The sequence below is a fragment of the Anser cygnoides genome, chromosome 15, assembly GCF_040182565.1.
Source record: "Anser cygnoides isolate HZ-2024a breed goose chromosome 15, Taihu_goose_T2T_genome, whole genome shotgun sequence".
Lineage (NCBI taxonomy): Eukaryota > Metazoa > Chordata > Aves > Anseriformes > Anatidae > Anser > Anser cygnoides.
Genome location: NC_089887.1, coordinates 10,343,681 through 10,856,508, shown reverse-complemented (window position 1 = coordinate 10,856,508; position 512,828 = coordinate 10,343,681). Strand labels below are relative to the sequence as shown.

Below are 512,828 nucleotides of genomic sequence, written 5' to 3'. Positions count from 1 at the left end.
TTGAAGAAGAGGGAAAGGCAGGACTATATATCAGGAAGGAGACTCCTCTGGTTTAATCAAATAAGCTATTGTCATATAATCCGTTATTGATTGTTGCAGTTCAGGTACCACCACTTCCTTTTGTCTTAGGCTGGAGCTGTATTGACTTAAACTGCTACTAGACATACCTCAACTCTAGTTATATAAAATGGCTTCAACCATTCATTCTTATATGTGTTGCTATATTAAGTGTCTTGAAGTTTCTTACCTATAGGGTTCCATTAACTATTCAGAGAAAATTAACGTAGGTACATGCAGGAGATTGTTCTGTAAGTAAATGTTAAAAAGCATCCTTTAAAAATCACCATATAGGGGTTTATTTATTTATTTTTTTTCTGTTTGGACATACTCTTTCTGTTGTGCTTGCTAGAAGTCCCTCTTGTAGACTGTCACCACCATCATGTTATCCTGCTGTTGGGAAAAACTAAAACAAGAGGTAACATCACCTGTTGTTTTCTTTGCTGGTTATACATACTTTTAGTTGATATAGTCTAAGGTGTGTATTTGTGTGTGCTTGCATATCAGTTACTCTACTTTTTACGTAATTCACCTAAGGTGTCTTACTCACTGCAAAGTAATCCATTACCCTCATGGTTTTTAGCTTCTTCTAGTATCTACATTCTGTATGTCTCCTTGACAACTGATTTTAGGACAAGCTAACTTTTTTTAAAAAAACTGCCTATTAATTTTCTTTTTTTAAGAACAGTATGAATGCATTTTGAACATCGGAATGGAGATACATTAATAGCTCCAGTGCTATGACATACGTACAGGAAGAGAAGGTTTAAAGTAATGCATCTATTAAGAGCTGTTGGAAATAGCTCTTATCCAGAGCAGTCTGATCAGTGTCCACCAGAGCTTTTGAGCATGGTTGGTCTGCAGACAGTTTAACAGCCCTTCTCTGATTTTCCCAACTTCCTTGCAGTTCATTCAAAAGCACCGAGATTTTTTCTCCTGCGATGTTCCGTTAAACCTCTCCTTTGTCAGTTTTGCTTCTTTGTCCCATTTGGTGACTGTGTTCTGCTACTCCCTCTGCAGAGAAGTTGGAGGAATTTGAAATGCTTTCAGTTTTAGCCAACTAATTGTCTTGATATGTTCCTGATTAAATCAGTCTGAGCTAGATAATGGAAACACCTGCTTCATTTGTTGTCAGGTTCTAGCTCCTTATACAAGCTTGTTAAAAGTACAATTATCCACACAACCAAAATCAGTTTTAACTTAGCAGCTAAGGCAGCCATCGTCAGTTTTACTGTTTTGCAACAGATTTGCTACATACTGTGAACCTTCAGCACATTCATAATTTTAACCAGAAGTTATAGAATACATATAACAAGAATATAGGCTTGAAATAAAAAACAGTTTTGAGATGAGTTTGACTGGCATTTTACACTAATTGAAATTCCTTTGTACGTAATTCAGAGCAGATAACCTCTCTCTCCCAGACATTCATGTCAATTTAATTTCAAAATTTTTTTCCTACAAACTTTTTGTGTTTTTCTTATTATCCTCAAAGACAGATATTAAGCTTTTTGTTTAAAAAATAAAAAAGGAAATCCTCCAAGGAAACACCCTCTCTCTGCAGTTTCCCGTGCAGAAATGATGATGATCTGAAAGACAGAAATTTGAGTTATTATGATGTTGTAAATAGCCCTGTGTATTAAGTATTGTGTATTTAGCTCTAAATTGCTCAGATGTCATTATTTCTTCAGTCATAATAATGCCTCTTTATTCTCTTTGGAGAGAACAAAAAAAAAACCACACAACAACATCTTCATAACAAAAAAAAAAAAGGAAAGAGGCAGTTATTGCAAATATGTATTACCCATGTCATGTGTGATTGTTTTGCAACAACTTAACAGTGTATAGTGGGAAATTAGGCTTCAGTAGTAATCTGGCTAAGCAATGGGAAACCTTACATCAGAAGCTTAGATCAACTCCTTTGTTTCCCTGCTAATATTGTTTGAAAGGAGTAAATTGTTTAACTGTATGCTGTGATAAAGGAGAACACTTTATGCCATGGTAAAGATTTTTTTTTTTTTTAAGAAATAATAAATGGTTTGTATAGTACTTTATTTTTATTTTTTCCCTCTCATTAGCAGGACCAGTTCCAGGAATGTAAACCGACAGTATTTTTAACTGAATTGAATGTGACCTCTTTCCTCTCTTCCTTTGCCAGTGCCCCATATCTTGCTGTATACTGAGCTACTCCAGGAAATCACAGCAGTGAAAAGCATGCATGTGGTACACCATACTGCGAGAAAAGTTCACTTGCCAGCTTGTAGTAGGAGGGATGCATATTCAAAAAGGCAGACTGTAGCTAGTTGCTGTTCTTTATAACTTTCTTTAACTTTGCCTTTTATTGTAGTATGCTTTCCTCAATACAGTTTCACAGAAAACTCAATTCTGTCATCTGGTGTGATCTAACATTGCACATATTTTTACCTTTCTACTGCTGTACTGTGGGTACACCAGTGGTATCCAACTCTTGTCCTCAATTGTTATGGCCACTTAAGGTCTGTTCCCCATTACCGTGTGAGTGTATACGCTTATCTCACAGAACCACTGTGCTCACTTTCCCTCATGTGATGCAAAGTATGTGCTTCATTATGTAAACCAGTAACTGCAAAAAGACACTACACTGTGTGGCACAGTTCAAGCACCCACTGCATATAAAACAAGTACTTGTGTCGGAGGTACCCCAGAAAAGTTGATGTCAAGAACCAAAAGTTCATAAAAGTCTATATGAGTTGTCCTGATGAGTTCTTACTGGGCAGGAGAGTGGCAAATCTTATATGTGGTAGAGAAAGAACCTTATAATATCTACTAGCATATTACATATACCATTTCTTGGAGAGTTTTTTTTTTTCAAAGTTCACTATCCCTTTTATGTGATGATTTTACATTTACATCCCACAATACTGGTTTTACCGCTACAGTTAATGTCCAGCTGAAAAATAAGGACTCTAACCAGTTTGGGAGGTCCATTGTCATTGTGGAAACTTGTGATTACAATTTTGGTAGACAAAACAGACTGTGAAAGGAAATGGAGTAGTGACTTACCTGAGGTCTCACTGTATTTCAGTGGAGCCCAGGCATTCTGATTCCCAGTGCAGTGGGTCTTTTGATGGACTGCTGCATGACCTCAAAATTGTGTTCAAATAGTCTACTGAAAAGTTTAAGGATTTTTGTGAAATACTCCTCTGCAGAAGTCTCTGGTGTTTTTGAAATGAGGCTAAACTTTTCATTAAAGTTCAAGAATCTGAATGTTTGTATCTGGGAAGTGTTTACATCTTTGAATATTGTTCTGCTTAGCTAAGAAATGTTGAGTTACATTATCAATTGTACTATAGGCTATTTTTTTTTTTTTAATAAATTAGTCATCCTAAAACTATTCCTTTCCCTTGCAAAAATGTGTATATGAAATACTGGATTTGTGAATCTTCACATCGTGTTTTTGCAGTTACCAATTTTAGGACACAATTTTATCTGATGTCCAGACATTTAATTTTCATAAGTCTAGGCTGAAATTAGGAGGAGTTGCAGGTAGGCAGGGCCTCAGAAGAACAGATTTTGTTTGATAGATGAATGACAGTGAGACCAGGAAAATAAGCAGATGGTCATATGGTCATACAAATCAAGAAGGTCTTGACTGACAGTAACATGGGACTCAGTTCAATTCTTTGGACTTATTATTAAAATATTTGATATTTATGAAATATTTAGTATCATTTTGAACCCTTGCTCAGAAACCTAGGGGATTTTCCTTTTTCTTGTAGCTCAGAAATAAGCACTTTTTGCCATAACAAGCAAGAGAAAGGAACTACAGTAAAATACCAGTTTAGAAATATAGAAAAGGCCAAAAAAGCCAGGTTTCCTGTTAAATGTCCTTGCAAGCCATGCTCCCTGCTAGTTATTCTCACTTGCTTTTACTGGATTCCCCTAGTGTGGTTAATCGCTCCATCTGTTAGACGGCTAGCAGATTTTCCTTTGCTCTTTTGTGACTCTGATCGGGTTGGCTGTAGTTCACAGCAGCCTCTACGCTTCTCCAGTACATTCAGGACAAGATAAATGACAACTGAAGACTTTGCTGAAGATCAGAGCCTTTCCTTTAGCTGTCTTTGAAGAAATCATTGAGCTTGTTTTGCTTATAGCTTCTCTCGTTAAATTTGCAGGATCTACATTTAGTCAGAATAACATCTTCCCAGTGACACTTTATTGCTGGAGAAATGGGTGCAGTTTGGTTCCCCTTGCTAGAATGATCCTGCATTGTGTCTCCCTCTGCTTTGCTTTTTGGCTGCTATTTTAAGGAGAGGTTCTGAAATACTGTGAGTATCAATTAGGCCTGCTCTGACCCAGTCCTTTGTCCTACTCTAGTCAACGCCGAGTGCTTTCATGGCTTTTCAGATCTGCATGGAGTGCTCCTACCCTTCGGAGCTCCTCCCCGGTTTTCAGCAGTAAGTGTGATTAACGGAACGGTGCGCAGTAGGCACTGGTGTCATGTGGAGAACACTTCAGAGCTCGCCGTCTGCAAAAAAGGACTTTCTCTTGTGCTCCAGGCAATTCACAGCACCTTAATACGGGAACTCTGCTTCTGATCTGCAATACACATTTTGATGAATCAGTCTTTTATGTTGTGTCCCAAATTATATATAGTGCAAAGGAATTAATAGGCATTTGCATAATGGCAGAAGATGGCATTGTAAATTGTGATCATTAGAACATGTAGATTTTTAAAAAATGTTTGAAGCAGTTAAGTGTTTTTCTTTCATGTTGATTTTTTTTTTCCTTTTTGGTTCAACATTCCAAGCCTTTACAGAAAGGAATTAAACCACTGAGGATTTGGATTTTAGTTTGGATCCTTACCACAGTTTTTGCTTTTAAACTGTAATGGTAAAAGCCCTCCTTCCCCAACAAAAAACCCTCTCTCAAGCCTGTGGCTATTAAAGGTTTGCCATATGAAAATTTATCTAACTACCATGCTGTAGCAGAGGAGAATTTATTAGCCTTAATTTATGCACCTGGTTATCTCTTAGAGTATGCAGAGGGTTCACTGAAGTTGGTGAGCAGCTGTGAGAGGAGCAGGTAGGATGGTTGGGCTAGGCTGGAGCGTGCTGTTAGGGGTAAGGGAGCAGAGGCAGAGTCAGCACTGACAGTGAGATGGGAGCGTAATTGGAGGGAGGCTTGAAACAGCGGAGCTTCACGGCTGCCGTGGAGCACGGTGAGTGGGCTCACAGGCCAGGGCTGAGCAGGTAAATTTTCCTGTGCTTGTTACAGAGCAGTGCTTCTCCTCTCCTTGCCTTGAGCTTGAGGGATTTTCATGACCAAATTTGAATCAAACTTCTTTATCTGTTGGCCTCATGCTGAAGTCCTTTTCTCTAATCATATTCAAACAAGTTCTTCTTCGAATTATTAATGTCTTTATGCGCATTGGAAATGATGCTGTCAGGAGGGAAAAAAAAAAACTTATATGAAAAATCTTTCCAGGTATCTTTCATGTGTATTCCCTTCTGACTGAAGAATACATGTAAGTTGGAGTCAGCTCCTTTTTCTTTATAGCCTATTCTGAAACTGCTCTTATTCCAAAGTCTTTTTTTTTTTTTCCTTTCAGTTGGTAGAAGCTGTATTTCTACCTCTTTCCTCCACAGTGTTTTTGGTAGACTTCAAATTCTTATCCTTGAATTCTGGCACAACTCACAAGGAGAAGGTTGTGCAGTTCAGATGGGAGGGCCATTTGAGATACTGTTTTCACTGGGAAAACTGGGAGGGATTTTGCAGCTTGCAAAGAAAGAATACTTTTAGCCAGTCAACATCCTGCGGCACCTCCATCAGTAGAACACAGCAGCCCTTGCTTATAGGCTTGTAATGGGAGCAGCAGTAAAAGAGAAGCATCCTGACAAGAAGTAGTGGATTTTTGACATATGGGAAATAATGAAGTTGCCGACAACAGTTAAGAAATGGAGCAATTCATGTGGTCCTAACTGTGTGAGGACAGGCTCATAACAAAAGTAGTTGGTACTTTGGTATAAAATAAAATCTGAGGGTTTTTTTGTTGACTATGGTTTTTAAGGGTCCAGAATTCAAACCAGTAACAGCAAATTGAACGCACGCAGAGAGATGAAATAAAAAGGTGGCAGGCTGGCAAGTTCATTTAAATTTACACTTGAGCAGGGAAATGCTGATGCTCTTTACTTGAACATGCATCAGCCACTTGAATAACTGCATTGTAATCACCTAATGGAGAGCACTGTAGATTTTATTTATTGCTCAGTAAAAAAAAAAAAAAGACAAATCCAAACTGTTAAATACTTGATGTCTCATCTCATTGTTTCATTGGGAGCTCTTATGTATCACTGAACAGCAAGAACATACCATGCTTGCTTACATTAGGGGGCTATTGTAAAACTTAAGTGTCACCAGCCAGGATAAATTATTTTGATTCTACACATTTCCAACTATTATGTTTTTTAATCAAGAGAAGGAAAAAGAGAAAATTGAGTCTTTACAATATGTTGCATCAAAATCCGCATTAAAGTTCCAATTACATGTTCATAAAAAAGGCATAACAGAAAATTAGATTTTTGAAATAATATGATCTTGCCATTTTTCCTCTCTTCCCCATCTCCCCCCAAGTCTGGTGTATTTCTGTTGGTTTCTTCTGATTTTGCATGGTTTTGTCTTTTTACCCATGATGTAGTTTTCAGAATTGGTAGCACTTCTCTTTTCAGCTGCACATCTGGTGACTGCAGGACTTAATTAGAACATTTCTAATGATCAGCTCTGTCATTTCTTCTTACAATATATAAAAAATGGGACATGGATGCCAAAGAGTCCTTTTGTCATTTCCTGTTTGATCATTCAATAGCACTGAAGCAGAACATTGATTCAGTATTTCACTTCTGCAGAGAGCATCATAAGGAGCTACAGTTTTTCTTTAGTTTGAGATCAGCGCTAAAGACTTCTGCTCATTTCAGATTGACTTTTTAATCTTCTGCAATTTAGTCTCAAGAGTTTCTTTGCTGTGGATGTTCAAAAATGAAAAGAGTTCAGATCCCATGCCCTGCAACGTGAGATTGCAAGGATAAGATTCCTTTTAGTTTTCTTCCTTCTCTACTGTTTAAATATTTCCTTCTGTAAAATGAAGTTCTGACATATCAATTATGTGCAGATTTTTGGTGTTGTATGAGTTTTTCTGTAATTTGTTGGAAGGTTCTGTCTGCTTTCATGCCATGTAGAAATATTCCACTATCTGTTGTCTATACAACTGCAGATGAAACAGTATTCAAAATGCAATGATCACAGGGAGTTACAGCATGGACAATGGGGCTTCAGAATCAAATTCTGTTGAGCAGGTATTTTCAGTTACCCCACCTGTGGCGACAGAACCATTGCAAAGGCGCTCTGCTTCAGGAGCTAATAAAGTAGTGGTAATTGACAGTTTCTGTTGCAACCAGAATGAGATGAGACTTGCATTTTGTCGCTGGTTTCATTTGCTACTGTTGATACCAAAAGAATGTTAAATGGGGGACTCTGTACTTTACCAAAGGCTCCTAGCATGTACCCACAATGAGACTTTTCTGACATACCTTGTAAGCGTGTCTCTTCTTGACATTTCCCTTTGGTCCTCATGCCAGTTTCCTCCTGCTTTCTATGATTCTGTACGTCCTCCCTTTTGCTCAACCCTCAAAGCTCTTTCCAAGACCTCAAGCAACATTGGCATAAGTGACAGCAAAGTAACTAAACTCATTGCAAGAGCATACGTTGGTAGAGTGCCTTAAGAAGTTGTGCTGTCTGCAGCTCTCATCAAATTCTGCCCCTTTCCAAATGTCATTACAACTAGATGGGGTTTCTGCACGCCCTGAAGGTCAACTCACTGGCTGCTTTGGACAAAGACTAAGTAATAAAAAATTAAGTTTTCTTCTTTCTCAAATTTCTTCCTTTTTCTTTTTTGTTAATATGTTTGTTATCTCAGGTGCAGAACATTTCCTTTCTTCTTTAGTGACTCATTGTTCAGTGAACGCAATAGTAGACTACAAAAAAAACAGAAGACAAAAACATTAAAACTACTAACTGTGCACTTGATGCGTATACTTGATGACTCTTTCAGTGTTATTTACTAAAAAACAAACCAACAATTTACACTATAGCTTCTCAGTCTGCCTATTGTAGCAAAATATTAAATGGAAGAGAACAGTAGATACTTACTTCACAAAAAAAACTAGTGTTACTTATTGATTTCAGTAGCTGCTGACATGTCCTGGAGCTCTTTATAGCACTGTTAACTGGCGTTTTCTCCTATATGTATGTTTCAGTCATATTAAAAAATGAACTTTTCCTATTAGATGTAGTATTTAACATCAAAATCACATTTCACACAAATGTGGACTGTTTTTTCTTTTTTCCAGAAGTCCTGAATTCTGTTGTTGAGGGAAATACTACATGCTCATCAGACTGCATTTGTTTCTCTCTGTGCTTACAAACTTCAAAAACCACTGTCAATTGCTATTGCTCAGATAGGGGATTAAAAGAAAATGAGAATTACTTTTCCCAGTTAATGAAAAATTCCTAAAGAACATGAAATAGAATATTCTGAGTTAAAAATTTATTGTATTACAAGTAGTAAATCCATATTTATATTCCTGGGACTTGTTTTCTTGCACATAGTGGTGTTTCCAAGGTGATGGAAATCAAGAGAGCTACTGATACTGTGTAACTTGTGGACTAGTACAAGAAAATCTTTGAAGACAAATACTACATATTAACTAAGCGTTATAATGGTGCAAATTTCTGTGATTTGGTGTACATGTTGGACTTCAATTTCTGCTGTTAGTTTGTGTTATAACGTGAAGGCAACTTAATATTTAAAAGCATTTGACATACATTCAGAAAAAGTGGATAGTGGGAAGACTTGAGAAATATTTAAGTCTGTTTCCCTTGGTGGAAAGCCTTGTCTTCTGCTTAGACACAGAAATACGAGACGTACTGCTAGCCAGCGTCATCCTGTATAATTAATCTTCCTGGCATCAGGAAGTTTAATCCATAATATTGGGCTCTTGCAGGGCTTCTTGTAGTGTATTTGTAGGCTGTATTGAAGTCTTTGTTTGGGAGATGCTGGGAAATATAAATCTGTATTATAATCAATTTGGAACAGCAGTTCTCTGCTGCCTGCCTTCGCAAGGTACATTCTGACAATAATACAGATGCACTTCTAAAATAACGTAGGTGGCTGTTTACAAGTCTGCAAGCAACCTTCACTCCCTGCAACTGTTTTCAGGGAACAGAGTCAGTGACAGATGCCCTAGAAATAACTAAGCAGAGAGAGTGTGTGTTGCTATGGAAGCTATTTTACTGCTTTATGCACACTGTGTCATCCAATTTAGAACAACTTTGGAGCCAGTCAAATAGCTTACTTTTCCTTTTTTTTTTTCTTTTTTCTCCTCCTCCTTCCTCCCCCTCCCCCCCCCCCCCCCCCCCTTTTTTTTTTTAAATAAAATTTGCCTTTGAGGGCAAATCCTGCAAATCAGAGCATAGCCTAAGTAAGCCGAGACCTCCAGGAGCAAAAAAGAAGTAATCTAAGCCTTGGTGTAGCTACTCAGATATTTTGCAGCTGTGTGACTTTCCGAGGCTGTGTTAGTGTTTGCTGTGTGCCTGTATTCTGGGGGGAAAACTGCAGTTTTCTGGCAGTTGAGTTTCTAGTTCTGGTAGACTTAAGGCGAAGCCTTGTACTACCAAGGGTAATTTCTGTGTGCTGGCTTCCCAGGTATAAATAAATGGTTTATTTCTCCCACTCTCTGTCTAATTTTTCTAGGCTGTAAGTGCTGCTAAGCAAAAGTTTTAAAGAAGTCTTTGTACAACTAGCGTGCTGGGACTCCGTTATCAAAGCTGCTGGAATACAAATAGCAACGACTGAGCTGGAGCCATTGCTCCTCCTCAGGTCCTCTCCCCTGCCCCAAGGCTGGTGCGAGACAAGGAAGAAGAGCTCTTCCTTTAGACAAGATGTGGTTTTCTGTATTCTACTCCTATTTTTGATGCAGTAAAACTGCTGGGTTCCAGCGTACTCAGGGGTGAAGAAAAGAAAGAATTGATTGCTGCATTGGAGCTAAGGGGGAGAAAACAACATCACTGGGTTGTTAAACATCTACGGGTTTTCTAAGAGTTGTGTAATCTTTACCACTTGCTTCTTTTCTCTCCATTTTTCCTTGTGCTGGTGCAGCACTGAATGCAATAAATTTACATGACAGGCTTTACATTTTGTGGTGCTGAGTACCTGCTGGCTTTCCTGAGCAGGGAATATTTGTAACTTCCCAGCAGAGGCAGGCACCAGTTTCTACTGGAAGTTTCAAACAGCTGAAGCAGTTTTAAGTATTGGGGAGGATATTTACAGTATCTAAATAATTACTTGTGCCATATATGAGATCTTGTTGTGATGTATGTTGAGGAGACCTTATAATTAGTTCCCTAGGGAACTGAAAGAAAATGTGACTCCCTTCTGCCCTTTTAAATAAAATGTGGCCTTGCTAATTAATCAATTTTAAGAATTCCAGGTACAGTCACATAAAAGTCACCATTAATATGGGCCCAGAGGTTAACTTTTGCTAAGAACACAAATGAAGGGGAGAACGGCAATGATTAATCATTCCCCTACTTGAAAGTAATTTTTATTTAAACCCATCCTCCTATTATATGTAACTGCAAGCTTGTTAATGTCTTAAAACTTTTTGCTGCATGTTGTTAAGTTGTTTGGGCAGATCACAAATGTTGCTCCAAATGAGCACTTAATAACACTGAGCTGGTGACTTTTAAATGTAGCTAGCAAAGTACTAATTCTTCCAGTGTGAAGTAACATTGTGTGAGACTATGGCATGTAAAAATGAGATGTATTTTCTTCAGAGCAGGACTCCAAAGAGTGCAGCACAGTGTTCCCTCTCTGCCGTTACTCCAAATGCAGCTGTGAAGAGACATCTGTACCTCACGTCTTCAAAATGTGTGAAATACCATTTCAACATCCTCTTGCTCACACTTAAACTATCTGGGTGGATTGTTTGTTTTGTAGAATAAGGACAGGGGAGGGGAATAAATGTAACTGCAATTCCAGTTCTTTGCTGGGCCAGAGCAGATTTAGTACTCTTTAGCAATAATAACTTTGCACATTGGATACCATGGTTTAGCTCAGTAATAAACACCCTCTGTAATTCAGGATGGTGTTTTGGTGTCTAACTGAAGCATTAGTGACAGAACGAACGTGCCAGTCGGTGCTGTCTGTATTCCTTACGCCTTTTCTATGGAGGCTAATGTTTAATATTCAAGATAGCAAAAAGGATACCAAATTGATGTCCTGTGTCAGCAAAATATATTGCTACATCCATAACTGAATAATGTGAACTACAAGACGAAAATAATGTCAATACTAAAAACTTAAAGCTAGAGAAGAAAGTGAAAAATATTTGCTGTACAACCTACATATGTAGGGTGTGCATATATACATAGTATATGTATAAGCTTCCTCCATTATGAACGCGTGTCCTAGACGCACCATGTCAGCCAGGTGGAACAGTCAGGATATTCTGACAGCATCTTCATTCATACAGCTGAAATCAGTTTCATGATCTCCAGAGCATGTGGCTTCATGGCTCTCACAACATCCTGTAAGTCACTCTGGCGTTCTGAGTGCTGTAAAAGCATTTCAAAGTTCGTCAGTGTCCAGAAGCTCAAGATAATTAATAATTAATTACTGTTGTTTAACCCAGCAGGCAGCCAAGCACCACACAGCTGCTCACCCATTCCCCTTCCCCCAGTGGGAAGGGGGAGAAAATCAGGGGAAAAAAATGGTAAAACTCATGGGTTGAGATAAAGGCTGTTTAATAGGACAGAAAAGAAATGGAAAATTATAATAATAGAAAAAGAATACACAAAACCAGTAGTGCACAATGCAATTGCTCACCGCCAGCCAACCAATGCCCAGCCCGTCTGCGAGCAGTGGCAGCCCCCTGGCCAAATCCCCCTGTTACTGCTGAGCACGAGGCCACACGGTGTGGGACACTGCTGGGCCAGTTTGGGTCACCTGTCCTGGCTGGGTCCCCTGCCAGCTCCTGGTGCACCCCCAGCCTCCTCGCTGGCAGGGCAGCACAAGAAGCAGAGAAGTCCTTGGCTCTGTGTAAGCACCGCTCAGCAACAACTAAACCATCAGTGTGCTCTTAGCGTTGGTCTCATCCTAAATCCAAAGCACAGCACCTCACCAGCTGCTAGGGGGAAAATTAACTCTAGCCCAGCTGAAACCAGACATATATGTGGATGTACTAGTCAGCGCTTTGGCTATGAGCTGGTGCTGCCGACTTCACGTGGATTTCATAATACATCTACTTTCCATTGGTAGGTGTCAGGCCCTAGGTGCAGCCCCCTCCCCTATCGTAAGGGTTTGGCTGCCTGTACTCAAAGCCAGCTTTCATGGGTTGCAGTTGTGTAACATTGGTCCAGAGTGCTGTGAGAAGAGCACTTTGAAGCCTTTGGGGACCTCCCCCTTTTCCTTGGGAGCTGTTTTTAAGCTCCATCTTGTTGTACTTGCTTGAGTTTTGTTGCCTGTGCTGGGCCACTTACCTCGCTGGTCCTGATCTTGACCCCCTGACTCTGTTTTGAGACTTGAACGCAGATCTGCGGCATCGCTACAGGCATGGGTGGCAGTCACCGGAGCGTGCCTCATCTTGGCTGCTGTTTCTGACCAGCTCTGCTCTTCTTGCTCAGGTACTGTGGGGATGTGCCCTGTGGCAATGAGAGGCTGCCTGTGCCTACCTTGTCACGCTCAGCTCTGGGCTGTCTGCCTGTCCTGCTGCTCCCTGACACTGTCTTAGTACAGTTTGCAGTTGTGGCAGCCCTTGGGGCAGTTTTGTGATGCAGATTAACAAATACTTATTTCATTTTTATTTGTGATGTTAAAAAATGATTTGGAGATGAACCGTTTCATGTTTCCCGGGAATGAGTTTTACAATATTTATTTCATATCCCCAAGCTTTTGGAACACCTCTGTGTTTATAATCTTCCCTGGCAACATCCAATAAGCTATGCAAGGGCCACTTTTTTTTCCTCCCTGTGTTTGTTATATAAAAATGGTTTGCTTTTGAACAAAGAAACTCTCTCTTATGGTGAGATTTTGAAAACAAAATGGCATCTGTTTGGAGAAGCTTGGAGAGGTAGATGACTTTAAAAAAATAAAACTGTGGAGTAAGTCACTGGGGAACACTATCCAGTGTGGCCTCGTATGTGCAAACTATCCTGACAACCTACACATATGTGTAGGTTATGCCAGTTTCCCACTACTTTGTTGTATATACAGCATGTATGTCAAACATCAGTTTTGATGTTTTTTTCCTATGGTTTGATAATGAGAACTTAGGGCACATAAATTGTTACTGTATTTGTAAATGCTACCAGTACAATGAGTTCCTAATGCTGGTGGCCCTAAGTAGGGTTCCTGTATGAGGACTAAGGACTCAGATTCCAACGTCCACCAATAGTGTCTGGATGTTGATGTCATAGCCCAGTGCTATGACAATTTGAAAATTCATCTGCATGTTATGAATGACATCCTTCTGATAATAGGATTTGCTGTTGCAGTGGAGTATGCTGCGGAAGAAATGCTTGTTTAATGTGGGATTGAATCACTGTAGTTACTGAAGATTAAAAGAAAATCTCAAATTAGAATCATTTGTCATTTTATTCTCTCCAGTAAGAAGTGTTTATTTTTCCTATGCAAATTTAATTTAGTAGTGCTTGTCAGTTAAATGGAGGAAAAAACTTTCTGACAGCAAAGTGAGAATTGTGGTGCATTCCGGTGCTTTACTTGAATAGGTGATTTTATTTTTTTTTAATTTTAAACTGTAAATAATGAAGAGTGTGTACACACACCTTTTTAAATGTGCAAGACTACAGTACAAGAAGCTATTCCTGAGAAGCTGAGCTAAGCTTGACTGAGCAGGCTCTCGCTGGACTAAACTTAATTCAGCATAGGGAGCAGATGCTGTACAACAAAAGGATCTGAAATGGGAAGGAGACCTACCAGGCAGGCAAACAAGGATGAGGAGAGACAGTGTGAGACGTTTCATTTGAACAAAGTCTTGCATGCACGTCCTAACTGTAAAGGTTGAGTGCCTTTTGAGGTGGAAGGGGTTTACGGATTCTGACATGCCATCCTGAAGCAAAAATAATGCGCTTCTTTCGATAGCACTGTGTCTGCCTCGTCTGAGTCTTTTTCCACTTCATAAAGAGTATTAATCTCCTATGTGGTGTGGCATGGCTCCAGTTGTTTGCTCTGGAGCACGGGCACTGTCTGCCTCTGTAAAAATCACTTCCACCTGAAGCATTACTCAGGTAGGGATTGCTGCTCAGTAGTCCATCTATAACATTTATTCTTATTTCTCAAATGTGCTCTTACAGTGAGGAAATAAAGAGGGAGAGAAGAAAAAAGTTGAAAGGCCAGTGCTTTACCTAATTATACAAGGAAACCTTTCAGGGAGGAATTTTGTTCAAGGAGAAAGGGATGCACAAAGCCTTTACCAAAACCGTTCTAAGGGCTGTAACCACAGAAGTCTGTGCTCCAATAGATGGGTCATGAGACTGACATTTAGGAGTGCCTGGATCTGCTGTAGCCCTGCTGACTACTTTCAGCTCTGTCTTGCCTGTTTAAAAATTAGTGATTTTCAGGGCCATGGACTCTTGACTTCTGAGTAGCATCAGTTTTGGAAATCATTATGCAAACTGACCTGAAGCAACACTTAGTAGAGACAATGGCTTTGGTGATCTGGACTTGAAGTTCTTTAAAAAGGACTGCCTTTATTAAAATAGAACCCCTGTGTTTCCAATCTTTTGTTCATTCATGTATTCTCGTTGACTTACTGACTCATGGGTTTTGTTTTGTTTTACTCCTCTTGGCACACACAAGGCATGCAGCTGCAGAAGAGCTAACTAAAGGTAGTGGGTTGTTTTTTTTGTTTGTTTGTTTTTTAACTACCTGTGCCAGAATCTTTCATCCCGTGTTTCAGTGCAGTGATATACCAGCTTTCTATCTCTGAACTGCTTGGAATGTTTGAGCTGCACAGGTGTCCATAAGGACCTCAATGAGCCTCCAACCTTTGTTGGTGATAGGGCCTGTGACAGAGAAGCCAACTTGGCTGTTAAATCAACTATGAGCATGCAGGGCTGTGATATTAAAGAAAAAAGAAAATCCAGCCAAATTTGAGATTATTAATATAGAGAGTTTGAATCTATGATGTTTTGAATCCTGCTTCAGACAAAATGTTGATGAGAGGCTTGTATGGGATCTGATTCAATATTACTGTTTGAACGTTGGTCAAATACCTGAAGATTTGACAAATTATTTAAATAATAATTAAATACTGCTCTTCTGACCATCTCCTGAAGTTTCAAGTGTAACGTTTCCATGAAATACAGAGAAAACAAGCTTCGGATAACTTGGTGATGTATTATTAGATGTTTCATTGTCTGGTCTTTGACTGAGGTTCTTCACCCATATATTAAATTTAGTTTGCTTTATGTATTAGAGGAGGAGTTTGTGTGATGAGGCAGCAGTCTTATCCCAGAATAAATGTCTTAGTGCTTGCTCTATACTTGGAATTACTGACCAGCCTTTTAGCAGTGTGCTGTTTTGCCTACATGGTTGCAGCTGGGAGCTTGCCACTGGGAGGCAGGCCGCTGCTTTAGGCCATCCCAGATCCCTGGGATGCTGCAGTTAGTGTTAGTGCCTCTCCATACTTCCCACTCTATTTTGGCAACTCTCTGCTGACTTTGTCCATTTGCTTGCTGCCTCACAACAGTTTTTCATGAGCTTCTAATTAGTGTAGATCTCTAAATACAATTAAAACAATTGAGAAATAAATGCATACCACAAGAGAGTTGTTTTTTTATTTAAAAAAAAAAAAAGTATTAGGTAATTCATAGGCAATTTGGTCTTTCATGTAACCACAGGTATGATCAGGACCTGTTTATAGCACTAGACTTGGATATCCAGTAAAAAATCATTACATATGCCATATAAAAACTCTTACTCTGGAAAGGTCACTTGCATAGGGTTTTTTTTCTTTCCTCCTAAATTGAAATAAAATTACATCAGCAACGTATGTTTCTCTACATGTTTTAAATTTAGAATATGCAAGGTGCTGGTAAAATCAGCAGCAGAAAAGTTATGGTTCCCAAACTAACCATCTTTTTTCTTTCCTTCCATTAAGCCAAGTTGAATTTCTTCTTCAAAGTCTCTAAAGATAAATGCAGTCTTCCATGCCAGGTTTCAGCACTTGAAAAACTTTTTATTTAGTAATAAATCCACTGGAAAAGAGGTTTACAAGAAAAGTGCTGACACAACCTTAACCATCATAGCACAATTAGTTTAGCTGCAGGTTTGTTGTAATCCCAGAACAATAACAGAGAAAATTGTCATGTCAAACAAATTCCATCTGTCCTTTGTATCATTCGGTCCCTGGATTATAACTCTTTACATATGATTATGTCCTCTTCAATCAAGCTTTTTAATATCAAAATTGCATCCAGCTTTTTAATTCAGTAAAGAAATACTGAGTAGAGAGGGAGTTAGCCAAAGACAAAGGACAGAATAAACACATCGTAAAGGAGATAGCAGTACTGTGCTCAGGGGTGTGTAGAGGTTTTTTTAACTTTTCTGTTATGAGAAAACAGTTCTGAGTTTAAGACAAACATGTTGACCACCCTAAGTCCTCTTGAATACTTGTTACAAAAACATGAACTATGAAGTGGGCAACAAGAACTTGCTTGTCTTCCTGACCCGCACTAAGAACAGACAGAAGAATGCACGTAATAGTGGTATGATTCTGTAAGCTATTCGTCACCACCATAACGAAATACCAAAGGGTAATGCTAAAATCTTTGCACTGGAAAAGTGGGAGGCAGAGAACCAAAAACCCACTAAGGGCATATATAATTCCTTCACTTCTTCACTCTCAGATGTTACCTTTTAATACGTCTTGAGACACTGAGAGCTGTATTTCTTAAAGGCTTGCAGAGGCAATGTTTTCTTGACAGAGCAACATACCAAGATTGAACTTAATTGAAAGGGATATTTCTTACACAGGCTTTGTAATGGCAGCAGAAAAAAATCTTTGACAAGGAAAAGGAAGAATTTTCTGTATGTGTGTATACGTATATATTTGCTGTAGAAAATTGAATCCTGTTCCAAGAAGAGAAGTGGAAACGGCATTTCTGCCTCCTATCTCTGCAAAATTTCTTGGACAAAATCCAGGATTAAAAATCTAGGAAATACTTCTCTTCCCAGGAGAGAAGAGGTAAAGAAATGAATTGGTGCTTTGCTTAGTTAAAGTTTTTATGAAGAAGTTGGATATTACTCAAAAGCTACACACTGGAAGCAAGCTAAGTAGCTTACTGAGGGCAAATGAGCACTGAGAAGTTTGCATTTTCATTGTCACTCCCGGTGGTGAAACCCTCCTAGCTGTGGTGTGTGTGGTAGTGACGATCACAGCGTTGCAGTGGTGGGTCTCTTTCTTTCACTTTAGACCAGGACTGTTTCTGTCCCTGCTGGAACAAAGGATTTGTGACAGGTTGTCACTTAAAAGATGGAAATTTAAATTCTAGCAGTGACTTTAGTTCTCGTGTAAGGTTAGTGCCCAGGAGCACCTTCCAGAATATCTGACATAAGGAGTGTTTTTTTTTTTCTCCCTAAAATTTTGGAGTTTTATGCCATTGTCAACCAGAGGGAACTAGAAACAGATGCATGCTTCGAATGTGCAGACTGTGTCTTTTGTCTGCCTAGTTAATGGTCTGTTTACCACCCTACGTGTAAAGGAATTTAAGCCAAGTGATAGGTATTAGCCGGAATCTTCACACTGATGTCAATGGCAGTGGGCTTTTATAAATGTTCTCAGTGGAGCAACATTTTTCTAGGGTTTTGAGGCATTCCTTTTTATCCAAGGCATGCTCTAGCACTAGCTAGTTCATTGATGGATACTGGGATCTCCTGTAAAGGTGCAGGGTGTATCTTGGCTCTGCCTGAGGGGTGTTTGCGTTTCTCATGCTCCCATAACAATGCTTCCTTACACAGAGCACATACTGCTGGATTTCTCTTTCCGTCTTTGCAGCCCTCAGGTGGTTGTGGTCTGCTTTAAGAGTTTATTCTCTATCTGAGCTTGCCATATGGGGTCAGTTGCCTTGCCACCTGCCCATAGTTCCTGATGATACACAGTGGTTGTACAGCACACTGTTCCTTATAGGATGTCCTATTGTTTTTACCCTAATAGATTTCATTTTTGCTCTGTCCCATCTTCAGTTTCAAGTTAAGTTGAAAAAAACCCCTCAGCACGGATGTAGTCATTGAACAACTTCATCACAAGGGATCTGAGAGTCTCTTTGGTTCCTTTATCACAGGCTAATGGTCTTAATATTCTGCGAGCGAGCTCTCTCCTTCCTGCGAGAGTGCAGATAAATGGCTCCAGCAGTACCAGATGAGGCGGCGGCACTTACAGCTGTTTCCAAAAAGCGCTTTTTGTGCTCAGAGAATGGGGATGGATACTTTGCCGAATGTGCGTGCGTGGAGAGTGCTAGTTAAAACTTTCCCCAGTGAGTTTTTGTTTGAGTGTTTGGCAGGAACAAAAGAGCAGTTTCCACAACTGAATCTGTGCTTGTTGAGAATGAACTATGTTTATATGGAGGCGAGAATCCAAGCTCAAATAATGTTTTTTCCTCGATTATGATGCATTTCTCTTGTGAGGTTCCTTCACTTACATTTTCCGTAAACTGCCCCCATTCTTGCAGCCCATATGGAGGGGAAAACTGAGTCATAAACCGGAGTATTTTGGTGAAAAATAAAAAGCCCAGGCTGTTTTAGTGTAATATGCTAGAATGTGTCTTACAAACACCTCGAGCATGGAACTGCCCCCCTCCCCAGCATGTCATTGCTGTTATTTAGATTGGTTTAAAAGCGGACAATTCTGACTGTATCCCCTTTATGTAAATTGCTGCTCATGTGAAATGAGGCAGAGAATCAACTTGCTGTGTCTCTCTCTCTGAATCAGAGAGCTTGTGCGTGACTTCTGCAGAGGTGTGCGCTGGGTATCAGTGCCACAGCTATGTAGCAAAGCCCTGGCTTCAGCAGCCACCAGCTGTAAACACAAGTTCTCAGGGCTTGCATACGGAATAAATGAGTTTATGGAAATGAAGTGTTTGCTGACACCATTATGTGGTCACTCTTCTCAGCCTTCAAATTAACAGGGAGATGGATCGGCAGCTGTCCCTGAGTGTTCCTGCAGAAGGGACACCAAAAGGAGGGGTTTACTGGTAAATCCACCAGCAGCACCTGAAAACAGCATCTTTAATCTTCCTGTTGCAACTGAAGAAGCTTTACTCCACAAATGGAAAAGTGGCAGTGGCTTATCCAATGCCAAACATGGGGCAATTCTGGTACACATTTCAGGCTATGGGGTGTTTGTGCAGTCAGCACAGGAGCACTTGTAACTACAGAGGAGCTGGGGGCTGTCACAGCCTTACTGAATGGGAATTGCCTCACACTTTCTTGCTGTTTGAACCGTACTGTCTGCGCTTCACTTTCTTCCTTCTGAACCAGTGCTGTAGTGACAGAAAGTCATGTTACCTCCTGTGCAAAGAGCTTGCTCTTCCTACCGTGTGTCACTGCTATCGGGTCCACTGTGCGACAGTTCCTTCTCAACTAATCTGTAGCCCACAAAGCAGCGCAGCAACAAACAAATTGTTCAAAAGCATCATTTGTATCGGCTGCCTCTCCTCACCTGGGGGCACGATTCATCAGTCACTTGCCAGGAGCCTCTGTCAGGCTTGGCCTGTCCACCATCACTTATTTATATTGCTGGTAAATTGTTTGCAGGCAGGCTGAGTGTGCTGGAATTGAGAAAGCCCAGAAGTTAAGCCCAACCTGCTGCTGCGGCAGGTAGCTCGTCTGCAACAGAGAAGTGAAGACCTTTATTATGCAGCTGAGTGGTGAATGATTGCTGAGGGCTTTGGGTATGTGTCCTTCGAGATCAATTGTTCTGTTTTGCTGAGTAAAGCAGCAGGGTTGAGCTCAGGGTTTAGGGATGGTTGTTTGGAAGAAAAAAAAAAAGGCTAAGGTATTTGGGCAGGCAATTATCTTTAGCTTCAGTGGCTGTTAGGTGGCTAAATTCCCTGGTGGGGCTTGAGAACCTCAATGCTTCTTTACACTCTTAAAAAATAGACTTTTACCAAAAGCAGAGATTTATGAGCTTCTTCAGATTGAGGACTATTGCTGTTTCTCAGTTCTGTTTGCCTGAAATACCATGGGAAAGCATCAAACTGCTCTATTGTTATTTATTTATTTATTCTTGTGTTAAGTGCAGATATCAGACTTCTTCAGTGATTGATAAATACTATTGAGGAATTAGGTGAAAAAAGTCACAGGCATGTATATATTTTGTAAGAAACAACACAGTAACCATGCTGACTTTATGCAAGCTCCACAGAAAGGCCAGGAGCTGAGGAGTGTCTGAAAGAGGCTGAGGAAACACCCAAGTGAAGAAAAATATACGGTAGAATGGCAGTGTATAAAAATTTGGCTACAAGAATAACCACTTAAGTGTGTGTGTGTGGGGGGAACGGACAAAAAATTTCTTGTAGGTGGTTGTCTGTCAGCAGCTTCTGGATCTTCCATAGGGTGCTTGGATGGCTCTTCTTGTGCTCCCTCCTAAGATATCCTAAGATAGCCTGGGATAGCTGACACAGCTTGAGCTGCGCAGGGAAGTAAATCAGGCATTTTAAAAGGCATTCACCCACTGTGTGCAACAAATCTTAAAGCTTTAAGTCTTAAATTACTTGAATTTGAGGTGGCAACGAAGTTCCAAATCCCGTATCTATTCCTAATGCGACTTTTGATAGTAGGGGAATAGGTGAGAGCCTACAGCCATTTGCTGTTGTAAATGCAGGGGACAGGCTGGTTGCAGCGCATCCCCTGAGGACAATATTCCACCATTATGTGTACACAGATACGACCACAATTCCAGTCTGGCTTTGGACTGCACATGCAGTTTTATTACTCGTGTTATTCTTTGCTCGCTTTTTGATGTTGAAGTGTTTAAAACTATTCCCAACCTTATCAAGAAAAGTGAGTCTGCCTTGTTTCTTTTTGTGAACTTTGTGAACTGCCTTAGACCATTTAATTTCAACTGACGCTGAGAGTAGCCTTCACTTTTTTTTAGAATTAGACTGGAATGTTTATATTGGTTGGCACAAGATCACAATCAGAAATACAGAGAGCAAATGAAGGTGTAGAGTTTGTTACTGAAAAAGAAATTACATATGTGATTGTAATATCTTTCTGATTTTTACTTGACATATCAGGGCCCAAGACTCTTGTCTCAAATCAGAAAGTCAGTGTGAAGTCTTAATATTTAAATTAGCAATTTCTTAATCAGTGACATACTTCAGAGTGTTTTCAATATAAGGCAGATATTGAGCAGTCAACTCCTTGTGTATGCGAAGTTTTTATATACAGCATAAAATAACAGATCCTGATTAGCTAGTAGTAAAAACCACTCCATATGTGAGCTGGATAATAACATTTTCTCCTTATAGTGCGGTATCATCTTTTCTGGAATTTCTCCAGTGCATACTGAATGTTGGCTTCATCTGCAGAGCAGTTTTGGTGTGCTTGTGCTAGATTCATGTTTCTTTTCTTTCAAAAATAAATACTGTTCCAGGTGCACAGCAGCTCTGCTTTGACACCTGATGGAGACGTAAGAGTCCAAACCAAGGACTAGCTTCTGGAACAGCTTTGAATGTCCCCATCATGAATGTGATTCAGTCCAAGGGATGAGATTAAACTGAGTTTGAAGTAATCTAAATCTAGATAGATACATGGAATTCTTGACTAGCTGCTTTGTCTTCCTAGTTAGGTACTGTTGTATCAAATGATTTGCTAAAGCATACATAACTGCGGGGAAGCACACTGATAAGCTAAATTACTTCCAGAAGGCAAATAACAATATTTGTTTAACAAGATCTGAAACCGCGAAGCACAAGAACAACAGTATCATTCTGAGAACTTTTTAGATGTGGTATTGCTAACTTTTTCTTCTTCTTGATCCTCTTAGATTTTGTACATTGATGTGTATGTTTTGTTGATGAAATGTTACAATTTAAAACTAAGACTTTAAACACTTGCCTCTGTCAGTGAGCAGTATTTTTTTTACCAGAATCCTTTCTCATTGCTGTGAATCCTAGTGCTACAGAAACAGGTCACTCACTGAACTTCACTGCCTTGTCCGTTAGTGAGCACTGCACCCAAGTGAGTCATCTGTAACTTACATTTTTCTTGTCAATGTGTCTTTGGCAGTGTAACTTTTTCAATATTTTAGTATTTTAGAAACCCAAACTACTTTGTGATGCGAATGCATAGACTTGTAGACTTCATAATGGACAGAATACATAACTTAGCAGGTGTTTTCTTTCCTCTTCTGTGTGTGGATGACTGTTCTGGCACATGGGTACTTGACAATATATGATACAGGATGTGGACGATAAATTGCCTGGACAATTGGGAATAGGAGCAAGCAGAGCAAGTTCCACATAGTGACACTGATTTTAAACGACCTATGATTCATAGGAGAACATGCTCATGAACATTGATCATGCAGCAACTTGTCTTGTAATTTGACTAGATCTGGCTGAAGGTTTTCCTGTATGCATGACCTGCTAGCAGTGTGGGCCATCCTTGTTCTGCTATGCTATTGTTTTGCTGTAGATTCTGTTCTTTTGGGCAACTTCAATGGGCAAGGTTTTTCTTACATTTTGACCAGTACAGTAAGTAGCAATGTTGACAAAATTTATAAAATTTTATTTTGACTGGAGAAGATGCAACCTTGAAAAAGTAACTGGATTTTTCTGGCAGCTGTAGGAAAAGGGATAAAGGAAGTGCACATGAATGTTTTCTGAGCCTTTTGGAAGGCAGTAGGATGGGAGGACATTTTAGCACACAGCACACTTGCTGTGCTGTTCAGTGCTGTTCAGATAAATCAGTCTGTCTCACTTTCTTATGTGAAGCTGCTTCTGTTGTTATGTAGGGTCCCCTACCTAGCCCTGCTAGCTCATTTGAAAGTGTTACAAAGGATGGTGTGTATGTGAGTGAAATAACCTAGATGAAAACGTGGTTTTAGATGGCTGACATACTGCTTAATCTATGAAACCATCGCTACTTCATCAGTATGCTATAAGAGACACAAGGTGAGCTTGAATTCAGAACGTGTCTTTTTTAAATGATTCTTTTGCTTTTATATTCAGTCATGCTGCCTTGTTGGGCAGTAGGGAGAGAAAACTATGATTGTGTCTGCAGAGAAAATCTTCTGAGTAATTGAACTAGATGTGTACTGGGCATGATGCATTTGCATCCCGCCTTATATATTTGACTGGCCAGAATTAAGGGGGCACTTCTGAGCTGACAATTCCTTTTCACTTTCAATTCCTTTCCCTTCCACAACATTACAACTCTGCCTGATCTTCTATTAAAGAAAAAGAGATTGAGTAACTACAAACCATTTTAACGTAATAAGACTGAACTCATCAGCAGCACTGCAGAACATGTATTCAGTGCAGGTGAAATCAAATTATTTGTAAGTGTTTGTACTCACTGGCTGTTCCAGTGCTCGACTGTGGTGGAAAGGAAGGAGAGTATTGTTTGCAAACACTACAAGTTGCTGCCTCTGAGTATTGTCAGAATGGCAGCTGTGGTTTGCCTGCTAGACTTTTGTTAAAAATAAAGTGAAATCAGAAAATGTATGTACTTGTATTTTATGACTTTCCATTTCTTTGTCCCCCCCCCCCCCCCCCCCCATCTGCATCTTTGTGATATTATGTGGAGTGTCAGAAATTCTGGTCTCATGGTTCAGGCCTCCTGGAGAGACAGCCCAAGTACTGGACTCACGTTCTGAGAATTTTGTGTATGCATACAATACTCCTGGGAATTTGAGACTAGCCTAAACAGTCACGTGAACATAACTTGAGATTCTTTTGTTATTAGAAATGTATTTTCTCAGGAGTTTTGACTGTGTGCCTGGACTCTGTTCCTTGGTTTGATCATTTAAGAGTAGCTTACCTGCTTATATATGTATATATTTATAAAGCAGATCTTATTTTGTGAGTCTGTTCAAAATATGGTTTTGTTGGAATGGAAATGTAGCCAGCAATTGACATAATAGTTAACTTCATAAATCATTGTTGAAAGTTTAATTCGGGTTCCTACTATGGGAAGTTACCTATTCCCACTTGTCTGTAGCCCGGCCTGAATGCAGATTATTGCAGCTGCAGTTTTGTTTAGGATTAGCATTTGTTGGTGCAAAGAGGAATGTGGGGTCCGGAGCAGTGAATGGGAAAACTGGCAGTATGCTTCCCCCCAGTGATGATTTGTGACCCCCAGCAGGACTGTCAGAAACCAGCATGTGTGTACCCCACAGTGCAGCGCACTGTATCTAGTGTATCCAATGCCCTTAAGGAGCCTGTCTCTGCAAAACTGGTTTTGTGCTAGTGTTAATTTGGATGTGCGGTTACTAGAGAATAGAAACCTACTACTAGTGGGAATACACTTTCCTTAAAAAAAAAAAAAAAAAAAAAACAAAAACACAACACAAAACACTCAAAGCCTTACTTGATCTTCTCAAGTGTCCTGTACCCAGAGGCGCAGAGTCCCATTGAATGCTTTTTGAGTGGTAGGTGTTTGACACAAGCTACAACTAAGCTTTTCTTTGCTGTTGGAAAATGCATTTGCTGCTGAGCTGCTATGTTGTTTTCAGTTATAATTGTAGGCTAAAACATGCCTCATCAGATCGCAGATGTAAATCTCACAGCAGGATTACTAATATCAACATACGAAGATGTAAAAACAGCAAAGAAACACCATGTTTTCTTCCCTTTGAATATACTTCACCCTTTACAGTCAAGTTACTTTGAAATGTGATTCCACTGAACAAAATACACTGCAAACTCAGGAATATTTGTTTAGCATCAGTGATACTCATATAAGCAAGAGTCTTTTTCTTTATACCTGTGGCTGACAGCCGGTCTGTCTTTGACATCCGTTTTTTGGTAGCTTGGGTTGTGCCCAACTTATGGAGAATCCTAGATTTCCCTCCATTACTTTACATCTGCTCTCTGCCCCTCTGTCTCTACATAAAATGAAAAACTTTTTCTGGTGTTCTGAACAGCAGCAGGAGGAGAGGCTTCTGAAACAGAAGTGTCTTCCTGCTTTCAGCTCGGTAGCTTGTTTCCTGCAGCCCAGACTGAGTGAGAGTCATGCTCAGTACTAGGCTGATCCTTATAGATGACTTTTGGTGGAGGCATCCTGAGGGATTTCTGCAAACTTCTGTTAAGTGGATAAAGTAATAATTTGATTTTACTTTAAAATGAGTAATATACTAGATGACTACGGATAACTTACTAAATGCAGCAGATATGACTATGAGGGCTTCCTGCCAAACTCTAGGGTGGCATGTCAAAACACGTGAAAAGAGGATCGTCTTAAAAAAGGGGGAAAAATCTACATTTCTGTTCTTCTTTTCTTTTTAATATTTCTTGGAAAAAAAGGCATGGCAGGTGAAATAGGAGGAGATAGAGAGAAGATGAAAAGCAAACATTGGGTTTGTCAAAGCTGTAACTGAGAAGGGTCATATGGTTGTGTTTCTCACTTAAAACACTAAGAATAAAATTGGTCTATATGGCATGGCACATGCCCTGCAAAACTGCTGCTGTGTTTTAGTTATAATGTACCATACCAGCTCTTGCTATTGACAAGTTTGCTTTAAAATCTTCATTGTATGCTTGTGTTTTCTGGCTGGAGCTTACTTTTATCTATGTGGAAAAAAATAGTTTGCTTTGCCACTGTTTTCTTCTTGTCTTTGAGAACCTACTTGTTCCACTTGCAAGATGCTCTGTAGGCAAAATCAGAAGAGCGCTGAGTTTCTGTGCAAAAGTGGTGGGCTGGTGACCTGACAGTTCCTATGCAGAAACTTGGGCTGGTGACTTGACTGTCTCTGAGCTGTACTGCTTTGATATTTGGCTAGAACTTAGTGAAATAGAAGTTAAATAATGCAAGTTGAAAACATGTCATAAGTGGTACACAGATAGAAAAGATGCTCTGCATCTTAAAGCAGAGGTCACAAACCTATCCTGTGTTCTCTGTCTAATGAAAGAGTAACTGGCAGAAGTAGTAATAGCTGCTACTTCTGCCCTGAGCCTGGAGCTGGTTTACAGCCCAATGTCTCTTTTTTTTTTTCTTTCACAACAGGGAAAACATCAAGCAGAGATCTGACTCTTAACTTCCCTTTGGAAGTTTCTGATTTTGCTGTCCTGTTCTTCCATCCTTGTTTTCTGTAAAGTCTGCATTTCCCGGTGACAAGAGTAAAAATGTTCATACATTGTTCAAATGTTCAAATGTACATACCAGTCCTATTAAGAATGGGGGGCCGCTCCTCAGACAGTAACTGCCTGGTTCCAGACATCCTGACTTCCAAAGTCTTTAAAGGTCTGCAAATGTAAATTAAGAAAATGCCAGTATCTTATTTGCTGTACTTCTTTTGTATACTGATGAATATTCTTTTAAATTTTGGTAAAGCCCTTTGGTGATGCCCTTTATGGACAATGAAAAAAGACACTAAGAGTTACAACTTAGCTGTTTCTGTGAATAACTCTACATCCCTTTCCATATAGATTTTGGGATGTGAGGAGAAAGAAGAGAGAGAATTAATGCCTATCCATACTTGCATCCTTACACAAAATAGATGCTGATGAGTTTCCTTTCTTTGTTCCTTCACCTCTTCATGTTGCTGACTGCTGAGAGTGGAAATCATGGACTTGATGATTCTAAAATATTACTGTGTTAATAACAAACAGGAAAAAAAAGCTCTAGAGTTCATTAAAAAAACCTCTGTACGTAAACCTTAGTTTATATACTAGTACACTTTAGCTTGCTCATGTAAAGGTTCCTGAATTAACAGTTCGAGAGGTTGATCTGTGCCTAAAGAAAGGTCTGGTATGACTTATCTGTATGTGCTCTTCAGAGACTTGTTATAAGCCTGAGGTATTACAGTAACGTGAAAATTATTGTAACTGTTGGTATCCAAAATTGTTAGAATCCGAATTCTGCATGGATGTATGATGCACAACTTGAATGAAGTCAATCATATGTGAAGGCTCACTTTATATGAGACGAAGGATCTTTCAGTGCTTTTCTTTGACGTATTACAAATTTTCTTTTAGAGAGCATACAATGATGGTGAACTGCTCTATAATACAGCAACATTAAATAGAAGTGCTGGGCGAGCTGGAAATTTGTCTTTCTGTTTGAATACCTATTTCAGTTCAAACGAATGTAGCAGTATTAAAAGACAAATAACTTACCTGAGACCAGCTGTCTTTGGATAAGATTATCTCTAGGATAAGTATCCTTGACAGAAGTCTGTTCAGGGAAGTTTTTCAGGGAGATCTTTAAGGATTTTATTAACGTACTGTGGTGCAAATAATGCTGTTCACAGTGTTATTTTATAGGACTTTATTTGGAAAGAATTTCCTTGTCATCTCTCTTATTTGATGTCCTCCAAGTTGGTAGTGAATTTGAAATTAATGTAGTACAAGGAGGTATGTTACCTTGAGCTACTTTGCTGTAAGATTTTAAGTTAAGCAAGCCACTACAATCCAGCCCAGAAGAGTGGAAATAGCTAAATTGCACTAGAAGTCATCGATTTGGTGAAATTTTTTCTTTAATGTTGTCAAGAAGCTATGGCCTAGCAAAGTGCAAATGTGTGGGGAAATGCTTGCTGAAATTGCTGTTTTCCAGGTAAAAAAAAAAAGTGTGTGTGTGTGTGGGGGGAACCACCCATATAATGCCCAGGTTTTTCTGCAGTAACACAACTATTAGGGCCAGTGTCTTGACCAAACCTCCAATAATTCCTTGACTATTTACATTGTTTTCAAAAAGAAGAAAAATTGAAAACTGCTGCCTTTCTTTTTCCTCCCCCAGGCTTGCTCCTGAAGTAAAATTGTGTTATGTTGTATTGCTGTGCTTCATTAAACAGCTGCTCTGTTTTACCCTAGAGAGCTTTATGTCTGTGCTGTGTGAAATGATCTCTGGTTAGTAGCGGTCTTTATAGAACAATTTAAAAAAGGTTAGTAAATGTTATCATTACTTCTCTACTTCACATCTTCATTAGATGATCTGTAGAGTGTTTTTTGACCAATTGCAGCACTTACTGGGTGATTGTTTTTTTCTTTAATATTTTCCCTTCTCTGCTTTCTGCATATGGAGGAGATAATTCATTAGATTACTTAGAAACAAACAAACAAAAAAACACCACCACAACAAAAACTATAGAAAAAGCATGAAGAGCTCACCTCTAATCGCATATTACATAAGTTACATATGCCAAATATGTAGTTTTGAATTTCATTAATGCTTAGTGTTTGTAAGATAGTAGTGGCCATATGTGTCCAGGAGGATTTATTTCATGCATGTAATATTGTTACTATTTTCTGCTATTCTGCAAATCTATAATTCCTAAACTAATTTGTAGTGTTTACTTGAAGTTTTATAGAAAATTATATGGAGATTCATTTCATATTTTAAAGAGCCACCTGTGTCTACTTTTCCATGTATCCTGGTGTAAAAAATGCAATATTACATTGTTATAGTTAAACAGGTTATGTTTTAAGTAAAGGCAAAAATTGAAGATAGTGGTAAGATTAATTAGGAAGTAAAAGCAGTGACTCTGTGCATGCACCTTCTCCTTTTGTTGCTTATGAATGAAGCAGGTGGCAAACTTACCAGTTATTTCTCATTCCAGGATAGTTACTTATTAATTAATATAATTACCCTGCTCAAATTCCTGAGTGCTTTTAGCAACAGTTATGTCCAGTAGTCCAAAATTACAGGCTGAAGGAAAAAAAACAAACTGTAACTTCAAATTACTTACTTTAAAATAGCTGAATGCATTTCATGTAGATTTTAAGATCGTTAATGTTTTAAGAGTTTATTCAGGTTTCTGTTGATTTTTTGTTTCTTTTGCCCTAGAAAGGACGCACTGATGTGCTGAAGATAACATTCTAAAATAGCATAATTTTCCCCATTATTAAACAATTCTACACCTACTGCCTATATTTTTTGTACTTTTCACAATTGATAACAGAATATTGACTTTAAGAAAAAAATACAGTGGTTCATCAGAAATGCTGGTGGAGGTCACCCAGAGTTCTCTCTTGCATTTTGATTAACCACATGGAATCACAGAATAACTTGGGGACCTCAGGATTTAAAATAAAATTGGGTTTGGACAAGAAAAATGTGTTTTGGAGCTAACTTGATGGGTTGCTTCAGTTTTCGGTTATTTTCCTACTTCTCGTCTTATTTAACAAACCGTTAGTTCTAATCGAAGGATTTTAACATATAGCTATTTAAAACAAAGCTTGCATTTTAATTGCACAAAGGAACTCAAAGAAACAGGTGGGAAGGCAGGTGTTTCCCTGCTATAAATTTTTCTGGTGGTTGGTGATTCACTTGTACTTCTCTCCATGGCAGTGGTGGATGTTATATATAATTCCACGTTGTTAGAGGGCCACCTGCCTCTCTGAGCTGGTCTCACTCTTATGTAATATACGAATATATTCACCTTTTGCAGCAGCATTTCAATTCACATGCTTTAAGCTTTATAATTTAAAACAAAAAAAATCTGAGTTTAGCATGTGTATAACATTATACGTGACTCTAAGTGCCACTTACGAAAGTCAGTGATCTAAATTCAGATCAGATTTTGCTGTATATATAGTCCAGCTCATAATTTCATTAGATTTAACAGGAAAAATATAAGGTAATATGAAGATATCAATTATAAACAACAGTAGTTGTACCATGTATATGGTACTTGAAAATGTATTTTCTATATCAAATATGTATTTGTGGCTTCAATTACAGTTGGATGGGATGCTATTAAAGTTGACTCACAGCCACAGCTATGGAGTGGCTTCTGCTAGCACTAGCTGAACGATTTGGGCTTTCTGGCTTGTCCAGACCCTTCCCACTTAAACTGCAGAGTTGTGACTGTTAACGGGCAGCATTAGCCAGCAGGAGCCCCTCAGCAGATCTGCCACAGACTGGGAAGTGGGGGGAAGATGCGTTCAAAAACCAAAACCAGATGGCAACCTCTTAAATGTCACCTGAACACCGTGACACATCTCATCCTTAGAGTAATGAAATTTGAATTCAGATCTGCCATTGTAGACCTGTGCGTCTGAGTGAGGTGTGGGAAGGCATCCTACAGACCTCTGTAGGAGGTGTCTCCTCCTACTTCCCGCTGGCTCTGCGCTTGATCAGTTCATGAATTCATTACTTAATGGATTACTCTGGGAACTACTGGGGAACTAACTGGCTCCTCCCTTTATGAACATGCTGTGGTGATCATGTAAGGAACAAAATGCAGAATTACTGGCTTACCCTCAAAGCACACTGACTTGGCTTAGACCTTCACGCTGAGCTCATCATTGCTGTGTTTACTGTTTTCAGGGAGCTTCTGAACTTAGTAAATATGGTGTGAATGCTTATAACTGCTTAAAGGCATATCTGTCTGCTTTATATGAAGTACAAGGCAGAGCAGAGGGGCTGGGATAGATGTGATATACACTGCTAGCTGTTTGCTTGTGCCTACTGGTTTCGTACAGTGCCCTTCTGCATTGAACACGTGTGCTTGTTTGGGTTCTTACCTGCTGACACATTAATTTTTTCTTTCCTGGTATATGCATAGTTGAACTGTAGTCTGCAGATGGATAACATAAAAAAATATGATCCACTTGATACAGATTTTCTTAGACTGCACTAATGTAATCTTTTTGGTTTCACTTTGTCACCTCTTTTCTAACATTAAGCTCTAGCAATTGGAGGGCTGCAATGTGTTATGGACTGTGAAGCAGATGTCGTTTTAGCTCCTCATCTCTGTATTTAGTCTTAGGTCCAGGAACACATGTAAAGTTGAATATAGGCACCACAATATAAGGGCATAAAAACTATTAGAGTGCCCAAAGGAGGGCAACAAAGCTGTTGAAGGGCCTGGAGGGCAAGGTGTATGAGGAGCAGCTGAGGTCCCTGGATTTGTTCAGCCCAGAGCAGAGCAGGCCGAGGGGAGGCCTCACGGCGGCCTGCAGCTCCCTCACAAGGGGAGCAGAGGGGCAGGCGCTGAGCTCTGCTCTCTGGGGACAGTGACAGGACCCGAGGGAACGGCATGGGGCTGGGACAGGGGAGGGTCAGGCTGGGTGTTAGGGAAAGGTTCTGCACCCAGAGGGTGGTCGGGCACTGGCGCAGCTCCCCAGGGCAGTGGGCATGGCACTGAGCCTCCCAGAGGATAAGTAGTGTTTGGACACCACTTTCAGACAGGTGGTCTGATTTTGGGATGGTCCTGTGTGGAGCCAGGGGTTGTGCCCAATGATCCTTGTGGGTTCCGTCCAACTTGGGATATTCTGTGGTTCATGTGCTCACTGTACAATGAGCAATGGAAGAATGGAAATGTCCCTGCCCAGGTGGCACTGAGCAGTGAGACGTACTCTTGCAGAATTATTGTTCTTCGCTGTTGCTACCAGCTAGTGATAAATGTTCTCTTTATCCCCAAGCCTGAGCACAGGGAATGCAGTTTTGTAGTTTACCTCTCTGTGGCTCTCTGTGGAAGACTGGAAAAGGAGTCTGTGTTGTTCCCAGGACTCCATATGAGCCTTATTGTGTATTCAGAGGCCAAGTCTGGCATCACTATGCATTTGGAAAGTAATTGTCAAGTATTGCTTAAGGTCTTGCCTTGCTTCTCTTCAGAAAATCATTAGATCTTAACCATATACAGCATATTTTGATATAAAAGTTATTCTATCCTCATCATTATTATCTTCTGAATTAGGTTTTTTTTCCTCCCTCCTTTTAAATATCATTTTAGTTTTCCTCTCAAGTGGAAGCATTATATTGTTATAGTACACAGGCTCGAGAAGTCTGGTTCTGGACTCAACTTGTCATGCACAATTCAGTGCTGTTCTTCTGTGACGTGTTTATGGATCCAGGTCTCACACTGAATGTTAGAAGGACTGTGTGTGATTAAAAAAAAAATCTTGTCTTTCAAACTTACTGAAAAAGTATGAAAAGAAGAAGGGGAACTGAAGAGGAAACAGATGAAATGAAGCACATTGTTGATGTTTTTGTAGGTTAGGAATTGCTTGGTTATTTTCCCTCAACTTTTTCTGATGTGTACTTCAGACTTTTAATTGCCATTCATGCATTTGGTGACTTGCTTTTTCTGTGGCAATTAGTCATGCTTGCATGATTAGTCTGTGTCGTCTGAGGTTGTTCTGATTCCTGCCATGTGACAAATGCACACGTGGTCCCACGTAATTTGGGGAATTATTGTTGCTCTATGTTTTTAAGATCCTTAAGATAGAAAGTTATTTGAAATTTGGTTTTGGTTTGGGTAAGGCTTAAACTCATTGTAGATGAAAGCAATCTGAGACATTTCTAGATCAGCTTATTAATGATTTAATATTCCTAAAGAAAAGCAGGATTGCACATAGAATAGATAAATCATATTGCTCTGGGATCACTTTTCTGATGCACAAGATTCAAGGATAGATGAGTAAGTTTTTCTTAAATATTTGATAGCGTTACTGGAAATCATTAACCAAGACAATAAAATAATACAATAAAACAATTCTGGGTTATAATTTACAATTAGTTTTTTCTTTCATTGCTTTATTGTCTCTCTTTCCTGGCTTTATTGTCTCTTTTGCACAGCTTTATTGTCTTAGTCAGCTGGAAGGCTGGTTACTTACTGTCACTGATTCATTCCCCATGTCCTCCCCCTTCCTCAGTGACACCCTGCCTGGCTGCTGGTGCTGTACTCCCTGGCTCGTGCTTCCCAGTTTCCCTAGAGTTAGGTCACAGGCTTTGCACATTGCCCAGGTTTGCTTGGAAACCAGCGAGATAAGGTGAGACCAATCTTTGTTGTCAGCTGAATAACAGTACCTTTTGTGATGAGCAGCAAAAGGAGTGTTAAACTGATTTATGATTCAGAAAACATGCCTTCTTGTCAGAGAGATGATACTGTTTCTTTATTTCCAAAGGTGTTCTGAGGCCTAAATCACTGATGTTTGTGAAGTGCTTTTTGATTCTCCTTTGAAAGAATTATACTGTTCCATTTGGTAAGAGCAAAGTTTTGAGAAATTACTTAAAATTCTGACAAGTGCCCTCCTACCAAGGACTAAGCCAAGCCTAACGCAGAGCAATACTTCTTAAATTGTTAAAATGCTTTTCATTGTTACGCTTAGTGAATCACAATTCTGCTTTATGCTCCTTTCTCCAGGAGCACTAGCACAATTTGAAGAAATAGCTACTTTAATGGGATGTAATGAGCAATTAATGAGCAAAATAGTATCTGTGGTTTTCATGGTAACAGTATGTCATTGTGCTTTTGTTCATGTTCCCATCATTTTCAGAATCTGACCTATAACCTGTTTTCTTTTCATGTTTATCTACAGTATTATTACTTTAGGCAAGGCCTCATCCCCCCTTTCAGCACAGAGAAAGTCAATAGCATCAGGAATGCTTTTCCTCATGTAACTAGTTGCCCTCACACTCCACCTTTGTTGATAGCTATGACATCCCTAACCAACTTCTTGCTGTCTCTTTTTCCTCAAAGCAGTGGTGTTTATAAAATAAATGTCACCTTATAAGCTTCAGCGTTTCCATAATTCTGCAATAGTTTTTGCAAATACAGAGTTCTGAACATTTTTTTCAAGCCCTGATTTACATCTAATGTACTCCACTGGGCACCACGTCCCAGTGCAGTTTTGAGAATCCCTTTCCTAGAGAATTCTGCTGGTGACAGCCTGTTCCAGCTCTGCCAGGACACAATCTGTGGGGAGGAGGTGACACGTGTCCAGTGCAACTCCTTGTCTTTGTGTGGCAGCTCCTGTCTCCACGTTGGGTTGGGCAAAGGAAAAGGCATTTACCTCCTTTTGTGGAGTAAGGGCGAATAGGGTCTTTTCCAACCAGCAGAAAACTCAGAAGAATAAAAACAAACTCTGAAGAAATCTGTTTCAGATGCAACTTTCTTTCAATAATTCAAGATTCTCAGAGCTATTTATTCTCATTCCCCAAATGGTGTTTGTCTTGAGAACTCAGGGGAATCAGCCGACTCCACTTCTGCCTCAAGGTGTATTAAGGATGGTATTCAAGAGCAGTAACTACACTGGAAGCTAGGAAGTAATAAAGCACAACTTGTTCCAGAATATATATATAATTTTTAATTTACATTTCTACAACATCAGGAGTTGATTTTTAATAGGGAGAAAACTATATTCTTCTATGAACTTTAATACTCCTGAGAATTCCAGTTTACTTTAGTAAAAGAAGTAAAAGTTAGATAGCATGTAATCAAAATGCATTATTTCTGTACTCCCGGACAAAATATCATATTATATCTTTTTAATTTCATAGACTACCTGGGGAGAAAACAATATTGTGAAACTTAAGTATGCATTTTCCATAGTGATGACCAATGCTACAGTGCTCAGGTATTAGCATCACATAGTTCACCAGAACAGTACTGTGCTGGTCCTTGCAGGACTAGCATTGTAATTTGCCTGTAACAACCTAGAAGAATCTTTAAAAACAAACCTAGGCAGATGAACTTTTTTTTTCAAGATGTAGCGTAGATGTGATGAAAAGCAGGGCCAAAGCTCTTGCAGCATAACATGGCTGCCCCTTTTCTAGTGAATCTTCCTGCAATTACTTAAGTGTGAAGGTAAGCAAATGTATAATGTTTTGATCAGGTGAATGGAGAGGTGAAGGTTCAGTCAAATGTGGAGCCAGCTGTATAGTGGCAACTGTGTGCAAAAGGTCAGGCTGTGGTTTGGAAAGCATGAGAAACCTGTGGGCTGTGCTTTGGAAGGCAGGGACTTGCAAGCAGGAGGGAAAACTGCATGTCATTTATCCAGGAGAAAGCTTGCTGCAGTTTGCCTAGGTTTATATTTTTTACTGTTCTCATTGTAACTGTACAGCTTTAGTTACAGTTGTTTGAGTGTGTGTCAGGAGAGTTGGAAACTTGTGAGCCTAAGAAACAAATGTTCTCCAGGAAAGGACTTGGCCAAGCCCGTGTTTGCTCGTTTGTCATGTTAGGAGAACGCCGAGAGAGGTGAGGATGAAGCAGCAGTCCAAAGATGGAGCAGCAGGCCTTGCAGACTTTTCAAACTGATTTTGCATTGGAGGATCCAGATTAAGGGTTGCTGTGGCAGAAAGTGTTGGCAGTTGGAACTAATGATGAATCTGCATCTTAGCGTCCTGATGCACACACATTCTGAGTTTTAAAAACATTTGCTCGTATGGCTCTCTTATGAACACACCAAGGTTCATTTAGGAACACCCTGAAAAACTCTGGTGTTCTTCTGTGCAGAAGCAGGCATAGCATAATGTGTGCTGATCTGTTTTCACTAAAATCCTCCTCATGTCCTGATAAAATTTTCCCACTGTGTTGATCTATGGAGCTGAATTGCTGATTTGATAAACTGTGATGAAAAAGTAATTTGTCTTCCTGAAATAAAGGTTAGCTGTCTGCCAGATTTCACTGTTCAAAACAACTGTTCTTTGCCTAGAGAAAAATGAGTTAGGGGAAAATATAAACCTAGGAAAAACGTCTTTTCCTGACCTTAATTATAAGGCTTAACTGGTTTTGCTAAATGCGAGTTGCTTCTTTTTAAAGTGAGGTGAAGTCTGTATGCGTAGATTCAAATCAAGAGTGATCTTCTCTTTGTAACCATGCCAAAGAGAAGAAAGAGTGTGGAGTTGATGTTGCCTCCTAAAGCACACCCAGATTCAGAGCACTTCGTGTTGTCTTGCTGCTGCATTGCACATGGAAGTTGGAAGGTGTGTTGTGAAATTCCCCTCTGCTCTGAACGGTCTGCTCTGTCTACCAGGCACCAGACGGCTGATGCAGGCACCCCAGTTCTGTTTCCTGAAACCATCCAGCAACATCAGCATATTCCTGTGCTCAGGTCAGCCACCCTGTCGCTGAGTGACTTGCCTAGGGTCACGCAAGAAAGCCAGATGTAGTCTTCAAGTTGCAGTCTATTGACTTAGTTTCAAGCAATACATTTAGAAAATACTGCAATACCTGAAGCTAAGAGCACTTAGGAGTTATTCTGAGCTTGATGTACTGCCTGGTTGTTTCCACACACAAGAAGTGTTCTTATCATGTAGTTAGGGGAACAGTTTGTAGGCATTGTTTATTTTTCTGATAAATACAAGAAAATAACTATTTACAGTAAAGATTCCCTTGCAAAGGGAATAAGCAGAGTTGTGCTGACAGGAAGTTACAGCGTTTTGCACATTTGTATACAGAATATAAATTTGGCTACCTACTGTAATATGTATTTCTTAATACATATTTTAACTTCAGTCATAATTTGAATACTATATAGCTGTCATTCTGCAGTAATAGTTTCCATGTATTAGGCATAAGGGTGTGTTTCATTTAGAGACATAATTTCTAGAATAATCTGATCTCTTTTGTTTTTAAGCAGGATTAAGTGCTGATATTTTAAAACCTGTTTCAGCACTGATCATGTACATACGGTGTAAAGGTCATACTGGTCAACAGAGACAACTTTTGATTCATTAAAAACTTGAAGGTGGAATAACAGCCACTAATATTTGTCAAGCAATTGATTGGTTTCTCAGTGATAAACATGAAGGAAAATCTTTGTCACGAGCAGTTTTGTCAAGTAGCTCGGAGAGGCTGCATTTGATAGATAGAGCCTTCAGGGAAGAACCAAAAAGGAAATCAATTGCTGTCCTGAATATAAGTTAGCATGAGTTCATCATTAAGCAGCTCTACTCATCATTTAATTCTCTGCAGTCCATCTACCATAGTTTTATGTTCATATACTACCTACTTTTCACGCTAATCACCTACAAAAAATTGAACTGAGTATTTAACATCCAGAATGTCTGTCCAATAGCAATAGCTTGAAGTTTTTGTTCCAGAAGCATACAATCACTTGCATTTGTTGGTTAGAACGAAACAGGTTTGAGACTGGGAAGGGAAAGGAATAGTTTACAATTAGACAAGGCAGTAATTTTTCTTCTTGTGTACTTGCAGGTTGCTGCTCTCACCTTCTGTCATATCTGCTCTCAGGTTAACAGTAAGCATTTCACAGCTAATTGAAGGTGGGCAAGGTTGTGTATTGTGTGTTCAAACCATAACAAGGACTGCATCATTTGCTGCATTTTCCTATGACCAATTTCCTTTTTTTCTTTTTATTTTTTGAATAACCTTAGGAGTTACATCCACTTTTCTGACCCTTTTCTGTTCAGATGCTTTGGGGATTATAAGGATAAAAATGACTTCATTATTAAGATTAAGGGACGATACTTGGCGATCAACACTGAAAATCAAAGGCAAATAAAGAATGAGAACAGGTTGCCATTAAAGGTTATGGAAATCTCTAGTAGTCTTAATTATGTGCAAGATGAGTAACTGAGATCGGGGTCCTTAAATCCTCTCTTTGTTTTGAGCTTGGATGTGAGACTTTATCTAATCTTCATATTTCACATTATCATCTGTGCATTAGCAACCACTGACTTTAAGAATAAAATCTTTCTATTCATAATAACATGCCAAACATCAAAATGTTAAATAGCTTTCTTTATTCATCAGCGACTCTAATGCAACTATCACAACTGATGAATTTGATTTACTTAGAATTACTGACAGGATCTGGGAGGGGGGAGAATGCTTTTTGGCTTTTGTACTAAATGTTCTGTGTCAGTTTAAAAAGCGGGGGGACAATGTGCATAGCTTGCTTCTGGTGGTGGCAGAACCGGTGCCTGTGCAGCACTCCTGCACGGCAGGTGGCAGGCGCTGGGGTGCGGTGGCTCACTCTGCAGCTCCAGACCTTGTGAATTTGGCTTTTAAATCCTAATGCAACTGCTCAGAGTATCTGCCATAGTAACAAATCAAAGCCAAGCAAGTACAATCACAATTCCTTCTGAAGAGAAGTACAGTCCTTTGGTAGCAACTGATGTCAGATTTATCTGGTATAGGTAACACGGGAAAAAACATTTAAACAATATTTCTTTTTTTACGTAACTTCTTTCCAGTTGGGAGGGAGAATGTGTTGAGTGAACTTCTTACATATCTTCCTGTCATTTTGAGAAGTAGAACTCTGGAAAACTTTGTCACATATGTAGTTGTACACATTTGTGTTTAAATGGCCACAGCAACACAAAGTTTCATAGAGAACATTTGTCTTCTGTGCCCCATTCTTTGTATGTAATGCTAGAAATGCCTGTTATTCTCACTGTAGAGCAGCCAGAGTAAGCATCCATAATTTATTGATTTATTCTGTGCTAGCTGCAGAGAAATGGCAGAAGGAGCATTAATTTCCTAAACAAAAGGTTAGCTCAGGTTTGGGTAGTCTTGTCACTCTGGAATGTTTTAGATTTCAGTATAAATTAAGTTTAGAGTTCTGTGAACTCTCAACTGGAAATAATTGACTTAAAGCTGTACACGAAGTTTATTTTGGCAGTTGAGAACAAGGTCCCAGGATAGCTGTGTGTGAAGAGAGATATTGGAAGGGAAATGTAGGAAGTGTCATGGAAGGGGTAGCTGGGGCAGGGATGGAGCTGTGGAGCCTCATGGAGCAGAGGAGGTTGGTGGCTGCTGGGAGCCTCACTTGCTTTTTGCAGCAGGTTTGTGATTTACAGTAAATTCAGCCAGCTGGAGCCTTCTGGTCTGTGCAGCTTTCCTACATGGGAATGAGGAAACTCAATAAGCAGATTTGAACTGCATTTTACCTGACTTTGCTCCAGGACTATCCCAATAATGATTCCAAACCTAGAGAGGCAGAGGCTGGAGTGAATGCATCTGTGGGGAGAATATGAAGAAAAACTTGTATTAAATAAAGCTGGAGATCTAAAGTAATCAAAAACCTCCCTCTTTCTATGCTCTGCATTATGCTGTTAACAGCAGTGGAAAGAATCAATGATTATGTATTTTTGGGGGGTGGGAAAAAAAAACAAGAGCAGACAATCTCCCACTGATGTTTTAATGAGGAATCCACTTAAGAAGAGTTCATTTTAAATTGTCTGTCTTGGTGTGCATTTTCTGTATTAATAAAAATGCACCATATGTGGAAGTTTAAAATTTCTGTTCAGAAATTATTTCAGGAAGCAGTTACTGGGGAGGAAAAATGGAGGTATGGCATCCTTATCTGACCTCTGGGGTCTCAGTGTAACCAGGGAGTCATTTTGGTTCTGGCTATAACGTGGCTGGGCAGTCACCAGAAATCTAGTCTAAAATCTAGTCTAAAGTCTTTAGATTTGGGGATGCAAAAAAGTCTATGGAAACTCAGTGAAATGTTAGCGCTGCTTCTGGATTCTTTTTTTTTTTTTTTTTTTTTTCCAGGCACTTCTTATCTTTTGCTTTTTCTGGTTGTCACAAACTTCTGTAACTGTGTGTGCAACTTGAGCTGTCGGTCAAACATCACCAAGCTCAAGTAGAACAAGTCTCAAAATTCTTATCTCTGTTTGACAACCCTGTTAAAAGGCTAGATCATAAAACACCCCTTACCATGGACAAAAAAGAATCAGTAAAGGGTTTGAGAATGGAGATGATGCTTCAGTTACAATTACATGTTTTGTACATTGAGCACAAACTTTGGAGAGACTTATCTTGTAGTCAGTGTCCAGACCATTTGAGAAAAGTACATTTAAGTAAGGCCCACGGTTGGCCTCTGTAGCTTAATTTTATTTTTATTATTTGAAAAATAAAGAATTGAAAACACCTTTTGGCCTCAAGGGAGAAGTGACCTACATTGCTACTCTTAGCTAAGTGGTCACTGAAGAAAAATCTCTGGAAGGTGGGCTGGTCATTCAGCACTTGGAAAAACTTTGTGAAGAACTTGGATGCTTTATGTAGGTCCCAAATGCATAGGGATGCTGACAAAACTACCAAGGCTCATATTATGTCCTGCAAATCCAGGCCAAGTCAAACAAAAATGCCCTGTGTTGGGAGCTGAAATTAAAAAGAACATCAAAACAGGTAAATGTTTGTTTACCTAGACTGTAGCCATGATGCAGTGTTTGTAGACTAATACTCACCAAATACTTACCAAGAGGTTCCCCAATTCCCTGTACGTTTATGGGAATAATTTGTTGAGCATTGACATTGGGAATAACAGCTCTAAACGAGCCGTGGCAGCTGCTTTTGCATGATTAACACTGCAGCATTTACAGGTTTGTGGGTTTGCCTCTGCTAAAGCAGTATGAGGAAGCAGGATGGATCCTGGATCCTAGCCTGTGGACAACCCATATATTTTGATGTCACAGGGTCCAGGGCTGTAAAGGCCACAGATTTTGGCCTATTTGCTGATGTATTTTTAACAGCTAAATAAGGTGGAAGTGGGATGGCAGTTTGGGCCTGAGTAAAAAGAAATGACCACGAGCTGGGGGCCCTCCATGGAGGGGAAGGCTTGGCAGTGAGGGTCCCAAGGCTTGGTCCCTCCTGCTGTCCAGACCATCTTGTATTTTGCAAATGCTTTGCCCCTGTATTTGCCTTATTGACTGCTTCAGAGCTCTTGGTCCTTTCCAGTCTGCTCAGGATGTGCTTGGGTGCACCATCTCTGGGTCTGCCAACAGCCCATCCCAAACAACAGAGGTCACCAGTTCAGGGTCCCCCACCAGATTCTCTTTTCCAGGTTCCCTGGTCTCCTCCTTCTCTTCCAGTTCTCCCTAGCACTAGGACTCTTAGTTCAACTCCTTCATTTTTTGCCTCAAGGTTTTTAGTTTTCTCACACCCCAGGACTTCTGTTCCTATAAATCCACAGTTTGTATTTCTAGTCTTCAGTCTAATTAATGTTTTTGCATTTGATGCATTTTGATTTTATGTTCTTGCTGGTTTCTGTCACCACTAACTTCCTGCATTCTGTATTGAAGCAAGGTCGAAGCTTCTGTGCTCTTTGTTATTAGATTTCTTTTTTCCTATTTTTTTTCTTGGTTTGCTTGTTGAAAGAATAAAATCTTAGGTATGGGAGTGGTTATGGGAAACTGTGGGTGGTGAGAGCAGAAATGTAAAATATTTATAGCAATGAAGGTGAGTAATGACATATGTTGGTCAAAGTTTCTTTTTAAAAGCATAAGTGGAGAGACAAGGTTTTAGGTGCTGTTTGTGTGGAACATCTCTCTTTGCTTTTGAAATATCCAGGGGAGCCCAGCTGGGGTTGGTTGTACTGTTGGTCAAGTGTTTCAGCAAGCAAGAAGAGCAGCAGCTTTTGGCACTCTCTTTCCTGTAGGGCCAGAAGTTTACTGCACATGGATGGGAAATTCAAGGTTTATAATAATTTGCAAACTGCAGTGATACCTACCTATCCATTTCCCTCACTCCCTCTAATTTATGCAGAGATACAAATTCTGCTTCTACAATATTCCTTGCTCTGGGCTTGTGTGCTTACTTTTGTACTTCTAGCAATGATGTCATCAAAATACTCTTTAATTACATCTGGTTATCCAAAATAGTGTAGAAAATGGAACAAATATGCTTTAGTGTAAATGATTACAAACACAAATGTAGTGTAAATAGAAGTGTAATATTTTATTTAATGACAGCATGGTAACTGCTGTGATCAAGATTTGGAAGTACTTTTTGAAATAAATGTTTTGTTTCTCAGCAGAAGCTGACAGCATCCAATCCAGAAAGCTGTAACTGGACTTCAGGCATGAAATGCCAATTTCCCTTGCTCTCCTCTCCCCTCAATACAGCACAAGATTCTATGTTTTTCTAAGCCTGCCAAGCTGAAATCTCAAGGAATAGATTTACATGGAGCATTAACTGCAATATGTGGCTAGGAAGTTATGCAATAAAAGAAAGATATGCTGAAACTCCTGCAAATTACAAACCTAATCCACTTCCTGGCTGGCGACAGAGAGCTCCATTGTAAAGGATATCCTAATCTGAGCAAAAAAAAGACGAGCCTGGATGTATCTCATGTAATTAATGAGGAGAAAAACCCTGAAGGCTCATCTGAAAGAAGGCAAAATTGCAGAGAGCAGTGTGTGTAAAGAAGGGTTTTATATGAAGACTGGGACAATTAATTAGCTTTTTTGATAGGAAATAGGGCTGTTCAATCATGTAGGAAGGTTGCATAATGGTAGTTGGCCACAGATGTAAGAAAGGAACTGGACTGTTACTAGTGAGTCCAAGTGTTTTGTTACTGATATGGAAATGGTCATTATGTTTAAGCGTTAAAATTGTGGATTAGTTGTGTTGTGAAGTGAGTTCAGGTAAGAGTGGATGACATAGCTGAAGGGTACCGGGGAACACTCTGAGGTGTGTGTCTTGAAGATATCTTAAGTTACCGAAATCTGATTGGGTTGTTTTCAGTCTCCCAAAACACCAGTGCGCGTACCTCAGCATCTTAAAGGAAAACTTTGGGTTCGCTTGCATTTCCTTTTAGGAAGCACTGCCAAACTACATTGGACAACGAGAAAGGAGATAGTTGCATTGGTACTTAGGTCCACAAATGGATGCAATTATAAGTCTTATATTAATGAGCAGGATGGAATAAAGCATTAGTAGCAGATTCCGCATGAATATGCAGAGATTAGCACAACTTTAATGTGTTAGGTTTTGTGGCAGGATATTTGTGAAGAGACACATTTAGACACAAAATTTTATTTAGTTGCAGTGGTCTTTGTTGTGATGTGGTGGTTACTAACCTTTGCTAAGAAGTCACACAGATATGAAGAGAAGTACCAATGAATGTCCCTTCAGCAAAGTTTGACTACCTCCTCTTCAAGTGTTGCTGGAAAGTCTGCTTACATTGGTGTGAAATACTTGCATCTTCAAGAGGAGCTTTGGGTTTTGTGGCATAGAAACTGGTGTATTTATTCTGCACTTTAAATTTATCAAGAATTCTTCTTGAAATAACAAGAGGTTAGCAGGGTATCTATCCATCAATCTGTATGGCATATTTTCCCAGAATGATGTTTCTCAATTGAACTTGATTACTGGAGCGCAGTGGATATTGCCACAGACGGACAGTTTACATAAGCAGTTGCCAGCCAGACCAGTGGTATTTTGTGTTTTGCTTTGAAACGAAGTCATTAGTCTAATCTTGGGGTGAGAGGCCGTTTGAAAGCTTATTTAGGCTGAGATCCTGAAAGATTTAAGTGTTGGTTTTTTTTTTTTTTTTTACAGGCAACTTTCAAATTAAATTTACGTTTGACATGTTATTGTTTCTTTAAAGCTTTAAAACTTAAACCTATTCTTTTATTAAAGAAAAATAAATTCAGAAAAATATGACTTAAATGTGTGCTACATAAAGATGTCAAACGTGCTATAATTATATTTCATCAAGTATAACTTAATGTTTTAATAGGTAGTGTCTAGGACTGATCTGACAAGGCATTTTTAAAGTTTTGAAATGAATGCTCAAAATAAGAAAACATGCCACTTAAATTTAATGAATCATTTCTGTAAGGCAGGGGCTTGCTAGGGATGCCGTAGAGGTGTTTCAGTTAGAAGGGGCTATATCTTGGCCTGAAGGGCTTTCAGGTAGGAGGTGTTTGTTCTTTTGATTTTTGAAGTTTAAAAAAAAAAAGTACAGTACCTTCATTTTACCTACTGTTAGGCAAGGAGAAGGCCAATGTTTTGCTAAAAGTCTCTAGCATAATTTTAGACTGAATCACTGAAAATTCTCCAAAATATAATTAATTGTATTACATTAAAGTTACCCAACCAGTCCTTCAAGTGTATAATCAACAGCGGTAAGTTGACAAGTTTATCAATCACTTTACAAGACAAATCCTGATTAAATAAGAAAGGGACTAAATCTTTATATTACAACATAAATCATGTGTACTGCTCACTAAGAGATGGGATTAATTTAATTTTCTACAGCTGTGCCACTGACAGCTATTGTTTATAAAGCAACATGGAATTACTTGCATTAAATCAAGAACTTGGCTGGAAGTATAACTTGTGTATCAGCTTGCCTGAACCAGGAGACCAAGAGCAGACATTTATCTCTGACTTCATCTGATGTAGCGTCTCCTTTTGCTGTGTGGTGTGACTGATACTTTCGTGTTGGAGGAGAGGCAGTGCAGCAGAGGAGCTTGGGGGTGGTGGGGGACAGAGCCTGTCTGCAGTCAGAGCTGGAGATAGGGAGATGTTACACCCTGCACATGGCCTATGAGTATCATTAGAGATTTTCCTGACTCATTTTATACCATTATGCATGACGTGTATACATGTTTGTATTTATATGGTTACATAGTGTATGATGTATCTACATTATGTATGAAGTTATTTTAAAATATGGCTCTAGTAAACCTTAATACAATAATTCAGTCCCTGTGAAATAGGCATCTATAATGACTGTAGCTTCTTACTTATGCTTCCTTCTCTTTTTCTTAGTTGTTATAATTGCCTTTATTTCTAATTTGGTTACTGAATTCTCACAGTGTATCTAATACTGGTGTACAGCACTGGAACTTAATGACTTCATTTATATGGGATTAAATGTAGAGACTTTGAAGTCCTTGACATGCAACTGGTAAATCCTCGTGTACTTAGTAGCATATTTGCAAAAGATAATCAGATGATGCTTAGCATCTGTCTGAATCTACAAAACCAAGATGGATACATAAAGCTGAGTGCCAAAATCTCTGCTTGAGTACACACGCATGATGGTTCCACCAAAGCCAATAATGGTTAAGCAAAGAGACGCTGCACACGTTTAACAGAGGGAAGGACTCCAAATGCTGGAATCTGGCTTGTTTTTAACAAGGCGGAGGCCCAGAATTTTGTGCTGTGCACTGCCAACAGGGTGCATGAGGCATGTAATTTTTTCAATGCTAAACCTCCTTTCTTTTAATTATATTCCTTTTCGGTTGTAGCTGTAATTTACTGAATATGCTTTGAAAACATACATTCATTTCCTTTAGTAAAGGATAGAAAAAAGTTTATTTCCTGCTGTTTGTGCATTACTTTTGGTACTTTAATTAATCGTCTGGACTAACAGTACGATATAGTTCTTGGTTCAGATGTCTCCTGCAGCTAAAGCGACGCATTTCCTTAAGGTATTAAGTAGCTATGAAGGCTAGGGAATGAATAGACTTTGGAAGTCTCCCAAACATTTCTTGTGTAATGATATTTGTCATGGTGAAAGCTACAGTTGCAGGTTCCAGGCAGGAAAATTAATCTCTGTTCCAACATACAGAAACAATTCCTAAATAGATCTATTGATGTTCCTCTTTTGCAGCAATTTGCTTATAAATATTTGTTCGTTCTGCAAGGAGTGAGAGTGACATGTTCTGCACTAGTGAGTAGTAGTGAGCTAATAAAATTCATTTATTTCCTAAGTCTTTCAAGTGTTGTTTTCTGGTACAAAGATGGTACTGACAGGCCTGTGCAACCATGAGACTGAATCTCTCAACATTCTGCAGGTGACAGGCTTGGGCTCAGTGGAAAGCTGCTGTTCTCCTTGGGATTTGTCTTTCCTTTCTCAAAGTTTGGAGCATATTCAAGTGGGCAGAGTCACAGCCCCTCTGTAACTACAGGAGGGAACATGACATTGTGGGTGCGGTGAAACAATGTCATGACAAAAGCAAGCTTTGTGACGAATTAAATTTGATGCATCCAGGCAGTATGCATGTAAGTTGATTTCAGTGATGACAAAATTGTAAAGCATTCATAGAAAAGTGAAAAATTGCAAGCAACTGTCAATATTATGGAATTTGTTCACTGATGTTGACTTGGAAGAAATAAAGATAGAAAAAAAATCTGAGCAAGATAAGCCACATTCAGGGAATATCTACAACAGGAAACTTAATTTTCTAGTCCATGGTTGTTCGCTTCATGTTTTACCGAGGACATTACTGGGATTTTTGGCTGATTGTAAGCATTGCATGTGTTGTTATGTCACCACAGTAAGGGCTAGACCTTGCTGTAAGATTTATTTAGTACATCTGTAAAATAGAAGGGTCCCTGTGCTGGCAAGATTATCATCAAGTAAATGTGATACACTGGTAAACTAAGCAGTGGTAAAGTACCGAAATACTATTAATAAAACTTCATACAGATAAGCAAGCAGATCGAATCAAAACCAGTCCTTTCATGTTCATTGAATATTTCCAAATACATTTCGTACATTTTGAGCTGTGAAATGAAGGGACTACATGCTGAGTTGTATTTACAGGTAGGGCTTATTCTAAACTTCCAGCACTGCTGTTGAAACAGTCTGTTTTGATTCTTACATGAGAAAATAAAAATTTCAGTCTGAGAAATGCCAAGTCTTGGAATTCAAAATTAAACTAAAAGGGCTTTTTTTTTGCTGTTTTTAAAGCGTGCATTCCTTAGCAATGACACATGCTGCACTCTGTAATGTCATTGGTGCCCCATCCACTACTGATAAAAAATGTTTACCCAAGATTGATAAAAGGTTATGTTTCTGCGGTCTCCGAAATGCTTGGTAGAATATTCAAATGTCTTTTGATTGCCAAATTGTGAAATTCACTCTAATTCCTGATGATGATTCATTACACTGTTGCTCAGAGGTGACAGTGACTTTTTAATGCATACTGAGCGAAAATTGGGTGTGAGAAATGGCACTGGCAACAGTAGTTGTTGCAGTCATTAGTGCTGATCTGATTGTGGATTTTTTTTTATTCAACATGAGCTTCATATGCTTGTGCAAAGCCACCTTAGAGATGGGAACTGTTATAATGAGAAATGCACAACTTGAGTAGCATCCACACAAACAGTGTTATTACTGACACTTTACTGACAACTCTCTCCTGCTTTAGAGTTAATAGAAGTTAGCACAGAACTTAAAGTACTGAAATTCACCGTGGCTTTATTTCCCCCCACCTCGAGATTGTCAGCAGAACACCTGACTGTTGTACAAGGAGGAGTTTTGCACTGAGAACTGCCGTCACGTTTTTCGGTTACTTCTAAGTCAGGCCCAGTTGTTGGTGTAATACTCTGGTCAGGTTCTTTCAGGTATTCCACATGAGGAGGCTTTAATACCCAATTTGCTTACTTGCTGCTATTTAGCATTATATGGGATTCTGCTGTAGCAGAATGATACAGCAGCACACTGAAATGACAACACAAAGGAACACATGGGCTGGACCCCACGCCGGCCCCTTGCTCTTTCCAAAGTTCATTTTGCTGGTTGTTCAGTTTTTATGTTGGGCTGAGCAAAGTATGCCCTTCTGCCATGCTGCTCTGGCCGGCTCAGCAGGATAATACTCTATTGATTATTTTAGGGAAGGCCATTTATATATAAAGCATAACATACATGTTTCATTTGTTCAATTCTTGCATTACTTATGGTAGAGGGAGTTCACAGAGCTTAGGGAACTGTTGTTTTCTAGAGATGCAGATCTTGGTCTGGACCACAAATTATTGATTTTTTTTCAGAAGACTCTTCTGGAACTATTTCAATATAGTGTGCATATACATATTTTTTAGAGGAAATATTTTGTATTGACTTGGAATTTCTTCCAAGGTGTTTATGCATGCAAACCATTTCTGTATCAAGTTGCAGTCTTAAAGTTACATTCATGCTTCTCATCCAGTTTTGATGTTTTTCTCTTGGCACTGACAGTATGTATCTAAGACTTCAACCCTCTGAATGAACAGAGACCTTAAAAAGAGCTGTCAGTGTAATGAGAAATGCTACTGGTGAATATAGTCTCAGGATTTTAATTTTGATGTTCTTGAAGGACTTTTCCAATCTAGGTGATTCTATGATCATTTTTCTTTGTTCATGCAATTCCTTCTTCAGCAATGTCTTTGACAAAATGACAGGCATGAAACCCTAGCCCACTGATGACCAGTGTAATTTAATTTGTACTTCTGTTTGAGAAGAAAAATAAAAAGACATCATTGCACATTACTTTGTGCAAATGCACACATTTTGTGTATATATATATATTGTCACTTCTGGGTGTCACTTTTCAGAAAAAAAGATGCCTTAAAAATACCTGATATCAACGTTTTAGAAAAAGAAAAAGCATTAAAGCAGTCTGGCCATGTTGCCTCTGATGTGGATCAAAGATAGTTGTATCTTTTTGAGGGTAGATGCCGAAGTAAAGGAAAACTTGCATGATCTTTAATCAGGTTCTTCGTGTATCTTGAGAAAGACGACAAAGTAGCATGATTTTGGGAGTAGCAGCTCTGGGGCTGTCAGGAAGATGTCAGAATTGATCTTCAAAAATAGATCTCTGTTACCACATTTAGATATACAAAAAAAAAATAAATGAGTGTAATTAAGTCGTGTGTCAAAACTAGTCAGATTTTTATAGCACTTCTTTAAGTCTTGACACAGCTATTTTTATTTCATCTGACAAATTAAATCTTATTGCTACTTCCTTTATGTTACTGAATCTCTGCTAATCTCTGAAGTGTATGTGAGAATATTTTGCCTATTCATTGTGTATTCTTTTCCTGGCCAGAAAAAAAGCCCTTTCCTTAGCTGAACATTACCAGCATCACAAGCATCTATGAACTTTTTCATTTTTCTGTAGAGTTCATTTCAGAAAGTCAAAGAACTTGAAATGTGTTATATTCCCAAATAGAATTGAAGATTTTGGATTGTCCTTGAAAAGGAAGTTATGAAGAATTCTGAGAAGACAAAATGCATACTAAATCCTCAAACAGATCACTCCAATAAAGTTGACGTTTTTTATTTGCCTTTATTGTTCATATTTTCATGAATATGCGCTTACTCTGAAATAATTTGGGGAATCAATAATGTGATAATTATCAGTTATCCATCAATATAAAACTGATGATTTAACTAACTCCAATATTTTGCACTTGCTGAAGTGAAAAACTTCTGCTGGCCATTCTGTGCAGCCGGTGTCTTCTACTGCCCTTCCTTCTCTGCCTGTTCTGTAAACAGACTCAGAATTTGCACAGATGAACTCTACACCTGTTATTTTTGTATCTTAAAGCAAACAAATATATATACATACATACATACACACACACACACATATATATATATATAAAAAAAATATGAGCCATGCTATGGATATTTTCTCAGATTCTAGAAACTAGAAGGCTTTTCCAAGATCTGTATCTTTTCCTAGTCAAAAAAAAACAAGCTTCAGATTTCTTATCCTTATGATTTTTTGGTGGTAGCTGGGAAAATGTGAGGCAAAAGAGTAAAGACAACCTCTGTTTAAAAATGCAGTATAAAGAGCCTTCATCAAGATCCTGTGAAACAGTCAGAAGTCCAGAATTCACACTGAGGCAATGAAACTTTTCAGTTACACTAGAGGGAGGTTGTGACGTCTCTTCTGGTGCCAAGCCCAAACCTCTGATTAGTTTATTGTAGAAAAATGTAGAAGAAAAGGGACAAAAATGAGAGAGACTGACTGACTTGTAGGCATCTGCTGTCAGCCCCGGGTCAGATAACTAGTGTGAGCTCTGTAATCCCTCCTGCAGGAAGAAATACGAGGCGTGGTGATAAAAATGTGTTTTGGTGTGGCTTAGCATGTGGTTGTATCATCTTGTATTTGGAGTGGATAGCTGGGCCTGTTGGTTTGTGCCAGTTTGACTTGGGATCACTTAATCGCGTCTCAGCTTTTTGGGTAGAGGTGCAGGGTGGCTTTCAGACACTTCAGGCCTGCACAGCACTTTGCTTATGGGGCACTTAACTAGTGGGATTTGCTTCCTCCTTCTCTGTCCTGGTGTCTCCCAATTACCTAGGTCAAAACTCTGCAACAAGTCCTGACAATATTGAAGTCTGTCAGACAGGCTTAGCTGTTAATTACTGATTATTAATGTCACAATTTTAGGTGAACGCAGGAGGTACTGCGTCTTTTATTTTGTTAGTAATAGTATTGGATTATAAGTAATGATGATGAAACTTGAAATCCATGGCAGAATTAAACCAAAGCGTTTCAAGGATGAGAGCCTTTGTAGTGTTCTGACATCAGCTTTCATAAACGTGCATGTGCTTGACAGCTACCAGACAGACCAAAGCACCCAGATGTGGCATAGACTTATTATAAAAAAATATGGAATTTTGGTTCTTAGCTATGCTGGCATCCTACAAATTATATTCACTTCCTAAACAGTCTTTCAGCAGTTCAAAGCAAATGAGAGCTGTATTATTTCAGCTAGGCTCTGTTCTACCTTTGACAGTCAGTTTGCATATATACATTTAGTTTATTTTCTCTAAAGCTAGTTTTGGATACGTTGCAGCTAAAGCATCTCTTATTAGTGGTGAAAGACTATGAAGTTCTAGGAGAATAGTAAAGAATAAAAATGTGTTTGTAGCTACGTTGTCCTTAATTGAAATAAAAACTGTCCTTGATTGAAATAAAAATAAATGTTTTAGATGAACTGCCTACTCCATTCATTTTTTTCCTTATTGATAAAGGAAAATAGTGAGACGAGATGATGAATTTTCCATCTTTTAGGCTCAGATCTAAGAGCTGCTGGAACGTAGTTGCTGCAAGTGCTTGAGGTTGAGTGCCCAAAGTTATAAGCTATTTTTAGAAGTCTTTTCAGAAGAGTTTTCTGAATTGCTGTTTATAAACTGCACCAGTTTAAGAACTTCACAGAAGTACACTATAAACGTATAGAATGTGGTATAACTGCAGCCAGTGTGAGTTCCATAAATAAGCTGATTTTATCCACTCACTAATTCTTTCATAGATTTCCTTTAATCACGCTCTGGGTACAGCTCAAGTGCAACATGACAATCATTTTGTCATGTTTATCTCTATATGCTGCTGCCTATCGGACAGAAAGGACTTTTTCCTTCATAAAATCTTCAGCATGGAGTTTAGAACTTGATCTGAAGTGAGAATGCATTTTTGGTGTAACTCATCATTTTGAGGCTACTCGAAACTATAAGGAGCTTATGTATGCCAAGAAACGTGCACAAACCCAAAGTTACTGCAAACATTTCTGGAGGCAAGTTTCATGGTGTAGATGTTGTATGTCGACCTTTACAATGTAATGAATATCTTCCAAATGGAACACTTCTGGCTTTTTCTTAGGAAGATTTTTGGAAACTGAAAGAAAATTGATGATGGTGAGAAGAAAAATGCTTTTTTCCTAAACTTAATCTCAGTTCCCATGCTAGCTAGTTCACTCATTTGCTTTGTTCATGCTTCAGTCTGTGTCTGGTCAAGTTATAGATTTGTATCCAAGTGGCAGAGCTACTTCAAAAAACCTGTAATGAATAGTTGACTTCTAAGCATTTAGGTATCGCTTTCTTCCTTTATTTAGGAGAATTTCTCACTTAGAGTTCATGCACTGAATAGTGTCAGAGGATGCTTGTCAAAGTCTGAATCATTTCTGGGCCTGCACAAAGGTTTCAGGATATTTGTCTGTCAGTAGAGGAACGTTCGGGTCTAGTGGCTGCCTTGATAGAAAGGGAATCTGTGCACTTTAATCTGTGTTAGAATCCAATTTTGTCCTGAAGTAGAATATCTGTTTTCCTCATTCAGAGTTGAAATCAGAAATATGAGAGATCACAGCAAATCTAGGACTAGTAAAGACTATGAAATGAAATGAAGAGTTTCCATAAATATATAAGAAATTAATAATAAAGCAGTAAGGGAAATAACCTCAGTGAAGGGAAATTGGGAATCGCTCTCGGTAAGGAAAAAATAGGGGGAAGAAGGGGAGAACCAACCCAAATTTATCCAAATGAGCCACATCCTCTGTCAGACAGGACACTTCAAGCAGATCTTGAAATGGTTTGTTCTGGGTTTGTTCAGGGCCCTGGTCTAAAGGATGTATTTGTTAGCAGCAGTAGACTTAAAATAGTAGAGTTGAAAGTGAGTTCTTACACAAACTGAAGCAAATGATTGCAATTCCAATTCATCTTGAAGACACTGGAGGCATGATCCCCTATTAAAAAGGCAGAATTTCATAAAGACAGGCGCAGTATAATCTGTTAAGAAAGCAAAAATCCTCAGCACAAATAGATTAGGGCATTTGTTGGCTTCACAGCATGCCATGGCATCGGCCCTGAAATACAGTGGATCAGGAGCAGGCTGTGTGCCAGTTTGTGAGGACTGTGGCTGCTTACTTCAGAAAGCTGCAGCTCGCTTGGGGATGTGTGAGAATGTCTCCTATGTGAGAAACAGGAGGTCATTAATCAGTGCTATTTGGTGCTAACAAGGCAGAAATAATGTTCAGCTCTGGATGTCATACTGATGTCCGACACGATGGTGTCAAAGATGCTGACAAATCTCAAAGGAGAGCAAAAAGAATGGAAGCATTTTGGAAATCGTAGCCTGCAAAGAAAGATTCAGTGAAGTAGGTTTCCTTAGTCCAGAGGATAGGGGAAGGCAAGACAACACGGCTCTCCATTGCTTGATGCCTTGGTCAGGCAGGCAGAAGAAAGGGGGCTGCTGTTGTTGCTGCCGCTGCTGAAACCAAGAAATTAGTCATGGGAGCGCTGCAATGCAGCTGCTGGGTTGGATGTTATGCCAGAATGCCTGTGTCTAATGCAAGTGATGAATTTTACCTAATTTTACATCGTCTGCAGCCATCGCAATGTTAACCCAAAGCTACAAGTACCAAAGGTTACCTGTTGCAATGTGAGAAGCCAGCATGAAACCCCCTGGGTCTGAGCCAGAGAAAACAGAGCTGACACAAGTTCTCTCAATGAGAGCAGCGCCCACCAGCAGGTGTTTATAATGGGCAGGCAGTGCTGTGTCACTCCATTGCCTATGCAGATATTCTTATCCTACATAAATATCATCTGAGTTAGTTTTTGCCCAATGGGTTACAAATGTGTCTTCAAAAACTTAATACTGTTTAGAAAAATGAAACCAATTAAAACAAACAAAACAAAAACACAATGAAACCACAACCAAATAAAACCACCAACAAAACCAGCAAACTTCTCTATGGGACTGCATGTGATATTTATAGAGTCAAGGTTACTCTAGATTCAGTTAAGAATGTTACCCTGTATGTCTTTAGGAAAGTTTAATGATCATGAGTAGTAAAGCACTATGGCAGGCTATCTACAGAGGTTGTAGAATTTCCTTTGTTAAGAAGAGGCTTGATAAATATCTGTCCAAGATTATGTCAATATTCTGCAATCATTAATGCAACGTTTGTATTTCCTACTCTTATCTGTACCAGACCTCTATTTTGCTGATGCTACAAAAAATATACAAAACACTACCTTTTTTTCAGACTAAAGTTTTTTATTCTTCTATCAACTTTCGTTTCACTTAATTTTTTTTTTGTCATCTTGTATGATTAGTTTTCTGATCACATCTATTTTTCTCAACAAAATACATGCAACAAATAGTTAAAAGAGAAAAGTACTTAGCAGTAGAGAGGTAAAAGGAAGACTGGAGACAGGAAGGAGAAATAATAGTCTAATTACAATATCGTGTGTGCAGAATCCAAAGGGAATGCTCTTGCTGCAATAGAGCGAAATGCTGCAGGAGGAAGTAGGTGTAATAAAGAGGAAAGCAATGAATAAAGCAGGATAACAGAGCAGGTAAGGGGAAATTCAGGAAGCTTGTGGGAGTTGAAAGAAGAATGAAGACAGCCAAGGGAGCTGGGAGAGAGAGGCTGACAAATGAGGACAGGAGCTAAAGGGGACTGGATTGGAACAGTCTTTTTGGAGTGGGGGGAAAAACAGTGACATAACTGAAAACCTAGTTCAGAGAAGGTAGTAGAAATGGAAGATGCAAAACAGCACTGTCTAGGGAGAGCTCAGTAAGAGGACTGGTGCTGGGGAGAACAGCTGAAGGATTCTGATGAGGAATTATGTTATCAGAGCCAGCAAAGAATAAAGAATTAATGTTTGAGAACAGCAGACAGGCTAATGAGCAGAGGAGCTCTGCAGAAGGCTGTTGCAGACCATCCAGCCAGCTCCTATTTTAGAGCTACTCTTGCCACCAGCCCTTTATCAGGCTCTGGTTATTTATCCCTAAGTGTTAATACAGCTTCTGCAGCTTTACCAGAAAATCCTGCTTTGATCTCCTATTCACGAGATGTCAGTCTTCGCAAATTTAATAAACATTACCATTGCAAACACCTAGGAGAGAGCTTGTTTACCCTTCCTTTCCTGAAACAAGAAATTCTGAGCTGTGATTTCATCTATTTTACTGTGGTCATGTGGGACTTGGCTTCCTAGAAATTTTATGTTCATCTGGTTTACGTTTATCTAAATGGGTTAATAACATTTTAATGCTACTTACAGTTTCAACTTGAATAGATTTTTTTCATTGCTTTCCTGCTGTTTAAGTAGTTAATTGGGTTCAGTGAGTGTTCCCTGTACCGACTTTCTTTGCAGTAGCAAGAGCCGTGAACATACTAGCGAACAATGAGGCAGGCTTTGATGTGTCAGTGGGTTTGGGAATCACATTACAGGAAGTGAATTACGGTCTTGGCTGATGAAATCATTCCTATGAGTAAACACATGCTAATATTGCTAGAAGGAAATGAGCACTGGACTACTTTTATTGTGTTACTTCAAAATTCTCCCCTGGATTCACGAGGATTCATTAACCCAGTTGCTTACTAAGGCACCAGATACCCCTGTATATTTGCCTGGTATCTGTGGCATCAATCTGCAACACATCATGCCTGTACATCACGCCTGTCTCATAAACTCGTTGCTTTTCACTGTTTGCAGGACTGTTGCGATAGTGTGAAATACAAACCCGAACACGTGTGGCTCGTGTTTGTGTTATGGTGTGAACTGTGCCTCTCTCAAGAATGCGAAAGTGAGCTGGCAGTCTGTCTCAGCTGCAAGTTGAGAGCAATAGCTTTTCTCTACAGTCCAGAAATAAGCTGTCTGAAAAATCACAGGAAAAAAAAAACAACTTTATAAAGGATACACTGAGAATGAAGACCAAACCGATAGCAGATATGAGAATACACATCTCCTAGATGATGCAAGTGTAAGAAAAGTAAGCCTAGGCTAGCTAGAATCAGTCTGGGCGTGATTGCCCCAGGACAGCAGAGTTAACATTGGGATTAGAAAATAACTGGAATTGCAAAGAATGGATTGAGTGATGTAACAAACACAATACATCACCAGAAGACTGTTTAAGTGAAAGTTTGTCTCAATATGAGCTTTCTGCTACGGCATATTCATCAAGCTGATAAGTGTTAGGCTTTCTTGGCAAACATTTTTCTATTCTATTCCATATTTCAGCAGAGGCTTTGGGACTTCCACCTTAATTTTACAGGGCTCAGCTTGCAAACACTTCTTGTTTCTTCTGCTTTTGAGATCAGCTCTGAATGAGTCTTTCCAGGGATGCTGCATGACTCTGCCCACAGTTTTTCTACCTCCAGTTGTCCATCCAGCTAACGTATCTTACAGTTCTTATCTACATCATGGATTTTCCCAACCCTTGCCAATTTAGATGAATATTTATATTTGTGTGTGGTAATATCAAATCATGGGGGAGAACCTTCATGAGGGAAAGGCAAATTGTAAGGGAAGAACACAAGCAACTGTTAGTAGACGATCAAAGCCATGAATGTGCCTTTATGTATTCATCCATAAGTAATGTAACTTTCTGGAGTAATACACAAATTTTGCCCCAAGAAATTCTCTTTCCTATGGAAAGGAATGCTGTCTGAGCAACATAAACAAAGTCAGCTGGAGAATTTAATAATCTGAGCTGAATTTCTTTAGTTTTTACTTACTTGTTAATAATCCTTTATTACTTGTTAACAAAAAGAAAAGAGAAGGTAAGAATAGTTCTTCCAATTACTTTGGTCAGGAATTGAAATTCAGCATTTACAAGAAAGGAGAAGTATGCTGAAAAACGGAAGGTGAAATCGTACCAGTTACAGATGTTGAAACTTCATGATTTGCTACTGTATAAATTATTTATATTGCTTTATAATGTAAGTAATAACTGGTTTGGGGATTTAAAATGTTTTTTGGATTATTGGCTTATGCTCTGAGGCACTTGTTTTTGTTCGTGGTAAGGGTTCTCAGAGTTATGAGAAAAACAGGACAATAAGTAAAAATATAATTGTAGGGTAATAGACAAACCAGGGAAAAATGAGACAAAGGAAGGATTACAATCATATTCGTCATTTTTCAAGGTTCGTAGTGTCAGCAGAAAATCCAAAGTCTGACAGTTGAATGTTTCCATTGTGCTCTTCTCAGAAAAGGAGAGTTCTAGCAGGGTTCTGCTTAAACACCTTGAAAATCTCTCATGAACTGTAGCTTGTAACTAAGCTGCACTGTTTTGCTGGAGTAGGACTTGGACTCTATTTGAACACATAATAACAGTGCCTTAGCTACATGAAAATCAGCAGTCCTGCAGATACCAGTTCTTCCAGTGCTACGGATTATAATTGTTATCTTGTGTCTGATATGAGTGAAAACCGATAAGGAAAAGGTTGATGGAGAGGACAGTGGATACTCTTCTAGCCTCTGCCCCAAATCACCTCAAATACCATGTGCTGCACATAGAGGGAGAGTGAAGTGATAACGCCATGCACTCGCCGTGGACTCCTTTGATGAAACTCCATGGTAGAGAAATGTAAATATTCTTGCACTGTCTTGTAGACTCTTCTTCTTTGTGTCCTGTCCTAAATTCAGCAGCTATTTCAGGGGGTGCCCGAATGCCCTACTAAGGTATGCAGGCTTTACAATATTTTGATTAAGGTAAGAATAGGATAGTATTTCCCTTTTTCCCAGATTTTCCTCATATTATTATTTAATCCCCTTGTTTGTGTTTTGTTGCATGAGGACACAGCAATTTTGATACTTAAAGTATTACTGTAGGTTACATTTCTTATTGTACAAGGTCCAACAGATATAGGCAGCTGTCGTGATACTCAGATCACTTACACTCCATTCACATTTCAAGGTTATCTCAGTAACTACAGCAGGCAAACACTTGTACCAAAATCTGCTAAGACAGATGGGTTCCCAGGATCAACTGAAAGGGCTGTTACCAGCCTTACTGCACACCACAATGAAAACCTTGAAAATGAAAAGGAAACAGGAAAGGGTGCCTGACAACCAAGCAACGTGTCCTGCTCCCACCCTGACTTTCTTCTGAAGTAGTATCCAATATTTAGTTTATATACTATGCACTCTGAACAGGCAAGTTTGTTCTCGTTTGTATAACAAACATAAACGAAAATTGTTTTATCAGACATGAGAGAGTATATAAGAAATAAGGCACTGGACATCACTGCTCATAGACTCATTTTCTACTACCTTCTGTTGTATTAGGGTCTGCTGAATTTCTGGGGCAGTAGAAATCCATGACTTTTCATATAAGTCTTGCATTCATTTAATTAACTTTTTTTTTGCAGTCAGACCCATGACTCTGGATCTCAGTGGTCAAATGGGTAATTGCATGTATGCTTAGGCACTCCTGGATTTATTATTTGGCCGCGCAATGGAAAGAATTAGGGAGTGCATGCTCAGAATCTTTAACATTAAATTTAATAGCTTTGATATACTATTGCTATAAAATTAGATCAGGAATCAAGTTTTCAATGTTTCTGTTTTTAAAGTTAGAAGTAGAAACTGTAAGATAAATCTCTCAATCTCTGTAAGAAGTCTTAATGAGACAAAATTTACCCTGAGAGAGACCTGTTTGGATCCTCTCTCTGGGCATGGAAGCTGTATGAAAACATACCAGAGTGTTTCTCTTTTATCAGACACTTTAGCAGCATAGTTAAAACAGCTCGGTCTGCCATAGCTTCTGTTCTGCTAGCAGCCCTGTGTGCCAACTGGCCGATGTAACCATCTGTGTGGTGTTTTTTTTTTCTTTTTAAAGCATTTACCATTTTGAACTAGGGTATAAATGATCCAAGTCCTTGTAAATGTTTGGTGCATATGTATTAGAGTACCTTATGCATTATTCAGACGAGATATTTTATAAAATTCTAGTAAAATATTTTAAGAAATACTTCATATAAGTTTTTGTCAAAGAAAACAATTCCTGGTTAGAAATAGTAAAACACTTGCATGTCTGTATACAAGAATTTATTTATCTTTCAGTGTATTATCTCTGTAGAGTTAATGAGAAATGGGCTTTTTGTTGAATTTATTGGAACCATCTTGAAAATCAGAAGCCAAAGATTCTGCCACGTTCTTGAGCAGTTTGGGTATTGTGCCATGAGTATTGAAGGTCATTCTTACACCTTGCCACGGCTCTGATGTTGTTTCCAACTTGGCTGTAAAATCACAGAGAGGTTGTGAAATAGAGCTTGTTGTTGTTGGGGATGCATCTCGAATCATCCGATGACGTGAAATACTCTAAAAGTTATTTGTTCCTAACAAATTTGTTTTCCGAAAAGTAATTAGTAATAGTAATTATTCTGGAGAGAGAATCCCATGTTCTTTAACACTGCTGGGGAAGAATTCAGAAACCTGGGAAAAAATAAAGTGGGAAGCGCAGGCACTTACCCAGCGGGTGGGATATTTATCCTGCACCACTGAGCTGAAGTGTGAGGCCAGGGTTATTTACAACTGCAGAATCCCATTGCAAGCATAGCACTTTACACAGAATGTGAGTAAGGGAACTTTTTAGAGCTGGTGACTGAGTGGAAAAAACATGTACCTGCTTAGATCAGCAAAATTTAAACCTGCTGTTGCTCTCGCTAAAATGCTTTTCTTTTAATATCAAACATTGATTTGACCCAAAATGTTCAGGTTTTCAGAAGGGAAACATGCAACCAGAGTTATAAGCTTCTTTCAAGCAAAACGAGTGTCTTTGGGGCTTCTGGGTGAGCCACCGGAGAGGGGTTCCCAAAGGCGCCCTTCCTGCACCCCGGCATGGAGCGCCATCAAGCTGGCAGGGGAAGGCTGGCTGGCGGGCCATTAAATAATTCTATCTTGTTTCTTCTGTTTAATAAATAAATAAATCAGAGAACAAACTTCAAAATGAATTAAATAAATGTAGTGAATATGTTGAGATAGTCTTCTAACTATGCTTTTATTTAGACAGCATAATATATTGCAGAGAAAATGCTACTTTAGAGGGAGGCTAATGTTGCAAAACGAAGGTTCCAGAATGAAGGGCTGCTCTGTTGAAACATCACTGTCCTGAAAGCTGGACCAGGAGTAACTGGGGTAGAGTCTAGCCCTGTGAACACTTTGCTGTGAATAGGATACTGTAGCTGGTGCTGGTGAGTGAAGTTACATCCCTTTTTCATTTTTGATAAATCCAGGAGGGGCATTTAGTTCAACTGCAGTCCCACCACATGACTTTAATTAGAATATATTTCGCCCCCCAGTCAGGAAGGAAGGGAGGAGTGATTTAGGTGCATGTATCTGTGCTGCTGGCACTTCAGGCAGATGCTTGTCCCTGTGAAGTGCAGGTGTAAGTCTGTTCTGATCTGTGAATAGTGTAAAGTGATGTTCTTGCCAGCTAGTTTGCGGACAAATGATTTGTTGTAAACATTTCAGGGTCTGTAGCAGTAATTTGTTAGTGAAATAAAAATATTGTTAAACTAACCCCTGATCTAGCTCCGTTGTTCACCAGTGCAAGTCTGCATTGATTTGGAGGTACCGATAGCAGCAGCATCCTGATTTCCATCACTGAGCAGAAGCTTGGGCTGCAAGTGAGGAACAGGCTTCGCAGCTCTAATTTGATTAGTGGCTGACCTAAAGGTTCATTCAGGCTTGCTTTCCATCAGAATAGATTGCTCGACATGTGTGCTATTGTATAATAATTTAGGCACTTTGTCTCAACAGGTAAATGGGCTGCATGGAAGACTAGAAGAACAGATATTTTTGAACCTAGGCAACTTTATAAAATGAGAGAGGAAAAAGTATCATTTCTTTGCACCCAAGTGATTTGAAGGGGAAAAAAAGTTCTAGTCATAAAGCTGTATTTGATGGTATTCAGTGGGAAATCAATCCCCAGTAGTGCTCTGCTAAGTATTCAGTTTAGATTCTGTGTTCAGATAGCACAGGCTGGAAAATTAAACATTCTCACATCAAGTAATTGAACAAGGGCAAAATCTGACTTATGGTTATTAGTTGCGTAAATGTGCTTTCTAATTTCCTTAGGTTGTAGGACACACAAATTTGGGTAGGAATCTGCTCAAATCTGTCTTACTTTCCTGATGCTCTTTGCATAAAGCAGAGCTCAGTACCAGCACATCTGCTGTTGGGGTAACTGTGCCACAGCTGCTCAGGCAGGGCTTTTCCAAGCAGTCCTGTGGGCAAAGTGGGCTGTGTGCAACTGCTTCAACTTCAGGACCTGCTCATCCTCACTCTGATCACATGAAGGGATAATATGCTTTCCATCCCCCGTGCTGTTACCCAAGCGAATGAAATCCTTCCTGCTGTCAGTTTCTGTGGGGGAGAAAAATTAGGTTTTATGTTTAAATAGCTTTCTCTTGGTCCATACATGAGTTAATGAGCTCATGAGTTCTCTCTCGCTTTCTGCCCCGTTGGGATCCTCCTGTCATATTTATGAGCTTTCTTTACAGCTGTGAGGGTGGAAATGGTATTTCGAAATAAAAGGCAGATATGTGTGCAGGTATGCTGTATTTTGATGGGAAAAAAATGCAGGATGTTATAAGGCGATAGCATTCTTTCCTCTTCCCATTACAACCAGACACATTCTGGAGGCTGCCCGAATGATGGAGGTGCAGCATGTAAAAACCTCTCCAGAGGAGAGAAGCTGAAAATGCAGAATATGTGGCATTTGTTTTATTGGACAGAAATAAGTACAGCGTGCTTTTAGTCAGTGACCTGCAGTTTTGGGCTGGCTTGGGAGTTCCTGTGGTGTCTGTACAGTCACTAGCAGAGAGGGGCTGGAGAGGGTGGTTTGAGGAAGTTGGGCTTTGTCGTTATGCTGAGGGTACTGTCAGGCCAGATCCTGACCAATTAGCACAGTGTATTGGAGGTACAAATATGGCCAAGTAATGAATAAAACCCTCAAATCTTCAGTTCAGTTCAGGGTTGATACCTGTGATCCATGTGTAAATTAAAGACTGAGGTAGACAAAACAAACCTCCCCCCACCCCCACCCCCCAAACTTAACATGAAAGTCCATGGTTTGAATCCAGAGTGAAAGTCACTTATTGCACTAATAGTTTTTAATTTGTCTAACCACTACTGTTGAAACACTTTCTATTTGGCAAAAAAAATCCTCAAACTGGCACAATGGTGTAATTATTGATGCATCCAAACTAATTATCTGTGCAGAGTTTTGATCCAAGGATACTACTGAAGTGCTTGTTGCCAAAATGTTTGTTAAAATCAGTGTTGATGCAATTCTGCTTGAGCGTTTGCAGTTTCAGCGCTGTGCTTCCCTTTGCACGCACAATGCGATGCAGTGTGAGTGCCTAACAAACCCACAGCTGCTGGTGGTCCTGCGCACTCTTTTTTAAAGGTTTAGCTGAGGTTTGCAAAGGAACCTCATCACAGGAGAATTTTTGTTTAAGGGGGGTGGCACAGTGCTGTTTTTTTTTTTTTTTTTTTTTGCAGCTTTTTGAGTGAGGAAGTTTGTTTTCTTAGGTGTGGATTTAAAAAACAAACAACTCATTCTGTAACTCCTTGGTGCTTGGAACTTGCCGTGCTGTGCTGAGCGCAGCACTGCAAAGTGAGGAAAAGAGGAGACCAAAACCAAGACAGTAGCCATTGGGCAATAAGGTGTGCTGAAATCATCGTCAGGCCTAAGCTAAGGCAATTGATATTCCATTCACAAAACAGATTTTGAGGTGGACAATGTTGGAAAAAGAAGTTCCTGTTTCAGAATGAAAATATCTCTGTGGTAAAGGGAGCTGTATGGAAAAGCGAGTTTGTCAAATTTCCAGGTGCAGCTCTTTCAACTACGGAGCTTCTCAGGGAAATACCAGGCCAAAAATCCAACACTGAACATTTTACTCTTCAGTTCACATTGCCATAACTTAGACTTTCACCTTTGATTTCTGTCTCAGCATTAAAAGAAAATACATATTTAGAGCGCCGCAGCCCTGCGTGTGGGCAGGCTGGGTCAGCCTGGGGCACGTTGCTGCCTCCTGCTCAAGGTGTGTCTGCAGCTGATTTTTGTGCCTCTCCTACTCCTGTCAGCCTTAGCACAGTGGGGCTGTTAATGAAACTTGGGGGGTTGTGCTGTCTTTCATAAAGGGAAGGAGAGGTCTGAATTTAAACAAGACGTAGCCGTGAAACCAGGCAGCTTTATACTACTATTTTAATAATATTGCTTTTCCAAGTAACAGACAAGTAATCTAGAAAGGCAGTGCTGCGTCCCCCAGCAAGCGTTCCCAGGAGGAAGTTGGGCAGCACAACCTGCACAAGCCTGTCAGGACCTGGTAGATGCCTCACCCCTGTTCTCTTACTTTCCTGATGCCTCTCGTCCTTCTGTCCCTAGTTGATACCTGTCCATACCTTCCAGCCACAGTGCATGAATCATGCTTCTCTTTGCAGCAAGGTTGGCCAGTCTCAAACAGGAGTTAATCAAGTTTACAGCCAGGAGTTGCGTGACCTCAGTGTGGATGAAGGGGCTCCTGGCAGGGTCTGATGGCAAGCCTTGCCTGCAATGCACCGTTTGCTGCAGCCGAAACGATTAACAGTGCTCATGACCTGTCTCAGGCAAGGGTTGCTTGTGTTGGTGTTATGCTGTATGCACAAAAAGTTTTTTTTTCTTCTTCTCCACTCGTCCTTCTACCACCAGTAAAACATTTATTTAGCTGTAGTGTAGTAGCTCTTCCGTTTTAGGGTGATGCATTAATAATAAGTGTATGAATGTATGTTGTGTACTGAGAACTGGGGAGTAGTGTTTGAATTAATGTGCAATTGCTGTGTGGTGGTTAATGGAATTTACATATTAAACATCAAAAAGTGGTTTTTGCCAGTATTGAGTGGAATTAATCTTACTAAATCACTTTAGGCGTGCACTTTCAGAGCAGTGACCTTGCTTCATTGCTGTGCTGATGCTATTAACAAGAAGGTCTGAGTTCGGGAAGTTGGTAAGATACATAAAGCATTATTGCTTTCCCCTTTGGACTTTATTATTAGTAGGAAATTTATAATGAGCAAATCTTATTTTGTTTTCTGGGTAGTCCTGTGCGTTGTGCTTGGAGCACCTGCTACAGGAGTGCTGTGTGCTTTGCTGCCTGGTGTTGTACCAGGGAACTCTAGTTGGGGTGCCCTGCCAACATCACGTTGGATCAAACTCACTGCACATCATGTTACCCAAAATGCTCACATACAGCTAGAGATGAAATGACTGCGATATGTTTGGGAGCACAAAGATGGGCTTGCTGTCGTGGCTGGCTCAATTGTTGCTATCTTTTTCTGAAGCCAATACTGATGGTATAGAAGGAAATCAGGAGTGTTAAGCTGCCAGGGATATTCCATGCTTTCTGCCTGGCTGTGCTTATTACTGGGCACAGATCCAGGTCTCAGGGGCTACTTGCTAGTGAGTTGGTGTGTTTCAATCAGAAGTGGCTGTGTTTGCCTGTTCTGAATGCCACTCAGTTCCCCCCCAAGGCCCATCAAGTGTTATGAGCCTCATTCGAACACTGATAATTAACTGCCTGAAACTTGAAATACCCTTGAATTTTAAAACAGATTTTATAACATTTGTAAACAACAGTTAGCAGGAAAAAAGGTAAAATTGTATGTGTCATTCTGTTTTCTACCATACACAATTTGCAGTTCAAAGTGAATATATTTAAATGAACTCCCCTGCAGCTACTGTTTACAGTAGCCTTCAAAGAATGATGAAAGCTTTTAAATAATGTAGAATATTACATGACTTATTTTTCAAAACACATGCACTGAATGTTTTGGAGTGAAATGTCTGTGTTTCAGATTAGATGGATTGCAGACAGCTGCTGCATTTACCAAACGTTACAGATGGGAGAGAAAATAAATGCAGGGAGAAGATGTAGAAAATGAAGGATTCTTAAGAGTGCCTTATGCCCAAACAGCAGTAACTTAAACGCGAACCAGATCATCTCAGACATCATCTTGATAGACAAGAAAATTTCTCTCATTAAAAAAGAAGAAAGAAGGGAAAACAAAATATAGGGTCTCCGGTTTCTTATATGCATATTTTCTCCCAGTTTCTCTGGGAGAAGGATGTGCTGCTTCTCACATTGATTCCCCACTTCTCTTCTACTTGTACTGGGTGTTACCTAGTGGCAGCATGTAGCGTCTGCATTGTTTTATCAGGGAAGCCTTTAAGTGTTAATGTAACAAAGATATGTGAGAGGTTAGATAGACCAGATAGGCCTTTCTGTCCTCAACTCTATTATGGTTTAACCCGGCAGCTAAGCACCATACAGCCATTCACTCACAGTCCCCCCTCACTCTCTGGGATGGGGGAGAGAATTAAAAATGAAAATCTGTGGGTTGAGATAAAGACAGTTCATTAGGACAGAAAACAAAGGAAAATAATGATAATAGTACTACTAATAAGAATGTGTACACAACAAGTGATGCACAATGTAATTGCTCACCACCCGCTGACCGATGCCCAGCCGATCCCTGAGCAGCCGGTCACCCACCCCGGCCAGCCCCCCCCCCCCCCCCATATTAATTGTTCAGCATGACACCATATGGCATGGAATACGCCTTTGGCCAGTTGGGGTCAGCTGTCCTGGGTCTGTCCCCTCCCAGCTCCTGCTGCACCCCCAGCCTGCCCACTGGCAGGACAGTGTGAGAAGCTGAAAAGTCCTTGGCTTCGTGTAAGCACTGCTCTGCAACAACTAAAATGTCAGTGTGTTATCAGCATTCTTCTCATCCTAAATCCCAAACACAGCAGCATACCAGCTACTAGGAGGAAAATTAACTCTATCCTATCCGAAACCAGGCCAACGTCTAACATTTTTACCCAGCAATTTTCTCTCGATACATTTATATCGCACCTCTTGACATATATTGCATCTCTTGATACGTTTATATTGCTGGTTATGTACGTATATCTGGGCTAGCTGCAGGGTAAGTAGTGAGAACACTGACCCAACTTCATGCTGGAGGCTGACCGGTCAGATATCTGCCCACCTCTATTGAGATGTTTTGCATTTTTACTAAGCTTCAGGCTATCAAAATTATAGTGCTTACACTATTAAGGTCAGACTAAAGTTGATTTAAAGTGTGTCTATGCAGTCCACAGGTGTTCCAGCCTCGTGAAAGTATGATAGAAGATGCAAACAGAAAAATACTATCATACATATTTATGGAATAAGTAGGAAAAAAAATATTTCAGCTTAGCTATTGGATGAGTTATGCCTTGAGCACAAAGCTATACACTTTGCTTCTTTTGAAGTTCTCATTTCCTTTTAATGCACCCAAGTAGCTTTATGTTTTCTACCACACTTTTGTCTGCACTTTTATATGGAGGCAGCATATCACTGCTTAATTATGTATGGTATAAATTCATTTACCAGGTTTCCACTTGCTTTGCTCCTGATGCTTTGTTAAGAAGAGAATGTATTTGAATGGAACACTCAGGCCGCTCCTCTCTGAGTAGCGGTTCCTCCCTCTTAAGTTCCTTTTCTTAATAACTGTTCTTTTTTGCTGATTGCTGTAGTATGCATCTATTACTTAGCAAGGGCTAGATGTAATTCTAAGCATCTTAAACAGAAAATCAAATTCCTTTGTGGTATTGTAAACTCACTGTTTTGTCACTTTTTACTTTTTCCTAACTTGTTGCAAATTCTCTCTTCTAATTACTAAAACAGATTGAGAGAGTTGTAGAAATGGTGCTACATCCCTCAGAAGCAGAGCACAGGACGTGTTCACCAGAAGGAGTAGGACTAATGGAGATTCTACCTTCTCACTTGAAAAAAAAAGGTTACAGATCTTGTAGATAATGCTACATATACTTAAGTGGCCAGTAAAATTGTGGTGTATCCCAGAGCCATCTTATGGACTGCTGTAGGTATAGGAGTCTGTTCAGGGCTTGTTATTTTACCTCTCCTGGATGCTTATTATAGTGGGGCTTGGAGGACAAAGTGCTTATGTAGTTTTGTTGTGTGCGTGCTGGAAGAAGCAGGGCTTTTGAGAGGCAGTGTTCTCTGAAAACTTGCGCAGGAACAAGAATTTCAGTGGATAACTTTTTTTTTTTTTTGTCTGGAGATTTCTGAGGCTTAATATTTAGGGGCTTTTCTTCCTTAGAAATGAGCATATATTGGATGTCTTACTCCTATTACCACATCTTATGTTGTGTCTTTGTCCTCTCTCTTTTTTTTAAAAAAAAAAAAAAAAAAAAGTACTTGCAGATGAACCACTTCTATGCGTAGTACCGTGCGCCAACACAGAGCTGGCAGATGGTAACACACACCAGCTAACGTCCTGGCTGGCAGGTGCAGAACCCAGGCTGAGATCAGGTAGGTGCAAAGAGCAAATTATTCTGTCACCATTACGAATGGCTCCACTAGCTTAGGAGAAGTTTTATTTGACAAGGCAGTTTGCGAAAGCTTGCGTCACAATGGGATATGCATTTAGTATACTTGTTGAACCGTAGACAGAGCACTTAGATTGTAGGATTAATCAATCCATACATCTATTTTCCAGCATAAATTTAAATGCTTTTTAATAAAAAGCAGGTGTTCAAAACCAGTTACTAGCTATTATTCTCTGAAATCAGAATTGAAACTGGGCTGACAATACTTTCCTCTTTGAAAAGTGAAATTAAATACAAGCTATTCTATCACTGTATGCATCCATTTGTGATGCCTTTATAAACATAGTGTTTTGCAGGAGTAGAAGAAACTAATATTTGTATCATGATGAGAGTTAATGAGAAGAAAAGAAACATAGTTTCTTTTCATAGCTTTCATAGGAAGCAATCTTACCAAAATCTCATTTCCCTAAAGAGGGAAGTGAGGGGGGTGTGATGGGGGAAAAAGTCTTCTGGTGAATATGCAGGAAGGCCTCCGTTCATCATAACACCTTCATCATAAGCTGCTTCTGTGCTGTTCTTGTAAAAACCATGCTGGAGTTTGGAAATGTTCTTCTCAGCAGGGTAAAATAGTCTGTATGGAATGCTGTTCTGCAGTGTTCTGGTACTTTCCTTATTTCCTGATGTCAGTAGTAGTGCAGAGGAGAGGAAAATATTCAAAAATAAAATGAAAGTCTTTGTTTTTAATACAACTGATATGTCAAATGAAGGTGAGGGAATTTCTTAGAACTATGATTTATTTTTGTTCTGTTCCTGGAAGACTGATATTTAAAACTAAGACCTTATGCCCAGATCGGTATAGATTTATTATGCCTAACTGTTTTTCCTGAGCATATTTATAAATCTTTTGCACCCATATCAGTTAATATGAGCTATCTGTATAGCTGTAGTTTAACAGTCATGGTTCTACATCAGCTTGGGTTTCCCAGCAGAATATCCCTTCAGCCTCTCAGGATGCCCTGCAGCTCAGGCTGCCCCGGGGGCACAGTGCCACATCGCTGCCGGCATCTTTCCTAGCACAAGCTGCAGTTAGAGCTTTGACCTGCTGTTTGGATGCATCCTGAGTCTCAGGTTAGTTTTCTGACAACGGGTATGCTCATGTACTCAGGATATTAGAATATAATGTTGCCATACATCACCTTCCATGGACTTTTCTTTCTTTCTTGTGCCTTTCTAGACTGAGGATAGCAGTATTGCACTGTGTATAGAGATGTTCTGCAGAAACAAACACTAAAGATGTTAAAATGTATGGAAACAATATTAATGAGATCCTTCAGTATTCCACCTTGGGCTATAGATTTTTATGTTGTCATAAGACAAGGAGATGTGCCATCATCTTTTGAACGAGAAGTATCAAAACAGATTTAACAAAACTTGTATAGAGAAAAGGCATTCATTTGTTGGCTTCTCCTGTACAGTCACCTTTAAAAATAAGCATAATGCTTCTTAGGCGAGATTCCAAAAGTAGCGGTTCTTATTATAGTATTTTTATTCATATATATTATCATACACACTCTTTATATTCAAATCTTGTTAATCTGTACAAATACAGTGAAGATTGTCCATATTGCTGTGTTTATTTTTTTGTATTTTGTATTAATCGAGCATGTCGTATGAAATGACTGCACTACTGTGAAGCTGCATGTCCCTGTTCACTTTTTCTTTTTGGGGAGAAAAAAAAAAGCAAATATTGAAAGACCTTTATTCTGTTATATGGTATGTATTGGTCACAATCTGAGAATTGTAATCCATCAGCTTCACCTATTCTATTGGCATACGTAAGTAGTGAGGAAAACAGGTCGTTGAGTTGAAAAATTGAGTCATAAGAAATAGATTTTTTTTTATGTGAGCAGAGAAGTAATACCCATTAAAAAGGAACCATTTCTGTTTAATCTCAATAAAATATTTTTCTTCCAAAGCATAAGTTGCAGCCAAGAAAACGTGAATATAAGAAGTCTATTTAATGCTGTAATACTTATTGATTTCTGTAGTTCAAGTATGATAAAGCTTTAAGCTGAACAATTACGCTATATTTCATGTGGTTCCAAGTCTAATGGAGTTATTTTATAGATAACTATATCAACAGTACAAAAGCCTTTTATTTATTAGCATAATTATTCCAGTCCTCTACTTTGAGTATTCTTTACATGTGTGTCTTAGTTACACAAAGCTTTATGGTTATAAAGTGTATTTCTCTGGCAGTGCTGTGAAACCTGCTCTAGGAAAGGCTGACAGCTGGAATGCATTTTGTCCTGTAAGAAGATTTTTTTTTGGAGCTGGATGATAAAGGAGCAGAACAAGGAAATATGCTCTGCATTGAAAGATGTAGAAATGTGGCAGTAGAAAATTAATGCTACTAAAATAATCAGAAGGGAATATCATAATATTTTCATCTCAGACAGCACAGGTTTGTAGAAGTGCTTCCTTTATTGGCTTCTGAATAATTTTGCATTTGGTAAAAATGATAATAGCTATTGCCATATACATATAAGCTGTGTGCTTCCTCCTGTTGAAATCAGCATCCATGCTACAGGCAAGAAACTTCTGGTAGTTATTCTCAGAAGAACTTACTAAGAGTACAGATTTTCATCTGGGAATGGGAAAAACTTGTTTTGTGTTCTTCAGTACAAGCCCATGGTAATTTCTTTTTAAGCCCTTTTTTACAGAAGTAAGAGAAAGTTTTTGGTAGTTCTTCTGCAGGCAACTTCTTGACTGAATCAGGCTATCCTTATTCTTTCATATTTTAGTGAGTACCTCTTCTATGCTACCTATATGAAAATAATTATTTTCAGGAAGAAAAAACACCACATAACAAAAACAAAAAAACCCACCATGATTAAAATATGTATGAGTTTATATGAGGTTTTGTTTTGCAAAAAGATGAAGAACCTCATGAAAAATAAATGACAAAAAAAAACAACCAACAAAACCTGTCCTAAATACTTATGTAGTGTGTCTGTGTTGTCTTCTCTGATATCAATTACACTACCTGAGGGATGACTATAAGACGTTTCCACCTTGTCAGATAGTCTTCCTTTATTCATTTTTCTCTGTAAAATAAAAATAGAAATGAACTCTTTTGAACACAAATGGGTATTATTAATAAACAGACCCACGTCATTGAAATAATGTTTGATTTATCTATAAATATAAGGCAAAACATAAACTATATCATGAAAATGGTACACAAGACTGAGAATAACAGTGTGGTTTTATAGCAAGAGAATTGCCATCAAAGCATATTATTAAGTGAAATCATTAAGCCTAAAGATCTGTCTTTGCTGAGCAGCTGATTTGGGCTTCTTGCCAGGTTTCCAACCTCTTGCACATATATGCATACATTTGCATGTGTGCACACCCACACACTTTCCTTTACTGAAAGGTTCCTAAATTAAACCCAGGCAAAGTGGACCCTAGAGGAGATGCTCTTAATCTGTTTAACACCTCATTCTCATCTTCTCATCTTTTCCCACTATCCTTCTGTCCAGGATGAAACTTTTTCAGACTTTTTTTTTTTAAAGAAATTCTTAAGCTGGAGGACAGAATTGATCGTGGGACTTGTAGAGCAGGAGACCAGCTAGGAGCTACATGGAGAAGGGAGGGAGCAGAGTAGAGCAGCAGCACTTCAAGAAGTGTCAGGGAATGCAGAAAGCAGGAGAACCTGCAGGAAGCCTCACTGCTGCTCCTTACTGTGCCTTCTGGGCTTGAGGCTAACACAAAGAAAAGAGAAAGCTTCTGGTGGTCATGAGTTATCTCTGCTGCTCCTCTCTATATAATCAATCAGTCTGAAGCCTTGTCTTTAGCACTTAGTGCTGTTCTGAAACATCTTCTTATCCTATATGTTTTCTTCATATCAGATAAAGGAAAAAAAAAAGGCATTATCTCTGTACTTGTCTGCAGTCCTCTGCAAGATAAATTCTTCTGGGTATGATATGGTGGTCCTGAAAACAATTCCAGAAATTCTCAGCATACAAACCCCTGACACGTGCCTACAGTGTCTTGCAGAAGCAGTGGGAAGACATCATGATGTGTTTAACTCTGCTGTTGGAGTAATCACTGCTTCGTTAGGCTAAACCAGATCCCAGAGTGGTCAGGAAAGAATAGTCTGGTACTCTGCTGATGTTTTATGGGCTGAATGAGGCATGCTGTCAAGAAGTGTTTCATGCCTCATCTACCAGTGAGTGTACTACCAAGTACTTTTAAAGGATTGAGGCTCACATTTATCCAACAGAATGACCTTGACAATTGATTTCATTATCTAGGCAAGTTATTACTGCAACTTGCTCTGGATTAACTGCAACTCTGTGTTCTTAATTTGAAATAACGTCTTAGCCTTGTGGTTACTGTGGCCAACCAAGTAAGAAACAGGAAAACAGCAGAAAGCACCAGTGGGAAATTTAGGAACTCTTTTGTTCATTAGCATTTTAAAGCTCCATTGAAATGCATAGCAATGGCTATAAAGATTTATTAATTTGATTTCATACAAGCATCCAGTTCTCAGGGTAAGCCAACATACTGAATTAAAGTCAGCTGAAGTCAGTGGACTGGGCTGTGAAAGCGCTATTTTAAAACATTTTATCAAATCAGAAAGGAAAAAGACTATAAAAATCCAGACACCTATGTATTTTTCTACTGAAAGCATCTGCAAGAGATTTATATTAAAATATGTATTTTTAGCATCTCTAACTCTTTTACACAGCATATGATCCTTAGAAACTCAAAGTCAGTTTTGATCTTCATCCACATAATGAAGCTTGAGTACTGCGTTATTTCTTGTTCATTGGAACCACGTCATTTCAGCATTCTCTTTCCCCAGAAGTGTTCAGTTCCCTCTGATAAGAGTTCTCTCTCTTCTGGAGCTTCTGTTACCCTGTCACACCTGACATACACTTAACAAGGTGAGCAGACAGTGTTGTAATTTTCCATCATATATGGGATGTCTTCCTGTGAATTATTGAACAGCTGGACATATCATGGAGTTTCTTGAAATCTGATCTTGTTATAATCTTGGACTCCATCCCTGGTTAATTGCTCTGTTAGTGGTATGTTGTGGGGATTTTCAAAAGCTCTCACCATGGTCCTATATCTGATCCCAAAGAAAGTTCTTGGATGCTGATCAGGATCCACCATAGGGTTTTATGAAATACCGCATGAGAGCTTTGAGACCAACACATCCTGTTCAGAGGTAAACTCTTTAGATCCAGGAAAATTTAGGTGGAGGTACATTATGTATTAAGGTTTCAAAAAGACAAACTGAAAAATGATAAGATTAAAAATTCTGAAAGATAAAGAAACTCCTAGTTGAGTCTTAGATGCCCTACTGTCAATATTTTGATCATCATCAAAGGAAGAGGCAAGGAAGCTAGCAAGCAATTGAGGTTATCCCATTAGAAAAGGACTGGCTATTGCTGATCTAAGCTTTGCTGCAATAAATCTATCACAGATCACATAAGAGTGAAGTGAGGTTTTTTTAATCACTAATATCTGAGGAATAATTAAGCTGAATAATAAGGGAAAGAGGGAAGCAGTTGCCTGCCATGACTTTTCAGCATACATTGCTCTTTCTTAATTCTTGAAGTTTGAGCTAGAGGGGTAACTTTTTTCCCCCCCAAGAGTTTCTTGACGTTATACTACTGTGTTAGAGAATTTCTCTTTTTAATGAAAAGCATTAAAAAAAAAAAAAGAAAAAAGAATCATCTTGATGCTTACATCAGAACTTTCCTTAACAGATTTTATTTATATCCTCAGTGTGCTTGTGGAAACGAGCTCTTTGGTCTTTCAAGTGCAAAGATAAATCCATATTTGTATTTCTTTTGCAGGGGCCCTCCACTGGAGATCTGTCCTGTGGAGAATACTTATAATGAAAGGAAGATTTTTTGTCTTTCTTGTCCATAGCTCAAGGAAAGTTAGTCTTATGTATAAGAAAATATAAGCCAAATATATTCATTGTATGCCTCAATCACATGTTAAAACTATTATTTGAGCAGAGTTTTGCACCCTGAGAAAGTCAGTGTTGAAATGGGATTCGGTTGATTTTTGAAAAATGTTTGAAGGTGTCCAGAATTCATACGTTTGAGACTTCTGTTGCTCCTTTATAAAATAAAATTTGATTATGTATCAGAGGAAAAGGGAAATATTTCATTAGGAAAGTGCTTTCAGACTTCAATCAGAATGGACAAGTGTCATCTTTTAAATATTTTTACAGATTATGTGTAGTTAAATGAGACTGATGAATTAATCAGTGCTTTTTTTTTTTTTTGTCTAGTGTGGTTCTGCATTCTTGCTACAAACTTCTGTTAAGGAACTCTCTTATGAGACTTTTAAAGTCTTGAAGTGTAAAGATTAGCAATGAAAGTCCTAGCTCTACAGTGCTTGTTCTTTTCTATTCTTGGTATGTTTTTTTCTGTTCTTTAATAAATTTTTACTTTTGACCTTCATTAATCCAATAGGGGAATTCTTCAGCTTGAAGCATTGTCGGGATGTCTAAAACCAGCACTAAGGTACTCGCATTTACCTAATAAATCTGTGAAATACTGAAAAAGCAAACAGTATACACATCTTCTATAACCTTTTACTGTCAGGGCCAGCCAAACCTTCTTGAGTTTCATGTTAATTGCTTCTTGCTTTTTACAGCAATTAATAAGCTGCCATATCAAGGGGAGAAAGTGGGAGGAAAAATGGCCGTTTTTCTGTGACACCAACAAAGGGGCTGCATTCTTAGTTCTGCATCAAACGTGATATATTTTAAATAGTGCTAATTAAATTATGAGCAGGTTGAAATAGGAGCACAGCTCCTCAGTGTTACCAGGGTCATCCCTGTGTGTACCAGGTAGATAAGTACATTTCAATAATGTATGAACAAAGCTCATTTCCTTAGGATGAAAAGGAAACATTGGCTTTTGTTTCAGAGCATTAGGGCAACGTAAGATGGATATGATGATTAAATACCTATATGGAAATGTCTTTTCATTATTTGAATTTTTCAGTGTCTCTCTTATCAATAATGCCTTCTTCTGTAGTTTTGTTATAAATATAAACCCAGATTTATAAAAATCTGAATGTCAGGAATGTTATCTTGCGTATCCTCAAAGGAGATGTATATTTTTGAGGTGTATTGTTCCATTCTCTTTATTAGAACTTAAGTTTTCAAAATATTTACAACTTACTAAAGTTACAGTCTGTGGCAGAAGGGACACAAATTTTCATGGTTCTGCATCAAAATTCCTGTTCAGTCACTGGATATTTAAAGATGTTCAGATGTTGCTTATTTAGCAAATTGTCTCTCCCATTTTAGAACTAAGGTTAGGGTTTAGAACATCTCTCCTATTGTGAGTGATGAATCTTTCTGAACTACAGTCCTGAAAAGTAGCAAAGCAAGTTTTAAGTTCATTACTAATTATGATAAAAGGTTTTCCAAATGGGAATACAGATTTTCCTTTCTTCATGGAGAGTTTAAAAATGGAAGTTAGTTCATGGTGTCATACATTTTGAGACAATACAATTTTACATGAATAGATCATATACTTTTTAAAAAGTTTCCTTTCTTATATTATCTGAGCTGACATTGCTAGGAAATTATACAGGGACGCACCTGGCTGGTCCTGTTCATTGGACTTAGAAAAATGCAATATTTTGGGCTGTTTACCAAGCTTCCTGAACAGATTTGGATAGTGGTTTAAATTAGAGAATGCCTGAAACCTCTACTCATTTATGGATTTGTCTGTAGGCACTGCCTGCTCACAGCTGCATTGTATCTCTTCCTATTTCTTCACTGGAGAGGTACTAGAAAATGTATATGATGATTCTGTTTAATTGCTATTTAATATAAGAACATTTTAAAATGCTGGTTGAAAAACTGAAGATTTGAGAGAACTAATTCTAACGCTTCATTTAACGCAAAAGGAATAAATACTGGAAAAGTACTACAGAAGGATCAGAAAAAAAGAGCAAATTCTATAGCCTTTACCTAATTAAGTAGGCATGAGAGAAGTGTATGAGCAGCTAAACACTGCAGCTAGGCTGCCCAGGTCAGTTATAGAAGTACTGCAGGTTCTCAGAGCAGGAATGAGCAACCAGACTGAACTTTGCAGTTAGCTTGGCTATGATCAAGGGGTTAGGCTAGGTGATTTCCAGAGTTTTTCAGCACAAATGGCGCTGTGATTCTGTGAGAGTAAATGCTAATACTGCTGAAAAGCATCCATGCAGTGTGATTTTGAGTTCCCTGGTACCAGTATGGTTACACAAAGCTATTAGTTGTCAATCATCAGTACGCAGAATTATCATGTGAAATGAGGAGCAGAGTGCTCGCAACACTGAGTTGAGCGTACGATAATCGGGTTGGTTATAAACCAGCATATCAGTACTCCAAAGATCGGTCGCAGTGAAGTGTCAATGCAATTACCTGGTTGTGACCCACTTGAGCACCCTGCAAGAAGAAGTACATTAAATACTCCTCATTAACTAGAATGCATATCATGATCCAATTCAGTTTTTTCTTAGAGAGTTAGGCTTGTAATTGGCTTGTTTCAGGAACTGCAGCAGCCATTTAATATAGGTAGAGGTTCATTAGTACTTTGCTAATTGGCATCAGTAAGTTTAAGGATCAAGAAAAAGAGACTAGAAAGTAATGTATCTGAACTAGTTTTCTGACCTCGTTCCTCTTTACTAGAAAACATTAGACTCTGAAAATGTTGGCACCAAACTAAATAGTATATAACCACTAGCTGTTAATTGCCAATGGAGGAATGAGAAAGGTAGCAAACTTTGAATATCTTCAGTTTTACTCTTTAAAGTCAAATTCTCTTACTAGGAAATGCAACCTGATGAGTCTCTATGCTGCTATCAAGTAAAAAGAATTGATCAAAGGTTTTAAACAAGGTTTCTTAGGGATTTTCTGGACCATCAGCAACCACAGCTGGCTAATATCTCTTCCTATCTAGCCTTGAAGGCTGTCTGAATTCATGAAGACATCCATTAAAAACAAAACAAAAAAGTTGAATAATTAAGCTAGTTACTTTCTCTAGTGATGCTTGTATTTACAATTTTATAAGTTTCTCAACTGAATCAGGAAAACAAACAAACAAAAAAACAACACTAAAAGCCAGTATGCTTTCAATGTGTTATCTTAAGAGCTCCATGAAAACCTTCGCAGCTGTGATGGCTGGCTTGTCTGGCTGGGGAGGACATGCAGTTCCTCCCGCAGCAACAGCTCCTGTCTCCCTTCTTGGAAGGGATGGTCCTCAACCATCCCACGGAATGTAAACTGCAGTGCTGTCATTCCTCTGTCTCAACAGCACACTGTTGGCTCTCATCTTTTCAAGTGGATTGTTCTCCTCCTCTACCTTCTACAAAGAAGATGTGTTTTTGTTATATAGAATAACATGGGCTGGAAGGGATCTCTGGAGGTCATCAAGACCACACCCTGCTTAAAGCAAAGCAGGGCTAACTTCAAAACTAGATCCACACGTTCGAGGCCTTGCCCAAGTGAAGAAACTGAAAGTCTTCAAATGGTGGAGATTTCATGGCTGCTTTGGGCCTGATGGAGACTCGTGGTGAAAAACAAGTTCTTCTGTAGAGATGGAGGGTTAGCGTAAGCTGCCTTGGCCAAAAAAACTCATCCTGCTAGCTGCTCACTTCTGAAATGCCAGGGAAAATGCTGCTGGAAATGAGCTGTGGTGGACTGCAGTGGTCCCAAATGGGTAGGGCAGTGCTCTACAACACAGTTGTTGGGATTGACTGTGGAGGTCTTTGGATAACGAAGATAAAGAAGGACTGAGATGAATTCACTGGGAGTGACGCTGAAGTTTAACTGTTTAATCTGTTGACCCAGTGCATTCTGAATGGCAACTTGGAATTCACTGGAAAAATATCCCTCAAGGAGGGAAGCAGAACATAGATGGCCTTGGTTAAAGGCTTATGGCAAGCTGCAAAAAATTGAATTAATCCTCATTCAATATAAAATTACTCTAGTTTTTCTGAAACTGTCAGTGCAAAGCAGAGAATATTCACCCACAAATTTTTAACTGGTGCTTCCAGGCCATGTGATTTTACGAGATAAACGTTCCTGTGAAAATAACAGAAGAGAAAAAATACAGACTTGAACATCAGTATCGGTTGATTTTGGTTGGATTCTGTCTCTGCAAGTAGATATTTAGTGTGATGTTGCCTGTTAGAGGCAGTGATTCATTTCACTCTTGCTGCTGCCGTATGAACAGCTCTCTAGACAGAAATAGCTTTTTCTTTTGATGGCTGGCTGAAAGATAACTCTCAGTTGATGCAAATCAGTGCAACAGTATTGTGATATGCACCATCTTTGAAGAAGCAGTAAGGTAAAGGACAGCCAATTATGCTGAATAATTGATATGTTAAATGGAAAGCAAATGGAGGATAATGAGAAAGAAGGAAGATCGTTGCCAACTGTTGCCTCTTTTGTTCCTCCTCCTGCCTCTCTATGGTTTCTATTTTCCCAAACATCTGGTATCCTGTTTGATGATAGTTTGCTTTGCTCTTACCACAGTCTCACACAGGATCTGATATTTGAGCATGTAAGGAAAAAGATATCACTGTATAAAATTAAATAGAATCTAAAGTAGTTTGAATATGTGTTTTTAAAAACATAAGCAACTGAATCGTGCATCAGAACAAGTTGTCCTTAAAGGATGTTTATTCCTGTGATCCCATTCTGATGGATAATGTTGGAGGTATTTACTGTGACCTGGAATAGTTAGCATGCTTTCTTAACAAATAAAACAAGACAAAAGGTAGTAAGCACATTAAATAAATGCGGTTTATTATTTAGACTTTTTTTCAGAAGCTTCTGCAGTTGCATATTCATGTCCTCTTGTGCAAATATGCAAATGAGATGACAATACTTGATTAGGGTTGTCAAGTTTCTATTCTCATGTTTTACTTTTTTTTAAAAAGAAAAATCTTTTAGAGCTTTCTTTTTCTTATCTGAAGGTTTCTTTTTTTTTCTTTTTTTTTTTTTCTGTTTTGGTCTTGATAACAGTGAATTAAGAAAGAATATTTCTCCGCAGTTTAAGCAGATGGCAACTTTCTGATTTTGGTGGGTTTCTTGGTTCATGTGTACATTTTTACTACTGCCAAACTGGCTCCATGGATCTGAGTATCTTAACACTTCTGGGTATCCACCTGTATCTGTTCTCTGAATTGCAAAGAGAATTTGCAGTTGTAAGAAGATATATTATGTTTGGCTCTTGGAAACAGAGCAATGTAAGAGATAAAAGCATACTTATTTGATTAGAGATGTATACATCTAAAACACTAAAAAGTATAAAAGTATACAAACATTAAATGATCCCCAATAGCATATACGCATATGGTTTTGTCAGATTTTGCTTTCTGTTTTCTCAGGAAAATGCTTTGATATGAAATCTCATAGCAGGACTGGCTGAAGTAGAGTTGGAGCCAAGTGACAGAGAAATTTCCTAACACCTTTCATTTGTAAGGGCCTCTAGCAACAAATTCTGTTTCATCATGTAAGATAACTGCATAAAGTGTATAAATTAGTTGGTAGGCAGAGAAACAGGAATGAGGCAGGTTTAAATAACACAATTGATATGCTTGGTTGTGTTGCTCCAAGCACTTGGACGTGAAGGTCTGCATGCTATAGCAGAGGTTCCTTGGAAATTAAGGTGCCGTACAAGGTTATGCCATAATAAAAGGATCTTAGCAGGTTTAAGTCAGAAAGAAAAAAATATTTTCTCTGGTATTTCATGCAATATTGAGCATCGGTGTGAGGAAAAACAGCACTTTATTATGTAAAAGGAGCTGAGCTACTTTCCTTCTGCCTTCAGCTGCCATGGCTGTTCTGCAGTAGCTGTTAACCTTACGCAGTCCAGTGTCCTCAGCAACAATGGAAAAACATCCAGTCACTCTCTGTCCCACCACTGCAGCCTGCAGTTCTTAGGATAACATTAACAGCTTTTTTTAACAGTCTTTCTAACAGTGTTGGACATTTAAGACTATTCCTGTAAACTCAGCAATGGCTTGCTCTCTTCTGGCTAATTATTCCCGTTAACTTCCTGGTAGTTATCTCCTCCCTGGCATACCAGTGCACACGGGAACCTCTTGAACTTTCTTTATTCTGGATCTGTGGGATGAATGGAGTATAAATGGTTCTTAGTCAGGGCCACAGGGAGAAGGTTTATCAAGCAGCACTGTGCACCATCTGTGCTTATATGTAGAAATGCATTAAGGTTTAAAATGTCAACAATAAATTAAGCCAGGTGCTCCAACATAAAAGGTTTACTGCTGTTCTCTGGTGAGAGATCTTAATTAGGATGTCTTAGTTGGTAAAATAGTAGTTCCTCATGTAAAGTGTGCTTTCAGCTTCCTTTCATGGTAATTTCTTCCTTTTTCCACAGTTTGTCATGGAAAGCTAATTTCCCTCTATTTGTCTTAGAAGTACAACAGATACCCATCTTATTATTTGTGCTGCCTTGTCCCTGTGGTATGAGATTTTCATGACTCTGATGTTAAGCTTGCTGCAGTAATAATATCTCCTGTGACAGATAAATCAGCTTCATGTGCACAATTCCCAAGCAACCCACCTCCTCTGAGGCTGGGTTTCCCCATATCCCTGGGGAGTGGGTGTTCCCAGAGCCACAGGTATGAGTCAGTTTCTCTCTTTCTAGGTCATGCTAATGAGAAGGAGACTTGGCCATCATTTGAAGACAGTCTGTTTTGTAGCAATGTGTGGTGTCACAAAAGACAAATGGACCATCTGAAACTGTGGGACACTTTAAATACTAATTTCAAAGGGATATGGGTGCACGTATGGGTGAGGTGTTAGAAACTGGTGTTAGAAAGAAAAGCCATGAGGAAGATCTAGCTAAAGAGATGGAACTAAAGCTTCTAGATGTGACTTTATATTCACTAAGAGGAATGTAAAATAAGGGACTGACTAACAAATTGGAAAGGTATAATAAGGGCAGAAAAAGACAGTTAATTTTGAATTAATTCTGTGTCTTGGTGTGACATCATCCCAGTGGTATTCTTGGTTGAGGGCAAGAAACTAAAGCTGAGAAGTTTGAGTGCATCCTTTAATTGCCTTAGGGATTTCAACAAAATGCCAAGTAATGCTGAAGGAATGAGACTGCTCTGTGATTCTGACTATAAAGTCAGGAGCCAAAAGAGAATATGGTTGGGATTGCTGATCTGATAGCCAGATTGATTAGAAGGTATATATTCTTGTTGATTCTAGGAGTCGTACTTGGCTAATGGATTGACCTCATAAGTGCATGCCTGTAGCACGAAGGAATGCAACACAAAAAAAAACAACAGACAATAGAAAGTTAAGGAAAGTGGCCTTTTAATATCATTCAACTAACCTGATGAGTTTGGTGCTTTCTTTTCAAAATGTTCAGGTAAGGGAACCTGGGATGTCTGTGGCTGTTAAGGTAAGGTAACAGCTGAGTGCTTACACCTGGAGGCGGCGGTAGTCTCATGCTGTGATTAATTGATGCGCTGTTTGGAAACTGTACATTGCAGGATGGAGTTGAAGATGAGGTGTCCATCTGAACACTGGACTTCCTAGTTGTCAGGTCAGGCAAGCTTTGTGTCTTGCTCAATGTGCTTGAAGACTTCTTTTGAACAGCATTCTGTAATAGGAAACAATTATGAGATCCATCCAGTCTTGCTGATTCAGTCTATGACGGACAGTTTACAAACAGAAAGCAAAATAAGAAATCCTTATAGTTCTACCTTTTCCTCTAATCTAGTCACAGGACAGGTTTCTGAGCTGCTCCAAGTCACACTGTCCTTTAAAATCAGGCATGGAAGAGAGAGAGCACGGGGGAAAATCAGTGGATTGAATCAAAGGCAGTGGAAATTGAGCTGGGAAGAAGCCAGAGGATTTTCAGCAATATTCCTCAGTGTAAAATTTTTCTATAGAAAATAGCAAAAGTAAAAAGGAGCCTCCAGATGGGTGGCTGACATCAAAATATATTTTATTGCTTTAGTGTAATTTAATATAATTTAATGTGATTTTTATATTGCTGGCTGTAATGCAGAGCTAGCAAAGTATTTGTTTTAAAAGCATTGGCAAAAAAAAAAAAAAAGGAAAGAAAGACCCACCAACAATTAATGCCATCAAAGACGTAAGAGCCATAGTGAAACAATGAGTAAATGGTGATGGGCTAAGGATTGCTGTGTTTATTTCTAGAATTAAATGTGAAGTCTTTCCACTGGGATTTCCATGCTCTCCTTTTACTGGTTGCCCAAATATAAATCCAGTGAGAATAGTTGTGCTTACACGATTTCTGGAATGAGATAACTGCATTAGAAAAGCCTGGGACCAAAAACTGCTATGTGTTCTTCACTCTAAGAGGATCCAGGCATTTTAAAGGTTGAATTAAATGCCACAACATTCTCAGTATGTGAATAATACCATTTTGCAAATGAAAAATGGATCTAAATGAGAGAGTTTACATGTTATTATCCATAAATGAGTGTTAATCTGAATGTATTCGGATTCAGTATGATGTTTGGAGGAGCTGAGGTGAAACTGAATGAACCTTTCACTGGCCTTTCACTCCAGACCTAGACAGAAATGTGAAGCAATTGCTTTCTAATAGAGAACTTTTCCCTAGTAGAACCTAGATACCTTTTTCCTAGATACCATTTTCCTAGGTACAACCACTAGCTGTTAAATATATGATCTTGCCTGCCATTCACAGAAGAATCTGAAAGTAGGACAATCTAGTGGCACTATTTTTTAAGACAAATACTTCCTGAGTGACCATCTGAATATACTCATCCATGCAAATTTTCTGAGTCATGTGGCCTTTGAACATAGCTCTTCACAAATACTTGCTAAAATATACCGCATAAGATATTCTTTTATCTAGAGCCTATGGTGAATGTAGTTGTGACAAAGTGACATTGTTGACTGCAGAACAAATATAAATGTGTTTAGTTGGAGTGTTGGTCTGATAGTCTTAAATTTCACTGAGTCACTCATGAAAGTTTTCTTAGCTGAGCCTTTGCAATGAAAAAACAAAGTCAACTGAGCCTGTCTTGTTCCTTTTATAGTAAGCAAATATACATTTTTTGTGGGTTACAAGATGAATTTGTTAGAAAGAAGACTGAAATGAAAATGGTCCAAAGGATCATTTTTAATTAAAAAATCATCCAAGAAGTAATTTCTGTTGTTGTAGAATTCAGTAGGGAATGAGGAAAAAAATGTATTTTGAATTGTCTGATGGGGTTGTATATAAGGGCATGGTTCCTTGTAAAATTTTGTCAAAGCCATACTAAAATCAATTAAAAGTCTCTCTGAATGTGACTGGTGCCCTAGGTAACTGCTGCCACCTTGTCACATCATGACATGCAGAACAACAAATTACCACCACTAACCAGCAGTTAGAAAGAGGGCAACCTCTGCAGATCACAAGAAGTAGAGTGTTTCTTTGCTGGGATTTTGCAGGGTCACAACTGGTCCACTGAAGATCAGATAATCTCTAACTAAGCATGGAATTGTGCAACAAAACCCAAACTTGTCGTGCATGAACTGTATGTGAAGCTCCTTATGGCATTTAGGAGAAAATCAGCTCTTTTATCCATTCTGGCAGCTGTCACACCAACATGCATTTGGTGTGGGTTGCTTTTTCATTTTGAAATTGTTAATATTTTATATTTGAGAGGTTGCTTGACATTAGCATAAGAGGAAGAAATATAAATATAATATAATAATAATAATATATAAATGATATAATATTTAAATATAAATTATGCTTAGCTAAAATGTACTTTCTGAGGAGCCTTCTGATTTCTTATGTGCGTGTGAAATGTGCTGGATGATTAACAGAAAGCTGTAGTCCTGGAATTTGAGTTGGACTGGTACACAAAGTGTTTCACTCTGATATGGTTTTAAGTTGTTTTCCACTGATCACCAGTATAGTTTACTCTATGGAAATACAGTCACTTCTATGAGCAGAAGAGATTGTATACAACAAAGAAGCAACAATAATATTACAGTAAAATGTTTTCTTCATTTAAAAGAACCCAAAGTCCTGCCAAGGCTTTGCCATTTCAAATAAAAAGTGCTTATATTCTTGCCCTGTTTTCCCATCCATCGTTTGTCTGGAATACCTAGATGAAATAACAGTTGTACGTAGGTTTATGTACATAAGTAGAAATGTGTCCCTGCATCACTCCAAATGTTTCTTATCACTTAGCTCATCATAAAAATGTAATTCCTGTGCATATAAAAGAGGTGCATGATGTAGCTGTGCTTCAAGTGTAGGGTCTAAAAATGATAACATAGTGAAGGTGAAATTTATGTAATGAAATTTAGCAAGTACCGGATTCTGCATCTGGGGTGTGGCAGATACATGTACAGGGGATGAGAGGCTAGGGAGCAGCCCCATAGAAAGGGATCTGGGGGTTCTGGTCAACGGCAAGTTGAATCAGAGCCAACAGCATGTCCTGGCAGCCAAAAGGGCCAACCATGTCCTGGGGTGCTTCAGGCACAGCACTGCTAGCCGGGCAAGGGGAGCTTTCTCCTGATGTGTGAGGAGCGGCTGAGGTCCCTTGGTTTGTTCAGCCCAGAGCAGAGCAGGCCGAGGGGAGGCCTCATGGCAGCCTGCAGCTCCCTCACAAGGGGAGCGGAGGGGCAGGCGCTGAGCTCTGCTCTCTGGGGACAGCGACAGGACCCGAGGGAACGGCATGGAGCTGGGACAGGGGAGGGTCAGGCTGGGTGTTAGGGAAAGGTTCTGCACCCAGAGGTGGTGGGGCACTGGGACAGGCTGCCCAGGGCAGTGGTCACGGCACTGAGCCTGACAGAGGTCAAGGAACGTTTGGACACCGCTCTCAGACATAGGGTCTGATTTTGGGGTGGTCCTGTGTGGAGCTGGGTGTTGTGCTCGATGATCCTCGTGGGTCCCTTCCAACTTGGGATATTCTATGATTCTTTGTGAGTCAAACCAAACAGATCTTGGCATGTGTCTGATACCAAAGTGTCCCTAAGTATTTCTCTGAGGTGTGCTGTGAGAGTACTGCATATCACAAGAAGGGTGGTTCTGATTTTTCACTCAGCAGCTTTTTGAGTCTGTGCTTATAAAGAGATGTGAGATGATAACATCCTACCCCCTGTGTGAGGTTAATCATTAGGATTGTTTTAGGTAGTGTCATGCCAAGGGTAGCAGATTTGAGCTACTGTCAAAAGTCTAATCTTTCGGTTTAGAAACTAGTGTTTATGAAATAGAGATAGAAAAAATCTATTTGAAAGGCAGATGTCACATTCTGTATAGGCATTGTTGTTTCACGTTAGACATATCCAGCCACCTACATTCTTCTGCCAAATATATAAAGATGAAAAAAGATGGATTAGATGCTTTTCTGAGCACAGGTCTAGCAGGAGAGTTTCATGCTAACTCTGTAAGCGCTGCTAACTCTGTAAGCAACTTTTGTCACCCTAAACTAAAGAAATGTAAGATTTGTTATTGGAATTACTATTTGTTCTCTCACTTTGGTTTTTCAGTTTTTAACCTCCAATTATGTAAAGAAACACTGCATTCTGGTGAAACAATATTTCACCAGGAATTTAATGTGGAAAGACAGGGCGGCAAAATTGCTATCTAAATGTCAAAGAGATACCAACTGAAAGTGGTCAACTGCTCATTTTTGCTTTTAGTTTTGCCAGAGTTTTAAGAAGTACTTAAATCTACTCAAGTTTACCTGGTTTCTTTTTCATACTTGCACAGAACTATTAAGTGTAGTTAACACCAATGGGAATTTAGATACCAAGCAGAAAATGCATCCCACTGGACTGTGTATCCAATTTTTTAACCAGTATCTAATAGATTTTATTTCTATTTATTTTTTATGATACTTTTTTATTATTAATAGTGTTCTCAAAATAAGCTAATGAGCTGTAAAAGATTTGCATAGTTATGAAGCCTATTAATTTATTCATGGAGATGGCACACAGAATGAAGAATTGGCATTAATTCTGCTAGAAGTTAGCTGAGAATGCATGCTGCTCCTCACTGTGTCTGTTGTAGGGCTTTATTCCCCGTCAGTTTCAATGAAACAAAAAGAGGAAAATTCCACTTGACAAACGCTTCCTTTGTTAAATGTAATGTTGTAAAATTGTTAAATTGTAATATTTTGTAAAGTAGTTATAAAATACTTCTGGCGTTGAAATAATTTAGTATTTGAGATTTGATTTTAAAATTGTTGAGATACAAGAAATAGGAAATCCTGCTCAGAATAACTGCCAGCAGGTGTGTTCTGGATAGAGGTGAGTAGGGCAGATTTTTTTTTTCTATATTGACGTTAATCAAACACTTATTTTTCCTATTCAGAACAAACATGTAAGTCTATAGCTCTGCATATATGAAGGCAAATGAATCACTCATTATGCAATCTGCAATATGTTACCTGATTCTCTGTTACCTTTCGAGTCCTTGCAGCAGTTAGTGAGAATGAATCCTACAGAGGGCACTGTGACACGCTGGGCACTTAGGGTGTTTCAGTGGCCCAGAATAAACGTGTGGATTTGCTGGGACTGAGCTGAAAATAATATATTGCTCCCCACACACACTCACACTTTCCTTCTAAGCATTGCATAGAGTTAAATCCTCACATCCTTCCCTGGAGGCAGTGGAACATGAAGGTAAACAGCTTATAGCAATCAATGCTCTTAGCAAGTGCAGCCCTCACTGCTGAGTACAAGTTGTCCATTGACCACAGTTTGGACAACTTTGATCATGATTTGAAATTCAAAACTGTCATTTTCTGAAGAAAATATATTAGGCTGTGGATTGTCTGAAACTTGCGCTGTTACAAATGCATGGAATATTTATTGTCCTGGGGTTTGATACCAGAAACATGTAAACAGTGGTGGGAGCTGATCAGTCATCTCGTGTTTTGGGAGGAAGCCCTTTACCTGTTGAGTAAATTCACTTACTTGGTCATCTTAGTGGAGGAGTGTTTAGTGACTTGAATGAATCAGAGTTTTGGCCTGAATTTTACTTTGTGTGAATGTTTATGTCTAATTTTTTTTTTTTTACATCTTAAAGAGCACTAAATAGAAAAAGGGTAAGGACCGATAATGGAATCATTGTAATTCAGATTTACGTGCAGTGCTGGAATTTACTCAGCAATAGATAATTGGGCAAATTGAAACATATGCTAGGTCTACTACAAAAATACGATGATAAAAAGGGTTGGGGCACAGGCAACTTGGGTCTCATTGAGACCTAGAAATGTGCAGGAGAAGGCAATAAATTTTGTAACTTCCATTCATTATTAGAGGAATTGAAGCTGTGCATTTAAGATCTAAAGCTGAAATGGATTCAGACCTGGAATTATGGTTTAGGTTGCAAAAGAAAGAAAACAGGGTGGCAATGACAACCATATTTGGTTTATTTTTGTGGTGGCTCTTGATAATAAGTTCTGAAATGTTACTAGAAGAGTTTCTTAGTTTACTATACAGTAGATAATGCCAGATAGTAATTAATATTTTCTAATGTTTGGAACAGAAATATGGATTTAATTTTTAACATGACACATTATAGGTGGCCACTGGAAACTCTTAATTTTCATTCTAATCTATCCCCACATACTTGGGCATTCATTCCTAAATTCGTAAGTGGCATAAGCTACAGCTTTGCTTGAAAGTCAGATGAAACCATCCCTTCTCAGTTTTTTAACATGAAAATCTACCTGAAAAGAATTCCTTCAGTTACACAGGAAAATGTTTTGACCTCTTTCTCCTTGCCCTTCAATTGCCAGCATCTGTGGGTATCCAGCTATAAGCTAAAGAGGTTTTCATAACTAAAATAGTTATTGAAACAGAAATATGCTACAAAGACTAAAGTAGAGCTGGGAATATTAGTGTTTTTTTCTTCTCCCTATAACAGATGTTGTGAATCCTTCTTCTCAGTTACGTAGCTTATAGTCTGAGGCTGTTTGAGGACCTTGAAATGGCCAGATTTAAGTGGTTGTTTTGTTTTATAATATGGTGCTGCACCAGTTCATTTCTCATCTTTCATAAAAATACGAAGGTGATTGAAATTATATTAAATTGTAAGACTTTCTGGGTTGTCACAACTGATTGCCTGTCCTCGTGCTGTTATAGCGCAGGACGTAGACTTCATTTTGAATGCTTTAACTGGAGATAAACATGTTCCTGATAACTGGCAATTTACACTTTGGCTAGCAGAAACACTAATGGCTCTTTAGCAATAAGCTGCAAATACTGGTATGTTTCTGTATTATTTTTATTGCAGCAGAGAGGGGAAAGACTCTTAAAGGGAATTGTTATTGCATTATTAATTGTCTCTGGAACCTTATTCTTAATTCAAAGTACGGATGCTATCATTTGATGTAGATGCAGATAATTTCCTTACAGTCCATGTTTTCAGTCAGAAAGAATTTATATGATGGATATCACAAATCAGAGAACAATGGAGTTCAAGAGACATGACATGCATGTTAATTTACACACTTTGTGTTATGAAAGAACAAAGTACTTGCAGTGAAAGATTTTTTTTTCCCTTCTGAAGTGGACCAGTGTCAGTTATCCAATAGCTGAGAGCACACAACCACCAGTGAAACAGAAGTCTCAACCTTTTGCAAATATTCTGTCTAGAAAAAACGCAGTATCGTTCTTTGCCTCTGATATCAGAACTGCTGGGTGATCCTGATTACACTGATGACAGTAATGTCTCTTCTCATTGAAAAGATTTCAACCACATGCATCCTGTGATCCTGATACTTGGTTACCCAACTAGAGAAAACAGGAAGGAACTTTATATTAGAGGCAGAAGCTCTGTGCTGAAATGAAGAGAGTTTAAATTTGGAAAGGCTTATGTTGTTTTCCTCATTAAAGAAGCATTTCAGTGTCACTGTTTATGGAGAGGGTCATCTTCTCTGAGTTCTTTTTATGCTGTAAAAGGTTACTGGTTCCAAATGGACTATGGAGGAGACCACGGAGTATCACATAATGCTATACAGGGTAGAACATGTCCTGTGTGCTAGGAAGGAAAAGTAGGGTGTGAGAGAATTTGGGCCACATCTAGAATTTCAATAGGTATCAGTCTGAGCCTGAAAGAGTAAGTTGCAGGATGTTTACCCTTTTTAGGAAATTCACCTTTCTTCCTTTGGATTGGTTTTTCATTTCTCTTCTCTTTGGGTAACTAGTGGATTTACTCATCCCTTCCATTTCAGTTGCTCTTCTGTTCCTGAAGTCTTTTTGAAGACCAAATTAACGGAAGAATTCAAAACAAGTCTTCAAATTAGATCATAGAATCAGAGAATCATTTGGGTTGGAAAAGACCCTTAAGATCATCGAGACCAACTGTGCTTGTAGGCAAGCAGCAGTTATGTAGTCCGTCATGATGCTGATTTTTGTTTGTAGATTAACTCTCAAACCAACTGTCAAACCAGCCATCTGCTTGGTCTAAACTTTCTTCCTGTTCCATCCAGGGGGAAGCAATTTAGCAGCACAAAAGCCTTATATAAAGAAAATTAGAATGGTTTTCAGAAAAGCTGAAGCTGCTGTGTTTTTAATTAAAATCCCCTTGTGTTTCCACATATAATAATTTGAGGTTTAGGAAAACAAGCATTTGAATAAACTCCTGAAAGCATAAAAATGACCCAGGTATGGTTAGATATTCTCAGGGATTCTCAGTAAATGGTAGATAGGTTTTTTCTTTTTTTTTCTGTTATGAATTTGGGGAATAAACAAATGAACTATCGAAAGAAAGCTGTTGGTTTATTTAATGATTGGTTGAACCTAACTGCTAAGGATAGCAATATGTACAAACTGCTCTGTACTATTAGTACTTGCTTAATCATATTAACTAGTCACATTGGTGCTTTAATGCCCTTAGTTTACTGTGATAAGAAGACTAGCATATAATGGACATACACATGGCCTTTTATATAGTTGTGATCCAAACAGGAGGGTTCAGGACACCCGATTGTCTAATATTGTCTTTCAGCTTTAGTATATGACATCTTTTGAATTGCAAAAACAGTGCCATGGATGTTGTTGAAGTAGAAAATGTTTTCATGAGGTTTTCTCTTCAGATACCAGTTTAATCTTCTAAAGCTGTTTAGAGTACATATCCTGTGATAACTCAGTTTCCTGTATTAATTATACATCGTTACTTCCCAAGCTGAAATGGGCATGCTGAAAATACTAATTCTCCGATTCACTATGGAGAGGAAGACAGCACTGAGAAGCATGGACGTGGAAGAGTTCTAAGTGAACAACAGATACATGGGAGAGGCAGAGCAAATGTAGTCCTAGTACTTCACCTTCTCCTTTCAAAAATGAGTTGCTTAAGACTACCTTTTAAAATAATTTTAAATTCTAGAAAGATGTCAGTTTGACAATGCGGAAATAAGAGAGCTCTTTTTTTTGGCACAGTATTTGTTTCGTGCCTAACCTCTGTCAATCGTCTTTAACACTACAAGGAAGTATCCAATAGGCCAAAAATCTGCTGACACAAAGATGAAGACTACTATTGAAGTGCTATCGAGTTCAAGTTAATTTCATGGGAGCCCTCAAATATCAGTGACACACATCACAGATACATTCGAGCTGCACTGATGTTTTAGTGGTGAAAAGGCTCGGTGCAACGTTCTGATTCACCTGTTCTCTCCCCTCTTACTGCTGATTTTTTTCTTCTTGCTGAAAATGGTCATAATAGGCCATTGAATTTTGATGGTTATTTGAAACTTCATAGTAATCTCAATAACAAAAGAACTAAAATTATTCATTAATACTTTCATTTCCTGCTTCTGCTTCCTTCCTAGATAAAGACAGTATTCTCACTTCTGTTTTCATGGTGCAGTTTGTCAGCACTCATTTTCTGTGTTGCCCATTGTCTGTTGAATTTAGTTCTTGCCTTTATTGTCCTACGTTTGGAGTGTGGGCTTCAGTGAGGCAGGAATCATAAGTGTTTTTTTTTCCCCTGTATACATGTACACAGTAATACAGTTGTGGTTCATATTCTTGTTTTTTTTGTATGTATTGCCTCAGCAAAATGACTGAAAGGCAGAAAATGGAGGTGTCTCTTGACAAAAAAAGTGATTTTCAGAAGTGCCTAACTTCTATTCAGAAGCCTAACTCCTGCTGGGTGCCTCGTTCCATGGAAAAAATATATGGTATTCTGGGTTGTTTTCAGACGTTACCCTAAATTATGTTTGGTCCTATATTGCACGCAGAATGAAGATCCAATGTCTGTTAAAAGGCTCCTGGAAATTTCATTGTGAAGAGAAATTGTGTATTCCCTGTGTGTCATCTCTGAGCTTGTTTCTTCTCATTATTGCTGTTCTAAAAATATTCATAAGGACTGCACAGACAAGGGGGTAAATAGATACGATTAAGTGGATCAAGTCTTAACTGTGATCAGGTGGATATTGCAGTATTTGGATAATATGCTCTGCTGAAGGAAATTAATTTTATTGATATTTACCCATGGTCTCAGCATAGAAGCTTTTGCCATCACTTAGGTGCCTGTTGTGAACTGGTGGTAGATCAAAAACAGAAAATATTTTGAAGAAAATGTATGTGATGAAAGCCCAGAGCAAACATTTGGTAAAATGAAACAATTTGCTAGTTGAGCTCCGAGACATAAAAGCTGAACATATGAGTTTGGCTGGCCTGGTGGCAGCAGCCTGCAGCCAGCTCCGAGCCTCAGAACTTGAGCACAAATGTGCACTGGGGAAGTTCATGCTGTAATGGCGTGAGAGGGTGAGCATTTGCTATGGATTTTACATCTTTTAGAGGGAGAAAAAAAGAGATTTGGGTGAGACTCAGCTATCCTTAGGTGTAGGTATATATGTGTAAGCCAGGCATCTCAATTCCCCTCATAATTAATGGACAGACTTTCTTTCATCTCATCTGAAGGCTGATATCTAAACCAAATTAAGTGAACACTGTGTTTCTCTTCATGGGCTTCAAAAGGAATCAAGATGACTAGCTTGCCTGAAGGTATCCAGGCACAGGGCAAAACTTAGGCCAAGCATCTAAAATCAAAAAACATTCAACAAGTTGAAATTAACTTTTCAAATTTAGTGACATAAGATGAGGGAATGTAGGTCCATTTCTAAGCAAAATTCATTGTGGCTCTAAAAGCAATTATCCTGTGGATGGAGAGACGAAGGGAAAGGTATTGAAGTCCATGCAAACAGAAAACAGGGGTACCTTCAGGTTCCTTGCCTGAATCTGTTTCTGTTGGTTCTGTGTTCGCAAGGTAAAACATTAAGTAAACTGACCAAAAAGTTCTGGCTTTCGTTGCCAGATATTCTGTTTACGCCTAAGGAGATAATAGCAAGATTAAAATGCCTTGGAAAGGAGCAAAATACATAGGACATTTGCTGTGAGTTCATGTTCTTAAAACACCTCCCAGTAAAGCCTTGTTTCAGATGATGAAGTTACAGCTTAGGGCAATGTTTGCTTTGAAATCATCTGTGCAATAACTTATTCCGGCAGTTATTGGAAACAAGCAGAAAGTCCCCATAATTTTAGCATAAGCTAGCAGAATAGGATATCTTCATTACAGAGAGTTTGGGCTATTTAAATTTATGCCTCCTCTGAATGAAACACAGTACTATTAAATAACCATAGATTAAGTCAATGGGCAAAACTCCCACTGACTCGAGGTTCACTGCATTCGTATCATTCCAGACGAGCAAGGAGGAGAGACGCACGGTGCATTCCCATCCTGAATTACTTCACCTTATGACTTGGATAATGAGATATTGATTTTCACAGAGCAGGACGTAGTAAAGGAAAAATGAGAGACTCGGTTGCAATTATGAAAGTCATTTACAATTGAAAGTGAGGAAGGTTTTCTTTCTGTGCAGCAGATAATATTCTTTAGCTAAGCCTTTTCCACAGTTGCCAGGATTTGATACAAAGGGATATAAAACTGGAAATAAGATAACTGTCCATGGAAGTATATAGGCCTTTATTTTCCTAAGTCGGAAATATTTGTGATAAAGTGCTAATTAAAAGATGTCGTCAGTCTGTTTTGCAGGAATGATGGATGAAGTCTGTTAAATAATTAACGTCTCAAAGTTACAGCCCTAAGTCACTGGGACTTTGCACAAAAACCTAGCAAGGCTCTCTGGTTTCACCTGCTCTTAGCAATCTTTTCAGCTGACCTACAACTGCTGAAACAGCAGAAAACATAACCTTGAAGGTACTCTTTTCTTTTTACAAGCACAACATTACTCATTCCAGAACTCAGTTAAATCAAGCTCTCCATCCCCAGGCAGAGCTTTCCGGTTCAGCCTTTCTCGTGCTGGAAGGCAGTGGGGAGCGCAGGGCCCTGCGAGGCTGGTGGGGCTGAAGCACTGCGGGATGCTACTGTGCTGGGTCTGGCCAGGGGCAAGTGATGTCCTTCATAGCTACCTGTATGGTGCTATGCTCTGGATTTGTGACTGAAAGAGTATTGATAACACGCTGGTTTCAGCTATTGCCAAACAGTGTTTCTCATCCTGCCCATGCAGAATAAATGAGGAGGTGGCAAGAGGTGGGGAGGGAACGCACGCAGGACAGCTGATCTGAATTGGCCAAAAGGATAGTCAGTGCTGTGTAACTCAGCAGTAAGTGTGGAGGGTTTGGTCTTTCCAAGGTAGTCATTGCTCAGAGACTGGTCTGGCATCGGTCTGCTGGTGGGAGGTGGTAAGTGATTGCTTTTTTTCTTTTTTTTTTTTTTTTTCTTCCTTCACTTATTCAGCTGGCTTTATCGCAACCCACAAGTTTTCTTGCTTTAACACTTTCGATTCTCTCCCCGGTCCCGCTGCAGGAGGGGTGAGCAAATGACTGGGTGGCTGCTTTGCTGCTGGCGAGGCTCAACCCACTGCACCTAGCAGCTTTTTTCACAGGGCCCCTTGGAGGTATCACTTCTCCCCTTGGAAACAGTGGTGGCTTTTTTTTTTCCCCTTACAGAAGTAAGAGACTAGTCTCCTATTTTCTCATTTCTTCCTTTTGCATACTCCCCTGCTTTTCCATCCCAGTAGCCACCACCCCTTGCTCCACATCGTGCTGTTTGCTGGGGTTGTGCTTGCCCAGCTTGCTGTAGGTGCTGTGGCAGAGGGAGCACAGTGCTTTGTGTGCTCAGGCAGTCATTGCTGCAAGTGGTTCTTAAAAGTTTGATCACATTCTGCTTGTTGAGAATTTGCATCAATTTCTGTATGTGATTTCAGGTTTATACCTTAATAAATTTACTTCTAAAATCGAGTTTTTCTACCAGGAGTCTGATTATCAGCCTAATCTCTAGTCTTCCTCTCCATCCCTGTTTGGAGAAACTACATTATAAGGTCTTTTGATACCTAACTAAATCATTTGCTCAGGAAAAGTGTTTGTATGACTAACAGAGGTGATGTCTTCTGTGTGCTTTCTGTCTAGGAAAAAACCTGAATGAATGGCTCCTTCAGGATTTCCTTTACAGCTTTTCCCTGAAGATATTTTGTGTCTTTTTACTGCCCCCCTAGGAATACTTGTTGGAGGGTAGGAGTGCTCATTAAGGTCACTAATGTGTTCTTAACAGCTGAATGACTACGTGAAGAAGAGGGATGTATGGATGTTTGGAGAGGTAAAAAGTAAAGCACCTACTTGTCAGTGCCTTGCAACGTCCTCTCCTCTTGTTTTACCCCCACTTTATACTGTGCTTGTCTGTTTGAATGCATACAAGTTGCATTGCAACTTTCAGTATCTCCAGACCAATAAAATGAATTTAAAATGTGACCATGAAAACATCATACTGAAGGAAAGTAATGCAATAAAGATGGAAAAATGCCATAATAAATAATATATTTTAATAAATGACTGTACGCTGTAGAATTTCAATTACAGAAACACATACTTTACACAAGTAATTGCTAAAGAAATTACTGGAGAAGCACATCCATTCATTGAATTACAGGACATAAATTCTTCCTCTGATTGCATCTTCCGTTGTGAGGAGAGCAATCACAGCAAACGCCAAGCTCTAATAACACAATCTTTTTAGGATTAGAGCTTACTGCTAGATGCGGAATGTGGAAGGACAAATAAAAGGTTGTTGCTTCATGTGCACAAAGGCAGTGAATGACACTAGCTAAAAGGAAAGCAGAAACCTTTACAAACCAGTTTAAGAGCAATGTGAATTTTAGGATACATACAGGCATGGCTTCGCAGTTGGAATCGGTTCCCATGAAGTAAAAATTTTATTTCTTGTGATGTGGAAAGAACTGTTTTCCCTGCTCGTGAACACTCAGAGTAGGTGTTTGCTGTTCAGTCCGACGTGCCAGCAGGACACCTGTGGGGTTACCTGGTGTGCTGACTCCCAAGTGCAGGCCTATTCCGGCAAAAAATAGCCAAAATGAGGCACGTTGCTGTACTGTTAACTGCAGGTGACATGACAGTTTCAGCCCATGAAAGGTCTCTGATTTGGAGGAAATAAGAACTGTTGGCCTTTACAGCCACATTAGCTGGGCGCCAAAGTGATGTTTGTGTAGACCTGACCACAGGAACACTCTGAATTCAATGAACCCTAAGAACAGAAGATATGATTCTTGTCTTCACCATGCTGGTCATCAAAGCACAGCAAAAGGCCAGCCCTCCAAATACTGCTGAGATTGAGAAGTACATGTGCATGTGACTGTCAAGAGGTGTGTAGACACGTGCCTTTTTCTCAAGAGATGTGACACTACCAGACCTTCCTGTTTGGAGGCAAGAATCATTATTTACTCCTTTGACAGGAATTCAAAATTTCACACGCTGCCAATGACTTTTGTTTGTGAATTTGAGCAAATGGGTTATTTCTGTTTCTGTGTAATCTCTGAGTCAAATTAGAAATGCTTGACTCATAGGACAGCAGCAACAATTACTCAAAGGGATATCAATTTAGTAAGTTCAAAACAAAACAGAGATGTGAAGCTGGGTAGTAGCAGATGTAGGCTAAATATTTCTCAGTTCCTAGCCTTCTTGCTATGGTTTTTCTTCTAGCTTTTGTCTTTTCTGTTTAGACCATGACCTTTTTTTTTTTTTTGGTCAGATAAGGGATTTCAAGACTCTCTGTCCTGTAGAGTGCTTGCATATTGGAGCTCTGCTTGTCTGATTATGGTTTGTTAGTGAAAAGAGCTGTAAAACAACCAAAAGACCACAATAACCCACAACCCAGCAACTAATACAAACAGTGAAAATTAACAGGCTGCATGGGAAAAACATGCAGTATAAGCTAAGTAATATTACATGCACAAAGTAAGCAAAAGGAAAACTAGAAAAGTACTCTCATTCATGTAGCATAACCTTTTCTTGAGGTGACGTATAGACCTGCATCCTGTTTCAGCTCAGACCTGAGACAAGTCTATTGATTTTTGTGTGTTTGTTTACATCTTAGGTGATAGAGCCTGTTTGATGAACTTTTTTTTTTTTTTAAATTGACTCTGTCTTCACAAGTCTGTGTTTTGAAAAGTATTTTTTGTACCCCAGTAAATGGCCTTTTCTTTTATTGTGCTATTAGACAGCTGTGTCTGCCCTGATGTTTCTGTGGATTGAATTTAGAAGCATTGATATATTTCTAACTGCTATCAAAACAAGGCATCTTGTTGATTTGTTTCCTCTAGGTTTTCTATTTTCTATTAAGGTCATCCTTCCCTCCTCCTGCTGCCCTGTTAAGACTTTGTGTTTCTTTAGCATATTCTTCTTGTGTTGTCAGTACAAGAATATTCTTCTAGAACCTGGTTATATTTTCATCCTAAAGACACCAGTGTGTCAGCTTAGCATACATTCATGTAACGGTATTACTCTAGATATTCTTATATTTAGTAGATCTGAGTTCTTTGAATTTTTGCCACAAAAATAATTGATAAAGGTCTTCAGTGGCCTCTGCACTTAAAAACAAACAAACAAAAAGACATCTGTGGGAACACAGTTTATTCCTATTGCCTGGTATTGCTACAGGATTTTGATTAACCTTTAATGGAGGAAATGAGACTTTTTTTTTTTAATTTCCCTTTTATTTAGTCTTGATAATGGTGTAAACATTTATCAGCTTCTATTCCTGAAATAATACATATGGTATGGGTAAAAATATCTATAAGATATTTAGTATATTACTTCAGAGCAAGAGTTAGAGGAACAAATCTTGTTCTGTTATGGTGTGACTGACCTTTATAAAGTAATTTCAGAATTCATGAAATGTTTGAACGTGAACGTTGCACAAATATTTGTGCTTCCTAAATCACAGTTACATACGTATTCGCTTCATGTTATTATTTTTCCATAATAATGTCATGAGGTGCTAATTTAAAAATCCACTAACAGATAACACAAACATCTTAAAAAGCCAGACAAACTGGGATCAAGTTTGTAGAGCTTGCGTATAATTCTGTTTTAGACCACAATTTTAAGGAAGGGCACTGATCTGCCATTCCAAACCACTGTTTGTTATACACTCTGCACAAATTGTCTCAGGGACAAACTTAGATAGGGAATAGAGACCAAGAAATTGGCAAACACTTTGACAGCTTGGCATCACTTGCACAAATTTGCAAAACAATTGCTAATATTGTGAGTTTCTCTACATGGAGAAGTTAGTGCACCACCGTAAGTTCTGTTATAAATCTGCATCAGCTATTTTGCACTAACTCCATGTGGGCACGCTTGAATTTGCATACATACTTAACATGAAGTAAAGCAGGTATGTATTTGCAGCATATCCTTTGAAAGTGACTCTCCTAGCAATATTTAATGAGAATACTTGACAGTTGTTGCCTGATTGCCTGTTGTGGATTCAGCCCAAAGAGGCTACCAGATCCAGCTGCTTGAAACTTCTGCTTTCCAAAGTGACCACATCCACCAGTAGTTTAGTCTGTGAATTATCATCAGACTATTCACAGCAAAATCCCCACCATTAGCTTAGACAGTTTAAATTGGTAGGTGGTTACCAGGCTTGTTGTGTGTGCAATGACAGCAACCACTCCACCCACAGGAGGGGAGCTGCTGGGAGCTGTGCCCAGTGACCTTTTCTGTCAGCACAGCAAGACCAGGCTGTTCATGGTCTTAAGTACTTACAAGAGGCACCTCTATTTCTAAAACAATAAATTAACCCCCCAGTTTATTAGACAAAAACTTCCACACAAATCTGAATCCTCAGTCTGTTGGTATGATTAGGTTGCAATTTTTCAGGAAAACAGTTTTCAGTGCAGATGGTTTTTATTAAATTCCACATCTGTTAAGACTGTCAACATTTGATTTAGAAAATATTGAGAAATTGTATCAAAATACATTGTTTCTACACTTTCAGAGAAGAGCATTTTGATTTTTGTATTGAACTGAACGTAGAAAAACAAACCCAAGCCTCCAGTTCCTGTATAAGATTTAAAATGTCAAGACCTGAATGGTATGTTTCAAGGGAACACAGAATGTTTCTATCATGTTTTCTACATGTCATCTTTCTGTGCTATATACATTAGGGAGCTTCTCATTAATGACATCCAGCCCTGCAGAGAAGGACTGGGAGGTACAGGTGGAGAAAGAACTGAATGTGACCCAGCAATGTGTGCTGGCAGCCCAGAAAGCCTCACATGCCCTGGGCTGCACCAACAGCAGCATGGCCAGCAGGGCGAGGGAGGGAATTCTCCCCCTCTGCTCTCATGAGACCCCACCTGGAGCCCTACTAAATACTAATGTACAAATGCATTGTTGATGAGCATACTTTACTTTTACCACCAGTGAATCAAGACATTCAGGAAGGAAATTCTCCCATAATTCTCCCATACCTGCTTTGACCAGAAACTTTTTTTTTTTTTTTTAGTATCTGCGTATCTGTATTTTTAGTATCAGTATCCGTGTCTATCAAATGCATCGTTTACCTTGTGTCCAGAAAGACTCATATGTTGCCTGTTTTGGACAAATGGGAATGATCTTGAAAAGTATTTGGAAATGTTCTGCAGTCATTATGCTCATTCGATTTGATATTAATGGGATAGATATGATATGAATGGGTTAGAGCAAGTCAGACTTACTCAGCATAAAGTTTCAGTGTCTTGTAGTGCATTATAATGGATCAAGTTGAATGAGTCTCCAGGCATTCTCAAGTTGGAACACAAAAGCAGTTACACCTTGAATAATATTCTTGTTCTATCCAGATGTTGAGTTTCGTCATAACTTGTTCTTATGAGGCATTTAATCCACTTCCAATTTCCAGTGTAGGCTTATGTGGATGTTACAGAAGTCTTTGCAGATATGTGAATGGCTCCCTTCCCTTGTTCTCCACAGGAGAGGTTCATCCCTGTAACTGTACAAGGCTGATGTTCAGAGATGATGTAAATTGGGCACACTGAATCTAGTGAGATTTTGATTTCCAGATAGCTCCTGTCATCCTGTATACTGGCCACAAAGTTTAACAACCAAGTCTGGTAGGCAGATTTGGCCTCTGCTCCTGTGTTGAATTTGCTGGTGTCTTAAGATGTAAAGGGGGAAACTGCATCATTGCTAGTCAGAAGGTACCTGTGGTACTTATTTATTCCTGCAAATATGAATAGAGTTCACAGATTTAAATACAAACTGCTTGACAGTAGATACTGTAAAGGTTGTTCATACTTGTTTTTCCTTCTCCAGTCCTTTCCAGCATCCACTAGAATATGGACTAATTCTCTGTGTGATCAGTTACACCAGTTACAATGTCATGTACATATAGCCTTAGTTACCATTTTGTAACCATAGGTTGAAATGGATAATTTCAAGTCCAATTTTCCTTGTTATGAAGAGTTTAAACACTAAGGAAAATAAGAGAGAACTGCATCTTTTTTTATTTGCAGAAAGGAAAACACTCTTCTTGGCAGAGTTTCCAACTTCCAGAAGTATGCATCAATTAGAGAACTGAGGGTGATTCTTGCCATGCATGCTGGTAGGTTGCACAGTTTAGTTTCTGTTAAGCTATCTTGGGCCATAGAGGTGGTAGCAAGCACGTTAAAGCCTGTATTAATAGAACAAGCTAACAAACTGTTGATGACACCTTTCAGTTCTATGATAAAAAAATCGAAGATAAAAAGAAAATCTCGAAGAAAACTGTTTTTCTAAATAGCACATTTTTATAGCAGAAAACTGAAATGTAATATTAATAATTGAAAACCAAGCACATGTTTGCTGACATACTCTCTCGTTTAAAGCTTTGGATTTTGGGAACAGTGTTTCCTTTTATGATTTTGGCCCTTCCACATTTGATTGCTCCAACTTCAAATTGGCACCAACTACTAAAATTGATCTGAGCTTTATGGAGCAAAACTAATTCCAAACCTTAATCTCTATGGCAGAGGTTGAACCATTTTGAATAAATATGTGCTTTGGTTTACTCCATCAAAGCGAAGCATTGTCATTGAGAAGGTCTGGCTTGCTCCAAATGCCTCCAAGCAGCCTGCCAGGCTGCTTGAAAAGCTATACCAAGGAGTTAATGCCTTCCCAGTCCTTCTGTTTCGTGACAGTAGCCTGACCCCCGAATGCTCTGGCTCCATCTGCAGTGTACAACTGGGTGCTGACAGGGGCTGGCTAAGTGGGGAGGAGGAGAACTGGAACAGTTGAAGCATATAAAATTCCTTTTGAAATACCAGTTCTTGGGCATCCAGTTCAGTTGGTTTCATGTATCAGGCATCCTTTTAAGTTTTTTTTTAATTTATTATTATTATTATTTATTTATTTTTTGCTTTGCTTTTAAAAGTACATGGAAGGCTTGTAAACAGTTTCAGATTTTTTTCCTGTACCTGTAAAAGTCCAATGTCAAAATGCCAAAGGCTGCAGAGCGCTGAAGGACATGGGAGGCAGACAGGTAAATAACAATATGACCTAGAAGAAGAAAAACTTCTCTCTTCAGTAGCATATCTTTACTGCCCCTTGAATTTCATTCCAGTGGTATCTGAGAGTTTGCTGTGCTGAATCTGCAGCATACCAGTATCTTAGGACACCTGTTATACTTGATTAGGGTTGCTATCTTATGGATGCTTCCTTGTAGCTCTGAGAGTTGTGCCAGTATGACTCAGCCATAACAGCAATACCTTACAAAATTAAAGTCATTTAAGTTAGTAGGAATATGTACATGACTTTATCTGTAAGAGACTGCTAGAAACAGAGGTGTTCAGCAGTTCAATTCCTCTTTTGGAGAGTACAGAGTACAGTGAGTGGGAAAAAGTAAAGGAAATTCATAAAAAAAATAATACCTTGAGAGCATTTTGTAAGAGGGAAGAATCCAGGGAAATGAGCCTGGAGAGGAAGAGGCTGTGTGTTTACAGGCCTGTAAACTTTGGGTGACACTTCTGGTTTGATCTTAAATAAGCTTTTGCTTTCCATTCAGTCTGCACGCTCTGAAAAGCCCTCTGTGTTTATTAATATCTACTCGGTAGTTTAGGTATGTATATCTTTCTGACTGCTTCATGCTCTGCTTATGTCCTACAAGATACTGAACATCTGGAGGTTACTGATGGTATTACATTTTTACTAACATGAAAAGGAATTGAGAACTAAAGACCTAGTTCCTCCGTCGCTAACCTAGTGCTGCTTGACATGTCAGCGATTTTTATTTTTGCCAACCCAACTGATCATTAAACACAGTTTCTCTCATTTGGAAATCCAGAGGATCTGATATGATTTACCATTTACATTTTTTAAAAAAGTGATTCAGTCGTGTTTAGAGTGAAGCACACAATGATATATTTGTGTTTTTTTTTTTTCTCTAAATAATCAAGAGTAATAGAAGAAACAGGAAAAAAAATAAAACCATGTAACTGGAAGTTTGCAATTGTTCTTTGTTAGCTGAAGAAATACGGTACTTACTACCTTGAAGTACTACATGGGATCAAAACACACATAATGTTAATGGATACATTTTTTAAAGGACTTTTAAATGTGTTTTTTTCCTGTTAATTTTCAAGGTAAAAAGTGTTCTTTGGTTACAGCTGTTCTTCCCCCTAATATCAATACTCCCATTCTGTTATAAAACAGAAACATTGCCGTACATGTAGGATTATTAAACTCTGAGTCCAGTAGAACAAAGCCAGCTAGTCACAATATAATATCCTTATTTGTAGGATTTGTTATTTGTGTGTGTGTATGTATATATTTCCCATTGCGGAAAGTCACAGGTTCTGTAAAGATTTGCTTGAAAATTCAATTGGTTGTTGTGGGGGAAGAAAAATAAGGGTTAAAATAAAATTAGAGCTCCCCGAAGATGAAGTTTTTGAACATCAGGCACAGCAAGGGCTTTTTGCTATGGGCTTGAATGCCTTTGGGGGAGCAGCAAGTGGGCTCTAATGAAGTCCATGGTTTGACAATTCATAAAGAACCTCATTGCTGACTTTTTTCTTTTACTTGATTTCTAAAATGGAAGATAACAATGGCTGATTTCAAGTCTCCCGATGCTGATGGGGAGATAATGAATCAAATTGGGCCTATTATGAAAAAAGTCCCTTAAAGAAAATTATATTCAAACCCCTACGTGGTTATAATTGCTGAGGAATGGTGTAAAAGGCTATTCAAATAACATCCCAGCTGTAGGCATTATGAACCATCTAACCAAATCTGAGGTTGGTTATTCCCAATTTTCTCACATTTTCTCCTTATGCCTAGATCTGCAGTTTTCCTTTAGGGTAAAGGTGTGCTAAACAACTCGTGCTAATTTAATTAAGACATTTTTGAAGTAAAACGTCTCAGGTTTTCAATATATGCAAATACATATGTAACCTCAGCTGAAGGGGCTCAGAGGTGGAAAATTGAGTGGTAGAAGTAGAATGTTAGACCAATATCCATTATCAAAGAAATCAGACCCTGACAAAACCTTTGTCATTTGTGTGGTCCCGATGCCGTCAGAGAACCTACTGTTGCTTCAGGGTGGGAATGGCAGTAAAGGATGGGCTGTACCGAGGAGGTGGAAGCGGAAATGAGACCTGTGTGTGAGCCTAGAACTGCAGGACAAGGTATGACAAAAACTGGTTGAACATCACATGTGGATGTTTTCTACCTTTCTGCTTCAGTCAAACACCTGAGCAAGGTGAGAGCTATTGTAAACAGACACGAAACTGCTGCTGATGTATCTAATCTGTAAAAACCTGGAGTCCTTCATATAAATTACAAGGATTAAACCCATTATTTACTTCTTTACATGCAAAATTCCCTGTGGAAGACCGTAAGAATTGCCAGTTGAATTCCCAGCAAACCCAGGGAGGTTCTGCTGGGATGATGCTCAACTCGTACTGCCAACCATACCAAGGGCTGTGAGGAAGCAGATGTCAAGTGGTGCCAGGGTGTGATATATCACAAGTGTCAAACTGTATTTTCTGAGTTTCAGGTGATCTTGCAGTGACCTGTAGATACTGAGCTGTGTTACAGTTTTGTTCAGGTAATTTATTACAGGAGATAACATTTGTTGATCAAAGCAAATGTTCTAATTGAAGTTAAAGGAACTAACATTTAAAAATAAATAAGTGCAATTAGACCCATGTTCTGCATGCAAGGCTTTCCCCAAGGAAGATGATTATTTCTAATGTTGAATGCCTGCTTCTCTTGAACTTAAAATTTCAGTTGAAATGCATCAAAAATTTATTGAATGAGATTATGGTGAGAAGCTGCAATGTGGAGCCCACTGACTAGAGGAAAAAGGAAAGGAGGACAGTATTAAACAGAAAAAATGAGTAATCTTAAAAGGACTACGTGATATAAAGGGAAAGAAAAATGAACAACCTTAACATAAGAATGGGAAGTAATCTGTATTTATTCCAAGAACTGAATTTATTCTCCAATAAATTGTATGGGATGGTTTGTCAAACAAATTATTTGGTAACAACACCCATTATGAAAGCACCATAACTCTTTTCAGAAGTAATAGCTTTTATCATTATCATTGATTCAGGAAATTGAAATAAATATCTTTGTATATTAGCACATTATGTAGATGACTTTGGAAAAGGATCAAGGCTATTTACTATTTCATGCCCAAAATGAAGTTGTTCTGTTGCCTCAGAAAAGGAATTTAATTAATCTGTGATGGCTGAGAAGCAGGCAATAAGTACTGTGTTACTTTCAGAGCTCAGAACAAATCACCTAAAGTTGTGAGGCTGAATGAATAAAGATGGATATTCTACCTTTGAGTGTGAACTATAGCACATGGCTGTGGTAGGTTTATGAACTTAATGTACAGTAGGGATATATGTATACATAAAGTCAGAAGGTTCAGGACAACCCCGTGGAAAGGGATCTGGGGATTCTGGTCAACAGCAATTTGAATATGAACCCGCAGCGTGCCCTGGCAGCCAGGAGGGCCAGCTGTACCCCGGGGTGCCTCGGGCCCAGCACTGCCAGCTGGTGAGGGGAAGGGATTGTCCCGCTCTGCTCCGCCTGGTGAGGCCTCGCCCCAGGTACTGTGTGCAGGGTTGGGTGCCACAATATGGGAAGGACATAAAAGTACTAGAGAGTGCCCAAAGGAGGGCAACAAAGCTGTTGAAGGGCCTGGAGGGCAAGGTGTATGAGGAACGGCTGAGGTCCCTTGGTTTGTTCAGCCCAGAGCAGAGCAGGCCAAGGGGAGGCCTCATGGTGGCCTGCAGCTCCCTCACAAGGGTAAGAAATGAAGTTTATCCATTAAATGTCTTGGGGCCTGATTTTTATATTCTTCTTTAGAAAAGGCCTATTAAATAGGGTGTCCTAGCTCTTATCTGTATAAATAAGGAAAACATGTACTTTTGTAAAATCTAGTTTATTGCTCATCTTACTCAGTTTTTTCATATACTTGTATTTACATTTTTCTGTTACAAAATTGACTTAGGCATGGATGGTGATTTTATGGACAGTGTATTTCCAGGTCATGCCAACTCAGGTATAAATCAAGGGTCACTCAATACCTTCTGCAGTTCTATAAAAATCTAAAAATTAAGCTTTTTTTTTTTTTTTCTTGGGGGGGGGGCAATAGACTGTCTTTAAATGATGTACAACTGCACTTTTTTTTTTTGTAGACTGAATTACCAGGCACTCACACATCTGTTGTTCAAACGAGCAATTCAGTACTCTGCATTCTATGTTAAAAATGTTTACCACTGCTGTAATATATATATATATTTCATGGTAGGATATGGGATTCTTCAGAGCGATTTCAAAGACTAGAATTCAAATTAAAATACCCCTGTGATTCCATCCCAGGTATTCATTAATTTTACCAAGCTAATTTTGAGATGAAAAGTGAGATGAAAGATCAAGTGCAGAAGATGAGATAATTTAAGTATGAACAGAGTGAGACCATGATTTTGGAATCATCCAGTCAGGTAGATGAAGTATGTCTTTCTGTGATGTGCTTATGGCTTATGAACAAAACTAAGCAATCACTAAAATGCCATTATTCAGTGGGACCACTATCTGTGTAGTGACAGACAAATGATGTAGAATTGGAATAATTCATGATTGCTACACTTCTTAGAATGATGAAAGTCACTTTGCTGGATAGAAGCAAGTGCAGAATAAAATTTGGAGTTTTAGAGGCAGAAGACAATGTGACCCTGCCCTTTATTACAGAAGATGGTTGAATCAAGCTGCAGGTAGCTGTGATAGTTGAGGGCTGGGGAATAGTTATCAGTTATCGGTTTGATATTTGTTTGTTAGAGCTTTTGTCACAAAATTTGACCAAACTGAAAAAGTTGCTGCTATTCTCTTTTATAAACCATAGTAATGCCACTGAAGGTGTGTTCGGATGTAGTTTCTGAATCATACAGTGGCTGAAGAAGAGGCATGGTTGTCTCAAAACTTCATAACGAGGAAAAGTGTATTCCTAAAAGCAGCTGCAATGCTTGGGCAGTTTATTATTTAAGATGCACCAATATTAACATCAAAGAGTCTGCAGACTTCATAATTCATATCACTCTCAAAGTCAGACCTGTGTGTTAGTATGAACAAGTTAACATTTGCTGCTTGTTTGCTGTAATTAATGGGGTGTAATTCCTGTGATCACCTTGGTTCATTTAGCCTATGCTGTGTTGGCTATTGAGACAACTCACTGGACCTTTGGACAACAGAGAGGTATACATTTTTGTTGTACTAGCTTACATTGTTGGAAACAGCAGTTTAAAAATACCGGCAAAGTAATTCTGATAAAAACCTGCAGAGGAGGTCCTCTACTGATAGGGGTATTAAGAACAGCACCTCTAAGATAGATTAGCCCTTTGTTTCCCACATTTGGAGACCCAGTGTCATCTGCATTAACAGTTGAAGGAACTGCTACAGGCATCCATCAATTAATGTGATTTGTCATTTTAAAGTACCCAGCTGGCTTGTAGCCTTTTCTTTGCCACCATCCAGCATGATCCAGCACACTGTTAAACAAGTGGTGACAGAAGGATGAGGCAGGTTCGTGCTGGTATCAAGAAGTAAAGAATCTTTGCAGCTCTTCAATGAATTGCTCTCCATAGCAAACATGGGATTTCTTTTAGGACCTGATTTTTGTAACCCTTGTGACAAAAGAAGTAAACTTCCCTGAACTTTGGTAATTTGACAAGTTTATGTGGAGCAGACCTAGTTGGTAAGGGTGAGGGTAAAATACTTTCATAGAGGATATTCTCATAGCCTGTACTGAATACATGAAGTACCCAATGCATGCACCTGCCTCGTATGCTACACTAATAAATGAGGGTCCTTTCACTGCCAGATCAGGGAGGAAAACAAAGAAGCAAGCAAGCCCACATCTATTAGAAGATGGCCTTGTTTCAGTGGCTTTTTGCTAAAGTGAATGTGTGATATAATGTAATAAAGTAGCCAAAACTGGGTACAGCTTTACTGCTTCCGTAGTAAAAGCAAACGGAAAGCTAATGTGAGAACTTCAAACTATAGATCTGTTACCCTGAGAGAGCCTATCCCTGCCCACTGCATTTTTATTTTTATTTTTATTTTTTTTATTTTTATTTTTTTATTTTTATTTTTATTTTTATTTTTATTTTTATTTTTATTTTTATTTTTATTTTTATTTTTATTTTTATTTTTATTTTTATTTTTATTTTTATTTTTATTTTTATTTTTATTTTTATTTTTATTTTTATTGTTAGATTTGTGCATGTAGTTATTTTGTGTAGAATTATGGGAAAGAGATATGTCTGTTTCCCTTATTTATCGTAAGAACACAACTTGAAAGTAGGAAACTTGCTTGCAGGAGTTTTTCCTTGATCTTTTCCATATTGTCTCAAAAATAAATTCTGAACTTAGTAAAAGGAGAGAGACATTCCCTTACAAAACTGGAATTAGCTGTTCTCTCTTAATCTACAATGAAATAAAAAAGCTACTTAGAGCCAAAAACTTTAACTGGGAGGAAAACAGTGAGGTGCATCTCTTTGAATTATGTACTTGGCAGATTGTGGCAAGATTGGGCAAGGCTTAGAGCCAAATACTCTGGAGCATAGTTTTGTTGGCCTTTTGTCAAGAATCTGGTTCTCTATGCTTATTGTCATGGCAGAAATTTATCTGTATGTTATTAGTATTAGAAATCAAGAAAGGTTCTGCAGCTGGAATGCCACGTTAAAATAGTAGGGGAAAGCTAGATGTGTGTTGACAGGAATCTTTACTGAAATTGCCAAAAGCAGGCACTAAAGGTTCCATACATCTTCATGGGTAGGGACTGGATTGGTGTGTTTTTCTACAAACATTAGTGCTTAAATTTGAACTGACATTCTGGAAAAGAAATGATTCATGCCATATTTGTTACTAGTCATCTATATTATGTAAATATGATTTGGAGGGTTGAAGATGCATCTTTTTGAAATAGAAGCAAATATAATAACTTGGTATTATTCATTTTTACAGCTCAGCTAAAGCTCAAGATTTGCTATAAATTTTATCTTCTGTCTCCTGTTTATTACCCTCAATTTTTAGAAGAGTCCTATGCAGGAAAGAAGGTTTCCTGCTGTGACCTCCAACTGGGGAATTTACATTATTCTTCAAATTCCTATTTAGGATTTTTCTATCAACTTACCCAAAATATTTTTGCACAGATATTCTCTTTATTCTTTAGTATATTTTTTGGCCATTAAAGATAACTGCTAATGACACCGTATCAGTCAGAAAATATACTCGGAGGTTTGCCTGAACAAAGAATTCAGAACTGGATCCAGTATAGTCTTTTTTTTGAGCAACGTAATACAGCATACTCAGATAAGATGATAGAAAAACTAATTTGGCAAAATAATAAAAAGTACCCCCAGTCTTGATTCACTGCTGTAGGATTGGAGCTTTTCTGAGATTTCGTGAGATAATAGCATCACTTCTACAGAGAAGCACCGTACTTCTGGTACTCTTTGTGCTATTTCTCTGTATTCTGATCCTAAGGCCGTGTCTTTGAAAATAGACTTTCCTGGCATTAGGGCTTGCTGATTCTTCCCACTATCCATCTAATGTACAATTTTCTGTTTTGGCATTCAAGATGTTACATACATTTCTCTCTAAATGATTATCTATTGGCCTGAGCTTAAGACTGAAAATCTACTTTTTCATGATGTAAACATTTCAAAAATAAGGGCACCCATCAGTTTCAGGTTTCCTATCTCTTTTTCTGTTGTGCTTGTATATATTCCAGCTTCATAAGCCTTATTTCCATGGCAAACTATTACTGTCATATAGAGATAAAATATGCAATTAATGAGGCTGGACAATACATTGTATTCAAGCAAAGTATTGCCTGGCAAAGTCATCACAGACTCCTGGGTGTCTGCTCCATGCTGGCAGTGTAACACTGTTGTCTTTAGCACCAGCTGGTAGGTCCACTGTCATCCATAGTCACCAAGCATATACCGTGCAGTGATTTCCGTGGGCTGATTAGCTTATGCTACGGGATGTGTTAGAGCTTGGGTGCTCTCGGTAGTGTTGTGCTCTGCTGGTTACGTTTGCAATCCCGAAATAGTTATTAAAAGACAGGCAATTCAAAGGGCAGAACCTTGAAGCAGAACCTTTTTCACCCCTTGTATCTACACCTGCCAGTAGCTTTTTTATTACAGCACAGTGAAAACTGGACAGCAAGTAGTCTATGAATTTATCAGCTATTGCAGGCACTCACTACAGGCAGCTGCGTGTCATTATTAGAGCAGTTCCATAGCTCTAAGAACATTTCAGGATGTCTTGCCTTAGTGATCTGCCTGTGGTATGACTGACAGCATTATACGAGGCCGGTGAGCCATTTGGTGGGGACATTCCGACATTGCTTACAGAAAATGTAATGAGAATCATTGTTTTCCTGTAGCAAATAAAGTTCACAGAACCAAAAGTAATGAAGCTCAAAGACAACATTGTGAATTCCTTATAATAGAAAAATTGTAATGCTTACTTCAAAGTGGTCGAACACCTAGCACCAGCCATGGGTTAGCTAAGGTTTTCTTTCTGTTCTTGCCACTTCTATAAAGAAGAAAGCACATTCATCATCTGGGGAAGATAATAACTATGCTGTCTCAAGAAAGATTATACCTTCTTTGTCAGGGTAAATTTATTAAGCAGCAGAATATGTAACAGGCACAAAACCATACCAAACACTAAGGAACAGACACCCTTCCAGCTCTCTGCAATTGAGCAGAGGGAGGACATGAATTACGGTTTATTCTTCTTTCCTTTTTTCTGATCTCTTGGTACTTATGAAAGCACAGGTTTTCTGCACTGTGAGTAAACACCATAGAGTCTGCAGTTACTTGATCACTGCAACCAAATGTTACATGTTTACATTCTTTTTTCTTTGTTTTTAAAGCCATGTTTTAGAACAAAGTACTGCTGAATTCATACCCCCTCTGGTGGGGCTACAAGTTGCGTATGTATCCTGAAGCCTACTGAAGGCAGTGAGAAGATTCCTGTTGACTTCTTGGCTTTTGAACGGGACTTTGACCACACATTTTTATTGATATTTACAGTTAGGAAGAAGCACCATGCACTAGGTCAGCTAAGATAACTGTTAATACAAACACTGATTTTGCTTGCTGATAGTTTTAGAGAGTTTTCAGTTAATTATTATTTAATATTTAGTACTTCAGCCTATAACATGAACAGGGAAAAGTTAGAAAAATGGAAGGTGGAGAGGGAATGAACGGTAATGGAGAGCCTGCAAGCAGGCAAGGGTAGTGATCTGTAGTAGGTGTACACATTTGGCACAGTGCTCTGCACTCAGTATGAACACTGCAACAGAGCTGTTCTGCTCGCTGCTTGAGAGGACAGGCAGAGCCTGCCTGCAGCATGCCTGCCCTCTGTGCAGGCATACCATGAATTGGTTTCAAAGCAATTAAAAAAAATAGATTTTCTCTTTCTACTGGAGCAATCCAAGAGTAAGAGAAGGCAGCACTTATATTCTATCTGTTCTGTTGATCTCCCAGGGATCCAGCATTGGTCTCTTCTCTTCTCTGTACTTCTTTCTGCTTCTACAGGGTGACTCTATAAAATTAGGTAGTAACAGCCTAGGACAAAAGTAGATTTTTGTGTGTTTAGAGCCACATAAAAGAGTCCTGTACAACTACTACTAGTAAGTTTTACAATACTAAAATGACTTGTATTATTATTTTTGTTAGCCAATTGATATTTAAAACATATGACCTATGCTTGGTTATATTCCTATTGCATCCTATGGGACATTTCCATCAGAAATTCCATCAAACCCAAGAGCTTTTGATGTGCTATGGATAAGCTGTCGCAAGATCCAAAGACACTGCAGGTGATCTGAATTGAAAGCCTGAATCATGATCAGCTCTGTGCTTCATGGGATTTTCAGGCAGGTATGGGTCCTGTTGCAGTGCTGGCAGTATGCTTATTAGCAGTAGCAATGATGCCTAAGGCTCACATTGCAAATCAATGTAGGTGCTAGGATTTCCAGGTAGACAGGGACAGTTGGCTCCACACAAAGATTTCACATACAAATGCAAGCCAGAAGGTCATGAGCATTTGTAGTTCATCGTACTTCATGGCACATCCCTGCCAACAGTACAGTAGTACAATATTTGAAAAATGATTGAATCTCTAGGAATGATTCATAATCAATTTTTTTCTGCTTTTATTTAGCATATATTTTTCTCTGCTTGAGTTAAATGAATAGAGAATCTACCCATGGCTTAATCAGCAAAATAAGAAAAGGTGAAAAGGATGATTTAATATCATCTGCTGAAACCCTTTAGAAAAAAACAAACAAATAAAAACAAAACAAAAAACTTTTGGAAATTAAATAGTTTCAACCTCTTTTTGGTAAGGTGGTGTTACTATTCCATCATTCTGATCTTCAAAACCTGTACCCAATATTAGGCTATAAGGGAAAGACCAATGCGTTTCACTAGATGAAATACAAGGAGAAAAACAATCATTATCTTATCCTACTTTGTCATTCATAAGGGATATCAACATCAGGTAGGATGTTGATATCAACTTTTGATTCCTCAAGATTATCATCTCCAAAATGTTGTTAGTCTCCTGACTTGTAAACACAAAACCTTGTGTTTGTTTTCAGTCAATAACTGACTTCCACGCAGTAATGCCCAAAGCTCCAGCTAATGTAATTCCAGGTAAACAGCTGGAACCACAAACAAAATATCATCCCTTTAACATCTAAGTGAATTTTGCCCCTTATTAAACACCTAATTTAAAATTAAGTGTATGATTCATAGAAATAATAATGCACAACAGATGGATTGTTACTGCCGGTAAATGGTGGGATACATAACATTCCTTCAACTTGATACGAGGTTTATAGTTAGTCATTAGATGTTTGTCAAAGAATTGACAACACATGCATTACAGTTCCAGTAATAATGACAAGGTACATTATTCTGTGTTACAAGAAAAGTGGAGGGGTTTTAACCCCTTCTGAGAGGGCAAAAATACAAACTCATAGACACAACAGAACTGTAGATTTCATGGGATTTTGTATGCAATTTAAGATCCCTTTTTGCAGGTTTGGCCCCATCAGATTAAACTTTACATATATTTGGGGGACAAATGCCATTGCATGCACTGAAAAAAGATGAAAGAGATGATGCTCATGTTTTTCATTTCCTGAAAAAAAGACAGAAAAGGGAGATGGAAAAATAATTTAAAATCAAGAAAAACAAAAAATCTGCAGCTTTTCAAATGGGATAGTTTTAAATAATCTTCAAGGTAAAGGATTCAAGAGAACGTATGAATTTTTAAGTATCTGCTCAGTTGGAGAACTCAGGAATGTTCTCCACTTCATGTCGTACCTGAGAACTTCTAAAAGCTGCCAGTTGGTCAATATTTTATAGATACTTTGTACAGCTAGGCCAAGGATCATTTGAGAAGCTTTCATAGAAAGAGCAGGCTATGGATTTAAAAGCAAAAGTGACTGTAATATTTATAATAATCACTGTAAAAAACACTGAGGATCCTTACACTGAATCTAGTGGTTCTCAACCTTCTTCCTATACTGTTTCAGCCCACTTTTGAGGTATTTTCAATTGTTCAGTATAATGGAATTTACTGTGGTTTTTTTTTCTTTTTTTTTTTTTTTTCAGTTCTTTGACAGTTTTGCTGTACTGAGGATTTATGAAGGAGAAGCACTGACTTTTTTTTTTCATTTTAGAGCTCTGAAACTTATATAAACTTCAAGAGGACTTAAAAAGTTTAAAAAATTGAAAAAAAAAAAAAAAGAAAAGAAAAAATGAGGAATAATATCCCTTCCTCTTAAGAAATAGCTGTTTTGATGAAAGGCTGGTACTGAAAATGGCCAAATTTTGTTAAAGCTGTTTTGAACAATAAACCTTGACTAACTGTAGCTGCTTCTACAGGAACTTGCCATTCACATTCTTGAAATTCACAATATCACACCATTTTCCTTAGAGAAAATTGAAAAAAAAAAAAAACCTTCTTGGGAAGGGATGGTGCAAAGGTTTAGTCATTTCCTTTAGGAGCTTATCCTCTCTACCAGTTTTCCACTTTCATTTTAGCATCCTCATTTTGTAGTTTTTTTTTCAAATCAGATGAAATGTGAAAAGCGGATCTGCCAGATAAGACCATAGTTATGCACAAAGAAACAGCACAGGGCTGCAGACTTCCAAGTCCTGTTGGCAATTTGAATCTTTCTTTCTTCCTGCCTGTGAATTCTACTTTAACGGACTTCAGGGTGCTGCTTTTTTTTTCTTTTTTCTTTTTTTTCTTTTTTTAATAGTTCTTTGCTCAAAATTGCTTGAGAAATTGTTGGTTAAGATCTATGTTAGACTAAGAATTGATCATTGCTTCTGCACTTAGTATCTACTATTTTAATTCACTAGTGAAAAAAATCACTTCTGGACCCAAGACTAGAATAAGAACATCTGCACTCGGTAAATCCACTTTCTATTTTGATGATTTCAGTGTGGTCATTGATAGTAGGGAAAAATTTCACCCTATTAGTATTGTGCAATGAATTTCCCAAGTCATTAACTCATATTTTGTAAACTGAAGAGATTTCAAGATCGCTTCCAGACGTAGAAAATACTGCACCTGGAAATACTCCAGGTGCACATGCTGTTTTTTCTATTGCACATATGCCCTTGAAGTTTAGTTATTGTCACTTACTTGTTTCATCTGGATTGCAAAGCCCCAGAGGAGAATTTTTAACTTCAGTTCAAACAAAGGCTTGCAAACATTTATCAGTATCATTTACTGTTTTTAGATTAATATGAATTAAAAATACTGTTGCTTGAGTAAAGTTCCATGAGAATAAATAGATATTAAATATATTAACATTGCTTTTTTAAGCAATAGCTTTTGAGTCTAAGTTGAATAACTGGTAACTCTGTAAGCTGGTGTACTTGATAATGAAATTAAAAAAATAATATAAATATTGCAATCACTAGCCAGTAGTTGGTCACTGTAAAACAGTGGGAGCTAATTTGGTTTGAGATCTAAATGCCACACAAAGAACAAGGAGTTTTCAGAAATGCTCTCAGTTCTGCCGTAAGTTGAGTAGCAGTGCATCCTTGCTTGCCAGGGAATGTCTTGTTCCTTTGCTGGATACAGAAGAGATAACAGCCTGAGAAGCAGGTCACACATCCCCAGAACACTGTGGTGGGTCCTGTCAGGTGCTCTTATTTTTGGCTCTAGCTACGTTCTAGGGCAATGGGTGCATCCCCAGTTCCAGGGGCATTGACTGTGTTGTGAAATGCACCTCCTCATCCCTGGTTATTTCAGCAAGGTGTATACTGGAGCACACAGTGACGCCATCCAAATCTGTGTACTCAGTTTTCTTGCAAGGAAAACCAGGAACCATGAAGAGATGTTGTGTTGCAAGATCTTAACACAATTTGGACCTCAGATGTGAATGAGGAGCAGGGCTAGAAGCTAGGACTGCAAACTTTGGAGACAGACTCCATTAGGTGTCTGATGAGGCTTGGACGCCACTTTACTTCATCCTTTCTGGCAAGAACAGATTTCTGTATGTTGGCATTCTCTCTTCCCCATTCTCCTTTTTGGTACTAGACAGGCATGCTCGCTGTATGATGTAGATCGGTATCACATAAATAAAACTTTATGTGCATTCTAATCATAGGAGATACCTCTTCTTGATGCCCAGACACTCGACACTAATAGTGTTTTTCATTGCAGAAGTTGATTTTAACGACAGCAGCTCATAGCATAATGTAGCAAATCGTGAAGGTGATCTGTTGCAGATTATAAACAGGTTCCTAGCCCTTCATTCAAAAAGACGTGGTTAGAAGTTCTCTGATGCTAAAAGATAAAATTTTGAAAGCTTTGCAGTACATTTTGGCAGTGTTATTGCAGGAGACATGTTTTAAACCCAATAGTTTTATGGGTATCTGAAACTACAAATGCCATTTTTTTATTACAGTTCAGAAGGCAGGGTAGACTATATTTAGTAGTGTTATTGAAAAACAATATATACCTGCCTTACAGCAGTTAAACATTCCAATCTTTCTGTCAATGTATCTTTCTATTGCTTTTATTTTTGTGTTTTTGCGGTTACAACTGGAAGGGTATGTGTTGGATTGTGTTGCTGAGAGCAGACTTAACCCTTGCCCAGTAGGAAATATCAAGCCTGTGAATTATGCAAAATTCGTTTAAATGCTGGAGGTTGATAGAACTTGTGATATTCTTGTGCCATTTGCCTATCCTTTTACAAGATTCAGTTTTATTCTAAAGGTCTGGTCTGAATAATGGTTCAGCCTAAAGGGAACGTAAGGGATCAAGCTTGAAAACTACATGTTGTTGCCCTATTTAGTACTTGCTTTAGCTCCTTTCCAGTTTCTCAAGTGTTACACGATAGCAAGTAAGTAATTTGCAGGAACAAATTCTGTTCTATCCATGTCCCTTAAATCTTCATTATCGTCGTATCTTAGCATCTTCTGGTAGCACATTAAACATTGCCATTTGTCATATATGCTTACATCTCTTAATCTCTCCGGAGGGAGAATTGTATGCAGAGTTGCATTTGGGATAATAAAGATAGTCAGCCGTCTGTAATTCCCCTGGGACAAGAAGAATTTGCTTTCCCATCAAATGTTACAGGTCATATACTTTGTACTTTGATCAAAACTTCAGCTGAAAGAGCTGAGAAAGAGATTTGTCTTGCTTTAAAGGAAAACACTCCACTTTTGTGAGTGCAGTTGCTTTGCAGTATACGAGACTCTCCAGTTCAAAACCATGTGGACTTTGTGCTCTTGCTCTAATGTCATAAATTCTTTTGATTGCTTTGATTTATTGTCTGTCTTCTGTTACTTTGTGTCCTGTTCAGGACCTCATATGCATTTTCTGACATAGAGCAGCGTTTAAAGGACATAGGAGAGTGAAACAAGTGGTGCTGTAAATTCTTCTGCTGAAGTTTTCCAGTGAGGAGTGTATTATTGCTCTTAAACTCATCAATAGAAAAAAAAACAGCATGATATTTTCTTGTATGTAGCCAAAAGTTCTCACTGTGCCTTGACATTAACTGAGAGGTAGAAGGAAAATAAACCCCAAAAGCTGAAACAGAGTGGCGCATTCATCTAAGAACAACGTAGGGTGGGGTTGGTAAAGATTAACTTCAACCATAATTCTCAGTTAAATTCAAGCATTTAGGACTTGGTTTTTCAAAATAGGTTGTGTTTAGTGCTATCAAAAATAGCAGCAACTAAGAATGGCTTTCTGCCTCCAGCAGCTGTGTACTGCCAGCAAAACTTGAGGGAGACTGACCATGTTTCAAGGGCCACTGCTGAGATCATAGAATCACAGAATGGTTTGGGTTGGAAGGGCCTTAAAGCACAGCCAGTTCCAACCCCTGCCATGGGCAGGGACACCTCCCGCTATATCAGGGTGCCCAGGGGCTCATCCAACCTGGTCTTGAATACCTCCAGGGATGGGGCACCCACAACCTCTCTGGGCAACCTGTGCCAGTGCCTCACCACTCTCTGAGTAAAGAATTTCTTCCTACGATTTAATCTAACTCTTCCCTTTTTTATTTTAACACCATTCTGCCTTGCTCTATCATTATCTGACTGAACAAAAACTTGCTCTCCATCTTTTTTATAAGCCCCCTTTAGGTATTGAAAAGCTGCATTGAGGTCTCCCTGGAGCCTTCTCTTCTTCAGTCTGAAAGAGATCTCGGGGTGAGCTTATTCTAAAATAATGCCCTAATTCCTGTCCAGTCTTTTTCATGTAAATCTTTCTTCAGTAGTTTATTTTGAAGAACTTGAAGGATCTGGCCAGGTCTGTTAAAACCTATAAGAAATTAGAATTTGTTTAGCAAAATGCCTACCAGTAAGAGTGTTTTCTAAACACCGATATGTTTTCAGCAGTCTCTACAACATCTGCAAATCTTGACATTTATCTTGGGAAATCAATATTTACATTTGAAATCGCAAGTTTTTAATATCAGTATTCCCATAAACCAGTGAACAACAACTGAGGAGGTTCGGTTTATCACTGAATCGACTAAAGAAATGTTTCAGGACAGTTCAACAAAATTAAGTACTTAAATTTGAATTAAACCATCTTAGAAATATATTTTAGTTGTAAAGAAAAGTTGAATAATTTGCAGTTTCCAAAAAATCCAAAAATCTTTTGAAGAAAAGTTTCTGAAAATGAAATACCTGAATATATTCAGCATATTCTCCTGTGGTAGGGAGGATAAGTGTTTAACTTGCAAGTCTCAGTTAGAAACACCATTTTTTCTTTTCAATTTAAATGATAGATTAGTACTTAGTGAGATCTAGTTGCTTAAAAATTCAGGTTTCTGAAAATGAATTTCTGTTTATGAAAAAAGATTTAGTTTTCTCACAAGAGAAAAAACATATCCTTCAACATTCATAGCTCAAAGGTAAGAATAAATATGAGTACAGTCATAAGTCACTACAATTTTGCCCTTAATTGAAAAAAAAAAAAAGAAAAGAAACAACACCACAGAGTAAGGATGCAATGAATGCTTTAGGCTTATTTATGCATTTTAGGAGGTTTGCAAACTGTTTGCTTTACATGCTGCTGCATTTGAGCACCTAGGTGTTAATGAATATGTTATAGCTGAGGGACAGGTCACTCTGCTGTTTGTTTGCTGTTAAAATGCTTTGCTATTTTAATGGCAAATTCTGAAATCAGAATATGTTTGAATTAGCTTCAATATCAGAATCTATCGTTGAATATCAGAATCTCCAGATATTCCTGGAAGCAAAGCATAACATACTGAGTTTCCAAAGAAGTATAGTTTCTTTGAAATACAGCAAGGAACAGCAAAAAAGGCCACTGAGTACTACTTAAATACATAGGTCCAATTAGTTAAATAATTTCTAGCCTTCTTAGCACTCCAGGCCTGCAGTATATGGGGAAAAAGTAGCTGGACAAGTGTTGTTAGAATAGCATGTGGTTTGTGAAGTTCCTCTGTTATTTAAAATTTGATTTCATTGTTAAATTGTAAAATCTGGGAAACCAGGATGATTTAGGGGCATTCTGACAGGAGTTATACAGCACCTGTAGTAACTGTGATCTTGGATCAATTGTATTTACTCAGTAGAAATAGGATGGCTTCCTAAAGATAAATAAATTGTTCTAAATAGTTAAAAGCCTACTCTGGTTAATTAAATAAAGATGAGATGAATTCCACAGGTGATGTTGCATGAAGTAACATGAATTATACAGCTGGTTTATGGCGGGGCAGGAACAGACAAAAAGGAGGATAGCATTCAACCTCATTATCTATTTGTGTCATTCTTTGTAAATTCCTAAAAATCATTTAAGTTCTTTAAGAGAAAAAAAGTGGATTTCAGGGGCAGTTTTATTTGAAAGCAGCACTCACTCTTTATTGTCACATGTTTATCAGATTTGTTCCCTGTAGCCATATAAGCAACTAGCCCACATTTAATAATGACAAGAAATAGCTATAGTTTTCTGGAATTCACTGCAGCTTTGCACAGAGTGTTTTCTGAACTACCAGCAGTACTGTGCTGTGCCCATCAAGGATTCAAAGGGAAGTCATTCATGAAAGGAGGGGGAAACGTGTTCAGTGTGCTGAGAAATGATGCCAAGTACTTAAACAATGCCAGGCAAGCAATATATTTATCATTGCATGGCTAGAATAAAAATCATGTATTTCTTCAGTCTCTCTCTTCCATTCTTGGATAGTTGGATGTGGTAAGACAGATGCAAGCACTCTGAAAACTAGGAATAAAAACCAAAACCCTTATATTCATAACCAGGATCTTCAGGTCTTGAAATCATGATTTATAGTGCTACTAACAGGTTCCCATCGTATTACACAGCCTAAAAGAGCTAGTGAAGGAGATTAGTTTGCTTGTTCATGGTAAGAATAGGCCATGACCAAAACATCGTTTCTGTAAAAGTATTCTAGGATGTTTCTTCCGGAATTTGATTATTTTCTTTTCAGAGATGAGATGTTTTAATAGCATTAATTCTTTTGTATTTTAGTACGTTATAATGTGATAGGGTGAAAGAGAAAAAAATGATATATACTACTGGGATTTGTGTCCTTTATGGAAAGCTCTAATTTCTGAAATGCAGATTGAATGCAGCTGAAGAACACATTTTGCTAACAATAGCAGTATCTAGATTCTCTGGAGTGGGATAGGTGACACATTTCTTCACAAAACAATCACCGAATCTGTGAGAATCTTTCTATTTTAAATGTGCTTTTGGTTATTAATGAAGATATTGTAGAAAATACAATAGAGCAGGAAATCACTAGTTAAAATCTTCTTATGTTAAAGTGAAATATTAAAAGCGTAGATTTCGTGTTATAAAAGATGAAGCTCTGAAAAATTTGAGAATGTAGGAAAGCAAGCCAGGCATTGCTAGCTCTTGACTCTACTCTCAATAAGATATAAGCCTTTAGAACATTTGTTTTATTGAACAAAATAATAAATAAAAATGTTAATAGAAAGTGGAATATTAGATGCTGTTTTTTTTTTACCACTGATAAGTCCTTCATTATTATTTTTGAAAAGATAACTGAGAAAGAATTTAATCAATCTGGATTTCAGAAACATAATACCGAATAGTAAATTAACTCAGGTGCAGAACTAATGTGCGCATCTGTGCACAACTATATGCAAAAATTTTAAGGCCGGTACTGATGGTTTGCAGTGAAAGAGAAAGTATCAAGCTAATGCATTTAGAATTCCCAAGAAACTTTTCTTGTGATCTTGGCATAACAAGTACAGATGTGCTAATTAATTTGCCTGTAACTCAGATTTGAAGCTGACATCAATTTGGAGAAGTAATAGAATATTAAGAAGAAAAAAATGGATGATATTGAGTGTTATAGTGATAGAAATAGGATAAAAGTGGAGGAATACGGCATGCAAGATGAGGAAAATCTGCAAAAGTTGGAGACTCAGCAATTATAATCAAGAGTCAAAAACCCACCACTGTGCAAAGTTTTCTTGATGATCAGAAGGGAACTATTAGCTGCTGTGTGATATAAAAGTTAAAATTACACATGCAATTGGAGAAGTCCTCGCATGGGTGTTTACAGCAGAATTTAAAGGCTTTTAAAAAGTCACTATTGGACCGAATCCAGGACACTTTAAACCATTCTGGTAAGCAGTTGCAAAAAATAACAACAACATCAACAACAAAGAAAAAAAAACACACACACAAAAAAAAAAAAACAAATAAAAAACCCACCCCATCACCTACCAGGATAATTGTGAATGAAAAGCCAATTTTATAAGAAACTACACAATTATGGCTTGTGGTTGTGGTGCATTTCTGTCTCTAAATAGATAAATAAATTAAATACCAGTGAAAAAAGATGGATTTGTGCTAACACAAATCCAAATTCCAATAAATTGGTTATGAATAAATTTTATGTAGAAATTATCTAATTTCTAGCTGTAGTGGGTGTGTTGCTTTGGAATAGGCAGACAGGAAAAGGTGAAACAAATTGTAATGAATGCTAAGGTTGCTCACATTAGTTTATGCTGGAGAGTACATAGCACTGTTGGTGGCAATAAAATGGGAACAGAGCTAAATAAACAAGGAGGTCTTTTCCAGTCCTATCTCCAGAGAAAGACTAAAAATCTTATGGAGTAAGCAGATCGATATCCATTTCTTTTTTGTTCTTGGGAATTGACTCTTGCACTCATTTTAACTTCAGAACTCTGGAGTTAAAACTTAGATCTCCCTACCTTTGGTTTTATATTAGGGGGAAAAAGTGCAGTGAGAGACAGAAAGATGATGAATGTAGTCTTCTAAGTGATCAGTGTCCCTGAATTCAATGTGGGTTCTTGCTTTCCCTCTCATTGAAGTTAGCAGTCTGAAAAAATGGAGCAGGAAGGAAATGAACATGTTTGCATTTGAACGTTGTGTACAAAAAGCCTCTCATTACATTTGTTAATGGTAGCATTTAGGAAAAGAATGTGACCTCAGCTAGAAAGTAGTATGTATGTTGAAACTGATAATTGGATTTAGCCACCCCTTCACAAAATGCCTTCATGAAAACATGAGAGACCAAGAACTTTAGTCATTAACAAGACACATGTTTTTTTCAAGTTGAGACAATACATTGCATTGGCAATCAATTCTTCCCTGTCTTCTCTCGGTCCAATGTGATAATTTACTAATTTGACTTACTGTTGAAAGGAAAAAGTGAATCTACGACTTGTCCTACTGAGAAGCAAACCATATATTCTTTAAGGAGGTTGAAAGTGAAATGTTGGATGGATTTGTTTGGTTGAACCTAAATCTCGATCTAAATCTGAACTGTGCACTTAATTTTTTTTTTTTTTAAATTCATGTTTTCTTGCTTGTCATTTAAAATATGTGTGAGGAGATCTAGTATATGACAGAAAGAAAAGCAAAATCTACAGAATGAGGTGCAGGCACTTTTTCTTCCATTACACATTCATCCTCTATAGTAAGTACACACAGGCAAACACCGACACTTGTATTGTTGATATAAGTTGTGCTCATCTTGCATTTAATTAAATGCAGGACAGCTACTTAGTTTTAAATTGGATTATTACTACAATGTAGCTTTCTTTTTGTTTTGTCTTTTCTTAATGACCTTGCTGGGTATTTGCTTATTGTTGCTATTGGCAAATTGAAGGGTAGCTTGTTGTGAAAAAAGGAGGAAGAAAAAAAAAAAGGAAAAAAGCATTGCATTTGCCATTAATTGTAGCATAATTAAATGGTGAAGAATGCCTCTACATCTTTACCATGTATAAAATTTATTGGATCATCTGATTTTGCATGGCACCAGCAAGTGTATAAAGAACAACAAATGTTTCAAAAATTGTAATTCAGAGGGATTTTCTGCTTGTTTCAAGTACATGCATTTGTATCTTTGCAAATTGGAGTACTCTATGGATGAGGTTGTGAATTTTATGTGGATGATAGCAATACATATACCCTAATGCACCAAGGATTTTATTCATGATACTACTTAAAAGCTTGAAATGATCTCTCTTAACCTCAAAGATTTCCCATATCATCCCCACGTTAATACACCAGGGCGATAAGCACAATGTAGGGAACTCCCATATGCATGCAGCTGACGTTCATTCAGATTTTGAGCTTGGATTTCTATTCTGTCATGAATTACACACAAATCCTAGTGACAGACACTATGCAGAATAGGCTTTGCTGAATCCTGTATTATTCATTAAAAATACCTCTCTGTATGCATATACAATTTCCTTTCTATGTGGATATTATTATTATTGTATTTCACAGTATGTATTGTATTTCCTTAGTTATTTACAGTATTAGTTAATTACAGTATTGTATTTCCTTAGTATGTGGATATTATATACCACAACTATATAGGTAACCTGAAGGACTTAGTACTACTTTGTGCTCATCTTTTACTTCTAACAGGAAAAAGAGCAATTTCAGTGTAAAAACATTCCTGTATTCTGGGCACGACCTGAGCTTACATCATCTTAGCTGATGCAGAGAGCCCTGCTTGGCCCTCTCGTGGCTTTTCCGCAGTCAGAGGAAAGAGGAGCAGCTCTGCTCCAGGCAGCTCTGTATGAGGTGCCTTGTTACTGTTGTGTCAGAGTAGGCTTTGAAAAGCAGCCTGTGGCACTGCAGCACAACTGGAAGGAGACGATGACTGTGGCTGACAGAATGGAGGAAAATGACTTTTGCATCAGCTTCTTGCATTGCTGTGCACTGCTAGTGACTAAGGCTGTTCTACAGCCTGTCAAGTGTGTTTAACCACAGCTAAATAGCAAGTGCCCGGGACTTCAAATCCGTGCTGTTACAAGGCATACTGAACACTGCAAATGTTAATTGTATCACTGCTTCTCAAAGTCCATGATATCTGTGAATGCAGACTAATGGGCAGTGTGGTTCTCAGTGAGGAGTTACCATGCAGAAAGTTGCAAGAAAGCAGGTCTGAGGAAGTGGAAAAGAGAGTGTTTGCGTGGATAAGATACTGCAGTGCTACTACTGGACAACTCTGAATGTGGAAAGCTGAAATTTGAACGCAAATATGCTGTGGTGCAGCCAGTAGACACTCAGTACTTCTGTAGTTCTTTAGAATGCCAGCCATGAGCGACAAGAATCAGTCAATTTTTGCAGTGCCCAGGGCCAGGCCCAGAGGCAGTGGGCACAAACTGGAGCACAGGAGGCTCCCTGTGAGTACCTGGAGGCACTTCTGTGCTGTGCAGGTGCTGGAGCCCTGGCACAGGTTGCCCACAGAGATCTTCAAAAGTTGCCTGAACATGGGCCTAGGCAAGCAGCTCTGGGTGGCCCTGCTGGAGGCTGGACCTGATGGCCTCCTGAGGTCCCTTCCAACCTCAGCCATCCTGAGATTCTGTAGTTCTTGACCACAGAAAACACATTTATGACTGGTTTAGACAAGCTAAACTACTTGGTGCTAAAGGCATGACAATGCAAATTATAGCAAGCTGCTTTATTAAATCCAGTGACAATAATAGCTGGGTGTGTTGGTGACTGATTTACTTATAAAGCAGTGAATTTTTCTGAATTGTTGCATCCCTGCTGTGTAGCCTCCCTGCTCAGCTGTACAGAAACATATATTGTTTGTCACAGTGAAAGCAAGCCTTTGTCTCTGGTGGAAAAAGCTAAGGGATCATTCTGCAAGTTAGCGTGCCAGGTAAAGAAAATACAGGATTCCAAGTGCTAACCAGGAGAGAGAAGGAAACAACAACAATAACAAAACAACAAAAAACACACTTCATGGCTCTGACATCAAAGTGGAGAAATAGGAAGTGTGAGGAAGAATACAGTACAAATTTTATAGCATGTGAATAACTGAAGCCTGCTAGACACAGTTATGGAAGTGGATCAAAATCACTAACAGTTCTTAACCATCTGTTGAGAGGTGGGAGTTGGGTCTCTGCTAGGCCTCCTTTCCGTCTCATATTCCTCCAGCCTATTTGCAACTGCCTGAGACAATTGCTGTTCATGAGCTGTCTGTGATTGTTAAATCACAAGTCTATGTATATGTTTCAAGTAAGTTTTCTCTTTACATACTGGTGGCCTTCTCTAAATATCTGTTTAACTGGTACCCATTATATTAGCATTAGATCTATATAACTACTTCTGCCATTGTAGATGTCCAAGAAGTATCAGAGCCTAAAATACCAGATGGAAAAATTCCTTTTTCTGAACAAATGCACATGAGGTTTGTATATTTTTAGAATTGATTAAATTATTATGAATGCAATTTTGTTCTCGCAATGATTGTTTGGGGGCCTGAAGTTCATCAGTGGGATTGTAACATCTGTCCTGAGAGTGGCAAGATTTCTTATGGGGGTCTACGTCTGTTGTTAACTAGGGAAATTGTGTCCCATCAACCCCACTATCATTAATAGGACTGAAGGATCCAGACTGCTATGAAGCACAGGGCTGTGAAGGGAACATATTGTTCACAAATACTGGAGCTTAGTCTTCTGCCAGTAGGGGGTGAATAACGGAAAAGAGCCCAGTCTGGGATCTCTAGAGAGCAGGGCTACTGTCTGAAGCTTTCATGAGGAATTCTTTTAGTTTTTGTGTGTTTACACAAACCTTTTCAGCTTTAAGTAGAAACCAAATTCTAATTTTGAAAACAGTGTTGCTACTATATTGTTGTAGTTAAAATGGTGTTTCTCTCAGTATTTAGTGAGAATTGATTGACGGAAACAGGGAATGGCAGAAATATGAACCAAAGTGCTCTGATAGACTCATAGCAAGTTAACTGTGCAAATGGGAAGAAGGAATGTTTATCAAACTTCCAGTTCTTAAGCTTTGTACTAACTTTATAATGAATTACATGTATTTTCTTTTCTTTTCTTTTCTTTTTTCTTTTCTTTTCTTTTCTTTTCTTTTCTTTTCTTTTCTCTTTTCTTTTCTTTTCTTTTCTTTTCTTTTCTTTTCTTTTCTTTTCTTTTCTTTTCTTTTCTTTTCTTTTCTTTTCTTTTCTTTTCTTTTCTTTTCTTTTCTTTTCTTTTCTTTTCTTTTCTTTTCTTTTCTTTTCTTTTCTTTTCTTCTTTCTTCTTTCTTCTTTCTTCTTTCTTCTTTCTTCTTTCTTCTTTCTTCTTTCTTCTTTCTTCTTTTTTTTTTTTTTTTTTTTTTTTTAACACCAGAAAAGTTGCTACTATATAAATGTAATCCAAGGCGGTTTCAGAGTATAGTTTAATTCATTTGATTTTTTTTTTTCTACCATAAAATTCCTCAGTGGTTGTTAGATCATTTCTTCTGTAAACCTTGGCCTTTATGACTGGACAATACAAATAGGGAAAAAGGCTTGGAAAAATGTGCAACCAAGTTGAAATGCAAAGCATATGAATGCTGAAGATGCCCCAAAACTTACACAGCAAAAAGGCTTCCGTAGGTACAAAAATGTACCACTAAATTCAATAGAATTACACGTGAAATTCAGCTGGATTGTGAGTATTGACTGCTGCAAATGATTACTAGTACTGTTTATCATGCTTGCACTAGAGCTATGCCCTACCATCACCACTGCAATGAGAAATGAATGGGGCATAAAATACCCAATTCAATACCCTGCTCTATATACCATGCAATGGTTTGATAAATCATGATATAAATAAAACAAAATGTTAATGAGACAAAATCATAATATATTCTTGTAAAGCCAAGCAAACATTTAGCAAGCTATTCTTAAATTTACAGCAAGCTGTTTAGAAAAAAAAAAAAAAGTTTCATTCCCCCCCCCCCCCCCCCCCCCAATGAAATTAGAAAGCAATACTGAGGGAATTTAGTGAGAAAAGTTAACTAAGAGCCAGGATATCATATAAAGCATTAATTTATCTTTGATCAAAGTATCTGAGCCACTCTAATTAGCCCAAGTGTTCTAGCTTTTGAAAATGGAATTGCTTTTCTAGCTGCAGTGTGATATTTCCTCTAATACTCTTGTGCCTAATCAGCAGAGCAAAAGAGAAAGGTGAACTGTTCACTGAGAAATTAAAGTAAAATTCATATGAACAGCACAATTCTGCTATTACCATGACACTGCCTAATCTTAGCAGATCACATTTTCAACCTAAAACTCTTTTTGTGGACCAGCTAAAGTAGCAACATGTACAAGGCATAAATAGTTGTGTTCATTTTAAAGAAGCTTTGAGAAAAGTAATTACATATTTAGAAAACAGTGCTGATTGTCTCTCTTCTGCACCAAAACTCACTGTGGGACAAGCTGGGGCCAAGAAAGCAGCTCTTGGACTGTGGAATGGGAAGCCCCCAAAGGTTGCCACCTTTGTAGTTAATAGGAGTAGTTGTGAGAACTCAGTATCTGGCCTCTTGTATTTGCTTGAGAATTGTAGGAGAGTATTTCCAGCGGAAGCCAAGGGCTGTGTGTGGCTCATGCTTGACTGACAGCAGTGAATTAGTTGGACATCTAGCTCTGGATGAACCTAAAGGCATACACATCTCAGCCTTAGGAAAGTAGCTAGTGCTTGACTTCAGAAAGCTAATACTTTGAAGGTTAGTACATTAGCCTAGAGAAATGTCTTCTTCTGATTTAAGCTCTTCTGAGGGTCTAAAATAACGCAGCTCCATTTAACATGAAAAATGGTGCAGTGTTGAGAGCTGTTCAAAACAGAACGAGCTCATGGCAACACACAACAAGAGAAGCCTCTCCCACCCCACACTTGTCACCCTTTCATTTAGCATAATACTCAGAAAGTCAAACAGAGACTTCCAGCACAGAATAACTAAATAAACTAAATACAAGGAGTTTAGCGGGTATTTGAAACCTCCCAGCATCTGGACAGACAGCCCTTAGAATACTTCTGCAAGTCATGCAACAGAAAGCCTTCACTCCCCAAGGCAGGCGAGGCACTTTTGGAAACTTTAGCTGTGCACATGAAAAAAACCAGCATCTTTCCTGGACAAGAGTATCTCAGAATGTTGTTATAAGGGTACTATTTACTTATCCATAGAATTAAGATTTAGAGACAAGTTAATAGCATTCTGAGTAGTTACATATATATAGTGAGGGCTGGTAGTGAGTCTAGTATTAATGCAACAGCTGTTGCCTATTGAGCCTCTGGACATTAGAGTATAAAGGACATTGTGTTTTTAAGTTTCTTTATGATTCTGCCACATTTTAGATCAAGCTGTTTGTTTACTCACTCAGGATGTTGCAAAGGTTAGGAAACCAGGTTTAAGGAGAACACTTCCACATTTTGATAAACTTCTGAAATGTCTCATCATTTTTTTATTACGGCGATGTGTTCTGTGCTGCTGATACTTTCTCCCCACTCAGAACAGCTGGGTTTTCAGTTTAAGGAAGCTCCTCACATTCCATCTGCTATCTGGCAGTCAGTATCACATCACTGCAGTCATTTGATCTTCTTTCACCTGAAGGCTCTGCAGCTGTTGTGTGCTTCTTGACAAAATACTTGTATTTGAGTTTTTGACTAAATGTCTTTGCTCCTTGTCTCCAGGACAGGACAGTGGCCTGGCCTGGGAACAGGACAAGGCATCAGCAAGCATATGAACAGGATTATTTTGCATGGTAGGGCAGGAAGTGTTATGCCAGCTAGTTCTATTGAGCAACGGTTTCTGTACTCTCCAGTAGTAAATCTAATCCTGGTGTCTCATTTAACTTTTTCCTTTGTTATTTATTCCAGTGGCATGAAACCTAATTTTTATTACATAAAAGTTCATGCCCAATAAATTGAAAGTGCTTTTAAAGATGGCAAAAAAAGGCAAAACTCTCTTTGACTAATAACCCTGTGATGAAAAGGACTGCAGCAGTATGAATATAAAGACCTTGTAAAGTTAGCTAGTGGACTTGAAAGCACCTGAAATCTATCTTTTCCTCTGTGATCTGGACACTTAATGGAGTAAGGCAAGTTGGGGTTTCTTAGCTATGACTGCAGGCAGCTTCTGTGGAAACACAATTGCACCTTCAATCCAGTTTGTAGTTGATGAGCATCCTGTTTGCTGGCACTGTCAACAGAGAACAAAGGACTTAATTAGAGAGTTTCAAGTGAAAATCCCATAGTTATTCTCTGCAGATAAGAGATAAAGAACAGTGTTAGGAATAGGCCAAGGTTTCATCATCAGTGCCCACAATGAGAACAAACAAAATATTCCACTTGTAGGGTTTCTAGTAGTGCAGCTTTCACTTGACTGAAATTCATTAAAACATTTTCTTGAAAATATTTTATATGTAATCATTAAAAAACATCTTGCATTGTTGTCATGACATACATAAATGTTCTTTTCTTCCTGAGATTGCAGCCAGCATAGGTTCACAAAGGGAAAGTCCTGCCTAACTAACTTAATTTCTTTTTATGACAAGATTACCCACCTAGCTGACCAAGGGAAGGCAGTAGATGTGATTTTTAAAAATTGTTTTATTTTAGCAAAGCTTTCAATACTGTCTCTCACAGTATCCTTCTGGACAAAATGTCCAGCATACAGCTAGAAAAGTAGAGAGTATCATGGATGAACAATGGGGATGTGGGTCAGGCTCAATGGTGTGTAAGAGGAGCTAAGTCAGGCTGGTGGCCAGTCACTAGTGGGGCTCCATTTTAGGGCCAGTTCTATTTATGTATTTATTATAAATGACCTGGATGCAAGAGTTGAAAGCATACTATGTCTGCAGACAACACTAAAGTAGGAGGAACTGTTGAGTCCCTTAATTGCAGAAAGTTGTTTCAGACAGATCTTGACAAAATAGAAGGCTGGGCAGTCACCAACTGTATGAAATTTAACAAAAGTGAGTGCCTGGAATGGGGCAGATATTTGTATGTATGTGGGATGAGAGGATGGAGAGCAGCTCCACAGAATGGGATCGGGGGGTTCTGGTCAACAGCAATTTGAATATGAACCCGCAGCGTGCCCTGGCAGCCAGGAGGGCCAGCTGTACCCCGGGGTGCCTCGGGCCCAGCACTGCCAGCTGGTGAGGGGAAGGGATTGTCCCGCTCTGCTCCGCCTGGTGAGGCCTCACCCCAGGTACTGTGTGCAGGGTTGGGTGCCACAATATGGGAAGGACATAAAAGTACTAGAGAGTGCCCAAAGGAGGGCAACAAAGCTGTTGAAGGGCCTGGAGGGCAAGGTGTATGAGGAACGGCTGAGGTCCCTTGGTCTGTTCAGCCCAAAGCAGAGCAGGCCAAGGGGAGGCCTCATGGTGGCCTGCAGCTCCCTCACGAGGGGAGTGGAGGGGCAGGCGCTGAGCTCTGCTCTCTGGGGACAGTGACAGGACCCGAGGGAATGGCATGGAGCTGGGACAGGGGAGGGTCAGGCTGGGTGACAGGAAAAAGGTTCTTCAATGAGAGGTTGTCAGGCAGTGGCACAGCTCTTCAGGACAGCGGTCATGGCACCAAGCCTGCCGGAGGTCAAGGAGTGTTTGGACACTGCGCTCAGACATAGGGTCTGATTTTGGGGTGGTCCTATGTGGAGCCAGGGGTTGTGCTTGATGATCCTTGTGGATTCCTTCCAACTCGGGATATTCAGTGAAAATAGTGAAAGGACTAAGTTGGAGTCTCAGATGTAGTTCCTGAAGCTTTCCTGACTTATCATTGAGGATAACCCAACACATGACTCTGTCAATAACAATTTCTAAATGTATCCATTAACTCCTTATCTGGAGTTTTTAAAATACTCTGTCATTGACTTGACAGAACAACTGGGACATCGTCACTGTACTGAATTACAAATTACTGGCACAGCTCTTTTGTCATTAACTAGTCAAACTTCAATACCTTACAGTATTGTACTCTCAGCACAGAACTGGGCTTATCACAGTGTGCTGTCCTGATTCCCCTCTGTCCTTTTTTAAGAAGGCAAGAGACAAGTAAACAGGACTCTGAAATACTCTTACTTATTTGCTATTGTATATTAGCCTCTTGAAGTCTCAATCATTTTATCTCACCTGTGCATCCAGGAACATCTCCTTCCTTTGGGTAATCAGAAGTTTAGATTAATTATGCTAATCAGCTACTCCAGGCTGACACAATTAGACAGAACATGCAGTATCTCTGGAAATCTGTACAGGATCTTTCCTGCTTGATGACTTTAATTTCATGATCCAGTGCAATAATTATGGAAAAAGAGAGTGCCCTCCATTTGTGTTTTCATCTCTATGGTTCCACATTTCAGCTAATTTTCATAAGAACTCCCCCCAGATTCTGAGTGCAGAAGCATCTTTCATCAGGCTGCCTTAGCATTTGCTGGTCTGCAGGAATTTTTGTTTTCTCTTATCTCCCAACTTGAAAGATACGTTTATACACAGATACTGAACATTTAACCAAAGTACATTTCTGTTAGACTCAACACAGAAGGGTGCCAAGAAGCTCTCCCGCAGATCTGGCTACTGGAGTGATGGATCTGTGCGTGGCATTGTAGATATAACTTGATAGAGCTTATAGAGGGAATTAAATCCTAACTTGCTGCACTATGAGAATGCGAAGAAATATTTCTGTGGCAGTTTTTAAACAGCTATATATATTTGTATTTAATGTAATGGTGTCTCTTAGCACCTTCAAGACAAACAAGAAAAAAAATCTATCCATTTCATTTCACATTGGGTAAAGTTAAAAATCAGATTGTGCAGTGTGGCTTACAAGTTCGGTTTGAAACACCAGGATGAGCACATGTAGAGAGTGGCATTGTTTTCATTCACATTGTAGAAAAAATATATCTGCAACAAAATTATAAAAGAGACAAGTTAATCCATTTATTGTTTAACAACACTGTGGTAAAGATTATAAAGATTTAATGTTAAACAGGAATAGAGGGCCAAGAAGTCTTGAAATGATATTAGCTTGGTTGAGTTAATGGAGGTGGCTGCTGACTTAAGTTGGTTTTCACCAGGACTTACAAAGTTTTTTGGCTGTCCATTTCTGTGTACTCACTAGAGTTGGGGTACCTGACTTAATTTAGGACTTTGATTTCCAAACTGGGATTTAGATGGATTTTAAGAAGTAGAGCCATTAAATTATCTGGTTTCCAACTTTCCACTGAAGCACCAATCCCCTGCCAGAGGTGTGAGCTAGAAGCACAGTCCTGTGGAGAAGAGTCAGACTCAGCTGTCCCTGCAGTACAGTCATTTTCTGACAGCCTCAAGCTGCTCCCAGTGTGTGCATTTATGGATCTGTGGTTATGAACACTTTCTGTGTGTGGCTTTAGTCTCTGTTTCTAGGCTTTTGATTTCACCTTGGGGGCAGCTACCCAAAATTTTGGTATGACATTGTCCAACTTGGAGATACCAGATTAATCCTCTTTTTGAATTGGGCCACTACCTCAGTTTCTGTATCTTTAAACTGAAAATGCCATTCCTAAACTGAATTACAAGGTTGTACAGAGAATTATTAGCGCTTGTAATGTTCTCCGGCGTGCCAGAATCCTGAGCACAAATGCTATTCTGCTTCTGTGTGCTGAACAGCGGCTGTTCAAGAGACATGACAAACACACACTCATCTTGATAGACTTTTGATGTTTTGAGTGAAAATATTACAAATTAGCTGAGCTGCATTGAATTGTTGAACTGTATGTATTTGTTTTGTGAAGATAGATAAGCAAGTAGCTATATTGCTTTCCTGTAGTGAGCATTGCTTGTTATCCTACCCTGTGCCTGAAACTGTTTGCTTATCTGTTACCTGTATCTTTTCCCTATCCAGGCAACTGTATAGCTTCTTAATATTGGAATTGTGAAAGTAGAATTTCTGCTTCATTGTGTTAAAAAAAAAAAAATCCCTCTGTGAATTTAGAATTATTTTATTCATTTTTAATAATGATTGTATTAAATAAGGATTTTTCTAATATTGTTGTTAGTTTTATAAAGGAGAATTGTTTCCATAGGAATATAAATTTCCATAGGAATATTAGCATTTTAATTATTAACATAATTAAGAATATTTTAATGTATTTTATTGAAATAAATTAAAAAATTAAAATATCTAGAAGAAATAGTGTACCAAATATGATTTAACCAATCTTTTGTGAGGTTATAAAGTAATTAGTAATGCCTGATATTAGATACTCTTCCGTAAAAATTATAATACTTTTCTGTCAAAATTCCTGTTCAGTCATATGAGAAACCATATTTCTAAGAAATCGTTCCTTATATTGAGGAAACTTTGATAAATGTAGTTTCAAGTTATATTTTTCTCTTGACCATGAGTATAAGTACCATTGATACTAACACAAACATTCTGTGTAGAAGATGTGCAGACCTGTGACATCTACATTGTAAACAAGAAATCTAGAAGATTAGAATAAATTAGAAAAGAATCTTTTGCCCAGCATTTGAAAGAGAGGAGCTGGTATATTATTATAGACATAAGAAGCATAACTGTTTCCAAGTTATTTCCAAGTATCATGGGGAAGAAGAGTTTTGAGAAGTTTGAGGGAATATCATGACTAGAGGTGTTTGTGAAGAGATTTCAGTAAGTGTGAAGACAACTTAAGAGAAAACAAAAGACACTTATTTGAAAATATAGTCAGTGAGATTTGGAGGTGAGCATCATGGCTGCTTGATCTGTCACTACAGAATGAAACTGATAAGAGGCTGTGAATGACCTTTAACAGTGCAGGAAATAAAAAAGAAATTTAAAGGAAAGATGGAGAAAGGATGTTTGTTAGTTAGTTAGTTAGTTAGTTTTCCTGCAGTCTGTCATTTTAGTTTCTTTTCTTACTGTTGAATTACAGGTCAGCACTGAGGCTGCAGGTGCTTAGTCTCTCTTCTTTATTTTCTGTTTGGTAGTTTGTTTTTTTCACTTTCTATCACTTGTCTTAAAAGTCATAGTTTCAGAAGAGGAGAGTGACTTCTCTGAAAGCTATAAATTTTAAGTTATGCCTTTCTTAGTCTGAGCTCATCCCTGTGAACAGTGCTCACATTTTTTTGCCTGGGAAAATCACAATTTCCTCTGCAGACATAAAAATCTCTGCATTTGCTTTTGGAGCGAATGATGATTGCCTTGCTATCTATACCTGTAAAAAGTCTAATTCAGAATATTTTCTGCATCCTTCAGTCTACTGAAAATATCAGTGGGACTACAGGACACAGGTGAAACACATAATCAGCAGGCTGTCCCAGGGTACTCAGCCTTGCTTTCTCTTCCACCGGTTTCTCTCTAGAGATATTCTGGCCTCAGGAGGACCTGAGCTTTATGTGGCCCTGTGTCATACTTTCAGCATGCTGTGGTTTGGTCTGTAGTGGAGAAGAAGAAATCTGAACATTAAATCCTTTCTTCTATGACATTCAGCAGCCATTTGATGATAGTATCTGCCATCATCTTCTTTGTTAGGAAGCTCTGAAATTGATGTTCAACTTTTTGTATATCTGCCTGTCATCTGTCTCCTTGTGTCCGAAGGATGATAAAGGATTAGCTCACCTTTTTTTTTTTTTTTTTTCTTCCCAGATTAGCTGAGGCAGATGTGGGATGACATCCTCAGACTAATCTTCCAAGAGTGCAGTTATACTTGCTCCAACTAGAAATGCCATTTCTTCCATTGCAGAGCCATTATGGATCTTCTCGTCCAGTTACTGGTAAGTGACCTGTTTTTGCAGCAGTGATCTGAATGGCTATAAGCAGGCTAGAGAATGAGCTATTGCAATATTTGAGACATGAGATAATGAGATTCTTGACAAGAATCTGGCATGTAGATATTTAAAGTGATTAAAGTTTAATGTAGTGGTATTACGACTTGAAATAGGGAAAAGAGGTAGTAAGGGAAACCAATCAAATTTCTCTATATAGTGCCACTGATCTAGCTTTGAAATTCCTTAAAAGGATTACACTCTAGTTTAATTAAATCCTTTGCTCTCCCTAACATTGCTTAACAATTTTTAGTATCTCCCTAGATTTCTAACATTACAGAGCAGAGTTATGAGTCAGATTACTTTGTGTGTTGAGTTTTAAACATGAGCCATGAATCCCTGAAATCCTTTGTTGTTTAAGCAGAATACATTTAACTCTCTCCATTTAGGGTTTAGTCATCCTTTTCATAAGTCTTTTGATGAATAAGGTCATTAAAATTAACACAATATTAAAATAGCTGGTCTCAGTAATTATAATGTTTAACCATGGTTTCTCCTGAGATTAAACTCTGTTCATTTTATCTTCCAATCCAAGAGCTTTAACAAAGCTTATTTATAGCAGCCTGAAGACTTGTAGCTGGGTATAGCTTAAGGCTACCACAATATTCTTGTGTAAATCCTCTGTAAATGAGACATCAGTTACGTCATATGTTTCTGTGGTAAATTTTAGTGTTCTCTTTTTCCCTCTTCATCTCACATTTAAATATGTTTCTTGGTTTTTTAGTAATCATTTAAAAAATATTTCAGTCCTTCTTAATGCTAATAGGTATTTTGTTTGATACTCTCATTAAGTTTTCCATTAACAAATTTTACCTGTCACATATTCCCACCTACCCGTTAACTGAGTCACTGTATGTTGACATGTATTGTATGATGGGTTTTATGTAAGAAGAACCAAAAGTTTTGTGCATAATAAAATAGGGATTGAGATTAAATTTGTGGAAAAAAGTTTTCTCTAAAAACATATCAGCAGGTTTCCACACTAGTTGAATATGATGACGCCAACATGATATAACGAGACATCCATAGCTAAAACTTCATCCTCTTAACAGAAGTGAATATATTTAATTTTCTGTATATAAATTGACCTCTTTTGTAAGCTGGAGTTGTAAATATTTGCTGAACACTGACTGCAAGTAGTAGCTCTAGGGAAAAAGTATATGAACTGGCTGAAGATGGGAATTACTTAACTGTAGTTGAGTTAAAGCCAGTAATCATAAATCCGTTAAAGTCAGAGATTCTGTCTTTCTGCAACTGAACACTAGCTAGTTGGAAAGCACATCAATGCAAAACGCTTGGCACAGCCTCTTGCGCACTTGCTTGTATCCATGTATCGTTCATCGTCTGGTTGAATAAAAGGGTGAACTTAGTTAATGGAAAACGCTTCTTTGCAAACCTGTATTAACCATTCCTATTCGATGAGTACCCTAAAAGTCTTTGGGTACCTTGAGTTTTCATAACATTTACAACATCATAAGAATCCAAGTTTTAAGGACAAAAAAACCCACCACCTCACTTGGGAGATTTATTGAAAATGTTTTGTTTGAAATAATAAAAAAAAAAAAAAAAAAAATGGAAATCACACTGTTAACAGCATGTTTACCATAACTGGCTTGAGTATACTGAGCTGATTTCTGTGATGGGTGCTCAGTTTTTTAACTTATTCTGTAGTCACCTACCTTGAAGAATTTATAGGTGATTTTCACTGCTCCTATTATCATAAGTGGTGGTTGGAGCCATTTAAAGGAGCTGATCTTTGAAATCTGCCCTTTATTTAGCCTCAGATGATAAGTCTTGCCATTCCTTTTGGCTCCTGTTTACTTGTCCCTTATATTCTGAAACTAGGAACTAGGATATCACATAGTTCTGTGGAAAATCATAATCCCTTCCACTTGTCTTTATTATGCTTTATGATTAGAATTTCTGTTGAATGCCCTTGTTAGCATATTTCTGGCTCCAGGCTGTTTTTTCTTGTGACTGCTTTCTGAAGAAACTTTTATAAATCATATTGTAAGATCTCCTCAAAGTGCAGTTTCCATATTGGATACATCACTGTTCTTTCTCTGTGAGCGTCATAAAAAGATGAAACATTATCACACAGAGAGTGAAAAATGTGAGAAATGCCAAACTATTTTTATGTAAATCCTCCTGGAATCCTTTTGTGCTTCCTTTTAAAGTATTTTCTAGTGTAGAACAGGTCATCCCAATCTTCTTCATATTCTATTTATACAGTATATTTTGAAAAAGGACTGAATCAATTTTTGGAGGAACCTTTTTGGAGTCTTTCTGCTAACTTTCTGCTTTTTTCTGTAATATCTTTTGTAAACCTTCTCTCAGTTGAGACTAGTAAACTCTTCTGGGCAGTGCAAACTGCAGCATGCTGTGAGCTAATTACCTTACATTAGCCATTTCAGAAATTACTGGCAGCTAATCTTCATAAAGCTAATCAGTCAGAAAAGAAGGCACCTAGCAAATAAATACCAGGCATCTTTATGCTTGAAACAATCAGGAATGACCCTAATCTGATTTAAAAAATTGGAGTGCTTACAAAAAGGGAACAGTGTGTGGCTGCCATCACTAATTTGATAAAGCTCTCGTGTTTTTTTAATTGACCCATCTTCTTGATGCACTTTGTTTTTCCTTTCTGATCCCTCCAAGCTTGAATTTTCAAAAGCAATTATACATCTAAAAAGGTAATGTCAGCTTACCCCCTTCATCACTTAGTGCTAGCTTTTAAGTCTGCTGTTCCAAATACATTATAAATTTCAAAAAGTTAATTTAAATATTTGTCTTCTTTCATTTCACTCATGCTTGAGTTTTGGAGAGAGTGAGAATATTTTCTCTTTCATATAGGATCTCTCCTCCTCCCACTCCCTTAAAAATGTCCTGAATCTGCTATGCTGCTGGAGTGGTTTTAAAAATGATACCACTTCAAACAACAGTTCCCAGGTTTTGCTGGATACGACTTATGGTGCTTAAGAAAGTAAATATCCTGAATTCAAAATACTTAGAAATAATTCAGCACCTTTCTCCCTCATGGTACCTTGCCGTATTAATTAACATCCTGCAGGACACAGCCATGCATGTTGTTCAAAGGTCCATTCTGCAGAAATAGGTGTGTATTTAATACAGATTACCTAAATCCATCCAATCGGAATGCCTCTAGACTTTGGAGATATTAAATCCATAGCCACGCGTCATGCATTGGTGCGACCATTACATTAACCATGGAACAGCTTATACTTAACGGTAAAGAAAAATGATCTTAGATAATGAGGGAAGTCAGCAAGGCCCAGAGGTGCTTGGTATTCAGCAGAATAGGCTAATACTGCCTTAAGAGATAAAACAGAAGTTAGCGTTCTGTCCTGTACAGGTGTGTCTTCTCCTGCATTTAGGTATAGAACAAGCTATGCAGTTTCCCTTACAGCAGTGGTCAATGTTTTTTACAGCATGCTTTGAGATCTTAAATGGAAGAAGAGTGGTGGTTCCACAGCTGATTTCCAAATAGGTAGGTTGCTGGGGGTTCAAAGTGGCAAATTTTCAGCTGTAGGTGAAATCAATTATGTAGAATTTTATAAATGGTAGCTTCAGAAATCTGTGTCCCTTTTGGAGCCCTGAAGGCACTCTAAACCACTTGGCAGTTATGAAAATTAAAAAGCAAGAAAAAAAAAAGATCAGCAAGGAAGTATCATATGGTGTAGACTCAAAATGAAATTTAGGGAAACACTCTAAAGATTTTAAACTAAAAAAAGGTAGATTTAGATTAGATATTAGCAGGAAATTCTTTGCTATGAGGATAGTGAGGTACTGGCCAGGCTGCCCAGAAAAGCTGTGGGTGCCCCATCCCTGGAGGTGTTCAAGGCCAGGCGGAATGGGGCTTTGGGCAGCCTGCTGTAGTGGGAGGTGTCACTGCCCGTGGCAGGGGGGTTGGAACTGGATGCTCTTTAAAGGCCCCTTCCAATCCAAACTGTTCTTTGTTTCTATGATTACCAAATAATAATCAAACCAAGAAAAGTACATTAATATTTCAGATAGAAGTATTCCAGATGTGAGTAATGTGCAGTGACAAGATTGATTTAAGGTGTCAAATGATTGCTGGACTCCTAGCTTTCATTAAAGCAGTAGAATAAAAGAGCTTCCAGCTCATCTCCTTGATGGTACAGGAATGTCACATGTAAAATGATCACTAATGAAGCTTTTCAGTGAAAGAGACTTGTGTATGCTAATTAGTTAGATTAATCATTTGTATGCTGGCATATTATAATAAGCAGTGCATATTAAAACTGGAAGAAATTTCTGTTGACCATGTCATTTTATTTTATTTTTTGCTAGATGCTCTCATGATCTACTACATCTCTCTCTTCCTGGGCAGCAAATGGCAGTGCATTAAAAATCTGGTTGTAGTCCAGCATGATAGGCTTGTGTTTGATGAATTAAACTTTCAAAATTCTCTGTTTTTAGCAAATGGTGTCTGTGACTTGATCTGCTGGGTGTTGGTCTTTGTGGTAGCTTGTTACATAAATTTAAGCACAGGGAGTTTTAAGGTATCTGGATTTAACGGTTATAATCTACCCTGTGGACAAGGGCCCCTTCCAAAGGCTGTCCCAGTTTCTGCTCTTACACAGCAAAGTAAATGTATCCAGTTCTGAGAGCCCTGAACAAAATAGCCAGGAGTGAAAAGTGGAAAATATGTGAAACTGGAGGAATGTGAAACAACGCACTCTCTTCCAGCATGTATGCTGTGAATCTAAACACATATACTGTTGTGTTGAATTGAAACTTGTTCTTCATGACAGTAATAGATAAAAGAAAATTAATGTCACCGTCTCCCAGATGCTTGCAACCATCATTACTTCCTTGGGATATAACTTCATGGGAGTGAATATAAAGATGGGATGAATTTTAGGAATATTTTTTGAGCGCTGTAACACCGTAGCTGTAAAAGCCAGGTGATTTTAAAGACAGTAATTAAACGTGATTAGCTGAATATGAACACGATTAGCCAAATATCTGAAAACGTTAATGAAAATCTATTACTGTATTAAGTATTCCTCAAGAAAATCCACCATTATATCTCTAGTGATATCCTGAATTTTTATTTAGAATCTATATTTTACTTTTAAAATTCTTGTGCAGATTTTGCAATCCAAAGTTCATGCACAAAACATGTGAAAGAAAAATGAATCATCTTTTTAAAGAGCAGCCAAAAGCAGTCTTAAATGACCTCATATTTCAAAAGTAATCTGTAAATATTCATAGTAAGTAACTCAGTTTACAGAACAATTGTATCCTTCTGTCTGTCTTTGAATGGTATTTCTGCCTGCCTCATTTTTTACAGCTGCAAATGGTCGCAGATATGGAACCTTAAATGAGAAATCACTGCCTCATGGAATTGTCAGAGAATGTATGGAGGTGTCCCGTTTATTTCTTTGTGGTTTTTGACCTTGAAGTGCATTTATCAGGTCACAACTGAAATTCACTGAATTTCATTGAAATAGAATTTTAATTTTCATTGAAAATTAGAGCTTTCCTAAAACTTACATTTATTAATTAAAAGGCGAAAATAGACAACACCACACTTTTCAGTGTGCTACAAACCACAGTGAACATGAAAGATCATGGCAAATGTCAGAGGCAGATCCCAATATCCTGTGAAAGAAGGTAAATTAAGTTCTTGAAACTACAGCCGTTGTTCATAACTGAGCAGTTGAACAACTATACAGTTGTTCATAACGCTTAAAATAATTTACTACTGTGCTCCATAGCTGTGATTACACTTGCTAGTATGTGCCACAAAACTCTGGCAAGGATGGGAAGAGAAAATAAGTTAAAATGGCTAATGACAGTTAACTCTTGCATTTCATTTCTCACTTGTAGATTCTTAAGTGTTTTACAAAGGAAGAAAGTTGTCTCAATAGGTGGAGAAATGAAGGAGCTCTTTAGATCGTTGAATTTGTGCAGAGTTCAGAGATAGAGACATGGCTATGTTGCAAGGATACCCTAATCACTTTGTCAGTGGGTATCCTGGGTGGGATATCTGGATCCTGCATGGAGTCTAGTTCCTCTTTGACTTAATGGCAATCAGGCTGTGCTGTGATCAAAGCAGGAAACCAAGAATCAGGGGTGTGTGTTCTGCTATGGCCTGGCTTTGTATAAACAGAGAAATTCAACAAGGACGAGCAAAGTCCCATAGCTGGGTCAGACAACACTCTGCAGAGGTACAAGCTAGAGAGTGGTGGTGGCGACGCTCTGCTGGAAAGGACCTGGGGAATCATGGAGAGCAGGCTGCCGAGCGTCAGCCAGCAGTGTGCCTTTGCACTGATGGGAGCTAACACGGCTCAACAGGAACGTAGCCACAGGGATGGGGGAAGTGATTGTTTCCCTTCAACAGCAGGATAACACATTCTGGTTTGGGCCCTCAGAACAAAGAAGGTGTGGATAAAGGAGTTCACTATGAGGATATGCTGAAGGGAACTGGGCTTGTTCAATTTGACACAGAAAAGGCTTTGGGGGACCTAGAAGCAGCCTTCTAGTACCTATAGAGGTTACTGAGAAGACAGGCTCTTTATTGATGTGTGCAGTGGGAGAATGAAAGCCAGTGGTCATAAATTTTAACAGGGAAGGTACAACTGAATATATGGGGAAAAAAATAATCACTGAGCACAGGTAAACATTGGAACAGAAATGTTTTCAGTCTCCATCCACAGACATTTTCAAGGCTTGGCTGGACAAAGTGTTGAACAATCCGGTCTGAATTTCAAGTTGTCCCATCTTGTAACAAGAAGTTGGTCTAGATGACCTCCTGAGGTCTCTTTCAACTTCAGTGATTTTATGATTCAATGTGAAGTAATTGCACTTAGTGGAAAAAAAGCCTAAATCACTGAGCTGACAGGAGCTGTTGTAATCTGGGGAAGAATTGCTGCATGCTTGTATTCAGCTGGTCTGGCACTGCGTTGTAGATAGTCTCTGTCCCACTGAAACCCAGATGGGTCTGAAGGGTTCCAGTGCTTTACAGATGGGGATTTGCAGCAGAACTTCAGAGTAAACAAACCTGTGTGAATCTCCTTTAATCCAGTCTTCAAGTTTGGAGTGAATATCAATACAGACAAAGAAAGGTTCTATTTCAGGAACAATGTTTTTGCTAAATGCTGAAGGAAGAAAATGTCAAGTACCTTTTCCCTATCCTGAATTGGACAGGCAATGAATATGGATACTTTCTTCTTTTTCTGCTTTTATATCCATGCCTTGTTTTATCTACTGGACTCTATAAATTTTATTGAATTTTAGTTGGGAAAATTAGAAATCTAGTAAAAATTCACTAGCTGTAGCTTGTATTCAGTTTGTTCTTATAGAAGGAATCCAGTGGCAGCCTCTGGCTGCATTCTGATTTGTTTCTTGTTTTTCCCTCAATCTCTATTATCATGCCTTACACGTTTCAAATGCACCCAAGTGATTCGGAACCTACATGCTATATTTTCAAAGAACTGTAGTGTCCCTGCAGTGTTGGAAATGTTCTATGGAATGTCTAGTTATTTCCAGAGAAACCCAGGATAGCTGTTTGCGGTGCAAACTTCAGGTTGCTAACAATGCAGGCCTTAGAGAATCCTTTCCCAAAGAAAACTTTTTTTCTACCCTCAGTGTCTTAATTTGGCTTACAGTACCTGGCTCACGATACTAATAAATGCATTTTCTGAAGAGAATGAATAGCACTGCAAAATTCCTTCTGAAATAGTGTGTTTTCTGTTTTTAATAGCCAATCTCTCTCTCTCTCTCTCTTTTTTTTTTTTTTTCCTGGATCTCTGCGGTTCTGGAAGCAGAATAATGTTGTACCTCCAAATGAAAAGATTTTGAGACAGCTGCATAGTTGTCTCCTACAGTAAGTTTTCTGTATGCATCAAAACAGCTTTCAAACAGTTCCCCAAAGCTTTCCCAAAGCAGGCAGGTCAGTGTTTGAGATTTTGGTTAAGCTGACTCTTATATTATTGGTGTATTGCTATAAATTTGCTCTCGTCTAATTTGAGTACATTGCAATTGCTACTTTGCACTGCAAGTAGATTTTCTGTGTCAGAATAAGCAGATAAAATTTACAGGGATGAGCCTTCATCCTTTCATTAAAGCTTCTATTGTGTTTTCCAAGGCCTCATTTATAATTTAGCTTATATATGTCAAATTGTTATTGTTGCTGTTTGTTAGGCCAAAACGTCTGGGTGTGTATTGAGTGAGTTATAGAAAACTGCATCCCAAACATCTCAAAGTTTCATTTAGGCAATAATAATGGGGAAAAAAATGGAAAGGAAAGGAAAGGGAAGGAAGTGCTGTAATAGAAGAATGTGAATCATTTTATGAAGACAGATATGCATTCTGGGGAAACCATTTTTTTAGCTGTATAAATGATTATTGTCTAATCTTACACTACAGTGTATGATTAGACGTTATTTTTGCATGAAGGTAGTAGTGACTATGCAGAAGGAGGTCCAGCAGGTGAGCAGTGCTTATGCAGTAGTTTTTGTAGCTTGAAATGGAAGCAAGTACCAGTGCCTGGGAGGGCTGCAGAGGTATACAGCAAGATTTAGTCACCTGCTTGCCTAGTGGAGATACTCAGCCTCCTTATACAATACAGTAGTAAAGTGTATGCTTAAAGACTTTATGAGTAGGGGTGATCTGGAGCATGGTACAAGTCACAGCTGATGTGACACTAGGCAGAGTAAGTGCAAAATCATTCCCAGTTTATTAGCTAGCATGATAGGTGGTGGTGGTTCCTGGCAGTAGGAGTGAACAGGGATGAAGTTATGGATAATGCTTTCTGGGAAAAATGAAGAACATCTTTTTGGATTAAAGAAAAAAAGAAAAGTCTGTGATCAGAGAGACAAAGATGCAGAAATAGCTGTGCTTACTGTGTTTAGCCTGGACTGTGTTAGTGTAGCTAGATACTTTATTCCTGTATAAATGAATAAGTGTAAGTAAGCAGCACTGAAACTGCTGAATTTGGGATAATTTAAAAGTTATTTAGCTTTATATTCACCATATTACTGTTACATCTCCTCAAAAAAGTTTTCAATCAGCAACTTACTTTATTTTCCCTTCCAAAAACCTCCTACAAATGTGGACTAGATACTACAGTGCCTCAACCTAATATTCATATTTTTCCTGGCTGGAATAGCTGCTGCAAGCAATTGGGCTACACTGGGTCTTGGTATAACTCTTGAAATGAATGACATTAAATTACCATACAGTCATAAAAGACAAAATAAACAATCAGTCTTCTGCTATAATTTTTAAATTTGGGATGCAATCCTTTTGCACAAATAAAACTGAAATGGCTGAATAAGACCTTGTGCTTAACTTAATTTTCTTGAGAAAAATAAGAAAAGTGTCACTTTTCTTAAAAATAAGAACAAAAAAAAAATAAGTAGAGTGCCACTATTAAATATCAATATGAAATTATTTCTGCATGCTTATATTCTTTTGGGTGGCCTTTTTCCATTAAAAATATTTTGGAAAGTAATAATATTAATAATAAAAAGTTAGAGGATAAAAAGAAATAGGTGTTTTTGTGGTTTATTTTTTTTTAAACTTGAACCCTTGTGACATGGTAATAAATGTTAGACTACTTTAGAGAGTTTTATTTTGTGGATTGCATTTGGTTTTGGTGAGTAGTATTTGTCACACTTGTATTTACTGCTTTGATATTTAATTAAAGAAAATTAATTCTGTGATAAAATAAAAGAAAATAATAGAAATCAGGATGTTATTCTTATCAGGTACGTCTTATTAAAACTTAAATATACTGTTCCATTTTCATCCATTTTCTGTTGTCTAAATTCAATGTGCACGGTTCCTCAATTTGCTATCAGGGAACTGAAGGCCTTACAAATACATAGCTTAAAATTTCAAATAGAATCCATAAATTATACCAACAAATTGCCCAAGTAATAGCAGTAACTAGCTCTTGTGCATTTATTTAAATATGAGAATGTTATTTAATCCCTATATATAGATTCCTGGAATGGTACTCTGCCCCTGGGCAAACAGTTTTGGTATGCACAAGAGTTGCATATATTTTTGTGGGGGTAGAAAAAAAACTTATCTTTGCCTTTACTTCATGCTGTGGTCTCAGAGGCTGTTCTGGCAACAGTTAGCTTTTTCTGACAGTTGCTCAGTAGTCATGAGGGTATGGCTTCAAGGGAAAGGCATTCATTTCCAATTGGCATATTTCTAATTAAAGCTTTTAGCCTATTTAAAAAAAAAAAAAAGGAAAGAAAAGAAAAGAAGACAACAACAACAACACAGAAAACAAGACAAAACAAACAAAAAAACCCTCACCCTCAAACCCTCTTTTACTTCACTGCTTCTTGTTGATAAAATCCAATCAGCCCAGAGGGAATTTATAATTCTGGCAATTGCACCACATGATTACTACCGACAGGAGCAATCACTTACAGTACATCACCTGCGGACTGATGAATCATTTATTATCAAGAGTTTAATTGCTTGTAATACATCCTTGTGGCAAGATACACACACATGTACCTAATTTATACATATGTAGAAATATATGCCACTTATGTTGGGAATGGAAAAGGCTCGGTTCATATTATGCTTTGCAAAATTAAAAATACCCAGGTTCTATTAAAAATACTTGAATCTAGATTCACCAAATGTGTTCATGCATTTCTGGATCTAGTTAAGACAAGAATTAAGGAAGGTTAAGCAAATGTGTGCTTGCAGGATATCATATATTTATTTGCATATTGAAGAGAATTGTCTGATAATAGCAGGAGTTTGAGGTGAAGGTTTTTGGGTTCTTGTTTAACCTTGTCTATTCATTACAATTTTGTATTGCTATTTATTGTATAAGTGGTGGAGGGTTATTACTGTTTAAAAGGGAGCTGGTGTCATGGATTCAAGAAGCACATGAGAGGACCACCAGCAAGAGATGCCTTCTTGCATGCCCTGCATATAGGGGAAGCAAAAGGCCCCTGGGGCTCACTTAAATGCTGTTTAGCCCTGGGATGTGCTTTATCTGAAGACATTTGCCATTCTCTACTTCATATTACTTGATTGCTTCTTCAAAACAGTGCCAGATCTATGTAGCAAAACGTACTCAGGATCACAGTTGTTAATGTTGAAGCTGGGAGCCGGCTGCAAGGTATGCCAAAGCAGTACTTGCTAGAAGACTGAGGCAAGAGAGATAAGTGAGGTTGAATTACTTCTCTCCAGATCCTGAAGCCACATGAAAAGTGAAATAAATGCTGGCACCATGCAGACAATCTGAAGGTTTATTTAAATTATTTTACCTGGAGCAGTCTCTACTGCATCAGCTGAGGAAAGCCCCAGTGTTGCTTTCCCTTTGAGTACTGCTTCTCCCAACAAAATGTAAGGTGGAAAGGGGAGTAGGCTTAAGTAGAAGTTTAAGTACAAAAAGGTTGCATGAAGCTATCATAAAGAGAATCACCATTATAGGTATGAATGTGAACTTAATTCCCTTGTTATTGGTTAATCTGCTAATATAACCATGTGTGGGGAAGTGCTGTTAAAAGCACTTGGAGGAATTTAAGCCTGGAAGCCTGTACAGCTCACTCACGAGCAGTATCTGGGGATTTGATCTGGCCAGGTGCTCAGCCAATGCCTTGATCACGGGTCTGTCCTTCCTTCCTATCATCTTCTTTCCAGGGCTGGGGCCACAGAATTTGGGTCTCTGCAGACTACTTGAAGTGGAGTTACTGTTGTGCTTTTGGATATTTGGAAGCCTGGGTACTATCTGAAATTGAAATGCAGGTTCCATGGTTAAAGGGATTAATGAGGCAGCCCAAATGAGAACATTTCCAAAAAGTGATTTTTGCAACTCTTCTGGATTCCATTAGAAACTTCTAACATTATTCCTTTGATATTGAGTTAATCTTCTCTATAATGAGAATATTGGAAAATGTGCTACAGGCAGGAGTATCTTAAGTATTTTTGATTAGAGATAATATATGTGGGATCAAATCCTGCTTGTCTCATTCATACAGCTAGTCCCATTGAATCTAAACAGGAATGCCACAGTGAATAAAGGAAGCAGGATTGGTCCTGTATGTGCTATTTCTATATTTCATTTTCCTCTTGATTTCTGTTTCATTTGTAATTAACAGAGTGTACTGATTAAATCATTAACTGTATAGTTCATCTTTCATTAGTGGATTGTAGATTGAGATCCTAATGTACTGTAACCCATTGCTAGGATAGCTATAAAAGTTTTGATTTATGAAAGCAAATATTTTCTGTTCTTATATCATTTGTGATCAAGAAATGATACAAACAAATTTGTCTAACATAATCACATCCTCATGTCTGCCAGTCCTAGAAAACTCATCATAAGGGTATTTGGGATAAAGGGAAGAACAGAATTTTTAATTCTTTTGAAGTATATTAAACTCTGAGAGCTTCTTTGAGATGTCAAGTGTAGAGACCGGAGATTTACTGAAACAAAATAGGAAGTAGCCTTGCCTTCCTATAACTGCTGTCAAGATGGTGACAGTGCAGAGTCAGCCTCACTGGAAATGGCTGTATAGATTTTTTGTTGTTCTTCTACCCCAGTTGCTGAAATCTGAAGTTTTAAATGTTTTATCTATTAGGTCCACCTAATTTCTTAATTGTCCCAGCAACTTTACGTTATAATAATCTAATGAAAAGCAGCTAACTTACCTTGTGAAGTGTTGTAAAACTGGCAGAAACCAATGTTGTTCTTGCAAATTTTATTTACTTAGCAATGTTTTATGGCAGTAATTTTGGGTATATTATAAAACTCTCATAATCTTCACAGGGTGGTATAGAATGGCTATTTGGGTATCTTGGAAAGATACCTGCTCTCTCCCTCTTAGAGGCCCAAGTCCCTGGAACAGATGGTACAGTAGCATCTATAAATTGCTGAATGTTTGGGAGGGCTCATCAGTGGTACAGTATTAAGTCTTTATTTATCCAGTAGAAGTCAATGTCATAGTTAACACACAAGCCATTAATTGCAATAATGAAGGCTTAAAAATATCTCTAGCAAAACACAGAAATTTTTGAATGCTACCATAGGAAAAATCATCTCACAAAAATACCTCTGGGCATTCAAATAGATTTCATTTACAAATATAACTCCTGATTCTGCTCCTATCATTATGAACTAGGACTAAACCTGAAAAGAAAACGTGCATTTGGCACAAAAGGTGATTTTAAGACTCCTGATGTTCCAGTTACTTGTCTGCAGCCAAGTTCTATGTGATGGCTTATTGCCAATAATGTGTAATATTAGCCACAAGATGTCCTCACAAGAAAAAGGTTTGTTGCCAACTCTTTAAATATAGGCAATTTCTTTTTGAACCCAAGCAAACAAAGTCAGATCTTCTCCTTTTTAGGCATCCAGCGCTTTTGGACAACTAAAATTAGTCTTGTGAAAGTACTTCAGATTTCCTAAAATATTTGAAATGTCATGTGGCGGCTTTAACTGACCTGTTCCATGAATAATGCTCTGAAGCTATTTGAGTCTTAGGATTATTTGACCAATAATGAGTAAAGGTTAGCTGGCAAACCATATGAACACCATAAAAGCAGATAGTTTTATTTTTGTTTGGAAAACAGTTATTGAAACAAAGTGGAAAATTTCCTCTTTTACAGCAAAATGGACTTGCTCAATCACTGTTACATCCAGCTGTAGCTTTCCTGTTGCCCAGCAATATTAAGACATGGTAGGAAAATTGGTCATCCCTGCACTGAAACAGTCTGCTGTAGAATATTACAATGTGAAGTTGCTTCAGAAACCAAATGTGAGAGTAACATTTGGGAGTTTCACGGCAAGAGCAGTTGTGAGAGCTGTCAGCAATAACCTGCCCAGGGTTTGGCTCTCACAAACTCAGCAAAAATCAAAAGCAATTATTTACACTAGCATAGAGTTTCTGAGAGTGCCCATTACTCCAGAGACCTGAAACTGTGATTTGACCCTATTTCTATCCAAAACCTGCAGGAGAATGACAGACCACAAGTCATGCCTACATCTAGCATATGGGCTGAAGGTCCAGTTCCCTCTTCTCTGCTGGTTTCAGCTCATTTCCTTGGGAACAAAACTCAGCTTTTCCATGTTCTGATTAATTTTGGCAAAACTGTAGCAAAATTGCTACACTGGAATTGTAGCAATTCTAATGTCTTTTTGATGGGGAGCAAGTACTCAGCCCTCAGCCAGGCGTGGTGTATGTAGCTGTCACCTGACAGTAGCTAGCTCCATAGTTAGTGCATAAGAGGTACTTGCAGCAGGAGTCTGCAGAACTATCCCGGTGACACAGTTCAGCCTATGAGAGTTAATATATGCATTTTGATGAGAAATTTGTGACCAAAATACAAGAATATGCTTTATTGCAACCATTTCAAAACTATTGAAAATAGTTTTAGTTTAGTGATTATGATCTTTGCAGCAAAGTGGAAAAGGGAGAGTTATTGACAAGACAACCAGTCAAAAATCTCTTATTTGGAGGAGGTGTAGAGAAATTCGTATACATCTTCTTTCTTAAACATGGCTGCATTAGAGACTGGTAGAGAAAATCAGAAAAGCACTGAGGCTGTGATTTTTGTTTCTCTTTTCCTTTTTTTTTTTTTTTCATCTTTCACCACACTCCTTTCCATCAGGTTTTGATCACAGATTCTCATTTGGCTGCAGTTCCTTTTCTATCTTTGATCAATGTTTGTCTTTAATCTCTGCGTCTGTCTCTTCTATTCTTTTGTCTCCAGTCCATGACTATTACATTTTTCCATTTGTTTTCTGTGCTATTATTTGCCTTCCAGTAAGCCTTTCTTCTTGTTTCATTGTGCTCTATCTCAGTCCAAAATGTTGTACCCAGTGTGAACAATAAATGGATTGATTTCAAATGAGTTGACAACAGCACCTGCCAATCTATATCATATGAAGTAGCCCACCAAGTGAGTACAATAAGGGTCTCCTTTCAAAATGAATTCAAACAAACTCTTGGAAAATCCATATGGAAGACTGGGGGCTGTGGCTTAGAACGGGTTTGCGTAACCAAGTTTCAAGAAGGTATTTTTGAAGCAGTAAAGAGAAATCGATGTCTGTCTTTTCCTTCTACTTTATCTTTGGATAGAACAGATTTGAAAGTGTGTAAATGATTAGTTAATGAGTGAGAGTGGGCCCTGAAGATTGGGTACCAAAGTCATGAGTAATGGTTAGAGATTGAAAAAAATGTAACAACGCAAAATCTGAAAAATACACTCGTCTGCCATCGAAAATTTTAAAACCTTAAAAATGAAAACAAGCTTGCTAGCAGAGGGGCACAGTTGCTAGACTGTTCCTCAGAGATGATGTTACTGTATTACTGCTGTATGACTTATACATGGGAGTTGAAAGGAAATATAAATAACCAGGAAGAGAAGACTAATAATTGAAAAAGCCTGACAGAAACTCCTTTGTGTCATGTTCCAAATCTAGAGTTTGTCACAAGCTCACTCCTAATAATTCTTACTGTTGAGCTAAAAGTGTTATCCAAAGGATCATGTCTGAATTTAAATTAGTTTTTCAGTTATTATTTTTTGAGTGGCTCAATCAAATATGTATAAAACTAAGCAAAAAGGCCTTGTTGTTTTTAAACACAAGTGCTCTTTCCACAGCATGCCAGAACCTGACATTTCTTTGAAGCTTTTCTAAATTTCAAAGGAGGTAATATATTTAAAACATCGGAAAGTTTTTTACATCTCTGTTTAATTATTTTTGATGTGATACTTCTCAGGACATGTTAAATGAAAGCATTTTCCACCTGATCTTAATTGAGAAAGACTCTTATCTCCTTCTGTAATTTCTGATTAACAAGATTTCTGCCTGGACTAAATTACATATTCTGACAAACTGGAACAGGCTTATTTTCTTGTCTTTCATAATACGTTTTTCTAAAGCTCTGCAATGCCCCATCCCCACGTCAACACTTTATTTACAGCTGCCCACAGTTGTATTATAGTGACTGGTATATAATTACTTATATTTCTATAGATTATAACTACCTTAGATATTTAAAGAGGATATATATAAGCACAATTACTGCAAGAGGAGAATATTACCATGGTGATTCCACAAGACTTACAGGGAAGATCCTTGGGAATGTACCAAGTCCTGGAGAATTTACCTCAGCCAGGGTAAATCAGAGTGACTCAAGCAAATCCATTTATGATCCCAGCAATGGCTTGGCAAAGATGGGCTTCATCTTACTTCACTCAGAGGAGGGCAAAAAACAATTGTATCACTCAGCTAGGATTTGAAGGGAATTTATGCATTAAAAACAATGAGGGGATTGCCAGTGAAGAGCTATGTGACAGGAAAGGAAAAAACTTTGCTTTGTCATAGAATCGTAGAATTGTTTAGGTTGGAAAAGACATTCAGTAACAGCAAGTCCAACCATCAACCTGACCTACCAAGTCCCATCACCGAATCATGTCTCTTAGTGCCACATCCACAAGTGTCTTATATACCTTAGGCACGGCTGGGTGTCCTGACACACTTCTGAGGTCTTTGTGGCCATTTTTGTACTTTTGGACTGAAGCTAGATGCTGGTGCTAATCAATAAGTTGCTTTGGTTTCTTCTGTATGTTATGTTCACTGACATTCTTTCAAAGAATAAATTTCTACATTAATTTGAAACACATCTAATCAATTGGAAATACTTTACGCTAAAAATGATTTTTAATTTCTTATGTTTTCTGGGTCTTTATTTTTTGTCAGGTTAGACCTTTGAGTAGATGATTTTCATCATGACAGTTACCAAATAGAATTATTTTCTGCTCATGGGATTTTTTTTGTTTGTGGCCTTTTTTTTTTTTTCTGTGTGTCTTGTTTTGTTTGTTTTTTTATTTTGAAAAAGGGACAACCCAACTGCATGCTGAATGACCCCACCTCCTGGCACTTCCCAGTTGTGTTTGTGGAGTAAAGTTTGGATTTTTGTTCTCATAATTATGAAGTCTTAGGAATGTATGCAGTATTTTTCAAAACAACATAAAGATTGTTATCAAATAATCTCGTTTAAGAGTTTCTTGATTGTAATACAGGAAAATATTTTCATTTGGAGACTGATAACATTTTCTGCAAAACTCAAGGCAAACTACTATATACGTGATTCATTTCAGTCTAGCTCTATGCACAGGCGTACAGCCTATTTTACATCCAGTGTGTTAATAACAGTGCTGGGAAATAGACCCCCAAAACTGTAGCTAAATAAAGTAGGGATTTAAAAGAGCATGGCAGTTAAAGCTGAAACATAACAAAGATACTTGAGAGTAACAGACTTTCTAATAGTACCTGGAATCTAACAAATACAGTTGTTTGTCATTCCAGTGTGGTATCTCCAGCATCACAGAGCCTTCAAGTGTTGTGTGGATGGTGGTGGTACCTTTTCAGAGGGAGTCGTGCTATCCAGTTGCCTTTGTTGACCACTGATGATAATTAAGGGGAAACAAAAACCTGGTAAATGAATTCCGTTTGCTTTATGGGTTCATTGCTGTCTTTTATACCTTTGAACAGTAAAGTGTAACTGAGTTTGTAGTTCTTGGTGCTTTTGTGAGCGCTGCAGAAATTCGTGAAGGAAATTACAAATTTTGTGCCTCTTACTGACTACTGGTGGGTATGCGTTCATCATAGTATTATCTAATGCTTGTTTGTCATCTTGGAAAGTAGAAGTATCCATGTTTCACAGTGTCTCTCACCTGGTCTTAGTTTACTTGTAGCTGGCAGGAATCCTCGGTAGATAAAATAAGAAAAGCATAAAGCAACACCTTATTCATTTTTGGAATGAAAGGAAAGCCATGAATCCTGAGATTTCTGAAATCAGCCAAGCAGACTAAAGGTCTCTAAAAGTTTAGCATGGCTCTCAGTCTAAATAACAAAACATCTTGATGTCCTTCAGTCCCCCTTCTGAATTACCACAATATATATATTCTTATTCTCATAAGCAAGCAGACTATAAATTAAATCTAAATTACAGCATCAGCAAGTACCTTCACAGTTTTGTACAGTCCTGATACATATATATACATATATATATATTTTTTTTTTTGGTTTGGCTGCATGGACTATTCAAAGTTTGACTTGGAAAGACTTGAGAAAGCTGTCCTGATCAATGCAAAGATATGTCAGTTACAGGTGAACAAATTACAGGATCTTCTCGAGCCAGACTTGTAGTAAGGGTTGCAAGCTCATGTGGATGAGGCTCACTGAGTTTTGCCACTAAGACTGTCAGATTTGGTAATACTAAACAATGTTGTATATTCTGTAGACATAAAAAGCTGCAGGGTTGATTTAGAATAATAGTGTATTCATAGATAGTACTCAAATTGCTCTGAAACATCACAGTTAGCTGCATCTTCGTTCTGCTATCGCACTGCTTTATACTTCTGAGGCCTTTCCCTAGCAGACTATAAAATCATTCCAAATGTGAGATGATAAATTAATAGAACAAAACAAATTGGAGTCAGTAGGAGTGCACTTAGCACTAACAAGACCCGTCTGAGTTTCACATTTTCTCTTGCAATTATTAAAAATAAGACTAGTGTCAGAACTCATCTTTTCTTTAATTGCTGTTGCACAAAGCTCTGGATGTTTTCTTAAGGGCTGATGCAAAGGAGCAATCTATTCAATTGTTTATAAATATAATTTCTTCTGAACCAAGGGAGAAAATGTGAGATATAACCAGAGACAAATTTCAGATTACTTACAGCAGAAGGAATGAATATTTGGTTATTTACATTGAATCACCACGTACAACAATGGCTTTAGGGTAAATAATGTTAAATATTTGCAGTAAGTGAAAAGTCAAACAAGACACATTAAGAGGTGAATAGTTTAATGTGATATTTGAGGAGGCTAAGTCTTCTATGCTCTGGCTGAAAATATTGAAGTTTTTTTTTTCCTTGATGTGGAAAGAAAACTGCTGAAACATCCATATTTTGCTATACTTATTTCTTCTGTTCCAGTGAGCCCTAGCAACTTAGAGATTGAGGAACGGAAATTCTGTTCTTCTAGAGAATGAAGGACCATTAAGCTCTTTCTTGTTCACCTGATGCCTATAATGAAACTTTCAGCTAGCAAGCAGCAAAGATGTTGATTTGCTGATTTTTTTTTCCTTTGGTTTGATTTCTTGTAATTAAGCAGGTTTTACAAAGCTGTTTTATTTAAATAGCACTATTTTTGTCCTTTTTATCATAGTTCATTATAGTTCCTTTGCTTTAGTCAACTCTAATAGCATCTCTGTCAGAAATGTTTAAGTCAACATGATAGGAAGGTGACTTGATTGAAAGTACAAGAACGTCTAGCATTCAGAACAAGAGACTTATTTTATGTTCCAATGTTGTCTTCTCCACACACAAAGATGCCTTCCTATGGTCGAAGGCCATGGTAACATGCTGCAGAATTTTAGATTCATCCACAGAGAGCTGGCAGTTATTACACTACCCTGATTTCATCACTGTATCTGTCACAGCAACCTCTCCACACTTGTCTGGCCTTATGTGCCTTTTCAGACACCATTAGTAGGTTTGGAAGAGCCAGCAGTAAAGTTTTGAAAGACCTGTAAGCTTTAAAAAGCTCAGATAAGAATCTTGTGGATTTAAAACCATGTCTATGTTCTGTTACAAGCCTCTTAAAATCATTGGCTTCATGTGCACGAGAACCATTGAGCTGGTTGGGAAGGGATTTCATAGTATTAAAGAAAAAAACACTGCTAAGGAGTGGGAACTTGAAGCAATCCAGCAAGGGGAGAGCTTGCGAGTGATGCACTTTTCTTTCCCTTAACTAGTTACCCTTTGTCATAACAGATTCAACATTGACATGTTTTGCAGGGAGGAGGCCAGCCACAGTGTAGTGGAATTTAAAAAGCTGATCAGCTCCACACTGAAGTGCTAGAGTGGTAGCCATTTACTATAAAATGTTTTCAATGAGTTTTCTGTTTCCTTTTGAAAGAGGGAGGTGATGAAGGAGCCTACTTCTGTCCAAGGGACATTTTACATTCAGTAATTTGGCCAAATTATAAGCAATTTTCTGCTGAATGAAGGATTTCTACTGTTTGTTAGGAATAGAAAAGATAAATGATTACAGGACTCATTATCTTTAAGAATAAGAATAAATTACTTGGTCCTAAATATATAGTTAGAGATATTAATGGTACTTGATATTTAGTTGTGCAACTATATTTGTAAAAAAATTTATTAATGGTATTCTCTTTCTCTACTGGTGAGCACTGAAATCAAAACACAGCTTGCTATTCCTGTTCCTTTGCCACTGCCTGTGCCTTCTACATGTATTATAAGAAGCATAGCTAAGATTTTAGCAAGCTATCTAGTTTAAACTAATTCAGATGTATTAACAGCATCTTGTGGACAGGCATATTTCTAATGATCAGGAAAGTAAGAATGAGAGTCTGGCTAGAATCAACTAAATGTCTACTATGACACCCTTTTGGCAAAGACTGATGAAGTGGCAGCTGCTGGCCAAATGTCAGATGGCCTTCACACATGAGAATGTGTTAAGAGCATGGGAAGTTGTGGCTGAGGCTCTGTTTGTGTACCGTCCTATAGAACAGGCATGCAGATGTATCTTGGTCTAGCAGGTAATAGTGCTATAAACTTCTAAGATGTCTACATTTGCTAAATGATTCTATTCTGTTTGTACTGAATTCTTTTGCAGTAATTCAGAGTGTCTGTTCATTGCTTGAGAACGTGATGACGAGGTAAGGATTAATTTAGGGACTTCTTTCACTTCCTCAGAGTGGAATGAAATTAGACCTTTGCAGTATCTAAGCATCATCTATAGATTAAGCAAAACAACAGAGTACCCATGCTCTTTTTTTTTCTCTTAAGCAAAACAACGGAGTACCCATGCTCTTTATGTTTAGTTTCTTTCGTTGGATAATAGGTTATATAAAACTGCAGTTATCTTGACTGAAGTATCCCAAAAGCATTTGTGAAGAGGAGGAAAGTATAATATACTAGCATGAGTATGTTAATATTTTCAAAATACCAGCAGTTATTCATCTTGGTTATTAGGCTGAAAGTGTGAAAATTTTAGAAGTCAAAAGCTCTTCCCCCCCCAATTCAGAACATGAATATAAACAATTGATTTTTGATTCTGTAAAACCTTGTAAATAGTGAAGTTTATATCAAGTAGATGCACTAAGCTTAGTTTCAGAGGCAAATGATTACAAGTTTATATTCTATGGTGAGTGAATGCTTGTTAGTTGTGGCCTATTTTGGAAAATCAGAAAATAATACATTCAAGATCCTAACCTTTTACTACGTGTCTCTTCTGAATTTTAAAAAGTGTTATATGTGGATGCTGCTTTCAGAAGTATCTGAGAAATACTGATTTGATTTTACCAATTAGTTTCAAAAGTGCTCAAAAAACAGGTTCTGCATTGCTGCATTATATTTAAACAATGTCTTCATCTCAGGTGGCTCTGGGAATATTTATTTAATGCTCAGGTTTGTTTTGAACTTTACTTAAATGCTGAGTTGGCAAGCTCCAAATTGAGCTTTCCTCCTACTTTGCTTGTCCAACAATTGTCCAACAAACCAAATTTCTTAATGCTTTTATAACTAAGAGTTCCTGGGTTTTGATTCTGACTCTGACAATGATTTGCTGTCATTGATCAGATGAGCTGTTTTATGGACCCCTTTTCTGCAGGGTAATGAGGTAGACAGTGTTTTCATACCCTAAGAATTTATGATAATTATTAGCTAGTTCTTATGCAGGAGTTTAAAACGGGGGGGAGTGTCAAGTATAAAATCTGTATTGAGTAGCTTAATTACTGTATAAAAGCCATCATCATTAAGGATACTTTTTGCTGAATTTTATGCATTCATTGAACATGTCTTAAGTTGAGAGGTCTTGGGTACAATTGTCTTACTATTTTAAGTCATATTGCTATGGCCTGCAGATCTTAGGGTTGTTTTAAAGTCAGAACACAGATAAACCTAGTTAGAAAGGAAGACTTAATCTTAGACTGGAGAGCAATCCCATCATGGTAAATGCTTGATCACATCTTCTCTTCATGTAAAAGTAAGTATTCAAATCACTGTAATTAAATGAGAGCTGAATATAATTTCTATCAAGATGAAGCCTAAGTACTTCTCATTTACAGTGGCAGCAGACGTTGCTTGCTGTACAAAAGACTGGCAATTCTAGCTTGTACCATCTCCTTCAGCTAGCAGATATTGGTCCTACTGGAAAAGGCAAAGAAGTTCCTGTAGACTTATGATCTGATCAGGGCTGGCTCTATTCAAGAAGACATTTAAGCACTTTTTACATGTTTGTCTTCATATAATGTTTGATTTCATTTATATATCATAGAAAAATGGTATATCTGTTTTGTGTGTTTACAGCTATAGTATATAGTAGAGTTTCTGGAGGGATCAGGGAAAGACTGCCTTGTCCTGCCTGGCTCGGGGGAACTGGCCAGTGGTGGGAAATGGACCTGCCTGCAGAGCAGCTCTGTGTTCTCAGCTCAAAGAGCTCCCTGCAGTACCCCGGAGCAGAAAGTATAGGAGAGAACTAGAAAGAGCTGAAGAGTGTGGAAGATTAGGAATATCCCCTTAGAAAAGCTGAGTGCAGGTCATAGGCAAGCCTTAGATAGTAGATCGGTGACAACAAATAGCGTTTTCCTTGTATATTAATCGAGAAGAACTCATAAGAGTTTATTGGAAATCAAGAGGCCATGGAAATGTATTGGACTAGAACGGAAAGGTTTCAGCTAGCGAGGATGTAACTGAAGCAGAGTAGATTTGATAACAAATCCTTTTATTGTAATCTGTTTTTCTCACTAACTCAAAATTTCTGTACTCAAGAATTCTAGCTTACTTTCAAATAAAATTAAATACTATAGTTTACAATATAGTATGTTTGCTTTAAAGCACAAGCAGTTTCATCTCATAGTGTTGGCTAACTTGAGATCCAGTGAAAAGTGTCTTCTGAACTGAGGTCTGTTTGTGGAAGGATTTGAGTAATGGCTTTCCATGATATGAATCAAAGTAACTCTGAAGTCTGAGCAGCCCAAAGTGGATATGAAAAGCCCTAGGGTGAAGATTGTAGATCAGCTTTGTGATTTTTGTTAACTTCTGTGCTAATAAATTGAAAACTGAAAACAGATGTGACAGAGCAAGAGTGAAGACTTGCCTTTTTACAGGAAGTTTTAAAGAGTTCATGATTAAAGACAAACTTCCAGGCTCTTGTCAATAGTTCCAAAATTAAATTTGTCATAGCACTTTATATAATACTCGTGATAAGCTATTTATTGTGTGGAAAATGTCAGTTTATTCCTTACGTTCTTCTTTTGCTCTAATATTTCCTGACAGGCTGAAGTCTCAGCATTTAGTTGTGTGCACCGAGTGGGCCGTGGGAAGCACTGGCAGCATTTTGCTCTGGGCAGCAGCAGGAGGTGTGCACAGGCAGGGTAAGGTGCGGCACCTGTGTAACTGGCTGAGGGGTAGCATGGTCCCCAACATTAAGCAGGTCTTTCTAACTTTGGCACGTATCACAGCTGAATGGTTGCTGCCAATTGATGTATTGGTTGTGTAGCACAGCTCTAGCTTTGTGTGAGGCCAAGAGCAGAAGAGATGAAATGAGGTGGTGGGGGGAGAGGCTCAAAATAAAGGAACAGCTTCAGGGCAAGAGGAGCTGGCTTTCCCTTAGAGAGGATGTGGTTGTTTGTGCCATTTGCTCAAGTAAAAATAGCATCTGCACGAAAAATAGGGCAGGGCTGAACAACAGCCCCAGAGCAGCTAAGAATGGGGTCATTGCCTTTGTGCAGCAGAGTGGGACCTGCCGTTGGAAAAGCTGTGTTCTGCCTTGTCTGACTGGGCGTTTAGAAAGGATGAAGACAAAGGGATGTGGACACGCGACACCTGAGCTCCATTTCTGGTTTCAGTGATAGCTTCACCATTAATTCAAGGAGGAGCAATGTTGGCAAGAAGGACTTAGAACTCATTATGACTCAGCATAACTGGTGGGCTTGTGATCTGAAGAAACCCGCTTACAAAAGTAAGTTAAGTCCCCACAGGTAGTAGAAACATCTGAGCTTAGTTCACCTGCAGAGCTGTTGGACAGAAGATTGCTCTTCTCACAAGGTTGAGAATACCTCTCTCTAACATACTTTTCAAGCTAAAGCTACTCAGTCTAGTATTAATTCAAAAATAATGTTAAGACAAATGAAAATTTTACAGTGAACTTACTGTTAAACATCACATTCTGCACAGGATTTTTTCTGGTGTGAGAGAACACAGGCAGGTAGGAGGGTGTTATGGAATGGATGTTCATTCTGTGAAGAACTCCACCAAGATCCTTTTAAACTTCTCAAATACCATATAAGTTCCAGGTGGTAATATATCTTGCTGTAAAAAAAAAATAAAATAATAAAATCGGTTTTAGAAGTAGTCCCAAATGGAACAAGAAAATGCTGTGCAAGACTTTTTTTTTTTTTTTAATAAACTCAATTAAGAGATTTCTGAATTCCCAAGTGATAAAATCATCATCATACTTGAAACACACAAAAATTACCTTCAGGCATAAACCATCTCTTAGCAGATCATTATGAATAGTTGTGTTAATAATGGTCTCTAAACTACTGGCAAGAAGGTAATGTATCATCATCCTATTTATTTTCCAGTTGCCAGAGTGTGGATAGGGGTAAAACATTTAAATAAATTCTGAAATAAATTATTGTAGATAAGACAGGCTTTCCCTGCATTCGTGATCAGCACATGTATACATACCCCTGTTGCATTTCTATCAGAAATATCAGTATCAGAATGAAAATTAATTTCTGCTCTTTTACTTAAAATTAAATTCTTATTCTCTAAGGAATTTCAAGCAATGAATTAAAATTATTTTTGTTTAAAGAGTAAGCATAAGTTAGAACTGAAGCGCCATGTATCTCTTACACAGAGCTGAATTTTATTTAATGGAATTACATCTTAAGGCTCAACAGCTGCCCCCAAACCACAGGTTATTGATTTGTCAGAAAGAGTAATCCCCTCATTAACTCTGCTCTGCTGGGATCTTCAGTGCAGGCGGCTGACCCTTCCTCTGCTGTAATTCCATGTTAAAACCAGACAAAAAGGTGTCATGGAAGGATAATATCCTCATAAATATTTTATTTGCCAAGCTTCTCTCTATTTCTCCAGTTACTGCTATGGTAAATGGAGAGCTAGAGCCTGAGAAGACACAACTTCTCCCTTCTGTTGGCACAGCCGCTTCACCAGGAGTCGAGGCCACCTAGCATGTTTGAGGCAGTGAGACAGCCCCCAAGGCTGGCAGCCAGGGTCTGGATCAGGCCCAGTGAGGGCGGCCAGGATCAGGCCCAGTGAGGGCAGCCAGGGTCAGGCAGTGCGGTGGTCCAGGCAGGTCTCAGGGATGTCTGTCTGTGGGCCCTGAGCTGTGGGTCCCTGCCAGGCATGGGCACGATGTGGTGGAAGCTAACGCCCAGGTGAGGACACACTCAGGGCATTGGCACAACCTGCTGTAGTCCCAAATGTCACTGTCTGCTCTGCTTTCTTGAAGACTTCCTCAAATCCAATGGAGGCAGTAGATGGCCTTCTCTTGATCTGAATGAGCATTGGTTTAGGCTAACAAGGTAACCTTGATTACTTAGATTTGGCTAAATTCCTCTCACCTCCACCTGTAATAGCAGCGGTAGGAAAATAATATAAAAATTGTCAGTCGTATAGATCTGATTAGTGTTTGCTGATCCCTGCAAAGTCAAAAGGTGAGTCCTGCTGGAATGTGATCAGAGCGAAATTCGGGTTTGCCTACTTCTGACTTGCTTACTTGTATACAGTATTTATGAAGCCTCTTATGTGATTTCATTTTAAATTATTTTATTCATGAATAAACAAACGACTCCTCACAGAAAAAAAAGTATTCCAGGTTCGGTTAGAAGCATTCTTGACTTCTAAAAAGCCATGATTCGGACATGTTGTGCTGCGTTTTCAAAGCATTCTCAAGCTATGCATAACATTCCTGTTGATTCCTAGGTAGTTGTACAAGGTCACACAGATCGAGACTGTTCAGTGCAAGGAGACTTCGAGACATTCAGAAGAACTTAAGTCTGTGCTGCTTTTGCTTAGCAGAGAGTGTTCTAACGTATCAGCCTGCTGCTCCTTTCCTTGCTAAATTATTTCATCTGCTTATTTACTTTCTGGGAGTGAACAGTAATATTCACTCAAGGAGTTTTTCCTGTCCTGAGGACATGACAGCGCGCTGGGTGATAGTGCTATCTCAGCAGGATTTTCACTCTAAGAAGCTTTTGTGCTCACACATTCAGCAGCTGAACAGGCTCACCTCTGCGTTTCCAAGCTGTGAGAATATTTTAAAAGAGTTAAATTATGTTTGGTATGTTTTCTCCAAGAAAAGTAATTCTGCCCATTGTAATGACTCAGACTTGAGGTTGCTGATGTGTTGAATCCTTTTGTTTACAGTATGCAGTATGTCAACAAAACAAATAAAAAAAACATAACGAGCAGAAGGGAGCTCTGGAACCCCCATCCAGTTTCCACTGATTTCTCAGGGAGCTGGATTATTTATAGGCTTTCTAGTTGTGAGCTCCACATTGCTCCTCACCTCCCCCTTTACAACAAAAAGGAATCTTGTGGATTCCCATCTCTTCTTGCCATGATCTTAGGACATGCTGACTCTGAAAGCAGATGTACTACATGTCAAGGAGCAATCAAGCTGAGTAAACCAGAGCTTGACTCTTCTCCTGTAGCTTGGTTGAAATTGCTGTTTGCATACACATTAAACTCTTAGATAGCTCCTTCAAACAGATCTTTTGGGATCACTGCAAAATGGTGATTTTAGAAAGCAGCTCTTTCTACCTTCATAGTGCCTGGGATTAAGGAATTGTTGAAGAACTACTACCACACAGTATAGTGGAGATAAATTTTATTATTGTACAGGAAAGTCACGGACATAAATTGGACAATGATGAGAGTACATTCTTGCTACCATGTTTGTTTTGTTTTATAAGCAGGTAAGGGAATATTGTCTTCTATATGGTGTTGTTGAAACACTATGTTTATATCTGAACTAGAAATATAGAATAATTTAGATTGACAGGGACTTCCGAAGGTTATCTGCTTAAAGCAGGGCTTACTTCAAAGCTTGATCAGGTTGCTTTGGGGTCTAGTTCTGACAAGCTTTAAATACCTTCAAGGTATGTGCCAATGGTTGACAGCCCCTCACTGTGAAAATTATTTTTCACTATATCTGGTTGTAGTTGTCGTTGCTGTGTCTTGTCACTATTGATCTTAGTCCCTTTGCTAGTCTCCGAGGAGACCCTGGCTCTGCCTTCCCTGTCTCCAGGTACATTACGTGCTCCAGCTTCCCAACTAACTGGCCCCAGTGTGTCAATGTATTTTATTTTTTTTTTGTACTGGGGGACACAAAACTGGAGGCACTACTCCAGCTGAGGTCTCACAAGTGCTAAATAAAAGGGAATTCTCAGTTCCCTTGACCTGCTGCTGCCTGTGCTCCTGCTAAATGTGCAGTGAGCTGTCCTTGCCCCAAGGGTGCACTGCGGATTCATGTTCATCTGCTGCTCGCTCCCTCTTCCTTTGTAAGGAAGAATAACCTAAGAGTGACCAGACACATTATGCTTCTTATAATGGGTCTGTCCATTGTCAGGATGGCTGTCGTTTCTTCAGAACTCATTCCCAGAGAGCGAAATCTGACTATACATTATATACTGGTTTGTACTATATATAGAAGAGAAGAAAAAGGTAGAAATAAAATAGTACCTTTCATCCAATACACACAATGCTTCTGAATTTACACACTCAAATGATGTATAAACAGAAGTGACCACGTATTGTGATTAGGGAAATGTTTAAAAGATTGAAACTGCTTGTATGAATTATCCATCATCCTTATTTCCACTATGCTATAAAGCTATTTTATGACATCTGGTAATTAAAAAAAAACACTTTACACTTTTCCCATCATGCAGGTACTTTTACACCAGGTGCTTAACAGCTAACTAGTATACTGTTAAGTTGCCTACAGCTGACTTTTTTTACTACAAGTTTTCATTAAAGGTGGGTGGTTAAACTACCAGGAAGGTGTTTGTTTTCAGGCCCACTACCTTTTTTCCTACTCTGTGGGTGATATCTTACCAGATGTTATATTTTAAGGTAGAAGAACATTTAACTAGCAATATTCCTGTAGTTAAACAAAACTGAAGTTATAGCCAGGCATATTCTGTACTCCCACAGAGTCTATATTTTTCATTAGGTTTATTCATAATTTTACCACTGACAGAGAAATAACTTTAAACATTCCTCATTGTAGGAGATAAATGGTCTAATTCTGGCTTCCTAAGCAGACAGGCTTTGTTTATTGATTTCTGACTGCATTATGTAACTCTTCTTATCACACATTTAGGAATTCAAAGGCAGGTTTCTAGCCTGCAGGTTTCTGGTAACATCCTATTTTCTCTTGTGATTTTCAACCCACAGTTTCCAACTTTGTGATGCTATTAACTCTGTGTCAATAATTTTAGCTGGTCTCTTCGGATAACAACAAAACCTAACTTTTGTGATGGATCATGTTTTCAATATATGAAACCTCCATGTTGTATAACCAATTGATTATTAAAATCTTATTTCTCCAGGGCTGGTATGCTAAAAACTTATTCAGTGACAACAGAGAGCAATTAATATTTGGGGTTTTCCTTGCAAAATTTTAAATAAGTGTATCAAAGCCAAGAGCCATGGAAATTCAAGTTTTGTATTTTCAGAGAAGATTTGAAGGTTTGTATGAGCTCTTACAGCAAAGCGCACTTTCATGACTTGAATTTGAGGCAGAAAGTTATGAATTCTTTGAATTTTGATCTAATCAACTATACACATACATCTCTGCTGAGAAAGTCTTCTGAGACCTGGCAGCAATGTCTTCTTTGTTTTATTACCACAATCCCTTTATATGGGGGAATTTCTGCTGTAACCTGTAGGTAGATGACATGTCCCGTAAGCTTCTGTGTCTTCCCATTGCCTGAAGTGGGTGTTTTTGGTCTGCTTCTGCAGCTCAGGCTTCATCTTAGATCCCTGCAATACCTGCTAAATATCTTTATACAACTAAAAGCAGGTTTGTAACTTTAAGTCAATCAAATCGGTTAAAAGAAAAAGCAAGTGGTGCTTTTCCATTTTATTGCTAGTGTGATAAAAAAGAGAAAAGGCTAAAGCAGAGTTGCCAAAGCTACAAAGCTTGCTTCATTCTTTGTGCAGACTGAAAGAGACTTGTCAAAGATGTTTTGACTGATGGAGAATGCAGCCCTCATCACCAGGTTGAAATACTGAAGCCAACTCTCTGCCAGACCTCTTCTGGAGCTCCTGAAATTCAAGGGCCTATGGAAAATACTGAATTTTCCCTTGATTTAGTGAAGTGTTGGAAAGTAAATAAAATGTGGTTTGCTGTATAAATTGTAGGGTTTGACCAGAGTCTGAATTGTTAGACAGCAGGGATTTTTGTGTATCCCTGGCCACCACTGTGTTTCCAGGAGGATGTTAAAATGGACAGGAGCATCAGGAAGGGATGTTTAATGTCTCAATTGATAAAGCTACATATTCATATAAAAACGTGGTTACAGGCATTATAGTTGTGTCAATTACTCCTTGGAAATGCAGCCCTATTACACTTTTGATAGACTAAAACTGGGTTTTGTGCTATTTCTGTTATGTGCAAGTTTTTCGTCACGTAATTTGGATTCACGAATTTAAGCATATGGGCTTTCTGATTTATTTATGTTGATGATGGTGTGTGATTGGTTAACTTCTTTATCTTACTTTTTTTTTATTCTTTCACTTCATGCCTGGAATTCTGACAAAATTTTAAATAGTGAATAATGAATTAAGCAAGATGTTTGGCTGTACCAAATGTGGCAGCATCTTTTGGGACTCAGAAATATTATACACACATACTGAAATCAGACTTTGGTTAGAAACCTGTGTGGGTAGCAGAACACACCTATCTGAAGTGCAAAGGCCAAAGACTGTAATAGAGGTGAAACATTTTCCAGAACAAAAGAGAGATGTAACTATACCGCTGCCTGACTACTGCAAAAGTTAATAGACTTCTTGGGTTTATTTCATGTTTTATAACTCACAGGTTTTTGTCCTAGAAAAGATAACGGAACCTCTTGATTCAATAATAATACCTTATTTGTAATACACGTGTTAAAGCAGGCTAGGTTGCCTCTTGCAAACATAACGAATGCAGTGCTTTCAGCATAACAAAGGGTGTAAAAATAATTTATAATGTAAGTAATAGATATGAAACATAATATAATAAAACCACAAACTAGGAATCCATCTTGCTACAATCTGCTTAAGCTGATGGGAATTTTTCAATTAAGCTCACTGGGAAGAGGTTTGGATCCTGGATAAATTGCTCTCTGCTCTCATTCTAGCACCACATCTGGATTCCTTCCAGTTTTGGATTGGATGAGGCCTCTGACTTGGGAATTCAGCAGCAGCCACTTTATTTTTCTTCTAAACTTTATTGAATATGCTGTCAATTTGTTTCCAGGTAGGTTATATATTACATGTTGAGTTTAGAGTACACCCCTGTTTACAGTGGGACTTACCCATACCAAAGTGTAGAGGTGTTATACTATGCTCTACCTCCATCTAGGACTTAGCTACAGTAGAGTTATGTGGTGTTTTCATTTGTCGCTTTTCATCCTGATTACGTGTGTGTGGTTGTGGGTGCATGTGGTAGAATTCAGCTGTATAGTCTCCACTTATGATTAATTGCTGCTTTGAATCGTGGCATCTAAATGTGGGATTAAGATATTACTACTGTTCCTAGCAGATGAAATAAATGTTATTTCTATGGTGGTGCACTGCGGGTGATTGCAAGTTCTTCCTGGTACAGAAGGCTCACAAAATATTCTATGCATGTATATGATATAGGAGATTGCAGAACTGTGGAGAAACCTTGCTGTGGGTTGGTTTGAGAGCAGCCCCCTCCAGTTCATATCAGAAATGCAGTACTCCTACATGGTGTCCTCTCCCTACAGCAGCAGAAGAAACCAGGTGGGTAAGGACCTTGCACTATGGACCAAAATTGGGCGGCAGGAGCTGTGTATCCAACTTAATCACTTTTTGTCACTGCAGCTCTCCAACAGGAAATAGTGAGTAGTATTTTGCTAAATGGGAGAAACCGTGAGAGAGAGAAATCCATGAATGACTGAGAAGCTGCCTGACGCTGTGGTACGGACGACCAGGTGCTTAGTGATGTCAGATGCTAACATGCAGCTGAACAGACAGCAGATCTGATCTATCATTAGGTCATTTATTTATTGAAATAGGAGAAATCGCAAACTGTGATATTACCTCTGCAGTTCATCCAGAGCTGTCTGCATTGCTATGTGAGGTAGTTTGTGTGTGTGGAACACCCCCAAGGAAGATCCATAGCTTGCTTCGTGTCCTAGCTAGTACTGAGCACACTCTGGCACATCATTAATGGCCTTCCTTCACTACATCCTAGTAATTAAAACCTCTGTAGTTATATGAGGCCTCTTGAGAAATCTTATCTAAAAATTTAGCAATGAACATCAAAAATGTGTTACCTAGGCAGCTGAAAGATTTTTTATTTTTATTTTTTGATCAATCTAAGTGAGCAGTTAGGGATCTGTCACGAAGTGGAAATAATCTTTTGTCATATGTGATACTTTGAATATTTCAGATTACTGACAAATTATCACTAATTAAGCAGTGAACAGAGCATCTGAATGCCTATTTGTGTGCCTGGACACTCCGAAAGATGGGGCTGATGTGTATTTTTTGTGTTGACTTTCATTTCTATTTTGTCTCAAATATGAAAATTAACATATCTAAAAAACTCTGGTCCCAGGAGTGAGAGCACCTCAGATTTAGACTTTTTGCTCTGTGATAGTGATTATGAAAATTTTTCTACTGCTGTGCTCCTTTTTTCATCTTCTGTTGGACCTTTCCTTTTCAGGTGTGGGTAAAGTATCATGTATCAAAGTATCATCATATGTGTGGTTTTTTTTTCAAGGTCCAGCATTATCTTCTTACTTGTAGGCCTTCATGGTAACCCATGGTAATGCCATTTAGAAATGGTACTGATGCCCATGTACAATGAATATGGCGTGTAGAGGAGCTGATCTGAATAATTTGAAGGGTCTTGTGTGTAGCTACATTGATATTTATTAATTGTAACTAACAGAGTTTTATAGGAGCAAATGTTATTAAAATTAGTGTGAAACAGCCAGGCCACAAGGCTTATAAGCCACTTTACTTCATCCACAAGATAATACATGAAAAACAGCATCACCTCTAAGGTAAATGCTATTATTCAGTGTCCTTAACTGTATTAAGAACATAAAGAGTGTGTTCATTAAAACTTAATTGCTTTTTATTGCAAGACTCACCTTGAGAGAGATTTGTAGTATGCTCCTACAAGTAACGGGGATTACTCAATACCAAGTCTTCTGTCTGATTCTTGGGTTAGACTGATAGACCTGAAAGAAGTCTTAGCCATAGAGATGATAGGGCTGAAGAGATTTTGTATGTTTGTTTGAGAAATACCTTGTTTATTCTTTCATACTTGCAATATATATTTTTAGCATTCACACTTTGTGTTCTGCAAGTTACACAGCAGTGTCTTTTGTGTAATGTTAAAGGGCAGCAGTTTAGCGTACACACTCTCCCAGCACCCAGTTCCCCATATGTGTAATTTTGGAGATTATAAGAAAGGGAATATACCAATTATAGCAGGTGCAATTGATCAGGGTGCAGACTGGCAAACACACAGTACATAACAAAGATTAAAAAATACTTTAAAAGGCACTGCCAAAGTGACACTGCATTGGCAGCATTACCATACCACCTAAGAGATTTATTTCATGGTGGGAAGTTTTTGTCCTGTCTTTCTGGCCTTGTGATAAACTCAGAGAAACCTAAGGAACAAACACTTACGGAGCTATAAAAGCATCTGTATCATCTCTGACCTAAGAGTCCACCAGCTTTCTGGAGATGTCGATATAAATGCGCGGACCAAGCCACTTGTCAGGTTATGAAATAAGTCAACCTCAGTAATACGTTTTCTCAGTACTATCCTTATATATGTTCTGAAAACTCATTATTAATATTGTGGTTCAGCAAAAAGAGCTTCTGCTCTTGTACATGATGAATTCTACAAGGAAGGAAAAAAGATGTGATGGACAAGTAGGTCGAAAGTGCTCAGTGGTAGTTATTAGAACAAGTTGTTGTTTGTGGGGTGGGAATGTACACATGGGAAAAAATGTGTAAGAGCAGCATATACCACTAGTAGCTTGAGACGAAGATGTTAAAAATAAAGTGGCAATTTGAAAGGGCACGTCTCCTTGCTGCTGAAGCTACAACCAAAGTTTTATCAGAAAGCCATTAAGGGCTGCGTCTGAACCTGGCACAGTGATTCCGCACTATAGAGTGTAGCTGTCTAACAGCATATTTGTCTAGGAGCCTACATATATACTTGTCACTGGCTGCAGCAATATTGCTGAGAGAGTATCTTGTTTTCCTGTAGAAATGTGCTGTTAATATCCTCTTACATGTTTACTAGATATACTCCTGTAATGGTCCCCTTCCCCATAAGGACCAGAGCCTGCTGAAGATCAGAGCAGACCCCTTCCAGTGAAGGACCTGGCTCCTGCCTCTTACAATCTTCACATTACCCAGGACTGGGTCTGACTTCATGCCCCATGGCAAGCTTGTGTCCTTTGTGCCAACTTGTTTACTGGTAATGACCATGCCTGAGATCATAAAAAAGGTTTCCTGACAGTCATATGGAAGGTATTAGTTTGATGGCACAAACACTTACAGTCGTTTATATTTTATTTCTAGAATTTTATGGTTCATCTTTTCAGCTGTTTTTTTTTCTTCCTTGCAGATTTCAAATTAAGAGAGACCCCAATTAAGACTACAGGTTTTGAGATTGTTTTTTCTTTACTGCTTTTTTTTTTTTTTAGAGGCCTAACCCAGTCCTATATGTGCAGTAAAAAACTTGATCTCTTTCCAAGGAGCAGGTCTCTATATTAAAAAAGTAAAAGTTTGTGCTTGCTTAGCTCCTTTGATACTAACTTTGCGGTACTTTAGAGGTACTAGTTAATTAAGTTCTGTGGAATTGCTGTTACAGCATAGACAAGGTGGATAAATTGTTAAATAGAGGAGAAGCATGATTTCCCTAAATTCATAATAGGATGAAGTCAGTGCTGTGATGTTTTGTTTAGCCGCTTTATAGAGGTTTATGCAATGTAAAATTCTCTTGTTCAGTGCTCCATTTTTCTAGCATGTGTAAGACAGCATTGCTATGCCCATTATAAAGGTGATCATTGCCTTTGTGAGAGACCCAATAATAGCCACAATATTTTCCTTACATATCCTTAATCAGTCCCTTTGACTTTCTAAGTTTAGCTTCATGTTTCCTCTATGCTTCCAGTGCTATAAATATCCTTACTGACAAACTGCTCTGTTTTTCTAAAGCACATCTAGATCTGTTTTTTGGCATTATCAACTTGACCCATATCTCAGATCCTCCTTACAGAATTTCAGCACTACAGTTGCTTATAAGGAAAGGTTAAAGCTAAAGCTAATCATCATTTGTCTGTTTATGGTGCAAAAGTCCCATATGAAAATATGGAGGGTATTGCATGCATGCATACAGATGAACTCATACATTTACAAATATTCAATGTGTAAGATGACATGAAAAAAAATTTGGTGACTTCTGAGTCCTTAGAATAATGCATCATTTCTCAGTATCATGAATTTAGCTGAAGGAAAATACAATGAAGGTAAGGGTAGACTGACGTTTTTCCTCAGAATTCTTCTTTAAGGTACTAACTTAAAATGATATTTCAGCAATGTGAAAAACAAAACATTTGTACCAAACAGAAAACTGCCAAAAAAAGTTTACTTCTATTTTATGAAACAGGCTTCAGTAGAACAGTAGTTTTAGGACTAATGTGTGTGATCTTGATCTATTCTTGACCTATTAATAAAATGGGAAAATAGTCCCACATTGTTTGGGTGTGTTTAAAATACTGTGTCATTTTCACTGAAAATTAAAAGCACATAAATGTTTTAGGTCAGTGAATTAAGGTTAATCTGTGCTTTGCATTGGGTGTATATCTATATATTTTCTAAGGTGTCAGAAGAGAAAGGTTCATAGTCACTGAGTGATCAGAAATGAACCACAATTACCATCTCCATTCTCATTGCTAGGTTTATAATTCATGTTCAATTTAAACTGCAGTTTGCTTTAAAACAGATTTAAAAAATCTTATTTTGTTATATCCTTTAAGATGTCACTTCGAAAAGTTGCTTGCCTGATTTTCCCAATTAGACATTGTATGCATCATTTCAATCTCCAAAATGGGAATGGATTTGAAGATAATATTGTCAGCAGTTATAGGTTTGTGCTAGGACAAGAACATGTCCTGGAATTTCCCAGTCAGAGTTCAATTTTGGATTCAATTTCCATTTTAGAAACTAGAATTAATCAATTCTACCATCTTAAAATTCAGGCTGATCAGGAGAAAAAAAAAAAAATAAAAAAATCAGAAAACAGAAGTAGCTATTTGTAGCAGTTCCTGAAACTAGCTCACCTACCAAGTTCATCCTGATCTTTGAGATGTATTTTTTCCAAACATATTTCTAATCCTTTAGAAAAGGAAGATCAGGAAAATGTGGAGGTAGTTTCAAAGTCTGCTTGCTTAGGCTCTATAACAAGCAGGACTGACGCTGAACTAATTTAGGTGGTCCTGGTGGTTTTAGTAAAACTGAATGCAATGAACAGCGTTTGGCTGAGTGCGTTACACATTTTACTTTTCTTTTCAAATTACAGGCAGGCTTTCTGAAGCCAAATCCTTCTGAAACAAACATCACTGCAGCTAATGAATGAGGAGAATAAGTGAACTGTGCAGGCGGCAGATTTAACTGCTACTGGCAAATACACAATAGAAGTTTGTTTATATGATAAGTAAAACATCAGTATAATACAGTCTTAAACAACAGTGAATAATTGACCTTTTAAAAAAATGTGTATGTGGTTTGTTTGGATATATTAAAGTTTTGCTCCAGTGGAATTGGATGCAGAATTGCTAAAAATTATATTTGAATAAATATCCTTATGTTTAGATGTCTACAATTTGGTTGATCTAACCACATATCTCATTAATAAAAGCTGGAAATTTCAATCTGATGATTGTCAAATATCTGGTAATTCCAGGGCCAATCTTGTCTGTAAACCAGAATGGAAAAGTAATCTTGGGATATTTCAAGTTGCAGTCTTTGATTCATACTGGTTCTAAAACTGAATGGGTTTATGTTTTTTAATTAAATGAAAGTAATTTCAGTCCTTTCAGACCAGCATGACTGAATTTTAAGCTTGGTTTGGGACAGAATGATTTTCCTTTTTCTCTTCATAGCAGAGTTCACTTTGGTGGTACTTTTCTTCAAGCTAAAAGGTATAGTCATGATTCAAGTTTCTGTGATGTTTTTGAAGATTATTCATAACGCATGTGTTCCAGAACTCTTAAGGATTTAAATAACTAAAAAATTAATAGCAGTCTTTTACCCCCTACAGGACATGCCAAAAAATCCCAAGTACTATTTTGCATTAATCTTTCCTGATTAAACAAGGGCAGATAGTCCTGTGATTAATTCATATTGAACAAATCAGCTGACTGTATATTTAAAAGCAGAGATCACATAGAGATATAGGAATACAGCTACTTTTTACTTTCTAGATACAGTTTTCTGTTATTTGCTAAGCTTTATGCCCTTTTTATTTTTCTTTTTTATTTCTTTGTAACTTTCAGGAGCACTCTGGCCACATCAGTGACAAAACAGACATCAGGCAACTAGCAGCTATCCATTAGAGTCACATCTGGTAGGTTTGACTGACATTCAGTAGAGCTGATTAACCACAGAATAACATGCCAGAAATGTAACAAGAGAAGTCACTTCTGCCTGATACCAATCAATCACTCACTCTCTGCAAGTACAAATGCACATTCACAGTGGAATGAGTTTGACCCACACTGTTATCAGAATAATAGTGAGAAACTACTACCAGAATTTTAGATGGAAAAAATAAAGTACAAGCCAAATGCCAGAAAGAGAATTCACAGATGGGAATACATGTTGTTAAATGGCACCATGGCATATGACCACCACAATCAGTCAGTTCTCCATATTGTAGAAGATGTGTTCAATATGATGATTGCCAGTACTTGAAATACAGAGCTGAAGTATGTAAAAGAATATAGCAAAATCCTGATGCAGTGTTTTGACAGCTCAGTGCTTTAAAGATCACTTTTTCCATCAACGTAAGAGATAAAATAATCTGATGCTTAATGCAAAAAGCAAGGGTCTTGGAAAGAAAGCACTGTTTTTTGGCCCAGATAAAGTAAGGCGGTTAAGCTTGTTGTAGAGTTTTCTAGTAACATTTCTGCTGACTAAGAAAATATTTGAGTTCCAGGAAAAAAAAAAGGTATGCCACAGCCACCACATCTGGCTATATATTTGTTAGTCTGGTGTAAATTGGGACCACCTCAAAGCAAGGACCTAAATTCCTATTATTTCAATAGGAATAACAACTGAGAACAGAACAGGTTTTTATATTCAAAAGAATCTACAAAAGAAAATATCTATTACTTATAATTATTTCCAGAAACAAAAAATTGATTTGGTATGTAAATTTAGAGCTTGCATAGTATTTCACAAGATATGACTGTGCAATAATCTTTTTTTAAAGAAGATAGCTCACTGAAAGTAAGCCATATGCATAATGCCCCCTAATAAGAGATGAATCTGATTGAAAATAACTGTGCAGATAATCTCATTCCATTTTTAAAAGCACTAAGCTCTGTGTGATTGGCACAATTGCATTAATAATTTATAGCCATTGGGAATTGTTGGTTTCTGCCTTTTTTGGGATTCTGAATCACAAATGATTGCTCATTTTAACAATATTGAAAAAGATTGGAGGAGTAAAGCTGAAGGGAGGAAATGTGCTGACAGAATGTGCAATAATTGTGTTGGCCAGCCTGGCTGCTGGAGCTGGCTATCAAGTGTGTTTTTTCTACTCAGCTAGTGAGAATCCTTACACGAAGGAAACATCATCTCTGAAAACAGTTCCCAGTGGCTGCTATTGTTTGAGAATGCTGAAAACTCCCAATTTCGTTTATCGTACAGATGTGGTATAAAATAAATTCCAAAATGTGAAACTAGGCTTTGGTTTGTTGCAATGTCAAAAAGCTTTAACGCTTAAGCTGTCACTGCTGTTCCTGACACAGCAAAGTAGGACAATCAAAAATGATGCATGAAAGGAGGCTCTCTGTGCTTGACTTCCTTGTTCTAAGCATGCCATGGAATATATTTTTTTATTGAAATTGTTTCTTTAGGGATCAAGTGTTTTGCAGAAGAATCAAAATTTTAATGTATGAGCAATTACTTTTCTTACTCTAAGACATATGCTTAATGCACTTTCGCAATTTTGAAAGTCTGTATAGTTCCTGTATTACATACCTCTTAGGTATTTTCTCGAATGCTAAAATACAAAAAATGTATTGGAAAATTCACCTTTCCATGCATACATACACAAAACAAAGATAACCAGACTTTGAGAGTAACAGTTGGTAGTTTCCAAGCTATATAAACAAATTCAATCAATGTTCATAAACCTTTACAAACATAATAGCATTGTCAGCACAAGAATCAATTTGAATTGCTCAGAGCTGTCACACGTCTGCATTTGTTCAACAAAACTGCATGAGTAGTATTGAGTGTGCCTATTCCAAGCTACAGTTTTTGAAAGGCTTACTCTGTGTCCATTCACTAAAAATGATACTGTCTTAGTAAGAAGTTGTGTTTAATATATTTGGTTGTAATTTACAAGAAAAGAAACCAGACCATTTGCTTCCAAATTCTGACACTGTGGGAATGCTGTCAGGAAAGATCTACATTAACCAGATCACCAGAAATAAGATTTAGATAGAAGAGTCCCTCACAAATCACCATATATGATTTTCATCTTGCTTGTGTCGCCTTTTTTATTCCAGTTTTCCAGCTTTCAATTGATGTGGACCAACTGATTTTTGGGACAGTTTTTCCCAGCAATACAAAACCATGGGTATGCTAACCTCAATGCTATTTTCTATCAATATAACATTAACATTGAAAGGTACACTTTAAAGCTGTCTTATCCTCCAGCTTCCTCAGGCCTGCTGCAGTTCCTCTCAGTGCCATCGGCTTTTCATAGTTGCCGCCTGCACATTTCCCAGAGGGTCTGTGAGTGCCCAGGGTTGCCCAGGCTGGGGTGGCTTGAGAGGCAAGTCCATCGTTGGTAGCATGTGGCTTCTGGTTACAGAAGTACATGGTTAACCCCTCATTGTGAATCTTCTCAGCTCAACCAAATTGAGAACCCTTTTGATTGGATTTTTGATTTGATGCCTTTTAGGACATGGTAGGGGACACTTGACATTTTTGCAGCAGAAATGTTGCCCATATGACTTCAAAGCTCCAGCAGATCAAGAGGGTGGTACAATTTACATGACTTCGGGGTTGCAAAATCCTGATGGGATCCTTTCAGCCAGACTCTCTCCAGCTAGCTGTAAGCACTTCTGAAGATAAATGCTACAATTTTCAAAGGAGCTTAAGGGAATAGGTGTCTGATCTCCTTGGATTCCTTAGAAAATCCCATTTAAAAGCTTTTATAACATTAAAATATAATGTGTTCTTGGTTTTTTTTTTTTTTGAGAAAAAGAAAAGGCTTTGTTTACCGAAAATAAACCTCAAAAGTGCGTAGTGTTTTACATTTTTATCTTGTTCTTAATAGTCATGCATTCTGCAGCTCTTTATTAAGTATAACTATTGATTTTAAGAAGCATTTGTGGCGGCACAGGGTGAATAGATTGAGCAGATAATCCTATTATATTCAATCAGATTGCAGGAGTTACTGTAATTTTGTCCTCTGTGAGGGAAGGTGCAAGTCTTTTGTATACATGCATGTATATCTGAGTGTAAAGCAACATGCAGTAATTAGATAAAGTCAACAATAATTAAAAAACGGAGCTTTTTACTAATCATTTCTTGAGCTATCTCCATGGCTTTTGGTGTTTTGGCAATCATGTGTGAGGAAATTGAAAAGACCTGAACCTTTAAAACTTTGAAAAACACAGACCTATGTACTATAAAAAGTAAATAAATCAATAGATAAATACAAAACTTATAATTCTAAGGAAATTACTATGCAGATCTATCATTCTTGCCACAGGGTAACTAATTATGATGTGATAAAGCTTAATTCATACTAGATCTTTTATACTTACTCTGTACTGCCTGGGATCAAGGAATTCTTGCAGCAATGAATATTTCTGGCCTTGACTTATTTTTTTCCAGGAATGTCTTGTTTTTAGTCTGCTGTATGGACTCACTTCAGTATTGTATGTTTATTTGTACATTTTACTAGTATTTTTTATATAAAAGCCAAAAATCACTGCAACAAACCCCAGAAGTATTTGAGGAAAATGAGAGAGCGTGCTTAAATTACTGATGTTGAATGTTACCTCGTTTTCAGATTAGTTCTGTTGAATAAATCTCAACAGGAAGGGAAAAGATACTAAGCGTTCTGAAGTCGGGATCTGATCTGTAATGATAAATTATAGACTAGTAACTATTTGCATTTTTTTTTTCATGACTAACACATCAGGAAAAAAAACCTAAAGTGTGAGAAGTAAGAAATATCATATGTCTATGAAAATTCTGTCACAACTTTTGAATTCATCCTATTCTCCCTTTTTCTTCCCCATATCCAGTGATTTAATTTGGATCCGGCAGAGGACGATGGATTTTGCTACCAGCAGCTTGGATGCGGTGTAAATTATTTAGAGACAAATCTTGAAATGTCCTGTAGATTAAGATGAGACACAGCTTAGGTAAATGACAAAAATCTGTCAAAATGTAATCTGAATACAACATTTATAAACTGAAGTATATTTTGTAGTGTTTTAATTTGTTTCAGTTTAATTTCTGTTTATTTGCCCATGGTACATATTTCAGATTTCACCAAATTATTTAGTTTAGCTAGTGGTGTACATTTTATTATCCAGAAGTGAAAACCTGAAAGACAAGAACAATCAAAGAGCAGAAAAACATATTTGTTTCAAGTGATAGACCAGAGGAATGATGATTCATAACAGGAACTGTAAGTGTTGATTTTCCAAATCAGATGGGAACAATTGATTATGCTACTGTGCTTTTGAAACAAAAAGATGTAATGAGTGTAAGCAAGGTCTAATTCTTCTTGATGTTGTCTCAGAATAATTTCTCTACTTTAAACTGGAAAAGAGATCATATATCCCACACTGAGTTAACAAGCCTTTACTGTAGGTGTTTTTGTTATTACTATTACTTTAAAGGGAGGCAGTTATAGTGAGTATAAAACCTTTTTTACATTTCACTGATTACATTTTCAGTAACAGGTCATGACCAAATTAATGACTTCTTTAGAGAGCGTTCATTAAAAATGGTCTTTGTTATTCTTTCTGTAAGGCTTTCCAAGTTTGTGTAAATAATGATTACAGCTCACAACCTGATACTCTGCACACATTGAGTAACACCTTCCCACAGCGATGCAGTGGGATTGCTTATGTTATATAGTGGGAGTTAGAATACACACTGTGGGATCCATATGAGCCTGAACTGATGTGAAAAATCAGCAGAAAGTACTTACGGTCTTTAAAGCAATTATTCCATCAACCCATCCTCGTACTTCTAGAAAATGAATACTTTAGATTACTTGTGACTGTAAACTTGTGTCCAGACCTATATGATGAAGGTGTGCTGGCTCTGTTCCCCATGCTCATCTTTTCTGCCCACATTTTTTGAACCTGCTTATTCTTTTTGCTTTCTCAATTTATTGCTGTCATGAGATTATGGTTTGTTTGAAGAATTTATTTTAATTTTTTTTTGTGGGGGGGTAATATTCTGCTTCATAACTTCAATGAATGTCGCGTATTTCATGACATGGAAAATTCTTGCTTTTCACAGTGTTAGAAGAGGCATTAGATCAGACATTTGAGGAGCTTCAAGGGCTTCAAATAGGCTTCTTGAGTTCAAGCAGATTCCCAGTCTGGAGCTCCAAGCATCTGCAGTGATCCTGCTGCATATTAGCAAGGTATTATTGCAAGTTCATCAAAACTTTTTTTAAAAAAAGTGTGTTACAAAATGGTATCCAGATGAGATTATTTAGCATTACAAGTCCTTGTGCAGCTTTTAGGAGAATCACTTATTTGCTAAATAGAGTGCAACAGCTCCTTGGGAGCCATTCCAGTCTATCAGGTAAATCTGTAATTAGTATCCAGTTGATCTGAAGCATGGTGCTGTCATTATAGTGATATAGACATACACATTATAAAACATTACTGCCTGGGCACAGTAGGCAATTCACAGACACTAACAACTCAGGCATTTTATTTTTTTAGTGCCTAGTGATTTTTTTTTCAGAGATTTTTGTTTTGCTTAAAAAAACCCTCGTAATTGCTACATAATTTTTAATTTTTAGTTAAGCATAAAACAGATGAGAAATAATTTTTGCTGTGATTTCTACATTTTGAAAATAGTCTGTTAGATTTTTTTTTCAAAAAAACAAGAGGCTTTTTGTTTGTTTTTTAAGGAAATAGGTTGTGTGGTTACATTAAAATGCTAGCAACAGAGAAAAAGGAGGAAGACCAACACTTGCTTTTGTGAAAAAAAGTCTGTATTTAGTGTAGCTGAGTGGAATCCCACTTGATTTTGTTTGAATTTCATAATTTAGTTCTTGATATGGGAGAGGCTCATGCCCTTTTACAGTAAATGGAGGTCCCATATTTTGGTGTAAAGGTTTAAAATATGTAGCAATGACTACAACAGAAGGAAATAATGTGTCAACTTGTATTAACTATACTTCCATCATATGCAATAAAATTTAGTAATTAGACTAGAGGTGGATTTGGCTGTAAAAATGAAATTCAGGCATAAGAATGCTATGACATTTCTGTAGAAAAGAACAGATGCATAAATTTCGGGTAACCTCCCCGCCCAATTACCAATTTATTATATTTGCAAGTCATTCAATCTTTGGAATAGTTTCATTATTAACTAAGCATCTCTTTTTCTTTTTCATACATTGACTAGAAGTTTGGGATATGAAAAGCAAAGCTCAGAGGACCAATGTGTGTTGTCTGATGCTTAGAAAATGGATACTGTCTACAGACGCAAATACAGGAAAATGGGTCTCTTTTGTCAACTTTTCCATGGACTCGATAAAATACAGTGCAAGCATAAGACAGATTTCTTAATGGGCCAACATCAGTAATAAACTATTCTCATTTGTGTGTCATGTTTGAAAGGAACAATGTGAACAGAGTTGAATACTACATTGAGCATTTCAATCTGATACATTTTCAAACACAAGTACAAAAGCCGTGAACCGTTACATACATACAAGGTTGATTGATTTTGGTTTATAGTCACAGTTAATAGGAAAATTTGTCTTAAAAATAAGCCAAATCAGGTATGCTAGTATACCCAGTATAAGTAAAATCAAAAATGTGAGTGCTTATTGAACAAGACATCAAGACCAGTCTTGTGACTAATGCAATAGACTAGAACTGAAAAAAAAAGATAAATGCTCATTTTTCAGTTTATTCTCAGGATAGAGAATAATAGGGGCAAGAGAATAACTCTAAATTCCAGTTATGAAATATTTTGAAACAAATTGAAACAAATTTGTGTCAGCCAAGCTCTGGTCCTTTCAGTAAAAAAAAGAAAATTCAAACTGAACCATTAGAGGACATCTTCTACATTCACTCTCTGGCTTTTTCACCAGTCCTTTATGTGGCTGGGGGAAACCTCCTTTTGTTGTTTACTAGCTAATCCTTTGGATTAATTCTTCACCCACATCTTTTCCAGGTGGGTGTTTGTTCAGAAACTTTAATTTTCATCATAGATTTAACTTTGGCCTAAAGGAAACTTGGACAGTTTGCTAAACTCTGTTGTGCACAAATATCCAGTGTAATGACAGTCAGCAAATGATGGAGGAGACCAGAAACTGGTGATCAGAATATTCAAAACATTCACAGAGAATAAAAATTACATTTGATGTTGTAAACACGTTGCCTGGTAACACTGGAATTAAGACCTTATCCAATAGTTTAGTAGCACGTTTAAGGTAGGAAATTCTTATTATTTGAATGTCACAGACTCTATTGACAGGCTGTCTGTTGAACAGTGCCTGTTTTAATTTTAGAATACTGCAAATGATAAAAATAATGTTCCAAATCTAGTAAGGACTTAAAATTCATATCAGTGATATTAACAATTTAGTAAACAAGCCTGGGCTACAGTACCATCCTTTAAGAAGCACAGACTGATGATCTAATTCGCAAAACTGTTTTGCCACTATAAAAAATAAAAAGTATGACAATCAAAAAGTATAGTAAAAGATGAAAAAATATTTTTTATATATACATAATTTGATGTAGATAATGATGCTTTTACTCAGTTTAAGGAAGGACATATCCTGAATTAATCTGGGACTATTTGTTATGATGCATATAAAAAGTATGTATTGGAAAATGGTTAGTTTAGTGAGAGGCTTATTTGTAATTATTGCTCCAACTCCACTAAGATTTCCAAGCGTTCTGTTGTTTCTCTTAACCTGCCTCCTTCTGCCTGCCTCCAGATAGAATGATGGAATCATAGAATGGCTTAGGTTAGAAGGGACCTTAAAGGCCGTCCAGTTTCAACCCCCCTGCCATGTGCAGGGATGCATATCATTACATCAGGGTGCCCAGGGCCCCATCCAACCTGGCCTTAAACACTTCCAGGGATGGGGCATCCACAGTCTCTCTGGACAGCCTGTTCCAGTGCCTCACCACCCTCTGTGTGAAGAATTTCTTCCTAATGTATATTTAAATTTCATCTTGTCTAGTTTTAAACCATTCCCCCTTGTTCTATCAATATCACAGGTCATCCACCTCATATTCTTACACCAGAAAGCAAACTGAAGATGAGTTTGCACATTCATGTGGTGATACTTTTTCAAGAATTTAAGGTAATTTTATTGATTTAATTATGTTGATATTATCTGAGTGCTGCATTTTTTGCCATCTTCTAAAAAACATCCAAGATTTTTATTCACAGGCACAATAACAGAAGCATATATCAGCATATCACCCTTCATATATATATTCATTTCTCAAAGATGTCTCAAATATTGTGGTCTAAAAATCTTTTTGTATTTGCCTGTGCATTTGCCATCACTCATTTTGTTGATTTCATTGTTCATTGTGTGAAAAAAGTTTAGTACTTTTATTTTTTCCCATGAAGTAGAGATTTTTAAGAGAACTGTCACTTCAGTGCTTCAGCAATAAGTAAAGCCTCAAGTCAGGATAAAAAGGAAGTATTGCCACACCATTTCAGCTGTCTATTATATTAAAAGGATATACGTGTTTTTCCGTTTCACTTTTAACACTTGCATATTTGAGGACCAGGCAAGAGATCTAAGTGTAATATATGGAATCTGTTAATCAGAAAGCAAATTTGCTCATATTAAAACATCTCCAAGATAGAAAGAAATTTTGAAATACTGTGATTTTCTTTTAGCTAATTTTTGACATCACTGTTTTTGCTTTTCTTTTCCTTCTGCCTAGCTATTGTTCGGGGGGAGTTGGTCAATTTTCTGTTGAAGGAGAAACTAATGACATCAAGTCAGTGCATTTTCTCAGTTTAAACTGTTTCAGTTTTTACAGTGCACAAGCAGAAGTACTTATAAATAGCCTGCAGTCAATCTTGTTTTTTAATATACCATCCCAGACATCAGCACTATGTTTCTAGAAGGCACTGTGCTGTAAGAGCCCACTGGAGTTAGAGAGCATACTGTTAACTTGCCTATTGCAAGGGCATCACAAAATTATCAATACATCTTTCTTCAAAGCTAGGCTACAGCTTTATCAGGTGATAGCTAACACGTTTTCTCAGTGCTGTACATTCACCTAGATGAAGAATAATGGTCCAGATCAGATGTACAAATCAGCCAGAATACGTGGTATGAACTTTACACTTGCTTTGTTTCACCCTTAGGACAGATGATACTCTCCTGTTAGTGTTCCACAAGATAACATATTATTTGGGTTGAAAGGTTATGTTTTGATTATATAAATGGTTGATGCTGTGATTGCACTGTGAAAGCCCCAGCAGCTGGGTAAAATATGCCCCGGAGTAAGCGGGTCACCTTGCCCTTATACCTGTGTCTTTTGGAAAAGGATATATGTTCTGTCAGGAGAACTTTTGTAGCCTGCAATTCTGGAAGCTGCTTTTCCTGCTCCATCAGAATTACTGTTTTCTGAAATGAAGACTATGGTGGTTTGGACTCTCTCTCTTGGGGAAGGCTAGGGGAGTGTCTGGATAAGACCAAAATGATGGCAGTCTTCAGCAAAGACTGGCCATATGGGAGTAACAGAGGTGAAATCACAGACCTAGATGATATGAGGGCAGTGATGGATATCATTAGGGTAATCAGCAAGGACTTTCAGGCTCATGGGAATTGCTTGTGAATGTATGCTGGAGAACAGAACATTGAACAATTAGTGTTTGAAGCTGAAGGCACTACAAAACTCCAGATTAAATGATCAGGCTACGTTCATGTAATTGTTTTGTGTGTTGCTTTCTAAAGGTACAGATGATTCCAAGCTACAAAGACTCCTGAGACTTTGCAAGTGAGAAAAGCTGTTTAGTAAGCTAGTGAGACGTTAGATTTTCATTTCCCAGAGCTAGATATGGGAGTATAGTTCTGAACAGGTCTTACTTATTTTGGAAAAAATCCTTTGAGGCAGTTTGAACCTTGTTGTTATCATTTGTGCGTGATTTTTATTGAATAATTATTCTTTCATAAAATTTTTATTTTTTCTGCTTAATTATTACAGAAATTCTGTTCAAGTTTGTATTCTGTGGATCTAATTCAAGATTATAGGTTGTGTTAGAATTATAACAGGGATATATTTGTGCCACTATGACCAATATTTCTGTCTCTCTTTCTAGTTCTCAGGCTAGGAACCCTGAATCTATAATTAAATGTTATTTATCTAGCCCTTTCCTTTGAGAGCTGTTTCAGAGAACAAATATGTGAACAGACTAGTAAAAGGAATTTTCAATCTTTACTTTCAATTGATCAGACTTGAAATTGTTGCAACTTTTCATTTAGTCTTTTTCTCATTTCTTTACAATCAATCTGTACTCAAAGAACAGTTTATAAACTGAATACAAAGTAGGGATGTCCTATCAGCTCTGAACCAGAATTATATTTGGTGAGCCTCACAAACACTTTTATGTGCAACATAGAAGCTTTATAGAATGCCTTCTGTGAAAATAGATCAGATACCTTGCTGATAGGTTCCTTTAAAATAAGTTAGACAACTGGAGAGGATAGATAGCTAACATACCCCATCTTAGAGAGAGTTATTTTCCTTTATTAACTATGTTTCGCCTAAAAATATATACTGCTTCAAATATATTACATTTGTTAGATTTAGACTGATTATTTTTAGAAGTTAAAGCAGGATGCATGGGATATATATGCATCCTAGAAGGGAAAACATGATTATTTGATTTTTGAGATAGTTGTGGAATGCTACTGTTATTGTTACTCTAAATCGATAAGAAACTCCTCTTTTGAGGCCTTTCCCCAAAAGAGCAACTAGCTGCAGAATTGGCAAGAATTCCTTGTGGCCTGCAGATACTGAGAAAAAAGTAGAAGTTAAATACCTGGCTTCCTCTACATACATCTGAATAATAAGAAACTGAGACAAAATGTAACTTTCACTCCCCTCTGGATTACTGTGTCCTTTTTGACCCCTCAGAAAGATAGGGACTTACTGGAGTCCGTTTGGCTGAGAACGATGAAGATAGCAAAGGAGCTGGAGCACTGTGGAGCAGGAGAGATGGAGACCTACATTTCTCCAGTCTCAGAAGTCCAGTGCTGGGGGGATCTAATTGCTGACTTCAGTTACCTAATGGGAGGTTATAGAGTAGGCAGAGCCAGTCTTCTCAGAGATGCCCAGCAAAAGGATTAGGGCCAAAAGACACAAGATGCAGGAAAGACAATTCCAACCGGATATACTGAAAAAGATTTTTCATGGTGAGGACAGTCGAACACTAGCACAGGTTGCTCCACGATATTGTGAAATGTCCCTCCATTGAGGTAATCAAACAAGATCCTGAACAATTTGATCCAGCTCTTAAGTTGACCTTGCTGTGAGCAGGGGTTGGACAGGATAAAGTCCAGAGATTCCTTCCAGTCTAAATTATTTTATTGATTTCATCTGTGGGTTTCTTAGTACCTAGACAGGGGACGTAAGACAGAGCTTTGGAGGCTACCCAAATGAAAAGGACAAAATATGCTAAGAGAAAAAAGAATGCCAAAATAAAAGAAATCTGTGTACCCTTTGGAAAAAAAATCATACATAGTAATTCTGTCTTGAGTTGTGAGTTATTGTTTGCAGATAATAAATGTTCTTTAATAGCTTCATACAAAGCAGGACAGCTGAAAGTATATTAATTTTGCCTCAATATGAGATACCAACTGTTCTAAAAGTTGTAATGTTCCTTAAATATTACAGCATGCAAAAAAAAAAAAAAAGTCAGAACAAGCTAACAAACAAACAAACAAAAAACCCTTGTGTTTCTCAAAACAAATTAACATTTTCAAATGCCTTACAGTAGTGATTCCTATGGAGGCATGGATGATGACAAGATGTTGGCAAAAAATTTGTCTCTAGCTGTTTCTGTAACTGCATAAGCTGTTTCATGAAGAAATCCTGCAGATTTGTAAAAACATTTAAAACAGGGAGGGTATTGTACAGCTACACAGGTTGCTAGGGCCATGTATGAGGAGAAGAGGACTCAAGGTCTCCCCAGAGACACAGGAGATGTAAGGCACCATGAGGAGTGGGGAGTGCAGAATATAACAGCAGGTACCAGAGAATGGTCTATAGGCTGGAGGGAAAAGCACTTCTAGATATTGGAGTTTTTATGGATTTGTGTCCTGGTTTCCTCATGTACCAGTGTATTGGGACAAGAACATTGAAATTATGTAGTTACAGGTTTTTTAATGCTATTATTTTTGAGTATGCTGTTTACAAACAGTTGTAGAAGTTGAAATATTTATAACCATATGTCATCTAGCTAGATGTAATGCACCAACATGATGTTGAACCTTCTTTGCCCACTTTATTCCTGCTATCCCAGGTTACACATCCAGAAGTTAATGTAATCCAGATAACAGAAGTCTGATTACTCAATATATCCCTACTTTTTAAGCATACTATTAACATGGTAAATGCATATCCTGAATATATATGTTTTGCAATATCCTGCCCATAAAATTGTTCATGCTTATAGCAATAGAAGGCTCCAAAACTTTTTTAGGAAAAAAAAAAATCATCTGCCTTGTGTTCACTTGTTGGAGACTTATGTAAACACTTTGGATGAAGTTACAGATGTGCATTTGGAAGGCTTTTTTGTCTGAGTTTTTACTGAAGTTCCGTAACGTGAAACTGCCAGGTTACACAGCTTCATGTGATAAATATCATTTAAATGTAAGGATGAAAATATTATGTTGCTTTTGTTTTATATCTGGTGAGTATGCATTCCAAGTATAAATATGGACAGGAGGACTTCCAACTAGTCTTATATTAAAGGTAGCAAATAAAAAAGCTAGTCAAACCAATAGAATGATTTATTAATTCTAAGAGAGTTAAAAAATGAAATAGTCTGTAGTAATGACTTGTATTGGAATTTGGAATTAAATATTGAAATTTACTTCTTTTTTTTATGGCGAGTAATAAAAAGTAAGATGTAAATAGGTGATCTGAATTTTCTGTCTTTGTTTCTCAATGCACAGAAAGAAGGTGAAATAGTTTTTTTCAAGGAATGTTATGAGCAAATGCACCATAGGAGGAAAAAAAGAATCAGATAAAAAATGTATCAAATTTTGTTCTCTACAGTAAAACTCTTTGAAGTAACCTTCAAATACTTGTCCAATTTTATTGCTCCCCCTGTTGCTGCCTTTGGCTTCTTCAATATATTCATACTTTTATGCAGATTGTGTTTCAATCCTAATCTATGAAAGTGGGGGGGGACAGAGGTGATAGGAATGATGGTGTAAGTTGCACATCACATACTGTAGCTCTTTCATCTTGCATCTTCTTTCATCTTTCCTCACTTTCAAACCTCTTGTCATGTAGGTTACATAATCCCACACTAATAGGCTACACTTACCAAAGCTATAGGAATGTATGAATTATGTTAACTTATACTACCTGTCAAAATACTTTTCTACCGTGCCCCTCCTTTCTCTCCATCTGCTAGAGAAGATTTATTTTTTTTCTAATATCCTGTGAGAAAAGGCTACTGACAGAATATACAGAACAATCTCATTACCTACTTCTTGGATCCCTGATCATTTTCTGGGTTGTTGAGACTTTTTTGTACATTGTTTAAATCTGAGCAGCTTACCTATTTTTGGAACTCAAACCCACTTTCGTTAAGCCACGTGTATGTATTGACCAGGGTCTTTCTCCTGTTTGCTGTGTTTCTGATATCTGTCTGTTGTGTAGCAACTGTAGGAGCAAGGGATAGAAGAAAGTTTAAACTATAGCTTTCTTAAATGACTTCATGCCCTGAAGTTTATATTATCTTTGTTTTGCCCTTACTCTGTAAAGGCTACAAGACATTTTGGGGAATTCTTTGTGTTTTCCTCTTTTAGTTCTTAAAAGGGTGGAAATGGAAGAAGAAATTACAACAATGTAAGAGACTTAAATACATGTGAGTAATGGCACAAGCACTTAACACTTGTTAAGTCAGATTTTTCTTTGAAGCGTCAAAAATTACTAAGTTTTCCTGGGAAGCTTGTGTGCTTCACACTGTGCTTCATCATTTTATTGGCAGCCCTTGACTTCCATTCCTAAGACCATAATGCCAAAACCACATACCAATGTAGAATAATGCTTCGTTAAAATGATACTATATAAAAACAATGGTGTGGTTTAACCCACTAATATTTGCTATTGTTTGGATGTCAAAACAATGAATAATTTCTACAAGGCATAACTATATGAACGGCAGCCTTAACTTCTCACAAGCCTTCATGAAACTAAGGGTTTGGGAGTGCATTTTGAATACATGGTCAAAAAGTGTGCCTTCTGACCAATGAATTTTGCTCCAGTAACCTATAAAGCTATACTGAACCTACCCTTTGTGCATCTTGTAGAAACCCACACTTGTGTTATATTCCAAAATATGAGGCAAGGCCAGCAGTTCTTAGTGGTGTTCACAGATGTGACTGAATGCCATGTCAAACATCACTAGGATTTTCTAGGTCAAACTGTTTTACTGTGTAATAACATCTTGTAGTATAATAGTGCCATGTTTGCATAAAACTTCTTCCACAGTCCTTCCACAGAACTGCTCCACAGAAGCATTATGAGAACTTTCTATTATATGAGCACACATCAATTCCAATATTAGCTTGAATTCAGCAGCAATCAAATGTTCTAAATTTAATAGATTCAAATGTGTAGCATCTCATAGCATTTTGTTCAGAGTGTATATGCTGGACAGTATATCAGAATAAACAGTAGAATTTATTTTGATTACATTGTTAATACTTTGTAACATGGTAAATTTTTGTGTGGATTTTCAAAAAAAGTATTTTCAAAATTTTTGTTTAAATTTAAATATATCATTAAATATATGAAGATCACTACTTCTAACTATTTGATAATAGTGGCTTGCTGATGCAGTTGCATTTCCATTTATGTAAATTAGTGACACTGACAGGTAATGACTATGAAAAAAACTGAAGGTGTCAAATTCCAGCACCCATGTGGCCAGTATTTTTCAGTTCCCTGGTACGATACTATGCAGCACAAGTAAATTTTTCAAAATCTGTTCCATTATAATGCTATTGTTACTGTGGCCACCTGTTGAGTAGTCTACACAGTGTCATGAAGTTCAGATGAAAGCAAATATCATAAATGAATATGCATTATATTCCCAAACATTGTTTTCATCTGTACAAGAGTCAGAAGGGGTTGACAATACCTTACTCTGGCAGTTTTACTTTTATTCAATGGACATTTGTGGATTGTTTCATTGGAATCAAGACCTTGGAGAAATTGCCGTGCACAGTAATGGCTTGAAGTTAGAAATCTGTTGTTAATTGTTGTAATAATACATTTGCACATGAAAAAATAAAATACACAATTAAAGCTCTTACAGTTCTTAAAAGAAAAGCTTAATCAGTACTTACCAAGACTAGCATTTATATTCTTTTTAGAAGCTGGGCTGAATACTTATTTGAACTATAAAATTCTAGGTTACTGTATAGAAGAAATAGGTTCCCCCTGTGAAGTTTCTTCCTCTCCTCTAGCTATGCTAGATAAGATCAATACATATTCCACTGAGAAGTGAGGGAGTGCATCTCCAGTGGCAGCTTCTCTGATCTCAGTGCAGGTTCTTGTACTATGGATAATAAACAGAAGACAAGTTGGCTCCTTAAACACCTTTGTAAGACTGCAGCAAAGGCATCATTCATCTGTAAGAGATTAATGAGAGGCCTTCATTTGCCAGCCCTCCTACGAGCACCTTATGCTTGCTGACATCTGATATTTCCAGTGGTAGCTGGAGTTAACACATTTCCAACTCAGTGCCACAATGGAGCCTTTATCACCTCAGCAGCAGCTCCGCTTGTGTTGGCTCTACACAAGGGACAGGTCATAGGACACCCTTTGGTGCTCAGTGCTAGCCCAGTCCCCACATGGTGCAAATGAGGCTGCTGAGCTGCCAGCTTGCGCTGATTTTTTTATTTTTATTTTTTCTGTGCATGCAACCAGAATGCCTGAAGGTAATTCCTGTTGTTCAGTCAGTCTGTTAGACAGATGCATTATTTTCCAATCTGTGACTTCACAGGTCTGCAAAACGCATTGGACATATATGACATTGCATAAAAATTATTTTATTTAGTACAAACATAAAACATGAGAATATTGCCTAGAGAATAAATGTCCTGCTAAGGGAAAGAAAAAGAGAAAACCTTTCATCTTGTAAAGCTTACCAAAATCTTGTTTGTAGCAAACAGAGAAACAAATACTTCTTTCCACACAGGCAAGGCTGAATTAAAAAAAAAAAAAAGTCATCAGAAAAACCTATTACCAAAATCATTGCTATAAGATAGGTTAGAGGTGGTACTTAGAACAGATGATACATAGCACATTCTATGGTGTGATATGTAAGATCCTTTTAAGATATCGATAATAAATTAGAGTGACAAGTTGAATATAGGCCACCCTTACCAATTAAAGTTTTATGTATTTGTTGTCAGGTTTTGTTATTCCAACAACTTTGATATTTGTTAGTCTGTGCTAAGGCAAAGGAACACTTTATGAATTCATGAGGGGCTTTGTTGAGTTCTTTTCAGATAAGGTATATTGATTTTCATCTGGACTAGAATTCTGATATTAAGTCTGTATCATAATAGCTTTGCCTAATAGGTGTGTATCTGTTAATTGCTTTATTTTGGGTCTATACATCAGAAAGAATGCTTTGTCAGTGATTAAGATTTTATACCCATACATTTACATGCCTAAACACTCCCCACCATGCCATCCCATTTGTCCTTAGGTACCTTTTAACTAACACTTCCGGATGAGCTGACAGATTATGACCTTAAACCCTGTCCTCCTAAATATATCTGCATATTCATGGGGCTGGAGCACCTCTCCTATAAAGACAGGCTGAGAGAGTTGGGGTTGTTAAGCCTGAAGAAGAGAAGGATCTGGGGAGACCTTATAGCTGCCTTCCAGTACCTAAAAGGGGCTACAGGAAAGATGGGGAAAGACTTTCAGAGTATGTAGCAATAGGACAAGGGTTAATGCCTTTAAGCTAAATGAGGGTAGATTTAGATGAGACATTACGAAGAAATTATTTACTATGAGGGTGGTGAGGCACTAGAACGGGCTACCCAGAGAAACTGTGGGTGCCCCTTCCCTGGCAGCGTTCAAGGCCTGGTTGGATTGGGCTTTGGGCAACCTGGTATAGTGGAAGGTGTCCCTGCCCATGGCAGCAGGTTGGACTAGAAGATCTTTAAAGTCTCTTCCAACTCACACCATTCTATGATATATTCAGAAAGTTAGCGTTGCATCTAAAGGGCCTAAATTCACCTTCTCTGTTCACTACAGAGGGAAATTCTTTATTTAAAACAGTAAACTCCCTGTTAAGTGTATGTAAGTGGCTGAATTACTAGTAGGTCAGGTAGAACAAAATCTCACATGTATTTTCTCCCAGGCAATTCTTATTTCATACCCACTGGACTTTTGGACTCCCTCCTAAAGGAAATGTATGGTATTGAAACTTTCTTTTGTTTCATGCTTGGTATTATTGTGGGATAAAAACAAGTGGCCCAAAGCTAATTTTAAGGAAGCATAAGCATATGCTGTTGTTCATTTTCAAATATATCTTCTTTTCTTGGAGTTGTAATGATTCACATTGTGCTTATTTATTTATGTATTTATTTTTCCCATCTAAACAGCTTGGTAGTGCCAGTCCCTTAACTCCATCAATGCCAATGTTTATAAGGCCAAACAGGCAAAAATTCCCTTTTAGTCTCTTCTTCTAAAGGATTTCCTCCTTCCTTTCCCCTCATGTTAAGACAGAGGAAAACATCAGAGGATTAGGCAAGATATTTTCTTCAGTAGAAAATGTTAAATTTGTGTTATATTTCTCAGCTAGTTCTAATAGCCCTACTGTTGAGTGCAAAAGAAACCATCATCAGCAAAATAAAGTTTCTGAGAAGTAGCAAAGAACTAACCCAATTTCTATTGCAACTCAGTGACATCTCTGGGAAATCTGCAAATCGGATTTTAGCTTCCTACAAGTTAGTTTGCCATATGTATCAGCATAAAATACTAGATATTTTTATTAAAATGCTTGGACAAACTTGCTCTAAAGCATTATCTGCTGCATTATCATCTGGCTTAGACGCTGGCCTGGTAGAGAACAAAGCCAAAGTGGGGGATACAGAAGTTTGTGCTGTGCCTGAAGTTCTGCCTTGTAACTTCAGGTGGAAGCAGATAGAGCCTCTCAGGAGCATGCAAACTACCGACTCCCATGAAAGGTGAGGTTTTCAGGAGCTTATCCTGAATGTTTCTGTAGATGTCATCATTAGGCAGCTCTTTGGTCATTGTATTAATGGTTGGGGGTCTTATTGTGAAACCTGGGACCTCTCATGCCTTTCTGTGCATCTCACTATGATTTTCAAAGCAACATATTCAAAAACTCTGTGTTACTACACCCACATCCCTCTCCCTCCTCCCCCCATCAAGCTTTTTGTGAAAATGACTAGGCCTCAATCTAATTTGAGCCTTCCAAAGAAAATGCTAGAAGTCCCAGCTGAAGGGGATGAGACACAAAAGGCTGCAGGTGGGGAAGGTGGGACCTGGGCCCTGTCAGGGGGCTCCGGGGGTAGCTGTGGGCAGTTCAGGTGAAGAAGCTCTGCAGGAGGCTGGGCTTGAGGGCACAGAAATAGTCAGCCCAGAAAAGCTGGAGCCTGTTTTTCAGCAGCCATGGAAAAGATGTAAAAGAAGGTGCCTGTACCCTGCTGTCTAACTCGCTATGGTTTTGGAGGGGTTGGTCTACTGCTGAGCTATGGAAACTGCACTGCATGCGTATTGAGCAGTGGGAGCTTGACTGCTTTATCTGTAAGTGATTCTAGAAGCATTTGAAAGGGCTGAGGATTTAATAGAGAGCCACAGTGAGACTAAAATTAATAGGGAGCTATAACAGAATGATAATATAATTGATATTTTTTTTCAGGGCCTGAGGGGAGGGAAAAACCATTCCTCAGGAAAATGGGTGGAGTTTGAATATAGTAGGGTCTTGTGAGCTAAGGTGGCTGCTGAGGCCATGTGGGGGGAGGGGACTAGGGCAAATGCGGGTTAGTTTTGTGTTCAAAAGCAGATACCTTAGAACATAGACATAGGATTTCAGGGCATTTACGACTATTTTGCAAAGGAGAGCTACTACTCCTGGTCATGGGATAGATGTTAGACTGAGTGTGAAGCTGAATTTTAGATCATCCTCCATAAGGCTTCAGTGCAGTAGCTTGTTCTGAGTAACTTTTTGCTCTTTCCTCTAGGAAATCAGAGGCTTTTTTTTTCTTCATTTTTTTTTTCCCTCCCTGAAGGACTGTATTATTTGTGTGTTGTAATTTGGCTTATTGAAAGCAAGGGTGTAAAACTCTATCATAAGTAGAGGAAAACCTGAAGCTAATAGGAGTAAAGTGGTATAAGATGGCTTTGTGTGCTGTGGCCTGTGTGGAAACGGACATGCTTCATTTCAGAGTGTTATTGCAACAGCCAAAAGGTTTTTATGCATGGTTAAACTTCCAGATCTCATGGTGCGGATAAAGTATGAGACACTAAGATGTTTGTAACAACATGACTGGAAATAAGGCTCCAGTTATGAGGACTGTGCTAAATCTCACAGTGAAGTGGTGCAGTATTACAGCTAGAGGAAAAAATGCTGTATTAGACCAGCTCCTTAATGGAATAAGGATCATGGCCCAGATAAAAGATGTGAAATCCATTTCGATCATGCTCAAATTGAGAACTATGTTACTCAGTGGACAGTCACTGTGCTAGATCATTGTCACACGTATTTGAAGTCACATAAGAATTGTTTTCTTTCCGTTTGTTGTTTTTTTTTTTTGTTTGTTTGTTTTTCCCCTCCCTCACTTGGGCTGTGGGGGAAAGAAATGGGAGCAGCTGGAGCATAGGCTCTTGCTCACGAGCTGCTGAAAGCACCTTCCCTGATCCTCCAGGCAGCCTCCTTTCTTGGAAGCACTAGCTCCTGAGACAACAGCAAAGTGAAGTTGCTATATTATATAAACTAAATGGGTCAGGTGCATTTGCCATTTCCATCAGCTATTTCAACCTCTATCTCACTGCTTGTATAGATGTCAGACAACTATTCACAATACAACTGTTCGCAATGTGTGAGGTGGATATTCAGGTATGTCTAGGGCAGGTACAGGGACTAATCTTGTGTGTAACAGTGGTAGGTGCTCAGTTTAACTATGGACAGAATGTGAGACTTTACCAGGACCGAAGGAAAAAAGCTTAAAAAATAAAAAATGTTTTTATACATGCTGACTTGTATGGTAACCAGAAATTTGCTGGTTCATGTGCGTTAAGTGCAGCCAAAGATGCTGTTATGTGTCTTAAACTCCCCCTGGAGAGGGGATGATATTCAGTGTACTTGTTCTGCCTAACTTAGCATAGCCAGTAGAGGGGGGAAAAAGAGGCTACCCTGGACGTCATGAGCGTGGCATGTGTGCTCTGGGCTTCTAGAAAAAGCCTGTTTGTCCCCGTTGACTACTCCTGCAGTTTCCTTCATATCAGCTACCTTTATGTGCTGAAGTTAATTTCTACCTTGATGACAAAAAGGCTAATATAATCCATGTATAAATGCTATGAAATGCTAAGCAGGCATGAAAAGACTGTTCAGCCTCTGCAGTTGGCACAGCTATAATTGCTATTGGAATATTATGTAGTGTTTGCAGTTCTAGAGGGAGGCCAAAAGCTGCAGGGTTCAGAGGAGCTTTTTTTTTTCCCCACCCTTAATGTAAAGTATAGAAAACATGTCCCAAGGTCAAGAAGCCCACTTTATTAGTGTATCAAACCAAAGCTCTGAAGAAGAATATGATTGGTTTATAAATACATGCATCCCATTCAGTAATTTGATAGAGGATTAATCAGTCAATTCAGCAGACAAAATACAACAAAAATTAATCTTGTAGTGGAAAAAGAACCAACTTGCACGAAGTTAAGAATACATACTTAATCATTTATGTAAATTAATTGCTCGTGGAACAGCTTACCTTGGGTGATAATTATGTTATTGGAATATCTTTTAATCTACTTGGGATGTTTTTCAGGAGTGTATGGTTCAGGTAAAGATATGGTAAAGGTATGGTTCAGTGTTCAGGTAAAGATATTACGCATAGGTAAGGAGTTCATGTAAGGAAATCTCATTGCCTCTGATATGGAGGACATTAGGCTAAAGGATTATAAGTGTTCTTCTGGCCTATTTTAAAAAAAAAAAAGCAACAAATTTCCTCTAATAGGGCTACAAAAATGACTGTGTATTACACAAAGTAGGAAAAATCTCTCTTCTTAAAGGTGAAGCAAAGCTCCTAAAGCTTTGCTTGATTGATTAGCCAGCACCAAAGGACTGCCTGAATGAGGGAGGAGAGGAAGTATATTTTTGAACTAACAAATCTCTACTTTTAAATCCCTTAGTTCAGAAATTTATCTATAATTAGAAAAAAGACATCCATATGGTGACTTTTCTAGTCCCAGATGGGTAGCTGTCATTTTGCACATGATCTTTGCTTCTCTTTTGAAGTAGAAATGAGTAATCTTGGAAATATTAATCTGACTTCAACTATATTTATCCTTCTATCAACAGTGATGACACACTTTGATTTCTTTCTTGGCGTTTGCAGTATGTACTGTGGTGCAGAGGATTCCAGTTGCCATAATTTTCAGTGGAAAGAATAATTATCACAGGGAACTGTAAGTAAGGTATTATGGACTATTTGTATTTTTAATTAGCAAAACCAAAATTTTCAAGAGTGGTGACACAAAGATATGCCAAATTCGAATTTCTGCTAAAGGGGTGGTAGAAGGTGTTTTTTAAGTACTCAGGATTGGCTCCCCTTTCTGGCAATGTATTACCTGGCACAGGAACAGCTGTACACCTGCTCCTGCCTGGCAGGCTGCCACTGGGAATAGTTATGTCGGAGCAAACAAGAAGTAAAAATAATTCGCCATGCCAGGAAAGATGTTTTGGTATTGGACTTTTTTTGATCTTAACTACTAGAGTATTAAGCCTTAGCACAATTCTTTCTGCCCTTGTCAATATAGTTTTTGTGATGACATAACTACAGGCATCTTATGTGGTTAGACTTCCTTTTTTGCTGCTGTTATTTGTGGTGATGGGATTTACTGTGTGTATACAGGGCAGGTATTCTCTAGTGGGCATTGTGACTGCATAATTTTCCCTCTCTCCTTCATGAAATATAATTTTGGTTGCTTCTGCTTAAATATCCACATAGGCTAGCAATCTCTAAATGGTACAAAAACTTGACATTCCTCTTAGTAAGCATTCTCCTTAAAATGCAATCTTATTTTGGAGGGGAAAAAAATGTTACACTACAGTTGTTACCACAGGCAGTGTCAGAGGCAAGAGGCCAGATCCAATCAAATGAAGTAAATGGAATTACCCTGAATTTACTCCTGTATAAGTGGGAGCTTGTTTCAAGCCCCAAGCTACATGAAAATGATTGCTGTTCTCTTCACTAGCATTGCCCATATGAAAGCTGACATAAATACAACGTAGAGTGAACTTATTTAGCAAGTCATAGGGTATATTTTTTCACCATGATTGAAAGGCCTTAAGAATGTAAGTTTCAGATCCATGAAGGAGCAGAAGTGCCTGAGTTCTATTAAGACCAATAGGAATTAAATGCTTAAGTGACGCAGTCCTATGCCTTGGAAAACCTTCAAGCATTTTTTTTATCAACTCAGTGATCTTTCAGCACTATCCTTATGATTAAATTTGTCTTTTTTTCTTTAACAACTATGAAACACCTGAGGAGAATAAATGTTAAAAGTTTACTTTTTTTAGGTTGACTTATTATAAGAAATCAATGTTCTAGTGTTGCTGGCTTAATAGTAGGGGAATTTTAGCGTACTTGTAAAGTTTGCAAGCAAATGAAGAGGTAATGTTGAGTATTGACTTTGCCATGACAAAGGTTGGGGAGGACTGCAGTCCACAGTGAGGAGAAACCCTACATGGACACTCGTGTGGAGCTGGAGAATACAGTTGCAAATGTGGCTGTATTATGACTTCAGACCTTGGAAGGTACTTAATACTTCATATCTTGGTGTCATATCCCCCCCACCCGCTGTTGTAGCAGATTCCAAAAGAAGAGATACTGTTCCTCTACCGATCTAATTTTTTAAAACTTTCTCTAGGATTTAAACCAACAAAGTCGTTTACTCTTTTACTTTAGATGTTCTTTTAACAATGTTGCTGTACAAAAAGATAGAAAGTTCAGAGAACGTCCTTGGAAATAAGCACACATAGGTTAGAGCAGTAAGAAAACAGTAGGAAAGCACCACTGCTGTGATTTACTGGCTTGTTCGAAAGGAGGATGAAAAATGTGTGCATCCCATGATTAAGTAGCTTGCTTATTTTGCTGCATGTCTCTTTAAAGCTGTGAATATTAGTTATCAAAAACAAGCTGCATGTTTTACAGATAAGAGATTTAATAATCACCTAGCACTTACTCTTCAATAATTCTAAGCTTGAGTTTTACCTTTAAATGCTTGACTAAGTACGTAAGTTTAATAAAACCTGAATATATGCTTAAGGTATGCATTGAAGATTTAAATATTGTGGCAGAAACAAGCTCTGATGGCTATAGGAATATTTGTTGTGTACCTCTCATCCTAATGGTACCCTGATACTTCATCAATAAACCAACCCAGTGTATCTAAGGTCAACTGATGTGTGGCAATAGCACTGTTCAAATCTTGAGTTCTCAGGAGACTATGGGAAACATTGTAAATTCAACTGAACTAGAAAATTGTGGTTAATTGGAGGGAAAGATAATTAGTCAAATGATGGGTGCACAATAAAAATATTGGATTTAGGCAGGCTCTAAAAAGATATGCAAGTGGGGTAGATTTCTGCCCTTGTACAGGGGGACATTTTTAACTTAAAACAGGCACAGTGAATCTCAGCAAGTTAAGACTTGATAACTGCAAAATTTTCATGTTTGACTTGAATTTGAGAGTTGTGGGTTCTTTCAACTGACTCTTCTTCACTCAGAGCATAAGAAGTGCTAGTGTAGAAAAGTTTCCTAGGTTACAGCTCTTTTTCCATTTGCAGTTTCTGCTGGAGACTTGCTACCATGCTAAATTGGCAGGCGTCTTGCAAAAAAATACACAAGGTAACAAAGAACACCAAATCACATACGGCATGCTGGAAAACAATATTTTCTTCCTTGTAGAACAGACCACGTCCAAGTCTTTCTGTTGGTCAAAATGGTTCAAAACAAGGACCTGCTGCTGCTATGCTTCAAGATTCTCCTAATAACTGATCAATGCTCAATAAGGGTATTAAACCACCCATCACCCCGTGTTCTTTTCATTAAATGTAACTGTTAAGCATCTTGATCTAAGGCTCCCAATACACAGTTTCCAGATCAGAAATCTAGCAGAAAAACCTATTAAAAAAAACAACCAACACACGCAAACAAAATCTGCATACACACATGGATTGTGTCTTATATTGTCGTTTTTGTTCATGTTGAATGATTTAGTCCCTAAAAATTACTTAGTGTCACCTAATTGTGTTTATCTTGGCTTCTCTTGGAATGTAAATATAACTGAAGAAGCAAAAGGCAGGAGTTGTAAGAGTGGGAATGATTGTCTGTTTATAGAGAGTTTTGGGACAGCCACAACTGAATTTTGCTGTTACCCACAATAAAATATGATGTATTGCTAACTGCTAAAACATAGTCTTCTGCTATGTGTAATAAGTTTGGTGCAATTTTGCCAGATGTACAAAAAAAAATTTACTGTGATTACTTTTAAGCAAAGGACCAAACAGACCAGTGGAAATACTTAGGAATCTCTTATGAATTGAAGAATTTGTGCAAAAAGAACTGGTAGGCTCTCAGTGAATGAAGCTCTATTCAAGTGCATTTATTTTTTTGTTAGTCTAGGAAAGAGTTGTAAATGGTTTGCAATATAATCACTGTAGTAAAGGGAACTGTCCTATCAACATGTGTGCAGGTATGGCACTTTCCAGAGAGGTTTAGAGATCTGATCCCTATTCTGTTCCTGTTCTGACCTAGTTCATTTAATTGCATGCTGTTTGTCAGTTCTGGGACAGTTTTAGAACTGTATGATCAGAGAAGAGACTGAAACCTCTATTATTTTTTTTTTTGTTACTGTTAATGGGAGTATGCGTGGATATTCTTATGTATAGCAACAACTAGAATGCCTTCTCCAACCTCTGAATTCTTATTCTTCCTTAACACCAGCTTTAACATTTGATATGCTATCTAAATGACAAAAGTCTTTAGTAGGTATAAAGTCTCTACTTCTCATATACATGTATAGAAAAGAGGGATGAAATCTGTGCAAAGAAGAGTCATTTAGAATGGAACAGGGGGGAGCTATGGGAAGCATTGCCCTGTGGTACCGCACAGGCTGCTGCTTCACAAGGCTTTGAGCAAATTAGAAACTATGCGATTGAGAATAACTTCACAGAAATTTGAGAGGAAAGGTGCAATTAATGTCAGTTAGTAACAAAGTAATTATTCAGAGACTAAAGTTCAATTATTTTATTGTGCCTAATATGTTTCTAACACGTTTTTCATCCATCTGCATTCTGAGGCTACGTTGCTATTGAATTTATTATTGGCCCAGTGTCCATCCATATATTTCTCTGTGCTTCAGAATCACTTAAACACAATGAAGGCAAATGCTTAGAGACAGGTTTTAATAGTATTGAAGTGACATTTCCTTCTGGGCCTTGGCCATACTGTTTTAGCTAGATTCATGTCCCTTTAGGTGGGTTCTGAAGCCCTTATTTGACCAAACGTATGGGTGGGAGACTGGTTACATGTAAATCTGTTTGAGACTTGTCTGCTCTTTAGGAAGGATGCAAGTTAAAATGCTCAAATACCTCTGAAAAATCCTTTGCTGAATTTTGTGTATCCTTAGGTAGCTGTGAGAGACTTCTTTCTTATAATGTGTGTCTGATTGTTCTTCTCTTATATTACATCCCCTCTTCACGTTTAGGTGAGGTGGAACGATAAGAAATTACCAGTGAGGGGTCAAACAGTATAAGTGATGCTGCTTCTGGGCACCAGGAGGAGTCTAATAATGATGAAGTTCCATGCTGTTGGAGTCTCTCCATATGGGAATTTTTCTATCCAAACTGCGTTGTGATTCTATTTCCAGTGTCCATTTCTCAGTTACTTGGAAACTATCTGCATTCCTAAGGGAAACATCTTATTTGAGCACTTCAAAGTTATGCACAAAATTTACTGCTCTATGAAAATGATGAGTTATTTGTTCCTCTCAAAAAAGGGAGTCCGGGGACTGCAGGTGATTAGAATGTTGCAGGGCTGCTTTATCAGCCATGTTATAGCCTGAGTTATTGCCTTCAGCTGTTCTTTATCTGGTGTTTACAAATACTTCTTTGCATCAGTGTCTTCTGCTCCCTTTTTATCTTCTTTTTCTCTCTATGTCAGTAAAAGCCGATTTTGTCACTCTCCTCTGGTTACCCATTTTCTGCCTCTGTTGACTGGCTAGTTGTTGCACTATTTCTGTGTTATTGGAAAGCAGCTTTCTTTTTATTCTCTTTCAGCTCCTTAAAGCTGTGATTGCAACATCGCACCAAGCAATTCTATTGGGTTTTATTTATCTCCCTCTGCTACTATTTGCATTTTACTGAAAGTCATTTCTGAGTTTTTTCCTTTTTTTTGGTAAACATAATTAGCTCCTGTGAATAGGAAACTGTTTTTCTTGATTTCTTTTTAGTGAAGTTTTTTTTTTTCCTCCCTTGAGACAAAATTGTAAACAGGACTGTTTTGGAAGGTATTTTTCCTTGCCTTTGGATTTTGAGAGAGGAGACTAACATCTGTTAAGTCTTCAGTTAAACATTACTTGTTGAAATAGTTGTCCAGATCCTAGGTAGTATAAACTGTTAGCCTTTGAAATCTGTAAATCTCTACTTAACATACACTAACTGAAAATCTTACCTATTTTTTTCAAAAAAAACATTAAAATCTATGTGCCAGATTCAATCATTGAATTATACTGACAGGAGTTTCTGAATGTCTTTCTGCTCAGTTAATTAGCTCATTCTCTGATAAGAATTATTTGGAAGGTACCTTATGGGCATGGTGTGATGAAACAGTATTGAATGGTGCAGGAGTGTATTCAGTGATCCTATCGTATCTAGATGTTAATCTGACACTGATTGTCTATATGTTCCGTATGTTCCTTTTCAGTGAAAACCCCAAAGATACTCCATCATCTAAATTACATTTCCCAATCTTGCCTAATTTGCAAGTCTTTAATTCACTGTTCTCTCTATCCATTAGTAACTTAGGACTCTTGTGTCAGATGTGTCCTTTGAAGGAATGTACACTTCTGGCATGGACTCATTCTGCACTTAGAAAGCAGAAAGGTAGTTTTTGCATTTCCGTTTAATTTGATACGACATATTGAGTATCCTCTGGGATACTTTTCTATTGATTTTTGTAAATTATGTTACCATAATATAACGTGTTTAATCTATTTACTTTTTGTTATCACTAGGACTGTATACTTCCTGACTGGAAGGTTCTTACAAAAAGAAGCCCAAAGGAGGCAGTGGCATTGGAAACGATGAACAATAACCCCAAATGAATTCTCAGGTGAAAGAATTTTAATTTCTCCTAAACTGAGTTCAGAGGATGATTTATTTGTTTAACTTTAAAGCCTGTAACTAGAAGAATTTGCATGTTTAACTTGTTATTTTGCAGGGACTTTATTTGTTTTAAATTTGAAAACAGCTTGTGAATTTTTATGCAGTCTGTTTTTTATAACTATCCAAAGGTACCTTGTGATGATTCAACTGTTAATAATACCTGTAAGTTGGAGTTACTAAGGTGTTTTTTGTGTTTTGTCATTTTGTTTTGTACTGAATATTCAATATCTCAGTGCAGGAAATGGCCAAATTTCATGTTAAGAATAATCATGTTTCAAGCTAGCTGGCTGATACATATTTTTAAAGTCAGTGTCCACTGAAAGCTTGAGCAAGATCTGTCCTCTCATGTCAGGAGACTAAATGTATTAAATATTTCTTAAAATTGTGCAGTTATATTTAAATATGATAAACTTGTTTATTTAAGAAATTTACAATATTTTCTGAGTGAAGTGTTTGGCTTCAGGGATTCAGAGGCTTAAATGAAGAAGTTAAAACTGTTTTTCGGGTGTCCAGCCAGTATTCTTTTAAGGTATTCAAAGCAACTGTTACTAGTACATAGTTTCTGGCATGTGTTAGGGGCAAGTATGCTTAAAACACTTTTTTTTTCCACTTTATTTTCCTTATAGGAATGAATTGAGGTGAATTATTCTGAATATGTTTATCTACCTTAATCAGGCATAGCTGCGGTATTAAAAAAAAAAAAAGTTAAGAACACTGTAAGGACCTCTTTGAAAATATATGGAAATGACAAACTGCATTAGGATTGACTCTTTTTGTCATCACAGATCCCATGAAAAGATGGAGTTCGCCAGTGAACAGATTTCAAAACAATTTTGATTCTGTCCTCCAGAGTGTCTGCGAACTCTTTTAGATTAGTGACATATACAGTTTTATAAATGCATCATGACTAGAAATATCCAGGCTGTTAAGATTAGATTAACTGTCTGTTAAGGACAGACTTGTGCAAAAATGTCTTTGAAATGACATCATAGTCTGACAGCAAAATATTGATAACAATTCTGAGTATTTCGTATCCTTGGCTTTGTAGTTGAAGCGTGGTAGCTTTGCAGGTCTTGTATGGTAAGTCCTGGTGGGTAAGCCAAAAGGCCAGTGTTTCACAGATGAATATATGGTACTCCTGGAGTTTCATGACTGACTAGCATAAAAATCTGAAGAGCTGCTCTTTGGATTTGTACTCAAATAGTGCAATATACAGCACTATAGTTAGAAAGTACATGTGCAGTTCTTGCTTGTACTTCATCTCTTCAGCATGATTGTCAGATTGTGCATGACAACTGACAAACCACTTAAAGGTAACATCTGTGACTCAGTGAGCCTAAATAATTATGCCCAGCCTCTAGCACGTGTCTCTATGCTTTGAGATAAGCCCTTTTGAAATGGCATCTCAGAATATCAATAGGAGAAAAGACACAAACTGTCTTTTTTTTCCTATTGCCTTCATCTTCCACTTACATTCAGTAGATTTTGATACTTACTAGTGGTGCCTAGTAAATATCATTTTTGTAACATTTTCCTGCAGTTCTTCCAAAATGAACAGTTTGGAAGTAACCACAGTGATGCAGCTACAGGTAAGTCAGCTGCACAATTAGGCCATATGATTGACGTGTGGTCTGAACAGATTCCATCCTGTGTTGCTGTACTGTCACTTGCTCTATTTTCACCTGTGTCTGTGCAGATATATTGCAATTTTCTGTGTGCCAAATGTCCAAGGATTATTTTCCAACACAGGAAACTGTGGGAGAATGTTCCTTCTAAATACAGAAATACAGTTAGCAACAACTGCCACTTAAACGACAGCAAGCAAGCACCAGAAGAATAAATATGTGCATTGTATATAATTTGGGCAAAAACACTTGCAATGACACAGGGAAACTTCCGGTGTAGTCATAGCTGTAGTGCAACAGCAATAACTTGGATTTAAAGAAGGTGCAAAAGGAACCTTTAGACTATTTTTTTGCCTCTAATTCTGGAAGAGTCTTCTAGCTCTTTTTCATTATTCTTTCTTTGTCTCCCTTTTTTGCTATGACTTTCTTGCTGTATCTTTCCCTTGAAGATTCTCTTCCTGTATATTATATTCAAGTTGAGATATGTTTCAGATGCTCCAAATCACTCCTCCACCACTTCCTGTGTACATCCCAACCCCACTGCAGCAGAAGATTCACCTGTTCATCCCACATAGGTGGAAATTGCCATACTAATACCTCATGAAGGCTATGTCAGTATGTCTGAGGTACCCTTAGGCCAGTGCTATTTATTTTGCTTTCTTCACTTGGGGCATAGCTATGTCTCACAGTAAGTTAATCTCAGCTGTCTGAGTGCTGGGATCTAATTACCCTCCTTTATTCAAGCAGCTGCTACAAAGAGTTGAAAAGTAGAAGTCCCTTTGGTGCCCATTATGAGCAGGTTTTGCTGTGTTTGTTTTGCAGAAGCATTCATATTTTCCAAAAATGAGAGCACTGACTATCTGCAAAGAAGCTCAAACACAAACTTGCTGTTACATGTTGAAAAATAACACGAAGTTTCATATAAACTGTCACACAGTCATATGAATAAGCCAGCTCTTGTTTTACTCAGACTGAAGGGATCACTGCTGGTGGGCTTTGGCCTCAAGCGCTCCCCAAACTGCCCCGAACAGTCGAGCAGTACCCTGTTAGTCCTGGTGGGGTTTTTTTGGTCAGTGGTGAATTGTGTACCTCATCCTTTCCTCCTCACGTTAATAGTAATTCACATGCCAATCTGGAATTATCTCTTGTACTATGGTTATGTGGATTTATCAGCCGCTGCAATTAATTTATTGGGAGGCTACCATTTGGTCATATATCTCACAGTTATGAGTTTGGTTAAGGAAGAAAATAAATTTGTAGCATGGTTGAAATCAGTGGGCTAACTTTTACAGTGACGATTAGAGCAGTTTAATCCAGTGTTTTAAGTACCCTAATGTAGGGAATTACTTAGATATTTGAAAGGGAAAAAAAAATCGCAGGAACACAAACTCTTAAGTCTATCTGATCAGTGCTTAAGGACAGTATTACACAGCTGGAGAAGGAGTTCTATTTGCTGTGTATGAATAGCCCTTCTTAGATAATGCTGCCATGTATAAAAGTTTTGAAAGTCAGGAGTGTGTGTATTCTGTTTATTCTTCATTCGTCTCTTATTTTGACAAAATGTTCAGCTGCTGATCACTGGAATCACTCTTAGTAGCAAAATCATTAGTTTTCTTCTAACTACTAAAAGGACTGCTTAAAAAGTGCTTTACACAGTCCCAGGTGGGAAATGAGGATTCAGAATGGGGATGGAGATCAGTTGTTCTACACAACTGCTGCTTACTCAGATATACAGGGGTTTGTGCATTTCATTTATATCAAGTTACTCTGCATGAGTGATCAGAAACTGTACTGCACTGTGTTAGGAAAATCTACCTCTGTGGACTGTGAATCAGAATTCCTCTCATCAGCTTTTTCCCAAAATTAAATGGATCTATAATAAATCAATTTTCTTGGGAATAAAAATGTCATATGTTGGCATTTCTAATTAAAAAGGCGTGTTGGTTTCTTAAAATTTAATGTCTCATGTCTCTACTGGTCTACTACAGCAGTAATACTGTTCACTTGACACCTCATAAATAATTTTCACTTGAAGATTTCTATATGGAAGACACTTTAGATCATCTGAATGGATTAATACATAAGAATTTCATGCATTGCAGAGAAATGGGTGAAATTAATACCAAGTGCTAAAAGTCATCAACAGGAACTATGTAACTTTGGATGTAACTCTTAATGTTGCTGTTAAGCAATAACCTTCACTACTTCTATTAATACTTTATGTAATCAGGTCAGCAGAGAAAAACAATATTGAATTCTGTGGGCTCCCTATGTGAAAGCCATTCCCTAATTCCTTTTAGGATACAGAGAAGTAATTCTTAATAGCTGTAAGGTGACTCTGCTGCGATCTTGTACGTACGTGCAAGCTCCATGGTTTTATGGTATGGTGTTTTGTGTGGTTTTGTTGTTGTTTTGCCAGAAGTCTAATGCTATGGTGTTTTAGTGCATTTCTGAACGTAAAAAGATGAAGAAACTGTTTAAAAACAGAAATAAAAACCCAAACAAAACTTTTTTTTTGTTTTCAGTGCATTTTATACAAATTCTGTAAATAGTTTTGTGGTACAAGGAGGGCTTATGGTTAATCACTGTGGTTATTGGCCCTTGAGAAAGGCGCAAAAAAAAAAAGACACAAAATAGTATCAAGTATATTGTACTTTTTCTTCCTGCATGTGCACTACCTCTTTCATGTACATGTTTAGCTAGTTCTGTTCCAGGTAGTTTTGTCTTAATTGGGTTTTGTGGTCTGTAACCTTTGTAACCCAGCAAATTAGTGTGTTGCTTGAGGCTGTCCATTGCAATGTACGCACCAGCTAATTTTGTGCAATTTTCCTTATTCTCAAGACCAAAGCTTGAGGTACCAGGCATTCTTCTGTTTACTTGGCATATGTGATGTGGGTACATTTTTATTGCCCATATTCCACCTCTTCATTAGTCTCATTCTCTGTTTTCATCTCAATTAAAATGTCAGGATCTGCCACTTCTCTGCCAATTTCATGATGGCCTACACTGGCAAACACCCGGAGTTGTGCTATAGTCACTTCTGCAGGTGGAGAGGGCAGTGTCTCTTGAGGTTTGGTTTTTGAACACTGTATTGAAGCTGCCTTTTCTAGCTGTCTTGATCTCTGAATCTGATTGTTTGGGACGGAAGCAGAAACTTAAGATTGAAAGGGACTTATTTTTACAATGAAGTTCAAACAGTAACCTGCTGTTTCAGTAGATCTTTCATATCATATGCAATTATTTTTTCTGGTTTTATCTTCTGGTCTGGTTAAAAAGTTAGGAATTTCGTTTTGAGACGTAGCCTGGAGTGACCAACTGAAACTATGGTTCACATAAATCTGTAAACTCCCCCAGAACTTGTAGTGACTGTAGCTGTGCACAGGACAAAGAGGTCAGCATATCTAAATGAGAAACTTTCATCACGTGGCATGTGATACTTGCCACTTCTGCTTTCGAAGTTGTTTTTTTAATTGAATATAAATATTTTAACCTCAACAGTGAACAGTGGGAGACAAACTGTCGCACTTTTCTGTCCCCTGCGTCTTATGTAGCCATACAAAAAAGCACAGAGGACACACAACAGCCCAAATGCCTTCATAGTATTTGGTACCCACTTCATACTGTGGTGAAATTATTCTAGATGCACAGTAGTAGTAATTGGAGAACAGCAACCTGAAATATATTGCAGCTACACAGGAAATCTCAAGCTTTTGGAATACAACAATTTTTATGAGGAAAACCCATTGCCCTTGAGGGGTTACAGTACAAGGAACGCAGCAAAATCTCCTGTTATTTGCTGAACCTTGATGTTAATGGAATGAGTGCTCTTAAAAAATAAGATGGTGTTCAGGTTTGCAGTTAGCCAGCTCTCAGCCAAAATAAAATTTTATCCTGGTCTCCAATGGCAGGCTTTGCAGCAGAAATCGGCTGTGGAGCCTTGCTATCAACACTGCATGCTGAGATCCTTCTTTCATGTAAATTATGACTTTTTCTGTGAGCAGGTGATAAGCTTTTTCAAATGGCTTGATAACCTAAGAAATAGAAAGCTTCCAAATTCGCATAAGGGAGTGGCATCCATTGTATGCCTCTTAGTGACCTTAATTTCTATGTGATTAAATTTTGATCTTTTAATGATTTTTGCTGTGACGGGTGACAGAGAAATGAGGGACAAGCAGGAGAAACTGACACGTTACTGCTTGCAAATGAGCTCATTTGAAAATACATAAAATAGATTTCAATGTTCAACTGAACTGACTTGCTCTTCAAATTAAATTAGCTTGTACGCTCTTTGCTTTTTATTTGTCATAGGGATCGTTGGATTTCTGATTAGGAAACGTCAAATGAAACTTAACTGAAGTACGTAATAAATAATTGAAATCCTAGAAAACTTGAGCCACCTCATGTTTCCTATACTGCTTATTTCATACAAAATACTTAGAACCGTTAGTGAATTTAGTTGTATAGTAATAAAATGTTTGATTAGTAATGTTTATTGCTTCCAGCAATATCAAAGATTATCGCAGGTGGAGCAATAGGAAAAGTGAGCCACTAATTCAACCTAATGCTCTGGATTCCAAATGCCCTTGAGTGAGTAGGCAGAGAATTATTTCAATGGATTCAAGTAGTATTAATTTTAATGAAGTTACTTCTCTGAAAATAACAATAGGATCACATCCACTTACTACAAAAAAAGGTGGAGATATGGGGCTTGGAGTGGAACAGGACTTGTTTTAGAAGGGCAGCTAGTAATAAAAGCATGACGTTATCCAGGATATTGATTCTTGTAAAAATGTCACAATGATGATATAGTAAATGATAGACTTTTGATTAATGCACCCTATCATGAGTTGGTCATACTGTTTGAATCTGACCCCACTTGTTTACAAAAGTATTAATGGCATTGATTTTTTTCTGCAAAACAAATGTGTTAGAATTAGACACGTTTTTTCAATTGAGGAAGACTCCATTAATGCCATGTGAGATTATAGTTACCTGTCAGCTTAAGATCTGATTTCACTAAGATTCTTTTGAACGGAACTGTTGTGAACTTCACAGCTATTTTCACAAGAAAAGGAAGGTGTCACGTAGTAGGCTTGAAATCATGATTCTCCAGCAGCAAGGGAATCCTCTACCTGAAATTGCTTCAGACTAGACCATAGGAAGGAGTGAGAGATAGTAAAAGCCTCTGGAAAACCCAGCTCAGTTAAAATCAGTGGCAGCTGGACTTGTCACTTGAGCATTGCTGAGTACAGTATTTTGTAAAGCACTAGTGTTGACAGAGGTGTCCAGACCTGGAAATTTCCTTTGTCTGTTATTCCTCAGGTGTGTTTTCCCATAAAATTAAAGTTCTGCTGAAAGCTGAAACACCTATATTATCTGAAAGATGTAAACTTTGTACACATATATGGCAATGCCTGCGAAAGTAAAAAGAAAAAAAAAACAAAAACAACCCTTCAACAAATCCGTCTACATCGAAACTCAGACTAGACAGTTTTATTGTTTTTTGCATTACTCTGAGTACAGCTTTTAATATAGGACTTCTCTCTTTACATCTTTGCTAGGGACTAAATCCCCTTACCTAGTGGGGCTTGATTAAAAATTCCTTCTGTCTTACCAGCAGGTGTGGTGGTTAATTTAATAACCACTTTGTTGTAAAAGCTACAAGTAAAAGAATAGACATGCAGCACTGAGGTGATTTTGATACAGAGAACACTTAAGATAATTTTCTGTTGTGCTGGTGTTCTGTGCACCCAGTTTCCTTTGTTAAGCATGCACAAGAAGGAACTTAATAACACTGGATGATTTTTCCATGTGTAAACATTTGTAGCTGTGGCCCTTGTATCTGGCAGTTTTAACTGTGCCAAGTCACAAGGTTCCCTTTGCGTAGGAAAGCCAACAGCCCTCTCAGGTCGCTAGACCATCCCCAGTGTCTTAGCTGAATGTGGCAGAATTGGTGGGGGTGGAGGGGAGCAGGCAGGGGCGTGGTGGTGGTGTTTTACCCGAAGTTTGGAACTAATGTTAATAGAATGGTCGCTGCGTTAGAATAGTTCCTATCTGAAGGAAGTTGCTTCTGATTTATAATTACATGCTGCCATCAGTTGTGGCTATTTGTAGAATTGCAGAGGGGTGTAGGTTGCAAAGGGCCTCTGGAGGTCATTTCAACTCCCTGTTTAAAGCAGGACCTCTCAGATTCAGTCGGTAAACAATTCATATGCCTCTGCATAACGAGGGCATGGTTTGATGCACAGCCTTGATATTTATTCAAACCTAAATAAACCCCTTGGTGTTGATGAGAACTTGCGGATTCTTACATCAGCTCTTGTATTCTAAAATTGTGTGGGATAAACTTCAGGCATTATGGAGTTTTATATGTTGCTAGAGTTGCCTTTGTCTCCAAGTTTTTTATGAAACACATCATTTCAGCTTGGATGTGAAGGCAACTGTAGCAATATATACATGCATTAATGCCTGAAGTTTATCCTGCACAGACCAGACCTATGAGCTCGTAACATTACCTGCATCATCTCAACGCTGTAAATCAGCTTTCATATACTGAAAACCCTGTGAGGCAGACCAGAGAGTCCTCCTGCTTGTTAGACTCTACTGGGAGGTGATACCGAAGAGGTTACTGTGAATGTGGATATGTTCGTATACTTATTCCAACAGAAATCAAAGCTTAGCTTTTGTGTTTCCCATCTGTATTTGAGTCAGCTAGTCAGGAACCCTTAATCTGGCAAGCATGATGTCTTTTACATATTTTGTTCTCTCTGTGAGAAGCTGTGAGCCAAAATCAAATACAACTTCAATGAAATTTGCATCTACTTTAGCAGGCACTGCAGTTCAAAGAAAAATGGTCCGTAACAGACCTTTGAAGCATCTTTTGGCAGTTATGTGTTATAAAGTAGTGACTACTTTGTATGTAAAATGGTCCTTGGCTGTATGGATTTGAAAGCACTAAGGAATTGTAATGCTAACAGCAGCTGCAGGTGATTTCATCTGGACACTAATATCTTTCAAGAGCATCATAATCTGGATTTTCTTTCCTGAGGCACTAAAACTGGCATAAACAGCACAGCGGAGTGCCATACAGTTGTGGTTAAACATGGGTGAGCCCCATGGGATAGCGTTTATTCTGGTCCCAGGCGTATCAGATAGGTAATGGATTGTGCGAAGAGAGAAAGAGGTGTTACGATCAAGTCACAAGTCTGAGAAAGTTGTTTAAGACTGTGCTTGTTTTTACTGTTTTAAATAATTTGACTTGCAGAAGTATTAAGAAAAGTGCTCTGCAGTAATTAAAGTAAGTGCCAGGGTGCACAGAAGTGTGTGTGGGGGGGAAATCAAACGTAACCAGACTCAGTCAACACGGACACCAAGAGACAATGACTGGTCAGCCCAGCTTTTCTGCTCTGTTGTGTGTAACCGCCAAGTGTGGGATGGTGCCACACACTGCTCTTGGCAGCAGCTTTACTTGGGAAGGTTGTTTTCCCTTTGGATCATTTCAGAGCTGTGGGTGACAAGCCACAGTGTGGGGGACAGGTGCAGCTGGCATGGGCAGAAGATGTCAGAGGGACGTGGCCATTTCTTAATGGTTTTGCTGCTTAATGTGTAATTACATCCTGCAAGGGTGTCTATGTGGGGACTGAATTATTTTTAGCAACTTAAGCAATGCTAAATCTCCGTATAGGCAATGTTATCCAAAATTAAATTGATCTTAATTTGGTTTGATCTAAATTACAGTGAAGGTGAATTAAGATAGATGAAATAAAAGCCATTTAAATTCTGAATGAAACCATCTGCATAGTTTTATGCAATTTAACCAATGTCCTTCAAATCTGCAGACTTAGTTAAAGTACTTAGCTTTTCTAAGATCCTCAAATGCAGTAATGGCAATTTGAGTCTGAAAACTCCTGTGAGGTGCAATATTTGGGAAGTACAGAGGCAATATCTTTTCTAAAACCCTATCAGCTTAATTTAGATAGCTCATGTTTTATCTTTACAGACAAAGGTCAAATTGAACAAAGTGTAAATGAACTTTCTCTGAAATGACTAAAAGTATTCTTACTCAGCTGGAGAAAATGACCAGTAGAAGTTTGTGTTTTCCTAAATGCAGAGTTTGCTAACGAACTTTATCATTGCTTAAAGGCACCGTGGAATTCTGTTCTGGAAGTCGAATAATTTTTGGCAACTTTTCAGGCCAAAGCTTAAAGATGAAGTTAAAGTGTAAAAACAAACAAACAAAAAAAACTTCTTGGTTCCTTCACTGGAACTGAACTGAATTTACACTTGTTTTAGACGAAAAAAATAAACATAAAAAATAAAATGAATAAATAAATAAAAAGTGAATTAGAATTCCTGGCATTTCTTGAGAATATAGTTTTCAGAGGTATGAGGATTATTATGATAAAATATTTATTGTGGGTTTATAACATAGATTTCTCTTTGATGTAGGGCTTTGTTTTCATCAAATAGGCTTTCCATTTTTATATCAATAAATTTTTAATTACTTTGAGCAATGTGTACAAGACCCCACTGCTGCCTCTTACCTGTTTTCTATGGTAGTCAGAGACTAAATGCCTCCCTATTATCATCACTGTGGTCATTTTTTCTTTTTCATTCTTTCACCCTTCTCTCCGCCAAATGTATTCTGGCATTATAGGGCATTTATTTAACAAGGTGAAGGGGAAAAATGAAATTAGGTCTATGATGCAAGCTTCTGAAGGGACTCTAGGAATTTGTCCATGCACTAAACTGATTTCTCTGCTCATGTTTCTCTTGCTGGAGGGAACTTTGCTAAGGTCTAGCCAATGTCACTACAATGTCTATCTTCATTAGAAAACACTAAGAGAAGAACATATAAGTGAGAAACATGAGAAATTATTGTAAAAATAACCTGAATGCTTTGACAAGTGTTATTTTAAGGTACTCGAAAAACAAGTTATTACTGAATTCTTCAGGTATGACATCTTGTTTCGTGTCGGGGCTAATGCAGGTATTAAGAGTTACCACTGAAATTATTTGTACAGAGCTGAATTCTCACTTAGAATGAGCTGTAAATTGCCAATATGTTGGTGAGCGTCTGTCCATTCTTACAAAGCTGTTCTTCACTCTGACTTGGGTTCAGACGCGCATGAACAGGAAGTTAGATGTAACTTGGTTGTCTGCCAGCTGATCCTTGATCCTTTTGAAGGAAGAAGAAGGAAAGGAAAGGAAAAAGCAATGACTTGTGCTTTTTAACATGGGGGCATATGCAGTGTCATCAGAGCTGGTAAGAGCAGAAGTCTTCTGGAAGATGTTGGTCTGGCTTGTGTTTGCATATCATTTGGGACTGCTCTGTCCATCTGTGTATGGCAGTAAATATACTGGCACTGAAATGAAATTAAACCAAGCATTTTTTTGTAAGGTATGGATATAATTGTAAAGAATTAAAAAACATTTTGCAATTAAGGTTTTCAGTTGATCATTTTGCTGTAAGAAGTACTGGTATCTGGCAAGAAAATTCTGTTCAACGTCAATAAATGAAGACAGTATGAATAGTACTTGATACTGCACTTTTCATTTAAAAACCTTGGGACATTTTATAGACTCAGTGTGTCCTCATGATGTTCCTGAGAGTAAAGGAATGTACAAGGGCATTGGTCTTGAGCAAGGATTTGTTCAAGCCAGTGGTTAATAACAGATAGTCTTCAAAAACTCAGTTCTAACAATGATCCTATCCTATTGACTTTTATTTTGCAAAAACATTTGTCTTTTTCCTAAGTGAGAAAGTCTTTCTGAGAACATACTTTCTAAAACTCTATGTAAATTGTTTGTTTTGAGAGGCAACCCTAACTGTAAGTATAAGCATCACAGGGAAATATCATACAGGTTTTTACCTCTGCAGAAAGATTAGATTTCTATTTCACAGGTGTATATACTAGAGTTCAGTAGATACAGTCATTTTACAAGTAAGTACAGAACGGAGAATTCTTCAACAGTGATGTGGTTTTTGATTAGATGGAGTTACTTCATGAATTAAACAGCAAAGCCACTATGATCTGTATCATCTCTTCCTGTTGTTGGCTTCTTTCACCCTTCTTATGTTGGGAATAAATTCAAAGCTGTCTTGAGAGCTCCGTATCGAAGCTCATCTAAACATCATTATAGCCTTAATGGGTCCCATGCTGTACAGCTGTATGCCTATTTTATAAAAGTCACTAGATCTCTTGTAAGGACATCTCGTAACATAAGACATTACTTCCTAACTGTTCAGAATTTTGCTTACAGTTTTCTTACCTTAGCAAACCATTTACAGTGATGGTGTTAAGTCACTGTTTTATGTAGCTTTTCCATCTGCCTCATCCCTTTCACGAACACATACCTTTCATTACGCCATTGTTGCTAAAACTCCTGTTCCAGTAAGTGGAAGGACATAGAAGAGAAATCAAGCTAGAAAGAAGAAAGATAGAAGTTTGACTACATAGTGGGAATCATAGAAAAGAATGATTAATTCCTAGCTTTTTACTTACTTCTGATTCCCATTAGTTTAGTTAAGATTTCCCACTGCATATGTTACCTCAAAGTACTGACATTCATATGATGGCTATGGTATTCCTACTGGTGATATTTTCTTTTGACATATGCAGTGTTCACAAACACACAGTGACTAAGATGTCCCAAGCACATGACAGTTGTGTTTTAGGGAAACAAGCACCAAACTCAAAAGAGGAGGTTACAATTACAGTTCTTACACACCAGACAGCTCTCCCTCTAACCAGGCAGTGGGTGATTTAGAGATAGGAGTTAAAATTTAGATTTCACTCCTTTCCTTGATACTTTTTTTAAATATTGTCTTTTCCTATTACTGTTTTCTGTCTCCATCAGCGAGTTTAGCCTTTTATCCATCAAATATCATTAAATATATTTGGCTTGACCAATCTGAAACCATTTAAAAATGTTTATGACTTCTTTGGTCATTATATCAAAATATTTAAACTCACTCCCAGGTTTTCTCTTGGGAACCATTTTCTTCCTACGGTAGTGAAGCCCAGGACTTGTCTCACTCACTTCTCCATATATCATTCCTAAGAACTGAGAGAAGAGGAAGCTGTCACTAGGTGATAGACTTCTGCCAGACTTGACTGTCGCTTGAATCTTCAATGTGTTTCTATGCATATTTCCTGTGTTTTCACCTAAAATTTCATAAGTGTTGTATTGATGGAGTAAACCTTAGTGTTGAATGTGTAGCTATAATGCTAGATTACATATGTGATCTCTAAGGCAGTATCTGTTAAACAAAAATGCTCCTCACAGCAGTCCAATCTGCATTAAATTATTTGCAAGTTTCCTGAGAACTGTTCAAGGATCGTTGTTTCCAATATCAACTGACTGACCCCCCACCCTTCTGTTCCTCCCCACCAAGATTTTATAAAATAATTCACTAGAGATGAACTTGGTCACTCACCAGGGAGAGGTGGTATTTTTCATCCTTTTAAATGATCAGTGAAGGGAGTCTAATAATTATTTTTACGCAGCAGCCCTAACATGAGACAACAAATTTCTATTTCTGCAATATGGCAATCAAAATATGTGCTTGGTTGACCAGCTGTGGATCACTAAAGTCAATTGGATGTCGATGAAGAAATTCACTTAAAATATGCCTTAGTTGTCTTATTCTCAGATCTTTAAGTGAAAATGCCACAGAGCATTCAGGAAGGCATCCTCATTAAATATTCAGTACCTGTGAAATGATATCCTGAATACCCGAGCATTTTCCTGAATCAGAGCTTAGAATGCCTATCTGCATGGTTTTATATGAATCGTGAAAATCTCTGCTGACATCTATAGTTAGACAATTATTCTGAAGCTGTAGTCAACCCATCCTATAATTTTCCCACTGATTTATGCTGCTTTTCAGGTATGGGGGGAGAATTAGTGGATGATTTCTAAAGCTATGTTAAATAACTAAAAAAAAAAAAAAGCACAACTGTTTCTTGACTCATAGTTACGTATCCAATTCTCCTTTAATTTATTCTGATCTAGAACTTTCAAAATACAGTTTATAGTTCATCTACAGCGTCACAATTTCATTTTCACTTTTGAATATCTCATTTTAAACAATTTCCTTATGAGTAACTTGCTGATAGTTTCCCTCAGTGTTAATGCATGTTTGCATGTAGGATGCGTGAGACACATTTGCTAAGTTTATGATTTGAAATGAGTTTGTGAACCAGGTTCCCTATTGCATCCAAGATCTTCACTGCTGAAAAAGATTTTAGAAATTAATTTCCATTTTGTTGTGCAGAAGTAGGGAGAAAGCAACAGCTGGACAGCAATTCCACCCGCATCTCAGAAGGCTCATCAAATTACTCTGATACTGAGGAAATTCAGCATCATTCCTTTAACTCCTGTGCACTGGTTTTAGAAGGTAGTGATCATAGTGTCGTGCAGTTCTGATTTACTTCAGTGACAACGACCTGAATGTTTTGGAGTGTCTGCCTCGAGGCAGCTTGGAAAAGAAAGGGTGACTATACTTGTAATCACGTGGCCTTTTTCTTCCTGTTAGGCTGGATTATTTTAATATGGCAAACATGAACCAATGCAATATGTATTTAAATTTGGTTTTTGTCCAGGAGAGCACTGCTTACAACCCCTTATGTTGTAAGGAACTTTCTGGACTTTGGGTACAGTTAGATGCTAAATGACTATGGGCAAAAACATAAATAACTTACTAAGATTCCTGGAGATATGTGTTAAATAATTACTAGCACAGCTTTTATCTTACATCCAACATATACTTTTTTTCCTTTTTTTTTTTAATTCATGCTGTTTGCATTTTCATTAGATGTTTAGAGATTAGAAGAATGATGGTGTTTGCAGAACTATTTGAATTATCAAAGAGATTTGGATATTAATAACTAAGATTGGGTAAATTATGTGTGGATTATAGAAGTTTACACAAAATAAATGAGTGAGTGCTTTACTGTCTATACCAGTGGGACCAGGGCTTGGTGTGTGACAGATAAGAGACAAATATTTTAACTAGAAATATGTATCTTGTATTATCTGCAAATTGGATTGTCATGAAGAGTGGGGGAGAAAAGAGGCAGAAAAGCTAGAATATAAAGAATATGTGAAAGCATTTAGAAGTCATACCCTGTTTGTCTAATAGAATTAGGAGTGTAGTTGTATGTAAGAGTATAAACAACTCATAGGGTATTTCATGACACATTAACATGACTGATGGGAGGTACAAAGGTGTTTTTTGTTTGTTTGTTTGTTTTACATGCTACTGGACTGTCAAGCCAGTTTGAAGTAAAAGAGAGGAAAAGTTGTTTGACTTAGTTACTAAAAGCAAGATATAGGGGAAGTATGAGGAAGAAATTAGTCAAATAAAATTTTTAACCACTTTGTATGGTAATAAATAAGAAAAAATAATGCAATCTGATAAAGTATATGGTGAGGACCTTTCCTCTGGAATTAATGGATTCTGTCTGTCTCTCGGATGTCACTGGCTGGTGCATTTTTTCTTTACCTGTCATACTGTTGAAAGAAAACTGTTATTTGTTCATTCTTTTACAAGTTATTGAAGCTTATAGCTCAAGCAGTTTTGTGAATGGACACTTTAAAGAGAATTACCTTTCTGATGCCTATTGGCCTTCATTAGTCTGCACTTAATGCAGTGTTCTTCACTCCTCAGCCACTGGAAGATCTTGTCAAACATGTGTTTCCTGTACAGAGCTTTGCAGTTGGTTGGTGTGATCTGCAACATGTTTCATCCAAACCTCTTAGAGAGAAGCTTGAAGGCAGAGATAATAGACCCATCTTCTTCTCTGATGTTCCCAGTTGATCCTGTTCTGGGGGTGTCATGAGCTTGGATGTCATGACTTCTTTTCTGCAGTCAAGTTGAACTTGAGAAGAGTATTCACGAGGATTTCTGAAAAGATATGCATAAATGCTCCATGCCATTCTTGGTCTAAGGCTTTACTGTTCTCCGTATTACAATTCTGCCTTCTCCCCATCCTCAGCATTCCCAAATGTACTGATTCTTATCTCAAAACGCATCTCTACTCTGTTCTGTTTACAGATTAGGCTCCTATACATCCTTTAATGAGACCATTCAAGAAGTTGCAGGATTGGGCTCACAATATGTAAAATGAAAAAAAATTCTCTGTGAATGATTATTAATACATTCTGGTGTCACATCAGAAGTATTTAGTAATTATAAGCATTAAGAAGAAAGCACCTTTTCAGATTAAAGGAGCTTCCACACGTGAAGGTGTGTATGTGCAAATTAGAAGATGTAAAGGAAAGCATGTAATTTAGCAATGTCAGCGTATTTGAAATAATTTGGGTATTTTTTCATAGATATGCTTTTATTGAAAAGATTTCTATTCCATGTCACTGAAAACGTAATTGATTACTAAATCCCCTGAAGGAACTGAGCTGAAGTATAGCGTAATAGCAGTGACTGGGAACTTGCAGGCATTTTTAGTATTGATTTGAAATGATTTGTCAGAGAAGCAGTGGAGGTTGAAGCTCCCAAGAAGTGAGAAAGTGGTTGAAGAGTGGCAATCACCTATCCCAGATAATATTCAGGGCTGGTGTGAGATACTTCATAAATAGTAATTTTAATACCTGTGACCTCCCTGTCCCCCTGCCACCAAAGATCTGTTTGTTGCTTATGTTATGGTCTTGACAGTTACAGTTCAGTTCTTGACTTTCCCTAGCAAGCAAAAAACATTTTACATTGATGCTGAGACACCTCCATGTGAAAGTGGGATTCTGCCCATGAGATATTCAGTGAAGAGTTAAGAGTTTTGGTCCTTTTTTGCATTCAGCACTCAGGCAGTAAGCACAACATACTATTGCCCTGTAGAAAGGCCATCAGGATGACTTTTGAGGAAAAGGGAATGCCAGTGCTCCCAAACTGGGTAACACTTGGAGCAACATTTCCTTTTACTGGAAATTGTCATCATCATTCACCTCTTCTGGAATGTAAAAGTGTTCCTTTTGTACCACAAAATGAAGGTGCAATAGATCATTGAGTATTTTCAGGAACATCTTCCTATACAAGTAGGACATTCTGCAGAGAGAGCTTCAAGAAGAGCTGGGGATTGCCTATGAGACCCTATAAAGTAAGTTCATGTTTTCCGCAACAGCACCCATCCATCTGTCCTTATTATTCTCAGTGTTTTAGTCTCCAAACAACTTTATATTCCAATTCTCAAGTAAAATCCTGTGTTTATAAAGTTCGCTATTTTCCTGCACAATAGGGGTGTTTATTTAAATGTGATTTTCACTGATTTTGTTGTTTATAAAAGTTATATATCATGGATTATTTACCATATGTTGTTACCACAGATTGATCTTAAATATTTGTTCAGAGACAATAACATGCATAGCAATTTTTAATACTCATAAAGCAGTGCTGCAGTAATAAGTAAATGTAATATTATGATAGATTATTCCCATGAGTTATGTTTTCCTGCCTATCCAAAGTCAGATGAAAATGTTTTAAAAAAAAAAAAAGTCTCACAGGCTAAAGCAGCTCAGATACTTAGTATGAAAACATCTTAAACCAAAACAAATTACTCCACATTAGCAATCTTATGAGACATGATTTATCTTGAAAGAATGCAAACAAGTGGGATGGAAATCATCTTTTTATTGGCTTTTAGGTTTTGTGTTTCCATTATTTAGCAACTTTGTGTTTTGTGGACTGAATGGGAATTAAAAGTACATTTTGGTTAATAAGAACCGTTGAACTTTACAAACAAAAAGAAAGATTTGGTCTAGTTTCTTGTTAAATGTTTAATCTAGCTGTAATAGGCTTTCAACATTCGTTATCCATTACAGCAAATAATTATCTGTGAACAGTTTACATAGTTATAGAAGGAGGAGGGCATTAGATCAATTTGCAGCTCCTTTCCAGGGCGCCTTTCAGGTTATGGGCTTCACATTTTTGCTGTAAAAACAGGCTTTGGCATGGGATCTCCCTGCTTACTAAGGTGGGCTCTAATAAATCCATCAAAATTCATCAGTTCCGAGATTTTTGATAAAGGAACAGGTGATGTTTATAAAGAAGTAAGGAACATCCCCCATCTTTTCTGTACGAGCAGATCTGAACTGGCTGGGAAAGGGCTGGGATTTTTCTGTTAGGATTATCTGGCAAGGGGAGAGAACCACAAAGAAAGCAGCTGAGTCACATTATCTCCCAGGGTTAATCCTGCCATGGTGCAATTTACTAATCACTCCATACTTAGAATTTTGTTTAGAAATATAAAGTAGGTCAGAACTTCTTCAAAAATGTCCCTTCTTTGTTCCCAGTTCACTTCAATTAAGTGCTTTTCTGTAGTACCCAACCAACAACCATTCTCAGAAGGGCTGTCGCTCTGCTAGAAGAAGAAAATTCTGCCTTTTTTCTTTTCTTCTGCCACTCTCAGGCCTGCTATTACCCTGCCATGCCATACTTAAAATCTTCCATTTTCTGCTGGGCGAATAAAGCACATTCTCCCAACTTCCATCAGAACATGTGCATGAATACTGGCATATCTAATGTTTGACACATTTGTTATAAACAAAGTAGCAGATGTTACCTTACCCACGTATATTAGTTCATTAGAGAGCATATTTATTTCATTTTAATTTTTTATGTTAACTCTTATGTGCACTTTTGCTGCTAGCAGAAAAGCCAATATAGCCTTAAAGCTAATGCTTCATGTTCCATGTTATTTAGCATGCTGAATTAGATGGTTTTTGTTGTTTTCGAGACAGTGGCACTGCTTTTTCCTTAACTCAGGGCAGGATGTGTCTGAATGTAATCTCCTTCTTAAATTGGATTTGTTTACAACATACATTAAGGAAATGGTTTTGTATGTTTATTATGTATATTTTAAAAAAGTTCAGAAAGAGGAGCCAGATGGCAGGTTTGAGCAAGAAGCTGGCCTGGATCACAACCTGAGGCCCCTTCCAGCCTCAGTTACCCTCTGAGCAATCCGAGGTGCCTCCCAAATCCTAGTGCCACCAGGAGACAATGAGTTAACGATTCACTTCTGGATCAAAGTTGGATTCAAGTCATCCATGAAATGAGTTCATTGGTCTTAGCCTGAAGGCACAGCTTTGATCCTGCAGGCTTCTGTAGTGAGGTACTCATCTGTAGACGTTCACCAAATGTGACTCGGCACCCCTCTACACCTACGGCAAGCTAGGCATTAAACTGTGAGCTGACACGCTCATTCCGCTTACAGCATCTCTCTGACCTTAAGCCAGTTCTTGAGGAATTAACTGTTAGCATGTTGTTAGGACACCTGACCCAGAACAGTCTTAGGCCTACAATTACTAGGTTTCTGGGCCTCTAAATCCAATGATGTCCACACGCTGGTGGAAGAAGTTCTGCTTATGAGATCAGTGTTTAAATTGGCTCCTTTTGGAGAGCAGGGCATGTAATATAAAAGAAACCCTGGTCGTAGTTGATTTAAATTATGAGGTCTAGTTGTTTTGTATCTTTAAAACATCTTTATGAGTCTCTACTATTTTATTGCTAGAAAAATCTGCTTGGAACAAATTAGAAAATTATAACAATTAGTGTCGCCAGGAGTTACTCCTTCAGTGGGTTAAAAAGGAAACAAACACTGTGTGTATACAGCAAAGTAGTCATTTTTCTCTCTAAAGTCAACAGTTTTCCAAACATAACATGGATAATCCTTGGTGATCATGGCAAATGAACAACAGTCTGGCTGCCATGGTTGAAATCTTAGCTTGTTACATACCCTTAATGTGGATTGTGCTTGTGTGTGTATGTGTGCACCTTTGGTGTTTTTATATTTGCTAATGTTTTTTAAAAGAGATTATGAAATTGAGGTTGTTGACATAGGTGTGACTATATTTTTCTATACAGGCGGTATGCCTTTTTAGTTAGAGTTACATGGAATTAACTGGAGATAACTAGATAATGCTATGAATCTGTTTTCTCTGTCAAAAGATTGACATATTACAAAAAGGGAAATTTGGTACTGCAGAGAGGTCAATTACTATGGGAATTACTGAGTACATGTCTGTGTTTTAGTTAATTTTGATTAAAAGCAATTGGCAAAGAAACAGAACTGCAGTAAATAGAGGATTGCAAAGTGGAGAAGGGGTATTAAAAAAACCCACCTTCTGATATCTCTTGCACCTGTAAATACACTAAATACAACAGATGCTCTTGCAACTCATTGTATAGATAATGACTTCAGAGGCAAGGTGACGTTGTATAAGTGGGAAATATGAGGCTAGAACTTTGTGAAACAAAAAGCAAAGTTACCATGGAAGTGAGCGTATACATCACTTCTCAAAATAAAAAGGTTTTATTATTTCAGGACTATAGCTGATGATTCTTCTACAGGAGGTGCATCTTCTCCATTAGTGTCAGGGACAAAATCTTAACATTGGTATTATTACATCTCTGATTGATTTAGACAGCTCTTGACTGATCTATTCTGTAACACGAAAATATTTTAATATCCTGTAAACTGAAATGGAAATTCAGCCAAAAAAAATACTGTGTGAAGAAATGGGAGAATATCTGTACTTCAGCGTTGAAACTGAAAACTGTTTTCTCTAATAGAAATGGAAATTGTTGAGATGCTTTAATTGGAATGGAAAAAATGGGTAGTATGAGGCTGCAGTTTTAATCCGTAGCCAGAGGAGTAAGAAAACCATCACTGCTAATCTATTTGGCAGTATTTGCAACAAAGAATTCTATTTCCTTCCCCTCTTTTTGTAATGTGTGGAAGGAAAAACCTTCTTCTATGTACTTGCCAATAATGAAAGGTACCTAACAGGTTTTAGAAACTATCAACAGTTTTTGTATGATAACTATAACTGCTTATTACCAATCTTTTCCCAGGAACAGACTGTATATTTTTTTCTCATTTAGTAATTTTGAAAACAGGCCCACGGTTTTACATCCCATTCTGCATTAGAGTGTATGGCTCATCATATTAATATTCCCCCTTAATTCTTTTAAATACAGTTTTACATTTTTATAAATATTCTAATTTTCATTGAATTAGATATGCTAATCTGTCCTTTAATAATATGTTTACATTTTACTTCTTTAGGGTTGCGAGTAAATTAAAACACATTTTATCTTTCAGTTCTGCATTTTCTGAAGTTTACATTGCAGATTGATATATTTAGAATATATGCATATATCTGTACGTATGTAGATATATATCATAACATGCATACTGAAGATTAGTGAAACCTCAGTTTAGTTTTACAGATCCTCAGGCGCTATTTCCTTCAGAGTTAATTATTGCTGCAGGTAATAAAAAACATTAAATGGATGTCTTAGGAACTCTTGGTACTGTAGCCACTATGGGAGTGTATTCCCTTGCAGAAGGGAATTGAGTATGGGATAGCTCCATGTGCCAGTGCCACAGTAACCTGCTCAATTTTTGCTGATATTGCAGAAACATCTTTATCTAGCTCCTTAGCTCTGTTTTCGTATACATTTCTGTCCCAGGGAGAAGTGTACTAAGTTAATGAAGGGTGATATTAATATTTGCATGCAGACAAACCTTCTGTCTTCCAACCATCTGAACCCCCCCAAGCATTAATCACTTTAATATGAGTTATGAATCCAAAAGAGAAGACACATGGACTTGTATTAAATATGCTTCTTAAAGAAACAGAGTGCAGGAGCTTCACAGGAGGTCAGACCCGTCGTCTGTCTGTCTGCCATAGTCACCGCAAAGTGCTAGAAACCTGCTGTGAGCCATTGGATAGTCAGCTCTCAGGAGAACACTGCTTTCTGTTCTGAGACTAATTATGGTGTATCTGGAATTATGGGGGCTCGCACCCCTTTTTTTCTGTTTAGTTAGTATGCCTCGTTAGAAACAGAGCCCAGCTCAACTACATGATTGTTTCAGTTAATGCGGTCTCCCAGAGGGGCTTGGTGCTGGTATATTCTAGCATTTTTTCCATGAATTGCTTTAAAAATACAGAAGTGTAAGGGATTAAAACCTAATTCAGCAAGGTGCTTAAGCAAATACTATCTTAGTGTATGTATAGTCACGTTAATTTCATCAGTGTGCTCATGGGTCTAATGTTTTGCTGTACTGATGCTAAAACACATAAATCCCTCTTGTGATGAGGTTCATGTTTAGGATGCAGAAACCTTCTGCTCAGTGTTGCTGCAGCAGTTCCTGGTGTCACATCACCATCCTTCATGCCATAGGTTAACATGTCCACAAGAGTCGACAGAGCAGGATGTGTGTGCGCATCTCGCCTCCCTCAGCTGACAGGTTGGCATCTTCTCTTAAAGTGCTATTGAGGCTGACCTCTGTGGAAAGGCTGAGGTTGACAGCTTGGGGCAGTAACGTCTTAAGCTGCAAAATTCCTGAGGATATGTCAATCCTTAGAGAGCTACCAGGGTGTTGAGGTTTAACCTGGCAGGCAGCTAAGCACCACACAGCCATTTGCTTGCTCCCCCAGCAGCCCCAGCGGGATGAGGGAGAGAATTGGAAAAAAGGTGAAATTGGTGGGCTGTGATAAAGACAGTTTAATAGGGCAGAAAATAAAGGAAAAATAATACAAGAATACACAAAACAAGTGATGCACAATGTAATTGCTCACCACCAGCCAGCCCGTCTGCAAGCAACGGCAGCCCCCTGGCCAACTCCACCTGTTACTGCTAAGCATGAAGCCACACGGTGTGGGACATCCCTTGGCCAGTTTGGGTCACCTGTCCTGGCTGGGTCCCCTGCCAGCTCCTGGTGCACCCCCAGCCTCCTCGCTGGCAGGCAGCATGAGAAGCAGTGAAGTCCTTGGCTCTGTGTAAGCACCGCTCAGCAACAACTAAAAACTATCAGTGTGCTCTCAGCATTGGTCTCATCCTAAATCCAAAGCACAGCACCTCACCGTCACCAGCTACTAGGGGGAAAATTAACTAGCCCAGCCAAAGCCAGGACATGGGGAAATATGTAAGTGAAAAAAAGAGCTGCAGATTAGAGGAAGGAAAGATTAGTGCAAGGAAAACCTTTTAATATCTTTCAGATCTTCCTTTTAGACACCCATCACAGGCATTTGCAATCTGAATGTGCCTTATACCCATTGCTTAGGCAATAAAAATTTAACAAAATCCATTAATCCTATTTTTGAAACAAGCTGTACTGCAACCTGTAAGAACCTGCAGATATATGTTACTGATAAAGATGCTGTCCATCAACTGTTCCCATTTCTATGTGCACTCTGCAATTTCCTAGCAATCTGAGGAGTTATTAAAGGCATGGAGTCTTGATCACAACGTTGTGGTCATAGACACATCACCTCACACACAGTTGCACCTCTCTTACTGGCAGAAGCAGGCTTTGTTTTCCAAGGGATTACATTAATATCTCAGGCTACCTCACTTCACTTTTAAAATTATTACCTAAATCTAGTTTCTAGTTCTTTACTTATATTGTTATGTCTTTGATCACGTCTATATCTGGGGGAAAAAATGGAATAGGAAAGATAGGGATTTAATTAGCGGTGACAGCCAGAGGGTATAACTGTCAGCACCAGAATGAATGGCTGCTTTCCAGTTGTAGCAGCAGAACGAGCAAAATTGTATTACCTTATTTATCTACCTGTTATTACACTCAGGGAATTCCCATGTGTGTTCATCACATACTTAGCAAGTGATTGATTAGTGTGCAGTAAAACTACTAAATCTTTTAACAAATATTTTCGGTTTCTCTATCTGCAGCTCTTCCATTTTGTCACATACTGTTTCCTCTAACTCAGACTCTAGAGAGATCTGTACGACACTCCTGTGCAGATGAGTTCTGCTGTTAATGCACAAGTCTCCTGTACCTGATGTGTCCTTCCTCCAGTCTGCATAAACTGACAAATTGCTTTCAGTGAGTTAAAAATGAGCTCCATTGTTATTTTCTTTTCAACAGGGATATACATTTCTAATTTCCTGTTGGAGAAGTTGTTTATTAAAAAATCTGTCCGTTCATTATTTGTGCTTATGAAGGTGGAGCAACTTCATATGCAGAACATAATTAGCACTTGGAATTGTTTTGATCTAGTTTTCTCTAGGTAAACTCTTCACTAATAAAATATTTGTACTGATGAGAAAACTTCTCTTTTAAACTCTGCATCAAAGCCAAACTACGTGCATTTCATGATTCAGATGGGTTTTCAGTGCAATACAAATAATTTGAAGTATCTTTCTCAAACACCTCTCTTTATGCTAATTTTGCCTTGGGTTATTTGGTGGGGAGGTAGCATGAAGTGCAAAATATTTAACAAATAAATTAAATAGCTGGCACATAGAACTTCTTCAGTCTGAGGCCTGTATGGAAAAGTAACACTCTGGAAAAGAGAAAAAATCCTCTCATGGCTGCACATTAAGATATGGAGAAGGGAGTGGAAAATATCTGTCATTAGAACTGCTGCAAGCATCTGAGGAAAGGTTTCTTGTGGAAATTGATTATCTGCCTTGGGTGTTCTGAGGTGATTAAATTAGTCATTCTGCGGTAGCTCTTTTCATTAGATCGTGGTGGTCAGCCTGAATGAGATCCATGAGAAAAATGAGCATGGAGAACATATTTTAAAGTGACTAGTACCCTTGTAAACCTCCTGGACTTAAAAGTGGAGTGTGATACATGTTCTGGCCTTCCAGGAGTGGCAGACCAGGAGATGCTGTAGCCCCGGTGCCTCCTGTGTTCAGCTGGCTGTTAGGAGTAGACAGAAAAAGCCAGCAGTTTACCCAGGAGCTGAACAGGGTACTTCAGTTCTGCCAACGCATCACCAGTTGGCACATTATGCCTTATTCCACCTCTTCAAAAAGTAAGGAAACGAGAACACTTTCCGGCTGCTAGGTTAGCTTCAGTTTCACTAAGAATTCAGATTAGGATGTAGTCCACATAGTAGTCATGAGAGGCTGTCCTGCTACCACAACAGAGGCCTGTTCCTTTGAAGACTAGATGCATATTTAGTGCATTATCCGTAATACATCTGAGGTAATAATGCTTTGAAAACCCAATTGCATTCTCGGCTGCTGTGTTATAATGGTCTATTTACTTTTCCTCTAATGTTAAATATCCTTCTCATTTATATGCATGTGTAAATTAAAAACAGCAGAGGTAATGAGTGTAATGCAAAGATTTTCGAGAAATTGTACTGATCAGTCGGGTTCTGAACATGCAAAATCTGAAGGATTTTCTATTTTACAGGACAAATATTTCACTACTGAGGTACTCCATCCCCTGTGCTCTTTGTTCCATGTCATTCCTAAAGAACGGAGCAATCTTTGTGTTGCGCTTGTTGATAGGAAGTTGATAGGAAGCCCTATCCTTTGAAGAATGTTACATTCATATAATTAAAGTACACAGAGAGAGAAACACAAACTCCTGCTCTGAGCTAATATTTTTGGCTCTGCAGGACACACCTGAACATGAATGACTGTGTATCTTTTTCATTTAACCTTCGTTTTAATTTAATTTCACTTAAGGAGCTGACAGCATTAGTCTACCATATTGATTAATAAGCTAGAAAATATTTCTTCAGGTGATAGCAAGGTGACAGATTTATATCTAGAGAACAAGTATTGATGTGTTTAATTTGCTTGCAAATTGAACTGATAAGGTACAGATTATTTAGGCCAAACTTGAAAGTTAATTCTCATTTAGTAGGCATTCTTGCTCAGACTATGAGCAAAGATGCTGAAATCAATAATATGGTAATTTTTTGTTTGTATAGGTAAAATAAGTAGGTTCCACACAAAGTACGTGTGTACTTAATATATATATATATATGTACACACACACCATGCATACTTTCTAGATTTAAGACTTAACTTGGCTTTGTTTTTACTGATAATAAATGAGACAACTACCAGATTTCTTGTTAATCTGGTTTATTCCTCTCTTTCTGTACCACTTCTTACTCAGAGAATCCAGCATCTCCAGTGCTAAGTACATACCCGTCTGCCTATGTAACTTGCAAAACCACGGATTAAGAATTAAAAAGAATACCACCTGATCTAGCTTCAATTAATAATTTGTCTTCCTTCTCCCCATAATGCAGTCTCCCATAACATGAAAATTAGTAAATGCAATTGAAACAAAAAAAGACTTCCAAATGAAAAGAGAGTAAGAATCATAATCCTTAACTTATCCATTATCGCTCTCTCCTTCTGTTTAAGCCTCTTTGCTGCAATAATCAAAACTGCAGTTGCTTAGTCACTGATAATCCTACATCATATATTCATTCCATTATTTTCCTGCAGGCCTTAGAAGTACCTTTTGACCATGATACAACTTGTCTGGTGATTGACAAGTGTTCTGATAGCTTGTTTCACAGCTTTCTTGCATCTTAGGGGCTGAATTGCTGGAGGCACAAGCTGTGGAGAGAGAAAATCAAGCCTTATCAGTGCTTCCCAAATTCTCGTTCAGGTTTTTCCTCTTGAGCTTCTGCCTGCCTTTACTGATTTAATTAATGCTTCTATGTCCCTAGGTTACATACCTGCTGACTTTAAATCTGTTGTCATTTATCCATTATTAAAGTAACATTCTATGCCCGATGACTTGGCTGACAGCTATAGAATGACTGCCAAACTCCCATTCCCATCAGAGATCCTTGGAAACAAGTACGTTAAAGACTTTTTTGTAATGAAAAGGGGTAAAATTTATCTTAATAGTTTTAAAGTGTGATATCCTGAAGCTCTTCAGAAGCCAATTAACTCGCATTTTATTGACTTGGATATTGTTATTTCTCCTTTCACTGATGTCAGTGCTGCTTTGGAAAATAGATTCTTCTAAGAGCCACTTGACTATTCCTTTAAGGGTGAAGTTAAGGGAGGTAACCGATGTTACTGTAATATCTTTAGCTTCAAGCTTGTTTCCCTTGCTCTGGCCTCTTTGCTCTGAAATTCATGCTCATATCTGCTCTCAAATAGCATTCTGTTCAGGGGATGACTGTACGTAAAAGGGGGCTTAGTGCAACAGCATCAAGTCAGAGGAAATCACAGCCATCTCTCTGAGCTTCCTGCCATTGGGGGAGATCCATTGCACAGCCTCATCTGTGAAAGAGAAAGGATTATGTCACTTTCCTAGTAAAAAATTCTTTAATTCTTTTGTATTATGTTAAAACAATGATGTACAGTAGCTCTCATTAGCCTCTCTGTAACTCAGCAATTTTAATGACTATTTCCTCTGTGCAGTTGTCCACTGTTCTGACTAAATGTTTTTCGGGTGTTTGTTTGTTTGTTTTCCCCCTGAATTGCAGGCTAGATTTTCTAAGAGAAGTGCACCTGTGCATAATAGGTTTAAAACTATTGATAAGAGACTTACTTCTCTGAATTAACGCTTGCTGAGGCTGTCGAGGCAGTCCATAGGACCTTATATGTCTGTGGATCATGAGTGGGATCTAGAGGGACTGGTAGGTTTGATTTAGGGGTCAGTATGTCCCTGGCTGTTTCTGTATAGATTCTTCAGTATTTCTATACCAGCATTTCTGTACTTTTTTCTTATCTTTTTGTGACCTTGGACTTTAATTAAAATTAACTTTTAAAATGCACAAGTTTTCATTTACTAAGCACCAAATATAAAAGGACAACAAATGAAATAAATGAATATAAAATTCCACATAGAGTAGTTAATCCTGTGTTCGCAATTCCGTCCCGGTCTATGTCCAGATGATCTTTCAAAATGCTCAGAGGGCATCAAATTAAACTAGAAGGAGGCAGATGCGGAACAAAAATGGCTTATTCTTCATGCCGTACAAATAGTTATGGAATGCTTTTCTGTGGGTTGTTGAGGATCCTGAAAGTTGTAAGTGTAAGATTTGTGAGGGAAACATGTAAGATCTGACCGGGAAACATAATGACAGAAAAAGAATACATTGAGCATTATTAAATAGAAAGCTGCCATCTCTGCCTCTGGAGATTCTGATCTGCAAACTGCTGGAAGCCAAGGGAGTACAGGGGTAAGTATGCTTCACCTGTTCTTGCACTCTTTCCAAAACCACTCCTACTTCTGAGCTTCTCTGTTCACTGTGAGAGATACAAGGCAGTGTGGTATTATACTGTTCTTATTTTATTGTTAAAATGTTTTTTTTCCCTCGGCCATGTCTTTGTGGGACTCTTTCAGGGTTATCTCCTTGGTTAAACATTTGCTATCTTTAATGTTTTAATAGTGAATACTAATCTAGATATATTCATTCATAGCTACTCTATAGATGGTACAGGTGTTTCTGTTGAAATTGTTATGCCTGATTTGATTTAATCTTTTTAACAACATTTGTCCAAGATTTAACATTTCAGTGAATACAATTGAAAGGAACCTCAGCATTTGAAAACTAAGTTTGGGAATCCCATCTGCAGTAAAATTTCATGTTTTAAACACAACAAGTTTTGAAAGCATTGAAATCCTCAAATTATGACTTTGTTCAGTAAGATTGGCTTCAGTTCCTTTTTTTTTTTTCTTTTGACCATCTTAGATAGTTTTAACCTCCTATTTTAGTAATATTTGTAACTAGCTTTTATATTTTTGGAAGATGACACTTTGCTATGATCAAAATTATAGCATGTCGAGTCTGAGGTATGCTGAATAATTCCTGCAAATATTGATATAAAAGCGTATCTGGCTTCCTTTTTTCTAGATCACTATGTTTGAACAAGTTGTGAAACAGCATCTCGGAAACTTCTAAATAAGTATGCATTGTCATTGCAGAAGGCCATGTCTGAGTAATATGAAATGTCATTTCAGTTGACAGCTAACATTGTACAGTGAATGTTTGTGCACAATTTCATACAAATAAACAGGGAAACAGGTACGATTGGAATTAAAAAGGAGAAAAATAGAATTCTGAAGTTGAGCCTAATATATATTCTACTGTAAATGAAAGCTTTAAGAATCCTTTGATTCTTTCCAACAGTTTGCTTCTATTTCAAAAAGGTTGAAAGAGGACTAGGTGTGTATGAGCTGTTTTACTCTTATGAAATGCATACCTTGGTTAGTTACTAAGCATGCTCATGGAGATGGTTTCAGGTATTAGTACTGTTTTGTCAGACGTGTGTTTATCAAGAAAAAAAGCTACAGGCAAACATCACCTAGACGTCAAAACAAGATCATCAAAGAGAAATGCCATTTAAGAATCACTTTTTCAGTTCACATTTTTGGAAATGTTCAGATTAATTGATCTCAAAAAAAAAAAAAAAGAAATGAACATTTTAATTTTCCAGTTTAAAGTAATTTTAAATCTTTACATTTAGAAAAATAAAAATACCTTTAGAATTGTAAATGCTTGCAGCAGAAATGTTTCAAAAGGATTTAAAAAAATTCTAACATACTGAATCAGAAGCGATTGTATTTTACAAAGCAAATGTTCAAGATTTTAAATTTGGATTCAGCTCTTTCTCTGGAGGAGGAGGTGGGAGAGTAGTGGGAAAGCTGTGCCCAGCCCAGCTAATCTTTGTAGAAGAGTAGCTGAGGTGTGGATTGACAAGGTAGGTTATATATTTGTGTACATGTATACACAGTCTGTGTCTGCCACTGTAATCTCCAGTATGGTTTTCCTGGGGTGGGATAAAATTTCTTTCCTGCTCCTTCAGCTTAGTCTTAGCAAATCTTTTATTGTTAGCATAGTCTTTATGTTCGCATTGCAGGAAGACATCCTTGACTTGTGTAGACAAATCCAGACTCTAGTTGCCTGCTCCGTACAGAAATGCTCCTTGTGGGAGAAGACAGTCTTTTTCCTGTTTGTTTTCATTGATAGTAGCTTACTGCATCAATCCTGGGATGCTCTTTTGTTTTGCCGCACCATCTCTCTCCTGGCTACCAGAGAGGAGGTTGCTTTCTCCATTCAAGCCACCTCTGGGCAGATTTTCTGTGGTTGGGGCTTCATGATAGTTTCTTTGTTGGTTTCTGCCTGTCTTGAGAGTGTAGTGGATCAGGTCCTCCTATGATAAGGGAATGCAGTTCAGGTGTATCATTTCTTTTTGCATTTTAACAGCTAATTTTTTGAGAAGGTTTAGGCATTCCATTGCTCTGGTTTCAGAACCAGGGAATTACGTGTTGAACATTGCTACTCGCTTGGGATTGCTCCAAATCACAGCAACAGGCTGACAATGGCAGATTAAATTCCTTTTCATTCCTTGTTATAAGTTTGAGTAATCAACACACTGAAGATGTGACAGGCCTGGTTGCTTCCTTTTAGCACGAGTGACCCAGATTTTAGCTTTCCCTTATCAGAAAGGGGTATGGATGTGTGAGGATTCTGCAATCGTCTATCTTCCTAAAAAATCACCAGTTCTTCTGATACAGTTTGAAGCAATTTCAAGACTGTATTTAAAAGAGGCTCAGGGTTACCTTGGCAGTAATGCTGTGTGTCAAGGCTGAGGTGCATTGGCAGAACACAATTGGAAATGTTGCATAGTGTCTGTCTCATACCTATTTTACTTATTTATATTTCTGCCCTGTACATTCTAGCTGTTTTTATAAATCTGTTGTTTTAACAGTCATTGACATTCTTACACAGTAAAAGGAGGTGTATCTGACTTAATATTTGTTTAAGTTTTCTGGTTTCTCTCTTCATATACTTTTTTATCTTAGTCTTATGTCTATTCGTTTATATTTGGGGAGCCTCATTCAAATCCAGTGAGCAATTACGTTGTGGTGTAACCATGAATAATATTGCTGTTTACACATGCTTAAGATAGTCCATTTCTTGACAGGGGATGATGTTATGTAGATTGATACCATCTATATTTTAAAAAAATTCTGTCTGACTTGCTATCCATCTTTCTAAACATTTATGAAGTATCTGTCTTTGTTGAAACCTTCCATTAAAACTGGAGATGATGTTATATCCGATGATGTATATTCTGCTAATGCTTACAAAGCTGTGGAGTGCGTGCAAGCTGCACAAAGTCACTTACAGAAAGATAAAATATGGTGAGAGAAAATTGTGAAGACCTCAGCAATGGATAATGTGTGGAGGTGAAAACATTTCACTAAAGGCAGACTTTTATCCTTTAAAACAGAACAAATAGTGAAATCAAGAGGAATCTCATGTATAAAAGCTCACAGGCAGGTTAGATGGCTATGAGTCATTCTTAGGGGACTGTTGCAACAGGCTGCTTGCTTATATTTTTATTACTTGTGGAAGATGAAAAAAAATACATATATTTGAAGCTTTATGTGAACATAATTTCATGAATTCCTGTTCCTTACACTTTTTTTTTTTAAGGAATATACCCCTTAGCTTGCAGCAGTTTTGCAGAGAATGAAGAGACTGATCATTTTGAATGTATTTATGTATGGTGCGATTCCTTCTTCTGATGAATGCTACAGTAATAATTTCCCCCAGTTAAGAAGGTCTCCTAAGTGATCCCAGGACATCACCTTAATTTGCACAGGTGTTTCAGACCTTACTATGTAGTGCTCCTTGTTACCAGTGACCAGTTTTATTCAGAAAACTAGGATTGTATACAGCTATAAAAATATAGAGAGCTTAAAAAAAGGCTCTTTACTGTCCTCCCCTTTTCTTTTTTGTAGCCAGATTCTTGGTTTCCCTTTTTCTTGCCTTTTTTCTTTTCAGAATGTTAATTGAATGGCTTCTTTATTCAGAGAGAGAGAAAGAATCTAGTAATATTGATACCTGCAATTCTCTTACCACTGTTCTTTCATTTGCTTGGAAGAGAGTTCCCACTGAGGGGAAATGATAAATGTAGAAATGGAAATAACTAAATAGGCAAGCAATCTGCTACTATACATTACTTTTCTTATTTTATGTAAATAATAAATTAATGATACATCAGATAGTATGGTAGACTACAGAGTAAAAGATCTTAGGTAACTGTTATTTTTGTTGAGGTTAGATCAGTTGCTCCAACACAAGCACTGTGCTACAAAAGTCAATATTGGGCAAACCAATTTTACCAGAAACTGAGCTCAGCATGCAGACAGCAGTTTGCTGTACTGGGTTAAGTAATCCCACATACGCAGAAGGTATCCTTTTGATTTAAATAACACCATATATTTCAAAAAAATAGTTTCTCAGCCAAAGCTCAGTGCTGTAAGATGCATAAGAACATGTTTAGCTTTAAGTCCAGAGCCTCTGCCCTTAACTCTCAGATAACTGTCAGATATAAGGCGTGTGCTTAAATACCTTGCTGAGTAAAAGTTGTCAGGTGTGAGCTAATCCTTATGGAGGTCAGTAGGAAAGTATCTATAAGGATTAGGTTTGGGCATGATGCTGCCTCTTTTTGAAATAAATACCTCTGAAGTGATTCTGCTGGCATCAACAGTGCGGCATTTTGCTAATTTTGTTTACAACTTACAATAGTTTTTAAAACTTTAATCCAATTTATACTTTTATCAATCTGTGTTTCTCTTCAAAAGTCAAGCTCATTCATATAAACTCTAAATTATGATTGCCAGTGTTATTCAGCAAATATCACCAATTTCCCTGTGAAATAGCTGAATAATTGTTTTACATTTACATTTATAAATATTAAGTGACCAATTCTGTAGTGTAATGAGTACAAGGAGCTATCTCTAAGTTGCAGGGTAACTTGTAGGTGTTTTAAACATTTTATGTAAAATTGTATTCATTCAGCTCTAGAATGTGGGTAGAGTATGGTCGTCTGTGGATCATAATAAATATACAAAATAAAAAGAAATATGCATACATTTCTTTGGCATATATAGGAGTTTCTCCCACAGTCTGTCCTGGAGATGGGTTCCCACCAGTACAAATGAGAACAGAAGTCCTGTTTAATGATCCTCTTTCAACACACCTTACAACACACTTGCTAGTAGAGACTGATACCATTTTACTAAACCAAAGACAATGATTCTCCTACAAACAGCAACTGTAAAGCAAAACAACATCAAAGAATCACAGCAGATAGAAAGTTAATGGCCAAAGCTCATGTGAAGTTCTAGACTAAGTAATGATTACTTCTCTTCAGATGCATGCTTTCAGTCACATCTGTACTTTCTGTTATTTAAGCCAAAGTGTTTTGCATTTAAAAGATAAAATGCCTGGGAGGGAACAGTTCATCCTAGAGGATTCGGTATCTTTTGTTGTAACTTTTTAGAAAAGACTTTGAGGGATCAAACAAAAATAATCACAGCTACTGCTAATTTGAGTTTCTTAATGTAGTCCGCATTTCTTAATGGGGAACTGACGAAAAAGAATTAACAGGTTTGGGTTTTTTCTGTGTTGCAAATGTGGCATACTTGCAACTAAATTTTTAACCAGTTTTTCTACTTTATCAATAAAAAAATATATACAGGCGTGCTACCTAAGTGTGACTGTGGGCTATACTTTTTACATGCACATCTGTACTGTTGATATAAATTCAACTTACATTTATTTTATAGGGCTTTTCTCAGTAGTGGGTAATAGCAGTAGCCTGAATTGGTGGTGTTTCCCAAAAGAGTAAGGAAGTCTCTCCTGCCAGTCTCTCACTGTTTTTTACAAACGCTTATGCTGCAGCCAAGGCAACAGCCCACAGCTCAGCATCAGCTGCAAAAGCAGCCCAGGAAAGCAGGTAGATGCATGCAGGATTAATCCTCATTGCAATCTGCATGATTGTATGTGGACATCTAACAAAACCCAAAGTAGTTGTTTTAAACATGTTAGAGGCAGGTGATGTAACAGTGGTTACTACAGTAGCTATTAAGAATGTGCCCATATGCACTGTGATCATGGCTTAGGAGAACAGGGAAGGAGCTCTAGCCCACGTGTTTTTTCATCCTGCCAATTTGGAGAGGTGACAACATATCCTCTAATGTAATTTAGTTTTTAAATTACAGTGTGGCAGTGCATAAGGTTTCCTTATTTGTTCTCTTGAACCCTTATAATCCTTCCTTGGGGAATCTTTGACTTTCTAGATGAGTCCATCCTCATGCTCTGAAAGAACAGGGTTTACCCTTTAAGTTTTCTGGTATGATTGAAATATGTCTTTTGTTTGTAGCACTTGTTTTTGTGTAATTTCTACATGCCAAAGCAGTAGGGTTTTGTGTTTTGGACATTGTTACAGTTTGGCTAATTTATTCTCAAGTACTCCTCTTTCCATAATTTCCTTTTTGTCTGGGAAATCCCACTGATTTAACTAATGAATCTAGTACTGATTTCTGAACAGCTGCTAATAATAAGAAAATTGTCTTGATGGTTATTCTCGAGTCTGGAGAATGAGCATGCAGGCAAGTTATTGGGTCTTTTTTTACTTTCCAGGATGTTTGGCTTGTTTTGAGAGCTCTTATGTCAAATCCCTTTTATCTGTAATTACAAAGCATTATGATTTCATCGTGGTGCCAAGGGACAGCAAATGACTGCAGGGAATATGAAAGCCCATTTGCTTATCGTAAGGCCAACTTTTGGTCACAGTGACATCATTGCCTAAATCCTCAGTGAATTTGTCTGCCTGTAGCTTTAACCCTGTGCATGCTTCCAGGGCTGACCAGAGTTTGTATATGAGCTCTACTGGGAGCAATGGGAAATATATTCTCTTCCCTTCTCTCTTAAAATAGGACGGACTAGACTGCTTGTCCCAGGGAACTTTATAGGCAAATCATATACAAATGATTTTTATCCCCACTTTGAAATAATATCACAAATAATAAACTAATACCACAAAAAGGAATTAATTCATCCTAAGTGATGTAGAAAGTCCATTACGGATGTGTGAATGAAACCTAAGGTTTTGGTAACCTAGTTTTGCATCCTCATTCCAAACCTTTCTACCTCTCTTCAGTGCTTTCAAATGCTCTCTGGGAAGCCAGCAGCGTTATTTATTCAGTCTATAGCTGTGAGCTGACTTGTAGAGGCAGGTTCTTGCCTTGTCTCTTAGACCACATCATCTCTAAAGGGTCATGGCATTGGAGCTGGGGATTTTGGATTTTTAGAGACTGTGACTGCCCGGTAGAGACATGAAGGAACTACTGTCAAATGTTTATATCAGTAATATGTAACAACACGGTTAAAACAGTGTGTGCCTTGGGAGTCTCTCTTTGCAGACATTGTAGCATGTCAGAATATATGCACTTGTAGATACTGAATCAGTCTGTCATGGGGACGTTATGCAACAATGTGCAACGGCAGTGTAACAACTCTAAATTTGGGGGAAACCTCTGGTACCCGTATATTACTAATTACAGCTTTCATTTGCTGCTCACTGACAAAAGAAACGTGAGAGAGGATTCATTCCTAGGGGAACAGACTTTGTCTCACCTTCGCTGTGGGCATTGAAGGAAAAATAATAGAAGAGTCATAATGGACTTTCAAAGATCATCTAGTCCATCTTTCTTCTTCAAGAAGGGTTCAATGATATCTAAATCATTCTTGACAGAATCAGTTCAATGTTTCTTTGAAATCATTCAGCACTGGAAACTCCACAGCCTCTGTATATAATCCATTTCACTGCTTGTCATTCCATGCCATTCAAAAGTTTTTTCTTCTAATACTTAACTAAATCATCCTTATGCCAACTAGATTTTTTCCTGTCTCCAGTGGGGCATATTATTTTCCTCTTTTCAGCATCTCTTTACACAGATGTAATCACGTCTCTCTGTAGCTGTCATTTCCCTAGAATAAACGGAAGAAATACTCTAACAAAGTTTTATTTTATCTCAGTTTTTCTGTGTTTATCTGTGTAATTTCTAATCTTCTGACCGTTGCTTTTTCTCATTTCTGGAGTTCATTTATAAATTTCTGGATGCTACTTCAGCTAAAGCATTACCCACAGGAGCCAGAAGGATTACATTGTTTACCTTCTCTGTGACATGATAACCCCAAAATCTTTTTACAGAAAAGCTTCTTAGCTCATCATTTCCTATCTTGTCTGTTTTTCATGTCCTCGTGCTAGTAGCGCTTTGCCAATGCTGTTACTGATCTGCAGTGGTGTGAACTAGCTTGGCTCATCAAGACCATTTGAATTCCAGTCATGGCTTATGTGCACTTCTAGTCCCAAATTGTTCCGTTCTGCAAGTGTACACTGTTGCCTGTCCTTTAAGTCATGAGTGAAAATACTCATTAGTACTGAACCTCCAGAAAATTTTACTCAATACATTTGCCTTTCCCTAATCCCTGTTACTTGAATATTGGAGTTGGCACCCACTTTGCAGTAGTTCCATCTAGACGAGTTGAGATGGGAAAAGCGCTTTGGGAAGAGAGAGGTGCTGGAGAGTTAAACACAGGATCATCCTGTTGCGTGATTAAGTCCCCTTCTGTTCCTATTCAGTCTTTCCTGCTCTTTTCCCCTCTTACTTCTGAGCTGAGGTTGTGTTTGTTTGGTTGTTTTTTTGGTTTTTTTTGTTTGTTTGTTTTTTATTATTTATTTCTTTTCTTTCGTGGTATCATTTATGTACCCTGTGAAATGAGCTGAAATCAATGTGGCAATTAACTCCTCTCCATACTTCTGAGAGCAGTTTTCTTGCCCATGTTTTGACCCCCGTTGGCTTCACACTTGCACTATTCTCACAAGCACTGTAATCCAAGCAGCAGAACTACTGTATTGCTGTTAGGGCCCCTGCCTTCTGCTAGGATAATGCCGAAGTCCATTGAGATAAATGATCAAAACCCAATACTCTAAGGAGTGGCAGGCAGGAGGAGGTCAGCCTTTTAAAGCACTGCGATGCCAGGGGAGGAGAGGCCTAGCTGAACACCATTAGTGTCCAGGGTGCAATTACTGAATTTGCTGTGGTGTAAATCGAGCAAGCCCTTAAGTCTCGTTTGGTGTTCCTGCCTGTTAGGTAATTCTGCTTCCAATGTAAGATCTTTGGAGAAGGGTACTCTGTTTCTAAAGGAAACATGCAAGCAACTTCATGATGCCATCTAAATAGTGTCTTATTGTCAGTTACTGACTATATGATGTCTTTAAAAAAATAAATTTAAAAGGTCTGCATTTGTTTAATATCAATGGACCAACGTCAACACCGATGTCTGTGTATGTCACCTGTTACTTGCATTACTGGTGCTAGAAGCAAAGAAGCTAAAGACTCAAATGGTTTCACAGTAAGTTATGGCTGCACTGCTCTTTGCATTTGACACACTCCTGTCAGGTGAAGTCATACTATGAGAAGTTCATATATGTTAATGCTTAGCTATGGCATTATACTGCTTCCTAAATCTGGCACAGACCTCGAGGCTCTCCACCCCATTTATGCAACACAGGAACTTGACTGAAATTTGTCAGTGGGTTGAAATGTCTAGTGGTGGAGCTTACACAACTTGAAGTAGTCTGTCCACCGCTGAATCTTATCTCTAGGAAGATTTTTTGAATATTTAAGGTGCATAATATACACTGTACCTGAAGAATCTTGTTTTGACTCCACCATACATGAAGAGTTCTACCCTCTTTTCAGTGTCTCTTTGTTATAAATTATATAATCTGTACATAATATCTCTCTTCTGTTGTCTTCTCTGTAGTATAAAAAATATTTTTTTCATGGTTTTCCTGTGTTTTCTGCACCTCTGCTTATTCATACTGACTATTTAAGTAATAACTGATTACAGTAATCTTACTGGTTTTTCCCTTTCTGGTACTTTCCAGCTGACCTGTATATTTCTGGAAGCTTGATGGCCAAAGCTTGGCACAGTGTTCAGCTGAGGCTTTATTACAGCTGAGCAGAGTGGGAAGATCACTCGATGTGATTTTTCTATTTGGCCTGTCTGATTTTCTTGACTCATATTCAGTTTGTATCGTGCTGTAATTCCCAGACCCCTGTTTTGCAGATCTGCTGCCTGAGTTGTTCTTCCCAAACTTGTATGTCTGTGCTCTTAATTCCTGCTTAGAATATGTGATAAGTATGCGTATATAGTGGTATGCATTAATCCTTGGTGCTGCATCCTGTTTATTTTACTCCACCACTCTTAATTGGTAAGCACTTTTTGATTCTTATTTTGCCTTCCCATTTTAATTCGGTGGGAGTAATACTTTTCCTTACTGACTTAGACAATGAAATACAAACATAGTTTGATATTTAGAAGTAAAACTTTAGAAGAAAGCTTCTTGATTCTTCTTTGTGGTTCATTTTAGAGGATTACTGGTAACAATGTTGTTCCATTATGGCCATACTTTCTAGCAGGCTAATTTAACCCCCATTTCCCAAATTTCTTATGAAAATGTGAGATAAGACAGAATTGGAAGTCTTGATAAAGTGCATGATATCTACCGCTACTTGCCATCTTCTTGGTTGGACATGTTGGCATTAGGAATGAACAGATGACTTTTCAGATGTCATTGGTTGAACACAGGACAGAAATCTGCACTTCTGATTGGGATGCTCCAGGAGATATTTTCTCTGCTCACCAATAGAGAGCCAAAAGTGTCTTTCTTGCTAGCACCTCCATCAGTCTGAAGTTTTGGATGAGAAACCTATAAAACAGCTTTCTGGCAAATCCTCCTCCTCTTGCTGAGAGCAGGAGATGAAAACAGATGAGAGCAGAGGGCTCCTTACTCTACCACATCTTCAAGCTTTATATACAGGAATATGCACAGGGGGTATTAGGATTCTGTGTGTATGCAAAATAGTCTCCCAAGGGAAACAGGCATGTCATACAGCTTGAGAGATCGTACAGCTTGAAAATAGTAGAAAACATGATATGGAATAGTATGCTTGGAGATAAGATGCTTTTTATTCCCATCTGTGCTTCAGGGGTTGAGTTGGCAGCAAATATAAAAACCTTTACTAGGCAACAGAAAAGATCAAAAATATAGTATATGCATGGCAAGGCCTGGGATACAGCTTTGGCAGGAGGTAGCATACATCCCAACTGGATAATAAAAGCAGGTCTGGGGATTAACATAGAGTGTGAACTTTCCAAATGTTTTTTTCTAATGCTATGTCAGTTTTTGAAGAACCTTTATGGATGATGTTTTTTGAGCTCTAGGTAAAATCCCTTTGAATAGAATTATTGAAGAGAAGCCCCTACACTCTATTATTTTTCTGGCATTCATTATTGTGCAACATATGGATGTGTCCCTCTGTGGAGGTTGTGTTGTCTGTCTCAGCTGCTATTCCACATTGATAAAAATACTGGTTCTCTTCTCACTTGTATGTATTAACAGCTTGAGTGTAAGTGAACATACATGCCACAGGTTCTGGAGACTTATGATCTCCAAGAGAGAAAAAAAATCTCTGTTTATTATGGTATATCTCACGTGGTTCCCTTTTGCAGCTGACAAAGGGGAAATTAGCAGATGGTGTAAAACCTCTGTAGTTATTAACAGGCAGTGCTATCAATTCTATATAGCTTTTCTTGTGGCAGTCTTTAGTCACCTCTTCATTTTTGTAACCTTTCTCTTGATCTAGTAGGCATTTTTGATGATCTATCTTTTCCTTAGTTTTCTGTTTGTTGATGGGAATATGATCTTTCTGATATTAACAAAGCCTACCAGCCAAACAGAAACAACCAATCAAAACCCAAAGCCAATGCAGAGAAGAGAGGGAAAAATAACATAACCTCTTTGTAAAGTTAATGCCCTTTGCTTAAGGAGGTTCTGACAAGGTGGGTGTCGGTCTCTTTTCTCAGGTGACTGGTGATAGGATGTGGGGCAACAGCATCAAGTTGCACCAGGGGAAGTTTATGTAGGATACTAGGAAGAATTTCTTTATCGAGAGGGTGGTTGGGCATTGAAACAGGTGCCCTGGGAGGTGGTGGAGCCCCCATCCCCAGAGGTATTTAAGAGACCTGGTGCTAAGGGACATGGTTTAGCAGTGGACATGTGTTAGGTGATGGTTGGACCTGATGATCTTAAGGGTTTTTTCCAACCTAAATGGTTCTGTTTCTGTATTAATGCAAGTTTGCTGCAGTTAGTGTTGGTAATACACCCTTTGGCTAATGTTCTGTAACACTGACAGCATACGTGGAAGGTGTAGCTCACCTTACTATCTGCTCTGTGTCTCTTTTTTGGTGCTTCTTTTCACATACATATATGTACATATGTGTATGTGTAGGTGTAAGAGATGCAACAAATATTCCTCCCATTTTCAGATAAGACAATAGAAAAGAGTATTCAAGGTTAACAAATGCTGTAGTGTTTTACAAAGAATAGCCATGCAGTTTTGTCTCTTGTATTTTTCTGAAACTGTGACCCATCCTAAAAGGTCATCATTGAAAGTGAAGAGATATAATAGAACTTGCTGAAAAGCCATTAGTAGAAAGTCAGCTTCGTCTTTCCCTGGAGTTGATTAAATGCTTCGCTTCAGTCTCTGTAGTACTTTTGTATGAGAAAGTATTGTTACACAATGCTTGTGGCTGTAATACAGATATGGAGAATGGGACTTGGGCTGTTAAAGACTTGACAGTATCTCTTTACTTAAGAGTAGCATCTCTCTTCGACCTCTTTACTCTCACTCCACACAGACATGATCTTGCAAATTTTCCTATTATGAAAAAAAAAAATCTTTAAAATGACATAATAGATTTTGTAGTGTATATAGGAATTTTTAACACAGTAAATTTTTCTGTTACCAACCTGTCAAGGAAGTGCAACCCCCAAAATAACTGAATTGTGCTTATGAGTAAATCTAGGGGTCGTAAAAGTGGTTTCCTGACAAATACTTAATTTAACACTGTTGTCTGTGGACAATACAATCTCAACTAATAATAAAATAAATCGTACACAGTGAAGTAACAGCATGTGGGATACTTGTACTTAGTGTGGCATTTTAATTTTGTGTAGAAGCTTGAAAAATATTGTAACAGGTAAGCAGTCAAATATTAATTAAGAGTCAAAGAAACTTTTAAGGCAGGAGTTTCTAAGAAGCCATGTAGCAAATGGAAATTAATTTTGAACTGAGCTTCAAGCTTCAATATATATTGTGATGCTATCTGTAGAAAGTGTTTAGTTTTGTACCTGAACTTTGATGATTTTATGCAGACCTTATTTTCCTAATGGCCACAGTGGCTGTCTTTCACGTGGGATTTTGGACACTCATGTTGGAGCCAAGCAGCATCCTAAGGATGTATGTCTCCCCTACTCATTATGTGCTGTGTCAAAGTTACAAGACAACCAGGCAGATGAGATACTGGCAGGATAATTGCATTTTGCTACCAGGCAATATTGCAGCTATTATTCTGTTGAAATGCAGTCACAGCAGTGACTGAGTCCAGGAGATGTGCGCACTCCTGTCATGTACCTGTCGCATCCCCTTTCATATACCATTTAGTTGGCTGATTAAAAAAAACCACACTTATAGTGGAGCCTAAAAAGGGTTGCATGTTGAAGAGGTGAGTGAATTTGTGTTTCTATGGGTTTTGGTTTTAACATCTGCACACTGACAAGCCTGCAACCAATTCAGCAGTGCAGGGTCAGGGCCTTTGCTGTCAGAGCCATGCCATACAGTGTTGTATGTCCTGCTGTGTTTAACAGGGCGCCTTTGTTATGAGTACTCTTAGCATTACACCTTTTAGATACATCTCTTAGGACAGAAAGAAACAACCTTACAAATCACTGTTAGTAGAAGCCAGAACAGTTTGCTCTGCATAGGCAGGCTTGTACAGAGCCTTGCACATAACAGCATACACAAGCTGTCTCTGCCTTAATGGATCCTGTCAAGTTGCTCGCTATCACTCTTAGTATTATCATTCCCCAAGCAGTAATGGTAAAATACATTACAACATTGAAGGACACTTTTCATCCCTAAAGTTTAGACTATGTCTTCTTTAGAATGTCACATTCTTTAGTATTTCATTTTCAAAAGCATGGAAGTAAATCAGGTCTATAGATCCCATCTTCAAAGTGATTTAAGGCCCCTGAAATGTAGTCAGGCAGTTAGGTGGATTTTCCAAAGCGGTGTTAATCTTTGATGGTTGCAAACACCAAATCCTTTAGGGAGTCGGGCTCCAAAGTTCACAAAACTGATTTGGAAAAGGTTGTAATGTGTGTGTGTGTGCAGGCACATACAGGTGTACATGGAGAGGAAGGTGTTTTTTTGGTTTGTGTTTTTTCCGAGACTACTGCATAGTTACGGAAGTTGAGAGCTGAAGAGAGGTGTTAGGTGTGATGGGATACTCAAGAAGACTTGTAGGGATTCTCCAGAGAGAGCATCAGTTTTGAAAATACTGCACAGTTCTCCTGACGTGAGCAGTGGGAAGTAGCCACTGAAATCACTTTTTAGGACACACAGTCAGCTACCCCAGCCACATGGGCCAGCTCGGTGAGAACTCTGAGAGGGCCGAGTGGACGGCTTTGGAGGGAGCTGTTTTATTTTGGGGGCATAGTGGATGTGTTTGAAGCCTTCTTATTTTTTTACTGAGTTGTATTTACTTTTGTAACCACCACCAACAAACGTAGTACATTCCTGTGAAATACATGTGGCATATGGTAAAGGCAGTACTAATGCAACAGCAGTCCAGTCTGTGTCTTTCAATTGCACAATTGTTTTCATTCACAGTGTGTGAGGGAGTCAACAGGAAGTCTCTGTGCTCAGCAGTCAGTGCTATCCCCTGCAGAGCACCTAGCAAAAATCCCTACTGAAGTATAACAGTGCCTTGCAAACTTGAGATTCTTGACAGAAGAGTAGTCATCATTCAGCTTTCTCCTCACCCCTGTAAGGAACTGTTAAGGACAAAGCGAAACCTAGTTTCTCTTCACCTGCAGTGGAGAAAAAGAGCACAATTATGGTATTTTATGATTTTGTTGCTTAACGAAATAGTAAGTAACAGGTAAAGTGCTCTTTCCCTTGGGGACCAATTACTTTGGGGAATTATATGCATTCACATTGGCAAAGGTCTCTCAAATAATAACTGCTGTGATGATCAAAATGTTAGTGTGAGCCCACATACTGGAGAATGAAAATGAGGCCAACAATTGCATGCTGTAAAGATGAGAACGTGCTGCTGCTCGGGCGGCATTAGTGACTTCACTGACACACCTGCTGCTTGGTAAGACTCGTTTCCTTGACAAAATAATCCTGCCAATGACCACTCAAAAGCCTGGTGATTATTCCCATTTTTCAGTGCCGGTTAGTAGCTGAACCTCAGGCTGAGCAGCTGCACTGCCTGACGTATTCTCTTGACTGGAAATCATCACTGCTGATAGCCTGTTGTGCTTCCAGCCTTATTTATTGCTAGGGATGCACACAACACTTGGTGGGCAAGTTCAGATGATGAACTCTGCCAGTGAAACATCAACCCCTATTAACAGGCAGTGATACCTCATAATTTAAATGCAGGAGAAGCTGCTAAGCAAAGCAAGCTAGTGTTGACTTAATAGACAAGATGAGGCTCTGTGTGTAACAGCAGAAAGCTGAAGCCCTGAATAGACCAGAAAAAAAAAATCCTCTACCTTTAGTAAGGAAGAAAAAAATGTAAAATTTAAACAGTTTTGGGATGCAAAATTGTTCTCAAGCTATCTGCAGAGAAAGAGAGGCACAAAGACCCTCTTCATGCACCAGTGAAGGTCCAGATCTGCCATAATACTGCCTCACGCACCTGGGTACAGGTACTGTCTCACTCTTTTCACTTATGTGAAGGAGAGCAGCAGTGACAGATTAGGATTCTAGAGTTGTCTCAGCCTCAAGTAAGCAGGCATTCATTGCTTCTGCTTCCCAAAAAGGGAGCCTAAACTCTGAGGGCGGAAAATGAAGTGGAAATGAAGGAAGAATGTTGCTCTTGAAGTAATACTGTTATCTTGCCGGAAGAATGGGGTCCTGGGATGGAGAGGACCTATCCAGGGAGCCCTGGACTATTCAGGCATTTTTTATTTGGCAGATAATGATGTTGAAAAAAACATGAAAACTAGGGACCGATTTCCTTCCAATGTCAAGAAGTGTAATTTGTTGGCACTGGTGATAAATACGTCCATCTCATATTTTGCTAACCCGGTAGAGCCAGCAGAGCTGAGTGGGGTGTGTCAAATTCTTCTTGGTGCACGTTCTGCAGAAGCATTTACTATGTCCAGTCAGCTGCATTGGTCTGCCTGCAGCTTTTGCAGATATGCAGAATAGAAACAGAATCCTAATTTGGCCCCAGCTTTCATTAGTGCAGCTGGATGGGGAGGAAAGTCCTGGTTTAATGCTAACGTTCCAGATCAGGTTGGCGGGTAGGAGGACACAGCTTACTTGCAGACTGAGCAAATTCAAGTCTGGGAATTTCTAAAGCATAAAGTGTGAATTCCAAGAATTGTTTTTTACAGCCGCTTTTCAAATTAGAGCTGTATGTTGGTGTTTACATTGAAAGTTTTCCCCTGGGGTTTTAGCTGTAATAGCATTTGCTGGCTCTTTTCTTTTTTTTCCCATCTGTAGGCTGAGATTAATGTGCTATTATGTCACATTTTTCAAATGAATTGATTTAGTGTTTTAGCATAAAACATTGAAGTTTATCTTCCCTCATTAGTCACACTCATCTGCCATTACCCTCCTAAACATGGTCCTAGACAATGTATAGCAGGAGAGCCAGCTGGGCTGATTGTGCAGTTTGCTAGAGCAGCATGCGAGTGCTGCAAGAGGCGTGCTCGGAGAGTAATAATCCAAGGTCCAATGGTAAACTGATATTGCCCAGCCTCTTTCTTCATCTCTTCTTTGTGAGATGCAAGATATCCACTCTTTGACATTAAGCCTGTTCTTAACTGAAAACACTGCTTATTTACTGGGGAAACACTAAGCTTGATAAGCTTGAGTTTGAGTCCTAAGCCATCAGGTAAGACTTGCGTGCTCTTTTGTGGGCTACCCATAGTGGGAACTGCAGAGTATGACGTGAGAGATCGTCTTGTGCATCTCTTCTCTTCATGTGGGTGGAAGCTGGATAGTGTGGTCAGAACCCAATGGGAATGTAATGCAAGTGTAAGTCACACCTTGTAAATTGGAACGGTGTCATGACTGGTCCTCCAGGTGACTTGTAGAATACTGCCATTATATGCTGCATTTTCTGCAAAACTACTGGTAAATCCATAATTTTTTCTATGATTAGTAAACCTCAGATTTTGTTCTCCCAAACCAATCTTGTTTCTAGAGGATTAGTTACCAGGAATTTTCCGAGTAGTTCCTCATATTTAATATAGCCAACAGTGTTAATAATTAGTTTTACTCCGTTGGGACTTCATTATTGGACTAATAAAGGATTTATTTATTTTTACTTAGGATTTAAATGTATCCTGGAAGCTATTTCTTACGGACCATGTAATAGTATTTTAGAAACAATCCATAGAGCAAGTTGTTGTATAACTTTACATGAACAGGGCTTTCATTCGTCCTTTGTGGCTGAAAGTAGCTTTCATACCCAAGCTAGCATGGCATCTGCACTATTAATAATATGCATTGTATTAATACTGATATAACTGACAAAAGTTATCTGAAGTCATATAAAAACAATAGACTTAGTCATATGGCTTTCCCACCAAAAATTGTTATACAGTTGGTATAACAATTAATAGGTATAGGCTGCCCAAGGAAACTTACAACATGAATACGATCAGCTTTAAATTTGCAACAGTAAGAACATGTCCTGGAAAATAGTAGAGAAAATGAGATTTAATTATTAAATTAAATCAAATGGCCACAAATGAAGATGGAGAAGAGAAAAGGATGTGACACAAGTCTGTGGAGGGGAGCTAGGAGCAAACTTTCGGAGAGCAGATCCAGAGAAGATGCTTTTTGTTTTGTTCAGGAAGAGACTATTAATGGTTTAGTGGGAAGGGCACTAGAAAGAATATGGTGCATAGGAGAGAAACTCAGTGCAGCTTGGTGAGTATGACAAACAGAGGAAAGATGTAGACAGTTACATCTGAGAAAGAGCATGTTTGAAAATTCCAGAGGTCTGCAAGGAGAGAAGCTGAAAGGCAAATGAAAATAACTTCTGCTATGCTGATTGATGTGTGCATCCCACAACTTGCAGATGGGATGAGGTTGAGGTATGTAGTGATTTCGTGCCTTCCTAATTCTGAGTTATTTGGGGGTCTGGAGAGATGTTGATGGATGTGAGATAACACATGGGACCTGTGTAAGGACTAGCGCATGCTTCATGCCTTTTCTGGTGTTTTGATGTTAGGTTGGAAAGGCAGGAACTGGGCTTTTTTGGAGTTTGTTTGACACTCTGATAAGTGTCATGGCTTCTTATGAATCGTGAATGGATTGTTTAAAGAATTTGCAGTAAACCATGCACTGAACTGATTCTGAAGGTAGGTAGGTATCCTGATTCCTTGTTTCTTCAGAAATTCACCCAACATCACTGCAGCAAAGCAAAGAGAAGAAACTACCAAAACACTCCTCCCTTCAGAGGGTTCTGTTCACGGTCAGGTTTACGAGCCATTAGCAGTAATGAGAACCTATAAAGGACGTTTCTGTTCCAGCTGGCTTGGTGAACAGATGTTGTGTACAGGTTTTTCTGTAGTGAAAGTATAAAAAATCTGAAGCAATGTACACCAGTGTTTCATCTGTGCTTGCTGGGTAGCTCCAGTCCCAGGAAGCAGTTGAAGCTTACTGCAAAACTCCCGTGCAGTCATGAGGAACAGGATCTGGACCTATGCATTCTTACCTTATTTTTCTGTCCTCAAAACTGTAATTTAACTGATCAAGTGACACAAGCTGTGTCACATGGAACTTTGAAAGGCATGCATACCTGGTATGTATTGTTACGTTGCACGTAACATACATTGCACATATGTAATATGTATGACGTGTCTGCTTTCCAAAGAACCTCCTGTTCACAAGACTACCAGCAGAATCAAGCCATCATATGTGCTGAGATGAACACTGCTGGCTTCAGTGAAAGGTTCCAGAAGCTCAGTTAGTTCTCAAAAATTGACTCAATAATAAAAGCTTAGGAACAAGCCAGCAAGTTGGATTCACATAGAATCAGTTTTTATTGCCAGGTAAGAAATTCATATTAATATAGTGAATACATATGTTTACAAATAAACATTCTTAAAAAACAAACAAACATTTTTTATTGTAGGAAGTATTATTGGTATCATAAACTCTGTAGTTAACAAGTATTAACACAGCTTTACTTACAGAACATACAGTTACTAAAATATTTCCACATAAAATATGCTCAAGTTACACGAAACCTGTGTAAATTAGAGTGCAGCTGTAATGTGTATCTAAAGCATATGGATTAACAGCAACATTCCATAAAAGGTCAAATTAAGTCAGCCAGTTGTGAAGGCAATAAAAATTAAAGGAATAAAAGTCAGATAATGGAGAGTCTGGGTTGTGTGCAAAGTATTTGTCCCGTGGGCTTTGTCCACTTCTGATAGTCTTAAAACATATGATCATACAATTTAGCAGCACACTTATGGAGGGGTGCCAGTGCTCTCAGGATGCAAATCAATCTTGAGATAGCTTAAAAAAAATGGTCTTTCCACTTAACCATATTTGAAATTCTTAGCCCTTGCATCCTTCAGACTGAGAAGAAACACTGCCAGTCAGTTGAGTACAGTAAGAAATGCCACTTCCAATTCTTGTTACAACATAACAGCTCTCACTCCTCCCTGCATACTCTTCCAAAACTAATCTCAAGAAGAATTGACAGCTGGTGAGAATTCAGCTGTAGTAAGATAGCTAGTTAGGATTCAGCCAAATGACTTGTTCTGGGGGAAGGGCAGGAATTTAAGTGAAAGACTGTGTGTGTTGCCTGCCGTCGGGCTGGTGCAGCACTGCCTGCCCATCCCAACTCTGCTTACCTCACTGTGGATGTGCAGAGGCGTTACAGGCCCAAGGCCACAAGGCTGCTACCAGGGCCCAGTTCAAGAGTGGTTTTATTCATACAAACAAGGCATCCAGCTCATCAGAGCTGCAGCCAAAACCACGAGTCCAGTTGTTTGTTTAGTTTAAACCCAGACCTCTTTGACGTCTGAGGCTAGTCCAGTAGATTCTTCCATCAAATAGTCTGCCAAGAGGGAACGCTACCATAGAAAGCCAAACAATAGAGACAATATACCATATAACATTTAATTGAACTACAAAGAAGAACTACTATGGCTAAAAGCAAATACAAAATGAGAGACTAGAGGGAAAAAAGTTTAAGTTGGGAAAATGGAGAGGCTAACTCAATAGTCTTGACTGTGCAACCACTGCATGGAGATGGAGTTCAGTTCCCCTTCAGGACAAACAGAGAGGCCGAGCAGGACAGAACCCTTGTCATCCTTAGCAAAACATGAGGAAATAGCATAAAGGAACAGAGGGGCCACTTTGAGAAACAAGACTGTCATTGAACAATAGTAATACAGTAAAGGCACCACCCACGCTTATTTTCAGTCTGAAGCAGTTGAAGATAGGCAAAACATTTAGGTGAAGTAAAAGTCCTGACAGTCTGCGAAGTGAGAATTGTCACCATCTGCCTGAAAACAGGAGGACTGAGAGGAATTTTTTGATGCCCTTATTCCTCCAGCAGCTTTCTGTGTCATATGATATCTCTCTTCTTGTTTTGGAGGTTCCCAAAAATTTCAAATCAAACAAAGTAAACTGAAATAAAATCTTCTGATGTTTGTTATCATCCCCAGAACTCTCTATCAGCCATAAAGGTCCCACATGCTCTTAATCGTAACAGTATTCTTGAATTCCAGGTGAAGAGAGTCTTTGTCCCTTATTGTATATATATTTTTTGCACTTTCTATAGGATGGTATACAATAATAGATGTTAGGAGTTGTACCAAGATGCTTGCTCTTGGCTTTTCACAGGTCTAGTGATTGTTAATAGGTTTTATACAAAATTCCTCACTGAAATAATATATTACAGTGTATTGTTCTCTCTTTCTTCCTCTGTCTCAAGGCAGGAGCATAGAGTAAATGTTTAAGCAGACATAAAGTTTCTCTAGATTGTGCTACTTCTCATCATGGATTTTAGTTTCAAGTAAAAAAATTTAGTCACAAGGGTTTGTGTTCCATTGTGAAATACAAATGGAGTTTATAATTCAACCTTCAGTGTGTATTGCTGAATGGTATTAACCCACTCTTCGGTCTGCACTTGGCTGGCTACCAAACGTGTCCAGGTGGAAGTTCCTTCTTTCCTTCCTTCTTTCCTTTCTTCTTTCCGCTCCCATGTTTGTTTTTTCATTTTTTATATTTAAATTTATTTTTTGCCTTTCAGTTGAGTGTTTGTGTTGTGTGTATATTTGTGTGTGGTTTTTAAAGGATTTCTTTAAAATAAAAAAAAAAAAAAGGAAAGAAAAACTCAAACAGTTACTTCTGTCTTGCTGTTGGTTATGAAGTATGGCTGTGGGCCCAAATAATGCTGGCTCCGGGTTGTCAGTGGGTCGCTTAACGTTGGGTCGCCCATACCGTGCTTTCCCTTGTTCGCGTATGCTTGCCGTCTAAGAGACTGGTCGTTGGGATCCCAGGTCTTGTAGTGGGAATTGTAGCCTAATGGGTGCGTGTGGATCTTTGCCATTTTGGACTTCTGCCCGTTCTGTTTGGTTAGGCCACTGTCGATTGTGTATGCTCTGTCGTCTTCTATGCGCACTGGGTGGAGCGGCAGGCTCCCCTTGGCAGCCAGCTCTGCAAGGTGGCGGCGTTTGGTATAGAAGTCATCGTTGACTTTGTCAGCTGTTTGGATTAAAAAGGGGGAGGGAACAAAAAATTAGTTAGACACAAGAAACTGTTGGACAGTTTGTAATAGGTCGTGCACAAGTCATCTGTGGAGCCGATATGATTACACGTATGTCAGCAGAAGAAATCCATGCCACCCCCTCCCCCTGATTTTTCTCTCTGTAGTATATCTGTGGATGGTATTATGCTAGGCATTATGTGGATGTATATGCAGACAAAGACCTGCTGTCCTTTAGCAAAAGACTGTCCCTGGCAAAATCACTCAGGTTATGCTGATATTTATTACTATGGGGACATGTCCTGTGGATCTTACTTCACTTGCACTGCTTTAGCATGAAAGGCACTTTTAGAAGGTCTTCTATAATTCATTTTGGATAACCAAGGGGTAAAGGCAGTTCTACCATTCTGTTGATCATACACTGCTCCTCTCACATAGCATAGGAAGTTTAGGAACTGTTCAGAATTATACAGGCTTTCTCTGAAATGCAGACATCTTGGGATGCCCTGTTGCACCAGAGGACATCCTTTAAATGCAAGGGGTGGTTGGATGTTTAACTGAGCCAGTTGTAAGGTCTAGCTGTGTGAGGAGGACCACCTTATGCTGAGTAATGCCTCAGGGCAAAATAAAGAATGGGATCATTTCTGAACAGTTGGAAGTTCACTTATGCTTTATGGGGCTGCTAATACTTTGGGCTGCTGAAGGTTAGGTATTTACACTGTGATTTTTAATGAAAATCTTAAATTCCTGGTCCTGACATCATTTTCCAGGGGCAGTGCTGCTATGATATACAGCAACAGCCCAGCCAACAAATACAACATTGCAGTTATCAAATTAGGATTTTGCCCTCTGCGATTTTCTGGACAAGTGTATGCTTTTGCTCAACTTTGATTGTTGTTGTGGCTGGCATTTATTTGGCCTTGCTTAAAAATATGAACCATACTCAGGAAGCTGAAGGCATTCTGCAGCAGCCCAGGAATTCATTTAAATTTTGAGACTGAGCATCAGGGGCTTAGGGGAAGCTTAACCGAATTTCATTTTTTAAGAGCTTACTTGTACATAAAGAGGCTTTATGTACCCCCTTCAAAAATCTAGATGTGGATTTCACATAGGGCCAAGTATATAGATTAACTAACAGTGGTACATCAGCCATCTGTGGTGTGCCTTGAGTATGTGACAGTGTCAGCTGGGATTTGACTTTTGCTGTGCCCCAGCTAGATCCATCTATTTTCCTTGAAGCTACAAAAGATAAGGCTTCTCTGCTGAAGTTTTGTATATCTCTCTGTACAGCTCAGCACCACTTGCCTTTGGGACAAGTAGGATTTTAATTCCCTGCACCGTTTTGTTTATTGTCCCTCTTCTTCTCTCTTCCCAGTATTGCTAGGAGGCTTTTGCGGCACTCTAAATTGTCTCCTTCTCTCTAGTTCTGGACTGGATCCTTATGCAAGGTAGTGAAATTTCCATGAGCACCACATTAATCTTCAAGATCAGGCTTCAATTCTGCATCCCCCTTGTTTTGGCACCTCAAGGGGAAAGAATATTACCAACAGCACTTGCAGTTTATCATCTGATGACATTTTTTGTGTAATGACTGTATGACTGGGCTTTGATCTTAAATCTTTAATTTTGTCATTAAAGAGGTGTTTCCTCTTAGATGAACTGAAATTGCTTGTCTGCGCTGTATAATTAGGCTTTGCATGCTTTACCCATCTCCATCTGTCTCTTTTTTAATTGGTGAGTGAATGCTTTTCTATAGGATACAGGTGTCTTCAGTTTTAAACAAATCACAGAAGATAGATAATGGCCCAGTCTAATTTCAGTACAGGATGGGCAATTGCAAAGAACCTTTGCTAATTCTGACTGTGGATTGTTTGGTTTCATTTGTTAAAATTCATTGAATGCCACACAGACACACACGCACGAAAGTTTTATGTACAAACCGAATAAAACCAGGAAGGAAACGCAGTCTACGTTGCTAATTTCTCATGAATGTTTCTGCTACCAGAAAAATAGTTGCAAAAAATACATTGTGAATATACACATGAGTATTTATTTGTGTAAATTTTTACATCAAAGACACTGCAAGTCAGCAGGTTAGGGCTGTAAGCTTCTATATCCTTGTCAATATATGAAAAGTCACACTAGCTTATATAATTTAAATTCAGCCTAGTTAATTGTGTCCAACTCTTAATATAGATACATTTGTGTATCTGTGTAACAGTCTGCCTGTTTCATGTTTAAATTGGTTTAATTTGCATAGAAAAATTAAAAATTAATCTCATGTAATATAAGTGGAGAGTAAAATTTTACATTTGTACTTTTAATTTGATTTTAGTTAAGCTGCAGCAATTTGTCTGGCATAACCAAGGACTTTGGTGATCAATTGCAAGGTAAATAAAAATTTCTGCTTAGAGAAATAACAATTATGATGCAGTTAGATAATGATCTAAAACATTGCAGGTAATTGCATTGCCCGTTTTTTGTGCCATTTTTATCTATCGCAAGGTTAAGTGAAAAAGTCCCCAACAAGCTCAAGCTACTTCCTTAGCTTCTGTAAAAAACAAGCAAGGAAGAGAACAGCCTCACAAGGACTGTGCCTGCCAGTCAGCTGTGAGTTCACTTTTGCTCTTGTTTATGCCATGTTCTGTGTAAGATTTTCAACTCTGTTTCTTATGGAAGGCCGTACAGAAAGTGAAATGGTTAATTCTGTGAATGTGGTTGTATTAAAGTTGTTCTAACTAATTTAGTCCGTAGGTGCTTTCTAAGGCTCTCGTCTGGAAACTGAGATTGAGGGGAACAAACCAGGCTTTGGTCTGTAAATCCTCGCCAGGAAAGTAAAGCAGAAAGCTGGCAAACATAGGACATATGGCTGAGAGCATGCATTTATGGCAGTGATAGTATGGCAGAGCTACTCTTTGTGCCTGTCCTGGTCAAATAATGCTTTCCAGGCTTTTGCCTGAGAATTTCTTATGTATGGCTGGGAGTTAAATGCTAGTAGCAAAAGCCAGCCTTTCTATCTCACATTTTAACCTCTTTAAAATCGGCTTCTTTCAGCATGCTTTTCACACCTACAGGTAGGCACATGTAGCAAAATGGGGTGTGTTGGGGGGAAATACCAGTGTAGAAAATACCATTGTGGCAAATAGGTGGCACAAAAGGAGCACTGCTAACACCAAATTGTTAATTGTTCAAAAGGGCTTTGGCAAGTCTTGAAGGAGTCCTCATTTTTGCATAATAACTAGATTATAGGTTTTACAATACCATTGTGCTATGCCCCAGTGTAAGTAACCTGATGCTAATATAATATGGAAACATTCTTATAATTTCTAATTTTCAAAGCGGAGAAAATTCGGAAGTGTAACATTGAGCATAGTTTTGTAACGAATATTTTATCAAGAAAAACATTTATAGTATCCTGACACCAACTACTTTAAAAATCATCTGTGAATCTCAGGAAGTTCCTTTTTTTTTTTTTCTTTTTTTCTCTCTCTCTCTTTTTTTTTTTTTTCCTCTTAACCAGCTCCTATAAATATTTTGTGGATTTCAAACATGCAAAGAGATGTTTTGGAGTTACAGGATGGATTTGTTATGTGACCTTGAGTACATGACTCAACATTCCTCTGCCTTGGTTTCACCAGCTGTAAAATGAGTTGTTAACACATTGGAGGAGGTAGTTCAGTGCTATGAAGATTAATTGCTGTTTGCAGAGTATACTGAGTTTTCAGACGAAAGGTGCTATAGGAATGTGTCTTGCATTGAGTGCTGTATGTAAATCAGTAAAATAGGATTTAAAGATATCACTGTCATGTTTGCAAAAGCAGCAAAGAATTAGAATTGCAAAACTGCCAAATGAACAATGGTAAAATAAGGGCTTTAATTCTGAATGTTATCCTTTGTGTTCCCTCCCTCCAGTCTTAGCAGCTAATTATACAAATGATCTCAATTTCAATATTTTTGTAAGGTTTTTACTTCCTTAAGGTAATGCACCCACAAATTTAGTTACTGTTGTAGCTGTTCATCAAAAAAAAAAAAAAAAGTTGAAATATGAAGGTTTTCCAGCCCAAAATGTGATTTAAAGCATGTGCCTGGGAGGGGGGAGAACTTGGGCTTTTGTTTCTGCTGTGCCTGAAATGAATAACTAATAAAATATAGAAACAGCATAAAGATCAAAAGCAGGACTCCTCCCCTCCAACTGAGTGCCCTAACTGTTAAGCTGAAGAGATGCTTTCTCTTCCTTTGTCTTTCTAGACTAATAAATCTTGAATTTTCTTCTGCTTCATGGCACAAGTTCATCAGGAAGTGAATCTGGGTGGGGACCGTCCTAGCAGAAGCTGGGCTGATCCTTGCTGGATAGGAAATGGAGATAGAAATCTCTCAGCTGTAATAGTTGGACAGCCAGGAGTCCATCATCTACACGGTGGATCCCTCCGTGCCTCACTCTGGTCTGAATGAAACAATGTCTTCAAGGAAGTGACTACAGCTATGTGTTTTATCATCATCATCTTGACTGTGCCAGTAGCAGAGTTCATTTTCTCAGGTTGGGACCCTTCAGATGCAGACCTCTGCCTTATTCCTAGCTTTCCATTTTGGTTTTGAAAGTAGACGGCTGCCGAGCTGCTTGGGATGGGGAAGTCTGGGAAAGGCCTGGAAAAATTACACGCGTGCATTAGCAGCGTGTGATGCTTTCTCTTTCTTGTAAAATATTGCACTTGCAAGCATTTCTCTGTGGATAGTAAAGCTAAATAAGGAGATCTTAAGTAATTCTGAAGCAGTTTCTCGCCTTTTTTTTTTTTTTTTTTTTAACTCTTTTCCTCATTGACAATAGTGTCTGTCATCTTTGTTGGTCCTTAAAATGGCTCTAAATCCTTGGACTTTTTATGTCAAGGTGTAGAATGCTGAAAGACAATCAAGTCCTATGGCTTTTCTGAAAGTAGGCACCTAGGAGTGGGGAGAAAGCTCTGGAGTAAGAGAGGAGAATCTGCAAAGGAATGAGCCCTGGGAGAAGCTCTAAAGAAAAGAAGAAAAAAAAAAGCTTCGGTGACCTCAGTGAAAGCTTGGAGTCAGCCAGAAAATACAAATGTAGGGAACTCTATTTTCTCAGTACAGGTTTCACAGAATTGTTTGTCGTCTGACCATATTTTAAGAACTACTTTGTGAAACACAGAGCTTTACTCCTGCCACAAGGAGACTGTATTTCAAATCTAGGGCTAGAGGTAAAGCAAGCAAGAAGATGAGAAGAGCTAAAGGACAGGACAACAATAAAATGACTACAGTTTCATAGCAGTTAACAGCTAAAATACATTACCTGCCTATTTGTAGATGGTTTCTGTGGAACAGTACAGCTCTCTGTATGTAATATTTAACAGCTCATAACAAGGCTTTGCTTCTACAGCCATGACTTTGCTTAGTCTTCAGTGTAGTGACCCGGAGCTATTGGAACCTTACATTTCTCTCTCTAAGCAGTGAAACTGAAAGCTGAAGGAGAGACGAAAGGGTAGTGAATCCTGAAAGACAACATGAGAATTTTGCCCAGGGAAATACTAGCATGCTGCCTTTGGTAGTGCTGTTGTTGATCCTGTCTGAATGTGTGATTGCTTCTTCGTTTGCTTTTCTAAGCTGGCATCTCAAACAATATGTTCAAAGGCTTCCAAGCTATGAGCCAACTCTATGTGAGAGTTTTAGCAGAAGTTCATGTCAAAATCAAAGAAGTATCGTTTCTGTGCTAGCGTCGGTGTGTTTCTTGGGTGAGGGAAGAGACGAACATGAATCGAGTTCAAATGAGCTGTCCCTGGATATGAGTTTGATCCAGTATATTCACTGAAAAGTGTGTTCCATCAAGTGAAACAACTAATGGCCTGCCCTTTTGAATGAGGGGGTTCACCTGACATAGTACAGCATCGAGGAATTTGCTTTGTCAGACCTGAAGTCTGTTGGAAAACAGAAGGCAGCTGGATGTTGCAGGTAGACATAATCACGTTCATACCGTGCCAGCTGTGGGTAGGATAATCTGATAGATCTGTGTGTTTTAGCATGGCCAAGAGGAAGGAGCGGGGCTACATAATGCTTGGTCCCAAGCTGCTCTCTTCTCGTGGGCACTGAGTGGCTGTGTTCAAGGTGGAGCAGTTGGAAACCTCGCTGAACTCTAAGAAAGGCCAAAGGCCTTTAAATTTAAATGATTTAAAATCATTTTTGCATCTCCCCCTCTCCATTCTTGTATGGAGCTCTGAAAACACAGAATTCAGCCTGTAGACAGCAGTGCATTGATTTCTGTCCTAAATATTTGCCTTTCTTCCCCCTAAAAAATCTAATACCAGTTTGGCCTTATTTAAGAAGTCCTGAAAAGGAAGATAGTATTTTTCATCTGTGGATTCCGTCTCATGATTTTTAGTCCCTGCCACTAGTAGGGGTAAGGAAAAATACATAATGCTTGGAGCAACCATTAAATTAATTCTAATTTTGGTAGAATCTACTTTTTGTGGCTCTGTATTATTCCTCTCTTAGCCCTCTTTGCCACTTTATCTATTTACTCGTTACTCACAGAGAACTGGAGAGAGGCCAACCATGAAAAGGCATCTTATATCAACCTTTTCTTCTGCAGATATTGTTTGAAAGGAGCTTGTCCACCTCCAGACACAGGGCTGCATTTTGTTTTCCCAGTGAAATAAAATTCTACTTTCATGATATGAGACATGATGAAACATAAATATGTAGGCCCAAACATTTCGTCTCTTCTATCAATTACTTTTATGACAGTTTCTGAAAGGCTGAAGAGGCCAGAATATTTCTGGGTTTTGAAATGCATTAGGAATGGTTTAGAATGGGAATGTAATTAGACTTGGTAAGTAGAGCCTCCAGTCTCAGCAATGTTCTCTTTATCCACTACAGGCAGCGAAGGCTGCTGCTTGGCTGGGGATGCTGAGACAGAATTCAATTAACTCCTCAGGCACCTGGCATCCTGTGTGGTACCTCGTGCTCAGGGTTACCACTCCCTGCAACATAAAATAGCCACATCTGCATGAGCACAAGCCCCTCTCTTCTTGACAGTGTGCCAAAAAGCACAGCACTGTGCAGTCTGTTTTTTTCGTTCTCTTTTTACAAATATTTATTTGCTGTGTAAGATTAAGCAGGTTTCTCTCTGGCCACGTAAAACAGCTTTGCCAGCTGGACTTTGTATATTTGACTGCATCAATTTACATAGTATTAAATTGCAGCATTTATAATTCAGTTTTGCAAAGTGCTGCAATGATATCCTGCTTTGTTTTTGATCAAAGTATTCCAGGCACTTGTACACGCATTGTACCTAATGCAGAAACCTACGAAATGCAGAATACTTGGGTCTAACCAGTGAAAGAAAAACAGAGCATTTCTCATTTACCAGAATCAATAGATCCTGTCAACCTGGAAACAAATGGTGGCTACATCACGTTAAATTTATGCTAAAATTGTAAATGTTTTCAGGAGACCAGAAATCTGTTGCACGCAGATAGACAAAGATCACACTACACATATCCTCGAGCGATTTAGCATTTGAAATTCAAGCATCAAGATGTTAAGTTGCTGGTTCAGTATCATGCAGTGAATGATAAACTTGAGAAGGAAGTAAGATTGCCAGTGCTGTGCTCGCACCAATGGATGAAATTGTAAAAGAAGTCTAATAGAATTATGTATTTAAATCTCTGAGCTTTCTTTGAAAATGCGAGCCAGTGGCTGTCCTGTAACTGTAAATCTGTTTTTTTCATTATTTTTTTTCCTAGAGGCCACTAAGCTCATGTCCTTTCATGGCATCTACAATGACAAATAAATATGAAAAGTTCTACTGTGAAGTATTTATTTCTTTTTTATCTCAGGCATATTTGTCAGTCTGCGTTTTTCTGGAAACCTTATATATGGTAAGAAAACTTGCCTTTTGAAATAGGAACTATCTAAGGAGTCATGCTGTCATGCTTAACTTCTGAATAAAGCATGACTGCAGCATAACCTGATTAGAGGAGAGGAGGGTTTGGGTTGCTTTCTAAAAATGCTGTCCAAAGCCAAAGATGTTAACACTTAGGAGATTTGTTTAAAAGGCTTCTGCCACTTCTTCCTTCAATCATCTTGCTTGCTTTTTTACTGGGCAAGTTTTAATGCTTCACAAGCAAATCAATTAGGACAAATGTGGTGGTGTCAAACGTTTGCAGCAATGCCTTTATACAGCAACAATAATACAAAATTGTTTGTAGCCCTTTTGGTCAGTGAGGATCTGCAGTTTGTTTAAGGGCAAGGCATCCTGACTATTCCAGGAGCGCTGCTTTATTGTCTGTTTGCAGAAAAACTGTGCAGTCATGCAATAACAGGCTGTGCTATGGCAGTCGGAGTCACTCAGGCAGTTCACACCCAGCCTTGCTCCTGGGAGCAGACCACAAAGCATGTGTGCATTCCTGGAGACTGTAGGCTGAGTATTACAGGGTCACATCGGAAAAAAATCCAGTGCTCTGTGCTGTGATTCAGTGTCTAAGAATGCATGCTTGCTTTTCCTTAAGGTATCAATTTATCATTATTTAGCATATTATTATTTAGCTGCTATATTCCTGACCACATTTATTTATAATAGCTGTTCTTAGTGTGCATCTTTTTTTTTTTTCCACATTGCTGTGGGCATTCTTCCATGTACTAAATTTCATTTTTGTTTCTTCTAGTGTACTGTTGGTTATAACTCTTTAACATGTGTCTGAATCAGCTACAGATATTCCTAGTTAAAATGTTGTAGAAAGCTGCATGAAGACCCAGAAGACCCAGTTCAGGTCTCTGAACACTCAGTTCATATGTGGGTTTGGTGCTGAAATAAATCTGCATTTTTCTGTCTTTCAGCTGACATCGTACCAGATTTACAACACTATTTGTGCATGCAGGGTGAGGTCTGCAGGCTTTCAGAATTGTACTAGTTAAAAAAAAAAAAGTCCCAGTAATATAATAACTTTTTCAGGAGTTATTTTATCTTGCTCTGTTTTTTAACTGCTATAATTTTAAAGAGTTTTCAACTATCATTCAGTATTGAAGTCAATTAAAAAAAATAACTGTAGCGTAAGTTGTTTCTAATAGAAAAAGTTATCTTTTTTTATTCTTTCTGCCGGAAGGAATTCTTTTCAAGAGTGGGTTATTAAGCAATAGCAGAAAACTAGGGAGTAATTCCATATCATACAGTCAGTTCAGTTTTTCCTCCTCCGTTTCTTCTCTTTCTCCCATTAGACTGTGTTTATTCTGAAAGTCTTGTGCATAATTGTCTGTGGTTTCCAAAACCTTTTGTCAAAGCAGAGATATGTGTCAAACTGAAAAGAAATAGGGTTCACTGGCAATTTCCAAAATTGCACTTTCAGGAGAAGATCAGTTTCATAAACTTCTCACACAGATCGGGCAAACCCAAAGGCAAAGTGCAACTAAAGCCTGGTCTGAGCAGAACCCTTGAGTCGCCTTCAAATAAAGCAAAAACATTCGTGACTGACAGCCAGTCAAGAAAGATGCAGTAATGAAGCTCTCTTCACTGAATATTTAATAGTGTGCATACACACAAGGCTCCTGCCATAGCAGTGTTCAGCTCCCACCTGGACCTTCTTTGCCAGGAATTGCAATCATAATTTCACTTGTGTAAATGAGACCCAGCAGCGCTGAGCTGCAGATCTGCCTTCCCCACTGTGGGAGGTCCCTTGCAAAGGAAGGTGAACTTTCCCCAGGAGTACCTTACATCGTCTAAATAGCTCTGCAAGCTTTCCCACTACCAAAATTACCAATTGCATTTAATATTGTCATTAGCATGTGATATTTATTGATGCTGTAGTAGCATAGCTAATGTATCAGAGACATTATTTTTGTTTTCAGCTTCTCTTTTCCTTCTCATCCTTCTTCAAATAAGGTGGCAAGGGAAGGACCTGTGGAAAAATGAACTGTGCACATTACAAATCATGTTATTGCTCTTCCTCCTCTTATGCCTCCAGCCCTTTGTTATTATAGTGTGAACATGTAGGAGTAAAGCAATGATCTCTGTGGCTTTTATCTGTGTGATTTCTTTCTTAAACACATTTACTGCCTTTAGAACATCCTATGCAGAACGAAAATAGCAGGCAGATAACTGCTGCTATTTATATTATATTTTTAATAAGGGTTTCATTCCTATCAGCTATCTTACTAGTTTTCATTGGTATTCATGGGTAATGCTGAGGAACTTCCCACTACTGCTGTTGACATATATCCCTGTACAAAGCAGAAGAGTGTTCAGGCTTCTCTGATTTGAGTTCTTGAATTTGGTTGCAACAAAAAAAAGTAAGTTATTATGTACTTAAACTTAGCTTGTAACTGAGTAATCCTCATAACTACTTAAAATTACCAAGCCAAACCCATATGAATGTTCACATCACAAACGTGAAGGTAACAATCAAAATTTTATGAAGATTATAGTGAGATTTATATTTGAATATTGTTAGTATGAAAGACTATTCAGTGAATAAAAGTGGTCCTCGAAAGCCTCAAGGTAGACAAACTTTTAATTTAATTCAAGAAAATTCTCTTTGAGATTTATTTTCCCAGAATTCATCCAAAGTTGACTCTTTAAAATCGTTTAGATCTAAATTCTATGTGCTGAGCTTAAAACACTGTCTGAACTTGGGACAGATGTTCACAATCTCTTGGTTTTTTTTTGTTTTTTTTTTTTTTTAATATCTATGGGTGGATTTGGATCACCTGTAAAATTAAAAGTTTTGATCTTGTGTCACCTCTGAGAACCAATCGCTTGATATCCCAATTTGAGCAACTGTTCCAAATTCTTATTGCAAAAGTATTGTCTTAAATGACATGAGCTTTGCACAGCTAATGGTATGGGACAAAAAAAATGAGTGGATTATGTTGAGAGCAACCAGTACAATCAGTGTGTAGACTACACAATTGGAAGTGCTAAAGTCACACTTCAGATTAAATCTAGACTTGAGCTGGCATCCTGCAATATTGCTGTTTATCTGCAAGTGTTCACAATTGTTTTCGCTTTCTTTATGATCAACCTCTATTCTTAAATAATCAGTGTAAATAAGTTTGCATTCTGGAATGACAATGTTTATGCATAGATATATGTTTATACTGCAAAGTAAAACAGTTACTGGGAAGAATGTTTAAGGAGCGTTGCACTTGAAATTGCTTAACATTGATAGACTTTGTCTTTGCTTGAGCTGAGCTCTGCTGTTTATTGGTTCTCTTCTATTTAGTGGTGTACCCTAAGTGTAAGGTTTCACTTCACTCATGCCCTCATATCACTTAATGTGTAAAAAATCTTGTGCATAATTTATTAATATTTGATGGAAATAGATCTGAATAAGCCATACTTGATTTAAGTTTTATTAGTTTCCTTCCTGTGGCCATTGCTGATCTTAATAAATGGAAATAAAGCTTGTTCTTCTTAGGTTGTTGCCTCTGAAGACTGCAGTCTTCAAAGAAAACAATCAGGGAAATATCAAACAGGGAAATGTTTTGATCAAGAATCACCAAGTATGTTTTAATGTTTGGTTGTTTTTGTTGCTTGCTGTTTGTTTTTTAACCCATGACAGTGTGTGCATTGATATCTGAAGCCAATTTGGTAAATAAGAGAAAAAAATTGGAAGATCTAGTGGAAGCAAGAAAAGGTCTTGAAAGCCTGCACACAGTGGGCAGGGTGTGAAGTCTGGGGGGGGTCTCAGCAGAAGCCCCAGGTGGAACAAGTGACCCTAGCACTTCATCTAGCTGGGAGATGGGAAGGGTGAGGGAACAGTACTGGTGAGGCTTACTACTGGGAACTGCTTTGCTTTCCTCCTGTCCCTGTAGGAGAAGCAAGGATTAAAGCAGGAAAGACTTCCTTAACAAATGAACACCAAAAAACCTTCACGTTTTCTCATTGCATTGGTTAAGTAAATAATAATAGTGAATATATTTCAAGCTTTTATGTCATACTTCCTTGAGACAGATCCATAGCTCCAGTGCAGAATCAGGCAGATTGCCTAGTGTAGCATTCTGTGTGACGCTGAACGTACCTTTGGATACACGAAATCATTAACTGAATCCCTCTCTACGTATGACAAATGCTGCATTAATCTGTACTTCCCTGTCTGTTTTGTGGTGTTAAATCCAGAGAGCTGCTCCCGTATCTCAGATTTTTTAACCCATTTTTGTGCGTTAGTAGTAGCTGAAGATTTCTTTACTCTTCCAAATGAAAATGCAATTGCTTTTTAAGCCTTCCAAAGAAACATGAGTATTTACCTCCCAGTGTAACAGTGTTTGGTATAGGAAAGTAAAGTAACACCAGGGTATTGTGTCCAAGTACTCTGTAACTCTGCTTTTTCTAAAAGTCACCTGTATCAGCTCCTGTCCATGTATGTGCAAGCCTTTTTCCCTCGTGTGTTTTCATTTTTCCAATTACAGTATTTCTTTCCAGCCTTCCCTGTCTTTGTACAGAGGTCCCTGAAGCAGAGCACGGGGCTATAGGGAACAGCACAGAATCTCTTCCCCTGGTGAGATGGGTATCAGCTTGTTGGGGGCAGCAGGGAAGTCACTTCTAGTCTCAAAAGACATCTTGTATCAGCACAGACTTACAGTCGTGTTAGAAATTGAAGGTCAGAAGCTTAAGAGAAGGCATCACCAAATTTCACACTGGGCAGGATGGTTCACAGATAACACCTTACAGTTATCCTTATAGTGATCTCCTTTGGATCCTGGTGTGTGTAGATGTAAAGAACAAACAAACAGGTCAGTTCTCACCTTCTTCACCTTTTTAAGGGAGGTGATAGTTTGGCATGCTGGTAGCCACAATGTTATCTATGTGGTAACAGTGACCTAAACAGGAGCTGCTTGTTCTTTGTGTGCTATACTTGCAGAATCTCACCTCAGAATTTTTCAGCTGCAAGCAGAGCTAGAGCACTGTCTGATGTTTTCCTTTCCAATCACAGAACTATGAAGCTCCAAAAAATGCTGGGAGCTGTAGTCTTTGAGATGTGACAGGGAGTCTGCTCTTAATTATATTCTCCTTCTAGTTTCACTATATCCAATCAATTACATCTGATTTCATCCTATACTACAACTCCCAGTATCACTGAAGGCCTTCTCAGTCTCAGTTTCAGGGAGGAATTCTGTCCATTGTGCTTTCTGCAGCAAAAATATGAGCTGGCTTGGTTATTTCTTGTAAAGTCGTGCCCAGGCAGTTCTTCAAAGGTTTGTGTGTGCATGTGTGGGTAAGAGAGGGGAAGGAGAAAGTTCATGAAAGAAATATAAAGTCATGTTAAATTACAGAAATGCTTATTTTCTCATTTTTTATGTGCACCTCTCCAGCAGCCAAATGGTCATTTCTCCCAGTCATGTGGGTCTTAAAAGAGTTGGATTTGGGGTATTTTTTTAATTTTTGCAGGAAGTTGTAAGAAAGAAAGTTGGTCACTCTGCACTACGTGAAACTCAGGAAAGAAAATTAACTGTTTCTGAGCCTGGCTCGCAGACTAATGTGAGTGAAAGAATAAATGTAACTAATACCACAGGATATTGAGGCCAATTTGAGCTCTAGGAAGCTCTTATTAAGCTACAGGATGGATTCCAACTCTTACAGCTTAGCAGAGCAGAATTCGAAGTTGGACTGTTCGTGCTTCCTGAATGAATGTACAAATGAGATCTATCAAAAAATTGTGATGAGCTACCTTTGCATGTCCTGGGACTTGAGTTTCACAAGGTGTTCAGATACAAGATCTCCATCCACTTGTAGCAGCATTAGGCATGTCAGGATTGCTTAAATGAGCAATAACCATTTAAGCATAGAGTAAAAACATGGTTGATGAACTGGAAATAACAATAATATATGCAGAAAAACCACTTTCGGCACTTTTAACATAAATAATCAAATACTGCGAAAGCACCAAGGGAAACCAAGATGATGTCATCTCAGGTGACCAAAAAACTGAAATATCCAAACACCGAGTGTTTTATTGCCACACAGCATTCAGTGACCACTTCTGGTAGAACTAGTCTTAAGTAAGAGCTTGTATCTGAGCTGTCCCTCACATACAGTTTCTGACATTTCTTTCTGGGAGAAATTTAGCCCTGTTAAAAAAATAAATGAATAAAATCTCTGGCTGAAAAATGGACAAAAAATGGATTTATAGAGTGCAACAATCAGTCAGGTAAGCTAGAGATGCAAGGAGGTAGGTCGCCGCTCCATTCTTTCAGGAAATGCATGTAGCTCTGTCTCATTTCCAAAGGTCCCTCCACCTTCTGCTGATTATTCCCTGCTGGTGTGTATGTCCAGGTAGAAGGGGAGTACAATTCTGCTGCAGTGAGGAAAACGGCAAATAAATCTCAACTCACCATTACCTTGTTGTGCTTGAAGCACTCATCTGAGAGTATAAAATGGGCACAGAATGTCCTCATGTTACTTGGAGATGTAAATGCCACCAGACAGTAAGAGTAAAAGGTGAATTTGGTCAGCGGCTGCTGGTCAGTACTTCAGGAGTTCTGGAGGCTGCCACAGCTAAAGAAATTCCTAACAGGAAATGAGGAAAATATCCCCTTCTCCTTAAGAGTGTAAGGGTTTGGCTGCACAGTTTGAACTGGGTCACATAAAAATATTTTAGTTTTTGAATAAAATACATCCACATTGACTTTTTCAACTCTCTTCTCCCTCGTTGTGCTGAATCAGCCGCTCTGCACGGCACCCGGTGCATTGCATACATGAACAAACATCCCCACTTCAAGTTGCATTCTGCTAAGCTATAACATTTGGGGTCTGGGATGTAGATTTAAATAGTTTCCTAGGGATCAGCTTGGCCTCCCTGGCAAGGTGTTGGTAGTTCTCCATCAGTAACACGATGCAAGGTAATAGCAATGTCATTATTGTCACTTGTTTTCAGAACCCTTCAATACTGATGTTAATGCAGATCCCAAGCAGGACCCAGAACCAAGGTTGCTGTGACTTGTTGCTTCTCCAGGAAGTGAATTTTCACAGCAGCCAGTCACTGAGAGATGAGTGGCTCACTTCTAAAATTAGACAGCCAGATTTTTAGGACATCTGTAGTTCAGAAGAAAGCAGCTGTGTGGAAATTAATTTAATACCGCCTCTGGTAAAGCATCACTTTTTCAGTTATCTGAACTTCTTACCACTTATGGCCACATTATGATGGGTGGTATTAATACACTACAACTCCAGTCGCTAGAAACCAATAGGAATGCTTCCTCCTCCACCCACCCTCATTATAAAAGGCAGTTAAGAACCCCAGACTGTATCCAAACAATGGGATTGGGTAGAGTGAGAGGCATTAAATGAATATGGTTTGCCTCAAATGCATGGAGAGATACAGAATGCGTCCCTTATTAGATTTCTGTTGTGGCAAATGAATCCACCCTCAAACCACTATCTGTGTGTGTAAAGGGAGATGGGCTACACAGAGTCGTTAGTCTGCTATGTGGTTCGGTAAATCTGCCGCTGAATGTTATTGCATGAAAAATATCATGGCCCTGTGACATGAATACCTGGGTGGGGTGAACTCAGTCTGTGTCTATTTATTGAAAAGTTGTTGTCAGGTTAAATTCATATCGTTGAGTCTGATGTGGGCCAGTTACTGTTTCCTCTCAGAGCTCTCGTAAAGCCAATATCAACTCTGCAAGGTACGTCAGCTTGGTATCTGCACAGTCACAAACCCAAGCGTGGCTGGGATCTTGGAAAAAGTGCTTTGTGATCTCGGGATGTACCTAAAAGGTGAATCTGAGAGGAGTCCTGGCCTTGAGAGTATGAAAGTGGTGAAAAACTGAGTGTGTTAACTGGCTCCACATAGCCAGACAAAAGCTGTAAATGCACGTTTGAAAATCTCCAGTGTTTTCTGTTGAAAAGTATGGATAACGTTGCAGTGATTTTGTCCATTTCCTGTGAAAATTTACCTGAGTCTACAACTTGGCTAATGTGTTCTGAGACAGGTAGATCTGCAGGAAGGAAAATGAGATAGGGGATAGGAAAGGTATGGGAAAAGCACAGGGAGATGGTGAAATCCTCCTGGAAGAAAATGTCCCTGAAAGTTATGTTTAATTTAGATGAAGATTCTGAGAGGCATTACATGACTTCTGGAGCTGCAGTGCACAATCTTTTGAGCTTGATTTAACAGTATGGTTATATTCTAGCTGCTTTGAAAACTTGTACTCAGACACCCAAGAATTATCCAAGTTCTAATTTAATAATTTTAAAAAACAAGTACATTCAGTGACTCTTGGGCAGATAAGAGCAGTTTCTTTTGAGTGTTTAAGCTCTCATTTTATTATGCTTAAGCACCTTTTAGCTTTGGTGATTGGCTTGACCTAAACTGACATCTAAAAAAGAAAGCTGGTATTAGTGCCTAATTTGTGATAATCACTACATCATTGCACAGTATCACCTTTTGAAGGACGAATATAAAGCTACCTTGCCTGTATTCAAAATCGAGCAGAAAGATATGTCTTTTATAAAAGATATTAAAAATACTACTTGTCAGAAAACAAAAAGGCAAGCTAAAGCAACACTAAACTACTCAAGACGGGGCTTTGATGTGCATTTTGTTAGAGGTCTGGTGCCCTGAAGTTTGGAGAACGGGATGTCAGTTTGTGATTAAAAATCTGAAATTGTGAAGTCAGAATCCTCTCAGCTGTTCTGCTGTTTTTCTGAGCCAAATAGCTCTGTCTGGGAACAGGCAATGTGATGCTGCTCTAAATTCATGGGGAAATGATTTTAACGTATGTATGCATAGGCTGAGCTGAGCAAGGGTTAGTGAACAGCTGTTTGTGAATAGACCTCCCTCCAGAAGTTATTCATTTAGTGTTGTCTAGCAGGGGCCTGAAATGTAAGGTAAGAAAGGCTTTCTGGTGTCCCACGATGTGCAGCAGGTATTTGCAGCTCCTGAAAAGCACTAGGAACTTCTGCTTCCAATGTGAAAGTTACACTGCTATGTTTAGCCACCATTGTCCTCTTTCCTCCCCACAACTGTTTCTTTGAGGACGTTCCCCCGTTTTCTTAAAATAATCGTGTATGACATTAATCGATAGCAGCTACTACCAGGATCTTTATTAGGAGCTTTGTGATGCACCGGTTGTTGGAAATTGTAAGGCCTCGGAATATTCCTTTGGCGACCTACTAATGCACGTCCTGCAGAAAATGTGAGAGCGGTTCCTTCTGAAGCGAGCAAGTATCTTCCCTTCTCAGAAGTATTTGGCACGTGTCTTAAATATATGCTTTGAATTTGCAATATACCTGATGGTTTTCTCTCTCATTTGTGCAGATAGAGATGGAAAGCACATACTGAAGTGCGTATGTAGGCATATTCAGGGCATGAAGAACTAGGGCTGAACACAGTGTATACAACACAGGTGAAACCGTAGTTTCCATTAAATTTGTTATACATTTCCATCTAAAATAATATGAAAATAGACAAATTCAGTAATGAAGCAATCTAGAAGAGCAAGAGTTTGTTTTAACTTTGAAGCAGAACGTCAGCTGACAACAGCAAATGCAACATGCTGATCTGAAGTAGAAGTCATGCGTCGTGTTGCTTACTTACCGACTGCCTTCAGAGAGGCGTACTTGTTAAGCTCTTTGCCTGGGGGCTGTTGCTCATATGGGTTTGTGATCTGTCCCAGGCTGGGATACGAATGTTGATGTGCCATCTGAGGAAGGAGGGGAGATGTTGGCAAGACGTTATTCATCTGTGGTGGATCTGTATTAAAGGAAATTGACAAATATTAAAAAAAAAAAGATAAATCAGTCTTAGGATTCTAACATCATTATGCTGTACAGATTAGACAGGACACGTCATGAGATTTAATGTAACAAAGCACTATTTACTATGAAGTGTGAGTTAGAGTACAGCAAACCCGTAGTTCAAACAGTGATAGCATGATTAAAGGCTGATGAATGATTGTAGCAGCATGTGCTAACTTTTGTAGAAAGAAGATTTTTGAACTAAAAAGTAGACTTTCAAAACAATTGACCGCTGAGATAAGACTGAATTTGTTGCAGTGTCAAGATAGAAATCAAAGCATAAAGTTTATCCAAGGTAGCTTGAATACAGGGCAATAGCATCACTCTGTGCAGTTCAATAGCCAAGCTCCAGCAGGCTGCTGTGTATGCATGGTTATACTGCTTTTAGTACCAAAACGAGCTTGGTTATTTGCACAGTGTTATGTCGTGTGCTGTAGACATGCCCCACGGTGCACAATGTGCAGTTTTGGCTCATGACTACCATTAGGTAATTTCTTCACAGCTCACGCTTTGCCCTTATGTTTTCTCCTTTTCCCTGGCAGTAGGTATCATAGTTTTATACCAAGATATCTTTTTCTGTAGCCAACATACCTAAAAACAGAAGCTAATTACTGGTAACATACCGTTTTATACCAGCACTCACCCCATATTAGTTGCTTTATAGTAGAGAACACAGCTTGAATACTTTTTCTTTCTAAGATACACCATAATTTATTAGTTTTGGTAGTGTTTGATTCCAGCCTCTGAAAAGTTTGATCAGAATTGTATGCTGCACTTAATTTGCAAACCTACATTTCAACAGATTTCAACATGGTCAGCATATCTTTTTTTGATGAGTCTTTCTCCAGTGTGGGTATTTTGAGCTATTTGGAGCTGATTGTTGATCTGAGAACCTTCTCAGGGCTTCTGAAATCACAGAACAGTACATACATAGTTCTTCTACAGTGAACCCATGGTGCTGAACTGGTAGCAGTAACTCCCACAGCATCAAGCACGGGCTATATGATCATGTAGAAAGAAAGCTGGGCTGTTAGGGGAAAGAAGGCTTATAATGATGGAGTGAGTGGACCACCCCCCAAGTGCCCACAGGATCTGGCAGGTGCCAGCTATCACTGCAGTTTGCCAGGGCTTTAAGGGAATTGAGCCACTTGGCTGTCTACAGCTCACTAATGAAGCCGAGTGCATGAGCGGGAGTTCTGAAGCCAGTTAACAGATTTACTGCTGGGAGAGGAAAGGAAAGCTAGGGCGTTTTTCAACTTTCTTTTTCTTCACCATTGCTGCTGCCTGGTACAGTCTCTGCTGGTCAGGCTGAGGCTGCACCTGCCTCTGCAGAGCAATGTGATCAGCCTTCTGCCACATGCCATGTAAGTAAGCAGTGAGAGCACCTCTTGGCAGCTCAAGAAGAACAGTAGAAGCGCTAGCATCTAATAGCAGCCTGTTTCTCCTTGTTGTTGCTGGTTGTTAATTGGGAACAAACTGATATTAGATACCAGGTAGAGCTGAAAGAGGAATGATTTTCACATAACAGAAGAGTTCTTTTTGCAAATATGTTGTCATATCGAGAGAAACATTTTGTTAGGATTTCAAAATTGTGGATGTGTGTGTGCATATATATGAAATAAGTTGGCTTTTGAAAGAGAGGTTCACTTTTTAAAAGATATTTGTTATTTTAGATAGAAAAACAAACTTCTCTGTTCCATAATTCCCCCAAAATGTATTGGAATACTTTCTGAATCTATTTTGATAGGTTCGGTTTGAAAGGGTAAGTTTGTTAAGTCATATCTTTCACAGAAACGGTATTTTGCTGACTTGCCATTTTCTAGTGAATAAAAGCTCTCCGGTAGTTTCTCATCAGCTACAGCACTGGTGTGTCTGATGTGACCAAGGGGAGTGACTCTTCTTTTACTGAGAGCAAGAATTTACAAAATCCTATTCCATTCTATCTCTAGAGTACAGCTGAGGAAAGTCTCTAGCTCCAATGGCTTGCACCGAGCTGACCACTCTTTGCAAACCATCTGCAGCTTCCAAGTGTCTTTCTTTTACGGCTGTATCTACAAGTACACTTTTGAGGAGGAATGCTAGTATGGCTGTATTTCAGTAACAGGGCAACTCAAAAAATGCCAGCATGTTGGGACCTTTAATGTAAGGAAGGTGTCAGCCTTTTACCACTACATTCCCTCATTTTGTTCTGAGTAGATCTAAATCAGCACTTTGCAGATACCACTACCATGAAGTTCCCTTGTGGCAGTTCTTACTATTCAGTCTGTCAAAACATCTTCATTTCACTGTGATAAAAGTATCGTGAGCTCCAGTATTTCTGTGCTCACTGCCAAAGTGACTTGCAGCTGAGGAGGACTTGCTGAAGCAGTGTAAATAAGGTGTAGTTAACCAGGATTGTTTTTCTATCTTCTGGCTCTTGCTTAGACCTATCCCTTTTATTCAGTCACCTCTTTAGAAGTAATGAAGAAATTTACCCCAGAAATGTACTAGGGAAACTGACTTAGGTGTACTTGTTTTCCTTCCAGCTGTTCTAAGGCAGACTAAGTTGTTACTGGAATTAATTTTGCTGGGTTTTGGTGCTTTTGAGTTTTTATGAGAATGTAAGGAAGTACATTTTCCATTTCCAGATCATCTTTAACTTCTGTTTTGTCTTGTTAAAATCCCTCTTCTAAATTATGAACTTCAAGCAAATTAATGACAGTCATGTTTTCACTGCTGCACTGACTGCACAGAGCCACTCATTCACACCCAGCTGCTTACACAAGACTAAGTCATCACATAGAAAATACAGTTCAAATTACTCATTCAGTTGGCCATTTGCACAAAGTAAATTAAGCAAAAGGCCAAACTGTAGCACGGTGAAGAAAGGTTCCTATTTATAAAGAGACTCCCAGTGGACTGGAGTCCCAGGGCCTAAAGGAAAATCTCAGCTTGATATATTCACCTCTTTAAATCTGAACCATTCTGGTTTTTCGTCTTCACTGGTCATAACTGGGGAACGTCCAATTTCTTTGCAAGCTTGCTAAACTGTATGTGATGTGATTCCTTATCTGTGTGTTTCTGTAAATGTTAGCAAATGGAACGTTTATGTTTTCTCCGCACATAATTAATGTAATGATGGGTGAATTCACCTGTCTCTGGATACTACCCACGAAATGTTCATAATTGAAGTAACAACGGTGTGATGCAAATTGTGCAGCAGCTCCCTGCAGCACGGAGTGTCAGTCTAGCCCCTCAAGGGAGCCCAGGTTTAACTGTGACCCCAACTAGCAGGTTCCAAACAGGACTTATCTTGTCTACATTTGAGCAATTCATGCTTATAACTTCAGAATATGTTGGCCCCAACAGTGGTATACTCATAAATACCGCTTCAGTCTCAGCAATACTGGATAGGGATTCTTTCAGGGAATGCAGAAATTTGTCTACATTTCCTTGAAGATCTCAAGGAATCTCTGGGAAGTTAGAGATTTTTCAATTTTAGATACTGACTCTCTTCTGAAATTGGATAAAAGTGTTAAGTTTTGTGGAGCAAATAACTCGAAGAACTATTTAAAGTATTTTTTGATACTTTTGAATCCAAAGGGTTAGTCTCAATTGGAAGAAAGTTTAACCAGAAAAATCCCACCCAGTTTTATCACTGACATCTAGTGCCAGGCTAAATCCTTTATATTTATAAACCAGATATCTTGTGATGGGTATTTGCAATAGCTGGCTTCACTGATTAGGGACATCTTTAACCTGAAAGCTGGGGCCATGCTGATAGATTACTTTTGGCATCCTGACACTGGTACCTTGTCCAGCAGGGTATTCCATACACCCAGCTGCACTGTGATACTGCCAACTTATGTATTTATTTTTAAAAGACAGACAACACAAATGTCACAGTCAAAAAAATACTTGTCGCAGCTTCTGGTGTGAATAATCAGAGCTGATTAGTGATGGTGATGTTGTAAAAAAGCAGCAATATTAACAACCTATCTTATATTCTGCTGAAGCAAGGAAATATGATGCCAGACTTCTCCCTAACCTCCCAAGGCTTTGAGGGGCCATTCTGGGCATGGTGTTAGTGGTTTGCTCGATGTCTGCCTACGACCATCCCAAGAGAAGGATTTGGAAGAAGCATGCTCAAGTTCACTGTTCAAAAGCTAGACACCTGCTAGGCAGAAAGTGAAACAGACAGGAAACAAGAAAAAAAAATCTTCAGATGCTGAAGTGCTTTTGACTGTTATTCCAGTAAGAGGTCTAGGTGCAGAAAAAGCTTGTGGGAGGCAAATGGAGCAGAAAATAAGCATTGGGGGGAAGCTGCACCAAAACCAGTTTTAGCTAGAGAAAATGGGTTGTACGTCTTAGCTACCACCAAGGAGCCTTTGGAAATGGCTAAGGCATCGGCTTCTGGTCACAGTGCTGGTGGCTGATGAGGACTTTCATCATTATATTACCTGTAATCTTGATTTGTATCTCAGCCCGTGCAATTGAAACTTGTCACAGCTAACGGCTTACTGCATTTTTCAAGTGAAAATGCTTTTTTGGAATGTTTGCACCCCCCTCTAATTGTCAGTTTTGGAGTGGCTGTAGTGCGCATCTTGGTGACAACAATAATATAATCAGTTGTGGTTACAGCTGCACAGTTTCCAATTAAGATGGTGTCACGTCTAATTTATGCACTTCCTTTGGAAATTAGGGAATGGGCAGCTCAGCAATTACTAAATTATTGAATCTGAATAGGAACCCAGTGTTGACCTGACATGCCATGGTCACAGGTATGAATGTGGGAGAAAAAGGCCAAAGCCCCCCAGGGTTGGTTTGTTTGTTATTTTCTCCTTGCTGTTTATAGCATATGTTATGCTGTTCACCTGGCCTTATTATTCTTGTCGAGAAGCTGACAGAGTTAAGGGAACTATTCAGGGTTAGACAAAGGGATGCTCTTAATAACAAGCATGTTCGCTGTTTGAGAGCCAAGAGCAGACTGTGAGCCTCCCAGAAGCTCAACCACTGGTCTCCTGCTCTTCTGCCATGAGGGAGTGAAGCCTCCTCTGCAGAGTGGCCTGGGGATTTGTTCCTTTCTGTAGCAGTGAAGTCAATGATTTGGTGCTTGGAGACATGGAAAATGAAAAAACTCCATAGGCACAGAGTGGGATCTATTAGTAAATGAGCAGTTACAAACATAAGGAAAAGAACAAATGAGACAGACGATGCAGCAACAAAACAGGGGAGGAAGGGGGAAGGGCAGGAAAGCAGAATGAGATTTGGCTATAAAAGCCACCTGCAGACACACATACAAAAGAAACGAGAACAAGACAGACAAAAGAAGACTGGGAAGTCAAGGGGGAAAAAAGGGAAAATTCAGAGCAAAATATAATAATAGCTGAGCATTTTCAGATACTCAGGAGGAAAAGATATGCCCTGAAATAACTAAAATTGAAAACAGCAGCTCTGAAAACAGGATGGACCCAAGTGATTAGGGAATACCAGCACAAACCTGCTCTCCTCTCCTCCATAACTGCACTGCACCAACACGCGTATTTGTCTTTGGTGTTGAGTGTACTGCACTTAATTCTAACACCAGCTCATCCAGCACTGTAAATCCATGCTCACAGTCCTGCAAGCCTCACCAACAAAACCTGCAGAATCCCAGATATTATCAGATCTATGAGATTTTAAAATCTTGACCATGAGTGTGCACTAGTTCCTGTCAGGCCGGCTCCTTTCTGGGACTGTTGTTTTGTTCATGGGACTGAGCCTATCATCTAGTTTCATAAGGAGTTTTAATAATTAGTTTTAAATCGTTCCCCCTTGTCCTATCAGTATCTGCCCGTTTAAAAAGTTGGTCTCCGTCTTTTTTATGATCTTGTTCTCCACATAGACATAAGATGTTTTTTCAGCTCTTGGCAAATTAGTGGCAATCCACAGCAACATTTTTCACAGTCAAGAAGTCCTGAGCTGAAAAGTATTCCTATTATCAAATTTTAATTTCTCAACCATGCAATTTAACTGATTTTGTTTTAGCAAGAACAGATGCTCCCAAATCAGTTTCTGTACTATTCATTATTTTATATGCTTTTTTTTCCATTTTTCAAATATTTGTCTCTTATCTAAAATAAATAATTTTGCTTCTTTCAGTCTTTCTTCATCTGACAGTCTTTGCAAGCTTTGCTCATTATAGCTGCCATTTCTCAACTACTTGCCACCTCGCAGCAGCTTTTAAGGTCAGGTTCTACCCTCAGTTTTTCACATGGAGTTGTGTTATTCTGTATATAATGGTATCAACAAGTCACCCCTATAAGTTTCTCTCCCTTATGGTATGCAGACTTTTTTTTTTCTTATCGGTGATGCACAAGTCACGTGAGTAATCATATTTTCCCTAAATGTGATAGCTCTGAGACAATAAATACTTTTCATGGCAATTTATGTTAACCAGTTATCTGTTCTGTCTCTGCACCGTATCGCAAAAACATTCTTGTAACACAGACAACTTCCCCGTCTAATCACCATCACAAAAAGGATCTGAGATGAGTGGGATGGCATTTCATCCAGCAAAAGAAAATGTTTCTGTTTAATGGAAGTGACAGTCTACACTGTAAATGCCTGTCATCAAACATACTGTTTTGTGCCTTCCTCTGTCCTATCTAACAATTGTAGGAGTAGTCCCGTGCTACATGCTGTGCTCTTGCTTCTCCCTGGTGCCACCGAGTGTCTCTCAGCTTCCTGATGCGTAGTGATGGATGCTTTCTCTTCATTTCCTACATGATTAGCCTCTTGGTCTGTTACTGGGTCCCATGGTGGAGGTTGCCTGCTATTTCACATATGAGTATCTGCTGTAGATTTCTGAGGATAAACTTTTTTTTCTCCTCCAAAACTGAAAAATGCTGGACCGAGCAACATCTTCAGTTACACTGTCAAATTCAAAAAGGTATTAAGCTTCTTATGAAAATCGTTTTGCAGGCTGTGCTGACAGCGAGTAGCGTAGACAGGTGAAGGGTATCCCCTGCTGCAAGCGTTTGTGAGTCAGCGGGGTTGGTAGTGCTGGCTGACCCCAAGAAGACCCATTGGTGCACGTTGGAAATTGGCAGGAAGATAGGATGGCGTGATCTCTCTTAGCACTTCATTGATCTCATTTAAGACACTGTTGGACAAGGTCTTTGTGGGCACGGTCTTTATGTTAAAGCATTATTCTATGAGGGATTCATGAGCTGGTGTTCAGAGACAATGTCGCTCGTTTGGACATGGGAAAGAAGGTCAAGGAGCCAGGTCACAGAATCCACGGTACTCTCTGCCTTTGGTCTATATCTTAGGAGGAACTGACTTTCCCCTGGCAGGAGAGGTGAGCTGCAGAGACGTATCAGTGAGCCCTGCACGCAGAGTGCTGCTGGTGCTCGACAGTGCCCATGCCTGGTTTGTCAGTGGCAAAATTCCCATTTCCTTCCAGTGCAGTCGAATTCAGTGCTGCTGTCAGATGGAGGCAATGCTATCAGCACACACTTGGAAACAGATGGACTCTTAATTCTCAGTACTTTTGTCTTAAGTGCAAATGAGGACGGCATTAATTTTACAATACAAATCCCCCTCCCTTTAATTTTCTATCTACGTCCTTCAGGGATTTACCCCTGTGACTGTCTGAGATGTTACTTCTTTGAATAATGATTTTCAGGGTAGCTGAAACATAAACAAAAGAAATTTTGCAGTGATGTGGCCAAAGAGCTGTGGGGCTCCCCTGCCATCTGAATTGAGCAAAGGAAGAGCACACAACATCCTCTAAAAGTTTAAAAGTTTAAATCTGTGGGAACTATATATATATATATATATATATATATATATATATATATATATATAAATGTTATGCCTGTGACAGGTTACAAATGGGAAAAGAGTCAACTGCATCGTTGTGTATCGGTTAAATTCAAGAGCTGGCCATAAAGCATCCCACCGCCTTCTCGATGAAGCCTCTGATGCTGTGAGGGGCTGCATTCTCTGTAGTCACAGTGATTTGGGAGATGGGGACTTCGTCATGTTTCAGGTTTGGGCTCTTTGTTTCTGGTTGGACTCCAAGTGTGTAGGAGCAGAGTTCTGTGAAATCAGTTGGCAGTTTTACTGCCATCTGAGGAGGGTGGGAGGGGGACATCGCTGGCCTTGTGACTAAACTGGCTGGAAGCCTCTCTCCTCTTTTTCCTTTCCCTTGTGCTTGGTGTTACACCATCTCACATCTTTATAATATTTTCTGGGCTCTTGTATTGCAAAAGCACTACAGTCTGAGGTTGGTTTCCCACATAGACTTTTATTATGTGACACCCTATCTTCTTTTATGAAGGTTATTTTTGTGTCCTCTGAAGGTTTGCTTTTCCTTCATAATTACTCACAACCTGACAGACTTATAATCCTCTGATAGGATTTGTGACGTTGTAATCTTCTCTGGAGCAACCCATTGTGCCTTCACAAACAGGGGATTATAACCTTTAAGAAGGCAGTAAGCAGATGAACTCCTCAGATATCAAGACCCTGCTTTCATATCAATTTCCAAGTGCTTGAGTTGTAGGAGGGCAGGGAGCAGTGCTGTGTTCTCACTCCCACCCACGTTTCTGGTTTTCTTCATCTTCTTTTGCCTCAAGTAGCAGAGTTGAGAAATTAATTAAACCCACCAGTTACACACACTCTGAGCACTGCAAATATCCTTAGCTATGCAAATTAAGAAAAGATAAATTCAGCAAATTTGACTTACATGACAGATTTTTTTTGCCTAGAAGAATGTTCTTTACACTTTCCCATAAGGTATCAGTTGTTTTACAAATGAAACAGTTCTGCACCTTCTCATAGAAATAAAGGCTGCTAAGATGTACCAACCAACTCAGATCCTGTATTTTGCTGTTTTATCTCTTTCTGTGAAATCACTTTTCTCCCAACAATAAATATACTTTTACTTAGGAATGGGGACCTGGCTGTCATTATAGTATTTGGTGTGTCTTCTAAATGTTTATTTGCCTTCTTTGCTTGTTGTTTTCTCTTACCGTAATGACTGCTGGCCACCAATAAGTGTAAGTTTTTATGCAGCTGAATATATCAAAAATCCCCTTACTTGAGGCATTCCACTAGCTTGTCTATTAGCTGTCCTGATGTATGAACAGTGTAGAGGGGAAAGATTGGAAAATATAAAAACAATAAAAACAAAGATGTTACTGACTTTATGTATTTGTTATTTGCTCTTATGCTTAAGCAGTAGCGTGGTGGTCCTATAGCTTGTGGGTAGAAAATTGCTTGCGGGATTTTCACACTGTTCTTGAGCAAAAGCAATTGAAGAGTTACAGTTTAAGGCAGAGATGAAGTTAATATTTGAGGAAGTTACTCAGCATTGTTGCCCTTCGGTCAGCAAAAGGCTGGTGACAATTTCAGTAGCTAATCATCCGGCTAATGTGGAGTTTAAGGAACACTTTACTGAAACATGCATCTCACCTGAGGTTTATCCCAGTGGCCTATGCTGTCCTGATATACCAGACCCAGCAATGGAGAAAAGTGTGCTTCTTCCCTTCTGGAATAATTTAGTTGTTTTTTTTTTTAGTGTCTTTGTAGAGATGAAAATACATCAGTGTGCTACAGTGAAGCTGCAAAATCCAGTTATACGTCTCTTCTTCCCTGATCCACGTGTGCAAATCTTATTAATGTTTGTGCCATTTTTATTTTGTTAGTCTGTGTTAAGCAAACAAAAGCTCGGAGAGAGAACTTTGAAGGCTAGTGAAGAACTGCAGTCCTGTCCTTAGTGAAATAGCTGTAATTTGTTACCTTTTAGATTGGCGGGGAACAAAATTTACTTATGACTGAGTGGGACGCATGTGATCATGTTGCATAGAATTATAGAAAATACAGATGACCGGCTCTTCAGAAAATTCTCTCTTTTATCCCGTATTCCTCTCAGGGAGGATTAACTATACTCTGTAGATATTAGCCATGTTTTTTAAAAGCCTCCAATGAGAGTCTCCACAGCCTACCTGCACAGCCTGGTCCAATTCTCATGCTATTCTGGTGGCATCCTCACCATGAGCAAACTTGTCCTGTTATCTTTTTTACATCTTCTTTGAGGCAGTTTAACTCCATTACTTCTGTTATCCTCCAAGGACATGGAGAGGGATGATTACCATCCCTTCTGCTGCTGTTTTTTATGTATTTTAAGGTTGTTACTTCCTTCTGCCTTCTCAGGACTACATAATAGAAATTTTTTCAGTCGTCTCTCACAGAATGATGAGATGTCTCAGAAGTCCAGCCTTTCGGAACAATCATTTTTCTCATATCTTGTAGGATCTCTACTTATTAATGCATCCCAGCATACCTTTTCTCTTCTGGCTTCAGCATGATATTGTTGATCCATTTCTGCCTCTGATCCCCTAAAGCCCAGAAATTCTTTTATGTCAGACCGCTCCTTACCTTGTCGTTCCTATCCTGCATTCATTCTGATGATTATTCTTATCTATAGAATCTTGCATCTCACTTCGGTGAAATGCACCTTATTTTTTCACACCATTTTTCCAGCTTTTTAAGGTTATTTGAATTCTAATTCAGTCCTTCAAGGCACTTGAACCTCCTTCCAGCTTGGTGTTGTCCATGAATGTAATGAGTGTATGCTCTGTTCTGTCTTCCTCCTCATTAATGACAATATTGCACAGTGTTAGAGACAGAACAAATCACTGCAGAACTCTGCTCGGTATGTCCTTCCATTCTGAAAAATATGAACCACTGGGGACTATTCTCTGCATGCAGTTTTCTAGGCAATTTTGCACCTACCTTCTATAAACAGCTTCTGAAGTCTTATTAAAAATCAAGATTTATTACATCTACAGCTTTCCCCCTATCCAAAAGTCCTGTTATATTGTCATGGAAGGACAGCTAAGCTTAGGCTTAGCTCCATTTGTTCTTGACAAATCTTTATTAGTTGTTATTCATGATTGTGTTTTGACCGGATGTTATAAAAAGTTTGATGAACTGTTGATTTCTACTCCTTCCTGCCTTCCTTTCCCCTGTCCTTTAACTCATGAATTAAATTTAACTAAGTGATCTATCGTTCTGTTCTTTCTCCCTTTTTAAGGCTTGACAGCACTTTTTTTTTTTTTTGTTAGTTTTACGGAACTTCATCCACCGGGTGAGTTCTTAAAGATAATGGCACTTAGAGGACTTGAGCCCTTTCCATGAGTATGCGGGATGAATCCTTCTGTGCTATCAAGTAGGAGCACGGTTATAATTTTTCTAAGTGCCCTTGAAACCTGCCCTTCCTCTTGTCAGGTGTGACCGCTCCCGTTTCTGATGCTAATTTTGGTTGGTTTCTTTAAACTATTGCCTTTTTAGTGAATGCTGAGGCTCTGTCCTCTAAATGGGACAATTTGATTCTTTGAATCTTTAGATGTTAGTTTTACTAAAAAATAAACAAAAGTGAAATACTTTGAGTCCAATACATGGTTCCTTTTAATCAACATGGAGCATTATAAAGCAAGCATTTATTTGAGCCACAGTAATTTGGACTGGCCCTTTTATGTAGAATAATAGTTAAACATTCAGCTGCTTAGTTATAGTGTTCCTTGTTGCTATTTCAATAATTGCTAGATTCGAATTATTTCCTGTTTAGATAATGTTGTTTTATCCAAATATATGCACAAGAGTTTCAGGAGAAACATTAGGTGAATAAGAAAATCAGACAAGTAGCTTCTTTTGAAAAAGAAAATGTTATCTTTGGGCGGGAAAAATTATATATTTTTTCCTTCTCTCTTACTTCTAGCCCATCTCAATTGCTTTAAGCCTGTGAGGTGAAACTTTAAATATAATAACACAAGCAAAGTAGACTAAGTATTTTAAAAGGGTAAATAGAAGGCTGGTAAGTGTCCAACTCATTTCCTTGCAAGTAAATAACTTCTAACCATGCTGCCTAGGAAATCTGTTATTGTCATACCTTGCAGATAGATGGTCTGAAAGTTGCGTCCTGTTAACAGAGCTTGAAATTCTTACCAGAGAGAAAACATACTTAAAAACCCCTGTGATTTAAGAAGAGGTGTACATTGTCTACTGACAAGGTTCACTGGTCTTTTTAATCACTGCATTGCCCCCAGCGTGTGGCGGATGTTTAGGTTCTAACTTGCTGTGTACTTGTCACAAACCAGCTACTTCTGTTTGTAACTTTCTCGTTACTCACCAATATGTCTAAGTGTAGCTACTGACGGCATTTCAGCTAGAAGTGAAATAAGCCTGCTACCTGCTTAGGCTCTAGGGGCACGAAGAAAGAGAAGATGGGGAAATAAGTTTTATAAAATACTTCATTTTGCACTTAAAATTATGAATTTCAGATCCTGTCAAGAGAAACAGGGAAGGAATAACTGTCCATGTTTTTAGTGGACACCTTCTAAAGTATTCTAAATTACTTCCTCTGTCCTCCCACTGTTTGTTCCTGTCTTCTGATGACGAACATTCAGACCTATTGAAGGAAGTGCGAAGTAGGTATAAGAGTGGAGGAAAGTGAGGAAAGAGAAAATCTTTCCATAATTAGGACATGGGTAATCCTGTATCAACAGGAACATGATTTTCCCTTTCACCATTTCAGTAACGCTCCTATTCTATTCTGAACCTTTCAACTTAAAAGGCAACTGTGATAGCTACTGTCTCAACCCCCGCGTTATTTTAAGAACCTCCTCTTGTGTAATTTCTGTGATCAATAATGTCCACTGACATGCAGCATAAAGCTGACCTACTTCTATTTCTGCATTTTAACAGCCTTTTGTGGAGTGGTAACTCTACTGCTACAGGGACAATGATGAACATATGTTTCAATAAATGAGAAAATCCTAGTGCTCTCAAGAAGTAAATTTCCATGGCTTTTAAAAGACTTCTGCCACCTGAAGGTGGATTGAGATTATCCATCCCATTACAACCATTTTCCCAAATGCGAATATTTTCTTCCAAACAGTCTTTAGTGAAAGCAGCCATCAAGATAACTGCAGTAGGCTAGGCACAGGACACTCTGCTCCTCTGAGGATAAGGCATAGTGGGCTACTTTATCACAGGCAAGTTGCTTCATAAAGAATACTTCGAGGTATGTAGTTGACATGAAGGGAAAGCTGCGAAAAGCTTCCACCTGGCCAGTGATGGAAATCAGAATGGGTAAGTCATGTAAGGCTGAGCACATGAGCTAGTGTGAACCCTTGTGCTATGAGCCATAGACATACTAAACATCTCCTTTGTGTGCATATGTACATTAATGCTGTTGTTCTCACTGTTGTTATCACTACAGCTGGGATTGTTCTGTTGGATCAGTGTCCTGAGGGTGTGTGCTCATGTCTCATGCACTGTCCTCTTTCATCCCGCCATGCCAGAGGAAAATGTGAGTCCTGCAGCTCCTCCTGCCACAGTTGTGCTGCTGCTAGGTTTCTCTCAGAGCCTGTACTTCTTTATTGCTTATTTCTGTCCTGCATTACCCTAGGCTAGACCTCTTTTTGTCTTTCTTTTCCCTATAATCTGTGCAGGGAATGGCCATTTGGCTGTGGGGCACCTTCAGCCATGTCTTCTCTTCAAGTCTATATCTGTCTGTGCTGCCTGCCCTGGAAAACATCCTCACTGCAGATGTCTGTACAATCTCAGAGAGGCAGGAATCAGATATGGCTGTGAAAAATCATCCAGCCTAACTCTTTGGTCTCTACCGTATGTCTGGAGAGCCAAGATAGCTGGCTCTGGAGCCAGCCTCATCCCATGCTCTGTCTCAGTGCCCAGACTTGTCGCTGGTGCGGGGTGAGGGCTCTGCCAGTCCTTGCAGGCAGGCAGAGGAGCTTGGCTCCAGAACAACCTGCTGGGGCAGGCCCCAGGCCCGTGAGCAGCCAGCTCAGCTTCAGGTAGCTCTGCAGTCTCGTCCGAAATGTGGCAGTAGCCAGAAGGGCAGGACTAGAGAGGGGAGGGTGGCAGCAATCCCCTCCTCTCCCTGCTGCCATACCCAGGGGTATTGCTCAGCATGCCTCCATACAGGTTACAAGCACCAACTCACCCCAACCCAGCACTCTCCATCACTGCAGGCATACAAAAAAGTCCTGGCTGCTAACACAGCCCATGCTGGAAGACGGCTGGGGAACTCTTTTGGGTCCCTTGTTCCTTGCCAGACCTTTTACCTTGTTCCTTCTCATGACTGCATTTAAGGAGACTGTTACAGCAGGAGGAAGGTATGCTGTTGTTTCTGTGTACCACACAGGTGGCTGCCCCTCCTTTGAGAAGGAAAGCAAGTAAATATACCAGCACTTTTTTGGTTCTGAGGAAGAATGGTAATGCTGAGCTACCCTGGAGCTGCAGGAATTGGAATACATCCATTGCTGTAGCTGGGTCCAGATCGGTCACGCCAGACACGCTTACTAGCCACTTTCTTTTCTCTGTGCTCCTTCCAGGTTTCTGGTTTGAGAAGGCAAAGTTCTAGGCACATGCTACTCTTCCATGGCATAATAAGAAAAAGTGAAGAAGATGATTATTCCCATCTAATTGCTGCTAAATCAATTTAAAATAAAAGGTGTCCAGCTCTTATGATTATTATGTAACTGGCCACAGTATGAATCAACAGCAAAGAAACTGGCCTCAGTAAACTCCTTGTTGAACAGTTTCTTTGCTCTTCTTCAGAATAAAAAAAAAAAAAGAAAAAGTAATTAAGCCTCTCAGCTCCTAGACAATTCCTTTCATGGCCCCTATTTGCTTACTGTTCTGTTCATTACTCTCTCTTACTCATTAAAGAGGCTGCATAATTTGTAAGTTGAGGCAAAACTATGAACGTGGAGATGTGATATTTTGAAAGCTATCTTATTTAGGGTATGGTTTTGATCAGTGCTGAGGCTAGCCTTTACTTTGTTCCCAGTGAAACTAGGAATTTTCAAGAATAGCAGAACTGGACAAATTTAGAACATTTCTGAAGCTCTGTATGACGGATTTTATGAACACCTACTTTAATGGAGTTAGGCCAATGTTTAGAAGCTGAATAGCAGTAATTCAGCATGTCTTCTATAGTGATACCTCATCTGTGGTTAATTTACAAATGCAGAGCTGATGAATTAGGTTCATGGTACCTTTTATATCCTCAAACACAGCACACTTGTCACTGCGTTTATTTGCACTCCTCGTTGCCAGTGCGCCCTAACCTCAGGCAGAAGCACGGTACCTCACTGAAATATCTCGTCCCATTCATCCCTTTTGACCTTCCTGATGAGAAGAGCTTCTTATTAGTTTCTCTTTCAGAGCTTTTTATAATGTAGTCACTGGAAAGTGACTGAGAGCAACGACCCTTCTCACAAAAGCCACTGAATAAAAATGAGTTGTTAAATTAATTCTCAGTCCCTTGCAGCCAAAGGTGGGTTATGTTTGCACTGATGCCTTGGAGTGGGGTCACTGTTACCCCATGACAGTTTCCTGAGCTCTGGTTCTGTCTTTCATTAAATCATAGGAACATTATTTTGAATCTGGTATGTAATTGCTCTCTCTGGCATCTGTATTCATGCAGTATTATCTTCCGTAAAGAGGCAAGGTATTAATGACTGACATTTCTGGCTTAAGGATTTTACTTTGTTTATTTAGTTACAACCCAAATAAGAGGCTCTTATCTTACAGTCCTTTACTTTTCTGTAGGAAAAGCTGGACAAGTTTACTGAATGTAAGAAACTTCCCAAAACTGGACCCTTTCCCTCTTGCTAAGTTGATAGGCAAACAGGATTGCTGGGTTTCACCACCTTGTCACAGTGCCACTAGATCAAATGTAAGTTCCTTTAAGAACTGTGATTAGCTGATACAAAGTGATGAAGAGTGGACTGGGACAGTTTATTTAGCAATGATGCTAATTAACAGTGCTGTTGAGCTTAAGTGCCTTTTGGCATGGGAACAACATCCAGAACAGATTTTGAATGCCTGCCCAACGCTACCTGCCTAAAGTAAAACAAGTCAGAAGGCAGGCTCAGCGGGAGGCACAATTTCTGTCCCTTTATAATATGACCTTTTTTGTCATTTCTGTCTCCTTATTAGCTGGACTGTCTTTCATGGTGCGGTTCTTCTTAAAATAAAGTACAAGCCCAAAAGAGGAAGGAAAATTGATGCTTCTGTTCTCAGATGTTTGTAGTTATAGCTTATTATTCTGCATACATTATTTTTAATGAATTGTGGAATGCCTCTTTAGCTTTCTCAGAATGTCTTCCAAGAACAAGGCTTTATGGACTCCTGCCAGGCACACACACATGTGATTTGTATGCTGGCCTTTTCTTTTCTCATTGGTAACAAAACTGTTCTGGCAACAGCCTTCCTACACTTCCTTCAGGTGTGTCTTCCTCTAAAACTTGGAGAAGCCAAAGTCTCAACCTTCTCTGCCTTAGTGTCAAATCCAGCCAGGTACCAAAGGGCTCGGTTTTCTGTGGGCTTTCATTTATAAGAGCTTAAATGAACAGCCCCTGGAAGAACCGGGTGAAATCCCAGGTACAGCACAATTGATTGGAGCTGTGCATGGCATCAGGTGTTCATCCACAAGGGCTCTCACTTGCCTGGAAGGTTTCGCTCCTGAGCAAGAAGCTCCCTGCATGGCTGACTGAGGCAATGAGCTCTTGCAGTGTTACCCAGTTATTACGAAAACTTTCCCATACAATCTTATTATTATCTATTTATTCCTGACGTGGTAAGAATTTGCCCAGCAGAAAAAGGCCCAGTGCCTGCCAAAGGGGAGCCTGCTGGAAGCTCTGATGTTTGGCTGCCTGTGAACTTGCTTTGTGACCAGAGGCGATGTCCGTGTGTTAATTCTGTCAAAACTATTGCATCTCACGGGGCGTTACTGTAAATAATCTCTGTTTACAGCAATGGATCATTACTCAAACTTCCCACAGAAACTCAATATGCTCTAAGTGCGTTCCCCTTTGTCTTTATTATGTTTTACCTCCAACTTTAATCAATACTACTTCAGGAAAATTCCATTGCATATTTACAGCCAGAAATATTGTGGCTAATGGTTCCTTTCTAGTATAATTAAAGATAAATCACATAGCAATAATTTAACCCTCCCTTCTGTGTCTTAATTATGGATTTTGGATCATGTTCTCATTTTCTATGTAGTATTTCAATGACCTATTAAACAACTGTCATGTTTCACCCAAGGGTGATTCTTGCTGATAGCTGCAGTGATGATAGCTTTGCTCAGCTGGTAGAGTAACCTGCCTCTCTCCCCTTCCAAGGAGAAGACAAGGACACTTTTAGTTAAACAGTGGTGGTGGACTCGCAGTCCGGGACCTCAGTCCCTGACTACACCACAGCTGCTTTGTGTACTTGTGGCAAAGTCGTCAAGACTGGAAACATAAACAGTGCATCTAATCCCCACTGGTATATGGTTTGGAAACCTAATACTCATATCCTTCTGCTACTGATTTCTATATTTGCAGATAGAGAATTGTTACAATACAACAATTTCTTTTTTTTCATTTTGAGTAATTGGTCTGTACAGACTTCATGGCAGCTAGCATTTGCTAATTGCATTGGCCTGGCAGGATGGAATCACCTTTGGTTAGAAAACTAGGTATTATCATGAGGGAACTTAGTATCCACAAAGCTGCTCTAATGATTTGTTATATTTTCCAGTGCTTAGGTGGATTCATGTCAGGAAAAAAGGAAAAAAAAAAAGAATAAAAAAAAACTTCAAAGAGAGTTTGCCTTTTGTTAAGTACCACTTGTTCTTAAATTTAGTGAAAGCAACTGAATATAAAAGACAGAATGTACATTCACAGACACAGGATAGGACATCAGAACAGCTTTTCTCCTATGTTGGGATTGCTAAATGCTCATTAATCCTGAATCTTGCATAAAAAATCTCACAAGAAAAAATAAAGATGATAATATTCTTATACACTGTATGCAGTTCCTTGAATGTTATGGATATTAATGCTGTAATAGCCTCACAGAACTTGGAAACTAGAAGTCCAGATTCTCTCCGTATTTTTAATTAAATATTTATAATGGAATAAACTTGGGTGTTTGCAAGCCACAGCAAAATTCTGTGATTTGCCTGCAATCAGGATAACATAGTGAGAGCTGTACAACTCTGAGACTTCTCTCCCATGAATAAATGCCATAAGAATGTCTCCTATGTATGTCAACAGTTATTGTATTTATTGAAATAAATGGTAAGATCTTTCATTCTTCAGATTGGAGACAGACCTCGAAGGCAGATAAATGTGTGCTTAACTGCCAATTATGAATCTCTTTGGCCTTAGCAGGAATAAAAAACGTAATAGGACTTTTCTACCTCTTCTCTTTGAAATTCAGTAAGAAGAGAATAAGGATTTTTTTGTTGTATTTTTTTTATTTTTTCCCCTCATGGGTGGATGAACACCCTTTGCTTAGCTATTCCTTTTCACAAAATAGTAGAGGCACAAAGGGCATTTCTGTGATTTATTATACATGCATCAGTCCACTCGAGTAAAGATTGGTGAAAGAAAGTGACCTTTATTATGAGAAAGGGGCTATAAGTGGAGGACAATTTTAATGTAGGCATTCTGTTTTGTGGGTGTGTGTGAATATGTATTTGTTTTTGAATATTGACTGTTGTCACTTTCCTGGCTAGCTCTCCTTAGAGAATGGTGCTTGCTCCTATTCATCCTTACACTTACTATTTACGTTTAAAACAAAGGTGTGAGGGATTTTGTTTATGTAAAGACAGTGCCACTTATGCCAGAAGTTGGGAAAAAGACAATGAAATGCACACCTGTTTTTCAGAAGGGTTGTTGTTGTTTTTTGGTTTGGTTTGGTTTGTTTTTTTGCAAGTAGACTATACGTTCAGTGCTTTGGGGTTTTAAAAGATGAGTCTTTTATATGGAGTGCAGTGAAAGCAAGTGCTATGGTTTTGTAGCAAGGGAGCTATTCTACTAGTAGCGAGGTCGCTGACATTTTGTTCCTTTTATACCAGTCTGCTTGTGCTCAGTCACTGATGTCATCTGGGGTGTAACAGGTAACACCTTTGGTGGGGTGGGGGGAAAGCAGGATTTCTGCATTTTAATCTGAACCTGTACAATCCCGGCTCCTGGCAGGAATACTGCTGAGTCAGGGTGCCCACACACAGGTTTCTGAGCAGGGCCAGCTGCTGCTGGAAGAACCCGGCACCACCACTTCTAAAGGCAGGCCATCCCAGCCCCAGGCAAGTCAGGTACCACACGTAACCATGTCGTTTATGCAGACGCATTCCCCTTGCAAACTGCTAGCCCTGCTGCAGGCAGGGAGGGACACAGCTTTCACCCATAATATTTTGTTTTCCATGTGGCACTTTGATAAAAAGCAATTGAGCACAACGTATTAAACATCTAAAGCTATCCCATGCAATGCTGATATGTAGGCACCTAAGTGTTCTCCTGGATGAAGGCCACACATCCTTAGTCAAACCCCTGATGGCAGATACTTTTCCATATCATCAGTGGGGTTTAGACAAAATACTGGGTTTCAGCAATACTGGTCACAGGTATCTCTGCTTTCAGGATTCAGTGCTTTGTAGGTCAGCCTTCAACCACACAAACTAATTATGCAGGGAGATAGCCCAGATCTGCATGAGCCACTGGGAAAAAAAAAAAAATATTTTGTAAAATTTTTGTATCTCCTTCTCTAAATAGCTTAGTTCACATCTATATCCTGGTAGGGCTTGATTAAGCAGTATCAGAGCCAGTATCAGCAGTATGCAACGATACAGCTGTACATAGCTGAAAGTACCAGGACGTGTTAACCATCTGAGTCGTTACATTGCTTCTGTATGTTGTTGTTGTGATTGTTTCCAAAAACAGATTCGAGAGAGATGTGCTAAACCTCTAAACTTTCAGCAATTACCGTACATTAGTGGCAGTTAGATGTGAACCAGACTGCCGCCCACTCATACGTTTGGAGCTGTGTAATACTAAACATGGTTAAGTGTATTGATACGTTGTAGCCAGTCGCTGTGTACATGCCTGGTTCATCAAAAATCTCTATTTTGGCAGCATAACGGGTTTTACATGAGTGCAGTACTATCAGCAGAAGGCAGGGTTGAAGGCTGTGGATGCAGAGGTCAGTTTTTCCTTTGCCTGCTGTGGTCGCTTATCCTTAACGATAACATGAGGAGAAAGATACTTTATAAAAGTGCTTTGGAATGAACTGGATGCTTTGTGTTTAGGACCAAAGCCTGATATATTTACTCTAGAGAAAGATTAAACTTTTCTAAGGACAACTCATAGGAGTTTTGGCCACATAAGACCAGCTTTGATCCTGGGTTCATCCATAAAGTAGGCGTATTCAAGCTGCCTTGCATCCCAGCAGTTTGCATACTGTGCTGGAATATGAGGCTTGGGTATAAGCTTATGTATAGGCAATCAAATTTCGGTTTTGATGAAATACAGCTATAAATACCATATAATTGTTATAGGCGTAGAATTAAAAACATACATGGAAAGAAATAAAAATATATAGCCTGGAAAGAGCAAAATAAAATAAGTGATTGCTTCGGGAGCTCAGCCACTCTCTCAGGAGCAAGCCAGTTGAATCTTAGATTCAGAATAAGGTCTTTTTATTTAAAGAATAAATTAATAAATAATTTATGTTTCCTTAAATTCTGAATTTACTTTTATTTTCCAAAACAACACTTGAAACTAAAGGAGTTCTGTGCAAAAAGCTGAAGCCCAGTAGTAAAACTTCAAGCCCAGGGCTCAACAAGCATGATGGGTTAATTGTTCTGATTTCCAGACTAAGTGCAATTAGAACAGCTTATTGAGTATCTACTAAATATTAGCATGACCCTCATGTAAGTAACGTACTGAGTCTTAATTCCAGCTATGTAAAATTACATTAAATTCAGTTGTGAATTCATGTTTTCGTGTGGTAGTATCAGTGAGGGGAAAAATAAGCAGCAATGAATGTCTGTGGACAATTCAAGTCTAATTGCTGGTGGCATTAATGACATTTATTATTCATGTTTTTTTCCAACTCTTAAATAGCATAAATCATTAGTAATTTTTCCTTTCTTCAAAAAGGATAAAATGAGGACTAAAAATGTAAATATTTCAAATTCATGTAAATATGATGCTTTCCTCTTGTTCTGAGTCTTCAGAAAAAGACCATTTGACAAGAATCTTCAGGAAAGCCATTGTTTATCTCTCGATTGTCGGTAGCATGAAATCCATTGGGCTCTAATCCTGAACACATTAAAATCCATGGCATCAGGCCTGAGTCCCAAGAATGTGCTGCTCTCAAAGAGTGCATTTTCAAAGGAATCTGGTGGAGACAGGCATCCAGCTCTCGTGGAATTTGCGATTTGGAGCCTCAGCTAAAGCTAGGCACAAACGCTTTGACTGGAGAACGCTGATTTATGAAGATCAAAGCATTACCCAGGGGCAGGTTGGTTTTAACCAAAGGCTAATGAAAAACAATCAGGTTTTGAAAGTTGTATCGGTCTCTGTCAGCTTATCTGCCAAGGCCCTCAGCTGCCTGCCCAGCGTGCTGATGGGGTTCCGGGAGCTGGGAGCTGGCTGCCTGCCTCGGCTGCGGCACAGCTGCCGGGCGGGCGGCTCCAGCTGCCAGCTGATGTGCAGCTCCCCTGGTGCGCCGATGAGGCACCGGCGCTTTGGCTTCCAAGCCTGCAGCTCCTCGGCTGTCGGCTGCCCGGCAGCTGCGCCCGCACCACTGAGCTGCAGGACAGCCAGAGCTTAGCACCGGACTGGCCTTCTGCAGAGAATGCCAAAATGTGGAGTTTTCCGAGAAGTAAACCAAATTCTGAAATTTCATAACCTTCCCAAGTGTAAAACATAATCCGCTCTCTTTTTGTTGTTACTTTCAGTTGTAACTGTTTGGGTTTTTTCCATGGTAGTAAACAACAACAAGAGGATGCATATTCAAACATTACTGAGCAGTAATATTTATCCAGAATTTCTCTGTCTTGGAGCTACCATCTCCTAAACAACCCCAAAGCGCAGAACATAAAGGTATTCTCCTGACAAATGCATAAGAAGAAAAAAAAAAAGAAAATCATGTAAGCAAAGTAGCACAATCTTTTGATGGTCTAGTTGCACTGGAAAAGTATCCTTCAGCAGGCGGTTTTAATAAGAAATAATTCAGCATTCTGCTGACCTTTACAACTTTAGCCTTTATGTAGGAATGAATTGTTTGAAAAATGTTTCTAGTTTAGTTGTCACAAACAGACATCAGATTTGCGGCTGATCCGTTTCATGAGCAGAGCCTTCCTTTTTCTTTTTTTTTAAAGCATCAAGCTTGATCTTGCACCCCATCTCCCATAGTTCTCAGGTGCTGGATCAATTCTGCTTCCTCGCAAATAAAAGGCTGTTTGAAAAAAAAACTGTGCACGTGGCTAAGATAATGAGGATAATAAAAAGGTAATCTTGGCAATTATTGTTGCTTACACATTCAAAACCAGACACGGTTTCCACCTCAGGAGCCATGCTGTGCCAAGCTGCTGAGGAAGGAGGAAGGATGCAGACTTACTGCTTATATGCACACACACATATATATATACTTATATATATGCACACAAACGTACATTTATATACATGAGGGAGGAGAATGCCTTTGATCTTTGTGTTTATAAAAGGAGCAACAGCATAGACCACTTGCTGTACAGACAAAGATATGAGACATAATAAAATCATTTATTACCTATAGAGCTCACTGACAAGAGCAGCCAAGACTCCAGCTGCAGCTGGTCATGACATAATGCCATTTGGTGACTGTTTTAGACTCCTTTCCTATCAGATCTGGCCCCTGATGCATAGCAGTGAGCAGGACAGAGCACCTCGCTTTGTGGCTGGGGAGGACACGCGAGTGCTGGCAGCCGGTGGCTGGTGCTGAGAGCTCAGGGCAGCCAGGGCTGCTGCAAGCAGGGGGCGAAAAAGGCAAATAGGGCAGAAGATACTTGCTGTATGTCAAACTTTACTTCTCGAAAATGTGTGAGAGGACGTTTCAGGGCCCCCATTGTTATTAAAAACAAATAGTACGTAATTAGCAAAAAAAAAGCCTGGAGAATATTGTAAACTGGAAACTGACTTTCTAAATCTGTTCTCCTCATTTTACTTATTATCAGTTCTTTTCCAAACAATGCATATATAGCTGAGAGAAGTGCTTTTCCCTTATGAAAACTGCTCATATATTTTGATAAAGACAAAGACATAACTGAGTCATTAAACTTCATTATTTTTTTAGAGCTAATGTACCACTCCTCTTTTGTGGACAGAGCACAATGGTAACAGGGGTTGCTTACAGCTCGACTTAGGCACCGTGCAGGAAGCTGTTTGGAAACGTGCTATTAAGCTTGTAGACAAGTAATTGTAAGACAGAGATATCGCTGAATCACCGAGGCTTTGCTCTGTAGGTAGTGGAGTCAGAGGTCAGCTCTGTGCTGCAGTTCCTTACTGCAGAAACGCACCAAAGACTGCGCCACTGGCAAGGTTCTCCATTGTGAATGGAGCGAGCACGTGGCCCCTATGGCAGATGAGTTTTATTCATACACTATATAAACTTTCTCAGCATTTTTTGACTGGCATCAGTCAAACTGGAGTGGCTTTTCCTTCGCAGGCCTGTAGGACTGATTTTCAGCTCAGTCGCAGGCTCACGCACAGATGGCAGAGCTCAGAGCATGGGTGGGCTGCAGGCGGGTGGGCTGCATTTTGCTGTATGCAGCTCCCTGGAGCCAGAGGAGGTGTATGGGATTGCCAGGTCCATCCGAGCCCCACACTGTGAGTCTGAAGCTGCTCAGACCCTTGTGTCCCACCACAAGCCCACCAGTGGCAGAAGTACCCATTGGAGGCCGCCAAGGCGAGGAAGCGCCTGCGGCACAGGCAGCGCACGGGCAGGGTGATTCAGTCTGCGAGAGCAAGTTGTTTCTGTCGTGCAGAGGCTGGGTGTCTGAGTGGGAAGGAAGCCAGCTGGGCTTTTTCTCCAACTAACGTACACAAGAATGGGAGTGTGAGAGTTTTTTTGATGGGGTCAGAATAACAGTAACAAGTATTATGCCTGTTACAATGGTGTGAATCTACATTTTGCCTGATTTCCTTCCTCCGCTTCTATTTAGAAGGAATAAAAAGAGGAGAATGGCAGAAAAAGCCATACGGTGCGGCTCAGGATAATGAGGTTTCGCTGCAAAGGAGCCCCAGCCGGTCTTTTGCAAGTCCCAGAGGAAAGACTGCCCGGTCCCTTTCGGGTTCATGGCACACACACGGAGCCTTCTCCTCTCCCCGGCCTGGCTGAGCAGCTCCATGGCTGCAGCGGGGAGGGAGGAAAGTACGATTTCTCCACTTCTGCCGGGGGCTTTGGGAATGCCTGTAAGGAGCAAAAAGCTCCCATGTTTGGCTGGGAACGCCTTTTTGGTCCTTACAAATAGCTGACATGGGGCAGGGGAGAATTGCGTTTATTTCTCCTAGGTGCTTTATAGTTAAAGAAGTATCATATAAGATCAGATGAAAAATGCCATTTTCCTTCAGTATTTTCTCATTTAGCCGCTTTCTCCTGTTAGCTGCAGGTTTTGCACCCAGGATTGTAAACGTTCAGCTCTTCATGAAATGACCTTTCTAAGAAAAAGAATGTAAAAAGGTTTATGAACATAAACTAAACTCTCTCTAATTAATGCCTTAGAGAAATATTTTTATTTAGTGGTTTCTTAATGTGTTCTAGTGAAATATGTTAACGTCCCTGCTAATTTATCTTGACTGATGAAAAGAAAGGAAACATATTCTGCCACCTCTAGTAATCATCCCACCTGAAATGGCATTTTTTTACGTATTTACATAATATGCAGATAGTCTGCATATCTGCTTGTTTTACCAGTGTTTACAACCAATTAATCTTGAACAAGTTTATCATCATCATGCTTTTATTCCAGGGATTCATCTTTATATCTGCGCCCCCCACCCTGCCCCCACCCCAAAAAAAAAGAAAAAAAAAAAGGTAAATTTAAGTTTTACTATACTGATGATATTGTGCTACTTCTACTGCGCACACCCCTGATTTACAGGCAGTTGTAGATTTAAATAAATAGCTGCTTCCATTCAAACAAAACGAGAGAACAATTCTGTCTCTTTTTAAGGTGTCCCTTTTCAATACAAGCTGAAATAATGTTGCCTGCCGTCCAAGGCCTCTACTAAATTCAAATATAAGAGTTTGATTGATTTGTTAGTAGCTGTGCATAGAAAGCAAGAAGATGAATTACCCTTGGAAAAACAACCAGAGCTGCCTGCTCCCAGCAGCAGAGGAGTCACCTGGGCAGCAGAGAATTGTCTTCCAAATGTTTTAATAAAGGGAGCAGGAGAAAAAGATCAGTAGCTGATTAATCATGTTGCTTGTGTTTTCAGGGACATGGGCTAATAGAGAAGCAAATGTTAGGAAAATATGTTTCAAGGGAAGGCCAACAGAAAAATCAGAGGAATGCACCCACTGATAATATCGTGTATAGAGCTTGAAGGAAATAGGAAGGAAAGAAGAGCAGATGAGAGGGTAACTCATGAAAGATCAAACCAAAACCATACACATAATAATTTTTAAAGGTCATAGCAATACAAGAGGAATAAAATGAAAAAAAAAATGAAAAAAAATAGCTCCCTGACACTGTGTTTTCTTGTGAACCGCTATTGTAGGTGTTGGAGGGTTGCTTGTAAATGACAAAATGGCCGAGTAATCTGTGTCCTCAAGTCACCGTGCGTAAACTGAATGAATACTGAGAATCTGCCCTGACAGTGGACTTTCGTCTTTGATTTTGGAATTTCCTAAGTCATTACTTGTCAGTTAATTAATAGAGGCACTTCCTTCTGCATCCCTTCAGGCCGGTCTCCTCTGTTACAGAAAGATGAACTGTGAATTCTGAAGGCAGCAAGATATCATGCAGGCAGAAATGGCAGCCAGCCAGGGGGAAAGGGCTGTTGAGTACATTACATATATTGAGAATTACCGTGCTGACACTACCCAGCATCCCTAGATGAGACCATTCTGTTTCAGTGCAGTAGCTGCAAAACACTAATTGTGTGTCTGACAGAACAGTCATAGTTTCATTTGAGAGATTTAATGAGCTTCATGGTCTTGCTGAAGAATGGGAGAGATTTTTTGTTGTCAGGATGATTTATTAGTAATTGTATCTATTAACATTTTTAAAATGTTCAATAATTCCTTCAATACACCTTGTAAATTAATCTTAATAAATATGCAGTAGGAATCAGCTTACCCCAGTAATTGACATTTAATAGCATACAATAGCTACAATTTACTAAGATAACTTCTCAGAGAGTTTAACTCTTAATTAGCCCTAGGGAGAACGCTAACCCTACAGACAGTTATTTGTTTATAAAAAGCGTAATGTGAGAAAACACGCATGAATTTGTTTTTGCAGATTTCTGTGGGGTAAGTTACATGTGTGAGAACAGTTAGCAAATGGAAAACAGGAGCATAAATACATTTTCACTTTAGTCTACTGCATTTATCACCTCCAAATTCACAACAAGTACAACTTTAAAATCTTCTTTTTTTTTTCCTTTCATGCATTTTAAAAAATGTATCATTACTTAATTTTACTGTGTGGGCAGACTTGGAGTCATATGTATTAGAGGAGACGATATTCCCAGTGGTTTTGTTTTGCTACGAGTGTTACAGTGCCCTAGACCAGTGGTTAGTGGGGACACAGGAGACTGATTTGTGATGATGGCAGTACCAAAGTCTCAAAGGAAGCTTTGGTTTGAGAGAGAGAGAATCCTTTAGATACCTTGGCCTCGTCCCCAAAATATCTTGAAATCTGCTGATATTTGGTCTTCACTTCTCAAAATATCTTTTGATGGTCCTGTAAAACTGATCCAGGGTAACCTCCAAGGAAAACTAGAGGAGATCTCCAGGGGAGAGGCTAAGTTCAGAAATATGAATTGCTTGGGTTCAGCAATACGTATTGCAGAAAGTGAAGATAGTGAGTTACCATTAATGCTTATCTGCAGAAGTTTCAGGCTAAGCTCTCTTATTTCAACTTACTTAACTTGTTTAAACCATCTATTGCAAAGCCTTTGTTCCCAGTGACATTTTAGTTCTCACTAAAGAAACAGACTCATCGTGTAATTACATCACTGCTATTAATTATTAGACTTTTTCCTGTGATTGCTGCCTTTTTTGGGCATGCTGCTTTAACAACAGTGACACATCAAAACAGAAGACACTTTGAATGAGGTGCACAGCAGCCAAATTCACCTTTCAGATGTTCCTGTCTTCTTCTATATTCCCAAGCCAAAACGTTTCAAGAATTTTATGTATAAAACTATATTTACTATGCAAACCCACTTAATCAATAAGCAAAGTAATAATTACTGTCAGATTGCTTAATAATGTGACTTTATTATTGTTTGATTCTATTTCTATTTCCTTTGGTTCCCTGTTATGGGACCATACATCTCTCACGTTAGTACTCCCGTGTTGCAGGGCTGCATTTCCATTGTGGTGATTTTACTTTTAATCTTCCTCTCTTCTTTGTCTCTGTCTTTCTCTCTCCATGTCCCCTGCTCCTCCTCTCCCCTTCCGTTCCCTTTTTTCCTTTGATTATTTTTCTGGCCATACTTTGCCAGCTGTGCACAGCCATTCAATTTCTGAACTGTCTGTTCCATTTAAAAATAAATAAATGGCAGCACATTCCCTTTTGCCTCTTCTCAGCCTCATGTCAGTGATATTCTCTTCTTGTTGCAATTATGCAGGAGTCTAAAAAGTTTTCAGCCTCACACCATTATAATGATTCCCTGCCCACACCAGTCGCTACTTTGATATAGCTCCATGTGATTTAGTTTTTCTCCCAGAAAGCATGAAGTACTGATTCCTTCTACCAGCCCATTTCAAGGTTTAGGGAAATTGCCTCACCCTTAGAGAACACAAGGATACATTCAAACAGTACGAGGTACATTTTCAAAGGGGTTCTTTGAAAGGGAGTCATACATCTCGTTAGCAAGTAATTGAGATTCATGGGCACAAATCATTGGCTGCTTTGAAAATGTACCCCTACAAAGCCTATAATTTGCTGAAGTTAAAAGAGGGCAAACTATGTTTGAGTGCATCAATTGTCAGTGAAAGCATATGTGTAGATGTGGATGTTCTGAGTCAACTTTAATCCTGGGTAAATACTCTCTGTTTCTGATGCTTGTCCTGGCCTCTTGGAGATGTAGATGGTATGGTTTCCTTCTCTTACAGCAAGGAAGGTATATTTAGGTGAAAGAAAAGTGCATTTTGTCCACCCTATATTCAGCTGCACCTAAAGCCATGCAAAAAGGCTTTGTCCACTTTTATTGCGCTGCCTGTCCCCCTCCAGTTAATTAATGAAAGGTTGAGGCTTGGAGGAGATAGAGATCTTGCTACTGCATACATTTAAAAACAAGGAAACAAATAAAAACCCTGAGAAATGGTACAGGGAAAGAAATATTACAAAGGCTCATTGAGTAGTGTTCCCCCACAAAAGGGAGCTTTTCTGTGTCTGAGCTCTTACCATCCATCACTGGGGTTCTTCTGAAGCTAACAGGGCCAAATGCTCGCATCTCCAATACCAGGAACAGTTCTGTTGACTACTATGGTTACTTTATATTAACCAGGATACTAGAGAGCAAGATTTGGTTTACTGTATTTGTAATTGATGAAATGGCATGAAGTTTCCATTTTGCATCCACGACTGCTGACCATTGAGGCACAGACTCCCACATGATTTGCCTGGTGCTCACGCTGAGCGAGGTCTCCCCTCGTGGGCAGCAGCCCAAGGAATTTTAAATTCTGTTCTCACATTTATTCTGGACCATGCTTCTCTCATTTCAGTACAGCTAGGTATCAATTCCCATGTAACAGCTTGAACAGGTTCTTTGGCAATTCTTGTGGCTGTTGTATCACCCGAGAGAAATCACTTATGCATATTGCTTTAGAGTGTTATCTTGAGCTGAGATGATTTTCTAAGCTGGTGTTGTTGTAAAGGAAAAAGCATCATCTTTGATTCTGATACTATATACAGAAATATTACAAAATGAGCAAAAAGATACGACTTTTTTTTCTTTTTTTTTTTTTTTGATGGGCTGAGTGACTATATGGATGAGGTTGTCTGTGAATCTTTGCACAGGGAAAGGCTCTTAAGCTCTTGTCGTTACACTTGCCTGTATACATCACTTGTTCTTAGCCAAGCCAAAAAGATACATTCTTGGGGATTCTGCTGCTGTGTTGCAGCTTTCCTTCATCTAAATCAGAGGTAATCTTGGTTAGGTAGTTTGATATGTCGATGTGTGACCAACCTCTCCCTGCAGATTAATATATATTGTATAAAACCTACCTTCTTTCTAGAATTTAACTTTATTAATAATTGATCTCAGAATAATCCATCTAAGGAGAAGCTTTATGTGGACTGCTAAGTCCTTGTAATCTAAAAGATAAGAGAGCTGTATGCAGCGTCCTGTGCCTTGGTAAAAAAGTGGAGTTCTTTAGGAAGTTTAGGTTGTTTTAGGGAGACAACCCTGATTTCTAATGTTGCTTGTAGTTTTGAAATGCTGGTACTCAAACATAACATACTGAAAAGAGCGGGTTATGTTTATAAATATGTATGTATATTTAAATCATTAATCTGTATTTTCTGGAAAAAGAAAGGTTATTTATGTATACCTTTTCCCCAGTGGAGGTGCATAGCCCTTACACTCCTATAAAGGCTGATAGATAAAGGTATGCATGGTGCAGCAAGCTGAGAAAAACATCATAAAGAAGAATTACAGCTTCTGTGAAGGGACATGGTGAACTGAGATTAACTTCACATCAGCATATAAATTGACGAACAGCAGAAAAGCATTTCATGGAGCTTGGCATGTATCTAAGTAAGTAGGACAGCCATCTAAAAGTACGAATAAATACAAAACAATTGTATGTGAAAGATACGTTTCAGAAATACCTGCTCTTTTATGTCAGTGTTTGATATTTTTTGGCAACACTAAGTATTGAATTTCATCTAATCTCTTTATTAGAGATTTCTTAGAATTACTTAAAGCAGGTGTCTCAACAGAGACAGCCATTCTGTTTGAATAACTGAGCATCTGTCTCCATTAGTATAACTCTCTCTGGTTTACTTATCCTTTTGTTTGATACATTATCCTTTAGCGATAGGATGGACTATAAGAAGACCGAGAATTTATAAAAGAGTCCTGAAAAGGAAAATAGCTTTTTAGGTTCAAATTTAGTTCCTTTTTTTTTTTTTTTCTGGTTTTCTGACAAAGTATTTATTAACACTCAGCATTAGATAATATACTGCCTTTTTCTCAAAACAAAACAACAAGCCAAAATGAAGTATAGGTTTTTATGTATGTGTTTATTCACAGACCACAGAGGGGTAGGATGGTGGCAACATGCTTCAACCAACCAGATGTAAAGTGTACAACACTTATGGTTCTGATTTGGAACAGGCACTTTATAAACCTGCAAGGGTATCCCTCCTCTCTGTTCTTTCGAGTTCTCTTACATTTTTTTTTTTCTTTGTGATGGAAAATAACACACCTCTGTTTTTCTAATTTATCTTTACTACATATCAAAATGAAGGTCCTGTGTTAAAAACGCATGAATTGTGTCACCTTTTTGTGATACTCCGTGCATGTGTTCCTAAGGCAGGTACACCTGCACTCCTTCAGAAAACCCCTTTCCTTCTGAACCACCTAACTACTATTGAAATGAAACTTAATTGCTTAAATCTGGCCGCTGCTTCATGTCCTTGGCTGAAAGGATGTGAAAATGCTTGCTGCTTAAAAGCAAGGAGTGCCCGAGCTGTCTGACCTTAGCACTCTGAATATTTCCTGCTGTCAGAAGAGGAGAAAAGTCCACTTCTTAAATATCAGATTAGTTCTGCAAACCTTCTGCCTTCCCACTCATTTATGGATGATTTCTATAGAGGGATGGGTGAAGCTGTGAAGGTGAAAATACATGAGACACAGAGTGCTGCCTTCAGAAGTGTTAATGGGCTAATGGGCGGGTTACGGCCCTGGTCTTCCCAGCAGTGAGCGATCCACTGGCACCACTCGCCCTGCTTGGCAGCCACTGCGGTGGAAGTTGTGATCTCCTCCACAAGTGCATCTACTTCATCTGCATATGCTTCATCTCTGCTTCATCTGCTGCTTGTAAGTGCCACACTGGAGTCAGATATCTGCTATTCTAAAAAAGCAAAGCCATTTTAATTTTTAAAGCACTGCTAAATAACTTATAAGTGCTTTTTAAGGAAGTACTTGACCAGATCAGGAAACTAGCTATCGCTTCCTATTCTGTGGCTACCTACAAGTTAACGCATTAGTACAGGCTGCAAGGAGAGGAGAGCTCTGATGCTCTTTGGAAATCTGTTATGGAGAAATATATACTGTATATCAGAGAGATGTATCTTAGTATCAAGGTAGCTAGTGTTGTGTCTTGAGTGCTAGCTTCCAGAGGTACACAAGTGGAGTGAAGAACAGAGTTTAGCAGTTTTCACGTTATTTTAAGAAAAATGACCTTGTCTCATAGGTAAGAAGAAATGTTATCAGCTTCACTGAGATGAATACGTAGAAACCGGGAACACTGAAAAAAATAGGTACTTAGGCAGTGCCGATAGTCAGAGGTTGATGCACAGTTTTGAGAAGGCAATGATTCTGGGAGAGAGGGATTTATCTGCATGTGTTTGCACTCCTGATCTCTCCTTCAACTGCAGCACCGCTGTGTCACCACTCCCTCCAAGTGTCCTGGAAATCCTCCAGCTCTGAGCCCTAAGGATAAATATCCCACCCTTAATCAAGCACTACTGTTTTGTTGTGTGAGTGGATATTGCTTTTCTTTTCAATTTCTAGCAAAACTTATTTTTTAGGTTATGTTTAGGTTACCATTTGTTATATAACAGCTCTACAAATCCTATCCAGTGGCTGGACTTTTATGAAGAAAAAATAATTAATATAACAGCCTACAGTATGACAGCCTTTTACTAGTTTTAAAGCCATTTTCGATCTTTACTGGACAGGAGGAACAGTACTGTGAGAGCTAAAGCTTTTTTTACTGGATGCTTTATGCTTACATGCTTGAATTAATGGCTGTGTGGTTTGTTATGCCTGCCTGTCTTTATATCAGCTGAATAAGGAGAGTACAGAAATATCACGTATGTTAATATCGTGTTTAAGGGTATTTCTTGTGTTCTGTTGTCATCCTTGCCATAATGTCTGATACTGAATTCTTAACTGAGTCAAGTCCCAGGCTTCACTCAAAGCAAATGCTTTATAGAACAGATACACAATGGCCACTGCTCTGTGACGTATGGATGATATAAACTCATGTGAAAGGTAAAGTCTGTCTTCTGCTCTATGGAATGGAAGTTCTTCTTATGGAACCATGTTTAACCAGGATGTGTCACAAATCAACCCTTAAACTTGTACTAAAATGTTAATAATTTTAATTAAAGGCTAAAATTTTAAACGTTTAAAACTTACACGCAAAAAAAAAATATCTCAAATGCAAAGTTCAATTCAGTTGGTAAATTGTGCTGATCCTTGTCCTGATGATGTACTTAAATCCCCTTATGTAAAAGACAGCGCACAGCAATGATAATATACGTGAAAAATATTAGAAAACCTTCCACTGTTAGATCCAGATGCAGAGATGTGGAAATGCCTCATAGCTTTTTTGCATTTGCTCTGTAGCCTTTTTCCAGCTAACAGACTCAGCACACCTTCTGCTCCAGCAGAGCCTGCCTCTGAAACATCTAGTGCACATTAGTTACCCTGTTAACCATGTGCATTCCCTAAGGATTTGGTAATAAAGGAGTCCTTTTGAATCATGGTATTTCTAATGTGTAAAATATGCTTCAAGTAAGACATTAATATTTTCTTTCTTTTCTCATTTTAAAAGAAAATCCAGAACAGCAAGGTGCCATATGTTTTAGAACATATTGATATTTTAGTGGGGCTTTGATAGTACCGCAGTTGAAGAGTAAAAAACTCAGCTATAGTGCTTGTTTCGTTGTAAGTTCCTCAGAAAAGAGAAAAAAAAAAAAAGGAAAACTGAATTTATAATTAAGACAAAACTGTGACTAAACTTAGTGCTTTTTAGAATTAATTCCTCTTTTTTAAGAAGTCAAAAATGATCTCAGAATAAAATTTCAATCTGATACTCATAGTCATAGAGGATGGAGTAGTTTTGCTGGTCTGAAGATGCGATGCAGACCTGAATTCAAGGCTGTGATACTGAAAGCAAACATTTAATCCTGCAAATGTTTTTATCGGAGTAATTCCCATGCATATTACTTTACCACAATAAGGGTTTCTTCTAATGAATGTGTACCAAAGGATGTCATTGTAGTGCTCCCACTTTCTGTGCCGTTCTGACCTGAGCAAGGCAAAGGAGCAAACTCTTTCCTCAAGGTTGGAAAGGAGCAGCAGCTACCTCCCCAGCCAGTCTGTCTGTCTGTCTGTGTCCCAGAGGTGATGTGCAAAGTGGAGCAGCTTGCCTGCTGTCCCCCCTGGAAAGGACAAATACAAAAGATCTACTTGGGCTCACTAGGACAGGGAAGTAGGGAGGCTGAACACTCATCTCTGAAAGGAAGGAAAAACCAACTCCTTCAGTAAACCTGTATTTACTATATGAAGAAATATTAACCAGAATTGAAAAAATAATCCAACAAACACTACCATCCAATAAAAATCCCCCTCCCCTGTCACTAGTAATTATAGAATTAGAAATGTTGGCAGTGTTGCTACCAGAATTAAACTATCGGAATTTCACTTAATAGGGTAAGAGTCTCCCCGGCCGTGGGGTGTCAGGGCAGGCAGAGCAATGCCCGTGAGCCCACGTCCAGTGACACATTGCTGGTCACCAGGGGACAACCCTGGGGGGGGTTCTGGGGTTCCATCCCCAGGCACATCACGCTGCATTATTCCCAGGCATTGATTGTATTTGTTAGTATGGCTGTCATGTGAGAAATAGTGCACTGGCACTCTCCAAATTTGAGTCAAGTATTCTCTATATTTAGTTGGTTAAATATAGCAGTAAGGTCAACTGGGAAATCTTAAGTTCTGCTGTGGAGAGCAAGAGCTATTAGGAAGCCACACAGCTGTGGCATGCAAAATGGCAATACGCCCACCCACTGGACCTTTGTCTCATTTGCTCAGCTACCCAAATTTACAATGAAAAAGGACTCACAAAGTTTTGTCTGTTTATATGATGGTAATTTTGAAAATGTTCCTCACTTGACAAATCTGTTAATCTGTAGGATGCTGGATAGCCTGGCCAGTGGCTGTATGAGCATCTTCTGCTCCTGTGCCTCAGTCCCAGAAATACCACACGCTGTGAAAGATTGAGAAAGGCTCATACTGAGGACTCAGGATATTGTTGATCTCTTTGATGACAGAGGCAATCAGGGTGTTTGTGCAATATGTGTATTTGACAAATAAGAGCCACAGGGAAGTTTAAGTTGCAGTATCAGAGGGACTACATCTGCTTTACAAATTTCCTAACACTGATAGAATATGCACAAACTGCTCCCAAATGCTATTAGTTGCCAAGTATCATTATTATAAGTGCTAGTAGAAGACTTATGATCAACTTGAATTATCAATCCCTTATATTTTTGTAGAACCTAGAAATGAACGGGAAATTTCCTCAAACTTGGTTTGGATGCCAATTCGAGGATGACATTTGCCTAGTGGCAAATAGTGGCTATAGCCACTTAAATGTGAAACTCCTCCACTGGTAAGACTCTATTAATTTCCAAATGACTGTGTTTCACATTCTTATTTTTTGAAAGATATGTCAGCTAATCAGTATGCTTCCTGAGAGAAATCAATGCATCTTAGCAACCAGAAGCTTCAGAACTGGTAATAATGCTAATACTGGTCCTCAGTCTTACTCAGAAAACTTTGCTCAGCCTACACAGAACTTCTGAAACAAAGTGTTCCAGTTTCACATCAATTTCTGGGAAAGCAAGTGCTTGCTTATACCTCTTCTGAGAACCAGACTGGGCTTTGGAAGGGCTTGGTGGGAAAAAAGTCTGTTCTGAGCAAATATAGAGTTAATTGATATATGGCAATTTTCTTATGCATGTCTTTAACTATATTCATATCTAGGCTCTTTGCACTTGTTTATACACCCAGAGCTGTGTGTTAAGATTAACGTGCTGTCACAGCTAATGCACAAGGAGTGTAATTACCTGTTTCCCTGGTTGATTTTTCACATGCTTTGATTTTGGCATAGTTGGAGGTTCTCACCTGTTCATCTTTTCACTTCTATTATAATTCATCTCAGTAAAAAGAAAACAGATGAAGTAAAATTCTGCTCATATCTTTGGTGTATTTTCTTGCAACTTTTTTTGCCACTAAAGCTCACCTCTGATGTTCCCACTCTTCTCCAGTCTCTTATTTGCTCTGTCATGATGCAGTTTGCCGATCCCACAGTTGCAGACATGCAACTCTGTGTGGGTCTGCACAGTAAAATGGGTCATGAAATTATCAGATTTAAAAATAAATATTTTGTTGTTGTTGTTGTTTTTGTTTATAATAAATGAAAGAGCAACATGGGACAGAGTGAAGTGATGAGGACAAGGGCAGGACAACTCTGCCTCTGAGGTGGAAATTATTTATGGAATTACATCCAAATCAGCTCTAATTCATCTGTTGTGCTTCATAATACAGTCGATACTATAATTACTAACACAGCCTGGTACAGTAATGGCAAGACACAAGCTCCTGCATAGTGATGGTAAAGAGTCATTTCTTTCCAGATAGATCCCATCCAGGAGCTCCTTGTTTGATGCATACTCAAATTCTAAAGATTGACAGGTTAGGTGAGGGGCAGCCCTCTGTCAGGTTTCGTCTCTGTGCAAATGAGTTACCTTTTAGCATGAGAAACCGAATCTGTGCCTTTATCAGAGTGACATAGCACTGCAGTGTACAGCAGGTAGGAAATAAATGAGGCTGTAGGTGACGTACTAAGGACCTGGTTTTGGCCTCAGGAAAAAGTCCAGTCAGAAGGCATCCACAAGGCTTGCACCTTCCAGCACTGCTTTCTGCCTTTAGCTTCTCTTATTTTGTCACTTCTTTTATCATTTCCCAGCACGTGCAAATGCTGCATGTGTTCCCACAGGTGTTTTATGTACTGCATAGTGTCAGAAGCTCACATACAAAATACCTGCAGGACTGAGCCAGTCATGCTGTCTTTGGTTTAATTTATTTTGTTGATTTTTTTTCATTTTTAAAAATAAATAGCATTTTGCTTTCCTTTGTGGGATCATTCTTTTTTTTTTTCTTTTTTTTTTCCTTTATATGATTTGTTTGTTTGTTTGTTTTGTGATGAGAATCCTGGTATGATAAGGAAGGTAACAGGAAATCAGCCTAACCCTAGTGAACTTTTTTCATACCTGTATAATTGTGAACATCGAATCTTGTTTAGCTTCTGTGCTTTGCAGTGCTCTCTCTGGCAATCCTATCAAGCCTTGATTCAACAGCCAGTGATTTTTGATTTGCTTCTTGGGAGAGTTTTTGGAGCTCTGGGTGCAGGCTATTGATGGGACTGAGTTTTATTGCTCAGGAAACACTGACGTTGCCTTTGGTAACTATTCTTTTGTCTTCTCAGTGGTGAATCGTATGACACAGGTACCCCTGGCAGACAAAATGCTGTCACAGGTGGACTTGCACTTACACTCAGCAAACGCTGATAAAATGTCTGGGTGAGTGACTGGATTGTGTTTTAAGGTGTTACTCACCAAAAAAAAGGTTTCTAAAAGATTTCTAAATCCGGAGAGACTCATCAATACCCCTATTACATCACAGCTTCTAAAGTAAAGTGCCAAATTTACTGCTGCTCAGTAATCCAGATTTACTGTTCCTTTTCTCCATCAGCACGAATGGAGAATCAGTCCCTCCCATTAAGCAGCCAAATGAAAAGGCTGTTAAACTGCATGGAGGTGATATTTATTTTTCCTCGTGTTTTGTGCATCTAGAGTGCATTGTGTCAAAGTGAGGAATGACTCTAAGTAGGGTAGCAATAATGGCAGTAATGAAGATGGTCTCTGAGTTGGATGGTCAGTAAATGCTGTGGAATCGTGACACTAACAAAGAGAAATGTTCCTATCTACATGTATTGCTTTATCTTTCTCTTCAGATCAATAAGCTGTCTCTAGTTGCTTTATTCTGCTTTGGACTGTACAATTGAATTGTGTCCTGTGCTTCCCTCTGTCTTTTGATGCATTATGCAGAAGTCCTCCATTTTGCTACAAGAAATCCAGACTTGTTTAATACCCAGGTGATTTGCATTGCCAGCACCCAGTCTTGGTGCCTTGCAAATCCATTTTTTTCATTCCTATCTATTTTTCAGAAGCTGGGGGGCTTGTTTTCTACCAGAGCCTTGTGCAGCCTCTAAACCATCTTTCCTTACACAGGAAAAGGGATTGAGGCTCTCTATGAAGAATGTATTCTTCACCATGCTTCTATTTTTTTTCTTTCTCGAGCCCTCTTTTTAGGCCCTGTAATCAGCCATCTGTAACAACGAAAAGTTAGTCTCTTTGCTGAAGGCTGCTGCACATCATTTGCCTGTTCCCCAAATAGTTTCTGATGCCTGATTCATTCTGATTAATTTCACTGCAACAGATCTTGTGTCTATGAAGCAGATACAAGAAATCACTGGTTTACCTGTAATGATACCACCAATGCAGTTAACTTCTAAGTGCACGTAAAGGAAAAAAGAAAAAAAAAAAAAAGATTGTTAGGAGCTTAGGATGAAACAACTGGTTTTAGGAAGGTCTTTTGAGGTAGCTGTAGCATGAAGAGATATAGACATAAACCTCCGTGTCTGTTCTGCATTCTTTACCGAATTGCTGAAAATACTTTATAGTTGGTTGTACATGGAAAGGCCATAGCTGGGACCGTGTGCGACACCCTGGGAGTTTCACCCACCACAAATGAGATAGTAACAGCTACCACTGACTTCTCACGAGCTTTTTTCAGTGTGGTCCTTTCTCCTTACACTGGGGGTGGCATTACCTTGCTGCTGCTTGTGCCTTGCCTTTCCCTATGCAGCCTACAGTGCCTCTGCAAACAGTGGAGAAGGAGTTGCTTCACTCTTAGCTTGGGCTCAATTCCCCCTCCCAAGGGAGCTGAAGAAAGGCCCCCCTCGATGTTGGTGGGAGCTCTTCAGCCCTTTTTACTACTGCCGCCAGAAAAGACACCCTTAGCCTTCACTGTTCCAGCGCTGCCTTTGCTGTGGTACATACCGTGGTGGGTTCTGTTGAGCAGAGTGTGCTAAGTACACAAGCTGGGGATCATTTTTCATTGCCCTAAATCTTGTAAAGTCTTCATGCCAGTACAAAATGGATGTCAGATGCTGATCTAGCTGCATTTTGCACCCAGGGCTTGTTGTTTTATTGTGTGGTAGGGTAATTTATCAACTTACAGTTAAAGTACTTTCTTCCCAAGAGACAGATACTTAAAATCAGCTGCTTAGAACATCAACTTCTTTCACTAATATGAAAGAACAAAATGTGTAACTACTCAAGATATTTTGTTTTGTAAAATAGTTAGAGTATGCTATAGTGACTAATTTCCTATCAAATTTCATGTTTACATTTAATGGTCACAAACAGGGTTTGTTTACTTTAGTATAATTGGGATTCTGCACTAAATTACAATCTCTTCTGTCTTTGCTTAACTCTTTCAATACTACTCTTAGAATTATATTTCCTGTTTTCTTTCAGCCAGAGATGGACAGCTCTCATTTACACAATGGCAAACAGGGAACTCAGGTGGGGCCAGATTCTGTCCCAGAGAATTATATAAACTCTGACTGTGTGAGTACCATTTCCTGTGAAATTGAACTTCTGTGTAGCTAGTTGGGAATTAGTAGATGAGCAAAAAATCTTTTTTTATTCCCTCTGATTTTTCTTAAAGCTTTTGAAACATTTACTTGGCTCACACAACACTGGCCTCAGGAAAAATGGCTACGGAGGAAAGATATTAAAAATATCAAAGCAGTTAGAGCAATACAAAATACTACCAGAAAATGTTAAAATGTCCTGTGAGGAATCGCCTTCTTCTAATGGAAAACTTGGAGCACATCAACTTGGTGCTCCTACGCCTACTGTGCCATACCAGGGGGAGTTTCATGTGCCTGACCAGAAAACACCGACATACATTCCTGTTTAAATATACTTTTCTGTCCCCATCTTCCTATTGTTCTAAGTAATATATTCCATACAAGATGAATTAAGCAACCTACTTCTCAACCCTGACATTTTTCTTCTTATGGATCAAAAATAAGTATAGACTGGTATTCCACAGAAGTACACACTGAATCATTCCCATTAATTAAGGATCACTTTTACATCCACTTCAAATTTTTAATAATAGTCTTGAGAGTATCTGTTTTGTTAAGATGAAATATATGAGCAACTATGTTACTCCTGCAGCTTTTGGCAACTTGCAGGAATGCAGCACCTATGCGCAGCACCGGGGTCCTGTGAGAACAGATGTAATTGCCCATCCACGCAATTCTTTTGCATACCTGGGGCCTGATTGCACATTAATATTCACATTAGTGTTTGTTTTATTGTTACACTGTGATTTGCAGCAAGCAAATGCTTCTGACAAGTTAGTGAGGGTAGCAGAGCTGGGTCTCCCATGTTTTTTTTTCACTGAAGTGCCAGAAGTTGGTGGTATGAGCCATATGCTTAGTCAAGCACATGCCTAAATACCTTGCTAAGCTGAACCTGTAGCACGGAGACCACCATAAAATTCTGTTGTCTCCTCTCTGTAGACAAGTGTGGGTACCAGGACAGTCTGCCAGACCTCTAAATAGCTTCAGCAGTGGCAACAATGAGCTGCTGATAACTAGGATAAGATAGCTAAGAGGAGATTGTGCTGTACTGTAGCGGCTAAGATCCTCTTCTGTGCTGAACACAATGGTGACAGCACTAAGAGCGGCAGTACTTCTTGGGCAGTGTGCTTTCCCCAGTCCCTTTCTGTAGGATTGCAGGCATGCTGCTGGCAGTCACAGCAGAACTGTGAACTTTAGCTGTTGTAGACCCCTTCATGCCAGGATGCCACAAAGTCTTCAAGAGCAGTTCTCAGGACAGTTTCCCATCTGCAGCCCATTCTGTGCTGTGATGCAGCTACTGGCTGCTAGCCCACTTCTCACCTGGGATCTTGATCTCCCAAGCGACCAGCAGGTAAGGCTGCTGCAGCAGTTGGAGCTCCAGACTGCACATTTCCCTGCCAGCTGGGCTGGTGTAAGTCCCAGTAGCTGACGAACCCGAGATGACATGGCACACGGGGACTGAGCTCACTGCACAACAGACTTTGGGATGCTGATCGTCTTTGAGGCCCACCTACAGATCTTTGGTAAAGCTTTCTTACTGTATCTGAAGTTTTATATAATACTCCAAACGTAATCACTGAAACGTGCTCAGTTACTATGGTGATGGGAGCTGGTAGAGATCTCTGAGACAGATGAATTGGAGAACAAAAGAGTGCAGGAAGCCAAGATCCCCAAGTTCACTGTGCAGATCTAATTTGTCTGTGTAATGTTTAAAGAATAGGATGAGGAACACTGCAGAAAAAAAGTGAGGCAGATGTAACTAACAAAGGATCTCAGCTGGTACTTGCATACCTAAGGTAGCAATGTTCCTTCCCATGTTCATTTATTTCTTTCATCTTAAAAATAATTGCGCAGGCTTAAGGAAACAATGGAGAAGTTGGCAGCTAACTGAACAGTCACTGGAAAGGGATCTGAGTTTGAGGTCAATATTGTCAAGTGTTAGTGGGAATATCAGAGGGATCACTGGAAATTCGTGGGGGACACCAGATGGTATAAGAGAGGCATGGGACAGCATCAAGGAAAAAGACAGAGCCATAAATGAAGAGAGGCTAAGCAGCCTCATACCAAGTCTATTGAACATTTGATCCTCTTCTCTTGGCTCACTGCTCTTTTTGCTAGTATTTGACTGAACAAGTATCATAAATGTTTAAAAAAAAAAAAAAAAAAAAACGGGGTGAGAGGGGGGACTGGGGAAGGGGGATAGGGTCTGTCCAGCTTGCAAAGAAGTGAAAAACACTCTACATTTGCTGAGAAAATGAAAGGTTATTTAAGCAGGAAAAAAAAAATCTGTGTACATTTTCCGTATAAATGCAATTACTACCAGCAGTCATTCTAACTCTCTGTGGTTTGAGCAGTGTTTCAAAATATTTGTTTCAAAATATTTGTTTCACTTTCCTTGCCTGAAATCACTTTGCGTTTCCTATAGCACTACTGCTGTGACAGTGACCGTGCCGTTTGGGAAGCATTATGTGCTTGACTAACTTCCCACTATTTAGGTTCAACAAAATGTGTTTCCCCAAGCTCTGTACAGCAAGATTTACAGCTACTGTAACAAAGGAAGGGGAGGATGGGCTCGAGCTCATTGACCATGGCCCTGCAGCTTGACATTCTGCTGCAGTTACTGACAAGACTCTAGGAGGCAAATTGCAGCTTTATTGTGTCGATAAGCACAAGAGGCGTAGTAAATGGTGGCTTAGAGAAATCAATTTCCCTGTCAAAGGTCAGTAGAGTTTGTAAGTGCATCTGTTTAGAGAATAGCCTAATCCATCCCATTGGTGATGGTTATAACTCATTCACAGCTAGAAGTTGACTATGTCCATTTTATGTGGAGGAAAGAAAGGAAAAAATATTAGGTTTTGGAATAAGACATCGAGCTAGGAATGGAAAAGCTTGTGTATTTTGTTGCTAACTCTGCTACTGAGATTTTATGCAGTATGCATCTGCAATAAGGCCATATCTTGTGAGAATCTCGAGACACAATTGGAAGGAAAAGAAAAAAAAAATGCATCCTTGCCCAGTAGTTCAGATGTATAGCAGACAAAGATATTGCTGGTATTAGTTCTCCTGTAATAGGCAGGGAGAAAGAGAAGAGTTTCTTTGCTCATTTTGTACCCACGTGCTTCTCTGTATGCACCACTTAAATATGTTGGACGCGCTGTGCTGACAACAGGAACAAATAACTGAGACAGGAAGAAGAAAGCCAGGAGTAATGTGTCCTGGTTTTTCACTGCTGTTCTGATAGCAGCTTGGTCCCAGCTCTGAGTCTGAGCTCAAGAACTCATTTTTCTCTCCAACTGGTGTTCATCTGTCCTGGAAAGGAGCTCTGTCAGTGTATCAGACTGAATTTCCTTAAGGATTAGAATGGAACGCACACTTATTAGATTAAATGCAATTTATCTAAGTGCTTTTTTTATTATTGTGCTCCAGCATGTTACAAAATATGAAGGTCAAGAGATCAGCAAGCGTAACTTGCTGCAGTTTCAGAGTTCACTACTTTATTAGAGACTGCTAGCCCCTAAACGTTTCTGTAATACGCCGAAGATGGGACCAGGAGATTAATGAAGTTTTAAAATCCCTTCCTAAGCATTTTGTAAACTCTAATGTGATGTGACTCGGTAATTACTGGAAACCTTAGAGAGACAACTGTTCAGATGGAAGAGTTTTTAATAAACCCATTAACTTTGCAAGTGAAGTGAGGCCCTCTCAGGAGTTTCATTGATCCTTGCATTTTTTCTAATGGTCTCATGGCCCTCAGGAATGTTTTGTTTTAAAAAGATGCTGAGTCTGAATATGATGCTGATAGAGAAGCCAAGATATCTGCAAGTTCACCTAAGCTGATAGTTACATTTAACAAATATTTCTAGTTTACTGACAATCACTATTTACTAACCAATGGATGAACACATTGACTGGTGAGAGAATGTTGCTGCAGGAATGTTTGCTGAATTCAGAAATAACCATCAAGTCTACCAGACTTCCAGCATTTATAGATAATCTTCCAGGATTAAATGCCTTTAAAATTCTGTACGTGTATCTTTCCAGGAGTGATGGAGCACCATAGTCACATAAAATCCATTATAGACTGCATTGTTAATTGTGGAAAGTTGTAACAATCCCATTTCTGTCTTCTGCATTGTGATACATCTTTCTGTTAGTTTTTACTGTCCGAAAAAATATTTTCAGGAAAGAAAGAGAATTGAAATTCTTTTTTAATATGACTGAAGCTTTGAAATTTAAAATGCTCACTTTTTCTTTCATTTTTATTTTATTTTATTTTGTGAAACTGAATAATAATCATTGTAGGTATTGCACAAAAGTGATTAAGACTTAAAAAATGCACATGCTTCCCTTGAGATATACTTGTGAAAATGTTACTCATGTGGTAATCAGATAAATACGAAATATGCTTTTACTTTTCTCATCTATGTATACCATCTTTGTGACTTTTGTATTCCATTCTCAGGTTATTGATTAGTTGCTCAGATATACCTACATGGTTGAAGGCAGAGGAAAGGTGTTTTTTTATTGTTTGTTTTTTTGTCTCTGAGTTTAGACTCATTGCTCAGCTTTTTAACGGGTGGAGCTTTATTCAGAAATGTGTAGTTTGTGAGACATCATATTGTCTGAACTATTCGGTATTAGTCATCCCTTGTAAACTGTTTATTAAACTGAACATAAACAATAAGTTACGCAGAATAAATATATAGAACAAATATTTTTAGATTTCTGTAAGCTCTTCTGAAGGCTTCATTTTATTGAAGTAACGTTCTCTTTGTAAATTGATGTATTCAGAGCACAGTTCTGATACTAATGTCTTTTAAAGCAGCATATAAAATAGCAACTCAAACAGAGTACGTGCATTACTGTGAAAGGCAAATGTCAAAGGCACTCACAAGCTACCGTCTTTGTGACGTGATTCTGAAGCAATGGCGAAGTGTGCAAAGCACACAGATCTCAATTGTGGTGGAATCAGCTGAGATAACTCAACTCCCAAGCTGACATTGGCACACCAGCCCTTTCAGTGCAATAAAGAAGAGGCCAATAGCTACAAAATCACCCTCCTTTTTTATCTTCTGTAAGACTGAGTAGTTGTGATGCTTGCTGTAACCAGGGAATTGTAAGTTTATGCTTTTTACACCATTTATACAGATGACAAGGTTATTCCATATTTGCGCCTGGATTTAATGTAGTAGGCTGTCTGTGTTCAACACCGGGTCCTGTTCACACTGGGAAAACGCAGAAGATAAACATGCCCCAGAAGAGCTGTAGTTGTTCAACACGGTACAAGTCACAATTCTCCTCAGTGGGTTGTGTGTGGTTGTCCTGACTCCAGCCACAGGCGGCCATTTTAGACGCCATTTTTGTCCGTGAGGATTTCTGGTCTCTTAGGTGTCAGAGCTGAGAGACAGTTGTAGCTCTGACCTTCCAGTTTTCCTGTGAGGGACTCTGCTTCAGAAATTAGTCCTTGTGCCTTTATTCCCCCTGTTGTGGACTCTCCTGGATCTGTCACTGACAGACACAAACTACTGCGGCTATTTCACCAATTCGCTTGTTCAGTAGGTGCCACTAGGCCTGGCTATGTGAGCCTTCCATGCAAATCTGTGACAGGGCCTGCAGCACACATACTGCGAGGAGAGCCTGAGGGAATGAATTTGTTCAGCCTTAAGAAGAAAAGACTGAGGGGATCTTCAACTCCCTGACGAGAGGGTGGAGAGGAGTTGGAACCAGGCCCTTTTCAGAAGACAACAATGATAAAGCAAGAGGTAATGGGCACGAGGTGGAACATGAGCTATTCTGTTTAGGAAAAAAAAAAAAACCTTTCACCATAAGGGGTTTACTATAACAGGATGTCCAGGGAGGTTCTGGAATCTCCATCATTGGAGGTCACTCACAACTTGACCAGACAAGGACCTGAGCAGCCAGACTTAAATTCACCCTGTTTTGAGCAGGTGGTTGGACCTCTGGAGGTTATTCCAGCCTGAATTTCTCTGTGATTCTGCCTACTGATATGAGTAAGAAGGCGTCCATGCACACACTTCCATATTTTCTTTACCAAATCTGAACCCAAAGCACAATACAATACGCTTTCATGATCTATCAGTCAAAATGGGTTAGTGATTGCAGTACTGTTTTGACTATAAATTCCAGTCACTCTTTTTAACCAACTTTCCCAAGTAAATTGCTGCATGACTCTTAAGCTTTTAGAGCTCCAGGTTGTCACTGTTATTCAAACAAGAATGCTTTGCTAGAGCTCACTTGGGAAATTAAATAAATGTAACTGTGACATGTGTATTGGTCCAGTAAATCTATTGTAATACCTTCAGAGACTCTCAGAGGGCAATTCTATCAAGTAGTATTCTCATGTGTGATGCTTCTACCGAAAGTTTTTGGGTGAATCAGTTATACAACCCTCAGGACTTACATTTAGTGGACTTCACAGTTTTACTATGGCTGTTACATTTCCATGGCTGTTTGCTATGCTTTTCGCAATGTTTCCATGAAGTTTTAATGAACGATTTCATTTCATGCAGTTTAGTGCTGTCTTGTTCATGATACAGTTCAACAAAAACATTTCTGTTCTAGTTAAAAGTCCTAAAGAACCAATAGAAAAAATGTTCTGTATAATAGTTGAATTGCAACATTTGTCCGTTATAGGAACAGTGTACAATGAAAACACTGTCCCAAGTGTTATACGTTAAGTATAGTATCAAGTAATTTTATAAAAGTGGGATTCACTTTTTGTTTCCTCAGGGAATGTTACCAAGGAACATTCCTACTTGTCTCATACCATTGCTCTGAACCAAATTGGGCACCATTTTAATTTTGCCCCCTATTCTTATTCAGAAACATTTTTGAGTGCTTTTGCTAGTATTTAATTTTAAAGGCAACTGACACAAGCTTTTAAATACTCTAATTTTTAATTTGGAATTCTGGAGATATTTATCCAAGTCACATAAGATAGTATAAAGTGCATAATGCTGTAGCGTATGGGATGGGTTGGCCACATTAGTCATATGAAGTGATGTCCATTCAGTGACTTCCTCCATGTTTGATATAAAATCTAGAAATTTGATAATAAAAATCTTTGTCTATAAAATTAAGTTTAAAAATAAAACACAGCTTGTGAAATGCAAAGGAAAATCTGTAGAAATACCACTATTATTCAAGAATATGAGTCCTGACAACACCTCTTTTTTTCTTCAAAAGAAACAGCAGTAAGTAACTGAGATCCGTCAAATGCTTTTGCATGGTTCATTAACTGTATTGCCTCCACATTTTCACATTTTTTAAACATTTTAAGTGCAGTCAGTCAGTCAGATTTTGACAAATACAGCTTTGCTTCTCATTTTAAAATTTGTCACTTACCAAGGAAAAACAGAATCGTGAGATTTCTGATCAGATTGAGTTTTTCACAAAGATTTTACAAATGATTTATTTGTCCTTTGGTTGGACAAACACTTAAATAATCCCAGTTTCCAGGAAAAAATCCGTCATTTCAATGTTTCACCATTGCATGGCAAAAAGCTTCTTTTTTGGGGGTAGGAGACATTCAAGATGGCAACACCAACTAGTCTTCAAAGAGCATATATATATGTGTGTCTTGTTGGCTGGCGAGCTTTTTTTTTTAAAAAAAAAAAATAGAACTAACTCAGTCACTTTTAGTTAAACTTCAGTTGTCCATAAGCAATACAGAACAAGCTCTGGCTATACCTTCCACTTATGAGTTTCAATAGCGTGGCCAAATCAGGTCACCTTCTATATATTACTGGACACTATTAAAATTCTTTATATGGTACAATAATATTTTAAAATAAATCTTGTGCTAACACTGGCTCTAGATTAGCAAGCTATAATATTACATGGTGTGTTAAGTCTCTAAAATAAATGTTGTATATATATATTATAGTATATAGTATAGTATAAATGCTATATAAAATAAATATAGTAAGTGATGAAAATTAAATATCAGATAGCAACAAAAATGTATTGTATCACTGAGATACACTGAGAATCACTAGAGTGGACTATGCCTGCTATTGATATTTCCTGGATTTTCCATTTAAAATTAATTGGCCATTTCAAGCAACACTTTTATTTACCTTTTTTTAGTCTAGTTAGACTGGAATTTCGTGTCTGATTTTGGAGGTTTTGGAGTCTTGTGTGGAGAGGCTGAGCGAGCTGGGCCTGCTCGGCCTGGAGAAGAGGAGGCTCAGGGGGGCCTCACCGATGTCCACAAATCCCTGAAGGCAGGGTGCACAGATATCAGAGCCAGGCCACAACAGAGGTTGTGGAGTCTCCTCCTTGGAGATCTGCAAAAGCTACTTGGACATGGGCCTGGACAAGAGGCTCAAGGTGGCCCTGCTTGAGCAGGTGTTGGACCAGATGGCCTTCAGAGGGCCCTTCCAAGCTCAGCCATCCTGTGATTCTGACCTCTTGCAGCTCCAGGAAGAGTGAAGGAGCTGATCAGGCCTTGTGGTTCGTTAAGTGCTGGTTCATACATCTTGATTATCTGTTTTGTTGAACAGGAACCACTGTGCTACGGTTACAGTAATGTTTTGGTTTGTGCTTCTCAACCCCTTCAGTACATCTGCATTCTGAGGCCCCTGCTCTATCCCGAAAATCTCTGACAGAACAGAACAGAGCACTAGGAAATCTGGAAAACAATTCTGAAATCTTGATGAAATGCACTTTTACAGGAATCTTTGAGCGTTCCCAGCTGTTTTCTTCCGACTGCCAATACCCTCTTACAGAACAGCAGAATATGTTATTAAAGACAAAAGCTTTAGCTGTTTATTTTATCTACTTCTGTGATAGGAATTCCAGAGACATCCCATAGAAGTAAGGAGAAGATGGGGAATAATGTATTGCAAATAGAAATTGTGGGTTCATGGGTATGTCTTGTGATTTGTGAGTTTGGGAACTAGATGATACCCGCTGTGTGCACACGACTTAAACCTCTTCATGCTCAGTGTAACAGTCAGCTGGAAAACACATGAGTATAATCTAAATGGTACCCTAGTTTTCTCAAACATGGCTGTGCTTTTTGTTCTCAGCAGAACTGCTACCTTTGTTTTAACTCTTTCCTCTGGTTTCTCTTATCTCTCATGCTCTTCCACAGTCAGGGCTAGCTAAAAAATGAAATTAGGAAAAAAAAAAATCTTATGGCAAATGATGCTTTTGCTGACATTTACTGGTTTGGTGGTTTGGTGGTATTTTTTTGTTGTTGTTGTTTAGTTTGGGGTTTTTTTTTTGGATTTTGTATGTGTGTGTGAAATACAGATCAGAGCCTAATCTTCATCCCAGAGTATTTAGAAGCACCACAGACCAGTTCATCTGGCATATCAAAATCTGAATCTGAGAAACAGTATCAGTTGGAAAATAGTCAATACTTGGAAAGGTATCAATGTCAATATAAATATTTTTTCCATACAAGGAAAAATCTCTACTTCTCCAGCTGGTTCCTAACATTTTCTAATGCAGGCTAAAACGTCTTTTGCGGGTAGGGTTTTTGTCTTGTTATCAGGCTACATTTTCCTCAATGAGTGCTTAGTATCTGGCTAGTTTATTCAAAAACCTAGATAGAAGCTGATCTGTTTGGAAAATCTGGATCTCATTTTTCAGAAAAACATCTCAAGAGTTTTTATTTTTTCAGCCAAAAGAAGTTAATGTCAAGCATTATCCGGACAAACGATCTCCCAATGTTAATGTTTCACTGCCTGGAATGTCTTTGGACAGCTGTAATATTTGTAGCAGTTCTTCTAAGTCATCACTTCTGTCAATTTGAAAATGCCAGGGTATAAAGTTTACAACCTTTTTCTTTTACAGTGCCACCCATTGTAAATGCTGCTGTACTAAGGAGTCAGTCAATATGGCATTATATTATAAGATAGCTCTTGTGACAACAGAAGTAGAATAATATAGCTGGTTTATGTCATTTTGTCTTGAAATTTCTACAGTTTGTCTGTTGTGACACAATTTGCATTCAACTTTTACAAAAAATGTTAAATGTTTTCTAGTCTTTTTTGATATACCAACTGATTTCAAAACAGAATTTGCAAAAGTGCAATGCTTTGTGCCCTATAGATACACCAGAACCAAAGCAATAGCAAATGATGCTGTGACAGATTCACCAACTTCAGTGAATTTGTCCTGAGTTTTGAAACATGTACCCACATTCCACTAAGATTTACTGTAGAACTTCAGAATACCTCATAGACTACCTTCATGTCTTTATATGCCTAAAAGACTCTGATGAGTATTTGATGAAATTGGTTTGATGTGTAACATTATATAATTACCAGCCTCTCTGACTGCACAAGACTCTACTTTCTGTGCAGTCAGCCGTGGCATACAGACTTCCAAAATGGTTGGTAGTAAATGGAAAGCTGTAATTGAAATTAATGGAAGTTTTTTGCCTTTCAGTAGGATTTTGCATAATAGTAATAATAACACAGCATATTGTTTGCATTTTAAACTTGCTGCCTAAAAAAAATCCTATATGGGTGATGCAGAGTCTAGAAATACTCAAAATGCTTTTAAACTGCATGGAAACAGGGTACAGAGTATTCATTCTGATTATCTCTACTTCTCGACCCACCTAAAAGCACAGGCCTCCATTCCACAGACCTGTAATTAATATGAAACTACAAAGCTCTGTCAACACAGAAATTCTCTGAACTGTCAGTTCCCTTAACTAATCCAATTTCTACAGACAAAGCATCTGCTGTGCTTTTACTAAGTGTTGTATTTGCTGATAGAAAGGGAGGAAGATATCGGTGTGGGGATTGTAGTTGTGAACCTCTGTAGGAATTAGAGATCCATTTGCAAATAACTAGTAAATGTAAATGTAAAGCAACAGCTCGTTGTGTTCAAGAAGAGCCTTTGGATCTACTCAGTGAGAATTTGTGTTTCAGTAACTGCATGAAAATGTATAATAAGAGCTTGGTCTGAAAACATAATGGAGATACTTCATCTCGTGGGATAATCTTTCAGTGGTTTTGAGTAGATAGCACTCTACATACTAGTTTCAATTTTTTACTCATTCCCATTGAAATGAACAGAGCTGCTGCACCATTGATTTCAAAACCACTTCATGTAGCAGGAAGAATATGTAATAATAGTAAAAAGACATTCTGTAGTAAGAAAAATAGGTTGTTTGTGTTACACGTGACTCAGGAGAGCCCAGATTTTGTAACTGTTCAGACGAAGTGCTTGTTTGGCAGTTGCTCCTGCTCCCAGTAAAGTCTTGGCCTCAGGCATCTTGTCATATGTTTTGGGTGGGAATGGTCCAATGGGAAACCTACAGCTTGCTTCAGATGCTGAAACAGAGCAGGAGTTGCAGCCCTGTGATACAGATTAATTACTATCTTAAAATCACTAATTAACTTTAGTATTATTAAAAATTAATTTTATAGTACATCATCTAAAATAATCCCAGGATCCTAACTTCAGGGGTTAGCCAACGTCAAGAAAGAATAATAAGTGGTTCACTCAAAAGTAAAATGGATGTATTAAAATGTTTTCTCTCTACTCTCTGGGGCAGAGAGGCAGCAAGCTGTGCAGGACAGGCATCCCCCAGTGGGACTTGTCTTCAACTAAAATCTCTGAATTTCTTCCTCCCATCTCAGCGTGCTGTAGGTCCTGCTCTCCACTTGCTACCCTCTAGCAAAAGTTAGAAAACTTAACAGAGGCTGGCAACCTCCGCATAGCTGGCTTTCTAGAAGGATGTCTTCCAACAGCTGACTGGACTAGAATTAAGAAGAAAACACATAGCTCTCCTAGTATTTTAACCTTCTGCTGAATGCAGGTACTGCCTGGTTCTGTTTATTTGACCTCATGTGCCCTTGGCTTTTATGCTGTAGCCATAGCATCCCTGATACGAGTAGAAAGTCATCCGGGGACAGATTTCTAAAAGAATCTACGCGCCTAAAGAGGTAGAAAATCACACTAGAATTTTCGCTTCATATTTAGGTGCCCAAGTACCTTTAAAAATCTGAAGTCTCAAGACTAAAGCTTCAATTTCTGACATCGTACTAGTATCAGAACCCTGGTTCTTGTCCTGAAGAAACTCATCTAAACAAGAGCTCGGGAGAGAGGGGAACAACAGAACTTATATTCAGGCCTTAGTAGTACAAATAAGACCAAAAGTTTTACAAAAGTGTATCCTAACAGTTACAAATCTGAAAAAGAAAAAGACCTCCAAGTGTATGCTTTTTAAACTACTCATACTTTGAATTGGTCTTGTGGAGTTCTCCGGGTTTTTGAGACCTAATTTTTGAAACCTTGCCTTTGCAGCATTACGTTGTGAAATAAATACACCGACTGACTCATTTACCCTCCTGCTGAAGTATGTACAGACAATGGGAAGATTTAGCACGAAGTGGCAGCTTCATGTCGGAACATCTCCATTTTTGGCAGCCTGTACTTCATTCTATTATTCAAACATGGGGGAAGGAATTGAATGTAGAGTGTTGGTTTTTGTTTTTTTTTTGTTTGTTTAATTATTAGCTTAGAACCAAAAATAGTGCAAGCCCTGATTTACTTTAACACTAACGGGCCTATTCATAGAATACAAGCCACAAACATGAGAGAATTGCATAACTTAGGGACATAATAACTGTAATTACAGGAACAGCAAAGGTCACTGGGTCCATCATCATTTCTTAATTTCGCTTTTACTTTTATCCCTTTGTGTGTATAGTCCTATGTTATCCAGTACTTTAAACATCTTCTTTTGCTATAAGCATGAGTTAACTCCTTGTCACAGAATTAAGCAGCACACCAACTCTTCATGAATGTCTCCATTTTTGTTCTAAATGCCATAACTCTTCAGTCCGACCATCTTCTGTTCCACATTTTTATTTGAATTTTGAATCAGTGGGGAATTGACCCACTGAGAGTAGTGTTGTTCTTGCCAGTGGGTTCCCGTAAAGAGAGGCTTCAGCTGTCTATGGAGTTCTTCCCACTGTGCAAAAGCATTTCCTCAGCTTACTCTTCACAGTGTACATTTGGCTAACAAATTGTTATATTTTCACTCAACCCTTGCCTGTTCAAGGAAAAATACATGTTACCTCTCTATGTTAAATCTAATTTGTGGTGGGTTCATGGGTCTTTCACCTCATCTTGGAGGTTGGCTGCTGCTTTCACTTACGAAAAAGTCCACATCTCTTACACGGTACCATGTTACAGCAGGGAGCAGTGTCTGCAGTGCTTCTGATACACTGAGACAAGATTGTTAAGGTTAGACATGCTCTCACAAAAGACTATTACCAAAGCAGCTTAGAGCCTCCTCTCCTGTACAAGATCAGATTTTGAAATATTTGTATACTTAGCTCTAAAGGAATGCTACCAAATCAATGCAAAACTATCCAGGGAGCTATTTGATTCTCATCATCATTTATCTTAGTGCTGCGCTGTATTCAGTGGAGTTTCTGGACTTGCTAGTGTGATTGTTTCCCTCCATCAGATAGGGAACTGAGACTGAGTACATTAAATAACTTCTGCTGAGCTGTATCAGGGATCTACACCTATGCCATGAATCAAACATGAGTCTTCTAAACCCCTTATCAACAACCTTGGCATAAGTCATACCCCTCAGGAGAAGTCAAGTTGCTTGGCATTCAGGATTCCTCAGAATTTGCAGGGGACTAGTCGTGGGAATTTTCTACTTCTATTTTAAAAAATCATGTCTTCCCAACATGTATTATCATAGAATGTCACAGAAACAATATGACCCACTGGCAGAGTAACATTAGTCTAGGATAAAATGTTAGAATAGGGATTTCTCTCAAACCAGGAACTGTCTTGGTGGTAAGTGGACTTACAAGAACAGGGCTAAAAGAAAGGTCAGGTTATTTTTACTTATGCTCCAACCTGAATTATATCTTTGGTAATAATGCTATATCATTTTACTTACAATTCTGTTTGGGTATTAAACTCACCACACAATTCCCTTTCTGTTATTTACCAACACTTTGAGTGTAAGTCTTGCCTTTAGGGATTTTTTGAAATATTATCAAAAAGAGCTTTGTGAATGGTGCAAGTTTTCATCCCTCCTGCAGGATTTTGTAGGAAGGATTCACATCTTTTTGACATGCTCTAGTGTCTGCCCTGCCTGATACATTATCATTTCTGGATCCTACACTCAAGGAGCTACCTGGGGCTCTAGTAGCAATAGACCTGCCTTATACTAGTGTTTTGCTCCCCGCTGAGAAAGCTGAATTAGCCCAGCTGGAAAAACATGCCCATGTGGCCACCTTTTGCCCTCTCTAGTGAAGATTTAGCTCTCCTGCTTATCCAGCGCTGGAGAGATAGCTCACTGTCTCAGACCGTATTTAGTTGGAATTAGGGTGAGTTTGCCAACATCCAAGTCAGGCAAGAACAGGGAATCAATAGCGGATTTAAACAAGGAGCAACATGGAAACACTGGAAGTAAAGTCAGTCTTTTACTGGGTTTATAGTTTAGTGGTGATCTTAAATCCCAAAGCCTTAGTCAGTGTAGAGTTTAAAAGTACTTGTTTTAACTTATAAAACTGCTCAAACTTAACAAATCAGAACTAACCTTTTTTCCACAGTCAACCCTTACCTGAGAACAAGTGCTCAGAGTAAAGCCACCTTGTGAATAAATGTCTATTCATATTTTATGCCTAAATAAATTATAAAAATTAAGAGGAATATTTGTGGACATGAGAGATTAGTCAAAAATCATTCAACAAACACGTGCATATTTTAATGTCAAGATGGCCTACTTTCTTGAAGGTCTCCAGAGTGAAATTGGGAAAGGTGTGGAAAGGATTAGAAGGAACAAGGAAAGCAAAAACCCCTGCACAATGGTCAGTGAAGCTTAATGGGCTATTGAGGAAAAAAGAGATGAAGTAGCACGTATACCTAAGATACTTTTCTAGATGGAAGAATAATGTGGTGTTTTGAGCGAAAGGAAATAATGGTTTTGAATGGTGAATGGTGCGTGTTACAGGTTAGCTTGTTAATAATTAAGTTCTTAGTAGTTGGTGTCTGCACATTCTGTGACTACCTTTACCTGAAATATTTTCACCTGGAAAGTGAAGTATACTGAGCACTGTATACTTGATAGCAAAACAACTGTGTTTTAGTTGAAATCGTAACAAATCTGTCTTTATTCCAAATTCGAAGGGTAAGGAAGATTGCAAACTGCATTGAACCACAATGTTTCCTTCAAAATATAGCCTAAAATCTGCATAGATAGCCATATTTTTTGCACAATAACCATGATCTAAATGTTTAGTTTAGACTGTTTGTTGAATATTCAGCTTAGGCTCTCTTTTTTTCCCTAAGTTCAAAATTGTGGGATTCTTTCAAGGAGATATGCTGCATCTCTGTAAGCAGCTACTTGTACTGGTGCAGTATAATAAATTGTCTAGTCTCCTTGCAAATCACTTTTCTGCCCTTGTGGGGTGTGAGAAGTAGGAAACGTCGCATCTGAGTTGTTGCACAAGCCCAAAAGAGAAATATAATAAGAAGCAAAAATACCTGTTGTAAAGGAGGTATTTGATTTCTGTCACAGAGGAAGCAGATTCTCTTTGAAAGGTACTCCATTGCTAATTAATTCACATGCACCTGAACTGTGTTATTTCAGTTTAAAAAGCTAATCCCCTTGCATGAGTTCAGATATGTTTTTTAAAAACAGAACATTTGAAATGCCTATGAAAATGCAAAGAAATTTACAGGGGTTAAAACTTAATCTGATGTATTGTTTCTCCAAAAGCATATCTAGAAAGGATTTGTGAGAATGTGTGTGTATATACATAGGTATGTAAATATATTTTAATGTATATGACAATGACTGAGCTGATTTACATTAAGCAAGATGCTAATGAACATTTCTTAGTAGTTAGCCTTACAAATTCTTAAAATAGTTGTAAAAAATCCTTGCAAAAAAGCACCCAAAATGTGGATTTTAAAGTAGTTATGCATAGAATTCCAGTGGTGCTCTGGTGTGATCAGGGAGTCCCTTATAGGGATATTTGAAGGCACCTCTCCCAGAACACTGCCTCCAAGTAGGAGACTTGAAGTGCAAGAATCATGGACCAACATCAGAGACCAGCATTTAGCTAGGAGAATGAAATGCTGCCGAACAGGTTTATCCATATATGAAGCAATTTCCTTCCAAATGTTGATCCTTGACAATACAGCTTTTTACACATTTTTCAAGATTCTAGAGAATAGAATGAAATAGAAGAATTGCTTTCAATAAACACATAAGCATTTTTAAATTGAGCTTTACATTTCTCGTATCAAGTGACACAAAACTTCTATTTCTTAATTTGGAAATGCACAGAAATATCACAGTGGTAGCCACACAGCTTTTTTTTTTTTCAGAAAGCTGCATTTTTGAGAAAATGCAATAAAGTCTCTCAGACCTCTTGCATACTGCAGTGCTTAGAAATATTTATTTTCTGCTCTATTATTTATTACTTTTCTCTTTCTTTATACTCTCATGCCAACTTTCCTTATTTGTATTCAGGATGAGTAGGGATGGTAGCAAAGAATAGTTGTTTGCAGACAAATACTTTTGCAAGACAACTAAACTAACTCCTGACCTTCATTTAGGAGGGATCACTGTAGAGATAATACTGTGAGGGAAAACCCAAAAAGATTTAACTGCAAGATCCACCCCCCCAAGAGCTAGTGCAAGCCTTGGGCTGAGAATGCATGGAGCTGTGAGAGCTGCTAGTCATGGATATATTCCCTGCTCAACAGCAGTTCTAAGTCTTAGAAGTGCTACAGTACAGTTAGGAAAAGGCTGCATTAAAAAAACAAAACAACAACAAAAAAAGTTCTTTACATCCAAACATAGACTGCAGTTTTAATGCATATGAATGTTGAAACTTGTGTCATGGTAGATGGACCTGTGTTTAGCTTTAGCTCTGCTGTTACTTGTTCTTTGACCTTGAACCATTTTGTAGAGTTATAATATTCTGTCCAACCCTTTTAATCAGAAACAAATGAGACATTGAGACATCATTTGAACCAAACCAATTTTTTTTTTCTTTAAAAAACTCCCAGAGTCACAGAACAGTTGAGACTGGGAGGGATGCTGGAAATCTTCTGGTGTGACATCCGTGCTCAAAGCAGGATCAAGTAGACCAGGTTACTTAGGACTGTACCCACTTTGGTTTTGATTGTCTCCAAGGATGGAGGCTCCATTAATTCTATGGGCAGCCTGTTGCAGTATTCAATCACCTTTACAGTTAAAAAAGTTTTTTTGTTTGTTTGTTTGTTTTTTGTTATATCTAAATGGAATTTCTTCTATTTCAAATTTTGCCCATTGCTTCTCATCCAGTCACAGGATGCCACAGAGAAGAGTCTGACTTTGTCTTCTTCCTTTTTTTTCCATTAGGTTTTTGTACACATTGTTTAAGCCTTCTTGTCTCCAAGCTAAGCAATCCTGGCGCTCTCAAGCTCTAGTATAACAGATCTTCTAACCCCTTAATCAATTTCATGACCCTTTACTGCACTCACTCCAGTATGTCCAGGTCTCTTGTACTGGCAGACACAGAGCTGGACACGGCACTGCAGGTGTGGCCTCAGCAGTGCTGAGTAGAGGAGATCACCTCTTTTGACCTCCTGGCCACACTCTTTTTAACTCAAAGAAATGCAGCTTAAGGTTAAACTTTTAAAAATATAAATTGGAAGATGAGTTGAAACGGTTGTGATGTTTTGCCAGGTTCCAGCTTAAAAAGCTGAGAATTCCTGACCAGCGGAGTTCTTTCCCTCTCTGTCAGACAAGGTATCCATGAAGCTTGAAGTCTTGAAGGTTTTGTTAAAGTTTGCTAGGCATTTTATTACCCTTGTATGAATACTCCTTAGAAAACTAAACAAAAAAAAATATTCTTAATGTGATCAATAATCTGAATTTTGCTGGTTAGCAGCTCCACATACGCAGGGAGCCTCCAAATATCCACTTACTACAGTGCTGTTCTCACAAAGTGTTGAAAGAGGATGCAGTAATAGGTCAGGACAGAGAGAATATCAGAAAATCCCAAATAGATTTTTCATGTAGCTTATTGGAATCAAATATATCCCGGAGCAATGAGAAAGAAAGGAGTTTTCAGTCTGAAATGGAACTTCTAAGGTTTTTTCATCCTTTTCATAAAGCATCTGAAAGTCTAAGGAAAAGTAAGGGAAAGGAGGCAGAAGTGGGAAAATACCTTGAGGGACTGATGTTCATGTCTCAAATAACACTTTCATATTTTGCAGCTCTCAAGCTTTTTTTTTTTTTGTTCTCAGAATAACAGATTTGTTTCCCGTAATACAGAGTGTTCTGTGCGTGCAGCAGCCTCTGTTCTAGCTGTGGTCTGATGAGTGCTGACTTAAAAGAGAAAAATCCTTCCTCGCTGTCCACTGGTGGATGTTCATACAGGCTGAGCTACTGTTGGCCTTCTAAAGCAAGGAAGTGCTGCTGGTGCACGCTCAGCCTCCTGCACTCCCCCAGCCCTTCCAGCAGAGCTTTAGAGGCTTGTCTGAAGGTGCAAGACCTCGCCGGTGTCCTTGCTGAATTTCCTGAGCCTCTTTCGGGCCCCATCCTTCGGCTGGTCTAAGTCTGTCCAAATCGCAGCCATGCCCTCAAGCACACTGACTTCACCTTATGTTAGTCTGTACTCCTCAAACAGTTTCCATAACCTAAAGAGAAAACTTTTCAGAAATGTCTGGTAGGGGCTCATTTGTTTTTCTGTCTAGCAATGAGTGCAGCTGCACTTGTGGCATTTTAAATCATCTTTAATTTTGTTTTGGCCAATGAGGTGTCCCATTTTCATTGTGATTCTGTACTTCAGTGTCGTGTGGATTTCTTGTTTATCTTCTCTCTTTTTTCTCACTCAGTACCATATTTTTCATGAATATTTTGGTATTTAGTTCTGTGCTGTTTATCATGTCTTATGTGCAACTTTGTTCATTTGTGATTATTAATAGTGGTTAAACTGACAGCCTGTACCCAGAAGCATTTACGTGCCATTTTCTATTTTCTGCATGCAAACCTTAAACTGGCACGTGCAAATCAAGATGCTAGACACAAATGCCTATTTTCATGAAGAAAATTGATGCATGTTTGGTTGTATGAGTGACTAAATATAGGGCAAAGACTGAAGATGCATAATTTCGGACAATTAACTTCAAAAATATCACCTGGTTTATTTTTAACAGCTTCTGATTTTTTAAAAACTAATTGCTCTTGCTCTGATTCATATATCTGCAGAGCTTTCTGTATGTTTGTAGCTCTGCTCAGGCTTCACAAACTGAGCAGTCAGCAGTCAGCAATTAGTCAAAGTCTGAGAAGCTTGCTCATATTAGTATTTCTGCTACAACCGGCACTTTGGGCTGCACACAAGGCTATGACTAAATGTCTTTCTTGGAAATGCTTCTTAGAAGTGTAAGGCGTAAAGCACTCTTCTGGTTCAGAGTGAGCTTGGAAGTCTGTTGGTGAAAAAGCAAGAACAGTGGAGTAATATGATAAATATCAAGCTGGTTTAGGCATAACAGGGATGTACAGATTGTGACCAACAAGTACAGGATGGCTTCCTTTATACATTTAGGCCCTGGTCCAGGCTGCCCAGAGAAGCTGTGGATGCCCCATCCCTTGGAGGTTCAAGGCCAGGCTGGTGGGAGGTGTCCCTGCCCATGGCAGGGGGGTGTGACTGGGTGGGCTTTAAGGGCCCTTCCAACCCAAACCATTCTCTGATTCTGTGATTCTATGTTTTTAATACCAACTTCTCTTTCATAACTATTACTCAATGAGACATTTTTGTGTTAGAATAGGCTACAGGCAAAAGTGTTAAAAGATTATTAAGATAGCAAAACTAAGCATGGTGAAATGAAGAAGTGCCTTTTATCTAGCTAGTATGAATACGTTGCAAGATAATCTTTAATCACGCAGTCCCATGTTGCATTTTCTGTTTACCTAGTGCAACGAATTCATTCAGCTTTTCAGGGGAAGGCTGAGTAAAATATATATCAACTAGTTAAGTAGCAGAGAGTCTGGCAGTGGAGGAAGGAAACAGTTAAGCCACTCTGTGCTGCCTCTCAGTAAGCCTGAGGACCCAGGAGTTTGGGCCTGTCTGACACCTTTTTTCATGTTCCTGCAGGATCTCCTTAAGTAGGGTCCTTTACATCCCTCACGTGTTACACGTATGTGAGAAATCTGGCAGACTGTTAAAGGACAGAAAGTGAAGCCACAACGGAGAGGCCTGAGAGCTCGTTTCGGTAGGACGAGTCCTGGGGCCTGGCTGGACCTTCACCTGAGGGGAAGGGGCTGCACCGTGACAGGCCCTGGGCCCATGCTGAGAGGCCTCACAGAGCTCGCACGCGGTAGTGGTGCTGGTGGTGGGCGGCTTGTGCTGAGTAATGCAGATGGGGCTGGTAGGTCTGACATAAGCCGGTGTTCCTCCTAAAATATAAACTGTCTGGGTGATAAAATACCAGACCTTCTTAATGAGACAGCCTTAGCCTAGACAAGCAGTGTGTGTTTCCTTCGCCTTTTTCTTAAAATTGATGAATGTGTTTCTTCAGTGGAATTTTCACATTGAAAAAGAGTCAATATGACTCTGGCATGAACTAGGGAACTAGCTTGATTTATATTGGTCTGAACAGTTAAAATTTCAAAAAGTAATAAGCAATTGAAACTGAAGTCAAACAGAAAAGAATTAGATGCACAGAAAACATTCAACGCGTAATAAATTTTTTAAGTTTCCCTTTTCTCCTTTAAGGACTATTTTTTTTCTGTCCTGTCTCAGGGAAATGGCATAGTTTGGACTTGGCAATTATGTAAAATATTCTCATGAACTTTTTAGGCTTGTAGACAAGTAATGCACTCTTGCCTTTCAACATTCCGTCAGTTGCCTTTGGGATGAAAGGTAACCTTAAGCACACAGGGCAGTACAAGAGGTGGAAAAGATGTGCCCTGGGATACCAAGTTGAAACCTCACTCTCATAAACTTCATATATGCTCCTGTCTAAGATGTAGCAAAGATAATTGGTGGATTGATTAATGCTTACAAATGTATGAATTATTTGGTTAGAGTATAAAGTTTCTTTATTCTAATCACTAAAATCTTTTTGTGATGGTTTCAGATATAAAGCATTATTAGTAAGAATCATTGCTTGTGTATGATAAATTTTAAAATCTTTGTTTATGATAAATGGTGTTTTTTTCTTTTCTCACATCTGACAATATAATACAATAATGCTGAGCATGACTCATACATTGCAATGATTCAGCAGGCTTAGAAAATCAAAAAGTAGATGTAGCTGACTGGAAAATTGGAGAGACTGAGCAGTCAGAGCTGTATAATTTGTCTGTATAAAAAGTAATGTAATTTCAGTGAAACTGTTATGTATTGTGTACATATACACAAAAGTACATATAGGTTGACCCCAAGAAATATACCAGGGTCTGATATTGCAGTTATTAAAGTCAATAACAAAACTGCTAGTAATTTAAATCCAAGTAGGACTGGACTCTAACTTTCTGTAATATTCCAAATACTAATATGAACAGAAATATCTGATATTTCTTAAGAACCAAGACATCTGCAAGCAAAAAGTTTTTAAAAGCAACAAGATAAATAGGCTGAATAGGCTAGTTTTTTCCACAGAAAATCTGGTTTGGTTCATCATGTGACATCGGAAATGGCTACTTCTAGGCAGTCAACTGATCATCAGCCAAACCATGTGTTTTCATCTTCATAACAAATCCTGTCAAGATACTTTCATAGTTTGGCACCAGGATTCAGTCGAATTTGGAGAGTAGATGCTCCCAAACACAGGGAACCACTTAAGGAGTAATAAAATAACAAGGCATGGCCTTATTAAAGGGGGCCAGCCAAGGAGAGAAATATAAAAATCCCTGAGGCTGAGGGTGGGAATGACGGGAGGAGGGGGAGGCAATAAAAAAGAACTAAATGGAGAAAGGCAGATTGAAATTAGATGGCAATTACTGAAAACATATCATCCATGTCCTTCTAATGGTGTTCTCTGTGATCCGAGTGCCTGGAAAGATCTAAATACCCGGTTGTTGCCACTGGGCAAATTCAAATACTGAGCATTTCCACTTCTGGCTCCTCCGAAAAGTTCGGAACACCACAGGTCAAATCTTCAGCGGGTGGAAATCATCTTTGCTCCATTAGCGTATGATGTGTCAAGTCACTGGGGCTAAAATGGTTTACATCAGCTGAAATTCTGGCCTATCAGAATAATCTGAGCTATCAGTATCGTCAGTTTGGGGTCTTTTTTATTGTGTGAGCATTTAGTGGCTTCTGCTCTTGTCTGGGCTCAAATACCACAAAAAATACACCATTTGTTTTATTGTTGATTTTCAGCAGTGCCAATTCTATTTTAGCTGTAGCCTAAAGTATTATGACAGTCAACAGACCAAAAAGACCTGTTATGTAGATGCTGGCTACCCACTAGAAGATATTCTTATATGGGCAGGAAATTGAACTGAAAGATCAGTATTTGTTTTATCAGGGTATTTTCCCCATTTCAGTGCTAGATCAAATGATTCTTCCTTGTCTGTGCTGTTATTTTCCTCTTTTTAGAACTGATTCCTGATACTTTTGTCTTTATTTACCATGGGATCCCACCTGGGAAAACCTTAAAAAGTTCCAATATGTATCACCTAATTTTCATGCCGTATCCTTGTCTCACTTGTCAGCACTGATGTTCTTAATACCTCAGCTCCCAAGCTCCCCTGTACCAGTAACATCAGCTTGATAACTCATCTCTTACATTTTTGAATAGAGATCTTCCCGCTTAGCACGAGCTTCCTAACAGCACTCGCAGAGCTGTGTTGTTGTCTCCCTTCATATCCTTTCTGAAAGCCTTTATTTTCCATATGCTGACAGAAAATTTTGAGTGATTATGAAGCTGGTCTGCTTGGACCTCTTCTTTTCTTTTCACCAAATATTGTCTTACTGTTATATTGGGCTCCGTGAATCCATCTGTTGCCTCTTTCATATGCCTAGATGGTGAGCCGTGTGTGACAGCTCCAGTCCACAACTGTGTAGGTGCTACGGCAATACGAGGTACAGAGCAACAACAAAGGCATTCTCTGTTAATAGGAGCGGTTCCATCAGAAAGCCTCTCCTTTCGTTACCCTCTCGTACTTCAGGGGAAAGAATTAGGAGCTGGAAACTCAGCAGCCCAAAGCAGCCCAAACCTGTAGCTTCAGTGCGTTGCTCAAGCAGACAGAACCACCAGGTTGGGAAAGTTTTGCAGATCAAAACAATATTCACCAGCTACTCATGTATTCATAGCTGCCAGCGAGTTAGAGACAGACACTGTCAATGTAAATTATGTTCTGTTTTAAAGGTTTCTTGTAGGAAGATTGTTCCGCCTCTTCCTCCTTAGTACATTAGCATGACTGAATAAGCAAGGAGAGAAAGGACTGTCATGATACCTGCCCTCTGCAAGGGTTGTACTGTTTACTGCAGGCTGATTTATTAGTGCTTGAGCTTGAAATTGTTCAACATTTAGCTTGGCCTCTCTCAGGCAAGGTGAAGTCCGTCACGTACCAAGAGCTTACAATGCTTTTGCCAACCGTGTGAGTGCAGATGGTGCATCTTTGTGCTCAAACTTCCTCCCAGTAGCTGTCCCCATGGTTACTCTCAGAGAAGTTAACTCCTGTTTTCTTGGTATCCATACCCTGGAAGCAGACTGCTCCCATCTCAGATGCTGTCAGCACTCCTTCACTAGGACCATTAATTGAAGCCCGATGTATAGGGGTCTTTAAGGTTAATTCTGTCTACTTACAAAACAGAAAAGGCATGTTTATTAAAATGCAAAAAATAACACACCTCCGAGTACATCTGCCTAAACAAGAAGTTAACCGAAGTGAAGCCCATGCAGGCTTTCCGAGCTATCAGAGCACAACCGTAGGTGCAGCTCGTAGCTGTCTGTGGTGGGGGCAGAGGCTGCCCTGGTCCAAACAGGTGCAGGTGAGGGAATGCAGGACACTGCGGAGCTGCCGCTCTGACCCAGGGGCACAACACATACGGGGGCGGCCAGTAAGAACATGGATTGTTATTGTTGTTATCTGACGGCCAGGCATACCTCGAGGGGGAAGCATTGTGTCCTCTCTGTATTCCTAGTGGAGCAGCGTGTTGGTCTGTAGCCCTTAGGTAACTTCAGAGGCTCTCTCAGGAGTTATCTGAAGTCTTTGTTAATAGGATAGCCCTAATTTTCTTCTTTGGCTATGCAAAAATTGCAGCATTTTCTAATTGACAAAAAACACTTAATGAAGTTCAGTACTTTGTGCTAAACATTCTAATTTCTTTTTTGCATATTCAGCCACTTCAAAGGTCTTTTCTAAACTTCAAAGACTACCTTTTGAAGTCTCTTAAATTGTGAGCCAGCTAAAAGGATTTACCTCTTCCATACCTCCTCCATTCAAGGCGTATTTAAGTAAATGCTTCCACTGGAATAATTTGTTTTTATTTTATTTTGTGAGTGTTCCCCCCAAAAAAGTCTTGCTGTACTGAAAATTCCTGTACTGGTACTTGATAAAGTGTCATGATAACGTATTTCAGTAAGACAGCTATTAACATATGACTTTTAAATACCTACTAAACTGCTGCATGGAAAAGGAAGAGGGAATCAGCCTAGTTTTGATCCTGAGAATATGATTTCCTTAATTCCAGTTAAATTTATAATAGCACATACAGATGGGTCAGCAAAGCCCATCAGCATTTTTCTGTGTGGTAATTAAAACTGGAAGGTTCTGTCAACATCCTTTCAGAGGTAGGCTGTAATCCCCAGGCCACAGAAACGCTGTGGAGATGCTTTTTGTCTTTCCACTACACTCCTCCACCAGCCAGGAGAAGAAAGAAGCAATAATTTCTCAGCTGAAATGATCTTCCTCCTTCCAGCCATATGGACTGGCTATTTTGGATAGGACAAAAAGGGCTTCTGAATCTGGGACTGAACTTCCAAGTTAATTCATCTCAGAATCACAATTATAGCTCAGGAAGTCCTGAGGCAGGTGTTCTCAAGCATTTCAGGATAGTTTGTTTGTACCAGTTTATTTCTAGTCTTTGCTACTCTGTGAAATCATGAAAAGGTTAAATGTAAGTATGGCATCTGTTAGTTTACATTTTCTGAAAATGTAGTGTTCTCTATATAAAGCTCAGTATTCTGTGAATTTCATACATCTTTCTGGTATCCTTATTGCAGATTCGATTTGAAATTTTTCTTGAAAAAGATTTTTGGTGGAAAAAATGATTTTTCCAACAAAATCAAAAGATCTCCAAAAAGTGAGTAACCTTTAACAAGTAAAATGTGAAATGCAAAATGTCCAGCAAATTATCAAAATAATAATTTGAAGAGGGGGAATTCATAGTTTTATTTCATCACTTCACATTCTGGAGGAATTGTTCAGTGCTATATCTTCTCTATTTAAAGACGTGTCAATAGAAGTGGCATATTAATGTGCACCCAATCATAGAATACAACAATTAAATATCAAGTTATGTTTCTTAAATAACTAAGATCAACAGATACTCAGTACTGACTGATAAAGCATCTTATGCTTTTTCCTAACTGTCTTCAGCATTGTTCCAGTGAAATCATCAGAACTGTTGTATCAATGCCAAACAAGCTAAAAATAAATGTTGAAATACTGATTTACCGCTTAAATGGAAATCCCATGTCTGGCTCAGATCTTGATCATCTCCCCACATGTCTATATGTTCACAACACTTTTTCATCATCTAAACAATTTGTAAGATACTGTTTGTCTCTCTTTAAGAGTTGAGTGGGTTTGCCTTTCTGTTTTGTTTTGCTATTCCCCTCATACTTTGGCTAGACTGTTTCAGAGACCATTAGGTTAACCTGTCTGATTGTCATTTAAGTTAGGAAATATCTGAGACCTCATGTTTGCATGCTTACTTTTCTGCCAGGAATAGGTTTAGCAATTTGGCTATAAGACATCTTTGACTCCCAGATCACAGCTTTGCACTCACAAGGGGTTTGTGTTTCAGAGAGGCTAGAAGTAGTTTCTTGCTAAAGTAGTACCAAAGCTCAGTCGCTGCATGACCAAAGTAGCCATGTTCCCTCAAAATGCAGCTTCTGAAGCTGCCTTCATAGATCACAAATACCATTTTAGGCACCCTAAATAAAAATGATACACCTTCCAAATATGCTGTGTGCAGCTCCCATTTTATTTCCCTGGGATTCATAAAATGTAATTAGGCCACTTACAGTGTAGGATCCTAAAATGTGAACGCATTTTATTTATCTAGGTTAGAATATTTTGGCCCATTGTTTGCTTCATACCCACAGCTGCTCTGCTTTCTAAACGTATTACAAGGAAACAGGTTTCTTCAGTCCAATTTAAACATGTTGTTTCATAAATATTATCAGTGTTCAATCTTAGCTGAAAATAATGACTCTCGTTTTGAGGTAGACCAGAGATTAATTGGTAAAACTGCTTAATTGTCTTACTTACACACTGTGTTCTCTGCTGAGTTATTTAGAGTGCTTTCTATACAAAATGCATTATTCAAAACGCAATCTGTGCTCTTGACTTGCAGACTTCCCATACATTACAGAAGCTCGTCTGTTCATTGTTTTCTTTCTTTTTCTTCCCTATTCCAGCACCTACATCTCATAATATTTATTTTCTTCAAAAAAAATCTTCTCTTCAGAACTTCTTCACCCTTACAAAAAGCTAATCTAAAGCACATTTCAGGGAGAAGGACAGAGACAGCATGAATACACTTTAAGATGATAAAACTCCCTCTGCTGTCCTTTCCAAGTCATTGAACAATAATGGCATCAACAACAGTTTTGCTCATCTTTCTGCCTTCCTGGTGGCTTTCAGCAGTTGAAAACACCCTCTTTAAGTAAAAGAGCAGAACTCACTGGTATGCTGTGGTATTTTCTTTACATGGCAGATTGCTAGGAAAGTACTATGTTACAATAAAACAAAGTTATAAAAATCCCATTGGAAGGAAAGAAAAGGCAGGTGGTATCATTCCCTAGGAGTGTGCCAATATATTGCATCAAGCTGTTCTTGACATCTGTGATTGCTGTCTGCTTGTTAGGAGGACGGGCATTGTGACTGCATGTTGTAAGTGGGAAGAACGAAGTTTCCTGGCCTTTCTGCGGTACCTGCTCTCACGCAAAAGTGCAGTTGAGATACTATTACAAGGTAATAATAATTATAAGAGAAGTTCGTTAATTAATTAAGGCCCCAATTAATCAGCAAGCAAGGTGAAGTTCTGTCAGCAGGTGCTAAGAACCCTGTGAAATCCCTGTGACTGTTAGCTTCCCAGATGAATGCCTCGTTCAGGCAGTGCCTGCATTGCACCACTCATCTCCTCTCCTGTTGCATAACAGTCCACCGGCGTCCCGCTGTGATCTGCTCCGGCTGGTGGAGATTTCTTTTTGTCACCTCACCTCGCTGAAAACCCCGTTCCTCGCTCTCCAGAGGTACAGTTACCGCTCTTGGGAAGTGCTGCTGCTTGGGACGGGTCTTAGCTACATGTTGCCTTGTGCACAGCACCCCGTCCCTGCATTACGGTTCTGAGAGCTTCTCTTTTTTCAGTCTTACAATAACAAGTGGTAACAGACTGTCTTTAATCATTGATGTGTATAGTAGGTAGCCTCAGGAATTATCTTCACAGATCTCTATTTTAGCACTCCCCACATGCTGGCTTGCTCCAGTGATCAGGGACCAGGGATGCTTTTGAATTATTTTTTCTAAAAATTATATTTCCTAAAGTCCTGGTTAGGAATTGGAAGGGAAGCTTTCCATGTTATTGGAGATGGAGAAAGAGGAAGAAGATTCCTTGAATTAGCTTAAAGCTAAGAAAAGGTTTGGCTTTAGTCTGAGCTTCAGGAGAGACTTGCATTTACCTGCATGTTCCCAGCCGATTGGCTCTCTCAACCATGTTTCTTTCCATCAAACCTTAAAGCTGTCATTCGTATTTTTACAGGTGCTTAAGATGTTATGCGGTTAAACAGTGCACAATAATTCACCTTCAGTTGCAGTCATTTTCTCTCCCATAACAAGGCTGTCATAAATCATTCCTAACAAAGTAAATAAATCTCCCAGTCCCCACCATGCACCATTACTTAATTTCAATCCTTCCCTAAAATAAAGATGAATGCATTTAGTTACTGCAAATAACTAGAGCTGCCATACTTTAAAATATTGTCTCCTTGTATAGAATTCAAACTAGAGAAATGCATTTACTATTAAGAATGTGAACGTTAATCTTGTGGCAGAAGTGGCACACATGCAGGCTGGCTGTGGAGCGGGGCTGGATTTGACACCTCCAGGGACTACCAATAGTGGCCTACAAAAGGAGGAGTGAAACATGATGATGCTTCGCACAGAAATATGAAAGCACTCCTGATATATCCCCCACTGTTGGCAGCCATTCTGTGCCCTTGAGAATCTGTTGTAACAAAAGTGTTTAATTATTTGCATTAGTTTGGCAGTTAATTTTTGTACTGTGAACACTTCTGCAGTTTCATTTTCATGTGCTTATTTTCACTGGGATCAGTAAAGCTCCACAGTTAGCCTTGCGTGGAATCGGGTCCTCTTGGTGTCTCAACTGCGTGGCAGATAGGACTTCTATTTGTGCTCATGTTCTTGTCCATGTGCAACTAAATGGTTATTCTAAGAAGACATTGATTTATTTTTTAGAAGTGCTTGTGATATTTCATCTAGGGATTTTCTGGGGATAAAAGATTTAGTGTTTTTAGGTTTTTCCCTGTTGTTTGTTGTTATTCTTTTCATTAATGTTTATTAACCTTTTAATATTAACTTCTAAGAATATAGAAATTTTGGTCTAGGGCAGAAAATATGTAGTAGTTGGTTTCCATTCTATTAAGCATGAAACCTTGTGTGGTGGACAATCATAGTTAAAAAATCATGTTACTTGAGAATACAAAAGATCTTCTTGATTAAAAAATAAATCCTGTGGTGTCTGTGTTCAGGATAAAAGCCATTATTTTCTTTGATGGTTTCTTCAAATTAGTAGATTTTTCATAAAGTTTAAAAATGATGTTATGGTAGAAGATTGCAACTGAAGTGAACTAGGAGATCCCAAGACAAGAGTATGGTTCTCTGATCAGTCCTTAGCATGTAATACAGTGGATGGTGGAGGTCAGAGTAATAGTATTATTGTACACACTTTGAGATGTAAATGACTGCCAGAAGTGATGGTAGCAGTGAATCAGCCTAGCTGTATTTAACAGCTATTTTAGTAGACTAAACAATGCTTACATTGGCTTTCTCTGAAGGATCTGTGCTTTTTGAAAGTGAATGAATGATCTTAAAATGTAGCCCGTCAAGACCTACAAAAGATGTGCTTCTTGAAGGAAGTAGTATATTTACACATTTGCATTTAAAATTTGGGTCCAAAAATCACTGGCAAGTGTCTGTATCTTGCCAGCAGTGAACACAGTATCTGTTAAAACCTGCATTCAGGACACCTTCAGCAGCAAAGTTCGAGTGCAGGGGTTTTTGATGTGCAATGAAAGGCTCCCCATTATTGATTTCTAAGCCCTCACTGATGCAAAAGCTTGCAGAGAGAAATAACTGTACACACATGAATAACATTTCTCATCCAGGGCAGCTGTTGGCATCATACAGTGTCTGTCTTCAGACATCGGGTGAAATTTTTTGGTTTCTTTATATGTGTTTGGTTTTGTTTTTTTTTTTCTCCACAGTTGCCTAAAACAGCATTTCCCTTTACAGTAAAAAACATAGTGTATAATGTTCTTCTAATGTGATAGGTAATTAAGCACAGAACTAACCACAGAAGTTAAAAATAATCACCTTTGTTTTAATCAAAACTGATGTTTCTTTATTTTCCCTTTCCCAGTCTAATTGTAAGGACCCCATGCAATGTGTGAATTGCAACTCCAGAAAAAAAAAAAAAAACTTTAGAATTTGACTGAGGCTTCTTTATGAATTAATACAGGTACAAAGAAGCTAAATTCAGTCTGAGTCTCTGCACTGACTGACATAAACATTTTTTCCTGTTAAAAAGAAACAAAAAAACTAAAAGGAGAAGGGAACATTTTTATTATTCTATTTCAAACTTTTTAACATTTACGATGAATCAAATAGAATTATAGGGCTTGCAGGAACCAGAGTCAACCATACCTAAGGTGTTATATTACCTATAGTGATCCTCACTATAAATTAATTCCGGGTATCTAGAAGTATTGTAGTTATCCTTCTGTGAAGCTGCAAATGCAGGGAGCCTCTTTGTCACACACTAATTGGATAGAAAAGGCTTTCCATTGAATGTTTCCAGCATACAATTGCTATTATATGTATTTTTGTTTGTATGATGCAGCTGTATACGGCACATGCTGTTATCATCTACTGTACAGATAACACTATGGAAAGACCTGGAAAAGTGACAAGAAAAGCTTTCCTTGTACTTAGTTAAGCTTGCCAAAAATTGGCGTGTTGAGAGTTTTCTTTTTTTTTTTCCTGATGAAAAGAAAATCCATGTCACTGCGGTTGTTGTAAGTGACAGAAATAGCCGAAGGTAAATAAATAAACAGAGCAATTTTGTTCTTTCTCCTGAGTTGTCACAAAATAGCATGGCTCCCTTGCACTTAACACAAAACCACCCCAAGAACTCCATCACTCAGTAACTTAATACCCTTCTATAGCAGGTGAGGTAGTCTTGTGCCTTCTCTTGATCTCGGTTTTTACAGGTTTAATCATTTCCAGTGAATAATCAAGAGAGACTGTGTGTATAAATACTGTCCACCCCTACCTGGTGACATTAGGGAAGCAAATTTTTGCCTGTTTGCCATGTCAAATGCTTGAGAGCAGCGCACACACTCCTCCTATCCATTTAAGCACTTAACAGAATGTTCACGTATCGATTTTAGAGTGTCTTTTAAACCGCTCAAATGAATTACATATGAGCATCGCAGCATTTGTGAGCTGTCCAAATGGGCATTGATCCTCCATAATGACCTTGCTTCCACAAGGATCATTCTCTTTATTCCTTTCCTTCTATTTTCTCTTTGGTTCGCCTTGCCAAGGTATAGCATACTACATTAAGATTCAGTCCCCTATCACCAGATGTGCCTTAAACATTTTTGTTGTAATGAAAGAAGGAAAATGATATTCCACACACTTGCCCTGAATTCTGCATTAACATCATAATAGCATTATTCCTCGCTGAAATCAGTGTAAATGAGAACACAGGCAGGTCAAGGGGGTTTCTTTATAAAGGGGTTTTCTCTATGAGTATATAAACAGCACAGTGGACCTCACTAAGCACGGGATCAGACTACAGACTACTCAACCCACACAAAAAAATTACAGGATACTTCATCTTCTGAGGTTTAGCGAAGCTCAGTGCTTCATCGTCACATCTTAAAGCATCCTGCACGTAGTCTGCATTGTGAAACATGGTTTCTTTAAAACTACAAAATAACTCCAAGAGGTTTCTCGGTGTGTCCCAGCATCGATGGGTGCTGCATGCTGCCTGGGGGTCCTGGCCACGGGGTGGACAGGGGTGGCCTTTCTGCCTCCTGCAAGGTCCTGCTGCTGCTCTCTGTCTTCTCATGGTTGAGCCACTCAATACCGACACAAATAATACTCACTAGCAAGAAAGCAGCACAGATTTGCCTTATAAAAGGTGTCAGAAGGCCACTAAGTGACCAAGCCAACAGAATTTAAGCAGTGGCCCGAGTACAGAGTGAAATGTTTAGCGCGGTCCTCCTTGGGCAGTCGGGCTGGTGATTTGTGGCCGTCCTCCCAAGGAGCACATGGTTCAGCGGCAGGGCTCAGTTATTCTCAAGCACAGACAGGATTCACAAGATGCATTTTTTCAGTATCTCAGTTTTTACTATCTGGTCTGAGGGCTTTGTTTTTGCGTTATTAGTCAAATCCACGTTTAGTTGCAGAGGCAAAATGATGACTTAGGGTAATGCAATTGGCAACACAGAGCTTCACTTACAAAATTATAGGTCTTTGTTAAAAATCAGTGCTCTCCCAACCAAAACTCCATCAGTGGTCACTGATCACAACTGTATTTCCAGCCCTTCCTGCTCTTATTTAAAGGCTAAGAAATGCATAGAAAGATTTAGAAAGATCTTTTGTTCTACAGGTTTACTGGGGGGTATAAGTTACAAAGAAGTCTAGACAGGGACACGGAGCCAAATTAAACCCAATTGATTTACTATAGTATTTGTACATTTATTTAAATATGCCTTTCTGTAATATTGTCATCAGATACAAGTTGTCTTGAAGTAAATTCATTTTCCTTTGGTCAACTCAAGCTTCTTTACTTCTGAGTTACAGTAGCCACATGAACTGAAGACTGTGTTGAAGATAGTTTAAATTTGTATCTCCATTCCAATAATTCTGTCTTTGCTTTCCTGCTTATCTTTCCCCGTGTAGACATGGCATCACAGCTGATAGAACAGAACCCAAAGGGGCTGACCTTGACAACGTGATGTAAAGTCTCTCAGTGTTGTCTAGTGCTTGGTACTGCCTGTTCCTTTCACCTCGGCTGAATCACAATGATGTACTTTGTAACAGGAGCTGATATGGATCATTTATAACTGGGACTGTTTTTATACACATTAGACCAGAGACAGCATGATAGGTACATTTATTAAAACTCAGAAAACAGGTGGCTTGTTTTTATTATTATTATTTTTCTTTTAATTCAGGCTTTTATGGAGCTGTATTTCTTTCAATGAACGGCTGGCTGGCTAGATAGACATCCTGGCCTTAGTGACCCAGGAACTGTCTTTCTTCCTATGTTCCTGTCATATAGTTAGCTTCTCGAAATTAAATCATCTTTAGGTTTTAAGCATGTTTGTCAAGTGTCTTCAGGTTGCTACGTTTGCAAGAGAAGGGGTCACAAAACTAGTTACTAATTCAAATTATGACAGCAGCACCAGAAAAGCCAAACCACACTGAACAGAGCTTTTTGCTGACCTCGCTAGAGGTTAGAAAAGGCTCTTGCTCTGCCCCAGAAGTGCAGCGAAGGAGCACACATCTCTCCCTCCCAGTGCAGCCAGAGTGCCAAGGCAGGTGGCAGCCCAGGGAATTGGGCTTTTCATCTCACAGCCTGTACGTGTGAGTATACTGGGACTATGCAGAGCAACGAAGCAAAAGCCTTCACATTCTACATTGCTATGCCCATGTACTTCCCGATATTTACTTCTACATGCAACACTTGCAGGCTTGAATGCACCTGTGCTTTGCTTTCCTCTTAGCTGATAATGTCCAATTGTAATAGAAATAGTTGTTCAACCATTTAAGTCAGAGTTAAGTAACTGGAGAGCGCACGGTAGAGAAGGCAAGGGAATATGAGAGCTAGCAAGTGTGACATGCTGATCAGCTTGGTATCCTTGTTCTCTGCTTTATTTTGGTTTATAAAACATTGTATTTCACAAAATACATTATGTACTTTCTTCTCCTGTGCTGTCTTTTATGCAAGGGATCTCAGAGCACTTTACACACATTATTAATTAGGCCCCAAAACAACCCAGGAGTTAATTAAGTATTTATTATTGTACAGATGCATGAGCTGAAAGAGTCTGAGACACAGGGCCTCGTTTACATTAAAGCCCCCTTGGACTTCTCTATCAGCATAAAATAGCCTTAAAATATTTGTAAATTAGAATCTTAGGAATATTAGTGCTTTTTTTATCCCTCTGAACAGCGTAAAGAACAAGTTTGTTCACAAGCCAGTTTATGTATCTGATCCTGCACGTGAACTGGCAGAGCACAACCTGCTCTCTTCTGTCCTCATGTACAGATATCTGCACAGAGCCTGTTGTAGAGGCAATGTGTGTTGCTCCCAGCACCATTTACATCGACAGTTCTGAACTGCAACATTTATAAGTTGCAAATTTAATCACTCTCGTGATTTCCCTGTGAATCTGCACTTCCTAGTTACACAGCGCACATCTTCAGGAGGAGGCAGGAGGAGTGGCCCTATCCCAGTCTGTGTGGTCTGAGCTGCTGAAGGTGTCTAAAGTGCATTCGATTGACTTTGCATTGCAGTGAAGTGGAAACCAAGTGTCTGTTAGGATGTCTCAGAATATGGGTGATAATTTCCATCTAAAAAATGGTAATTTCTTCCATTGTTATTATCTGCACTTGCCCTTAGTTTTAATTGCTGAGGTTCCTCCTAAGGATATTCTAGGTACCTCTGTTCTTCATTTGTTTATCCCTAAGTTCATCTGCAAACATCGATTGCCCTTGTTCAAACTTTCTAATATACTGTGTCTGTTTTTTTTCTCTCTCTCTCTTTCTTGCTGTTTCCTTGGCAGATTTGGAGCAAGAGAGAAAATGATACTGCTTTTTAATACACAATGTAAGAAATACTGTGCTAGGCAATTCCATCACAGTCTACCTGTGCTTTTAACTAGGACACTTTGCTGTAGGGACAGCAGGACTTTGCCTCTGCTTCTCACCAGCAGAGCTCAGCTGAAGCCCTACCTTCCCAGGTCTTCATTACCTACCCCTTCCCAAGGGAGCTACACTGAACTGCTTTCTCAGCATAAAGGAGATAAGTCAAAGGGAAGTTAAGAATATCCCCCTTCCAACTAAGAAATCTTCATAGTACAAAAAGGGGAATGGTTGCTGGGCTGGCCTGACTGGTGGCTCACCTTGCTCTCCTGTAGACAGTGATCCAGCAAGTCTCCAGAAAGGGCTTTTCCTGAACAGAGAAGTAGGTCCCATGCATGAAGAACTGTGGATACACATGGGCTACACGTTTCAAATGAAGAACCAAATGTGAAACATAGTGCAACATTTCTATCACTTGAATTGAGTAGGCGTGTGCCCCTCATAGTGGAGGTCAGTTTCAAAATCTCATCTTTGGAGGTACCCATACTGACACATACCAGTAAGTATTAGCTCCCGTCCCAAAAGTGTCTATATGTTAGTGTGGCACTGGGGGAAGGTATAAAAATCCTGCTTCTTGTCATGGCTCATTGACTCGCAATGTCATTGGCCTTCTGCTTCCAGGGCTGGTGTCGTCACCACTGATCCAGGCTCTCTGCTCAGTGGCACAGACATCCCTGGAGGTTTCTTCCTGTACAGAGAACTCTCCGTGTCAGATGCTGTTTAGGAATGCAGGCAATTTCTCTTTGCTTTTCTGTTTGAACTGATGATGTCAGGGTAGGGTTGTTTTTTTAAGTTAATCAAGGTACCTTCCACAGCTGCTGTGGTAGCGGAAAGAAAAATAACGGCAGTGATTATTGCCAGTTGATTTTGTCCCTCAGCAAAAAGGCTACAAATTTAGTACACATGTAGTTTAAATGTGGAGGACGTTCTGGACAAATTTCAAGGTTGATTTGAATTTTGGGCATAAACCACCTGACAGCTTTCATTTTATATTGTGCAATTTTAGCTGTTAGTAAGTATAGCATCAGTACAAAACACAGCAACAGCTGATGCACAAACTAGTAGATGCTACTTAATTTGTCCTGACAAGAAGTTGCTGCTGTTCAGTTTAGTTTAGGAGTGAAATAACCTTGTATCGATCCAAGTGTATACATAAGAGAGTTTCAGCTTCTAAGTAGGAATGTTTCACATATTCTCCCCTATGACTAAGATTTTAGACATTTACATCTCCCAAATACTCTGTGGCATTTAAAGGAAACCATCTCTCTCATCACTGTACCATGGCAGGAACAGGAAAATAAGATTGGAAAGGACTTTCTGGATTGTCACCTCCAGTTGTGTTCTTTCTCAGGCAACTATGGTATGAATGTCTCGTGTGTGCTTTGAGGCTGTTTGCTTTCCTTGCTCTGATAGAGATGTTGGTTCAGGAGCTCACCCCTTTCATGATTAGAAATCTATTATTTGCAACCTCTGTACATTTCTAGCCAGTCTACACCAGTTTGTACTTGTACCGACTTTATTTATTAGCCCATACAACTCTACCTCCTACGTTGTGTTTCCCTCCAAATGCTATTTTTCCCTTTTTATGGCAAAAGTGATCTTGGCTCCTGCCCACCTGTCATTTTGCTTGGGCTACCACACCAGCTCTTTTTAATCTTATTCTGCAAAACAGATTTTTTTTTTCTCCTTGATCTCTCTCATAGTCCTTCTCTACACTTTCTTCACTTTGAATTAGTATCTCTTGTTTGTGCATAGCCAGATGACCAGACTTGTGTCCAGTAGTAACTAGGAATTCTTTTTAGTGCCTTGGATCATGGGATGAATACATCGTAAGGCATTAATTAGCCCGTTAACAGAACTTATTATTAATCCTGAGTGCTAGTATTCTGTTTTACACAGGCAGAATCCACCTGATTTTTGTTATTTCAGTCCTCAAATCATTCTTCTTCTTGCATGATATTGCTGTCTTCCATATGGGATCTGCATCTCACCTTTAGTCATCTGCAAATTCAGTTAGCACACTGCTATTTTCTTCTATTTTCGTTGATGAGAAGATCAAATAAGCTCAACCCTTGCACTGGTCCTCAAGGAATTCTCCATGAAAAATCCTTCCAGCCCAATAGTTGCTTTCAGGATGACCTCCAGCACAATCAGTCCTTATCCACTTTATGATCCCGTCTTCTCCATCATAAATAGAAGTGGCATATGTGGCATCATGTCATAAACTTTGCTTTGCCTTGCTGAATACCTTTTTTTTTTTTCCTATTAATCATGAATTATCCTTTCCAAGAAATATAATACTTAAATTTAGCATGTAAAACTTGAATGTATTCCATTAGTTTTAAGAAGCAGTTTATAGTCTTTCTCTTTGCCTTGTCAAGAGGAGGAGAGACAAACTTTTATAGTTTGCAAAGGAAACAGCTGCCCAGTACTCTCCTGTTACATAAATGATGCCTAGGTTCAGGCACAGGTTCAAGCACCTGCACATGATTGCTCCATTTCCTAGCAATCAGCTTGCTGTCGAATATAGAGATCCTTCCAGCTCATTTTCTCCAAGACTCATCTGTTCCTGAGCTGACCGGCTCCTGAAATGCCCTGAAGACGGTGCGATACCAGGTGTGTGTGACGTGTCCCTCGGCATGGCATGAGGGCACGAGGACTGCTCCTGAGAAACGGCCCTTGCAGGAGGGTACAAAACATGGCATGACCAGTATCCACATTACCTGTTTGGTGGATTTTAGAGAAAAATACCATAGCCACTGTGCCACGGTGTCCTCTCCCAGAAAACTTTGGAAAGTCACCTGGGAGTGAATTGGCAGCAGTGTGGTGTGGGCAGTCAGGGAGTCTGGGTCCTGGCACTGTAGAGGTGGCTGTGCTTGTACCATTTCCCTGGCATGTGCTGTCCCAGCCCAGATGATGCCTGGATCACCTGAACACCCTGTAATCTGTGATTCAGTGAAACCTGACCAACTTGGTAATTTGAAAGTTATCTGATGCCATTATGGTTTCTAGATCTTGAGCAAAGTATCTAACACATAATCTTTTGGGAACCATTTATTCATTTGCCTGCTGCTAGCTAAGGTTTTTGCATTGGCTATTTCCTTTAAGGAATAAAAGGAGACATTTACTTCTGAAAAGCCAACAGGACCATGATAACTTATTTTAAATTTAGGCAAAAGCACTTTTTTTCTTTGCAAATGAGTATTTTAAATCTATGCACACCAGAATTATTTAACTGTTGCTTTCAATTAGAAATAATAAGATTGAAGAGGCAACCTCAATTAAATTACACAGGTATGGAAAGAAATTCTTTTCAACTAAGCAAGAATGAAAAGTCTAAATGTTGCATTAGAAGTTTAAAGTGTACAGCGAAAATCCCCAGTATACATTTTAATTTGCATTTAATATCTGAGCTCCTGTGAGTGAAATCCCAGTTGCTTATGAAAGGCTGAGGTTTAACAACTGTCTGGTGGCCATAGTCTTAAGGCAGAAGGTCAAAGAAGTCCATTAGTGAGAGAATAATTAAGGGTCTGCTTCTCAGCTTGGCTAATTTGATGCAGTTCCTCTGAGGTTAATGGAGCTTGGCTGATTTACATGAGCTGATAACTTACCTTCAGAACCATGATTTTAGTGAGTAAAATAATTCTCTTCCCCTTTAAAAGCAGAACTGCAATTATTTGCTAAGTAGTATCTCATACCCATTTAGGAAATATTCCACAATAAGGGAACAAATGCACAAAGGAACTTAATGATATTAATCACCTACAGGGCAGTAAGCAAGAGCGAATGACAGAGATAAAGGTGAAGGTCTGCTCAACTTCTAAGGTATCTGTAGGGTGCACTTCCTGTGCACTTGCTTATGACAAGTTGAATAACATAGTGCAGGATACACAGGACTGCTGCTAATCCTCTGTGTGTACCTTACCCGGATCAATTGTCATTGCACTATTGCAATATACAATATTCTCATATAAACTAAATGCAGATGTCTTTGTACAGTATCTCCAATATTAATGGGAGAAACAATATCTCATGGAAGATCAGTTCCTAAAACATGGATGTTTGAAGATGCTGTGCTATGTTATTCCAAATGTCATGATACTTAACATCTCATTTGCTGAATAATACTTGAGTTGTTAATAATGCATGGGATTACCATAAATCCACCAACAGGTAGCTGCTGAATGAATTGAGAAGTAGGATAACTCAAATATAAGCATGCATTAGGAAAGGATTGAAAGGAACAAACTGTCTCAGTGTTTTCTGCTGCTCTTTGATGGAGGGTAGCTTTTTGTTCAGTAAGAATCATTCAGAGATGCTCTTTCTTAGCAAGGGTAGCCAAATCTAGATGAGTAAGTAAAGGTCTTCAATGAGAATGGATGGTTTTGTGATCAAAACATCAGACAAATTTCTCTGCTGTCTTTGCTATACGCTTAATAAATGTGAACAGACTATTTATTCACTTAATTCTCCTATATCCAAATTGCCCAACAGTAAGTCAAAAATAATATTTGGTTGAGAATGCTTTCTTTTGAAGGAGGAAACTCTTACAGCCTTGTTTAATTTGGATGTATTTAACACGCTCAAACGTGACAAAAGTAACTGCTGTAGATGGGCATGACAAATAGCAGTCTGGTTGTCAGGGTAATTAGCTGGTGTCAGGTTAGAGAGCAACCTCAGCCGTTCGGAGTGCAACGTGGAGCAGCCAGAGCTGCTGCCTGATTTTTGACAGGGGACTGTTCACCCGTAGCAGGGGGAGCATTGCATCCATCACAGATTTCCTTTGCCTCTCCTGCACAATGCAAACACATCACCCAGTGGAAAGCGCTCTCGTGGTCATTTTTCTCCCTGATGGGTGATGACCGGGACAAGACTGAGACCTGTTCCTGTGTGTGCTGGAGAAAGCATGAGCTCTGCTGTGTCGACTTCCCCATGTTTGCCTGAATCCACGTTTTCCGTAGTTTGTATAAAAAATACAAATAAGGGAATTTAGAGTACAATCAGGGATAGCTGAATAGCCAAGCAAAGCTGGAAACTTTTTAAACAGATTTGTTTCCACATTTTATTCATTTTAGACCTACCAAAATAACATGTCTACATAAGAAAGAAGTGAATGCTATTTTGGCCAATGCATCCTCAGTAGAAACATTGTGTTATATTTAAAGCAGCTTTTTGCTTTTAAAGTTTGGATCAAGAAAAAGCACTAACAGCCATATCATAGTCTGAATTTACTGCACAGGAAGACAGAAAACCAGCTCATAACCAAATCTGATAGAAGAATCCTAGAGACAGTTCATACAGAGCTCCGTAATTCTGTTTTTCAGGGAACACCGATAGTTCGGATTGACTTGGATGGAGTCATTCTTTGGATTATACAAGAGGTGCAAGAGATGCTTTTTTCTAACTGTAAACATGTAATTTATGAAACTGCAATATTTTCATGCAGAGTCTTGCAGTGGAAAAAAAGCACAAATATGCAGTATTGTTTTAGGATATTACAGACTGGGAATAGGACAATCTGATCTGACTGAAACACGGGAGGTTTTCTGCAAGCATTGTTCCAAGTGTGGTTGCTTGAGGACTGAGAAGTTTCACAACTGGCAAAGAATGTGCTTAATAGGTTTCTTCAGATATTTTTCCTAAAAGAAGTATTTTTTTATTTATTAGCTCTATTTCTGTTTATTTACAAGGTACTTATCCCATAGCCAGACAAAAGTGGGACTGTGGTCTGTGGGCTACAGTCCTGCTCGCTTCAGTCAGTGAGGCACAGACTTCCCATGTGCAGATGGCACGGTGTAGCAGAGCAAATCCTGATTGCCAATGTCCCTACATCCCACATGCTTTGACAAATTCTGCTGATATATCTTTTTAGGATTTCCAAAGCCTTAACAGGAACTGGGTTCTACTCAATGGACTTCCAGCTAACAACACATGGATATCATGCACGTCTGAAGGATAAAATCTGGGGGAGAAAAAGCCAAATTCTTGTCTACTAGACTTGAACAGAATAATCTCCCAGACACACTGGCCAATGCACAGGTTGAACAATCATTAAGAAATTTGGTCAGTATTGTATGTATTGCACACTCTAAAATTACAGATGTTACAGATATTGGTTATTCATAACCTCTAAAGCTTTTCAATTCTGTCTCTGTAAGAAGGTCAAACAAGCCTATAAAATCCATGAATAGAAGAAAAATATTATTGCAAAAAGTGTTATAACCTACCATTAAAATTAATTGGGACATTTTTAGTTACCTAGGTCCATTTTGAAAGAAATCAGTGATTAAGTGTCAGGATTCTGTTTCTGGTGGTGGCAAGAAGAAAAAAAATACCTGAGCAATGGTTAAAAAATTGCTCCTTTAAAAGATAATGCTCTGACTTTCTACTATGACAGCTTAATAGCCTCTAACTGATGCGATAGAAAGCACTCGCACAACCTTACAGCAGACACACACACAGACACCATCCTGCCAGTGCAGAAAGCAGTATCTTCCTAGAAAAAAAAGAAGAAAAAAAAAGAAGAAAAAAAAAAAGGAGAAAAAGCTTATCAAAATTCAGCCCTTAAATATGAGCACTCTTGTTACTGCTTCAAATTCTTATTAGTTCCTTGAGCGTGGCAGACTTTGCCCGGCACAGTGTGCTCCCAGCACCCAGCACTCTGGTGATGGAGCAGGGTCTGTGTGGCTGCAGACCTGCAGTGATTCCACCTTCTCTTAACTTACAGATCCTCTGGACAATTTTAATTTTCAAAGTAATGATCTCTTGTTCTGAGCTTCAGTGAGTGGGAAGGGATTTGGTGGAATAAACTGTTGGGCCCTATTAATTATGTTTTATTACACTCTATATTCAAGAAATACAGTGTTCTGGACTGCTTTAATCACTCAGGCTTGTGGTAATGGTTCCTCCCACTTTTAGACCACTTGTGGAGTTTTCATCTCACGTATGTAGTGTTTTCAACAGAAATACCTTCTACATCAAGTTTCAGAAATGTTTGTACAGTATTTATTTCTGAGAGCTCTGACTTCCCTTTCTCTCAGCAGACATCTATCGTTATCAGGTGTTTTAAATACTAGGATATTGTTCGGATTCATGGAGCCTATTTTTTCAGTTTAGTAATGGCACTAGGGGCAGCTCTAGCAGGGACTGCTATCAGGCCAATGAAGGTGTATTTAGTATTAGGTGAACTAAATCCTACTCATGCCCTCTACGCCACCTGAGTTAGCCTGGTTAGATATAGTGGTTCCAGCTGGGTAACTTAGAGGCAAGTGTCCTGTCAAATGCTTAACTGGAAGGGCTCCAGCATGCTTGAACTCCCTCTTTGGCTACGTATTCCTTTAAGATATCATCAGCTTTTAGAGTTTTTTTATCAACGAATCTCTGTGCACTGTCTTAATTATAGACTATTTCTCTTCTTTTTTTGGTTCATTTGAATGCAAATCCTGTTCCTTACTGCGGAACAATGGAAATGTCCACAGCCCTCACTTCCTCAGATCAGGGTTCAGATTTCAGGAATCAAAAGAAAAGAGCTGTGCCAAGCCTGGAGAAAATTAGAGTGCTTAAAATGCTTTTGAATTGTAATACTTCACATGCAATATAAAGTTAATAGTATTGAGCAGTAATTAGGACGTGTGTGTATGCTGTGCCCTACCACATAAAATAATGTCAGCTATTAATTTGATAACTGTTTTTATTTATTGAAAAAAGCATCTGTACTGTATGCTGAAATAATCTCCAAATGCTTTGAAAGAAACCAGCTACATTTATAACTCTTCTTGCTAAGCCCTCAAAAGGAGCACTTCTGATAAAGACACAGTGCTGGCAACAGATCTGCTTCAGGTGAAAGTAGGTCAGTTAGAAATTGCTAAGTCAATAGTTGAAATAATTGAATAGTTGAAACCAGAGGACAATTATTGAAAGATTCAATCTTCTGAATCTGTGTACTGTAAGAGTATCTACGTGACTCTGAAATGACAAAGGCTATTACAATGGAGTTCCTCCTTTCCGAAAGACATGAGATCAGAAAGTGTATCTTCCAAAAGAAAGATGGAGATTTGGAAGGGATTTCCCAAATGAATGTCAGTATAAACAGATAGCTGACTTTCCTACCACTACACGTACCTTAGGCACCTTGAGATTAATACTGTTTTTTAATGAAGAGGTAATGTTTATTAATTTTAACCAGATAGGCCTATTCTCTACCTTTTTTTCTTTAACTTGTGTATCCTTTGAGTTCCTAGGTAGGTTGGTAATTCATATGACAAGCAAAAAGTTGAAAAGAATACTAACATAATTTATTTCTCTTGTTTCGATTCTCACAATTTAGAAAGGTACATATAGTCAAGCATTTTTCTTATTACATCTCTGTATCATCCCATGTGCAGCATGTTTCAGCTAAACTGGGTTCCAGAGGGAGAAACAGTAATGAGTGCAAGTGGAAAGTAGTCCTTAGACTGCATTGCTCTCAGGATTAATGGTTACTCTGTGTTCCCACAGTCAGTGGAAGCCTCCTTGAGAGCATGGTGGCTCCAGCTCAGACCCTACAAGGGCAGAAAACCTCGCCCAAAGGTTCAGGCTCAGTAACAAAAACCAAAAGGAATAAGCGTTCTCTCTGGCATGCTTATTTACTGAGAGCATAGAAATGAATTGTTCTTCCAGGAGCGTGTTGACAGTTAGGAATAAGGACAACATAAAAATGGAAAATTAGGGAACTTGTTGATTTCTGAGTGTTATTAACTCATGATCAGGTGCTGCGTTTCTTATGCACTTTGGCGCATCCATCTTTTTGTTAATTGGGACAAGAGAGGGAAGTTCAAAAAATGTAACTGGTTTACATGGCCCAGCGGGTTGCTGTATGTTTTAATCGTATTGGGCTAGATCTTCCTGTATTTCGATCACTAACCATTAACAAACGATTACAACAGATGAACTAGTGCAATAAGTGTCTTGGATATTGATACTGTAAGACAGATAACAGTGTTTAAAACACAAATCTTTAAAGCTAAAATAAAATATGTTACCAAGATTGTATTCAGTATTTGTTTTCCATAACAAATGGAACAAAAAAAAAAAACCCTTTCCCGTAAAAGTAATTCCTTCCTCAAACTTAAAAATATCAAGTTATAATAGTGGGAAAATAACATGTGCTGCTAGCATATTGTGATGATATTCAATTAAAGCTTTTTTTCTCCACTTTCCAGGCCATAGTAAAAAGAAATTTGTTCTATTTTTGTCAGCACTGCAGACAGAACAGTCAAAGTGAATTAGTTTTCACTGATTTTCACAGTCATCTGTAAACAAGATTTATTAAAATAATTAAATGAGGATTTTGTAATTTGTACGGCATTTAACTCAGAATTTGGAAGTGTTAAAAGTATTAATATACTTAGAATTGATTTGCCTTTAAATTATGAAAGACTTGCAGATAGTGCTGTTTCCTAATGGAATCATAATCAATTCAAAACCATTGGGTTTGTGCTTATTTTTGGAGAGTGTACATTTGGGGGAAGAACTGCGACATTGCTGTTGGGAGGAAAACAACCTGAAAACGTCCACACATGAGGGGATGCCGCGCATGGGCTGGCAGCAGTACAGGGCCTGAGCCTCACCGCAGGCAAATCCTCCCGTGCTGTTTTCACTAGGACTGCAGCCGAGGAATCTGACTGTTGATGTTTCTTACTTTAAATTCTTTTTCCTTCCATTCGCCACACACATTTTCCTCCCACAGTACCCAGCCTATACTCTCCTGACCCCTCTAAAGTTTTATCCCCCAGTCTTTTGAGTCTTTGCCTTGCCTGGTGATCACGGTGGAGCTGCTCCCCAGCTTCCAGCAACCTGACTGCTACCCACGTTCCCCCCATACAGCCCTCTGCTGACCTCGAGAGAGCTCTGGCAGCTGCTTTCTTCCTTTGTGGCAACCCTTAGGTACTGTGCGTACCAACTGCAGCCAGCTCCTTGTAATGGGCTCATTTAACCCGGTGTGTGAGCACTGGATGTGTGGCCAGAAAATTTTTGCTGCTTTTAAAAACAGTTTCTTTTGAAAATAATTTTTCATTCCTAAAAAGTGTTGCTTTTCTTTATTTATTTTTGTTAAATAGACTCTAATCATTCAAAGGGGAGGTAAGAAGTTGCTGATCTTAGTACTCCTCTGCTCTGTCATCTGTGTGGAAGAATGAGCTACAAGGGTTGTGGAAGCCACATGCAGTGATTGTTAATAGAAGTACAACAAATAACTTCTTCCCTTCTCCTGTCCCAACTGAAGATTTCAGTGTTGGAGTGCAAAAGTTACAAGGGATGCTGTCCAGAAGTGCTGGGGCTGCCACTTCTGGGCTCATGGCATTGGGAAATTTGGGGATGTGTTCAGTCAAACGTCTGCTGGCATCAGAACCTCCAAACACTTTTTTCTGTTAAGTCCCTCATTCTTACACACTTGTTGCTGTTGTTTCAAAACCTGCCATGTGAATCGTATCATTTCACCAGAACACTTTGTCTTCCCATTCAAACACTGAGGAACATGAACCTATTTGTGAGGCACTGGGGCAGAGCTCTCTGTTGGGTTTCTCCTCTCCAACAGGCGAGGGACTGCACGACACTCACCCGTTTCAGTCCAGGAGGCTGCAGAGGTGAAAAGCCAGCATGCTCTATTGCTACCAGTCTGTCTGCTGGAGGGGAGTGCCAGTCGTGCAGGTGATACAAAGCAGGGCTTAGTTTTCTCCCCACGTCACAGCAGCCTGCTGCATCTGTCTTATGGGCTGCAGACCTCTGCTGCATTCTGAAGTCCTGCCCCAATGTGCCCTTGCAGCAGCCCTGCTTGGCTCCATCCACTTCTGCCTACCTTGTGCAAGAGTCTGTCTATTGCCAGAGCTGGTCTTTGGGCAGTGGGAGGTTGATTTAGTTTGGATTTCTCGGGGTTTGGTTGTGTTTTTTTTTCCCTTTGTTATGTCATTCGTTGTAAATAAATCAGCCTAATGTCAACTGAAATAACTATTGACTGGAGACTGTGGGTCCTCTGAAGAAAATCTATTGCTTTTAGAGTGACATAATTGGCATTAAAATGTTATCTGAAGTAATGTAGTAACAAATTAAGGTGGCTGTTGCTAATTGTTCTCTGTATGTGTTCAACTCTGAAAGCATCTTAGCAATTTTGTTTGATTTCTATTTTCTCTTCCAATAATACTTGAATCAAGTTATCTTCATTTCTACCACTCTCTGACCATCTCACCCTTTTATCTTCCCTTCACTCCACCTCATGTTGTTTCAAATTTAAGGTTGTCAGTAACTAAAAAATTTAAAATTAAAATGTCTGCAACATTTATACTGGATTTAAGCAAATTGACAATATAATTCTAGAAAGTCAAATGACTTTCTTCTTTGCATTCCTGTAATGGGCATGCAAGTAGGGAATAATATTGGCAAATTTCTATTTTTGAAGTAATAGCTAAAGTAATAGCTGAGATTGTTCCATCAGCAATGATTGTACTCATCATGCAGTCTCCATTGCTGAAGAACAGAGGAAGCTGCACAGTTTTTAAAAAAAGAATTTTTAAATATATGGAGTAGAAGTGCTGAAAGGCACTCAGAGCCACATGGAGCAATTGCTTCCCTGCTGAAAAAAATATTGGCTACTTTGCTACTCATTATTTTACAGATTGCTTTATAACCATGGTTAAGAGAATGGGACCTGGTGCATAATGTATATATTTTTTAATGCTGTAATTGTTTCATGTTGATTTTCATTTTACTGTCTATGCAGCCTTGTTAGAAATGGAATATTTCTATTTTCTATTTCATATAGAAATGGAATATTTCTAACGAGTATTTTCATGAGCAACCACATCTGAGCAGTAGCTTTGCCTAAAGACCCATGTGGGATCATAACTGATGTACCTTAGCTGCTTCTCCTGTAGTGTCCTGGTAATCTTGGTGTATGCATGTATCAAAAATGCTACATATTTTAAAATCCATATATTTTCCATTATTAAGCACAGCAAAGTAAAATTCAGCTTAGTATTTTACAATATTTCAAAAGTACAAAGGAGTTAGTTCCATTCTTGTGATCAGAGGGCTTAGAGTTGTTTAACATGGTATTCAATATAATGATGACATTTGTTTATTTTATTTCCTTGATAAGCATTCAAACCTTTATGAGCACATCTGATGGATTTGACTGTCAGAGTGAGTGACACCAGCATGTACTGCTGTTATCCCTCTCAGTCCCTTCCGTCCTGCCAGCTGGGGTTGGCGCCTCAAGGGTGGCCCAGCATGAGCTCAGGCCCACGTGAGCCTTTCGAAGGCTCACCCCATTAACTTCTGACTGACAACCTCAATTTTAATTTCAGTTACTCTTTCTAATTTCAATTTTTTCAGCATTATTGGAAAATATTTTTTTATGGGTTTGATTGTAAGTAATTTTTTTTTAAAAAAAGAAAGCAACTTAAAGAGGTAGAAAATTTTAAAAAAGAGTTAAATTACATTTGTGCTAATTCTGGACCTACAGAAAAGCCACTCAAGTAACACCATATCATATGCAAGGTTTAGAAAAGAGCAACCAGTAAACTGATGAACTAGGGCTGTGGACAGGCTCCTTGAGCTGTGTGCTGCACACAGGTACCGCGTCAGTGTATGGGCGCAGTGCGGTAGGGTAGGGATTTGATGCAAAGATCGCATTCCTCATTATCCAGGAAAGTCAGTTTGTACCAAAGTTCAGATCATCATCAGGCAATATATTGTGATGCATATAGAAGAGCTCCTTGTTTCCTCTTGTATTCGCATCTGCCTGCTTATTAGCCCTAAAATTGGATTTTGTTTCCATAAACTATACTTCTATGCATTATTAACTAAAAATTGTCCTAATCACTCTCAAAAATATATCACGACATATTAGCTGTGGTTCCATGAAGCTTTTTTTTTTTCTGTCATTTCACGGTAACAATGCCAGCTAAACTTTATGAGGAAGGTTAAAAAAACGAGACATGCATGCAACATAGGTTAAAATTTGGGGTGGTTTCAAAGCCATCATTTTAGACCTGTAGCATATTGTTCCAAACAACAGTCCTGTTCCAAAACCAAGCTTCAAGGACTCCATCTCCCTCTGTTGTCTAGAGCAAGAGCCCATACCTACAGCCCACCTGGGTATTTAAAGTTGTTTGGTGGTTATAATTGTAAACAAAACCACTAGCTTTCCTTTGATATGACTTCGAACAAGTGTCTTTATTTTTAAAATAATCACACTGCATATGTAGCGGTGACATTAATTACCACATTGGATATATAAAATGCCAGTTTATTTGCACAAAATTTCCTCCTTAATGATTGCTAGATGTGCAAATTAGGACAGCATTTACTTTTGCATACACTGGAAAAGATGTGCCTTTGCTACAGAACAGATAACAAGTGAACCCATCAGGAAAATGCCCAAAGCGCACATCATTTCTGCTGTAAAACAAATAGCTGCTCCCCTGCTACAAGTGTCCCTTCTGCAGTAACGTTTTAACACATAAAAACTTTAATATATTAATCCTGCAGTAAAAAGTCATTTTTGAGTGAAGACAAGGTCTGTGAAGCCAAGTCATTTTGCTCTGTAATGACATATACATAACTGTTTTTAGAGCATACTAAAATTATAACAGCGCAAGCCTCTGCCCAGTTTCCATTCCTGTTTCCATTACCTGCAAAATAGGAACATATCTGAAGTTAAGGGAATATTGTGTATAAATTACCAATTATTTTTATTGCTAGGCATGGTATGTGTTTTATTTTCCTGTATCTGCTATACTCAAGGAGAATGCAGCTTGGCATTCTGAGCGTATTTTAAATATTAAATTGGCTAAGAAATACTCAACTGGGGATCTCAAACAGGTCAAGAAAAGGACCCCGTTACGTGGAATGTTATATAATTTAGAGGGTATGGGTTGCAGCCCACTATTCCTCAGATTTTCTGTATTGCTTGGTTTTAGTCCTACCAGAAATATGTACTTCATGGTATTTTGGCTGCCATCTCTGATACTAAAATGGAAAAATGAATTGTGGGGGTGGGAGGAAAAAAATGAAAAATCCTGATCAGCTATAAGAATTTTAAGACTGCGACCAAATTTTGGGTTGAGCCCACTTCACGTTGGGGGCTACCATGCAGGTCAGCCCTTCGGTTAGAGAAATGCACTCCTCCCTAATCGGAAGTGGTTTTCTCGTGCTAGAAATTACACTACTTCTTCAGAAACCAAGCATGTGTGGGTTCGGCTCCTGGCAAGGACAATTTTTAGCATTCAGATAGTGTGGTGCCCTAGAAATAACTACGATAGACAGACAGAAAGAATGAGTGAGGTTAGCACACTAGTCACAGTTACAATACTGAGTCATGTGTATATATTTATTTCACTGTTGATTGCCAAAGGCAATGCAAGAGTTTGAGACTGGGTCACGTTGCACAAAGGACATCTGCAGTATTGCTCTGAGAACGATACGGTCTTGTCAGAGCCAAAATACGAGATATAAAAAGGACAAAGCTCCAACTTTAGAAACACAGATACAATGGTAGTGCTGAGCTTTCTAATGATAGGAAATTAATTTGACTCTTATTTTATATTGGATTACATTAAACTCAGTTTGTTTATAAACTGTCTAGTGTTGATTTCCCTAACACAGATGAAACGATCTGTCCTTCAGTTAGCAGCTCCTCAAACAGGGACAGTCTTTTCTGTGTCTTTTGGAAACCATCTAGCGAACAGTTTGTATTCAAAGAGGAAATGACAAAATTAGGATGAAGATTCCAGAAATTCCACTGGGGAAGGTGTTTGCAAGGATTAAAAAATCAATAAATACTTTAATGCCTCTCCAACAGCGTGCAGCTATGCCAGTACTCAGGCTGGGCTTAGTGGGGCTTGCTGGAAGGCTGGCAAAATGCGGATTTGCTAATGACTTCCAGTGATTTCATGGAATTTTTTTTAGCTCTCAGGAAGAGTTAAATTATCTACCCAGCATACTCTGAGGCATCTGTAAAGGAGGTTGGAGACATAAATATTGATTACTGTCAGCCAATGCAAATTCTTATTGGAATCAGTCTGTTTGAGTAAGAAGAAGAAATTGTATAATAACATTTTTTTTCACCAGAAGAGGCAGCTGAGACACCCGCTATTAGTGCAGCATTCATTATCTGTTTCTTTTGGAGCAGTTATTTCTTTCCTTGCTCTGCTCAGAAGCATTTCCAATCTGTTGTTATTACTTATCCTAATACCAGAAGAAGTATTGTCAGAGCAATTAGGAGTCCCGAGCCATTTCGAAGGCTCATTGCAGTTAGTTTTGTAATGTCTTCCGCAAGATTTTGCCATCCAGCTACAGTTTAGTATCCACTAAAAGTTAGTGGAAGGAAAGGAACTGCTCACAGAGAAGAGAAACCTTGGGGCAAGGCAAGAATCTTGTGACTCTCTGCGCAGCTGTTTGGCAAGATGAAGTTTCTTGAAGCTACCAAATACTTAGTGCACTGAGCAGAACTGCCTGGTGTACTTCTGGGAGGTAATCTCAGAGAAAGCCCCGCTGCCTTGCAGATTAATTCCTGCATGACAAGTGGCAGACGATGTGCCACAGCCTTTTTGTTTCAAAGGGTTGCTACGATGCAGCCTACACGCTCGTACTACTGCTTTTCAATATGCTTTTCAAGATGGTTTTTGCTCACTTCCCCAGTTCGGGTAGCAGCATCCCTTTGTACTACTTATTTCAATCGATGTGACAGAAACGGGAAGGGCTTGCGATGCAGAAACCTGCACCAGTCCTGAGCCCTCACAGCCCTGTCAGTCCGTTCGCCTCCTTGTGCCTCCCGTCTCCCCGCAGTCCCAACTCCTCTGCTCCTGCAAAATGACTCTGCAGGCACATGGCTGGTTCCAGGAGAGCCCATTTCCATTGCAGCTCAACTTCTTGCACCCTCCCACGGCCGGGCGCTGGAGAACCGGGCGCATCGCCTGCCCTTGGCGGCACCAGCAGCCGGAGCGGGAGCCAGTGCAGCGCCGCCGTCCCCAAGGCAACCACACATGGCGTAGCCCTGGCAACGCGCTGCAACGCGCTGGATGGATGGAGCCCCAGCCAAAAAACGCGTGCAGTTTTTCCACTTGCAAAAACACTTGAAAATTGCTAAAACATGGCGTAAAAAAAAAAAGCTAAAGCAAAGACAAGAAAAGGCAGCGCTGAATAGCATCGCCTTTTCTGCACAAGATGGATAGCCGTGGACATAATAGTTTTGTCTTTGCTATGTGAAGGAAATGGCTTTGTGATGATCTTTTCCTTTACTTGTACGACGGGATAAAAATAGGGCACGTGTGTGGTGCATATGTGTACAACTTAGGAGTGCAAAAATAGTGTGTGCGTCACAGCAGGAGTAGATAGCATACACTGAATACTTGCGTAGAATATGCTGTATCTTGTGCTTTCAATTCAGTATAAGCAATTGAAAAAAGTTAGCATGAGGTTGAGTGGTTTATTTCTTTATTTATAGTCTGTTTCTCTTTTGTGTCTATTCCTACCTGTGTTTGAATGCCTGTGTGTACGCGCTTATTTCAACTGCCTCCTTTAAGGGGTTATTTGTTTTTAAACAACAGGAGAGTGACCTTAAAATACAATTCGCATTTTGCAGTGCAGAACATATTTATATTCCATTTTGCTCTTGTGATTTCCACAAGACTATTCTTGGTCATCACGTTCTCGTATAGGTACTGTTGTTCCATGACAGGGGAAACGGAGACCTTCCCGTGGGGCAGGGCAGGGTTTCACAGCCCTGGCTGAGGGCAGGGCCCGGGGCAGACACAGCTCCTTCCTGGGCCTTCCTCTTCCCGGGGGCTGGCCCCGCGCTCAGTTTGATAAAGGCGTGCTGTCAAGGGCGTGTTAGGGGGATTATGTAGGAACTTGGAAATGGAAGACTAAAATTACAGCCTGCTTAAATCCTAACCCGTAATTCAATTTGACTGTACCTCAGTGGTTTCAGCAGTCAGAACTCGGAGGGCATAATTTGAAGGTGATTTGTAAATGAGAGTAAAAGGCTGCTTGGCACCTTCACGTCATGCAGAGCCGTGGGCCGCCTGCAAGCGCTGGCGAGCGGTGTGTGCACTGCCACCGGCACCAGGCACCTGGCGAGCTCGGCACTGCCACGGCGCCACATGGGCTTGAACGGTGGTGGAACTGAGCCTCCCTCAGACTGCTCAGCCTGCCCAGCTCTGGTGCTGTACGGAGGGGTCCCGTTCAACAGTGACTTATTTTACAACTCTGAGAAAAATGAGTGCAACTGTTCATGAGACTCAAGGTCATAAAATACGTCAGCTCACACCTTTCACTGTTTCTATTCTAACTCCGAAGTGGCCTTAGTTTAATACTTCAAATGCAGCTTAGCGTAGCTAGGAATGAGCTGTTATAGTTGTTTCCTAAGGAAATACAAACTTCTGAATGTTTGAAAACTTCCTCCCCTACTGAGCATGGTTTTCCTCTGCATGACCATCGTTGTCACTTTGTCTTTTCCTCTTTCCTTTTTTTTAATTTATTTGGATTTGCTTCTCCTTGCTAGTCAGCATTTGTGTGTTCAGGTGGCATTTTAAAAGTATTTTCCTGTTGCTTTCAAAACACGTGATCCAGTTTCCTATCGTTTTAGCTATAGCACTATGTAACTAAATGCATCTATTCAGACCAAACATAGGCTGTGAATAATCAGAAAGGGCTAAAAGGTGTTTGGACCTGAAAATATTACTCAACAAGTCCCATGCACAGCTATAAGCCATGATGTTTCCTTAATCTTTCCTTTTTTTTTTTTTTTTTTTGTGTGTGTGTGTGTGGTGGATCAAAATTAGAGTGGATTGGGGTGAATTGGGGCCTTTGGGGAAGGGCTCTTACCATTCTTTCTATTGTGGTCTCTCTGCATGTCACCAGATAGTACTCATGACCTTAGTCAAGGTTTGACATGAAACTCCTTTGTTTCTCAAAGATCACAGTGCTAACTTTGATACTAAATGTTCAAAATAGTTTATTGGGATCGCGTGCAAGTTTTTTAACAAACAATTATTATACACGTCTGCTATAGATAAAACGTCTTTCCCATGCTACATGAAAATGATTGCCATTCTGCTATTGTCACTAAAAAGAGAGATGATAAAGGCTCTGTCTGAAGCTGTGGATGTTCTGACAACATTTCAAAATATATTTGGGGTTTCTTAATGATATATGCATATATTCTGAAAAGGAATAGGATTTTTGTCTGTTTTTTGGGTACATGTGGCTTTCTCAGCTATGTCAGATAAAGACTGTTACTAAATGCTCAGTCTGCAGCATGATTACAATCTGGTAGTAGAAGCTGAACTGATCTTTCAGGACTTGATCCTATGCCTTGAGCTCTTATGACTTGGTCCACAAAAGTTTTCTCATTGATTCCAGCAGAAGATCAAAGACTATAGTGCATGGTTGTAGAAATATTTTGGAATTATCCTGGTTACAAATGCTAAACACTAAGTAGAAACCTAAGCTTTACCAAGACCTAAGGACTTGTTTGGGGGTACCAGTGAATGGTCCCAGCAGAGCTCCGTCCCCTTGCAGATGTAGCTCTAGGAGTAGCTGTCATATGGGTGGTTACACTCACATTTGATGACTTTACTGTATCTGTACCGAGTCACCATATAGAAGTAAAACAATCCCTACTACTAAAATCAGAGTTTTGTTCTTATCAGCTGTTAACTTGGAGCACATTTTTGGCTCATGTCGGTGAGCTGCAGTAACAGTGGAATCCCTGTTGCTTTTGGGCTGGAGCCACATTTGATCGCAGGCATTCGGGAATATTTACACCCGCTTGTAATCCTGTGGAGGATATTTAACCTTACTATTAAACACCACTTATTAACATTAATTAGTGTTTAGGTTTTACCTTCACAGGAGGTATATCCCATACAGTCATTAACTGAGTACCTGCTTTTGAACTAAATGATTCAGAAGTACTGAAAATGTTTGTAACCAGTGTTTTTTTTTTGTTGTTGTTGTTTTTTTTTTAACTGTTTTTTTTGAACTGTTTCAGAACTCTAAAATACAGCATACAGACCAGGCAACCTTATGAAAGTTATCAGAAAAGCACCAGGGTTTTAGCTTGGTATTGAAAGTTAGTTTAGTACCCTTTTTGCTTTTTTAAAGCAGTAGTGCAGCGTTTACTTTTGTACATGCTGGTTTCAAAAGTCTACATAACCTCCTGAAACCTGAGTAAATTCCAGAAATACATGTACAATGTGGTATGTCATAAAGTAGATAACAATATATTGCGACTAAATATATATATGTCTGTGTGGTTGTGTATACACACCTGGTGTTTGTTTGATACAGAAGGCCACCCTACAGCATCCACATAAATTCTGTATAAATCCCCACAGGCCTGCTAGAGCTTGGTAGCCCCTGCAAGGAGTGCCGCCTTTTACAGTTGCACCAGCTCATGTGGATGCATAACAGAGTCCATAACCTCAAGACAAGCACTTATTTCAGGGAATTAATTCACTCTGGTTGTTGCACACTACCAATCACCTAACAAGAAAGCAATTTGCACAGCCCTCTTCAGACTGTAACTGCATCCAGCCCTGAAAATACTATTTTGGCCTTTGGTTCCTCTTTCCCATCTGGATTCAGAATGGTACAGAGCTTTACTTTAGCTAGTGATAAGCTCAGGATGGTTTATATTTCCTTTTGGGGCTAGTGAGGAAGCCTTACTGAATCCACTTAAAACATTAGATGTTAATTAAAGTTTAGCCTGTCTAGTGGAAGCCCTTCAGCTCCATCCCAGACAAACCAGCAGTATGGACATCCTACAGGTGTGCCAGAGACTTACATACCTAAAAGTTCTTGGAGAAATTCCCCACCCTAGCCCATGTTGTCTGCTCAGGATGAGCCCCAGAATTTGTCAGACTTGCAAGCTCTGCACCCAGCGAGACTCCAAGCTCAGACTCAAGGCAAATCAGAGCTTGCTGGGTATTTGCATGCTTGAGCGTGCCAGGAGGACAGAGAAGCCACCAGCAGTGCCTGGGCATGCAGCCTGCAGGGAAGCTTCCAGATGTCAGGAAGAAAGTCAGATGGACAGGAGGCAGAGCACGGTAACACCTCAGCAGCTCCAGACCTGCTGTTTTCAGAGCAGCACAAACTTAGCTAACATGCAGCGCTGGCCTCCAGGCTGTAGCCATCCTGAGAGAAGGCTCTAGGACTCTGTACTTCCAAAATTCATGAAGAACTCTGCATTTGGAAAGGCAAAGAGCGCACAAAGCAAAACTGCTGAATTTCACACTGGCCTACCCCAGAAAGTCCTCAAGCACATAGTGTAGCAACGGCTAACTTGGACTGCCAGAGTTCTGTGATATTTTCATTTGTAATCTTTAATTCAGCGTACTACAAAGCTGGGCTTCAGGTAACGATGACACTTCAGGTGGACCGGGTATTGATTTTGGTAAACTACTTTCCCCCCTCCTGGTAGTAAAAGTATAGGTTTCCAAATAATATAGTGGCTGCCAAAACATTTGTCACCTGTACACTAAATAAGAATTGTAAACATCTGTGAAAGGTAATACACTCTGTACCTTTCCATGGTGATTTTTCACATATCTTTGTAATTCAGACATAAACGAAGATGACTGTGGTACATAACTGTAACAAGTGCCTTTAAGTACATTATAAAGTGTCGCCATGGCAACATCCTTCTGCTCATCGTATTTATAGTGAGAAAAAGAAAACAAGCAAAAATAATATTAACCCTGAAACCTTTCTGAAATCTAGAGGTTGAATGAGTATCCAAAGTCAGGGTTCTTCTTTTTTAGTGATGTGTAAAGAGCCTTGAACACGTTACCAGCAAAATAGTAACTGAAGGTAGGAGCAGAATGTTTTCTTTTGATTTCACTTTATATGAAAATACCAAATACCTAGTTTTTGTTTGAGTCACTGTGACCAGATACAACTTGCTTGCAATAGAAGAAAGTTGGAAAAAAGATGGCACATTTGCTCAGCTCTTGGGGGACCAAACCATGCCAGGCATGACAAAGGAGCAGCTGCAGAAGGCTGGAGGAGCAGCACTTGGGAAGCTCCCCCTCAGACATCCTCCTCTCCCCTGGACTCTGGCATCGTGTGAACCTGACTCCAAACAGATTGGCATCCTTCTTGTCGGGGCTCGAAGGAGTGGCAGTGATTTCTCTGTTCTCTTGCTACCGCGTTTCTGCAAGGTCTTTTGAAAGCCTGGAATGCCCGGGTAAACTGGAAGGAATCATGTAGAAGTGTGACAGGGTGCCCTGCTGGAGAACTGCACCTTAAGTGCTCGTCTTAGCATCACCTACTGGGCTACAGCTGAAGAATCTTCCAGATAACATGCTGCAAAATAACTCTGGATCCCAGCAGTTATATCTGTTCTTGCATTCTCTCTATGCATCTCCCCATAGTCTCCACAGCCCCGTGTTATAGGAACACTATCTTCAAGGAGTGTCAAAGGGGAGTGCAGGCTCAGCAAAAGGCTCAGCTAAAGCTCAAGGCAACCGTAGCGTCTCAGGCCACCAAAAAGGAAAATGGGCAGATTCTTAGGTAGCTCATACAAATTCCTTGCAACTGTGGATGTCTGTGGGTGGCCTGAATATCTAAACAAATCGTACCACTTCGTTACTTAGGTATCGGTACCGGGTCTAGAATTTAACCACCTACTTTAGAAATTATTGGACTTCTTTCACTCTAGTTCATTCCCATTCATCTAACTATTTTAGAACAAGTTCTTTGTTTATATTCAATATAAATAGGGAAGGAAACTAAGGGGAAATAAAAAGAGATTCTGAATTAAACCCAAAAAATCCAACTATTTTTAATCCTTCATGAATTTTTCATTACTACTTCCCACAAAACACCTCCTGCCTTCTCCAAATGTTCTAAAAAGTGCTGCCATTTTTGGTAGATAAAAGCAGGATAAAATAATTGTATTAAGCAAAATTCCTTCCTTTTTTCTCAAACAACTGCTATATAGTGATTTTTCACCCGATGTCTTCTGCAGTACGAATAACTTCTTTAACTGTCAGGAGAGTGAAAGCTGTTAGCTGTGCTTACAGACCTGCAAGGGAGCTTGAGCACAGGGACAAACTTAAGAGGCCCTTTTGCTCATTTACAGAGAGAATTACAGAACAGAAGTTCATTCTCTTCTTTCTGTTCCTGTTTTTAAAGGAAAAACTGTAGTTCTGGTACCAAAACAAGGAGGAGATGCTCTGTCCTTATGCTGTGTCCATCAGTATTCTAGCCACAGCAACCTGAGTGAATTGGAGCGGGGAAGGGTTTGGAGGAGAGGCCGCCGGACCTGTCGGGAGAGATGGCAGTCTGCGTCTCTCAGGCTGGAAGAAAAAGCAGTCTGAAATCCAGCAGAGGTGGAATTTGCTAAACATTACATTTAGAGCTGATCAAAAAACTTGTCCAAGTTCAGCTCCCTTTCTTCTACAGATATTTTCCCATACAAAATCAGGTTGGATGACAAGGAGGCATCACACCACACAGGTCACCTGGGTGTGAGGACCAGCTTTATCAGATAAATCTCCTCGGGTTGCCGGACTGCATTTAGACCTTTCTCCTGCTTCAGGATTGAATGCACAAAGTGGTGAGCCACTAGCTTTTCCCCTTATTTAGGTCCTGGCAAAAGAAAGAGGCAGGCAAAGCAGCGAGCAGGAGACAGAAGCCACAGTAGTTTATTTTGGAAATACTGAGTAATACCTATCAAATTTGTTCGTGTGGGGGCAGCGTGTATTGACCTTGATCAGTGATCCAAACTGACTGTGTCAGGCGTTGGACGGAGATGGCCTTACCAAGGAACAGTGAGTGAAAAACGACACCCTCCTTTAATGTTCACTCTGCTCTTCGTGCAGGGCCCCGGTACATCCGAAATGAAGCCCTTGCTGAGGGTGGCTTGCCCTTGACTACTAAAAGCTGAAACCTTGAGCTGCCTAATACCGTGACACAGGGAACAGTAAGGGAGAAAATGTTTTTGTTCCAAGTGTGTTCTAGGCTGTAGAGAAAGTGCATATTTTGCCACTCCGGTGCCCAGAGTGATCAGCAAAGCTTAATTGTTTGCTTAAGCAGCCTTTGGAGCAGCGAGAGCTAACAGAGCTATAAATTGGCAGGGCTGGCCAACGCAGTTGAACAGCAAAAAGACTTTCAAAGAGAGGGTTTTGCTCCCAAGTGCTTATTGTCAGCTCTTTGAGTTAAACAGATTTTAACAACCCAAACAAAAACTCCGCAGGGGAGCTTTTTACAAACAGAAAACAAAGGAGCCGGGCTCCAGCTACATCAAAGCTTCCAGGCCTTCCTAACCTCTGGTGGCAGCTTGTTTCATCCAAGGCCCCTAACTCAATGCTAATGTCGGTTTTCCCGCCCACCAGTGAACCATTTTGGGGAGTTTCCTGATCTAGCTTTTAGCTGACTTCAGAGAAGAAACAGGCTTGCTTTAGGCAAAGCTACAACCATCCATCCGCCTTGTGAAACCGTGGTTGCCCCCACGAAAGGTGTGTGAATGTTGTGCTGCCGTGAAGCTGCAAAGCCTCAGGTGCGAGGGGACGTGGTCACGTTGAACCCACCCTGTTCGGATTTCCTTTGCTGTGCCAGCCGTCTTCTCTTGTGCAGGCTGGGAGAATCACAGGCAGGTTTGGGTTGCTACCCCTGTAGCTTATCACACAATCCGAAGATAAGATGCTACAGTTCATTTTTCTCTTTTTTTCACTTCCATTTTTATTCCTCAGCCCAGTGTAAGTATGTGTTAGTAATAAGAGATTGCAAATTATAAGAAGTTCATGGTAGTGAAATTTCTAGCACATTTAAGAGAGAATGTTAATTTTAGTGTGTTTGGTTTTGTTTTGTTTTTTGTTTTTTTGTTTTTTTAAATGCAGTTTTGTTCAGAATATGATAACATTTAATGCTGCAGTTAAAGGGGGTATGTTCTTGAAGCCCTGAATAATTAATGACAGAGCAGGATGCAGCCCCAGCGGAACAAGCAGCTGGACCAGCTCCTAGCTGCTTCCCTGTGACATGACACAGCAGGGTACATGCTGCTCTGGTAAGTCCGTACCTGATGGAAAGAATGGACTGGGTGCTAAAAAGTAGGAAAGGAAGATTTGGAAAGAGAGCAGAAATGAAATATGTTGTTGTACACATTGTAGGTACAGTTGAGATTTCAGTTGTATGAAACCCATTGGCAGTGGCAAAATGTTTTTGCAAGAGGAGGGAGGTTGCATAGAAGACATAAGAACGCTTAGACGTCTTTCACACAGACAGCACTGGGACCTAACTGTGTCCACAGAACATGTAGTTTTTATCAAGAATAAAAGTAATTGTAAATATTCAAAAAAAATGCTTAAGGCCCACACAAAAGAATTTTTTTTTCCTCTGTGTCTCTCTAAAAGAAACAGTCTTTCTCTCTCCAAGAAACAGTCATGTTTTTCATGTTTCAGTAAAGTCACTGTTCTCTAGCCCTCTTACTTATAGGGCCTTTTCAGACAATATTTCGCTACCTTTAATGAACTAGAAAGCTGTGAAGACCTCATCCCTTTCTTTGGTCTTCTCTTCTCTGTACCTCCAGGTTTCCTAAGCCAAGTAGGTGATTGCATAGTCCTGAACAGTAGTACAGGCTTAAAAATATCTTTTCACCTAGGATCATCCTGCTTTTCATTGTGTCTGTGTAGGCTGAACAATTCTGCCTTTGCCATTGTATGTAAAAGATTTATTTCTGTCATCAACCGGAACATGCCATATATACAGACTCCTCTTGAGACCTCCATGCCTGCTTACATTTTTAGCAATATCTCACAGACTGCAAAATACTGACATGTCAACCAGATACTTATTGTATTAAAAGAAAATATTTTTGATCCTGTCACATTAAAAGTTGAAGGTGTAGGCTACAGATGCCTCTGAGTACCTCATTTTCCTTCCCTTTGTGCCATCATAAAGAATCTAGTCCAATCAAATATTTGTTTCTTGGGAGGGGGGTGGGCAGGAACGAGCGCAAGTGCAAACGTTCATTTTTTTCACTAGATCAAGTCCTCTTTAATTGTGTGAAAATTGACAGTTGTCACAATTGTGAGAAATCATTTTCAGTGGATAAATGACATGAAAGAGAAGTGTAAACTTCCTGTGATGGTGATTGCAGGGCAGCACAGAAAGGATGCAGTTACTCATGCAGCCTCATACAGAGAGCTTCTTGCAGCCTCGCACAGCCTCTCACACAAGTCTCCCCCCAGGGCTGCTGTCAGAGAGCTAAGTGGCAATGTCTGGGGGGACAGGCTAGGCTAGACCAGCCATCACCCCGCCAATGCACTCAGCAGAAATGGGACCAGCTTTTTGGAAGCTCATTGCTACAATTTGCTCTCAGTGTAACTAGGCAGTAATCACAAACTGTAAGAGGAATTTTAAATATTACATAATTCCTCTTACTCCTACTAGTCCTGTAGTTTATATGTTTGTGTACACTTTTTTTGCAATAAAGCATGAGTTGCTGTGACTCTGAAGGGAAGAGCTTAGGTCCGGTTCTGAGTTTCAGTGCATATTGGTTTTGCTCCCAACAATTTTGCTCCCAGTTTACTCTTCTATGCTGCAGTAGCAGAAGAAAAAGATGCAGGCATGTTAGATTTAAGATATCTGTAAAGCTTCATGTGCCACACCTGTGGAGAACATGCCTTCTGCTAGGTTATACAGGGTTTCGAGTGCATATGAAGTGGTTTTCAGCTGGACACAGGGAAATAGTAGTGCCACCAGGGGAAGTATTCGACAGGCTTTCTCTAGACTACTGTTCTGGCCAGCCTTATTGAAATGTTGAGTTCAAAATGCAGGAAATGTAGAGAGGGCATTCCCAAGAGAACGGGCACAAAAAGTCCATTTTGTGTTAGGCAGTTTAACAGTTTAGCTCATTTAGCTCAACAAAAGAAGGCTGAGAGGAGATGTGATTGCTCTTGGAAAACGTATCTGCAAAGTAAATAGTACAGAGGAAGAGAGACAGCACAGAAAAATGGCTGTTTGTAAACTGGCCACAGCTAAAGTAGAAGCAGGTTTCTAACTTGCAGAGAGGTTAGGTTGCGGAACAACCTAGGAGAGCATCAGAGATGAAAGGGGGTTTGGGTGGACTTCTGAAATACAGAAGGCTGTGCAGCATGCAGTCACCAATTCAACCCCTTTGTTGCAGTCTCGCCTTGCTGTAAAAGCATGTCAACTCCATGGTTACAACTGGGTATTGACCACAGTGAAATTTTAATTGAATGGTTTGTACGCTTGGATTTGAAATTTATTCATTCTAAAACTGAAGCAATTAGAAAGAAGTTTCTCACTTTGCTGTCTGAACGGCGGGTGTTGGATTAGAAGTGCATGTCCCGTATTTTAGACAGAATAGAACTTAATGTGGTCAGAACTTAAAAACTGGCACTAAAGAATCTGATTTTTTGAAATATATCAGGGGAACGTGTTCATGTTTTAAATTTCTAGCTTAGACTAAACCTGTGAAGAGGGATGTAAGAAAATATCTGGGAAAGCTGCAGTGGTTACAGTACCATAATTCTATAGGAAATATTTTCCACTATATTAACAAAGTATATTTTTCCTTGCATTATGGACATCTTTCACTACCTGTTTTTTCTCAGTCATCAAGATATGCACACAGTGTAGGCTCTGAATGAAATGTGCGATTAGAGACCCTTTAAGATATGTATTTCACTTCAGAAATAGAATGGTCAAACACTGATAATTAGGTGTATACCCCCTTCAGTATTGTGTCTGAGAAACGTGCTATTTCTAATGTGTCTATTTCTAGTGCTACCAGAGAGAGAAACTCTTGTAGTTTCACTCATCAAAAAACTTTTGAGTGTTAGTAATGAAGGCATAGTAGTAAAAATATCCCAAACTAAAGGCAGATTGAAATACCATGACAAACACTGAAACCTTTTGATGTCACTGCCTCTTTGCTGTGGTAAAGTATCAAATACACTGTTATAACTACACGTAGAAACACTTCAAAATTACCAAAATCATGAGTTTAAAATTTGTAAATGCCAACATTTAAAATTGTCCATGTAGCAGCACTTGTATTTTTCAGTTGTACCCATGTTCCTATTCTCTAGGCGGTGTCCTTTTCTGCAGGAGCCTTGCCTCTTACCGTGCCAAGGGCAGACAGCTCTCCCAAAAAGCTGCCCAGCACCTCCCGATACACTTCTTATGCAGTGTGTGGCACCGGCCTTATTTGTTTCTCACTGTTCAAACCATCTCAGAAGAGAAATAGTTCCCTCACAGACTTTTCTGTCTCATTTATCACTACTGTCTCTAAGGGCTTCACAATGACTAATTAATTTAACTTCACAAACTCTTGCGAGATAAGGGATGGCATTTAATTGAAGCACAGAGAGATGAAGGTCAAAAGTATCTCCTCACTTGGAGGTGCAGTTCTGAGGTGTTCTGAGCATGGTGTTTAGAACAATAAGGATTTTTATGTCCAAATTACAAATCATTATTCATCTCAGTTGCAATAAATAGTGCTCAGCATTTCTGTCAATCAGGATGTAAGCTCAGGACAGACAGCTATAAAATAAGAAATGAGTAGTTATGAAAAATTTGCTTTAAGTGCCTCAGTTAATGACAGGAGGACAGGAAACCTTTGACAGATGCAGAGCTATAATGTGAGGCAGCATTTAACATTCAGGACATGTTTTCTTTTCCTGCAGCTCCTGTCTCATTGTCAAAGATCACCTCCTCCAAGCCCAAGAATGGTCTGCCTTGATGAGCAGGAAATCAAGGAAAGTCAGCAGGAAGCCTGCATGGATGAACAAGGAGCTCCTGACTAAGCTTAGATGTAAAGGGAATGCATACAAGACACGGGAGCAGAGACAGGTGACCCAGGAGGAAAACAGAGGCACTGGCCAAGTTTGCAGGCATGGGCCTTGGAATGCCAAAGCCCACCAAGAGTTGAATCCGAGGAGGGTCATGAAGGGCAATGAGAAATGCTTCCACAAGTACCTCAGCAGGAAAAGGAGGACCAGGGAAAATGTGAGCTGACTCTTGAATATGGCCAGGATCCCAGTGGCAAAGGACACAGGAAAAACCTGCTGTACTCAATGCCCTCTTTGCCTCAGTCTTTACTGGTAAGATTGGCCTTTGGGAATCCCATATTCCTGAGACACATTTCCTGGGAAAGTATGGAGCAGGGAAGAGGAACCCTTGGTGGAAGAGTATCAGGTTAGGGAGCATTTAAACAAACTGGACATACACAAGCCCATGCGACCTGACAGGCTGTACCCGCAAGTGCCAAGGGAGCTGGCTGATATCATCGCAAGGCCACTGTCCTTTATCTTTGAAAGGCTGGGGTGATCAGTTTCCTGAAGACTGGAAGAAAGCAAACATCACTTTTCTCTTTGATAAGGAAGATCAAGGGAACTACAGGCCCCATCACAACCCATGAGAAGGTAATAAAGAAAGTTGCCCTGGAAACCACTTCCAAGGTTTGGTCTGTTCCTCCGGAAATTTTCTTCCTGAGTTTCTGCTTCCTTACCCAGTTCTGTTCTACCTCCATCAGCTCGCTTTTCAAGACCTGTTTTCACCCATCTCTGTCATTCCCCTATCTGCAGACCTTGCTGGTTAGTGTAATTTCTTTTCCGTCCTCCTTCAAGCTGTCTTTCCCCTTCCAAGTAGCTGTCTCCCAAATCAGTTTCCTTCCCATTGGTTCTCACTTCTCCCCATCCCTGTTGCCTCTTCCTGTGCCCTTGTGGCACCTATTTGCTGAGCTAGATTAAATGTTTCTAAATTGCTGAACTGCTCCTTCTGAAACTTTCTCTAGCTAAAAAATAGTAGCTTGAAGGGGACAGCACAGAAAATGCAACTCACATGGTTGAAGTTCCTCCGTGCTTTAAGAAAGTGAAATATGATCTTACAAAGCAAAATGTTAAGCAACCTTAATAAGAGACAGACCTACTAACATGCAATAGCGTTATCTTTTTTAAAATGCCCAAGATTCCTAAATACTGTCCCAAACAGAATCACAGCTGATGTCCATTATAGCACAGAACAGCTTGCATACTAACCATCTATAAAAACATCTGATAAAAAAAGTAATTTTTTTTTCAGAAAACCTTGAAAATGCATAATGAATATGTCAGGTATTTGAAGACTTAAACTATACTTATCATTACTCTTCTGCAATTTTAATAACCGAAGTATTGAAAACCAAAATATGCAAACAAGTACTGCCCAAAAGTTATTAACATAGAGTGACACTTAGCCTGCAGAAACAAGCACAGCCTCCACCGATTCAGTGCATAGTTTCTGGAGGCCACTATTTGGAGCTCATGTCTGCAACTGTGTTATCAGTCTGCTGGTGTGAAGAAAATTAACTACCAACCTAAAGAATATAAATTACTCTATTGACATTTTTAAAGAATGTTTGTGAAATCAATAAATGAGTTCAAGAAAAATTGTAAAACCACAATAATTTTGTGAAAAGAAGAAAGTAAATTTATAGTTTAAATTATTTCCATGGTAGTATTCACATATATACACATATATAAGTAATAAATCCTGTGTTGGTAGCAAAAGGTGATTTTTAGGATGTTGTTCAATAGTTGACAACGATGAAGTCAACTGAAATGTATTTTTAACCAGAGGATAAATCCTGTTTGAAGGCTTTATGAAGGAACCTTATAAATATAGACCAAAAGCATGAATTTATTTTATTCTCTGGACCTCAGTTTGGCTTTTGATCACAGGAAAGCTGGTGTAAATCTGGAATACCTCCTTTGAAACCAGCTAGGGTTTTCAGAATGTAACCAAGAGCAGAACTTAACCCAGGGGCCAAAAGCCAGCTTTACTGAGCAGGAGACATTTGGTCTGGCTGCAGGGGGGAGAGGCTGTGGCAGCTGGCCAGCCTTTCTCCCCAAGAAATGATGTCAGGCTCATCAGCAGATCCCTTTGGGCATCCAACATCATGGGAAATAGCCAGAGTCTCTTCTGAATAGCAACTGTGAGGGACGGCCAGCTGGCACCTCCTTCCGAAGGCTCAGGGGAGATGGCCACCACCTAGAGGTGCCTTACTGGTGGTTGGCCTCTTGTTTCAGGGCTGCCGTGACTTGCTCTCAATCCTCAGTGTTTTCGTGACATAATTTAATTTATGACCACAAGAAGTGCAACAAGAAAGGGAAAAGATGAAAAATATTATGCTAAATGCAACCAGACATATACTTGAAAATGTAAACATCAAACTATTCCCTAGATATGTAATTACAGGCAGCTTCAAAGAGGAGAAGGCGCATTTTCAGCAAATACATCATATTTTGTGTGTGCTGCCTTTACTTGAAGGACAGTCTGCTTTCCACAGGAGCACAGCAAACTGTTTTTAAAGGGATCATCAACCAGAGCTGATCACTTGGATCTCCCATGAGACATACAGAGTCATGATATGGAAGGGAAAATAAAAATACAAAAGCAAATGTTGCACATCTCCAGCATGTTCCTCTTTCCTTCCCAAGCCCCCAAAGGATGGTCTGCCAAGCCATGCTCTGGGGTGGTGGGACCCAGGAGGAGCCATCCTCTGACACATTCCCACTTCCCAGCTCTACGAAATGAGTGCTGGAAAAAACGTCAGGAGGAATCCTTCTGCTCCTGTTCCAGGCTGTTAATGCCATACAGGGAGCTAGAAAGGCTGTGCTGGATGGCAGATGTAATAGCACCAACTGGTAATAAATGCCCTTAACAGCCTCCCGCCCCACTGCTGCCGTCCCCCCTGGGAGCTGCACTGGGCTGTTGTAAATGTCTCCTCGTTTGGCCTCTGCTCTGAATTGGGTCACGAAGTCCTGGCTCTGGAGAGACACACATGTGAGCCCTGACCCTGTGAGCTCCCTGGTCTCTCTCCATGATCTTGGTCTACACTGCCAGAACCAGCTGATATTCTTCCTTCACTAGCATGTTCCTCTTTGCATGGTGCAGATTTAACTGAGGTGTCTGCTGCTCCTGCTGAGCACCACGCGTGGTGTGGGACGGGCCTTCTGCATGCAAGCTCCAGTACTGGCAGCAGGAAATTCCCTTGCAAACCCTGCTTTACCTGCCTCCTTCCAATGGCCTTAATCCTCTCCCTTTGGAAGGAAAAGGCAGTCTGTGCAGTGGGCTGTTAGGACTTTTGTCATCAGGTTGCAGAACAGCATATCTGTTGGTAAAACCTCAAGTTTATTGGCACTGCCTGTCTGATCTAAAGGCTTCTGCACTCAGTGGCTTTCCAGGCAGTGGCTTTTAGAGGAGATCCTATAATCAAAATTTACAGTTCCACTTCATGCAGGACTTCTAAGAGGACAGAACCTTTTAGGCAAGTTAAAGATAAACAGAAGTAAGCAGTATTTTTCTACTGATCAGGTAACATCAGAACATTTTTTAAAAATGCATTCCTCTGCAAGAGAGAGAACACATGTAAGTAAGCACTTCACAGAACTCTACACCTTCTAGTCCCTAGCACTTAAATAAAAAAAACCCTGAAGTGTGACCAGACTCAACCCAAATCATCTTAGACATGTGGAAAGGTGGTCACCTCAGTGACAAGGAGTAAAGGGTAATGTGTGTGTTCTGGTAAGGAACAGGTGAAAAGGAGAAAGCCCAGGCACCCAGACCAGGGAAGGCCTTTGTGCTCAGGTCAGGCTGATCCCTCCACAACTGAGGGCTAGGGGGTGTCAGCAGCAATCAAAGAAGACGACATTTTTAACATCCTGAAACATTTCTGATTTGTGGTAGTAGCAGCCCCTGTTTGTTTTTCAGAGCTCTGGTAGAGGCAAAGCAAGCAGGAAAGCAACGGCTGTTTTACAGTCCCCAACACTTCACTGCCTTGGGCAACTGTCTCCATGGGCTGTTCCATGTGAGAGCCACCTAAAAGCAAACACTGATGAAAAAGTTCCCTGAATCCAGGCAATTCTATATTTGTTTTATCTTCTAAAACATTTTTCACCTCAAATAAAAAAGCCCAAGAAGATAAATACTGCCTAAGACCTGAAACATCTGACTTGCGTGTTCTTTTTAACAACTTTCCCATTCTGAAACTTGTTAGCCTGTTTGTGGGGAATAGCAGCTACTTGTTAGCTTTTTTGTTCCCCTTGTTCCTTCTTCTGCTGGTATTCTTTGTACTAACTAAAAAGATACCTTGGTCAAAAGATTGGTGGAGGTTCTTTGTGGAAGGAAAGAAAAATGTTATAGTTCAAATTTATGAATTAAGAGATTTCTTACTTAACTTTTTCAAACTTTTTTCTTAAATAAATGGAAGGGAAAAAAGTAAAAAAATGCCAGGGAGAATAATAAAAAATAAAAAAAAAAATCTGGTAGCAAAAAGATGAGCTGAGACAATTCTCATTTGCATTCTAGAATACAAGTTTGGACAGCCCAGAGAATCAGACGGAGCCTGAGGATGCCTCTGTGAGTAATTTAAACTCATGTTAAAATCTCTCTTGTCTGTGGCAGACCATTTTACCTCTGGCAAGTAGTTCCTGGTGTCCTAATTCCTAAATATGCATGTTTTGCATTTATTATCTCCAGCCCTCTGTGATGATGTTTGTTTCAGAATGAGCGTGGGGATTTATGTGGCTGCATTTGATTTGTCTGATGCTTGAAAGCTGAGGGAGTAACTTAAAGCAGAGAAACTATTTTTTTGGATTGTGAACAGGAAAAAAAATCGAACCATTCCTCATATGTTAGGAAGATCCTCAGTCATTTCACTTTAACAGGCTTTCATTTAGCAAATGTAGCTTGACAAGAATCAAATCCTCAGCATAATGTAGCACTTCTCTCTTTTGAGTATTTGTTTCCATTAAGTGACTGACTGAGAGAAACTATCTGTATATTTTCTTCCATTTCTTGTGAGCAACAGTAGAGCAGCATCAACATTTTACATTTCTGATAAGGGAATCAGACTATTTTTTATTATTACCCCAAGACATTAGTTGTACAAATGACCTAAAGGCAAGTGTTACTAGCAGCTAGAATTAGTAGCTACAAATAAACTGCAGGGCCGAAAGGCAGAAAATTGTAGAGGTGGTGAACGATTATCCTAATGGTATATAAGAGAATTCACTGCTAGCCATATTAAAAATTCATCTTGCTGAAACATAGATTTAAAAAAAAAAATCAGCATAAATTAATGTAATGTATATATAATAGTTGGCTAAAGTGCTCTGTTTTACAAACATAGTCACTAAGAAAAACATAAGGTAAAGAAATACAACAGTGTAAGAACACAAAATACTTAAGGCAACACAAAAACATACAGAGTTCTTCATACAACATGCTTCACATACAACTTCACATACCTGTGATTTCTACATAATACTTGCTACTTAGCAATTTTTTATTGACTGGGGGATCAGCTGATTATTTCCCAGCAGCTGGAAGGCTAACACTCATCAGCTGATTGGTGAGCTGGAAAACAGAGCCTTGTTCTTTCCCAATACTGTGCTGGTTTCAATAGCCAAAGTCCTTTCTATGAGAAGTCGGTGAAGAAATATTTCAAAGCAATTGTTTTGCTTGTCAGGTTTTTCTGCCTTTCTGAATGCTCAAGAGTGAAGGCTTAACTCTTCTCCAGGGCTGGGTTCAAAGCCCCCTGCAGTCACTGCAGTGACTCCCGTTGCCTGTAACAGGCCACAGATGAGGGCCCATGTGCGTAGCGTTTAGCTGGGGATGCCAACCCCGTTGCTACAAGGGCAGCTGAGGGGATGCTACTCATACAGACACACTTCCTTGCATCCACTTAGAAAGGGTACAGCGTGTGCTTCCTAAGTGCCCAGACAACTCTCCTATCTGCTTTATCTTGCAGATTAGTGGAGGTTGAACAATGTTCTGACATGGGGCTGAGGAGCTGCAGAGCTCTGCCGGGACTGCAGGTACTCCTGGTTCCTACCCAGAGCACCACGCGAGGAAAGGTTGGAGATGTTACCCAACCCCAGCCCTTCCTATGCCCTGCTGATAAAGCAAATACATTTCTTTACCAAACTGTAGATTAATACCAACCTGTAGATAAATAGTTTGATGCTAAGAAAACTGTGATTCATATTATTAAAACGAGTTGATTTTATTCACTTTTCTTGTGCTCCTGTTTTACATTCTTCCTCTGTATTTGCATTATAGCGCTCCCTAGTACTTAAAAAAGCCACAGGGGATAAGATATATACATCTCTTATTATGGTAAAAAGGCAAAGAAGCACAGTAGCAAAACTTTTTGCTTATCTATTAATTCCCAGGATCTTTGAAATTTCAGTAAAATTAGAGTGAGCCTACTGGTATTTTGATTTAATTAATGCCTACAGATTTCATTGCCCTCCCATTACAGGAGGATTGGCTGAGTCTAATTTAGGATCATGGCCCCACCTGTCTGCTGGGTGGGTAACGGTGGAAGGGTGGGCGTGAGTGCTTCCTGGGGGATCTGGGCAGGTGGCTGGAAAGGTTTCCTCAGCCTATGGCAGCTTCTGAATGCAGAGTCAGAAGCAGCTATCAAAATTCATCTCTGGCAGGGTATGTTCTTGTGGTTGTTCTTACTTTCATGCTGTAGAACTGTAGTACCTATGCTGGGGCACAGTTTTTGGCTCCAAGTGGCTTCTGAAGTTTGTACTTACATTTAGCTCTTCTGAAAATTCAAGGGAGTTATTTATTTATCTTGAAGACACTGTAAATGTGCTATTAATATACAGAAAATCACAATTTGGTGAGGGACCGTTATCAACACTTGCTCAAGACCAGTCAGGTCTCTTGGGAAAGGTGCAGCAAAGTGGATATGTGCTCCAAAGGGGGAGGAGAGGAGAGGTGAAAGGGGGAGTTTTCAAACCAATTAAATAGGGTAAACTAGCCCCAGTCTGGACTACGCTATTGCAAGAATTAAGTGCGCTCACAGTTTCTTTAAAGTCTAAGTTATTGTTATTATGATGTTATTTAAACCCTCTTAATATTTAAAATGTATGCATTCTAAACAAGTGTTTCAGAACTCCGTATGTTGCTTGCTGCTCCATGGAAACATTCTGGATTTGCTGTATGGACAATTTCTGTTTGCAATTATAATAGTATGGGAGTAATACAGATCAGTGGAGTACAGAGGACTATTATGAATTAAAACTGCATTAAAAATTCAAAATCTCAAAGGGCAATATCTATTGCTTAATAAAACAAAGCAGCAGAACAATGATTAAAGTAATGATTAATCTTGTTTAACTTCAAAAATCTAATTCCTAAAGATTTTTTTTGGGGGGGAAAAAAAGCAGTAAGGACACAGCCAATGGAATTACTTTCTGTGGCACCCGTGGTATTGATTTCTAGTGGTCAGTCAAAATGGTGAAAGACTAGTCAAAGAATCTGTTGCAGTCTTCCCAAACTTCTGTATAGTAGTTAATCTGCCAGCTCCAGTGTATGCTCTGAAGTTATGTCCTTTAATGTATGGTCTTCAATTGTCAAGCTGTACTAATGCTCTGTTTTCTAATACTCATCTTCATTTTTTTTCTTAAATTGCAAGACATTTAGTAAGCAGATGTCTCCCTCTCACCTATCATCATAGGCTTTATCTCACTAAAGTTATAAATTAACTCTCAAGTGAAATGTAAGGAGGTGTAATAGGGAATTTTCCAGACTTTTTTTTTTTAACAATGAAATTACTTAAGTAAAACAAATACTTGAGAAAAGATCCTTTGCATTTTTATTTATCTAAATGGTGAGGATGCATATATTTGGAATTAAATCCTTTAAGGATACTGTGCTGGATAAATGTGCTTCTCCAAAGAAATGCAATGAGGCATCTTTTGAGTATTAGTCAGCTGTGGACAGCATTACTTTCACTAGTTCTGATTAATGTGCCATTGCATCTCGGTAAGATTAACAAACTGTGAAGGATATGTGGACACTATCTCTTCATTTCAAAGTAAGAGTGTGAAGAATTCAAATACACGTAGCATTTAGATGGCCTGTTTTGTCAGGATCTGATTGACTGTGTCTGCCTCTATAAAGCCTGGCTGGTTTTGGTTGGCTGGCTTATAGGTGGTTTTGGAGCTTCCAGCTTTTAGACGCTAGCTATGTTTGCAAAGAGCAGTCACTAGGTAGTATTTCAACAAGCAATGAAAACTTGTGCTGGATGAGCTGACTACATCAGCATCAGCTACTAGATAATGGTATAAAGTTTTATAGATGCTTTTAAATCTGATTTCTCTGAGTTGCTATAAAACATGAGTAAATCAGAAAAGGAAAAAAAAAAGTTTAAAAAAAACTTGAAAATAGAACAGAAAAAACTGTAGCTGCATCAAGGTCTCTTATGTTATAAAGAAAAATTTAATGGTCATCAACAAATAGTGGGTTTGATACAATTTCCAAGTTTGTTTTCACTTTGTAAACTTTGGCTTAATTTTTTTGTTGTTGTTGAGGTGGAGTTTGTCCTTGAAGTCTTCTATAGCACTATCTCCAGTAATTACTGTCAGACCTTTGTCAACCACAGAGAATTAAATTCAATGGCTAGGAAACAATTCTAACAATTGTTTCTAATGCTTCAGGTGACAGAATGTTATATCCCTACTGATTTTGAAGTAGTGCATGCAAATACTAATATGCTATTATTTAAAAGAAACTAATAGGAATTCCTTGTAGAATCCCAAATCAACATTTTTTCTTTAAAAAGAAACTCTTCTGTTGCTTTCATTTTCACTGCACTACCTTAATCTCTCTATTTAGACCTACCTTACGTGATGAAGTATTTAAGCTATAGGAGACTGAAGTGTGACTATGAGCCTTAGGATTGAAATTAAAGATGCTTGTTTTTACGGTCCATTATATAAAATTGACTGATAAGCAAAACACTGCTTATTTCTGTAATATTCATTGTTCTACTTGAGTTGAAGACATCAGTGGCTGATCTTTGGACAATTGGTAGTGTTGGGGGGAAACACGTCCCCACATAATATCTACACACGTACTTGGTGCTAGATATTACTTTTCATTGCAGTTTTGGTAGAAGGATTGCAACCTCCGTGATTTAGGATCGAGTTACTCATTCAATCTGAACTGGAGGCTGTGGGTTGCATATTGGTGTATGTTTGTTACTGCAGTATGGGAAGACCAGTCCAAACACTTCCTCAAGAGCTGCATCAATGAACTTTGGCCCACAGATCTGTTTAATACAGCATTTTCCCGAAGGTGCAGAATAAAGATCTGGGCAAATCTAATCTCTGGCAGATTCACTCTACTGGAGAGATGCGGTTGATCAAGTAGAGGAAAAAGCAGAAGGGGAAAGCCAGCTGTAACCAGGAGGAAAGGTTTTCTGCGTTTGCTAGTGCTTAAAGCTCTAGCAGTCAATTCAATATAGCTAAAATTGTTTTGTATTTATCAGTGTCTTTAGAACTTTCAGCTGCATATCATGATCATCAACCAGAAATTACCAAGCACAGGTCATGGTGCACAATAATAATGGCAAAGAGAATAACTTAAGGCCTTCAGACTAAAAATAAATAAAATTGTAAATCCCTTTCCCTAACAATATGTAACCATGGAGTCAGTGACTCCACGTTGTTCTATGCAACTCCATAGTTGTTCTATGCAAATATAGCATAAATAGCTCCAAAAAGCCATCATATAAAGTCTGACTCTTTAAAAACAAACAAAAAAAAGCCAACAAAAAAAAAAACTGTTTGGGTTTTTAGGCAAAGCAGGAAGTCCAATCCAGTGACAGTGCTCACACCACTGGGTACAGCTTTGGAGTAGCGTGAGAAATCCCAAATGGTTCTGCCTTTAAAAAAAAAAAAAAAAGGCAGCCTTCTCTTCTACGTCTGTCCCACATTATGTTCTTTGTTATTGTCTGTGAATCACCAAACATCCTTTGTGACGTTTATATGGTATAGTTATAAATAACTCCAGCACTCACATGTTAAACAGAAGGTGATTTACGAAGTGCTGCTCGATCTGACAGCTGTTACTACAACATAGACAGAATAGATTACTTGCAAGCTTATTTCAATTATAGATAGGACCACAGTGAAATACTATATTTACCTGTTTTGTACAGGGACTGAATAATGGTGGCAAACAATAGCATGAGCTAAAATAGAGTGCTGGCCTTTGTATAAGTCACTTGTTTTCAAGTATGAGGTTTCCACCTGGCTGTTTATAACAGGTTTGTGACCAAATGAATCCTCCAAGTGGAGGATCCTCCTTGTGACCACGTGAATTGGTTAGACGTCTATTTGAAATGCACAGAATATCCACAAAGACCCACTTAAAATATGATGCACTGAGGTCCAGCTTTCCCAGAAAGAAAATTGCCCATCAGTCTGGGGCCAGTGATGGTACTCAAGTACTAATACCAGCAGGCTTTTTTCTTTGTAGGAAAAACTGCACCCACTAACAAGAAAAAACTCTACTTTCATCCTTCAGATGTTTCTTTTGTGATGCCATGAATCACATCTATGGAAACAAACAATGAAATAAATCCAATTTGTGTAATTCAGTACTTTAGAACCTGCCTTTCAGAAACAAGGAACTGTCCACAGACCCTGTCTTCTGGATTAAACAGACCAATTGGAAGACCAGGGCTCGCCGGTGGGCTTCCCCCGGTAAAGAAGACAAGTGCTGGAAATACTAATTCGGAGAACTCTCATGCAAACCCTATAAAGACCCTTACATCACCCTAATAATTCAAATTCTGCCAGAATAGAAATGTTACATGGTAGAGATCCTAACTCTGATCTTGTATAGTGACAGTTACGAGACTTAAGTCTTGAACAGTCTTTGTTTTGGATCTCTAGAAGATCCTTACTTACAATAAATATGGGAATCTTTGTGGCGGAGAGGAGGAAGGTGTATTGTTCTTTCATGAATACGTAATTGTAATAACCTAGCAGAGTAATAGGTATTCCAAAAATAATAATGAAAAACAACTTCAATATACTCACTGTAATACCTTGCACTCTGGGTTTCCTAAAATAGGTCACTGACAGAGAATCTCTGGTTCAATTCTAAATGGTAAACATTAATAGAAGGTGCTTCACTCTTCTGAGGTAATGTGACCTTCTAACCAAAAATTATACATAGTACTCTTGTGTCAAATCTTCAAAAGGAAGGCAGAAAGCATGTACAGTTTTAAGGCAAAAACTTTTTTTTTTTTTTTGAGAATCTCATTCCTAAGTGGTGCCAGACTTCAACGCTGATGTTAATCAGCTGTGCAGTGAACCATGGGCCTTGCATGGAAAGCCTGCAAGTGAAAAGTCTTTGGGTGGATTGGGGAACTGTAAGGAAGAGAAGTCTCCAACCTCCAATGGAAATGTATTACCTTGTGTTAATGCAGCTTCTGATAATATATTACCATTTTGGTTTTTTATTATTTTTAAATCAAACTGTATTTAAAACATACCACATACAGATTCTCTCTGTAGATTTTCATATATTGAAAGTATATGTTATTTCAAGCTTAGGAAGACCTAGTGTTTTTACAAAGAGTGGAAAGAGGGAACTATTTTCAGTGTCCCTGAAATTTGGGTGAATTTTGTCATGAAATACGACTTTCACATTTATAGCATAGCAATATTATATATTCTGTATTCAAACTTGAAGCTATAGTAAATTGATTGCAATAGCTTGAGCTTCTGTATTAACATTTCTGTAGAGAGACTTTCAGTTTCATCAGTCTCTAAACATCACTGCATCCCACCAGGGACATCTTATCTGATGCCCTCTGCTGCTTTGTAGGACTGGACAGTATAAATTACCCTCTGACCAAATGTAGATACAGATGGAATCAATTAATTACTGCTTGCCTGCTCTGAGAACGATCATCAATGCAATATAACTGAGCAATACTAATCTCTAGTAACCATCTGGAACCATTAAGACAAACTATCTCTCCTTGCCCAGGGGAGGCAAAAGTTTTGGAAGCCCTTGAGGGCTGTGGCCTTTCTCAGTTGCCTACAGTCACAGCAAGCTGACAACAAAAGAGCCAGAACCAGGTTTCCAGCAGAGCTTGTGTTACTTATCCGTGTTGTGATGAGCAGAATGGGATTTTGTGGTAGAGCGTAACTGCTCAACTTAGGTGAAAACAAACAATGCTTTGAAGGTAATAGCAACTCCAGGATTAGCAGAAGAAACAAAGATCTGGTTAAAAACCTAGGCATAATCCCGGATGGACTTAAGAGGACCAAAGGTGTGTTGAAGATCACCAGATGAGTGCAAAAGCTGCATATTTTTTTTAATTCCAGCTTTGACTTGTAAATATATCATTTAGTATTGTACTTTCTAAGTAAACCCCTGGGTTTCTTAGGACCCAAACTGGATTTCATATGGCAGAGATGGTAGTTACAAGCCCATCCAAATCCTGGCATCTAAGTCTCCCCAAATGAGGGGAATGCATGTCAATGCAAATTACTTGGAATTAAAGTCTTACTGTGTGATTTTGAGGGTGCTGTGCTCATAGCTTACAGCCCAGTTTTTGTTTTTCTCTCATATGCTCCCACCACAGTAACTCACCTTTTCCTTCACACCTCCATGGCAGGAGAGCTTGAAATAAAGTGGCAATGTGAGAATTTAGTACCCCAGATACTTGTCTTAACATCCTGGCTTTTCTTTTTCCATGCCATGTTACTGACACAGAAATTCCCAGGCTTGGACCGGGAACTGTACTGTGTACTCAGTATATCCAAACCACAAAAAAGATTTTATTTTTCCAGAGAAAGGCTTTCTTAATCACTTTCAAAACACTGTTGTAAAAATATGAGGGGAGGTCCCATAAATTACTCCAATTCTATCTCAAAAGCATGTGAAAGCGCATTAGGATAATGTTGTAGCAGGAGTTAAAAGCTCCAGTACTCCTCAGGATTTACATGTCTGTACCAAGTAGGTCAGGCCCTCAGGAAGAGATAACAGATTTGAGGATTGCTTGAAGACCCTTTTTAAAACTGAGAAAGGACAAGCTAAAGAAGGGTGTCACAGAGCTGGCTGAATGATTTTGAAATTGTGAAAGGACGGATAGGTAAGTTGTGCTGAGATCATGAACCACCAAAAAACAGTGGCTTCTCAATGCCTTTTCTGCAAACTGGCAGCTCAGTGCCATAATTTTCCATGATAGGAACTCCTTGAGAGCAGTTGTGAGAGCCACAAGTATTGCCTTCTACAGCGTGTCTCATTATGTAGCAGCCCTAAGCAGTGTTATCTAAACCTATCCACTTCCTGCGTAGATGACTGCCTTACAGTCTGTACTTAGCAAGCAGAGTACTGACCTGGCAGGTAGATTTGGGGTTTGTACGCCTTTATAAAGCAAGGACAGGCTCTTGCTACACCACACTGAATTTTTTGCGTACTCTTTACATAAGGGAGTAAGCATGGTCTCATCAACAGCAAGGCAGCTTGACAGGCAAAATGCTGCTCTGTTCTAGTCACAAAACATCCTCCTTTTATTTCCGTCCTGTGCTCCTCGATGACAGTCAAACAGCTGGTTTTGTTCTTACAGTCAAGCATTGCTTACCAGTCAAGAGGAAAGGAGATAGAAGGATCTTCCACAAAATGAAGGGCAAATAGCAACATGCTGTCTATAATGGTGTCAATGGGAACAAATTTATTTTTTCATTAAACAAAAAGGCTGATAGGTTTATCTGGTTAAATCGCTGTGTATTTGCAAAAAATGATCACTTTGCAAAGCCCAGGTTTTCATGCACTCACTAGTAACCATCAAAATGGCACCAGATTCTCTCCATGTGGGAGATAAATCTTGAGCTTCTAGTTATGGGACAGTATTTGCCAGATGGTTATTGCACAGAGACATGTGGGGATGTACCTTGCCATGCCACAGCCTGTTTGAGTCAGGCTGTTGGAACCAAAGTAACTATGAAAGAAATGCTGCGAATGTACATCTCCTTTACAAAATCTGTCTAAAGAATTATTCTGTTCTAATATTTCACTGTTTTTAAATTGATTTTGAAGACGATTTGAACATCCAATTCAAAGAATCATAACTTCATATGCACGTTTCAGTGTTTGAAATATACAACCCTGAAGAAGGGGAAAGACCCCTCCATGTTTGTCCATGAGAATTATAAACTGTGACAAAGGTGTAACAAAAGCAAGTGAACTTTTATAAACCCCATTTAGCTGATTTACCTCCTTTCCCTGGAAGGAGATGCGTCTAGCTTTATGAGACACCATTCTAGCTGCTTAGTATGCAGCCTAATGCTGTTGGTGAGCATGGTTATTGTTGATTTATATTATATCAATAAAATATGTGAAAAAGAGCAAGACCCATTCACAAAGGGATTGGAAACTACAGGAAGTCGTACAAGGTCAGGTAGAATCTCCCACCTCATGCTTAGCTTTTATTTGTTTCATTTTGCATATGGTATCTTTAATTAAAAATAATAACAAAAAAAAGTAAAAAAGGCTCCATTTTATTTTAACATGTCAGAAAGGGAAGAAGCATGTGTGGCAGGAATTTGCTGTAGCAGACAATGGTGCCTGGAGTGCACGGCCTCTTGGCTGGAGCTGGTTCATGTCTGGCCAGTTCATGTTGCCCGCAGCAAAAGGTTTCAACTCCATCTAAACCCACCTTTAGAAATTACCCATGCACATACCTTATGGTGGTCATTAGCACAAGCCAGTGGCAAAAGCTCTCTCACTGTCTACTTTTCTTTTTCACACACAATTTGAGCTTACTAGGACTTCTGTCCAAGTGAGGTAAGGCTGGTCTGACAGATTAAGAACAGGCACTGACTGCCACCTCTGTTTATGTTGTCTTTAAATTAATCTCTTCTACGTTTAGAAGTTCAGAGAAAATGTTGCAGAGGCTATCAGGCAGGAAAGAGAGAACTTACTTAATTTCAGGGCCTGACTGGTTTTCAGGCTGCTTCTTGCTCTCTTACCCTACGCCATGTGACTCTCCTCAGGCTCTCCTCGTGCTGAGGCATGACATCTGTTAACTGGGGTGAAGTGATGCAATGGTTTACACGCAAGTGATGACTTTGACCCCGGTCAAATCTTGTGAAATGCTGAGCACTAAAACCAGTAGGAAGAAAGGGTGGCTGGCACTTTCAGGCCTGGCCTCTATAGCTTTTCCTAAGAGATTCTCTCGTGCTTTACACGTTAGCTCAGTGATATATTTCATTGTTAATTGAGAGGAACTGTTATGCAGAAAAAAAATGTAAAATTGCATCTGTTGATAGATAGGTAACGGCAACTGTGGGTTTTCTGATGTTTTTGGAGTTTCTTGTTTTAGTTATTTTGTTTTTTAAAGACCGATCTTGGCCAAAGGCTGGAAAATATGGAAAATATATTGGCATCTCTTCTTTCAGCAAATTGGACTCAGAATTTGGAACTAACCTTGGTATTAGATGTTTCCAGGTAATTGATAAATGAATATCGAAATCCATTTTCTTGGCAATCAAGAACTGTAGAGGCAATTATTGTCTTTTAAAGACATAACAATAATGGGCTGTTTGCTCATAATTACAGAGTCAAGGTCATCAGAATCTGAAAAGAAACAGTGTAGTGCCTCTGCTGTCTCTACTGTTATAACTGTTACTTCAAGTTTATAATGTCCTATATACTTCTTTGAGAACCTTCTGCATCTGTTTGAAAAAAGATCTTTAAAGCTGATGAGACCTTGAACTGCTTGCGAATCTAATGCAGCACTGGATTATCTCTTTTGTCTCCTTTTTGCTGATTGGAAAGAATTATTTGTCCCTGAATGCCAAGGACAGTTCTGCAAAATTGGCTGAACAAATGAACCAGTAACCCCAACCTGTATGTTTATCCTCAAGAAAACAATATAGAAAAAATAGCTGTGTGTGTATACAGAGACAAAGACTTTTTTTTCCTGATATCGTCTCTGACATTTTTGAATAACTAATACTCAAAAAGCAGAAGTAAAAATGTTGCTTTGAAAATAAAATAAAAGCTATTTAAATGCCAAATCCTAGTCAAAAGATCTTAGTGCTCTGCAGACTGGATGGCTGACCTTCAGAGAAGCCACGCTGCAGTAAATAGGCAGGAGGAGAGAAGGGACTGGAGCAGGTTGGAGGAGGTGTGCTTGGTGCTGTGGTCTCTGCAATTTCTCGTGATTGCCAGCCCCAGAGGGCAGTGGAAGCCATGCAATACTCCAGTGTTGGTAATCTAGTAGCACCAGCTGCTCCAAAATGGGAGAAGGGGGACGTGTTGTCTCCAAGTCTGATTAATTTGGCCCAGTGTGCATGCATGCCTTGAGATGCTGTAAACCAGAAAGCCACAAAACTTGCACACAAAATTCTCAAAAGATGAAGTTTAACTTATAGTAAATTTGGGCTATTGTACTTATACTTCATTGGCTGAAATCTGCTTGAAACTCCTTTTTTATTTAAGTGTGAATCTTTCAGAAACTCAAGCTATAATACTAAGTAAAATAGGGCCTTTTTAATGCTGCAGCATTAGCACAGATGTCCAGCCCGCTCACTGGCTTGTATAGTCTCTGATACAGCAGCAGTGCCCTGTGGGTCTGGGCATAGCTTGGGGAAAACACGGGCAATAAAATATTCCTGGCGAGTGGTTTGGATGGGGCCACCCCATCTGGGGCATGAGAACTGTTAGCTCTGTGGCCATACCATTTGACATCAAGCCAGCTTGCTCATGTAGTCATAAGCTCATGGGTCTGGTCAGTGCTGAGAAGTCTGGCTTGGCTGTGTTGTCCTGCCTCACTTGCTCTACCATTTCAAGCCACGTTGAAGTTCTGTTTCTCAGTTACTGGTTCATTAAATGTTTTTTAGAAACTTGAACCTAAACTTTTTTCATCTTTGGGAGAAGTTCTGCTATATGCTGAGACAAGTCACTCTATACTGCAGGTCTAGTCACTCTACACTGCTTGCTGCTCCAAGGTTTGCCCAGGGAGGAGAGCACAAAGAGCACCACAACATATTTGGGGCATAATTTGGTCTCAGAGTCCTGGAGACCAAGGGCTATAACTCGTATTTAGTGCCCAGGAGCACCGTAAGTGAAAAGAGTTTCAATGTTGAGTCAGAAAAATGGGCTGCAAATCTAAAGGCTAAAGAACAGAGAGCATCTTCTGTGTGCACCAAGAAGTTCCATGTTTAAGTCCTCTATTGCAGGGCAAGGCACAGGGCTGAGCTTTATGACTACAGCTCTAGGTGTTGATAAGAGAAGAGAAAATCCTAGGACCTGCCATTTCAGGTTATTTAGGAGAGAAGTAAAACAAAATAAGTTGTATATTTCTAACTGTTTATTATGGTAATGTAGAAAATCTGTTCTTTAAATGGACAGAAGTATAGCTGCTCAATATTGTGTAAGAAGCATTATATGCTTTTACAAGTCTGTCACATATCGATTATTCTTGATTTCATTTGTCAATTAAATTATTTTTGTTTCTATTCAGTATTTGAAGAAGTGAGCTAAAAATAAATTGCTATATTCAGTTAAAATCAGCAAAGTGCTTAATTCTGAAGATTCTTGGTTTTATTTTGGAGAAATGGGATTTTGGATGTTTTAATAGTCAATTCCAAGAACTACCCTAAAACTACATAAAGCTATTTTAATTTCTTGATTTAAGTACATGGAGAAATAAACTTTCATTGCGTATTGATTCTTTGGTCTGAAAGCAACAGATTAATATTTCATATTATTTAGTTTATATATACTGTAATTAAGGCTGATACACTGTAATCAGTCTGCTTCAAATCATCTTCTAGAGTGTCTCATAAATTAGACTGAATCCTGTTTACTTTTCCTTTTAGTACTGATATGAAAAAATAATTACACATGCAAAACAATATATCTGAATCCACCAGTCATGACACACATTTAATATAAGACAGAAAAGCTATGGGTAGGCACATTATTGTCTTTTTTAATCTATCATGCTCTTGTTTCCTGCCAAAGATATGCACAAAATAAATGCAGGGCCCTATTGTTAGACGAAGTTTAGTCCTGGCAGATCCAGCTTGCGATCCAGCTCAGCTGAGCTTCGTTTGAAAAGCTGCAGTTTTCCCTCTACCACCACATGCTGTAGGGTGATAACATAATGCTGTACCCATCAGATGTAGAATGAGATTCTAGCAGACCTTATAATGCTGGATAGCAGTACATATATAGAAGTGGTTTTAGTCCCTAAATATAGATGGTAGAAGAGTCCTGCGAGCACTTGACTGGAAAAGGTCATTCCTATACTGAGGATGTTGATTGATGTCAGAGTTTGACTGGTAGCTGAGAGCTGAGGCTCCCACAAGTTGCGTATTAATTGTCCCTTACAAATGAGCAAAAAGTTACAGAATGAGCAAAGCCCTGAGGGGTAAATACTCCAAAGACATACAGTGTTTCAGCCAATGAAGTCACTGACAATCACCTAGCTATGGCTGATTGGAGATAACCATATAGTGAAGGCTGCTTGTGACTTTTGAAATATTTAGCTCAAATTAGTGTAATCAGATGGGACGCTGACTGAAAACTGCAGAGAGCTCACTACATGTATGTTATGAATACAACAACTAAATATCTGTGAATTTTACAGCATGTCAAATATAGGCACCCTGCATTGGAAACATGCCTCCTCCGATTTTTCCTTCATAGGAAATTTCTGTCACAAAACATTTTATTCAGCACTTAAACTATTGTTCAGGGTTATTTTCACCATAAGACAATCTGTTGAACTTGAATATATTTGTCATCTTTAATCTTCCTAGAACATTCACATTTCCCATTTTGTTATTAAAACCACCATTCAAAATAGAAAGCTTTTATTTATGAAGAATTCTGTTCATCCAACTACCTGACATCTATACACTCCAGAAAATGGATTTTTGTGTGTTTTCATATGTTATGAAATGGGATGGCTGACATAGCACCAAAGCAGCACTTTTCCTCCTGTACTTTCTCTTCTCCCAAATACCTTTTACAGCACATTTTCCACCCAATCTACCTTCACTCTCTTCAATGTCCCCCCTTCCAAGTTTGAAGAACCCTCTGCCCTAATGTGGCGAGATCACAAATAACTGCAACTAGACTCATCTCTGTTGCCAAGTGTTCAGTATATGTTGTTTGCTCCTTATTCCTGATGAAAAAGTAAGTTACATCTGTGGAGCATAAGCTATGCTTGTCACAGGTGTTTTGTGTTTTTTTTTCCTGTTCTGCTTTAATTGCAGTTTAAACTCAGTTAAGTTGCCAGAGTTCTGGTGAAAATTTAATGCTGTAAGGAAGCAGGCTTGATGGTTTTCATTACACTAGTTAGATTACATTTTTATCCTGAATTAGTATGTGTGACTTTCTTTAAAAACAAGGATTATGCTGGTTGCAGATTTGAAGAACATGTGAAGGATCACTTAAGTAGGCATCCATGCAGCACTGTAACAAACTAAGTAAACCATACTTCATGTCTCTGAGTTGCAAATACAGATATACATTTGAAAATTAACTTCCAGGCACTGTTGTAGACTGATAGCACTTCAGAAAAAATTCACAGATATTGCAAGTAGAAAAAGTACAAATAAATCATTAAACTACAGTACTAGCTTTGGTTACGGGACTTTGCATTTATTTAAAATAGCCGACAAGATGCAGTTATGCAAAGTTTTCTAGTGGAATGTGTAGCATAATTCTGGAAGAGTCTTGCTGTGAAGACTGCCTGACTTTTCGTTAGGTATGTAAGTTCACTTGTACCACTGGACACATCTGAATCATCATTCTTAAAATGCTGGGAGACTTGGTGTTTCCTCCCCTTTAACTCAATCTATGTATTAATATCCATCTGGAGATCTACAACTCCTGTACCACAAATTTTCTCTGGAGATGCTGAAAAATATTACCTAAGCAGAAAGAGTAATTTATTGTATCATCCAAGATTTCCAGATCTCTGGCAGTCAAGTAGGAGCAGTGACGTCTTACAGTAATTCTAACGCATGCTAAAATGAGTACAGGGGCATGCACAGAGCAGTAAATTGCCCTGTGAGTTCAGCATATCTTAAAGGCCTCAGACTTGCTATGCAGTGTGTCCTACCCCTGCTTTTCTCCTGAGATTTCCAGAACAGCTACCTGCATGCCTGAAGTGTTCATTACAGGGAGCTGGGGGTATGGGTGCCCCTCATTTGTTCGTGACATTATGCAATGACTTCAATGAGTTAAGATTTCACTATAAAACTAAAAATTTCAAAACTGAAAAATACTGAGAGGGCTAGTCAAACTATATAAGTGAAGTGCGTGAAAAATAAGTAAACTTTTTTTTCCCCCCAGTTTTCAAGTTGAAAATGTAAGGCACTGCTTTATCAAGAAATTCCTTTGTTTATCTTTGGCTTTGTCATTTGTGATGGTACAAACCATCCTCACCCCGTTTCATGTGGCTAACAACACCAGATGGGTATAAACCAAAGCCTCCCTGCAAGCACTGAGCTTTGGAGAAGTTCATGTTCAGCTTCGATCCAACCCTGGAGATAAAGCTAATATGCGTGGGGAATAATTTTTGGTCTGGGTTCACAGTGAAACTACCTATGTTATGTAAAATAGATACTGAGGTAAAAAGACAGCAGAGACTCCAAATTTCTGGAAGTCCAAATATCAGTACTAGTCTGGTATCTGTCAGGGACTTAAACTTGGATTATCTTGAAAGACTTAACAGAAATACTGTCAGGGAATTGGACATCAGCATATATTCAGGACAGAAATAAGATCTGTCCCATAGCATGCAAGATACCATAAGCTCTCGGAAATGCGCTAGCACATTTGGCAAATGAAGTTTCAGATTTCCAGCTGTTTAAAGTTATTTTCAATAAAATGTCATCTTTTTACACTTGCCTTCCATTCCAGAATTATGTGATGGCATTGAATATTCAACATATTTAAATCAGAAAATAGGACGATTGTGATTATGGAAAAAAAATGGTCAACTGACATACAATTAATCATTTATTTTAGTCTAGTTGACATTGTAAATGCAAACTCCTGAAAATAGGCTTTAGGCGAACAGATTTTGATTTAAAAAAAAAAAAAGATTTTAAGATTTTTCCTAATGCTTTTATTACTGTATACTTTTTGAACTTTGTTTAATTTTTATAACTTGCACGATTTTCCTCATGGAATAGCTTCCATGACTAGAAAATAATGCACAGCTGTTCACGTATATTTGTTTATGTGAGTATTTAAACAAGTTTGTTTAAATACTTCATTTCTCCCTGGTTTTGCCTTCTGCAATTATCACAGCAAATAAGGTTAATGTCAGGAATGCCATTGAAGAGTATTAGTATTTTTTTTGCATCTTCTATTGTACTGTATTTTACAGTAGAAATTGTAATAATTTGGTTTAAGAACAGAGGCAAGTTACATGGCATAGGTACAAGAACAACACAGGCTTCATGTTTGAGTCCAACTACACAAATAATTCTTAACGTTATTTGTTAATCATTGTCTGCTGATCACAATTGAAACAAAATGAGGCAAGGCCAGCAGTACAAAAGGAGGATCTCTGTAAAGTTGAATTCCCAGAGCAAATAGGCAGTTCTGTTTCTCAAGTGGAACGTGGCTGTACAATTTTTTCTACCTTGCAGAGAATTTCTTTGCACAATATGTAACTCCTAGGTCACACTGAGCACTTGACTACTGGAACCAGAAGCACAGTTTAGCAAGGCTGCTTTGTAGGCTTTGCAGGACTGGTAGCAGCTGGCCCAAATTAGAGAAACCCACATCATGCTCTGCTTTAGATTGCAGAAACCAGTACAAAGCTCCCTTTTCTGGAGTGGAAGTTCACAAAGCTGCCCGGCACCTTTACCCTGCTGTTAATCACAGTGAGGATGGGGGCCATATTCCTTTGCAGAACCATCAGCAGTAGTGCCATGCCTGGTTTGTGTTCACAGGACATTTCACTTCAGATTAAGCAGTCTAGATTGTAATGTTTGACTTCAAAGGAGTTTGCAGAGTATAAACATTAATACATTCATTAACAGAAATCATAATATAATGCAAACACAATTAGTTTAAAGCCAATTTATATTTAATGACATAGCAGTTATCAAAGCTCAATTACTCTAATTAGAATTTTATTCAGAAAGGCAAAGAAAGTGTTTGCTCAGCATTTTACTGGATGAGTCCCAGAGACAAATGGTGATTTAGGTTGTGTTTTTTTTTAAGTGAGTTTCTTATTTGTACATTCCCAGAAAAGAAATGAGATGTCGTTTATCTGCCTTTAGTAAAGTACCTCAATAATTTTTGCATAATAGTAGCAAAATACCTGCATCATAGCAGTTTATGAAATCAACTCATTCATGGGTATCTGATATACTTGGTAATACACTTGTTCCATCCCTCTTCAGTCAGTGGGATGTTTCTTGCTACAACCTGCTTTAGAGTTTATTCCTGCTTTTGAAACTACTGACTTGTAGTATAAAAGTACATAAAACTTACAAAGCATTTTCATGGTACTTTATTCTGTGTTAAATTTGTTTTCACTGAATGCAAGTAGGGCTGCAGTGACTACTCTATTTATTGTAATAAAATCCATGATCACGTTCTCCATGGTCCTTGGTGAGGTTATGGAGCAAATTCCCTATAAAGCCACCTCTAAACACATGAGAGACAGGAAGGTGATTGGGAGCAGCCAGTAGGGATTCAGAATGGGCAAATCATGCCTGACCAACCTCATTGCTCTCTCGGATGAGGAAACTGCGCTGTAGAAGAGAGGGGGGCAATGGATGTTGTATAACTTGATTTTTAGCACAGCCTTTGGCCCAGTCTGCCACAGTCTCCTGGCGGCCAGTAGCTAGTAATGTCCTCAGGGACTAGCAGTGGGATAAATTTTATTTAATGTCTCCAGTAATGATCTGGGGGATGGGATGAAGTACATTCTCAGCAAGCGTGTGCACAACACCAAGTTGGGGAACATGGTCAATATGCTGGAGGGCAGGGCTATTTCTCAGAGGGTCCTGGACAGGCTGAAGAAATGGGCTGAGAAGCACTTCATGGAGTTCAACAAGAGAAAGTGGGAGGTCTTGTGTATGTGAAAGGATCCCATGGCACAGTGGAAGCTGTAAGGATGTTGCTCTGCAGAAAAGTGTCTAAATATTGTGGTGGGGCCCCCAGAAAGGTTACAGAACCGCTGCGGTGTTCAAGACTTGGTTGGACATGGCCCTGAACAACCTCGTCTATTCAGACCTAGTTTGAGCACAAGGTTGGACTGGACATCCTCTGAAGATCCCCTAACCCCTAAAATATGATTCTATGACTATATGTTGTTTCTTGTATAGTGCACTGTGTATGAGTGGAGACTTTGAAGAACATAGCATTTATTTAAGTTAATTTAGGTAATTATTATGTAAAGTACTATTGGATGGCTACTGCAATGTCATCTTATTATTTTTCTGTGAGTTAGAAAATTCTTCCTACTCTGAAAAACACTGTTTCATTAACTTCTGCTCCAAACTAGTGACACAAATATTTAATAACTTCTCTAATTTCTCGCTGGAACGCTGATCAATGTGTTTCTGTGCCCTTTTTAGGAGATTAGAGGACACAGCATAACATTAAATGTCTGTACAGTTATTTGAAAGAGGTGACAAAAGGCCACTGTCTTAAAAACAGGCCCATCTTGTTAAAGACAGGCTATAGCAATGTAGAGATCCTACTTTAAAAAATAAATTAAAAAATCCTGAAGTGGATTTCATGGACTTTATGGGATTGGTACTATGATCATTCATGTGTTACTATGCACCATAATACAGAAGTAAAGGTCGTCTTGTATAGGTAACCTGTAGCAAATTATCCACTACCTGTCTTTCCTGTCTGGTAATACTGGATCCCCATTTGCAATGGTTTTTAGAACTCCCTGGTGAATATTCTAGATTGATACTAAGCAACCGTTCTAATACAATGTACATGTAGTTCCCTTCCACATGATACATAAACATGACCTGTTTATATAGGTGCATCTTAAGTCCAGCCTAGGACAGTTTTTTGTTTTCATTTGTTTTTTCCACATGAAAGGATAATAGATTTAGAGTTAATTACAACTGGCAGCTAAGGTCATCCTCTGGGATAGTTCTGGCAGCCAGGGGTTAGAGAGTCACAGGGATGTTCAGGCCACACACCTTCTTTCTTGGAAATGCCATCTCCAGCTGCAGAAGCACAGCCACACAAATCACTGGGAGAGGATGTGAAACTGTGCCCACAGAATCCACGTATTCCAGGAAAAATAGTGTTTAAATTACTGTACCATGAAAAAGGGAGCCGACTTAGAGGATTACAAACTAATCATTACTAGAAAGCAGGAAATTGGTTATAAAAATTTTAGGAATTGAAGTCAAGCTTTCTAACTTTTCCCCTAAATCATTAATTCATTTGTTTATTTTACATGGCACTTTCTGTACAAAATTATTAACTAGCAATGAAAGGCCTCAGTCTGCTCAGCTAACTGATGTGCCTGGATGCTATGTGTTTTATCAGTAGCATAGACATTTTCTGCAACATGGACAGTCTGTGGAAATAAGAGAATTTGAAAGTTGTCTTAAAATGGATTGTCTTTAGTAACAAGAACCTCAGGAACACCTCAAAGGATAGAGGCCTGTATTCACACGCCATGCTCATGGTGCTAGAAGACTTCCACCGTGTCAGGAAGTAACTGTAGAAGCACAGTGGCAGTGCCTAGCTAGCTGCAGTGCCTTTTTTTTTTTTTTTTTTTTCCCAACAGTCTGTTGTACTTAGTATGGAGACCTTTGCACAGCGTACCCCAGAAAGCGTGCTTTCTTCAGTCCTATGTTGAGACAATTTTCTTATGGATAAGACAGTCTTTAAGAGCATTTCTGTGTCCAGCTGGTCCTGACATAGAAATTATAAAGTAATTTTGAAGTACCCTTCCCTTACTCCACCCTACTCCACCCTACAGTTTCAAAATTCTCTTATAAAATGGCACATTGTGATCACGGGTGGGTAAGTTCATCTTTAAATCCAAAGTGTTTTTTTTTTTGTGTGTGTATATATATACACATCATTATAGTATAATATTTAGTGACTATTTTATACAGCTAATACAAATGGTATCAACTAACTATATATAAAAATAGTATACAATATTTAAGAACTTTTCTTTTCAAGGCAAGGGTATTTGATTCTTTCATACCAACGAATAAAATAATGGGATAATGGTATCTGACTACATTTCAAGGTCATTGAGTGTATTCCTGTTTCCACTCTTCTGTCACTGTTGGTGGCGAAAGGTCTTAATTGCAGGCAGCTTTCCAGAGAGCAAATGCATCAGGTTTATAATTTTGTTTTTGTCAAGGTGCTGCATTTTATAGCCTAACTATGAGCAGAACAAAGGAGGCTTTCAGCTCTCTGCATCTTGAATTAGTCTGGATCCTGGTGTAAGTCATGAATGGCTTATTGGGCTTTTTCTAATCCATCAAATGATTGTATTTCATGTTCTACTGTAAATCTGCTCAATTAATTAAAATCTTTTTCTTTTTGAAATTTGCTATTAGAAAAGCTGTATGGAAAGAAGGTCCTCTCTCACCAGTTGGTTCCACAGTGGTAATGGCGATGCTATGAATTGTAGTATAAACATAACTTCAAAAGTTCCCAATATTTATAAAAATGCCAGTAAAAATGCTTGTCTGACGGGGGGAGGGGGGGGGAAGAAAAGGAGCCTATTGTTTTTATTTAGAAAACATTATTATGGAAGAGCTGAATATCCGCTTTGCACAGTGTGGTCATTGAGACTGCTGAGTTCATTCCGGGGTTGCCTGATTGCCTGTAGATGCTGAAAGAAAAACAAAACACAACAAAAAAACGAAAAGACTGTTTGCATCTTCCAAAAGGAAGCAAGGCAAAAAGTTCTTTTTGGCCATGGGCTCCATGGCAAAGTGACCTTTTGCTCATTTTCAATACGCTCTGTGAAGGCTGCTGACAGTGAAGCGTTGGCACCCTGGAGAACACATCCCTCGTCGTCACCGCCAGGGCTCGTGTTACTGTCACCGGTACTCTGCTGGCCATAAATGAAAGGTCGCTGGCCAGGAAAGAAACACAACTTTGTTTCCCATTCATTCTTTTATGCTTTTTGGATTGAAACCTCATTTCTATTGACTGCTATTTGGATGAGTGTTAATGGTTTTCAGTTAGAAACCACAGGGTTGTTTCTGGCTGCATAGCCCCACCTCTCCCATACCTGCCTCGCAGAGCTCCCAGGGACTTGAGAAAACCATGGCAGAGAAGATGCCTATACTGGGAATTATTGAAATATTTCTAAGTCGGTAGCAGAAAACTGAGAAAAATACCAATGCAAGCCTCCCATTTCTCATTTGTCCCTCATGTTATTGAGGAACCAAACTATTTTATTCAAGGCACAGAATTAAAACAGTTATTTAAAATGCCTGCAAGGACAAGCAAACACGTTGCTTCATTTGTCTACAACCATCAGTCAAGTACTCTCTGTAAAATAGTGGTCACATTACTAAAACAATGAAGAGATTAAATTTTTACTGTGTTTTAGGCTGACAAAACAGAAAAGAGGAACATAAAATGAACTGATTAAATTAAAACCTTTGATTAGCTCTTCTAGGATAAATTACTCTCCTGGTCTATTATGTCTGTACACACATATGAAGAACATGGGATTAATGTACAATTACTTTATCACTACGCAAGTCCTGTTGGTACATTGAAATATGTGAATGGATTTGCTTTGTGTAATTCAGAGCTATTGGGAAATCAGCAAGAAAGAAACTCAGAGGTCCTTAAAGGAATTAAGAGTCCTTAAGAAAATAGCCATTAATTTAGGGGTGCCCGCTTCCTGGCTCAAATCTGATTAGCAGGCTTATTTCTCTCGTATTTCAAACTCAGAAGGACATTAAATTGTTGAAAACAAACCTTGTGTCTACAGGAGAAGAAATATGAGCTGCCTGCAGCTACAAGTGGAGGGATGCCAGCAAAAGAGCTTGCTCATCGCCCCAAGCTGTAGCCAGCTTCCCTGGTGTTCTTCCAGGCCTATTTTATAAAGCCCCTCTGAAGACCAGATGAGGGGAACTGGTCTGACTTTAACTACATATATAGGTGTTTTGTTGTGTTGTTTTTGTTTTTCCCCAAGCTATTTTAAAGCCCTAGCAGCCCTTCAGTCTGACTCAGAAGACGGTCATGAAGCAGCGATGCTGTTGTAATAGTGGGAAAGAGGGCGGTGATGCTCCTCAGTAAAGAGGCATGAAAAGGGTTAGGGGCTGAGATGAGCACACTGAGCCGGCGATACTGCTGGAAATGTCTGGTGACACCACGGTCACAGAACAGAAGGATGCATCTTGCCTGAACCACAGGCTTTCTGGGATGTACCTGAGGCATGTGGGTCACCGAGTACGTCACTGTGGGTTATGATAGTCATAGGGTTGGAGAGGAGAGCATGGGGTATGGTGAATACACCACCTGGGGCTCGGTGCTGAGACAGCTGGAATTAGGTAGGAAAACCTTTCGTTTTGCCTGTCCAAAAAGCAACAAAAGTGTAGGATTCGCTAGTGGATGGTTTTGAGGGACTTACTAGAAATGTTTGGCATCACTCACTGCATTCTTGTGCATGACAATGGGAACGCGGTGATTGCAAAGCCTTGTGATCCAGAGTAAGGACGGGATTAGCCAGCAGCTGAAGTAGGGCCTGGCAGGTGGAGGCAGTACCCGCACCGGGATGGGCGACACCCAGGCTGCTGTTCACCCCTAAGCCATCACAACATGACACTCTCTTCTTCTTATGTAAGAAAATAATTTGCACAGCTAATGATTCTGTCTATCACCCTGTTAATAAAAGAGCAATAACAAAACCTCGGGGTGTACTATAAATGGAAGGCATGCTGCCCCCTCATCATCCTCAACAAAGTCTCCACAAAAAGCTGAGTTAGCTTTGCAGGAGGAGCTGGAGGAGAAGCGCTCTCAGTGGTTCACAATGTGAGCAGGATGGCTTTCTTACACCCAACATAAACACGTTTTTACTCTAAAGGTTTTGTTTTCTACTTCTAGCTCAATTGATTTCCTAATTTGACCTACTTCATACCGAATAGCATTTTGGTGTGGGCACCGCTGGCATCTACTGAACGGGGGACTTGCACACCCCCATATGAATCAGCAGCTGTTCCCATAGGAACTGTTGGCCAAATTGTGTGCTTATTTATTGAAGACTGTGGGACAGAAATGTAAAAGTTTTGGGTGGAGACATCCAGCCTGTGGATTATGTTTACCATTGTCATATATTGTACGGAATTGGATATGCTGAAATAGTTTCAGTTACATTACCTCATGAAGTTAACTTACAAAAACATTGTGCTGAAATGCTTGTAATCAATGGAGGTTTTCTTAAGGTGGAGTATTATCTGCTGTGAACTAGAGGATCTGTTAGCTAATCTTAGAGCTGTATTTCTACTGTTTGTTTGACTACTGATTTTGTTGATACGAACTTACTATAGATAGTGAAAAGCCTCTTAATTGTTTGAGAAATACTTGAGCCTCTTCACTTTTATAATTATTGTGATGTTTCATATTGGAAACACTGCCAAGACCATTGTAGGTAGAAACCTTGAATTGATGGTAATGTCACAGATGTAGTAAACCACAGCCATAAATTTGTTCAGAAGAACATGGTATATGATCTTTAAGTGCTTATTTGATGTTCCTGTTTATGTAATTATCTTGCCATTTTAAGTTGGTGTCAAAAATTACTGGTTTGGAAATATTTTTAAATCCACTGATCATTCATGAAATGCAATTATTCACTTATTTTAACACAAACAATTCATAATATATTAAATTTTAAGTATATGTTAGAATAATAGGGATTTTGTTGTATCCGTGTTTGCAAAATCAGGACTGGTATAGTGTAAATGGTTTGAGACTTGAGACATACACAGTATAATTGTCTGAAACAGACAGAATAGTTGTTGCTGTGCATGTTGCTGACTTGTTTCATTCCCTAATGATGTTGTGTTTAAAGGTGTTGGAATTGTGGCCGGTAGTCTCTAGTATATCTCAAAAACTAGGAGAGAAATTTCTGATACATTAAGAAATAGAAAATAACAAATACTGTTTCCCTAAAGTTCACCTTCAGAACACAGAGCTAAAAAGATCATGCACCATATGCTACCTTGAACAGTGCTTATGCTGTACATTTCCAAACAGTACATGATGTACAATGAAACTACTGTGCAGGCACTTAGCAGGCACAGGATTAAACCCAGTTCATGTTATGAAGTGAAGTAATAACAATTAGCACATTTCCTAGGTGGGAGCAACCCAGACAAGGAGGTCATTGCTCAAGGGACTGGGTAAAGGAAAAATAAAGTTGTGGCTACGTGATGAAAAGGTAATGAAAGTTACTTTACGCTATGTAGCTGGGTGTTATTTTGGACAGTTGCCCAAAATTGGCATTGGCTGTAATCCATTTTTTAAAGCTTGAAGCGGCACTGTAAGATTACAAAGTTGATATTGAAGTCAACAGGAGAGAAAACAAAAAGGCCAGAGTAACTGTAAGTAAAAAGAACAAAAAAAAATTACACCTATCAATATGATCTCAGAAATTCCACATATAGTTTTTTTCCTCTGAATTCACTCCACATTCATCCTGTGCTCTGAAAAAGTCAAAAAAGCCGTTCACCAGATATTTGAAAAGTATGTGGCCTATACACAGTGTTTTTACATATGTCACACTGAACATATATTGTTGAGGAAAATAAAATATAAGAGTCTGAGAACCGAAAACGGATTTTTAGTTTTGCCTAATGTTAAGGATTTGGGTCATTTTGTGTTTTAGTTTTTCATTGTGGCTGTGTGGAAAAAAAGAGTGAAGGATTAACATTGTCCTCTGAGGACGCTCTTTGATTATTTTTGCATAGAAATGACTAAAGTAATAACTTGGAAAAAAAAAGCCAAAAGCAGTCCTATTTGTTCATTCCTTTCTAATAATTTAATTTATTTCTGTAATAGTCCACTACACCTTGTTCGTCTTCTATCAATCTCTGTTATCTAGATAAATAAGTAACTGGTATAGTCCGCCATACAGAAATGTCAGAGATAACGTACAGTTTAAATAACTTTCTGTCTCAAAAACAGTCACGTGGATTTTAGCATTTGAAAATAATTGAGACTGAGTGAGCTTTTTTCATGCATATGCTAACAGTGTCAAGCAACAGCGAGCTACTGCCTTTACAGGTTTAGTGATTTTGTAGTTTGGCCTTCTGCTAGATGACTAAACTTTCATGATTAAGACACGTTTTTCAGTGATGTGGATAGTTCACATGTTTAGCACTGGTATTTTCAGTGTATGGTCTTCATTTCATGGAGATTCTCTTCTGGAAAATGGTAGTTTTGTCTTCTGTATAAGTTGTTGCAGAAGACTGCTCAACAAAGCAGATGTGAAGTTTTGTTTCTCTCTTAATGCTAGGACTGGTTACTAGTGCTTCAAATGCTATGTACCAAAGCCATCATTTAACATAACAAAAAAAATGAATGCTTCTGAAATATAAAGAGGCTCTAAACAAAGATCATCTTTCTGTCTGCACGTGTATTAGAATGCACAAAGTGGATGTCAGACTACTGACAGGTCTCTGTCTGTTCATACTGGTATCAGCAGAGACACTGAACAGCAAGGCAACCTTCTCTTCTGTCCACAGTCTGCACCGTAACTCTGCAGGTGCTAAAGGACATTTTCAGGAGCAATAGCAATTACTTTGTAAAGTGAACTGTGCCCAAGGAGGTGGTTGAAAATATCTGCAAGTGGAAGAGGGAGCCTATTGCAGAAGAAGGGGACTGACCAGGGACAGACCTTTAGAAGTCACCACCTCCTCTCTGAAAGCCCTCCACAATACCAACCGCATGAGGTAGCAATGTGGGCATAAAGTAGATATTGTATTAGTTCCCTTTATTTAGGAAGCTGGAAATTATCTGACTCGAGACAGATGCCTTGACTGCTTGGACTTCAGTAGATTCCCTGATCAGGCAGAAAGCTGCAAAGCAAATGAGATTCGGTAACACTGTGGTGCAAGGAGATGTCAGTTGCCTATAAGTGATGTGCACAGATATTTTTTTTACAGCACTGTCTTTAGATTGATCAAAAGCTGTTAATATACATCTTTTCCTTGACTTCAATGAACTTCGGATTGGGCCCTTTGAGAACAGATATAAGCTAAAAATATTGCAGTGCCAAGACTGTGTAAAGTCAGTAGAGAAATATGATCAAATTTATCATTATAATACTCAGCAGTTTGTAAACTCATTAACATTTGCAGAGAACATGCTGTTTTACCTGTGACCTATAAATTTGGGAAAGCTCGAGAGAATTGCCACTCTGAAAAATGTTGATAGCAAAGATATTTGGGGGGAAATAGGATGAAACCAAGCGGCATCGTTTAATTTTAGTTGCTATTGTTATAAAAGGTTCATGGGATGCAAATGACAAGTTATTATGCATCTAAACGGTTACAGAGATTGTGCAGAGTGGGCTTTATGAAATTATCCAGAAAAGTGGGAGTTGGTTAGGTTAGTGAGATAGTGGCCACATATTAAAACACATTTCCTGCAGTTTATATTTACAGCAATGGGACGATGGATGATGCTCATGTCCCCCGTTCCAGCTATGGTAAATGTGCTTTCCAACTTGAAAGTACTGAGAGCAAAAAATTTAATTCCTGGGTTAGATCAGTAATAGCAGCAGCACAAAGGAATGTAGACACTAGAAAGAACATTGGAGGGCAGAAAAAAAGATATAACAGACATGAACAGATTTAGGCACCAAGCAGAGAACTGGGAATCCTTAGTTGTGGTGGAACGTGTTGGAGAGTCAGCACCACTGTCTCATGAGAAAGAACACAAATAGTGCTTGCAGTCTTTTTATATGAAAAGAGCCTTTCCATTAAGAATTTTTTATTTGTGTGGTTTAGATGATAATATCAAGTGGGTTTTTTTTGTTTTGTTTTGTTTTTTTTAATATCAGAAAAATTGAAGATTCCTGCTAGCTTTTTCTAGCTTTACTGATCATAAATCAGTAGCACTGTATATGTAGTATTTAGAGCTTATTGTTGTTAGGGACTGGCCGTAACTAAAGGAAGATCTGAAAAGAATCTTTTGTGTTTCCACCATTTACGTCCTATTTTCTTCAGTCACAACGTGCTTTACAGCAGTCTGAAGGCAATGCCAGCCATTCTGGCTCCTGGTGAGTTCCAGCACTATCTGGGGCTGCTGTTATCAGGACAACTTCAGTGATGCTCTGCTCTTCTTGTCCAAGGGCTGTAATCTCTGATGCACACTCCAGTTCCTAAAAAGGATGGTGCAGCCTTAGCTATCTCAGAACTTCTGGCTGTCTACACCAAATCCCTGGCCCTTCTCACCCCAAGCCAGGCAGCTGGGCAGGAACGGACCTGACAGTGTTTTCCATAGTAAAAGGTGCGTTACAAAAAAGCAGTCCAAATCCTGGCCAAGATCAAGCTAAAATGTAGGGACCAAGTAAGGCTGACAGCTTTCTGCCTGGTGTTGACAATTGTATATAGTGCTGTGGGATGTATTTGTAGCTGTGCTTTGGTGCAGAGGTTTTTTGAAGTGCATTATTTGTGCAGGTAAAAAACAATAATAAATTATACCAGACACGCCAAGTTAATGCTAATAACAATTGTGCCATACCAAGATACTGCATATTCACTGTTTGTTTGCTACCATTTGCTACCAGTATTTAGCAATCATTTCAAAATCTTTTTAAAAAAAATAACTAGAGCTGTGAGCCTTCCTATATGCTCTTTATTACTAGTCTATCATCTAGAAATCAAGGTAACTACCAAAAACTCTAAAACATTATTTTGCTTTCAAAGAACTTAATATTAATCTGTTTGTATCAGTTTGGCAAATGCTGTTAGGATAAGATCAACATTCCAGAATATCAGAGTAGATCTCAGAATACTTTGGGAAAAAGCATAGGAGTTGGTCAGTCATGTACAGATCCTCAGGAAATTAACTGATGTGCTGAATCACATGGCCATATATGTGATAGGAGTTTATTTGTGTGCATATCTTTATCTATAGAATAAAAAATAAAATAGCTGTGAAAATGTAGTCCTGTCTCTCGTAATTCAGCCTTTGGCCTCACTGCTGAACTTGCAAATGTGCAGCTGGAGGAGGGGAGAATCAGGAATTTCTGCTGTAGACTTTTGTCCGGTAGGAAATAGATGGAACTGCCAACTTATTACACATGGGCCATTGAACACCAAGCAAACACTACTCTTTCCCTCCTGCACATTCGCAGTGTCTGTGGGTTTCCTCAGATAGTTACTTATCGTATTAGCTTAAGGGAATAGCTCTAATTGCATTCACATGAAAGCAAAATCTTCAGTATATGCTGTTTCCATTAGTATTCTTCTCCTCTTTCCTAATATCACTTAGGGTTTAACAGAATTCTCAGGATTATAAGCATGTTTTACACTTCTGTTTTGTATTAATATATGATACCAAAGCAAGTAAAGAAAAGTATTTATCAAAAGTCAGTAAAATACTGTATAATACAACCCTTAGTACAGAAGGCTATCAGCAGTTTGGCTTCACAGCTCACATGCTGGTTTTAAGAGCTGCTGCATAAAATTGTAGGACACATATTATAGAGCGGGTGTCTGTATAGATCACAGATCTATAAAACTCATTTCTTCTTTATAAACTGTGAATCCACAAGCCTATGCAGCTCCCCTGCATGCTGCATTTCATAGCTTAGAGGTGTTCGGAGATGGAGGTCTGCCAATGTGAGCACGTTGCTGGTGGATCACATTTTTGCCCGTTCACTTTTTCCTTGTCTTCTCCCGCAGTGAGGGACCTTCGATATCACTGAGGTTACTTTAGCCCTGAGCGTGTTGTAACACCAGGGAGGGAGGAGAGGAAAGAGAGGCTCAGCACCACACCGCTCAGCCCAGTTACCCTCAGCCTGTCCCAGAATTCATTCCCCCAAGTAACGATTCTGCCTGAAATGCAATCAATAAGGCTAACATCCTACTGTTTAAAAGACCTTTATTTTTGTTCCTTAAGACCAAATGTGTTCATAAATTAAACATTTGCTAATAAACACTCTCATCTCTGTTTTTAGCAAGTCTGTCTGCTTAAGAGAGCAGGTTACTGACACCATTAAGAACACTGACAGGCTTGTTTCTTTCCAGAATATTTAATGACCAAAGGATTAGAAATCTAGTGATGGATAGTTTAGGCTGCAAACTTACAAACTGGCTGGTGTTAAACTTGCTAGGCTGTATATAAAGAGGGGATCTGGATGTGAAAAGCTCCATGTTCTATTTAATCACCATCGAGTCCCTTCAGGCTTTTTTGTTTCCATGAATGATTTCTTCAGTGCCTATGTCCATTTCAGTAGAAGGAGTTTTTTCTTACACTCAGATTTTATATGACTTTTGAACCATCGTTGCTAACTGCGCTAATTTCTTTAGTGAATTGTATACAATTTAATACGCTAGCCTGAATAGTCATTTTACTCATTTAGTCTTTCTTTCTTTCCTTTTTTTTTTTTTTAATATTTCAGTACTCTTACTTGAAGCATGATAGATGCTAGAAAACTTGTACCTCTTCCATTCTCCCCCAGAAATGAGCTGCTAATTAGTGCCAATTCTTAACTTCTTTGAAGTGTTTGTTTTAATAACCTGGAGTTGCAAGGGAAGTGGGAAGTGTTCCCCAGTCAGCTGTTCCGAGCCTGGCAGACCGCCAAGATGGTTGTGACCTCCAGAAATCCTTAAGGTTTTGATCAGCATTTCCTTATCCCCAATACTCTGTTGTTTCTGTTTTAAATTACATCTCAGTGTACCCAGGTTGGGTAATAATGTTACCGTAAGTGCTATAACAGATTGTTACAAGCATCCTTGGATTATGAGATGGGAATATCTTGATTATGTAAACAATGATAGTGTTTATTGTATTATATTTCTGAAATTATTATAGCATTATGCTGATACAAATTATACTGTCACATCTCAAGTGTATTTATTTAAAACATAGTGGATGCAATTCAAAGACTGTCAAAGACAATGAAAGACAATACCTGACTTTTGCTGCTTTTGTATCAGGATCAGTACGCTATCGTAAATTTTGCATTATTTTGTGCTAATTCCTAGGATAAGAAGATATAAATTTCTTGACCTTTCTGTGCCTGTAGTGCTAATCACTTCCATAATTATAAAACGCTGTAAATAATGGGCAGAAAGATCTTGCTGCTGCTGAAACACATTTGTTACAGAATATGTAGTAAGTTAGTTCAGGGAATCTTGTGATAGTAACTGTGCATGATATAAGAAAATGCATCTCCTGGAAGTTGGTCGTTCATACAATGGTGCATAAATATAAATGAACAGCTTCTTTTCCCACTAATGCTTAGAACGGACAGGAAAATGAGGATTGTTTAAGCGGCTGAAAAAACTGCATTATGTTCATCTCCATTTATCCTTTTGATCCCATGCCAGTGAAGCACTGAGAATATTATGTACTACATGTCCCATAGTACATGACACATATATTAGTGTAGGTAGCTAGAGGTGCTATGGCATCTTATAATACTCTGTACGTACAGGGCCTAAATTCAGAAATTTAATGGGGACAGAGAATGAACATTGTATTTGATCACAGAACACATATAGAGACGCCATGTCTTGAGGTGGTAAGAAGGTTAAAGGGTGTAGGAAAACACAATTATTTGTTTTTAAAAAATGTGTTATTCTCAGCCAAGAAGCAAAACTTCAACCTTTTAAAAATCCGTAACACTTTTTCAGCTATTGTGGTTGTTGAAACTGAGACAAATGTATACTGTCCCCGATAGCACCTTTATGGATCCTTTTGCTGCAAGGACTTTTTAACAGCAAGTTGCTTTTCCCATGCATTTATAAATGTTTTTCATTGTGTTTTTTTTTTTCTTTTAATTACTGATCACCTTTAAACAAATCTGTTTTTTTTTCTAAGTTACAGAGCATGACATAAATTTACATATTAGTGATCACTTCCAGAAACTAATGTCAAGTATTCAGTATTTCATTTCATTTCTTCTGGCAGAATTCTTCTAGAATGCTTGCCTTGTCAGTAACTGTGGCATATCTTCATTACTACTGTCAGGCACAGAAAAGCAGAATCACAAACATGAAGGCAATAAAAGCTTTGCTGGGAGAGAAAAAGATCAAGTGAGAGAGAGAGAAATTGAGCTGAACAGTGGTATCATCCCTGAGATACTCTCAGGGTGGGGAGGAAGAGACTTTGCTTGGACTGCTTTTGAGTCACAGCTGGGTAAAGCATTAAATTATTATTACCATTGTGGTAAAATGAATTTGATTTTCAGGCTCATTTTTGCTTATTCTCTTTCTGATATTATTTATCTGTGGATTAAAAAGAAAAATACAATAGGGTTGTCATCCAGACATTTACAAGTGAGTTAAACTGACACAGTGCCAAACGGTCAGTCCAGGTATGTTTCCCCGTGGGGGTAATGGCTGTTCTGCTGGCACAGCTCTTTGCTCTGAAGGTTCGGTGAGCTATGTAGGTATTACACACTGCCTAGTTCTGCAATTTTGAATCCTTTTTCAAAAAAGAATCTCTGGAGCATTTTAAATTGAACCCACTCTCTCTCTGTGCTTTCTGACATCTTCCTTGTGAAAGGCATCCCTTCATTGTCATCTTTGATGAATTTTTTGCCTGTATATTCCTTTGACAGCTCCTCTCATCCCATGAGTTCAATACATCCTCTCTGAGCACGTTACCTTTTCATCTAGCGTTTCTCTATGTTAAGGTTATGCTGATCCTCATTCGTGAATTGGATTCTGCCAGGCTTGCTGATACTGTGTACTGTAGTTTGCCAGACCTAGTTTGCTCTGACTGGTAGTGATAGCAGTGGATACAACTTCAGACAGCTGTGGCAGCAGCAATCTTTACTACCCAATTGCAGGTGTCTAGCCATAAATATGGTAATGTTGTACTGCTGGACCAGAGCCAGCTCTGCACTGACTCCTGCAGCACCTCTTTCCAATATGAAGCACAAAGATGATTTGATGCTCAGATAGGCCCTCAGCTTGCTTGCAGTCACACCAAAACAAGCCCAGGGTGGCTTCAGAGGGACACAGCACCACTGTAAGACCTCACCGTCTTTTATATGGGCAGGGTGTCAGGAACTGTTTCAACACACGAGGAAGTGTGTGCCTGTTGTAGTCCTGTGTACTATGTAGAAATGCACTCCAAATCTTAACTAGAGGAAAGCTGGTTAGAATGACAGAGTTAGGAGCTGTCACTGACACCAAGTCCACAAGACAGAGAACGCAGTCTGGATAGCACCTGCAATTTTCTCACACAGGCCGTATCTAATGAAATCTGTGGCTGCAAGTTACTATGAGACTATTTTAAAGGGAGTCGTCAGATGAAGAGTATTCAGCATCATGACATAGTGGCTGCCAGAATTCAGTCATCCCTATGATGTTGGAGTATGGCATGCGTATGTTCTAATTTTAATTTGCTTGGGTGATAATTAAGATAAAATTATCCCTCTTCTGTTAATTCCTCCAAAGTTGAGAAGTCCTGTCAGCAACTGTATGAAAGGAGTGTTCTTAAAGTTGCTAGTTCATGCTCACCAACTTCCAAGGTGCTCCGTTCTTGAACTCCATGTATTCTACAGGTCTGTGGGGAAAGTAAATCCAATTCTAAATCCATACATACACACAGAGCAATGTGCACTTAGGACTCCTCCGTCTGTAATCTGCTAGTTAGACTCAGATTGCTTAACACCAGTGACTTTCCATCCTTGAAGCTGTGCAATATCTTCTTTCCCAAGAGTGTTGCAAGCCATAAAGGAGGATTAATGCTGCTTTTGAACTGCATTAACTATTGTGTGGATTTTCCACTTGGAAGGTTCTAGCATAGTCTTAGCACCATGTAAAGTAGAAATAAGAATAATTGGCAATTAATAAATCATCTGCCAAATTCTGAGCTTGCATTTTGCTCTGTGATAGATCTGATCTTCTGATATATCTCCACTCCCTTCAGACTTTCTTATACAAATAGTTTAGAGCCTGCAGACCGGGAATCATCCTGACTGATGGGAGACAACTTTGATCAGTGGGGAAGGGGATGTGCCATGGATTCTTTTATCCTTCTTTTCTTGTTTTCCTGGCATGCCCAACCTTTGATAACTAGATCTCCCCATTTGACAATTACGGACTCTCAGAGCAGCATCTCAATACTTACTTGATTTATGGAGCCAAATTTCATGCTAACAATGCCCTGTAGCCTTTTATTGCACTTGGTAAATAACTCTAGATTTATTGTTCTTAAAAGAGAACACAGCGAATGTAATTTTTTGTCTAGCTCCCCGTTACTCCCCATAGTAACTTTTAACCCATTTGCCCCTTGACTGCACAGAGGCAAAAGGCTACATAGCTGCTTGTTGGTTTGTTCTGTTTGCTGATCAATCTGTACATGTATACCAGAATGGATAGCTTTGAAAAAGCCAGAACATATTACTTTTTGTCCAGGAACAATCAACAAACACAAGGGAAACCTGAAGCACTGGTTACTGAAATGAAGAGGCAGTGGAGTGCAGAGGCACAACCCTTGCTGTTCCTGGTGAATCACATGAGAGGTGGTAAAGAGGAAACAGGAACATCGGTGTTATTTCAGTTCCAAGTTCAGCAGAACATAAGACTAAGTTACAGGGATCGCGTTTTCTTTGACCTCTTCTCTTTCTTTCTAAAAACATTTGAGTGATTCTGGTGATTACAAAATCTAAAAATCTTTTTCTGTGCATGGAATGGATAGGTGATTGCCACTTTCCACCACAACTCTAACTCCATGTCTCTGATTCTGGGGTTAATCTCCATCTATGACTCTATAGTTGTAGAAATGGAGATGAAGTGTCACATAGGAAAGAAGGTGTAGCTTCCAAATAAATATTTCTAGCCCGATTTTCATAAGTAAATGTTAATGGCTGTAAAATGCTAGACTATGACAGTGCAAGAGCATCATATCGTAAAGTGTGTCACTTGTATGCACTTGGAAAGAATCCTGATGACTTTTTCCCTGTTGTAAATTGCTTACCCTGAAAGGAAATAGGCCTAATCTATTTGCACACAGTTATTTATACCTCCCTACAAGAGGTGTAGAATCATAGCTGGAAAAAGAATTAGTGTTCGGTAACTCTTAGATAGGTGCATTAAATTATTAATATAATGAACAAGTTAGTAAAAGAGCTTTCTTGTGTTTTGTATATGACCTCTATAACATAGCTGTTTAAATGTGGACATCTGAAAAGAAGCCTAAATAATTTTACTTCTAATATTCTTCAAGATTCAGAAGTTTCTGGTAATTGTTACTGATTTTGCTAGAAGCATTTTTATCCAAGCTCAGCTCCTGGACTCTCTGTCATCCCAATCAGACCTTGGGATATATAGAAATAGTATGCTGAGCTCCACAGGTAAAATTTTAGTTTTCCAGCTTTGATGTACAGACTTGCAGACACAAGATGAACCTTGGACAGATGCTAGAGAGCAAGGAGCTATCTCTTCTAAGTGAATTTTGCCCATTATAGCTCTTGAAGAGGTCTTTCTTTTAGTCTAACTTCTATGAAAATGCCTGCTGTAAATGTCTTACCCCACAGAGTATACGCTGATTTTTTTTTCCTGATTTCCTCTGGATCTTTTCTGTGGAAAAGATCTTGGTTGGGGCCAATTAATTTATTTCCAAGAGAAATTATTCCTTTTCACAGACCTCTTTCAGAAAAAGCAAGAATGAAAGAAAAATAGTTTTAAACTAATGGAAAAAAAGTAATCATGAACATGCATTTTTCCATCTCCAACACTGAATTCTCTAAGCTGTATAAAGTTTTTTTTTACAAAGCTGTAAGCTAAATTTCTGCATCTCTCTTTACATTTATGCTGTATTCAAGATGAATAACAAAACACTAATTCCCCTCTGTAAGGTAGGTGTGATGTCCTAAGTGAGTTGTAGTGCCCTTGCGTGAAATCCTTGAGCCATTAAAGAAGGTGAATGCTTTACTGTAACTTTTGTCTGATCATAATTTCATCTAATTGATTTAAAGATGCATTATTGTAAGCACTATCAAAATCCTACTGTTGTTGCAAGGCTCCCAGCCCGTGCCTCCCCCATCTCTGAACTGCATGTTGTAATTTATGGCTGAAAGTCGTTCCTCTTGAGTGCCCTGTCAGTAAGATTAAATGCTCCTAGACATTTGCCATACTTTTCTGTGTTGTGGTACTCTTTCATATGCTGTCCAGAATGGCCAAGCACATGCTTTCTAAACCAGCAGAAATTAGCACCATCAAATAGTACTTGTCACTCAGAAGGCTCAGCTTGTTACAGGCAGCAGAAGAGGCAGCGATAGAAAGCACAAAGCTCAGTATGCATGGAGAATATGGTAAGAGAAAACTATAAAGCAGTTCAAAAGTGATAAGGATTGATCAGGTTACTCCTGAAAGAGCAACTGGCTACATGGGAAAGGCTTTTTTTTTTTCTTTTTGTTTTTCTGGCTAATGCTGTAGAGTGTAAAAGCCAAAAATAACGTAGTAAGAGCAAACTCTTCAGGGTATAAAACACATCTGTGTTTGAGACACTTGGTTTATTATGTATGCTTCCAGATAAACAAATAGTTGCTAACCCCACTAAAGTTGTCAACATTTTGTCATGCACATGCTGTCTCTTTTGTGTATGCTCATGTGTGCATAAATAACTATATATCAAACATGCATTTCCCCTTTTTGATAAGGAGTAGATGGTGAAACCCAATTGGATTATTCTGGACTATGTTGCAAATTCACTGCAGACTCAGAAGTATAATACAGCCTTAAACTGAGACATATGTTTCTTAAACATATCAGTTAAAAGCAAAAGTATGTTAGTGAAAAGCACTTAAAAGCTATTTATATGTGCTAACTTAAAGATTAAATTTAGGAGTATACCTAGGAAAACATTGAAGTCCACTTTGTAATAATCTGTGAATGATTGTTAATGCAGCTTTGTGTGATGGTTTTAGAGAATTTTTCAACTATTGTTTCTATTATCAAAATCAATAACAAAGTAATTTCATAAATATTACCAGACTGAGGTCCCTTCTTGATTTTATATTACTATATATATTACTAACTAATATTACTAACACTGAGGTCCCTTCTTGACTTTATCTTATGATAATAAAACTGAAGTCAGAGCTGATGTGTACATTTCAAGGAAAGCTATGATATAAAGCAGAGAACAAAGCTTCTGAAAACCATTTATGATTGAAACTGTAGTTTGAAATTTGAAAACATCATCTCACTGAATTGCATGTCACAATTACCTGGTAATACTGGGATGTATTTTAATGTATTCAGCCAACCTCTTCTACTTCATTTTGTAACCAATATACAGGTTCTGGTTGGCAAAGTTGGTATGACTGCATTAAAAAACAAACAGGGAAGTAGTTTTATAGAATGTTAAATTTCTGAGAATGGTATTTTAAAATCTAATATACAGAATCAAATTTTCGAATGAATAGTCATTAAAAGTGTGTATGTTTAGCTGTGGATAAATCAGTTTACAATAGTTTGTGCTTGCGCCTGAATGCATAGACAGAAACCAACGTAGTACTGAATTTATGTTTTTATCATTTGTGTTATAAATCTATGATTTTTTAGACAAAATATGAGGGTGGGAGTTAGTGGATTTAGAAAGATGATTAAGCTGTAAGTCAACAGTTAAAAACAATACTGTTTTGGCATGGAAAAGGCGAGTGCAGTTTGTCTTTCTGATGGTATTGGCAAACCAACCATGAAAGCAAAAGGTGCTTTTTGTTTGCATTTTTGCTTTTTTTTGTTGTTGTTGTTTGGTTTGCTTTTTTCCCCAAACACAATTCCTATTACTTTAGCATTGTTTCCCATACCAATTTTTGACAGCAAGAATCCCAGCAACATGAAAGATTGCAATAAGCATGAGGCATCGATGATGGATCTTGCTGACAGTTGTGGTAAACAGTGGGAATATTTTGCACTGGAATTTCTTGAACATTGAGAATCCTATTATTCAGTGTAGCTCTCCAAGGACAAAATACAATTTTAGATACTGAATTGATATAATGGGAATAATGCCTTACTAATAAAATTTAACAAGTAAAACTTAGATTGCAAAGTGTTGAAGCGGTAGATGATGCTTATTCTTCTAAGGCTTAACTTTGTTTTCAGGTGAATGTTTGATGACAGTGTGTATCAATACTTAATAACAAACACCTGTGGAACTAAACCCTTATTAAATAATTATGATGATGATACAGAAGTAAAAGTGGACTCCCAAGGGAAACGCATAACTGTTTTCTGAAGTCAAACCATATTTAAATATTGAACTTCTCATCTGCTAGATGGTAAATACATCCCTGTACTACTGGGCAGCATTTCAAAGTACTTTAATCTGCACCCCAATGACAGCAAAATGAGTCTCATCCTTTACATGTGCTTTTCAAGTTTAAAGTTGTGTGACTCAAAACTACCTATGTAATAGTCTGTCACTGCAATGCTCTCTTCTGTTATGACAATATTTTTTGTTTTGTTAATTAATCATTCAGCCTTTTAAACTGCATTATAAAATATAAAAGTATATTGCAAATAATTTTTATTCCATAGCTAATTATTGCCACTAAAGGATAATGCCAGTGATTAACTGTATTTCTCCCAAATACGTTTTACATTGATGAATATTTTTATGAAGATATGTCAAATGTATCTGAATTAAAAGCTCTCTAGAAGTAAATTATAGGATGCAAGACAGTAATCTAATATAATTATTCTTATTGCACAATAAATGAAGACAGAGCAAAAACTTCATTGTTGAGTCCAATTGGAAATGGTTATATTGAACAGAGCTTATGAAGATCTACCCAATATCATTCAAAACATATCCCACTGACTAAAATTGCAGAAAGGGTACATGACATTCTCACTAGGTTTCCGATAAAATCATATCCACCAAGAAATATTTTAGAATAAAGAGGAAACCCAGTGAATGTACGCAGTGACTTCAAGTTCACAGTTGTATTTGATTATAGATGCAGGATACAATCCCTGAGTCCTTGTTGGTGGTGCAAACTATTGTCTTTACTATTTGCTTTAGTTTATTAATTTGCTTGCTAGATTAAGCCAAAAGGTTGATACCAGAGGCAAGCAATTAGTAAGAACTTTGCTAGAGTTCTGACATATTATGCTAGGTGAAGACAGGTGTAGGTGTTAATAAAAGGCTACTGTGTGTAGTATATATTAACATTTTCAAAATCATCCATTTTTTCTAAATGAATTAAGGGAAAGTACTGCAGTCAATGCTTAATGAGATATTTCATTTGTTTTACTGTTTTATCTTTCCTAAGTAAACTCACAAGCTCTCGTTATCAGGTTGTAATTAAATTCCTTGAAAATCCTTATTGGTGTTTCAAGAAGGTTCATAGCATCTTCTCATAAATCAGCATCATGAATCTGAATTAGAATCTGAATGTAAATTACTAACATTTTTATATTAATGATTGTGAGACTAAACACACATTCAGAACTGATTAAACATCACTGTCTGACACTGAATGACTGAGTTGCAAGAAAACAGCATCTTTAGACTTGAAGTTTGTATGAGAAATTGTGTGTCCAGCATGGAAGATTTGGAGCTGTAATACTCTTCCCCTATAGCTAAGAAAAAATCCATCACCAGTTTGCTAATGCTTTGAAGTTCTACTAGATACTATAATTTCAGTTGAAATCCGTATCTAGAATTTAATTTAAAATGGTTTGAAAAGTTTGCTGCTTTTAAACTCAATCAGAAATGATATTAAAAAAATATAGTATTTCTTTTGACATTGCTGGTGATGGTGATGTGGGCTTTTTCTTTGGTGATTAGTTTTGTGACATATGTAATTTAAAAGTAGAATCTTTCTTCCTTGTTGTATATGACAACCAAAATGTACTAAGTAGCCCTCTCTCAGGTTACTTTAAGCCTATTGGCTTTTAGGTTAGGAACTACCTAAAGTATCTGATTTTTTGGAATAGCGTTAAGGTGCTTCCTGGGGTAGACCATGGATCAGTAAAATGAGGTTTTGCATTCTGGCCATGAAAACTAAGGTTTGAAATGGAAACAAATTCCCCGCGCTTACTGACTAGAGTTCCTTCTCTCTGTCACAGCATTGTAGTTTCTTGTGAACTAAGGACATCCTCCAATTAAGTTGGCCATTTTATTCTCCCTCATTCTTCACTGCCTCAGTGCACTCCATCAGCAGTACTTCTTCACTTCTTCTGTCACTGTGCATCTTTTTCTTGGATGGAAACTTATTGGTGTTCTCCATCTCCCCACTCATAAAACATGGCTGGAGCCTTGCCTATAAAGGGCAGCTTTTCTGCCTGTACTCTGCCCTAAGTGAGGAGGTGAACAGCCAATTAACATTTATGAAGAAATAGCCCAATTCCTCTGGGCTGGACCTGCACATATAGCCAGGCCTGAAAAAGCATTTTACTGTAATCAAGCAACCCAGATACCAATGAGGCCAAAGATAGTTATTTGTTCAGTCCTTTGCATTGTGCATCCCTCCATCAGAACAATGTTTTATTAGAGCTTCAAGGCCCCTACCAACCCAAGTATATTATTAGAGTAATACCTCATGTTCTCTGCGACTACTTCTTTGTTATTACACAAGTAAGTAAATTAGTGTTTTATGTCAGTAGGAATTGGGCTTAGATAATGCAATGCAAAACCATACACTTGTTTATATCAGACGATGTTATATTTGTAAGTTAAACATAAAAATAATTAGTTTGCCAAAGAGCTCTGCATTCAACAACAAAAAAGCATATTCATGAGGGAAAAAAGACTGCAAAAAAACTCTTGCACATTCTAACTGTATTTTCACAGTGTCAAACTGGTGACAGTTTCTCTCACTGGAAAACAGGGGCTGAGCTTCTACTTACAGCCATGGGGGAAGTACAGGAATACACAGTGCAGCGTGTTTATTCTAATATGTGAGAACTTCAAAAAATACCCTCCTCTTTACACGTTTACTGTCTCAACACAAAGAAATAATAAAAGTTAACTTATCATAAGGCACCCGTTACAGAAACGCCTTAGCTTTGTTTTCAGCATTAGCATTTGTAGTCAGTAAGTATCCAGGACAACTGACAATCAAATGCAGCAGCAAACACATTATTCCCTTGCATATATTTAAGAAGAGAAAAAGTCATTTTAGTCACGTGTGCTGCAAATCCTTGGCCAGTATTAAAACCAGCTATTTTGATACAGCAACGCTTCCTGCTTTCAGTGGTGTGTTTGCAATTCCCTTCTTTTTTGTTATGTTAAATTAAAAATGAAGAAATAACTTATACATGTCAAGCTAAGTAAAAGCTAGCATTTTGCACCTTAAAACCATCATAATCTAGAATTGTCTACCCTTTAAAATCAGCTCTACGTTTGAACTCTGCATAAATGCTTTAAATATATGAGCGCAAGGCCAGTTATTATTGAGGAGATATTAACCAAGCTTTCACTGATCATTAGGAAAAGTGACTGTGGATAGCGCTAACATAAGTATTTGTTTCACTGTGCCATCATAGATTATGAATTAGAAATAATAGTAGTAATCACCTTCCAGAAATGAGGGATGTAGCTAGAAAGCCTCCTAGCTCCTGCTGCACTATTATTATAACCCCAACAAGTTAAATAAATTGCTGACTGCTAACACAGTAAGTAGAAAAAGAAATCCTGAATGCTTCTGCTTTCTTAAGGTTCATGAAAGTTAAATAGAGATGAACAGAACTGATCTCAAATTCTGCAGAAATGTTTGCTCTTGGTTTTGTTTTTAATATACATGTCTATTTTATTTTATTTAACATGCCATGCTAGAAAACTTGAATGCTGTGATTCTTGGTAGATAACTGCTGCTTGTTTACAAAGCATTGTTCCATTCTAAGGTGCATAAATGAGGTGAAATAATGGAAAAGTAATCCTAAGGAAAGCACATTATAGAAAGAAAATTATGGCAACTATCTACCACTAAGGACAAAGTAGCTTTCACTAATAAGCATCTAGGTTGTCTGGATTCACATGGGCACAGAAAAAAAATATATATATATGTGTGTTTTTCTAGAATCTCCAGTATGGCTTTTCTTTTCTGAGTATGAGAAAAGAAGGGATAAGAAACTCAGTAAACTGCACATCTTAGACTACAGGGCACTAAAAAGAAATGTCTACTTTTGGTCTTCCATTGCACAGCTGGTTTTGGCAAATAGCTGTGCTTACTGCAGGCAGCTTAGAAAATCTTTGTTCTCTGGTAACAAGCAGTCCAGGGATAAAAACACATTCATTTTCAGTGTCAGATGTTATGCAAAGTTTGTCCCATGCAAAGTTTGCCAGCCCACTTTTCAGAGCTGGCAGCATCAGCAAGATGTTTTTTTCAAGAGGGCAGAAACAGGAACTGAACCTTCAAATCAGAACATTTTTAATAATGTTTGGCCTTCAAAAGTTTGTCTACAGTATCTTGAAAGACACAATATGGAAATGGTATATAATGCCTAATAAATTGCTCCTGCCCTCTTCTTATCTACGGACCAATGTGAAAAGTACATCTCATTTTGAAGTTTCATTTCGAGATGGCTAGTAGATAGAAAGGAGAACTTATAAAAGAGAACTTAAAAATATATATTTATATAATACCAAAGTGTCAATTCTATAATTTTGTTACCACTTCATTTTCTCTGTATAAGTAAAGATCTGGAATAGAATTCAGGTTTATTTGCTTGTAAATATACCCCCAAAAGCCTGTCACTTTTTCAGCACTAGTAATATGTAATACTGCTCTGACAATGTTTCTGCAACATCCCCACTCTTGCAGTGTTTCAGAACTCCACTATAAAATTTCAAATCGCTAAGATACTGGGCTTAGAGTATCTGTCTTAATAATGTTTCTTTCTAAAGCTTTTTTCCTGCACCATAAATGCACATGCACTCAACCCACCTTAATCATTTGTGATGTATTGGCTAATTCTACAAGGTCATTTAGTCATGTTTTAGATGAGTTTATGAGGGAATATAGTGGCAACAAATACAAAATAATGAGTAAATGTATAGAATATTGGTTAATTCGAATTCAAATCCAAGAAACTTAATGAGTTTAAAGACCTGCTGTGGTATATTGTATATTGAAGTATACAAAGATCTAAGCAAAACAGTGTGAAATTACAAAATTCTAGACACAGTCAATGCAGTAAGAATTTATTTACTTTCTGGCTCTCTTCATTAACTGGGATTCTTAATAAACATTTCATGTGTGAGAGAAACAAAGAATTGTACCCTGAGTTCATTAGCATTTTGCATTTTCCTCCTTGAAAACATGGTCACAGGGAGGATGAGAAGAGATCAGGCAAGAGCTAATACACAGAGCAAAGAGAGAGAGAGAGTGCATATCCTCCTTAAACCACAGGAGCTTAAAGGGGTTAGAGCGCCTTTGATTGAGAGAGAGAAGCATAAGTTCCCCTCGAGAAGTGGCATGTTTTTACACAATTAGAGTTGTTCTGCTGCAGTATGTAGGTACCTCCCCCTCTGCACTGTACAACTGCACAGACCCAGGTGGAAGTACTTAGCTGGAGAGCCGTGCAGACAGATTAGATGTCAGAGCTCACTATATGTGGTATCTTTATTAGAGGTCACAGTTTTAATTCCCTCCTATTATCCTGTAACCACGCGAATAAGAAATCACAGTCAGCCTCTACCACAAAACAAGTATCAAGAGTGCATGCAGCACATGAATCATCTCTTTCTCTCATTGTCCTTACCCTGTTCCCCCAAAAGAAGGGAGCAACAAAATCTCACAATAACTGCACAGTGCAGTCTGAATAAAACTAATTCTTTGCCCAGCTATAAGCAAATTTTCTGCTTTCTGCAGTTACAGAAAGATAAGGAAAAGACCAGTGCATATAGTTTAAATGTTTCAAAACACAAATACCAATGCAGGAAAAGTATATTTGCAGTAACATGCTCAACTACCTTGATCTACAGCACAGAATAAATCCATCCACTGCCTAATAATCCATACCTTCCTGAATGACAAATATATTGAACTTAAAATTGTAAATATATCATCTAAAATTTCTATGTATGCATATATATAATATAGATGAATACAAAATACATAAACACGTGCAAATTAAAATTACACTGAAACTGTTCATCATGAAAGGAAAATTTATCTGATCATGAGAAAGATCTGCACTGTGGTCTAATACAAGACTGAGAAATAAGGTGCCTAGGATTTCAGAACCCCTTGAAATGTCACCACAGTTCCTCTGAAACTCCAAGGTGTACTTTTTCCTTGCCTTCAATAGCAAACACATAATAGCAGGCACAGAATAAAAATAGTATTTAAAACAAAATAATAGTCTTTCTCTCATATTTCCATTACAGAAAAGAAAGAGAAAGTGAAAACCACAAACAACCTTATGCTCTCCAGGAAAGTATTTAACTTTTTTACTAGCAGAGATGATATAACAGCCTAATGAGACTACTTTCCTATTGGGTGTTACAGCTGTATGAAACGTCTCGTTAAATCTTGCTGTAAGCTTAGCCATTTCTATTTTGATATAACAAAACATAGAATAAGGGATGGATTGATGAGCTGAAGAAAAACACCAGTTAGGAGACAGAAGTACAAAGCAAATATTAGTCAACCAAGACACCTAATTAAAATAAGAACAATAACTCTTTTTCTAATCAAAATCGCTTTCTGTTAGTGTTGCACTATTTGCACCAGGAAATCCTAGATATTTCTAGTTCTGTGATAAAGAATCTTCCTAATTTGCAAGAATCCTTGTGCCGTCTATCCTCATTTAACATCCACCAATATTCATTCCATAGTACTCATTTTAGTGCCAGCATTCCAAACATTAATATAGTTATAACGCAACTTACGTAAATTATTTGGAGGAGGTCTTGTATCCATGTTTTCATAATGTTGCACATGTACTACAATGTTTAGATCTCTTTCCATATGATCTGTAGTACAAGGACCTTGAGGTCGCATAACATCTGCAAGAGCCCTGAAAAACAAACAAACAAAATCAGAATAAACCTGTTGCAAAATATGTAAGGTATTTGCAATACTTTACGGTTTATTTAGTTTGAGATATGGCCCATCATAATGTCTCAGGACAAATCAGGACTCGGATTCATCATGAGACTTTGCAACTAAGGCTATTTAGCCTGCCTTAGTGTGCTAGCAGTAATAGACACGTTAAGTTCTTCAGCTGTCTTGGCTCTGTAGGAACATAATTTTAGCTTGTTGAGACTTGCAGAGTTCTGCCATTGCCTGAGCTCGGTGACTGCCACTGCAGCTCTGCCACTGCACTCGGCTGGCAGCTGAGCAGCACAGCACCGGCCCCTGCAGTTACCCTCACACCTAGATTCCCAGCAGGGTCTGTTGAGGTTAACTCCCATGCATGCAACTAACTGCACAGAGCACCCACCACACAGAGATCTTGGCCATTTTCCTTGAAAATTATTACCAAAGATGAAAGGTCACCTTACCGTAGCAATCCAGTAGGTATATCACCTGCCATAATCAGGGATTTAAGCTGTTCCCATCCAGAAAGGGAGCTAAAAATTGTCTTTTCTCACTTCTGTGACAGCGACCTGATCATTAAGATGGAGCAAAGCTTGCATGGCAACACTGCTGGCTTCCTTGAAGCTAGTTCAGAAACAGGATGAAAGCTTTATGGAAGGAGGGAGAGCAAGTAAAAGGGGTCCTAAAAGATAGGCCAGGCCCAAACAGATAGTGGTTGGGGGGTGTTCTGCAGCGTTGCAGGCAGCAGCTGTATCTGACATGTATCTGAGATGGGTTCATCCTGTGCTTGTGTATTTTTTTCCAGACTAGTTTCACTGCCAAGCAACCTGCCTAGTAGAACTGTTCTCAGGCATGTAGGTAAGCATGCACACCTGTATCAGCTACATTTTAAGCTCTGAAGCTCTCAGCATGGCATTACCTACCCCTCTCTGTGATGCTGGGCCATGGATTTCTACCACTGACTCCACTAGGAGCAGGATTAGCCCCTAGGTACATGCCATGTAACTACCTGCTGAAGCTCAGTGGCACAAAATAACTGGACCGCCTGCAGAAGCTGTTCCCTTGGGCAAAGGACAGACATGGTGGGTGGCACGAAGGTCTTCAGGGTTCCATGCAAGGCCTCTCTGTTCACGTTAACGCAGCACTGACCATTATTTGCCTCTAATTTTTAGATCTCTTGAGCTAGTTTTTAAGGGAATGGCTGCATCTTCTGGGCACTATGCCCAGTTTAGTTTAATTTTCTGCAAAAATTATATACAATGTCCCAGATACTGCATCAAGGAAGACTAGCTTATAAACTAATAAATAAATAAAAATAACGACATTCACTTGTGAAAGCCACAACAAGTGCCATCGAGCTCCTCCACTGCACTTCTGTGATATGTTGATTTCTTGATCAAGAAGTACTGTACTTTTAAATATTAAATAGTAGCTTCATTTAAACTACAGAGAGGCATTCTGAGCTGGAGCTTGCTCTCAGATTGCAGGAGCATTGCTTTGGTACGCATCTGAATGATACTGATGTTTCCTTGTGTTTATGGCTAGCATTGTGTTATTAAAATATTAGTTACAGTTGTGATCAACATGTTACAGAGTACTCTGTTGATGCTGTAAAAGGTCAGGAGATAGCAACCAAATGATTAATGGTATCAGAGCAATGTTCCCATTTGAAGCAATGCTTATACAGCAGAAATAGCAGAGCTGGCCTACATAGCAGAAAAATAAAAATTCACTAGGAGAGATCTCACAAAGGTAGGTAGAAAATGGTGCAAAAGGAAAGCATTGTATTGCAAAACATAGTTTTGAATACGTGGGCACCAAAAGCATCAATATCTAGTCAATTTATGCAGTATTTCTTTATACAAAGGAAATTATTGACATCAATATTCTTATTCTAGAGGCAGCTGGACGAATTTCTGGGAAGGGAAGAAAGGCAAATGAAAGTTCCTAACTTGGATGTGGGAGTTAAAGCTGTGTGATCTCATAATACATAGATTAATATTTCCCAACTTTGTGAGAGAGGGTTTTCAGAAATGCTTTCCTCATTGCCCTTAATCTGATGGTAAATATTGTTCACTGTAGACTTTAAATAACACCACATGTGATAGCAGATTAACTGCTGCCTGTCTGTGAAAATGCCAACTAAGTTTCCTACCATTTTAAGGTGGCTTTTTTTGAAGCGGTTTTAAGGAATGAGCTGTCCAACTCCAACTGTATTAAGGAAAAGGAACTTCTCATAATCAAGTTGTATTTTTAACGGCATGGCACCTATGTTTGTACTGTGTTAGCCAAAGTTGTACAATCTTCTCAGGGCAGAGTAGGTCACATAACAAAGAGCTTGTCCTTACTTTCCACTGGTGTAAGGGAGAGTTAAAAATGTGTGGTAGCTCGTATTACTGAAGCACAAAGGAAATGCTGTACCTGTATTTGGTTCTTTTAGGGATTTGTCCATATAATGTAATTGATAAAGGAAGTTTTGTGCCCTAGAACATGACAATATGCTTGAACAGATGTGTGCTTCAAAAAATTCTGCATAGGCCACCAGAATGTTTTAATACCTCCATGCATTTGTCTCACCTGAATATCATCACACAAAGTAGGTCCCACTGAAAAATGATATATATGTGGAAGATCTTTATCCACACCTTTGCTGTATTTGATGATTTTTTAAGGAAATGCAAACTACAAGATAACCTTGTAATCAAGTAGCCATATCAGTATGTTCTGTATATTGATATTGACTGTAGCATTACAGAAGTGAAGAAATGTTACCTACGTGTGAGTTCATGCCCCAGAACTATCCAAGCATCACAAAACTTCAGGATTTCTCTTGCCACAAGATTTTTCTTTTTGGATATATAATATAACTTGCAGATGTTATAAAAACATGTGGAGCCATGCATTTCCCTTATGGTTATAAGCCTGAAGAAGCTGAAACACAGGTTATTTCATGAAAGGTCAGTTGTCATATTTTGCCTCCAGAACTGGGTCAAAACCTGTGAGGGAAATAATTTCACACATAGGATTCAGTATTTTGGCAACTCAGACTATTTTTGGCCTCAGGTACATGCCTATTGAATGATCAACAAAAGACTTGACTTGTGAGCTCAGCACATTGTGAAGGATAAAAGAAGAGCTCAGATGGTTCATAATATTCGAAAAGCTGCTAACAGGCTGTCAGAAGCACTGCTTTAAAAAAAAAAATCTATAGAGTATGAGTATGATTGTAAATATTGTTCTTTCGGTTCCTGGTTTGTTTGTACATTCTCCGCAAGGATTAGGGAAGAAGACAAAGGTGTAGCTTTATTTACAGAAGAATCTCCTCCATGGAACAAAAGTAAAGCATTTTCCTTTTCCACAAATTTTTGAGAGAGCATTCTCCACTTTAACTAGGGAGCCTAAAAGTCCCATTGCTGTAGTCTTAAGCAGCAAGCACATGCTGCCCTCATATGCCTAGCGGAGCTTCTAGGTTTGCTTCAGGAGGCAGATCCTTTCTCTGTTTCCTTTCAGACACGATGCTGCCACATGTGTTCCCTTTGCCATGTCTGGTAACATCTTACTCCCTTGCCCTCTTAGAAGGCAGGAGAGTAAAGGAGTTACGCTGCTTGGACCCTACTCTTACTGCTTAACTCTTGGACACTGTACCCAAGGGAACATTAATCTCCTTTATCTCCTTTTAATGTCAAGTAACAAAGGGAGAATGATATACACAATGTATTATCATGTGATGTCTAAAGGGAAATATGCCATGTAGAGTTAATACTGTCCTTCCCTCTCCATTTTCATCTTCCATATTTACAGTTCCATACCAACAGTAAGGTGTTTTACTGAAAAGCACTGATCTAACAAGAAAGAAAATGTCAGTAGTTCCACACTTGGAGTCTTTTTGCTTAAAACAAAAGGAGGCAACAAACTCCCTTAAAAAAGAATAAATTTTGACCTTTTTTTCTAAATATACTTGCCCAGTAGAGATTTTCTTACTATGGATTGTTTTCACTGCATAAGTACATTTTCCCAATGCTTTTTCATTGTTGAATATTTCAGGAAAAATCAGGGAAATGAATAGAGCATTCTTGGTTCGTTTTGGTATAGCAGTAAACAAAACGTAATGAAAGACTATAGAAACTACACTCACCGAGTCTGTGAAGTTTCCTCTATTTGCATATTGTACCACTCTAACACACACGTGTCTTACTTCAGCAGCAGATTACTGACTATAAGATGAAATAATATAAGGAATTAATGTGTGGCACACTCTTGCTTCCTATTTACAAGTCAGCGTTCTTATTCCCATGTGCCAGGTAGCTGTTTATATATTTTAATGTAAATAAAAAATGGAAATACATTATTTACATGGAAATACATTATTTAGTGTATTTGGTTCACTTTTAAAAAAATCAGCCCTCATAAAAAAGATCAGTTTACATTATGCATTGCCTTTTTGATAAGCAATGCCAGCCCTTCCATAGGTGAATCTTTTCCTAGGATGGAGAGGATTGCAGTGTTTTGTGTATCCTTTGGCTAGGGGAGGGAAAGGAGACAATCTTAGCTAAGGAAACAGATAACAAATCAGCCTCGATGTGTTTCTTGCTGCCAGCCAAAATGGAGTAACACTTAGTCCTTCTGGTTTGGCCTACCTAACAGTCTCAGTGCATTACACTTTTGCTTGTTAATAAGGTTCAGTACACGAAAACCATAAGGGGTGTTCTTTCTGGTTTTGTTTTTTGTTTGATATTATACTGATGTGTGTTATAAAAAATGGTGAATATGAATACAGGCTAGATATTACTTTAATTGCTGGTACCATTAACTGCTTAAACAGATAAATTATTTGTTTCTAAAGCACTGCAGCCTCGTTTGCAGAACATTAGTAGTGTAAAATGAACTAGGATGGAATATTTCAGTTAAACACATCTGAGGACAAAGGGGTTACTTCAATTCTTCACTCAATGAACAGATTTTTAGACTGCCCAAGAGATTTACAAATTAATTCCTTTTACAATTAATGGTAAACCCACCCCATGCAGCTGTAATAGGAGTGTGAGAACTTTTTTGGGGAAAAAAAAAAGCAAGAGCGCTGCTTTTTCAGAACATGACTAGCTATTATGCGTACTGAGTGGGTGACTGTTTTTCCATGTGATCATGACTTTCCAAGTTGCTATAATCCTGACTTGAACATTTTCATGGTGAGGAAAGATCTCACACAGTGTTAAGTAATCAGGGTAAGACATGACCCTTCTAATAACCACTTCAGAAACCTAATCTTTATGCACACATCACTGAAGGATTTCAGAATGATTTTCCAATCCCCTAAAATTCTCTTTCCATAAACTAAGACAGAATATCCTTTCAGAATACTTTACACCTGTACTTTAAATAGCCAATATACAGAGCTTCTTTAGCAAATATTTCTGTTAGTAGAAAATGGGATCTATTTAAGCTAGGAAGGGGAAGGCTACACCTTCACTTTGTCCTGGTTTTTGTAACTGTTACAAGCCCTGTCTTTTTGCCTGCATGAAGACACTACAGAAATAGACTGAAGCAAAGGAGAGCTTTTTCCAAACAAGCTTCAGCTCCTTAGTTTAAGAGTAAGATTTTAAAAAGAAATTGGGATCCATGTATTCTTTTTCTCAATTTTGTAGTGCAGAATATTCAAAATGTCTAAAGGATTAGTATACCTTTCTCAACTAAAACTGTCTTTGCAGAATTACCACTGACACACAGTGTTGAGTTGACTAAAATTTCTGTGATGTGCTTTGTTCTCGGTAGTATCCATATCAGCCAGTTTAAAAATAGCAAATAATTGCTAGTGAACTGGTGATGCATTTGCAGGAGTATTTTTGGTGGCTTTTTCCTGTTCATTTCAGGATAAGCTGTTAAACAAAAATCCATACAGGAAACTTCAGTAAAAAAGATATGGCTCCAGGTGTTGAGTTGGTCTCTTGGGCTGTATTTCAGAGGAGGACTCTTCATCTAAGCTTTAAAGATTATGAACCCAATCATTACCAGGGCAAGAGGAAGCTTTCTGCCACACTGCACGTCCAGTAGAAGGCATCGTTTTAATTGCATTTCATCACCGAAGTTGCCAAAGATGTTGGAATCGATTTAGACTCTTTAATGGAGCTATTTGCCTTTTTCAATGCCTTTCCCCCATCTGCTTTACTTTCATGTGCTTCGGATTAGCATAAAAAATCAGACAGACTGCAAACTTGACAAATGTGTTATGCCTCGGTTTTGAACTGCTGTGACAATCTTGGTTTGAAATATGTTGTTAAAGCCACTGGGCTCTGTCCCGAGCTGCCCACCTGCCTCTCCACCACTAGGCAGCCAGGATCTGGAGTAGACGGCACACAGCATGCCTAACTCTAGGTGGGGGAGGTTCTCTTTGATGTAACTCAGCCATTACACTGTGGATATAGAGTATAACACACACGTATATGGATGCAAGATTTTCATATTCCATTTTTTACCTCTCAACAGTAACTGGAAAATATTAAGAAATTCTACAGTAGCTTTTCCATTTTGTTATCCCTCTTTCCTTCTACCCTGGCTCATTTTTACAGCTCAGATATTTTACAAATAGCTCACACACTTGCAAGGGTTGGGGGAGTAAGGAAGGTCCTGCCAAAACCATTTTGCAGCTGGAGAGGGAGGGTGAGATGACATTTGTTTACATGCTTCAGTTGAGAAGTAAAAACATTTTCCAAGCTTTGAAACAGTTGGAAGAGGGAACCCATCAGGCTTTCTGTAATTCAGTGTTGCTGGTTGCAGGATTTTGTTTTCCTATTCATGCACAGTGTATCTGGGAACACTTGATGGATCTTACTGGGGAGAGGGTCAGACGCTGCAGATAAAAATGGACTGCTGTCTGTGCAGACTCCCCAGTTATTTCTAGTCTTCCTCAGTATACATGCACTTTGATAACCTGGGCTTGGCGAACCACAGGAGCTCTGTTCTGCGAAGTTGGTCTCTCTGTCGGTTGCCTTGCAGGGGAACGCAGCCTGCCTGGCTGGAGGTGTTTGTTTAGCAGGAACACACGGGCTCCTCTCTTCTTTTTGTGTGTGTGCTAGAGGGGGAGGTGGGGAGGGGACACAACACGACCCTGCTACCTGGCACTCAGCCTTACCTGGACATGTGCTCCCGCTGGGGTCTGTGCGCCTTCTCCAGCCCTAGTTTGGTGAAGATCCCCACCAGCACCATGACTGCCACAACCCCGCAGATGATGTAGACAATGAGGTTGGTTTTATCCCTGGTGGGGTCATGCAGAGGGTCGTCGATGCGGGAAGGAGGCTTCCCAGTGTTCATCCAGAGCGGCGTCTCATAGTTTGTGCAGGTGCTTTGATCCAGCCTCGTCTTCTTGAACTTGCAGCAAAACCTGAAGCCACAAGTGCCGCAGCAGAAGATGAACTCCCCCGAGCTGCAGTTAAAGGGGGGGTCCCACTGCCCCATCACGTCAAAGTAACCCCTGCAGAAGTCCGGGGTGGGAGGTGGCTCGGAGGGGTCCAGCTGCTCTCCGAGGCTGGAGTGGTTCCCCCCTGAGAGCACCACGAAGCTCCCCAGCTGCTGGCCGGCTTTCTCCTGAGCCCGACACACCAGCGTGAGAAGGTCCGCCACCAAGTAGCCGAAGAGCAGCCGAAGAAAACCTTCCATTCTGCCTCCCAGCCCCGGCTCAGCGCTGCCTCCTCCGCCGCCGCCGCCGCCGCTCGAGCTGCTGGATGCTGCGCTGCGCCAGGAGCTGAACATAAATACGAACATACAGGGGCTGGCTCCGTCAGGGGCCGGCCGGCCGCTCGCACTCAGCCCTTCAGCACCGCGGACAGCCCCGGGCGGGCCGGGCCGGGCCGGGCCGGGCCCCGGGCGGTGCCGCAGCCCCGCAGCCCCGGGCGGCACTTGTGGAGCGGGGCGAGCCGGGGGGGGGCCGGGCGGCGGGAGGCGGAGTGCGGCGGGGGCGAGGGGCGTGGAGGGGAGCGGGCGAGCTCGGAGCCTTCCCCGCGCCGCCTGGTGCCGCCGGGGGCTGCCACCTTCCGCTGCCCCCCTGCGGGGCCCGGAGCGCTGCTCCCGCACAACTCCCTCAGCCCGCCGCCCAGCCCCGCCCGGGAGGAGGAGGAGGAGGAGGATGAGGCGGCTGCCCGGTGGCATCCAGCCCGGGGAGAGCCGCCTGGGCAGGCGAGGCAGAGCCGGCGAGCCCAGCCCGTACTCCGAGGCGCCCCCTTCCCTTGCACCCCTCTGCGGAGCCGCCCCCCGCCAGCTGCGCGCCGCTGAGCGGCTTCCGCGCGGCCATCGGCCCCAGCTCGCCCCGCTCAGCCCCGGCCCTTACATAAGGGACTTCCCGCCCAGACGGGCGCTCCCCACAGGTGCGCCGCCAAAAAGCCCCGGGGCGCCTCCTGAGGGGGGCCAGGGCGGCCGTGTCCCCGTCTCTCCTCAGTCCGCGGGCTGCCCGCCGAGGCGGGCGCCTGAGGGGAGCGAGGAGAGCGGGCAGCCGGCGGAGCGCTCCTTCTCCCCGCCGAGCCCCACTCACCTGCGAGGCGAAGGCAGGTGCCGGCAGAGCGGCGTCCATGGGGCTGTGCCTCCGCTAAGCCATGGGCGCTGCCCCCGGCCCGCCGCGCCGCGCACAGGTGCCGCCTTACTCGCTCCGCACGCCTCAGAGCGGGGCTGCCTTCGTGCCTGCTGAACATGAGCTGCCCCGGCGCATCGTTTGTTTAAAAATCTTGTTCTAATGTCAGTCAGGCTGGCTCCAGAGGACGCGGTGAGGCTGCGGGTTGTTTGTGAGGCACAGAATTAAAATAACTTCCCCCCCCAAACAGAGAACTGACTCTGGAAGAGACTTTTTGGTGATTCACTCCCCAGCCCTGTCGTTTAACTCTCTCATCTCCACCTTTTGGGTTGGCAGCAACCTGCGCAAGTAGTGATAATATTATCCTGAATACTATGCTGCCACCAAATGTAGGAAATAAGCCCGTTATGGCGTGACTTAGCAGTGTGGGCTGGTGCTTCAAGCAGCTTCCCTTTTCCTCTCAGGGGACACGGCTGCGGTGGCCTCATTGCGGCCTTGGGGGCTCTTCTGCATGCGGAGGGGGGGCTGCTGTCCTGGCGTGCCAGCCCTGTCCCCCTGCCGCACACGAGGGGGTTGTGTCGTTGTGGCACTCCAGGAACTTTGGCCAACTTCACGTGGAGCTGTTGAGTGGTAAATACCCAGAAAGGTGAGGCAGAGGACAAAGCAGACGTCTGGAATCGGAGAGGGCTGTAGTTAGCTAATTGTGATCCTTTGCCTTCTCTTAAAAATAGACTCTAAGTACAGTGATTATTCCACCACACAGTTTGACAGTAAGCCTTGCATCCTTGTCCAGGAGGCAGGTTAGAAAGCCCCTTTATTTCTCAGCAGCGAAAAACAATCAGTCTCAGCCAAAACCAGCCTTTTTGGGTTTTAATATTTAATTCTTAAAACCTCCACCTCATCAACATCCCCTTTCAAGTCTCCTCTGAAATCATATCATTCCTCCCTTGTGTATACTTCTCTCTGCTATTATTTATTATTTAACACTTTGTGATGCAGTTTGTGCTGAAAATACTGCACAAAAATGAATCTGTTCCATACGTATTATCGCATCTAGAGACATTCAAGGTCCAGTCCTGTCAGGCGCTTAAGATTATGCAAGTTTCCCTGTTGATCTCACTGCTAAAAAGCTGCTTAAATATTTTGCATGATTAGTGCTGTACATGTGTGGAAAAAATAACATAAAATTACTTATTTTGTGGGCTTTTAATCCTGACTGCCTGTGGTACAAGTTTCTTGTTTGGGTTCCTGGGGTTTTCCTTAAGAATTCCCCAACAGCAAGAAGACCAAAGGATTTAGAGTATAATTAAACATCTGCTTGATTCAGTTCCATGAGATCAGGATCTGGTGCTAAGAGGCATGTGCTAGCTCAGAACTAAGGGGAAAAAAAGGAGGGTTAGTCAAAGCTCTCTGAAAAACAATGTTTTCTATGTCACCAGTAGATCCACAGAACCCAGAACCCATAAATCATGTTGCCCTAATTAATCATAAATTACTCTAGTTATGCTCTCTGTGCCTGTTAATTATGTTAGCAGTAAAGTTATTTTCACTGTATCATGTCTTAGAATTGTAATCATAAGGTAGAGTTGTTCTCGACTAGAGCATGAGCCTGTTTTATTTGGCCTTCTGCAGTGTGTTTTAATGTCTTCATAACATGTAGATGTAAAAGTATCTACATGATCAAAGTATAAAACCATTAAGTACAATAATGGAAACAACAGAGCTAGTTGAGAGAAATGTGTGTTTCACAGAGTAGTGGGGCATGCGTTGGGTTATTATGTGATTTTATAAAGCTTTTCTTGATGAAGTCAGTCAATAAACTTTTAATTTACTTTAGTCGTCTTTATGAAGTTGAGAAATGCAGAAGATTTCACAATTTAGTACCACGGTGTTCCACTTCCAAGAATTCTCTTTTGACATTGCATTGGGGTAAGTAATAATTACTTACTTTTCTACAGTTTTATCCCATAACTAATGTATTTTGCCTCTAAAACAATGGTGAGAATGAATGAATATTTCAACTAGAACTCGTAGAACGGTCTTTGCTCTAGCTCATACCCACTCAGTTAAGAGAAATACTTAATTTTAGGCACAAACCTTATACAAAGTCCATTAATGCTATTATACTTTTCTTTGTTTTCTTTCACTTGTTTTTACCAAGACTTTCACCTGTGGATCAGTGCCAGTGCTCTTTGTTCAATTTTAAGCTAGAAAATAGGCTGTTTGGGGGAAATCCTGTAGCAATGTATAGCCACATCTCAGGGGAATTTATTTGAACATACACTGACTCATACTCTTTATATATGTGTGTGTATTATATGTGTTCAGTTTTGTGCTTAGCTGTATAAACTATTAGAACCGATTCTTGCGGGCTTTTTATACAAATAAGAGGTTTTGAGAAAGAAAATCAAGAGAGAAAGATAATGTGTTAATCTGAATAGAGGTGGAGATAAATCTGAAGAATATAAAACAATCAGAACACAGACCAATTGCACTGATCATGTTCCAAATTCTACATCTCTTTTTTTGTTAATAACAACAGTGTTGATGCAAACGCTGAGTATTTCCCAGGGACAGATTACCTGCTAGGGAGAATGGTCCTTTGCTGAGCAGTGAGCCACTGGAGCCTTCTAGCCAATCATTAATTCCCGAGAAATGCCATACAGCTCAATCATTATTATTAACAGACATTCCAGAACCATGAAAATCTGTCAAAAAAGCAGCTAGACAGGCCTGATCTCAGACAGTATTGATGCAAAGGGTATTTTGTGATAAGAAATGTCATGGGGAAACTGGAATGAAGCAGTCAGTGTCTGTTTCCTTGATACCTATTTCATACCGCAATGGGATATTTGGATGTATAGATACGAAATGTATTGCAGCTGGAAAACAAAAGAGATGATTCTACTGTATGAGGCCAAGTGGCATGTTTGCAATCACTAGTCTTTAAAAGTACATTTAAATGTTAGAACATGTCTGCCGTGGGGTAATAGGGTAGCTTGAGACGTACAAGTTACCTTAGCAGACATGTCTTGGAGAAGGAACAAAATGTGTTCAGCAAGGAGGCTGCAAGAGACGTGAGGTTTGTAGATAACTGAAAACAGTCCAGTGATTTACAAATATTGTAAACAGTCCTGAATGACACAACACACAAGTTTGTTTTAAACACCCCTACATTCTTGAATCATCTTGATTCACATTCATCATACAGCCCCATCTGCTGCTATTAAGTTTTGTCATTCTTACTGTTAGGAGAGGAGTATGCTTTGCCATTGGTGTTAGGCTCACTGGATGGTTAAAACACAATTGGTGCTAGACCTTTCCTTTAGTTACACAGCTAACACTTCATAAGCCTTTGGTATTTTTACCCAGTAACTACAATCATTAGTAACATATTAGTGCAGCACTGTGTGAAAACCCAGCCTGCAGTGTGTTGACACTAAATATGCTGCTGTAATTATCAAACACACAACTTTTAAACTAACCTTTTGCTTTTCATTAATAAAGATGCACCTACAAAATAGGACAGAATGAGTTTTTTTCTCATAATTTCATGAATTTGTAGCACCTTTAACTAGAATATCTTATAAAAATTACACATCATATTAAGCACTTTTTAGCAATTGTCCTCAACTCTGACAAAATACAGCTTGCACATAGCAAAGAGATCACCATCAAGAGATCTTACTGAGCCAGGATGTGCTTCATGAATGAAAAATCACAAGACTTGTTTTCATGGCTCACTGAGGAGGAAAATAGTTTATTGCAATTCTACAATGTAGAAATTACCTTTATCACCTAATATTTTCCTCTGACATCTTATTGTAAAACCAAAACAGTAGTAATTGCATGGGGTAAGGTGGGGGGAGGCAGTAACAGCATTCACGCTTGGAGTGGATTTAAGGAAACACTGCCTGTTCTTGTAGCTTCAGTTAAATGCAGAGGAAATAGTTTAATTCAGAAAAATAAATAAATAAATAAATAAATTTAGAAGGTAAATGGAGTACTTTTAAATGTAGAAGAGGAAACGTGTACTGCAAGGGTCTTCAGTATACAGCAGGGGAAAAGTGCCAAAATGTCACCAGCAGCTTTCAGCAGTATAGCTGAAAAATGAGTTGTGCCCTCAGGTTTGCCTGTTGCACAGCTATTCCTCTAATTCTGAACAAGGAAAACTGCCAGTCAGTTTCTCTCTTTGGCGAGATTGATGTTGCTTTTGAATTGTAACAGTATTGCAAGTACCTGTGAACAAGGTATGTTTCTGCTTGTTAAAAATTAGACTGCCACAGAATTTAGATCTGGAATGATTGGCCAGGTGTCTGAGGATTACAGCAACTGACAAAGCAAGCTCTGCAGATCATTCCAGACTCATGCCAGCAAAATCTTTATGTCTTGTTACCAAAAAAGAAAAAAGGGCTACAGAGAATCAAAAAAAAATTGGAACTGCTTTTGTATCCTTCCAACTGAAAACCCAACTACCTTTGTTCCCATGAGTTCAACTTTTCAAGGCAGAGAGGAAGCCTTTCTAAACAGACCTAAAATAGCATTAAAATTTTTCAAGGTTAAAGGCAATATAATAGGCTGTATACTGTGTCTGAGCATAGAGAAGCTGTGCTTAGGCATAGAAGAGGACACAGCAGAGAAAATTTTCTAATCCTCTGCTGTCTGACTGGCATATATTAGAACAGCTAAGGAGCTGATCTAACCAATACCTCTTGTAAAAACTCCTCAGTAACTTTATATAACAGGGACTGGGAGGTGGACATGTCTTACTTTAGAATGCTCTTTCTCCAGGCCTGGAACTTTCACAGATGGAAGTCAGAACAGGAAGAAGTCCAATTAGTGAGTCAGTTATAGCCTTTCAGTTCTAGCACTATTAACTCTCAGGAGCTAAAAGTGAGCTGTAAAGCGCAGAAGTGAAGAACTTGCTCTTTACATAAATGTAAAGTTTCTGTATTACATAATTGAAATAAGATTTTAGCCACTGCATATTTTCATGTCTTCCAAAATGTGCTAAGTCAGGCAACCAAAATCAAAAGTTCTTACTGAACATTACTTTCTAGTGTGCTTCCCTGATAATAAGCTTTAATGATAACTCCCCATATCACTGTCACAACATGCCCATCCAAGTATTTCTTATCTTACATGTAGTAATAATACGTAGATGTAGGAACTCTCACATTTGTGGAGAAGGAAAAGGAAATTTCTCTGACAGTTTCATTTTTAAAGGATGTTAACTGCTAAAAGATGCTCAAGATTTTCAAGTAACAAGACAGATGAAATAAGGGGTACAGAGAAAGTAATAACCATCTGAGTTCTGTGATACTTTTTTGATTATAAGACACTGCAGTTTTCATGTGGCTATCAGATTCACTTATGTGATTACCATGCCTGGCTGAGAATGTCAAACGTGGTTGCCAAAGATTAAATAGCTACAGTCCAACTCAGTAGCTATGAAATTTAACAACCGTCTTTCCATTGATTTAAAATGGAAACTGCACTGGGTGATTTTGTTCAGAGATGCTGAATAATCACAGCTTACACTGAAATCACCAGATGTCTGAGTGGTCAGTACTGAAAATCGGGTCACACATTTGAAAGCCTAATAATGAATTCAGTGACTAATTTAGGCACATATGTTGGAAAACTGCTGACATGCACAAATACACATACAGGTTCCAGACCATGCTTTTAGGCAGATGGTAACAAATGTCCCTTCTTGACTCCACTTGACAGACAATGTAAAGAGAAATACTAAAGCTGGCTCCAAAGGGATTTGCTTCTCTGTCCTCTAGGGTGTTAGCCAGTGAGAAGAAATGATCTATGAACCAGGTGTACTGACATACAGGTCAAAAAAAAAAATGAAGATCTCAAGGCGGGAAGTTAAATGCAGTTTCATGTGTTTTCTTTCTAGAGAGCACTGTTATAATGTTAATAGGGTTCATCATCGATAATTCTCAGCACAGTACAAGTCTGTTATACCTACCTAGAGTATCTATCTAGAGCATCTGTCTAGGTATTGTGTTATACCTGTCGTGAAGGAGAAGACATCAACCTTGCTTTTTGCAGCATGTCAATAGTACACTGGAAAGTAAATGCTTAAAGTAAATAATGTACTCTGTAGAGAAACAGTTTTGATAATCGTTCTTTTTTTATCATGTGGTTTCGTTGAGTATATTTGCTTAAAGTTGTTTTGTATTTATTTTTTTAAATTATTGTGAAAGTACAGTGATCCCACAGCTACTAGATAATGGGTCAAATAAAAGGATTTTAACTGTTATGTGAAATGCACATTAGGGAGTCTTGAAGTGGTGCAAGAAGATGCTGAGAGCAGATATTAGTGGTATCTTTTCATTGTCATGTTTACTTAAATCAGCAGATTATCTCTAACCTGCCAAATATAATATAATTTTAATAACATATTCAGGATATCTGCTCCCCAACACATAAATAGGAGATTCCAGTAAGGTTAAACACGTTTTTAGTACAAAATGCTGGCACCTGAGAGTACAGATTTCAGAATGGTTTGTTTATTCTGCATATTTGTATAGGCAAGTGACATTGGAATAAAATGTAAAGAAGATGCAATAGGAGTACATATGTATAATACAGAAATTATATATATATATTTATAAATATACATATATAAGGCCAGTTGTAACTTAATACTTGATAAAAGGACAACTCAAAATTTTCTTGGGTGTGTGTGGGAATTGGTCTGTCATTCACTTCCGCACACCTGATAGAAAGCTGGCCTCTTTAAAGTGAATTTTGTAATTTATATACACCTTGAAGTCTTAAATATGATTTTCCAGTTTAACAAATTCTCCCTGTGAATATAGTGATTGTTCTTCTTTAAAAAGAAAAAAATAAAAAGGAAATCACATGTCATTTCTATGCAAAGTAGGACAGTTGAAGTGAGTCTTGATAATATGACGAAGAAACAGATAATTTAGATGGCTGAATAATCGGATTGCTTTCCTACATGAACAATGCAAGCATTTCTATACGTAAAATGACCATAAGTGAAAAAGAGCAGATATCTCATAATACCCAATTATCTCACTTGTTTCTGTCATAATGTTTGGCTCCAGTTAAAAAAAAAAAAAAAAAAACACTTGCATAGCAAGATCAGAAATAGATCTTCAGTGCAAAGACTGAACCTTGGTCCAGTTTTCAATCTTTTCATCTCATCACAAAGGACATTTGTAGTATTAGGTCTATTGGTTGTCATTAATTTCTTATTGACAGCTGTATACAGAGGACAAAATCTCAATGTTTTAGTGTTAAGAGGAATATTGCTATTAACAGGAGAGAAGATCCCACAGTGAGGATCAAAATGTGGTAAGTTTATTCTCACTGAGACGTTCTTCATAGGACATAAAATTCCTTTGGTTACAATGGGGTTACTTTGTAAGGCTGGTGTTATTCATAGCAAAAGCAAAAAAAAAAATCTAACATTAAAGGATAGGAAAAAAAAGCACATAGAAAATGTTAGACAAAAAATAACAAAGATTAGGGCCATATTCTCAGGCCTATTACATAGAAAGAATATAGAAATATTTAAGGAAAGAGTATTTTACATACAGTGCACCTTTAAGCGCCAATGCAGATAGCTCTATACTGCTCAAAATGCATTCAAACAGCGCTGGTTTCTATGTCCATCAGCACATTGAAGCCCAAGGGAGGCACGGTCTGCTGGCAGAGTGATAAGGACAGCTCTCTAGTGCATATGCTGAGGGAAGCTGCCTGCACTACTAGGGAAGCCAATAAAAATCAGCAGCGTACTCAACAATCCTTGTTTCTACCTTCCTGCCTACATCTGTCCTAAGCAACTTTTCTGTGCCCTGACAGTGTAAGAGGATGAAGGCTGCTTCTCTCTGACTTTGTGACCTTTCACTACAGCTGCATTTCACTGGGACAAGAGAAGTCATCTCTATGCCATGAACAGATAAAATTTTCTTGGCAGCTGGCATACAGCTGTGGAGTTCATTCCCTGGTGACACTGGAACGATTACAAATCTTAGCTCCTACGGAATGAAATGTAAAATCTGTTATTTTCACCTACCTGTTCCACAACAATGAGAAAAACAAAGCCATCCCTCCTCGGACATGAACAGAAAGATAGAGATCCTTTACTGTGATTACTCTTGGAGCTTGTAAAGGTGTTCTGGTACCATGGTGATGAACACAGTATAACTGCCAAGATAGATGATGGATCCAGCTGGCACTTCTCCCTCCTCCCCCACACATCATGGTGCTCACCACAACAAGTTTATGATTTTGTCCTAAAAATCTGTTGAGTCTTGTTGGTCTTTATGAATTTATTGCAGAAACCGCAAAATGCTCTCTTCTCTTTTGATTTAGTCTAGACTGTATGAGAGAGGTGCGCAATTTTGGCAGAAATGACACCCATGTGATATTTTATTCTCTTGATTTTTCAATGGACCAAATAACTCACCTAAAGTTTTAGCGGATTAATAAATATATGTGAGTTCTCCTTCTGGGCAAAAAAAAAAAAAAATCTGTCTGCTCAGTTGTCTTAGTCAAGTTTTACCCTGAATGATATGATTATGTTTGTTCAGGTGATATTTGTTGTTCAGAAGCTCAGTGAGAAAGTCCTGTCTCTACCTACATTGCACTTTTTCTGTTTACATAGGATTTATACAAGGATGACAGTTTGTTGTTTGTTTGGTTGTTTTTTAATCCAGAAAATAAATAACTTCTAGACTAGTGTAAGATCATAGCAATATTGAAAATGTATTTTCTTCAAGAATGGAAAAGTGTGAAAAATAATAGCAATGGCATTGGTTCGCAAAACCTTTCTCAAGTTATGCTGCTGTGGGAAAAGCAGATGTCAGTATCCAAGGTTTATAAATCCATTATTCAACATACTAGGAGCTGATTAAAACATTTTTCATTGAGAAATTAATTTTGAATGGATTTTAGCAACTGAAATACTTTATCTGGATGTTTCCAATACACCTGCATGTTTCCAAAACAATTATACCTTAGAAGCTGCGTGCAGTAGTAAATACTGGGAGAATATTAGCAAATGGAATTCTAATGGATCTAAATGGGACCAGGGCTCCTTTCAGCCAGGGTGAATTTGGCTCTTTATTTGCTTGAGTTGCAGAAATCTGATTAAGCAAAGTTTATCCAGAAGTAAATTAGCGCTAAAGCTTTAAAATCAGAGCTTTGAGACTACTAGCATAGCCTTATGCTAGCTTTTTTCATCCAAAGAGTCCAATTAAACCAACTTGGCAGAAGTCTTAAAGGCAAGTATTCTCTGCTGGTTGTTAGTAAAAAATTGATCACTCTTTATATTAAGACAAAGGGTGCCTGTTTGCCCAATGAGGAGCAGAAGAGGAAAAACAGAGCGCAACACCAGAAGTACACAGTTTTCTTCTGGCTTTGGAAGCCAAGAGGAAAGACTGGAAATTCTAGTACTAGTCTGTTAATGATATCATTATTTCTGGCTGACAGCAAGGTAACAGATGCTTCTTCAGGTCAGTGCTTCCCAGCCTGTTCCTAGACAGACTTCCCATCCTTATTTATGATAGATGGACTTCAAGTATTGCGGCATATCAAGTGCATGAACAGACCACGTACAACGGTCAATGACTTAAATTGCAGAGTGGGAGGATCCCTCCTACAGTGTAGCAACAGTGGCTTACAGAACCTGCACTGGAAAAGAAATTTAGCCCTATAAAAATAGTCAGTTCAGTCCCAAATAAATTCTCAAAAGAGGGCTTAGGGTAGTCAGAATTTATGCACAGATTTTATGCTGATTTTCTGCACCGATTCCTCCTCCTTCTTCCTAGATGAATGGAAATATGCTTACTTGTGCAGGTACCTTGTTTAGATGGCTATCCATTTTGTATTTAATAATATTTGAACTTTGACTGCAGCTTGCCTGAAAATAAACAAGTAAATCAACCTGACTTCCTGTTAAATTTGACCAGCTCTTGAGCAAATTAGCCACAGAGAAGCAGAGTAGTTGCTTTCCCAACAGCTTGTTTCAGCAAGGAATGTGATGATCTCCATCTAGGTAAGCTCTCCATCTAGGTAAGCTCTCCATCTAGGTAAGACAGACATCTGGTCCTCTATGTAGGACATATAGAGAGTTAGATGCCTCGGAATAATGAACCTTGAAGTCTGAATACTAAGTGGAAAACATGACAACCAATAATTAAACACTGATCACAGAGGTCTATCTCACCCAGTGCCCATCTATGGAAGTTAAATATCTGGCAGAAGATAGCAAGCAGGTGCCTCTTTCTATTCAATTCCAGAATCTGGACTCTGAATTCCACATTCATCTTGTCAGCGTAAGAAGAACTCTGGTCCCTGGTTTCTTTCTGTTGTATTTGTTTTGTTTACTTTACAAAAACCATTATTAAGAGATGAAGAAGCTACTTCAAATTAATATGAGGAAGGACAGAAAAAGAAAGAAGAGGTTCTTTGGAGAGTGGAAAGCCTAAATGTGAATCATTTGGACTTCACTTTGCTCTTCAAAATTCAAGTGGTAGGACAAGTATGAGTACTACACCAACACTAGATATACTCCACTAGCTCTCCAATCAGTGATTACTTGTTCATATTCAAGGCCTTTCTTCAAGGTTTTCACTGGAGTGCAATATAATTCCTATGGCATCTGCAACTCAAAAGGTCACTGCATTCATTGAAAACATTCTGAGTTATGGAACTCATCATGAAATGGGAGTAAGGAGACACGCCTTCAGAGTCTAAGCCTAAACACCAAAGATCAAAGCCTGAAAAGATTTCTTCCATTCATGAGAAGATATTAGCATAAAAACATTTAGAGGGAAGAGACACATGCATAACCACTTATCTTACTGTGAATTCGCATGTGCTACAGATTTAATTAAAAGACAAAAGGTCAACTGTATTTTCTAGATATTAAAGTTAATTGGTCACTACCAATCTGCAATCCTGACATCTTTGTCAGAGCCTTAGCTAGATTGTTAAAATGCAAACACCACCACTCTTCTAGGAATTATATGTTCATATTTTTCTCATCTGATTTTTTTTTCATTCAGAAGCCCCTAATACGTAGGAAGGTATCGTGGTTTTGATTTATGTATGTAACTCCAAATGACAACATGTACACTGTGTATGCCATAGCCTCAGGCGTTAGGAAAGTTTTGAGCTTCCACTTATTTTATTTTTATTTTTTTTATTTCCTCCTAGGCACTCATTACATTATTCCTATCATGCTGAGCTCTTCTAATGTTTAGAAATATTATAGAATTGAAAAAAAAAAAAAGAACAGTCAATTAATTCTTTCATTTGAATAATTAAACATTTAAAATATTCCCTCCATACCTTATGTTCAGCTATAGATATATTATTAATAGTAGCTTGTACTGTGCACTCCAAGAGAATGTTAGGCACATAATTCCTAGAACCTGGGGTGGATAATATTTCCTGACACCATGAATTTACCTGCCCAATGAAAAAGTTATTGTGTTCTAATTCAAATATGTTTCACAGTGTAATAATTACACTGTATGAATGTTGTGCTTTTCTATGAAAAATTCAGCACAGTTAATTATTCAAAAAAATTGTTATGGTTGATGAATCCATCCCACTGTGTTTAAAAAATGTTAATTGTGCTTCACTATTTTTAGGATGCTCTTGTTCTATCATTCATTCCCGTAGCTTACTCTGTAAAGACCATCCCATAAATGTATGACCATAGGTTGGTAGCCAGACTGACTGTCGTCAGTTGGGTATCAACAATGGTTAAACGTGGTTTGTTACATCTCTATTTGTTGAGTGTGTTCCTGTAGACAAACGGCCTTCAGTCTCTACTTCTTTCAACTGGTGTTCTGTAATTATCCCGCTCTCAGACCCGGTCTTGAACAACAACATCCAGTGATTCCATCATGCTTGTTTAACAGCCTGATTAGGCTTCATATTAGAGGCTCTTTTCTTCAGCAGACTGTGTCCAAAGGCACACAGAAAACAGTCTTTTCAAATGAGTATAAGAAGTGACTGAATTATAGAACAGTTTGGGTTGGAAAGGACCCTAAAGATCATCTAGTTCCAAGCCCCATCTTTAATTTTTAAGTTTCTGTCTTATCAGTATGTACATCAAGATTAAACTTCGACTTCTTGGTTGCTTTTCTGAACAACCACAGAATATTGATCTAACTCGGAATATGCCTACAGTAATCACAAAGCCTAAATGACAGAGACATCTGTAAATGACAGATAACTTCAAGTCTGTCTCTTGATCACTTCTGATTAGTTGTAGGCAGGCTATAAGAATTTAATAGAAGTTGTATTTTAATAGAAAGATGCTGCCTTATTGAGAGAGTTTTCTGGTACCCCCAAGCTCTGTAATTTAATTATTATCCATTAATATAATTGCCACGATGCCTAAGTGATAATACACTGACTTAGCCCCAAAATTCTGATGGCCACGAGTCTTAGTTTATCTGATTTTAGAGCTAGAGTGTCTGAAGCACAAAATGGTGGAGCAACTCTTTTGCAAGGTCATGGGGTAAACTTGCCAGGAATGTATTTGCTGAGCATTGAATGTCTCATTCTTCTCGTTCAGCCTACTGTTCTACAGAATGCATATCTTCTGTACATTCTCTACCACAGACACCTGCAAACAGCAAAATGATCTTTAATGGTTCCATATCATCCGGAGAAGAGGCACTTAAGTTAATTTCATCCTTTTGCCTGCTGTATAGGTGAAGTATCTTTGTTATGCTCATCCTTCAGAAATGTAGGGATGTATCAATAAGACCAAGGAATATTTCCACCAATAAAATTTCAGTTCCCCATTATTTTAAAAAATTAGAAGTTCAATGAGCAGGAAAGCGCCTTTTCTATCAGCAATAAGCTCTGCTTTTTTGTACATAGACATTGGACTATGTTGTATTTGTAAAAGAGATCTGAAAAGAGTTGGAGGGTTAAGTATTTAAAAGAACATCACAATGGGAATACAGAATGTTTGCTGTCATTGACTTAGTTGTTATGAATAAGTACAGCTGGAAGAAATCTGAAAAAATCATCACAAATACAGTGAAGGAGGAGAGTAGCTGAAGTGACAGGTTAGTGCAAACCTGGTAGGTTACCTTTGCCTGGTAGGGGATGCAATCTTATCCTTGTTTATTATTAATTTTGCAAGTAAAAGTTTTGTGGTACATGTTATGTCTTCACTCATAAATCAGCCTCTCTGTGCCTCCACCTGTGTTCAGATTTGATCTTTATCTCTCTTTACCTAAGGCCCATAAAACACCTACAGATCTTTAGACCAGGAACCTGAGAGAAATGCAAAATGTAATTTATTAGTGAGATAATACTATTGAAAAATGGATCCATCTGCTTATTTAATACTATCCTTAATGGAAAATGGAAGGTCCTTGAAATTCTGCGAGGCAGAAGTGCTAGACACAGCTGAGAGTCCACACTGAAACATAAAAAAATCTAGTACTATTTAATTTTGAAATCATATTTCCTACAAATAAAACTAAGAGGTTTGTAATAGCAATAATTACCTATTCAGCATCCTTCATCAGTCTCTGAACTCATTTTCTTCAGTCATTACTTGAGAGAAAAAAAAACTTAAATGGGTCATTTATGCTTAAATTAATCTGTGGTTTTCCCCACGTACCTTCTTTGTTCATCTCTAGCTTTAATTATGGAAAAACATTTTGTTTGATAGAAATCTATGGCAAAATAGGTGCCTACTTCTTAGTCATCCTAAGTTCAGTGATTGCTAAATTAGTGACATCAATTGTAAGATCTATTTAACTTGAAAAGACCTGGCCCACAACATGAATGAGCAGGAACATGCAGAAGAGCTCTTTGAAGCTTTTAGAGGACAGGAGTCATTCTGCAAGGCAGCAAAGATTCTCTCAGCTGCTAATGCAATCTATTTGTAAGGCTGTATGTTGAGGGGAGGCTCTGCGAAGGCCAGTCAACAAGAAGGTTTATTTGCTTGTTTGATGTATAATTTACAGTTGCCACTTGTGCAAAGGAGGACACCTCTGGGGTGCCAAACCTCACCCTGCATTTGGAGAAGCTACAGCTTCACAAAGTAGCGTGACAATGGTTCCACTTTCACAGGTGTGGTTTTTTTGTAATCATTAAGACTTTTTTTTTTTCTCAAAGTATTCTGATGTTGTTGTTTCTTTATGTCTAGTTTGTAATATACAGTCAGAATGGTGATGCACATGTGCTTCTCAAAAATATACATGATTTAACCAGTGATCTGGAAAGAACCTACGAAGAAGCTACGTGCCAAAACTTAGGAGACAAAAAAAAAATCCCCATTTATGAAAGAGGATGAATTATGTTTATACAAGATAGGAAGAAAAAGGAACATTTTTTACTCAGAAACCCAAATTGTTTGCATGTCACCTGTAATATAAAAATGAGTTTTTCCTGTTTGAAAAATAATTTTCTGGTTAGAGCAAGGAAACAAAAGGATTGTCCTTGTACTTTTGCAATGCATTTTGAGTTAACCAGTGTAGCAGTAAAACAAGAACATCCTTGTTGTAAGCCTAGTTGAAAAAACATCTAAATGCTCTGATTGTTTATTGAATTTTAATACTTGAAGGATTGCTGCTTCTTTGCTTTTTTGGCAGAAATAGCAACTGTGGTTAATGATCATCTGGGTTTTTATTTTTTTCTAATAAAATGTCATTTATCAGCAAAGAAGGAGAAAGGAATCTGAGAGTCATGCATACAGATGCATGAGCTAAATACTGCTTCTTTTGCCAGATTTCTGCTTTTGCTTGTACATTAATGGAAAATCTGTTTGTTTAAAAATAAGGGAAGTCCAACAAGTCCAAATTTTGGATCTAGATGTGAATTACAAGCTCTTATATCTAGATTTTATTCTCAGACCAAGTCCAATAGTACGTACCTGAAGCCTGTAGTGCTCAGAAACATATATTGAATTGTATCTTCACATGTATTTATATATGTAATTTCCCCCTATTTGTGTCTGGACAGGTCTTGGTGATCACCAGGAATTATACACTACACACAATTCAACATGTATAGAGAGCATTTAAATGTTTAAACATCAGGAAGTGCTTAGGTAGTTCAGGATGAGGTGGCTGTCAACCACGACCTTTCCACATATTTTTGGAGAAGGGTACTTCCCTTACAGCCTTGATTTTGTTACTGAGCTCCAGGCCTTCTGTGCATTTTTTCTGTGTCTAGCAGTTTCAGTGCAGGCTTACAACCCAAAGTTCTATGGCTCTTCAGGAGCAAAAATCTAATGTGTCACAAGTATACACTAGTGCAAAGAATTACTCTAGTCTGGTGCTCATGTTCACTAGAATGGTGACTGGTCATGGCTGCTGAATTTGCTGGCACCACAGGTCTCAATTGCTCAGCGAAAGATGAAAGTATTGAGTGTATGTGAAAACGAAATCTCAGGATAGGGAAATCCAGAATCAGAGGCATCCTGAATAAAGTAGATCTCATGAATATTTGGCAGCACATAAAATGAATGAGACACTTCTTACAATCTTACAAAAACTACCTGGATCTAGACAGAACCTGTATCTGTGTCAGAAATGGGAATTCAGTGTGCAAAACAAATTGAGTTAAATAGTGTGTTTAACTCATTACATCAACTTTTATCTCTCTCATAGTTACAGTGACTCAAGGAATATATTACAGGTTTCTTGAACAAATGGAGCCTGCCCACACTAAATGAGTCAGATAAAAATCAATTACATTTTGGATTCTTAACTCTGGAAATAATCGATGCCATCATTGTTCTGTCCCTAGAAGTGAAATACTGGTCCTGGTCAACCAATCTTTTTAAGTTGGTTTGTGCAAAACATTTTAAGTATTTTTTTATCTTATTTTTTGGACCCTTTGAAAATGGATAAATATTTGGTATTGAGGCCAAATATTAATAGGGCCTTTTTAAATACCAATAAGCACTGTTTAATGACTCATTTATATTCATATGGAATGGGACCTTAAGTTTTATCATATTTTGTAATATTTGATGCTCTGACTGGTAAATTTATTTGTATTTCTGTAGTCTGGAGTCTTCTACTCTCAGCAGTGTAATGGGAGATAAAGACAGAATGGGCTAGTATAAGCTACTACTCAAAGTTTTCAGAGTTTAGAAATTTGTATCCATTAGCTGTTTGGGGGAGAAAAATGTGTGTCATATGCCAAACCTACCAAACTATAACACCTGCTAGGAATGCTGTACTATTGTTACAGCATTTATGCGAGCTGGAAGAAGAAAGAAATAGAAAACAGACTTGATACATTACATAATATGCTTTATTTCTTCAGCCTGTGTAAGTCCATATTGTCTCTAAACTAATACAATGGTGTGATACTCTTTATATCATCAGTTTTTATTAATTCCCCTTGCTTTCTCTAACTTATCCCTCAAGGACTGATATATATTAGCAAGCACTGAAAACAGATGTTGATAATTCTTTGTGTGTTGTTTACACCTCCAATTTTCATTGGATTCCCTGCATTCCAGATGGCACATAGTGATTCTATTAAATGTGTACGATTAAAATGGTTTACTTTCAAATCTGCATGTCTGTTTGTGCTTTGTAATTTTAATTCCAATGTCTTGACCAATCCCATTCTGTCCTTTTGACCTTTTGGATTCTTCCATTTTTGCAATTTGTTATCTTCTTGTCATTTGCCAAAAATAGAGAAAAGATTCCCTGCTTCAACCATTCCTCATATGATTTGTCATCAGCGATAGTAAATTTTAGAATTAATTACTTGTTTTATTGGTACATTCTTTAGGTCTCTCAAAGTGCATGTAATCATACTTAATTAGTTGTAGTAGGAAATGAAGTAGACTGTCTGCAACTGTTTTTTGTTTGTTTGGTTGGTTGGTTTTTTGTTGGGTTGGGTTGGGTTGGGTTGTTTTTTGTGTTTGTTTGTTTGTTTGTTTGTTTCAGAACTTCCAAGTTAAGAACTATTTGGATTGGCAGTATGATGTAATACGTACTAGAGTAATTCTTAGGAGATTTGGACTCCTCAGACCTGCCCTATTCTAATCAGTTTTTACAAAGCTAAACCTCATATAAACATTTCCTTTTTGCTGCTTCCATTTCTCGTTTTTGATCTATCTTATATTCAATATACTGCATGCTTTTACAGAATGGTATATTCTCCTGTGTATGTTCACAGTAACTTTTAAAAATTATTAAAACTGTACTCAATTTATACTCTACAAATAAGATCAGATACACAGTACTGTAAATTATTTATTCAGTGCCATTATATTCATGACACTTCATATAACAAATCAACTCCTATGACAAAATTCTGCTGCTTTATCTAGGTCTCATCTGGAGTAAGTCCATGAAAAACTATAATTAAACCAACATAGATTTGTAGTAACTTTAAATGACTTAGTCATAGTAAAATGAATATAGCACTTGGTCTATGATCCTGGCTTCAAAAATGTGTACTCCAAATTTGGCAGAGTGAAGGAGGCAGGAGAGAGCAGAAATTCCCCTCCTGCACATACATTCGCCATCCTCAGGTCTCACGTTTATATGCAAATGTTCCTTTATTTCTGCAGATGAAAACACTTCTGCACTCAGGCTGCAAAATCACAAGAAAATGTGTTTAAATTACAAAATGGAAATTTCTCATGGCATCCTCATTACAGTAGACAATACTCATGCAGATGTAATATCAGTGGATTCCATTTGAAGAGGAGGCAGTGTAGGCACACTGCATACTCACCATACTCATCACCTAGAAAGAGCTAAGCATCCTGAAGCTCATCCATGACCCATCCTGCAAAGAGATCAAATACAGTACTGACAACAGAATTGTAGAAGAGAGCCCCCTACACAGATGTAAAGGAAAAAAAAAAAAAAAAAAAAAAAAAAAAGAAAGAAAGAAAGAGAGAGAGAGAGAAAAAAAAAGAAAAAGAAAAAAAAGCTGTGAAATTACAGAGATTTAGATAAATCTAGAAGATCTTAAAGTCCATATGGCTGTAACCATCTACATCTGCACCAGGTCTGATTCACTTTTTCAGATGTGCATATCTTGATTTTAGAAAAATGGGTGTCTTTCACTGCACATCCAGGTTAAGAAAAAGGTAGCTCTGTGTGCTGATCAAAAGCATGTCCTTGTGCTGCAAAACTACAGTAGGCTGTCTTGCCAAAATAGTTATGTTCTCTCTACACTTTTTTGGCATGATCTTGATGGTATTTCACTTGCAAAATTCATCCTGAGTTTAGCTGAAGTCATGCAGCTTGGAAGATTATATTCTGCTATATGACTGTATGGCCCTATTAAGCAGACAAGTTGAAAATTGAAAAGAAACAGAAAAGGTCGAAAATCTCTTTGGATCATTCAATCAATTGCTCTTATTAGCCAGAGCTGTTCCAGCATTATACTGTGATCACCTACTACTATGATGGTGTTAGGATATTTACATAGGCTGCACCTGAGAGTGACAAGTGCACTTTAATATTTACTCGCTTAATGTACCAAATGCTGCCTCATGAAGAGGGGAATTGACATAAATGACTTAATAAAAAGACTTCCTCTGGAGCTTTGCATCTAATGATCATCAAGTAGTTTACAAGCAGGAATGAAAGTGGCATCAAAACGGTCTTCATTCAGGGATAATAATACCACCATTTTACAGATGGAAAAATAATCCAGATATAGGAATGTATTTTAGGCAATGACAGCAGCCTTATCCAGTGCTTCACTGCAGGTTTCATAGGACGAATGAAGAGGCACTCAGAGCCATGTCAAATGGTGAAGAATAATGGGACTGTGGCTGTCCTGCCAAGGAAATTACCATTGTGCGGCCTTTCATACAGTGCTGGGTCAAAAAGGGACTCCAGTACAGAAAAGATTAGGAGAACTTTGCCTCACAAGGGTTACCTCGTACTGTTACAGCCTGACCACGCAGCCTGCCCAGGGACATGGAGACTACATGGGCTGTGGCAGCTCACGCAATGGAGAGCAGGCACTGTACCTCTGCTGTTTTTGTGTAACCATTGGTGGAGATGTTGGTCTCTTTTCTCTGGTGACAAATGATAGGACAAGAGGCAATGGCCTCAAGTTGTGCTGGGGAGGTTTAGATTGGATGTCTGAAAGAATTTCTTGACAGAGAGTGTGGTTGGGTATTGGAATGGGTGCCCAGGGAGGCCCCATCCCAGTCCCCGGAGGTATTTAGGAGATGTGGGGACATGGCACTGAGGGACGTGGGGTTGTGGCAGACTTGCAGTGTTCGGTGGTGGTTGGACCTGATGATCCTAAGGCTCTTTTCCAACCTAAACGATTCATTGTGCGACTTTGTGAGTAAAATCGAGGCAAAGGCAGTGCAAGCTGGAAAACATCCCTTCACGGTGCAGAGGAAGACTGCCAGCTCTTCCAGATGACGTTGGCTCTCCTCACTTGACACGTTAGGAAACACTTGAAGAAAATCCTGCAGCGTTTTACCGACTTTTACTCCTTCGGGTGTACGTGTGTCCTCGCTTCTGCTTCACTTTAGCTCCCCCCTCCCGGGGCCGCCCCCCGCAGCCGCCCCCCTCAGCCGGGCCGGCCTCCCCCGCGCCCAGGCGCCTCCCCGGCGGAGGCGGTGCCGCCCCCTCGGCGGCCCGGGGCCCGGTGGCTGCCGGCGGCGGTTCCTCTCGGCATGGCGGCCACGGGGGACGCGTTCCGGAGGGCCCGGGGCAGGGCCCTGTCCGCCTTCCGCCACGGTACGCCGAACTTCGGCGCGGGGCGGCGGGCGGGAGGTAGGGAAGGGGGGGGACGGGCATGGGCAGCCCGCACCGGGCCGGGATCCCCGCGGTTGTAGCAGGGAGCGGGGCCGGGCCGGGGCCTTCCCTGGGCCTGGGCCTGGGCCTTTCCCCCCCGCCGGAGCCCTGCACCGGGGCCGGCAAGGTGCGGCTAATGCTGAGCTCCGCAACTTGTGAGGCTGTTGGTGCCGGCGCTGTGCTCCCGGGGGCCTGCAGCCGTGTGGGTGACCCAGCTCGTGGCACCCGCCCGGGCAGTGTCCCTGCAGGTGTCCCTGTGGAGCTCAGCAGGGCCCCGGCTGCCTCAGGGTGGTGCAGCCCCTCGCAAGGTGGAGGGCAGCTGCGGCTCCTTTCCTGCGGCTTCCACCTGAGACCACCTCACCTGGGCAGCGACCGCGCTCGCCTCCTCCCAAGTGAAGGAAGTTGGAGGCTTCGGCTGCTCCTGGGGGCACACCAGCACCGAGCATGCTCTTGTGTCACACCTCTTTGTAAAAGGCTCCAAGGATGGGGAGCCTGTGCTTTTCCTAGGTCTCAGGCACCTGGCGAGCTTTAGCAGTCGCTTCGTGTTGCCACACATGGAAGGTATTCTCTTGCAGTGTACCTGTTTATAAATTACAAGTTGTATTGGTTTGGCGAGGTGGGCAGGGCTATTCAGTCCCAGTGATTCTGCCGTATTTTCTTGGGTATCATTTGGAAATATTTGGCTTTGCTTGTTGCCAAATAAAGAGAAATCACCAACTCTGAGCATGTGAAGTATATGTATACAGTCATCCTGGCAATCTATTAATTGCAGATGGTCTGGTTGGTTTGGAACAGAATGCCAAGCATTTGCTGAGGGGACAGATGGCAGACAAGCCATCTAGTTACATCAACTGTATAGGGAAATCGTAATAAAAGGAGTGTTCAAGGCAGTGTAAAAATTTCTGGCAAAAGTTGTATCGAGTGCTTCTTGAAAATTGCCTTAAATGTGGACAAAAATGTGATTTGGTTACCTGTTTTCCAGGTTTGTTTCATTCTCCTGAAGTGTCCTTGTTTGGTGTTCTGTAAATAAATATTAATTAAGGCTTTTCTCAGTGACTGCTCCCTTTTAATGTTGTTTAGAATGTGTAGCCCAGCTACCGTCTCTAAGTACAATGTCTCTATATTAATGTTTTACTTAGCTCTCTTCTAAGAGTCTAAAGTTCAATGCAATGTTTTAATGACTAAATGATTGGGAAAAAGAAAAAAAAAGACTCAAAGGCTAACAAAACTGAGGCAAAGTTTCTTGCAGTTTAAAATGTAAATCAATTGCCTCCTTTTTTTTTTTTTCCCTCTGGCTTTAGAGTTCTTTCATCCTACAGACATAATTACTTCTGTCAAGCAGTTAGCTACACAAAATATTTACCAGTACTGTTATGGTTTGGCACAGTTAATTTCCTTTTTTCTTACTAGCCTTTCTGCAAAATCATGCTTCCACACCCTATCCCCCAGTAGTCATTTGTTCAGTCTGCTTTCACATGATGTGGAGGTTATACCTCTAACCTGTGCTGATCTACTCTTGATATGTGAGTTGTGTGAACCAGAAGCTCAAAGTTCTAAAGGTCTAAAATATCCATGTAACTGATGGAGCGTAGTAGCAAACACCACATAAATTCCCTACTTTATTGGAAGGGGACCTCTGTATGTTTTGGCTTTTTTTAATACATTCTCTGTCTGTCTTATCCATGCTTCAGATGTCCACTACCTTTGTTAGTGTTTTAGTGACTACACACAGGACTGTATGTTTAGGTAAGTTCTGTCGTTTTCCCCACCACCTCTCCCAAAATCTCTAATGCTATAGCATGCCATGCAAAGAATTTCTGGGAAAGTATGTACAGCACTTTTTCAAATAACTGTACAAGCAACAGTACCATCAGCTGTTGTCAGGTTGATTTATTTTTTCCTCAAGTGGAGGAAATAGTCCTGTTTGTGTTTCTTGCAGGGTGTCTGGTATGTGTGAGAAAATAGTTGTGAGAGCAGGGAGACTGCGTGGTGCAGGAGGGAGCATCCTTAGTGCCCCAGGTGCTTGGCTAAATTCTTGGATAGGTCACACAGAGATGAGTTAGGATCAGATCTGGTGAGAAAAATGAAGTCACCACAAATGTAAAATTAAAAAAATAAGTAATATCAAATTATTAAAAAAAAATGAATAATCCTAAATCCACAGCCTAACTACGTGTTTGAGAATCTGCTAGTTTTGTCTGATGGTTCCAAAACCTTGATCTGCAAGAGGCAGGTAACCAGAGTTGTGTATTCATGTGCTCAGTCCCGCCAGTGATGGTTTCTACCTCTGTCATGTTGCTGTCACTCAACTTTTGCAGACTAAGTTTATTCAGCTGGTCCTCATATTTTTTATTTTGTCCTGTTCTTTATTCTGTTCCTAACTATGCTGTTTAGCCGTTATTGTCTATTGAGGTAACACCTTTGTAGTACTTGCTAGAGCTTTGATTGTTTCTATGAAGTTTGTGTTTGGTTGGTTTTCCCCTGCGTGCGCTGCTGTGCACTTTTCTGCACTGAAGTTCATTAGCTTTCTTGAACAGTGACTCTGAGTAATGAAGTCTTTCCTCAGTTCTTCACAACCAGGCCTTGCTTGCATTTAGCCAACTAGCTTGGTGCTAGCAAACCTCACTTCCTTGCTATTCAGTTGCCCCTACAGATGGTTTTGAATATATTGAACAGTATAGATGCCAGTACAGATTCACTTGGGAGCTGTGCAACTTGGCCCCTTTCTTTTTTCTGACCTGTTATTTATGTCTGAGAACCTTCATTGATGGCAGCTGGGCTCCTGTAAGAGCCTTGGGTAAGGAGCTGTGTCAGACACCTGTTGGAAATTCAAGTAGACACTATCAAGTGGATTTCCCTTGTCCACCTAAAAGCTGTTGATGACTTTCTGAAGAATCAGTACATGCAGAAATTGTTTTTGTTACAGTTTCTATTAGCATTGCTGATCAGTAGGCACCAGACTGCTCGGTGCTCTGTTAAGTGTAGAAGTGATACTGGCCATCTTCCTGCTTCTCTGTACAAAAGCAGTTTTAAGAAAGAAGTAACACTCCGTGCGTTGGATGGTTGTGGGTTTTTTGTTTGTTTGTTTTTTTCTTCCTTCAGTTACTTTCAAATTCTGTGGGTGCCATCTAATCCGAGTGGTTTGTTGGTATTCACGTCTATTTGTTGAATCATTTGCTGGTATTTGAGCCTGGTCTGATGCCCCATCTGTAAGGAAGGGTTCTGGCCTCAGATCTTCACAGGTTCTTCCACAGTGAACAAGGGTATGAAAACGTACGTTGTTTTTCTGTTCCATCTTTATCTTTGGGTGCATCTTGCATGTCTGGAGCATCTGTTAGTCTTAGTGAATGTCTGCAGCTTACCTGCTCACACTGCTTCCAAACAGGGCTTTATTAGATTTTGGATTTATGCTCTTTATAGTTGTTCTTCATTCTTTTAAATTGATTTCTTGGACTACCAGTGTATAAACCTGGAAACCTATAAAAGTTAACCTTTTAGTATATAAAATCTTTCCTGATTTCCTTATTTTGGATGCTTCAGCTTTTTTAAGAGTGCTTTCCTGTTCTTACCACCCTCCTTATGGCTGTTATGTTGTTCAGTTGGGCTGGATTCTTTCGGGCTTTTCTCAAGTCCTTCTCAGTAAATGCTGTGCATATGGTCTGAGCCTCTGGGATAGTGTCTTTGAATAGTTTCCATGCTGTCCTCAAGGATTTTTGCTCTTTTTAAAAGCTTCATAATTACATATAATTCCCCTTCCTTTGAAATTAAATACAACTGCAGTTGATTTCTTATATTTTTTCTTGCTTTCACATGAATGTTGGATCTTTGCACATTATGATTACCATTCTAGAACTCAACAGCAATATTTTTGATCAGGGTTTTACACTGATCAGAACAAGTCAAGAACTGCTTCCCAGCTAGCATACTCCATTCCCAGTACTGCCTCCAAGTCTCATAGAATTAGGCATTTTTTTTCACGTGGGCTTTAAGCAACTTTCAGTGACTTCACCTTGTCATTATGCAAGCCACCCCCCTTCACACCTACAGTCATGGGCTGTAGAAGTTTCTCTATTTTCTGCAATGGGTTTACATGCTGAATTTGGGGGTGGGCATAAAGGCATGACTAGCGTTTAGCATTTCATAGCCCTCAATACAAATAAACTGTACTGGAGGGGGTATTTCCTACCTTGATATTTTATCTTAGTTTATTTTATCTTAGTTTTTAGATAGTTTATCTTTAAAAAATAGTAGCATTGTTTAAATTATTTGAGAAACTATTCTGTCAGTTAGTGTTTCTTACTGACAGCTCTGTAGTTTAAGCTTACAGTACATCATTTCTACAGCAATTACTCCTTTAGGGAGTTTTATTTTCTCCGCTAAAATGTATTTTGATACCCATTTTGAAGATTTTTCTTTTTGCTGATACATAAAGTCATGTCTCCCATAGTAGGTTACGTTGGTCATTCAGCAGAACCCCCTGTCATGTCTTTGGTAGTCTCTAAGGTACACCTGGAAAACACAGCTGAAAGGAATGAATGCTTCATTAGATTGAAATCTTCTGTGTTTGAACATACAGAAAGTAATGCCAGTATCTTTTGAAACCGTAATTACTGATAATGTTTTAATAGCAAACAAGGAATTATTAAAGATTTAGTGCATGTACTTTATTGGTTTTTAAGCTGCTCCAGGAGTGAAAACAGCTGTTTGCAGGAATTAAATTGACTTAAAGGTGAACTGAAATTTTTGCCTTGTGTGTTGTTTGTGATACACAAATGCGGCATTCATTTAAAAAAAATTGCTTTTTTAGAAAACCAAAGTTATGCTTCTTGTCCAATCTTATGTCCATGATTTGTTTTTAGGTATTTTATAGGCAGACAGCTAAAAGCAGGGAAGCATGTACATTCTGTTGCTATTTCATATTTAAAAGCAGACAGAAGAGGGACTTGGGCCATCTTTATCTTTCAAAAAAAAATGCTATAGAAGTTATTAAATGCTTTTGGTTTGCTTTTTGTCTTTGGTTAGCAATATGAGTCATGGAAAAAATCTACCTTTCAGTTGTTTCAGTGATCTTTCAGAGAAGCAAAGTCAAGTCCCCTGGCAAACCCAGCATCAGAATAAGGGTACTTTTCATATTTATTTCTGCCCATATTGTACTGAGCAAGCGTGTCCACGTCCTTTCTCCTCTGATAGTGCAATGTCCACTGAGAGACTGCAGCCAAGAGTAGCTTCTCATAACTGCTTTGTTTCCGTGAAATGCTGTAGAGTGTAGAGATAAAACCAAAGCAACCTCAAAGCCAGAGCTTGTTGTGTTGACAGTCCCACCAGTGCCACTGGAAGTGCCACCAGTGCTACGGGGCTGTTGCAGGCCTGCTTGCAGTGCTCTGTATGACATCTCTAATGGTCTCCTCGGCCTTTGTAGTCTGAGGAGAAATTAGAATAAAAAGGGAAGAAATAAAGGCACGTGACAATAATAGCTATTGTACCCTAGAAATGGTGAGGTTTGACTTAAATCCCACCTAGGTCACTGAAGTCTTCTTGTGTGTGATCACAACGCACCACCCAGGTTTTCTCCTGCGTATGCTGCCAACTGCTCTGGCCCTTCACAGAATTAATCCTTAGATAAAATTAGAAGCTGGCACCATTTTTCAGTCCGTGCTACTTAAAATACATTGCATTGATCCTCTCTCCGTACTTTGGCGTGCATGGGAGCAGAGTAAGAGTGGGAAGCTCTCGAAACTGAGGCATAGCAACATGTTCGGAAGTTGGACTTCTCCCGTGGCAATCGGATGTACAGCTCTTAAGGAGGCCTGCGAACAAAACAGATTTGGAATAGGAGCTTTGTGGGGCTCTGTCGGAGCAGCTCTGCAGACCTTATTTGTCCTTCAGAAATGGAAGCCCTATGTACATCACTTGTCTGAGAAATCTGCTGACTTCTGTCTGGCATTTGTGGATTTTGATTGCTGTGGTAGTTTCAAAAAGTCATAAATGACCTCTGTGCCAGTAGTGATAAAGAACCAATTTTCAGGTGTTCTCAGCTCTGTTCAGTTTTGCGATGCAAGGGAAAAGGCAAAAAAAAATATTTACTAATTGAGTCTGTCTTCTATTGCTTTACCTTTGTCTAATGCAACTATGTAGCTTATTTAAAGGCTTGAAAAATGGACCCCCCATGGATTTGAAAATTGAACCTCCTAGCCAGAAGGATGCCTTTGATGTCATCCACATAAAAGCCATCACTTGCTCCATTTGAAGGGAAGATAGCAACTGCACACGCTCTTTAATTGGAACCTTACAGAGAAACATCGAGGACCTGGATCATGACTGGATGATCACTGCAAAAACAGCTGTTTGTAACTAACCTTCTGCCAGACTTCGGCATTCCCCTGGCATACCAACAGGGTGGTTTGTCTGAGCACTCTTGTGATCCACTGCATAGTCCAACAAACAGGTCCAAGCAGCCTTCTGTTGTGCCTCTCTTACCACATGAGCAGCTGAGGGTCATTTGCGTGGCTTATGTACACCTGCTCTGCTGGAGGTGCTGACAAGCAGCTGGTGAGGGAGAAGCAGGGCATGAAGATTTGCTAATAACTGTCTGAACACAGATTGAAATCCATCAATAAATCATGTAATTGACAGGCAGAAGACTTCTGGATCCAGCCACAGTAGTGGATGATGTTTTTCTATTCTGTTCCTCAGTGCTACGCTCTTACCATGTTGGTCTGTTGTAAGAGCACTTGTGCAGGAGTGCTCCTGGGGTTTTAAGCCAAATCAGCCAAGTTGCACCAGTAGCAACAACTTAGTTTAACTGGACTGATGTTTTGCCTTGCGCTGATGCAGAGAAACCTGTGTGAACTGCTCTGCAAGCTGCAGTAAGGGCAGTTAAGAGTTATTTCCTGGAGGAGCTAGTTCCAACTGGGGCTTCAGGCTTGGTGCACATGCAAATCTGCACCAGTGCTGCTGTACCAGTACAACTCTCTTCACAATATTCTGCTTTTAATCGTAGTACTTGATAGTAACTGGAACATAGTGCTTTATAGTAACTGAAACATGTTCCCGATAAACAAAAACTTAAAGTGGGTGTCCCTGTATTCTTTTGTTTGCATACATTCTTCAGTGTTTTTTATGTGGGGATGAAAGTCAGTAACTATTAAACTTAATTGGTAAGTGCCACATGATAAATGATAAGCTAATGCAACCTGGTTTAAATACTGCTAGGATTTTTTTAGTTAGGTTTCTAGCAATCAAATAGTAAGAAAAAGGTAGATAAAATTTATTCAACCTCACTGTTATTTTGTAACTATTTAATAAATTGTGTAATACTAAAAAAAGAACTTTCAACTAAATTTGACTAAGACCAGTTAATTAAACTAACATTTTAAGTAAATGTTATTTATGTAGACCTGATTCCTGTGTCTCTCCTGTTGTCCCAACTTTGTTTTCTAAATTTGATTCCTTTTTGTCTTTTTTTCTTTCCCACAGGAGACTGTGGCGTATATTACCTCTGCATCAATTTCAGTTTTTCTCTTTTCACCCCCTATCTCTTTCCTTTTCTCCCCACTCTTCTTCACCTCCACCTCTGCATCTTCTGCTTCTCCTTTCTTCTGCCACTTCTTGGTTCTGTCTGTGTGCTGAACTTCTCTTTACAAATTCATCTTATCAGTCTCTCTCTCCCTCTGCCTCACATGACCGTCACCCACCCACTCAAACCAGAGCATCTGTGCACAAGCTTGGAAACATTCAGGTACCTAAAACCTAGAGAGCTACTCTGTTGGCATAGATGTAAGGCAGGGGAAAAGAACGCCATGAAATGAGAATAGCCCCTGCTCTGGCCTTGCAGAGAGTTTAGCTCCAGCTCTGCAGCCTCCCTGACAGCACGCTCTCCGCTTGCCAGGCTCCCCTCTGCCCAGGCAGTGTACATGAACCTCCTCGGTACGCGGGACCAGGTCCAACCCTGCTGCCTGGCTGCCACAGCTGTGCAGCCGCCTTCACCACCACACCACCCCACGGCTTGAGCAGGGGAAGCATGGTGCATCCATCAGTGAAACCCAGTCCTTTAAAACAAAGATTAACTTTTCTAAGTGGTTCCTGTGAAGATAGATGTCTCTCCGTTGGCTTGGGTAACTATTGTAGGAATTACTGGCTTCAGGTTAATCAGTGCAAAATAAGTCAATTATGCTTAGCATCCGTGATCAGCGCTGGCTCCCAAGTTACTGGAAAAGGGACAGGTGCTAAGGATCCCACCACATTGCTCAAAGACTAAAGCTTTTTTTCCCCGAGCATCAGTTTAGTGAGTGTGAGGTTGTTGCACTCCTCCATAACAAGCTCCCATTTCAGACTTTCTCTTTTCAGCCTTGCTTTGTATAGGTCATAAAGGATTTCTGATGCAAGCCTCCTTAACTCGTTTCTTTATAACTTTCTGCTTAGAAAAACTATGAGGTTGATTTCTCTGCCCAAACAATGCCTTTGATACAGCACGTAAGCTGATTTTTATGGCAGTCATATTTTTCATTTTCCATGCAAGACACACACAATAAAAACCTAAATTACTTCATGTCATTCAGCTGGTTCCATAAGGCTTCTATTGAAAACTCATGGATGGATGGATCATCTCACTTCTCCGAATAAGTTATGTAATTGGAAGAGTTCATTTCAGAATTAAAAGCTAATAAATGGCTCAGAGTTCTATCTATAAAATGTGATTATTATTTAGAACAAGGCAATGCTAGCGTGAATTAACAAACAATGTTAATGGATGATAAGTAATTTTGTTTAGAAATTAAAGGTTACATTAACCAAAATGTAGAAGTTTGCATTTGGCAAAATGACCTGATGCCATAGCAACAGATGACAATTACAAGCAGCTGTGGGGACTTGCCCACATTCCTTCTTAGCCACCCCAGTCCTTTTATATCCATGGTGCAGATGAATTATAACCCCTGCTTTCCAACCTTCCTTGAAAAAAAACATACCCCTCTTCTTAGAAAGTAAGAAGGTCCAGTACTAGGCCACTTGGAAGAAAACAAGAAGTGAATCCATGCGGTAGACATGTTACTTGCTTATGTGCTGCTAGTGGGGGATAAATCTAGAACTGCTTCAAACTGTACGTCAGATCAGGCGAACACAATTTGGGAATGCACTTATCTATTGTATTTTAATTTGAAATAATTTGCTGTATCATTTTTTACATTCAACTGTAGATTGATATAGTCACAGACTTTCTGATGGTTGAAATGCTGTAAAAAAAAAACAAGGCAATAAAACTAAATGTTTTAAACAAAATAGGAGTTAGACATGCTCGTAACAAGCATAGAAGTGAGAAAGCCAGACCCAGCTGTCCAAACTGAAGTTTTCAGGTCACAAATGAATGTCTTTAGACAGCTAGAGAAACCCCAGTGTACTTGTGTTTGTGCTTTAATTCAGAATTGAGATGTAAGTCTAGGGAACATGATACCAATTTTTGTTTTTAATCAGTAGCAAGCTATAGCTTTAGTTTCTCAGTGTGAGATTTCTTTTTCGTAACGTGCTTACAGGCAGTCTTATGTATCACACTTCTTTTGTGCTACTTGGTATTGGAGTATCAAAGAAACAAGTATACAAGAAGATTGTAGCAGTACAAATTCTGTAGTATAATCCATCTGCACTCACTCTACCAATGGAAATTTGTTTTGTTTTGTTTTGAGTTCCCACCTTTTTATCATAGTTCTTGGAAGCTATTGTGGCAGTTCCAAATTAGGTTTTCCATTACTGCTGCCAATTCTGATGTTGCTGGGATTTGTGTTTGCTGACCTTGGTTCTGTTTGGTGGCATTAGCCCTAACTCCAGAAAGTGTATTGCAAACAGCATTTAACTCAATAATAATTTAAGGACAAGTCTAGTGGAGCCATAAAATGTGGAATGTGTTGTGTGTGTTTTAAGTTGTTAATTAAAGGAGCAATAATTGGAGTATTAAAAGAATCTACTGAAATGTAATGTTACACACTTGTGCTCTGTTGTAGTCTTGCAATTTCCAGCACTATTTGCGAAATTCTTCACATACTTTTCCTCTAATCAGTCTGCAATTACCATGTGGTATAATTAGATTAATGTACTTCAATTTATTGCAGCTACGCCTTACAGGAAAATTTTGCAATTCTGCCTTTATATTTGTCCTATATGAATGACTACAGAGTTCTATACTTTCATGAAAGTGGACTCAACTTATTTAAGTGAAGAGCAATCAATTTAATGAGGCATAGAACTTTTCATTCTCTCTAAAAGTTTCTCTAGTACTTCACTTTTTTTTTTCCTGTGTTTTTAGATGATGAGTATGAATGGAAGGGACCTTTCTACTTCATCCAAGGAGCAGATCCTCAGTTTGGACTGATAAAAGCTTGGGCAGTTGGAGACACTAACAACGGAGATGATGAATGGAAAGAAGAAATCAAGTTAACAGAGCAAGCAGTGCAGGCCGTTAACAAACTAAACCCTAAACCCAAGTTCTTTGTGCTGTGCGGAGACCTTATCCATGGAATGCCAGGTAAGGCAATTAAAAGTATAACAACTCCATTTTCTTTATATTTCAGATAGGCAACAAGGCTAATTCCCTTGACTTCACAATATTCTTTCATAGCATTTGGTATCCTACTGTTTTGGTGTTCAGAAAAAACAGAATGTTTTTAGATGATTCCTGAGATGTATCGAGCATTTAAATTCTTAAAATGCTAAAAGTCAGCAAATTCAAGTTGTAGCATTCTGTCCTGTTGCTGTAGAAAGCAGTGATCAGTGTCTGTGTGTGTATGACCATAGGAAGAACAAGAGTGTCTAGAAAGGTGCGTTATAAAATTGGACAGTCATAACTTTAAAACAGACTCATAATATTGGCCATTTTAAGATAAATACTCTTACTGGAAGTGAATAAAAAAGTCATCTTACCAGTTGGCAAGTGGTCTCAAAAGCAGATCTAAACAAAGAGTCTTTGATTTCTTAGCCCTGATAACAAACAGAGCTGCAGACAGCCTTAGCAGTGCAGCTGACAGCACAACAATCCAACAAGAGAGCTTGCAAATTGAGTCCTGCATACTTTGCTCTACCTGAGGTGGTGCTTCCTGGCCCTTGTTTGCCCAGCAAGGTTTGAGTGCATTAGACACCTTTCACTAATTCATTCAGTGTCTCGCAAAGTGGATTTTAAAACCTTAGCTGCTTGACAAGACAAATTGAATGACATTGTTATTTATAAGCTACAACTGTCTTTTTTTCCAGAATACAATTTTAGTGATAGAGCAGAAAAGTATAAAAAAACAGGAGAATTTAAGCTTGCTAGGTTCTATTGCGTAAAACCTCAGCAGCTTGATCATAATGTGAAGTCTGCTGTTACACTGTTTTACTGATTTATCTTTTTCCATTAATTTTGGAAGCATACAGGTTTAGCCCAGAATTATAAGCTAATCTCTTCCTAAGAAGCATCTAACCTTCTCATAGCAAAGGTTTAATAAGTATTTCGATTAGGACGTAATTTATGGAAGAGTTCCACATGTGTTGCTTTCAGCATCCCTTGAAAGGGAAGGAAAGAAACTCAGAATAAACAATAGGTGTTCTGCATCCTGTCAAGAAGGGTATTTCACACAGAGATTTAAATAATCAAGAAACCTAATCTAATTTCAGTTTACCTTGATATTTCCAAACTGCTCATAAAACAATGCAGAGTTCTGTCTGATACCTTTGTCTACCTTTGTCTATTTTGATTTTATCAACATTATTCTAAGGCCTATGCTGTTGATAGAGAACGAGTGCTAATTATAGACAGCCAGCAGTCTTCTGATTTCTGCTAGGTGCTGGATCGCTGGATAAAATAAATGAGTGTTGTGTGCTGCAAGTTTGTTTTCTCTTAGAAATGGATCTTTCGTTATCCCTTCTACCAGTGTATGTCTTGGACTTGTATAATATTTTAAATAGAAACCTATCGAGTGCAGCAAAACATTATCATCCATTCATTTTACTAGCAAACATGTAAAAGAAATCAAATAGGTTGTACTGCTGAGATCACTTGTGGTGTATGATGTATGTGCTGTGCATTGTATAAATATTTGAAGCTACCTACTGCAATTTCCAAGCAATTGCAAGAAAGAGCAGTTATTAACTTGCTTGAGCTCCTGTATTTTATTTAATTCGCCTAGTAAGTTCTTGTTGATTTAAATTATATTCTTTAACACTTTATAAGCCTGTGTTACCACATCATTAAGGAAATAGTAGGAAATATACTGCTGAAAGGAATTTTAGTCTTCAGCTGAAACAATTTACTGTCTTGTTTCATTGCTTCTTTCGTATTTATACAAATGACTTTGTGTTGTGAGTTGGTAAACATATAAATACAACTTTACAGCCAGCCATTTGTCTTTCTGTCCAAACTGATGAGAGCCAGAGATAGAAGCCTGAGATAGAAGCAAATCATTCTTCTTTGCAGAGATACCTGGGGATTAGCACACTGATCAGTTGCCCCAAAGGGCAGAGAGACGTGTGTGATACAGCAGGGGGGATAGAAATGCTGAGTCAGAAAAAAATATTTCATAGAAGGTAAATCGGAATCTGTGTCTTTTAAAGGAATTTGAAACAAAGTAGTTTAAACTGCATGCATGTCTATTTTGGAAGTGAAATAACAGGTTTTTCAAAGGATTTTGTCCTACCTTTTTCTCTCAGTCTCTGGAATAGAAACTCCTTCAAAACACAAAAAAGGTTAAATAAAAACTCTAAGAATATATATTTTAAAGCGAGACAACCCATACCCTGTTTTAACAGTGTTTTATCAAGATACATATTAGCAGTTTCTTTGGTGGGGTTTGTTAATAGCTGTTACTGCATGAGACATTGCAAGACAACAGCATTAAGAAGCCAAGTTGTTGGCTTTATAAGAACTTATTTGCTGCATATTCTTTATCAAATGGAAATCCCCTGATGTTAAAAATGAAACCTTTTCGGGTTCCTTGCAGTGATAGTTTCTGGAAAACTTGGAAATACTGCAGTCACTTTTTCTGTTTTTCTGCCACATTCCATGTTAAGCTCTGGGGGTCAAGGTGACTCACAGAGGAACGAGTTCCTAAATTTCTTCTCTTAGAGGGAACATGTTTGAAACTCTAGTATATTTCTGCACCAGTTCTAGCTCAGTTTTAAAGCAAAAATAATAATATAGAGCCGTTATATTCTATTATCAAATGGCACAAGTCTCTTTCTGCTAATTCTGATACAAATACTGTGCTTGGGATTTCATACCTTACAAATACATTCTCTTTTAGCAATTCTAACTTACAACCACAAAGAAATAAAAAGTTAAGTCAGTAACTGATTAAACTTCTAGAAAATTTTAGAAAGAGTTCAATTTTAAAATTATAATAAGAATATTGAAATTTGCCAACACTTTCAGCATCTTTTATTTAAAAAAAATCAAAATTTTAAGTCTTTCTGCAGTAGTACATTAATGAGTAAGAGAAAACAGGTAATCTAAGATTTGTTATAGCCAATAGCTTTTCAGGTAGCATGAATGCATAATTGATTGCATGCAAGACCAGAATGGAAGACCAGTACTTGCATTTCTTTTCCTCAAGGAACTTAAACATTCTGACTGCATGTTTGTAGTGGTATGGTACTGCCGTCATTTCATGCTTCTCCACAGAGCAGTCTCTCAAAGAATAATTGCTGTGCCAATTCCATTATCATGTTAGTTCAATAGAAGGAAGGATTAAAAAATCTTTTTTTCAGTAGGAAAAATTAAAAATTATATAAGACAAGACTTTGATTTAATTTTAACAGTTGTGAATTTGGCTTATCTTATTTAATATCTCAGATTACCTTGTAAATCACTTGTGTATATCAGCTATATTAAAACTATATTAAAATCAGGGTTAATGAAAGTGTATCATAGTTACTGTTGCAGCATGGTTACAGTCAGGTGAGGTTAAGCTTATTGTATGATCCACTGGCTGATGTCTATCAGGTTCTTTGGATAACATTACTTTATAATCAGTGCCTGACAATAAAAAAGGACAAAAAAAACCCACACACATTCCTCTCTTAATGTGTTTTATCATGAAGAGCTCAATTTAAGGTTTGTCATGACTGTTTTAAAGCACACACTCTAGCTATTAAGCTGAAGCAAGGTTGAAGCCTTTTGCAAAGGAACTCCAAGAAATCTCAGAATTCCAGCAGCTCGAAGTGATGAGCAGAATCCTGATCAGCTGGGAAGCAATCAGGCACAGCACTTGGAATCCATTACAGATGTCATTAGAGCAATGAAGTAATCAGCACCAGTATCTTGGTATTTAGCTGCTGATTAAAAGTAGTTTGTACTCTGAATATTATTTTCAAAAGTTTTTCTTGATTACATAATCAAGAATAGGATATCTATTTGTGGTAACGCTAATATTGTGGTATATAATCAAGAATTTTAAGCAATACCTTATAGTGCAACTTTGTTACTAAAAACGGTTTCTGTGAACTTGATACTTACACCTAGACACATCATGATAATGAGAGACTTGCTTCTAAAAACATTTGTGTGCATTAAGTTAGTATACCATAACTTACTACGGCAAAAATAGTAATCTGCAAAATATTATTGATTGGGTAATGTGTTTATTTCACTGCATTTTTGTAGCACTCTGGCAACTTCTTTCTTTTTTTTCCTTTTTTTTTTTTGCCGTATCAAGTTTGAACTTTGTTTTGGTTTATGACAGCTTCCCATGTCCTTCCATCAACCAACACCCCTTGAGCACCACAGTGCAGCAAGGTTCTCCACCCACCTAGACTGCAACATCCTAACTCCACAGCCTTTGGAAGATAAAAAGTGCCTTGCAGTGACATCAGCCAACTCTCTGCATTCTGGGATGCTTCCCATCAAGTCCCACAGACTTGCTTGGGTTGAAATTTTTCAAGAAATACATGATTGTATCCTCTTGCACTACAGATAGTTCCTTTGCTTCTGTAAGTCTAGGCCCAAAGGCTTGGGAGAACATTTCAGTAAGGACTGAGACAAAAAGAGCATTGAGCACCTGTCACTAATCACTGCCTCACTCAGCAGTGGTTCTACATTTTGTTTGTTATTTTATTGCTAAAGTAGCAGCAGAAACTCTTGTTGCCCACCACGTCCCTTGCTAGTTTCAACTCTTGTGGAGCTTTTGTTTTCCCAACGTGAGCCCTGCATGCCCAGGCAGTTTGTCTTTGTTCTTCCTTTCAAGCTTATCTTTGCTTCAGTCTCCTTTTTATGTCCTTTTTACATCAACGCTCAAAGAGTTCCCCATTTAGCCAAGTCATTCTCCTGACAATCTACGCTTTTTTTTTTTCCCCTCAGTATAAGGATGGGCAATTCTTGTTAGGAGGAGGTTTCTTTGAAGACCTGTCAACTCACTCAAACTCTTGCCTTTCAGAGCTACCTCCCACAGGATCCCATCTACCAATTCCCCAAATAACACAAAGTCTTCTCTCCTGAAGCTCCAGATCTGCTGTCTGCCTGCTTTACTCCCCTCAGGATTATGAACTCCACTCTGATGGCTGCTGCAGCCAAGGCTGCCAGGGATTAACACGCTCCCTAGCACCTCCTGTGTTTGTGAGTAGCTGGGCTGGAAGAGTGGGCCCTGGTTGGCCCACAGATTTGCATCTGTGTTAAGAAGTTGTCCAGGCTCCCTCCTGGATTGCTGTCAGCAGGTACTGGGGAGGTTCGTCTCCCTTAAGAGTCAGGGTTCGTGATCTGGAGACTTCCTCAAGTTGCTTATAGAAGACTTAATCTGTTTATTCACCCCTATTGTCTCTAGCAAAATCCCACTCTTAAGGGCTGACCTCTCCTCTGATCGTGAACCACAGGCTCAACAAACCCAGTGTCTGGTCATGGAATACCCCCCTCCTTACATGGAGGGCAACCCCCTCCCACCTTCTTTCTTACCCTTCTTCCCTGTTTCATTTAATATGCAGCATTGTGCTTTCTTTAGCATTCCATACCTTTAGTCTGGAGCAGCGCTCAGGAACCAGCTTCTGCATTTCAACATCTTTCGTTACAGCAGCAGAGAATTCAGCTGTTTGCAAGGTCACCCCACTGCAGCCATGGAGAAATGCTCACTTCTGAAGCTGAGAATGACAGCTCTTTTTATGTGGCTGAATTCCCTTGGAGGAATTTATTTAAACTGCATTTTTGTAATGATGCTATTGCTATTAGTGGCATGATAGACATCAGTTCTATCCAGAAAAGTCTTTTATGTGATGTAGCTTTAGACCAGGTGTTTAATTATTTTTCATTAATTGCTCTGCTTACAAGGGTGAAAGAACAAGTAAGACAGCAAGTCTCCTGCGAACTTTACTTAGCTCTGAGTGTAGTAAAACGTAGCTGTTTAGAGACTAAAGGAAACGAGACTTGTCTAATAATGTGTATAATCAAAAAAAACTGATAGAACTTAAGCTTGATCTGTTAGCAGTGTTATAATGGATCAGTGAGCAAGCAATGCTTATGCTTGCAGTTTTAGATTAATTTGTATGTATATGTTAATTAGAAGAAATCAAAATTACTAGAATTGAGTATCATGGCACTCAAAGTACAGTGTGAATACCCGTACTAATTCCTCCAAGTGAAGGTGTAATCTCTAATATACATTTTTCCTGCCCATGTCTCCATGTGCTAAACAATCCACCACAAGCCTTTTCAGTCAAGTAAGCCCAAGCAGTAAGATGTTTCAGTTTTTTTCCTCTACCTTTGTTTTATATTAATAAATGATTTAATTAAAGGCTTTCAAACTGTTCTTTCTGACACATTTCTGAAACAAATGTGGTTCTGGTGGAGCAACCTTCAGCTTTTGCTGAGCGGACACAGCATTTGGCAGGAACAGCCATGCATGTTGTGCTCTACTTCAGAATTCCTTCGTTTTGCTGAGAGGTGGGAAGGAGGAAAACTTGGATCTGCTATTACAAAGGTCTTTTCTCTAAAGAATACATCTATTCCATTTTTATATCCCTTTGAAAAAAAATCAATCTAGACAGCTGTGTAAACGATGGCAGGAGACTAAGCCATTGTATTTGAAGTAGACTGAATTCCAATACAAGAATTATGTTGTCTCTGTTCTTCTGACATGCCTAGTGAATTAATTATGATGGCACTTCTTCATTTTTAATTAATCTGCCTATATTTCCATTTCTCTCATTAGTTTCAGAAGCAATTGTCCATCTTTCTTTCTAGTTCGATCACGTCAAGATAAGCAATTTTGCCTGTTTATGCTTTCTTACTCATTCCCAGTGTCTGATGTTGTGGGGCTTTTTTGCACAGATTTTTATTCATTTTAAAGCAGACAAAATATTTAAGTGGTGTTGCTCATTTGTTTTCTGTTTGCTGAGGTCAGAGCTGCCTCGTGCCATTTTGCACCTCAACAGTGGCTCTGAAATTGGTACACCTGGTTCCTGGGGAGATGTTGCACAGGAAGGAAAGCAGTTCATTTAATCCTTATATCTACCTGGGAGCTTTGTTTGTTACAGTGGCTCTTCCTCCTTTCCTAGAGTTTAGGGAATACTTATGGTCTTTCAAAGATACTCAGTATTACTGCACATGGTGGCAGTACTGTAGTGAAGGTGGCTGTGAGGAAGGACAGTAGCTTTGTAGGTTATATATAATTGCAATATGAATTTTATATCTAGACTACAGATAAGGTCTCGTGAATTTATTTTATTCTATTATTAAATATATTTATTTAACATCAGACAGATTTGCCATATGCATTTAATTTTTGTCTGCCTGGTAGAGTAAACATCATCCTTGTTTTCATGTGCCTATATATATATTTGCATATATTCTTCCATTCACATATATGTGGATATACATTTCAAATCCTTAACAGGGCAAGTATTATAAATGTGATACACTGCAGAAAAAATGGCATAAACTGATACTTTTTTCAGATGCAAACTAGTTACCCCTTAATGAACAGAAGCTGGTTGGGGAGAATTAAACAGAAGCTTTCAAGTGTGAACAAAGCTGCTCTGGTCTGCATGGTGCAGGAAGAGGAAACACAGGGTTGTTACCAAACATGACATGGCATGGAAAGGTATGCAAGGAGATGTTGTCTAGTATCAACAGTTTGACTGCTCTTCAGCAAAGCAAACTGTATAATACTTAAAAATGTCTACAGAGCTAAAACTGGGTAGACCCAGTTTCTGAACTTACTTTTGTACGACTTAGGTTTTTATTTAATCCACCAATGCCAACCAAAGCCTGAATTGCCAGATAATTCTCTGTGATAGAGTTAGAACACAGAGTTGGTCAGCATTTTGGTACCGTAAAGCATGATGAAATGTAGATTTTTATATAAGTTTGTTTTGTAAATGGAACAAGTTAAATCATCTGATTAATTTTTTTAATCAGCTGTACAGAGCTGCAGTCATTCAGTAATATTTTCTTATTGCTCCTTGGTGTGTTTGCTGTCTGTGTCTCCTCTCTGTTGAGCTGCAGTTACGACTTGTAAGATCTTCCAGGATTGTGTCTGTTACATATTTTCTTTTTTTCTTCTTCTTTTTCTGTGTGGTCTGATGTTTATTTGGGGCTGTGAGCGCACACAAAAAAAAAAAAGTGCCAGAGGAACTTCCAGGGAGAAAACAGAAGTACACATATGGAACTTGATGGGGTAAGGTTGCAGCTAAATGAGATCAAATTTTACAGTATGAATGTCTAAATTCTACTTGAGGCAGCTACATTTTTTTCCCATATCTTGCTGTAAAATTTAAATGTGCTAAAAAGAATAGCAATGTAGCAACAATTGCTGTTTAACCCACCAGCAATCCATGCTGAGGCAACACAGAAGATTAGTCTTAAATTTGTAATAGAACTTCTGGCACTGTCAGAAGGAGGGAACAACTGTCTTGATGGAGGAAGAGATTTTTGATGTGCACCAGTCATCTTCAGAGGGATGGGACCTTTAGGAACAGCCTTCCGTAGCCTGGTCCATAGGTGCATTACAGCCAGGTGCAGGTGTACGTTGGCCAGGATCAATGTGAAACCCATACTCCTTTGGGAATGCCAATTCATACTTTCCTGTTACCTCCCAGGTTTTTTAAGGAGGATATTAATTATCCTAGGTAATTACAGACTGGCCGCATGTAGGTGGGTGTAGTTGCCATTGCTACACACAGGCCACTAGCCTTTTGCTAGTGTGCTTTATGATGGCTTCACGAGACCACAATCCTGGCCTACCAGGCTCGTTACCAGCTTGTTGTAGGAACTGGCTGTGTACTGGTGTGCCAGGCTCCCCACTCTCTGCCTGCTGCTTCCAGGGTCCCCAACGCTTCTAGGACCATCTCACCAGCCAACCAGTCCCCCCCCCAGTGCATACAATGCTGTGAGCATGTGTGCATGTTTATTCCCCTCAAATTCTGCACATTTTTGCTCCACTGTCACTCTAACTCCCCAATAAAGCCTTAGTGCTTAGCAACTCAATCTGACTAATTACAATTTTGGGCAGCGCTATGTGCTTTATGTGAAAAGCAAGTAAAACTGCCAGCTACATGTGTCCTTAAAATTATGTACTCCATTCTGTAATCCTGTCTTCCATACAAACAGTGTTTTTTTCCATATAATAATAGAGGCAATGATATGCACTAAGTTTTCCAAGAGCAGGTGCCAAATGTTAGGATTCTGAGTTCAAATTTAGGCAGCAATTAAGGGACATGATTTTCAAATCAGCATTTCTCCATTTGACTTCTGCTTGACAATTTGATGATCAGGACACAAGACGAGCTGGGCGTACTGGCTTTTATACAATCAGTACCTCTTATAAGCTCTGACACGTACGCTGGAGAGAGTGAAGTTATTTACGTTCAGAATAGACAGCTTCAGAGCTGAGGAGCATCAGAGCTGATGGCTCTGTTGTCCAGACAGCGGTATGGCTTCATTTCTGGTTATAATCACTGTAACGTTTTAAGGCATTCCCCCTCCTGAGAGAATTACTAACTTGAGCCGCTTTCCAGGGCCCAGATGTGATGTGTGACTGCTGCAGTTCAGAATATTCCAGTCTTCTGTTTCTGTTAAATATTGAGTCCCTGAATACGTCTTCCTCCAAAACTCTAGTTTTTATAGATAATAAATTTTAAAGCATAGGCTGCAAACCTCCACCTTAGAGGGTAACTCTAAGAAAACTCTTCAACTTATTCAGTTTTCTAAACCAAGAGGAAAGTACATACCATAAATGGTCCTGGTCAAAGCATTTTCTTTAAAACCAAGATAAAGGCACCTCACTATTGTAAATACTTGAGTTTCTCTTACTTCAAAAGCAGCCTTGGGCTTGACCAGGAAAGATTAGTGAATTTTTGGCTTCGGTAAGGGCTGAAGCTTAGTGCATTACAGGCAGTTCTGCCTGATTTTGGTTTGGAGCCAATAAAAAGGGGTCGTTGAGATAATACTGAGTTTCATAACTTTTGTTATATTTAATAAAGTCTGCAGTCATTTGCATATGAATGTTCATCCTTCTCTTTAGCAAACATTTCGCATGCATTTAATGTACAAACTTGTAAATTTTTCTGTTGATTTCCTGACATCCCTTCCAGGAGGCAGAGTGCTGCACTCGTCCTTTGTTATATCAGATACAAACCATCTTGGTCACATTTCAATAACCGAGTTGTTGGAGATTTGGAGCTCTTTGCTGCTGGTGGCTTTTGTGCACAAGACGTGATAAGAATGCAAGGCTGAAATCTGTATGCAAATGCACAAACTGCCATTTATATGTTTGTGAACTGAATAAATTACAGGGAAAGTCAGGTCCCATACAAGTTCTTAATGTTATATAGAGCGAATTAGCAAGACATCATACAAAGGAAGAAATGCCTGATAATGCTTAATATCTTCCTCAAAAAGTGATTTTTTCTGTAGTAAATCTGGCTGTGAACTGCTTTTGTTATTGCTTTTAAACTACCATTAAATAACCCATTTTGCTAAAACAAAGGAACAATAACTTAAAAAAAAAAAAAAAAAAAAAAAGAACTCACCAGATAACTTTAAGCTGCTATGCCTGCCCTCAAGGGAAGCATGTATATAAGGAGATAATTAAAATTAAGCCTTTATAAAATAAAAATACAGTAATTCTTAAATGATTTCCCTTCCTCATGTAGAAGGCGAGAGCACAAATGCTGATGTTTGATTTGTTCATATAACAAACACAGAGCTAATTAAAAGAAAAAAAAGTCTACAGAAATAATGCTTAAAATATCGCTCCAGCTTTAAAAATGACTGTAGGCATGTCACCTTTGCTATATTTGTCTTTTTTTTCCTCCCTTTTCGGAACTGGCTGCTTGGTTTACTAACAAAAGCAAGTTTGTGTGTGGTTTGATTTTTTATTTTTTTTTCAAAACCCCCATCAGCCTGGCACAGCTGGGGAGGAGGCAGCTGTGTTCAGCTCTGCCACATGCGGCTTCAGCAAAATTGTCAGCTAAATCCCAATTCCTGAATCTTTGTCAGTGGAGATTTATAATAGAGCACGAAGTAGAAAAGGCACAGATTGACTTTTCAAGTGCAAGGTAGAAGCAGTGGAGTTGAAATGTTTATACTGAAGAAGTTATAGGTTAAAATTTTATTTGTTGAATATTCAGTAATTTTTTTTATCAATACATCATTGATCACTGTTGTGGTATTTTTTTCTGCACTGTCATCTGAAATGACATGAGCAGTGTTTTTAAGCGTGATCTAATTTTCTGACAGTAGCGTAGCATACACTAAGTTAACTCATTGCATCCATTTGTCTCGCTGTTGCAGCATATTGATTACTTTGATATGCTGGGTGTGATGGAGCCCAACCAAAAGGATTCTCAGCTATTTTCTTCTCCAAACCTGTATCCACACGTCAATTAGTAACGTAACCCAGTTTCTTAACTGGGTGGGTACTACAGTATTTGTCAAACATCTAATAGTACCGATTTCAAGAAATGTCACTATGGTTGCATAAATAAACATTTTATAGTAATTATCTGTTTCTAGTAAAACCTAATGGAGCATTCAAAGCCTCCAAGCTGCTTAGTGTGAAATTTAATTTGCTGTAATCAGCCCAAGAGCAGGGAAGCATGAGATATTCTCTGTGCATGGAGAATATCTGCTCAACAATATGATTTACTCTCATACTGCAAACATACCATAGTCAGAAGAAAGTGTTTAACTTGAGCAAGTATATACTTATTTGTATTTTGGACCATAATCTGTGGTCTGCTCTGCAGCTGATCTGAGGAATCCTGTTAACCATAACTCTCTGAATGAGAATCTTTGAAACATGATTATTTACACAATTGTCCTAAAACATACACTCTTCCATTGTACTAGATGATATATAACATATTATATATACATATATGGAAGCATAGTTATATTTTTCTCTATGTTATAGTAAAACTTAATCTCTCAAACTCCAACTGTAATTCCTTTTCCTCCTTCTTTCTCAGCCCAGAATGTTTTCATTTAGCTTAAGAACCTTTGAAAATGCATACATGGAGTGGACATCCACAAGGAGTTATTTATTTGGCCTGTTGTATGGTAAATATATCTCTGTTTGAATCTTTGTTGCCTCTTTCTTGTTTTTCCTTGGAATTGCATGTGCTATACATAATGAGTGAGCTGCACAAAATGAGTGCTTTGGGTTGTGCAGGAATTGTCAGAGCAGATGACCACAACAGGCCTTTGAGCATAAGTGTGAGTGCTTTTTCAAAGGCGCGTTTCCAGGCTTTTCCACGCCTCTGAATTGGAAAGGATTTTGTTCTTCTTCCTTGGAAGTCAGTGGCAGAAGATTTCGCCCACGTCATTTTGACTTGATTAATCAAACTGAACAAAGCTGTCTTTTCCAAACTGCCAACTCGTACATAGTCAATGAAAAGTAACATGGTTTTAATGGGCAGGCATTGGGCTAAAGCATCCAGTTCCCGTTTGAGGCTCTTCTGCCTGTGGCACATTGCCTGCTTCTGCTGTAAGCTCTTCTCTAACACCCCATAGCAGACATGGGTGCGGTGCAAAGACAAAAATGGCAAAGGATTATTATTTAGGTTAGGAGAGCATATTCTAAAGAAAAAACGGCTTGTTTAAGCCATTGATTCTGGCTGATATTAACCGCCTTTTTGTTATGCACTTGCTCTAGTAGCAAAGATGTATTTGTAAGGCTAGACAATGCCTCAGACATCAGGAAAAAAACATTTATTTTTAAGTAATTTTATCCACTTACTGGAAGCATTTCTCAGTTTAACAGTGTGGACAACTTCATTGGACTTAAGGGACTAGTATTTCAAAGAGTTATTTAGTCATGTTGGTAACTACTGAATATGAAGCTGTAAATATTGTGAAAGTCTCAAAAAGCTGTAATATTTCACAGGTCATCATTTGAAGAAAGTGAAAGATTAGAATCTTGCTCTGTCTCTTAAAAGTGAAGGCTTAGTGAAGACAATTTTGTACCTTTTGTACTTTTTTTTAGTAAGTTTGTTATTCCAACTTCTGTAACATTGCAGCTTTTTTCACTGCTTGTTAGGATTTCATCAGCAGCACAAACCCAAAGGCAGTGGTGGCCTGTGCCTGATGGGACAGCTCTGAACAGCTAAGAGATGAGGAAGGATAGAAGAGCAGAATCGGGCTTAAATGAAGCATAATACTTATTTTCACAGCAGAAGGCAGAACAGTAAACTCCATGAATTAGGTTGTTAAGTGGACACCTGCATGGCTGGAGCTCAGAAAAATGTCAGCATTTGCAGCCGTTACATTTAATGTTGTTCACTGAAACCCAAGGAGAAGTTGAGCCCCTAACAGGCTGCCTTATTCACTTCTGGGGGGTTGTCATTGCTTTAATATAATAATTGTTAATTATTAGCTAAAACCAGAGTTAAGTTTTCTTCCTGTTTCAGTGCCCAAAGATATAAAATATATCTAATTTGTGTTTTCATGCAGGGAAATTCTTTAGCGTGATCCCTTTTTGTGGCTCAGAACAGACTATTACTTGTTTCTAATGTACTGAAAAAATCAGTTGCTTACAGCTGTAGACAAATGGGTATTTCAGTTCCTGCTTTTCAGTGGGAACTAATGAGATGAGGTATTTTATAAGTTAGATCGAGCAGGCAGTTTGTCCAGGAGTGAGTATATAGTCATATTTACATGATCTTTAAGTGTGTATTAAATGGTTTTTGCATGCCATAAAAATAATGTTTTCAGGCTATTTGAAATTAGAAACAAATATGTCTAAAGAAGAGAGAGGAGACATTCTGGCTATTACAGCAAGGGCTAAGCCAGAAAAACCTATTTCAGAACATGACCATGCTGGGTTTATTAAAATCGATCGGCTTATTCTTGCATGTAATAATTGGCAACGGTACAGTGTATTGCATGACTTCATTATGGCAGATGCTAGAGGGGAGAGAAAAAATAAATAAATTTAAAACAAGAAATAATGAAGGGTACAGACTGAGTAAGAGGATGGCCTGCTAGCTCTTTTCTTTCTATACCAGTGTCCTGTGTATTGTAGAACGAGCCTGTAAGATACAGTTTGATTCTGGGGATACCATTGGCTTTGGGCCTAGGTAACAAGCACAGCAATGGGGCTGTCACTGGGGTCAGCACAGAGATGCTGCGAGGGATGCTGTAAGAGCTTAGCTGTAGCCCTGCTAAACTGGAGCTGACAGCCAGGTGTCCAAAACGGCTATGGAGATGAAAGGCAATCCCATTTTGAGCAGGAGGAGACTGCTCTGACAAAGAGAGATAGAGGCAGTGGTTAAATATGTCTCTGTGAAGGTACTTACAAAAGGAGCATGCTGTGAGTATAGCCTTGGACTCCTCTTTTGTCTTCCCTAGAAAGTTAGGGAATAATACTAGGGAAAGTCCTCTAAATGTCACGTAAAAGGAGTCGAGCAACTGCAGACAGTCATGAAAACCACAAAAGGACAAGCACCTCAAGAAGAGGAGAGCCCAAAATAATTAGACTCTGATTAGGTGATTGTGGTGCAAAGATGATACAAAGATGAACTGTAAGGCCCAGGAGAAAACACAAATCTGTCTTTTGTTTATAGCAGTCATGTGATTGTTCCCATCAAGAATTATCTGCCTTCTGGTGTCAGAGTAGCTCTTCTGATTTCATTGTAAACTACAAAAGGAATGGGTCCAATGCTTTTGTTAATTCAGTTTTCATTGGTGATGTTTTGACATTTTGTATTTTGCTTTTATCAGATATAGTTACTATTTCTATTTGATGTTTTATGTAGTGTTTTAACCTGCAATTTAGCTCTTACCTGCTCTGTGATATTCTGTCTCTTGGGTTAGATGTTAACCAGATTGCAGTTGTCATGTCAGTTCTTTTCAAAAGTGTTGCTTGCATAAAAGCTTATAGTTAAACAATTTTCTTTTTAACTTTCTTCTTTTGCTACCTGAAAATTTGCATTTTTCTTTTAAAAGGATGTGTTTGCAACTCCTCAAAGGTTTAGGACACTTGTATGATACAATGAAAGACTGAGACTGAGTAATTCCGAAATCCAGAAAACAATTATGCTACATTTTTACATTTTTTTATGTAATTTAGAGAGTAATTTTCCCCTTCTGAACAGGTGAAGTAGAGGAAAGCAGAGGCCTCTCTGGTGGCTGATAATAAGTAGGCAACAAGAGAAATATAAATGTACTTAAGACAAAACCTGCAAGTTATGCTGCTACTTCACATGCTCTCATCCCGCACCTTCTTGCCCTCCCTTAGGTTCTTCTTCATCACTGGAGCCTTCTCTGGTTCACCTGTTTTAAAAGTAGATTCAATCGATGCACCACCTTTTGGGGGGGAGATTCTCTGCCAGGTTGGTGAACTTGATAGGTTTGCAAAGGAATTCAGCAAATATGACAATGGTGTGAGGCTGGTGGGTGAGGGCTCCTAGGCAGGAGCTGGGATTTTCACATTTCATAGTCAAGAGGTTGATCAGTTGGCTGAATCTTCAGTAACTTCACCCTAAAAGTGCCTGCACTCGTCCTCAGCCGAGCAAAGGCCTTGCAGAGACTCAGAGACGCCTTAACTCAGTGGAGGCGATGTAAATATGTACAAAGTCACAGTTAGGATCCTGTTTGCCAGACTTCTAAAGCCAGTTGTTAGGTTAAACTTACTACTAGACATTTGGTTGTATTCACCCACGTTGTTTTTCCTGTAGCAAACCATGACACAGTAATAATGTCTGTGCCAAGATTTGCAAAAGAAGTAGACAAATAGGACTGTTCTGGCTCCTGAGGAAAACCAGCCCCTAAAGGAGCTTTAGAAGCAGCAGCAACATCAGCATCGCTTGTCAAGCTGCAGCACTTCTTCCCTGTGGTACGGGGCTGGTCTGTACCAAGCAGATCACTGAAGTGACTTCTCAGTGGGTCGTCAGAAAGAGAAATGTGGTATCATCGTGTCAGGTTGAGTAACTGACCTCTCTCTGGTGGTGGTCTCTGTGGATTTATGACCGATACCTTTGATTGTTCAGCAAAAGATGTCTAATTACCTCACTGGAATTTCCATCTCTTGAAAAACGGTATGAAATTGGAGGCGCAGGCTGATGCACCCACAGTTTCCACGCACCCGTGTCCTCTGGCAGAGGTGGGGTAGTACTTGGGGGTCTTTTCCTCCTAATTCATATCAGTAGATAAACAGGTGTTAGGTATTTGGAATACCTTGCAGGGTGGGAAAGTGATGATGGTGGTGGAGGTTGCTGTCAGTGAAGGCTTGTCTCGGATACAGAACTGCAGACAGCACACATTGCAGCACTGCGGTCTGGGGACAAACCGTTTCAAATTGTTTTTATAGCTAGGGCATCCAAAAAAAAATTTTTTAAACCCAACACTTTGCTATAGAGGCATGGTCTGGAATACCAAAGTAAACTGCAGCATGGATTATCAGCAAGAGGATTATTTCTTTGGCAGAATAATCTGAATTCTGCTTGTGCTGACTAAAGCCAGCTTCAGCAAAAATGCTTTAGAAGTACGTTCTTTCTTGAAATTTACTCTTCCAGTGAGTGAAGGCAGGTTGCCTTTACTCCTTAAAGCAGTGCAAGATAGAGCATTGCAAGTGTGTAGGCAAACAGCAATGTAACCTACAGCATGAAGATGCAGCGCAGCAGGGACTTTGACATTGCACCTTCATGCTCCTGTTCACATCGCTCAGCCTCCAGAAATGATAAGCTGGGAAGCTGTGGAGAATTACAGGCAACTGCACCAGCACCTTCTCTCGCTTTTGTGTTTTTTCTAAAAGCCAAACTGTCCTTTATGGGCTATTAATTTAAGTTGTTTATCTTAGGGCAAGACTGTATTTACAGAGCCTAACATAAAGACAGAATATTGTAGCTTGGGATTTAAAAATGTCACCGCACATGATGCCAGGATAAAGAGAACAGAAATGAATTTCGGTTCCATCCACCCTGACACTTCCCAAATTACTTTTTTACACTGCCTCTTGGCATTATATTTTCTTCCTATTTGCCTCCAACCAATCCTCTCTCTAAGCTAAAGAAATATATACTGGCACATAAAAATGTTCTTCATAATCATTGGAATGATTAATTATTATAGCTAGCCCTGTCCCAAAGACTACAGAGACATTGCTCCTCCTTTTCGTACCTTTGTAGGGTTCTCTTCTTTTGAAGATGTTTTGACCTTCTACCAAGAAAAGGTCAAGCCAGAATGTAATTGTCCTGAAATAATCTTTACTTAGTATGATTTCCTAGACTCTTTGGGCAGAGACCTTGTTTTCCATTTTGAGCAATCTGTTTTCTGCAATAAAACACTGAATATGTCTCCCTGTTGCTATAGAAATAATATTGCATTAAATGAGGGAACCAGTGCCCTGCTGTCGACAAATCTAATCTAAGTGTTAGTCTCTGGAGCTTGAATTTCACCACTGGGAAGACATATACATAATTCTACAAATTATTTCTGTAACTTATGCATAAATGTCTTTATACTCTGAAACTGTTAGCTAAATTTCCCAAAGTGATAGCGTGTAGATTAGCATGGTGTAGTGTGTTTACATATCTCTTAATAGAGCCTTCCCCCTCGCCTTTTCCCCACCTCCCTCCCACATGGAATACATTTTTGTATTTATAGCTTGAAATTTCCAGCTCTTCACATGGGAAGGCAGGGAGGGGCAGGGCAAGCAGATTTCTCACTGGGCTTCCTGCCCCATGGGCAACAAAGTACGTCAGATTTATTTTTTGGTTTGTTTTACATCCAGCTCCTCCAAGTAACAGGAGACGTTATTTGCCTTGTTCATTTCTAGGAGTAATAAGGATTTTCCAGAACTGGAAGGATGGCCCAAACTGACCATGCTCCTGGTACATTAACAAGCCCTACAAACCTACCTGCCGTCCTCTACTTTCTAGATACTTTCTAGTGCCATATGGCCAGTATTTCTAAGTTACTCAGAGATTTTGCTACAATAATGTTCTGCCTGGTTCTGCAGTTAAAGATGAGTGCTGTGGATTGCCTTCCTTTGAATTGACACACCACTTATCAAATCTCGCACCTGTCTTTACGTTTAGATATATGAACATGTTGGTTTTTAGTACTTTTCTCAAACCATAAGATTCTAGTAACAGCAATAAGGTGTACGGTTTATCTATAGGGTAGAGAAAAGGAATTGAAATACTAACAACGGTTACCAAGGGTCAGTGTTCGGAAACATATTAATTGCAAGGATTTTCAAGAAATGTGGATAAAAAAAATCTTTTGTCTCCTACATACATGACCAGAGTCCCTGTAATACATTTCTGTATATATATACATGTGTAGTTACAAAAATAGAATGTGGTCTAAAAATACATGATGATTGATTTGCATGGACTTGTACTCAAACCTATATTGTAATTCTGATTTCAGAGTTCTTGTGAAAACCCTGTTAAAATTTCTTGGTTAACAAATTCAGTTATTATTTGTGAAATAGGCCCATGTTAGATAGTATTGCAGGGCAAAATGCACTTTATAAATGTGCAATTCAATTCACAAAAAGTAGGCATATCAGTGACCTCTGTGATTAAAGATTACTCTTTAGAAAACTGAAAAATCTGTCATCATTAGAATAACTTTTTTCCAAAAAAAAATAACTTCTTTCCAAAAAATTTTTTAAATTTGTTTAGTGATTGTCAATTAATTAAACCTGCCTAGAGAAGGACAAATTTCAGAAAACCAGAAAAGTAACTGTCTGGGTATGCATATTAATGTAAAAATGAGATGAGGGAAAAACTAGCAAAGTACACAATTACCTTTCTTTGAAATTAATGCTATGCTTATTATTAAAGTGGACTCATCATATAAACAAGTCACCACAAGACACTAATTACATTTTTGCTGTTAAAGTAGTTCTTGTAATGAAAAAAAAGATTTAATTCCTTTACACTGACATAAAATATAAACCAGATTTAAAACCTGTTTTTTATCCTTGTTGAAAGCTGACTTGTACTATGCAATGTGGCTGCATTTCTTCACCAGATTGTCAGTCTATAGATGATAAGAATCGGACCCCAAAGCTTTTGGTGCAAAACACTGACTATTAGATCACCTACTGCTGCATTGTCTGTTGGTTCCTCTCCAGAGCCTCACTTAATGAAAATTTCAGAAAAGGCTGAGTACTCGATAAGCAGGAGGGAAGGGATTTTCTGGACATACCATATTAAAGTGAAGGTATAGTCTATGTTCCTGCATATTACCATGATCACAAATCTAATGCTAAATATTTCTTACTATATGTGGTATTTCCATTATCTAAAACAAACAATGAAATTAGGAAAAGATGGCATAAACAATAAAACTTTTTTGTTTGTTTGTTTGTTTGTTCTATAGGATCTCAATGGAGAAAGGACCAAGAGCGAGATTTAAAGAACATTTTGAAGAACACTGACCAGGATATCCCATTGGTATTTGTCAGTGGAAATCATGATATTGGCAATACTCCAACAAGAGAAACAATAGATAATTATTGCAAGAGCTGGGGAGATGACTACTTCAGCTTTTGGGTTGGAGGTGTTTTCTTTCTTGTGCTAAATTCTCAGTTGTACTTTGATTCTTCCAAATGCCCAGAGTTAAAGCAAGCCCAGGATGTGTGGCTTAATGAGCAGCTGGCTGTTGCTGAAAAACATAAATGCAAGCATATAATAGTATTTCAGCACATCCCTCTGTTTCTGAGAGAACCCGATGAAGACCATGATTATTTCAACTTGGAAAAATCAGTTCGTCAAGGGATAATGGAAAAGTTTCATAAAGCAGGTATTTTCTTGAATTTTCCTCTCTCTGATTTTTTTTTCCAGTTGTTAATCATTACGCTGCCAGAAAAAAATAAATTTAACTTGCGTGGTACTGTTTTCAAGGAATTTTAGATTTAGATTATAAGCCTCATTGTTACTTTTAGGGCAAAATTATCAACTGAATCTAATCATCTCTCAAATGCAGCAAAAGAAATTCAAAACTTTGAGTGAAAAGTAAAGAACTGAAAGTGAAAAACTCTTTAAAACAAATAACAAGGATTCCATTTTGCAAGTGCTGGTATATACAAGACAACCTGAATTTTTCCTACTGAAGGGATAGAAGATCAGGTATTGCCATAGGAGAAAAATACAGAATTTATTTTGCATAAAACAGAGAAACAGAATTCAGAATTACCTTGGAGGTTGTTTTCTCCCACACTGAGCCAATTTTAAACCAAGAGTGTAATGTGCTCCAGATTTATTCAGTGTTAAAAGAGTCTTGCTTTGCTAAGATCCATCCTTTGTTTATCCATCCTAATAGGGGCCATTTCTGGGATGAAGGCAGGTGGAACATGCTTTGAACGAGAATATTGTACCAAATCCCTTAGCTTTGTTTGATGAAACTTGAATGCCGTGGAGACAGATACAGTACGCAGCTACTCCTCCATGCTGTTCCCATTGTTTCCCGTTAATTGCTTTCATGTTCCTGGAGTGTGCTAGTCCCTCAGAATTTCCTGCCAGCCTACCATCACTGCATCAGAGTGTCATTTTCTCTGTATCTATAAAAGAATACGTTATTTGGATTACTGAACAATGGAAATTGCTTATGATATTGTTTGTAATTTGCCATATAATTGTTAAGCCAAAACCAGCTACTCATCCAAAACCAGCCTAATTTCCAAGCTCTGAATCTCCTCCTGTTTCCAATCAGTAGGGCCAAAATTTACAATTATCTGAGGGCTCTCCAGGGGACTGACATATTTGCAGATTCAAGTTTTACAAGATTTTTTTTTCCCCTAAGGAGACGTGCTGAGAAGTGAGGAGACGTTACCTCGTAATATCTTAATACAAAATATAAAGATATTGGTTTTGGACATGAGGAGGATTTTGGTTAAGACTTTTGGTTTTATTGCAACAGAAGGGAGATCTTGTCTTCTTTATTTAAAGAAAAACAGCAGAATTGTATGCTTACATATGGAATGAAACTGATAAAAAGAAAGAAGAAAGAGGTAAGAAGTTAACATAAGTTGAAATATGTGTGTGTGTAAGCCAGGCACATATGTTAGTTCCATCTTGAACCATGTACCTTTTACCTTTTTTCCCTGCTTCACTTCACGCAGGTTTTTTTTTTTAGGGTTTAGTGTTGTTGTGTTTTAAAGTGCTCAGGGCAATGGCTCTTAAGGTGTTACTCCCAAACCTTGCATAAAGTTAATAAAAATGGCAAATAGAAGGAAGCCATACAGTAAGAAAATAAACAATCACTCCATGATAAGTTGCTCATTTAACTCATGTATTTTCATCGCAAATTTGAAAAAAGAAAACATATAGGTTTGCATACGATGACATTTTTGCTTTGACAAGATTTGCCTTACAGGTAGGAGCCTAAAATTTAATATAAAATATTTGTGCTTTTTTCTTTCTCCAACTTTTCCTATGAAAAAGAAAAACGTACCTACCTGATTATGGTCTTTTTGTCTGTTCGTTTTTGTGCTAGTGATAATATAGTGGGAAATATTTCTATTGGAAAGTTGGGCAGCTGAATGCTTATGTACTGTTGGTAAAAACACATCCTAGTCCATTAGAGAGTGTGTTAGCAGAAGGACGCTACCATGCAGGCGTATCCCAGTAAAGGAGCATTAGGGTGGAAACCAGAGCAGTTCTGTTCTAGAGTTTTCTGACATCCAGATGGCTTGCTAACATTTCACAACAGTCAGCACTGGGAATATAATTAATCAGAAGGAGAGAAGAGAAATTATGCAAAATGTTATCACTGTAACATTTATCATTGTTAAGTTATCATGCTTCTTACAGGGATATTTCAGGCTCTTTTTCCTAATGAGTATCCAGGGGGTTAATCAAAAGTCAAAACTTTTTTCAGACAACTCACACAGGCTTCAAGGGAGAGGGAACAGTGAATGGGAAGCCAGGAATACAAGACAACTCTCACAAAAAAATTCTGAACTTCTTTTTGTGCGAACATCCCATGCGTTCCTTCCCTCCATCATTTCCCACTGTGCCCCTTGCTCCCACCCAAAAATCCTCCCCAAATGGCCTGTTGTTTGATTCCTTCATGAATATGTTAATAAATTGATCTTTTCCTTGCTGTTTTAGACAACACTGAGGCAATAAGTAACATTTGCAATCCAATAATCAAATGTGCTAATTAAATGAATACAGAGAGCAAGCAGTTCAGTGTTACTCAGAGTGCTGGGAAAAATGAGCTGCATCAAAAGTTGGCTCAGAGTTTCCTTAGTAACGGGTGCATTTGGCTTCCATTTTATTATTCCTTTGAAGAACGGTCTTTGTAAGACCACAGAATGTTATCAGTAGATTACAAAGAGGCAGTTAGCATGGTAGGACATAAAATTGGCTCCTCCCAGTTCATATATTAATGGAGGATTAAAACACAGAATATTGATAATGAAACCCCAACCTACTTTGCATTTGTTGGGGTTTCTTTTGTTTTGTTTTGTGACTTGCTGTTTAAGAAGGTTAACCGCTTATAGCACATAATTGAGAAGTATGGTACAGCTTTTTATTCTGGAAAAGGCAAGGCTGCCTTTATGAGTCCCCCACTATTCTCCGTCCCCTGGCCCGACACCAGCCCGTCCTTCCTTCTGCTTTCTTGTTCTCCATCTCTCCCTTTGCATCCTGGCGTGATGCTGTCTTGCAGTGTTTCCAACCACTCTGAAGGATTGTTGTGCAATTACAAAAAAAAAAAAATCAGTTTAATCAATGTAATGTGCATATTCTAGGGCTTAGTTTTGGAAATGCAACGTCAGTAGATGGGCATTGTATGATAACCCAGGATCAGACCTGGAGCTATCCCAGTTTTCTTGCTTATACTTTTCATGTTCATAGCGTCAAACATGGAGCAGTAATGCATCTGGTTAGAGAGAGAGAGAGAGGAAAGGAAGAAAAATCTAAGGATTTCAATCCTTTCATAAACCAAGAAAGTCATATGGGTTTTTATAGAAAATAAAATGATACTGAAAGCATGGATCGTAGCATTGCACAGCTTCTTCAGAGTGAGGTATGCAACTTCAGAAAATGATTATTTTAAATCCTGAGCCCAAATCTTGTGTAGTGACTCCCTTCTGACCGCTTACATATTACAGAATGTTTTTGGTTTAAGTATCCGCTCATTACAAGCAGAGATAAAAGACTAGCTGTAGAGGCTACATCTGGTACAAAGTACTGAATTACATTTCTCACATTAAAAGTGTCCTTAACAGTTGGGCTAATTAAAGATAAAATCATGTCCTTATGATAAATATTTATAAATTGAAAATATGGCACTTGTAAATATGTATTACTACTATGCAGAGTTAAACCATACTTGTAAGCTGCATGTCTAAGAAATATTCCGAGTCCCATTTTTCTTTAAATGCATTATAAACAACCATTGTCCATCAAAAAGCAATTTCAGTGATAGTGAAAGTCAACTCAGTTGAGAACATAGGTTATCATTTAAGTGAGAATATATTTCTGAAAGCATGTTTGTGTAATGTTTAGCCCCAGTTGGTAAGGTTCTTCTCCTTTCTGTGCAGAAGCTAAGTACAGGAAAAAAAGCCTGTGTGTGAGTACTGGGGATGAGCTGAGCTAACATCCTCAGTGGTGAGGTCTGCTCTACTGCGTGAATTGCATATTCAGCTTTTAAGAATTTTATAGCAATGATATAAATAGGCTTGCTTGTAGCTTTGAAGGGAAAAAAAGGAATCCAGGTGGTGGTCTAGCCCAAAATCTGCCCTGTGTGTCATGTTTCTTTGATAAACATTAGAAATTAGTTTTTAAATAAGCAGTTTATGCAGTAGAAGACATACTTTGTCTTACAGATCTCATTCAATTATAATTTTATTACGCTTTACAGACTTTTTCTGTGACCAGAAAAAGACGGGTATTCTTGCAGAGCTATGGACAATCTTTTGAAGACTTCTTATCCTGAGAACCATCACCAACACACTGAAATTTCTTCGGAAACTTAACACAATAAGGACCAGAATGAAGTGAAATATTTAAGCAGATGTCTGAATAGCTTTAAGACCTTTTTCAAATAAAACCTAAATTACTAGCTGTTTCTTCACCAACAAAGTTGATAAAAGAATTTGTGGTTCAGAGTGCTGTGAAGAATACAGGTGGTGTATATAGGTGAGAGACTTACAAGTCTGAGAGAGAATCACAAGATAAGAGACATAAAATAATAGAAGGAAAACCCCTGCAGCATCCGGCTTTTTTAATTAAAAAGTTCTAAATTCATCAAGATGACTTCAAAGCAATTTTTCAGGTGTGGTAGAAAGCACTTAAATTCATACATACAGGAAAAAGTAACAACCTAACTTTATTAAATGTCTTTTTGTTATTATATTTATGACTGCAGGTGCTGTAACTTCTAACACCTTCACTCATTAAGAGAGTGTAATACCTACCTGCTCCTCTTAGAATGTTTTGACAGGAGAGTGGTATTAAAGGGAGAAGCAGCTCTCTGAACATCCACAGCTGAGATATGTTTGAGTACAAAGTTAAAGCATGGAGTGCTGAAAGCTGTTGTTTCTAAAATTTACCAGACAACATATGTTATGTTTCATTATTTTCTTTGTTGTGTAATCAAAGTTGACAAGGGAGTAATATTTTCTTCTTCCTGCCATTGAGACCTTGATTTTGGCAAAGCCCATATACCAAGTGAGTAATCTCAGTCCTTGCTTATGTGTTGCTTTGTCAGTATTTAAGATAATTTAGATTTAAATACTCTCAACTTCAGTGTTTAGCTCAAACTCTTTCAACCTTGAAATTATGTGCTCATGGTACAGGTAACCAGTTTCAATATCTTTTGTGTATCTGTGTAAGAATGGTGTTTTTTAAGACTGCTTCCTAAGTATAAGAATATCATCTAGCACATAAATACACAGAGACATACATTTTTTTCTGAAATTCAGCAGTGAGATGCTGCAAAATACAATTATTTAGCATAATCCATAATGAGAGATTAGGTAATGTTTGTTCTTTGATAAATTTTTGATGTCTGTTTTCTCCATTGGGCTGTAGTTTTGGTTACCTTCTTTTCACTCCTTAGAGCACACGGTAAGCCAGGATCATCTGGGCTTTGTATCAGATCTTTTAGAAAGCTTCATTTTCAAATGGAAAATGTAGCAAAAGCAAGAAATAAATTCCACCGAAAGGTCACAAGAGGCATTCACAAAGATAAACCTGAAGCACAGAGTGACCTTCTACAGAGAGCAGCTCTAACGGCTTATTTAGAGCTGCAGTCTCGTTAGGTGATCTGGAGTCACCCTCTGGCTGTGCCTGCTGCCTCTCCTCTGGTTATATAGGAAAAACAAGCGTGACTAAGGTCCTTCTCTGTATAGCTGCATTCAGTGGTGTCCTATAAAAAACTACTTTTGTCATAGATAGACTTTGCAGACTAATAGCTTGTCTCCCACTTACATAGACCCACGGATTTCACCAGTTGTATCAGGCTCTGGATTTTTTTATTCTATAAAGTGGATTTAATTAAGTTTTCCTGAACATTTCTGGGGTATTGTTTGCTAACAACAGGCAACAGTGTGGTATTTTTTTATTAAGATGCTCATGTTGCTGAGCTGTAATTCTAATTACACAACGCCTCTGATGAAGAAGGTAGGATAATACAGAGCTTATAAGGTCTGCACAGAATAATTCTATAATGGTTATTTAAGGTTGATTCAATGGTGATGGTTGATTTAAGGTGTTCCCTGACACCTACCAGTGGGAATATTTCCTTTTACTGGAGTTCCACTGTAGGGAACTGACTGGGTTTGTTGGAGATCAGGGTCTGAGAACTGCCTGAGCACTGAACAGTCCTGTTAGCACTGCTGTGACTGATGCTTTCACATCTTTGTTTGCTTCTGTAACACCTGCTCGGCAGATGGGGTGATGTGAGCACTTCTCAAATTGCAATGAGATAAAAATCAATTTAATTCCACAAGAGAGATTTTGTTTACAAAGACTACTAAATATTATCATTCGCTTTGTAGCACTGAAGTCTTGAAAAAATGATATACACCACCTGCCCAGGGGAGAGGAAAAAGGTACAGCAAAAAATGGCTATGGTTAATGTGTGCTCTTATAGGGAAGCTGAAAGAACGTCATTTTGGAGTGCAAAATTGTTCTGAGAACAGGTATTACTGTTGAACCGACCACACTGTTCAGCACTCTAAAAAGCTGCTGTATGCTGCAAGTGAAAGGAAGGGAAAAAAAAAAAAACAGTTTGTGCCTGATGCTCTAGGGGAGGTGCTCAGGATCAGTTTATCCTTGTGACTTAGATCATTGTATTTGCCCAGAAACATTGCCTTTTTAAAAAAGATAGATATCTACACATAGATGTGTGTGGGTACATACACACACCCTGAGTCTGTTACAGTAGCATCTCCCTGTGCCTGGATAATACTTGATTTTGTTCTCCTGCCCATGACAAGTCTGAAAGGGTACCGAGGAGTGTTGATAACATTCAGGTTTTTCACTGAGCGCAGTTGTTTCCTTACAGAACTGCTTCTCCATCTGTTTGCTTCCATTTTGGCTCTAGTGCTGTTCCTGTCTAGCCCCTGCAGTTTCGGGGACAAATACATATAGGTTCAGTTTTTCCCAGTATATACCCTTTCTTCAATTTTTGAGCAAGAGGTTTGGCCTGGGAAGCTTGCGATTTTTAAATAAGCATAATTGTATTTTAAACTTAGTTTTATCATTAAACTTAATAGCTAACGTAACAGTAGAGTAACTAGACCAGAATGATGGTCCCTGTTGTCCACTCCTCTGCTGCTCCTTCTCAAACCCTGTAGCACAGGACAGCAGAGTGCATAATGATACTTCTTCCAAGTATTCTTCCAATCTCCAACAATTTTTCTCTCAGGGACTTACTGAATCATATTAGTTTTATCAATACAGTGCTATTTAGGGGTGGTTCTGTGGATTTGTTGAGTTGACTTTTGAAAACTCTCGGCTTTCACCGTGGAAAGGAGTTTCCCATTTCACAGCTGGTGCTCTGTGAAGAAATGCCTCCTCTTGTTTGCTTTGAACTTCACCTGCAGTCTGTTCTAGGAGCCATAAATCCGTTAATGAAATGCAGTGAACATTGGTTCGTGTCTGGAGTTATTTTAAAAAATTGTTCATTAATCAGCACTTTAAGGGTGGTAATCTGGACCACGCAATAAATTTTGTTGCCCAGTCAGAACTACTTTTTTTCCTGAAATCTCTACAGAGTGCAAGGGAGGAGAAGAAAGGTCTGTACTGTACTCATTACATATTTATTATGTCATTCATATTCCACTAATTTAGCCTTCTCATTCTCTTACAGTCTCATTTGCTTTTGCTGAGAAAAGCATTTATTTAATTGAAGGCTCAGTCTAAATAAAGCATGCTACTGATTGCCTATGCTGATTATTCCAGGCATTCTCTTCCTAATTTGGAAAATCTGCTTGCTTTTCTTTGGTTTATTTTTATATTGGTAATTTTCTTCCTATATTTTTACACTATCCATAGTGCTGGGTTGAGCAGTTTGATTTCCAACTGAGACTAGGCCAGTTGCATTTTGGGCACAGAAAACCTGCTTCAAAATGGTCTTTGTATGTTAGGAACTAGAGTTGGAAAACAACTTCTTCTGAATTCAGGGTTTTTTGGAAGCAAGCCATGGAAGTGTGTGTAATTATAGAAATTAGATTCAGACACCCCTGGAATTTAAACTAGTTCAAGTCTGAATTCCAGCCCAGTATCCAGGTTGTGTGAGAAAATTTGTTTTCTAGGTGCACATATCTTTATGAAATTATATTTAGTATTTCAAGATAAATGTGTGAGCATCATTTTCCATCCTGCTTTAGCTGATTTGGACCTCTGCAATCAACGCATCTAGATTTCCTTTGAGACTGGGACTCAGTTTGTATTTCTGGAATTAACTTGAACTAACGAACATCCAATTTTCAAGAAGTTAGGAAAACAGATGTACTTACAAAATCATACTGTTGCATTGAGATTTTTTCCCTCTTTGCTACCCAGGCTTTCATACGTCATGCTAGTCTGTGCTATCACATCAAATCTCATTAATAGTGTTATGTGCAATGTTCTGCTATACTTCATTTATTCCTATAAGCCGTTGAGCTCTATCACTGCAAGAGCTCAGACTACCAGCAGCTGGAGACTTTTGGCAACATTCATGACTTGGTACAGGAAATCTTGCCAGTAAAAATAAGTCATTTTTATTGAAATACTGCTCCATGGGAAGACAATTGAAGCTTGTGACAATACTTCAACAGTGCAAGCTTTCGGAGAGGTCTTCCAAACAGCACACTTGATTTTACTTGTTTATTTTTTAAATCGGGATGTTTGAAAGCATGTGCATCCTGTCCATGCTGACTGTCATCTCTGCTGGGCTCTGGTGCCATGTTATCCCCAATGGCCCCGCACCGACAAGTACCTGGCTGCCTAAGGGTGACTTCTCCTGCACGGAGAGGGACGTGGCCACCCTCTCACTCACACGTGAAACCCTTGGTTTCAAACATGTAGTCATGTAGTCCTGTAGTGCTCTTTCCCCTCGCTCCCGCCTTTATGGGGAAGGAGAGAAGACCAACCACTGTATGTCTAATAAAATATGATAAAAGAATGCTAAGAAAAAAAAAAACATTACAGTTCATTGGCATAATGTTAAGGAATGTATCTGCTTTCTGTTTAATAAAGCAAAAATAGGTCATGGTGAGCGTTTCACTTTTCAAATAGAGACATTTTATGATTTAACTATTTCTTGAACTAAAAGATTGGTCAAAGGAGAGATTGAAAAAGATGGAATTGTCTGTTGGGCCTCTAGGAAAAGTTGGGTTATGGTCCCCTTCCCTCCCTGCCCCACGTGGAGTTGGAAATAAGCCCAGTCTTCTGTGTCCCTGCATTATTCTACACTGCAGAATACAAGAGCAGTGCAGTAACAAGGAAGGGAGGGAAGTCTGGGGGCTGTGGGACTGCAACCCAACAATAAGCTGTGACTGGGACATAATCGCTCTCATAGGAATTACACATGATACACAGCTAAATGCCTCTGTTTTCTTACAGTGCAATTATGTCAAAATCTTGCTGACCCCTTTTCCCTGGTGCTGCAGAACTGTTGTTTGGAAGGGTTTCTCAGAGTGATAAAGTATAATTTGTGGGAAGAAGATGCTGTACTTTTAAAATTCTTTAAAATAACTTGAGCTTCTCCTGCTAACCAACTGCCTTCTGCGTGATATCCAGCATGCAGTTTCTTTTCATGTAATGAACTGCTTTCTCATCTGATTCTTGTCAGAAGTAAAATCGACAGCATGCTAATGACATTGGCATAGCTAAAGTTTTCGTTAAAGTTTTCCAAAATTTTTTACTCTCAGTAGATGGAAAATATTTCAGTTAGGACTCCATTCCTTTCAGAACGATATTCTGCTCAGGTCATGTGGGGTCATCAAGAATAACCTCTTCCAAATCAGAGCTGCTGCACTGTGTGAAGACCTGACAGCTGTGTTCATCGAGTCGCCCGTGGGCCCGGTTGGCCAGGTCATCCCTTTCTGTACCAATATTTTCCGTGAAGCAACCAAAGCAAATTTCAGATACTCATTTGGATCTGTTTCCCCAGCATGCCAATTAGTCAGCTTAACAGTAACCACTACACCATCCGTGTAGGAAAAGCCCTTTGTAATGCAACCTGCTGGTCTAGTTCACAAAGCTTGAAGAGAGAACTACAAGAAAAAGAGAAAATGGGAAATGCCAATAATACTTGTCAGTCTTACCAGAGCTTTGAACATGGATCAACAAGAGCTTGCTGAAGCTCTTGGAATGACTGCTTACTTGGTGTGTTGGCTTTAGAAAGCAGACACTGGAAATAATGGGGGAGAAAAAAATTTTAAGAGGAACGTTTGGAATTCTCTGTTGAGAAATGTGTGCAGTAGAAACCACGAACAGAGTATAAAACTAAGTACAAAGTGACTTGGCCTTTAAAGCACAAGTCTGCATACAAATGACCATACAGATAGCATTGAAAGCAGCATGCCCAGTTACATAAGCTGTTAATCACTTTCCTTGGCATTCACCTCTTGCCTTAGTTTATCCACTGTGTAGCTTTACAACCTGAGGGAATGGGTGAAGTGACACAATGCAGGATGTAAATACAGTAGCGTAAAAACAAAGTATTTATTAACTTGTGTCGTGTCCAAGACAATGAGGATTTATCAACACATGTAAGACTTCCATCTGGTCAGATGACTCCTGAACAATCCTTATGATGCTTGTTTGTTACATCATGTAACTTACTTATTTTATGCAAAATCGGCTGCATTGGGTTCACAGAATTGGTGCCATAATAGGTATTTCAGTCTTCAGTACAAATGCATTATTCTACAGGGAAGAAAGGTTATGATCAGTTCTTTGGAAACAGCAAATCTTTTTGTCTTTCAGATTCAGCTTTGTCAGATCAGAACTGAAAAGGACTTTTTGTGCTTGATCAGAAAATGAGAGTAAATTGCATGCTAGGAGGAGGACATCTTTGCGTCACAAAAATCAGAATCAATTCCTGTACTTCAAACCTTTTTTTTTTTTTAACAAAGACATTAATTTTTTCAGATCGATGACTCTGAAAACTCATGTTTGGTTTGCAGGCCTGAAGCTCGTTGGTTTTAGATGCTTTTGTGATCCAAGGCATGGTTTTAGAACAGATGAAGCACAACATGATGGCCTGCACTGAGTTTTCCATCCGGAGTATCTGGATTCCAGTTGTGTACTGATCAAAAATGAACGTGTCAGTTCAGGCCTTTTTTTTCCGTGGTAGAGATGTTACCGCTGTAGTGTCGTGCAGTGTGGTATCTGACTGTGATGGTCACAGAATTGTGTGTGGTTTGTTTGTTGTTGTTTTGTTGTGTTTTTTTCCTTTCTTTTAGTAGTAACTATCTGCACAGTTTTTGACTTTATTCTGAACTTAATCTGTTTTTTTCTTTTAATGACTAATCCATTAGGAGTGAATAATGTCTTGCTGTAAGGGATCCTGCTCTTTTGGCTAACGGATATTGTAAAACCTTCAGTCACATTTAAATTCAAATCACTGCGTGTTTCCTAAAAATGAAATAATGCTTGTGAGGGTGCCATCCTTTGGAATTTAGTTACACAGTGGCTTTTGAGTATTTCATATTGCTTTTATATCAAAGCTTTTCTCATCTGCTCTTTCAGAAGTCAACGATGAAAAACAAGATCACTGTTCTACCTACCTCTTGGTTTTTTTGTTTTGTGTTTTAGTGGGAGAGGACAGCACCCATTTGTGAATAGCTGGATATACTGAACTGCATTAACTGACCTGCACACGCCTTAAAGCAGGTTATTACAGGGAGACCTGCCAGGACAAACGCTGCTCTTTTCTCACAGGGTTTAGAAAACGGGTTTTGTGTGTGAGGGGACTTGCGAGCAACTTGACCGTATTACTTCAGAAAAACATCTGAAATGAATAAATTAAATTTGAGTGCATACATCTTGAGATTCTTTTTATGTTTAAGATCAAAAGCAAGAGCAAAGTAAATTGCCTGCTTGTCATCTTAGTCTTATTGCATTGACTGGTTCAGATTTCCTTCTTATGCTAACTAACAAAAGTGAGGGGAAGACAGTTGGGTGAACAAAAACATACTACTGAAGTAATAAACAACATCAGTTAGACTTCTATTAATACACAGCAGTGACCTGTTTGTTTCTTCGTTCAAGATGTAAGATTGTAACACCACAATAACAAAAATTTAATACTAGCACTGGAAATAAAGAATACCTGAAGTCTGGGCACAACTTTCACTGGGAGGTATCAAAGGCAGACGCTGGATTCTAGCAAAGGCTGATCCTTGAGCAGCTCATTCCACAAGGGCATTTCAGCACTGAACACCCATCCAGCGAAATTAGGCCCTGAATGACAGACGTATGCTAAAATGGGGAATTTGAATGAACAGTATCTATAAACACCAGCTTGTTTAGACAGTCTGCCTCACAGAGCCAACAGGAGGTAAAAGAGGTTTTAAATTGCATCCTCTGTTGTGAGGTATCATATTTGCACTGTTTATCAATCACTCTTATTTCAGTTCTGTACCAAAATACCTTCTTGTGTGTAGGCAGGTAGCAGATGTTAAACATAAGTGGGGGGAAGTTGCAATATTTGCCTGAGAAGAAAAAAAACTGCATGATTCATGGGCCAAACTTCTTACCTGGCGTCTGCCTGCTGTTTTTGGCTAAAAGGTCTAGGATGGGTGCCTCAAAAAATCTTCCCGTGAATTTTCAGACAGCAGGAGATTTTGGTTTCCCTTATAAGTAAGGTTGCTTTACTGCTTTTGTACTCTTACCCTTCTAATTGCACTGAAACTGTGTGGTTGGGGTTTGGTTTACATATGTGATAACAGTCTTGATTTCTGTTCCTCTTCAATTCCAAAGGCTAAATTCTCTGCAAGGTGGAAAGCTGAACACGATCCTTCCAGTTAAAAGAGAGCACTTATTGCCCTTACAAAAGCACTTACACTTCCCTTACAAAAAGAGTGTCACATGGGGTTTATATCTCACTATGGTTTTATGATTGTTATTTTGTCCTAACTTTCACAGACTAAAGCAGTTTTGCTTACCTGCAGAAAAAGTGGAAAACATTGAAACAAATTCATGTTTCCATAGTAGCACTGTCACTTACTAGAAGTGAGTAAGGATATTTTACAGATCTAGCTGGTGCAGTAAGAAAGCAGGCCAAACACTTGGTTCCTAAATGTTCAGTCCTCGAAGGCTGAACCACAGCTTAACTCTGCGGGTGAAGGCGAAGGTCCAGCCAGGTCCATGCTAGTTGTGTGCCTGAGGGAGGAGTCCAGAGCATTGCTGGAGCTTGTCGGTTATTTGTGAGGTGCTGCAAGGACAGGAAGGTGCTATACACATGGATCCATTACAGCCAGCTCTCAGATGAAAGCAGACTGGTTTTATTAAGCACAGCGTGTCCTCTGTCCACCCCACAAGTGCCTTGTTCAGAGGCTGCAACAATGCTGGAAGCAGCCCCATCTACTTCAGCATCCACTTCTCCCAGGTCAGGGCTTGCTCTTCTAAGGGCATTGCCACAAAGGAAGACGCGTCCCACTTTAGCAAGAAGGATGTCATACTTAAAGTCCCACGAGGCTGAGTTTTGCTGTCTACTGGAAAGCAATGGAAGGAGATCCCCAGCCATGCCCTAAGCAGCTCTAGGTGGGCACGTGCTGCCTGTCACCGCAGGAAGGAACGGCAGGGCTGGAAGGTGGGGGACAAGTGTAGCCTCGTGGCTGGGCTGTGTGTGCCTGTAATGAGAAATAAATGCTGTGTTCTGTGCCTGAATTGCTCAAGTATGTTACGTTAGACAGTCACTGTAATAAGATACAACATGGAGGAGTTGAGAAATGACTCCTCACTCTCAAACTGACTATAGCATCAGTTTTAAAACACCCTTATATGATGATTCTAAAGATCCAAATAATACAGAAAGCACAGAATCTGCAGAGAGCCCGTTATGTCACGCCATCACCTTCTGAGGTATTCTGATGGGGTTTCTCCCAAGGGGGGAAAAAAAAAAAAAAAACAACACTCTTCTGCTAGGTTCCTGCCGCTGAGTCAGAGCAAGCTCTCCAAGTTACAAGTGTAATTCTCACACCAGCTAGGTGAGTATGTTACACAGAGCAAAAAGAATCAGTACCGATAAACTAAAATAGGATAACAGACAAGTTCCAGCTGGCAACAACCTTCATATACCACTGTTCAATGTAAAAATTACTTCATTCTGTTTTCCCTCTTGAGTCATTTGCTATCTGAGTAAGGTTTGGATTTTGAAATATGAAAGCCCATGTAGCTTTCACCAGGCACACAGAAGAATAATTTATATTTTGCTTTCCAAGTTGCTTAATTTTTAACTATAGGTTGATCCTAGTTTATATATCAGTCGGCAAATCACTATCTCCTATGAAAGCAAAGGACAGATATAACCAAGTTTGTTAAGACAGGTCCCCTACTTCCATCTTCATTTAATCATGGTGAACTAGGTCTAAATTACTGCAGGAGAAAGGGTGGAAGGTGTTCTGGCGGGGGAGATGAGCATCTCCTGTGAAGTTACAGCTGTGTTCTTAGGCACAGCTCTCTGCCTTTGCATTGCCTTTAGTCTTTGCCAGGCTATCTGCTGTCTGAAGGCAAAAATCAGTTGTTGCTAGCATTTTTTTTTATGCCACGGTTATAGCAACACAAATGACCCATTTGCTGGCCTACCGCTTGAATAGCACTGAGTGTGTCTTACCTTTTGTGGGAAGCATGGAATGGCAGATTGCTGGAATATATGAAACAATTACAAATGAATCTTGGTGTCCATCCCTGCGCATCATTGTAGGCTCTGCTCAGTGTTTTATAATTACAAAAATAATGCTTTCACCTGTACAGTACATGGGATCATTAAATTCCCCTTATGTCTTGCTAGAGATACTAAGAATGCAATAGCATAAGCTTACACAATTCATTTCTCTGCCTGTGCTGCAGGGATTTCAATTTTTTTTTCAACTTCTTCGACATCCTTCAGCTTTTTTATATAGTGAAAGTTTTACCATTTGTAACACAGTTTAAACACAAAGATATCTCGTTATTATCTTAAGGTAATATTTTCCTTCTTAGACACAGTGATCTTTTGGTGCTTGATGTGCAGGTACCAGGGCATTTGATTACATCTTCAAAACTGAAAGAGTTCTTAAACAAAGATCTCAGATGTACCCTTCTTTCTGGCTTTTCTGTGTAAGGCTGGCAGGTGGAACAGTGCTAGCTGCCATCTAGGCAGCTCACTGCCAAAACTGAGTCTGGATTAATCTTTGGTCATGTTTACTGTCCAACTATTGAAAACAAGCAATGCATAACCAGATTTAGAGGGAAGTCGCATGGACTATGTCATGTATTTTCTAGAAAGCCACATGGAACAAGTAACAGATCCTACTTTGAGAGGTAGTCTTGTCAACCTCAGCATGGACTTACTGGATGAAATAACTGAATTATTCACAGTATTACTCTGGCTCTCTGAAAAGCTGGAAATTCCCATGTCATGCTGAGGAACTGCAGGAGGTGGTGCAACGCAGGCGATGACAAGGTCCTCTGCAGCAAGACCAGCTACACACAACCTCTTTTCCTTTTTTCCTTGCTTTAGTCTTTGATACTTTGATATTTAGTCTTTGAAAGATTAAATTTCATAAAGTAATCGGTTATTCTGATAAGCTGCTTGCTATTTAATCAGAGTTGTCAGGGAATACTTAGGTGTGTTTCCTGAGTCACTCAGTATTAACAATATATTTCCAGATGCTTTATGAAGAACCATGGAAGTGTCGCTATGATTAAGGATTACACAACCTCTTGTGTTTCAATAGGGAAATTACAGCTAAATCATTTAGGTGCTTTTAAAATTTTTTCAGTTGTCATTAACAGTATCATAAATCAACAGATCTAAATGCTTCCTGCAACAGTTTTCAATATTAATTTATATGTTTCATACTTGATGACAAACAACAAAATTCCTAGTATTTTCAGCTATCTGGTCTAGTAATTTTTCAGAGTAGTATAAAATAGCACTAAATACAGCTTCAGGAAGTTGTGCATTCTGAAATCCAAGGATCTTAGACTGAGCATACCAAAAGATAATCCCAAAACCTGTTTGTAAAATTTGCTATTTATACTTAGCTCACATTTTCATTTCACGTGTAAATAACATGATTGCAGAGAAAAAAAATAAATGTGATTGTAAAGAAAAAAATTATATTGCCCCATCAGTCACAGATATCAATACTAGGATTTTCAGATATCATATCTAAATTAGCATGCGACTTAGTCACCTTTTGTGTCATCCTGGAAAATAGAATAATATAAATATTCTTAAAAGAATTTCAGAAATCTTTTCAGAAGCCTGTTAGCAGCTGATTCAGTGTTACCATCAGTGTTACCTTACTTATAGACCATGTTCCTATCAAAATAAAATATGCACCATCTTAAATTAGCAAGAAAGCTGATCAATAATTTTTTTGCTTAAAAGAAGTGGTGTATGATGCTCAGCTGTGTATCCAGCAGTAGCTAAATGCTAAAGGATGCTGGCTTAACCTGGAAGGGAAATGTTTGTCTGTGGTAGCACTTTCTTTCTTGTGAAGAACCTAGAATCTCAGCTTTGTTATTAATGGTTTTACAAACTTTGATGTGAAAGATAAGTACTTAGCATTAAAATATGTGGGTTTTTTTTCAACTTTTGTGACTCATGAGACTAATCAAGGTTTCATTATTGCATAGCAATAAAGTGATTTGATTAAAATTTATAAATCATGAAATGGAGAGGGAAAAATAATCTGTCTGGTATCAGGAATTTAACCTGAAAAGACAATCAGAAAGGCCATTCAGAGCAGTGAACGCAGCTTCTACCAGTTTTTAAGTTTGTTTTTCCAAGGCAGAAGAAAGAGAAAGTTCCATTTTGGAGATGAGGACGACAGTTCCATCTAATTTGAAACTGTTTCAAAAATTCTGCAAAAATCCCGTGGCTACTGAGACGCATGGCAGGAAAGCAGAGCTGACATATGGGTCACCTTTAGAAGACGGTCAAAATCAGATAGCATATGTAAACCTAATTATTTTTTTTTGTTGAATTATTGTGTTCTGAAAGAAGAGGAGGGGTGATTGGACTTTTTTAAACATTAGTTTGGCTAATCAGTTAGAATGATTCAGCCAAGGATTTCGACGTACATTATAAGGCCTTAAAAATAAAGTACGCTTGTTCCTTGTACCTGCTGCTGTTTGTCATTTAGCTTTTCTTCTACCCCTGACCAATCTTGGATGATATTTGCATGCTACCTACCGAGAATGTTCAGTGCAGCATATTGTTGTCTCCTTCCCCAGATCAAAAGTATCTCTTTCTTTCAAGCTCCTAACAGAATGATTTTTAACCCAGTGCAATGTAAAATATAAATAGCCTATAAAAATAAATAAATAAATAAAGCTTTAAATCATCAAAGATACAGAGGAAATTAGAATAAACCTGCTTTGTTTGTACCCTGTACTAGGTAAATGTTAATTCATGTCATTGCCATTCCTGACTCGTGCAGATCATCAACCTTTTCTTTTTTGGGTGCTCTCATCTTTCTTCCCTGTGTTATTATAACTCACAACCTCTTCTGCATATTAGGTTTCTTTCATGTATCTGGATTTATTCCATCTGTTATAAACCCTAAATGTCTTTGAGAATAGATTACAAATTATCTTTTTATCCATGTTTTTTGTTTGTCTTGATTTTTTTTTAAGGTCACCAGCCTTGGGTAAATAGGTTTAAATTCTCCTTAGTGAATTTTTTGCATGTTAATTGTCAAATATAGCTACACAGTCCTTAGCTTTCAGCTCATGTTTCAGTAGCATTATTCTTTAGGCAGTTATTCATTACTGATTTTTTTTCTACTTTTAATCTGCTTCCTCTAGAGTGTTCCTTCTTTCTAGCCAAAGGATTAGCAAGATGACAAACACCTTACAGCAAGTGTAAAGAAGGGGGACTCCAGTAACCCTAACAAAGCCAGTGGAGCATAACATCATTCCTTTTACTAATTATTTATTCTTTATTAAAATTACAGTTATTTATTGCTGTTTACTAATTATTTGTTTAAAATGCAAGTTCAGGTAAATGGTTTCCTCTTAACTTTATGCTTTATGAACTATTAAGGACTGAAGGACACCTGCAGTTACCATAGAATGTTCTCTACAACCCCACTAGCAGTGTAAACCTCAGCAGTATCTTTTAGGATAAACACATATATGAACTGCAAATGCTAACTAAATATATGTTCTTTTTCTTTTTTTTTTTCCTTTTCTTTTTTTTAACAGGCATTAAGGCTGTATTTTCTGGACATTACCATAGGAATGCTGGAGGGTCCTACAGAGGCCTGGAAATGGTGGTTACATCAGCAATAGGATGTCAGCTGGGCGAAGATACACATGGGCTTCGAGTAGTTGTTGTGACAGATGAAAAGATTGTTCATAGATACTACAGTTTAGATGAATTGAGCAGCCAAGGCATGGAGAAGGAGCTGCTGGATATGCTTGCTAAGCAAAATTAGGCTGTCAAATCCCTTTTAACTCAAATGGTTGATGTGAGTTTTGTCTGTATTTATTAGACTAATAGAAAGAGTTTTAGAAAGTTTCTACAAGCTGAAGTCACAGATGTACCACGCCCATGAACTGTTCTCAGTTTGTTTCTGTGTTGACATATTTCTCTTTTTGAAAATGAGGCCTCTGAGGAATATGGAGTAACAGAACTAATATGCTAACGTATCATTGAAAAGATTTGTCTGTTCTGAGCATTTTTACTTACCTCTTGGATAAGACTTTCTTAATAAATAGAGAGTATAGCCAAGAGTTAGAGTAGTACTTCAATTCAAGTCTATTTTCATTTGATGTTTGAAAAGACACTTTAAAATCAATAAATTTAGTCACTTCAGTTATACTCTGGACAATACAAATGTGACATGTTTTTACTCTGTAGAAATAAATCTCGAAAACTCAGTGAAATCAACAGACTCCCACTGACTTCTAGCAACCTTTGAATCAGATCTTGTTACCCAGAGGTCATGTTTTCACCCATTTCCCATTCTTTCATTTTCTTAGCTCTTCAGAGCCAGCAGCAATGGGAGAGCAAGCACATTCTGTTCGGTGGAGTCACAGCTTTGGGTTTCCCTTATATCCTAGTTTGATATAATGAAAAATCTATAAATGAGGCTAGTATAAATGCCACTGAGATAAACTTAGCATGGAACAATTATTTTCCTTTTGAAATTTAATCACCATTAAATTAGTATATATTATTGCTATAGGTTCAAAGGTTGGAATAGCTGCAGAGAGAGAGAATATTCTGTACAGAATAGTGTCACTTCATTGATTCTAAGACAAGTGGAGAACTTCCATTTCTAAATGCAATTTAAACATGCCTTATTGAAATATTATAGCCATTGAATCTTGAAAACCCTATAAAGTATGTTTTCTTCACTGAAATAAGTCTTACAAAATAAATCATATAGAAAGAAGAGACAATTGTATTCTATATGTGCTGCAATCTAACTAATATTTATAGCAAGTATGTCTGATTACTTTTAAATTAAAAAAAAAAGTCTTCATCTAATTAGCACATACCTCAATTTTTAAATATTTAGTTGAAGACATCATATAATCTATGCCACAGGTGATCTAGAAATACAGATATAGCACAACTTTACCACCTGAAGATGGAGGGACACAAGCAATACTGGCTAAAAATGCAATGCACTCGATCCATTTTATGTGTACTTGCATACAACATCATGCCCTAGAACATACAGGTACTTAAATACAGTGCAGGAAGTGAAATACTGTGCTGAAGAGTCAGTTTTTTGATATTTTTGTCACAAGTTTACCTGTGAGGCTCATTAAAGCTTCATCTGTGGGGCTCATGAGATTGTGAAAACCCACGGCTGTGATGTTTTGGCCAGTTGTACCAGTGAAACAGCTCTACCTGCAGATGGACAGGACCGAATGTGGGCTACTGTCCCACAATAATAACCTGAGCATAGGTAATGTTCAGTTTAAAAAGGAAGAAAATGATTCTGCTTTTATTGTCTGGCTGCTTTTGTTTAGCTGAATGTTTTCACAGACTCATTTTCAAGGGAACAGCTGGGAAATGAGAATGAAAATCTCAGGGTAGATTGCTTTGAAATGGGTAGGTACCCAAGCACCCGAATGGCAGTTTTGCTAGGAGTTAAACACCCATTAGTTCAGATACTTATTCTAAAAATCTGGGTACTTACATATCTTTGAAGCCACTGACTACTGGTAAAATTTGGTCTTATATAGGTGGGAGCTATTTAGTAATCACAGATCATTAAAGGCTTCACGAATGAGATGATGCTGGTTTATGTTTGGCAGGGGGAGAATAGTCTTGCTATAACTTAAATATTTTAAGTATGTCGGGTTACATCTTAAGGCTGAAGTTCAGCAGAGGGACCTGAGACAATCTGAGCATGGAATATGCTCGCTGCTCTGGCACAATATTGTAAAGCTGAACGGTGGAAGTGTTTAAGCAGTTTTTTCATATGCCTGTTTATTAAAGGATATAATTTTAACTGAATATATGAAGCCTGGGAGATAGAAGCATAACTTCAGGAGAAAGTCTTTCAACAAATATGAAAATGTTAATAGTAGTGGTATTACAGAGCTCTGTAATTTTATTTTCAGAATTACAGTGTACTAATGTGCAATGCAAATGTTTGTGTAAGCATAATTTTAACTCATAGCTGTAAATTTTTTTCACTTGTGTCATTTCACGGTAAGAAATACTGTGCATTCTGTCATGAAAATATTACTCAAGTACAAATGTGAAGTTCAATTTTAAAAAGTGGCTTTATATCTCAAATATTTTATTTAGTTATTTCTAAGAATGTGTTCTTATATTCATGTGTAAAAATATTAGCAGCTTTGTCTTTAGTTTGTAGTTTTGTAAGATAGAAAAGTTAGGCTGCTGATTTTTTATTAAATGCATTCGCTTTGCATGTAGGATTTTGGGCGCTAACACGTGTTGTGTAACTGCACCTTCCACTGCATTCTGCTAGTACCACTTAACCTTTAACCTAATATATATGGAGAGTAATATTTGTGGAAGGCAAGAAGATTGATCAGTGCCTTTATCCTCACAATTTAGTGGGCATGTTGTAGAATCGTGGCTCTTCATGCTCAGATTCACCCATGAGTAGGGTTGAAATCAGACATCTGTGTTCCCAGTTGTCAGTGAGCTGGTAACGCCAGCATTGTTCCACCTCTACTGCTACATGTAGATTTGCAGAAAGCCTTCTGGACTGAAATTCCACCTTCTCTGCCCTTCAGATCTCCCTCTAGACATCTGCTACCGCAAGCCAGCTCTTGTACAGGTTTGCTTGAAAACAACAGTGCTGGTATGAGCCATCTCAGCTTCTTCCAACTTTGACAATTTTCTATTAATCAAATAATGGGGATTTTTCTGTCAAATTGTAATAAAATAGTAGCACCGCTGCCTCCATTGCTTTTCCCTGCTGGTGCAGCTGCCAAGCTTCAGTTGCTCGTACACCCGGGGGACGTTTTTCAGTTACTTAGCTCAGAAGGTGGTAGACACACAAGCAAACAGGAACCAACCGTGGGCTAGAGGAGGCCAGCCGGGTACCCCAGCCACCCCTCCTGCCTACCCCTGCCTGCAGGGGGCTCGGCTGTGAAAACTCATTCACAAAATGTAAAAGTTGCAGTAGAGTGTAAGTAAAACCTGTATCATATGTCACTAGCTGCTATGAGTTTTGTTTTAATACAAGGTTTTTATCAGTATTTTACTGTATAATTACTAGAAAAGATGAGTGACTGGGGTGCAGCTGTGGCGCACATTTTTGTCATACCTCTTGTGAGGCCAGGTAAACGTTATATAATTTACTTTCTATTATTTTCTCCTGAATTAGCTGGTAAAGTAGGAAAAAAAAAACAGGTATTTTCTTAAAGACTTCATGATCAACATGATTAATGGCACAGGAAGAAGAAAAACAGTCTCAAAGTTTTAGATTTGAAACATAGAAGACATTCATTTTTGTTCTTGCCTCATGGGTTTTCAAAAGGGAGAAAATTAAAGTGTCAGAGAGGAACAAGTTGTGTGCATAACCATCACTTCGTAGCCTGGCTGACAGTCTGGTGAACACACCGCTCACTGGAGTGATGGAATGGCCTCAGCAGTATTTTGACCTTTTCTAGCCCGTTCCTCAGTTCAGTGAATTAAGAATTCCTTGCACTAGCCCAAAATAGGATGGGGTGTCCAGCATCTCATTAGCTGTTCATTTTGCCACTGCCTTTGTTTCTCAAGCAGAGTCCCACCTGGCGCACATAAACATCTCAGCATCCTAAAACCTAAGGTATGTGTAAAAGAAATAAAATTATTTCCCTTGCAGCACACATTGTTTTAAAGTATTTCTTTCTTTGAATAAGAACTCAGAACTTCCACACGGTTTTAGTTCATATGAAGTGGATGTCAGCATGGATAACTAAGATGAAAACACAACCTCATATTTATTATACTATACAATTGTGGGAAGGATTTTTAACCATGGTGTGTTGTTGAACATTACCACGTGAAGCAAACAGTTAAAAAATAAGAATGTACTTTTTTACCAGCATAAATGGCAAATTATGTTGGATTGCTTTCCTTAGCATGGTCAGCTAACTTGGAATTAATTCTGATGCCTTAACTAATTAGAAATGGCAGAGGTCCTTGTGGTCAGAGTGTCTCAGCTTGTTTATGGAGAGAAAAATAATTCATATTGTGTTAAATTATAAAACAATCCACCCATGGAGACACTAATTATCATTTAAGAAAACATCTTTTGATGTTGAGGATGTTATTTTTGTATCTCCAGCAGGGCTGATAATTGTAACTCTCTGTCGGCATATGACTGCCTTTAAAGTACAGTGTCACTAAAAGTTCAAACTGCTGGTGAACGAAAGAGCAAGTGAGCCCTCTTTCATTGCTGTGCACGCAGGGGGTTGGGCAGAGAAAAAAAAAAAAAAAAATCGGGTGACCACAATTCATCCTAGTTTCTTGGAGACGGCTAAAAGGCTGAGATAACCGCTGATGGCTCATTAAATGTGGAAAATTCATATCAGAACACCAGAGCAACCCGAGAAAATAACCAAATACTATATAATGAAATACAAACTGAGACGGAGACCTGTGAGCAGGAGGCAAGTTACAAAAAATGTGTCTTTGAGATCAGTCTTGCTTTGTCGGTTTCAATGTCTGCAACAAACTTAAGAACATGCTTCTTCCAGATCTTTCAAGAAGGTTATTAAGCCTTGACTCTATTTGCATACTGCTTGCCTTTAGTTCATTTGGTTCCAGTATCTAATCTTGCAAGTTGCAATAGAGGCAATATTTTGATGGGATTATAGTATTCAACTTCTGGAGACTGCAGACAGAAAATAAATGCTTGATGTCTCATTAAAAATTAATGACATCTTATGTCAGGAGGGGCAGTGACAGAAGTGAAGCCTCCTCTACTATCTCTGCTTGCAGTCTGAACGTCCTATGTTCAGTGTCTCTGCCTCAATGACTGCTCTCTTACCTCCACACAGAAGCTTTTCTAGTCTCTGTTTTTCCAAACATTATCCCAAGTAGCTGTTGTTCTGCTCTGAGACCAAATAATGAGAGATGTATCTAACATAAGCAAACATACAAAGCATTAAAAAGTAAGCATTTCTCTGCTTAAAAATTCACACTTCTTCCACCTATGTATGTCATTGTACGAGCCATTCAAGTCTAACACGTTGTTGTTTCAGCAAATGTTAATGCTGTGAATAAGCTTCTTTTCTTAATGCTCTCATTAAGCCTTCTTTGCAACTACCATTTGAGCACAGTGATACCCTCCAAAGCAAGAGAAACATTTACACATTAGTTGTCAGAAAACTTGCCTGCCAAATAAACCCTGACATCATCTGTTTCTGATAAACATTCTTACTATGTAGCAATACCAAGTTTAGCGCAGAAAATTGTAAAGAGGAAATTTCCACTTCAATACTATTTTATAGTTACTAGGACCCTCCATCTCTTCCTGCTCTATCCTGACATATGAGATGTCCCATCATTGGCAGGTATGGGGATGCAAAGCCAGGGAAGTGTGGGGTTTAGGCTGCCAGCATGCCAGGCTCAGTTGCCATGAACCGCTGCCAAAATCACATCCTGCAGAAGAGCAGATTCCTTAGGCAAAGATAAGACATTATTAAGAAAAAAAAAAAAGGTACAAGAAAACAAGTACAAGGCCCAGGATGTCAATCTGTTGCTACAGTTTTCTTCACCCAGAAGGCTACGGGAGTGGCAGCTTCCACATCCTCCATGCTCACACTTCTTCCAGTGGGACGTTGAAAGGCCAGCAGGTGCTGTCAGCTTCATGCAACTGGCAGCAGTTACAACAAGCAGGGCTTGAACAATGAAAGACTTGCAGACATTTTTAGAGCAATGTCTCATTAGTAGTTTGCGCCCATTCTAACCCTATCCTCCCTAACGTATAGTTTTATTAATTGTTACTGAGTCACATAAAAATTAGGAAAGTCAAAGCTGATAAATGAAACCACAGTGCTCTTGGATGCATTTTCATTGGAAGATGCTCTGTAAAAAAAACTGGAAAAATAAAACATATAATAGAGAAAAAGCATTAGACCAGAATACTAAATAAGTCTCCTGTCTAAATGAAATCTAGCTCCAGTGCAGCAGATTCAGAAGGAAAGAAAAAATACAGAACTAAGACAGAGACAAACCAAAAGATTTTCAAGCAACAAGAAAAACATGCCAGCACTTCTTTTAAGAAGAAAGCAAAAAAGATAAAAAGAAAAAAAAACTCAGAGAGCCATTAATTTTTTTTAATTGACATTTTCATTTGTTTCTCTAGAAGTAATTTCCTTCATTAGCACTTTGTCAAATGCAAGTAGTTTAGTACATTTCTACTAATAACCAGCTTTTTTTCCTCTAGGAGACCCATTAAAGCCTCATCCTATTTAAAATTATAGTGTTGTTATGTCACTTTTGGGTAGCCAGCAATTGAAACATTCATCTTCTAAGTAGATGCCTATCTTTCCTGAACATTGTTTAGAAAGATATAGCATTGTTAAAAAATACAATGGGGCCTTTTAAATTAATTAGTAATGGGATTATCTGTGTATATTCAGACCTTTCTCTCCCATTTCCATATACAAAAGGCACAGAAATGTAGCAAGGTATCTCATACTGCTCTAATGAACTGAGATCACTAGTCCTACATGTGGCAACTTCCTTGCCCAGAAACTTTCTGAATAACGTGTCAACAGCACACCAGGGAGGAAACCAATGACTTGTATTTGGATATCCATGAGAAAAAGATAGTATTACCACACAAGAACACGGTTCTTCTAGCACACTACAAGCACCGAAGCCAAAAGGGTGATGACAGGGCACAGTGCATAAAGACCATCTTCTAGCTTTTTAACAAAGCCTGAGCTTAACTCAGTCTTACTATTCTATTAATTTCAAGTCGTGGGCTGGCATAACATATAAGATAGATCACCCCCACTTTTCTTTAGACGTGTAAAAATTGGTGTCCCAGTCTTGTCAACCAGATTCCTTCTTATATATGGAGATCCATAACTCCAGGAGGTAACTGATCCTAGCCTGCAAACTAGCTGTGCAAACTAGGTGGACTGAATTGCCCCTGAGGGTGCTTCAGCTGACAACTGCGATAATGTTGGTGAGTCACATGCACAAGATTCCTACCCTTCATTTAAGACTTCATTTAAGATAACCCTGGAGTAGACAATGATTACCCCTATCCACACCTAGCTCCTACTCCACAAAGCTGGAAGGCCGAGGTGTGGCCTAGAAGCCTTGGGTGTTGGAACAGCTCGCTCCTGAGTTTTCTGATTCACCAAAACCCTTTTTTGCAAGAAGACTGCCTTGTAGGTAGGGCACAGCTGTGCTCTGGGTGTACGAGACAACATTTAATAATCCAAACCAAACCACTGGTTGCATGCAGATTTTATAGCTTATGGTTTATGAAAGCTTGCGGGACTTTTTTTTTTAAATCTGTATTTTTTTACTTATGCAACTGCGAACTTCCATTGGAGTTCAAACCTTTGATACTTTATGTGACCACAATATTTAGTTTAATTTCTTCCTTGGGCCATTGCTCCCGATCCTATCCATAGGTTGTAGTATCATTCTCACTACCTGCTACCCTTCAGGGAACATCTACTTTTGGTAATGCAACAAATAAATTCATTTTAAAAAGAAACAACATACCAGAAATTGAAAAAATAAAACAAAGACAAAATTCATATTTACTATGAATTATAATCTCTCTAAGCAGTGAGGCTGTTTAAGTTGTTTAGATGATTTGCAGTGGCAAAACAACTCGTAACTCGTGGAAATCTTACACTGTTCAAAATAACAGGGTTTAGGGGGGTCAGGCTTGTTTGCACCCAACACCCCCAGGCTATCCTGGTTCTACCAAATGCAAAGGAATGCCCTAGATTTGAGCTTCTAGACCAGCTATGCTCACCCAAAGAGGGCGAGGCATCCTTAGCCAGCAGGACTTCTACTGTTAATAGAAATTCACCTCAAAAATTAACTAATAAAGACATGCTAGATGTGTATTTCACTTTAAAAAATATTGCTTAACATTCTTTTTCACATTCTTTTCACATCTAATATATTCACATTGTGAAACAACAAAATTATTCTTAGCCATTCAGCACTGCTCTATAGTGACAGAAAATGTTGTTATGTGCAAATAGGACTATTAAAGCCAACAAAAAACTTGCAAAACTGGCTATACTTAACATGATAATCTAATAAGCATCTGAACACTTATTATTGAGGCTAGTATCTTTCATATATTTGGAGTCTAAACAATTTCAGCTCTTCAACTATTACTACTTGGCTTGGGATGTCTTTGGGAGAAAAACACTTCCTCCCGCCTATGCACAAATGCATCTTTCCCCATATCATGAGCTATGTGGAGACTTTGTAACAACTCTGTCCTTAAGAAGCATGCAATAGGGGTAGCACACACACACACGAAATTTATAGTGCCATGCATTAAACCCATTCCGGGTAGCAAATCCATACACTGATTAAAGGACGATAAGGCTTCAGATTTCTCACTTAAGCATGCTCTCTGATCCAGGTCCATCAAGAAGCCCTTGCAGCTCTCAAATTCCACTGAAGCACAGTTCACCCAGGTTACCCAACCTCTTCTGTGCTCCACTAGACTAGCAATCAAATCACACGCACCCTCCGCACTGAGTGACTAGAGGCAGACTACAGCTGCTGGATCTGCTCCAGTCTCCTCTACTTTTTCTAAGCAGGAGAAAGTAGTCACCATTCCCACCGGGTCTCACCCAGGCCCTCCCTCACAGCAGCAGCAGGATAGAAGCTGATACAAACATCATACTCATAGTCTTTCAAATTTCTGACTGTTTTCTATACCACAATCTCTGACCTTCTTCAAACCTTTCCACACCCGTGGGCTTATCTCATAGTTAAGCATTAAATCTAAGCTGGGATGTGTGAGACTGAGTGCAGCAAGGCTAGGGCAGGAGTCAAGGGGCTGGGGCCTGAGCTTTCACCTCATGATGTCACCGTCCTTCCAGCAAGGTGCAAACTGGAAGGCTGGCAAAGAGCATATGGGCATGGCAAGCAGATTATTTGCACTATTTGCACTATTACTTTGCACTATTAACAGCTACTTAAGTACTGGTTAATATAGCATGCAGGTAGGTTCCCCTATTGCCCTGACATTCGCTGGGCTCAACCCAGGGCAGAGTACCTCCTCACAGCTCCACACATCCCATTACACCCTTTTAAGTGTGCCTCACGGGGATCTGAGGCATTTCTGCTTTGACTCACAAGGTAACAGCTATGATTTTTCACAAAACTTTACCCAGCCTATTTAATTGCCGGAGCAATTCAAGGTTTAGCTGGAGAGAAATGTAGCACATGAGCTTTGTAGGCTGGTGCTCTCATTCTCCCTCCCATTACTTCTTTTTTAACTAAAAAGCATGTTTAGGAATATGTTGACTATAAAAGAGTGTAAGATTAATCACTCTACTTTATTTCATTTTACTACGGTCCCATACAGGAGATGAAGTGTTCATTACCAAAAATAAATTTCAACAACTGGGATTGCTGTACTTATTGAGTGCATTTCAGCACGGTTTGTTCAGACTGCAGATTTCTGCATTCTTCTTCAAGGAGTTTTACAATACAATATCATCAAAAACAGCAGTAAGGAATAGGAGCTATCCTTCATGAAAAGGATGATCTTTATGAGTACACTGCCTCAATGCAGCAATGATTAGTTTCAATCACTTTTTCAAGAAAGTGAGGTAAAAGAGAATGAGAGAAAAAACGGAGAACGCTGCCTGCTACTGTGACCCAATTTGAGAGCTGAAGTATATCAGTTATTATTTAGAGAACAGCAGCCCTTTTCACTGGGTAGCAATTTAACCCAGACAATAAATGCATATTCAAAATTCAACTGATTTAAAACTATACATGTTACCAATCTACCCAATCAAGGGATTTTTATTATGCTTTTCATTTGGTACACTGTCACAATAGGATAACTGAGAAGAACATTTTCCTAAAGTCTATTTCTTAGCCCTGTTTTTAATATAATTTTTTTTTGCAGTGGATAAATACAGGAGGCAGTATTTTCAATGTGGGTCATTCAAAATTAAATCTAAATTTTACAGCCTGCATTTTTTTTATAGATTAGTTTGCACTAAAATCAGACCTCAAGAGAGACTAATAATTTGACATCAATAAAAAAAACATGGATACATATCAAAGGGAAGAATCTAAACACATCAAAAAAGTGATGGGATTGCAACAAAATTCATCTCACAATAAGCTTTATATTAAAGGACTTTTACAAAACTATTTGTTTCACTGATGTTCTTACCTGTGCATTAGGCTACATAGAAATTGCCTATTTTTTTTTGAAAAGCAGCTCATAGCATTAGATTATTTCTAAGCTCGCTATTATCAATACAGATATCTAATGCTTCCTCTTCTCCTCCTAAGAAATAGTGCAATCCTAATTTATTTCTCATTAAAGATGCATTGTACCACTAATCAGCTAAAGGTATTTTACTTGAAGCTTCTGAAACTTATTTTTGTCTTCAATGTTTTAATTGCTTAGCTTTGCCTTGCCCTTGGGTTCCTAGAAATTAAATATAAACACACGACTTCCTGTGGAATTAAAAAATAACCCATGAAATTTCCGTACACTTAAACATTATAGCAATGCAAATTTAGGCATTTACATATATTGCTACTGTTTCCAGTCTTCTCCCTCGTCTCCTCTCCCCACCTCTTTTTTTTTTTTTTAAAGCAGCAAAGTAAATAATTCTTCCCCTTATTGACCTCATATATTAATTATAACTGCTGTGTTTTGGGATATTTAGCTATTTCCTGGCCTTTGAGTATGCCTCAATTTCCCCCTGTCCTCCTGTAATACACACTGGGAAGAATACCCAGTTGCAACAGCCATAAGGGCAACGGATTTGCCTGGCTAGAGCAGTCTGGATAATCAAGGTCTCAGGACCTCAGGGAAACAGGTATCTGCTCTAATACAGAGATATGGTCTAAGTTAATTGCAAAGAAGGACATTAAATTATTCAAGGTCACTTTTATCCACCTTCCATACAGGGTAAAATCTTACCGTTATTTTACGTTTTGCAAACATAGGAAGGACATTGTTATAGAATTAAATTATGCAACTCCTATACTGAGATATTCAAAGACATCCTACTCCCCAATGAACTTGCCACTATTCAGAAGCTTCAGTTGTTACTGCAGGCTTTCCCACAACGTTAGAAGGCAAAAGCCACTTCACTTTGGGCCAGTGACTGCAGTCAAGGTCTTAGAAATTTCACAGTTACACAAAGACCTGCTGATTAGCATTCCCAGTTTTAATTAAATCTGGTGTAGATTCACTCCGCTTGGGGACTGAAACATAGTGGAGATATTGTTCAGGAACTAGAACAAAGCCTGACAGAGCCTTAGCAGAAAAATTGCAGTTGGCAGGAAACCACAGAGTATTGTCAAGACAGAGATCTGAGAGGGATGCAGACTCCAGATCTACAACCAAATGTCAGTTAACCACAGCCAGAGTCTAGAAGACAGAGGTTGAGCTCACTCTTCTAAGTAAACATGCTAGCCAATACTGGAATTATTTGGCTCCTTTAGCTGGAGCAATTGATTATTCAAGCCAGGTATTTCTTTGATGGAAAACTGTCTTTTTACAACACAAAGATCCCTTTTTCTCCTGGGGAGTTAATCTTATGCATTACTACAAATGACTTCTCCCACTCTCCACAGGTTCTCTTCACTTCCTGCGTCAAACACAAGCAAAACCAGCATTTGAAGCACACATTCAGTGCAAGCCTCCATGTATCAGGTGCAGTGTAGACTCTACCTGATCTTCCCACACAGCTCACCAGTGGCTTCTTCAACTACCACTATACAAAGGATATTTAATTATTCCTCCCATTAACCCTGAATAAATGACATCTTAAGTAAGGTCTTGTAATGAGACAGAGATCAAACTGATGTTTGATGGCAGCACTCAAAATTTTTCAGCATAATATTAAAAATGACATGTTCACTCACAGTAGTAGTGTCAGTATGCATTTGTGATGTGCTTCCAACACCATGGACTAATCATTGAATATTACTGCTTATTATTTACAAGGAATTATTTAGTAAATAAGAGTATCACATTTCATTTTAATGAATCTTTAATTTAATGTATTCTAGGAGAATTAAATCTCTTCTTACCATGAGACATTGCGAAGGTATCTAGGACAGTATCTCAGTGAGGAAAAAGACAGTCCTGAAAGACTCATTGAGTATATAAACTCCTTAATGTAACAGTTAATGATAAGGTCTATTCCTCACCTTTTCAACTTACAGCACTAAAGACTGAGAGTGAAGATGATAATTTTCTTTTAGAGTTCTTTATATACATTTAACAAGCAGAAGATGAATTGCTGCAATTTACTTTGATCTCTTGTAACTGTTTCTGGGGTGTCTCAATACACTGTTTTATACCTTTCTTCTCAGATGTTTCTCTCTTTTTCCTTTCTATACCAGTGCTAATAGCAAGCTATAAAAATATGCCATTGCGAGAAGTTTCTATATTATTAATACAGCAAGGCATGTATTTGTAGAAATTACTGTATACATGTAGGAAAACTAATTGCAAATGCTATTAGTAAAGAAATTCTGAACTTAAGGCCTTTTTAGAAAAATATTTTGACTTCATTGATATTAAGTTACTAATTATTAATTTAAGATTAATTGATTAACAATAAAGATTACATCTTTATTATTCTGCACTGACGAGTCAGCCTTCTGTGGCCTTATACATGTAGGAAGTACATTCCTTTCTCTGTAGGAAAATATTGGAGCAGCCTGATACTTTACAAGGCCACTGGAAAGAGTTCACCTTAATAAATCATACTCATTTGTTTTCTTTAAAAAATGCAGATCAGTGTTTGCCAGGTAGTGGTGGGGCACTTCAGTTTAAAGTCTCTCAGCAAAAATAGTCAAGGTGAAAGAGAAAAATACACTTGAAATCTGCATTTTTATAACACAATAAAAAGCTAGAAAATATAGAGTGCATCCATCAGTATCATTTATTTCTCAGCTGGGGAACTCAGACAACCTTTTCCTTAATGTTTATGCTCATCTTTGACTCATTTCTTTAATGCTACCAGAAAACTAAATTACGGCCAGTGTTCCCACTGTTGGAACTTAAAAGTGCCTCCAACTGTGCATAGGATTTCTTACAGGATGACACATTGAAGCATTGCAGAGGGAACAGGATATACTGAGTTTCCAGGAGGTTCTCACTTTGTGAATTCAGACACAGATGGTGTCAACTTAGAATCAGTAAAATTATTTTAAATTAGTGCCTTTGTCCAGAACCAGCCTGAGGAACTGTCCAGCCAGCTCTCCACGTTCAGAGGCTTAATAAGGGAGAAAGAAAAAGAAAGGATAGACTGGACATTTTTTTTCAGACTGAACTTTCCTTGAAAACTGGTACCATGACAGCAAATAATGTATTACTGAGTATTCAAGCGCATTGCACCTTTTTATTACCTCAGCCCGGAGTAGCTAATATTGCAGTGATGAGTGCTGAACAAGGCATGTGACTAATGCATTTTAATGCACTTAGAAGTCTTGATAAAAATAACCATTTATCAAAGAAAGTTTTTAGTAAAAAAATTATGAGTTTGAATAGTCTCACAGCCTTTACAAAGCAGAACCAAGTTTCACTCAAATTAAGACTTTAAAAGCCTTCAGAAACACTATTCAAAAACATTTTGATGTGCTGGAATTGTTAGCCACTTTCTAAGTGACATCAAAGGAGGAGGAAAATTAAAATCTTAGTAATCCTCCAAAATATCCTAATTTGATTACTTGACCTGGTATCAAACTGTATGGAAGGGTTGTATTCAGAAATGTCAGCTTGTCATCATCTCTGCTCCTGGACATTAAATTTCCCTAAGCACAGTGTAAAAGAAGCAAAGATACTACTAAAATTTAATACCTAATATATAGTAGCAACCAAAATACACGGAAGTGATTTTATTTCCTGACCTTAGCTGTAAATTAGGACATCACTGCTTTTAACTAAAGCTTATCAAATGCTATGTGAAAATTTTATTGAATACATTTTGTAATATGTCTAGAAAAATCTAGCACACAGTTCAAATCCTTCAAAGTTCTGGTGTGTTCTTTATTAAGGGCCACTGAAAACAGAAACTACACAAGCTTATATACAAAGGGGTATATTTTAAAGTTGGATTTGATTACAAAGGGTCTTTGAATGCTGAAGAAGTCTGGAAGCTTCTAGTTAGCTGTCAATGAGCCTATAACATGTCATATTCAGTAAATGCATTATTAGAACTCCCCCTCACCTTTATGTGTAAATTGCACTGGATATTAACAAAGAAACTCCCAGGCAGGTGCGCTTCAGATTGATAGTTGCTCCCTTCATATCCTTTTCACTTCATTCTCAACAGCATGTTTTTCACTTTCTGCTGGATGGTACTGTTTAAGGGAAAGCTACAGCAAGAAAGCAAAATACTGCTGTGAGGTAGAATACACAATACCGAATACACAACAGATTACTTTGCTCAAACTAAAGCAGATGTTCAGTTTGGTTCACAGACTTACAATACCTATTCTGAAAGAAAAAGAAGTCCCTACCCTTCAAGAGTGATCCAGAGCTGAAGTCAATTGATAAAGCATGTTGATCATCTGGTAGGATTCAGTGTGAACTTATCTCTGTTCTCAACCACTGCCACACAACACAGAGCACTCTATGAGCAATGGAGATTTTATTTGGAAAAGCAGGAATATGGAGGAAGAAAGCATGAGGAAAAGTCCTCCTCCTATTTCTGTCCAACACACTTTTTTTAAACCTGCTTTAAGATACAGAAAGCCTCTTCAATGTTTCCATCTAGCACAACATACCGGAGACATCCCTATCAGCTATTATGCTTTATATGATCTTTGCAGAAAGGCCCAGCTGAAAGCTCCACACTGGTATTGATTAAACTTGTCAATGAGCTACACATTGTAAAAATCTTTCTGAAGCTCTTTTCAACGTGTTTGTCTCAAGAAAAGTAGATCTGATAATTCACCTCCAGCAGATAGCAATTTTCAGTAAACACTTCCTTTTCTTTCCATTCCAGGTGATATAATACAACTAAAGAAATCTGGATGATTGAGTGAGTCGCAGAACAAAAGCATTTGTTCAAAAGACTGAAGCCCACAGTCAAAATGAAGCAAAGATTTTAAAAGCAACAGGAAACATGAACAATTCTCTGTTGCAGGGTACATCCTGCTCATGCAGAGAAATTGCACAAGCTTTGCTCCTATTTAAGAAAACCTGTTTTTCACTGCAATTGCAAATGTAAGAATTCATAGCCTGAAACATTCATTTTTGTGCCAATAGCTGATGTGCTCTCAGTTTTTCTGCAAGTCCATCCAGCTGAAGGCTAAGGAGAGAAAATAAAGCAGCACCTCTGGAGGATAGCATGCACGTATGGTTTCAGAAAGGATGGTGGAGCAATTTTCAATTTTTTTTTCGGTTCAAATTGTCTGAACAGATTTTTTTTCATGTTCTGTGTCTGTCAGAATATTACTCAAACACAGAAACATACCACCCCCACTTTTAGTCCTCTACATCAACTACCTAGTGGAAGATTTGGGGAAGCCAATACAAAGGAGGATTTCCTATCTTAGCAAAATAAAAATTAGATTTGCCAAATATTCTTACAACAAATTTTAAAATTCTTATGAAAAAATATTTGATACTTTTTAATTTGTTCCAATAAATAACTGACCAGGTTTTCAAAGTCAGCTGAGTGCCTACTATCCCTACTGGATATTCTGTGATTCTCTCACATTGAAGTGCTTCAGGCAAAGCAGAACTCTTTGGCAAGAAGTGTCAGCGAACAATGATGATGTTATGCGGCCTGAAAAACTAAGCAACTGAACTACATATCCTAACACAGCTGCCAGCCTCTGCCACTCTTGAAAAGCTGTTGCAAGCTTAATGCTCTACTGTACATACCAGAAGAGCTACACAATATCAGAGTAATGCCTTTTAAGATGGTCAATAATTACAATAACCATGTTGTGCTACAGAGCAAAGGAACAGGAGTTAAAGTGATTAACTGCAGGTTATTTTGTCTGCAGATAGCAGCTTACTAAGTTCTACAGTATAGTGTCTGCAGCCCTTTTAAAGTCTGTTATTTTTACATTGCTAGTAGAGAGAAGAAAATGGATCCATGTTTTAAAGGTGGCACTTCTGAAAGCAAATGCTGACATAAAGATTTAAACATTTCTAAAATATTTGCACATTTCTGCTTTCAAATGTCTGTCTTCAGACATTTTGGTTTTCATTTGAACAGAGAATGACCTGCAGCATCACTGAGTTCACTAAGAATTATAGTGCAGGAACTCAGGAAAAAGTAATTTTGGCAACCATGCATTAGGATGAACCTAATCACTGGCCTCCAAATAGCTTTCCCCTTTGTATATACAAGAACTGTCAGTATATATATTGGCTGCTTGTCAGCCAGACTAAATATGGAAAAAAGAAGCAGCCTAAGGATGCAAGAGAACATATTAACATGGAACTTCACTTCTAATCTGATTTAAAGACTGCTTATGATCACAACTAAATTAAATGTTCCTGGGAAATCTGACTACTTCGTATTCTGGAAAAATGATGCTAGAATAATATTGCAAGGTCCTGTTTGGGTATTACATCACTGATTTGAGCTATTCTTTATTTTAAAATAATGGCAATTTCCCTTGGCTGCTTGGACAATGAAATCAAACTGGATTACTTTCTTTGTCGTAACAATTATATGAACCATAGACTGAGAAAGCCATATTTACGTGTTTCAGACACTGTAGTAACTGCTACCTTATACACACATATCACCAGACTAATTACGCCTCTCCAATCTTCTTCATTGACTATGTAACCTCCTTCACGACAATCTTTTAATTCAATAAATACTTTTTTCTTTTGTAAAATACAAATGAAATATATGTATTATTTTTGAGTCAGTTCAAGTTTTCATAATACTATATGTTAAACTTTCTATCCAACACATTAAATCCTGGTATCCTGTGGAGACATAATCACATTAGAGCTCTAAGCATAAGTAATACTTCTATTTATTGATGTGTCAGAGAAAAAGAAGCAACCTTAGCTCATTGACATAATTTCATACTCATGTACCAACTAGACAACTGTCACATGGTGACTAGCTATACATACTATCCTTCACATTACTATTGAGTAAAATACCAATGTGCATACAAGTCTCAAGTTAAGTAACGGGTTTCCCAGTCCCCTCAGTTTGCTGAATTTCATTACAGAATCACAGAATGGCCAAGGCTGGAAGGTACCTCTGAAGATCACCTAGTCCACCCCCCTGCCAAGCAGGATCACCTAGAGCACATTGCGCATGATGGCATCCAGGTGGGTTTTGAATATCTCCAGAGAAGGAGACTCCACAACCTCTCTGGGCAGCCTGTCCCAGTGCTCTTTAACCCTCTGTGAGGGTTAAAAAAAAGCAGTACCCCTTCATATTGAGCTGGAACTTCCTGTGCTTCAGTTTGTGCCCATTGCCTCTCATCCTGTCACTGGGCACATCTGAAAAGAGACCAGCTCCCCTCAGATATTTATACACATTGGTGAGGTCAAACAATAACATATATTAGAAACAATAAAAATACTAAGACTTTCAGGCTCTAAGATGCAGGCTGCTGTCCAAGATAAATGATGACAGAACTTTGATTCCAGACAGACTGTGACAAGTCCTTCAGTAAGCAACAGCTTATAAGGACATCAACTACCAAGGGAGGGTTTTATCAAAGCCCATCAACAGGATGAGCAGAAGTGCCCAGGACTGTGGTTTTCTACGGTCTAGGAGTGAGGGATAATGAAGCAGATGAATGCCAATAATTGCTTTGCTGAACAGATGGTGGATTGGGAAGACCCTGAAAAGGATGAATTAACAAGTGAATGAAAGTCAGCATAACCTAACACAATTGTTAGGAACTATATCAAATAGTGTGGCCTGTATGTGTGCTTTTTGGACCCCCCCCCCCATGAACGTAGCTGAGACGTTAATAAGTAAGTACAGAAGTATTCCGGAGGCAACAGAACATTTCCAAATACTTTACTAGTATATTACTAAATGCTGGTGGTTTTTTTTTTTTTTGCACTCATGCATATCATTGTCTGCAAAGATATCAGATGCATGATTTCACATTGTTTCATCCATACAGACGCCCTTTGTTGATACATCAGACGTCAAAACACAGAAAATTCTGTTTTGAAAGGGACCTCTGGAGGTCATCTGTCCAAACCCTGCTCAAAGCACATAGTTAGAATGAAATATGCACATAACCTCATCTTCTCCTGACACCCAGCATAAAATATTTATGAAAAATAAAATCTTATTTTAGCACCCTCTGATCACATTTCCACTGCCTGTTCCACTTTCATTAAAGAAAATGCAATGACATTAAAAGGCTCACCAAACTAGTTTCGCACTCTGGATAGCCATGTTATTTTACAGCCCTTTGCTTATTCCCTGTTGGCAAATGGGAACACAACAGCAAACAAAATAACAGAAGTCCCAACATCTACAATGACCTGAAATTTTACCCTCATAATTTCATTCCACTTTAAAACAAAGTTTTAAGTACTTTGTAATAAATGGGGACAAGGTTATTTTGTAAGAATCTACTTGTTAGCAAGTTATTTTTATTCATATCATTAAAACCTGTCTTTCTTACTTGTTCAAAGAGAATGCCAGCCTGATCTACTGATCATAGCTTTTGTATATCCGTGTTTTTCAATTTTTAGAATGCACGATTAAAGCATTAATAAGAGATGTAATTGCTTCCATATTTCCTCATTCTAGAAGCCTAATACTGTAGATAAACAGAGTTGTGGCTACTGAATCTTACTGTGAAGATGAGGTTTTTGCACAGAGCCACTTATATGTATGTCACTACAGCTAGAACCAGCTGCCATTAAGTACACACCTTAAGAAGTCCTGACTTGTTTTCTTCTCCAATAAACTTTTCTTAAACAAAATATACATGTGCAAAAAGAGAAATGAAAAAGCCCTGCTGTTTTCTTGGTTGGTTGATTTCTTGGTTTTGGGTGTTGTTTATTTGCTTGTTTGTTTTTGTTGTCATTTTGTTCATTTGTTTCTTATTTCTTTGTTTGCTTGTTTCACACAAACAACAAAGAAGCTGAGAAAAAGTCAGCTGCAGGAAAATGTCATTCTTCTCAACAGGTTGTCTGCCCATGTGTAAGATATTTATAACTAAAACTCCCTGATATCAACCCACTTTATATCTGAGATTCCAAGACCTTGCTATTTGACATGCTCTTACCAGGGTATTTTTCATTCCCAGAAGTGCAAAACAAAACAAATGAGATTTTTTGGAAAAATGTTTGAATTCCTGTTGGTATAGATTTGCTGTAGAAACTGTGCAGGCTCTGCCAGCTGTGGCTTCCCATCCCTGTCAAGAATGCTTATTACGGTGCAGGTGGTATGAGCAAAGCCTCTGTTGTTGTGTACCCCCGACTTTCAAACACAGTCAAAGATGCTCCAGCTTTGAGTCCTGCTACTAGCACATATTTTTTCTCTATTTCAATGTCTGGGCATCACTTGCTACAGATTTGAAACCTCTGATTACGCTAGTGTTTGTATTAATGCTGCCACACCATAACCTAGATGAAGAAACAACATTAGTTTGAGTAGGTTACCAAGGTGTAGTTTATAAAAGGAAAAAAAAATAAACCTACTGTTTGAGCACCAGCCATTGCTGACGAATATTCACATCTCAAAAGCTGTTCTTCTGGCCTAGGGGAAGGGGGAGTTCCTTAATATGTTTCTTTGTAATAATCAGTATAAATCTCAGCTTTTAAAATTTATTTATTAAAGTTTCTGATCCCCATATTAGTAGAAAATAACCAAAAATCCTTTGTCTGCAGCACATTAACTCATAACTCAAAAAATAAAGAAAAAATGCAAAGTACATTCTTTAAAATGCTTGATTGTATCATGATTTTGGGGACCTGACTCATCTTTGGATTTGGCATTCTCAAGTAATTTGCTTGCAAACATTCAGGCACACTGTGTCAAATTTAATGGAAGCAGGAAGGATATTCTCATGCGCAATTTTTCTAGTTCAATAAACATTTCTCACCTGCTGCATTTGCTGTCAAGGCATATCATACATGTACTCTCTTTAGATACTACTAATTGTATTTTTGGACTTCCTCCCACTTCTTATTTCTGAAATCCAGCATGATGGATAAATGTTTCATAGCTGTTTTACTCAAGTCTTAACTCCAGATATGCCTTAAAGATCCTCTTACAATATCAACAGTTTTCCCTTGGCAGATATTATCAGCTGAATATTGGTCAAGAGTTCATCCTGTTTAATCCAATATTTTAGTAAGATTTCTGAATCTCACTAAACTAGGGGAACAGATCCCTAGTCAATTATGTAGTGTTATACATCCATTAAAAGTGTTTATTTTAGTATGTCAAGCTCAGCCTATTTCTAACATCATGCTTCTGTTATGTCTGTTCTTAAAAACTGTGCACTCAGAACTTGAGTTTGAGCTATTTAATCAAAGAAAATTTAATAAACATAGGAGTACTACCTCAACAAAAATTAGTTGCTCTGCAAATATGCAGTTATAAAATATAAAAGCTATAGCACTGACAGCAGTACCAACTTGATGTACAAGTAGTAATACACACAAAGTTCTAAAACGTGTATATTTTTTTTTACTGAGCTAGAACACAACTACATCATTTCATAGTACTACATTTCAAAAGCCTTATTTTTTTACCATCCCATTAAAGACAAAATATGTGGCCTAGTAGAATTTGTGGGATTGTTACCTTCTGAATTTTATGTCCTATCTTTTCCACTTTATCCTGTTTCATAAACAATTATCCTTAAGTCAATGCTGTCTACATAATTGCAATGAATTTGGTTTTACTATCAGGAATTCAGACAGAATAAGTGAGAAAGCTTAAGAGTCATCTCAGTATACATCATTCTTATCTTCTTGCCACTATCCTTAATAAACTCTTGTAACAATCAGTAAGCTACTTATTATCATAAGGTAATATATTCCTTAATGCTCTCCCAGCTATATTCTTGCTTCAGGCTGTAAACAAAGAGCTACGGTCCATATATTCATTAGTACTTATATTCATTAGTACAGCCTCCTAGTGCCTGCTTGCACAATCTTACGGTACCAAGCCAGACCCTCTGCACAGTACTCCAGGGTTTTCCCTCTACACCTGCAAAGGCTCATCTCTGTCTACTAAGATCTATGTTTGTCTTCTGGCATATGTTAGTCATACTGAATACTTCACTTCAATATGTGAATTGCATATTTCACACACTAAAAAGCATTTTTAAATTTTACATAGGATAAACACTGTATTTCTCCAAGGTAAAATAAAAAAAATGGTAAACAACAGGGAAAATACCTGAATTCTATTAGAACATAATGTATTTCACAATTCCATTAATTTAGATTTTTTTCCAGATATAAGTGAGAATTTGGTCTGGGGAATTTATGTGGTGATATTCAGTACTGACCAAAGATTCATCTGTCTGGGAAGTGCACACATAGGCACATGAAAGCTCCTGTAAATAAAAGCATTGTTTTTGAGAACCTCAGGCAGGGATGACGGTCCTGAAGATAAATATGAAGGCAACATCAAGTACATGCATGTGTCTTGGAGCTACTAGTGTTACTAAGTACCAGTAACTATCAGCTATAGCATGGCTCAGTGACTTGACTGATCTCTTCTTATATGACAATGACTTCATTATAGGTTAAGCAAGCTCTGAGACAGGTGCCTATTAGGCTGTGATATGAATATTAAAATAATAATAAAAGAATAATAACTATAGAGTTTCTACCAAAATGTGAGCCTTGAAAAGAGTTGCTTTTTCTCTCCTCACGTGATGTGGATGACATCTGGTGACAACTGGTGTGTCGATGTCACATTATTGCTGACACTTGAAAATTTCTTCCCTGCACATGCATAATCAAAGCATCCATGGCCTTCGGTAGTCCTCTCCCAGCAACATGAATATCAGTATTGGCAATATTTGAAATCTGTAGCAAATCCATCCTTACTCCATTTGCCATGTGTAAATTTCAACTTGTATCAGAAAGAATCTCAGTTATGATATATTTATATTTATTACCTTTTCCTCTTCTCTCTGTCCTAGTTTTCATGAGATTTCTTTTCAATACAATG

General features: G+C 38.7%; 2 protein-coding genes and 2 long non-coding RNA genes across 14 annotated transcripts; 2 read left to right on the top strand and 2 right to left on the bottom strand.

Moving 5' to 3' along the window:
- The first annotated feature begins 187,237 nt into the window (after positions 1-187,237).
- Positions 187,238-202,374, top strand: LOC106033433 (uncharacterized). 4 transcript variants are annotated; one of them, XR_010825055.1, is made up of 6 exons: positions 187,238-187,745; positions 190,516-190,622; positions 191,864-191,973; positions 193,006-193,066; positions 196,455-196,552; positions 197,232-202,374. It is a non-coding gene; the product is annotated as an uncharacterized lncRNA (long non-coding RNA). The 4 variants fall into 4 exon arrangements; XR_010825054.1 differs by having other exon boundaries at positions 187,249-187,745; positions 196,455-202,374; XR_001205318.3 differs by lacking the exon at positions 193,006-193,066 and having other exon boundaries at positions 187,258-187,745; positions 196,455-202,374.
- A 42,932-nt stretch (positions 202,375-245,306) lies between these two features.
- On the bottom strand, positions 245,307-423,122 carry SHISA9 (shisa family member 9). Of its 2 annotated transcripts, XM_048064130.2 has the most exons (5): positions 422,149-423,122; positions 420,757-421,365; positions 413,480-413,607; positions 263,231-263,386; positions 245,307-245,686 (listed from the first exon to the last, which is right to left on the bottom strand). In XM_048064130.2, exons 2-5 carry the CDS (start codon positions 421,278-421,280, stop codon positions 245,316-245,318), a joined length of 1,179 nt encoding a protein of 392 aa, XP_047920087.1. In that variant the 5' UTR covers positions 421,281-421,365; positions 422,149-423,122; the 3' UTR covers positions 245,307-245,315. The 2 variants fall into 2 exon arrangements, with proteins under 2 accessions (XP_047920087.1, XP_013032363.3); XM_013176909.3 differs by lacking the exon at positions 422,149-423,122 and having other exon boundaries at positions 420,757-422,113.
- On the top strand, positions 364,314-507,489 carry CPPED1 (calcineurin like phosphoesterase domain containing 1). Of its 7 annotated transcripts, none has more exons than XM_066977521.1 (7): positions 364,314-365,043; positions 368,969-369,019; positions 424,022-424,113; positions 452,260-452,478; positions 471,742-472,164; positions 473,164-473,371; positions 490,233-490,361. In XM_066977521.1, exons 1-6 carry the CDS (start codon positions 365,036-365,038, stop codon positions 473,343-473,345), a joined length of 975 nt encoding a protein of 324 aa, XP_066833622.1. In that variant the 5' UTR covers positions 364,314-365,035; the 3' UTR covers positions 473,346-473,371; positions 490,233-490,361. The 7 variants fall into 7 exon arrangements, with proteins under 7 accessions (XP_066833622.1, XP_066833623.1, XP_066833620.1 ...); XM_013176913.3 differs by lacking the exons at positions 364,314-365,043; positions 368,969-369,019; positions 424,022-424,113; positions 473,164-473,371 and adding exons at positions 449,684-449,703; positions 459,861-460,006; positions 460,509-460,582; positions 464,376-464,466 and having other exon boundaries at positions 490,233-494,334; XM_066977522.1 differs by lacking the exons at positions 473,164-473,371; positions 490,233-490,361 and adding an exon at positions 505,677-507,489 and having other exon boundaries at positions 364,326-365,043.
- On the bottom strand, positions 436,957-442,419 carry LOC106033439 (uncharacterized). The gene is made up of 3 exons (XR_001205336.3): positions 442,327-442,419; positions 439,927-439,980; positions 436,957-439,782 (listed from the first exon to the last, which is right to left on the bottom strand). It is a non-coding gene; the product is annotated as an uncharacterized lncRNA (long non-coding RNA).
- Positions 507,490-512,828: the final 5,339 nt, after the last annotated feature.

Bases quoted from the DNA above. Each gene is read 5' to 3' on its own strand.
- CPPED1 (XM_066977519.1), top strand. The intron at 369,020-424,021 runs GTGAGTAATTTA...AATTTACTTTAG, and splicing joins CGGAGCCTGAGGATGCCTCT to TCGTCTTTATGAAGTTGAGA. The intron at 424,114-452,259 runs GTAAGTAATAAT...CTGTGTTTTTAG, and splicing joins TCTTTTGACATTGCATTGGG to ATGATGAGTATGAATGGAAG.
- SHISA9 (XM_013176909.3), bottom strand. From the start codon at position 421,769: ATGCCACCGGGCAGCCGCCTCATCCTCCTCCTCCTCCTCCTCCCGGGC. The intron at 413,608-420,756 runs GTAAGGCTGAGT...TTTGTTTTTCAG, and splicing joins CAGCGGGAGCACATGTCCAG to GGCTCTTGCAGATGTTATGC. The intron at 245,687-263,230 runs GTAAGTAAGCAA...TAATCCAAACAG, and splicing joins CGCCTCTCTGAAGGCAGTCG to CTGACAAAGTCAACGATGAC.